This window comes from Pongo pygmaeus, chromosome 1 (genome assembly GCF_028885625.2).
Source record: "Pongo pygmaeus isolate AG05252 chromosome 1, NHGRI_mPonPyg2-v2.0_pri, whole genome shotgun sequence".
Lineage (NCBI taxonomy): Eukaryota > Metazoa > Chordata > Mammalia > Primates > Hominidae > Pongo > Pongo pygmaeus.
The window spans coordinates 116,852,576-117,429,291 of NC_072373.2; the positions used below are offsets into that span (position 1 = coordinate 116,852,576).

Sequence of the window (576,716 nt, forward strand, 5' to 3'; positions counted from 1 at the left end):
ACTGCCCACCCACAGTCTTCCTGTTCCTGGAGTAAGTTCACTGAAAGCCTCTTCCCTCCCATCACCTTTATGGCCTGCATTCAACTCAATTCCACCTGTTATGTGGAATAGTAAGCACCTATTGTGTGCCATGAATGAGGCTTCTCCCAGCCTCACCTAAGGGAGTTACCTGGTTGATTGAGAGGCTATGAAGCAGAGATGGGAGGCTGAGGGTGAGCTGGGAAGAAGGGAAAATCTTACAGACCCTAAGCCCGTGTTCATGCCTTCTGTCCTCCACCAGTGCTGGAGGAACTTGACTCCTGACTTCTTTTTTTTTGAGATGGAGTCTTGCTCTGTCACCTAGGCTGGAGTGCAGTGGTGCGATCTCGGCTCACTGCAACCTCCACCTCTCGGCTCAAGCAATCCTCCTGCCTTAGTCTCCTGAGTAGCTGGGATTACAAGCACACGCCACCATGCCCAGCTAATTTTTGTATTTTTAGTAGAGACAGGGTTTCACCATATTGGCCAGGCTGGTCTCAAACTCCTGACCTCAGGTGATCCACCCACCCACCTCAGCCTCCCAAAGTGCTGGGATTGCAGGCGTGAGCCACCGTGCCCGGCCAGCTCCTGACTTCTTAAACCCATGATAGGAAAGGGACATCACCAGGGCCTTAGACAAAGCCTCTGGGCTCCTACTGAAACAGGCAGCCAACTCAGCCTCTTTCTGCTCAGAAAGTCGAAAAGTTCTGTGTTTCTACTGCTGTAAGATCCAGGAGTAAAGGAGAGACGCACCTGGCTCATCACCCACAGGACTCACTGCCTGCCATCCAATAAATTCACTCTTTGGAACCAAGGTATCTTCCCAGAGGTCTCCTGTTAACAGGGAGAAATTGATCCATTACTGCCTGGGTGACATTAACTTTTTACCAATTCATTATCATGCTAGTGCAGGCAAATTATAGGACTGCTTTTATTTTCTTTTCTTTTTTTGAGACACAGTCTTGCTCTGTCACCAGGCTGGAGTACAGTGGCGCGATCTCGGCTCACTGCAACCTCTGCCTCCTGGGTTCAAACCATTCTACTGCCTGAGCCTCCCAAGTAGCTGGGACTACAGGCGCACACCACCAAGCCTGGCTAATTTTTTGTATTTTAGTAGAGACGGGGTTTCACCATGTTGGCCAGGATGGTCTTGATCTCCTGACCTCGTGATCCGCCCACCTAGGCCTCCCAAAGTGCTGGGATTACAGGTGTGAGCCACCGCGCCCGGCCAGGACTGCTTTTCTTTCTTTCTTTTTCTTTTTTTTTTTTTTTGATATGGAGTCTTGCTCTGTTGACCAGGCTGGAGTGCAGTGGCACAATCTCGGCTTACTGCAATCTCTGCCTCCTGGATTCAAGCGATTCTACTGCCTCAGCCTCCTGAGTAGCTGGGAGTACAGACGTGTGCCACCATGCCCTGCAAATTTTTTTTTTTTTTTTTGTATTTTTAGTAGAGATAGGGTTTCACCATGTTGGTCAGGCTGGTCTCGAACTCCTGACCTCATGATCCGCCTGCCTTGGCCTCCCAAAGTGCTGGGATTACAGGCATGAGCGACCACGACTGGCCTGCTTTTCTTTTTTTTTATTTTTTGAGACAGAGTCTCGCTCTGTCACTCAGTCTGGAGTGCAGTGTCACGATCTCAGCTCACTGCAAGCTCTGCCTCCTGGGTTCACGCCATTCTCCTGCTTCAGCCTCCCGAGTAGTTGGGACTACAGGCGCCCGCCACCACGCCCAGCTAATTTTTTGTATTTTTAAGTAGACAGGGTTTCACCGTGTTAGCCAGGATGGTCTCGATCTCCTCACCTCGTGATGCGCCCGCCTCGGCCTCCCAGAGTGCTGGAATTACAGGCTTGAGCCACGACGCCCAGCCTCTTTCTTTCTTTTTTTTTTTTTTTTTGAGGTGGAGTCTTGCTTTGTTGCCCAGGCTGGAGTGCAATGGTGCGATCTCAGCTCACTGCAACCTCCACCTCCCGGGTTCAAGCGATTCTCCTGCCTCAGCCTCTTGAGTGGCTGGGACTACATGTGCGTGCCACCATGCCCAGGTAATTTTTGTATTTTTAGTAGAGACAGGGTTTCACTGTGTTGGCCAGGCTGGAGGACTACTTTTCTTGGAGCCCAGTAAAGATGCCTGCTTTTTAGAAAGGTGAGAGGCCCGGAGCCATCCTGAGTGGGGAGGGGTCTGTGTATTAATAAAGAATATAATAACAGTGTTTACTGTTGATCAGGTGCTTTACCTTCCTAATTTCTAAATCTTCATACTTCTGCTAGGTAATTATTGTTCCCATTTTGTGGATGATGAAACTGAAGTTAAGTAATTTCTGCTCATTAAGGTCACATGGCTAGCAGCTGTGCCAAAATTTCCACCAACCCAGGCCTGAGAGCAATGCTTTCTTCTTTTTTTTTTTTTTTTTTTTGAGACAGAGTCTCGCTGTGTCGCCCAGGCTGAAGTGCAGTGGCGCGATCTTGGCTCACTGCAAGCTCTGCCTCCTGGGTTCGTGCCATTCTCCTGCCTCAGCCTCCCAAGTAGCTGGGACTACAGGCGCCCACCACCATGCCTGGCTAATTTTTTGTATTTTTTTAGTAGAGGCGGGGTTTCACCGTGTTAGCCAGGATGGTCTTCATGGTTCTGGTCTAATCAATCTCCTGACCTCGTGATCCGCCTGCCTCAGCCTCCCAAAGTGCTGGGATTACAGTCGTGAGCCACGGCGCCCGGCCAATGCTTTCTTCTTAATGGTTACATGGTCATTAAGCCTTGTTCCCTGAATCTCCGGCTCCCTGCAGGCCTCACTACTCCCTGAAACAGTCAGGTCCCAGAAGGATGTTTTTCTCTCGTTTATCTCATGGTGGTTTGGCTGGGCCCAGGAATGGAAGCTCCTGGGAAGGACAGCGAGTTCAGAGCTAAGGCAAGGCTGCTGGGGGGAAGGTCCTGCAGGGGAAGTCTGGACAGGGACCGAGAAACCAACCAAGACCTTGTGAGAGACCGTGGCTCCAGTGGATCTTTTTTTGTCTTCCCCGTCCCCAGCTAGGGGTCTCCTGCGCACTGCAGAGTCCTGCTCTTGTCCCCAGCATGTTTCATAATCTGGAGACTCCTGGGGATTGCTATTCCCCCTCCCAATTTGGCTCTGAGAAGCCTCAGGACTTCCTCTTCCTTCTGCTCTGGGACACTGTTCAGGGCGTCAGCCTACTGGCCTGAGGCTCCCACTCTAGATTTAATTTCCACCAACCCTAATGCCTCCAAATCCCCGGCTGAGACACCAGGCCAGGGTACAGCCTGCAGAGCTTATTCATGTGAAGCAGCTGTCTGATGACCGTGGTGAGAGTGGGGAGAAGCCTCTAGGCTCATGGCAACTGCCCCTCCCACCCCTAAACCTGGGCTCCTTGCCACTGCCCCCACAAAGCTCTCAGGGGGAAAAAAAGTTCTGGTCTAAACTGACACCAGTGGTATTTCTTGGGTCACAAGACTGCGGCTGTGCCCCCAGGCAAATCTTGGTGACACCAGGTCCTCCCGGCAAGACTGAACAGGCTCCAGGGCTTGGCCACTGCTGTGGGTCCTAACCTTTGCTAGGCAAAGAGGCATCACTGGAAGGCTTGGAGCTTGGCAGGCCCTTGGAGAAGCCCCCAATATGCAGTCCTGCTGGACCAGGGTAGGGGATGGTGCCCACCACCACCAGCAGCAAGGCAAAGGTCCATCTCTCCTCTTTCAGGCCTGGGACTGCCTCTGATGGGGAAACAAGACAGGTTTCAGCCCCAGACCTGCAAGAGCACTGAGCTGGATCTTGCTTCAGGTTCCCTCCTTTTAGCAGCAGCTCCAGCTCTCTGGAACCAGGAACAGGCCCTTCCCTGCCACCCCCTCCCACACTCCACTAGAATCCTGGAGAAAATCACACACTTACACCCACACGCTTATATACAGTCACTCCCAACACAGCACACACAAACTGCACACGCCCTAATCAACAACAAATATCCTCCCTCCTCTGACGCAGACAGCCCTGAGTTACAGAGACATGCGTTCCACAGGGCCTGAAAGCCAGCTGTGTTTCTAGTTGCCAGAGGAACCTCATGCTGATCTTCTTCAAGAAACCTGGAGAGGCTGGAGTGCAGTGGCTTACGTCTGTAATCCCAGCGCTTTGGGAGGCCGAGGTGGGTGGATCATCTGAGGTTGGGAGTTTGAGACCAGCCTGACCAACATGGAGAAACCCCGTCTCTACTAAAAATACAAAATTAGCCAGGCGTGGTGGCACATGCCTGTAATCCCAGCTACTCGAGAGGCTAAGGCAGGAGAATCACTTGAACCCAGGAGGTGGAGGTTTCAGTGAGCCGAGATCATGCCATTGCACTCCAGCCTGGGCAACAAGAGCGAAATACTGTCTCAAAGAAAGAAAGAAAGAAACCTGGAGAGAGGGACCAGTGTGTGGGTACACAGGATGGTCACTCCCTAGAAGGCCTCTTTGTGGTCTTCATTCCACCACCCTCAGCCCAGATATGGCAATGTGGGGTGCCCTCTTGTGGCCAGAGCGGCCCTGCAGCCTCTTGGCAGGATCCCGGCTCCCCTTGGGCACCCAGACATCCCTCCTCCAGGCTGCCCACCCCCTGCATGTCAGGGCTCCACTCTCATTACTTCCAACTGGCCTCCCGCAGTAAAGATGAGAGTAACAAGACTTGTTCACATTGTTGTAAGGATTTCCTGAGAGCCCTGACAAAGAAGCCGGCTGCACTTAGCAGATGTTCACTAAACATGGGCTTCCTTTCTTCTTGTCTCCGTCCCCACTCTGAAGCTGCTTCTTTTAGAAAGTGGAAGAAAACGGAAAAAAAGAAAACCCAAGCTCCCAAGCAAATTACAGTTCTGATCTCCATCAGATCCAATAATCAACAGAGCATTAATTCATTGTTTACCCACAGGTAAACAGTGTGGGTAGGAAATGTGAACTACCTTCACGTGTTAAATAAAATTTATAGGAGGCCATTGGTTTGGCCCAAGCTCCTGCAGTAGGCCCAACAGACCAAACCAAAATGGAATTACTCATGTTGAAGTTCCACACCACCAAGCCCACACTAAATTACCTATCTGTCCTTGCAAGAAATCAGGAGAGGTAATAGCCAGATCCCCAAACACGTCAGTTTCAGCTGGCATCATGAAGAAGTTCCCTTTGTTTTAACCTTCATAAGGAAAGTAAGTCAGGAACAACCAATCTGCTTTTCGTTCTTTGTTTCTACTTTCCTCAGCCCTTTTCATACTATGAAGCCAATCTCCTCTGCTCAGCTCCTCAGAACATTCATTCTATTTTGTAGAATGAGGTGTTCCCTGATTCATGAATTGCTAATAAAAGCCAATTCAAACTATAACTAAATTTGTTGTAATTTTGTCTGACACATGGAAATTAGAAAAAAGAAAAATTTAATTAGAGCCCCTGCATGGTGGGAATGGGAATGAGGTGGTATCTCTTGGAACTTCTTGTTATAATAAAAGTGAGAGCCTCTGACCCAGGATTCCACTCCCCTATTCACCCCCACTGCGTGCCACCCCCAGCCTAGGCTCTTGATCAGAAGAGGGCAGAGAAGAGGGGGTGGAGGAGCAGACAACTTCCACCAGGACTCTGGCTACGACCCCTCAGGGCATGGTCAGCTGAGATGACCTCAGCTAGAAGAATAGGGAGCTGCTCATGAGCAGTGATTTCAGAAACAGTAGCCTGGATCCACTGCCCCGAAACCACCCTCCTCAACTATCATCTAAGATTCCACTAGGGAGATTTGATTTACCCAGCTATTGAAATGCTGTGGGAAATGATTCAAGCTAAGAAATGAACAACTAACAGAAGGCAATTCTCTCCCAACACAGCACTTCCAGCTTAGCACCTGACCCAGCTAATGTGGTCTCAGCCTGAGCACTGACAGTGACAGGGACTCATCCTCTCAAGCAGCCCTTTTGGTGCCCAGGCAGTTCCAACTGCTAGAAGGCTCTTCTGACACTGGGTCAGCTTCTGCCAGGCAGAGCCACAGAGCAAGGGCTTATGGGTGCCAGGCCTGTGCCAGGCTGTGAGGAAGACAGGATAGTGCAGAGCCTGTCCCTGCCTTCTGAACAGACCAGGTCTAGATTGAGGAGGTAAGCAATCTCAACAGTCCTAGGGGCATGCGTTTGTCCCACATTCGAAGTTCTGCAGCTCTCTGTGAATGATGGAGACATTGGGACATAGTAGGACAGTCACCCAGTGGCCTGGACACTCCTCTTCTGATTGCAGCCTGGCCATACCAGACATTTCTAGATACTTTCTGAGGCATCTCCAGCCTAATCTTGACCCTGTGGCCTCCCTTCCAGTAGCCCAAGCCCCCAAGCTGGGTTGTGCTAAGTTGGAGCTGTGATGCCCCCTGGCTGGAAGGAGAGGCTGCTGATTTGCTTGGGAATTATTCCAGGGGTTCTGAAGCTTCAAGGTATGAAAATCAGGAATTGTTGAAGCACAGATATAGCCCTTCCTGGAGGTTATAGTTTCCTGCCCTGTCTGGAAGTAACAGATTAACAGGGGAGACAGAATTAATAGTAAATTCACACATCTGGGGAATGCCCCAAAGGACCAGGAGAGGATGCAAGGGTGAGGGAGAGGGGATATTGGATAGGCCATCCTGCCCTGCTCTGAGAGGCTGGGTGGGCAGGAGTTAGGGGGTGGCTCTGCACTGAAGGAAGGAAAGTCTGAGTTCACCAGGCAGAGAAGGTGCCCAGGGAAGGGCTCCTGAGAAGGCTGAGAAGCAGGAAGGAGCCCTCCCTTAGCTCTCAGGATAAAGGTCCCACTTCCCTCTATGCCTGGCATAAAGTCTAGGGAGGTGAGTAAGAGGCAGCCCAGTTGTAGGATTGAACCCTGGGTGAGGAATCAAGTCCTGGGGGCCAGTCAGAGGTGTATTATAACCTGTGTGACTTGGCTTTCTAATGGCCAAATGGGGTTTCAGACTCACAAACTCCAAATTCTGTGGCCCTGAGAGATGGTGCCACCCTCTCAACTTGCAGGTGAGCACATGGAGGCCAGCAGGGAGCCACTGCATGACAGCAGAGCTCAGGACCCCTCTCCTGGTCTGTCGGCTGTGTTGGGCTCCTGCATCCCCAGAGGTTTCAGGGACTTCACGGGGTGGCAGGAGAACTGAGAGATAAGTAAAGGACGCAGCAGTCGTGGGAGGCAGAGCACATCTCACAGCAGTGCGAGCTTTGTCTCCCTCTGGCATGGTGGTGGCTGGGAGGTGGTGAGAGGGTCTGGGTCTCAGATCACCAGCTGTGACACAAGCCCTGTGAGCTTGGGCAAGTAAAAGGCTGCATTTGTAGAAAAGAAACTCTTTTGATTCCATTGTGAAAATGGTTTCCCTTTCCTTGGTTAGAACCCAGCCAGATTTAATTTCCAGGAGCCAGAGCCAAAGAGAAAATCATTCAGGGCAGAGATAACTCTTCTCTAAGACGTCTAGCCTTGGGCAGAGACAGGAGAGAAATACAGACTTCCAAGCCAAGGCCCAGGCCTATTTAAAATATTAATATTTTAAAAGGTCTGGATTTAGGATAGAAGCAAAGAAGGGCTAAATAATTCAGAAAGCAAACTGAGGAGCAGCTGTTGCTGATGCTGACTGAGGTTCTTGCCTGGCTGTCTCAGAGCAGCATCCTCAGCCTCCTGGGAGAAAGAGCACAAGTTGTCATGATGGGGGAAGACAAAGGCTGGAGGGAACACAAAGCCAGCCTTAAGTGCAGCCTGACTGGCTTTGTTTCTCAAGACACTCGTATTAATAGCAGCTTAAAACAACAAACATTTATTATTTCACACAGTGGCTGATGGTCAGATATCTGGGTTCTAAGTTGCTGGGTTTTCTGGCTCAGAATCTCTCATGAGGTTTCAATCAAGATGTATTTCGGGGCCACAGTCATTGAAGGTTTGATTGAGCCTAAAGAATCAAAGACAGACGTGCTGTTACATAATAAGCCAAAGTTATATTATCTCTATATTGGCCCTATATTTTTTATTGCTTCACAGCAGACTGGGATCATTGCCTCAAAAGTTTACCAGTGCCATGCTCAAATTTTTTATACACCCAGTTGCTTTAAATATAGTCCAAATAAACAGATCGTTAAGTCATTGACAGCCTTCCGATTTGCATACCCCACAAAGCAGAATCCCACATTTACTAGCTACAGATACAATAAACTCTGGTGCTATAAAAGGCCCCAGTTGCCGGGCACGGTGGCTCATGCCTGTAATCACAGCACTTTGGGAGGCCGAGGCGGGTGGATCACGAGGTTAGGAGATCGAGACCATCCTGCCTAACATGGTGAAACCCCATCTCTACTAAAAATACAAAAAATTAGCCGGATGTGGTGGCAGGCATCTGTAGTCCCAGCTACTCAGGAGGCTGAGTCAGGAGAATGGCGTGAACCTGGGAGACGGAGCTTGCAGTGAGCAAAGATCATGCCACTGCACTCCAGCCTGGGCCATAGAGGGAAACTCTGTCTCAAAAAAAAAAAAAAAAAAAAGCACCAGCCATAGCTGCCCTTTGGATCTCTCTGACTCTGAGACTCCACACCCTTCTACTGAGGGCATCATCTAGACACCTAAGGATCCGCTCCAATCTCCGTGTCCCCCAGAAGTTCCCCCGCCCTCCTTCTCTTCTAGCTGGTGGCCTCAGCCATTACCTGCGGAAGGTGTCATGCTGTGAAAAGCTTCCTCAGTAGGCAACCCTGTCAAAGCACGGCCCAAATAAAGCTTATTGTGTGTTATTACCACTTCATGGCCATATCTTTTTCTTTTTTTTTAACTTTTATTTTAGGTTTGGGGGTACATGTGAAGGTTTGTTACATAGATAAACGAGTGTCACAGGGGTTTGTTGTACATACTATTATTATATATCACCCAGGTATTAACCCCCAGTACTCAATAGTTATCTTTTCTGCTGTTCTTCTCCTTCCTAACCTCCCTCCTCAATAGACACCAGTGACTGTTGTTTCCTTGTGTTCGTAAGTTCTCGTCATTTAGCTCCCACTTACAGGTGAGAACATGCAGTATTTGGTTTTCTGTTCCTGCATAATTTCGCCAAGAATGATAGCCTCCAGCTCCATTCATATTCCCGCAAAAAAATCTTGTTCTTTTTTATGGCTGCATGGTATTCCGTGGTGCATATGTACCACATTTTCTTTATCCAGTCTGTCATTGGTGAGCATTTAGGTTGATTCCATGTCTTTGCTATTGTGAGTAGTGCTGCAATGAACATTCACATGCATGTGTCTTTATGGTAGAAGGCTTTATCTTCCTCTTGGTATATACGCAGTAATGAGATTGCTGAGTCGAATGATAGTTTTGCTTTTAGCTCTTTGAGGAATTGCCACACTGCTTTCCACAATGGTTGAACTAATTTACACTCCTACCAACATCATAACATCATATAAGGCTTCCCTATTCTCCGCACAACCTTGCCAGCATGTGTTATTTTTTGACTTTTTTCTTTTTTTTTTTTTTGAGACAGAGTCTCCCTCTGTCGCCCAGGCTGAGTGCAATGGCATGATCTCAGCTCACCACAACCTCCGCCTCCTGGGTTTAAGCAATTATCCTACCTCAGCCTCCTGAGTAGCTGAGATTACAGGCGTGTGCCACCACACCCGGCTAATTTTTGTATTTTTAGTAGAGTCGGTGTTTCACAATGTTGGTCAGGCTGGTCTCAAACTCTTCCTCATGATCCACCCACTCAGCCTCCCAAAGTGCTGGGATTACAGGTGTGAGCCACCGTGCCTGGCCATTTTTTGACTTTTTAGTAATAGCCATTCTGACTGGTGTGAGGTGGTATTTCATTGTGGTTTTGATTGCATTTCTCTAGTGATCAGTGATATCAAGCTTTTCTTTTCTTTCTTTTTTTCCTTTTTCTTTCTTTCTTTCTTTCTTTTTTTTTTTTTGAAACAGATTCTTGTTCTGTAGCCCAGGCTGGAGTGCAGTGGCGCTATCTTGGCTCACTGCAACCTCTACTTCCCGGGTTCAAGCTATTCTCCTGCCTCAGCCTCCCAAGTAGCTGGGACTACAGGTGCCTGCCACCATGCCGGGCTAATTTTTTTGTGTTTTTAGTAGAGACGGGGTTTCACCATGTTGGTAAGGCTGGTCTCGAACTCCTGACCTCGTGATCTGCCCACCTTGGCCTCCCAAAGTGCTGGGATTACAGGCGTGAGCCCCCGTGCCCCTGGAATTCACTACAAATGGCTACTTGCTGGAGGCCTCAATTCCTCACACAAAGGGCCTTTCCACAGGGCTGCCTGAGTATTCTCAGAGCAGTTGGCTTCTCCCAGAGTAAGAAATCCAAGAGTATCACCAAGATGGAAGCCACAGTGCTGTTTTATGACCGTCTCTCTCTCTCTGTCTCTCTCTCTCTCTCACACACACACACACACACACACACACACACACAGCATCACTTCCATTTTATTCTATTTGTAAGAAGTGAGTCACTAAATCCAATCCACCCTTGAGGGGAACTAGGCTCTAGGCTCTACATTTTTGTTTCTGTTTTTGTTTTTGTTTTTTTTTGGAGACAGGGTCTTGCTCTGTTGCCCAGGCTAGAGTGCAGTGGCATGATCTCGGCTCACTGCAACCTCTGCCTCCTGGATTCAAGCTATTCTCCTGGCTCAGCCTCCTGCATAGCTGAGACTATGGGTGCCCGCCACCATGCCCAGCTAATTTTTATATTTTTAGTGGAGAGGGGGTTTCACCATGTTGCCCAGGCTGGTCTCAAACTCCTGACCTCAGGTGACCCACCTACCTCGGCCTCCCATAAGTGCTGGGATTACAGGTGTGAGCCACCGCACCCAGCCTAGGCTCTACCTTTTTAAGCCTCCACCTCTTTTTTTCTTTGTTTTTTTGAGATGGAGTTTCACTCTTATTGCCCAGGCTGGAGTGCAATGGTGAAATCTCGACTTACTGCAACCTCCACCTCCCGGGTTTAAGTGATTCTCCTGCCTCAGCCTCCTGAGTAGCTGGGATTACAGACATGTGCCAACACGCCCGTATAATTTTGTATTTTTAGTAGAGACGGAGTTTCTCCATGTTGGTCAGGCTGGTCTTTAACTCCCGACCTCAGGTGATCTGCCCGCCTTGGCCTCCCAAAGTGCTGGGATTACAGGCATGAGCCACCGTGCCCGGCCAAGGCTCCACCTCTTGAAGGGAGGAATATCAAAGAATTTGTGGGCATATTTTAAAAACCACCACAGCACTTTCACAGGCCTCCTCTCTCACCTCACCCCTCACCCCAGGGCCCTGTGAGGGAAGCAGGGCAGCTAAGGAAACTCAACAGGCTGACACCCCTAGCCGTGCTCACATCACTGCCTTATGAGGCCTGGAGCCCAGGACCTCATGAGTCACCACAGCCCAGAGAGGAAGCCCTCCTCTCTGCTTGGCGTCATTCACTTTCGCACCACTTTCTCTTCTCTCTTCCACCTTCTGGTTCTGAAGACAGTCCTGTGAGGTACCTTAGTGATTACTGAACTTAAAGAAGCCAAAGGAGGCCTGGCTTCTTCTGGTCATGCTTTGGGACAGATGAGCTGTGTGATCTCAGGTAAATCCCACCTCCTCTTGGGGCCTACTTTTCTTCTTCTGTAGAATGTTAAATGAGTAATTTTTTTTTTTTTTTGAGAGGTGCCTTGCTCTGTCACCCAGACTGGAGTGCAGTGGCATGATTTTGGCTCACTGCAACCTCCACGTCCTGGGCTCAGGTGATCCTCTCACCTCAGCCTCCTGAGCAGCTGGGACTAGAGGCTTGTGACACCACGTCCGGCTAATTTTTTTTTTTTTGTACTTTTTGGTAGAGACAGGGTTTCACCATGTTGCCCAGGCTGGTCTCGAACTCCTGAGCTTGAGCGATCTGCCTGCCTTGGCCCCCCAAAGTGTTGGGATTATAGGCATGAACCACCACACCTGGCCACAAGATTAATATTTTAAAAGGATATACTGTTACACAGATATAAAATGCAAAACATTTAATTCATTAATTAATAAGGAAACCCTCATTAATATAATTTGAATATTATAGTCAATTTTAAAGAAAACTATCAAGTTTAGAGTCAGATAAAGAATGTTGAGATGCATTTACAAGTGGATGCGAAACTCGAAGAACTGAAAAAACTGGTCGATATTTATGTGTTATAAACTATTATGTTTTCCCTAATCTTTGCAAGGGTCATGGCAGTGACCCCTATAACAAAAGACAGATCAGCAAGATAAAAACATACATCTTTATTTAACCAAAGTTTTATGTGACACAGGAGCCTTCAGAAACAAAGACCCAAAAGAACTGAAAAATCTGTGTATTTTTATGGGCAGTCATGCAGAAGTATGATCAAAAGACAAAAGTGTATTGCAGGAAAGTTTACACTTTCCCTCTGAAAGTTTGATAATGGCATCTGCTGAAATAAATGGACAATAGGCAGATTAACAGGAGAAAAGGCTTATGAATTCATTAATATGCAAGTGCAAGAGAGTCACACAAATGAGAGTCACACAAAGTAAACTCAAAGGGCCAGATAGCTGAAGCTTAAGTGCCCTCTTCATAGGAGTAAGGGAGGTGGGGGCTCTAGGCAATGTTAGAGAAAGAGTAAATGATTCTTAGGCGGAATGAATGGGACCAAAGAACAGGAAATATCGTGTCACAAAGTTCGTCTGGGCTCTGGGTTTGGTGTCAACTCCAGTCTTCTTTCCTGTGAGTTAATCTTCTCTGTTTAATGAGATTGTAGGGAGAGGGCCCAAGACAACTGCATTCCTTCTGAAGAAACTTCCCTTGGTCAGATAAGGGAACTTCAGAGAAAGCCTCTCCCTGTGTTCTGGGAAAGGCAGAGGAGCCAGAGACAGGAGCGGAAGAGAACTGGGGGGAATTTAGCAAGGCCTGTTTGTTCAGATTCTTCTTGGCATCTCTGTGTCTTTATTCCTTTTCTCCAGATATAGAGAGAACCCCTCTGAAATGAGGGCCTTATGACCTACTTCAGGAGAAGTTCAATTCAGTTTTATGGACTGCTTCAGGGGAGAACAGTGGGAGAAGGCCAGAGAAACCTCCCCGCTTCTCTTGTTTTTTTCTCGAATGCGGAGGTGCCACATTTTGGAGTAGTATGTCATGAACCCTATCATACCAAAGGAATAGAATCAACTGCATTTCACCGTACAATGGATGCAATTTGCATTTCTTTAGAAGGAAACTGTCTTACTTTCAGATTTTTACAAGTCAACTGTTATCTCTACAGAGTGGTAAAATATCCTAATCAAAGAAAAACTAGGGGCTGGGCGTGGTGGCCCACGCCTGTAATCCCAGCACTTTGGGAGGCCGAGGTGGGCAGATCACTCAAGGTCGGGAGTTCAATACCAGCCTAGCTAACATGGTGAAACCCCGTCTCTACTAAAAATACAAAAATTTGCTGGGCATGGTGGCAGGAGCCTGTAATCCCAGCCACTTGGGAGGCTGAGGCAGGAGAATCGCTTGAACTTGGGAGGCAGAGGTTGTGGTGAGCCAAGATCACGCCACTGCACTCCAGCCTGGGCGACAAGAGTGAGACTCCATCTCAAAAAAAAAAAAAAAGACAAACTAGGAAGAGATAAAGAAAGAGATAATCTGGAAGGATGAACTATTTAGGCCAGGACTTCTACTTAATTTCAAAGTCCCACAATTTTTTCTTACAAGGACAAAAGTGGGCATTCATCTCTAATCCTTTCTCATGCCAATACTCTGGTTCTAAGCCCCACATCACAGATAGGAAAGTGGAGGCTCAGCTTGTGGTGGTGGTGTCCTGTGAGCTGTCTCCTTCCAGCAGCCTCCCCATCAGGGTTTGCCTCCTGCTTCTCCCCTTCCCTCAGCTCATCCCAGCACCATAAAAATGAAGCATCCTCTGTCCTTTCTGGACACCAGAGACACCTTTTGAGGAGAAGTGGGGGTTTTCTGGCTTTTTCTCTGTCCCCGGCCCAGAAGCAGGACACTCATCCATATTGACTTGAGTATCTAATAAGTAGCACGTAAGTCAGAACCAACCTAATTAACAAGGGCACTTGTGTTAGTAAGCACCTTTCAATCCATGCAGGGAGCTAATGCACTCAGAATACAAAGGGAAGAAAAGACATTATCTTGAAATGCCTGGGCTCCCACCTAGGCTGAGCCTCATGAAGTGATTATGGGTAATTATGGGCTATTACATGCTATCACCTTGGCAAGACAACTAGCCTTAATTGCCTAGAGTCACAGGTCCCTCAAGTCAGGGAAGGTAAGGGCAACTTTCTATTTTCAGTTCTTTTCCATCCTACTTCTTGTGAGCACCCCACCAGCCCCATGCCATCATTCAGGTTTCACCCTAACTGTTTTGTTATCCTGTTTCCTTTTGCTACTGGGAACTCCAGAAGTCTCAAAGAGCTTTCCCAATTCTCCACTCAACTCACTTTGAGCCGGTTTCTCCTTTCCAGGGAGAGTTGAGGAGGCCTATGGGGCTTGAAATGGGGAGAAGAATGGGTCCCTGAGTTGGGTAGGGCTGGAAAGGAAAAGCTACAGCTTGGCTGTAGCTGAATTACAGAGGATGGGGCAGCAGGGAAAGGGGGGTGGGGCTGAGAGAGGGAGAGAGAGAGAGAGATGGGAAAAGGAAAAACGAGAGAAACTGAGAGCTCAGGGCAAACATTTAAAGCTTTTGCAGACCGTGTGATGGCCTCTTCAAAACTCCAGTTCAGTAAGACAAAGGACAAAAGTGTGGGCATCCATCTCTGATCCCGGCCAAATTCTTTGTGGTAGATTAAACATGGCCACAAATTATTTGCTGCTTCTCAAAGATGGGGGTCTATTTCCTCAACCTTTGGATCTGGCTTGTTTTTGTAACTTGCTTTGACTAGTGGCATGTAGCAGAAGGGATGCTTTGACCAGTAGAATGTAGCAGAAGGGATGTGGCATGTGTTCCAGATGGAGTGCGGGATGCACTACCCTAAAATATGGTGCCTTGACATATTAAATAATTCAGCTGGGCATGGTGGCTCACACCTATAATCCCAGCACTTTGGGAGGCCGAGGCGGGCGGATCACCTGAGGTCGGGAGTTCAAGACCATCCTGACCAACATGGAGAAACACCGTCTCTATTAAAAATATAAAATTAGCTGGGCGTGGTGGCACATGCCGGTAATCCCAGCTACGCAGGAGGCTGAAGCAGGAGAACGCTTGAACTCGGTAGGCAGAGGTTGCGGTGAGCCAAGATCGCGCCATTGCACTCCAGCCTGGGCAACAAGAGTGAAACTCCGTCTCAAAAAAAAGAATTCAAGCTGAAGAACTGAATGGAGAAACAGCATGTGCAGGGGTGATTGTGCTGGGTGTGTTGCCTGATGTGCAGAAAGTCAATGCACCAAGACTCCAGGTTGCAGCAGAGAAAGAGGTTTAATTGTAAGGCCACCAAATGAGATGAGAAGAAACCTCAAAACCACTTCTTCAAAGAGTTTGGGTCTAGGGACCTTAAGGGGTTTGGACGAGTAGTGGGCCAAGGTGTCGATTGCTCAAAGAGTGAAGGGTGACGTCATAGGATGGAGGTGAATAAACTGCATTTTTTTTTTTTTGAGACAGAGTCTTGTTTGTCACCCAGGCTGGAGTGCAGTGACACGATCTTAGCTCACTGCAACCTCTGCCTCCTGGGTTCAAGCCATTCTCCTGCCTCAGCCTCCCCAGTAGCTGGGATTACAAGTGCACACCACCACGCCCAGCTAATTTTTGTATTTTTAGTGGAGACGGGGTTTCACCATGTTGGCCAGGCTGGTATCAAACTCCTGACCTCATGATCTGCCCGCCTTGGCCTCCCAAAGTGTTGGGATTACAGGCATGAGCTACTGCGCCCAGCTGAAGAAACTGCATTCTCAGACCGACTTGGTTCCTTGGTGTGGTCTTTGGACTCATTGGCGTTAGTTCTGAAAAACATCTCAAATGAAAAGTTGTAAGGCTCCTAACGTCAAAGATCCTATCTACAAGAACAATAAGGAAATTCATGGTTTATGTCCTGGCCTACATGGTCCATAAGAGGCTATAGGGAAATGAGTCATAGGACAACCTGACTAATGCTTAATCTATACTTTTATCTAAAGCCTGGCATGTAATTATTGTTAACACTATGGGGAAGGTTTAACAGGGAAGGTCTCTCTGACCTTCCCCTGACTTTCTCCCATGAAGCAGGCCCTAAAAGAATTCTCTGACCTTCTTACAAAATAAGGTCATAAGACCCTATTTCCAGGGCCTCCTTCCTATACCCAGAAGAAAAGAATGAAGACGCAGAGATGCCAAGAAGCTGTGAATAAACAGGCCTTGTTAAGTTCTCTCCAGTTTGTTACCATTACTGTAGCAGGACAAGTCACAGACAAAACTCCTCAGACGCTGGATTAAAGAAGGAAGAGGTTTTTATTTGGCCAGGAGCGTCGGCAGACTTGCGTCTTAAGAGCTGAGCTCCCCGAAAAAGAAATTCCTAGTCCTTTTAAGAGCTTACAACTCTAAGGGGTCCACGTGAAAGGGTCATAATAGATCAAATAAGCGTGAGGAACGTGACTAGGGGCTACATACATCAGTTAACAGAACAAAAAGTTTTACAGTGCTTTCTCATACAATGTCTGGAATTTACAGATAACACTAGTAGTTTTGGTCAGGGGTTAATATTATTATTATTATTGTTATTTTAACCACCAGGGCCAGGTGGTGGCACCAAGGTCATCTAGCTATTTATCTTATTTCTGTTTCTTTCCAACTTTTTGCTTTCTCCCTTTTCTCCTGTCTTAAAAACTAGGGAAAAGGGGAGGTTGGGGAGAAGCTGGGAAGGACAACAGGAGAAGTGGTGGTCTCATTCCATTAGATCATATCCGCTTTTGTCCAATCATACTGTATGATAGTCCACTCTACACGAACCTAAGCATAAAAATACAGATTTTTTCTGTTTCTTTGGGTCTTCATTTCCTTATTGTCTCTCATATGATGTAAAACTTATTAAATAAATTTGTATGCTTTTCTCTTCTATTTATTATTTTGTTATAGGGATCTCTGCCAGGAACCTAGGGCGATACTAGAAAAAGATGCTAATTTTCTCCCCTACAGTGACTTTAGAGATTAGGACCTAAAGGCTTGGTGGCTTCCTTCCCACTGTCTCCTGGATCTCTTATTCTGGGGGGAGTTAGGTGCCATGTCATGAGGACATTCAAGGAGCCCTCTGGGGAGTTCCCATCGTGAGGAGCTGAGGCTTCCTGACAACAACCAACACCAACTCTCCAGGAGAGGAGATGAGCAGAAGACAAGGGAAGCAGGTAAAAAGAAAGGGGGTGATGAGTGGAGAACATTGAGTAAGGCTTTGTGCAAAATTGTAGCTGTCAGATTTGGAATCCCCCAGGTTCTCCTTCAGAAGCCTCTTTAACTCAAGGTACCCAAGGCCTCAAGCTCTTTTTTTAAAAAAATAATTATTATTTTTTTATTTCAGGGCCGGACGTGGTGGCTCACGCCTGTAATCCCAGCACTTTGGGAGGCTGAGGTGGGCGGATCACAAGGTCAGGAGTTCAAGACCAGCATGGCCAACATAGTGAAACCCTGTGTCTACTAAAAATACAAAAAAAATTAGCTGGGCATGGTGGCGCATGCCTATAGTCCCAGCTACTTGGGAGGGTGAGGCAGGAGAATTGCTTGAACCTGGGAGGTGGAAGTTGTAGTGAGCCGAGATGGTGCCACTGCACTCCATCTTGGACAACAGAGTGAGACTTTGTCTCAAAAAAAAAACAACAAAACACACACACACACACACACACACACACACACACACACACAAACAAAGATTAGGGAAGAAGACCCCAGCTGAGAGAGTGGCCATATTGAAGAAAGTGGATTCATCTATTAGCTCTGAGATCAAAATGGAGCTGCCTAGTGATGACAATAAAGGAAACTTGTAGTGAAAGCACTTGAGTGGTCTAAGCTGATGGAAGGATGGGAAGAGTGGTAAGAGGCAGGGGATGCCAGCAATCTCTAAGGATAAGAATGAGAAGCCACGGCCGGGTGCGGTGGCTCACACCTATAATCCTAGCACTTTGGGAGGCCGAGGTGGGTGGATCACGAGGTCAGGAGATCGAGACCATCCTAGCCAACATGGTGAAACCCCATCTCTACTAAAAATACAAAAAATTAACTGGGCGAGGTGGCACATGCCTGTAATCCCAGCTACTCAGGAGGCTGAGGCAGGAGAATTGCTTGAACCTGGGAGGCAGAGGTTGCAGTGAGCCAAGATCATGCCACCGCACTCCATCCTGGGCAACAGGGTGAGACTCCATCTCAAAAAAAAAAAAAAAAAAGAATGAGAAGCCACTTAGGTATTCAACTGGGCTTGGACTCAGGGAATGAAGATAACAGAGCTATGTCTATCTTGGAAATCACTCTCCCCATATCCACCTCCAGTCTAGGCCACAGACGATACAGGTAGGCCTTAATGGAACTAAGTGACACTGCCCTTCCTTTGAAATCTAATCTAAGTCTCATGGTACTGTATTTAGGATGGGCAGTGAGGGAAATTTCAAGGTGTGGGAAATGTAAGAGAGTGTGCAGCCGGGCATGGTGGCTCACGCCTGTAATCCTAGCACTTTGGGAGGCTAAGGTGGGAGGATCACTTGAGGTCAGGAGTTCGAGGCCAACCTGGCCATCATGGTGAAACCCCATCTCTACTAAAACTACAAAAATTAGTCGGGCCTGGTGGCATGCACCTGAAGTCCCACCTACTCGAGAGACTGAGGCAGGAGAATCGCTTGAACCCAGGAGGCAGAGGATCCAGTGAGCCCAGGCTGTACTCCAGCCTGGGCAACAGAAGGAGACTCTGTTTAAAAAAAAAAAGAGAGAGTGTGGGTATATGGGTGATGAGAAGCCTAAGCTATTCATTTGTCTGTCTAGAGAGCTCCCCATCAGGGCATAGGAGAGAAAAAAGTATTGTCTTCCTCACCCATTGCTAGGTTCACAGATGACACCCCATAACAAAACGCAGATTAATAAGAGGAAAGCATAACAAATTTAACAAAGTTTTATAAGACATAAGAGCCTTCAGAAATGAAGACCCAAAGACCCAGGGAAAAGTGTGTTTTTTTAAATGCTAAATCTGCTGAAAGAAGTAGATGACTGTGGAGAACATGACTGGACAAAGGATATGATCTAATGGTAATAAACTGGGGTAGGTGAAGTGGGGGAAATATGACAAGGTCTGTTTGTTCAGATTGTTCTTGGCCACTCTGAGTAGCATTCCTTTCTGCTGAGTAGCATTCCTTTTCTCTGAGTATGGGGCTGGGCCAGCCTGGAATGAGGGTCTTATGTCCTGCTTTCAGGTGAGGTAGGTTAAATAATTCCTTTATGAAAACACTGTGCATGAGAAAGCGGGGGAAAGGTCAACGTGATCTTGCTTCTTTAGTTTTTTTAATTGCCAAGGTGCCATATTTTGGGGTATCATGTTCTGAGTCCCATAAGGGGCAGGATTACCTTCGGGTGAGGAAACGTAAAATTTTAGGAGGCACACACTCTCAAGATCATATAAGCGCAAGATGGGTCCTTTGGAACGAAAGCCTCACTTGCCTCACCCTTGTCCAAACCTTGATCTCTACACCAACTCTTCTTTGGCTCTAATCGTGTCTTAAAAAGTAACAACAAAAAAATGGCCGGGCGCAGTGGCTCACACTTTGGGAGGCCGAGGCAGGCGGATCACGAGGTCAGGAGATCGAGACCATCCTGGCTAACACAGTGAAACCTCGTATCTACTAAAAATACAAAAAATTAGCTGGGCGCGGTGGCGGGCGCCTGTAGTTCCAGCTACTCGGCAGGCTGAGGCAGGAGAATGGCGTGAACCCAGAAGGCAGAGTTTGCAGTGAGCCGAGATTGCGCCACTGCACTCCAGCCTGGGCGACAGCAAGACTCCGTCTCAAAAAAAAAAAAAAAATATATATATATATATATATATATATGATCCTATGAATATACTGTTAAAGCCCCTCCCAAAAGCTTCATGAGATTCATGGAAAATGTTTCTTTGGATTTGTTTTTTTTTTTTTAAGTCCGATGAATTTATGTCACATAAAATCAACCATCTTAAAGTGTACATTTCTTTTCTTTCTTTTTTTTTTTTTTCTGAGACGGAGTTTCGCGCTTGTTGCCCGGGCTGGAGTGCAATGGCGCCATCTTGGCTCACCGCAACCTCCGCCTCCCAGGTTCAAGCGATTCTCCTGCCTCAGCCTCCCGAGTTGCTGGGATTACAGGCATGTGCCATTACACCTGGCTAATTTTTGTATTTTTAATAGAGATGGGGTTTCTCCATGTTGGTCAGGCTGGTCTCGAACTCCTGACCTCAGGTGATCTGCCCACCTCCGCCTTCCAAAGTGCTGGGATTACAGGCGTGAGCCACTGTGCCCAGCTAAAGTGTACATTTCAATGGTATTTAGTATATTCACCATTCTGTGACTCTTGGTAACCAAAATGTGTGTGGGAATTTCTCCCCAACAGTAACCAATCCATTCTTCAGTGGACACCAGTTGGGTGTCCTCTGATTCAACTCAACTGTCACACTGGCGACCTGTGTCACACTGTGACTGTGTCACACAGTCAGTGTGTCACACTGTCACACCTGGCGATAGTGTCAGATCCCACAGGTGAGGGCTCAGTCCCACAAGCTTGCCCCTATTTCCAATGCCAATCATAAGCCCCAGGTTGTTTTACTTGTGCTTCTAATTGACTGGCTATAAATCAAGATTCCCACTATCCTCTCTTTGGGTTCAACTAATTTGCTAAAGTGGCTCACAGAACTCAGGAAAACACTTTACTTACATTTACTGGTTTATTATAAAGGATATTACAAATGAGACTGATGAACACCAGATGAAAGAAATGCTTATGTGGGAAAGAGCATGAAGCTTCCATGCCCTGGCAGGGCATGACACCCTCCAGGTGTCTCCACGTGTTCCACTAACTCTAAGCTCTCTGGACCCAGTCCTTTTGCGTTTTTATGAAAGCTTCCTTAAGTAGTCATGAGTAATTAAATCATTGCTCATTGGTAATCAACATAACTTTCAGCCCTCCTCCTCTTCGTGGAGGTTGAGGGGTGTGCCTGCAAGTCCCAACTGTCTAATCAAGGTTTGGTCTTTCCTGTGACCAGCCCTCAATCCTGAAGCTGTCCAGGAGCCCCCAACCATCAGTCAACTCATTAACATATAATAAGACACATCTCTTTGGAGGTTCCAAGGATTTTAGAAGTTGTATGCCACCAGGAAATGGGGAAGAAGACCAAATATATATTTCACAATAGCACATGCAACTGTGACGTTTGAACCAGAAACAACCATAAAAATGGGCAACCAGCACCTTTGGGGCTGCTCTGTCAATGGAGTAGCTATTCTCTTATTCCTCTACTTTCCTAAAAACTGGCTTTCAGTTTACTCTGGAGGGGTCTGGAATCGGACACCTCTCTGGTAACACAATCACCACTTATATCAAGTTCCAAATCATTTTCATCACCCCAAAAGAAAACTCCATACCCATTAAGCAGTCACTCTGAGAGGTGACAGCGTGCTGGCAGTCCTCACAGCCCTCGCTCGCTCTCGGCGCCTCCTCTGCCTGGGCTCCCACTTTGGCGGCACTTGAGGAGCCCTTCAGCCCACTGCTGCACTGTGGGAGCCCCTTTTCTGGGCTGGCCAAGGCCAGAGCCGGCTCCCTCAGCTTGCAGGGAGGTGTGGAGGGAGAGGCGCGAGCGGGAACCGGGGCTGCGCGCGGCGCTTGCGGGCCAGCTGGAGCTCCGGGTGGGAGCGGGCTTGGCAGGCCCGGCACTCGGAGCAGCCGGCCGGCCCTGCAGGCCCCAGGCAATGAGGGGCTTAGCACCCGGGCCAGTGGCTGCGGAGGGTGTACTGGGTCCCCCAGCAGTGCCAGCCCACCGGCGCTGCGCTGGATTTCTCACCGGGCCTTAGCTGCCTTCCCGGCGGGGCAGGGCTTGGGACCTGCAGCCCACCATGCCTGAGCCTCCCACCCACTCCATGGGCTCCTGTGCCGGAGCCTCCCCGATGAGAACAGCCCTCTGCTCCACGGCGCCCAGTCCCATCGACCACCTAAGGGCTGAGGAGTGCGGGCGCAGGGCGCGGGACTGGCAGGCAGCTCCACCTGCAGCCCGGATGCGGGATCCACTGGGTGAAGCCAGTTGGGCTCCTGAGTCTGGTGGGGATGTGGAGAATCTTTATGTCTAGCTCAGGGATTGTAAATACACCAATCGGCACTCTGTATCTAGCTCAAGGTTTGTAAACACACCAATCAGCACCCTGTGTCTAGCTCAGGGTTTGTGAATGCACCAATCGACACTCTGTATCTAGCTGCTCTGGTGGGGCCTTGGAGAACCTTTATGTCTACCTCAGGGATTGTAAATACACCAATCGCACTCTGTATCTAGCTCAAGGTTTGTAAACACACCAATCAGCACCCTGTGTCTAGCTCAGGGTTTCTGAATGCACCAGTTGACACTCTGTATCTAGCTGCTCTGGTGGGGCCTTGGAGAACCTTTGTGGCCATACTCCGTATCTAACTAATCTGATGGGGACGTGGAGAACCTTTGTATCTAGCTCAGGGATTGTAAATGCACCAATCAGCGCCCTGTCAAAACAGACCACTCAGCTCTACCAATCAGCAGGACATGGGTGGGGCCAGATAAGAGAATAAAAGCAGGCTACCCGAACCAGCAGTGGCAACCCGCTCAGGTCCCCTTCCACCCTGGAAGCTTTGTTCTTTCACTCTTTGCAATAAACCTTGCTGCTGCTCACTTTTTGGGTCCACACGGCTTTTATGAGCTGTAACACCGTGAAAGTCTGCAGCTTCACTCCTGAAGCCAGCAAGTCCACGAGCCCACCGGGAGGAACGAACAACTCCAGACGCGCCGCCTTAAGAGCTGTAACACTCACTGCGAAGGTCTGCAGCTTCACTGCTGAGCCAGCAAAACCACGAACCCACCAAAAGGAAGAAACTCCGAACATATCCGAACATCAGAAGGAACAAACTCCAGACGTGCCACCTTAGAAAGAGCTGTAACACTCACCGCGAGGGTCCGCGGCTTCATTCTTGAAGTCAGCGAGACCAAGAACCCACCAATTCCGGACACAACTCCCTTTCTCCCTATCCCCAGCCCCTGGCAACCACTAATCTGCTTTCTGTCTCTATGGATTTACCTATCTTGGGTATTTCATGAAATGAAATTGTTAATGGAAAGGGGTCCCGATCCAGAGCCCAAGAGAGGGTTCTTGGATCTCCTGCAAAAAAGAATTCAGGGCAAGTCCGTAGAGTAAAGTGAAAGCAAGTTTATTTAAAAAGTAAAGGAATAAAAGAATGGCTACTCAATAGACAGAGCCCTGAGGGCTGCTGGTTGCCCATTTTTATGGTTATTTCTTGATTATATGCTAAATAAGAGGTGGATTATTCATGCCTCCCTTTTTTGGACCATATAGGGTAACTTCCTGAGGTTGCCATGGCATTTGTAAACTGTCATTGCACTGGTGGGAGTGTAGTAGTGATGACCAGAGGTCACTCTCCTGGCCATCTTGGTTTTAGTGGGTTTTGGCTGGCTTCTTTACTCCAAACTATTTTATCAGGAAGGTCTTCATGAGCTGTATCTTATGCTGACCTCCTATCTCATCCTGTGTGACTTAGAATGCCTAACTGTCTCAGGAATGCAGCCTAGTAGGTTTTAGCCTTATTTTACCCAGTCCTTATTGAAGATGGAGTTGCTCTGGTTCAAATGCCTCGAAATTATCGCACATACAATTTTGAACCTTTAGTGTCTGGCTTCTTTCACTTATATTTTCTTAAGGTTTATCCACGTTGTGGGATTTATTAGTACTTCATTCCCTTTTATAGCTGCATAATATATTTGTTTATCCATGCATCCATTGATGGACATGTGAATTGTTTCCAACTTTTGGTTACTGTGAATAGTGCTGCTGTACAAGTATTTGTTTGAATACCGGTTTTATTTTGGTAATATACCTAGTAGTGATATAGGCATTAAGAATAAATTATTTAGGCAGATAAGCTACAGGAGTCCTTGGTAAGGTTTTCCTTTTAATGAAAAGCAGCCCCCAAATAATTCTCTTTTGTAACAAAGAACAGCCTGTAAAATCAAGCTGCAAACATAGACAAGCAAGCTGGAAGCTTGCAGGGGTGAATGCCAGCAGTTGTGCCAATAGGAATAGGCTACCTGGGACTAGGCATGTTCAAAATGGCGGCTCCATCTTCCCTTCTCTTTGCTAGCCGCATGTGCAGTAAGGAGCAGGCAATATGGTGCCAGCCAGGCAAAGATTCCATTTGCATAATAAGATTAGGGTGGGGAAGCCAGCTTACCTGGCGCATTATGTAAACGTCACACTTGGTCCAAACAATCTTTGGACCCTATGTAAATCAGACACTGCCTTCTTAAGCCTGTCTATAAAATTGGGTGCACTCTGCCATGGGCTGGAATTCCCATTCGAGTGCCCCACTCTCTCATGAGAGACCTTTTCTCCTTTTTTTGCCTATGAAACCTCCTCTCCTAAACTTGCTCCTTGTGTGTATCCATGTCCTTAATCTTCTTGGCACTAGACGAGGAACCTCAGGTATTTACCCCAGAAAACGACGCTGCTTCAGTAGCAGAATTGCTGTGTCATATGGTAATTCTTTTTGAGGAACCACAAAACTGTTTTCCACAGTAGCTGCCCTATTTTACATCCCCATCAGCAAAGTATGAAGTTTGAATTTCTCCACATTCTCACCAATACTTTTTTCCTTAAAAAAATTTTTTTTGTAGCCATACTAGTGTAACCGAAATGTGGGTAAGTTGCTCCCACATGCTAAAAAAAAAAATTAGCCAGGCATGGTGGCGGGCGCCTGTAGTCCCAGCTACTCGGGAGGCTGAGACAGGAGAATGGCATGAACCCGGGGGCTGAACTTGCAGTGAGCCGAGATTGCGCCACTGCACTCCAGCCTGGGCGATGGAGTAAGACTCCCTCAAAAAAAAAAAAAAAAAAAAAAAAAAAAAAAGATTATCTGTATATTCTTTTCTAAGAGTTTTACAGTTTAGCTCTTTGTTATTGATGTATTTTCAGTCAATTTCATGCAACTTCATTCTTCTGCATATGGATACCCAATTGTCCCACCACCATTTGTTTTATTATTTTATTTTTATCTATTTAATTATTTTATTTATTTATTTTGAGATAGAGTCGCCCAGGCTGGAGAGCAATGGCATGATCTTGGCTCACTGCAACGTCTGCCTCCCAAGTTCAAGCAATTCTTCCTGCCTCAGCCTCCTGAGTAGCTGAGGTTACAGGTGTCTGCCACCACGCCAGGCTAATTTTTGTATTTTTAGTAGAGACAGGATTTCACCATGTTGGCCAGGCTAGTCTCGAACTCCTGATTACCTCGGACTCCTAAAGTACTGGGATTACAGGCATGAGCCACTGCGCTCGGCCTATTTTTTTATTTTTTGAGACAGAGTCTCGCTCTGTCACCCAGGCTGGAGTGCAGTGGCATGATCTCAGCTCACTGCAACCTCCGCCTCCCAGGTTCAAGTGATTCTCCCGCCTCAGGCTCTTGAGTAGCTGGTACTAAAGGTGAGTGCCACCACACCCCGCTAATTTTTGTATTTTTAGTAGAGAGGGGGTTTCGCTATGTTGGCCAGGCTGGTCTTGAATTCCTGACCTCAGGTGATCCACCTGCCTTGGCCTCCCAAAGTGCTGGGATTACAGACATGAGACACCGCGCTCAGCCTCATCCTCCAGTCTCTACCCTTCTTCAATCTCTTGTGAGAATTGAGGGGGAGGGTAAGTGAGAGGGTGAGTCCTGGAAGGGAGGAAGACACGGGGAGCAGGGCAGGGTCCTGGCAAGCACTAAGTGCTCAACAGATGTTGGTTAATTTGTGCCTGACTCAGTCTCCCCCATAAACTTGCAAGCTCTTTGAAGGCAGGGGCCTTGCCTCATACTTTTTCAGTATTTCTCAAAAGTCCTGGACATCAGAGACCACCCCATGGTTATTTGATCACTTCAACACACACGTTGGTTTTGCGGTCGCAGCAGCTATTATGATAAAAACAGGCTCTGGAGTGTGACTTCAAATGCTGGCCACTAACGAGCTGGGCCGTTTGGAAAGTTACTTCACCTCTCTGAGCCTCAGGTCCCTTATTTACAAAATGTTCATGGCAGTGCCCACTTCACAGGGCTGTGAGGATTACAGAGGATAATCCTGGTGAGGCGCATCAGCCCCAGCGCCGCCTGCCACAATTCTATCCGGCCCCACATATGCATCGTCCATAAGCGTCTGGCCCCTGCATTCTCGCTTTTCCACGTGGCCGAGGTGCACACCCCAACCCACTGGGCCAGTCTCCCCACCCTCTTACCTGTTCTTCTTTCCCGACTCGTCTTTAATACCCATCAGGCGCCAACCGCCGCGGGCCTGGCTCTGTGGTGGCAAGTTGCATGGGTTCTCCTATCAGGACCTCCGAATGAGTCTACGAGGTCGGTTCTATTGCTGTCGCCACTTCAGAGGGAGGAAACAGGCCCGGAGGGTTGGGGAACTTCCCGAGGTCACAGAACTGGTGTCAGGCCCAGATTGGAATCCAAACACATCCCAGCCCATGTCCAGCTCCCCAGCGACGGCCCCTGGGCGTCTTCCCGGGTGCCAGGGGCACCCGCATCCATTCAATTGCTGCCCAGTCCCCGTTCCTCAGTCGCTTCCCGCTACTCCGGGCCCGCATCTCCCCCCACCCGTCAGGGTCAGGCCTCTGGATTTTCCTTTTTCTCTTCCAGAAACTAAGGGGTGAGACCGACGTTTGTGTGCCGGACGCGTGCAGGTGGCCGCGACGTTCCCGGGAGACACGCGGGGGGAAAACGAGTCTGTGCGCGCGGCTGTGAGAAGCCCCGACCAAGCTTTCCACACGCTTGTTTCGGGGAGCAGAGGACGCGAGGGCCGACTGCGTCCCCAGCGCGCAGGCTCGGCCGGGGGCGCGTAATCAGGCAGCCGAGCGGTCCCTTCAAACCGAGTCAGGCAAGCTCTACGTCGTGGGGGCCGCATGGTGCCGAGAGCGCAGCCCCGCCCCGCCCCTCCGCGCTTAATGGTTAGTTGGGTAACAGCCAGTGGTGCCCTAGTTGCCCGGGTGGGGTCGGAGGGACCCTCGCGGGAGGGGAGACCACGTCTCCAGGGGGTGGGAGGCGGCCTCACTGAGGGCTTCGTGGTCGCAGGCAGCTGCGTGACCTCGGAGCGCCGCGCTGGTGGAGGGGCGGCCAGGTGTTGTGGCCACCGGCTCCCGGAGAGGAATGTGGCCAGGTGACCTGGGGTAATCACTTCATCCTCACAGGAAATGCTTTTTTTGTCTGGAAGAACAGTGACTGGGCTGTAAAAACAAATGCCCCTGCCTTCAGGCTCTCTGAGCAAGATATACCCCCTTGGGAGGTGACTGGGGCTGAGACGAGGTGGGGTTTGTTTTGGGGATTGTGGCATGCCACCTGTAACCTTCTAATCTTTAAACTCTCTTTGTTCCTCTTCCTTTAATTAAACCTGACAAATAATTCTCCCCAGTTCGTGATTCCCGTGACCCATGACTTTGCTCTGCCCATAGAAATTCTCTTCTAATTCCTTCCCGTCCGTGTTCTCTGCTTTGTAGTATGTGAACCTTGTATTATTATTATTATTATTATTTATTATTTTTTTTTTTTGAGACGAGTCTCGCTCTGTCGCCCAGGCTGGAGTGCAGTGGCGCGATCTCGGCTCACTGCAACCTCCATCTCCCGGGTTCAAGCAATTCTCTCCCTCAGCCTCCCGAGTGGCTGGGATTACAGGTGCCCACCACCACGCCCGGCTAATTTTTTTGTATTTTTAGTAGAGACGGAGTTTCACCATCTTGGCCAGGCTGGTCTTGAACTCCTGACCTTGTGATCCACCCGCCTCGGCCTCCCAAAGTGCTGGGATTACAGGCGTGAGCCACTGCGCCCAGCCGAACCTTGTATTATTTTTGTTTGCTGTCTCCTCTAACAGATTGTAAGTTTCTGTTTTTCTTTCATTCTTTCTTTTTTTTTTAGGCAGAGTTTCGCTCTTATCGCCCAGGCTGCAGTGCAGTGGCGCGATCTTGGCTCACCGCAACCTCCGCCTCCCTGGTTCAAGTGATTCTCCTGCCTCAGGCTTCCGAGTAGCTGGGATTACAAGTGCCTGCCACCACACGCAGCTAATTTTTTGTAGTTTTAGTAGAGATGGGGTTTCACCATGTTGGCCAGGCTGGTCTCGAGCTCCTGACCTCAGGTGATTCAGCCTCCTCGGCCTCCCAAAGTGCTAGGATTATAGTTGTGAGCTGCGGCACCCGGCCGAAGATTGTAAGTTTCTTTAAGGTAGTGACCGTCGTTGTAGTTCCCATAACTACATGATTAACACGTGGTTAAACAGAAGTAACAGTGGGCATCTTCAGTTAATTTTGGGATAATTATTGTGACCTGTGGGTACCCTTCCGTTGTGGTCGCAGTCAGGCGCATCAGTCACATTATTTAAATTAGCGCCAAACTTTGTCTTCAGTAACTCACTTTAAGATGCAGGCCTGGCCGGGCGCGGTGGCTCACGTCTGTAATCCCAGCACTTTGGGAGGCCGAGGCGGGCGGATCACGAGGTCAGGAGATCGAGACTATCCTGGCTAACATGGTGAAATCCCGTCTCTACTAAAAATACAAAACATTAGCTGGGCGCGGTGGCAGGCGCCTGTAGTCCCAGCTACTCAGGAGGCTGAGGCAGGAGAATGGCGTGAACCCGGGAGGCGGAGCTTGCAGTGAGCCCAGATTACGCCACTGCACTCCAGCCTGGGCGACAGAGCAAGACTCCATCTCAAAAAAAAAAAAAAAGAAAAAGATGCAGTCCTTTGGCCAGGCGCGGTGGCTCACGCCTGTAATCCCAGCACTTAGGGAGGCCGAGGTGGGCAGATCACGAGGTCAAGAGATAGAGATCATCCTGGCTAACACGGTGAAACCCCGTCTCTACTAAAAATACAAAAATTTAGCTGGGTGTGGTGGCGGGCGCCTGTAGTTCCAGCTACTTGGGAGGCTGAGGCAGGAGAATTGCTTGAACCCGGGAGGCGGAGGTTGCGGTGAGCCGAGATCACGCCACTGCATTCCAGCCTGGGCGACAGAGCCAGACTCCCTCTCAAAAAAAAAAAAAAAAAAAAAAAAAAGATGCAGGCTTTTGTCGCATCAATTTCAGCAACCCCTGTAGAGGTCGATGAATTTCAGATTTGGAACACCCGCTCTGCAAATTAGAAATTTAAAAGCTTACCTTTCTCTTTTGTGATTGCACTGTGTTGCTATTTGTGGTTTGTCCTGTAGAAAACTCAACAGGCCCGGCGTGGTGGCTCATGCCTGTAATCCCAGCACTTTGAGGCAGGTGGATTACTTCAGGTCAGGAGTTTGAGACCAGCTTTGCCAACATGGCGAAACTCCGTCTCTACTAAAAATACAAAAATTAGCCCGGCATGGTGGTGCACGCCTTTAATCCCAGCTATCCCAGCTACTCGGGAGGCTGAGGCAGGAGAATTACTTGAACCCCGGGGCGGGGAGGGTGGTGGAGGTTGCAGTGAACCAAGATGGCGCCACGCACTCCAGCCTGGGCGACTCCGTCTCAAAAAATAAATAAAATAAGAAAGAAAACAGAGAACAGGGCCAGGCATGGTGGCTCATGCCTGTAATCCCAGCACTTTGGGAGGCTGAGGCGGGTGGATCACTTGAGGTCAGGAGTTCGAGACCAGCCTGGCAAAGATGGTGAAACCGCGTCTCTACTAAAAATACAAAAATTAGCGGGTCATGGTGTCATGCGCCTGTAGTCCCAGCTATCCAGGAGGCTGAGGCAGAAGAATCACTGGAACCCGTGAGGCAGAGGCTGCAGTGAGCTGAGATCACGCCATTGCACTCCAGCCTGGGTGACAGAGCAGGACTCTGTCTCAAAAAACAAAACAAAACAAAACAAAAAAAACGGAGAACAGAGAGTAGAGTAGATTAACAACTTACTGACAATCTTTAGAAAGAGAAATTGATTGTTGCAGTTATTGTAAGTGTACTGTAAAGGAAGTGATTTTTATTTTAATGACTATATTCTAGGGTTTATATTATCAGCATTTAAGCATTCATGTAAATATTCTAAGATGAATAAACCTTAATTTTTTTTTTACTCTTAATTTGGAGAAAAATGTAACATGTATGCCCTGGGGATTTCTATTTAATTCTAGAACTCAGATTGTTTCCTTTAAACTGATATTATGCTTCTATAATTCAAATGGAACATTTAGAAATGCTAGCATAAGTAACCTTTAGTTTCAAACATTGCTATCGTTTTCAAAAGTTATTTTGCAAATCCTCAGTTTCATATGTACCCTGAATTTAAAATGATCTCTCTTGAAATAAGAATGGGTGCCTCTGGCCGGGCGCGGTGGCTCACGCCTGTAATCCCAGCACTTTGGGAGGCCGAGGCGGGCAGATCACGAAGTCAAGAGATGGAGACCATCCTGGCCAATATGGTGAAACCTGGTCTCTTCTAAAAATACAGAATTAGCTGAGAGTGGTGGCACATGCCTGTAGTCTCAGCTACTCAGGAGGCTGAGGCAGGAGAATTGCTTGAACCCGGGAGGCGGAGGTTGCAGTGAGCGGAGACTGCAGCACTGCACTCCAACCTGGCAACAGAGTGAGACTTCGTCTCAAAAAACAACAACAACAACAACAACAACAACAATAATGGGTGCTTCAGGACTTCTTTCCCAACTCTATTACACAAATCTTATCTCTCGGTAGAAAAGAAAGGCTAACTCACTCATTCCAGTTCAAAACCTTTGGGGAGAAAATGGATAGCTCTAGAGAGAAAAATATTGAAGGAGACAAACTAATTTTACCTAAGCATCAAACTTCTGCCTTTTATGTATGTGACGCCTTCTATCATGCTTAGAATTTGAAACAGTGATGGTTATAACAGAAATGTTTATCAACTCACTGCTTTGAATGCAAATGAGTTCAGACCTTTTGAAGACTGGCCAGTAAGTGACCCTTTTCCATAAACCAAGTGAGCAAAGCACCAAGGTCTTGACAAAGATGTATTTAAAGCACTTGTAACACAACATACAATATGCCAGAAATTATATCTTTGCAACTATTAAACAGCACATTTTAGTAAGCAATGTGTAAGGGGGTATATATATATATATATATATATATATGTATATACCAAAGTTCTTTTGGGACAAAACAGTTTAAGACCACAGACTTGGGAGTCACTTTAACACACATTTAGTTCTCTTGAATGTAAATCTGAGATGTTATGTTAAAAGACAATAGAATACTATGGCCAGGTGTGGTGACTCATACCTGTAATCTCAGCACTTTGGGAGGCCGAGGTGGGTGGATAGCCTGAGGTAAGGAGTTTGAGACCAGCCTGGCCAACATCGTGAAACTCCATCTTTACTAAAAATACAAGAAACTAATTGAGTATAGTGGCGGGTGCCTGCAATCCTAGCTACTCGGGAACCTGAGGCAGGAGAATCACTTGAACCCGAGATGCAGAGGTTGCAGTGAGCCGAGATCACACCACTGCACTCCAGCTGGGCAACAGAGTCAGACTCCATCTCAAAAAAAAAAAAAAAAAAGGTAGTATAAATGAGGACTTTATGTAATCCACTTTTTGATTCCTGAAAAATAAGTTGATTTTTAATCTTTAGGTATAAATATCTCTCTAGATATTCAGGATACATTATAAATTTGGTTTTAAAGTAGATTTAAATCTGCCGGGCACGGTGGCTCACGCCTGTAATCCCAGCATTTTGGGAGGCTGAGGCGGGCGGATCACGAGGTCAGGAGATCACCTGGCTAACATGGTGAGATCTCGTGATCACCTGGCTAACATGGAGATCACCTGGCTAACATGGTGAAACCCCGTCTCTACTAAAAATAAAAAAAATCAGCCGGGTGTGATGGCACGCGCCTGTAGTCCCAGCTACTCGGGAGGGCGAGACAGGAGAATCGCTTGAACCCGGGAGGCGGAGGTTGCAGTGAGCGGAGATCACGCCACTGCACTGCAGCTTGGGCGACAGAGCGAGACTTTATCTCAAAAAATAATAATAATAATAATAAAATAAAATAGATTTAAATCTATAATGGTTTTTTTTTTTTTTTTTTTTTTTTTTTTTGAGACGGAGTCTTTCTTGCTTTGTCGCCCAGGCTGGAGTGCGGTGGCCTGATCTCGGCTCACTGCAAGCTCCGCCTCCCGGGTTCACGCCGTTCTCCTGCCTCAGCCCTCAGCCTCCCGAGTAGTTGGTACTATAGGCGCCCACCACCAACACCCGGCTAATTTTTTGTATTTTTAGTAGAGATGGGGTTTCACCGTGTTAGCCAGGATGGTCTGGATCTCCTCACCTCATGATCCACCCACCTCAGCCTCCCAAAGTGCTGGGATTACAGGCGTGAGCTACTGCGCCCAGCAACGGGTTTTAAAATTATTTCAATAAGTCAGGCACTCTAGAACACAGTGAGGAAGTGCAACAATTACGTAATAATTTTTTTGTGGGGGGGGATGGAGTTTCACTCTTTTTTTTTGGAGACAAAGTCTCGCTCTGTTGCCCAGGCTGGAGTGCAGTGGCGCGATCTTGGCTCACTGCAAGCTCCGCCTCCCGGGTTCACGCCATTCTCCTGCCTCAGCCTCCTGAGTAGCTGGGACTACAGGGGACCGCCACCACGCCTGGCTAATTTTTTGTATTTTTAGTAAAGACGAGGTTTCACTGTGTTAGCCAGGATAGTCTCAATCTCCCAACCTTGTGATCTGACCGCCTCAGCCTCCCAAAGTGCTGGGATTACAGGTGCCCGCCACCATACCCGGCTAATTTTTGTATTTTTAGTAGAGACAGGGTTTCACCATGTTGGCCAGGCTGGTCTCCAATTCCTGACCTCAGGTAATCTGCCCGTCTCGGTCTCTCAAAGTGCTGAAATTACAGGTGTGAGCCACTGTACCCGGCTACTGTCAGTTTCATATACTTTTTAAAAAAATTTTTTTGTTTTTTTTTTTTGAGACAGTGTCTCACTGTGTTGCTCAGGTTGAAGTATAACAGCATGATCTCGGCTCACTAAAACCTCCGCCTCCTGGGTTCAAGCGATTCTCCTGCTTCAGCCTTCCAAGTAGCCAGGATTACAGGCGCATGCCACCACACCCAGCTACTTTTTTGTATTTTTAGTAGAGACAGGGTTTTGCTATGTTGGCCAGACTGGTCTCAACTCCTGGCCTCAAGTGATCCGCCCGCCTCGGTCTCCCAAAGTGCTGGGATTACAGGTGTCAGCCACCATTTTATAAATAACTTCTACAGGAAGAAATTTCTGGATGTTTCCCCAGATATATCCAACTACCTTTTCTTTCATGCTTATAACATCTGCAAAGTATGGTACATCCAGGTCCAGATTCTTATGATCAAGGGGCTTCATAATTGCCTCCTCCATATACTTTATGAGGTTGATCATATTCATAACCATTCCTGTAACTGGATCAATCCCTCCATATACTATAAATACAACTTTATAATCATGTTCATGGACATTTGCATTGTTGCAGTTCTAAAACTGTTTGATGGTTTCTTTGATACTCAGAGATTTGCTGTGCCAGCCGGTGGCTTAGTGCTGAAGGAGTGGAGGCTGTACACTAGCACTTGGTGGCTTCTAGCACCATCCTCTAGCACCTCTCTCCACCCATAGCAGGGCTGGGCTGGGGTCATCTAGTATTTTACTTGACTTTTTTTCCTGTCCCCAACCCCCAGCTCCTTCATGCCCAAAGTGAGTCTTAAAAAAGCTTGTAGTTGTGAAAGAAAATAAGATTTGGTAGCCCTACCTAAAAAGATCCTAGACAAAGGATATTATAGTATATAACACAACTTTCCAGTAAATAAAAGAAACCAACCTAGGGCCCAGGTTCCTTCATCAGAACCAACAGGTGTCAGCAGAGTCCTTTACCAAAGATGACTTATACTTTGGGAGATTGGGGCCCAATCTCCCAAACAGACAGAACAACACTTTGTCTCAAAAAACAAAACAAAACAAAACAAAAAAAACGGAGAACAGAGAAGTAGAGTAGATTAAAAACTTACTGACAATCTTTGGAAAGAGAAATTGATTGTTGCAGTTATTGTAAGTGTACTGTAAAGGAAGTGATTTTTATTTTAATGACTATATTCTAGGGTTTATATTGTCAGCATTTAAGCATTCATGTAAATATTCTAAGATGAATTAACCTTAATTTTTTTTTACTCTTAATTTGGAGAAAAATGTAACATGTATGCCCTGGGGATTTCTATTTAATTCTAGAACTCAGATTGTTTCCTTTAAACTGATATTATGCTTCTATAATTCAAATGGAACATTTAGAAATGCTAGACTTATACTTTGGGAGATTGGAGAAAATTTTTTTTTTTTGGAGACAGAATCTCACTCTGTTGCCAGGCTGCAGCGCAGTGGCACAATCTCAGCTCACTGCAACCTCCGCCTCCCGGGTTCAACCAATTCTCCTGTCTCAGCCTCCAGAGTAGCTGGGGCTATAGGTGCGCACCACCACGCCCAGCTAATTTTTGTATTTTTAGTATAGATGGGGTTTCGCCATGTTGGCCAGGATGGTCTCGATCTCTTGACCTCATAATCCGCCTGCCTCAGCCTCCCAAAGTGCTAGGATTACAGGTGTGAGCTACCGCGCCCGGCCCCAGATTGGGGAAACTTTGAAATGGCTTCTACACGGATCATAACTCTTGCAGGGGAAATGGAAGATGCTTATTCTCTCAAGGACTTTTGATTATCTCTCTTTGTCTGCTCCATCAATGAGTGAGTGGCAATGGGTGGAAAATTGTATTTCTAAGAACTTCATGGCATAATCTTACTCATTCTGATGAATAATCAAAATAATCAGGGGAAGACAGAAAGGTGGAAGACAGGGAAATGAACTAGGAAGCTGTTACATTAAACTGTAGGAAATGGCGACCTGATCTCGGGTGTAGTGGTTGTGAGAGTGGAGAGGAGGATAGGTTCAAGAGCTATTCATGTTGGTCAGATATGGAGCATGAAGGCAAATGAGAGAAGGATGGCTCCCAGCTTCTTGTTTGGCCAGTGATTTGAGCTGGTGATCGAGTCATCACATAAATGTAATGATGCCACTGAAACAGATGCGATTTGGGTGTAGAGTATTGATTTAGAAGGGCATATATGAGATGCATGTTTTTGTTTTGAGACAGAATCTCACTCTGTCACCAGGCTGGGGTGCAATGGCACGATCTCAGCTCACTGCAATCTCCACCTCCTGGGTTCAAGTGATTCTTCTGCCTCAGCCTCCTGAGTAGCTGGGACTACAGACACGTGCTACCACGCCCGGCTAATTTTTGTATTTTTAGTAGAGATGGGGTTTTCCCATGTTGGCTAGGCTGGTCTCAAACTCCTGACCTCAGGTGATTTACCCACCTCAGCCTTCCTAAGTGCTGGGATTACAGGCTTTACCAGTTCTTTAGGTATTCCTTAATCCAGTCAAGTGAACTGTAATTAACCTTCATGCTTGCTAAAGGGCTAGAGATACAGTATTGTAAAAAGTTCCTGGCCGGGCGTGGTGGGTTACACCTGTAATCCCAGCACTTTGGGAGGCTGAGGTGGGCGGATCACCTGAGGTCAGGAGTTTGAGACCAGCCTGACCAACATGGTGAAACCCCATCTATACTAAAAATACAAAAATTAGCCGGGCATGGTGGTGCATGCCTGTAATCCCAGCTAGTTGGGAGGCTGAAGCAGAAGAATTGCTTGAACCCAGGAGGCGGAGGTTGCAGTGAGCCAAGATTGCACCATTGCACTCCAGCCTAGGCAACAAGAGCAAAACTCTGTCTCAAAAAAAAAAAAAAAAAAAAGGCCGGACGCAGTGACTTATGCCTGTAATCCCAGCACTTTGGAAAGCTGAGGTGGGTGGATCAAGAGGTCAGGAGATCGAGACCATCCTGGCTAACACGGTGAAACCCCGTCTCTACTAAAAATATAAAAAATAAGCCAGGCATGGTGGCAGGCGCCTGTAGTCTCAGCTACTCAGGAGGCTGAGGCAGGAGAATGGTGTGAACCCGGGGGGCAGAGCTTGCAGTGAGCCGAGATCGTGCTACTGCACTCCAGCCTGGGCAACAGAGAGAGACTCTGTCTCAAACAAACAAAAATAAAGGTTTCTGCTTTAGGCCAGACACAGTGGTTCACGCCTGTAATCCCAGCACTTTGGGAGGCTGAGGCAGGAGGATCACCTGAGGTCAGGAGTTCAAGACCAGCCTGGCTAACATGGTGAAAACCCGTTTCTAATAAAAATACAAAAAATTAGCCTGGCATGGTGGCATGCACCTGTAATCCCAGCTACTCGGGGGGCTGAGGCAGAGGCTGCAGTGAGCTGAGTTCGCACCATTGTACTCCAGCTTGGGCAACAAGAGCGAAACTCCATCTCAAAAAAAAAAAAGTTCCTCCTTTAATGTACCATATTTTTTTTTGTGGAAGGAGACTGAGAACAATAAGAGGAAACATAGCCTAGTGCTAAAGAGCACAGACTTGGGAGACATTCTGATTAGGTTTGAATTTCTGCTCCACCACATCCTGAGCAAGCTGCTTAGCCTTTCTGTTCCTCAATTTCCCCTACTCTTTTTTTTTTTTTTTTTTTTTTTGAGACGAAGTCTTGTCCTCTCCCCCAGGCTGGAGTGCAGTGGCGTGATCTCAGCTCACTGCAACCTCCGCCTCCTGGTTTCAAGCAATTCTTCTGCCTCAGCCTCCCGAATAGCTGGGATTACAGGCGCCTGCCACCATGCCCAGCTAATTTTTGTAGTTTTAGTAGAGACAGGGTTTTACCATGTTGGCCAGGCTGGTCTCAAACTCCTGACCTTGTGATCTGCCCGCCTCAGCCTCCCAAAGTGCTGGGATTACAGGCGTGAGCCACCGCGCCCAGCCTCCCCTACTCTTAAAAAAAGTAATAGTACTTTTTTTATATGGTTGTTGAAAGTATTAAATTCGTTAATCAACTAAAGTGCTTAATCTAATTCCTGCCTCATAGAAAGCACTATATGAGCGTTTACTCTTATTTAGATAATCTTTTAGATAGGCGCTATGGAGAAAGATAAAGCAAGGTAAGGAGTGCTAAGTCAGAGGTTGATATTTGATCCAGGATGGCCCTGAAAAGCCTCCCTGATAATGTAAACATTTGACTTGAAGTGATACCTGGGTAAACAAACACTCCAGGCAGACCTAACTCCTTTAGGGTTGAGAAACCCTAGAGAACACACATGACATCCTCTAACAATAGTAAGAAGGCCATTGTAGTTGGAATAGTATGATCCAGGAGGGATAAATGTAGGAGATGAAGTCAGGGCAAATTATGTAGACCCTTTGTAGCACTTTAAAACGTTGGCTTTACATTCTATCCACTAGACCCTAGGCTTCAGGATAAGCATGCAAATTAGATCCCGCCAATCAAAGCTTACACAGTGATTAGCCTTGAGTGAACCAAGTACTTACTCAAAGCAAATTATATTCTCAGCATGTTCATTCTTGGAATTCTGTTGCCTGGAAAGAAGCTAGAATTGTTATAGGAGAGTGTGTAAAGTTGGAGTTACTAGCAATTCTTGCACCAGTGAATTGAGGGCATGTCTGAAAGCGGAACCAACACAGAAGAAAGTAGAACCAATATTATTTGGTCCTTGCATTCAACTGTGCCTAAAACCAGAACCCCACTTTAGATTTCTCAGTTACGTGAGCCAAAAGCATTTTTTTTTTCCTTTTGAGACAAGGTCTCACTCTGTGGCCCAGGCTGGAGTGCTGTGGCATGATCACAGCTTACTGCAGCCACAACTCCCTGAGCTCAAGCCACCCTCCCACCTCAACTTCCTGAGCTCAAGCCACCCTCTCACCTCAGCCTCTGAGCAGCTGGGACTACAGGCATGCCACCATACCTGGCTAATTTTTTGATTTTTTTTTTGGTAGAAGCAGTATCTGACAGTGTTGCCCAGGCTGGTCTTGAACTCCTGGCCTCAAATGATTCTCCTGCCTTGGCCTCCTAAAGTGCTGGGATTACAGGTATGAGCCACTGTACCTGGCCTGCATTTTCTTTTTATTCAAGTCAGGTCAAGTTATGTTTTTGGTCACTTGCCAACCTTTGTTAAGACAAAGTAGGCAGAAGAAATGGAGTCACTGAATCAAAATAGAAAGGAGTAATTGGCCTGCATGAGAGGAAGAAAATCTAGAAAAAAGTCAAGGAAAGAAAGCATTCAAGAATGCATTTTCAATAATTTGAACACTGAATGAATGATGAAGGAATGTTAAAGTAAGGACACAAGAAGCTTATGTAAGTATTCAGCACAAAACAGATCAAAAATTGTATCTAGTGATATGTATACAGAGTGGAATACTATTTGGCCTTAAAAAATGGAAATCCTGCACTTTGGGAGGCCAAGGTGGCTGGATCACCAGGTCAGGAGATCTAGACCATCTGGCTAACATGGTGAAAGCCCATCTCAACTAAAAATACAAAAATTAGACAGGTATGGTGGCGGGCACCTGTAATCCCAGCTACTTGGGAAGCTGAGGTAGGAGAATGGCATGAACCTGGGAGGCGGAGGTTGCAGTGAGCTGAGATCATGCTACTGCACTCCAGCCTGGGCGATAGACTGAGACTGTGTCTCAAAACAAACAAAAAAAAAGGAAATCCTGTCATTCGTGACAACGTGGATGAACCTGGAGGACACTGTGTGAAGTAAAATAAGCCAGGCAAAGAAACACAAATACTACGTGATCTCACTTATATGTCGAATCTACAAAAGTACAACTCATAGAAACAGAGAATAGTGATGATCAAGGGCTGAGGGTGAAGAAGGGGAGAATGGGGAGATGTTGGTCAAAGGATACATTTCTTTTTTTTTTTTTTGAGATGGATTCTCACTCTGTTGCTCTGGAGTGCAGTGGCGTGATCTCAGCTCACTGCAACCTCTGCCACCTGGGTTCAAGCGATTCTCCTGCCTCAGCCTCCTGAGTAGCTGGGATTACAGGCACCTGCCACCGCACCTGGCTAATTTTTGTAGTTTTAGTAGAGATGGGGTTTCACCATCTTGGCCAGGCTGGTCTTGAACTCCTGACCTTGTGATCCACCCGCCTCGGCCTCACAAAGTGCTGGGATTACAGGCATGAGCCACCGCGCCCAGCCAGGATATAACATTTCAGTTAGGAGGAATAAGTTTAAGAGATCTGTTGTATAACATGGCAACTATAGTTAATAAAAACATATACTTGAGAATTGCCAAGAAAATAGATTATAAATGTTCTCATCCCAAAGTAATAAAAGTATGTGAGGTAATGTGTATGTTTATTAGCTTGATTTAGCCATTCCACCATGTATACATATATCAAAACATACCCCATAAATATGTACAATTTTTTTTTTTTTTTTGAGATGTAGTCTCACTCTGTCGCCCAGGCTGGAGTGCAGTGGTAAGATTTTGGCTCACCACAACCTCCATCTCCCAGGTTCAAGCGATTCTCCTACCTCAGCCTCCCAAGTAGCTGGGACTACAGGCACACGCCACCATGCCTGGCTAATTTTTGTATTTTTAGTAGAGACAGGGGTTCACTGTGTTGGCCAGGCTGGTCTCAAACTCCTGACCTCGTGATCCGCCTGCCTCGGCCTCCCAATGTGCTGGGATTATAAGCGTGAGCCACTGCGCCTGGCCAATATATACAATTTTTATTTGTCAATTGAAAAACCAAAAAATTGACTGGGCGCAGGGGCTCACACCTGTAATCCCAGCACTTTGGGAGGCTGAAATGTGTGGATCACCTGAGGTCAAGGAGTTTGAGACCAGCCTGGCCAACACAGTGAAACCTCATCTCTACTAAAAATACAAGAGTTAGCCAGGCACGGTGGCGGTTGCCTGTAATCCCAGCTACTCGGGAGGCTGAGGCAGGAGAATCGCTTGAACCCAGGAAGCGAAGGGTGCAGTGAGCCGAGATTGCACCACTGCACTCCAGCCTGGGAGACAAGAGCGAAACTCCATCTCAAAAAAAAAAAAAAAAAAAAAAAAAAGCCAGGCGTGGTGGCTCATGCCTGTAATCCCAGCACTTTGGGAGGCCGAGGCGGGTGGATCACCTCAGGTCAGGAATTTGAGACATCCGCCAACATGGCGAAACCCCGTCTCTACTAAAAATAGAAAAATTAGCCGGGCGTGGTGTCAGGCGCCTGTAATCCCAGCTACTTGGGAGGGTGAGGAAGGAGAATCTCTTGAACCCAGGAGGCAGAGGGGGCGGTTTCCAGAAAGACCCAGGAGTGGAATGGGAATGTTCAGCTTCACCTCCTGAACCCTGGGGAGGGGAAAGGGGCTGGATGTTGAGGTCAATCACCAAGGCCAATGTTTTAATCAATTTTGCCCATGTACTAAAACCTCCATTAAAACCCCTAAACAGGGGCCAGGCGCAGTGCCTGTAATCCCAGCACTTTGGGAGGGCAAGGTGGGTGGATCACTTGAGCCCAGGAGTTTGAGACCAGCCTGGCTAACATGGCAAAACCCCGTCGCTACTAAAAATAACAAAATAGCCCGGCATTGTAGTGCGTGCCTGTAATCCCAGCTACTTGGGAGACTGAGGCAGGAGAACCACTTGAACCCGGGAGGCGGAGGTTGCAGTGACCTGAAATCATGCCACTGAACTCCAGCCTGGGCAACAGAGTGAAACTCTGCCTCAAAAAGCAAACAAACAAAAACCCCTGAAAAGGCTGGGTGCAGTAGCTCACACCTGTAATCCCAGCACTTGGGAGGCCGAGGCAGGCAGGTCACTTGAGGCCAGGAGTTTGAGACCAGTCTGGCCAACATGGTGAAACCCCATCTGTACTAAAAATATAAAAATTAGCCAGGCATGTTGGCCCATGCCTGTAATCCCAGCTACTCAGGGGACTGAGGCAGGAGAATCGCTTGAACCCAGGAGGCGGAAGTTGCAGTGAGCCAAGATGGCGCCACTGCATTCTAGTCTGGGCAACAGAGCAAGACTCCATCTCAAAAACGAACAAACAAACCAACCCCTGAACAATAAGAATTTGAGAGCTTCTGGGTTGGTGAACACATCGAGGTACCAGGAGGGTAGTATGCCCAGAGAGAGCATGGATGCTCCTTCCCCATACCTTGCCCTATGCATCTCTTCATCTGGCTGTTCCTGAGTTGTATGCTGTATAATAAAAGAGTACGTGTCCCTTCTCTACAAAAAAATTTTTGTAATAAATTAGCCAGGCTACTGAGGAGGCTGAGGCAAGATCACTTGAGCCCAGGAATTCAAGGTTACAGTGAGCTGTGATCACGCCACTGCACTCTGGCTTGGGAGACAGGGCGAGACTCTGTCTCAAACAACAAAAACAACAACAACAACAAAACCCACCAATAAATGTAAAGTGTTTCTCTGAGTTTTGTGAGCTGTTTTAGCAAATTATTGAACTTGACAAATAGCACAATCACTGTATCAGGGTCACAGGAACCCCCAATTTATAGCCAGTTGACCTTAGAAGCACAAGTGGCAGCCTGGTACTTGAAAATAGCATCTACAGTGAGTAGTCTTGAGGGACTGAGGCTTTAAGGCTGTGCAGTCTGACACGAACTCTGGATAGTTAGTGGCAGAACTGAACTGAATTATAGTGACACCCACTTGGTGTTTGGAGAGCTGGAGAACCGGTTGTCAGAAGTGTTGTGAGTAAAAACAGTTCAGAGTAGCCCTCTGTGTCTGGCTGCTTTCACATAGCATCATGTTTTAGGATTCATCTGTGTGGTTGCATTTATCAGCAGTTCATTGCTTTTTATTACTGAATTGTATTCCTTTGTATGGATGAATTATAATTTGTATATCCAGTCACCAGTTGATGAACATTTGAGTTTTCTCATCTTTTGTTTATTATGAATAAAGCTGCCATAAACACTCACATAGAGATCTTTTTATAGACATATGGTTTCATTTCTCTTGTGTAAATGGCTGGGATTGGGATTGCTGGTCATATGGCAAATGCATGTTTAACTTTATAAGAAACTACCAAACTATTCTTTAAGTGGCTATAATTTTGTAATTCCACTAGCAATGTGTGAGAATTCTAGGTATTCTGCGTCCTTGTCAGCAGCTTTTATTGTCAGTCATTTTTTTTTTAGATGGAGTTTCGCTGTTTGTTGCCCAGGCTGGAGTGCAATGGCATGATCTTGGCTCACTGCAACCTCCACCTCCCGGGTTCAAGTGATTCTCCTGCCTCAGCCTCCCAAGTAGCTGGGATTACAGGCGCACACCTCCACGCCCAGCTAATTTTTGTATTTTTAGTAGAGACGGGGTTTCACCATGTTGGTCAGACGGGTCATGAACTCCGGACCTTGGGTGATCCACCCACTCGGCCTCCCAAAGTACTGGGATTACAGGCATGAGCCACTGTGCCCGGCCTGATATTGTCAGTCTTTTTAACTTTATCATTTTAGTCGGTGGGCAGTGTGGTTTTAATTTACATTTCTCTGATGACTAATGATGTTGATCATTTTTTCATGTACTTGTCATCTGTATAATTTTGTGAACTTTTGTTTTTCAAACCTGATATTTAACAGGGTCTTAAAGATATTAAGTACCTTGAGTTTTTGTCTTTCAAACTCTTTGAGTGATTTTTCGGGCTTATCTGACAGTGAAATGAATAATATAGTTGAAAATCGTAGGTCAGGCGCAGTGGCTCACACATGTAATCCCAGCAGTTTCGGAGGCCAAGGGAGCCCAGGAGTTTGAGACCAGCCTGGGCAACATGGCAAAACCCCATCTCTACAAAAAATACAAAAATTAGTCAGGTGAGGTGGCACAGACCTATAGGCACAGCTACATGGGAGGCTAAGGCAGGAGGATAGCTTGAGCCCAGGAGATCGAGTCTTCAGTGAGCCAAGATTGTGCCACTGCACTCCAGCCTGGGTGACAGAGCGAGACCCTGTCTCAAAAAAATAAAAAATAGGCCAGCTGCGGTGGCTCACACCTGTAATCCCAGGACTTTGGGAGGCCAAGGCAGGCGGATTACCTGAGGTCAGGAGTTCAAGACCAGCCTGACCAACATGAAGAAACCCTGCCTCTACTAAAAATACAAAATTAGCCAGGCGTGTTGGTGCATGCCAGCTACTCGGGAGGCTAAGGCAGGAGAATCACTTGAACTCCAGAGGTGAAGGTTGCGGTGAGCTGAGATTGTGCCATTGCACTCCAGTCTGGGCAGCAAGAGCAAAACTCTGTTTCAAAGAAAAAGAAAAGAAAAAATCAAATCCTTAAATGCGTGGCAGTGCATTTAAATAAGTGTTATGAAGTCTAATTCCATGGGAAGATACTTTTCTTTTTCTTTCTTTCTTTTTTATTTTTGAGACAGAGTCTCACCCTGTCATCCAGGCTGGGGTGCAGTGAGTGGCGCAATCTCGGCTCACTGCAACCTCCGCCTCCTGGGTTCAAGTGATTCTCCTGCCTCAGCCTCTCAAGTAGCTGAGATTACAGGTGTGCACCACCATGCCCTGCTAATTTTTGTATTTTTAGGAGAGACGGAGTTTTGCCATGTTGGCCAGGCTGGTCTCAAATGCCTGACCTCAGGTGATCCGCTGGCCTTGGCCTCCCAAAGTGTTGGGATTACAGGTGTGAGCCACCATGCCCAGCTGGAAAGATACTTGTAAGCATAATACAATGTTAAATGAAAAAAGCAGAACATTTGCCAGGCACGGTGGCACACACCTGTAATCCCAGCACTTTGGGAGGCCGAGGTGGGTGGATCATGATGTTAGGAGATCGAGACCATCCTGGCTAACACGGTGACACCCCGTCTCTACTAAAAATACAAAAAATTAGCTGGGCATGGTGGCACGCGCCTGTAGTCCCAGCTACTCGAGAGGCTGAGGCAGGAGAATTGCTTGAACCTGGGAAGCGGAGGTTGCAGTGAGGCGAGATCACGCCACTGCACTCCAGCCTGGGCGGCAGAGCGCGACTCCATCTGAAAAAAAAAAAAGAAAAAAAAATGCAGAACACAAACTAGGTGAATTCTGTATATATAATATACTTTCAGAAATAAAGGGCAATGGAAATACACACAAAATTCTAAACATACTTGAGATGATTTTTTTCTATATTCTAGTTTTCCTTGATGTGACTATGATTGTTACCTTGTCACTAATAATAAAAGAGGAAAAGTGAATAGATGTGAAATAAAAGGGTTCTAGCAAGAGACACTTGACTCCTATAAAGACATGAATGGTTATTACAAGCACATTACTTTTTCTGCTTCTCCAAGAGTTGCATTCTGGTGAAAAAGAGGTGAGTGTAACATGGAACTCAAGAGCACAATGGTCTTGCGTCGCTATTTTGCTGGTGCTGGACCAAAGCTGTGAAGTGTAGCATCCACAGGCCACCTGTGCCGGCCACCAGTGCCTCCTTCTTGCAGGCAGTGCTCTTGGAGACAGCACTCCTGTGGTTCCCTTCTGATCACCATTCAGCTGCAAGTATTTACCTCAGGAAGCCAGAGTGTTCAGCTCTCAGCCACTCACAGTATTGTGGTTATTCTCAACCATTATCTTACTGAGATAAACATCTGAAATACATTGATGTCACAAAAAAGATGGTGATGTTAGCCAAAAGAGAAAGCCTACCTTTCCACATAGTCATTCAGTGGATATCATGACAGCATGTGCCAGTGCTAAGCACTGTTCTAGGCATTGAGGATTCAGCACGGAGCAAAACCCAGCTGTCTGTATTTCATAGATTCTACCCTCTAGTAAGGGAAGACAGAACAGTAAATTATAAGGAAATAAGTTTTCTGAATGAAGCAATAGATATATGATTAACCTTTTATTCATTCATTCATCCAAACTATTTTTTGGAGCAACTTCTATATGCCTGACTTCTGGATAGGAGAGAAGTAACAGTGAACAAACAAGTTCCTAACACCTGCAGCTTCTCAGGAGTTCGAGACCAGCCTGGCCAACATGGCGAAACCCCGTCTCTACTAAAAATACAAAAATTAGCTGGGCGTGGTGGTGGGCTCCTGTAATCCCAGCTACTCAGGAGGCTGAGGCAGGAAAATTGCATGAACCCGGAGGTGGAGGTTGCAGTGAGCCTAGATCGTGCCATTGCACTCCAGTCTGGGCGACAAGAACAAGACTCCATCTCAAAAAAGAAAAAGAAAAGAAATGCCATATTAGGCCAGGCACAGTGGCTCATGCCTGTAATCCCAACAGTTTGGGAGGCTGAGGCGGGTGCATCACCTGAGGTCAGGAGTTTGAGACCAGCCTGGCCAACATGATGAAACCCTGTCTCCACTAAAAGTACAAAAATTAGCCTGGCGTGGTGGCAGATGCCTGTAATCCCAGCTACTTGGGAGGCTGAGGCAGGAGAATCACTTGAACCCGGGATCTGGAGATTGCAGTAGGCCAAGATCATGCCACTGCACTCTGTCCAGTCTGGGCAACAGAGGGAGACTCCGTCTCAAAAATTAATAAATAAAGATAATAATATAGGTTCTTGTGGAAGACAGTAGTTATACAAAGTAGTTACACAATCTTTTGTCAAAAGCCTGCGTAGTAGAGCACATCTCCCCCATGATTATTTGCTTTGTTATTTCATATATAAACAAGCATTGGACCTAAGGTGGGCACCTTCCTCCTCTTGCTTCTGGGAACTCCCTGCTTAGTCCATGGAGTAGCCATTCTTTCATTCCTTTGCTTTCTTAATAAACTTGCTTTCACTATACTCTGTGGACTACCCCCAGATTCTTTTGTAGCAGGATGAGCCACAGACAAAACTCCTCAGACACTGGGTTAAAGAAGGAAGGAGGTTTATTCAGCTGGGAACTTTGGCAGACTTGTGTCTCAAAAGCCAAGCTCCCTGAGTGAGCAATTCCTGTCCTTTTTAAGGGCTTACAACTTTAAGGGGGAAGGTCCATGTGAGAGGGTTGTGATCGATTGAGCAAGCAGGGGGTATGTGACTGAGGGTTGCATGCACCGGTAATCAGAATGGAAGAGAACAGGACAGGGATTTTCACAATTCTTTTCCATACAATATCTGGAATCTATAGATAACATGGCATCGGGCTGTCTGCCTGTGGATTTCATTTCTGCCTTTTAGTTTTTACTTCTCCTTTCTTTGGAGGCAGAAATTGGGCATAAGACAACATAAGGTGTGGTCTCCTCCCTTATTCCCCCACTTTGAGAGCCTCACTCATTAATGGGAGTTTTCACTTTCATCCTCACTACCCATGTCTTCTTGCAAGATAGATTGATAGTGATTCATATAGTACACTTGTGCTGAAGTATTTTGATGGACTAAGGTAGTGACAAAACTTTTCATTACTTGAAGGAGCAAAGGCAGCACACGGGGAAGCAACAAGCAGATTCCTGTTACTATTATAATTCCTATATAGGAGTTTTAAATTCTCCTAGTGCTGGAAACCATTTTCCAAACATGGACCTGGGATTAAACCCATGCCACACCTGCACAGGCACATGTGCCAGCTTTGTTATATCTTTAACTATATCTTCAACTACTTGCCCTTGGTCATCTATGTGCAGACAGCAATTGGTCAGGTTAAACTTTCCACAGACCCCTCCTTCAGCTGCTAGCAAGTAGTCTAGGGCTAGTCTATTTTTATGGATAGCATTTCTCATCTGGGTTTCTTGCTGGGCTAAAACAGTTAAAGCTCTGCCAGTTTTATTAGTGATTATTTCTAAGGCAGTTTGTAACTGTATGATTTGGTTAAGCATATAAATGGGGGTTTGGTGTCCCCACAAGCCATCCTGGGCCCAAGTGGCAGGCCCATGATACTGTATATGATTCTTTCAGGGGGCCACTTGTCATCTTTCCAGTTGCCTATAGCTGTGCTTTTTTTTTTTCCTCAGGAAGCATAGACAGGGAAGCCCAGGAGCTCACCTGTTTTTATGGGCAGTAGGAAAAAGGATGGTTTAATGGTGTCAATAACACAACTACCTGCCCATTGGTCAGGTAACTTGGCATAGGCTCTATGCCCACATATCCGGTATAATCCAGTGGGGGCTGTCCAGTCCCGGTGGGATGCCAGGTGGGTCCACATGGTTTGCAACTTTGGAAATTTACTAAACAGATTTTTTTCAGTGTGGTTTGAACTCCACTAGGTGGCTGTTTTTGTAGTACTATTATACAGTTTTTGCCCAAGGCAGCTGAGTCTTCCCATAGGAAGGGTGAAGGGTGAAGTCCCTCCTCACCCTTGCTATACAGTATTGTCTAATAATTGAAGTTTTTCAGAACCCAGAAGTTGCCAGTCTTTAACTTATGTTAAAAATGGTAGTCATCGGGGGCTCAGATTGATTATAACACACATTAGGCTGGTCACTTCCTGGACTACATACCTTGTATAGCATTATACAAATCAGTTCCTTTTAGAGTCCCTGTACACTTATAATAACCATAAAATAATGGGACTGTAGCAACCTTTTGTCCTACCTCAGTGACTTGATGTATATACTGGGAACAGTGCTCAGTCTGAGGAAGGCCAGTCGAAGTCCTTACTGTACAAGTCCAAATTTTAAGGAAAATGAGTCCTGCGATGAGTTTCCTCAAGCTTCGGCCATGCATGGACCAGTCAGCTTCCGGGTGTGACTGGAGCAGGGCTTGTGGTCTTCTTCAGAGTCACTTTGCAAGGGTTGGTGAAGCTGCTCCCGTCCACATACAGCTCCCAGTCTACTGATGTTCAAGGATGGTCTCGGAGGTTGGGCCTGCAGAAATAAACTGAGTCCAACACCTTTACACAGTTATGTTCAACTGGGCTCTCTGATACTGGGAGCAAGGTGGCAGGGTTCAGGGTGTTGCAAACTTCAATGGTTATGCAGGAATTTTCACAGAGCAAGCTTTGGTATCTAGTTAGTCTAGCATTCATTAGCCAATGTCTTTTGGTATTTATTAAAGCATGGGGGAGCCTTTATGTTTAGGTTTTGCCTAGGGGTTAGCTTATCCACTTCTTGTGCTAGCAGGGGTGTTGCTGCCAAGGCCCTCAAACATGGGGGCCAACTCTTAGAAACCTCTTCTAGTTGTTTAGAGATGTAGGCCACTGGTCTCAGCCAGGGCCCCACAGTCTGGGTCAAAACTCTAACCGCCATTTTTTTCTCTCTCTGACACATATAGTTTAAAAGGTTTTGTCAGGTCAGGTAGCCCCAGGGCTGGGACCAACATGAGTTTTTCTTTTAACTCATGAAAAGCTCGTTGCTGTTGGTTATAATAGATGTAGTTTATCTAATCTACATTTTTATTAACTGTCTCTCACCAAAATATTGACTCAAATCCTGCAGCTATTTGATTTCAGGCTTTAAATTGATCTGGTGTTCCCTGTGGGACTCCAATTGCATCTTAATAGATGTGAGAATAGAAAGACACATAAGGGGCTTCTCTCGCTTTACGATGTCTTATTTTTCCTCCCTCTGGTTGATGAAATGCCAGGGTGAAAGGGATAGCCAACTGGACTAAAGCATAAGTGCCACTCCAGTTATTCGGCAGAGTGCCCAGTAAAGGTCCACCACAATACCACCACACATCTGCTTGGGGATGAACAAGAGCTGATTGATAAATAAGCTCTTGGAAATTCTTAAGCTCACTGCATCCCTTCAGGTCTCCAAGGAACGCTGTTTACTCCCTGTCGTGAGAGACATGAAGTGAACTTAAGTGTTGGGAGAGGGAAGCTGGATGGCCCTTGGTGGCTGACCCACAGGGTGCCGGACTTCGGGATATAGCAGAGAGAGCTTGGCATGACTTATTACTCCAGGCTGCAGAATTCTGGAAAAGAGCTACCATGCAGCCCACGCCTGGTCTACTGGAGGACCACCTTAGTGGAAAGTGGACAATCAGGGCCTCTGGCCTGCCACATGCACAAGCATAACAATCGCTTTTGTTTAATGTGTGGACAGAATATTTGATCCATTCCAACCAGGCATTTACATCTTGATATCCTGTCTTAATTGCCAAAGTTCATTTTAAGTCTTTAACTTCTATGATCCTCTAGTAAAATGAATGTATGGTTTTAGGAAATTACAAAAACTGGTTGGGGCAGTCCATCCTTGCTGTTTAGTGGTCCACAGAACGTTGAACCAACTACAGCATAAAAGCTCTAAATTGGGGGGCAAGACTCTTGGTTGTCACTGGGGTCTTTATCAAAATCTCCCTGGATTAAATGGTCCCAATTTACTAATGCCCAGTCTGAGGAGAGTCAGGAGGGACAGAGGTACTTTTCTGAAGTAGAGAGCTGTCTTTGACTTGGCAAGTCCCCACAGGCTATAACAAGGCAAGCATTAAATGCAATAGTTTGAGATGAAATTGACTTGGTTGTGTTAATAACTAGATGGTCAGCAATAGAGAGAGAAAAGAAGAAAGAGTAATAGAATAGAAGAAGGAGTTAAATTTTTCTTAGATTTAGTTTGGTAGGGTTTTCCCCTGGGACTATAGCCCATGACTGTGGAGGGGGTGGCACTTTCTTGACTCAGGTGTGATAAGTCCATCCCCTTTCCGCTGTATGAACAGTAGTCTTGGTGGTTAACAGCACAAGGTAGGGTCCTTCCCAGGCTGACTTGAGTTTTCCTTCTTTCCACCCTTTGATGAGAACATGATCTTCAGGCTGGTGCTGGTTTACCGGAAATTCTAGGGGTGGAACATGTGCTAAACCAAGTATATAATTTTTAAGAAATTGATCTTTTGTTTTAAATGTGGGGATATCAGCAGTGGACTTTATAGTCCTTGGTGCCTTTTTACTGAGAAATTTCCTTTAGCACCTATTTTTATTTGTTTTTAGACCAAAGAAAGCCAAACACCATTTTATATTTGACAACACTTCCTGTATGTTTATACGAGATAAGCTAAATGTCACCTTTATTTGAGTGTGTTATTAATGTTAAACTTTGTTTTCTTTGTAGACATGTTTATTCAATTTTTAATGTCAGACCATAAGGTAAGATTTTTATAGACTCTTTTTAACTTTTTATACTTTTTGTTAAAGAGCAGGTTAGCACTTTAAGAAAAACCCATTGTGTTTTTTTTAATATTCAGTTCACAGAAAAAAAATGATACCCCTTTAACTTTAGCCAATATGTTTACACACAGAATTTCCTTTACAATTAACATTTTAAAACTTGCTTAAACCTTCAAGGCAAATTTTTTTAAACCTTTTAATGTAGGTAAAAATCGTCATCCTTATGCTTCCTTTTAATCCTTTTACCAGAGGTATAGTTTGCTTTTCTTATACACCTTGCATATAAACTTTTTCAATAGTTCTACATTCAGGAGGCCTAATTACTTTTAAATTGTACAACATTTCTTGCATAAATTCTTTTTTTATAACTTTTTTTTCACGACTTTCACAGACAATTCTTTGACTTGCGTCAACTTTCTGACTTATTGCAAACATTTCTTCTTTAAACAACCAGTTAATTTATTTTAGGACAAGAATTTACCATATAACATTTTTTTTTTTAGATAAATTCTGCCCTCTCTTTTTCCCCGCTTTTTTTTTTAAGATGATAACCATTCTTTTCCAAAGCAAGCTTCCTTTATGTCTGTGGACTAGACTGTCTAAGGACACAAGATTAGAAGTTAGTTAGTATAATACATGTTACACTGTTAACTTTTAGCAAACTTTACTTTTGTTGAAAACCTTTTAAGTTTGGGATTTCAATTATCCTTTGCTATTAATAAGACCTTGTTTAGTCCAAATTAACTTATAATTGGTATAGATGGATTTTTCTTTTTTTTCCCTTCAATTACCTGGGAGGAACCATCTATTGTCCTATCCTAAAGGGAGTTCCTTCTAGGTCTGGTCAGACCTTGGTATGGTAATTAAGATTTAGATCCCGTTAGGAAACCTGCTGGGTTAAGGGAATTTTCCGTGGTTAATGTCTCTGTCTCTTTCCTCTCTCTCTTTCTGCTGGTCTTTCCTTGCCTCTGCCAGCCGCTTATGCTGCTGTTCTCTCAACTACTGTGGGGGGCATCTAAAACCAGCTGTAACCAAGTGTCTGTGTGTGGGAACTGGTCTGGGTGCCCTGGCTTACAGGTTACCTTGTGCCATACCTTTGAAACAAAGGACCTGTCCAGGCTTCCTTCTGATGGCCAACCCACCTCTAATGCTGGCCAGTCTATTTCACACAAAGTTCTAAGTTTTCCTGGTGTCATAGTAACACTGTAATCTCCCTTAAATCCTTTCTTGAAATTTTTCAGCATAGTTCCTAGTGAGGTGGGCTTACTTTGTGCCTGACCCATGCTTCCTTGAGAGAAAACATCACACTCACACCACACGCACACCACAAAACAAAGAACGAGTAAAAAGGGCACACACACACTTTTACAGTTTACACCAAACCAGAATCAAAACCAAAATCAGAGTATCAGGAAATCCAAGCCAGGTCAAAACCAAAACCAAAGTATCAAGCAATCAAAGTCAAGTAAAAAACAAAAACCAAAGTGCCGGTAGAGGCATGCCATGGGTGATCAGGCCATGCTTCCACTCAAATGAGTGAGCAAGTTCCAAAGACCAGTCTTAGCAAGTTTCAGATGTCCAGACTCCAAGTGCCAGTTCCTTCCTGGTGTTCAGCCACTGCGTTGATCCTCTGCAGGGGCCTGCCACACGTTGCTCTGGCGAGGCATCCCACCGGGGCAATTGCCTACCTGGGAGCACTGTTTGGATTCGCATCACTCAGGCTGGTTGGAGTACCCCGTAGGGATGCTCCACAGGACAGGTCTAAGTCACCTAAGGGGCTGCCTTGACCATCTGCCAATCACCTCGCTTCCCCGTCAGGGAACCAAGAAATGTAGCAGGACAAGCCACAGACAAAACTCCTCAGACACCAGGTTAAAGAAGGAAAGAGCTTTATTCAGCCAGGAACTTCAGCAGGCTTGCTTCTCAAAAGTCGAACTTCCCGACAAAAGAATCACAAAAGAAGTGAAAATGGCCTGTTCCTGTCATCCTGTTCCTGATGAGATTACCTTTTGAAATTCCTTCTCCTGGCTCATCCTGGCTCAAAAGCTCCCCCACTGAGCACCTTGTGACCCCTGCTCTGCCTACCAGAGAACAACCCCCTTTGACTGCAATTTCCCAATACCTACCCACATCCTATAAAACGGCCCCACCCCGATCTCCCTTCACTGACTCTCTTTTCAGACTCAGCCCACCTGCACCCAGGTGAAATAAACAGCCTTGTTGCTCACACAAAGCCTGTTTGGTGGTCTCTTCACAGCGACGTGAATGAAATTCGGTGCTGTCACTCGGATCAGGGGACCTCCCTTGGGAGATCAGTCCCCTGTCCTCCTGCTCTTTGCTCCATGAGAAAGATCCACCTACAATCTCTGGTCCTCAGACCAACCAGCCCAAGGAACATCTCACCAATTTTAAATCGGGTAAGTGGCCTCTCTTTACTCTCTTCTCCAACCTCTCTCACTATCTCTCAACCTCTTTCTCCTTTCAATCTTGGTGCCATCTTTCAATCTCTCCCTTCTCTTAATTTCAGTTCCTTTCCTTTTCTGGTAGAGACAAAGGAGATGTGTTTTATCCGTGGACCCAAAACTCCGGTGCCAGTCACGAACTCAGGAAGACAGTCTTCCCTTGATGTTTAATCACGTGGGGACACCTGCCTGATTATTCACCCACATTTCATTGATGTCTGATCACCGCGGGGATGCCTGCCTTGGTCATTCACCCACATTCCCTTGGTGGCAAGTCAATTGCAGGGATGCCTGCTTTGGCTGCTCCCCCACATTGCAGCCCAGGGCTGCTCACCCAACCCTTTCCCTCCATGTCTCTACCCTCTCTTCTCTCCACTTTCCTGGGGGGCAAGCACCTCCCACCCCTTCTCCACTTTCCTGGGGGGCAAGCACCCCCCACCCCTTCTCTCTGTGTCTCTCCCCACCTCTTCTCCACTTTCCTGGGGGTAAGCAGCCCCCACCCCTTCTCTCCGTGTCTCTACCCTCTCTTTTCTCTCCACTTTCCTGGGGGGCAAGCACCTCCCACCCCTTCTCCACTTTCCTGGGGGGTAAGCACCCCCCACCCCTTCTCTCCGTGTCTCTCCCCACCCCTTCTCCACTTTCCTGGGGGCAAGCATCCCCCACCCCTTCTCTCCATGTCTCTACCCTGTCTTTTCTCTGGACTTGCCTCCTTCACTATAGGCAACCTTCCATCCTCCATTCCTCCTTCTTCTCCCTTAGCCTGCGTTCTCAATAACTTAAAACCTCTTCAACTCACACCTGACCTAAGACCTAAATGCATTATTTTCTTCTGCAATGCTGCTTGACCCCAGTACAAACTCCACAGTGGTTCCAAATAACCAGCAAATGGCACTTTTGATTTTTCCATCCTACAAGATCTAAATAATTCTTGTTGTAAAATGGGCAAATGGTCTGAGGTGCCTGATGTCCAGGCATTCTTTTACATATCGGTCCCTCTCTAGTCTCTGTTCCCAGTGCAACTTGTCCCAAATCTTGCTTCTTTCCCTCCCACCTGTCCCCTCAGTCCCAACCCCAAGCATTGCTGAGTCTTTCCAATCTTCCTTTTCTACAGACTCATCTGTCCTCTCCCCTCCTCCCCAGGCTGCTCCTCGCCAGGCCAAGCTAGGTCCCAATTTTTCCTCAGCCTGCACTCCCCCACCCTATAATCCTTTTATCACCTCCCCTCCTTACACCCGGTCCAGCTTACAGTTTCCAGTTTCGTTCAGTGACTAGCCCTCCCCAACCTGCCCAGCAATTTCCTCTTAAAAAGGTGGCTGTAGCTAAAGACATAGTCAAGGTTAATGCTCCTTTTTCTTTATCTGACCTCTCCCAAATCAGTTAATGTTTAGGCTCTTTTTCATCAAATATAAAAACCCAGCCCAGTTCATGGCCCGTTTGGCAGCAACCCTGAGATGCTTTACAGCCCTAGACCCTGAAAAGTCAGAAGGCCATCTTATTCTCAATATGTATTTTATTTTATTACCCAATCTGCTCCTGACATTAAATAAAGCTCCAAAAATTAAATTCCGGCCCTCAAATCCCACAACAGGACTTAGTTAACCTCACCTTCAAGGTGTACAATAATAGAGTAGAGGCAGCCAAGTAGCGATGTATTTCTGAGTTGCAATTCCTTGCCTCCACTGTGAGACAAACCCCAGCCACATCTCCAGCACACAAGAACTCCAAATGCCCGAACCGCAGCTGCCAGGGGTTCCTCCAGACCCTCCTCCCCCAGGAGCTTGCTACAAGTGCTGGAAATCTGGCCACTGGGCCAAGGAATGCCCACAGCCCAGAATTCCTCCTAAGCTGTGTCCCATCTGTGCGGGACCCCACTGGAAATCGGACTGTCCAACTTGCCTGGCAGCCACTCCCAGAGCCCCTGGAACTCTGGCCCAATGCTCTCTGACTCCTTCCCAGATCTTCTCAGCTTAGCAGCTGAAGACCGACGCTGCCAGATCACCTCGGAAGCCCCCTGGACCATCACAGTTGCCGAGCTTTGGATAACTCTTACAGTGGAGGGTAAGTCCGTTCCCTTCTTAATCAATACAGAGGCTACCCACTCCACATTACCTTCTTTTCAAGGACCTGTTTCCCTTGCCTCCAAAACTGTTGGGGGTATTGAATGCCAGGTTTCTAAACCTCTTAAAACTCCCCAATTCTGGTGCCAACTTGGACAATATTCTTTTATGCGCTCCTTTTTAGTTATCCTCACCTGCCCAGCTCCCTTATTAGGTCGAGACATTTTAACTAAATTATCTGCTTCCCTGACTATTCCTAGGCTACAACCACACCTCATTGCCATCATTTTCCCCAGTTCAAAGCCTCCTTCACATCCTCCCCTTGTATCTCCCCACCTCAATCCACAGGTATGGGACACCTCTACTCTCTCCTTGGCAACTGATCGTGCACCCCTTACCATCCCATTAAAACCTAATCACCCTCACCCCATTCAACGCCAATATCCCATCCCACAGCACACCTTAAAAGGATTAAAGCCTGTTATCACTCACCTGTTACAACACAGCCTTTTAAAGCCTATAAACTGTCCTTACAATTTCCCCATTTTACCTGTCCTAAAACTGGACAAGCCTTACAGGTTAGTTCAGGATCTGCATCTTATCAACCAAAACCAAATTGTCTTGCCTATCCACCCCATGGTGCCAAACCCATATACTCTCCTATTCTCAATACCTCCCTCCACAACCCATTATTCTGTTCTAGATAAACCTAGCTGACCCCATAGATCCTAAATCCTTTCCCCATTCCCCTTTCCATTCCTTAAAAAACAGCTCCCACACTAGCTCTCCCTAACTCATCGCTCCCTTTTCATTACACACAGCCGAAGTGCAGGGCTGTGTGGTTGAAATTCTTACACAAGAGCCGGACCGTGTCCTGTAGGCTTTCTGTCCAGACAACTTGACCTTACTCTTTTAGGCTGGCCATCATGTCTGCATGCAGTGGCTGCCACTGCTTTAATACTTTTAGAGGCCCTAAAAATCGCAAACTATGCTCAACTCACTCTCTACAGTTCTCATAACTTCCAAAATCTATTTTCTTCCTCACACCTGAGGCATATACTTTCTGCCCCGGCCCCACTACCTCTCAGCAAGCCAAACTCATTACCTTAACTTGAGCTCTCACTCTTGCAAAAGGACTACGTGTCAATATTTATACTGACTGTAAATATGCCTCCCATATCCTGCACCACCATGCTGTTATACGGGTTGAAAGAAATTTCCTCACTACACAAGGGTCCTCCATCATTAATGCCTCTTTAATAAAAACTCTTCTCAAAGCTGCTTTACTTCCAAAGGAAGCTGGAGTCATTCACTGCAAGGGCCATCAAAAGGCATCAGATCCCATCACTGAGGACAACGCTTATGCTGATAAGGTAGCTAAAAAAGCAGCTAGTGTTCCAGCTTCTATCCCTCAAGGCAGTTTTTCTCCTCATCTGGCCACTCCCACCTACTCCCCCCACTAAAACTTCCACCTATCAATCTCTTCCCACACAAGGCAAATGGTTCTTAGACCAAGGAAAAAATCTCCTTCCAGCCTCACAGGCCCATTCTATTCTGTCATCATTTCATAACCTCTACCATGTAGGTTACAAGCCACTAGCCCACCCTTCAGAACCTCTCATTTCCTTTCCATCGTGGAAATCTATCCTCAAGGAAATCACTTCTCAGTGTTCCAGCTGCTATTCTACTACTCCTCAGGGATTGTTCTGGCCCCCTCCCTTCCCTACACATCAAGCTCAGGGATTTGCCCCTGCCCAGGACTGGCAAATTGACTTTACTCACATGCCCCAAGTCAGGAAACTAAAATACCTCTTGGTCTGTGTAGACACTTTCACTGGATGGGTAGAGGCCTTTCCCATAGGGTCTGAGAAGGCTACCACTGTCCTTTCTTCCCTTCTGTCAGACCTAATTCCTCGTTTGGCTTTTCCACCTCTACACAGTCTGATAACGGACCGGCCTTTATTAGTCAAATCACCCAAGCAGTTTCTCAGGTTCTTGGTATTCAGTGAACTAATGGTCTTTTTAAAACACACCTCACCAAGCTCAGCTACCAACTTAAAAAGGACTGGATACTTTTACCACTTTCCCATCTCGGAATTCAGGCTTGTCCTCAAAATGTTACAGGGTACAGCCCATTTGATCTCCTGTCTAGATGCTCCTTTTATTAGGCCCCAGTCTCATTCCAGACATCAGACCAACTTGGATTGCACCCCAAAAACTTGTCATCCCTACTATCTTCTGTCTAGTCATGCTCCTATTCACCATTCTCAACTACTCATAAATGCCCTGCTCTTCTTTACACTGCCTGTTTACACTGTTTCTCCAAGCCATCACAGCTGATATCTCCTGGTGCTATCCCCAAACCGCCACTCTTAACTCTTAAAGTAAATAAATAATCTTTGCTGGCAGGGCTATGCTGAACACCCTTGAGCACTCTCTAATTGGATGTCCTAGGTCCTCCCAATTCTTAGTCATTTAATACCTGTTTTTCTCCTTCTCTTATTTGGACATTGTGTCTTCCGTTTAGTTTCTCAATTCATACAAAACCGTATCCAGGCCATCACTAATCATTCTATACAACAAATGTTTCTTCTCACAACCCCACAATATCACCCCTTACCACAAAATCTTCCTTCAGCTTAATCTCTCCCACTCTAGGTTCCCATGCCACCCCTAATCCCGCTCGAAGCAGCCCTGAGAAACGTCATCCATTATCTCTCCATACCACCCCCAAAAAATTTTCACCACCCCAACACTTTACCATTATTTGTTTTATTTTTCTTATTAATATAAGAAGACAGGAATATCAGGTCTCTGAGCCCAAGCTAAGCCATCATATCCCCTGTGACCTGCATGTATGCATCCAGATGGCCTGAAGAAACTGAAGAATCACAAAAGTGAAAATGGCCTGTTCCTGCCTTAACTGATGACATTACCTCGTGAAATTCCTTCTCCTGGCTCATCCTGGCTCAAAAGCTCCCCCACTGAGCACCTTGTGACCCCCACTTCTGCCTACCAGAGAACAATCCCCTTTGACTGTAATTTCCCACTACCTTCCCAAATCCTATAAAATGGCCCCACCCCATCTCCCTTCACTGACTCTTTTCAGACTCAGCCCGCCTGCACCCAGGTGAAATAAACAGCCTTGTTGCTCACACAAAACCTGTTTGGTGGTCTCTTCACATGGCGAGTGAAATTTAGTATTGTACTAATGGTAAGTTGACAAATGTACCACGGTTATATAAGATTAACAGCAGAGGAGGCCAGGCGCGGTGGCTCACACCTGTAATCCCAGCACTTTGGGAGGCGGAGATGGGCGGATCACGAGGTCAGGAGATCGAGACCATCTGGCTAACACAGTGAAACCCCGTCTCTACTAAAAATACAAAAAAAAAAAAATTAGTCGGGCATGGTGACGGGCGCCTGTAGTCCCAGCTACTCAGGAGGCTGAGGCAGGAGAATGGCATGAACCCGGGAGGCAGAGCTTGCAGTGGGCCGAGATCGCACCACTGCACTCCAGCCTGGGCGACTGAGTGAGACTCCGTCTCAAAAAAAAAAAAAAAAAAAACCAAGATTAACAGTAGAGGAAGCTGGGTGAAAAGTATACAGGAACTCTCTATACTGTCAAACTTTTTTTTAAATCTGAAATTCCAAGATAAAAAGTAAGAAAATACCCATAACCCTGACTCCTTAGCTGAGCCATCATCCTGCCAGGGCATCTTCCCCACTGTCAGAAAAGACAGTGCCAGACAGTGTCTTGTAAAGCAATTGCATTACAGCTCAGTGGCTACAGCTGAAGGCTGTACTTGATGGAAGTTCAGGGAACAGAAGAGGCTGAGTCCTGGGTGATCCTGAGGGTCAATAATGGCCAAACCTATCACTGGCTCCTGCAGTTCTGCAGTTTTGTCCCTCAGCTTTGAAATTCACAATGTGACTTTTCTCACTTGTGGATTTCCTTCCCTAGTATGCTTTGCTGTCTCAAGAATTAAAAGAGCTTGCGTTTTACTCACTTGCTCACTCCAGCTGGGTCCCAGGAGGAAGTGGCCACAAGTCATGAAGAAGTTAGGATTACATCACTAATGATAAGCACAAGATAAGCACAACAGGGGAAGACTTGGATGTGCAGGGGGTGGTTTTCCAAGCCAGAAGCTTTATCCAGCTCCTACACTCCTTCCATCCACACAAAAGAGTCATTGTTTTTATTTATATCCACCTCGCCAAGGTTTGTGTGGATTAGATGATAAATTGTATGTAAAAGGGCTTCATACACTGTAAATATGACCAGCATTCATTCATGTTCTGGTGCGCTGACTATATGTATATACATAATTTTTTGGTTTTTTTTTTGAGATGAAGTCTTGCTTTGTCACCCAGGCTGGAGTGTAGTGGCACAATCTTGGCTCACTGCAACCTCTGCCTCCCAGGTTCAAGCAATTCTGCCTCAGCCTCCCGAGTAGCTGGGATTACAGGCATGTGCCACCATGCCTGGTTAATTTTTTTGTATTTTTAGTAGAGACGGGGTTTCACCATGTTGGCCATGCTGGTCTTGTACTCCTGACCTTGTGATCCACCCGCCTCGACCTCCCAAAGTGCTGGGATTACAGGCGTGAGCCACCGCGCCCAGCCCGACTGTATGTATATACATAATAAGAGAAAGTTCAGCCGGTCACGGTGACTCATGATTATAATCCTAGCACTTTGGGAGGCTGAGGCGGGTGGATTGCCTGAGCTCAGGAGTTTGAGACCAGCCTGGGCAACATGGTGAAACCCCATCTTTACTAAAATACAAAAAAAAAAAAAAAAAAAAAAATTAGCTGGGCATGGCGGCATGCGCCTGTAATCTCAGCCACTCGAGAGGCTGACACAGGGGAATCGCTTGAACCTGGGAGGCAGAGGTTGTAGTGAGCCAAGACTGCACCACTGCACACCAGCCTGAGCGATAGAGCCGAGACTCCATCTCAAAAAAAAAAAATAAAAAAGATTAAGTTCGCCCTAGGGCGTTTTTCTCTTGCTGTTTTTTATTCTCTGTGCCCTCCTATCCCTCACGTTTTTGTTTGTTTTAAATGAGAAGGGCCTGAGTGCCTTTCTATCTGATTGTAATTCTGAATGCGATTCACACTGGAAGCTATGGAGACTTTTGGTAACAACTGTGGACCCAGCCCTAGAAATGGGTGAATTCTAAGCATTGTCCAGCTTCTCAAATGCTAACGAGGAGCACAACAGGGAAGACCTGGGCTTGCAGGGGGTAGCTTTCTGAGCCGGGAGCTTCAGCGGGTTCCTGCACTCCCTCCACCCACACACCAGCCCCACCCCATTCCTCCTGCATAGTTCTCATCAAGTACCAATCCCTTGTATGTCGCCCTGCTTCAGTGTCTCCCCATCAACCCCCCACCCTTGCCTTTTTCCCTGCTACAGCTGTGGGTCAGGCCCTCACAGGTCCTCATCAGAATTCCTGAAATCTCCTTCAAAAAGCCTCCCAGCCTCACTTCTCATTTCCAAACCATCAATGCTACTATCACAGTATAATCATCAAAAGTTAAAAATGAGCCTCACTTGGCCGGGTGTGGTGGCTCATGCCTGTAATCCCAGCACTTTGGGAGGCCAAGTGGGCGGATCACCTGAGATAAGGAGTTTGAGACCAGCCTGGCCAACATGGTTAAACCTTGTCTCTACTAAAAATACAAAAAATTAGGCCGGGCATGGTGGCTCACACCTGTAATCTCAGCACTTTGGGAGGCTGAGGCAGGCGGATCACCTGAGGTCGGGAGTTCGAGACCAGCCTAGCCAACATGGAGAAACCCCGTCTCTACTAAAAATAGAAAATTAGCTGGGCGTGGTGACACATGCCTGTAATCCCAGCTTCTTGCGAGGCTGAGGCAGGAGAATAGCTGCTGTGAGCCAAAATTGCGCCATTGTACTTCAGCCTGGGCAACAAGAGTGAAACTCTGTCTAAAAAAAGAAAAAGAAAAAGAAAAAAAAATTAGCCAGGCGTGGTGGCACGTGCTTGTAGTCTCAGCTACTAGGGAGGCTGAGGCAGGAGAATTGCTTGAACCAGGGAGGTGGAGGTTGCAGTGAGCCAAGATCACACCATTGATTGCACTCCAACCTGGGCAACAAAGAGTGAGACTGCATCTCAAACAACAGCTTATATTACCGTAATTTTTTTTTGAGATGGAGTCTCGCTCTGTTGCCCAGGCTGAAGTACAGTGGCTCAATCTTGGCTCACTGCAAACTCCGCCTGCCAGGTTCACGCCATTCTCCTGACTCAGCCTCCCAAGCAGCTGGGACTACAAGCACCCACCACCACAACCGGCTAATTTTTTTGTATTTTTAGTAGAGACGGGGTTTCACCGTGTTAGCCAGGATGGTCTCGATCTCCTGACCTCATGATCTGCCTGCCTCGGCCTCCCAAAGTGTTAGGATTACAGGCGTGAGCCACCGTGCCTGGCCTATAATACCATATTTTTGACTGTACTTTTCCTATGTTTAGGTATGTTTGGATACACACAAAGTTGTCATTGTGTTAGAGTTACCTACAGTATTCAATACAATAACATACTGTACATGTTTGTAGCCTAGGAGCAATAAGCCATACTATATAGCCTAGGTGTATAGTAGGCTATGCTGTCTAGATTTGTGTTAAATACACTCTGTGATGTTTGCACGATGACAAAATCGCCTAATGAAGCATTTCTCAGAAGTCTACGCATGCCACAGCGCCATACTTTGGTGTATTATGTTCTGAGCCCCAACACCTCCCATCGACCTTAAGGCCTGACTGCAATTTAATTCCTCAATAATGATTAAGCTCTGCAGCTGCAAAAGTGAGGGTGAGGAGGGGAGAAGGGAAAGGCTACTGACAATTTCTCTGCACCCTGGACTTTTCTCCTCTCCTGAGAAGGAAGCCATGGGGAAGCCCATCATGTGAGACAGAGAGAGACTCCCCAAGCACCTGGTTACTTTCACGCACATCCGTGTGAAGAGACCACCAAACAGGCTTTGTGTGAGCAACAAGGCTGTTTATTTCACCTGGGTGCAGGCAGGCTGAGTCTGAAAGAAGAGTCAGCGAAGGGAGATGGGGTGGGGCCGTTTTATAGGATTTGGGTAGGTAAAGGAAAATTACAGCCAAAGGGGGTTGTTCCCTGGTGGGCAGGAGTGGGGGGGTCACAAGGTAATGTCATCAGTTAAGGCAGGGACCGGCCATTTTCACTTCTTCTGTGATGGAATGTGATCAGTTAAGGCAGGAACCGGCCATCTGGATGTGTACATGCAGGTCATAGGGAATATGATGGCTTAGCCTGGGCTCAGAGGCCTGACATTCCTGTCTTCTTATATTAATAAGAAAAATAACATAAAATAGTGTTCAAGTGTTGGGGCAGCAAAAATTTTGGTGGGCGTGGTATAGAGAGATAGTCGGTGATGTTTCTCAGGGCTGCTTCGAGCGGGATTAGGGGTGGCCTGGGAACCTAGAGTGGGAGAGATTAAGCTGAAGGTAGATTTTGTGGTAAGGGGTGATATTGTGGCATTGTGAGAAGAAACATTTGTCGTATAGAATGATTGGTGTTGGCCTGGATGTGGTTTTGTATGAATTGAAAAACTAAATGGAAGACACAAGGTCCGAATAAGAGGAGAAAAACAGGTATTAAAGGACTAAGAATTGGGAGAACCCAGGACATCCAATTAGAGTGCCCAAGGAGGTTCAGCATAGCCCTGCCAGCAAAGATTATTTATTTACTTTAAGAGGGAGTGGCCTGTAATCCCAGCACTTTGGGAGGCCGAGGCAGGTGGATCACGAGGTCAGGAGATCGAGACCATCCTGGCTAATACGATGAAACCCCATCTCTACTAAAAATACAAAAAATTAGCCAGGCGTGGTGGCGTGTGCCTGTAGTCCCAGCTACTTGGGAGGCTGAGGCAGGAGAATAGCATGAACCCGGGAGGTGGAGCTTGCAGTGAGCCGAGATTGCGCCACTGCACTCCAGCCTGGGCGACAGAGTGAGACTCCATCTCAAAAAAAAAAAAAAAAAAAAAGAGTGGCGGTTTGGGGATAGCACCAGGAGATATCAGCTGCAATGGCTTGGAGAAACAGTGTAAACAGGCAGTGTAAACAAGAGCAGGGCATTTATGAGTAGTTGATAACGGTGAATAGGAATATGACTAGACAGAAGACAGTAGGGATGACAAGTTTTTTGGGGCACAGTTCAAGTTGGTCTGCTGTCTGGAGTGAGACTGGGGCCTAATAAAAGGAGCGTCTATACAGGAACTCAAATGGGCTGTAACCTGTAGCATTCTGAGGACAGGCCCGAATTCTGAGAAGGGAAAGTTGTAAAAGTATTGTCAAGTTCTTTTTAAGTTGGTAGCTGAGCTTGGTGAGGTGTGTTTTAAAAAGACCATTAGTTCACTGAATACCAAGAGCCTGAGAAACTGCTTGGGTGAGTTGACTAATAAAGGCCTGTCTGTTATTGGACTGTATAGAGATGGGAAGACCAAACCGAGGAATTACATCTGACAGAAGGGAAGAAATGATCGTGGTGGCCTGCTCAAACCCTGTGGGAAAGGCCTCTACCCATCCAGTGAAAGTGTCTACCCAGACCAAGAGGTATTTTAGTTTCCTGACTCGGGGCATGTGAGTGAAGTCAATTTGCCAGTCCTGGGTGGGGGCAAATCCCCAAGCTTGATGTGTAGGGAAGGGAGGGGGGGCCTGAATAATCCCTGAGGAGTAGTAGAATAGCAGCTGGAACACTGAGAAGTGATTTCCTTGAGGATAGATTTCCACGATGGAAAGGAAATGAGAGGTTCTAAGAGGCAAGCTAGTGGCTTGTACTTAGCATAGCCTGCCTTTGCTAGTGAGTGGCGATTAGGCCCAGTGGAACTGCTGTCAATAAACCAAGTGTGATCAGGGTGAGGAACAGGAAAGAAGGAAATATGGGGAAATGGGGTGAATGTCAGGTGGATCAGAGAGATACAGTCATGGGGGTCATGCGTGGTATCAGGAATAATGTGGGAGGCCGGAGTGAAGTCCGGGCCAGGAACAGTGGTAATTGTGGGAGACTTAACAAAGAGTGAGTACAGCTGAAGAAGCCGGGGAGCAGAAAGTATACGCATCAGGTGTGAGGAAGAAAATAGATTTTGGAAGTTATGAGAACTGTAGAGAGTGAGTTGAGCATAGTTTGTGATTTTTAGGGCCTCTAAAATTATTAAAGCAGTGGCAGCCGCTGCACACAGACATGAGGGCTAGGCTAAAACTGTAAGGTCAAGTTGTTTGGACAGAAAGGCTACAGGGCGCGGTCCCAGCTCTTGTGTAAGAATTCTGACTGCACTAACCATGCCTAGGAAGGAAAGGAGTTGTTTTGTAGAAGGTATTGAGATTTGGGAGATTAGTCAGACACTATCAGCAGGGAGAGCACGTGTGTTTTTGTGAGAATTATGCTGAGATAGGTAACAGATGAGGAAGAAATTTGGGCTTGACTGAAGTAATGGGGGCTCTCTGTGAAGCCTTGAGGCAGTACAGCCGAGGTAATTTGCTGAGTCTGATGGGTGTCAGGGTCAGTCCAAGTGAAAGCGAAGAGCGGCTGGGATGAAGGGTGCAAAGGAATAGTAAAGAAAGCGTGTTTGAGATCTGGAACAAAATAATGGGTTGTGGAGGGAGGTATTGAGGATAGGAGAGTATATGGGTTTGGCACCACGGGTGGATAGGCAAAACAATTTGGTTGATAAGGCACAGATCCTGAGCTAACCTGTAAGACTTGTCCAGTTTTTGGACCAGTAAAATGAGGGAATTGTAAGGAGAGTTTAAAAGGCCATGCTGTAACAGGCAAGTGATAACAGGCTTTAATCTTTTTAAAGCATGCTGTGGGATGGGATATTGGCACTGAGTGGGGTAAGGGTGATTAGGTTTTAATGGGATGGTAAGGGGTGCATAATCGATCACCAAGGAGGGAGTAAAGCTGTCTTATCCCTTTGGATTAAGGTGGGGAGATACAAGGGGAGGATGTGAAGGAGGCTTTGAACTGGGGGAAAAGGCAGCAATGAGGTGTGGCTGTAGCCCAGGAATAGTCTGGGAGGCAGATAATTTAGTTAAAATGTCTTGACCTAATAAGGGAACTGGGCAGGTGAGGATAACTAAAAAGAAGTGCTTAAAATAATATTATCTAAGTTGGCACCAGAGTTGGGGAGTTTTAAGAGGTTTAGAAGCCTGGCATTCAATACCCACAACAGTTATGGAGTCGAGGGAAACAGGCCCTTGAAAAGAAGGTAATGTGGAGTGCGTAGCCTCCACATTGATTAAGAAGGGGACGGACTTCTTAAGTCCGTCCTTCACTGTGAGAGTTACCTAAAGCGTCTGTGATTGTCCTGTAGGCTTCTGAGGTGATCTGGCAGCGTCAGTCTTCAGCCGCTAAGCCAAGAAGATCTGGGAAGGAGTCAGAGAGCCTTGGGCCAGAGTTCCAGGGGCTCTGGGAGTGGCTGCCAGGCAAGTTGGACAGTCCGATTTCCAGTGGGGTCCCGCACAGATGGGACACAGCTTAGGAGGAATTCTGGGCTGTGGGCATTCCTTGGCCCAGTGGCCAGATTTCCAGCACTTGTAGCAAGCTCCTGGGGGAGGAGGGTTAGAGGAACCCCTGGCAGCTGCGGTTCGGGCGTTTGGAGTTCTTGTGTGCTGGAGATGTGGCTGGGGTTTGTCTCACAGTGGAGGCAAGGAATTGCAACTCAGAAATACATTGCTACTTGGCTGCCTTTACTCTATTATTACACACCTTGAAGGCAAGGTTTATTAAGTCCTGTTGTGGGGTTTGAGGGCTGGAATTTAATTTTCGGAGTTTTATTTAATGTCGGGAGCGGATTGGGTAATAAAATGTATATTGAGAACAAGATGGCCTTTTGGCCTTTTAGGGTCTAGGGCTGTAAAGCCTCTCACGGTTGCTGCCAAACGAGCCATGAACTGGGCTGGGTTTTCATATTTGATGAAAAAGAGCCTAAATGCTAACTGATTTGGGAGAGGTCGGATAAAGAAAAAGGAGCATTAACCTTGACTATGCCTTTAGCTCCGGCCACCTTTTTATGATGAAATTGCTGGGCAGGTGGGGGAGGTCTAGTCAAGGAATGAAAACTGTAAGCCGGACCGGGTGTGAGGAGGGGAGGTGATAAAAGGATTATAGGGTGGGGGAGCAGAGGCTAAAGAAGAATTGGGACCTAGCTCGGCCTGGTGAGGAGCAGCCTGGGGAGGAGGGGAGAGGTCAGATGGGTCTGTAGAAAAGAAAGAAAGACACAGCAAAGCTTGGGGTTGGGACTGAGAGCACAGGCGAGGGGAAAAGAAGGAGGATTTGGGACGAGTCACATTGGGAACAGAGACTAGGGAGAGAACAATGTGTAAAAGAATGCCTGGACGTCAGGCACTTCAGACCATTTGCCCATTTTTCAACAAAAATTATCTAGGTCTCGTAGGATGCAGAAATCAAAAATGCCACTTTCTGGACATTTAGAACCATTGTCGAGTTTGTATTGGGGCCAAGCAGTGTTGCAGAAGAAAATAAGGCATTTAAGTTTTAGGTCAGGGGAGAGTTGAAGAGGTTTTAAGTTCTTGAGAACACAGGCTAAGGTAGAAGAAGGGGGAATGGAGGGAGGAAGATTGCCCATAGTGAAGGAGGTAAGTTTAAAGAGAAGGGTAAAGACACAGAGAAGAGAGGTGGGGAGCAGCCCTGGGCTGCAACGTGGGGGAGCAGCCAAAGCAGGCGTCCCCGCAACTGACTTGCCACCAAGGGAATGTGGGTGAATGACCAAGGCAGGCGTCCCCACGGAGATCAGACACCAGTGAAATGTGGGTGAATAATCAGAGAGGCTTCCCTGCAATGATTAAACACCAAGGGAAGGCTGCCTTCCCGAGTCCGTGACCGGCACCGGAGTTTTGGGACCATGGATAAAATGTGTCTCCTTTGTCTCTACCAGAATATGAAAAGAATTGAAATTAAGAGAAGGGAGAGATTGAAGGGTGGTGCCAAGATTGAAAGGAGAAAGAGGTTGAGGGATAGTGAGAGAGGCTGGAGAAGAGAGTAAAGAGAGGCCGCTTACCCAATTTAAAATTGGTGAGATGTTCCTTGGGCTGGTCGGTCTGAGAACCAGAGATTGTAGGTGGATCTTTCTCACGGAGCAAAGAGCAGGAGGACAGGGGATTGATCTCCCAAGGGAGGTCCCCCGATCCGAGTCACATCACCAAAATTTCACTCGTGTCCATGTGAAGAGACCACCAAACAGGCTTTGTGTGAGCAACAAGGCTGTTTATTTCACCTGGGTGCAGGCAGGCTGAGTCTGAAAGGAGAGTCAGCGAAGGGAGATGGGGTGGGGCTATTTTATAGGATTTGGGTGGGTAAAGGAAAATTACAGTCAAAGGGGGTTGTTCTCTGGTGGGCAGGGGTGGGGGTCACAAGGTGCTCAGCAGGGGAGCTTTTGAGCCAGGATGAGCCAGGAGAAGGAATTTCAAAAGGTAATCTCATCAGTGAAGGCAGGAACAGGCCATTTTCACTTCTTTTGTGGTGGAATGTGATCAGTTAAGGCAGGAACTGGCCATCTGGATGTGTATGTGCAGGTCACAGGGGATATGATGGCTTAGCTTGGGCTCAGAGGCCTGACAGTTACCCACTCACACCCTCACTGCCACCACTCACAATCAACCATAACACATGCTACCCTGCAGAGGAGACAGCCCTGACTTGCAGAGGCATGCATTCCTCAGGGCCTGAAAACTGGCTCTGTTTCCAGTTGCCAGAGGGACCTCATGCTGACCTTCTTCAAGAAACCTGGAGAGAGGGGCCAGTGTGTGAGCACAGAGGACATTCCCTCCCCAGAAGGCCTCTTCGTGGTCTTCATTTCCCATCCCTAGCCCAGATATGGCAGTGTGGGGCACCCTCGTGTGGCCAGAGAGGCCCTGCGGTCTCTTGGCAGGATCCCGGCTCCCTTCGGGCACCCAGGCATCCCTCCTCCAGGCTGCCCACTCCCTACATGTCAGGGCACCACTCATATTACTTCCAGCTGGCCTCCCTCAAACCTAGATTCTCTTTTTCCTTTTACCTCTCACTATTTTCCTTATTGATTGATTGATTGAGACATAGTCTGTCTGTGACCCAGGCTGGAATACAGTGATACAATCATAGCTCTCTGTAGCCTGGAACTCCTGGGCTCAAGCAATCCTCCACTTCAGTCTCCTGAGTAGCTGGGACTACAGGTGTGCACCAGCATGCCAGGCTAATATCTTAAAATTTTTAAATTTTTTTTGTAGAGTTAGTCTCGCTATGTTGTCCAGGCTGGTCTCAAGCTCCTAGCCTCAAGCAATCTTCTCACCTCGGCCTCCCAAAGTGCTGGGATTACAGGTGTTAAGCCACCATACCCTAGACCCCCACTCATATTTTAAAGTTCAATATTCTATGCATATCAAATAATTATGTATTAATTATTTAATCTTATGTAATAAATTATCCCCAAAATGTCTTGGCTTAAAATAGCAAACATCTATTACCTCACACAGTTTCCAAGGGTCAGGAATCCAGGAGCAGCTTAGTTGGGAGGTTGTGGCTCAGTGTCTCGTGAGTTTCAGTCAAGATGTTGGTCAGGGCCTGGCGCGGTGGCCCACACCTGTAATCCCAGCACTTTGGAGGCTGAGGCGGGCGGATCACCTGAGGTTGGGAGTTTAAGACCAGCCTGACCAACATGGAGAAACCCCGTCTCTACTAAAAATACAAAATTAGTCAGGTGTGGTGGTGCATGCCTGTAATCCCAGCTACTCGGGAGGCTGAGGCAGGAGAATCACTTGAACCCAGGAGGCGGAGTTTGCAGTGAGCCGAGATCGCGCCATTGCACTCCAGCCTGGGCAACAACAGCCATACTCCATCTCAAAACAAACAAACAAATAAACAAACAAACAAACAAAAAGATGTTGGTCAGGACTGCAGTCATCTGAAGGCTGGGAAGGATTCACTTCCAAGATCACTCACACAGCTGTCCTTGGCAGGAGACTTAGTTCCTTGCCACTGGGCCCTCCCGGTAGGCTGCTAGGAACATAGCAGCTGGCTTGCCCCAGAGCGAATGTGCCAAGAGACAGCAGGCAAGAGAAACCAAAATAGAAGCCATGGTGTCTTTTAGAACCTAATTTTGGAAGTGACATACTATCACCTCTGCCGTATTCTATTGCTGACACAGGCCAACCCTGGTACGATGTGAGAGGGAATATGAATTCTAGAAGGCAGGAAACATTGGGGTCCTTTTCAGAAATGAGATACCACAAAACATATTTTTAAATGTTAGTTATAAAACAAAATGCGATCAACACCCATGAGCCCATCACTCACGAGAACTAGAAATCACTTAATAACTTGCATCGTCCTATATGTGCCTTTTCCTCCACCCCTCTGCCTCCCTGTGGAAGACGTAATTGCCATTTAAATTTGTGTTTATCGTTCCCTTGCTTTTTAAAAATTTTGCGACATCGGTACATATGTCAAAACAACATTTGTTGTTAGTTTTGCATTTGGATCTTTATGGAATTGATTGGCTCCATGAGTCAGGGGTCTGAGCCCCACTTGCTCAGGGCACCCTCATCACTCTCCAAGCTTCTATAAAATGCTTCCCTCTTATTCCCCAACTCTGGTAGCTGCTTCTTGCCTTTCTTCTTTCTGGGTGACCTCAGCATTCTTTATCCATTCTCTTGTCTCTCAATCCTTTGCTCCCTGAGGCTAGCCATAGAATCCCTCTTCCCCACCAAGTCATTGAAACCAGCACCTTTTCCCCAAAGCCAGCCATAAAACCAAAAATCATTACTCTAACTTTCCCTCTGCCTTTCTGCGTAAAAACTGGTCATAAAGCAATTACCTGACCTGCCTTGTTTGACTATGGGTTATAAGACCCCCATTCCAGAAAGGGTCCTGCCCCACACTCAGAAGGAAGGAATGCAGAAATGCGTGCTCTGAGAGGCCAAGAAGAATCTAGACAGACCGGCTCTGCTGGGATTCCCCACTCAGTCTGTTAGCGTTAGGTCGTACTCTTTTTGTCCAATCATACTTTTTTTTTTTTTTTTTTTTTTCTGAGACAGAGTTTCACTCATTGCCCAGGCTGGAGTGCAATGACACAGTCTCGGCTCACTGCAACCTCCGCCTCCTGGGTTCAAGCAATTCTCCTGTCTCAGCCTCCTGAGTAGTTGGGATTACAGGCATGCACCACCACACCCGGCAATGTTGTATTTTTAGTAAAGATGGGGTTTCTCCATGTTGGTCAGGCTGGTCTCGAACTCCTGACCTCAGGTGATCTGCCTGCCTTGGCCTCCCAGAGTGCTGGGATTACAGGAATGAGCCACCGAGCCTGGCTTTTTTTTTTTTGAGATGGAGTTTAGCTCTCGTTTCCCAGGCTGGAGTGCAATGGCGCGATCTCGGCTCACTGCCACCTCCGCCTCCCGGGTTCAAGGGATTCTCCTGCCTCAGCCTCTGGAGTAGCTGGGATTGCAGGCATGCGCCACCATGCCCGGCTAATTTTGTATTTTTAGTAGACACGGGGTTTCTCCATGTTGGTCAGGACCAGTCTTGAACTCCCGACCTCAGGTGATCCACCAACCTGGCCTCCTAAAGTGCTGGGATTACAGGTGTGAGCCACCGTGCCCAGCCTGTCCAGTCACATTTCTACATAGCTGTCCATACTTTGTTGAACCTCAGCATAAAAATGGACAATTTCCCCTGTAGCTTTTGGGTCTTTATTCTGAAGGCTGCCATGTACACATTAAATCTGTCTGTCTACATTTTCTCCCACTAATCTGCCTCTTGTCAGTGATTTTCAGCAAAACTTCAAAGGACGAAGGGGAAATGTTCCCTTGTCCCTGCAATTTGTACAAACACTGTTAATCCGTATCCTCTCCCTGAGGCTTGTGTGGCCAGGAGGTGAACCCAGGGGCCTGGGAGAGGAAGGCACAGAGGCTGGCAGTGGGAGGGCCCTCACACCCATGATGCCAGTGCAGTTCAGCCACAGGTGCTTTTGTTCCCCGGGGAAGTATTCAGCTGGCCCCTCCTGAGGAAGGCTCACTTAGACGGGAACACTTTTGCACCCGGCTGCTTCTGTTGATCCAGGGAAGACCCTGTATGCCCTCCTCATGGTAAGGATTTCATGTTGTAAGGACTTTGTCAGCATCCTGCTGCACACAACAGATGTTGGCAGAGCTTCTTTCCTTTCTCTGCCCCAACTTGCACCAAGCCAGTTCTTTTGGAAAGTGGAAATAAATGAAAGAAACAAACTCCCAGGCAAGTCACAGTGCTCTGATCGCCGTCCTCATGAACAGAGCATTAATTAATTGCTCACTCGCAGAAAGGAAAAGTTAATTACCTACCATGGAAACTTTAAAAAGAAAAAAAGGAAACATGAGTTTAAATTTTAATTAGGGCCCTTGCATGGTGGGAATAGAAAGGAGCTGGTTCTAATTGTGGGCATTTAAGGCAAGAGCCTCTTGTCCCTTTGTGCACTTCCTGTGCTCACCACCTCCCCACCAGACCTCCAGCCTGAACCTCCTCTCAGAATAGGCAGAGAAAATGAATGTGGAGGGGCCAGAGCACCCCCACTAGGACTCTGGTCATTGCCCCTTAGGGAGCTGTTCAATGGCAGGGATTCAGAAACACAGGACAGGGTCCACTGCCCCAAACGACCTTCCTTACTGCTCACTGCTGCTTAAAATGTCAGCAACGGAAGAGTGGCAGATGCTGCTGTGTGCAGACCCCCTCCAGAAATGCAGGACACATTCCCCACCCTCAGGGAGCGCAGCCAGCCCCTTCCAGGACTGCCCTAGATCACACCACCTGCCCAGGCCAGCCTGCACCCAATGACAGATCAATATATACTATGAACACCCAGCCTGCTCTCCCCAGTTTGAGACAACTCTGAAGGTCATTCCAGCTCCCAAGCTCCCTGCAGGGTCAGCTGGGGCTGTTGTTCAGACTGCAGTGCAGCTCAACTTCTCCCTCTGTCCAATCTCACTGCTGTTGCCCCTCTCTTCCACAAGGGATCATCCCAAGAGAACTCCCTAACAAATGTCCTGAACACTTATCTCCGTCTCAGAGTTTGCTTCTTGAGGATCCTAGCTTGTGACACAGATTTACAGTGAACAGTGTTAAAGTGCTATGGGAGGGATATGCATTGAGCAGTTTACATTTTATACAATCGTCAAGTTAAGAGACTATCAGAAGGCATCTAATCCAGTCCAATAGAGCACTCCCAGCTTAGCATTTGACCCAGCTAAGGCCGCCTTGATCTGAGCACTGACAGTGACAGGGACTCATCCTCTCACAGAACAGCCCTTTTGGTGCCCACACAGCTCCAACTGCTAGAAGGCTCTTCTCACATCAGTTGGCTTCTGCCAGGCAAAGCCACAGAGCAAGGATCTATGTGCTTGCCAGGCCCATGCCAGGCTGTGAGGAAGACAGGATGCTGTAGAACCTGTCTCTGCCCCCTGGACAGATCAGGTCTAGAGTGAGGATGTGAGCAGGGGCCTGGCTCCCAGCACCCTCAACAGTCCTGGGGACACGCATTTGTTCCGCATTCAGAGTTCTGTACTGCCCCCTGTATGATGGGGCCATCAAGCGTACAGCAGGACAATACCCAGTGACCTGGACACCGCCTCTGTAAGTAGCCTGGTCACATGTAGCGTCATTTCCAGGTGCTTTTGATAAGTTCAGTATCCACTTGGGGCTCCTTCAAGGTCATCTCCAGCCTCACCCTGGGCTCCCCTTATAGCAGCCTAGGCCTCAAGTTGGAAACCAATTAAGCTGAGGTTGTGTCAACCCCTTAGCTGCTTGCTTGCTAAGGAATTAGCAGTGCCCAGGGACTCCCTGTATGACATCGCTTTGACCATGTCAACTCGCGGGCCCTGTTGTTGCTCTGGCCCAGCCGCAGCTAGATGGCACTGTCCCATCACGCCAGGCACCTGCCCTGCCTGGCCAGCAGGCTCACCAAGCACCCAACCTTGTGACTACAGGAATGCAGAGGGGGCCACACCAGGTTTCTGGACCCCAGCCCCAGATTTTTACTAAGGTAACTGTCACAGTGCATTGGAGACACTGCCCACCCTTCCTCCAGGGCTCAGAGAATTATTTGTTCATTCAACAAATATTTACTGAGCTCCTGCTACTTGTTACGACTACTGGACTCCAGACCAGGTACAGGAGATAAGGCCATAAGCACTGAAGACACTTTCCTGCCCTGCCTGGAGATAACAGACCAACTAGGGAGTCAGAAACACATGTAAATTCACATACCTGGGAAGTGTTTCAAAGGACCAGGATAGGATGCAGGGTGGGAGAGAGGGGGTGTTGGACACGCCATCCTGTCCTGCTCTGAGAGGCTGGGGGATGTGGGGGGTTCTGAGAGAGTGGCCTCTGCACTAAAGTTTGAAGGAGGGTCCAAGTTCACCAGACAGAGGAGGTGTCCTGGGAAGGGCTTCTGCACCCAGAAGGGTGCAGATTTAAACTTTGTCAGCCAGACATGGTGGCTCATGCCTGTAATCCTAGCACTTTGGGAGGCTGAGGTGGGCAGATCACTTGATGTCAGGAGTTTGAGACCATCCTGGCCGACATGGTGAAACCCCACCTCTACTAAAAATACAAAAATTAGCTGGGCGTGGTGGCACTTGCCTGTAGTCCCAGCTACTCAGGAGGCTGAGGCAGGAGAATTGCTTGAACCCAGGAGCAGAGGTTGCAGTGAGCCGAGATTGCGCCACTGCACTCCAGCCTGGGGGACAAGAGCGAAACTCTGTCTCAAAAACCAAAAAAATTGTCAGAAGAGATTTGAGTCAGATTCATGGAAGAACATATAGGCTGAGGGTGGGGAGAGTGAAAGGGGGTGGGGGTGTCTGCCAACTCCATAGGGTCACTTCCAGCTCTGAGGTTGGGAAAGGAAGGGCAAGCCCAGGTGGGCACCGGCCACATTAGACATGCTCTGTGACACCAGCTGAGGTTGGCCATTGCCATTTAGAGAGAGAGAGAGCACTAGCAAACTGCAGGCAGGAAACCCAGACTGTGAGGGGCCAGAAGGGCTGGGAGACGCCCAGAAGATCCAGATGAGTGGGCACCAGGAGGGGGAAGGACTGCTCCCTTCTGGGGGCTCCGTGGAGCCAGGTTATAGCTTTCTCCAAGCAGGGCCCACAGGCCAGGCAGGGAGTGGAGAGGAGGGCAGGACTGTGGGCTGGTTCAGGCTATAGGACCCACAGACAGACAAATGAATACAAATGAGACACAAAGAAGCAGGCAGGGGCCGGGCACAGTGGCTCATACCTGTAATCCCAGCACTTTGGGAGGCTGAGGCAGAGGATCACCTGAGGTCAGGAGTTAGAGATGAGCCTGGCCAACATGGTGAAACACCATCTCTACTAAAAAATACAAAAAATTAGCCAGGCTCAGTGGCGAGCGCCTGTAATCCCAGCTACTTGGGAGGCTGAGGCATGAGAATCGCTTGAACCTGGGAGGCAGAGTTTGCAGTGAGCTGAGATGGTGCCACTGCACTCCAGCCTGGGTTACAGAGCAAGACTCCATTTCAAAAAAAAAAAAAAAGAAGCCAGCAGGACTTCCTTAGTCTCAGGTGGACTCTCCTGAGCCCCACACAGCAGAACGCTTCATCCTCTGGTCGTGGCACCCAAAGACTTTTCCTCTCCTGACACCTCCATCTCTACCCCATAAGAGGTCCCCGCCTTTCTCCCTGGGCTGTTCCTCTGGGGCATCTACAACAACCAGAGCCTTCCAGGTAGTCCACACAAAAGTCTCTCCAGGTCTTATGTGGGCCGGAGCTAGGGGCAAGGGCAGGAAAGACTCAGCCCCAGGGAAGAGGCCGCCATCTGTCAACCCTGGATGAGATGTGCACCAGCCTGAAAGCAGAGGAAGGGACAAAATGACCCCGGGAGCCTTCCGGCCCCAGAGCTGCCATTGGCTTGCTGGATGAAGGACATTAAATATTTGGCAAGTGCTCAGCAAGAATAGATGGGAGAACCCATAGCCAGGACCTCAGACCAGGGACTAGCAGAGGGCAGGGCCTCTGCCTCACCCTGGCTGGGCCTGTTCCCTCATTAGGACCCAGGCACTGTCAATTACCACCAGGCATGGTGAAGGGGAAAACCAATCTATAGGGAGATGTGCCCTCTCCAAAACGTTATGGCAGGGACAGTAAGGAAATGTTGTTTCCCAAGCCAAAGTTCAGGCCTATTTGAAGGTTTAATGTGGTAAAAGGTCTAGGGGTGGGCTGGGAAGAGGAGGGCTAAATAATTCAGAAAGCAAATGGAGAAGTGGCTGTTGATGATGCTGACCAAGGCTTATGTAACTGGCTGGGCTCAGCAGCATCCTCAGGCTCCTGGGAGAAAGGGCACAAGTGGGGATTTGGGGAGACAGAGGCAGGAGTGAGCACACAGCTGGCCGGTAGAATAGCTTGACAGGTTTTGCCTCTCAAGGCACTTTCACAAGCCCCCTCCTCCCAGGGCCCTATGAGGGAAGCAGGACAGGTAAGGAGACTCTGGAGGCTGACCCCCCAGGCCTGGATCCCAGGACCTCATGAGCAGCACAGCCCAGACAGGAAGTCCTCCCTCTGCGTGGGGTCCTTCACTTTCACACCACTTTCCTCTCTTCCACCTCCTGATCCTGGGCAGTCCTGTGAGATACGTCAAGGATTGCTAAGCCTGGAGTAGCCAAAAGACCTGGGTTTTGAGCATGGTTTTGGCACAGCTAAGGTGTGTGATTTCGAGCAAGTTCTATCCCCTCTCTGGACCTGCATAGACTTCTCACCTCTTTTTTTGTTTTTTTAGACAGAGTTTCACTCTCGTTGCCCAGGCTGGAGTGCAATGGCTCAACCTCAGCTCACCACAACCTCCGCCTCTTGGGTTCAAGTGATTCTCCTGCCTCAGCCTCCTAAGTAGCTGGGATTATAGGCACCCGCCACCGCGCCTGGTTAATTTTGTATTTTTAGTAGATATGGGGTTTCTCCATGTTGGTCAGGCTGGTCTTGAACTCCTGACCTCAGGTGATCCGTTTGCCTCAGCCTCCCAAAGTGCTGGGATTACAGGTGTGAGCCACGATGTCCGGCCCTTACCTCTTTTTTAGGATAAAAATGTGAAGATTGATATCTGAGGTCTCTTCTAGCTTTCATAGTCTCTGGTTCTAAGCCCAATGAGCAGATAAGAACATCAAGGTTCAGCTCGTAGGTGGGATAAATAGGGAAAAGGCCTCTTTCAGTTGCTTTTACTCCTGCTTCTTGCCTCCCTTTTCACTCAGCTCAACCCAGGAACATGAGAAGAAAGTGCCACCTTGCCCTATCTGCACCCCGGAGACCTATGTGGAGGTGAATGCTGTCTTCTGGCTCCTTCTCTTGTCTGGACCCAAAAGCAGGAAGCCCATCAGTGTTTAGTGAAGCCAGGACCAACCTAATTATCAGGGGCACTTGTGTTAATAAGCACCTTTCAATCCATGCAGGGAGCTAATACAGACAGAATAAAAAGGGAAGAAAAGTCATTAGCTTCAAATGTCTGGGCCCCTACCTGGGCTGAGCCCCGTGAAGTCATTATGGGTAGTTACGGGCTCTCACCACCACACACAGTCCCAGGCAGGTACAGATAATGATAGAGGAGCATGTGGCCCCTCTGGGGTAGAGAAGTCATCAAAAAGGACAACTTTCTGTTTTTCGTTCTCTTCCATCCTGCTTCTTTGAGGGCCCCCACCAGCCCCTCCCCTGCACAGTCTGGTTTCATCCCTCACCAGATTTGTTACCCCAACTTTCCTTTTATTTAGAAACAGGAGTCATTGTACTCTGAGATTCTGTAACTGAGTATTCTGGAAGCATTACGTAAAGAGCTTTCCTGATTCTCCCCTCGACTCACTCTGAGCCAGGGGTTGCTTGACTGGGGTGAAGCAGTGAAGATGGTGGAAAGTCAGTTAGACTTTGCTGATGGACTGGATGGGGGCAGGGAAATTGGTGGCACATGTCTGTAATCCCAGCTACTTGGGAGACTGAGGCAGGAGAATCACTTAAACTCGGGAGGTGGAGGCTGCAGTGAGCCAAGATCATGCCATTGCACTCCAGCCTGGGCAACATGAGCAAAGCTGTGTCTCAAAAAAAAAAAAAAAGATGTTGAGGCCAGCCATGGTGGTTCACACCCATAACCCCAGTACTTTTGGAGGCTGAGGCAGGAGGATCACTTGAGTCCCAGAGTTCAAGACCAGCCTGGGCAATATAGTGAGACACCATCTCTTCAAAAAATAAAAATATTAGCTGCATATGGTGGCACAAACCTGTGGTCCCAGCTACTCAAGAGGCTGAGGTGGGAGAATCGCTTGAGTCAGGGTGGTTGAGGCTGCAGTGGCCATGACTGCACCACTGCACTCCAGCCTGGGAGATGCAGTGAGACACTGTCTCAAAAAAAAAAAATAGAAGTTGAACAGTGAGAGGCAATTACAAATTGAAGCCAACTACTGCTACTGGAATGGACTGTGTAGAATACACCCTGCCCTGTGTAGAAGCAAGGCTGGACAACGTTGATAGGAACAGGAAGCAAAGAGGAAAAAGGCATCCTGTCTTCCTCCCCTAGCCTTCCAGTCTCCCTGGTTACCCTATATTGACAGAAGCCGACAGGGTGCCAGTTAGCAAAGCAGAAATGTGGTTTCCAAAGTTCTTGTCCCAGCTTCACAAGGCCCAGTAGAGAAGAGTGGGTTTGAAGCTTAGAGATACTAGCTGAATAACTGGTACATATATAAGGTCTCTGTGTATGGCCTAAAGCCAGTCTGAATGGTGGGCTTTTTCCCAAACTTACTTCCTGGCTTCTGAGAGCTAAGAAGTGGCCAAGTAGAGCAAACATCAGGGGAAACAGGCATCAGTTGGACAGAGCTGCCATATTGGGGAAAGTGGATCAGTCTATGAGCTGTGAGATTGGAACAGAGCTGCTGGGAAGCAGCAGTGAAGGAAACCCATGGTGAAAGCACTTTAGTGACCCAGGCTGATGGAAGGATGGGAGAAGGGGCAAGAGTGAGGGGAGGCGCATTCCCTAAGAATATGAAGAGAAAATATTTGAGCTTTCAGCTGGGATTTTGAGAGTGGAGCTCAGAAAGCTAATTCCATCTCTGAAGCCTCCTGTCCCTATATTGGTCTCTGGTTGGGCAAAGGAAGGAGACAGGGAGGCCTGAGTGGAACAAAAGCACCCCGCCCTTCCTTCCTTCCTTTCAAATCCCCTTGGGTTTCCTTCTTAATGAACTCCATCTAAGGCAGGACAGGGTGGGACACTTCGGAGATCTGGGGAGGGTGTGGGGACTCAAGTGATGGGAGAGCCCAGGCAATTCTGGCTGGAGAGAGCTCCCCACACCAACATTCTTTTTTTTTTTTTTTTTTTTTGAGACAGAGTTTTGCTCTTGTTGCCCAGGCTGGAGTGGTACAATGGCGCGATCTCAGCTCACCACAACCTCCACCTCCCGGGTTCAAGTGATTCTCCTGCCTCAGCCTCCTGAGTAGCTGGGATTACAGGCATGCACCACCATGCCTAGCTAATTTTGTATTTTTAGTAGAGACAGGGTTTCTCTATGTTGGTCAGGCACCAACATTATTTTCTTCTGAGTTAGTGTTCTCAAAATTAACAAAAGAAGAGAAATGGAGGTGGGAAGCACTCCTGCCCCACTGGGCCCAGATTCATTCACTCCTGTCAGCTCACCTTTCAGATACTTCCCACGCTCACCACCTGCCAATCCGGATCGCAAGTCCTCAAACATGATTTATAGCCATGTCAACCATCCCTCTGTTGACAGAAGGCCTGAGCTCAGCCTTCTTACATCTCCAGCTGCTCAAAGTCTCCCGTGGAGGCCCTGCTGCTTGGTAATTTGAGTCCAACTCCCAATCTATATGATCACACTCCCATGGTTTCTTATACAGCCTCAAAAGACTGGAAGCATTTGAAATACTTACAATCAAAAACTGGGAAAGATATCCTATAATGCCCTGATGATCTGTCTTCCCAAGACCAGATGAGCCTTGAATCTCTTGGCACTGGCTATACTTCAGTTTGGGACAGGACCCAGGAATCCTGGACTCTAAGCTAGGGGTCTGGCCACTCCTCATCACATATTCCTGCACCACATAGTCCCCACCTTCTCCACAGGGTCAGTGGCCTAATGCTTCTTCCTGGAACTTTCAGCCTGCACTCCACATCTGATATATACAAAAAAAGATAATACAACCTAACCTCACCACTGATTTGGACAAAAGCCCTGGTGATTATTTAAACTGAAATGCATTAATAGCTCTGAATATTTCATGCCAGGTACATTAGAACAACCAGCATTATTTATTGAAGGCTGATCACCCATCATGGGTATTAATACACTTTGCTGCACAGTGTCAGCCAAAGGGAAATTAGCTTCAAGGGATAAGGTGAAAGGCTTTTGGTCTCCTAGGTACTTTTGTCCTAGGAAATATATTAAGTCTTGCGTGGATGGAAGTTGTGGCTCAGTAGTGTTATCCAACATCACTCTGTCTTCTGACAAAACTTTTGGAAGGCTCATCAGGATGGCCTTTCCATCACCATCCAATTTGTGAGTAGGAATCCCACCATCATGTTCCAGGCACCAATTAGTCTAGGCTGAGACGCATATTTCTCTAGCAGATATTAATTCTTCAACATCTTGCTCTTCTGGTTTTCTGCAGAGGAGAGTAAAAGAGTAAATGGGTTTAACTGATGAGGGAAGGATTTGGTTGATATAAGAGAGAAACTCACAGCAATGAGCAGCTCTAGTCTCTCTTGCTGGATGATGTATTTATCGTGTTGAGTCTCTGACACTGTTCCCTTTGGCCTGTGCTCTCAAACTCATTTGTCAGTCAGGGTCAGTGCAGGAAACCAAGCACTCTAGCTATTTTAAGCTGCAAGAAATGTAATACAGATAATTAGGTTCTTATAAAATTGTCAAAAGGTTGGAGGAATGAGCTTTAGGCTAACATTCTGTGGCTAACATTCGGAATTTCAGAGAATGGACCCACAAGAACTATCAGTCTAATCTTATCTTTTCTTTCTTTCTCTCTCTCTCTTTTTTTTTTTGAGACAGAGTCTCACTCTGTTGCCCAGGCTGGAGTGCAGCGGAGCGATCTTGGCTCACTGCAACCTCTGCCTCCCAGGTTCAAGTGATTCTTCTGCCTCGGCCTCCCAAGTAGCTGGGATTACAGGTGCCTGCCACCACGCCTGGCTAATTTTTGTATTTTTAGTAGAGATGCGGTTTCACCATGTTGGCCAGGCTGGCCTGGAACTCCTGACCTCAGGTGATCCACCTGCCTCAGCCTCCCAAAGTGCTAGGATTACAGGCGTGAGCCACCACACCCAGCCTACTTTCTTTACATATATTTTCCCAATTCAGGGATCTATACTGTCAACTATGTAAATATTATACAATTGTAATAATATTAGCAACTACTATTTTTCACTTCATAATCTGAGCCAGGCTCTTTACATTCATTATAGTAACTAATTTAATCTTCACATAACTCATTTTACAGAAGAGGAAACCATGTCTGAAAAGTTAAGCATATAGAGATAATGCAGACGCTCTACTTTGCATACAGGTGTTTCTGATTCTAAATTTCATGTTTGATTCACTCATTCTAGGCTCTCTCTAATTAAGTGCCCCTTTCTTTAATATTTGAGCCGTGGATATTAAGGCTCCCCACTGCTTTGCACCTTCTCACCCTGTCCTTTTGTTCTTGCCATGCTTACTGCAGCCCACAGCCTGGAAAGGACAGGCTTTCTTCCTCCCCCAGGGCTGAGTGGACCTACTTAGCAATCTCCCTTCACCTGCAATTCATTTGAAGAGGAGAAGTTGTAAATAATTTTTTGTCCAGTAGAAGTGCAAATGATAGCACCTCTGCCCCATAGAAAAGATAGATACATTACCATTTTATTGCCTCATAGAGCATTAACAAAGTTTTACAGTTAACTTAGCAAATTTTCTTTCTCTGTCCATATATACTGTATCGTATATCCTTCTTTGAAATGGCTTTACCATTCTGCCCATTCCCTCATTAATGAGTTAAATGCTCACTATATATTTACAAGAGAATCATCTTTTAACTTTTCGAAAATTATACTTGAACTTCCCCTCACCTGCAGTTTCTATTTTCTTTAAGACCCCCTCATAGATAACCACATCATCTAAATACACCCACGAAAGAGACCAGAGGATTTTTGATCAATAACAACGGTGGTGGGGTAGAGAGGATCTCCCAAGGAGGTGTCGTCTCGTTTTCCTGGAGGATAGGACATCTTCCCACATTCATCTCACAGCAACCATTCAATCTGGAGTGTTGCAATTCCGCAGGCCTGGGCCTGGGTGCGCAGAGATGAAGAAGGTGCCCCAGGAGCCTAAGCTTGAGCTCTTCAGCCTTCCTTGGGTGCTCCCTGCTTCACCAGCCAGATGGGATTATAATTAGGCTACCTTCTCTACTTTCTTTTTTGCCTTCCTTCCTCTAGGGGCAAGAGGGTGGAGTGGGAGGTGAGAGAGAAAAACATTTCAACAAATCAATTATTAATGTTCACCCACCCAATTTCCATTCATAAGGGGCAGTTTCCTTTAGGCCAGATCCCCTCCATGAATTTCTCTGTACCCAATACACACACACACTCTCTCTCTCTCTCTCTGTCTCTCTCTCTCTCTCTCTCACACACACACACACACACATATACACACACACAGGGGTAGCTCTACAGGTCCCTGCTCCACCTTTTTTTTTGTTTTTTTTTTTGAGATGGAGTTTCACTCTTGTTGCCCAGGCTACATGATTTCGGCTCACTGCAACCTCTGCCTCCCAGGTTCAAGTGATTCTCCTGCCTCAGCCTACCGAGTAGCTGGGATTACAGGCATGCACCACCACGCCTAGCTAATTTTGTATTTTTAGTAGAGTTGGGGTTTCTCCATATTGCTCAGGCTGGTCTCAAACTCCCAACCTCCGGTGATCCACCCGCCTCAGCCTCCCAAAGTGCTGGGAATACAGGAGTGAGCCACTGCACCTGGGCCCTGCTCCACTTTTGTCTCTTCCTTACCTCCCTTCTTTTTTTCCTAAATGCATTAGGGGACTTGGAGTTAGAATGAAATAAATGGCAAGGACCCAAAGCCAATTTGTTTTAATATGCTAATGGAGTGTGTGCTGAAATGTGTTATTTTTGCATACACTACTTTGAAATGCAAATTACAAGAACTGTCAGTAACCATTTGTCTAATCTCCTGGGGTTAAAGGACAAAGGGGAGAAAATTACTTGAAATGAAAACTTATTTGCCAATTCTTTTGTAGCGAGAAACTTCTTCCATTCCCCAGGGCTGTCTTCTGCTCCCCCTAAACAGTGTGAAGTCCTAGAGTTCTCTTCACACTAAAGGGAACTTGTTACTTTCATAGCCAGTGGCCTTGCAGATAGCTGGGGGTAGTGGGGTGGAGGTGAAAGGGTGGCGGGTGGACAGGTCTTATCAGAATGAAAACACAGTTGCCTTGCTTCAGTTTTTCTTTTCTGTCTATAACACCAACTGGGATCTCGAAAGAGAAGAGACCAGAGAGACTCACTGAAAACAAAGTCTTGAACTATTTCAGTGTCCTCACCTGCAAAGTTGATTAAACTCCTAAGTTCAAAGTACGGACTAACTCATTCAAGTTTCCGTGCTTCTGTTCCTAACCTTATATTCGCTGGCCTGGTCTTGCCTTGTAGAAAATATTGCTGATCTGACATTCCCTTATTGTCTACCTTCTGAGGAGTCTGGCTCCTGATTAAAAACCCACATGTGATTTTTCAGCCTTGACACAAGGCCTGAACCGCCCAGTTCTCCTTTCTTGCTTGTAGTTCTCAAGAATAACTACAGAATGTGCTGGGAATGCAAAATCCTGAGATAAGGGGAAAGTTGGCTGGAACAGCCTGGGCTCTGTTCCAGTCCCCCCTTGCACAGCACGGCCTTCAACACGAGTCCTGTGTGTCATGTGACCCCAGGGTGTATAACCCAGGTGGACTGCCTTACAGGGGCACACGCAGTGGAGACTCCATCCGCCCCGGCAGCTTTCTGAGCCATGGAGAACTGGGTCACAGTGAGTCCTTGGCATCTGTTGTCCTTTGCTGCCTATCTGTAAGTGATAAACCTGCTTCATATAACTCAAGTAGCATTGTGTTTGGTCTCACTGGATTCAGAAAAGTGAGCCTGATTCACAGCAGTTACGAAGGCTTCACCTGCCAGGTCTCCTAGGCAGGCTGCCCTCCTGCAGCAGTCTCAGCTTACCACTAGTGCATCTCAGCCTTGGAGGCAGCCGCAGTCAAGGTCTCAGGGCCTGCTGTGGGCCATGTTCTTATACATATCTACATTCCTAGTCCATTCAGTTCCCCACATGCCTACATCTCTTTCTCTGAGGCCTCAGGCAGAGGTTCTCTTCAGGTGACCTCTTCAGAGGACTTCTGTCCAGGTCTCCTTAATCGGGAGAAGGAAGAAAACCTTGAAGATACTGTTCTCCACTCTAACTCAGTACTCAGAACTTCACTTCTAGACCTTTCCCCTTGCCCTCCCTCAACTCCAAGGTCCATAAAGCTGCCACAGCCTTTTGTTGGGGGCTTTCTCAACAGTGAAACCCTAGGTCTGTGCTGATGCACCTGACCTTCAACTGGTGCGCTGCTGTCCCACGAAAGCTGGAACAGGGGATGCCAGCGCTTCCCCCCATTTTAGCCCCTCGCTTATACTATCACAGTAACTAAAGGCTTAACATTTTTATTTACAGCTTGCTTTAATCATCAACTTCAATACCTGAAAGCTCAGCTCTCTCTCTCTCTGTCTTGCCTCCTCTCCTGAGCTCCTGACACCTTCTCTTGCAATCCTCATACCCATTAGACTGGGAAATCTCTAAGGTCAAAAGGACTTTTTTCCTGATAATAATAGGTAACATTTTTCAGCATTTGCCATATGCCAAACACAATGCTATGTACGTTGTTTAAAATACTTAATTGGAGGGTGTAAACCAAAAATAAAATTCTAAGTCCCCCGACCATCTGAATGGGAACCCTCCTCGCCACCGAGGACATTTCAAAGTTGACCTGAAAAACCAGTTCAGGCCATGATGGGAGGGGGTGTTTAGACACGCCTCATTATACCCTCCTCCCTTTTGGGGATAATGCTGACCAGCATTATCATCAACATAGACCTTAAGACTGATGGAACAGACTCTTTAAGTCTGATGAGAAACATTTACAATCTATTCTCTCTGAAGCCTGCTACCTGGAGGCTTCCTCTGCATGATATCTTTTTTTTTGAGACGGAGTCTCACTCTTGTCACCCATGATGGAGTGCAGTGGCACGATCTCGGCTCACTGCAACCTCTGCCTCCCGGGTTCAAACGATTCTCCTGCCTCAGTCTCCTGAGTAGCTGGAATTACAGGCACCCACCACCATGCCCAGCTGATTTTTTGTATTTTTTTAGTAGAGACAGGGTTTCACTGTGTTAGCTAGGATGGTCTCGATCTCCTGACCTCCTGATCTGCCTGCCTCAGCCTCCCAAAGTGCTGGGATTATGGGCGTGAGCCACTGTGTCCAGCCTGTTTGTTTGTGTTTTTGAGATGGAGTCTCACTCTGTCGCCCAGGCTGGAGTGCAATGGCACGATCTCAGCTCACTGCAACCTCTGCCTCCTGGGTTCAAGCGATTCTCCTGCCTCAGCCTCCTGAGTAGCTGGGATTACAGGCACACACCCCCATGCCCAGCTAGTTTTTGCATTTTTAGTAGAGACGGGGTTTCACCATGTTGGTCAGGCTGGTCTTGAACTCCTGACCTCATGATCTGCCCGCCTCAGCCTCCCAAAGTGCTGGGATTACAGGTGTGAGTCACTGCGCCCGGCCTTCTCTGCATGATAAAACCTTCATCTCCACAACCCCTTATCTTAGCCCAGACATTCCTTTCTAGTGATTCTAAGTCTTGAGATGATAACTTAACTCTTTCAGCCAATTGCCAATCAGAGAATCTTTGAATCTACCTGAGAGCACTTTGATTGTCCCATCTTTCCAGACTGAACCAATGTACATCTGACATGTATTGATTGGTGTTTTCTGTCTCCCTAAAATGTATAAAGCCAAGTTGTAGCCCATCCACCTTGCGTGCATGTTCTCAGGATCTCCTGAGGGCTGGGTCATGAGCCGTTGGTCACTCATATTTGGCTCAGAATAAATCTTGTCAAATATTTTACAGTTTGACTCTTTTTGTCCACAGAGGCCATTAGGCTGAGATGGCTTCAGCACCTTCAGTTCCTACATAAACAAACTAAAATCAAAGTCAACGTAAACCATAAAGTGAAAGTTAAGCTAAACCAATCAGAAACTGCCAACTATGCTCTTATTAGAGATTTCACCAATATGAAACTGCCAGCTAATGACCAAGTAGAGACTTTACACTTCAACCAAGCAAATATTTTCTTTGTGTTTCCCAAACACCTTATAAAAGGTTTTTCCTTGCACCCATTGGTGGAACCCAAACTGCTTGTGATTTTGCCCTGCCTGATTCATGAGTTGCTGTCTACTCAAATAAACTCTTTAAAATTTCAGTGTGCCCAAGTTTACCTTTTAACAAGTTTATATTCATTATCTTGACTAATAATCACAAGAATTGCCTTTATTGTTGATGATTATATGCCAGACACACTCCTGATTGGATCAGCAATTATTGGACAATTAGATTTGGAAGGGTGCAGGGTCATTCGTAAGATATCCCTATCTGCCAACCCAGGCCAGTCTCAGTCACATCCATCAGCTTTGGAGCCAGGTCACCAGGACGGGGTGGAGTGAAGGCCTAAGAGCGGGGCTAAGATAAGGGGTGGCTCTGTGCATCTCTTTGGGTTCTGAAGCCACTCCTTCCCACCAGCCTGCAGTGTCTCCTTTCCCATTCTAAGACCAGGGCACGGGCATTTTAAAGACTATATCCGTCAAGATATATGAAGCCTTTGGAGACTATTGTGAAAGTTTACACAAATCTGATTATCCCCACAGTGAACTGAATTATAGTAAATTAGTCTAACAAGATTAGTGTCAAGTAGATTTGCTGAATTTACTGCCTTGACTGATAATGGGAAAGAGAAGAATAAACAGAGACTTCTGTCTCTATCTTAGTCCTTTCCTTCATTCTTCGTTTCCCTCTCCACTCAGAAACTTTTGGATCTTCAAGGGAGAGAGCTTATAAATCACACATGCCATCCATCCAATGAGCTGCACCCAATGGGGCAGATTCATCTGTTCCTGACCACATTCTGGCTTGCCCTTGCTTCCTGCTGAGCAGTAAACAGTCCTTCATTACCATAGCAGCTTTGTCCTTCTTCCCTGGCAGTTCCTGTCCACTGGGGAACAATAATTGAACCAAAGTTTGGAGCTGAGAAGAAAGCGATTTTTCCTCCTTGAGGTTTGGTGTGAGTTGGGTGTGAATTGACCAGTAGTTGTATGCAGGCTGGGGAGCTCCTGCTTCTATCATCAGCCAACTCAGAAATTTCATCAAGATCTAAATCTAAAGCCATTTCCCCTTGGAGTCAACCTGACTGGCATTCTCTTTGGTGTTTGATTTCTAAATCTCTCTTTAATGTGCCAGGAGATGGGGAGTTGGCATTAGTTCTAATTGTCAATCATCCCCCTCCACCTTACCAAGTGGTGTCACATACCTTTATCTCCACTAACTTCACACCACCTAGCTGGAGAGATGGATCGTTCCCTTCCTTTTACAGAAGATGAGGATGAAGCTCGGTTGACACCAAGCCAGGCTAGAATGCTGATCAGACCTCAGTGAGCTCTGCCTAGGTCCCATCCACATGTCCTTGGCATTCACCTCTGCACATCCAAGGCTGCCCACTTAGAACATCTACATCCCTGGCAAACTAGAAGTGCCAGAGAGTGGAAGGCCCCAGAGGCAAAATGGCAAGTGGCAACAGGGTGGGGCATAAGCACCTGGCTTCCTTGTCCTGAGTTGCCTCATGACAGCATGTCCCATATCATCTCCTGACGTTCCCCAGTAGGATAGGGCTCCAGTTGCCTACAGTGGTAACTGGCTTGGTAACATCCCTTCATTAACTTCTTTTCCTTCCCTATCTCACTTTCCCACTCCTGATGTGTGTTTCCTGAGATTACCTCCCAAACAATGCTTTGCACTTACATCCTTGTCTCAGGATCTGTTTCAGAGGAATTCAATCCAATATAAGACACTTCCGTTTTTGGTGCCTTAACTTCTGGCTCTGCAGTAGCAGCACTAACAGCAGTAGTTGCTGGGCTTCCCTAGAGCTCCTAATGGGGCACATCTAGGGGTTCAGGATGGAATGAACTGCCCTCACCAAGCTGTGCAAATCCCAGTACTGGGGACTGTGCAAGACCTCAGGTCATTAGCACCCTTCCCTGTTAAAGGGGTTTGAAAAGTTTAGGAATCATATGTCTGAATGGCCATACTTGCCTTGCAAGGTGTGGGAATCAGAAATGCAAGAGGAAGAGGCCGGGCGCGGTGGCTCACACCTGTAATCCCAGCACTTTGGGAGGCCGAGACCGGCAGATCATGAGGTCAGCAGATCGAGACCATCCTGGCTAACACGGTGAAACCCCGTCTCTACTAAAAATACGAAAAATTAGCCAGGCGTGTTGGCGGGAACCTGTAGTCCCAGCTACTCGGGAGGCTGAGGCAGGAGAATGGCGTGAACCTGGGAGGCAGAGCTTATAGTGAGCCCAGATCGTGCCACTGCACTCCAGCCTGGGTGACAGAGCGAGACTCCGCCTCAAAAAAAGCAAGAAATGCAAGAGGAAGTGACCCTGGGCCAGCAAAGGAGCTGAGGGACACCATTTACCTTCCTGGGACAGGTTTTCAAGCTCTGGTGCTTCCTCAACAGGCTATAATAACAGGTCCAGAGTCTTACTCGCTTGCACCTCCATTCTGCGATGGGCACTCATGAGAGGGCAATAGGGAGCATGTGGCACTTGAAGCCAGAACACCTGGTCTGAGATACTGGAAAATACCTAGGAAAAAACTTGAGTTCATAGTGTATTTACTCAACATTTTTCCCCCTAGAGACAGGGCCTTGCTCTCTTGTCCAGGCTGAAATGCAGTGGCACAATTATAGCTCACTGCAGCCTTGAACTCTTGGCATCAAGTGATCCTCCCGCCTCAGCCTCCCGAGTTGCTGGGATTACAGGCACAAGCCACTGTGCCCAGCTTCAACCTTCTTTAAACATTTGTTTTTCAGTTTATAATTCTAGCTGAGTGACCTTAGGCAAACCACACTACTACTCTATCTATGCATTGTTCATCCATCCATTCATTTATCAGACATTTTAAAAGCAATGTGTCAGGTACTGTGCTGGGTACACAGATATAGAAATCAATGACAGTCCATACCCTCTGGAAGTTCCCAGTCTCATGTGGCAGACACAGACTAGATCCATGCTATGAGAGAGGTAAACTCAAGATACAGTGGGAAGGAGTGCTTGGAGAGGCCTCTAACCCAGGCTTAAAAAAGCGAAGAAAGAATTCCTGGAGAGCTGCCACCTGAGTCTTGAGGTAGCAATTAATAAAAGGAACAGCATCTGCAGCAGAGAAGACAGTACATAAACAGATGAGGAGGGCAGAGAAGCCAGAGAAAGATGGGGGCCCTGAAGCTGTTTCCACATGGTATGTCCCTGAGCAGATCACTTCACCATGCTGGACCTTCGCTTCCCCACTTGACCGGCTTTCTTCAACAATTGGAATAAGATTAAACACGATAATGGATGTGAGAGCATTAAGAAAGCCTAAGGTCATGCAGAAATATGAAAGATTGAAGAGGGGCATGATAGAACATACCCCACCCCTGTCATTGGGAAAGAAGTTGGTAGTGGGAGAGGGGACACACAAGGTGATATTTCTTTGCTCTGTGTCTTGTCTGAAGTAGTCAGTGTGGCTGACGGGGCCATAAATTAGACTGAGCAGCAATAAACATAATCCCGTGTAAAGTATTAGACAGCTGATGAGCACATTTTGTGTGTGTGTGTTTTGTTTTGTTTTTGAGAGAGAGTCTCACTCTGTTGCCTAGGCTGCAGTATAGTGATGCTGATGAGCACTTCTACAACAATTTATTCCTCATGTGATACGGTTTGGATCTGCATCTCTGCCCGAATCTCATGTTGAATTATAATCATCAGTATTGGGGGTGGGGCCTGGTGGGAGGTGATTGGATCATGGGGGTGGTCTCTCATGGTTTAACACCATCCCCCGTTGGTCCTTTATAGTGATAGAGTTCTCAGGAGATTTGGTTGTTTAAAAGTGTGTTGGCTGGGCGCAGTGGCTCACACTTGTAATCCCAGCAATTTCGGAGGCTGAGGCGGGCAGATCAATGAGGTCAAGAGTTTGAGACCAGCCTGGCCAACATGGTGAAACCCCATCTCTACTAAAAATACAAAAAATGAGCTGGGCGTGGTGGTGAGCACCTGTAATCCCAGCTACTCAGGAGGCTGATGCAAGGAATCGCTTGAACTGGGAGGTGGAGACTGCAGTGAGCTGAGATCGCACCACTGCCCTCCAGCTTGGGTGACAGAGTGAGACTCAGTCTCAAAAAATAAAATAAAAATAAAAGTGTGTGGCATCTCCTCTCTCTCTCTCTCTCGGTCCTACTCCAGCCATGTAAGATATGTCTGCTTCCCCTTTGCCTTCGGCCATGAGTGTAAGTTTCCTGAGGCTTCCCCAGAAGCCGAGCAGATACCAGCATCATGCTTCCTATACAGCTGGTGGAACTGTAGATTAATTAAACCCCTTTTTTTTACTATTATTATTTTTTTGAGATGGAGTTTCACTCTTGTTGCCCAGGTTGGAGTGCAATGGCCTGAGCTCTTAGCTCACTACAACCTCCACCTCCCCGGTTCAAGTGATTCTCCTGCCTCAGCCTCCCGAGTAACTGGGATTACAGGCATGAGCCACCACGCCCAGCTAATTTTTTTTTTTTTGAGACAGAGTCTCGCTGTCTCTCAGGCTGGAGTGCAGTGGCATGATCTCTGCTCACTACGCTCACTACGAGCTCCTCCTCCCAGGTTCAGGTCATTCTCCTGCCTCAGTCTCCCAAGTAGCTGGGACTACAGGCGCCCACCACCACACCCAGCTAATTTTTTGTATTTTTAGTAAAGACAGGGTTTCACCGTGTTAACCAGAATGGTCTTGATCTCCTGACCTTGTGATCCGCCCGCCTCGGCCTCCCAAAGTGCTGGGATTACAGGCGTGAGCCACCGTGCCTGGCTCTAATTTTGTATTTTTAGTAGAGACGGGGTTTGTCCATGTTGGTCAGGCTGGTCTTGAACTCCTGACCTCAGGTTATCCGCTCGCCTCAGCCTCCCAAAGTGCTGGGATTACAGGCGTGAGCCACCACACCTGGCCTAAACCTCTTCTTTTCTTTTTTTTTTTTTGAAAATGAGTCTCACTCTTTTTGCCCAGGCTGGAGTTCAATGGCGCAATCTCGGCAGACTGCAACCTCCCCTTCCCGGGTTCAAGCAATTCTCCTGCCTTCCTCAGCCTCCCGAGAAGCTGAGATTACAGGTGTGCATCACCACGCCCAGCTAATTTTTTTGTATTATTAGTAGAGGCGGGGTTTCACCATGTTGGCCAGGCTAGTCTAAAACTCCTGACCTCAGGTGATCCACCCGCCTCAGCCTCCCAGAGTGCTAGAATTATAGGCGTGAACCACTGTGCCCAGCCAATTTCTTTTCTTTAATAAATTACCCAGTCTTGGCCGGGCACAGTGGCTAATGCCTGTAATCCCAGCACTTTGGGAGGCCGAGGCAGGGGGAACACCTGAGGTCAGGAGTTTGAGACCAGCCTGACCAATATGGTGAAACCCCATCTCTACTAAAAATACAAAAATTAGCCAGGTGTGGTGTTGGGCGCCTGCAGTCCCAGCTACTCAGGAGGCTGAGACCAGAGAATTGCTTTAACCCAGAAGGCAAAGGTTGCAGTGAGCCGAGATCACGCCACTGCACTCCAGCCTGGGCGACAGAGCGAGACTCCGTCTCAAAAATAAATAAATAAATAAATAAATAAATAAAATAAAATAAATTACTCAGTCTTAGGTGTTTCTTTTTTTTTTCTTTTCTTTTTTCTTTCTTTCTTTCTTCTTATTTTATTTATTTATTTTTTTGAGACAGAGTTTCACTCTTGTTGCCCAGGCTGGAGTGCAATGGTGCAATCTCGGCTCACTGCAACCTCTGCCTCCTGAGTTCAAGCAATTCTCCTGCCTCAGCCTCCTGAGTAGCTGGGATTACAGGCATGCACCACCATGCTGGGCTAATTTTGTATTTTTAGTAGAGACAGGGTTTCTCCATGTTGGTCAGGCGGCCTCGAACTCCCGACCTCAGGTGATCCGCCTGCCTTGGCCTCCCAAAGTGCTGGATTACAGGCGTGAGCCATCATACCTGGCCTTTTTTTTTTTGAGACAGAGTCTTGCTCTGTTGCCCAGGCTGGAGTGCAGTGGCATGATCTCTGCTCACTGCAACTTCTGCCTCCGGGGTTCAAGCAATTCTCCTGCCTCAGCCTCCTGAGTAGCTGGGAATACAGGCACGTGCCACCACGCCCGGCTAATTTTTGTATTTTTAGTAGAGACAAGGTTTCACCATATTGGCCAGGCTGGTCTCAAACTCCTGACCTTGTGATCCGCCCGCCTCTGCCTCCCAAAGTGCTGGGATTACAGGCTTAAAATAATTCCTTGCCAGGAGTGGTGGCTCACGCCTGTAATCCCAACACTTTGGGAGGCCGAGGCAGGCGGATCACGAGGTCAAGAGATCAAGACCTTCCTGGCCAATATGGTGAAACCCCGTCTCTACTAAAAATAAAAAAATTAGCTGGGCATGGTGGTGTGCACCTGTAGTCCCAGCTACGCGGGAAGCTGAGGCAGGAGAATCACTTGAACCCGGGAGGCAGAGGTTGCAGTGAGCCAAGATCGCGCCACTGCATTCCAGCCTGGTGACAGAGTGAGACTCCACCTCAAAAAAAAGAAAGAAAAAAGTATTTCTTTATAGCAATGTAAGAACAAACTAGGGCCAGGCACAGTTGCTCACACTTGTAATCCCAGCACTTTGGGAGGCCGAGGTTGGTGGATCACCTGAGGTCAGGAGTTGGAGACCAAACTGGCCAATATGGTGAAGCCTCGTCTCTACTAAAAATACAAAAAAATTTAGCTGGGCATGGTGGTGAGCACTTGTAACCCCAGGTACTCAGGAGGCTGAGGCAGGAGAATCACTTGAACCTGGGAGGTGGAGGTTGCAGTGACCCAAGATTGCGCCATTGCACTCCAGCCTGGGCAAAAAGAGTGAAACTCTATCTCAAAAAAAAAAACCAAAAAAAACAAAAACAAAAACAAAACCCACAAACTAACACAGAAAACTGGTACCAAGGAGTGGGGCATTGCTATAAAGATACCTGAAAATGTGGAAGCACCTTTGGTGATGGGTAATGGAAAGAGGCTGGAACAGTGTGGAAGGTCAAAAGATGACAGGAAGATGAGGGAAACTTTGGAACTTCCTGGAGATGTGTTAAATCAAGCTTCTCCGACCAGCAGCCCATGGGCCACACGCAACCCAGAATGGCTTTGAATGCAGCCCAACACAAATTCATAATCTTTCTTAAAACATTATGAAATGTTGGCTGGGTGCAGTGGCTCACACCTGTAATCCCAGCACTTTGGGAGGCCAAAGTGGGTGGATCATGAGGTCAAGAGATCAAGGCCATCCTGGCCAACATGGTGAAACCCCATCTCTACTAAAAATACAAAAATTAGCAGGGTGTGGTGGTGTGTGCCTGTAGTCCCAGCTATTTGGGAGGCTGAGGAAAGAGAATCACTTCAACCTGGGAGGCAGAGGTTGCAGTGAGCCGAGATCATACCACTGTGCTCCAGCCTGGCAACAGAGTGAGACTCCATCTCAAAAAAAAAGAAAAAAAAGGAATGTTTTTGTGATTTTTTTAGCTCATCAGCTATTGTTAGTATTAGTGTATTTTATGTGTGGCCCAAGACAATTCTTCTTCTTCCAATGCAGCCCAGGGAAGTGAAAAGATTGAACACTGCTGTGTTAAAATTCTTGTAGCCAAAATGCTGATAGTGATATGGACAGTGAAATACAGGCTGAGGAGGTCTCAGATAGAGATGAGGAACTTATTGGGAACTGAAATAAAGGTCAGTTTTGCTATGCTTCAGCAAAGAGCTTGGTTGGATTTTGCCCCTGCCCTAGGGATACATGGAACTTTAAACTTGAGAGAGATGATTCAGGGTATCAAGCAGAAGAAATGTCTAAGCAGCAAAGTGTTCAAGATGTAGCCTGGTTGCTTCTAACAACCTATGTTCATACACATGAGCACAGAAATAATCTGAAATTGGAACTTACATTTAAAAGGGAAGCAGAGCATAAAAATTTGGAAAATTTGCAGTGTGGTCATGTGGTAGAAAAGAAAAGCCCATTTTCAAGGGAGAAATTCAAGCAGGCTGTAGAAATATACATAAGTAAAGAGGAGCCAAGTGCTAATAGCCAAGATAATGGGGAAAAGGCCTTGAAGGTATTTCAGAGGCCTTCTGGGAAGCCCCTCCCATCACAGGTGTGGAGGTCTAGGAGGGAAGAATGGTTTCCTGGCCAGGCCCAGTGCCCCACACCCTGTGGAAGCCTTGGGACACTGCTCCCTGTGTGCCAGCCACTCCAGCTCCAATCTTGGCTCAAAAGGGCCCATGTACAGCTCAGGGCACTGCTTTAGAGGGTGCAAACCATCAGCCTTGGTGGCTTCCACATGGTGTTAAGCCTACAGGTGCTCAGAGTGCAAGAGTTGAGGCTTAGGATCCTCTGCCTAGATTTCAGAGGATATATGAAAAAACCTACATGTCCAGGCAGAAACTTGCTGCAGGGGCAGAGCCCTCATGGATAACCTCTACTAGGGTGGTGCAGAGGAGAGCCTGGATGTCTACGTAGAAGCCTGCTGCAGGATTGGAGCCCCCACACAGAGTCCCCTCTGGGGAACTGCCTAGTGCAGCTGTAAGAAAGTGGCTGCCATCCTCCAGACCCCAGAATGGCAGATCCACCAGCAGCTTGTACCCTGCACCTGGAAAAACCACGGGCACTCAATGCCAGTTCATGAGAGTAGTCATGGGGGCTGAACCCTGTGAAGCTTCAGGAGTGTAGCTGCCCAAGGCATTGGGAACCCACCCATCATACCAGTGTGTTCTGGATGTGAGACATGAAGTAAAGGGAGATTATTTTGGAGCTTTAAGATTTAATGACTGCCCTTTAGGGTTTCAGATTTGTGTGGGGCTTATAGCCCCTTTCTTTGGCTGATTTTTCCCCTTTGGAATGGGAATGTTTACCCAATGTCTATACCCCCATTGTATCTTGGAAGTAACTAACTTTTTATTTTACAGGCTCATAGGTAGAGGGGACTAGCCTTGTCTCAGATGAGACTTTGGGCCTTGGGCTTTTAAGTTAATGCTAGAATGAGTTAAGACTTCGGGGAACTGTTGGGAAGATGCGATTGAATTTTGCAATGTGAGAAGGACATGAGATTTGGGAGGGACCAGTGGTAGAATGATAGGGTTTGGATCTGTGTCCCCACCCAAATCTCATGTCAAATTGTAATCCCCAGTGTTGGAGGTGGGACCTGGTGGGAAGTGATTGGATTATGGGGTCAGTTTCTCATGGTTTAACACCATCCCCCCTTAGTACTGTATAGTGATAGCGTTCTCACAAGATCTAATTTAAAGGTGTGTAGCACATCCCCTCTCTCATTCTTGCTCTTGCTCTGGCCATGTAAGTCATGCCTGTTTCCCCTTTGCCTTCTGCCATGATTGTAAGTTTCCTAAGGCCTGTCCAGAAGCTAAGCAGATGTCAGCATCATGCTTCCTGTACAGCCTGCAGAACTGTGAGCCAATTCAACCTCTTTTCTTTAATAAATTACCCAGTCTGTCCAGGCGCGGTGGCTCACTCCTATAATCTCAGCACTTTGGAAGGCTGAGGCAGGTGGATCACCTGAGGTCAGGAGTTGGAGACCAGCTTGGCCAACCTGGTGAAACCCCATCTCTACTAAAATACAAAAATTAGCCAGATGTTGTGGTGGGCACCTGTAATTCCAGCTACTCAGGAGGCTGAGACAGGAGAATCACTTGAACCTGGGAGGCAGAGGTTGCAGTGAGCCGAGATCGTGCCATTGCATTCCAGCCTGAGCAACAGAGCGAGACCTCCATCTCAAAAATAAATATATAAATAAATAAATATTCTAGTCTTAGTTATTTCTTTATAGCAATGCAAGAATGGACGAATATAACATGTTTCTTTGAGCTCCTACTACATGTCAGGGACTTTCTCAGGTTCTAGGAACAAAACAACTCTGAGATGGTCTGGTGAATAAGCAGGCAATGTACCATGATAACACTTTACTCTCACAACAGCCATGTGAAGTAAACGAGCCTGAGATTCTACTTCCTGATTTATCAATTAGGAAACTGAGGGCCAGAGAAGAGCAATAACTTGTCCAAAGGCATATCTAGATCCTGCTGGTGCCAAGGTCCACAATAATGTCCCACCATCAACTTTCTGGCCATCAACTTTCCATAGAGACAAAAATTATGCCAATCCCAGAGCTGACAAGAGTTAGCAAAGGAAGCTGACTGGGAGCGGTGGCTCACACCTATTATCCGAGCACTTTGGGAGGCCGAGGCAGAAGGATTGCTTGAGCCTAAGAGCTCAAGACCAGCCTGGGAAAAATAGTGAGACCTTCTTTCTACAAAAAATAAAAAATTAGCCAGGCATGGTGGCATGTGCCTGTAGTCCCAGCTACCCAAGAGACTGAGGCAGGAAAATTGCTTGATCCCAGGAAGTCGAGGTTGTGGTGAGCTATGATTGCAACACTGCACTCCAGCCTGGGCAACACAGCAAGACCCAGCCACAAAAAGAAAAAAAAAAAGAATAAAGGAAGCCAACTGGCCTCAAAATGTGTTAAGTAGAAGGAAGAGATGGTCCTTTGAGCCCTCCAGCAATAGTCTCCAAGCAGCAGAGGTAGGGAGAATAGGCAACTGAGTTTGGATGTCTCTAGGCCTAAATCCAATAAGGCTTTCATTTTTCTTTTTCTTTTCTTTTCTTTTTTTTTTTGAGATGGAGTCTAGCTCTGTCACTCTGTCACTCAGGCTGGAGTGCAATGGCACGATCTTGGCTCACTGCAACCTCCGCCTGCCAGGTTCAAGCGATTCTCCTGTCTCAGACTCCTGAGTAGCTGGGATTACAGGCAAGCATCACCATGCCTGGCTAATTTTTGTATTTTTAGTAGAGACGGGGTTTCATCATGTTAGTCAGGCTGGTCTCAAACTCCTGACGTCGTGATCTACCCACCTCGGCCTCCCAAAGTGCTGGGATTACAAGCATGAGCCACCGTGCCCGGCCAGGCCTTCATTTTTCATGTTACATCCCTTCTGCTGTCTCCAGCCCCCCCAGTAAAGCTTGACTCAGATTTCCTTAGACACAAATTAATTTGTTCTGAGAGGAAATAATGGATCGTTGGGTTCCCTTTGTCATCCTGGCTCCCTCCACGGCTCCCACTTGCTTCCTCCACACATAGAAATAAAGGGACAGAGGGGGATAGAAATCAGCCTGCAGATAGGCTGCTACTGACCTGAACGTTCCTTATTGAAATCTCCCCTCCAAACGTGGCTTTGGGGCTGAAAGATTTGGGGATAGAAAGCTTGCCGAAGCCTCTGATGAAATTCAAACAGCTGTGGGAGGTGGCTTTAACTGGACATGCTGAATAGGAGCCATTAATAATCCAGCATTTCATTAGGCAGAGCCAGATGTTGGGGGTAGTGGGAGGGGCGTGCTGTGAAGCAGGAATGACAAGAGATTAGCCACTTCTTTTTCAGGAGTGGGAAGCACAAGCTTCCAGGTACAGCAAGAAGAGTCCAGGCAGAGTCAGGAGCATGAATATGGGTACCCCTGTCCAGATAGTCAAAATCCTTAGCTAAAGAAGCTGAATAACCTACCAATTCATACATCCACTGGCCAAATCTTTGCTGTGCACAGACCAGCAACCAGGCACAGTACTCAGTGCCAGGAAGCGAGGTCAATGAAACACAGTCTTTGTAATCAAGGGACTTATAGTCTAGGAGAGGAGACAGACAGGTTAGCTAATGAGTAAATAGAATATCATAAATCTATCCTGAAAGGCTGTGTAGTGCACAGTGAGGACACAGAAGCAATGGCCAGTTCTACTCGGGATGTCTGAGATGTTACAGTTTAAGAGGGTGAGTCTTGAAAGATGACTAGGGTTTGCTGGCAGAGAGGGAGGAGAAATGTCCCAACATTAATAACAGTGATATCTGCAACGTTTACTGCATGCATATGCCAGATGTGACTCTAAGAGCTTTAATTATATATGTGTGTGTGTGTGTATAAATATATATTTGTTTTGTTTCGTTTTGTTTTTTTAAGATGGAGTTTCACTGTTTCGCCCAGGCTGGAGTGCAGTGGCATGATCTCGGCTCACTGCAACCTCCGCTTCCCGGGTTCAAGCCATTCTCTTGCCCCAGCCTCCCGAGTAGCTGGGACTATAGGTGCCTGCTACCATGTCTGGCTAATTTTTGTATTTTTAGTAGAGATGGAGTTTCACCATGTTGGCCAGGCTGGTCTCAAACTCCTGACCTTGTGATCCACCTGCCTCAGCCTCCCAAAGTGCTGGGATTACAGGAGTGAGCCACTACACCCGGCAATATATTTTCATCATTTAGTGTTCACAGTGACCTACACAGTAGATTTTATTATCTCTGTTTTGCAATTGAAGAAACTAGGGCCTAGAGTGATTAAGAAACTTGCCCAACGCCAGTTTGGGGAACTGAGGTGATATAGTAGCACTTGAGAAGCCAGAAAAGTGGGCAGAATCGGGGCATGAAAGGCCTCAGCAGTTTTGCTGAGCAGTGTAGATTTTACCCTGCTGGGCAGGGAATGGCAAGACCTGATTTCTGCTTTCAAAGATCACTTTGGCAGCTATTTAGAGGTGGAATTGGAGGCAGCAAGGCAAGAAGGCCAATTAGATGGAAATGTTAATGGTCCGTGGGAGAGACCATGAGCTTAACACTAAGTCACCGACATTAGCAATGGAGAAGACTTCAACACTAGAAGATAAAATGGGCAGGAATTTCTGGCCACCCAAAGGACAGAAGAAAATGCTTTGCAGAGTCACAGAGAGCTGAATTTGAGTCCTAATCATGCCGCTTACTAGCTGTGGGCAACTAGTGCTTTTATAATCTCTCCATATGTAAAATAGAGAAAATGATATAAGAGGTGATCCCACTGGATTGCATAACTCTCCATCATAATTTTCCACTTGAGTGTGAGCTCCCTGAGGGCAGACACTGTGCCTAAATAGTCTTTGTACTGCTAGCACCCAGCACTGTGCCTGGAGCCCACTACATGCCCAGTGCTGCTTCTGTGAATTACCGTGAAATGGTTAGGGCTGAGCAAAGGGAGGACTCAGGATGACATCAGGTTTCTGCCTTGGGTGACTGGTGGGTGGTGCCATTTACTGAGACAGAAGGTGTGGAAGGAGTAAGGCATATTAGAGGGGGAGGATCATGAGCTTTATTTTAAACAGAAATAGGTAGTGGTGGTCACTGTGACAAGAGTCGAGGGAACAGTCATGGGAGTGAGCAGGTAGCTGAGAAGCAGTAGGAAGCTTTGAAGTGTTGGAGAAGTTGTCCATATGGATGTTGAACTTTCTTTTTTCTTTTTTTTTTTTTTTTTGAGACAGAGTCTTGCTCTTCACTCTGTCACCCAGGCTGGAGTGCAATGGCTTGATCTCGGCTCACTGCAACCTCCGCCTCCCGGGTTTAAGCGATTCTCCTGCCTCAGCCTCCCAAGTAGCTAGGACTACGGGCGCCTGCCACCATGCCTGGCTAATTTTTGTATTTTTAGTAGAGACGGGGTTTCACTGTGTTAGCCAGAATGGTCTCGATCTCCTGACCTCGTGATCCACCCACCTTGGCCTTCCCAAATGCTGGGATTGCAGGTGTGAGCCACCGCGCCTGGCAGATATTGAACTTTCTTAAGACAGTCACTCATTATCTCTCACCTCAACATATGAAAATGTCTTCCTAATGGCCTTCCTTGACTTGCTGCCTCCAATTCAGCCTCTATACTTCTGCCAAATTGATCTTAAGAAACAGAAACCAGGTCATGCCAGAACCGTGTGGACTCTGGAAAGAACTGAAGACTATGAATAATATGCTGCTATTTTGTATAAAAAGGTAGAGGAGGTATTGTGGATTGAATCTTGTCACCCGAAAAGATATGTTCAAGTCCGAGTCCCCAGTACTTGTGAATATGACTTTATTTGGAAATAGAATCTTTGCACATATTATCAAGTGAAGATAAGGTCATCCTTGATTAGGGTGGGCCCTAATCCAATGACTCATGTCCTTATGAGAAGAGGGACAATTAGACACAGAGACACAGAGGAAGGCCAGGTGATGAAAGAGGCTGCAAACCAAGGAACACTAAGGGTTGCCGGCAACCATCAGAAATTAGGAAAAGGCAAGGAAGGATTCTTCCCTAGAGCCTTCGCAGGGAGCACAGCCCTGCCAACACCTAGATTTCTGACTTCCAGCCTCCAGACTTATGAAAGAATAAATTACTATTGTTTTAAGCCACTCAGTTTGTGGTGCTTTGTTATGGCATCCCTAGGAAAATAATAGAGAGGAAGATAGGAATACACATATATAATTGCTTATATGTTCCACACTCAATAATAGAAGAACCAACTAGCTGTTGGCTGATCTAGGTTAGCCATGCTGGACTGACTGGGTGGACTCAGATCTGCTCTACTTGTCTCCAGCAGGTCTATCCAGGTGTGTTCTCTGGACGTTGGTGGAGGTACAAGTTAATAACTAGAAATAGCAAAGGATCCTTAACGCTTGGGTTTGGAACTGGCACACCATCACTTCTGCTTCATTCTATTGGCCGAAGCTTGGCACAAGGCCAGCCCATACTCAAGGGTTGGTAAAACAGACTCAACTTCTTTAGTGAAAGACTGAAAAAGGGTACAGATGCAGAAAGAGGTGAAGAATTATTGCCACTGATGCAGTCTATCACATTCATGTACATATATACACACATACAAACATATATACACGTGAATATATGTATATATAGTGAGGTAAAGCAAAAAACAAGTCATTATATTCACGTTTTTAAGATCTAAAATTTTCAGAATAAGAGACAAGTGATACATATCAAATGAGATGCAAATATATGCAAATATATATGACAGAATTTGCAAAAACCAAAAAGTTAAGTGCAAATTCTCTCATATATATTTTAAGTTGGAAATAACAGTATGAACCCAGAATATATTTTTTTCTTTCTAAGAAATATGTATTTGTCTCCAGGCGTGGTGGCTCATGCCTGTAATCCCAGCACTTTGGGAGGCCGAGGCGGGAGGATCACCTGAGGTCAGGAGTTCGAAGCCAGCCTGACCAACATGGAGAAACCCTGTCTCTACTAAAAATACAAAATTAGCTGGGCATGGTGGCAGATGCCTGCAATCCCAGCTACTTGGGAGGCTGAAGCAGGAGAATCGCTTGAACCCAGGAGGTGGAGGTTGCGGTGAGCTGAGATCTCACCATTGCACTCCAGCCTGGGCAACAAGAGTGAAACTCCGTCTCAAAAAAACAAATAAACAAACAAACAAAAAACAAAGAAATACTTATTTATCAATCTGGTTCACCAAAAAGACCTAGAAGCAGTGATAAGCTGGTAGCAATGAGCACCGCTACTGTTTGTGTTGTGTTCTCACTCTTTTTTTTTTTTTGAGACAGTGTCACACTCTGTCGCCCAGGCTGGAGTGCAGTGGCACAGTCTCAGCTCATTGCAGCCTTGACTGCCCAGGCTCAAGCGATCCTCCTACCTCAGCCTCCCTAGTAACTGGGACTACAGGTGCAAGCCACTACACCTACGAATTTTGTTTATTTATTTATTTATTTTTGAGACAGGGTCTCACCCTGTCGCCCAGGCTGGAGTGCAGTGCCTAGATCTCGGTTCACTGCAAACTCCGCCTCCCTGGTTCAAGTGATTCTCCCACCTCAGCCTCCTGAGTAGCTGGGACTACAGGCACATGCCACCACACCAGTCTAATTTTTGTCTTTTTTGGTAGACATGGGGTTTCAGCACATTGGGCAGGCTAGTCTCAAACTCCTGACCTCAAGTGATCTGCCCACTTTGGCCTCCCAAAGTGCTGGGATTACAGGCGTGAGCCACTGCATCTGACCATGTTGTGTTCTCAAATACCATTTTCCACTAAAAGAACCAGGGCTGTTGGGAGAAAGGCTTAATTCCCGGCTGGAGCTGGAAATGCACAAGATAAGCCTTGTCTAAAATCAAGGAAGCTCTTGAAGACTTTGGGGTAATGTCAGATAGACACAACAGTCAACTTGATTGGGCTCTCAGTAGTCAAAGGTGGGAAAATATGAGCACCCAAAAGAATGATGACAGCAATAGATTATAACATGTCAAAAATAAAAAATCTAGGAGTTCATAATTATGCTTTTTTAAAAACACCCTATCAATGGAAAAATAAAACAAAAATATCAATGAAGGATTTATCCTGTCTTTCTTATAAAAATTGTATTCAGGTTAATTAAAGGGATTATAAGTTTTTCGTTTTTTTTTGAGATGGAGTCTTGCTCTGTCGCCCAGGCTGGAGTGCAGTGGCGCGATCTCGGCTCACTGCAAGCTCCGCCTCCCGGGTTCACGCCATTCTCCTGCCTCAGCCTCCCGAGTAGCTGGGACTACAGGTGCCTGCCACCGCGCCGGGCTAATTTTTTTGTGTATTTTTAGTAGAGACGGGGTTTCACCGTGTTAGCCAGGATGGTCTCGATCTCCTGACCTTGTGATCCGCCCACCTCGGCCTTCCAAAGTGCTGGGATTACAGGTGTGAGCCACCACGCCCGGCCCTATAAGTTATTTTTAATAGAAGAACCACAGCTAATAATTTCAGAAGGAATTATTGAAATAGAATACCACCATCATTATAATTCGTGCTGAAAATAAGAAATAAGTTGTTGGGAAATTTATGATAAATGGATCAGGCTGACATTACTTGAACCCACTAATTAATCTTTTTTTTTTTTTACTATAATTAGTTCTCCACTTATTTATTTATTTATTTATTTATGAAGTATTTATTGATGATTCTTGGGTGTTTCTCGGAGAGGGGGATATGGGAGGGTCATAGGATAATAGTGGAGAGAAGGTCAGGAGATAAACACATGAACAAAGGTCTCTGGTTTTCCTAGGCAGAGGTCCCTGCGGCCTTCTGCAGTGTTTGTGTCCCTGGGTACTTGAGATTAGGGAGTGGTGATGACTCTTAAAGAGCATGCTGCCTTCAAGCATCTGTTTAACAAAGCACATCTTGCACCGCCCTTAATCCGTTTAACCCTGAGTTGACACAGCACATGTTTCAGAGAGCAGGGGGCTGGGGGAAAGGCCATAGATCAACAGCATCCCAAGGCAGAAGAATTTCTCCTAGTCAGAACAAAATGGAGTCTCCTATGCCCGCCTCTTTCTACACAGGCACAGCAACAATCTGATCTCGCCTTCCTTTCCCCACACTTCCCCTCTTCTTTTCAACAAAACCGCCATCGTCCTCATGGCCCGCTCCCGATGGTCGCTGTCTCCTCGGAGCTGTTAGGTACACCTCCCAGACGGGGTGGCCGGGCAGAGGCGCTCCTCATTTCCCAGACGGGGCGGCCGGGCAGAGGCGCTCCTCACTTCCCAGACGATGGGCGGCCGGGCAGAGGCGCTCCTCACTTCCCAGACGGGGCGGCCGGGCAGAGGTGCTCCTCACTTCCTCCCAGATGGGCTGGCGGCCGGGCAGAGGCGCTCCTCACCTCCCAGACGGAGCGACCGGACAGAGGCGCTCCTCACTTCCCAGACGATGGGCGGCCGGGCAGAGACGCTCCTCACTTCCTAGACGGGGTGGCGGTGGGGCAGAGGCTGTAATCTTAGCACTTTAGGAGGCCAAGGCAGGCGGGTGGGAGGTGGAGGTTGTAGCGAGCCGAGATCATGCCACTGCACTCCAGCCTGAGCAACATTGAGCATTGAGTGAGCGAAACTCCGTCTGCAATCCCAGCACCTCGGGAGGCCGAGGCGGGCAGATCACTGGAGGCCAGGAGCTGGAGACCAGCCTGGTCAACATGGCGAAACCCCGTCTCCACCAAAAATACAAAAACCAGTCAGGCATGGCGGCGCATGCCTGCAATCCCAGGCACTTGGCAGGCCGAGGCAGGAGAATCACAGGAGCCCGAGTCAGGGAGGTTGCAGCGAGCCGAGATCACGGCAGTACAGTCCAGCTTTGGCAACAGAGGGAGACCGTAAAAAGAAGGAGAGGGAGACCGAAGAAAGGGGAGAGGGGGAGGGGGAGGGGGAGGGGGAGGGGGGGGAGGGGGAGAGGGGGAGAGGGGGAGGGGGAGGGGGAGAGGGAGAGGGAGAGCAATTCCTAATTAATCTTTACTTCAACAAAAGTAGGACAACTGAGCATCACGTTTCCCCTAATACAAGGCAATAGAAACTATACAACACAACCTTTGAAGTATTCATTCAAAGGATGTGAAGCAGAATCTAGTTGTCAGTTTGTGTAAGCTTAGAAGCAGATCCTGAGACTAGGATTCACTTTAAGTAGTTTATTTGGGAGGTGACCCCAGAAAACTTCCATAATGGAGTAGGAAAGTAAGACAGGTCCACTGTGGGCAGCTGGAGCTCAGCCTCACTGGGGAACTTTGACAATGTAGAGCAAATTTCAGAGCCGCTCCAACTGCGAGATAAGGAAGCCGGGGTATTATCCACCAAATCCCTGGCTATTGGTTGAGGTTTGCTTCTGGGGAGATTAATTCTTCTGCATTCCTGACTTGCCTAGAGCATAAGTAAGTGTGCTTCATGGTGAGGAAAAAGTCCTTGGGCAGTAAGATGCTAACCTTTGGCATGTAGAAATGAATGCCCAGCGAGATGGAGAAGCATCTAGTGTGTGCTCCGTTAATCAGTACTCTGGATCTAACTACCACTTTACAGTAGAATAGATGCTGAACAATATCACATGAATACAAGCAGCCAAATCCAGAGTGTAAGAAATACTACAGGACAAATGGTTGAGTTTCTTCCACAAATTAATTATTTTAGAAAATAGAGCAGGAGGCCGGGCGCGGTGGCTCACGCCTGTAATCCCAGCCAAGGCGGGCGGATCATGAGGTCAGCAGATTGAGACCATCCTGGCTAACACGGTGAAACCCCGTCTCTACTAAAAATACAAAAAAATTAGCTGGGCATGGTGGCGGGCGCCTGCAGTCCCAGCTACTCGGGAGGCTGAGGCAGGAGATTGGTGTGAACCTGGGAGGCGGAGGTTGCAGTGAGCCAAGATTGCACCACTGCACTCCAGCCTGGGCGACAGAGTGAGACTCCGTCTTAAAAAAAAAAAAAAAAAAAAAAAAAATTTGGGTGGGAGTGTTATAGATTAAAACGTAATCTATAATGTAAGATTTGAGAGATGTTTCAACCAAATGCAATGTATCAATTTTCGATCCTAATTTAAATTTAAAAAGTGTATTTTTTGATATTATCAGAAAAAAATTGAACATGGACTATTAGATAATATGAAGAAATTGCTATTGATTTACAGTGTGATCATGGTATCGTGGCAAGTTATTTTTAAAAATCTTTATCTAATAGAGACTTTAAAAAATAGATGAAGCAAATATGGCAAAATGTTGACAGTTGTTACATTGAGGTGACAGGTGTATGGGAATTCATTATAGAATTCTGCCTACCTTTCTGTCTGTTGAAAACTTTATAAAAGAGGAGAAGGGGAAAAGTAGTGAGGGAAGAGGGAGCCCTAGACTCCCTAGGTTTGAATCCTAACTCTGCTGCTTTCTAGTTGAGTAAATTTGAGCAAGTTACTTAAACCCTCTGTGCCTCAGTTTCTTCATCTGCAAATTAGGCTAATAGCAATGACTAACTCATAAGATTGGAGTAAAGAGTAAGTGAATTAGTATCAGTAAAGGGCTTAGAACAGTGCTCAGTAAATATTAGCTGTTATAACTCCATCAACAGTGAATTTCAGTTTATAACACCCAGGGAATGCTGACTTCTGGTCCAGTCAAACCTGGCAAGGGGGTGTGGTTAGGTAAGAAAGGGCAGCTCTGCCTGAAAACATGCGGTTGGGAGTGGAGCAGCATTCAAGGGAACAGTGGTCTCAGGAGGAGGAGACTATAATACTGAAAAGACAACATTTGGAGAGGAGGTGGAACTTCCTAGGTGTGTTTCACTACCAGGAAAGAGGTGGCTTTAAACTGCAAAGAGCAATTCATACACACAATGCAATGAACGACACAAAGCACAAAGCTTCACCGAGTGCCAGCCTAGGAGACCACCTGGAAGAGGAGCGGGGAGTGGTGGCTGATATTTCCTTCACTCCACCTTGCCACGGGGGACCCAGGGCTCTGAAACAGGAAGCATCGGGGCAGTGCATACCTATTAATTAACATCCATTAGTGCACCCCGACAGTGAGTGGACAGTGCAAATATCCATAAGTGAGGCTGGTCACACACCAAATAACGCTCACTCTAGAAGATGACTAGGGTGCAATTCAAAGAGTTCATAGGGCCAAAGTTATATTTTCCTGCCTCAACTCAAGCCTCCAAAACCAAAAGAAGTATTAATGTTCCACCCTGGAAAAGAGCCAGTCACCTCAATACACTTAGCCAAAGTGAGAATAAGCAGGGTTTGCAGAATGGCTTTAGAGAATGGTTCGGGTTCCTCTCCCTACCTCAGAGGTTCTGGCAGGGTGGAAATCCCTATGAGATCCCCCCTCCTGACTCCTGGGTGGAGTATTGAGGTTTTTAGATTTGAGGGAGAAAACTTGCTAACACTCTTCAAACAGCCTGCTGGGCCCTTGGGGAGAATTCTCAGGGCCCAGGAAGCTATTGCTGCTGCTGTTTTTGCTTCCTCCCACTCTCCACCCAAAATGGGCCGTTTTCTGTCTGTCCTGGATTTGAGTGCCCTTTGGGTGGGACCAGCCTTGGTACACATATTCCCGGCAGCTTGGGAATGAATGGACAGAGTAGTATGGTACAATGGAATGAGGTTTGAATTTGCAGTTGGAAGAACTGGTTTCAAGTCCCAGCTCTGCCACTTACCTGCTTATTTGTTTGTTTGCTTATTTACCTTGGGCAAGTCAGTTAACCTCTCTGAGCCTCTGTTTTATCACTTGTAAAATGGGAATAATACTAATATCTTCATTACGCAGGGTTGTTGTGAGATCAAGCGAGATAATGGGAGAGCAAAGGAAAATTCAAACTTCAATTTCACGCAGAACCCCAATATATAAAACAGAAAAAGATGGTGTAATATATGACTAAATATGTCTCCCCTGCTTATCTGCAGTTTCACTTTCCGAAAGTGAAAACTACTATCATGGTTTCAGTTACAACCACAGTCAAAAAATATTAAATGAAAATGTCCAGTCTGGGCACGGTGGCTCATGCCTGTAATCCCAGCACTTTGGGAGGCCGAGGCAGGTGGATCACGAGGTCAGGAGTCCGAGACCAGCCTGGCCAGTACGGTGAAACCCCGTCTCTACTAAAAATACAAAAAAATTAGCCGGGCATGGTGGCACACACCTGTAGTCCCAGCTACTCAGAAGGCTGAGGCAGGAGAATTGCTTGAACCCAGGAGGCAGAGGTTGTAGTGAGCGAAGATCGCGCCACTATACTCCAGCCTGGGCAACAGGGCGAGACTCCGTCTCAAAAAAAAAGAAAACGTCCAGAAATAATTCATAAGTTTGAAACTGTGCACCATTCTGAGTAGCCCGATGAAGTATCTCACCATCCCACTCCATCCTGCCCAGGATGTGAATCATCCTTTGTCCAGTGTATCCACTACTGGCTCCCGGGTCACTTAGGAGCCCTCTAGGTTATCAGATGAACTGTCGAGGTATCACAATGCTTGTGTCAAGTAACCCTTATTTTACTTAATAATTGCCCTAAAGTGCAGTAGCAGTGATAATGGCAATTTGAATATGCTGTATATTAATGTTGAATAAGCCGGAAAGTTCTTCCTTTAAGTGAAAAGTTAAAAGTTTTTGACTTAAGGATAGAAAAAAAAATCTGTATGCTGAGGTTGCTAAGATCTACAATAAGAATGAATCTTCCCTCCATGAAATTGTGATGAAGGAAAAATAAATTCATGCTAGTTTTGTTGTTGTACCTCAAACTGCAAAAGTTACGGCCACAGTGCATGATAAGTGCTTGGTTGAGACAGATACATAGGGTGTGGTACTATCCAAGGTTTCAAGAATCCACTGAGGGTCTTGGAACATATCCCCCACAGGTAAGAGGAAACGACTGTATTAACATATTAAAGTAAATAACTCTAATTCAAGAGGTTGCTAGATAAATTTGAAATTGAGATGTTAGATGATAGTTATAATCTCATGTGTCCTGTTTATTTCTGAATTTTATTTTGGTTACTCAGAAAAACAAAATCCTGATTCCACAAATAAGTAGTTGTAAATTGTAGCAGTGTTTTAAATCTTGCAATCTTAGGATCCTCTTTAATTATCTTAATTCCAGAAGCTTCACAGAAGTATAATGGGAATTTTCCCCTCAAATAAAAATCAATAGAAAAACTGTGCTGCAACCAGATGTGCTCTAAACCTTATAGGGTTGTGGTGAGGATTTTACAAAACCATCTATGTGGAGCACCTAATGCTGAACCTCTAAAATTATTACTTACATTTGAACATAGTGTAACTCAACTGAATACACATACTTCAACATATACTAGCAGACTGGTCAGGTGCCATGGCTTAAGCCTGTAATCCCAGCACTTTGGGAGGCAGAGGCAGGAGGGTCACCTGTGGTCAGGAGTTTGAGCCCAGCCTGGCCAACATAGTAAAACCCTGTCTCTACTAAAAATACAAAAATTAGACAAGCGTGGTGGCGGGTGCCTGTAATCCCAGCTACTTGGGAAGCTGAGGCAGGACAAACACTTGAATCCGAGAGGTGGAGGTTGCAGTGAGCCAAGACCAAGCCATTGCACTCCAGCCTGGGCAGCAAGAGCAAAACTCCATCTCAAAAAAAATAAATAAATAAATACACACACACACACACACACACACACACACACACACACATACACACACACACACTAGCAGATATCAGGAATAGCAGAAGGAGGAAAGTGTGAGGAAGTATTTAAGTGGACTAATGTCACCATCTAATAAATAGTAGGTAGCCAGTTAATAGTAGCTATTATTATTTGAACTCATGAAGGTGATCCGGTAAGCCATCTAAGCAGGCTCACAACAGAAGAATTGCTCAACTGAGCCATAGAATTGTGAGGAATTATAAATGTTTGTTTTAAGCCACTAAGTTTGGGGTTGATTGGTTACAGGGTAAAATGTCATACAAAATGTAATGGACATCTTTTACTCTCGCCTTCCCAACATCCATTTCCCTTTTATGCTTACAGCACCCAATTTTTCTCCACCATTTTCAGTTCATGTGATTGTGGAAAATCAGGGTCCATCAAGGTTCCAGAGGTGGGCACGTGAAGCAGGCCTGCCAATCAGAGCATTGCATCTGTAGCAGATACCTCTGACTGGCTAACCTAACTCCCATCCCCAACCTCCTTCTCCCTAACTCACCTCAGTGAGAGACTCTGGAGGAGCAAATGATTCTCCCAGCCTCCCTTCAAGGTAGAAGTGGTTTTGTGACCCAGAATAGCCAGTAGGTTGTAAACAAGTCTGCCAAGTACCTCTGGGAAATCTTTTCATTACTCATAAAGGAAGAGTTGATGGTAATACCTTCCCTTCTCTTCTTACTGCCTTGAACATGGTTGTGATTTTTGGAGCTGCAGCAGCTATTCTGTAACCATGAGGCAAAGGCCAAGAGCATTTTCAAGTTGTGATTCATTCCTGAACCACTAAACCAGCAGTGGCAACTGCCTACCTCTAGGCTTCTTGTTACACAAGCAAAATAAATCTCTATTTTTAAAACACCCCTTATCTTTGTGCTGATAGTCAAGTTGTCTGTTCCGTTTTTTTTTTTTTTTTTTTTGAGACAGAGTAGTTGAAGTGCAATGGCACCATCTTGGCTCACTGTAACCTCTGCCTCCAGAGCTCAAGCAATCCTCCAACCTCAGCCTCCCCAGTAGCTGGGACTACAGGTGTGTGCCACCAGGCCGGGCTAATTTTTGTTTTTTTGTGTGTGTGGAGACAAGGGTTTTGCCATGTTGCCCAGGCTGGTCTTGAACTCCTAGGCTCAAGCGATCCACTCACCTTGGCCTCCCAAAGTGCTGGGATCACAGTGTCTGTTTCTTATGATTGAAAACATTCCTGCCTGGTGTGGTAGAGCATGCTTGTAGTCCCAGCTATTTGGAGGCTGAGGTGGGAGGATCACTGGATCCCAGGAGATGGAGACTGCAGTGAGCTGTGATCCAGCCTCTGCACTCCAGCCTGGCAACAGAGTGAGACCTTGTCTCAAACAAATAAACAAGGCATTCCTAATACAGCATCTCACTAACTATAATAATTAGTCATAAACAAAATAGAAGAAAATAGAAACCACTACCGATTGCAAATAATTTATTTTATTTTATTTTATTTTTATTATTATTATTTTGAAACAAAGTTTTGCTCTGTTGCCCAGGCTGGAGTGCAGTGGGGCGATCTCGGCTCACTGCAACCTCTGCCTCCCAGGTTCAAGCAATTCTCCTGCCTCAGCCTCCCAAGTAGCTGGGATTACAGGTGCCCACCACCATGCCCAGCTAATTTTTGTATAGTTTTTAGTAGAGATGACATTTCGCCATGTTGGCCAGACTGATCTCAAACTCCTGACCTCATAATCTGCCCGCCTCGGCCTCCCAAAGTGCTGGGATTACAGGGGTAAGCCACCATGCCCGGCCACGCAAATGATTTTTATATTCTTCTTTGTAACTTTCACTATTTATAAATGCCTTTAGTAAGCATGCATTTATCAGGGAACCTGCCCCGATAGTCACGTAGGTTCTTTTCTATTTTCCTTAAGTGTCAGCCGGTTTGAGAGATAAAGGGACAGAGTACAAAAGAGAGAAATTTTAAAGCTGGGCGTCTGGGGGAGACATCACATGTCGGTAGGTTCTGTGATGCCCCACAAGCCACAAAACCAGCAAGTTTTTATTAGGGACTTTCAAAAGGGGAGGGAATGTGCGAATAGGTGTGGGTCACAGAGGTCACGTACTTCACAAGGTAATAGAATATCACAAGGCAAATGGAGGCAGGGCAAGATCACAGGACCACAGGACCAGGGCTAAATTAGAATTGCTAATGAAGTTTCGGGCACCATTGTCATTGATAACATCTTATCAGGAGACAGGGTTTGAGAGTAACCGGTCTGACCAAAATTTATTAGGCAGGAATTTCCTCTTCCTAATAAGCCTGGGAGCGCTATGGGAGCCTGGGGTCTATTTCACCCCTACAGCCTCGACCATAGAAGACAGCCACGCCCATGGGGGCCAGTTCAGAGACCCACCCCCAGGCGTGTATTCTCTTTCCCAGGGATGTTCCTTGCTGAGAAAAAGAATTCAGCGATATTTCTCCCATTTGCTTTTGAAAGAAGAGAAATATGGCTCTGTTCCGCCCGGCTCACTGGCGGTCAGAGTTTAAGGTTACCTCTCTTATTCCCTGAACAATTGCTGTTATCCTGTTCTTTTTTCAGGGTGCCCAGATTTCATATTGTTTAAACACACATGCTCTACAATTTGTGTAGTTAACACAATTATCAGGGTCCTGAGGTGACATACATCCTCCTTGGTTTACGAGATGACAGGATTAAGAGATTAAAGTAAAGACAGGCATAGGAAATCACAAGGGTGTTGACTGGGGAAGTGATAAGTGTCCACGAAATCTTCACAATTTAGGTTTAAAGATTGCAGTAAAGACAGGCATAAGAAATTATAAAAGTATTAATTTGGGGAACAAATAAATGTCCATGAAATCTTCACAATCCACGTTCTTCTGCCATGGCTTCAGCCAGTCCCTCTGTTTGGGGTCCCTGACTTCCCACAACATGCATTTACTTGGTAACCAGGGGAAAAAATGAAGATTGAAATAATTTGATAGCAACAACTCAGACTTTCAAGACCCAAAGGATGGAAGCAGGCTGATCCATTGTCAGGAGACAGACCCAGGTGTGACCTTTTGATATTCAAGTTTCCTTATCTATAAAGTGGAGATAATATTTCCTAAGTATCTACTTCCCATGAACAATGTTAGAATTAAATAACATAGTTTTCTTGGGAAGCTGGGGTGGGCGGATCACTTGAGGTCAGGAGTTTGAGACTAGCCTGACCAACATGGTAAAACCCCATTTCTACTAAAAATACAAAAATTAGCCAGGCATGGTGGCATGCACCTGTAATCCCAGCTACTCGGGAGGCTGAGGCAGGAGAATCACTTGAATCCAGGAGATGGAGGTTGCAGTGAGCCAAGATCGTGCTGCTGCACTCCAGCCTGGGTGACAGAACAAAACTCTGTCTCAAAATAAATAAATAAATAAATAAATAAATAAATAAATAAATAACATAGTTTTCCTTTTTCTTTCTTCTTTTTCTTTTTTTTTTTTTTTTTGAGACAGAGTCTTACTCTGTTGCCCAGGCTAGAGTACAGTGGCGCAATCTCACTCACTGCAACCTCTGTCTCCTGTGTTCAAGTGATTCTCCTGCCTCAGCCTCCCAAGTAGCTGGGATTACAGGTGCCCACCACCACAGCTGGCTAATTTTTGTATTTTTGGTGGAGAGGTGGTTTCACCATGTTGGTCAGGCTGGTCTCAAACTCTTGACCTCAAGTGATCTGCCTGCCTCACCCTCTCAAAGTGCTGGGATTACAGGCATAAGCCACTGCACCTGGCCATAAGATAGTATTTATAAATGTACACGGTGTTAAATAAAGATTCATTTTTTATGCTTCCTAATAAAACAAGAGTTCAGATATAAGTGACGGGGGTTAGTGGGTGCAGGAAAGAAAGATTGGGGTGAACCAATGAGTGGATAAAGAAAATGTGGTATAGGGCTTGGTATGGTGGCTCATGCCTGTAATCCCAGCACTTTGAGAGGCTGAGGCAGGATGATCACTTGAGTCCAGAAGTTCAAGACTAGCCTGGGCAGCATGGCAAAACCCTGTCTCTACAAAAAATATAAAAATTAGCTGGGCATGGTGGTGCACACCTGTGGTCCCAGCTACTCGGGAGGCTGAGGTGGGAGAATCACTTGGGCCCAGAAGGCGGAGGCTGCAGTGAGCCCAGATCATGCCGCTGCACTCCAGCCTGGGCAGCAAAGCGAGACCCTGTCTCAAACAACAACAACAACAACAAAAAAGAAAATATGGTGTATATACACCATGGAATACTAGTCAGCCATAAAGAAGAACAAATAATGTCTTTTGCAGCAACTTGGATGAAGCTGGAGGCATTATTCTAAGTGAAGTAACTCAGGAATGGAAAAGCAAATAGCATATGTTCTCACTTACAAGTGGGAACAAAGCTATGGATACACAAAGGCATAAAGAATGGTATAATGGACTTTGGATACTCAGAATGGGGAGAATGGGAAGTGGGTGAGGGGTAAAAAACCCACATACTGGGAACACTGTACACTACTCGGGTGATAGATGCACTAAAACCAGAAGTCTGCTTCACCAAAATACAATTCATCCAAGTAACTAAAAACCACTGTACCTCAAAAGCTATTGAAATTGTAAAAATGAAAGACTGGAGTGAGAGCCTGGACGGCTATTTTCAGGTCCCACCCCATATTCCCAGTGCCTACTGCATTCCATCTTGTGAGGCCTCTGTCCTCCTTGTGCAGGGGCAGCCCCGCACAGACCACTTCATTTGCCTCTTCAAAAAGGGAAACCCCAAGCCAGCACCACCTCTCTTCCTACTGACTCTCCTCTGAGATCAGGCCCTTTTGTTGTTGATCCTGAGTCGTTTTTACCTTCACAAGTCATGTGTGTCCTTGAGGTTATTCTTTACAAAATTCAGGGAGTAACTCCCTTTCCCCCTGCGTACCTGCAGCACTTTTTTTTTTTTTTTTTTTTTGAGACGGAGTCTTGCTCTGTCGCTCAGGCTGGAGTGCAATGGTGCCTCCCAGGTTCAAGCAATTCTCCTGTCTCCGCCTCCTGAGTAGCTGGAATTACAGGCATGCGCCACCACACCTGGCTAATTATTGTATTTTTAGTAGAGACGGGGTTCCACAATGTTGGCCAGGCTGGTCTCCAACTCCTGACCTCAGGTGATCCACCCGCTTCAGCCTCCTAAAGTGTTGGGATTACAGGCATGAGCCACTGCGCCGGCCACTGCAGCATTTTTCTGGCCCTCGACAGCTCTGTGTCTGTGACTCTTCTATTCTCTCCTTTCTCCCTCTCTAGAGGCTAATTAACATGCACAGATATGTTCTTCAGGGTTGTGTCCTCAATGTTAAAAAATGTGAATGGCAAGTAAGATTTCTAGTCTGAAGTTTATCCTTTGAAGTCTTTTAACAAGTCACCAGGGATTGAGATGGGCGCAGAGATGGGGCCTGAGAGCTGTTGCTGCTTCCAGGAAAGGGATGGAACGCCCCCACAGTTCCCAGACAACCCCTGAGAAACTCCCTCAGAGATTTCCTCTGATGCTTTTCTGGAGACCTCTCCAAGAATGCTGGAGAATTCAGGCTTCTTAATCCACAGAGAGACCACGGTAAGTAGAGACTCTCAGAGCTCTACTTACATGCAGCCACGCCACACATGCTCAGCTCCCACACAGGGCATTTACCTCCAAGCACTCACACAGAGGTCTGCGCTCACACCCAGCTCCCAAGCCAGAAGCATGACAACAAGAGCTATCTACAGCCTGCCTACAACATATGATGCTGTTACATACCTTGCTATCAAATCATGACACTAATTCGGTATAGTGGGAATTATTAATTACCTTTTCATGGATGAAATTGGCTGAGGGATGTGAAGTCGCTTGCCTAAAGTCACAGAGCCGGCAAGTGGCAGAACCAGATTCCAGTCCCAAGTGAATCCGTTCCTTCTGCTGTGCCAAGCTGACTTCCGGTGCAGCCAGCAGCTGGACCCTAACAGGATCAGTTAGTGTGGAGAAGAGCACCCAGCCTCATGGATTTCCAGGGAAGGAGCTCTTTTCCTCTGTCAGATAATTGGATTTTCTGCAGAAGGGAAGCTTGGTGCTTAAATAAGTTTGATCAATGATTTACACCCTCTCTCTCCTCCCTCTTCCACTTGCAGGAATTGAATTTTGATTGAAAAATAAGCTTTAACCATTCACTTCATTCGTCACTGAAAATTGCTTCAGTCAAATGGCAGAGAAAACAGCCAAAGATAAACGTGGAGCTGAACCACTTCCTTCAGCCCCTCACCCAGCCCGGGGAGAGCGCCTATAGCATCCATGGAACGGCAACCTTAAAAACCACAAAGTACCACTTCTACCAGCTGGCAGCAGTTACACTAAATTTGTCTAAGTAAAGGTAGTTTCATCCAACTCTAGACTTGGGGAAGGTCATGTTTCAGAGGTGAAAAAAACAGACCTGATTGTTTAATTCACGTAGAGAAAGAAGAAGCACTTTACACATGTTATCCACACCTGGCCTTCCCAAGCTGCCTCTCCATAAATCCTAGGGCGGAAGAAACAAAATGCATCTATCAAAGTGGCTGGTATTAGAGAAAGGGTTCTTGTGGCTCTGACACATACATCACCCACAGACGGGTGTGCACGTGCATGCACTCACCACACACACACAAATACATAGCCTTCAAAAAGACACACACAGCCCCGGGCATACTTTTTAAAACATGATAGTGATTCAACACGCATTAATAGGAGAAGACTTTGTCTATAAAGGAAACAGAAAGTAGAGTGAAAGTAAGAATACATTTTATTTGTTGAATAAACAAATAAATAATCAAATAAATATGCGTTCCTGTAACAAATATGTATTGAGTAACTACTACATGCTAGCCTCAGTTCAGGGGTAGGGATATAACAGTGAGTAATAAGTGGCAAATAAAGCACAGCCCCTGGCCTAAATGTGTTTACAGACTTTTGGAGAAGAAAAACAATAAACAGACAATTTCAAAACCCTATGATAAATGCCATAGTATCAACTTTGTTTAGGTTTTGACTCTTACATTCCATCCAGTTTTCCCCAAATTAATCTGCAGATCAAACACAGTACCAATCAAAACTCCAGCAGGATTTTTGTAGAATTGACAAGCAGAATTACAAAAGTCATATGGAAATGCAAAGGAAGTGGAATAGCTAAAAACAACTTTCAAAAAAAGAATTTAGTTGGAGGACTAAGTCTATCTGAATTCAATACTTACTATGAAGCTAAGGCAATCATGACAGCTGGCAGTAGTTACACTAAATTTGTCTAAGTAAAGGTAGTTTCAGCCGGGCGCTGTGGCTCACCCCTGTAATCCCAGCACTTTGGGAGGCCGAGGCGGGCAGATCACCTGAAGTCAGGAGTTCGAGACCAGCCTGGCCAATATGGTGAAACCCCATCTCTACTGAAAATACAAAAAGCAGCTGAGTGTGGTGGCTCACACATGTAATCCCAGCTTCTTGGGAGGCTGAGGCAGGACAATCACTTGAAGCCGGGAGGCGGAGGCTACAGTGAGCTGAGATCGCGCCATTGCACTCCAGCCTGGGCAACAAGAGTAAAACTCTGTCTCAAAAAAAAAAAAAAAGTTACTCCAAGTAAAGAGTGTAGAACAGTGCCTGGCACATGGTAGGCACTCTGCAAGTGTTGCCATTATTATTATTATTATTTTGTTGTTTGAGATGGAGTTTTGCTCTTGTTGCCCAGGCTGGAGTGCAATGGTGCCATCTTGGTTCACCACAACCTCCACTTCCTGGGTTCAAGCGATTCTCCTGCCTCAGCCTCCCGAGCAGCTGGGATTACAGGCATGCGCCACCAAGCCTGGCTAATTTTGTATTTTTAGTAGAGACGGGGTTTCTCCATGTTGGTCAGGTTGGTCTCGAATTCCCAACCTCAGGCGATCCACCCACCTCGGCTTCCCAAAGTGCTGGGATTATAGGCATGAGCCACCGCACCCGGCCTAATTATTATTATTATTATTATTACCACTTTGTTTGTTTTTGTCCCTGGACTGGGCATGGCAGACCAACGTGACCATCGGGAGGGATCAAAATAAGAGCCAGGAGAGAGGTCTCGGGGCCGCTGTCATTAACCTTGCTCCCACCCCATCCACCCCAAATCCTTCTTTCCTCCCCTCTGCCCGCCAGTGTCCTAGCTCCCACCACCCGGCTTGTCTTTCTCCCTCCCCCTGAGTTACGGAATTAAGCCTGGGAGGTGGGGAAGGGGAGGGAGAGGAGATAGTGAAAGATGGAGAAAGAAAAGAGGAAGAATGAAGATTTCTCCTTCCTTCCTTCTGCTCTCTCTCTTCTTTCTTTATTTTTTTCTTTGAGACGGAGTTTCGCTCTTATTGCCCAAGGTAGAGTGCAAATAGAGCAATCTCAGCTCACTGCAACCTCCACCTCCCAGGTTCAAGTGATTCTCCTGCCTCAGCCTCCCGAGTAGCTGGGATTACAGGCACACGCCACCATGCCCAGCTAATTCTTTGTATTTTTAGTAGAAACAGGGTTTCACCATGTTAGCCAGGCTGGTCTCGAACTCCTGACCTCAAGTGATCTGCCCGCCTTGGCCTCCCAAAGTGCTGGGATTACAGGTGTGAGCCACCTCGCCCGGCCCCCTCCCCTCCCCTCCCCTCCCCTTCTCTTCTCTCTCTCTTTCCCTTCCTTCCTTCCTTCCTTCCTCTCTTTCTCTCTCTTTTTTTTTTTTTGAGACGGAGTCTCGCTCTGTCACCCAGGCTAGAGTGCAGCAGCACAATCTTGGCTCACTGCAACCTCTGCCTCCCGGGTTCAAGCAATGCTCTGCCTCAGCCTCCTGTGTAGCTGAGATTGTAGGCGCCCGCCACCACGCCCGGGTAATTTTTTTGTATTTTTAGTAGAGACGGGGTTTCACCATCTTGGCCAGGCTGGTCTTGAACTCCTGACCTGGTGATCCACTCGCCTTGGCCTCCCAAAGTGCTGGGATTACAGGCATGAGCCACCATGCCTGGCCTTGTTCCTTTCGTTCTTTCTCTCCTTCCCCCCTCCCTCCCTTCCTTCCTTCCTGTCTCTCGCTTCATCTCTTCCTTTTTCTCTTTTCTTTCTTTCTCTCTCTCTCTTTCTTTCTTTCTTTCTTCTTTTCTTTCTCTCTTTTTCTCTTTCCTTCTTTCTTTCCTGTCAGACTTTCAGAAGTGGGCCAAGATCCATTCTAGCCCTGCACTTTGGTAGGAGGAAGTGTTATCATGTTGTAATCGTTCTGTATTGGGCAGGGCTCTCATCCCCAGGGCCACACAGCCAGATGCTAGCCCAGGTCCGTCTCACTCTGAAGTCCAGACTCTTTCTGTCTCCTGCAACTGGGAATAGACTGGGAGTATCTACCCCACCCAGCTCCCTCAGGAAGATGTGTCCTGCCCCCATCCCTATCCCTCCCAGCAGGCTCCTGGGTCCTCCTCAATTTCCCCCTACACTCTGCCGCCAAACCCCAGCAGCCTGACAAACCCCTCCCTTCAGCGAACGCAGACTGACTTGCTCCACTCTTCCCCACCCGCCAGCCCCAATTTCTGCCAACTTCTCTGTACCCGGTTTTCTGACCTTAAGATGGGGATTAAATTTTTAATCAGCTAATTACAATGTTCACTAAGTTCATGTCTTTGGTAAATGTCACGGTGGAGTCCACACCCCTTCCAGTCCCTACCCCACATGAATGAGCCTATGTCCATGGGAAGAGGGAGAAGGTGGGGTGGGGCTTTCCGTGAGCTGGAGGCGTTGTGTCCTTTGAGTGCCTTCCTCTGAGCAGCATAGGGCTGGGCATGGCCAGGGCTCAGCAGGGCACATGGAGCTCTGTGGGTCCCCCCATTTCTGTTTCCTGTCATTTCAGGCGGCAGCATTCCAGAGGCTGAGCCTGCTTGCCTGCTGGCTTTGGTTTTAATGGTTCCTACCTCCTCCTACTGGGACTTGCTTTCTCCTCTCTTCTCTTCTGCCTGGGTCAGAATGCTGTGATGGCTTTTTCTCTCTCTTTCTCTCTCTCTCTCTCTCTCTCACACACACACACACGCACACACACACACCCCACCACCCTCACCACCACCACCGCCACCACCAGGCAGGACTAGCATATAGAAGCTCAGAGCAGGGAGTGGAGTAGGAAAGCTGAGAAATAATGGAGATGGTCCTATGCTTTCAGGAGCACCCCCTCCTGTACCGTGTGAGTGACCTTAGGAAAGGAAGAAAGTAGGCCATTCTTCCTTCCAGGGTCCTCATGGTTTGAGCAAGAGACAAATCCCCACTTCCCAACACATACCTGATGACCCAGAGGCTGCACAGGAACATGTGCAATAGCTGTCAGGCCATGAATGTTGGAGCACAGCGTCACCCAGGACAGCAGCCTGACAGAGGGCAGGGTGGGGTAGGAGACAGAGGTGGGACTTCTTTGGAGGAGCCACTTGGGAATCCAGTGGGTGAGGGGAGACAAGAGGAGGCTTAGACAGGATCAGCCCTGCTGCATCTGCATCTCCCCTAATGAAATATTTACCAGAGACTAATTTTTCCTCAAAGGAAACTCACTTCTCAGACCCTCCATCCATGTATTAATTTCAGAGTGATTTAGTTTTCCCTGCTCTGGGGACAGGAGGAAATACTGCAGAACAGCATCCCAAACGTGGTGTTTATTCTTTGGTAGTACAGCACTCTCCCTCCAGCTCACACCCCCAGCCCTACCCTCCCCATCACAGGAAATAAGATCAAATGCTTATTTCGTGCTGAGTGCTCTAAACAGACTCATGTATTTCTGGTAAATCACTGTAAACATACTATAATTTACCAATAAGGCAACTGAGACACAGTGAGGTTAAATAACTTGCCTAAAGACACTCAGCAAATAAGTGGTGGAACCTGGTTCTCTTGGATGAAACTCGTGTCTACTTTCTCTACATAGAGAAGACATATAAAGCTCTCTCTGGGGGGCCGGGCGCGGTGGCTCACGCCTGTAATCCCAGCACTTTGGGAGGCCGAGGCGGGCGGATCATGAGGTCAGGAGATCGAGACCATCCTGGCTAACATGGTGAAACCCCGTCTCTACTAAAAATACAAAAAATTAACTGGGTGAGGTGGCGGGCGCCTGTAGTCCCAGCTACTTGGGAGGCTGAGGCAGGAGAATGGCGTGAACCCCGGGGGGCGGAACCTGCAGTGAGCTGAGATCGCGCCACTGCACCCCAGCCTGGGCGACAGCGAGACTCCGTCTCAAAAAAAAAAAAATAAAATAAAATAAAAGCTCTCTCTGGGAATCCAGGGCATTGACACTTCCAGGAGCCCTTGACAATGGCTAGGGAAGGCCAGGACTCAGATGTGAGGCACAGTGTGACAGATGCAGGAGTAGACGGGGACCTGGAACAAGTGGACACAGAACCATTAACAGCAGTGAGGCACCAACCATGGGGGCATCAGCCTAGGAGAGCCACAGAAACTATTCCTTCTGTCCATTCACTTCTCAGACAAGGACTCCAAGTCCAGAGCAGAAGTGAACTGGCCAAAAGTGCCCATCATAGGGACAGGCAACATGGCTCTCAAGAGAGGCTTCTGTGGTCTTCTCTGAGCCTTGATCTCTTTACCACTGTTCTTTGCTCCCTTCATGGCATTTCCTCTACCTAGGGAGTAGCTCTGCCAACATGAGACAGCTGTCCTTTCCACCCTCAGTCTCCACCCTGGGCCACTCTGACTGCCCAGGGGGAGGAGGCCAGCTGGAATATAGATACCAGGCAGTCATGGATGTTTAGAGGGAGACAAGGTATTGCCAAGATGGACCTACTGAGAGACTTGGTAGGAGCTCAGCCCAGAAGACCCTGGAAACTGGAGATCAGACAGAGTCACATGCAAAGTGGGATACCTTGGGTTCCTTGGACCATAGAGACTCAAAGTCCAGGTCTGTGGTTTTCACAGGGCTCAGGTCTGCAGCTATGCTCAAGGCCCTGATGGCGGCACACCAAGGTCTAGGTCCAGCCATTTAATAGCTATGTGGTTTGTGAACAAGTTCTGTATCTTCATCTGAAGAATAAGATTTTTTTGTTGTTGTTTGTTTTTGTTTTGAGATGGAGTCTTGCTCTGTATGCTCAGGCTGGAGTACAATGGCACAATCTCGGCTCACTGCAATCTCCGCCTCCCAAGTTCAAGCGATTCTCCTGTCTCAGCCTCCCAAGTAGCTGAGATTACAGGCATGCACCACCACGCCCAGCTATTTTGTATTTTTAGTAGAGACGGGGTTTCTCCATGTTGATCAGGCTGGTCTCGAACTCCTGATCTCAGGTGATCCACCCACCTCGGCCTCCCAAAGTGCTGGGATTACAGGCGTGAGCCACCATGCCCGGCCCCAGAATAGGATTTTAACAACTCTTTCCTCAAAGAAATTATGTGCAGACACTCACACTTTGGCAAGTCACAAGTTTCGCCAATCTTTTCCAATCCTCCTCCTATGTCAGGCCCCTCTCCCTTTTCCCATTTATCCTGTCCTTTCAACTAGGAGTTAGTCAGGTTGTGATCTTTTTTTTTTTTGAGACAAAGTCTTGCTCTGTCATCCATGTTGGAGTGCAGTGGTACAACCAAGGCTCACTGCAGCCTCAACTTCCTGGGATCAAGTAATCCTCCCACCTCAGCCTCCCAAGTAGCTGGCAGTACATGCACAAGCCACCACACCTAGTTAGTTTTTAATTTTTTGTAGAGATGGAGTCTCACTATGTTGCCCAGGCTGGTCTCAAACTCCTGGCCTCAAGCAGTCCTCCCATCTTGGCCTCCCAAAATGCTGGGATGACAGGAATGAGCCACCGTGCCCGGCCCAGGTTGCGATCTTTAATTTACTCAAGTACAAAGTACTTCTACCACCTTCTGCTCATCTTCCCTCCCATTTGTTGTGGAAAATGAAGGACACAAAGTACTATATAGAAATGCTTTGGCACTGGCCAAATGTTTCTCAAATGTAAACACATATCCAGACCTGTGCAAAGCCTTTCTACAAGGAGTGTCAGGAAATCAATGAGTTTTCAAGTCTTTGCCTTCCCCACCAGAGGTGGATTGAAGACCAGAGAGGGCCTACCTGACCTGGGCTGCTAGTCTGCCCAGCACTTTCTCCAGGCTCTATAAGTCAACCATCCAAAATAAGGTATCCCCCGGTTTACCTGGCTTAGATGAACACATCACTGCAAACCTAGTTTAAACAATATATTTTCTTGTAAAGACGGGATCTTACTATACTGCCCAGGGTGATCTTGAACTACAGGGCTCAAGCAACCCTACCTCCTTGGCCTCCCAAAGTGCTGAGATTACAGGTATGAGCCACTGTGGCTGGCCTAAACCTAGTTTTTAAATGGAGCACAGAGATTTTTTCTTCCTCCATGAAACATTAACTGTTACAGCAATTGCTCTCTTGCCAAAAATAACTAGCAAAACAGACAAAATATATGAAATAGCTATTTTCAGACACTGGGTAACAGTCAGTACAGGACAGTTGGAAAAAGAATTTGACTCTATTTTTTGATGGTTGATTACTGATAACTTTCAAGTCCTATCTCTTCCCTTTCTCCTTTTTTGACCCGCCTTTACAAGAAGGCCACATGCTTTCTCCCTTAGTGCCAGCAAGAAAAGTTCAAAAGCTGGCCTATGGGCAGGAACTCTCACCCTGGCCCCAATCACATTAGAAACTCAAGTCACTCACCCCTCCCTTTACTCAAGTTATTCCAGATGGCTTAAGGGCCTGCTCTGCTCTCCCTAGAAAGTCCCATTATGTGGGCAATAAATGTTTTTATACCCTCTTGGTGCATGTGTGGCATCATTAGTCTTGATATCCAAACCAATTTTGGGTGGGGAATTAATCCGCCCCAATGGGGCCACCACAAAACACCAGCTATGCCTGTAAGAAGGGAAACAAATGAGGTAAGACCTATGAGTCCACCAACGTATAGCCTGGAGAAAGTTCCCAGGCCACAATTCCGAAGGAGAAACCCAAACAGCTCAGCAATCTCACAAAACTGAGGACTCAGAGATCAGAGTTTGGTGATGCTGAGGCATCTAAAAACCGTGGGAAAAACACCAGAGAAAAGGACACTGCATACAGACTGAGCTCCAGAAATCTACAGAAGATTCCAAGTCCTTGGCCAAATATCAATCTGTATATGCTTAGGGTAAAACCCCTTGAGGCTGAGACTGGGCAAGAACAACTTGCAGGGAAGGAGCAACTACCTGGGAGCTGGAAGACCAACACTATCCAGAGCTGACACAGGGCTGTGTATCATCTGACTTCTCTCTACACCTCTGGAGAGACCATAGAAAGGCCACACATTGTAAGAAGTACAACACAATGCAGCAAGTCAGAAAACTCTAACAAAAGGCAGACACTCAATAACATAAAATTCACAATGTCCAGCATCCAATCAAAATTTACTAGGCATACCAAGAAGCAGGGACATGTGATTCATAGCTGGAAGATAAAATCAGTCCATACAAACAGACCAAAAAAATGACAGAAATGATGAGCTTAGCAGACATGAATGTTAAAATAGTTATTACAAACATGTTCTTTATGCCCAATTAAGCCAAAAATATGAAAATGAAAGAAATGGGCCAAGCACAGTGATTCACACCTGTAATTCCAGCACTTTGGGAGGCTGAGATAGGAGGATCACTTGAGCCCAGGAGTTTGAGACCAGCTTGGGCAACATAGTAAGACCTCATCTCTACCAAAAAAATAAAAATAAAAAACCAGCCAGACATGGTGGTATGCACCTGTAGTCCTAGCTACTCAGGAGGCTGAGGTAGAAAGATCACTTGAATCCAGTAGTTTGAAGCTACAGTGAGCTATGATTGTGCCATTACACCCCAGCCTGGGTGACAGAGGAATACCCTGTCTCTAAACAAACAAACAAACAACAGCAACAACAAAACAAACAAATGAAAACAAAAAAACAAAAAAGAAGGAAAATAAGAGAAATCAAAAATATAAAAAATATTAAAATAGTACTGCTAGAGATGAAAAATACAAGCTGAGTTGAAAAATACATTGGATGGGAATAAGAGCAGATAGGACCCTACAAATTTAAAAAATCAGAATAGAAAACATATAGGCCAGGTGCAGTGGCTCACACCTGTCATCCCACACTTTGGGAGGCCAAGGTGGAAGGATCACATGAACCCAGGAGTTCGAGACCAGCCTGGGCAACATAGGGAGACCAATGTGGTGGTGCACACCTGTGATCCCAGCTACTCAGGAGGCTGAGGTGGGACGATTGCTTAAGCCCAGGAAGTTGAAGTTACAGTGAGCCATGATCATGCCACTGTACTTCAGTCTGGACAACAGAGCAAGACCCTGTCTCAAAAAAAAAAAAAAAAAACACCATACTAAAATGAAGCAAAGAGAGAAAAAAGAATGAAAAAAAATGATCTTGTTCCTCAGTGACTTAGTGGACAATGTCAAGGGGTCTTCTTTTACATGTAATTAGACATGCGCAACATGTACACAATGTACATATAATTGAAGTCCCAGAAGTAAAGAAAGGAGGAAGAAGGAAAAAATAATGGTTAATAATGGTCCAAATTTGACTAAAAATATAATCTTAATTATCCAAGTAGCTCGACAAACCCCAAGCAGGATAAAAAGCAAATAAAAAGGCCGGGCATGGTGGCTCACGCCTGTAATCCCAGCACTTTGGGAGGCCAAGGTGGGCAGATCATTTGAGGTCGGGAGTTTGAGACCAGCCTGACCAAAACGAGAAACCCCATCTCTACTAAAAATACAAAATTAGCCAGGCATGGTGGCATGTGACTGTAATCCCAGCTACTCGGGAGACTGAGGTAGGAGAATCGCTTGAACCCAGGAGGTGGAGGTTGCAGTGAGCCGAGATCGCGCCATTGCACTTCAGCCCGGGCAACAAGAGTGAAACTCTGTCTCAAAAAGAAAAAAACCCACACAAACAAAAAATCCCCTACACCAAGACAAATAATAATCAAATATTGAAAAGTAGTAATAAAAAAAAAATTCTGAAAGGCAGCCAGAGATTAAAAAAAGACACTACCTATAGAGAAACTAAGATAATAAAGAATGGGCCGGGCGCGGTGGCTCACGCCTGTAATCCCAGCACTTTGGGAGCCCGAGGCGGGCGGATCATGAGGTCAGGAGATAGGGACCATCCTAGCTAACACGATGAAACCCCGCCTCTACTAAAAATACAAAAAAAAAAAATTAGCCGGGCGTGGTGGCGGGCGCCTGTAGTCCCAGCTACTAGGGAGGCTGAGGCAGGAGAATGGCGTGAACCCGGGAGGCGGAACTTGCAGCGAGCCAAGATCGCACCGCTACACTCCAGTCTGGGCGACAGTGCGAGACTCTGTCTCAAAAAGAAAAAAAAAAAAAGAATGACCGTAGGTTTCTCACCAAAAACTATGCAAGCCAGAAGGCAAGACTGCAATATCTTTTTTTTTTTTTTTTTTTTTTTTTTTTTAAACGGAGTCTCGCTCTGTCGCCCAGGCTGGAGTGCAGTGGCGCGATCTCAGCTCACTGCAAGCTCCGCCTCCCGGGTTCACGCCATTCTCCTGCCTCAGCCTCCCTAGTAGCTGGGACTACAGGCGCCTGCCACCACGCCCGGCTAATTTGTTTTTGTATTTTTAGTAGAAACGGGGTTTCACCGTGTTAGCCAGGATGGTCTCGATCTCCTGACCTTGTGATCCGCCTGCCTCGGCCTCCCAAAGTGCTGGGATTACAGGAGTGAGCCACCACACCTGGCCAATAAAAGAACTTTGAAATACAAGAGACAAAACCTGATAGAATGAAAAGGAGAAACAGACAAACCTACAAGTGTGGTTGGAGATGTCAACACTGCTTTCTCAGTATTTTTTTTTTCTTGAGGTGGAGTCTCACTCTGTCACCCAGGCTGGAGTGCAGTGGCGCGATCTCAGCTCGCTGCAACCTCCGCCTCTCGGGTTCAAGCAATTCTCCTGCCTCAGCCTCCCAAGTAGCTGGAATTACAGGCGCCCGCCACCATGCCCAGCTAATTTTTGTATTTTTCTTTTTTTTTTTTTTGAGACGGAGTCTCACACTGTCGCCCAGGCTGGAGTGCAGTGGCGCGATCTCAGCTCGCTGCAAGTTCCGCCTCCTGGGTTCACGCCATTCTCCTGCCTCAGCCTCCCTAGTAGCTGGGACTACAGGCGCCCGCCACCACCCAGGCTAATTGTTTGTATTTTTAGTAGAGACGGAGTTTCACCATGTTGGCCAAGCTGGTTTTGAACTCCTGACCTCAGGTGATCCACCTGCCTGGGTTTCCCAAAGTGCTGGGATTGCAGGCGTGAGCCACCGCGCCCAGCCCTACTTTCTCAGTAATTATAGAAGTAGACATAAAAGTAAACAGTCAAGACATAAAATACTTGAGCAATCCTACCAACCAACTTGATCTGATTGAATTTATAGAACCCACCCAACAACAGTAGAATACATATGTTTTTCAAGTGAATACAAAATATTTATCAAGATAGACCATACCCTGGGCCAAAAAATAAGTCACAATATATTTGAAAGGATTAAAACCATACAGAGTATGGCCAGGCATGGTGGCTCATGCCTGTAATCCCAGCACTTTGGGAGGCCAAAGTGGGCGGATCACTTGAGGTCAGGAGTCCAGCCTGGCCAATATGGTGAAACCCCATCTCTACCAAAAAATACAAAAATTAGCTGTGTGTGGTGGCCTGTGCCTGTAGTCCCAGCTACTTGGGAGGCTGAGGTGGGAGAATCGTTTGAACCCAGGAGGTGGTGGTTGCAGTGAGCCGAGATCGAGCCACTGCACTCCAGCCTGGGTGACAGAGTAAGACCCTGTCTCAAAAAATAAAATAAAATAAAACCATACAGAGTATATCCTCGACTATAATGTTAGTAAACCCAATAACAGAAAGATATGTGGAAAATCTCCAAATACTTGGAAATGAAATACACTTCTTAATGACCTATGGGTAAAAGAAGAAATTACAAGGGCAATTAGAAAATATTTTGAATTGGATAAAAATAAAACACAATATAGCAAAATCTGTGAGAAGCAGTTAAGCATCCAAGGAAATTAAGAGTATCAAATGCTTATAGTAGAAAAGAATAAAGATCTCAAATCAGTGATCTATGTTTCCATCTCATGAGACTAGAAAAAGAAAAGCAAAGTAAACCCAAAGTAAGCAATGGGAAGCGAAAATAAAGATGAGCAAAATAATTAGAGAAGACCCCCTCACCAGCCTGGGCAACATAGCAAGACTCCAACTCTACAAAAAAATTTTAAAAATTAGCCAGGCATGGTGGCATGTGCCTGTGGTCCCAGCTACTCAGTAGGCTGAGGCAGGAGGATCAGTTGAGCCAGAAAGGTTGAGGCTGCAGTGAGCCATGATCCTGCCATTGCACTCCAACCTAGGTGACAGAGTGAGACCCTATCTCAAAAAAAAAAAAAAAAAGAGAAGAAATAAGCCCTCGACAGTAGGGAAATCAATTACTCTAAAGCCAATTATTTGAGAAGATAATATTGAAAAACGTCTAGTCAGACTGAATAGAAAAAAAAGAAAGAAGACAGACTTACCAATATCAGGAATGAAAGAGGAAGCATCACTACAGATGGTACAAGTTTATGTCAATAAATTCAATAACTTGGATGGAAGGGAAAAATTATTTTGAAAGGAAGACTGATGTTCACTCAAGAAGAAATAACCTGAATATTCATTATAATTATTAAGGAATTAGAATTTCTGATTACAAACCTTTCCACAAAGAAAACTCCCAGCCAGATGGCTTCACCAGTGAATTCTATCAATCACTGAAGAAAATAATAGTACAAACTCACATAAACTCTTCCTGAAAATAGAAGTAAATACTTTGCAACTCCTACTATGAAGTCGGCATTATCCTGTTTCCAAAACAAAGACAAAGATATTATAAGAAAAAAAAACTGTAACCAATATCCCTCATAAACAGAGATGAAAAAAATCCTTAACAAAATATAAGCAAATCAAATTTAGCAATATAATAAGAAAATAATAAGGAAAATGCATCATGCTCAAATGGGGTTTATCCCAAGAATTATGCAAAATTTGTTTAACATTCAACAATTGACATTGTTTATTTATTATATTATTCAACCAGAAAAAGAAAACAATATGATCATGTCAATAAATATAGAAAAGCATTTGACAAAATTCAACACACATTTATAATAAAATGTCTCAGCAAACTAGGAATAGAAGGGAATTTCTTCAATCTAATAAAGAATGCTTATGAAAAACCTTCACTTAATAACACAGTTAATGGTGAAGACTGAATGTTTTCCCCTAAAATTAGAAACAAGAGCAACATTGTCTTTTCTTGCCACTTCTATTCAATGTTGGAATAACGGCCAGGTGCAATGGCTCATGCCTGTAATCCCAGCATTTTGGGAGGCTGAAGTGGGAGGATCACTTGAGTCCAGGAGTTCAAGACCAGTCTGGGCAACATGGCGAGGCCCTGTCTCTACAAAAACAAACAAACAAACAAAGAAACCCAATATTGTACTAGAGGTCCCAATCATTGAAATAAGGGAAGAAAAGTAACTAAAAGGCTTCCTAATTGGAAAGGAAGAAGTAAAATTATCGTTTTCAGAGACAACATGATTATCTATGTAGAAAATCCAAAAGAAACTTTTAAGAAGCTACTGGTACCAAGAAGGATGTTTAGAAACATCACAGGATAAAAGGTCAATATACACATATCAATTGTATGTTTATACACTGTCCTAGCAACAAGCAACTATAAATAGAAATTTAAAACACAGTACCATTCATTGTATCATCAAAAACATGAAATACTTAGGGATAAGTTTTACAAAATATTTGCAAGACCTAAACTTGAGCACCTAAAACTATAAAATATTGTTTAGAAATTTTTAAGAAAACATACATAAATGCAGATTATTTTCCATGTTCATAGATCAGAAGACTGAATTTTTAAAGAAAATTTTTTGTTTTGGTTTTTTTGTTTTGTTTGGTTTGGTTTTATTGTATCATAAGGCATTGAAACATCTGAACAAATCAATGTCGGGGCGGTGAGGCAGCTGCTTTCTCCTTCACTTCTTTGGGTTACTAAAGCAACCTGTCAGTAGATTTAAAAAAAAACCAAAAAAACAAAAACAAAGGACAACCTTTTGCATTACTTAAGTCTTTCCAAGGCACGCACTGGTACAACACAAACTTCTCCTGTCAGATGTAACTAGTCTAGCGTCCAAACATCATGCAAAACACCTCGGTGGCAGCAGCACACTGCGCCCACTCCCGCCGCTGCCCTGCTTATTTGTGCATGATATTTGGAGCATCTGGAGGAGTAGGAATAGTATTGGGAAGAGAAGGGAGGAGGAAACAGTGTTAGTGCCTGGCTGAGAGGAGGTCAGCCGAAGCTGCGCAGGGCAAACCTGAACATGTCATTGGTGCAAAAGCCATCGTTGATATTCTTTAGTAGGAACATCTGGTGGAACCCTATGATGGGGTCTTCATCCGCCTTAAGCTGGCCCACAACCATGCTGATAATGCAGCTATCTGGCGTGGGCTGATGGTCCTGCGCCGTGAGGCTGTTCTGGATTTTCTGGAAGGGAAGGCTAGACAACTTCTCCACAATGACAGCTTTCCCCTGGAACTGTTGTACTTCCCACGTAAGGCATGAGGCATCAATGTAAATTGTGCCTAGTTGCGTTCTATCGTTATCAAATAACTGGTAGTAATGTTGATTGAAGCTGGATCCAATCGGCTCCCAAACTGGCTTGTCCCCCATTCTTGAGCGTCACTTGGCCTCACGGAGACCTGAGCGGCTGGCACGACGGTGGCAGCCATGGCGGCAACCCAGAGTGGTTCTGAATATTAAGATACCAGTTTTCAGGCCGGGTGTGGTGGCTCACACCTGTAATCCCAGCACTTTGGGAGGGCGAGGGGGGTGGATCACCTGCGGTCAGGAGTTCAACACCAGCCTGACCAACATGATGAAACCCCGTCTCTACTAAAAATACAAAAAACTAGCCAGGCTTGGTGGCGGGTGCCTGTAATCCCAGCTACTTGGGAGGCTAAGGCAGGAGAATATCTTGAACCCAGGAGATGGAGGTTGCAGTAAGCCAAGATCACACCATTGCACTCCAGACTGGGCGACAAGAGCAAAAACTCCGTGTCAAAAAAAAAAAAAAAAGAGAAGAGATCAGTTTTCCCAGAATTAAAACTATAGCTTCAATGTAAACCCAATCAAAACCCAGCAAGATTTTTGTAGAAATTTACAAGCTAATTCTAAAACTGATATAAAAATATAAAGAACCTAGAAGAGTCAAAGCAATTTTTAAAGAAAACAATATTAGAAAGCTTTAAGACTTACTACAGTAATCAAGACAGTGTAGTGTTGCTGTAAGGACAGACACATAGATCTATGGAACAGAATTGAGAGTCTAGAAATATAGTTTCTTAGGTTAGGAATTCAGAGGCAGCTTAGACTCGTGGTTCTAGTTCAGGCCTTCTCCTGAGTTTGCACATCAAGATGTTGGCTGAGGCTAGTCACCTGAATGCTTGACTGGGACTGGAGGACCTACTCTTAAAATGGCTCACTTACTTGTCTGGCAGGTAGATGCTGATGTTGGCATGAGGCTTCAGTTCTTCACCACATAAGACTCTTCATAGAGTGGCTTGAGTTTCCAGCTGGCTTCCCTGGGTGAGTGATCCAGGAGTGATCAAGGTAGAGAGCAAGGTAGAAGCCAATGTTTTTATGACCTAGTGTTGTTAACTTTTACTCCCTAATTTCTGCAAAATTGTATTGATTACACAGGTCAACCAAAGAAACCAATGCAGCGGAAGAGGACTACACAGAGGCCTGCAAACAGGTGGTATTCATTAGGTGCCATCTTCAATTCTAGCTACCACAGGTTCTAAGGTAACTTAATGGGAAAAGGGTAGTCTATTCAGTGAATCATGCTGGAACAATGGGATATCCACACAGAAAAAAATGGACCTCAATCTTTACCTCATACCATATGTAAAATTTAACTTGAAATAGATCATAGGCCTAAACATATGAGCTAAAACTATAAAACTTGTAAGAAGAAAACAAAGGAAAAAAAATCTATGCAAACCTGACATAAGGCAAAAGATTTCTTAAGACCTCAAAATCACAAACCATAAAAGAAAATGATTATTAGATTTCATCAAAACTAAAACTAACTCTTTGAAAAGGTTATGAAAATGACGAGGCAGCCCGCGCGCGGTGGCTTATGACTGTAATTCCAGCACTCTGGGAGGTCGAGGCAGGCAGAACATGAGGTCAGAAGTTCGAAACCAGCCTGGCCAACATGGCAAAACCCCATTTCTACTAAAAAACACAAAAATTAGCCAGGCATGGTGGCGAACGCCTGTAATCCCAGCTACTGGGGAGGCTGAGGCAGGAGAATCGCTTGAACCCAGGAGGCGGAGGTTGCAGTGACCTGAGATCATGCCACTGCCCTCCAGCCTGGGTGACAAAGCAAGACTCTATCTTGAAAAAACAAAAACAAAAACAAAACAAAACAAAAAAGCCTGGGTGTGGTGCTTCATGCCTGTAATCCCAGCACTTTGGGAGGCCAAGGCGGACGGATCACCTGAGGTCGAGTGTTCAAGACCAGCCTGACCAACATGGAGAAACCCCATCTCTACTAAAAATAAAAAATTAGGCAGGCATGGTGGTGTGTGACCATAATCCCAGCTACTTGGGAGGCTGAGGCAGGAGAATTGCTTGAACCTGGGAGGTGGAGGTTGTGGTGAGCTGAGATCACACCATTGCACTCCAGCCTGGGCAACAAGAGTGAAACTCCGTCTCAAAAAAAAAAAAAAAAAAGAGAGAGAAAGAAAAAGAAAATGATGAGGCAAGCCACAGACTGTGAGAAAATATATGCAAAACATAAATAAGGGAGTTATATCCTAAATATATAGAAAACTTTTACAGCTCAGTAATATAAAACAAATAACCTGATAAAAATGAGCAAAATATTTGAACAGACATTGCACTAAATAAGATATACACATTTTTAAAACGAACACATCATTAGATGCTCAAAGTAGTTATTTGAGAAATGAAATTTTAAAATACAGTAAGGTACCACTGGGCACCCACTAGCATAACTAAAATTAAAAAGACTGGCAATACTAAAAATTGGTGGCTATGTGGAGACGACTGGAGCTTTCATATACTATTGGTGGGAGTGTAAAATGCTTCAGCCACTTTAGAAAATAGTTTTGCAGTTTCTTACAACATTAAAAATATATTTTCTGGTATGACCCACCAATTCCATTTCTAGATATGCACCCAAGAGAAATGAAATCATACAGTCACACAGAATTGAACAAATATTCCTAACAGCTTAATTCAAAATAGCCCAAACTGGGAAAAAGTCCAAATGTCTATGGACAAGAGAAAGGATAAACAAATTGTGGTACAACCAGACAATGCAATATCAGCAATAAAAAAGCCGGGCGCGGTGGCTCACACCTGTAATACCAGCACTTAGGGAGGCCGAGGTGGGTGGATCACCTGAGGTCAGAAGTTCGAGACCAGCCTGGCCAACATGGTGAAACCCCGTCTCTATTAAAGAAATACAAAAATTAGTCGGGTGTGATGGCGGGTGCCTGTAATCTCAGCTACTCAGGAGGCTGAGGCACGAGAATCGCTTGAACCCAGGAGGCGGAGGTTGCAGTGAGCTGAGATCGCGCCACTGCACTCCAGCCCGGGCGACAGAGCGAGACTCCATTTCACACACAAAAGAGTAAACTACTGATCTTTCCAACAATAGGGAGGAGTCTCAACAACATTAAGCTAAGTGAAAGTCAGACACAGAGATCATAGTGTATGATTCCATTGATATGAAACTCCAGAACATACAAAAACATAATCTATAGTAGAAGAAAGCAGTCCGGCGGTTGCCTAGAACTCAGGTGTGTGGGATGGGGTGAGTAGAGGGACACAGGGTAGTCTGGGATGACAGCACAAGGTAATTTTTGAGGACATGGAAATGTTCTGTATCTTGATCATGGTAGTGGAGTGTGACGTGTCAAAATATGTATCTAAATATCCACTTAAAGTGGGTGCATTTTATTGCATGTAAACTATACTTCAACAAAGTTGAATTTTTTAAAAAATAAGAAGGCAGAGCTTTCCACTGAGCTTCAATTTGAACAAACAATATCTACAGCTTTTGTGCCTTCCCATGTGTACACCCACAGGACCCTGGGCCTTCCTGCGTGGAGACTTTCCCGGGTGCCACAGGGCCCGGCATTGAGAGGAATCCAAGGTTGACACCATTAGCCCGGGTGGATTGCGGGCCGCGAAGCCGGCGGAGGAGGCGCAAGTTTAGTCACAGCTGCAGGCCTCCTCGGCAATCCTGCCGCGAGGGGTTGCTGCGCACCCAGAGGCCAGAGGTCCAGACGATAGACTCCATACACGTCCTTCCCACCTGCTCCCGGAGGACCCCGAACGCCGCGCCCACTCGGCGGAAGCCGCCTCATCTCGAACCTGCGTTAATCGGGGTCGCTGGGACCGACACGATGGACGCGGGCCACCGGCAGGCGAGAGCAGCCTAAGGCGTGCGCCCGTCACAGGGGTTGGGAAGGAGAAGCCTCCGCCGGGCGAGAGGACTTGCGAGGAGAAGACCCCTCCCAGCCCAACCAGGGTTAGGGACGGGTGACCGGCAAGGGCCTGTCGAGTTTGGCTGATCCGCGCTGGGGCTCAGCCCTCTGCCTTCCGCCGTGCAGTCGCCCGGGGAGTCAGGAGCAGTGGCGCTGCCTCTCCCCTTCCTCCCAGCCCCAGGGCTGGCCCCTCACTCGGGACCGACCCGCTGCTCGGAATCGCCCACGAGCCTCCTAGGCCCCACCGCACCCCTCTGTCGCCCATAGAGGCACATTTTGTGGACACTGCCCATGACAGGGAGCTCGCTCTCTTGGAGACGCAGCCCGCCCCCGCAAATCTCTTGCGGACTCCAAGCCTCCGAGAGGGACTCGGCCAGACCCTCCCTATCCCGCCGCCCGGGCCAGATGGTCCTTGATCGATGCCGCTCAGCTAATCAGAGGGAAGGAGAGGAGGGGACGCTCGCAGCGTCTTTGTTCGTTTGTTTGTTTTTGAGACCGAGTCTCGCTCTGTCGCCCAGGCTGGAGTGCAGTGTCGCGATTTTGACTCACTGCAACTTCCGCCTCCCAGGTTCAAGCAGTTCTCCTGCCTCAGCCTCCCGAGTAGCTGGGGTTACAGACGCCCGCCACCACGCCCGGCTTGCAGCTGCCTCCTTCTGAGTAAAGGAAGAGTCCTTGGGAGTAACTGTCCAGCCTGGGGCGGGGCTAGTGTGCGGGGCTTGGGGGTTGGGGGTTGTGGGGAGTGTTGGGCGGAAGCTGGCCTGGGAGAGCTGCAGGCCGCACTCCTCACCCCAGAGACAAAGCTCCCTCCCGAAATCTTGCACACACACTCTCAGTCTCCCCGACCCAACACGTGCGCGCGCACACACCCCCTGCACCCTACCCGGGACCCACTGTACCTCCCTCTCTCACATCTTCGAATTGACTGGTATCTACAATTGCAACCAATTTTTTTCTATTATTAACTTAGTTAAAAGATTTTTCCGGAGGGATTATTGATGTTGGCTTACCAGCAGCTTAATCTTTTAACAATCAGTAACTAAAAGCAAACAGCGGGCCGGGTGCGGTGGCTCACGCCTGTAATCTCAGCACTTTGGGAGGCCGAGGAGGGCGGATCACGAGGTCAGAAGATCGAGACCATCCTGGCTAACACAGTGAAACCCCGTCTCCACTAAAAATAAAAATAGAAAAAAAATAGCCGGGCGTGGTGGCGGGCGCCTGTAGTCCCAGCTACTCGGGAGGCTGAGGCAGGAGAATGGTGTGTACCCTGGAGGCGGAGCTTGCAGTGAGTCGAGATAGCGCCACTGTACTCCAGCCTGGGAGACAGAGCAAGACTCCGTCTCAAAAATAAATAAATAAAAGCAAAAAACGTTTGCAGTCTCATTGACTGATCGCCTGTTGCCCAGCTAGTGCGTGTGCACGGCGGCGGAGAGCCAGGAGAGATGTCTCCAGGTGGGAGCGACGGAGAGAACCTCGACCCTTCAGCCTTGAAGGCTGTCCCAGGTATCACTCCCAGGAGAAAAAGTCAACGCCCCAGTCCGCTTGGCTATCATGTTTCCTGCCCAGTACTTGGCGAGAGCTTACGAGTGGAGTGGAACTCGGCAGCCACTCACGCTGCTCCTGGTTTTTGGACCATCATCTTTGGGAACTCTGGGAGTCCCAGAGCTGCCCCGACTGGTCCCGTGAGTCTAAGCGAGTCACCTTTTCAGGATCTGCCTTTCGACCCTCGCTGAAGAACCCATCAGAGGACATGCTCCTCACTCGCGCTCTCCACTATGGCCTAGGCTCCGGCTGGAGCACCAGGTTGGGTCTGGGAATCCACGTGCAGAAAAAGAAGTTAAAGAGAAATTTGATCCTGGGCCAGAGTGAAAGAGAAGACCAAAGACCCCCAAATCCCTGGCAGCCAAAGGGCAGGAATAACTTATGAGAGCAGATTCCAGCTCACCCCGCCTCAGCAGGCCCTCCCTCCTAGGTGGTATGGCCTCCTCTCCTTCTCTCGAATTCCAGGACATGGGTCTTCCAGAATTGCCACAGTCCATCTCCAAACTCCTCTTCCAGCCTTTCCTCACAGTTGGCCAAGATTCTAATGGTGGCCCCTAAAAAAAAAAAAAAAAAATTATTAACCCAAAGGTCCAGTAAGTGTTCAGTGTTTGCTTTTGTGTGAATACAGTGGTAATAGGGACTTGAGTAGAGGGGTTACAGGCCCTGGAGAAGGCAGCATGTTGGGATTCTGGGCCTTCAGAGTCCTTCAAACAGCACATGGGCAGGTGCATGGGGCCAGTGCTGCCACCATTGTAGCTAGATCGTGGGAGAGAAAAAAGCAATCATCCATTAAGGAATGGAGAGCCCAGGGTTGGAAACTACCCTCATCCTCCTCCTTCCCCTCTCTGCACCCTCAGGCAAATACCGCTTTTGGCCCAAGGGCTTATTATTTCTTACCTGGATAATTGTCAAAACTTCTATTTTATTGACCAGGCTTCAGTTTCACCCACCCATCGGGTCTTACAGCTTCATCTCTAAGGTGGCAATCTGCTTCTGCCCTTGCCCTTGAGCCCTTGCGGGGTTCTCCATTGTCTTCAAGATAAAACTCAAACTATACAGCAACCAGCTTCTTTCTGAGCTCAGCCTTGGCCAACTTTCAGCCTCATCTCTGCCATCTCTCCTTACCCCTTGTACTCCAGCCATTCCTAACTGCTTACCTGAATTTGCCTCAAGTGTTCTTTACAAATGCTTTTCCCTCAGCCTTTGCACTCCTTTCCCTCCAACACACACACACACACACACACACACACACACACACACACACACACACACAGTTTTTTGCCTGACTGATTCCCACTCAAATTTAAAGACCTTCTCATGGCCGGGCGCAGTAACTCACACCTGTAATCCCAGAACTTTGGGAGGTCGACGCAGGCAGATCACTTGAGGTCCGGAGTTCGAGACCAGCCTGGCCAACATGGTGAAACCCAGTCTCTACTAAAAATACAAAAATTAGCAGGGCGTGGTGGCGCATGCCTGTAATCCCAGCTACTCGGGAGGCTGAGGCAGGAGAATTGCTTGAACCCGGGAGGTGGAGGTTGCAGTTAGCCGAGATAGCGCCATTTTACTCCAGCCTAGGTAACAAGAGCGAGACTCCATCTCAAAAAAAAAAAACAAAAACGACTCCCTTAGGATGCCTTCCTCATGCTGGATTTGGTTTCCTCTACCCCCGTTCCTTCCCCAGAGCATGGAGGAGACACCTATGTCACAGCACTTACTACCCAGTCTATGCCCTGATCTCTCACCCCTTATCTAAGCACTAATTTTGAAGTGTTTGGACTCTGGACAGCCAGTCCCCAAGGAGATGACCAGAACACATCTCATGGGTGATGGAGGGATGTGAGTGTTACAGCTGAGCAGACCTGGGCTCAAAGTCTTGTATTCTTTGTCTGTAAATTGAGAATAGTAATGCCTATCTTATGGAATTAGTGTGAGAATTAAATGAGACAATTCACATTTTAAAAGTCTGCTCCTCAAATGTCATTTACTACATACTTTTTCCTGGTCCTGGACTCCCAGCCCATGAGACAGCTATTGAATGCCCTCAGACTTTCTTTCCCCTCTGAGCATCTGCATCTGTAAACTGGTATTAATAACACTTAACCTCACAAGTTCCTGTGGGAATTAAATGATTCAAGATATGTGTAATCAGTTTGTCGAATTACAATGACTTGGGGCTCAAGCCGGAAAAACTGGTTTTTTTTGTTTTTTTTTTAATCACACCTTCACCTTTTTTTAAACTTTTAAGTTTAGAGGTATAAGTGCAGGTTTGTAACATAGGTAAACTTGTGTCATGGGAGTTTGTTGTACAGATCAGTTCATCACCCAGATATTAATCCTAGTATCCATTAGTTATTTTTCCTGATCCTCTCCCTCCTCCCACCCCCGACCCTCCCCAAAGCCCCAGTGTGTGTTGTTTCCCTCTGTGTGTCCACGTGATCTCATCATTTAGCTCCCATTTACAAGTGAGAACATGTGGCATTTGGTTTTCTGTTCCTGTGTTAGTTTGCTAAGGATAATGGCTTCCAGTTCCATTCATATCCCTGCAAAGGACATGATCTTGTTCTTTTTTATGGCTGCGTAGTATTCATGGTGTATATGTACCATATTTTTTTAATCCAGTCTATCATTGATGGGCATTTATGTTGATTCCATGTCTTTGCTATTGTGAATAGTCGTGCAATGAACATTGTGCATGTGTCTTTATGGTAGAATGATTTATATTCCTTTGGGTGTATACCCAGCAATGGGATTGGTGGGTCGAATGGTATTTCTGTTTTTAGGTCTTTGAGGAATCGCCACACTCCTTTCCACAATGGTTGAACTAATTTACACTCCCACCAACAGTGTATAAGCGTTCCCTTTTCTCCAAAACCTTGCCCCTACCTGTTTTTTGATTTTGTAATAGTAGCCATTCTGACTGGTGTGAAAAGGTATATCACTGTGGTTTGATTTGCATTTCTCTAACGATCAGTGAAGTTGAGCTTTTTTTCATATGTTTGTTGGCTGCATGTGTGTCTTCTTTTGAAAAGTGTCTGTTCATGTCATTTGCCCACTTTTAATGTTTTTTTTTCTTGTAAATTTGTTTAAGTTCCTTACAGATGGTGGATATTAGATCTTTGTTGGATGCATAGTTTGCAAAAATGTTCTCTCATTCTGTAGGTTGTCTGTTTACTCTGTTGATAGTTTCTTTTGCTGTGCAGAAGCTGTTTAGTTTAATTACATCTCATTTGTCAATTTTTGCTTTTGTTGCAATTGCTTTTGGTGTCTTCATCATGAAATCTTTCCCATGCCTATGTTCTGAATGGTATTGCCTAGGTTGTCTTCCAGGGTTCTTATAGTTTTGGGTTTTACATTTAAGTCTTTAATCCATCTTGAGTTGATTTTAGTATAGGTGTAAGGAAGGGGTCCAGTTTCAACATTCTGTATATGGCTAGCTAGTTACCCTAGCACCATTTATTGAATAGGGAATCCTATCCCATTGCTTGTTTTTGTCAGGTTTGTGGAAGATCAGATGGTCGTAGGTGTGTGGTCTTATTTCTAGATTCTCTATTCTGTTCCATTGATCTATGTGTTTGTTTTTGTACCAGTGCCATGTTATTTCAGTTACTGTAGCCCTGTAGTATAGTTTGAAGTCAGGTAGCATGATGCCTCCAGCTTTGCTCTTTTTGCTTAGGATTGCCTTGGCTATTCCACACCTTCACCTTTAATCCCAACACGTGGACTCATTTCTGTGGTTCTGGATGAAATCTTGGGCAGCTTCTGTGTATTCTTCTGGTTACTTTCAGCTAATAGTCCTGGTCACTTCCATGAATAAGAAGAGGAAAAAATAATTTGTTAATATTTACCTTACAGTAGTCCTCCTTATCCTCAGGGGATGCATTCCAAGAGCTCCAATGAATACCTGAAACCAGGGACAGCACTGAACCCTGTATATATAGTGCTATGCTTTTTCCTATACATACTGATGATAAATTTCCATTTATAAATTAGACATAGTAAGAGATTAACAACAATAATAAAATAGAACAATATTTTGAGAGAAATATCGATATTTTCAGACCATGGTTGACTACAGGTAACTAAAACCATAGAAGGTGAAACCACAGATAGAAGGGGACTATTGTAATATATTCATATTAGTGTGAGAAAAAATTCTTTTAACTACTACAGTTCTTATTTCTATAACTGGTCATATGGTCATAGCTGGTATTTTTAACTTCATTCTGTACTATTCAGTCCATATTCCCTTTGCTTTCAGCAAACACTTCACCTAATACAGTCGCTGAATGATAGCTCTGTCACATAATTTACTTATGTATAATTAACCTAGGCAGATAAATTGCCTTTTAAACCCACAGAGCCCAAAGCTATGGGGCTAGAAAGCAAAAATTTCTCTAGTGGATCACTAGGAGTAACAATGAGAGGAGAAATTTCCACTTCAAATCCTTGATTTTTCAGACTCATGAATCCTGACTATGAGAAAAACAGCACTATATACTGGTCACTGATTCAGGGCATCGTGGAAGACATTGCATCAGCCCTGCCCAGTGTTAGCACTCAGGTGGCATGGTGCCTGAGCTTCAGAAAGATCATTCTTTTTAGGCCATTTACTCCAACGTAATCAGCACATTGTAAGACCTGTGAATTCTATGATCATAAGCCCATTGCCATGTTTTATTTGTTGTAAGATGAGTTCCTTGGTAAGAAGCTATGCTTAGTGGAATACTATAACAATGAAAAAGATATTCTGTAAGTTGGTATTTTTGTCAGCAGCATGTGGACTGGGAAGAGAAGTCCATATCCAAAGTGAGTGTCTACTAGGAGAAGTGTTGCCTCTCTTGTGATGAAAGTGTTCCAATGTAATCAACCCGCCACCAAGTGGTGGCTGTTCAGTGTGGGGAATACTACCTTCTTCAGGGTTCAGTGTTGGTCTCTGTCCTTGGCAGATTGGACACTCAGCAGTGGCTATAGACAGATCCAATTTGATGAGTGGAAGCCCATGTTGCTGCGCCATGCATATCTTCTACCCTTGCCACCATGTATACTTTGATCATGAGCCACTGGCCAAAGACAGGGATGACTGGAGGAAATGACTGGGGAAAGAATGTGGCATCTCAGTGGTCTGATTATTAAAATCCTCCTCTACTGAAGTTGCACTTTGGCGAGCATTCATGTAATACATGAATATTTTCACACTTTGTGTCAGCTCATGACAGTTCATTTGCATAGTTCTTCTCCAGACTTCTTTATCATCAGTTTTCCAAATGTGTTCCCTCCAATACCCTAAGTATCAATACCCTGAAACTCAAACTTTTAGCCAGCCGCGGCACACACACACAGTTTGTGGCTGCATCTGGGTTTGGCCTGGGCATTTTGGTTTCTGTTGGTCAGAAGGGCCAGGAGTTGCTATAGATGTGAAGTGGGGGAGAATTTGTGTGTGAAGTGGAGGAGTGTGTGTGTGTGTGTGTATCTGTACCTCTGACTGTCCTTTGCACTGCTCAAAATTCTGCAGAATGGTGGGATTTTCCTTTACCACTATCATTTAGGGTCTTCTCTGAGTGGGGCAGCAGTGCTGCAATTATCTTCGATATGGTTGATAAACCACTGAGGAAGGAGATTGAAGGTGTAGTGCTGGCCCTACCAGTTGAAAGTGAACTGCTTCAGTGATCTTTCCTAACAGACATAAAGAATAGGCCGGGCGCTGTGGCTCACGTCTATAATCCCAGCACTTTGGGAGGCCAAGCGGGGTGGATCACTTGAGGTCAGGAGTTCGAGACCAGCCTGGCCAACATGGTGAAACCCCTGTCTCTACTAAAAATACAAAAATTAGCCAGACGTGGTGGCGGGCCCCTGTAATCCCAGCTACCCAGGAGGCTGAGGCAGGAGAATCACTGGAACCCAGGAGGCAGAGTCTGTAGTGAGCTGAGATTGCGTCACTGCATTCCAGCCTGGGCGACAGGCTGGACTCTGTCTCAAAAAAATAAAAATAAAAATAAAAATAAATAAACATTTCTTTACTCAATAACAGGCCATTTGCATACCAGGTACCAAAACCATCTTTGCTCCAGTAAAGAAACCACATCCGGGCTGGGTGCAGTGGCTCACATCTGTAATCCCAGTACTTTGGGAGGCTGAGGCCGGCAGATTACTTGAGCCCAAGAGTTCAAGACCAGCCTGGACAACATGACAAAACCCCATCTCTACAAGAAATACAAAAATTAGCCAGGCATGCTGTTGCACACGTGTAGTCTCAGCTACTCGGGAGGCTGAGGTGGGAGGATAACCTGAGCCTGGGGAGGTTGAGGCTGCAGTGAGCCATGATGCCACTACTGCACTCTAGTCTGAGTGACAGAGTGAGACCCTGCCTCAAAAAAAAAAAAAAAAAAAAAGAGGAAAAAGTAATCACATCTGGAACAGAGGCTGAAATTGGAGCCATCCTGATTAAGTTTGTGATAATCCACTGTCATTCTCCAAGATCCATCTGTATTCTGCAAGTTGAAAGAAGATATAGTAGAAATCACTACTACTACATCTTTCAAGTTCTTATGGTGACACTAATCTCTGGAACAAAATTGCTTTGGGCTTACTATTTTGGTAGGTACAGGCCGTTCTAGAGGCTTCCGCCTGGCATTTTCCACCATAGTAGCTCTCATTGCATGAGTCAGTGGAATTTCAATATGAGATGGAAAATAGGAGTGACTCTTCTCACTGTCATCCCTAATGATTCACCATTAAAATGTTACTTCCTGTTCCCAAGACTCTGGGCCCCACTGATTTAGTGGTATTGGGTTCTAAGAGAAGAATGTCTCTACCATGAGGCACAACAGTGACTTCTATTACACTGAAGTCAAGACTGGCCATTTTGGTTTTCAGAAATTTCACCCCTGGAGCTACAGGAAATAAGGGTTTCTTTCTTTTTTTTTAATGATGATTTTTTTTTTCTTCATTCTGGGACGGAGTTTTGCTCTTGTTGCCCAAGCTGGAGTGCAATGGCGGGATCTCGGCACACTGCAACCTCTGCCTCCCAGGTTCAAGTGATTCTCCTGCCTCAGCCTCCCTAGTAGCTGGGAATACAGGCATGTGCCACCACGCCCAGCTAATTTTGTATTTTTATTAGAGATGGGGTTTCTCCATGTAGGTCAGGCTGGTCTTGAACTTCTGACCTCAGGTGATCCGCCCGCCTTGGCCTCCGAAAGTGCTGGGATTACAGGCATGAGCCACCGCGCCCAGCCTTATGATGATTTTTAAACTTTTATTTATTTATGTATTTATTTACAGACAGTCTCACTCTGTCGCCCAGGCTGGAGTGCAGTGGTGCAATATCAGTTCACCTCAGCTTCCTGGGTTCAAGCGATTCTCCTGCCTCACTCAGCCTCCCAAGTAGCTGGGAACAAGCATGTGCCACCACGCCCAGTTAATTTTTGTGTTTTTGGTAGAGACAGGGGTTTCACCATGTTGGCCAGGCTGGTCTCGAGCTACTGACCTCAGGGGATTCTCCCGTCTTGGCCCCCCAAAGTACTGGGATTACAGGCTTGAGCCACCGTGCCCAGCAGAATGAGGGTTTCTTTTAAGGCAATAATAGAAGCATCCTGCTCCTGTAATCAAACCTTGAGCCTGGCATTTAAAGTCCTGAGCTCATCATTTTCTTCCTCCACATGTTTGAGTACACTTAGAAGCAATCAACGAACACTCCTTTACTCTCTATTTCCATTAAAATGTTCAGTGGGGGCAACTACTTGGCCAGCCAAAGACTTGCCTTTAAAGACGTTTGTATTACAGGTGACCACAGGTGATAATTCATGTACCTCTCTTGCCACTGCATGCCATGATTTACCAGTGTCACCTATACCAATGGTAATAGGATCATTAATGCCTTTCAGTCTAACCAGATCAGTTCAAAATTTTTATCCCTAATGTTCTATTCCTCTGGAGTCATTTCCAGTACCTACTTGAAGTTTATTATTGATACTAATGATATTGGTCAGGGTTCCATCAGGGAAGGAGAAACACTAAGAGTGTTGTGTAATAAGAGATTTATTATGGGAGGGTGGCTTTACAGAACTGCTGGAGAAACTGGGAGAGTGAAGGTTTGAATGAAGAAGTTGGAGGACCAGAGAAAAGCCACTAATCACACTTTCTGGACTCAGGAATGCCAGCTGCTGGAGCAGCATCCTAGAGAGGAGAAGTTTATGCAAGTCTATTGCCTCTGTATCTGGGGTTGGCCTGGGCTTTTCAGTTTTTGTTGGTCGGAAGGGCCAGGAGTTGCCAAGTAAGGCTAAATGTGAAGTGGGTGAGTATAAGTATAACCTGGAACTTGCTGACACTTCTAACCTATGACAGCCTTCAGAAAGTAATTGTGGCAGCTGCTTCGCTTCTCTGCCTTACAAATCATTCACAAATTAATCTTTTGGCCAACTCTAAACCAGAACCACGCAGGGGATGGGATTCTGGGAAATGTAGCTCTAGCTTACCCAAACTGACACAATACAAAACTACCACATGCCATTTATTTAGCTGCTTGATATTGAATGAATTATTTAATGTCTATGAGTCTCTGTAAGTCTCTTTCTGTCTCAGAGTCTGGGCATTATCTTGTGTGAAAGGATACTTTCCTGGATTTCTGGAAGATGCCCTATTGCTGGGGATTCCCTGTTTACAAATTCCTTGATGTGAGTGATGTCTCCTTCCACTGGCCGCTTATGACTCCCTCTCAGACTCCTGGCTTCGGTAATCCCTCCCTAGCTGGGTTCACCTCTCTCTTCCAGGCAGCCCTCTTGGGCAGTCCACTTTTGGCCTGTGGAAAACATGCAAACGTCGTGCTCTGCTGAGCTCTTGGGGGCAGCTCACTCTCAAGGTGGTCCTCTGGACTCTCTCCAGAGCAACCAGCCAGCCATAGCCACTCGCCATCAGATTATTTTCAGGTCTGAGTTCCTGGGTCCCACACACTCCAATGGATTCAAGTCAAGCTCTTGGAGTTCTTCTCTGGAACCCCCTCTGAAGTGGCTTACAGTAAGAAAGAATCACACCATTGGCCAGGGTGGAAGAAAGTGACAGCTCTCTCCAGTCAGATCTTCACTATCGCCTGCCTTTCAACCTTAGTTCTTAGCCCTCTCTCATGCAGTCTGGAGGTGGGTAACAGCTATTCATCACCCCTTTTGCAAGTCTAGCATTTTGATTTAGAATGTGGGAGGAGTTTAGTATAGTTGATAGTCAATTTTATTTTACCTGATCTTTAGGGCCTCTGTCCAAATTTTGAGATGGGAAGAGTCCCATTTAATATATGTGTTTGACACATGGTAGAGTTTCACTAATAGAAGCTACGGTATATCGCCAATCACCTAGCCTTGTGGTCAATCTAACCTTTTAGAAATGGCTGGAATCCCCTTCCTCTAGACCAGACTGAAGGGGAGTTTGTACCCTCATGTATGGTTTGAAAGGTAGTTGCTTGGTCCTCCTTATGCCCAGTCTAGATATCTATTTTAAATAGAGTGTTTACAGTCATATGAGCCAGTAGCTGCTGTGCCCATGCACATGCCCAGACTCACACTTGATGACAAATCACAAGTCCCAGGAAATCAGAAACCATCTTAGCTGCTCACATTGTGGGGAAGAGGGAAGTGAGCCCTCCTCTGTTCCGGAGTCCATCTCAGCCATAGCAGGAGGAGTGGGAATGTGCAGTTGTGTGCTGCCAGTGTGCCCTGGGCTGGCACCTGTCTTGATGAGTCAGTCTCTGTGCTAAACTAGTTTTTATGTATTTTGAATATTGTCCTTGCTTGTAGGCGTGGAGATACTCAAATCCACAGACACACAGAAACACCAGCAGCAAGTCCGGGCTCGGTGGCTCACGCCTGTAATCCCAGCACTTTGGGAGGCCGAGGCGGGCGGATCACGAGGTCAGGAGATCGAGACCATCTTGGCTAACACGGTGAAACCCTGTCTCTACTAAAAATACAAAACATTAGCCGGGCATGGTGGCGGGCACCTGTAGTCCCAGCTACTCGGGAGGCTGAGGCAGAATGGCGTGAACCCGGGAGGCGGAGCTTGCAGTGAGCCGAGATAGCACCACTGCACTCCAGCCTGGGCGACAGAGCGAGACTCCATCTCAAAAAAAAAAAAAAAAAGGAACACCAGCAGCATATATGCATACACAATTACATCTTCACACATGGGTGCACATGCAGTTATTTTCCTTAAGCTTAAAAGCAGAAGTTACATGAATCTGGAAAATATGAACCGAACTGGTCTAGGGTGTGACAACATATTAGGGAAGCATCTGCCCTGTAGTCTTTCTCTTGGCCTCTTAGTCTTTACATCTTCATTTCTTTGCTTGTTAGATATCACAGGTGGCACTGGAAGGGATTAAAGCAGGCAGAGGCACAGCCTCAAATACATATATGTATATATATCCCTAAACTCAGGAAAACAATGCAGAGTCATCATTTCCAGATTGCAAAAGTATATTGAGAAAGATTCAACTAAAACACTAAGGCATGGTTGGCAAAATTTTTGTACAAAGGATCAGATAATGGGCTGGGCGCGGTGGCTCATGCCTGTAATCCCAGCACTTTGGGAGGCCAAGGCAGGCGGATCGCCTGACGTCAGGAGTTTGAGACCAGCCTGACCAATATGATGAAACCCCATCTCTACTAAAAATACAAAAATTAGCCAGGCGTGGTAGCTTGCACCTGTAGTCCCTGCTACTTGGGAGGCTGAGACAGGAGAATCGCTTGAACCTGGGAGGCGGAGGTTGCAGTGAGCCAAGATTGCACCACTGCACTCCAGCCTGGGCAACAAGAGCAAAACTCTGTCTCAAAAACAAAAAACAAAAAACAAAAAACAAAGGATTAGATAAATATTTTAGACTTTGTGATCCATATGGGCTCTTCAAAATGACTCAACTCTGCTGTTTAGCATAAAAATAGTCATAGACAGGAAGACACAAATAAGCATAGTTAAGTTCCAATAAAACTTTATTTACAAAAAAGGCAGCAGGCCAGATTTAGCCCATGGGCTTTAGTATGCAGCCTGAAGAACCCAGAAGCCATCCAAGTGGCTTCACTGATCTCTCTAAGGTTAACAGGGGCTCCATTCTGTCTCCTTGAGAAAGGATAAAAATCAATTGTTTTGGATGTGGCATCAGTTCTGTTCTTATTATTTTGTACTGTGCCTTGTGTTCTTCTGAATGAGTGATCTCAATCCCTCTTTTTTGTTCCTCCTTCCCTCCTTCTGTGTATATATCTCTCCATGTTTCCCATTCTTCATTCTGTTCCCTTGCACTCGCAAGGTTGATTGACTTTAGAATGGGACACTTTCACATTCATCCTTGCTAAAATCCAGGCTTCTTTTCAGGTTCCTCATCTAAACTTGATGTGTAGTAGTAGAAAGAACACTGTCTGGATCACTGGACTGGACACACCAACAGCTTGCTATGTGACAAATCACCTAGCCTCTCTGAGCCTCCCTTTTCTGTCAAATGAGGGAGTTGGCTAACTGGTCTCTAAAATCCCTTGCAAGCTGGGTGTGATGCCTCACACCTGTAATCTCAGTACTTTGGGAGGCTGAGGCAGGAGGATTGCTCGAGGCTGGACGTTCAAGACAAGACCAGTCTGGGCAACATAGGAAGACCCTGTCTCTATTCTACAAAAAAAAAAAAAAAAAAAGGTGTGGCAGCATATGCCGTTAGTGCCAGCTACTCAGGAAGCTGAGGTGAGAGGATTGCTTGAGCTCAAGAGGTCAAGGCTGCAGTAAGCCATGATTATGCCACTGTACTCCAGCCTGGGCAACAGAGGGAGACCCTGTCTCAAAAAAAAAAAAGAAAGAAAGAAAACTTTAAAATCCTTCTAGCTGTAAGCTTGTGATTTTAGGAAGTTGCAGCCTCAATCCAGTCAACTGTCTGGGGCCATTAATTAGGATGTCACTCATAGACCTTAATGAAACTGCTAGGATGCCAACAGAAATTAGCCACGTGATCTCCTGTGGTTGGTAACCTTCCTAAGGCCTTCAGAGCTGAGGACATTGTGGGTACCGGCTAACTTCAGGGACTGAGATTCCAATCCAGTAAGGGGAGAAGAGGAAGATAAATGACTTCAGAAACCCTATGTTCCAGGAAAATTAATTTGCATTTTTAAACTGTAGCTACAAAATGCACACAAATATTCAGTTGGAAACAGGACCCTAGGATGCTATTGTGGGGGAGGTGGGACACTTTCTCTTCTCCATCAGACCCTCCTATGTAGGCGTCTTCTGGCTATATAAAAGATACCCCTCAAAGCCGACCAAAAAAATATATGAAAACGTAAGGAGGAAATGAAGGCTTGAGGAGTTAAAAAAAAAAATGAATTAGGAGTTAGTAAATTCCAGCATGTGTGAAAGGAAAGAGGTCTTCTCTGTAGCAGGGATGAGGGAGGTCGGGGAAGGTTGCAGAACCCAGACTTTGGCTGAGGCAGAGGCCGCAGTGGTTGGCAACTCAGGAGAGAGTTTGTATAGCATGATCCCTGCTCTCAGGCTCAATCCCCAGCTCAGAGCTCACCAGCTTGTGGATGCAGCAGATAGGCAGGGGGCTCGAGCCCTCTCCCTCCTTCCTGGACACAGTCTTGAGGGTGCAGAATGACTGGAGAAAAGCCCCTATTCTGGCCTCCAGGAGAACAGGCTGTTATTGTCTGACTCTGCTAAAGCTGTCTCATTTGTAGCCTAAATAATTCACTCACCAATCTCTCAAGAAGCATTAGGAGAAAAACAAAACCTGACCCAGCCCTCATGCTCAGGTTCCCATTGCACAGAAGTCAGGCCAGGAGGCTGGGAGGCAGTCCCACACTGCAGAGATGGCCTGCCTTCAAAGGTTCATCGGATTGGCATCCTTCTGAAAAAGACCCAGATTCTGTTTCTATACAGCTAAGACTTGAGCTATTAATAAGACTAGCTTTTGTATATTAAAGATATTTTAAAACAAAATGAAACAAACAAACAAACAAACAAAAAATCAACAATAAAAACAAAGAGTATGCAACAAGAGACTGCATGTGAGCTGCCAAGCTTGAAATATTTACTATCTGGCCTTTTCCAGAAAAAGTTTGCCAATCCCTTAATCCATCCCCATCCTCCATCCTCCAACCTTAAAGGAGGCAATGACAATCTTTGACCAACTCCCTGACTACCCCACCCCATGAGCCCACCATCTGCAGAGATTCTGAGTTGTGAGTTCTGGTATTTACAGTCTAGTAAGAAGCTGGCACCATTGTTCACCCCATTGTCAAAAACAAGAAAATAAACTAGAGTAGGGTGAGAAAGGGGGAATATCAGTCTTGGTTCTACTGCACAGGGAGGGAGGGAGAAGCTAAGACTCAGCCACAAACTATCATCTGATTTGTCCCTCTGAGGGTCAGAATTCCGCATCGTCCAGGTGGGTCTCTACTGACACCCCCCTCCCTAAGGCCTTGGTGATCTCAACGCCCACAGTCTCAGAGGCTGCAATTCTCTTACTGATGAGATATCTAAGTAGCCCATGCCTCTGAGTCCCTGAAGCCTATGTGTCATCCCTGAGCCATCTAGTGTCAGCCTGACTGCACTGACCTTTAATTCTAAACAGAGGCTCTAGCCTTTCACCCCTGCTGCCCATCAGGGGCCTTTGAAAAGAGAAGACTCTAACCAGTTCTACATCCCACCCAGAATTTCTCCTGGAGCGAGACCTTCTGAGAATCATAGCCCAAAGACCCCAGAAGAGATGGGTCAGAGTGGGTAATGGAGATGCCAGCTGAGCCCCAGCTGTAACTGGGTTGAGTGACCTCTGGGTGTCATAAGGCCTGCTTGAAATTTGGAGGATGAGAGTAGAGTGGAGACCAGATGGTCCCACATCCTGGTGTGTGGATATTCTGGATTATTTCAGACAGGAGAACAGTGACCTTAGTAAAAGTCCCTGCTCTAGCATCTCCCAAGAAAAATGTTGCTGCTCTCCAGCCTGTACTTTGCTGGTTCCAGTAACTTGACATAAAATTAACATGGGAGGCCTACGTTGGAATCCTATTATTCAGGCTAGTGGAAAGTCATCAGTCTTAGAGGTTTGGGAGCCCAGGCTATGAGATCTTGGGCAAACTGCCTCACCTCTCTGGGGCTGCTTCCTCATCTGTTAAAATAAGCAAACAAACAAAAACCTGAGGTGCTTGATGGAGATGATTTTAAAGTCCTGTCCATCCCATACCCAATGAATGGCTCATACCTCTGCCGAAGATTTGCTGGGAAGTTATTTGGCTTTATTTTTACTTTCCTTCCGCAACTCAATCCAATCCCATCCAAATGAGATACCGCTGGTCTGGCCATAAGGGGAGAGTGTTTTTCTGCAACATGTTAACAGCTTGCTGGGGATTCAGAACTGATGAGAAAGAGGGAGGTGGTGAGTGCTGAATGTGACCTCTTGTCTCTATGCCCTGTGGCCACGGGGTATCTGAAGAACTGTGGGAATCTCATTCCCAAAACCCCATCATGCCATAGCATGTGGCCCAGAAGCCACAGTCTGGTATCAAGTACTTTAACCTAAATTATCTAAATTGTCTGTCTTCAACTCTCCAATTCAACTGGACATTCCTTAAGGGCAGGAATTGTGTGTTGACCTTCATGTCTCCAGAAAAGCCCAGCTCCACACTAGGTATGTGGTTGCAGATCCATCCATATCTGCTGAGCAGCTTAACTGAAATGCCCCGGAAAGACTGATGCTGCATTTGACATGAGGCATGTAAGTGAATCCCCATCTTTCCTGGCTGATGACTGGATACCATTCTTCAGTTCATGACTCAATCAAGCCTTTCTTGTCCAGGCCGTGACCCCCAAGAGCTATCGTGTGACCTGGTGAAGAAGTGATAGGGTAAGGTTAGAGAAGGGAGTGCCTATTCCATTCCAGCATGCCAGAGACTACCCAGAATATGCAGGTTACTTAGAGGCCATTGCTGCCGATCCTCTCACCCTAAAGCAGGCCGGAATGGGAAAGCACGGCCTGGTGACCCATGCAAACATACGTCAGACAAGCCTCCCCACTGTTTGCTTCAGAGTAGCTACCCAAATTGCAAGTACTTCCTTACAGGCTACAAACCCAAACCTATAACATGGTGACAAATGTCACAAGCTCTGTAGTGGGTCTCATTCTCTTCTGATCTTAAATATACTCAGAATGGCTGTCCCTCATCCCTGCCTCCAGATAGAGAGAGGATGCTCTACTTTAGAGCCAAACTTTTTCTTGTTGTAGCTCCTTTTGTTGTGTGCTCTGTGAAAATGGTTGCTCTCTTCAGAAGCCAAAGGCTGCCTTTCCTTCTCTATTTTTTTTCTTTTTTTGAGATGGAGTCTCACTCTGTCGCCCAGGCTGGAGTGCAGTGGCATGATCTCTGCTTACCACAACTTCTGCCTCCTAGGTTCAAGCGATTCTCCTGCCTCAGCCTCCCAAGTAGCTGGGATTACAGGCGCATGCCACTACGCCCAGCTAATTTTTGTATTTTTAGTAGAGACGGGTTTTCACCATGTTGGCCAGGTTGGTCTTGAACTCCTGACCTCTTGATTCACCCACCTCTGCCTCCCAAAGTGCTGGGATTACAGGTGTGAGCCACCGCACCCAGCCCTCCTTCTCTATTTTCTTGTGTGTTTGCTTGTTTGCTGTGTGTGGTGGGAGGGAAGGAAAGCCAAAGGCAGAACCCTGGCTCGCCCCGCAGTGTCACTATTCTGTACCAATGGCGATGGCAGAGCAATGCCGCTGATTAACCATGACACACATGGAGCTGCTAAAGAGTTTGATAAAAATTTAATTACCCCTTGTTCTGTGGGGCAGGCAGCAAACCATGAAAATAATAATCCTCTTGGGTGCTGTGACAGTAGACAGAGAAATCTGACTACAGGAGGGTAGGTATGAACTGTAGGGAGTCAACAACAGTGGGAATGGGGTGGGGATGGGGGGTGGTCACGGCAGAGGTGAGTGGCAGAGTGACTACTGTACCTGGAGTTCAGGTAGAAGTAGCAATTCCTCCCTCAATTATCTGATAATTTTTCCCATTCTCGACTATGTTTTTATAGGCCTGATATTTTCCGGAGGCAAACTAATTCCAGGCAGAGAGGAGGAAATCAGGGTATATGGACATCAAGAATCTTCCCAGGACACACTGGATTTCAAGTCCTGACCCCCCTAACTCCAGTCCCCAGTGAGAACAGACCTGAGAGGACTGTCTGTGAATTTCGTGGTTCACGATCTCACCTTGGGACACTGACATCCTAGACCTCCAAGGCTCCTGTGTCCCCTTTTCTGCCCTTGGTAGAAAGGGAAGGGGAGGGTGAGATGAGGTGCCCACCCAGGGTACCTTGGTGGTTTTGACTTTGTGTCCACTGCTGCAGCTCCATCCCGACAGGTCCGGGAGCACCTTACACTCCTCCCCCGGCAGGCAGGGCTCCATCTGACACCACCATCTCTGCAGGACGATGGAGGCTGTGGGAGCAGGAGGCGGAGCGCAGCTCTAGGGTCTCTACGAGCACAGTGGGCAGCCAAGAGCAGGTCTGCGAATGAGGTGCACGTTTCCACACACCCCTGGCCTTGAGCCATGCATTTCCCTTGTCTTTCCCCTACTCCAGGCTGCCCAGAGAGGCAATACTCAGGCTGAGGCCTGGGGACGTAACCCTCTCAACTTTAATCCCACCGATCCCTGCATCTCCCCAGACAGTGAGGAGTGAAGGCAGGCAAAAATGCCTCTAAGGTGACCATGTCACTAGCATCGATGCACAACCAGTATACTCCCTCTGTGGTGTGTGAGCAAGGGTGTGAGTCGTCTGGAGGGGTCTACAGACCAGGAGTGCATAGCTGGCATAGCTGGTATGCGCGTCACACAGTGGGCATGTGTATGGGGTGCCAAATGAGTGTTAGGGTATGAGCGTGGGTGTGAGGGATCTCACGTGTCCACATAGGAAAGTGTGAGAGAAGGGCTGAGAAGGAGAGGAGGGTATGCGGAGGCAGCCAGGGGAAGGAGCAGCAGGGGAAGGAGCTGGAGGAAGTGTGTGGGGAGAGGAGTGGGGCCGTGTGAGGGAACGCGCCTGTGTGTGCAACAGGCAGAGGGCACGTGAGTGTGGGAGGCTGTGCGCATAACAAGAGCTTTTCTCATCTATGGCACAGGGATGGCCACGTCTGCCCTCTTCTCCCAGAGGGGGCCCCACCATTTGAGACTGCTCATGAAAGCCCTGAGACGGGTATGAAATTGTATCCCCAGCAGATGGCGAGGCCTGAACAGGCCTCCTTATGGCTCTGCTCAGGGCGCTGCCCGGGTCCTGGCCTCTCACTCACCGTCTACGCAGGAGGGCTTTGCCCGCGTGGTGCCGGCCACCTGGCCAGAAAAACAGGAGCATTTCACCGTCTGGGAGCGCTCCTCGATGCGGTTCCGGTTGCAGCAGCGGTGAGCGGCAATCACCTCGCAGGTGCCCTGCCGCACAAGCACTGAGGGGAGCCGCCCAGGATCAGACGCCCAAGACGCCCGACCCCACTCCCTCCCGCCCACCCGGGCTGGCCTCCAGCCCCTCCTCCCTGCTTCAGGGAGGGCTATGGAAGAGACTGCCAGTGGCAGGGGAGGAGGAAGTGGATGAAATCTTCCCGCCGCTTCACAGAGCTCCTATTCTTCCTCCCTCCCCTGTGAGGCCTGTGCTCTTCACCCTTTGGCAGAGCACGGCCCCTGGGCAGAAGACAGAGTCCCGCACCAGCCCCGCCTCATCAGCTTCCTCAGGGTGAGGGCAAGGGCCCCAGGGCTTACAACGCGTGGGGAGGATCATCCGCTTACACAGGCTTTAGCTATCCCAGAAGGAAAACCACAGGATTAGGCCAGGAGGCTAGAGTTAAGCCCTCACCCGAGGGCCTCTCTCACTACAGAACACCTTCCAGCCTGGAAGGAGAGGTGAGCAAAGGGTCTGCCCAGACCTTCTCTGGGGCGGGACAGCAGGTGTGGGCAGAGATACCTGGGTAAAGAGCAGAGGAGGAGCCGGAACCCCTAGAATCTCTGGATTTTACTCTGCCTGGGAGACCTGCCTGCTATGGAACACGGTGGAGTGGTGTCCAGCTCCCCAGGTGTCCTGGGAAACTCCCTCCCCGGGCCCTGCCACCTCCTCCAAACCTGTGGCAGTGGGAGGCTGCAAGGCAGCCAAGGTCAGGTGGGTCCACAACCAGGCCAGGCACAGTGCCAGCAGCCAGCCGCCCGTGCTCCAGTTCCGCACGACCCTCTCACTCATCCTGCGGAGAGAAGCACACATTCTGCTCAGCTCCAGGCAGAAGCTCCCCTGTGCCCAGCCTGGGCACCTTCTCTGTGCCACACACTCTGGGAGGCACAAAGATGGGGAGGAGGCACACCTTGTCCCCAGGCATCTTTCAACCTGGCACAGAGTCATGCAGGCAGTAATGAGTGCTACAGGAAGAAAAGGAGAGCCTTTGGAGGAGACAACATTTAAGAGGCATCTTGGAGGATGAACTAGATACGGGCCCATGGAGGGTCGTGACATGGGAGGGACAATAATATTGACTCCTACTCTTTGAGTGCTTGGTTCCAGCACTTCACATGCACACTCTTGAATTCTTCACAACTGTCCTACAAAGTAAGATTATTATCACCTGTTTTACAGATGAGCAAACCAAAGCTCAAAAAGCTAGGACATAACCTAAACAACCATCAGTAAAAGACTGGCTGAATACATCGTAGAGTCTGTACAAATGCAGTCCCATCCAGATAGCTGTAAAAAAACCAATGGGAAAATGCTTTATGTCCTGACACATGCAATCATCTCCAGTGATAATCCACTGTTAAGGGGGAAAAAAAGCAAAGTGTAGAATGGTGTGTATACAATGTGTATAAGGCAGGCCAGGAGTGGTGGTTCACGCCTCTAATTCCAGCACTTTGGGAGGCCAAGGCAGGAGGATCACTTGAGGCCAGAAGTTCGAGACCAGCCTAGGCAACATCTCTACAAAAAATTTAAAAATTAGTCAGGCATGGTGGTGCACACCTATAGTCCCAGCTACTCCAGAGGCTGAGGTGAGAGGATCACTTGAGCTTAGGAGTTTGAGGCTGCAGTGATCTATGACTGTGCTACTGCACTCTAGCCTGGGCAACAGAGTGAGACCCCAGCCCAAAAATAAATAAAATAAAATGTGTATAAAGGAAGGATTATCTATGTTGCTCAGATATGCATAAACTAGCTTTGAAAAATGTATTTTAAAACTAGTAATATTGTTTGCCATCAAAAAGGGAAACTGGTTGGCTGGGAGATGGAGGTAGAAGAGAGACATTTTTCTCCTGATTCATTTCTTGCTTTTTGAGCTTCCAACCACGGGAATGCAGTAGCACTTCAATTTAAACAGAATTTAATTAAAAAGGAAGAGATGAAACCGAGGCTAATAGAAGTCAAATGACTTGCCCAAGGCCAGGCAGCATGTGGGTGGAAAAGTCCAGAGCCTAGAAGCCTGCCCTCTGCCCATTGCACCACCTTGCCTCTGCTCTCTTCCCCTTTCCTTTTCCTCTTTCATCGTTGATGGTTTGGGCCTCCCAAAGCTACCCTGAAGGTTAGGCTGGAAATGGAGGGAATCCTAAGGAAGCAAGAGGCACAGAGTAGCTAGGAGCTGCCCAGCCATAGAAGGGGGTGGGAGAAGTCCCAGGAGGCAGCGAGGCCACAAGCTCAGGGGTGGGCCTGGACCACTGCTGGGCCCTCACAAGTGCCATTGCAGCTTTGGGAATACCAGAGGCCAAACCAACTGCTAGGACCCAGTTGCTCCTCAGATAGGGTACTTGATCTCTGTCCACCCCTACTACTCCCCATATTCAACGTCTCCTCACTTACCTTTTTGGGGATCTTTCAGTTTCTGTCTGTTCATCTGCTGACCTCAGACTCACTCCACCTGGACAAGCAGGAAAGATTCTTAGGGGGTTGCAAAGGATGGAGGGAGCCCATGGCTCTGCAGGGGGTGAAGGAGAACCTGGGAGAGGGCAAGGGTGTGGGCTGGGCACGGAAGTTCAGCCCAATTCTGAAGCTGTTCTCAGGTGCCAGGGCAGGGACAGTCTCTTCTGGCCTGGGAATCTGGAGGGGTCCTTGCAGACTCCGGGATCGCACAGGGTGGTGAGCCTGAGAAGAGTGGCCTGAGGGAGTTTCTCTATCCCAAGAGTGAAGCAGGGTGATGGTAGGGAGGGGTCTAAGAATCACGGCTGTCATCTCTCTGGCCTTGGGAGGGAGCTGAGGGTCAAGGAAGGAGCAGAACCTGACAGATTCCTGCTGGAAAAGGCTCGTGGGAAAGATTCCTGATGCCCTGATCCTCTTTGCTTCCACCTCCTACCCACTATGGCACCTGCTTCCTGGACTCACATGGAGCTGGCTTGGCTTAGCGGCCCTCGCCCCCATTCCCACACCAGAGGGCTAGAATGGGGACACTCCAGGTCCCTGAGCCTTTGAAGGCCACAGCCTCCAACAGCTTTCCATTTCTCCCTAAGAACCTCTCTTCCCTCACCTCTCTAAAGGGAGGCAGAACTGAAACATAGAGGATGGTGGGGCCCCGGAAGGACAGAGACCCCTGAGTCCTAGCTCCTAGGAGCGAGAGCATAAGGGGAATCTGGAGGAAGACAGAGGAAGAGGTGCCAGTTCCCAGGGGATGGGTGTGCTCCCTGGGTGGAGCTTCCCACCGTTCTAGATGTGCCTCTTTTCTGAGTAGGCATCTCTTCTCCCTGCCCTCCAGGAGCCCTCCTTTTGACCATCACAAATGCAGCTTTGTCTTCTCTCAGGTGATCCTATTTCCCTCTGAGCTGCAACATCCTCCAATCCAACTCAGGCGTCTCTCCTAGGAACCCCAAGGCCCAAAAGACCTCGGTGGGGTGGGGAGTAGAGGGGTGGGTGTGTTCATTTGGGCTCTCGTCCCTGACATTCTATTCCCTCCCCCCCAGAAACAGCTGGACATAGAAGCTTCTGGGATGTGTTTTTCGACTTCCATGCTCCTGCCTCAATTTCCTAGGCTATTTTTCCTAAATCCCAATCCAGGGATTTAGTGAGGCTGAGTTAGCAGCCTGCATTACAAGGGTTTGAGGATGTGAACCATAAGAACCTTCAACCTTTCTTCACCTTCTCTCCCCACAAACCCCCCTAACGCCTACTCATTCCTCCACATTCTGAGCCCCCACACCTGGGACCTACCTGGTCCTCGGTGGTGCCCACTGGTTCGATCTGCTGGCCTGAAGTCTTCCTTGCCACTGAACTAGGAACCAACACTCCGAAAGACAGACTTTGGGAGGGAGCGGCCAGCTTGGGTGCTGTCTAGTCCGGAGCCCTGTCCCCTTCACCAAGTTGCTGCGCCCCCGGGACAGAGGGGTTCTGGTCAGGTTGGCATCATCCGAAGGGCGGGCCCGGCTCTGGGCACAGGGGAGCTCCGGGCCAGGCCCCGCCAGCTCTGCAGAACTCAGCCGGGTTTTTTCCAAGGTTCCTGCCGGCAGGTCGGGGAGCGCGCAGCCGCCGCCGCAACCGCCGCCTCGCCCCGGGCTACCCCCGCTCCTCCAGCCCCGCGTGGGCGCCGCTGCCTCCTTCGGGACAGCGCCAGGCGCTCGGCTGAACGGATGGGCACAGCCGAGACGCAGCGGCCCCTGGCGGCCGAGGGCAAGAGGAAGGGAGAGAGGACATCCGGCCCCCGCAGGTTCAGTGAGGATGGACACCTCCGTGGTGGCAACTCAGAGGAGGTCCCTCAAAACCCTCAAGGTCTCGTGGCCCCCAGTGCCCTGGCTCAGGGGAGGTGGAGGTGCTGGGGGGAAAGGAGCTGGGAGTGACGAGTGATTGACTAGACCCTCAGGGTTTTAGAGCTTTGAAGATTGCAGAACTGCATTGTCCAATACCGTAGCCACTAGTGGCATGTTGATATTTAAATTTAAATCCAAATTAATTAAATACAACTTAAAATTCAGTTCCTCATTAGTATGCACCATATTTCAAATGCTCAATAGCCACACGAAGATGGGGACTGCTGTATTGGACAGAGCAGATGTAGAACATTCCCATCAGTGCACAAAGTTCTGCTCAACAGCACTCTTCTAGAATGATATTTAGGAGGGAATAGTAAATATCTCTTCCTCTCCCAGGAGGAAGGTGTGGCATTAGGGTGTGGGCATTAGGCAGGAGGACCGTAGCAGGCTATGAATGGTCCTTACGGATGATAAGTGTGAATACCAACATGGGAACCAAATTCTGAGACCTAGTTTCTTGTTTCTCTTTCTTTCTTCCTTCCTTCCTTTCTTCTCTTTCTTTCATTCTTTTTCTTTTCTTTTTTATTTATTTATTTTTTGGGGACAGGGTCTCATCACTCTGTCACCCAGATCTTGGTTCATTGTAACCTCCACCTCCTGGGCTCAAATGATCCTCCCCTGTCAGCCTCTTGAGTAGCTGGGACTATAGGGGTAGTCTGTAGTGCACCACCAAGCCAGGGTTAATTTTTTGTATTTTTTGTAAAGACAGGGTTTTACTATGTTGCCCAGGCTGGTCTTGAACTCCTGGACTCAACTGATCCATCCACCATGGCCTCTCAAAGTGCTGGGATTACAGGTGTAAGCCACCACTCCTGGCCTGAGACCCAGTTTCTTTATCAGAAAAATTGCAATGTAATTAATTGCAACTGAATAATTCTTTACAGGGGTCTATTTTGGATGTGAAAGTATTAGACAAATGAGAGGGAGTGGTGTTCTGTGAATTTGAAGGGACTTTCCTCTTAGTTTAAGAGGCCTTTGGGTTTGGGGTGATGTGAAGGGGAGAGACAAGGCAAGAAGATGACCAGTTCTGGGCCCTGAGCCACCATTGTGACCTGAGATAAAGGGGCCTGTCTTGAGGCTGTCCAGTCCCCCTCCTTGGCTCAAGCTTCACACTCCCCCCGGCAGGGCCAGCCACTGAGCAGAGTCTCGCTCTTCACAGAGAAAAACATCCCACAAGTCTGCTTCTTCCTACCCCACCCCCTTTTCCCTCTCACTTTCCGCTGCCTCAGGGATGAGTAGAGGTGATGACCTCACCAGGTTCTGGGGCAGTCTGAGGATGGAGGAGGCATAATGGTGTCAGGAATAGGAGGTGAGAGGTTCAGGGAGAGGGGAGCCTTAGGATTAGGCCGTGGCTGGGGGCTGTTCTGGAGCCCCAGGGAGCTGTTATCTTCCCTGCTGATCATCTGGTGCTGGAGCTGGGGGGGTCTCTTGGCTTAGCTTTGCAGACAGCTTGCAGCCACACCATGGTGGGTGCTAGAAAGGGCAGGGAATAGGGAGCTGGGTGACACCAAGAAGTGGTAAGTAAACTGTCTCAGAAACACTTAATAATAAAAACAACCAGGAGTTATATTTGTTTCCTCAGTTGCTGGCTTGCTGCTGCTATTATTTATCTGAGAGTTGGTTCCAGTTTTTCTCAAATAGCAGGGGAAAACCTATAGAAGCAGCCTGTTCTTTGTCCCCGACTGCTTTTGTTGCTCTATTTGCCTTGGGGTCTATTTTTTTTTCTCCCCTGTGACTTCTTTTCCTCTGGCTCTCTCTGCCTAAAGCTCAGGCATAACATAGCAGGCATAGTAAGTCTACCAACCTGAATGACTATTGTGGGATCTTTATTTAGAAGCTGCCAAGAAAGTCATCCCTTCTGGGGACACAGTTTAGCCTGGGGAACAGAGTGGGATGTGGTCAGGAAGCACCTGGCCGACAGAGCCCAGAAAAGTTCCATCTGTGAACTGGGTGCCGTAGTCGCTGATGGCTACCTCCAACTTGCATGAGGGCCACAACGGCCTTGTCCCCATTTGAGATGTGTGGATGGGTGGTGTCTGTGGATACCTAGTGATCAACTTTCTGATAGGAGGTTTAGAGACAGAGCTCTTGTGGCATCAGGTCAGTACCACCCTCTCCCAGAGGGGAGAAGTTAGGAAGAACGGGCAGCCAACCAGGCATTGGGCTCTGTCCTGGTCTTCCAGTGGGTGAGCTTTTACTCTTCTTAGGCAAGGGCTTAGCCTGGCCTCTGTCACCCCCTGGCGGTAGACGTAGAACTTGCTCAGCATTCCCGGACTGCTCTCAGCCCTGGCCCTAAGACAAGGATGGGAGGAGAGGAACCCCCACTCCTCTCTCTGCCATTGATCTCCTTTCTAGCCCTTCCTCCCTGATCCGGAGAAATCAGTTTGGTTCTTAAGACAGAGCAGGTTTGAATGTCAGGAGGCCGACATAGGTGTGAATCTTTCACTGACTGTGTGACCTCTTGGGGCAAGTCACGGTAAAATGACAAGAAGCGTCCTGTCCTGCCTCATCCGTGAAACTGATAGAAAAAAACCCATCTTGAAGGATTGGTGTGCAGTATAAATAACCAAATAATGTATGGAACGTGCTTTGTAAAGGGCCTAGTATGCAGTACGTCTTCAATAAATTAGTATTTGTTATGTCGTTATTATCCTAACTATGAATAGCTTGTCCTGCTGTGGTCAGGGAAGGTCTACATTGTGGGAAAGACCTGGGTTCTGAGAGAGAAAGGAGGGTGGGAGTAGCAACCGCTTTCCCAGATCTAGAGGTGGTCTTCATGGGGAACAGCGCATCAGGAGCCCAGGAATCTACCCCGGCTCCTGATTCCGGGGTGGTCGGCTGCAGCCTGCGTCATTACCCCCGCACCCCCACCCGGTACCAGCTTGCCCGCTCTCGCTCCTGCAGCCCCATCCAGAGGTGGTGTCACACCTGGCGCCTCATACCCGGCGGCTCCCAAGCGCCTGTTTTGCTCTGAGGTCATTAGCTCCATGGCTGTCTGGGCTGGCTGGCCACACCGAACCGAGAGCGAGGAGACCGCACCCCCTTGTCCCTCAGCCCCCGTCACAATGGAGACGTTCTAGCTGATGTCTAATCTAGCGCACGGCTGAAATAAGGTTTCCTTCTCTCCGCCCCCTTCCCACAGCAACAGAACCTACCCCTAAGAAACGGAGGCGGGGCCAAGCCGGAATGGGGCGGGGCAGAGGCCGGGGGCCCATGGGCCGGTTCCTGGGGTGGCCCAGAGCAAGGGCAAGTTTCGCCCGGGACCCGCCCAGCTGGCCAGGAGCCAGTAGCAGGGAAGGGCCGGCTGGCGCGAGCACCGCCCACCCCGAGCCCTGGGGGCGGGGCCTGGGCGGGGGCGGGGCCGCGGCCGAGGGCGGGGCAGAGAGGCAGCATGCTAAACCGGGTGCGCTCGGCAGTGGCGCACCTGGTGAGCTCCGGGGGCGCTCCGCCTCCGCGCCCCAAGTCCCCGGACCTGCCCAACCCTGCCTCGGCGCCGCCCGCTGCCGCTCCAGAAGCGCCCAGGAGCCCTCCCGCGAAGGCTGGGAGCGGGAGGGCGACGCCCGCGAAGGCTGTTGAGGCTCGAGCGAGCTTCTCCAGACCGACCTTTCTGCAGCTGAGCCCCGGGGGGCTGCGACGCGCCGATGACCACGCGGGCCGGGCTGTGCAAAGCCCCCCGGACACGGGCCGCCGCCTGCCCTGGAGCACAGGCTACGCCGAGTGAGCGCCCCCTGGGGCACCCAAACCAGGATGGGGCTCCCACCCCTCTCCCCAGCTTCGCATCCCCGGCGCTAGGACGCGTTCCCCACGCCGCGTCCGGGCCAGGAGCTCTCTTTTCCCAGGACCTTTGCTATCCTCCGGTCTTCGGGCCGCACCCCCTCCCAACCCACTTTCCAGTCGGGCGCAGCCTGTGTCACCTTCTTCAGGTCCTTCCCGCTCATTGACTGCCCTCGCCCACGCCGCCTCAGGACCCTGTTCTGCCCCAGAGCCCGGAGGGCTGAGGGCCCCGCGAAGGATGAGTTGGCCAGTTCCCAGTCGCGGCCCGGCAGCTTAAAGGCTAAGGGAAAAGGGGTTTCACGAAGGAGCGGGGTTCTTTTTAATAGGGGACATAGCGGTTGGGAAGACTCGCTCACCCGCTTCCCGTCTCCAGCGCCCCAGTTCCCTGTCCCTCTTACCGTAGTTCCCCTCCCCCTCCACACCCAGAAATAGCCCGCGACACCAGGAGGCCGCCAGCTTCTCCAGGGGCGGGGAGGGTGACGCCCGGGGTAGAGGAGGGTCCCATTTAGATGCCCTTCAGCCTGCCAACTCGTGCTGGCCTGGCAAAGAAGCGGACCCCCTGGCCGGAGCGGCCGGCTGGCCCCCGGGCTGTGTGTATTTTTAATGCATCTGCCGGGAACGCAGAGCACCGAGGGAGATGGGGGCGCTCAGTTCGCTGAGGAAGGTGGCTGGTGGCCCATGGACCCACCACCACCTCCCTTAGCCTCCTGTGTGGGAGGAGTTTGTGGGTATGTGACTCCTGCCCAGTCCAGGTGGGCTTCCACTTCTACTCTATTTCAATTCCTCTTTCCCGATCTGGGCTGGAGAACTTCCTCATTGTCAAGGCAGCAGAAACTTTCACTGGATGGTTTTAGGATAAGGGTGGGTGTGCCCATGAGGATGAGGTGCTGGGGACAAGGCACTGGGAGAGTTGATAGTGGTTGAGGGTGGGATGTAGGGTCTAGCTGGCAGGGAAGTAAAACTGCTGCTGCCATCTAGCCCCTCCCCTAGAAGCACCACTAGGAATGCCTTTTTTTTTCCGCCAGGGATGGGGGAAGTGAGGCAGGCAGGGGACATAGCGGTTGGCTAGAAGCTCCTGCTGGCGTTTCTGTGAAGTGGTAGAGCTGGCCACCCAAACAGTACTCCTTACACCTTGCCAGCCCTCCCTTCTCCTCCTCCCTCTGGCCTGGATCCCAGGTGGCTGTGACCTTTCTCAGCTTGGCCAGCGGGCGCAGGAGACGGTGTATGTCTAAGGTGGGGGTTATTCCAGGACCTGGTCTGGTGTCCAACCTGATGTGGTCATTCTGGCCTGGCAGGGTCATCAATGCTGGCAAGAGTCAGCACAATGAGGACCAGGCTTGCTGTGAAGTGGTATATGTGGAAGGTCGGAGGAGTGTTACAGGAGTACCTAGGGAGCCTAGCCGAGGCCAGGTAAGACCCATCCCCTTTCCCAGACTCCAGAGACACAGTGACACCTCTCCCTAGGGACTCAGGCCTCTGGTTTTAAATCTGAGCCATGCGGAAGACCTGACGAAATCACTGGCTATCTACTTTCTGGCACAGAACCTTTACCTGGTATTCATCAGTTAGATTCTACCATGTAAGCATGAATGTTACTTTCCTACCTAAAATGTAGAGGCTCACATATTTATGGATGATTTAATTGCCAGTGCTAAGTTTTGGATCTGTTATCCTCTGAGTTTGGCTTTTTGAGCCTTTCCTTTCTCTTGACACATACGAAGCCTTATGTGAAAAAACCTAATTTGCCTTCAGTAGCAAACACTGACCTCTCAGATGTTTGTATGGATGCCTAGAGTCTTGTTATTCTCCTTGCATAACACACACACACACACAAAACAAACAAACAAAACTCACCTCCAACTTTTCCTCCATCAGGGACTCTGCTTCTACTACTGGGGCCTATTTGATGGGCATGCAGGGGGCGGGGCTGCTGAAATGGCCTCACGGCTCCTGCATCGCCATATCCGAGAGCAGCTAAAGGACCTGGTAGAGATACTTCAGGACCCTTCGCCACCACCCCTCTGCCTCCCGACAACCCCGGGGACCCCAGGTTCCTCCGATCCCTCTCACTTGCTTGGCCCTCAGTCCTGCTGGTCTTCACAGAAGGAAGTGACCCATGAGAGCCTGGTAGTGGGGGCCATTGAGACTGCCTTCCAGCTCATGGTAAGTGGGTGACCTGGGCCAAGGGCCTGCTAGGCAACCACTCTGGCCAACTCTGTGTGGAAGCCAGGTGGCCTAAGGGGGTTACCCTGAGAACCCACAACACCTTTGAGAGCCTGAGCAGAGCTTGGTTCAGAGGGGAGGGAGAAGGGGCAGTTACACCCCAGTCTTCCCTCCTGTCTTCCAGTGTAGCCTGGCTGGGCCAGTTGATTTCTAGAGGTAGAGGGGGTAGGGGGAGGGTGACTGTGTGCTGGAACCTCTCCTTCTACCTACCTCTGACCCTTCCTTATGTGGCAGGATGAGCAGATGGCCCGGGAACGGCGTGGCCACCAAGTGGAGGGGGGCTGCTGTGCACTGGTTGTGATCTACCTGCTAGGCAAGGTGTATGTGGCCAATGCAGGCGATAGCAGGTATGGGGGAGGGGGCTCTGAGGTGGCGATAGAGGGCCACACTCTCTGAGATGGGGGAATACAGGAGAGTAAGGTGGCAGGGGTTAAAAATCAAGATTGGAGGGAGTCAAGAGGGGTGACAGACATAAGGAGTGGCATGAAATATCCATTGGGTGGGGCCAGGGGCAGATATGGGGGTCTGGGTAAGAGATCTGAAAGGTCATTATGGAGAGGGTCTGGTCTTTCTGGAATTTCTCGTGAGTGGGTCTGAAGAGAACCAGGTCCCAATTCCTTTTCTTTCTTTGGGCAGAGCCATCATCGTCCGGAATGGTGAAATCATTCCAATGTCCCGGGAGTTTACCCCGGAGACTGAGCGCCAGCGTCTTCAGCTGCTTGTAAGTAGGAACCAAATTCCCTACCCCCATTCTTTGTCGGGTCTTGTGCCTCCCTGCACCCCATGGCCCTGAGAACTCTCACACCCCCACCACAGGCACAGAAAGCACCTTACTGGGAAGGCCGCTGTGTGGACTATGGAGTGCGGGGCTGAGCCAGTGGGAGGCTGCAGCAGGGAGGCTGCGGCACTGGGCTGGTCCAGTGCTCCCACTGTGGCCCCAGCTGAGGCAGGAAGTAGAGACTGAGGTGGGGGAAGGGAACAGCAAAGGCCCCTGAAAGGCAGTACGGCTTAGTGCCTAAACGCATGTGGCTGTGGAGCTGGAAGCCCGGGATGCATCCTGGTCTGAGGGCTTTGCTAATTGTGTGACCTCAGCAATTCCCTCCCTTAACCTCTCTGTGCATCAGTAGTTCCTGCCTTAAGGGCTGTTGTGAGGAGTAAATGAGTTAATATTTGCTAATATTAGAATAACGTGTGGCACATGGTAAACTCTATTTAAGGGTCTGCTGTAGTTAACGTCATCTATATACCACCGTGTGCTGTGAGCATAATGCCCCCTGGCTCTCTGTTTTGATCATCCCCAACTCCAGGGCTTCCTGAAACCAGAGCTGCTAGGCAGTGAATTCACCCACCTTGAGTTCCCCCGCAGAGTTCTGCCCAAGGAGCTGGGGCAGAGGATGTTGTACCGGGACCAGAACATGACCGGCTGGTAACACTTCCCTTAGAGCCGGGGCCCGTTCCCATGGCAACACAACCAGTCCCTCGCCCGCAGCAAGGTGGAAGCTGGAGGCTGGGAGTTGGGAGGATGTGGCCCTTCTAAGGAGTTTGTGTGAGGGTATGCAGCTCCTAGGGGAGAGAGGCTTTGATGCCTGGGTGATGCCTCCTCTACTCCCCCCTCCCCAGGGCCTACAAAAAGATCGAGCTGGAGGATCTCAGGTTTCCTCTGGTCTGTGGGGAGGGCAAAAAGGTAAACTCCATGGTAGAGGTGGGAGAGGGCAGGAGGACCTATCACAACTTGTCTAGGGAGGTGGAGGTTCTACCTGAGGGTAGGGGTGGAAAGAATCTTTGGTTTCAGAGAATCTGGCAGAGGACTATAGTGGTACTCCCTCCTCATTTCTTTCAGGCTCGGGTGATGGCCACCATTGGGGTGACCCGAGGCTTGGGAGACCACAACCTTAAGGTCTGCAGTTCCACCCTGCCCATCAAGCCCTTTCTCTCCTGCTTCCCTGAGGTGAGCCATACGGTGGCCCCCTTAAACCACACCTTGCCTTCTCTGGGAGTTTTAGGCCAGCTTTCATCTACAGTCCCTTTATCTCCAAGCTCCCTGTCCAGCAAACCCCACACCTCAATCCTCTCTGCCCTTTTCTCCCACCAGGTACGAGTGTATGACCTGACACAATATGAGCACTGCCCAGATGATGTGCTAGTCCTGGGAACAGATGGCCTGTGGGATGTCACTACTGACTGTGAGGTAGCCGCCACTGTGGACAGGGTGCTGTCAGCCTATGAGCCCAATGACCACAGCAGGTAGGGGCTGCATGGCACGGTGGTAAGGGGATGGCATTGGTGAAGGAAGGGTCAAAGGGAAGCAATGCTTGGGACCCCACATGTGGGCCTGTGTATCTGTCTTCCCACATACATGTTGGTACATGAATGTGCATGTGTGCTCCTGGCAGGTATACAGCTCTGGCCCAAGCTCTGGTCCTGGGGGCCCGGGGTACCCCCCGGGACCGTGGCTGGCGTCTCCCCAACAACAAGCTGGGTTCCGGGGATGACATCTCTGTCTTCGTCATCCCCCTGGGAGGGCCAGGCAGTTACTCCTGAGGGGCTGAACACCATCCCTCCCACCAGCTTCTCCATACTTACTCCTCTCACAGCCCAAATTCTGAAGTTGTCTGCCTGACCCTTCTTTAGTGGCAGCTTAACTGAAGAAGGGATGCCCGCTATATCCAAAATTATAGCTATTGGCAAATAAACCAGATGGATAAAGGTGTGTGTCTTTATTTGCTTTGACTAGAAACTGAAAGATAAGAAGAAAGCTCTGTGGGGTGGTGGAAAGAGGACCAGAACAGTTCTAGAAATGTGGTATCCCCCAGGTTCTTTATTCTACCCCCACTCTTTCCACTCCACGCATTTGCTGTGAGTGTCATCGTCCACTTCTGTGGCTTCACCCATCTGCCCAGATCCTTCCTGAGCTTTAGACCTACACGTACCAGTCATCTCCCGAACATCTCCCGGATAGCCTGCTGGCACTTCAATTCAAATACCTGAAACTAAATTCACCACTGCCCTCCATTGCATGTTCCTTCTCCTGTATATCCCCTCAATGGGCACCAGCTCTGCTGCTCCAGTTAGAAATCCTGGAGTTGGTCACCCTTGGCTTTCGTTTCTTTCCCATCAAGGTAATTGATCACTAAGTATCGTTGACTATAGACCTTTAAAAATATTTCTCTACTTATCTCCATCTCTCCCCACCTTCAGTCACCACCACCTTTCACAATATTGGCCTCCTAAATTTAGTGGCTCCTTATTGCACCTAGAACAAAATCAACACTCAACTCCTGTGCATGGCATATAAGGACCTTCACGATCCAGCCACTGCTTCCTTCTCCAGCCTCATTTTTTTTACCACCACCACAACTTCCTGGGGTTTGTATAACTGTGGGCTTTTAGTAGCTCCAACTTATTCAAAATCTACTGCTGGACACGGTGGTTCACGCCTGTAATCCCAACACTTTGGGAGGCAGAGGTGAGAGGACTGCTAAGCCCAGGAGTTTAAGACCACCCTGGGCAATAGTGAGACTCCATCTCTACAAAAAAATAAAAAATTAGCTGAATGTAGTGGTGAGTGCCTGTGGGAAGCAGTTAAGCATCCAAGGAAATTAAGAGTATTGCTTATAGTAGAAAAGAATAAAGATCTCAAATCAGTGATCTGTTTCCACCTTAAGAGGCTAGAAAAAGAACAGCAAATTAAACCCAAGGTAAGTTAAGGGAAGCAAAAATAAAGATAAGCAAAATAATTAGAAAAGGCCCCTCGCCAGCCTGGGCAATATAGCAAGACCTCAGCTGTACAAAAAATACAAAAATTAGATGTGATGGTACACGCCTGTAGTCTCAGCTACTGGGGAAGCTGAAGTGGGAAAATCACCGGAGCCCGGAAGGTTGAGGCTGCAGTGAGCTGAGATCTTGCCACTGCACACTTGGGCAACAGAGACCTTGTCTCAAAATAAAATTAAAATTAAAAAAATCTACACATCACCTTATCTTGAGAACTTCACCTGTTGTTCAGGACTGGGTATCCCACAGCCCACACATGCCCACACTACAGCAATGACCTCCTGTATCGTAACTGTCTACATTAGGAGTCAGTAGGGAGTAGCAATTATGAACAGGGGCTCTAGAGTTCAGCTGTTTGAGTTCTAGTGTCAGACCCAGCACTAGCTCTGTAACCTCTCCGAACCTCGATTTTCTTCTCAGTAAAATGGAGATAGCTACCTCATGGGATTCTTGTAGTTAACGTATGAGGACCCAGGTCCATGTAATATGGATTCAATAAATGTTGGCTATCTTGAAATTGCATTCCTCATTTAGACTCTAAGTTGTTTGAAGGCAGAAATGGATCTTCCGAACATAGCTCTCAGTTCACCCTCAAGAAATGTTTATTGAGTCAGTTAAGAGGCCTGGGGCCAAACTGCTGCGGACCTGTTTTCACATTTGTCAGATGTCTGGATTGCACTTCAGATATTTAAAGTCTGTATGACTCCTAACATTCATTCATTCATCAGATATTGGTTGACAACCTATTATGTGCCACTCACTGTGCTAGACAACAGGGGAAGGGACAGGCTGGAGGAGCCTGGGAAGTAGCAGGGCCAGACCACCAGTTTGGAGCCAGACAGGCCCGGCTGTGTGAATTCTTGCTGTCACAAGTCAAAAACATTTGTGTAAGCCACTTGATTTCTCTGAGCCTCAGCTTCTCTATGGGCAAAAGGGGATGGTTATATTTTCCCCAAAGATCTGTGATGAATATTGAAAGGGTTAAGCTGTGTAGTGTCCCAAGCACAAGCCAATGAAATGTTGGTGGACGTCCTCATTCTACCCCCACCTCCTCAGCTCCCTTACAGGGAAGGGAGATACACGTGTAGGTAAATATCCTATGCGCCAAAGTCAGACCCAGGAGTGGGAACAGAATTCCCAGCTGGGATCCGGAAGCATTTCTAGGCGCACCCTTTGAGGAGTAGGTAGGAATTGGACTCCTGGAAATTCCAGGCCCAGGGAAGAAAGCGAATTGTGAGGAGGAACGGTGGTCTGGGTCTGAACGGCTCTGAGAGGTCTTCAAGTTTGGGGGATGACGTTGGGCTGTGCGATCCTAAGAACAAGAGGGTGGGCATCTCCCCACAACCAACACACCCGCGCCGGGCCCTGGGACCTCCCGGGGGATACCCTTTCCCAGTCCCGCCTCCCGCGAGGTCCCAGGTGCAGCAGGAGCGGGTGGCCGCTTGGCCACAGGAGGGCAGCAGTGGCCCTTCCTGACCCCACCCCGAGCACCTCTTAACTTTCCCGACGCCGGTCCTCCCCTAGGGGATTGAAGGCTGGGCAGAGTCTGAGTCCACCCGGGTCGTCCTCGCCCCGCTCGCCCGGCTCCTCCGCAGTCCAGGAATCTCCCCGTGGCTCTCCCCCACCTGGAGGGGTGGACGCCCCTGGCCCCCGGTCCCCGGCCTGCGGAGGGTACCGGCGGCTGCGGCCCTGCGCGGGGCCGGGGCGGGCCGAGCCAAGGGCCGCCCCCGGCCGACCCTCCCCCTGCCGGGCCCGCCCTCCCCGCCGCGGCGCTGGAGGAGGGCGGGGCGGGGCCCTGGGGTCAGTCTGAGCCTCCGGCACCGGCCGCGCAGCTGGAGGCGGCGGAGCGGAAGGTACCCTGGGCCGGGGCTGTGGGCGGTGGGGCGTCTTGGGAACTCCCCCGGGAGAGCACTTTCCCTTCCTCGCTGGCCCGGAGATCGGGGCCCGTGCGAGGAAGGGGCTTCGGCCTGGGCGTGGACCCCGTTCCCTCCAAGTGGAGTCGGCATCCGGGCTGGGCGGTGGTCGGACCGCGTCGGCCCCTCCCCGGGCTGCAGCGAGGGGGCCCGGACCTGCGGGCAGGGGCTCTGGCCTCCTGAGGTCCAAGTCGGAGCCCCTTCCCCTCTCCTGCCAGCTTCCCGGAACCTGCCCCGCCGGGCGAGGGGCGAGGCAGCCTCAACTCAGACGCCCCAGCCCCCAGGGCGGGCGGCCGCAGGGTACCTAGAGTGGGATGGGGTGGGAATTCCTCCAGGCCAGGAGGGAGGTATGGCGGGAATAGGGGCGGGATGTGACCATTGGGACCTGCCACTCTTCGGCAGGGTCTGGACGCCGCCCTAGACGGTTCCTGGAGCCCGCTTGTGTTGAGGATAAGGGAGATGGGGAAGGATCCAACTCTGTGTGTGTGGTTTGTGTGTGTGTGTGTGTGTGTAGAGAGAGAGAGAGAGAGAAAATGAGAATGAGAATCCTCTTTCTTCATACTCGAACCAAGAAAGAGTATCCTGGGGTTTGGGACTGGGATTCCGAGGCCGAGTCCCGCCCTCACTCTGGTTTTAAAGTTGAGAATGCAGTATCTCCTGGTATCTCCAGAACGGATTCCTTCCCTACGTGTAGGGTGGGTCGGCAAAGTCAACCGGCCGCTCTGGATCATCTGGGAATTCAAGAGAGCGACTGGAGAGAGGTCTGATGTATCCACACTGTCTTGTCTTGGGGAAGGCCCCAGAAGTTCCAGGCTCCATTCCAGGCCCTGTGTGGGGCTCAGTTGCCCCTCTTAAGGGGTCAGTGGGACAGTCCCTCTGGGGCTGCCTCTCATAGGGAGTTGTCCATGCCATCTTGGCCTTGGGCCTAGTGTCCTGGCCTGGCCTGGCCTGGGCTGCCTGCTGTTCCTGCCCAATCATAGCCTGGAGGGAAAGTCTTCTAATTGAGCTGGAGGCTCCAGGTCCCTTAAGGCATGCCTCAACCCCGGGTTTCTGTCCTCTGCCTCCTACCACTCTGGTGCCGTCTGAATTACCCTGCTGGGGGGACAGCAGTGGCATACTCATGCCTAAGTGACTGGCTTTCACCCCAGTAGTGATTGCCCTCCATCAACACTGCCCACCCCAGCTTGGGGCTCTACCCCAGCCCATCTTTACAAAACAGGGCAAGGTGAACTAATGGAGTGGGTGGAGGAGTTGGAAGAAATCCTAGCATCAGTCACCAGGATAGAATTCCCAAGGAACTCTCTTTTTGGAGGATGGTTTCCATTTCTGGAGGTGATGTCCCGACAGGGTGAATGCCTTCTTGCTTGTCTTCTGGGGAATCAGAGAGTCCGTTTTGTGGTGGGAAGAGTGTGGCTGTGTACTTTGAACTCCTGTAAATTCTCTGACTCATGTCCACAAAACAGTTTTGTGAATGTGTGTGGAGGCAAGGGAAGGGCCACCCAGGATCTGTGTTGAAGGGAAGAGGCCTGGGGCTGGAGTATTCGCTTCCTAAAGGGCAGTGTGAGGTGGTGGTGGGGTGTGGGGAGTAGAGGCGTTCAGTCAGCCCAGTTTGACAGGATGTGGGACTGAGAGAAAAAGCTAGGTTTGAGGCCGAGATCAGGTTACCGTCGCTTTCTTAACTGCTCCCTGCCTGGTTGGTGCTGGGACTGGCCCTCATTTGTCTCTTCTTTTGGGGCTCCTCCCAGCCCAGACTCTAGCCCCCTCCCCCTTCCCAACAGCCTTGACTTCATCTCAGCTCCAGAGCCCGCCCTCTCTTCCTGCAGCCTGGGAACTTCAGCCGGCTGGAGGTCAGTTCCCCTCCCCAGGGAAGGAGGAAGTGAGGGAAGCTGCGAAGGTGTGATGAACTGTGCAGATGCTGGCCGTGTGCGCTGGGGGCGGGGGACACATGGAAGCCCGGGAAGCTGACTCCTTGCCCTGAGTCACAGGGAGGGGTGGGCAGGGCATGCGGGTGAGCTGGACTGAGGGAGGAAGGGGCTGTTCCAGAGTGGGTGGAGGTGATTCCCTGGTGGATTCTTCTCAGTCACTGTGCTGTGGTAGATGTGTGGCTCCCTACAGTGTGGTCATTGTCCCCTGCCAGGGGCTGAGTGACCCAGTGTTGCTGGCAGGCCCAGGAGGAAGGGGGGAGGAAGGCAGCCTGCCCAAACTCGAGCTGTGGGCACTGCTGGGACTGAGCCTCCTTTGTATTACTTGGGGCTTTGGGGACCGGGTGGGATGGACCAGGGAAGCTGGCTGGCTGCTACCCCTGTCCTCTGTCTGGGTTTCCCTGCTTCTGCTCTCCTTCCTGCTACCCCTGTCCTCTGTCTGGGTTTCCCTGCTTCTGCTCTCCTTCCTGCCGCTGAGGTGACATGTCGAAGAGGCATGGCTTTGAGTCACACAGTCCTGCTTTGGGTGCTATCCCTGCCGCTTATGAGCCACAGCTCTGAATCTGTGTCTTAACCTCACTGAGCCTTAGTTTCCTAGTTTGTCAAAATGGAAAGTGCACATCTACCTTCCAGGCATCTGGGGACCGAAGGAGATAATTCCTGCCAAAATGCCCGACAGAGTGCCTGGCACCTAGGGGCTCTATAACTATTCTTCCTTTACCCACCTACCACCTGGTAGCTGGTTCTGCTACTCTGGTCCTAGAGAGGGACTCCTCATTTGTGACTGGACAGGTATGACTTGTGCTGAGGGACAATCTGTTCTAGATTGGACCTTAGAGATTATTAAACTGTAAATGCATCAAAATCCTGGTAACCAATGAAGTCTGACTCGAAATCCTGATGTGTGAAGTAGATAGAAGCTTGCTCCCTGGACGTCCCGCATCCCTGAGCAGCTCTCTAGCTACCTGGAGTCCCCAGGTTGGCAAGTGGATTAGATTGAAACTCATGTTTTCCAGCTCCCAAGTGGGGTCATCATCCACCTCCCACCACTGTATTCTAACCCATCGAGGGAGACCTGTCCCTGACCCAGAGATTGGGAATTTCAAGCTCTGTTGTCGCACAATTGGTGTTTGGCCAGAACATGCCTGAGCAAACCCCCTGTCCCTTTGCTAGATGCCTCGGTTTCCAGGGAGGTTTGGGGGCCCTAGAGAAGTGTTTTTGGACTTAATGGCTTTTCCTCAAATCCCCAATACGTCTTTCCTGGCAGCCCCACCATGGCTGCAATCCGAAAGAAGCTGGTGATCGTTGGGGATGGTGCCTGTGGGAAGACCTGTCTCCTCATCGTCTTCAGCAAGGATCAGTTTCCGGAGGTCTACGTCCCTACTGTCTTTGAGAACTATATTGCGGACATTGAGGTGGACGGCAAGCAGGTGAAGGCAGAGATGCCCTTCCCACCCCACCCTGAGACCCGCCCCCAGTCACTGAATGACCTAGTATGTCCTTCCCCACTCCTACCCCTGTCCTTGCTTCATTCTCCCTGCTGGAACCAGTAAAAGTTAGGAAGTAAATCTGCAGTCTTAAAAAATCTGGATATACTTTCTGGTTCTCCCACAGACTGGCTCTGTAACCTGGGCCGAGTCCCTTTGCCTCTGGGTTTAAGCTCCCCCACCTGCAAAATGGGGATGATGGTAAGACCTCCCTCAAAGGGTTGTTGTGAGAATTAACCAAAATAATGGTGCTCACAGTGGCAACTCAAGGGTCAAACACGTCTTAGATTTCTTTAACAAACTGACCTAATTTATGTTGTGGGACAGTGATTAATATAATGCCTGGTGCATAGCAGGTGCTCAAATAAAGAAGTTCAGTGAGCCCGAAGGACAGTGGTTTCAGGGGACCTTTGGGTGGCAGGGTTGGGGCCCTCAGGCCAGCTACTCAATGGCCCTGTGTGTCAGGTGGAGCTGGCTCTGTGGGACACAGCAGGGCAGGAAGACTATGATCGACTGCGGCCTCTCTCCTACCCGGACACTGATGTCATCCTCATGTGCTTCTCCATCGACAGCCCCGACAGCCTGGGTGAGGGGATTGGAGGGAGGGGACTGAGAACCCCTTGGAATCAGCCAGAGGTCTCGTGCCTTGGCCTGTCTTCAGTCATCTTCAGAGGTGGGGGTGGGGATGCAGGGGAGCACTCAGGCCCTGTTGGTCTCCTTTACTGTGGTAACTGGCCCTCTGAGGGCATACTACTGTTGAGGTTTTGAGCTGTGAAAGGGACCATCTTGCTGAATGGCTTCTAAGACTGCTCTGGGAAGATGAGGGCCCCCCAGGGGAGCTTTCTAGCTTAAGTGGAGGCACCGACACCTGTTGGCGCATGTGTACACAGAAAACATTCCTGAGAAGTGGACCCCAGAGGTGAAGCACTTCTGCCCCAATGTGCCCATCATCCTGGTGGGGAATAAGAAGGACCTGAGGCAAGACGAGCACACCAGGAGAGAGCTGGCCAAGATGAAGCAGGTGGGTACGGCTGCCAGGCTGGAACCCCTGGGGAAGAAGGCACCCTCTGAGGGGTTGCAGACAGGCAAAGGGAACTTCTCTCCAGCTACTGCTGTGTGTTAGGGGAGACGGTAATATCTCCTGGTGAGGGAGGACCCGTAGGGTTGTGTCTGATGAGGTATCAGAGAATGAAGTGACTTGTCCAAAGTCACTTGGCATTTTTATTTATTTCAGTTAATTGTCCATTCTGTTCAGAATTGGGACTATTAAGATGATTAAGAAAATCTGCCCTCGGGGAGACAGCTTATGTTTCACTTGGGGTACCCAGGCTGTGCCATCAGAGTGCCCCTGGGGGAGGTGTAGGGATGTGGATACGGGAATGAGGGCAGGCATTGTGTAAGTGGCTGGAAGAAGGGATGAGAGAGCTGGCTTATTCAGGAACCTGTAAGTGGCTCTCTAGCCAGAGAACTAGAGTTTATTAGAGAAAGCTGTCAGGATAAGAAATGCAAAGATAATTATGGCAAAGTTTCAAACTGGGGAGATGTTAGGTCTGTGTGTCAGAAAAATAATTCTGACTGGAAGAGAGTGAGGATGGAGGCAGAGCAGTCAGGAGTTGGGAGGCGCTCATTCAGGCAAGAGAACCGGGGGCTGTGTGTGGGAGGAGGTGGGGTTGAATGGGGATGTGGGGCTGCACGGGAATGGAGGGAGTAGACTGGAGGGATTTTTGGATCCCTGGCCACAAAGCTGCCCAGTGTAGCTGGGGCCTGGGCGCTTTCTGGGTCAGGGCTGGAGGAGGAGGCATTTGTTCCAGCTGCTACACTTATGGGTGAGGCAGGAGAGGTTCATGTAGTCACCAGCTTCCTTTGACCCCTCATCTTCTGTCTTCTCAGGAGCCCGTTCGGTCTGAGGAAGGCCGGGATATGGCGAACCGGATCAGTGCCTTTGGCTACCTTGAGTGCTCAGCCAAGACCAAGGAGGGAGTGCGGGAGGTGTTTGAGATGGCCACTCGGGCTGGCCTCCAGGTCCGCAAGAACAAGCGTCGGAGGGGCTGTCCCATTCTCTGAGATCCCCAAGGCCTTTCCTACATGCCCCCTCCCTTCACAGGGGTACAGAAATTATCCCCCTACAACCCCAGCCTCCTGAGGGCTCCATGCTGAAGGCTCCCATTTTCAGTTCCCTGCTGCCCAGGACTGCATTGTTTCCTAGCCCCGAGGTGGTGGCACGGGCCTTCCCTCCCAGTGCTCTGGGAGCCAGGCCTACGCCCTGCCCTTCCTCAGGGCCCCTGGGGCTCTTGCCCCCTTTGACCTTCCCCAAAGGATGGTCACACACCAGCACTTTATACACTTCTGGCTCACAGGAAAGTGTCTGCAGTAGGGGACCCAGAGTCCCAGGCCCCTGGAGTTGTTTTCGGCAGGGGCCTTGTCTCTCACTGCATTTGGTCAGGGGGGCATGAATAAAGGCTACAGGCTCCAACGTGTGGCAGCTTTCGATCTTTCCCTCTGGGTGCTTGGTGTCCCATCTCTTTTCATGTCCAAGTTGCTTGCCAGCCTGGCCCCCTGTCTACAAAGCAGGCCAGTGGCCAGCAGGGTGGAGTCTTAGAGCAAAGGATGAGGTCATGGCTGGCTCTGGGCCAAGGAGGCGGGTGAAGGGAGTGGTCTGTAGCAGGGGGCTAAACTTAGAAACCTGTGGGTGGCTTCCCTGCCACCTCCCACTGGGTTTCCTCCCTCAGTGTGGGGGCTGGGTTCCTCTCCAGCTGGGAGGGGGTGTGACCCTGAGCAGGGCTAAGTCCCACCCTTCCCTACTGGGTCAGCTTAGGGGCTCAGGAAGCTGGGGCCAGGCAGAGGAGACATTATCAAGGCTTTTGCATAGAACAAGATTTTGTTTTCAGAGTTTTCTTCCTCCCCTTTCCCCCAATTGTTAGCAGCTTGATGTGTCATTCTCCCCAGCAGGGGAGGGGGTGGAATGGCTTGGGTTGTAAACTCCCTCCCCCAGCCTTCCTGTCCCTTGGAGGGGCAGCTCAGCTGGGTTCTGGTTCAGGGTCACGCAGGCAGTTAAGGCTTGGCTGGTGCGAGAAGGCTGGGTGCTGTGTCTTCAGAGCTCATTCCTCCACTCTGGCTCCACTTGCAGAGACAGGCCCCCTTCACCCTCCCGCTCCTGGGGGAGGTAGTCATGACTATGGGGCCCTGGAAAGAAAGAAAGTACACTTTGTCTTCCTTACCACCTCCTCTGGCACTGTCCCCAACCTGGCCCACCCTGGCCCAGCCATACCTGAGGTAGAGGGGCTGAGCTTGCTCAGACCTTGCAGTAAATTCTGTCCCTGTTGCAGGTCCAGTTTGGCAGGGAAGGGACACCCGGTATACCCTCCGTTTTCTTTACAGAACTCCAGGAATCTGTGGGGTACAGAGGAGTGCCAGCAGAGACTGGAGGCTAAGCCACGGTCCTGTCCCATCTGAGCTGTACTTGCTCAACCTCTGGATGTCATTTAACTTATAAATACAATAGGGAGGCTGTGAAAATGGACACATCTGAGGATTAACTGAGCGATAAGCAAGCGCTTAAAAAAGATCCACCTGCCCCAGGCAGGGGCTGTGGCCACTAAGAGGGAGAACGGGGTGGGAATGCTCACACTTTCCAGTCAGGGTCATGGCCCAGGAGAAGGGGGTTCCCCACGATGATGAGCAGGGCCTTGGCCCGGGTCACAGCTACATTGAACCTCTGGAAGGAAGAAGTGGTGTGGTCATGGGAGGGAAGAGCCCCGAGGATGGAAGAATTCCTGCCACCCCGACTAGCCCTCAAACCTTGGGGTTCTTAAGGAAACCCAGATTAAAGTCCAGATCCAGCTGCACAAAGCTCTGACTGCTTCGCACGGTGGAGATGAGGATGACGCTTCGTTCTTGGCCTTGGAATTCTTCCACTGAACCCACCTAGTGGGGAAAGAGGCAGGGCCTGAGACCAGCCAGGGGTGTCAAAGGGGTGCCCTACCCCAGGGAGCTTGCCTTCCAAGGAGGGTACAGAGAGGTCACTGGGCAATTGTAGATCAGTGGAGTGAACCAGTGCTGTGACACAGCCCAGGGAAAGGGGACGGGAGGTAGGCTGTGGAAGCTGAAACCTGAAGGGTGAATCCTGCTAAGGGCTGGGGCCTGCAAAGTGTTCTAAGGAAAGAAAACAGCATTGCAAAAAACACGGGAACTCAGAGCAGTGACTTTCAAACTTTCCTGAAAATAATCACTAAGTATCTGTTAAGAATATACAACCCTGGGCCCTAACCCAGACCCCCGATCAGAATTTCCAAGAGAGAGGCCTCTAAGTCTTAGAGCAGTGTTTTCAACCCTGGCTGCACATTACAATCACCTGAGAAGCTGTAAAAACTACCAGTGCCCTGGCTCTGCCCCATAGCTGTATGAGCTGGTGGGCGGGGCCCTGGCACAGGGGTATTAAAAGCTCTCCAGGTGATTGTTATCTGCAGCCAGTGTTGAGACCAGAACCTTAAGAGAGAGAGGCTACTGGGGGTGGGGGTGGCAGCATCACATGACAGGCCACGGAATTTGGACTTTATCCTTAGGGCAGAGGCCTCAAACCTGCCTGAGTCTAGGAATGACAGGAGGTGTTTGTTAAACATGCAGGCTTCCTGATCCCATCCCAGACCCTTAAGTTGGAATCTCCAGGAGTGAGAGGCTTGGGGAGAGGTCGAGCTCTATTCAAGGCAGCAGGGGTGGAACGGGGACGTGGGCTGGACTGGAGTCGAAGTTTGAGGAAGTCTCTGGAAGTGAGCAAGTGGGGGCACACGGAAGTGGGCAAGTGGAACAGCGTGTCACCTTCAAGTCCTTGATGTCATCCAGTCCTCGAAGCTCCCTGTCAAGTTTGGTGATGCAGTAACGGATTTTCTCCACCTGGAAGGAGGGGACAGGTGCCTTTCTCTCGTGCCATTAACCTAATGCAAGAGGGAGCCTGGCAGGAGGCCAGGGAGCTGGGGAACAAAGGGAGGCGGCAGCTGACCTCGGTGCTCTTCTGAGATATGGAGCCAGCAGAGGCCTAAGCTCCCGGAGCCTCTGCCTAGTGGTCTGGATATTAAGGAGGTACCATCCGGGGAGGGGCCCCACCCTTGCTGGTAACTGAGGACCTGACCTGTTTCCGGTACGGGGAGATGACTCCCACGCTTCGAGGGCTCAGGCGGGCTTTGCCCTTCTTGGAGGAGGGGGCCAGGAGCAGCTTCAGGTAAGAAGTCACTGTGGCAGCCTCTTCAGGGTTGAAGAAGGATGGGCTGTTGCCTTCACGCTCATCTTTGCCCATTACGCCGTGAAAGATGATGGGAAAGCCCTGGACATGGGGTCGGGGAAACCGTCAGCCAAACCACCCTCCCTCTATTCCCTTCCTTTCCAAACCCTTCCAGAGAGTAAGAGATCCTAGGCCAAGGTGACAAAGGGAGGGGCTGCACCTTCAGTGGGAGGGAAGTCAGGGTACAGGGGTGGGGCCTGCCCTGCTCAGCCTCACCTGTCGAGGTAGGCCTGCCCAGCGGCAGAAGCGTTCTCGATCCACGACATCAGCACAGGCCTGCAGCTCCCCTTCGTAATAGAGCTGGTTAGGAATGTCCAGGATGGTGGGATGAGACCTGGGAGGCCGGAGGAGGAAAAGCAAGACCAAGGGTCAGACTCCCTCTGCCCTACAGGGACTCCGCTCTACCCACTCTGGGCCCACACACATTAGCCTGCTACCCCCTGGCTCCCTGGATAGCAGGACACTCATCCGTAATATCTGCTGCCAGGCACTGCAAACCACAGAAAGCAGAACCAAATATGGTTCCAGAGAGCATCTAGTCCAGGGACTCCACAGACCCATGACATTTAAAACTAAAAATTAGGGGCCCATTTTCAGGTTTCAAATTTACCAAGGACAGTACGAAACCAAATTCTCCTTGACTATCGTGTTATTTGATGAGACCATGTGTTAAATCAAAAAATATAAGTAGTGATGACACAATAACATTTATTGAGCTCGTAGTGACAGCATAAAACTCATCTAAGCATTTTAGATGGCTGAACTCTTTCACTAAAAGTATACAGCTCTTTAATTTGAATAATAGGTTTATGAAAAAACTGTATCTTCCCTATTTTTCTTTCTTTTTTTTTTTCTTTTTTTGAGATGGAGTCTCGCTCTGTCACCCGGGCTAGACTGCAGTAGCGCGATCTCAGTTCACTGCAACCTCTGCCTCCCGGGTACAAGAGATTATCGTGCCTCAGCCTCCCAAGTAACTGGAATTACAGGTGCCTGTCACTATGCCTGGCTAATTTTTGTATTTTTAGTAGAGATGGGGTTTCACCATGTTGGACAGGCTGGTCTCAAACTCCTGACCTCAAGTGATCAGGGGTGGGAGCCTGACCTACCTTGGCCTCCCAAAGTGCTGGGATTACAGCCATGAGCCACTGTGCCTGGCTTCCTCCCTATTTTTCTTATCTCTCCTTGGATTGCCTGAAAACTTCATCTGGGACTGGTACCAGACACACCCTAGCCTCTAGGAACCACTGACCACCCCCTAAGATGCAGATAAGCTGACTGGTGTAGTGTGAAACCACTGGCTAAGTCACGCAGACAACAAGCAGCAGTGCTGGGGCTAGAAAAACCTCCTACCTTCCGGTTTAGTCTTTCTGCATCACACAACCTCTGAGCAACAGGACTGCAAGCCAGACTCCAGCAGGGGCTGCATGCAGGACGTGAAGGTATAGGAGATGGCAGGGGAGGCAAGGGCATGGGAATACCTGTAGTTGCGGAGCAGCTTGGTTATGAACTGGGGGTCATAGCCATCAGGGCCCTTCTTGTACAGGGAGTTGTAGGTGAGCAGCCGCTCCAGCAGTGAGTATCCCAGTCCATGCTTCTGGGTCAGTGGGGAACGCAGTACAGGCCCCAGCTGCCGAGGGTCTCCTGCCAGCACCAGCTGCCCCCCTGGATCGCCTGTTTCCTTTACTTCCATCAGCCCTGGGAAGCAGAAGAGGTGTGGGAAGAAAGGTAAGTGGTGCAACCTCTCTGACCCACACAGGGTGTATACCTGCAGCCCCACCTGAGTCCCTCACCTGCTATAGCTACCAGACTCTCAGGCTCCATGCAGTGGCCAGCCTCATCGATGAAGATGTGTGTGAAGTGATCAATGGGAAACTGGGCCGAGACCAACCTGGGAGGTGTCAGGCCAGGCAGGGGTCATATCCAGGCACCCAACTACCAAACCTGAATGCTTTCCCAGGCTGGCTCCTCACCACCCGCCACCCCACCCCGGAAACCATTCTTCCCCCTTTCCCCAGTCCGTTGCCCCTTTAATTACACTTACGATTCAGAGACACACCCACACACACTCCCCACCTGCCAGCAGTGATGAGGGTGGTAATTAAGACTCGGTATTCCTGCAGCTTCTTCTTGGCGGGAAATACGTACTCCCCCTTCTTTGCGTCCCAGTTGCAGCAGGGCTGTGGATTGTGAAGGGACCAGAGGAATCAGCTTGGCTCCACTCATTCCCACCGTGATTCTGGCTGTGGGCCCCCCAAACAATTATTTTTATTTTTTTTTATTGAGACGGAGTCTCGCTCTGTCGCCCAGGCTGGAGTGCCGTGGTGTGATCTTGGCCCACTGCAACCTCTGCCGCCTGGGTTCAAGCAATTCTCATGCCTCAGCCTCCCGAGTAGCTGGGGCTACAGGCACGAGCCACCATACTCAGCTGATTTTTTTGTATTTTTAGTAGAGACGGGATTTTGCCATGTTGGCCAGGCTGGTCTCAAACTCCTGACCTCAGGTAATCCATCTGCCTCGCCCCCCAAAGTGCTGGGATTACAAGTGTGAGCCACTGTACCCAGCCCCCCAAACGTTTTATCCACCCCCCTCACTTACAGACAAATTGAGGCCCAGGGAGGGGTCCTGACCAACCCAAGGTCACATAGAAGTATCAGAATCCAGGTCTCCTAGCTTCCTCGCCTCAGTGTCTGCCCTGAGAGCCTCCCCGGCATTTGCCATTCTTTAGCCCTCTGCACTTCCCTAGTACCTTGATGTCCTCAGGTACCATGCGGATGTCCCTGCTGGGGGCCAGGAGGCGGTAGATGGAGCTAGGAAGGTGGACCCGGAGCCTTTGACAGAGGAGGTCAGCCCCTGAGTTGGATGGAGCGCAGGCCAGGATGTGGGCTTTGGGCAAGTGCTTCACCACCTGAGATGCAGATAAGCGCAGTGTGGGAGGCAGGTTCCTGAGACTCAGCCGTACCCAGGCTGGGGCAGGGCAAGTCTATGACGACTAAAATGTGAATGGTGACTCCAAGAGTCATGCAGTGCCCTACCCGTACAACAGTGCTCCACCCGTACAACAGTGCTCCACGGCCACATTTACCCTTACTTCCTACTTCCCCAATCCCCACCCCTTTTTTTGAGACAGAGTCTCACTCTGTCACCCAGGATGGAGTGCAGTGGCACGATCGCACTGCAGCCTCAAGTGCCCAGCTATTTTTCATATTTTTTGTAGACATAGGGTCTTGCAATATTGCCCAGGCTGGTCTTGAACTCCTTGGACTAGTCTTCCCCAAGTGCTGAGATTACAGGCATGAGCCACTGCACCCGGCCCCTGCCTCTCTTTCTGATGGCTGCTCAGAAGCAGGAGCATTTCAGGAATGGGAGGGAACTAGAATCTGGGGACAACTGCTTGGTGCTGGGGGAGTCAGAGTGCAGGCCCCAGGTTTGTGCTCAGACCCCACCTGCTTAATAGCCTCCACTAATGTGACGGTCTTGCCGGTGCCTGGAGGACCAAAGATGATGTAGGGGGCTGGACGGGTGGTGCCCATAACAATGTGCCTCATGGCCTGCAGCTGCTCTGGGTTTGACTCCAGACTCCGGTCGTACAGCCTGGCAGAGGGACCAGGAATGTGAACTTCAAGTCATCCAGTGACCCAGAGGCCTCCCTGACTCCATCCCCTGTGCCCACACTCCAAGTGGCTCCAGAGGCTCCCTGCCCACAGTCTCACTTGAGTTTCACATCTGAGGGCAGCAGCGGGACGTCCCGAGGTGCCACAGGAAAGAGCATGGGCCACAGCAGCCAGCGCCCCGTCAGCTCCAGGGCACGGTGCTGGACTCGCAGCGGCTGGCGGTTGAAGGTAAAGTTCACCTTGAAGGTCAGCCCATCCACAAAGCGGCTCAGGAGGCTTTGGGCAGAGAGAGGGGGTAAGAGTTTGTTGGGGCAGGGGAGGTGGGCAATAAAGGGCCAGAACTTTCTCCACCAACCAATGTCCCAACCCCTCTTTCCAAGACCTCAATGCAAGTTCTCTAGAAGGGGAAGCTGCCGTAGCATCTCAGGGTACCCCTGAGGAAAAGTCTCCTGCTCTGCCCCTGGGGTCTCATTTATCTCAGGGAGAAACACTTCTCCTCCCCTGGGGTCAGAAGTCTGTAGACCCTTCCAGAAGCTCAGGGTTCCCCCAACACCCACCTCATAGAAAAGCTCAGCTTGACACGGTCCAATTCCACCTTGTGCACAAAGCCCTTATATGTGATGGGGTCCTCCTGGTGTGTCTCCGAGGACAAAAGGGCAAACAGGTGGTCGCCCCGTAGCACTGAGGGGCGGCTCTCAGTCACTCCAGGAACCTATGGGGTATGAACACAAGCAAGCTTCTGTCCCAGGGATGGACGCTGAAGGGCCCAGCCCCCAGGTTCCCCAGACCTTTAAGGGACAAGGACTGAGACTGGCCTTCTAACCTAAGACTCAGGGAGTTATGCTGTCCCTGCACCCCTCTTTCCTTTCATACCAGCACGAGTCAGGGGAAGAGGAAGAAGACAAATCCTCCGAAGCTGCCCAGAGATGCCGAGCCCAGGAACCCGGAGCCTCCAGTGCAGCTGCCCTCTTGGCCAGCTCAGTTCCTGCTCTGCCTGTAAAAATCCTGTTCATCAGTTAATCGGGTTGCTAAAAAAATAATTATAAAAAAACAAAAAACGGACCAGGCATGGTGGCTCACGCCTATAATCCCAGCAATTTGGGAGGCTGAGGCAGGCAGATCACTTGAGTCCAGGTGTTGTGAGACCAGCCTGGCCAATGTGGCAAAACCCCATCTCTACAAAAAATACAAAAATTAGCCGGGCGTAGTGGGGCATGTCTGTGGTCCCAGCTACTTGGGAGGATCACTTGAGCCCGGGAGGCGGGGATTAAAGTGAGCCAAGATCATGCCATTGCACTCCAGCCTGAGCACCAGGGTGAGACCCTGTCTCAAAACAAAAACAACAACAAAAAACTTGTTCAAAACTCACTTCCTGCAGTAATCTTTCCTTGACCAAACTCACCCTCCAATTCCCACCTGCAATTGTGTGTAGAAATCCATTCTTGTGTGTAATTTTGGGCTTATATGCACATTCAAAATCCAAGAGCTAGAAAGAGCTCTAAGAATTATCCAGTCCAGCTCTGTGCATTTCAGATAAGGGAACTAAGGCTTAGAGAAAGCCAGGAACTTACCTAAGGTGGTAGCAAAGCCTGGACTAGAAGCCAGATCTTCCCCATTCCCCTGCTCCAACACGTCATTGGGCACAGGATGCCCACCCTGCTTCTTGCAGAGCCCTGGGAACCACTTCAACCTTCCTCTTGTTCTGCCCTGCTGTCAGGAATAGTTCTGCCCACAGCCTCTAGCTTGGCTGGCTTGAGCCCACCCTCCTCACACTCAATCTGAGCCCTGACCTCCAGGGTGAGCAGCCTGGGGTTCTGGTCCACAGGGTCCCAGGTCATGGGCACCGACTCCAGGTCATAGTGCCGGATATCATGCTCCATCTGCAGCTCCTCCAGGTGCAGCAGCAGCCGCAGCTTCACCTCATAGTTCCTCCACTTCAGGGCTGTCTCCAGCTGGGCCCTGGAAATGATGGTTGGGAGGGGTGAGTGGGGGCAGGAACGGGATGGGCCAGACAACCCCCATGCCCAGGAGTATCCACCACCTCCCACCTGAAGCTCTGGAACTAAGCGTCGAAAAGCAGAGAAGACTAGAGGGATACAGAAGTGGATGAGAGTCAGAGGCCCTGAAGAAGGAAGCCTTGGCTCCTGCTTCCTTGGATGCGCCTGCCCCCACCTCACCCGACTTGCAATTGCATGGTGGCTCTTATGGCCAGAACATTCTCCCCCGATCCTCTCGTGACTCCCACCTCACCTCATTCAAACGTCGCTACCTCAAACAGGCCAGGACTGACCAGCCCATTCCCTAACCCTGCTTTAGTTTCACTATAGTTCTCTTCTTCTTTTTTACAGACAAGATCTTGCTCTGTCACCCATGCTGGAGTGCAGTGGCATGATCTGGGCTCACTCACTGTCCTCGACCTCCTGGGCTCAAGGAATTCTCCCATCTCAGCCTCACAAGTAGCTGGGACTACAGACATGTGCCACCACACTTGGCTAATTAAAAGGTTTTTTTGTAGAGACAGGATCTCACTATGTTGCCCCAAGCTGGTCTTGAACTCTTGGGCTTAAATGATCCACCTGCCTCGGCCTCCCAAAGTGCTGAGATTACAGGCATGAGCCACTTACACCTGACCTGTTTAGTTCTTCATAGCACTCATCACTCCATGAAATTGTAACAAAAATGCTCATTGTCCCCCATTAAAATGAGCCAGGCCTTCATTTGACTGGTTCACCTTGAATGGTGCTTGGTGTATGGTGCGTGCTCAGTAAGGGAATGAATGAATACAGCCTGGGAGGCTGAGGATGGAGGTGCCAGGGCAATGCAAAGAAGCCAGTAGGGAAAAGACAGGGGAGAGTGTGGGGTGCAGAGGGGTGGTACTTACTTGATCTCTGCGATCTCCTTAGGGGCAGTGAAGATACTTGTTCCTTGAAGAAGCATAGGGAGCAGCTGCCTGAGGCGCGGAGGTGGGTAGTATGTCCCCAGCGCCATACTTAACTCCAGGTCATAGCCCTTAGCGCTGGAGAATCGAGGGAAGAAAACACAGAAAACCCCTCACCCTCCAAGACTCTGAGAACGCCCCTCTGGGGTGGATGCACAAAGCCCTCCTGCAATCCTACTGCTGAAAGGAAGTCAGCAGCCTCGCTCCAAGGTTGGACTATTCTCATTTTCGGAACATGCGATACTTGGAAACCTTTAAAACTATTATATAAGTAATAAATGTTCATTAGAGAAAAAAATCAAGTAATAGGTAATAAGTAAATATCATTCTTACCATCCAGGAATAACCAATGTTAACTACCAGACCTTTTTCCCTGTAAATTTCTGTTATACATATATAGTCAACAAAAAGAGCACAGTGGTCTGTGAAGGTCCTATTACATAGTTTGCTTTTTTTCTTTTTTGAGTCCCACTCTGTTGCCCAGGCTGGAGTGCAATGGCGTGATCTCAGCTCACTGCAACCACCACCTCCCAGGTTCAAGCGATTCTCCTGCCTCAGCTCCTGAGTAGAGTAGCTGGGACTACAGGCATGCGCCACCACACCCGGCTAATTTTTTTGTATTTTAGTAGAAATGGGATTTCACCATGTTGGCCAGGCTGATCTCAAACTCTTGACCTCAAGTGATCTGCCCGTCTCAGCCTCCCAAAATGCTGGGATTACAGGTGTGAGCCACCACACCCGGCTAGTTTGCTTTTATAACTCAGTATTTTGTGAACATCTAGCAAAAACAAAAAGAGATGTCTACACATATCCTACGCTTCCATCCATATGAAGTATCCAGTACAGAGAAATCTACGGAGACAGGAAGTAGATGAGCAGTTTCTTAGGGCTGAACAAAGTGGTGGAGGATAAAAGGGTGATAGCTTTTTGGGATAATGAAATGTTCTAAAACCGATGGTGGTGATGGTGTCACATATTTGTGAATATACTAAAAAAATTACTGAATTGTGTAATTTAAATGGGTGAATCATATGGTATGTTAATTATCTCAATAAAGCTGTTTAAAAAAACAGAGATGTTGGCTGGGCACGGTGGCTCACCCCTATAATCCCAGCATTTTGGGAGGCCAAGGCTGGCAGATCACTTGAGGTCAGGAGTTCGAGACCGGCCTGGCCAACATGGTGAAACCCCATCTCTACTTTACAAAAATTAGCCGGGTGTCGTAGTGGGTGCCTGTAATCCCAGCTACTCAGGAGGCTGAGGCAGGAGAACTGCTTGAGCCCAGGAGGCGGAGGTTGCAGTGAGCTGAGATCACACCACTGCACTCTAGCCTGGGCGACAGCAAGACTCCATCTCAAAACAAAAACAAAAAACAAAACAAAACAGAGATGTCTACAATGATCTGCCTGATAATCCATCACACAGGGACAATGCCTAAAACTGTTTTCACTCTGTCCTCAGATCTGCAGTTCATCTGCAACTTTCTTCCTTGACAGAAAAATTCTCTGAGACCCAGATAAGTGAAGAGCCTGCAGGAAAAGGGCTCTGGCTCCCAGCTCTGTGCTCCTCCCAAAGCCCTAGCCCATGTGGTTGAGATAGGAGCCCAGCCAGGGCTGAGTTGGAGGGAGGAGTTACCGGTCAGGTCTCTCTCCTTCCTCTATCCGATTGGTCACCACAGGGTTTCCAGTGATCCGGCTCCGCTTGAAGGGAGTCATGGGCTTCAGCTGTGCAGCCAGGGGGCTGTGGGCGACGGCAGCCAAGAAGCGGGCAATGTAGAATGTGCCGGCTCCTTCTGAACCTGACTCCCCAGGTCCCAGCAGCTCCCAGAGCACTGTGGCTGGGAAGTAGCCCACAAAGCTGGTCTTACAATGGACATGGAGTTCATAGCATTCACCTGGAGGAGGATGGATGAGTGAATGGGGGTAGGGTAGGGTAGGGACCCTCCCACCCATATCCTTATCCCTGACACTCCCCCAGGAAGCCCCATCCCAAGGCAAGAGTCCCATGGACAGTGACAGTGTGCTTCCCAAAGCATGAGTACTGCCTGGGATAAGCCCCTGTCCACCAGCTCTTTCCTTTGGAAACTCACTCACCGGGGCCCAGTGGACAGGGCAACTCCTGGTATTCATTGTAGAAAGCAAACTGGGGTGTCCGGCAGAGTGGGAAGAGGTGAGTGAGGGTAACAGACTGGGTTCCACCATTCCGAAGCCTCAGGGTCAGCACCTCTTTGCGGTTCAAATCCAGGCGGATAAGGAGCTGCCCATCTCGGGCTTCATGGGGCCCCTGGACTTCCACATCCACACCATGTTTCCCATGAAGATACTCAGCCCTGGGGAGAAGGGGAGTCAAGCGGGGGCTGGGGTGGGAGCGGTCTGACTGGGGAGTTACCCTGGGGAAAGCTTTAGGCTTGGGAGGCAGGCAAAGTGCCAGCTGTGCTTAGGAAACTCACCCCCTCCCAGCAGACCAGTTCCCTGCCCTTCCCCCATTCCCTGAAGGAGGGTGACTTATTCCCACTTGTGTAACCCACTTTTTCCTCACACAGACAGCCCCCTTCCCTCACACCCTGCAGGCCTCCCCGTACACACAACACACAACACACACACACACCTGTCATAAAAGATCTTGGCTAGCAGTGACTTGTGGTGTTTGCTGATATCTGACCCCAGCTTCATTCTCCTCTTTTCTGGGAACCGCACGTCGGCCCAGCGGTCGAGTCTGAAGAACCTGACCCGAGTCTTGGTGACGTAGGCCAGATTTGCAATCTTCATTCCATACAGCATGGAGGAGAAGCCAGGGGCGGGGGTCCCAAAGCTGCCAGAAGCAGAGGAGACTGGGAAGTGAGGGAAGGCAGGGCTCGTGGGAGGCAGGGCGGCGGGTGGGGAAGGGCATTGGAGGGTCACTCTGTGCTGGACACACCAGCCCTGCTGTGCAACAGGATGGGGCCCAGAGACAGAGAGACTCAGGCTGGGGATCGGAGGAATGTTTAATGTTTTCAGGGAAGGCAATGGGACTTCCCAAGGCAAAATACAGTTGTTTTAACAGTGGGTTCTGGATTGTTCGTTTCTGAGGGGAAAAGCCCAATCACAGGCTGCTGACTGGAAGGACTGAGGGAAGACAGAAAAAGACATAAAGTTCTTTTTGTGGGGGAAACTGTTTGGGACAGAAAAGAAAATACAAACAACCCAGAAGAAAGAGCTGAGGCTAAGGGGAAGCGGAATGATTTGATTCAGAGGGGTGGATCAGTGGGGTCCAGCCTGTTGGTGAGGAGAGAAGGGATCAGAGACAGTACAGATGTCCAAGTGTGTGGGCAAGGTGGCTGATCAGACAGCAGTTTCCACCCGAAGTCATAGGGTGCAGGTGGAACCCAAGCAGGAAGGGAAAGGATCCTTCTCCAGAGATCAAATAGCCTGGCTTTGTGCCTAGAGAAGGTGAAGACAGGGAAAACTGGTCAGAAGGACAATAACCTCAAGGCTCAGTGCCTGGAGTTCAGTTCAGTCAATTCAACAAACACTTACGGAGGCCTGTTATGTGCCAGACACTGTGCTGGATGCTGGGGGTTCAAAGATGCTAGAAACTCAGCGCTTGCCTCGAGGAGCACACAGACTGAACACATAGATTCCAGCGTGGTGCTTAGAGGGCAGCTCATCAGCCACAGAGGGGCTCAGTGCCACAGAGGGACACTGAGCCCAGTCTGGGGGCAGAGGAGGTGTCCATGAAGGCCTTCCCAGGAGGCAGCATAAGAACTGAGTCCTGAGGATGGGTGGGCATTACCTGGGCACAAGAGGGAGCGCGAAGCGTGAGCAGATGTGAGAGGTATGCAAGAGCATGTGCTGGGAGGGGCGGAGGGGGGCTGCCCACTTGACAACTCTAGCCAGGTCAGCTCAGGTGACCTCACCTCTCAGAGCCTCACTTTCCTCCTCTGTAAAATTGGAAGAAAGCGAGACTTACCTCGTAGGGTTGCTGTGAGGTTTACATGAGATTTTGACACGGCAGAGAACCACTTAGCCCAGTGCTTGGCACATAGGAGACCTCAGTGAGGGTGAGCCATGATTAGTATCACATACAGTTTCACTGTGCTAGAGTGAAATGCACAAGGAAGGGAGTGGCAGGAGGAGCAGAGGTGGGCAGGGACCAGATCATGGACAGTTTTGCACAACAGGCCAAGCCTGGACTTGACTCTGAATGTCTGCAGTCCTTTTCCCCGCTCTACTGATACCCAGGAGCCTGAGGACATTCCCACGTGCCACATACTTCAGGGACATATTCAAGATCTAGATGACTGACACCCTCCCTTAAAAAGCAAATCTTTGTTTATGAGGACTATGGTAATCCCTATTTAACTCTTAAGGCTAAATCATCATGGTCACTCACTAGGGTATGTGGTAAGATCATTTATGGTTATGAATATTTTTCAGGTGCCGCCTGCCTGTAACTCTGCCCCTCTCCTTCACCCCAAGCAAATGAGACCAGTAAAATTTGGAAAACATTGAATTGGCTATGATTTGTTTTAAAAAGGTAATAAATCATTCAAAAGCATAATAGAAAATGCTCAGTAAATGTTAGCTACTATTATTAGTATTTATATTAGTAGAAATAGTAGTACTAATAGTAGCAGTAGTAGTAGGAGTAGTAACAACTTACTTTCAGCCCACGTCAGAGGCTACACTGTGGTTACAGAACCACTGCGGTTGGTGGGTTTTAAGCAGGGGAGTGGCAAGATCATATTTGCATTTCAGATCACTCTGGCATCAGGATTGGAGGATGGATTTGCTGGAGGCAAGACTGTAGGCAGGGAGACCAGTTAGAAGAAGGCCCTTGCAATTGTCCAGTTAAAAGATAACAAAGGCCTCAGCAAGGCAGTGGGTAGAGACAGAAGGAGAGCGGCAAGATTTGCTAATACTTAGAATGTAAAATTAGCAGAAATTTGGTGACTGACAGAAGGGGGAATGAAAGCTGGGAAGAGGGAGGAGTCTAGGGTCCCCAAATCAATGGCCTGGCTTCTAGGACTATCTCTGAGATAGGATGTAAGACAAGAGGAGGAGGGGTTGGAGGGACTGACCATGACATTTGGATTTGGATATGATGCGTTTGAGATTCCTGTGGTCCAGAGGCAATCAGCTCCACGAGTCAGAAGCTGAGAACTCAGGCCAAAGTCAAGGTTCCGGCCTAGTATTAGGGAGTCCTCAGGTAGTGGTTATAATCAAGGAAGTGTAGGAATCTCCCCAGGGAGTGTGAGTAGTTGAGAGCAGCTACTAGGACAACCCGGCGAGGAAGGGAAAACAAGAAACCCTCAAGGGAGAAAGGAGAATCAGCAAAGTCTCAAAATCACGTATCAGGATCAAAAGCTGCTGAGGGGTCCAGTAATACAGGGACTGAAATCAGGAGATCATCGGTAACTTTCACAAGGGCTTCTTAGAGTCCATCACAGTCCCATGGATCGAGGCACAAGCTAATGCCTACAGCAGCTATGCTTCACAGGTATCTTGATCCTTGCAGCCCTTTCAGACACCTGTTCAGTCCATTTTTGAGAGTCACTAGTGTAAGAATACTGCATGTATATCCCTCACAGTGCTAAGAAAACAACAGTGCAAACTCCAAGAAAAGTGGCTCCAGGATCCCAGATCAATGCTGGGCAGAAAGAGGGCTTTGTGGGGACTGAACAAACTGGGAAGTGCATGCCCTGTCTGAAGCGGGTAACTGCTCATCTCCGAACGGGGCCAGTAGGGAATGCAGGCCCCAGATGGCCAGATCTGACTTTCAAGAAAAGACAAAGTCAAAATTTTAACATGAAACCTCCTATTTTTGGAAACCTGCATGGCACAAGGGCAGACAGAACTCATCTCTGTAAATTTTCCAAATTCTACTGCAGATGCTATCCGTAAATATTTCTCAAATTATTCTCTATGTCTCTTACCACTACCCAAATTCACCTAACACTGGTTTAGTTGACAGTCATAGAAAAATTATTTTTAAAAAATCACAAACTTGTATTCTTGTCAGAAAAAAGCCCCAATCCTTGTATTATACATGTAATCCTCTATATTTATTTTATTTTATTTTATTTTTTGAGGCAGGATCTTGCTCTATCGCCAGGCTGGAGTACAGCGGCGCGATCTCGGCTCACTGCAACCTCTGCCTCCCGGGTTCAAGCGAGTCTCCTGCCTCAGCCTCCTGAGTAGCTGGGACTACAGGTGCACGCCACCACACCCAGCTAATTTTTGTATTTTTAGTAGAGACAGGGTTTCACCATGTTAGCCAGGATGGTCTCAATGTCTTGACCTCATGATCTGCCCGCCTCGGCCTCCCAAAGTGCTGGGATTACAGGTGTAAGCCACCGTGACCGGCCGTAATCCCCTATATTTCTAAGAAAAACTTTCTAACCAAGGCTGGGAACCAGCAGCTATAAAATAAAACTAGGTCAAGTGTGGTGGCTCATGCCTGTAATCCCAACACTTTGGGAAGCTGAGGTGGGAGGACTGCTTGAACCCAGGAGTTTGAGACCAGCCTGGGCAACAGTGAAAAAAAAAAAAAAAAAAGCCAGGCGTGGTGGTGCACACCTGTAGTCCCAGCTACTTAGGAGGCTGAGGCAGAAGGATCACTTGAGCCCAGGAGGTCAAGGCTGCAGTGAGCTGTGATCACGCCACTGCGCTCCAGCTTGGTTAACAGAGCTTGGGTAACCCTGTCTCTAAAAAAGAAAACAAACATTTCTGACTACTAAAAAATATTTTCTCTAGCAAAAGGTAATATAAACACATTCAACAGATAAATACTCATAATGCAGATGACAGGCAAAGGGCTAATTTTTATAATACATAAATTTTCTTACAAATTGACAAGATGAACAATTCAACAGAAAAATTGAATATTCAATTAAAAAAACAGATCCAGATGGCCAAAAGAGTATGAAAAACTGCTCCAAATGTAGAGAAATGCAAATTAAAGTATAAATGAGATATTATTTTATTCACATTAGACTGACAAAAATGAACATAGTTCTAGCATATATTGCTATAATGGGTATGTTGAAAAGTGAACTCATAAATTGCTGGTAGAAGAGTCAGGTATTGCCATCTTTTGAGAAAACAATCTGGCAACATCTACAAATATTTAAAATACAGGTATCCTTTAAAACCCAGGGACTGTCCAGGCGTGGTGGCTCACACCTGTAATCCCAGCATTTTGGGAGGCTGAGGCAGGCGGATCACCTGAGGTCGGGAGTTTGAGACCAGCCTGACCTACATGGAGAAACCCATCTCTACTAAAAATAGAAAAAATTAGCTGGGCATGGTGGCGGGTGCCTGTAATCCCAGCTACTCAGGAGGCTGAGGCAGGAGAATCGCTTGAACCCGGGAGGCGGAGGTTGCAGTGAGCCAAGATGGTGCCATTGCACTCCAGCCTGGGCAACAAGAACCAAACTCTGTCTCAAAAAAAAAAAAAAAAAAAAATCCCAGGGACTGGACATGGCTCACGCCTCTAATCCTAGCACTTTGGGAGGCTGAGGTGGGGGGATCACTTGAGCCCAGCAGTTTGATATCAGCCTGAGAAACATAGCAGGTCCCTGTCTCTACAAAAAATTTTTTTAAAAAATTAGCCAGGTGTGGTGGCACGCCCCTGTAGTCCCAGCTACTCAGGAGGCTGAGGTGGGAGGACTGCTTGAGCCCAGGACTTTGAGGTTACAGAGAGCTATGATTGCAGAACTGCACTCCAGCCTGGGCAACAAAGCAAGACCCTGACTCAAAAAATAAAATAAAACAAAATTTAAATTTAAAAGATAAAACAAAACCCCACAAAACCCAGTAACCCTGTTCCTGGAATGTGTCCCATGGGAAGAAAAGTACCAATGTATAAAGACATATGTGCAAGAATACTTACTGCAGAGTCACTCACAGTGGTCAAGAATTGAAAATTAAACAAATGCCCATCAACAGAGTGAAAGGTGAACACATTGTAAGCACTCATACCATGGGATATTATGCAGCCATTGAAAAGATATACCACACCCACTCAAATGGCTAACATTTAAAAGGCTCACAATACGAAATACTGGTAAGGATACGGAACAACCAGGCCAGACACAGGGGGTCATGCCTGTAATCCTAGCACTTTGGAAGGCTGAGGTAGGAGGATCACTTGAACTGAGAAGTTCAAGACCATCCTGGGAAACATAGTAAGAGCCTGTTTCTACAAAAAAATTAAGAAATTAGCTGGGCCCTTGAGGCTGCAGTCTGCCACAATTGTGCCACTGCACTCCATCCTGATAGAATGAGATTCTGCCTCAAAAAAATAAAAAATAGAACAACCAAAACTCTCATGCATTGTTTGTTGGTCTGTAAAATGGTTTAAGCACTTCGGGAAAAGGTCTAATAGTTCCTTGTAAAACTAAACATATGCCTATCCTGACTCAAAAACTCCACTCCTAGTTACATCCCCAAGAGAAATTAAAATGTAAGTCCACAAAATGACTTGTATAAAATGTTCCTGGCTGGGCACGGTGGCTCATGCCTGTAATCCCAGCACTTTGGGAGGCCAAGGCGGATGGATCATCTGAGGTCAGGAGTTCAAGACCAGCCTGGCCAACATGGTGAAACCCTGTCTCTACTAAATACAAAAAATTAGCTGGGCATGGTGGCACATGCCTGTAGTCCCAGCTACTTGGGAGGCTGAGGCAGGAGAATTGCTTGAATCCCAGAGGCGGAGGTTGCAGTGAGCCAAGACTGCGCCATTGCACTCCAGCCTGGGTAACAAGAGCAAAACTATCTAAAAAAAAAAAACAAACAAATCCATAAACAATTTTTTTTCATTTCTAGGCAAACATAACATAAATTTTGAACTCTAGCTGATAATAATCACGCTAAATAATTAATAATAATTTGTTGGAGTGAAGTGCACTGATGTCTGTAACTTATTTTGAAATGCATCAGGAAAATTAAGATGACTTGCTAAAGGAATAGAGGGATGGATCTATGGGCAGATATGTGTAAAATGTTAAAAGAAATCTAGGTAAGGGTATGTGGATGTTCACTGTAGAATCATTTCAACTTTTCTTTATGTTTAAAATTTATTATAGTATAATATTGGGGAAAAAATCCCAACAATGCATTAGAGGTCTATGCCAGATGCCTACGAGTGATTCCCATCATGCAGTTGAGAGAGTAGGAACATGATTCTTTTGACAGAGTCTTGGTCTGTCGCCCAGGCTGGTGTGCAATGGCACCATCTTGGCTCACTGCAATTTCCACTTCCCGGGTTCAAGCGATTCTCCTGTCTCAGCCTCCCGAGTAGCTGGGATTACAGGCGCCCACAACCACGCCCAGCTAATTTTTTGTATTTTTTAGTAGAGACAGGGTTTCGCCATGTTGGCCAGGCTGGTCTCAAACTCCTGACCTCAGGTGATCCACTCGCTTTGGCCTCCCAAAGTGCTGGGATTACAGGTTTGAGCCACTGAGCCCGGCCAAACATGATTCTTTTTCAATAAAACAATGACTAAAAAAAAACCCTGATTGATATCAAGAGTTACCTGAGTATAGGGCGGAATGTGGAAATGGAGGTGGGATGCCCATAAGGGGAGGGGTCCACAATAAAAATGATATGTGATAATGATCCCACGTGTGTAAACTTATGTAGGTGTGATATAAGCATGCCTGCAAAAAGAGATAAATGAACCTAGCGCAGTAGCTCACACCTGTAATCCCAGCACTTTGGGAGGCCAAGGCGGTGGATCACCTGAGGTTAGGAATTCAAGACCAGCCTGACCAATATGGTGAAACCCCGACTCTACTAAAAATACAAAAATTAGCCAGGCATGGTGGTTCACGCCTGTAATCCCAGCTACTTGGGAGGCTGAGGCAGGAGAATTGCTTGAACCCGAGAGGTGGAGGTTGCAGTGTGCTGAGATTGTGCCACTGCACTCCAGCCTAAGTGACAGAGAGAGATTAAAAAAAAAAAAAAAGAGATAAATGAAAAGGTGGTCACCAAAAGTATTTTTAAAACATTTAAACAAGTATCTAACATAAGACATTAAAGCCCTTAATTCCCTTGCTCCCAACTACTTGCTTGATTAGGAGCAATTAATTAAACCCACTATTCGATGTATGTTTTTCCTGTCTTTTTTCTATGCATATAAAACACAATAATGAGATGATACATGCTACACATACTATTCTGCAGCAGGCGTTTTCACCACCATGGATCTTCTCCCGTAACAATGCTTTATAGAGCCACCATGACCTTTTGAATGGCTACAAAAGACAGCATGTATGAATGCATCATGGTGTGTTTTTTTCTCTAGTGATAGACAAGCTGCCTGAAATTTCTGGCTACTCCAAATGTTACAATAACTATCCTTGCACACAAACCCTTGTACTTGTAGGCAAGTCTAATGGGATAAATTCCTTAAAGCAGAACCTCCTGGGTCAAAGAGAATGAACCTTTACAACTTTGATAAGTTCTGCCAAATTGTCCTTTAAACAAGTTGTACAAATTTATGTTCTCACTAACAAGAGTTAGAAAATGCCCTTTTCCCAAGGCTCTAACATCAGAAATTTTCAATGTTTTAAATTTTTGACCATTTGATTACAAAAAATGGTATCTTTTTTAACTGTGCATTTCTCTGATCACCAATATAGTCAAGGATCTTTCCTTCTTTTATTAGTCATTTATATTTTTTCTGTGAGCTGCCTGATCATACCCCTTGCTCAATTTTCTAGGTCCCAATTAACTGTTCTCCCTACCTCTGGCTTCATACCCCTACCCTAGGCCACCGCCTATATCTGCAGAATTGTCGTCAAACACAAATCTGATCTTGTTCCCTCAATTTACAACTTCATAGTCCACAAAATTAAGTCTTTAATATGGCACCTTCCAAGATCCTCCATAGTAACAACGATAATGCAAATACAATAACATCAACAGAAAACGTTTCCTGAATGCATTATCTCATTCAATCCTCAAAACAACCCTTTGAGGTAGTAATTATTACCATCCCATTTTAGAGAAAAAGAAATTGAGGTACACATCCTCACCCACACTTGGCCTCTTGTCAATCCATCCTTATTTCAGCCATTCCCAACTACTTGTATCACTGTGCCCGTCTGCAGACTTCTGCACTGTGGACATCCTTAGCCTGCACTTCCCTGCCTTATGCTGCCCCTGTTGTTTGTTGGGTGAACAATGGCTAATCTTTTTAGACCCAGTTCAGGAAAAGCCAAAAGCTAGAGGAAAGGTATTTTAGAACATATGATCAGATTTGGAAGTGATCTTAAAGAGACATCTAGTTTCATCATCTATAGACTGTGGATTCCAACTCTGATTAGCGGGTCAAAGCCAGGGTTTTTATAAAATTGAAATAAAACAGAATAAAAAATATCAGAGAGCAGGGAGTGAAACTATGTATTGTTTCAAGGGCAGGCATTGTTTTGTGAAGGTTGTGTATACCAGGTCCCAAAGTAAAATGTGTTTTTTACTGTGGGTAGAGGTCCAACCACCAAGCCACTCTCCACGCCAGAAGCCAGAATGATCTTTCTAAATCTGATTATGTCCGTCTCTTACTTTGAAATTTTCTGTGTTTTCCTATTTCCGTTAAGATTAAAGACAACAAAACACCTCACAATGCCTACCCAGGGCCCTGCTGGCCTCCTGTTCTTCTGAGGTCATCCCAAGCCTTTGAAGGTGCTGTTCCTTCTGCCTGTACACTCTCCCCTTGCCCTTTACGTCTTCTAAGTCCCATTAATCCTTCAAGATTCTGCTCAAATATCACTTTCCCCAAGAAACCTCTGCCTAGGTTTCTTGATCTAGTCTAGGTTGCTAGACTAGGTCAGATCTCCAAATTATATACTCTCAATGCATACTGGACTTTTCCGTACAAGCACTCATCACAACCGTAATTAAGTAATTATCTAACTGCTGCCTCCTTCCTTAGTCAGTTGGGTTCCTTTTGTATTATTTCTAGCAACTCACTTTTGCTTTGCCATTCATAGGAGGCACTCAGCCAGTACTTGTAGAAGAATGAGTCTCCTATCCAAAGCAAGAATCATCTTCTCTCAGAAACCTTTCGTGACATCAGTCCTTACCCCATACAACGGACTCCTAATCATCATCGCACTAATGAGGGGTACCACTTACAAAGCCAGTGTAATATGCTAGCCACACAAATGCTTTGCCTAGGACAACTCATTTTGGTCTCTCACAACTCCGAGAGAAAGGTATTATTTTACATACTCTTACAGTTGGGGAAATGGAAGATTTAGAGAGTTGTTCAAAGTTAAATGCAACCACTAAATGGCAGGGCTATCTAAACACCGTTACTAGCACCTATACTACTGTACTGCATTTGTTTGTCTACACATATCTGCTGCTCTTTACTAGATTATATTCTTTGGAGGCAAGGACCAAGGCACAGGCACATAGTAGAGCCTCATTAAATATATTTGCTAAATGAATAAAGGTAGGTGGGAAAAGGCAAGAGTTCAGAGCAGAGTACTTTATAACATCATAAAATAACCTAGCTGGAGAGACCTATCCCCTCCCACTGTAGGAATCTCCTAGAATTCCTAGAGTGTGACTTGCTGTACCCCCTGCTATATGGCCCATTCTCTTGTTAGTTAACTCTAGTTGCTAGTTCAATTAGATTCTGCAAGCATTTATTGAGTATCTACTACATACAAAGCTCTATGCTGGGGACTGCAGACCCATATAAACCTGACTAAAGGTAGAGGATCTAGCATTTGCGTGGCTAGCATATTATACTGGCTTTGGCATATTACACTGATTTGGTACCAGGAGGAGATGACCACGTGCCATAAAGCAGAGTGTAACGTGACCATAATACCAGGCTGTACCCAAGGTATAAAGAATAAGCCATGAGAGCCCAGAGAAAAAGCAAGTAATTCCTACTGGGAAATGAAGGTTGACTTCACAGCATTCCAGCCTGGCTTTAAAGGATGTGTAGGCAAGTTCTTTAATCTGAACATACATTTCCCCAACATGATGAGGGTACAGAGTGGGGATAGTTGATGAAACCCACTTCTGTCTTCCGGAGTGACACAGGAGTGCAATCTTATCCATTATAACACTCCAAAATAGTCAAGGATAATTACCTTGTACTGTCTGATTTTTCTATTTTTGAGGCAAATATTTCTCAGTTTCTTTCACTGGGTCTCAGGATAGAATATGAACCCACATAGAAGGCCTTTCCTCCTCCTCCATGTACTAAAATTTTATCTCTTTCAAGACTAAAGTCAATGCCATCTTCTCCATCACACCCCCTAATGATTACAGAGGAGTGGCATCTTATCTGCATAAACACAAGTGCATACAGTAAAAACTACTTTTGAAAATGCCTACATTCACCCACAATATACAGTATATCTGGCTTTCTGTATGCAATCCAACACAACCAGTTTTTCCCCAGTACTAAAACATACTATGTACCTTCGGTTTACAGCTGACAAAGACTCTCCTTGATCAAACTTTTGTTAGGCTCCCCTGAGCCCTCTTTTTGACTAGCCCTTGACCTTGCCTCCCCAAACCCTTCAGTCTTAGGCCCACCTAGTTCAGTTTTAGCAAGAATACTGAAGTCATTTTAGTGAGACTCCTCACCCTTGATGCATGACCACGCTTGATATCTGATCAAGTTCCTCATTCTCGCCTTTGATGTCCAAGTCCTTGGTCTGCCTTTAACAAGAATCTTGTTAGGTCAGGTGAGCAAAAATCCTCCCACTGTTTATGGCTCCTCTTAGTAATTTTCTATATATTGATCCCCTTACTCTGTTCATTGGTCATAAATCCCCCGCTGTTTTTGCTGTATTCAGAATTGAGCTCCAACTCTCTTTTCTATTGCAATACCCTCTTACCCTAGCCTTGAGTCAAGTCTTCCTTACTGTTTTAACCAATTACTTTTTCCTTAACAGAGCCAAAAGAAGTAGGTGACTTGCTTCACAGCCATGTTGTACTCTGTGGATATGGGTGAATTCACATACCTAAAGTGTTGATACCATGTGATGCAAATGCTCGCTCTTTCCTCCAGCATTTTTCTTTCACCATCCCTAGTATAATCCTCCATTTTACCATGTACTATCCTATATTGTGTACATGTATATTGCATGCATATCATAGCCTCTGATGCTCCTCTGGGATTGTGTGTTTTTCATCTTAAGAGTCCCCATAGTGTCCAGCATGGTGACATAAAACAGGGCCTCATCATCTTTGCCCCTTCTCAGATGTTGTTGAAGCCTGTTAATATCCCTCTACAAATGTGATATCCATTAGTGAAAACGATATTCCAGACACGATTTCACCAAAATGGAGAGTCTCTACCCTTTCCCCCCACCTCAAATCACACTTCTATTAGCTCAATCTTAGACTTCAGCTGTTTTAGCAGCCATATCTCACCCATACTGGCCCTCTGGTCTGTTAAAACCCAAGGTCTTTTTCGGGAGGTCTGTTATTAAGCCCAGATTCCCACTACATTATGTTTATTTGTACAAGTCTTTACGTTTACCCTTGTTAAACTGCTTCTTGCTTTTCCACGCAAGGCAGCAGCCTGTTGATAAACGTGTTTTTGAAGCACAATTCTGTGGTGTGACAGAAGACTCTTTGATTTTCACTTGGGTGGTAACAGGAAAAGGAGACCAAACAGCCTTCAGCCACAGGGTGAAAGGGAGCCTCCAGAAGGCTGGCCCTGCCCCTGGGTCTCCATGGAGAAGCCACAGGTGCTAATGGAGGTTTGGTACGTACGTAGTTTGTGCCCTTTTCTTCTTTCCAGAGCTTCCTGAGCTTCTCCCTTCTACCCTGGGCCTCTTCAGTTCTCCCAGATAGCGGACCCCCGAGGCAGCAGCGCCTCAACAAGGTGGCAGAGGTCCCCGTAAAGCCCGCGCCCGGGCTCGCAGCCCCTAACAGGCAGCCTCTAACCCGCGCTCCCGCGATGCCTGGGCCCCCTCTGGAGGCTCCCCTCCCCCACCGCGAGCGCTGTCCCTCAGCCCCCGCGAGCGGCGCGTGGACGCGGGACCCAGATCCCGGCCCCGGGTTCCGGCCTCCGGGGGCGCGGGCAGCGCGGGAGGCTCTCCGCGGGGACTTGGCGCAGGGGCCCAGCTCGGGCAGAACGGGCGGGCTCCGGGCGGCGCTGGTGGGGCGTGGGCGAGGCGCGGGAGGGGAGATCTGCGCCGCCCCGGGACTGGCCTGAGCCGCTGGGGGAGCTGCGTCTCTTGCGCCCCGGGGCGGGAAAGGTGGCCCCCGCGCGGGGGTCGTGGCAGCAAGCTGGGCCCGCGATTCGGGGCCGGGAGTGGGCCGGCCCGTACCTGATCTTGAAGTCGCGGTTATAAATGGTCCGCAGCCGCTCGCGATCTGTCTCCATGTCCAGTCCCCGAACGACCAGGAAACTCTCGAAACACTGGCCCGCCTCCCGGAGCTGCCGGCAGCTGAACTTACTGGGCATCGCGGCGGCGGCTGCGGCCCAGGCAGGAGGGTCCGTGGAAATGAAACTGAAAGTCGCCGCTGCAGCTGGAAGTTGGCGGCCCTGAGATGAGGGTGCACCAGGAGGGAAGCCCCCTAACTCTGACCCCTGATCCTGCGGGCTCCCTTCTCCCCACCAGGCTTCCCTCCTCCGTTCTTTTCTTACCTGAGCTTTCCCTTCGGTTTCTTCGTCCTATCCCCTCCCCCTCTTCGCATTAACTCTTTCCTAAAGCGTCTGACCCCTCCCTCAGGGCCCTCCCCTTACCCCAAGCTCCCTCCCCTGGCTTCTAGCCAGTATCAGAACGTGGCTACCGCTTGGGGCCCTCTGAACAGCCCGGGAGGACCTCCGAGCCTCAGCCAGGGCTACCCTCACGCCCACCCTCCAGAGCCTCAGGAATCAGTGAAAAGCAGAAGAGCAAAGGGCAGGACTGGGACCTAGGTCGGCTGCGGCCGGACTGGGGAAGCTCATCCAGCGCCTCCCCCAGCCTTCCAGGGACGTAAACCCGTGGAAGCAGGCGACACGCCCCCTCCCCCATTTTCCCTTCTTGGGCTTTCAGACGCACGTAGTTGGCATAAGGGTCAAAGAAGTTTGGGGAAAAGAACCCAGTGTCTCTGAGATAAAGGTGTGTACGTGTGGGAGGGAGGGACAAGGGGCTCTGCCAGGATACACAGTCATTGCTTTTCTCTGCCACATCGGCTTATGTGGAAAGGCTGGTGACCCTTACCCCTGAGCCACATATTTGGGCGCTTCGTTGCATTCCAGTCTGTATTGCTCTTTAATTTTTACTGGTATATACGGTGGCACCTTATATTCATCAAAATACTAGCATCTTGAGCGTAAGGGACTGTTGTGTTAGGCAATAATAAGTGGTTAATAGTGACAGCATCAATACCAAGAAGAGAACTAAAAGGGCAGTGTGCTTCAGAAGACTGTATAGACAAATTTAAGGGGGTGGGGCTACAATAACAAACCTTTGCATCTATTTTTTTCCCGCAGAATGAAATAACACACACACTAGAATGGGACAAGCTAAGTTACACTACAAAGTTTTAAATCAAATACATCACTTTCAAATAAATCAAAGCTAGTGTTGTTCTCCATAGTAGCTACCAGCAGGAGGCCACACACTCAGTCTACGGAATTGAAGAAAGTCCAGAACCCAGGTCATACTCCAGCTGGGCTACCCTGTACCTTCTCTAAGGCCAACAACCAAATGAAGCCAGGAATAACAGGCTTTTAGCAACAGGAAATGCAATGTCAGTGTGAACCAAAGCTACGGGGATGGGTAAAATAGAGCAGAGGAAAACATCTTACAAACTTATTATGCAAAGTAGAGGAAAAAACTAGAAAAGCAGCCAAAGATTTTACCTTTTTTTCTCCCTCAGTGTCCTGATGAGGTTCCAGAAGAGTAGAGAGGGTGAACTCCTCAAAATTGCCTTGTTACTTACCATCTCAAAAACCTATCATCAACCATACTCAAACTGAATGTCTGGCTCCATTCTGACCAGCAAATCTAAATCCATATTATTCTTGGATACAATCTCCCTTCTTCTCTGGTCAGGTTTATGTCTTGGATGTTCTCAAAACGTACACAAAAGGCTGCAGTATAGTAAAAACTTGGGTAAAAAGTGTGATGCTATGTGGCTTTGTTTACAATGGAACTTCTCTAAACAAGTTTCATCCAGAAAAATCTACTTCACATGGGGTTCTAATTGTTATTGTCAGAGCTGTTTGAACCAGAGCAACTCCATCTTCAACAGGGGCTGGGTAAAATGAGACTGAGACCTATTGGACTGCATTCCCAGGAGGTTAGGCATTCTAAGTCACAGGATAAGACAGGAGGTCAGCACAAGATACATGTCATAAAGACCTTGCTGATAAAACAGGCTGCAGTAAAGAAGCTAGCTAAAACCCACCAAAACCAAGATGGTGAGGAGAGTGACCTCTAGTCGTCAGATGTGAGATTTGTTTCTGTGCTCAGAGAGCTTATATATACTCTGTGCATTTATATATACCCTATCTGTTCAAAGAAGAAATTTAAGTTAGCTCAACTTAAACTACAGGACAATCCAGCTTTGTTCTGTATTTACCAATCTTCCTTTGATTTTTCACATAGTAGGTAGTTGAAAAACGAGACAATGGTCACCAGCATTTGGTTTACTTGGTAGTTTTATAGAAAATTGTAAATTCACAAGTTGGCATTCAAATATTTATCATTCTTTGAGTTTGAAGAGAATATGCCAAGTTTGCCAAGCATCCCATGAACCTAGATGAGTCCAGCACCAAAGTCTTAGATTATAAAAGAGAACAGGAACTGGAACTAGGCAAGCAATAGAGGGATAACCACTGAGGCTCAGATGAAAAAAGTCTTCAGCAGTGTCATTTCAAACCAAAATATAGGAGGGAGGCCTCACAAAAAAACGCTTTTCCAGATGGCTGGGAAATCTTTGCCCTAGGGTACAACAGGCTGATTTCAGCAGCTTGTGGTGATAAAATAGATACAATTCAAGCAAATATTCTGCTAAGGGAGGTTAAGAAGGGGGTGGAAGCGGGAGAGGGAGTGTCTCTGCCAGACTTGGTAAGGAGGGTTGACTTCCTCCCGACTATACAAGTAACCAAGGCCTTTAGATAGTTAAGGGGTTAAGAATTTTTTTTTTAAAAGTCTAAGCTAAGGAATCAATGGGATAGCAGGGGCAGGATGAGAGTGTTAATAAATTAAAAGCAAGAATGTTTCAATCTATTTGCATTACAAATAGAATGGAATGCAGCTAAATATTCCTCAAAAAGGTGGGAATTTGAACTGGCCTTGGATGGAGTACTTGAAGCATAAAAACTCCCTCTGGTTTTCTTCTGGGAACCAGGATAAAAGCCTCTCCCACAAGTCTGTAGCTAGGCCAGCTAAGGAGAGGAAAAACAGCATTTCAAGATAATGAAATGTGAAATATTACCAAGTTTAAGGCAGGGATTCTTTCATTTCTACTTCTGCCTAGTGACTACAACTGTACTTCGGCCTTGCTTTCTGAATGATAGGTACAGAAGACAACTACATTTTTCCCTTTGAAACATGGGTAGTCTTTGAGTGAAGAGCAGTATGATCCACAGATATTGCTCACGCTTTAAAAAGCTGTTCTTTGCAAATCTGTGGATATTCACAGTCTATAATAGTTGAAGGTAGAAACCAATTTTAGAAACCCTAAACATTCTCAACATAAGATCAAATACAGCTGAATATCTTACCTTGAGAACCAAGGCTGAAGCGATGAATCAAAAAGGAGAGACTCAGACAATTTTAGAACAAAACAGGTATATTTCTATTAGACTATCTGATACAGAAGATAGTGTGGTATGGATGGATAGTATGAAGGACAAATAATACAAATATATTTTATTTGAAATAAACAAAAATGCATACACAGCTCAATGGGTCACTTGGAAACAAACTGTTGCTTGACTATATTACTGAGCAGAAACAAAACGGAAGCACAAACACCTTTCTTTTTTTGACATGTATCTGGAGATGGGTAGGAAGACACTACTTGGTTTTTTAAAAAACTGACCTTCCCTTAAGGCCTGGTCATATAAGTGTAAACAATGTAAATGAATCCACCATTACCAGTTGTCATATCATATCTATGTCACCTGTATTCTGAGATTACACACATACCTGCCAATATACCTGGGAAAGGTTATTTTATCACAGTTACACTTGAGTTCTTGGCAGGCAGGACTGAGGAAGAGTAATTTGAAATAAGTTTTACATCCTATTTAGAAGAAATCACTAATATTTCCTTAAATAACAGGTTACAATAGAAAGATACTGCCTGGAAGTTATCCTTTCACTTTGGTTCATTTTTAGTTTTTGTTTATGATTTACATAGCTGTTTAATTCATTTGCTTATAGTACAATTCTGCCATAAAGTATTAAAGCACAAGATACCTATTATTCCTTCAACATCTGCATTTTTCAAGTTTTATACTCTACATCCACAGTACGTCAGCAGTTCTTGAATGTTTAAAAAAATAAATGGGTAAAATGCTTCTAAAAATGCAGATGTTTATAACTACAATGGTACTAAGATGGGAAGGAGACAATGAGAGAAGGGATAAAAGCAAACATGTTCATGTACAGGGAATGTGGTTCAAGTCTTTGGATTTAAAAACAAGTTCCCCAGAGAAGCTGGCACTTCCTTTGCCCTCCAAAAAGGACCTGAAAAGTCCCAATCCAAACTTTAGAAAATTACAGTTATGAGATGCAATAAATGATGATCAAAGCAGTCAGAGGGAGAAGGATGAATGTGTCTTCCATTTAGCTAGAGATTGTAGCATAGCCTCTTTAGGTGTTGGTGGGTCAGTAAAAACGACTGAAGTACCAGAAGTGCTTGGAAGGATAGGGGTAGAAAGTAATGACCATAATACCTTGTCTAAATCAGTAGCAGGGCTTCATGGCTAGGAAACTTTTTTAAACAGTAAAATGTCATTAGGATAGATCACTCTCTCACCAACATTAAATGTGGCAGAATTAACCAAAAAAAAAAAAAAAAGAAAAAGAAAAAAAAGATTTACACGTAGATATAGCAGTAACAGAAAATTACAAGGCAGAGAACACAAAAGAATCAAGACAATGCTATAGGTTCAACAGTATTCCATGAGGCTAGAAAACCGGTTAACTTTGAAAACCCTAGCAAAATATCACTCTTGTTTATAAATCACTTATCATATGACCACACGTTGAATCCTTGTCTTTCCACATACTGAAGAATCCTACATTCAGCCTTTAAGCATTCTGCATTTCTTTGCCAATCTTGTAGCTGAGTATCTTGTTCCAGTCGATTTTGGTGCGGGTAACTGGAAGCTGCCGGCGCAAGGCCTTGAATGTGGTATCTGACATTGTTTGATAGTTTTCACTAATTGCTGTCTGCAATAGATAATTGAAGATGAGTTGCTTGAACAGAAATGGGGCTGGTTGTGAACAGAAAAGTAATGCTATAGTCAAAGGATATGCTTGAGTCCCCTATGAAGGATAGGCAGGATATATTATTTTCAATGAGCTCCTCTCCAATCTCTGAAGTAGGTCAAGAAGTTCACCTATATTATTTCTAAACGAGGGCTACAGTCCCAAACAATCCTCAAACCCTGACTGTAAGCAGAATGCCAACTTGGAAGGTCTGCAAAGTCTCCACATTTAGTAAACTGAAGAGCATGTATATTTACATTAAAGGACACAGGCCTAACAAAATATGCTAACAGCAAAATAATAAGATAGTAGATCTAGGAAAATTAACTCCAAATGTTCTTACCTGATACTCGTTTTCTGCATTCTCTATGATTTTAATAAACTCCTTGGCAGTTTGGGCTTCATTCTAAGGGAGGAAGGAAGAGGGGGGAAAATCAGATTTTTTTTTTAATGTGTAAGCAGTAAGATCCTGAAAAGTAAGTCCATCTTAACTAACATTTGTATAACAATTTCTAGTTTACCAAGTGTTCCCATGCCCACTACCCTCCTTTGATTTTCACAACAACTCTATAGAAGAGACTATATTATAATCATAACCCCCATTTTGCAGATGAGAAAACAGAATCCTCTTAAGCAACTTGACCAGAATTATACAGCTTTTGAATGATAAAGATGGGATCTGAAATTAGGTCTTCACCAAAAAAACCCATGCTCTTTCCACTCTACCACAGTACACCCAAAAGACATCAAGTCTTGAAACCTTGACTCCTTGAAAATATTTCTGGTTTAAAATGGTATGAACAATGCCCTTTGACACATCAGTCATATACATAGGCTCACATATGCCTTTATTTGCCACTTATGATGTTAAACTAGTCAATCACATTTTGTACTACGTGGTTCAAGTCTAAAATGAAATGAATCTCCGTCTTCCTGTTACCATTAAGTACAACAGAATTAAAGGGAAGAGGGTAGGATTTAATATCTAGAGCAGCAGTCCTAAGACAGACTATGAGGTCAAAACTACTTTCTACTTTCATAATAATACTAACACACAGTTATTTGCCTGTTTCATTTTCACTCTGTAATGTGTGTATGATGTAATTTCCTAGAAACTACATGATGTGTGATGACTTTATCACTTTCAAGGATAATGAAAGGTATGAAGCAGAGGCTGGGTGCAGTGGCTCATGTCTGTAATCCCAGCACTTTGGGAGGCCGAGGCAGGTGAGGTCAGGAGTTCAAGACAAGCCTGGTCAACATGGTGAAACCCTGTCTCTACTAAAAATACAAAAATTAGCTGGGCATGGTGGCAGACACCTATAATCCCAGCTACTCGGGAGCCTGAGGCAGGAGAATCACTTGAACCTGGGAGGTGGTGGTTGCAGTGAGCCAAGACAGTGCTCCAGCCTGGGCAACAAGAGCAAAACTTCATCTCAAAAAATAAACAAACAAGCAAAAAACAACTAATATCACAATAAAGTCAGCCATCTTTTAATAAACCAGACATTACACAATTTGTGAAGACACAGACTAATGCCATTCTTCCCACTATTTTTTCTTTTGATTTGGAAAATATATTCACAAAGATGTTACTTATTAACAAGTAATGGGTTTGTTATCATTATTTTTAATTAACGAATATTTTTAACACTTCTTAGTTTTATTTCTTGCTTTCTTTTTGAGACAGGGTTTCATTCTGTCACCCAGGCTGAAGTGCAGTGGCACGATCTTGGCTCACTGCAGCGTCAACCTTCCTGGGCTCAGGTGATCCTCCCACCACAGCCTCCCAAGTAGCTGGGACTACAGGAACTCAGCTGATTTTTATACTTTTTTTTTTGTAGAGACAGGGTTTCACCATGTTGCTCAGGCTGGTCTTGAACTCCTGAGCTCAAGCTTTCACCTGCCTCGACCTCCCAAAGTGCTGGGATTACAGGTGTGAGCCACCACTCCTGGCCAACACTTCTCAGCTTTAATTTTTGGTGAGGTAAACATTGATAGATCTAACACATAAACAAAAACTCTTTGGGGGTACTCAATAACTTCTAAGAACTTAAAGAAGTAATGAGACTATCAAAGAAATGCAAGAACAAATCATGTCTCTTCTTTCAAGGTATAGAACACAATAGTGGCCAGGCATGGTGGCTCACACCTGTAATCCCAGTACTTTGGGAGGCTGAGGCAGGGGGATCACTTCAGTCTAGGAGTTTGAGACCAGCCTGAGCAACATAGAGACCTCATCTCTACCAAAAATAAAAAAATTAGCTGGGCATGGTGGCATGCACCTGTGGTCCCAGCTACTTGGGAGGCTGAGGTGGGAGGATCGCTTGAGCCTGGGAGCTCGAGGCTGCAGTGAGCTGTGATCATGTCCTTCCTTGCACTCCAGCCTGGGCAACAAAGTGAGTTCCTGTCTCAAACAGAACACCACCACCAAACCACAAAACATTCTAATTGAATACTCCTAAAAATGTTGTTTCTCTAATGATATAAATGCAGCCCTATAGGATGCAGTTTGGTAAACTTTCCTTGCTCTTGGTATTTATTGATTGAAGGTATTGCTGTCCTTGAGTAACTATTACAATTGAAAGAGAGCAACTAAGAAGGACATTTGTCTAAAGTCATAATCAATATTGTGAATCAAAAACTGTGAACTAATATATGCTGGTTGGTGGTAAGAGGCACTAACAGAAGTGGCCAAAATCAAAACATTAAAAGCAAACTGAATTTCTACTAGCACAATCAGCACTCAGGATCGAAACTAATTTTTTAAAGAAAAATGAGACATGAGTAAGACAGACACTAAATATTCCATACTCACCGAAACAGTTAGTGAATCCTGTACATCTTTATGACTAACCAACTGAACATTGCCATCTTCATAATAATGAACCTGTGTGAGACAATGTTTGAGCCTTTTTAGGGGAAGTTCATAGAGAAACCCGTTATTTAGGACACAAATCCATGCTTTAAGCTATCTTTAAGTTGATGAGCCATTTTACCAACTCTGAACAAATAATTAATATAAGCAGTGGTAATTCACAATGGTTGTTAATTAATCCACAGAACACTTAAGTTTAAGAATGCTTTTTCCTTAGCAGGGAAAACTGATTATTAAGTTCAACATTTATTACATGCTTTTCACATTCTAAGCACTGTGCTAGGCATTGTGAATACAAAGGTAAATAAGATCCCACTCTTAACAATATTAAAATAATTAAAGTCATTAAACATTAGTTTTTCTCTGTGAAAACCAAGGAATTCTAATGGATCCTCATACCTAATATTTGGCACATTTCTCCATATACATTATCATCAATATTGGTAAGCAGAACTGACCAGGTACAGGAAAAGTCACATTGAGGGTTAAAGACAGGATAGAAAAACAAATATTTTATTGGTAAATCAGATATTTTTAAAAAGTAAGATAAAAGTAGTTCTGAATATGTAAGGTAAAGTGAAGTGCTACAATTATGAAAACAATTAGCAAAAAGGAGAAGAGACTAACAAGTCAATGACATTTTAGGTTAAGTTTTGGCAACTTAAGATAGGTTTAGTCACCTTGACAAGGCTACTAACTGGTCATACACAATATGATGAGGGTATCCTTTTGTGCATTTGAATAGGATCTTGAAAACAGTAGTTGTCACCTAAGTAGACAGGTAGAGAATGATATCTACACCAAGGAGATAAAAAAGTATAACAGAATGGAGTATAACTGGTTTAATTTGGAGAAGAACAAAGAACTCACTGCATATGAATATGTGTAAAAAAGGAGTGTGGCAGGAGACATTGTTATGAATTTGGAAACACAGACTGTGAAGAACAAAGCACCCTATAAACCATGTTAAGAATTCAGACTACTCAGGAGGCTAAGATGGGAGGATCACTTGAGGCCAGAAGTTTAAGACCAGTCTGGGCAATATAGCAAGATCCCCATCTTAGGGGAAAAAAAAGAATGCAGATGTTATCCTATTATAGGTGACACACAGGAAAAGGAATGTTTTAGAAAGATTATACTTGTGCTATGAAGAAAATAAAACGAAGGAGCTGCTATTGGAGACTTAATGCCAGAACAATAGTCCAGGTAATGCCATTTATCTAGTGCTATGATCTTAATGTTGGTACCTTCCCAAAATTCTTATGTTGGACCAATATGCAATGGGATAGTATTAAGAGGAGGGGCCTTTGGGAGGCGATTAGGTCATGAGGGTGAAGCCTTCAAGGGATTACTGCCATTCTAAAAGAGGCTCAATCAAGCTTGCTTGCCACTCTTCTACCTCATGAGGACAATGTTCACCCCTTCTGTCATGTGAGAATGCAGGTGTCACCTATGAGAAACAGAACTCACCAGACACCGAATCTAATAGCACCTTGATCTTGGACTTCTTAGTCTCCAGAAGTGTGAGGAATAAATTTCTGCTGTTTATAAATTACCCAGTCTAAGGTATTGTGTTATAATAGCTGAAACAAGGCCGGGTGCGGTGGTTTATGCCTGTAATCCTAGCACTTTGGGAGGCCAAGGCGGGCGGATTATGAGGTCAGGAGTTCGAAACCAGCCTGGCCAACATGGCCAAACTCCATCTCTACTAAAAATACAAAAAAAAATTAGCCAGGTGTGGTGGCAGGCACCTGTAATCCCAGCTATTTGGGAGGCTGAGGCAGGAGAATTGCTTGAACCCAGGAGGCCGAGGTTGCAGTGAGCCAAGATCATGCCACTGCATTCCAGCCTGGGTGACAGAGTGAGACTGTGTCTCCAAAAAAAAAAAAAACCCCGAACAAACTAAGACATCTAGTCTATGCTACCAGGAGATATTTGAACAAAATAATGTTTTGAGAGATAAAGCAGAAAAGGGAAAGAGAACACTAATCTTCACTTACTTCATTTCACTTACTCAGTAATCTTAGCTGTAGGAGCTATTATTTATTAAGCCTCTACTATGTGTTAGACACTGTGCAAACACTTCACTATTACTTATATTCCCTCATTTAATCCTTTTTTTTTGAGACAGAGTCTTGTTCTTGTTGCCCAGGCTGGAATGCAATGGCACGATCTCAGCTCACTGCAACCTCTGTTTCCCCAGTTTAAGTGATTCTCCTGCCTCAGACTCCCGAGTAGCTGAGATTACAGGCACCCGCAACCACGCCCGGCTAACTTTTGTATTTTTAGTAGAGATGAGGTTTCACCATGTTGGCCAGGCTGGTCTCGAACTCCTGACCTTGTGATCCACCCACCTCGGCCTCCCAAAAGTACTGGGATTACAGTCATGAGCCACTGCGCTCGGCCACCACATTTAATCTTTACAAAAACTCTTATGAGATGAGAACTACAACTAACCCTATTTTACAGCTGAGGAAACTGAAGTTTGCCTTGAGGCAGTTATTAAACAATAACTTATCCATGTTCACACACCTAGTAAGAGGAGGAGCTAGGATTTGAATTAGGTCAAATTCCAGAGCTATCCAACATATGCAATACCTCCCAATGCTATGTTTTGTCAAAAAGTTAGAAATTCCTTGATCTGGGGAGAAATAGTGTCTCAGCAGGGGCTTACTCTTTGTGGATATCATTAGAAGGGCATAACAGCCAAGCTTCATCTAGGCAGAAAGCTATTTGCAACAAAAAGACTTCCCTGGACAACAAGAACCTCCTACCTATCCTTGTTTAAAGGACAAAAATAAGTATCTTTTTTTTTTTTTTGAGACAGCGTCGCGCTCTGTTGCCCAAGCTGGAGCACAGTGGCTGATCTCGGCTCACTGCAACCTCTGCCTCCTGGGTTCAAGCAATTCTCCTGCCTCAGCCTCCTGCGTAGCTGGGACTACAGGCACGTGACACCATGGCCAGCTAATTTTTGTATTTTTAATAGAGATGGGGTTTCACCGTGTTGGCCAGGCTGGGCTCGATCTCTTGACCTCATGATCTCCCTGCTTTGGCTTCCCAAAGTGCTGAGATTACAGGCGTGAGCCACCGTGCCTGGCAAGCATCTTCTTTAATGAGGACAAACAGCTGGCTCTATCCAGATGGGCAAGAGAAGCTAGACTTTCCATATCCTCTCTAAACCCTGAAATTTTACCTTTTGGCTTTCTAAGAGGTTAAAGAAGAAAAGACAATATAAGAATCCACTGAGAACAGGCATGGTGGCTCACACATTTAATCCCAGCAGTTTGGGAGGCTGAGGCGGGCAGATCACTTGAGGTCAGGAGTTCGAGACCAGCCTGACCAACATGGCAAAACCCTGTCTCTACTAAAAATACAAAAAAAATTCGGCAGGCTTGGTGGCGGGTGCCTGTAATCCCAGCTACTTGGGAGGCTGAAGTAGGAGAATCACTTGAACCCAGGAGGTGGAAGCTTCAGTGAGCTGAGATTGCACCACTGCACTCCAGCCTGGGCAACAGAGTGAGACTGGAATCCACTGGAGACAAGATGAGAATCCACTGGAAAAGAAGGGTGATAATAAGAACCACTAATACTTACATGTAAAATCAGAACAGCAAAGATGTGGGCAAAAAAGACTGGGCTAAATGATGATGACATATAAAGGTTAAAATCCCAATAGATAAGAATATTTAAAATACAAATAGGTCACAATCAAATATCAATTTTGTTTGTTTTTTCATTAAAAAAACTAGAGGTTCAGGGACTGAAAAGAACATTCAAAAGGGGAATGAGCCGGGTGCAGTGGCTCACGCCTGTAATCCCAGCACTTTGGGAGGCCAAGGTGGGCGCATCACGAGGTCAGGAGATCAAGATCATCCTGGCTAACACAGTGAAACCTGGTCTCTGCTAAAAATACAAAAAATTAGCTGGGCGTGGTGGCATGTGCCTGTACGCCCAGCTACTTGGGAGACTCAGGCAGGAGAAGCGCTTGAACCCAGGAGGCGGAGGTTACAATGAGCCAAGAAGATCGTGCCACTGCACTCCAGCCTGGCGACAGAGCAAGACTCCATCTCACAAAACAAAACAAAACAAAAAGCGGGCAGGGGGAATGATTACAAACAGGATGGGAGATATTTAAAAAAAAAAAAGCCAGAGATCTGGCCACAGAAGAAACAAGAATTTCTGTATTTCTCAGAACTTGTCTAAAGAGAGGAGGTATGCAGAGCACATTCTTTTTGTTCAAGAATAAAGACTATACAATTAGTTTGAACTTCTGTTATGTTTCTTAATTAGGACATGGAAAGGAATATAGGGTAAGGTCAATAAGCCTGTTTTTGATCTCAATGAAAAATTCTAGGGCCAGGCACGGTGGCTCACGCCTGTAATCCCAGCATTTTGGGAAGCCGAGGCAGGCGGATCACAAGGTCAGGAGTTTGAGACCAGCCTGGCTAACACGGTGAAACCCTGTCTCTACTAAAAATACAAAAAATTAGCCAGGTGTGGTGGTGGGCGCCTGTGGTACCAGCTACTCAGGAGGCTGAGGCAGGAGAATGGCATGAACCCGGGAGATGGAGCTTGCGGTGAGCCGAGATCCTGCCACTACACTCCATCCTGGGCAACAGAGTGAGACTCTGTCTCAAAAAAAAAAAAAAAAAAAGAAAAGAAAAGAAAAATTCTAAAAAATATTAATTTCATTACCTAATACACTAATGATATTCTAATTTTTAGAAATTAACCCAGACTGGGCAATATAGTGAGACCCCGACTCTACAAAAAAATTAAAAAAGTTGGCCAGGTACAGTGGTGTGTGCTTGTAGCACCAGGTGCTTGGGAGGATGAGGTGGGAGGATCATTCAGTTGAGGAGTTTGAGGTTGCAGTGAGCTATGAAAGCACCACTGCACTCCAGCCTAGGTGATAGAGTTGAGATACACCGTTTCAAGAAAGAAATTAAGCTCAAAACTTATGTGTTCTAAGACCTTTTCTAGGTCTCATCTGCTAATATGAAAATGGTTCAATTAACTAACACAAATTTCAACATGATTGTCATCAACATAAATCCTCAGAAATTGTTGCCTTCTTAGAACGATGTTTTTGCCTATAGACTAGCCCGAAAGGCTAAATATCTTAATGACTTTTCCAAATAATTCTCACTCCAAAATTTAAAAGATATGTAAATGAAATAAGCTTTCCCCGAAAGTGTGCTCAATCTGTGCTTAAAAAGGTTTAAATGTGGGTCTGTACACTGGGCTGTATTTTGAATCTTACCATAAATTATCACCCTTTGTGATGTGTGCTCTCATTTTATAGGTTTGCACTGGCAGAGCTAAAATACAAATGGCTGTTTCCATCTAGAAACAAAGTAAAATTTATTTACAATAAGCTTCTACAATGCTGATACCATGGTTCTAGGAAGTTAATGCTAATGCCACAGTTACAAGAGATCTAGAGCGTTAGGCTACTAAGATATTTTGTTAACAGAAACAGAACAGTATGCTGTCTTAGGTTGCACCTTCCCAGAAGCAGACCCCAAGACAAAGATTAGAGGAAAAGTAGTTTATTCAGGAGCGAATCTCACAAAGCTATAGTAGGGGACAGAAGAAGTAAGACACAGAAGGGAAGGAAGCCTTACAGGTACGTTTATGAGCAGGTTACGGCTGTGGGTATTGGGCTCCGGAAGACTAAATAGAACGTGCTTCAAAGTTGTCCTACTTGAGGAAGCTGCCATATTTATCTATCAACTCTTACATATCACTGAGGGCTGCTCCTAGAGCTGTGAACTCAACACCAGCCTGTCTCACCTGAGTTGGGCATGCTCCTATGGCCAGGAGCTACTTGTTGCAGGAAGCTATAGGTATATATAAAAAGAGAAGATTTACTTTTACAGAATTTATTACCTACGCACTTGATTAAATTAGAGCATTAAAAAAGACAACTCTTGGCTGGGCGCAGTGGCTCACCTGAGGTCAGGAGTTCAAGACCAGCCTGGCCAACATAGTGAAATCCCGCCTCTACTAAAAACACAAAAATTAGCTGGGCGTGGTGATGCGTGCCTGTAATCCCAGCTACTTGGGAGGCTGAGGCAAGAGAATTGCTTGAACTCAGGAGGCAGAGGTTGCAGTGAGCCAAGATTGCACCACTGCACTCCAGGCTGGGCGACAAAGCGAGACTCCTCCTTCTCCTCCTCCTCCTCAAAAAAAAAAAAAAAAAAAAAAAAAAAAAAGACAACTCTTGGTAATTGTTGTTAAAGCACAGCTTCACATAATATAATACAGGTACGATTAGGTACTGATCTTCTCGGTTACCTGTACCTATTCTGACCTTACAGTTAGTGAGGCTTAAATATTAAATCACCCTGAATTTAGAAAATCGAACCTCTGCTAGGATATTAAGCTTCAATCCAGATAGGCATCAAATGAGTTAACAGCTATCTTATTCAGCTGCCTGTCTACCCTGACATCAGCATTAAAAATCTACTTCTGGGCCAGGTGCAATGGCTCACGCCTGTAATCCCAGCATTTTGGGAGGCCGAGGCGGGTGGATCACCTGAGGTCAGGAGATCAAGACCAGCCTAACCAACATAGAGAAACCCCGCCTGTACTAAAAATAGAAAATTAGCTAGGCATGATGGCGCATGCCTGTAATCCCAGCTGCTCGGGAGGCCGAGGCAGAAGAATCACTTGAACCCAGGAGCCAGAGATTGCGAAGAGCCAAGATCGCGCCATTGCACCTCCAGCCTGGGCAATAAGAGCAAAACTCTGTCTCAAAAATCAATCAATCAGTCAATCAATCAATCAATCTACTTCTGCTTGGCTATTTATATTCCAAAACACCTGCCATTCTCTCTAGTTATAATTTTTAGAAATTAACCCAGCCTGGGCTGGGAGGTGAAGGCTGCAGTTAGCTGAGATCACGTCACTGCACTCCAGTCTGGGTGATGGAGTGAAACTCTGTCCCAAAAAATAATAATAATAATTATTATTATTATTAATTTTAAATCTTTCCTAAAACTGCTGTTTGATAATTCCTAGTTATATCTTATGTTACCTTTAAAGGAAAAATAACAATAACCATGTTGCCATACACTCTACATACTATCCTTTATCAACCCAGAATAGCTCTCTCTATTTACCATCCCAAGAAGGAGGCTTCTATTTCTATTCACTGCTATCAGTTTCCCTTTGCATCTACATATACTTGGTCCTTATTTAATACCAAAGCAACTTGCACATGTTTTAAAGATGTGAAGTTTTAAGTCTATAAACATGTTGGAATCTCACCTGAATCTTAAGCACTCCAACCACCTGGGCTGTAGGTGGTGTGATGGTGAACTTCCACTCTGATCTCCAACGACCATTCCTATTAAAACACACAGACAACATTGCAGAATTAGCGATAAGCACAAGAAAGAGGTGATTTGCCACTGAGGTACAGAAGTTGGGAAAGAGGGGTGCAAAAAAGGAAAAAAAAAAAAGAGAGCGAAACTGTCATTTCCAGTTTGGCAAACCCAAAGCTCTGTCTACTCAAATATAAGTCTGGATCTAAGTGGCCTGACCATAAGCCTTTTCTAAGTTATTTTGTCTTTCATTTTTCCTTTTTTCCCTTGAAATGGAAAACCATGCCTATTCTGCTCATGGGAGGCTCTTCCAAAATCAGATGAATAGGCTGCTGAGTTATACAATTAACTCAAGTAGCAGTAACCCTAAGCCAAGTAAAACTCAGATTTTCAATAGGGTGCTTTACTAATCACTTGTTCTCACTCAAAATAAAAGTAACTTTTAAAGGAAAATATAATTACAAAACTTAGAACTGTAAGGAATCTAAATCCCTCATTTATAGATGGAAAACTGAAGTCTGTAAGTTAAATAATTATTCCAAGCTAGTTGGATTAAAAACCAAGTCTCAACTGCTGGTCTCTTTCAGATATAAATAGAAGAGAATATCTATTTCTTACCAGAAGTTTTTAGGCTGAAACTGGTGGCTTTCAATACATGCAATAATAGTCTGTTGACCATCGATAGTTTTAGCATAAACCTATTGTTGGGGAAAAAAAAATAGTTAAAGACTCCAAACACATTTAATTTAAACAACACGCATTGTACAAAAGCACAGTGTTAAATCCTTGGGGGAGACAAAGAATCAGATAAAATGAGCTTACAACACAATAGTGCACATGGGATATGAAAACAAAGCAGAACATGTTAGGTTCTACCAGAGACAGTGATACAATGAAAACAGGGAAATACTGCTCTTGGTCAGGGGTACAAGGCGGGTGCCATTTAGGCTGGGTCATACAAGACAGATGAGATTCTGATAAGCAGAGACTGAAAATAAAGGCGAGACAGGAAACTAAGGACTTGTTCAGTGAAAGGCTGATAGTTGTCAGGTTTAGAGGGTGTGTGTGAAGTGGACTAATGAAAGACAAAACAGGATGGTAGATTTAGGTCATGTAATAGTAGATGTAAAGTAAGAAGTTTAAGGTTTTATTCTATAGGCAATGGAGAGACAGCAAAACATGACTAGAACTAATATTGTGGGAGAATAATCAATACTGGTATTCAAGATAAAATGAAGAAAAGCTGAAGCTTGGTTAGGAGGCCACAGGATTAATCTAGGCAACAAGTCAGAGTTATATTAATGGGAATGGAAAGGAAAAGCTGCATACAGAATATAGAAGTACAATCAAAGTCTAGCAGTATATTGCAAATGATGGCAAAGGAAAGAAGGAACTCAAGGGTGACTAAAAAGATGGTGGTGTCATTAACAAACTGGAAATTACAGATGGAGATGTCTAGTTAGTAGTTAGAAACCCTAACTCTTCTTTAGTGTGGGAGAGGTGAATGGAAATGCAATCACCAAGGGAAAGTAAGAAAAAAAGATAGTGCTTTATAGTCCACAAAATATGTTCTTACATGTACTTTCTTTTTCCTCCAATAAATCTGATGAAATATAGTGTTATCTATAGATAAGAAGTTGAAGTTCACAAAGCTTCTTGCCTAAGGTCACTCAGGAAGTGGTAAAGGTAGAATCCAAACCCACTGTTTTTGTGACACCGAAGCCTATGTTACTTTACCTGCATTAAATGAACTATGAACTTTGGGGAATACCTACATTTACAAAGGTAGGGGAAAAAAAGAACTTAGTACAGAGTAAGAATAATTAGGGGGCTGGGCGCAATGGCTCACGCCTGTAATCCCAGCACTTTGAGAGGCCGTGGCAGGGGGATTACCTGAGGTCAGGAGTTCAAGACCAGCCTGGCCAACATGGTGAAACCCTGTCTCTACCAAAAATACAAAAATTAGCCAGGTGTGGTGGTGGCCACCTGTAATCCCAGCTACTAGAGAGGCTGAGGCAGGAAAATCGCTTGAACCTGAGAGGCGGAGGTTGCAGTGAGCTGAGATCATGCCACTGTACTCCAGCCTGGGCAAAAAGAGCAAAACTCCATCTCAAAAAAAAAAAAAAAAAAAAAGAATTAGGGATTGCTGACAGCAGCCTAAGTAAAAGATAATTTCTAGAAGTGGTTGATTGGCTTCAGTGTGAAATGCCATTCGGAAGTCATGGACAAGGAAAAGGACACTGGACCAGGTAACTCAGGAACCATTAGTAAACTCAGAGCAGTTTCTGTAGAATGGAGACTAGAGTAAAAAATCAAAGGGTTCAGAAGTAGATAGAGGAAATGGCATTAGCAGGCGAAGAATGTGTACTGATGTGGTGGTGATGCAGAGAGAGATGAGAGAAGGGAAAAAGTGGAGAAGAGGGAGAAAGGGCAAGGTGGAAAGGGCAGACAAAGAAGGAGAAATAGGCCGGGCATGGTGGCTCATGCCTTGTAGTCCCTACACACACACAACACACACACACAGAGAAAAATTAGCTAGGTATGGTGGTGTGCACCTGTGGTCCTAGCTACTTGGGAAGCTGAGGTGAACGGATTACAAGGTCAGGAGTTCAAGACCAGCCTGGCCAACATAGTGAAACCCCATCTCTACTAAAAATACAAAAATTAGCCAGGTGTGGTGGCAGGCGCCTGAAATTCCAGCTACTCGGGAGGCTGAGGCAGGAGAATCACTTGAACCCAGGAAGGGGAGGTTGCAGTGAGCCGAGACCACACCATTGCACTCCAGCTTGGAAGACAGAGCGAGACTGTCTCAAAAAAAAAAAATTTCTGTCAGTTTCAATCCTTACAAAACATGGGGGATTAGATGCCTGTCAGAGGACGATGAAAAATGTTTGGAACATACTATGTAGAAAATTTGATAGGAAATAAGGAGATGAAATTACGGACTACTAAGCAGGTCAGCTGAAGACATAGACATAGGATACTTATATACAGCAGACACCATCAGAACAATTCCATGACTTTCTGTAGGTCATTTGATAGCTAAGGACACAGTAGGGTTATTTGGTGCTGGAGCTCTCCAAATTAAGAATGGGTAGTGACAAACTTTGAACAGGTAACAAACAATAAATTCAAAGTATATTTAGGATTAAACAGTCAGTTTCTAAATGGGAGTCTAACATGTCTCCCCTTTGCAATACTGGCTTCCCAACAGGAATTCTATACTTGTCCAGTCCACCATAATGGGTATTCTCATTTAAAAAAAAAAAAAAAAATCAAACATAATGACATCTAGCCTAACATTTATCTAACATTTATGTAGAGCTTACTTTGTGCCAGGCACTGTTCCAGGCATATATTACACATATTACTAATTCATTAAATCTTCACAACAACTCTATGAGGTAAAAACAATTATTTCCATTTTACAGTAAAAGAATTGAGGCACAGAGATGTTAAGTAATTTACCTAAGGTCACACAACTAATTAATTGGCAGGGCCAGGATTCAAACCAGTTAGTAAGGCTTCAAAGTAGGTGCTCTTAACTGTATTCTAGACTGCCATGTAATTCATCATCATTGTATACTTAAATTATTCTAGTGAAAATTGCTAAGAGAGATTTTCCCACAACAAAAAAAATGATAAATATGTGTAGTAATCCATGTTATTAGCTCAATATAACCATTCCACAATGTATACATATTTCAAAACATCATGTTGTACATATCATATTTTTGTCAATTTAAAAATAAAAAATATTCTAATCAATATTTTTCTTAATATGCCATAATTTTATAAAGGAAAAATAATAAAGCCAAATTTATCTATTTTTACAGTCAAGAGGTAGTAAAAGAAAATTAGGCCAGGTGCAGCAGCTCACGCCTGTAACCCCAGCACTTTGGGAGTCCGAGGCAGCTGGATCACCTGATGTCAGGAGTTCGAGACCAGCCTGGCCAACATGGTGAAGCCCTGTCTCTACTCAAAATATAAAAATTAGCCAGGTGTGGTGGTGGGCACCTGTAATCCCAGCTACACAGGAAGCTGAGGCAGGAGAATTGCTTGAACCCAGGAGATGGAGGTTACAGTGAGCCAACACGGTGCCCCTGCATTCTAGCCTAGGCGACACAGACTTCGTCTCAAAAAACAAAAGAACAACAACAACAACCAAAAAAAAGAAAAAAAAAGAAAATCACTCCTGATTTTTAAAAAATCGTTTTTTTTTTTTGTTTTTGAGACAGAGTCTCACTCTGTTGCCCAGGCTGGAGTGCAGTGGTGTGGTCTCAGCTTACTGCAACCTCCACCTCCCTGGTTCAAGTGATTCTTGTGCCTCAGCCTCCTGAGTAGCTGAGACTACAGGTGTGCACCACCACATCCAGCTACTTTTTGTATTTTTTAAGTAAAGGTTTCACCATGTTGGCCAGGCTGGTCTCGAACTCCTGGCCTCAAGTGATCTGCCCACCTTGGCCTCCCAAAGTGCTGAGATTACAGGCATGAGTTACCATGCCCAGCCAATTGTTTAGTTCTAATAGTTTTGATTACCTAATATAAACATCTAAACTATGGAGAAGTAGTTTGTGTAAAAATGCCCATATCAAAAAGCCATAAATATGAGCAATAGCTCTCTCAACAATCTTAGTATACCATTTTTTCTCCACGTCCAAACCAAAGACCTTTTAGATCTGGGTAAAAATACAAATAAGAAAAAAATTAGTTTAAAAGGTTAATTTAAAAAAAGAAAAACCAAAGACCTTTTTCTGATGGATGTAAGGCATTTCTCATAAGTCAAATATGAAAACAGAATACACTGATACCTAAATTTTTTGTGCATTGGGATTTTAAAAAGAAATTTTCCATATAAAAATTTCCATTTATTTATACCCCTTTCCAAAATGATTTAGGGAATAAAATGCAGAGGAGAAGAGAGCATGGCTAAGAAGAAAGTAGGGATGTTTGGTAGGCCAAAGCCTCCAAAGGATAAGGTAAATATAAGAAAACACTCTCTGATAACGAAGCAGTCAGATACTTAACAGTACAGAAGCCGTTGGAATAATGGTCTTTCACATAGGCTCTTAAAGCACTGTCACAGGATTCTCTCCAAGACTTCAGACCTCCATCTACTTCTTCTGGCTGGGGGTCACTTGCTTCTTTCCGTAAGTGGTCAAATTTAAAGGAAATTTTGTTTCTTGGATCTAAAAATCTGCTATTACCCAGGTCACCGTGCTCTGTAATTAAGACCTTCCAAAGAATCATTAAACATATGAGTAACTCTGTAAAAAAGACAATCTTACTGCCGTTTATGAAACACATCAATAAAAATTCTGAGGCAGTTAACTTTTCATTTAGTCAGATTTCTCTTTCATATTAATTTTTTAACCAAGTCCCATATTATTAAGAATATTGTATTTATGAATAAGTCAACTTTAAACTACAAAATATCCCCCATACTAATAATATTCATTTCTTGGTTTCTAATATATACTTATACATAGCTATATATGTACTTTATACATAGCTGTAATAACTTTTATGTACTTTTGTATTTTTTTCACATATTTTTCCAGAGTCATTATGAAACTTTAGGGCCATTACACTTAGCATTTAAAATAGGTAATACATTCACATGGTTCAAAAATGAAAAAATACACAAAGTGAACTGTTTTCTCACCCCATTTCCCAACCACCAAAATCCTAAAGTAATAAATAAATAGTCTAAATTTCAGGAGGAATGCCTCTGTTTTTCCATTAAATATAATGTCTGTTGTTACTCCTATCAAGGAGAGTTAGAGACAGCTGGAAAACCTGTAAGACTTAAATACTTCCATTTTCACTGTTCTTGTTAAGAGGCTGCTCTCCTTTCTTGTCAAAGAAACTGCTAGTGTTATGAGAAAGAGGAAGAATATCCTAACATGTAGAGTACATACAAAAACTATAAAAACTAAGACAAATTTATTCAGCACCTGGTTCAGACATCTGCTTTGGTTTCTATTAATAGGATCTCTACTATCTGCCAGGCATAGCCTGTCTAAAAGGCAATTATTACCTGATCTTCATATCCTTCTATCTTCACAGGCGTGAACTGATCCATGTTATACTGGGCAAATGCACTGTTTTTTTAAAAAGTTTTTTTTTTTTTTTTTTAAAAAAAAAAAGGAGGGAGAGAGAAAAGAATTATGTGTAAATAAACACAGAAGGTGGTTCACAGAATAGTGAAAGGAAATGTGAAAATAGTACCCGGTACTTTTCCCCTTTCTCCCCAGACATCCAGTGTTAACATAATGCCTTCCAGCTTTCTGAAGGGACTCCTCTCCACGGAGATCTTGGAAGCTCCTTAAACTCTGAAATTACCTTTTCCTCTCTGCTCCTGAGCTCCAAAAGACCTTCTACTTAGATAATTCCAAAGTTGGTTTGTTTTGAGATAGAGTCTCACTATGTTGCCAGGCTGGCCTCAAACTCCTGGGCTCAAGAGATCTTCCCATCTGTTTCCTGAGTAGCTGGGACTACAGGTGCGCACCACCACACTCGATTAATTCCAAAGTTTGAAGCAATCTGATTATTGTGAACTGCCAACAATTTTAATCATTTGGGCAGAAGCTTTCAGTAATTCAAAAGAATCTTCCATTGATACACTATTTTGGAAATGATTTTTTTTCTTGGCTCTCAAAGTCACGAGAAAATATAATTAAATGTCAGAAGGCATCTGACATGCGAAGAAGGTGAAGTGAGAGTTGAGCATGAGTCAAGTATAAAAGTAGAGCCTCAGGCACAGAGTAGTTATTTTTAAAAGAGGAATGCATAAATAATCAAAGTACATGCCTAATATTACTATTTGTCCAGAGCTTGATTTTTGAAATTCTGCATTTTTAATGGCTCTCTAATACATTTTACAAAGCTAAAGCAAAAGACAAGATAAAAGAAAGACGGAAATAAGAGCTACACTAATATTCTTGAAAAGTATCAGTCTTCTCACAGAATTCCCAATTTTAACCTATTAAAATAGACTGCCTAGTTTTTTTTTCCCCCATGTCAGACAGGTAATGTGCCAACATAACAAGGTTTGAGGGAGGCACATCTCACACATGCATGTGAAAATTCAACCATCACGCTTATGAACTACAAAAGGATGGAGACCACTAGTTTTAAGCAGAGTGTTAAACTTTCCCTAGGCTTTTCAAGATAAAGCAAAGTAAAAAACATTTAAACTTCTTCAAATATTTAAAGCTTTTTTTTTTTTTTTTTGAGATGGAGTTTAGCTCTGTTGCCCAGGCTGGAGTGCAATGGCGTGATCTTGGCTCACCGCAACCTCCACTTCCTGGGTTCAAGCAATTCTCCTGCCTCAGCCTCCAGAGTGGGATTACAGGCATGTGCCACCATGCCCAGCTAATTTCTGTATGTTTAGTAGAGACCGGGTTTCTCTATGTTGGTCAGGCTGGTCTCGAACTTCCAACCTCAGGTGATCCGCCTGCCTCAGCCTCCCAAAGTGCTGGGATTACAGGCGTGAGCCACCGTGTCCAGCCTCTAAAGCTAATTTTCAATCTTATTTTGTTAAAAGTTATTACTGTTTATTTTGTTTATTTTTTGGGGGGGTGGGGGTGATGCAGTCTCACTCTGTTGCCCAGGCTAGAGTGCTGTGGTATGATCTTGGCTCACTGCAACCTCTGCCTTCCGGATTCAAGTGATTCTCCTGCCTCAGCCTCCCAAGTAACTGGGATTACAGATGCGCACCACCACACCCAGCTAATTTTTGTATTTTCTTTAGAGATGGGGGTCTCACCATGTTGGCCAGGCTGGTCTCGAACTCCTGACCTCAGGTGATCCACCCACTTTGGCCTCCCAAAGTGCTGGGATTACAGGTGTGAGCCACCAACACCCAGCCAAAAGTTATTACTGTGTTTTACTCCTTAAAACACCACATCCCCATGTAGCAAAATTAATCCCAAACACATTGGTTCTTCAGAAAAGATACAAATTATTCATAAAAAGTAGAATAAATGTTAGTTTAAAAAAAAACGAGTAGGAAGTAAATATTTTACTCTAGTATATGTCCTAAGACTATAGATTACCAACACCAACACCAAAATGTCCTTACCTTTAATTCCATCTCAAGTAAACAGCATCTCCATTTTACCAGCTGCCTAAGCCAAAAACTTGGGGTGATCTTTGATTCTTCTCTTTCTCTCACACTTCACATCCAGTCCATCAGTAAATCTTGTAGGCTCTACTTAAGTACATATTCAGAATCTGACTCCTTCCCACCACCCCTACTGCTACCACTCTAGTCCAACCACTAGCATCTATCCCTGAACTATTCTCATAGTCTTGGAATTACTCATCTTACCTCAGCTTTTGCCCCTCTACACAGGAGCTAGTGATTATTCTAAAATATAAGTCTCATTATGTTATTCTCTACTCAAAACAATCTTACTTCCTATCTCTGTCAGAATGAAATTCACTCTTTAACATAACTTACAACACCCTATTTATTCCAGAAGCGCTGGAATTATCTGGGGATGGTTCTGGTGGCCAGAAACAGGTGGAAATACAGGAAAGATGGTAAATCTTAGCTACTTCAAGACCTTCATTTTATACAGACTGACAGCAATAATTATGATAATGATTATGAAAACATTAATTGAGCAGTTACTATGAGGACTATGGCCAAGGGACTGAAATGCTTTAATACGGAAATAAAACTGAATGTTTCTTCTCTATGGAAAATCAAATATTTGGGTCCAGGAAAATTCTCTTAACAAGAGGGTTCCCCAAGAACCTATAGTCTATAAGAACCAGAATAGTTATAAATACAAAGCTTTAGTGTCAGTGCAATTAAAGAAAATGAAGTATCTGAACTACATACCAACTTCTCTTAATCTTAGCCAAAAGGCCGAGAAGCTACATACCAACTTCTCTTTGATTCTAATTGGAAATACGATAACAGGCTTTAGGTTGCAATCACACTTGGGTGATATTCAACATCCACCCCTTTCAGCTTATCAAGTGATGTACAGAGCATATTTATTGTGGGTAGTTCTCAAGGATAAAACTGGGACAAATATGGCAGGCAAATTGAAGAACTTGCCTTGTGAGATTGTGAATTCCTTATTATTAGAAGCATTCAGATGAGATAACTGTCTATTGACAGATGTTGATGAGATTCTTTCAGTGAAAGAAAGTAGAGAGGAGTTAAACTAGCAAATCATGAATGCCCTTTTCTATGGCAGATTCTATGAATCTAAGAGAAACCATCATTAGAGTATATCTCCGATGTGAGCCTAGCTTCCTTAAATCAATGTATAATTAGGGTATCATTCACGATGACAATTACAGTAAAGCTGTGCAAATTCTACATTTGCAGAATCTAGTCCCAAAATGAGTTCCAAAAAAGCAGCATGGACAGGGCAGATTATTGTTTCCCAGGCAGCAGCTCTTACAACTGTTTTCTATGGCTAAAATCTAAACCAATTATGTATCATACCCAACGACTTTATGATAATTATTTGTTGCTCTGCATCAACATGTCCTTGTCCTGTCTCCCCATCCCTACCCACTCTAGCCATTATCCAACTCTTTACAAAGGAACGCTGAGCCAGTTAGGTAGACAGCAACTGAAACAGAACTTTGTGTTGAAAAGTAGAGTAGTGGTAAAGCCAGACAACAGGGAGCTTTGAAAGCTAAAGCAAGTTTAGATTTTATTATAGACGATATCAAAAAAAAAAAAAAAAGAGAGACACCACCGTAATATTTTTGAAGGCAAGGACACAATGAAAATATTTTAGAAAGATTAATTAGCTTCAGAGTGGTAAGGAGTCAATGACTAGGTAACCTAATCATGCTTTTATCCTATGGTTAATTTTAACTATTAAGGCACTTTATCATTCCTCACTGGCAGATCATTCCCATGTATAGCTAGCTGTTTAAAAAAATTCAACACAACTAGAACAACTATAAATGAAAACCTAACAGCTAACATTAAACTCTGCTTTAATGGGGCAAATGTGGGCAGAAATAAAAACTAGTTCATATATTATAGTAAGCTTTGAGGAAGTAAACAACAATTGAGGGAACATGTTTTCCCCAATTAAAAAAAAAAACAATGAAAATTGCTAAAACCAACTGCTTTACTTTGAAGTATTTTAAACTTCGTTTTCAGGGTCTAGTTTACTGTCAACATAGTTTATCCAACGTTAGAGTAACATTCTAAGTGGATTTGGAAAGATACTTACTGTGCTGCCCCTTCCCTGAGGAGATTGTCATTATTAAGTAGTAGCCGAACGTCTGAGGAGGGAAAATGTTACAATGTTCAGTGGAGGATAAATTTGAGAAATTTTAGCAGATTTCTAGATTGAATTTTTAAAATTCAGGCTTTGTAAGATTAGTCTTCAGATGTACTATATAAGTAGAAATTCTAAACATGCAAATAAAAAGATGCTAATGTTCACAGATTTGTGTACAATTATGTGTGCTATACAGTCTCGAGGAACTTCATAGCAAATGAAAAACATGGTTTACAGAAAGGTACAGTTAAAGAGTGTTAATTCTGTATTTAAATGAATCCTTTACTATGAGCATAGATTAAGAATTGCAGGCATTTCTACAACATCATATCAAGAAAGCTGGGCACAATTCAGTCAGTGACAGTGAAATTCTTAACCTTGGAGAATCTAATATGGGGTCTACAACCTTTTTAAAAAGCTGTGTGTCAGAAGTCTAGTCACTTTTTTTTTTTGAGACGAAGTCTCACTCCTGTCACCTGGGCTGGAGTGCAATGGCGCAATCTTGGCTCATTCCAACCTCCGCTTCCCCAGTTCAAGAGATTCTCCTGCCTCAGCCTCCCGAGTAGCTGGGATTACAGGCACCTGCCACCATGCTTGGCTAATTTTTGTATTTTTAGTAGAGACGGGGTTTCACCATGTTGGTCAGGCTGGTCTCGAACTCCTGACCTAAGGCAATCTGCTCACCTTGGCCTCCCAAAGCGTTGGGATTCCAGGTGTGAGCCACCACGCCCAGCCTGTTAGTTAAGAATTTATCTGAGCTAAAGTTCAAGAAGAATTTTCTACTGAAAATGGAAAATTTCGGCCAGGTATGGTGGCTCACGCCTGTAATCCCAGCACTTTGGGAAGCTGAGGCGGACGGATCACGAGGTCAAGAGATCGAGACCATCCTGGCCAACATGGTGAAACCCCATCTCTTCTAAAAATACAAAAAATTAGTGAAGTGTGGTGACGAGCACCTGTAGTCCCAGCTACTTGGCAGGCGGGGGTTCCAGTGAGCCAAGATCGTGCCACTGCACTCCAGACTGGCGACAAAGCAAGACGCCGTCAAAAACAAAACAAAACAAAAATCAACAGGAAAATTTATTAAAAATGTTACTAAGAATTTACATTTATTTAGTCAATGTAAAAGACTAGAAAAAGGCTGCATTTGTTTCCTTTGCTGTTGGTGCTCAAAATCAACAATTTTATAAAAAATATCTTGATTTACTTCTATTATATCTTATACTCCCTGAAGCAAATGTTTATGTTTCTCCTAGTTACTTTTCCCAATTTTAGCAATAAAGATTATTATTGACTGTTCTACCATCTGGCCCAGGTACAGAGGAATATCATACAGTTCCTCTAGAGTAGCTAACTTTCTAATATAAAATTAGGATCCCAAAATAAATGTTTGCTAAACTGAACCAAGATGCCCAACAATTATTATTTTACTTAAGGCATCTTTAAGACAAACTTAATAACTTAAAATGGGATTATGATTATTTATTTCACCAGGAAGTTTAAGATGCTCCATCACATTTTCCATCTTGTAAAATGTATTAAGACAGCAGATAGTATGGAAAGTTGTAAATGTATTTAATTGTGGTTCCCCAACCTGCTGCGATTCAGAATCACCTGGTAAAGAACTTGATGAAATACAGATTAACCAGTTCCACCTCAGATCTAATGAATGTGAATCTTGAGGGGAAGATAAAGTTGAATCTGCATATTTAATAAGCTCCCCAGATATAGTCAGTTCAGCCCCACTGGTCCAAAAAAGTGTTCCATATCATGTGACTTCCTAAGTGAAAGCAATGAAGAAAATTAAGCTATGATCTATACTGATAAAAATAAAACTATGAAAATAATTTAGTATTGTTTCTACATTTATTGATACTAATCTGCCTTAAATCTTTTCTCACATAAGATAGGCATCCTAATTTATGGGTTAGGAGCTTTATTTTCACTCAGACCTGGGTTTGAATTCTTGCTTTGACATTTACTAACTGGGGGACCTTGGACAAGTTATTTTAATTTCTTTGAATCTTGATTTACTTAGCTATAGCTACAACAAGTCATAAGAATTAAAACAGATAGCAAGTACTCAATAAATAATGGTAATTAAGGAGGGATTAAAATACTAATCTTTACTCACCATTGAATACTTCATTAAATTCCCCTGGGGGTGCATGAGTGATGAATTTAGCAGCTATGCGTACCTAAAGAGAAACAAAATTTACACTTAGGAGAATTATGAAGAGTAACATATAAAAGGAGAAATAATTAACAGATTACAAAATTTTCATCACATCCCTTGAAAACAATGTCCCGTTTAAACATTTACTGTTTAGGAGTCTTCAAATTTTCTTTTCATAAAGCACCCCAAAGCTGTTACTATCAATATAGGTACATTCTGATTTGGGAATATATGTGTTTTGATAAATCTGAATTTGTCTTTCAAAAACAGGATAATAGTTTTTGACCAAATATACTACATTCACAAAAAGAGAAAGCTATGATCTTGATTATGAACATTTAAGCAAAACTAAATAAAATATTAGCAAATTAAATGGTATACCAATACCAATTCTCCCAATACAAGGGTGGTTCAATATAATAAGTTACTGTAACTTACAAATTAAAAGACCAAAACCATGTGATCATCTCAACTCACGCTGAAAAAAAAAAATTAACACCTACTCCAATATCATAAAAAACCAAAACTATTAGTTTTTGGTAGATATAAAATAAACGCCTTTAACTTAATAAAGGGCTACCTACCAAAATTCTACAACAACCTTAATAATGAAACATAAGCAATGCCACTAACTTTATTAATTAATTTATTTATTTTGAGATAGGGTCTTGGCTGTTGTCCAGGCTGGAGTGCAGTGGCATGATCAAGGCTTACTGCAGCCTCAACCTCCTGGGCTCAAGCAATCTTCCTGCCTCAGCCTCCTGAGTAGCTGGGGCCACAGGCATGTGCCACCACACCTAATTTTATAATTTTTATTTTTGTAGAGACAGGTCTCACCATGCCCAGGCTGGTCTCAAACTCCTAGGTTCAAGTGATCCTCTGGCCTCAGCCTCCCAAAGTGTTGGGATTATAGGTGTGAGCCACCGTGCCTGCCCTAAGTCATCAACTTTAAATACAAGGCAAAGATGACTCCTATCACCTCTACTATTCACCACTGTATTAGAGGGCATAAGGAATGCTATGGAAAATATTTCTCCTGTTATTCAACCTAGCCTGTCCTCTGCCCCCTGTTGCCATTCTCCCTTTCTGGATATACTATTATAAATGGATGTTAAAATGTTAGGTTCTAATCCGCTTATCTCATTGTTTTCCTCTATATTTTATCTTTTCTGTCATTTTATGCTTTGTCTGGGGAAAATGCTCCACTCCAATCCATTAATATGCTCTTCATCTGTGCCCATTTTCCTGCTCCATTTTTTTTTTTTAAGAGACAGGGTCTCGCTATGTTGCCCAGGCTGGAGTACTGTGGTGTGATCATAGCTCACTGCAGCCTCCAACTCCTGACCTCAGGAATCTTCCCACATCAGCCTCCTGAGTAGCTGGGACTACAGGCACTCATCACCAGGCCCAGCATAACAATTATTTTGACTGTTCAATTTTTAATTTCCAAGATTTTTGGTAATTCCTTTTGTCTTTTTTTTTTTTTTGCACTGGCAAGTATGTAGAGCAAAGCAATTTATTTTAGTGTGTATACAATCATCTCTATGAGGACATTAACTACTTATTTAATTTTTGTAGTTATTTTTTCTCAGAGACAGGGTCTCACTTGGTTGCTCAGGCTAGAGTGCAGCAGTGTGATCATAGTTCACTGTAACCTCAAACTCCTGGGCTCAAGTGATCTTCCTGCCTCAAGCTCTCAAGTAGCTAAGACTACAGACAGGTGTGCCTCACCATGCCTGGCTAATTTTTTTAAAATTTTAATTTTCTGCAGCGAGAGGGTCTCACTATGTTGCCCAGGCTGGTCTCAAACTCTTGGCCTCAAGTGATCCTCCCACTTCAGCCTCCCAAAGCATTGAGATTACAGGTGTGAGCCACTGTGCCCAGTATAACTACCCATTTTAAAGTCTTGTTCTATTGATTGTTTCCTAAAAATTTAGATCCTCTCCTCATTGAATTTGATTCTTCCCTTTCATGGTATTGGTTTTCCATAAATGGTGTTCTGACTTTAATTTAGTTTGCCTATTGTTTGCTGGTAGCTTGTCTCTAGTGACTATAGGGGAGGCAAAGAGTAGATTTGCTTCTGCTCATCAGGGTATGTGAGCAGTTTATCTTCTGAGTGAGCCTAAGGTCCACAGGCTATGTGGGACACCACTCTGCATCTATGGTCCCAGTGCTTATACTCAGTGCTATATTCTGAGGACAAATGCTGTTTTTGTCTTCAGCTTAGCCCAAAGAGGAGAGAAGGGAGGAGCTAAGTGGTCCAACTAGCCAGAGAGCAATTCTCCAGTTAATCTACTCTAAGACTGTTCTGGATCCTTTCCTTCTTGATTCTTAAACTGATGTAAGATCCTCCAGAATGGCTCCTATCTATTTGGCATTTGGCAATACCAATATATAGATATTTGGCAGTATCTATACATAGTAATAATGCTAGTAATGATAATAAATAGGACTCACCACAAATGGATCTCTCAGTATAGTTCTAACATACTATGAGAGAAAGGATGAAAATTCCCTAATATTTGATGTATTCATGAGTATGAAGATGATTCAACTCCCTAAGGTAGGGCAAAGAAAAACATGGTATATCTAACTATAAACTGAGCCTTATTTCTAGATAGGTATCGTCTGTTGACTTCTTTATTTCCTTCAAACAATTTTAAGTTTATTGATGACCCCATCAAATTCAAACTATTCTTCAGCAGAAAAAAAAATTTCTTTCAAGAGTCTCTTGAAAATAAAGCTGGGGCCAGGTGCGGTGGCTCACGACTGTAATCCCAGCACTTTGGGAGGCTGAGGTGGGTGGATCACTTGAGGTCAGGACTTCAAGAGCAGTCTGGCCAACATGGCAAAACCCCATCTCTACCAAAAATACAAGAATTAGCTGGGTGTGGCGGTGGGTGCTTGTAATCCCAGCTACTTGGGAAGCTGAGGCAGGAGAATCACCTTAACCCGGAAGGTGGAGGTTGCAGTGAACCAAGATTGCACCATTGCACTCCAGCCTGGGCAACTGTGGGAGACTCTGTCTCCACAAAAAAAAAAAAAAAAGCTGGGAGTGAGAAGAGAATTAGAAAAAAAACCGAAATTTGGGTTGGGTGTGGTAGATCATGCCTGTAATCCCAGCACTTTGGGAGGCTGAGGCAGGTGGATCGTTTGAGGTCAGGAGTTCGAGACCAACCTGGCAAACATGGTGAAACCCTGTCTCTACTAAAAATACAAAACTTAGCCGGGCATGGTGGCACACACCTGTAATCCCAGCTACTTGAGAGGTTGAGGCAGGAGAATCTCTTGAACCCAGGAGGCGGAGTTTGCAGTGAGCCGAGATCCCGCCATTGCACTCCAGCTTGGGCGACAGAGTGAGACTGTCTCAAAAAAGAAAATAAAACAGAAATACTTTACAACTTTAGTATTCCTAGGCTTATACAAATAATCTTACTGTAAGTTCACTCTTATTCTGAAAAGGACAAAGAAAAGCTGCTCTATGATGAAACCATCAGTCAAGAAAGGCCTAGTGATTGATGGAGCAAGGTAGAATGGAAAATTTGGGTTCCAATAACTGTCTCTGTTGGTCCATTAGCTAACTAGATTTGTGATTCTAGAAACATTACTGTTTTCAGTCGTGAGTTTTCTCATTATAATCCATCTCCTCATAGAGTCATATTAGAAGATCTGCAAAATTTCTTTTAGCTACAAATCCTACAAATTTTTTAAGACTTGGAAGACAAAAGTTGGTATGTGGACTACCTGGAAACAGGCATCAGGAATTCACACCACATATATGTAGCTATATTCTTAGGTACATAAAGAATATGTACCTATATTCTTAGGTACATAAAGTTTTAGAACCCTGCCTTGACAGGGTAATTACAGATAGTGTATTATTTTTTCTGGGATGAAAACTGGTGGAGAGGAAATGTTCCATAAGGCTCCTTATATTAACTGAGCAAAAACAATAAAAAGAGAAATTCTAATCAGGAAGAAATCCTGCTCAACTCATGAAAATTATGCTACATAGGACTAACTATTACAATAAATATTTCTGTCTATATTTTCCTTGGCATGTACATTTAATCACATTTCTGTACTTTTTAACTATTGGTATCAATCTCTTATTTAAAAAATCAGTAATCCTACTTTTAATAATAAAACTTTTTTTTTGGTCTTTTTGTGACAAATCTATGGAGTGAGCTATGGTCTAACCCCTTTCTGTCAAGGTGCATTTCCCATAATCTTTACATAATTACGAAACTCCTCGGTCAAGTGTGTGTAATCCAAAAAATAAGTATATACATATTCATACACTATCAAAAAAGTAACTTCCCTGCAAGGAAAATGGAATAAAGCCACAGCCATATTTTACATACTACTTATATAACATAATATTTGAATGTATAATAAAATTACCAAACTGAAAATTCAAGATACTAATATTCCCGAAGTCCCACCCAAATTTTCAAAAGTTACAAAATCTGATGGAATTGGTACAACTGAAAGAATAGCAGTTTGTTTTGATAGAAGATGAACTGATACTGCATATAAAAAAGTAATAATTCACCCATTCGGCAAACTAGGAAGAGAAGTATCAATAAATAAAGACCAAAGACTGGATAAGACATTGTCACTACCCTCAAGGACCTGACGCCTAGATAGTAATGTAGCAAGCAGGTAATAAATGCAAAGTGAGGTACAAAGGAAGATGCAATCAACTCTGTATACCTACATTAAAAAGAGGGTGGTCGGCCAGGCGCGGTGGCTCACGCCTATAATCCCAGCACTTTGGGAGGCCGAAGTGGGCAGATCACGAGGTCAGGAGTTCAAGACCAGCCTGGCCAAGATGGTGAAACCCCATCTCTACTAAAAAAAATACAAAAATTAGCCAGGCACGGTGGCAGGCAACTGTAATCACAGCTTCGCGGGAGGCTGAGGCAGAAGAATTGCTTGAACCCAGGTAGCGGAGGTTGCAGTGAGTCAAGATTGCGCCACTGCACTCCAGCTTGGGCAATAAGAGTGAGATTCTGTCTCCAAAAAAAAAAAAAAAAAGGTGGGGGGTAGTCTTCAAAGGCAGTGATGTTTGAGACGGATTGGAGGATGAGTAGTTAAGACCAAGGAAGGCATTCCAAGTACAGGAAACAATATACACAAACTAAGACAACATGTCGTAACAAACTGAATGCAGGCGTTTACAAGACTTGCAAAATGTAAAACAATGTTACTCGTCACACTAATTCCTTTTCTGTTTTGGAAAATAAAGTTTTTTTTTAAACAACAAATAACTATGTTAAATGTAATAGGTTTATTATTTTCAAATGAGTTATTTTAAAAATCAGTTTTAGTTTTTTTTTTTTTTTTTTTGAGACAGAGTCTCAGTCTGACAGACTTCCCAGGCTGGAGTGCAGTAGCACAATCTCAGGTCACTGCAACCTCCACCTCCCAGGTTCAAGTGATTCTCTGGCCTCAGCCTCTTGAGTAGCTGGGATTACAGGAACGTGCCATAACGCCCTGCTAATTTTTGTATTTTTAGTAGAGATGGGGTTTCACCATGTTGGCTAGGCTCGTCTTGAACTCCTGACCTCAAATGATCCACCTGCCTCACCTTCCGAAGTGCTGGGACTACAGGTGTGAGCCATTGCGCCCAGCCTCAGTTTTAATATTTAATGTAACAGATATAAGCCACATAAAAAAAAATTCAGTTTTTAAGTATGTAAAGGGGTCCTGACAGTAAAAAAGTTTGAGAAGTGCTCCATTTGTTGACATGGGTTTATAATATGCTGTTTATATATGTTTATAATGTGCTGTTGAATGAAAAAGGCTTTTACTTCTTTCCTGGTCTTTTAGAAATTATATATATTTACACCTATGTATAGCTACTAAATTTTAACTGGGACTATCTCTAGTACAAAAAAAATTTGTTTTCTTTTTTTGGCTTACCTCTGTGTTCAAAAAGTTATAAGAAATATGTTACTAGTATGATAAAGCAAATTAAAATATTTTTAATAAAAAAAGGAGCATGTCAACATCCCTCACCCTTTAATTTTTTTTAAGATGAAAGGAGAAATAAAGAAAGATAAAGGCTACTGAGTGACACGAAAACTGAAAGAACCAGGTCAAGGAGGTCAAAGGACTGAGGTGAGGATGTCCAAATCCTAAAGGCAATAAAGAAGGCTTCTTAAAGTTACTTCTTGACCTTTGACTTCACTTCATGTCCCCATAGTATCTCATGCTTAAAAAATTGATGAATTGGTTAAACAAGGGGATTATATGAAAGAAAAAGGTAAACTAAAAGCTCACTTCCATTTTCTAAGTTAAAAAGCAGGGCGAGGGAAGAAAATCTAGTAGTATTATTTGAATTCAGGTTCAAGTGCTGAAAAAACAATATTATCTGTTCATCTGAGAATATCAAGAACAGGAGAAATATCCAATTAGAGGAACCAAAACATCTCCCAGTTTTTAAATGAAAGCGAGGAGATTTGAAAGTATATGCAATGGCAAGGGTGAAATACTTAATGAGTGGTTAAAAAGAATGTAGTTAATCATTAGATGCCAACATGGGATCCTAAAACACATTGTCATGGCAAGGAATCCTATGTTATTTCCTGACAGTTACCAAAATGGTGGATGGTTATTAGATATTTGATAGTTTCTGAAGTGTTGATTTGTCACTATTGGAACACAATACCACAAAAATACCTTGAAGTAGTAGACATAATACATATATTAAAATTATATAATATATAATTATATATTATATAAAATTTCTCTCTCTCTCTCTCTCTCTCTCTCTCTATATATATATATATATGTATGGAGTCTCGCTCTGTTGCCCAGGCTGGAGTGCAGTGGTATGATCTCGGCTCACTGCAACCTCTGCCTCCTGGATAGCTGGGATTACAGGCATGTGCTACCACACCTGGCTAATGTTTCTATTTTTAGTAGGGATGGGGTTTCACCATGCTGGCCAGGCTGGTCTCGAACTCCTGACCTCAGGTGATCCACCTGCTTCAGCCTCCCAAAGTGCTGGGATTACAGATGCAAGCCACTGTGTTGGGCCTGATATATTTACATACTCACTATAAAATCTAAAGTCTGGGCTGGGTGTAGTGGCTCACGCCTGTAATCCCAGCACTTTGGAAGGCCAAGGTGGCTGGATCAACTGAGATCAGGAGTTTGAGACCAGCCTGGCCAAGATGGTGAAACCCCGTCTCTACTAAAAATATAAACACTAGCCAGGCATAGTGGTGGGTACCTATAATCCCAGCTACTCGGGAGGCTGAGGCAGGAGAACTGCATGAACCCAGGAGACGGAGGTTGCAGTGAGCCAACATGGTGCCACTGCACTCCAGCCTTGGCGACAGAGTGAGACCCTGTCTCAAAAAATAAATAAATCTAAAGTCTGTTCCATGGCTCCTCCTTCCCTAATTCCTCCACTCATACCACTTAGCTCCTAGACTTGTAGCTACACTCATGCCTCAGGGCATACTTCTTGTTCCTTTGGCCAGAAATGCTCTCTTGGATGATTCACTCCAATCTTTATTTAGTCTCTGTTCAAGTGTTACCTGCCAAATAAACTACCCTTCCCTAACTCCCATATATAAATTAGCTGTTGTACCCTTCCAACCTTCACAATTCTAGCCCCTTTACTGCTTTATTTTTCTTCAAGGAATTTGCCACCATGGAACATATACTTACATGTTTACTGTCCAACATCCCCCAAAGAAGTACAAGATCATAGAGCAAGAGTCAATAAACTGCTAATGTAAAGGGCAGATGGGCTTTGGGAGTCACACAGTTTCTGTCCCAACTGTGAAGCATGGTTGTGTTCCAATAAAACTTTATTTTGTACTCTGAAATTTGTATTTCATGTAATTTTCACATCATGAAATATGATTATTCTTTTTTTGTTTTCAGCCATTCCAAAAGCATTAGTTTATACATCCTATAAAAACAGGCAGTGGGCCCAGCACAGCAGCTCACACCTGTAATCCCAACACTTTAGGAGGCCAAAGCTGGAGGATCATTGAGCTCAGGAATTCGAGACCCAGCCTAGGCAACATAGTAAGATCTTATCTCTATTAAAAATAACAAAAAAATTTAGCCGGGCATAGTGGCACATGCCTGTAGTCCAAGCTACTCAGGAGGTTGAGGCAGGAGGATCACTTGAGCCTGGGAGGGTCAAGACTGCAGTGAGCTATGACTGTGCCACTGCACTCCAGCCTGGGCAATAGAGCAAGAGCCTGCCTCAACAAACAACAAAACAAAACAAAACAAAAACAGATGGTGGGCTGGATTTGGCCCACTGGCCATAGTTTGTCAACCCCTGACACAGAACAAAAGAACTTGTTATGTTTGTTCACTGCAGTATACCCAGGACTGAGACCTAGAACATGCTAGGAATGTGAATGAATGAATACTATTTTATTATTTATAAAACTCTTACATAAGCTGTTTCTTTTATAGATCTTTAAAACAGCTTGTTAAAGAAGGCAAGGGAGAGACTATTATCCCCATTTATAAATCAAGAAATAGGTTCAGGGAGTGTAAGTGCCTTGTCTAAGATTGCATGCTTATAATAAATGGGTGGAGCTGGAATTGTAACTTAGACATTCAACTATATCACGCAGTATTAAAAGGAAGTAAAAGTCTGGAGAATTACCTTTAGTGTGTCACATGAATTTGGCTTTGTCCTTTTAGACTGTTTTAACCAAGAATTGAGTCAAAGCTATGCTTGTGAAAGATGCAGTTGTCACAAAGTTGACAGGAATAGATAAAATGATAAATAAGTTTAAAAGTTAACATTTTATCCAACTTCAAAACTGGGTCAAAGCTAAGATGAAATTAATAGAGCAAAAGGGGAGAGGCAAATGACTAAGCAGTTAGTGATTGAAAAAATATCTTTGCTACAATACAGATGAGGGATGACATTTTCATTAACAGTGATTTAGTCAATCATTCTCAAAGGTGGGAGAGGGAAAGAAAGAAGGCAGTTATCTCCCATAAACGGGAGGTATGTCAGCTCCCCTAACTTGAGAATCACTAATATGAAGGTTTTAGTTGAACAAAAACTGAACTGCTGCTTAAAAAAAAAAAGCCTTTAAAAAACTGTCCCTATTTCATAAAGTAACAGTTTCACTACACACTGTATTCATCAGATAGTATCTACACTAAAGGGTGTAACTCCTTGAATATTTTAAAGGGAGAATATCCGAGGCTTTTACATAATTCCCTCTTTCATATATTTAAATATTACAATAAAATTACTAGCATAAAATTAATTATATTTTGTTTCTAACCTAAAAAGGGGGGATTTAAAATATACAATCAACAAAAGATAAGATTTCCTAAATTTCAATTTCTTCCCATTCATCTTATTCTCTTACCTCTAAAAGGGGGAAATAATAATAAACCAATACTTGCAAGATTCAAAATTTCATTTTCACATTACTAGTATCTGTACTAAAAGTTTAAAAATCAGTCGCACTGAAAAGTCCTAAGTTTCATTTTCCCTAGAAATGGCTTAATTTTCTTACATTTTCATATACCATATTTTAGCAAGAATCTTAAGAAAATGTCCTAAGGAATTTATAAAACTGTAGCTCATTAGACAATCTTTTAATAACAGACCCCACACATTTCATCAACATTGCACCTATTCATAACTAGCTTTTATTTTTTATTTTTTTCTAGAAAGAGTCTTGCTCTGTCACCAAGGCTGGAGTGCAGTGGCACGATCTCAGCTCACTGCAACCTCCGCCTCCCGGGTTCAAGCAATTCTCCTGCCCCAGCCTCCTGAGTAGCTGGGATTACAGGCGCTTGCCACCACACCTGGCTAATTTTTGTATTTTTAGTAGAGATGGGGTTTCACCGTGTTGACCAGGCTGGTCTCGAACTCCTCATGTGCCTGCCTCGGCCTCCCAAAGTGCTGGGATTACAGGCGTGAGCCACTAAGCCCAGCCATCACTAGCTTTTAAAATTATTTCCTTGGGCCGGGCACGGTGGCTCACACCTATAATCCCAGCACTTTTGGAGGCCGAGGCAGGTCAGGAGTTCAAGACCAGCTGGCCAACATGGGGAAACCCTGTCTCTGCTAAAAATGCAAAAATTAGCTGGGCGTTGTAATCCCAGCTACTCCGTCTCAAAAAAAAAAAAAAAAAGTCCTTGACAAACACATACAAAAGAACTTTAAGTTAAATATTTAACAACTGCAACTCTTTGTGGGCACTGGTGGATAATTCTAGACAGAAAAGGGAGAATTCTTTCGCTAGATAATATCCACATTCCACTTATCAGCAAAGGCCTGGTCAGTTTATACCACCCCAGTTTTGTATACTTTAGGAGCCAAATCTCTGAGAGTATGTCTTCCCGGTCAATAAAAATCTTTACCTCCTTCATTAGTCTACTGAATGTATTAAAGACTTCACCTCTTGGCCTTGACTCATACTCTCCTTGAAAGTTGTGCCTTTCTCCCTATCTTGGTCTGTCTAAATCCTTCCCATCTTTTTACGGTTGGGTTCTTCCAACCCAACCATAAAAAGTGTTCAAAGTGTATTTGAATGCTTATCATAGCACCTAAAATATAACTGCTATTGATAATTAGTTCTATAGATACTAGTCTGCCTCCAAAGATTCAAGTTTTTTTGGGAGGGAAACTGCCTTGCTTTCCTCTTCTATATATTACAGGGTCTAGCAAATTAAATTAGCAAGCAATGAGTAAATGTTTACAAAATCCCTTTTGAATAAAAAGATGTAAAGGAAATGTCCTCAGTTTTAAAGATTATTATGAGGTACTATGGCAAAATGGAAAAATATAGGCTCTGGATTGGACAGACCCAGTTTTGAATTTCAGTCACTTAAAAATCTCTTTGAACCACATCCTCTCCCTAAAGTGGGATAGTATGTACTCCTTAAAAATTGTTGTGAATTGTTACAGCTCTTTTAGAATTTGTGTAGCAGGTTTTCACCAGAAACCAATCCACCCAATATTAAATTTAAAAAAATTGTTGTGAAGATTAAATGAGATAATATATGGTCAAATCTTTAGCAGAATACTTAAGGCTCAGTAAATGTCAGCTACTGTTATCTTAACTGGTCACAGCAGGATAACTGTTACTTTATAAACTGAGCAAACCCTTCAAATTACTATCAAATTACTACTTCAAAGAAAATAATCCTCTTTTTCTAGAAATCCTTTGGGTCCTAGCCACTTTATATTCTCTATCATTACCTTCAATAATAATCCCCACCAATAACTACAAAGAGTAGCAACTTTTTACTGACCAAAAAAGCTTTATGAAAATGTCTGTTCCAATTCCCCTTTAAAGTAATAACACATATTTCAAAGTTTTTAAAGTTTTCCAAATAGGGTATACTTAAAGAAAGTATAACAGTAGTAAACTGTGCCTCTGTAAATATTTATTTTACTTATTTTTACTCTAACCCATTCCAAAAGTATTCAAGAATAAATAGTTGCATTTATTTTTCCTGAAAGAGATATATACAGGACATTATTCTTATCCTGGTAAGTTCTGCTTGCACAGAATTCAATGCTATTTCCTAAGGGAGTTTTTCCCATTTGAAGATATTTCGGATGTTGCATCAAACTAAAAAGCTTCTGTATGGCAAAGGAGAAAATTAACAGTATGAGGAGACAACTAAGTGACTGGGAGGAAATATCTGCAAACTATACATCAGATAAAGGGCTAATACTGAAAATATATAAGGAACTCAAAACAACTCAATAGCAAGAAAACTTGCCCAATTTTAAAATGGGCAAATGGTCTGAACAGACATTTCTCAAAGAGATACAAATGGGCAAGAGATATATGAAAAAGTGCTCAACATCTCTAATCAGGGAAATGCAAATTAAAACCACAATAAGATATCACTTCATGCCTGTCAGAATGGCTATTATCAAAAAGACAAATGATAACAAGTCTTGGGCCACGATAAGGAGAAAAAGGAACCCTTCTGTTGGTGGGAATGTAAATTAGTACAGCCATTTTTGGAAAATACTAATAGCATGGAAATTCTGCAATATACTAAAATTACCATATGATTCGGAAATTCACTTCTGGATAGATAGCCAAAGGAACTGAAATTGGTATGTCAGAGAGATATCTGCATCCCCATGTTCATTTCAGCAGTGTTCACAATAATCAAGATACAAAAGTAACCTAAGTATCAATCAACTCAACAGATGAATGGATAAAGAAAATGTGTTATATACACACAATGGAATACTATACAGCTTTTAAAAAGAAGGAAATTCTGTCTTTTGCAACAAGGATGGACCTGAAAGATATATGCTAAGTGAAATAAGCCAGACACAGAAAGATGAATACTGTACGATCTCACTATAAGATATGCGGAATCTAAAAAAGCCTATTTCAGAGAAACAGAGAATAGAATGGTGGTTACCAGAGGCTGAGGGGTCAGGGAAGGGATGGGGAAAGGAAAGATATCAAAGATAGCAATTAGAGGGTATAGTTACAGTGAGACAGGAAGAATAAGTTCTAGTGCCCTACTGCACTGCATGGTGACCACAGTTAGTAATAATGTATACAGTACTGGTTTCACTAAATAAAAGTTACTGTTATCTGTGTTTCTTAAAATTCCAAATAAGCTAAATATTATTTTCCCAGTTGAGACCTGGAGATACACAGAATGTACTTAGAAATAAAATTATAGATGTATATAGTTTATCATTATCAGCAAGAGATGAGACTTGAAAGCATAAAGACATGTCTTAAATCAGGACCAACATTATAAAAAATAGATGCTGGCATTTCCAAATAATTTGCTTCACATTCACTCTTTCAAAAGTCATTTTAATAGTCTTTAGAAATTGTTTTCTCTATTAGTAGCCAATTATGAGTTTTATTAGACACAAGTAGGTAGGTAAGTCAGGCAAGTTAGTTTTAAGTAGAGCAATTTCACTTTAAAACATTCTACAAACTCTATAGGGAATAACTGCTTTTCTGGTATGTCTTAAACACTTGACTATTTACTAAAGCAATTATGTACATCTCACACACACATGGAATGGCAAACCTTAGGCTTCTCTCTAAGGCCTCTTTTGAACTAGGATTTGACACCCCACCCCGCCTCCCTGCCCCACTCCCCCTGTCTTTGGCCTGCCTAGCCCAGTTTTAGCAAGAATCTGCCCACCCTTGATATCTGATCAAGTTCTTCATTTCCTACTTTTGATGTGTAAGTCTTTGAACTGCCTTCAGCATGAATCCCCCTACCCTCATGGTCTCCTCTTAATAATTTTCTCCCCAACTCTGCTTATTGGCTATACGTAAATACCCAGCTGTCTTTACTGTATTAGGAGTTGAGCCTGATTTTTCTCCCCTATTGTAATAGTCTTTTCTTTGGTTTGTTTTGAGATGTCACCCAGGATGGAGTGCAGTGGCGTGATGTCAGCGCACTGCAACCTCCACCTCCTGGGTTCAAGCAATTCTCCTGCCTCAGCCTCCCAAATAGCTGGGATCATTACAGGCGCCCACCACCACGCCCTGCTAATTTTTGTATTTTCAATAGAGATGGGGTTTCACCATGTTGGCCAGGCTGGTCTTGAACTCCTGATCGCAGGTGATCCACCCGCCTTGACTTCCCAAAGTGCTGTGATCACGGGCATGAGCCACCACACCTGGCCATAATAATTTTGAATAGTCTTCTTTACTGTTTTAACATGCATTAGAATAATTTTTACTTTAACTAGGAGTCATTGTATTTCATACCACTTAATAGTGTTTAAAAATGACATATTTAAGCATAACATTTACAGAAAAAACATTAAAATGAGTGAAAACATCCCATAAGCAACTTGTTTAGGAGGTTAAATGTGCTTAAAAAAATGCCCACAAGGTTAAAAAATTAGGAAAAAGCCTCTTTGAACCTATTCTGGTCCGGATGTTGCCCAAGAATAAATAAAATAAATTAGGGAAAAATGACCACACCAAGTACCTTGAGATTCACGTGTTAGCGAGCAACGATGTAGATGTCAAGTTCGAAAGGGTAAAGTTCGGCAGTGAGAACCCAGGCTAGATGGAAAAAGCAGCAGTGGGAAACAAGAACGGTTTTGCCTTTAAGATCTGGTATGTATCTGGCATGTTACAGCATTCTAACTTAAAGTATATCTTTTTACCAATTTTTTTTTCCTCAAAATCACTGGGAGTTAGATACAATTTCACATGCCAGCTTTACTGCTAAATTGCTTGGGTCTTAGTTTCTTCATTTGTGATTATAAAACCTACTCATCTCTAGGACTGTTTTAAGAACCCATGAGGTAACATGAGACAGACTCGCATACAGCAGATACTTAATTTTCTTCCCTAAGCAAATACCTAGACATCACTGAATTCTGAGTTATGTTGTCTTTTAAAAAGTTCAGCTCTTTGTGTTTAACAATTTGTTCATTCACTCAAAACAAACCACAAAACAATTCATTTGGTCTTAGGCACTGAGGTGAATACTAAAGATAAAGACAGAGTAGGATTGTCAAAGAAGTAAGCCAACAAATTATCTTTTGCCTTAAATCAGTGGTTCTGGACCTTGGCTACACATTATAATCACCTGGGAAGATTTAACTATATTGACATATGGGTTCCACCTGCAGAAATTCTGATGTAATAGTCTGGGGTAGGGCTTGGGCATCAGTTTAAAAGCTTCCTCAGGTGATTCTAACGTGCTGTCAGGGTTGACAGCCACTACCTTAAGCTAATATAAAGTGCAATTCATCCTGGTAGACACAACATAAGACGAATATAACATACAGTAAGCACCTTAGCTTTCCAATCTCTGTATACTTCACCACTGTTAACAAAACAATTTATACAAATAATAGCCCTCAGTAAAGATGTGCCAGCATTTAAAAATAACTTTAATTCAAGCTGGGCACAGTGAGCTCATGCCTGTAATCCCAGCACTTTGGGAGGCCAAGGCAGGAGGATCACTTGAGCCCAGGAGTTTCAGACCAGCATGGGCACACAATGATGTCTCATCTCAAAAAATAAAAAATCCGGCTGGGCACGGTGGCTCATGTCTATAATCCCAGCACTTTGGGAGGCCAAGGCGGGTGGATCACGAGGTCAGGAGTTCAAGATCAGCCTGGCCAAGATGGTGAAACCCCGTCTCTACTAAAAATACAAAAGATTAGGCATGTGTGGTGGCAGGCGCCTGTAATCCCAGCTACTCGGGAGGCTGAGACAGGAGAATCGCTTGAACCTGGGGGACAGAGGCTGCAGTGAGCCAAGATGGCGCCACTGCACTCCAGCGTGGGCGAAAGAGTGAGACTCTGTCTCTAAAAAAAATAAAAATAAATACAAATAAAAAATTAAAAAATAAAAAATAAAATAATTGCCATGGCCGAGTGCCAAGTGCAGTGGCTCATGCCTGTAATCCCAGGAGTTTGAGACCAGTCTGGGAAATATAGTGAGACTGTTTCTACAAAAAAAATTTAAAAATTCGTTGCGTGCCTGCAATCCCAGCTACTCAGTAGGAAGGCTGAGGTGGGAGGATCACTTGAGCCCAGGAGGCAGAGGTTGCAGTAAGCCAAGGTCCCACCACTGAACTCCAGTCTTGGTGACAGAGTGAGACCCTGTCCCAAAAATAAAATAAAAAAATTAAAAACAACTATAATTCAAAGCAGCAAAACTGCCAAAGCAGTAGTACAGATAACATAAGGCACAGAACTTAAGAGTAAGGAGTTGGATATTGAGCTGGGTTGGTGAAGGACAACTACAGAGAAAAGGAGACGCTGGGCTCTGCAAAGTACTCTAGATAGGGTGGAAGGGAGGAAAGGGAGGGCACTATGAGCGAGGGAAGAAGAACAAAAAAGGTAGCGGGAAAACACTCTCTTGTTTGGTAGAACAGAGGATTTGGAGATAATAAAAGAGAAGGATGAACTAAGATAAGTCAGATAGCAGTAATGATGGTAATATCAAATCTGGTTTCATTCTGTATGTCATTGGCAATGGTCACTTGCGAAAGCTTTCTGAGGACAAAGCTCCATTAATAAAAATCTATCAGTAATACAGAAGTACTGGAGTCCTCAATATGGCCTCATAAAACTTGGAAATCAGACTGCCCTATGAGAGTTAACAATGAAATCAAGACAGATGCTATCCAAGCAAGACTCATTCATTCAACAAATATCAGAAGATCCACTATGTTTTAGGCAATGGTGACTCACTAGCATACTGTCCTCATGGAGTTTACATTCTAGTGGGTAAAGACAACAGAGAAGATTAAGTAAAATATGACCTGGCAAGTGATAAATGCTAAGGAGAAAAAACAAGGCAAAGAAAAGGGACAAGAAATGTTAGGATTTGGAACTGGATAGAATAACCAGAGAAAGCTTCACTAAGGAGGTGACTTCTGGTTAAGTATCTAAAGTGAGGGATACAGAAGGAAGAGAACTCCAGAGAAAAGAACAAATGCAAAGATTATTCAGTGAGAATATGTGATTGGAACAAAGACCAGAAGAACATGTAGGAGATAAAGTCAGAGATAAATGGCAAAGAGGTAACATCCCAGAACATAGGGACTTAGAAGAAGATGGGAAGCCACTGGAGGGCTTTGAGCAGAAAAGTGACATGTTCTGACCTATATTTTAACCAGATCACTCTGGATGCTTCATCGAGGACAGACTGCTGGGGAGGAGCAACAGCAGAAGCAGGGAAACCATAAAAAATAGTATTTTAATAATCTAGAGGTCACAATGGCTTCTTCCAGAGTGGTTAGAGTAAGGGTGTGGTAAGAAATAGTCAAATTCTGGGTTTATTTTAAAGACAGAGCCTACAGGATTTACCAGTGGACAACATGTGGATTTTGAGAGAAATAGTAGTCAAAGATAACACTAATGTTTTTGACCTGAACAACTAAAGAATGGAAGTGTCATTAACCAAGGTGGGGCAGACTGTAGGAGAAGCCGCAGTGTGCAAATTTTTGACACATAACCAGTCCTGCAAAACTCCCCTGCTAGTAATGTCACAACAAATGAACCTATCCAGAGGAAAAATGTCCAATGCTGTTATACAAAGACCTGACTTGGTTTTGGTGTTGGGTACATATGCCTATTATGAAACAAAATGCCATCAATACTTTGGACTATCTAGTTAACTTCCTTTGTTCTAATTCTATGCTCCATTAAAACATTCTAACTTATCTCCCATGTTCCTGACCTATCTGAAAAAAAGAACTTAGTTCCTTCTATATGTATTAAATTGTTATTCCAGTTTTATACATTAGTTTCATAAGCCTAGCTAAAATGAGTTTATCCCTGAGAGACTTGGCTTTAGTATCCTCATCAATCAAGCTTCTGAGCTAAATAAGCAGAGGACTAAGATTTGAACCACAGCAAGTTTGCTAAGGTAATGGTTCTCAAGTATTCCAATAATTATTGGGAGGCTTATTACAAATAATTCCTCACAACTGGTTCCAAAAAATTCTGATTCAATATAGCTAGAGTGGAACTCAGAAATCTGTTTTTGAAGGAAACACAGATTCTACCATAGGCAAGGATGTTCTAAGATACTGTCATACTGTAAAGTTTCTCCTTGGCCTTGTTACGGGGACTTTAATGATCTTTAAACTTCTAGAGCCATGTTTTTCAACACGTGTTTAATAACAGCATAAATACTAGAATTCTTCACGGCATACTTAAGCTCAAAGAGCACTAAGCAACTTTTTTTTTTTTTTGAGACGGAGTTTCACTCTTGTTGCCCAGGCTGGAGTGCAATGGCGCAATCTTGGCTCACTGCAACCTCCGTCTCCTGGGTTCAAGCTATTCTCCTGCCTCAGCCTACTGAGTAGCTGGGATTACAGGCATCCGCCATCACGCCCAGCTAATTTTGTATTTTTAGTAGAGACAGGGTTTCTCCATGTTGGTCAGGCTGGTCTCGAACTCCCAGCCTCAGGTGATCTGCCCGCCTCAGCCTCCCAAAGTGCTGGGATTACAGGTGTGAACCACTATGCCTGGCCCTTCCTTTTTTTTTTTTTTTTTTTTGAGACAGAGTCTCGCACTGTCAGCCAGGCCAGGCTGGAGTGCAATGGCATGATCTCGGCTCACTGCAACCTCCTACTCTCAGGTTCAAGTGATTCTCCCAAGTAGCTGGGACTACAGGCGTGTGCCACTATGCTGGGCTAATTTTTGTATTTTCTGTAGAGATGGGGTTTCACTGTGTTGCTCAGGCTGGTCTTGAACTCCTGGGTTCAAGCAATCCGCCTGCCTCGGCCTCCCAAAGTGCTGGGATTACAAGTGTGAACCACCGCACCCAGCCATTCAGCAACAATTATAATGCAGTCAGGACCACAGAACACCAATGTTTCAGTGTCTATAAAGGCATCCAGGTTACTACATGATTAACTTGGTTGCTGTTTAGGACTATGTCATTATTTCATCAAAACTGCCTACTAACTTACTATCTACTTAAAGGAATCAAAATGGGTAAGAGCATAGGCTCTGACAGCAGACAACAGCATTGTATCCACTCTGCCATTTATTAGTTCTGGACACGTGGGTCATATATTTTAACCTCAAATGTGCCTGTGCCTCAGTTTACTCTACTGTAAAATGGGCATAAATATCTGTCCTATAAGGATGTTGTGAGATAAATACATGGTTAATACAGTTAGCACAAAATAAGCACTTAAATGTTATCCAGATGTAAAACAAAGAATCCACAAAGCAAAGTTCTCTTATCACCTTCCTTTGCTAGTCTGCCATTATGCTGTTTTCTTGTTTAAACAGTATGTTATATCATGACCTACACTCAACAGAGTTCGATCAATGTTCCATTTCACCGACACTGACTTAACAATCTGTATGCACAGTTGTACCAAAGATAAATTTTACATCCTGCTCAAAATTTCCTAATACATCATAGCTGTGAAGAATTTATGATAAATCAGGAAGGATGTATAAAGAAAGGAGAGGCCTGAGGCAGAGAGATAATTAAAAATGTTGTTAAAAATAATTCAAGCATAAAAAAAGGTCCTGAGTGAAAATAATGGTAGATGGAAAGTGGACAGGTTAGAGATATTATTAAGTGAAAAGTGTGTTTGTATATGCATAGAATTAGAAAAGATACAAGAGGAATTGGTAATATTGGCTACTTGTCAGGGAAACTGGGTGGGTGGAAGACAGGGGCAGGAGGCAACTTTTTACTCGTGCCCTTTCCCACCATTTTAATTTTTTTTTTTTTGGTAGAGACCGGGATCTCACTATGTTGCCCAGGCTAGTCTCAAACTTCTGAGCTCAAGTGATCATCCCGGCTTAGCCTCCCAAAGTATTGGGATTACAGGTGTGACCCAACACACACAGCAAATTTTAATTTTAAGCCTGTTATTATAGTTCCTATATACCTACAATTTTTAAATTAATGGAAATGGCTTTCAGGGCGAGGGTCACCATGGCAGCCACCTTGGTTAGGCTTGGGCTCTTGTCTGTCAAGCAGGTTCAGGTTCAATTCTACCCCTTTGAGAAGTAGAGATGATGAGGACCTTCCTCTAGATGATGAGTAATGAGAAGGTCCACTCCACCAATCTCAACTGCTCAGCTATTGTGGACATGAGGTGGACATGCAGCATAATGACTTCGAGCCCTGTGTGGACATGCTGTTCAGAGATGCTGTGTGGTCATCGCCTCATTATGTGCTGCACCCATCTCACCACTCTGGAAATGCTCTTTGCCTTTGCCTCCCACATTGAGGCCAGAGATGCGGCAAGGAGCCAAGGATGTGCTGGTACTGGACAATGACAGTGCCAAAAAGACCAACAAGCTGATTTTAGACTGGACTAGAACACTTATCTAAAAAGAGCTTTACTTAATCATTCAAATCACTATCTGGAGGGCCACAGAGTAAGGCCCTCTAAATGCTTGGCAAGACCAAGATATCATAATTAGGAAACTTACTTATGGGGGTGGGAAGCTGAAAGCCCTGTGACCACAATGTTTCTGGGTCAAGGCAAGATTAGGGGGGTGTCTGTATGAACCTGAATTTATTTTACTTTCTTATGTCGATCACTGCTTATCCCTTCCAGTATGACTTCTCCCACTGCTCACTCGAGGTACCTCTTCACTCTTATTTACCAAATCCAGTTGGAAAGAATACTGTCAGAGTGAGTGCTGTTTTCTCTGTCCTAATCTTTCTATCTCAGTAGCATCTGCCACTCTTAATTCATTCATGCCTTGGAAACTTTTTCCCTCTTGGGTCCTTTTTCTTTAAAACACACACCTGGGTGTGTGTTTTAATCTGATCGCTAAAGGAGAGTACTTCCAGCTGGTGAAGGAAATACTTTCATTAGGGGCTTTGCAAGGCTTCAAGTATATATATACACCATAATTTTGGTAACCATAAGGCTTTGCAGTTTATGGGATCTATTAGGAAGATGCTCCCAGACGGGTCAAATGTTCCCAGCAGTGGCATGGCAGAGCACCAATGATGGCAGATGCTCAGATACAAGGAATGCACAGAGGCACCCAAACTGTGGACATACTCTTGAACACAAGAAACACCTAGAGACTAACAGAAATAATTGTAGGTGAAGGGGTGTTTTATAGGAGATGAAGGGGTGTGAACTGGAGAGATATGAGAATTAATGAAGTTTTGTTCTCTTTCATACCAATAGGCTGTGCATACACTGTGTGCTTGGCACTATGCTAGGTACTAGATAAAGAGACATGGTTTCAGTTATCAAGGAACTCAGTCTTGTTATCAGGGCAAATGTAGGAAAGCAGACAATGAATAGAACCTCCCAGAATATTTTAGTGTTTCAATTTTTAAAATAGAGATTTTTCATTAGAGTTTGAAATAGTTAATTAAATTTTCTTGGGCTGGTTTGATCCAATTCCTCCCTACTTCTTTATTTTAGATGGAAATTGAGGCCCACCCATAGAGGTTAAGTGATGTTTCCAAAACCAGTGACAAGGTGGCTAGAAGCACGACAGGTAAAGGCCAAATCTAACACTCACAATCACTCTTTTCCATTACATCATAATAACTCTTTTTTTTTTTTTTTTTTTTTGATGGAGTTTTGCTCTGTCGCCCAGGCTGGAGTGCAATGGCGCGATCTCGGCTCACTGCAACCTCCGCCTCCCGGGTTCAAGCTATTCTCCTGCCTCAGCCTCCTGAATAGCTGGGATTACAGACATGCACCACCACGCCCAGCTAATTTTGTATTTTTAATAGAGACGGGGTTGCACCATGTTGGTCAGGCTGGTCTCTAACTCCTGACCTCAGATGATCTGACCGCCTTGGTCTCCCAAAGTACTGGGATTACAAGCGTGAACCATCATGCCCGGCCCATAATACCTCATTTATAATCCACTAAATGGATGTCTCTACTCTGGTTTTTCATTCATAGCTATATGGAAAAGAACAGTATAGTGAAAAAAGCATGGCTACATAATCAGAAAAACCTGGGATCTGAATTTTCTGACAAATTTACACTACTTTGTTTAGCATTAAGCCTGGTCGTAATAAAACAGCTAAGTGTTCTGGAAGAAATTATGATAAATCAGTACTACTAACAAAAGACTGGATATTTGAGTTTGCACCTGCTTATTAGGCTTTATGCTCCTGTCCTAGGATTTCTTTTTCTTTTCTTTTCTTTTTTTTTTTTGAGATGGAGTCTTGCTTTGTCGCCCAGGCTAGAGTGCAGTGGCACAATCTCGGCTTACTGCAAGCTCTGCGTCCTGGGTTCACACCATTCTCCTGCCTCAGCCTCCCGATTAGCTGGGACTACAGGCGTCCGCCACCACGCCAGGCTAATTTTTTTGTATTTTTAGTAGAGACGGGGTTTCACCGCGTTAGCCAGGATGGTCTCGATCTCCTAACCTCATGATCCGCCCACCTTGGCCTCCCAAAGTGCTGGGATTACAGGCGCGAGCCACGGCGCCCGGCCTTTCTTTTCTTTTTTTTTTTTTGAGACGGAGTTTCGCTCCTGTTGCCCAGGCTGGAGTGCAATGGCGTGATCTCGGCTCACCGCAACCTCCGCCTCCCAGGTTCCGGCGATTCTCCTGCCTCAGCCTACTGAGTAGCTGGGATTACAGGCATGTGCCACTGCGCCCAGCTAATTTTTGTATTTTTAGTAGAGATGGGGTTTCTCCATGTTGGTCAGGCTGGTCTCGAACTCCCGACCTCAGATGACGCACCTGCCTCGGCCTCCCAGAGTGTTGGGATCACAGGCATGAGCCACTGAGCCCGGCCTGTCCTAGGATGTCTTAACAGATTATATGAATACCTCTCAGCAAAACTAACTGAAAAGTGAAGATGGAAGAATGACAGTTTTAATACTAATTGATGACTTGTTAGAAAACAGCCACACCAAACAATCTTTAGGGCTTGCTTTATCCTACAATGGTAACTAGTAAATTAAGGAGGTAATACATAATCAAGGATCCAGTTTAAAAGCATAAATATTTGGCAGGTGCGGTGGCTCACGCCTGTAATCTCAGCACTTTGGGAGGCAAAGGCAGGCGGATCACAAGGTCAGGAGTTTGAGACTAGCCTGACCAACATATTGAAACCCTGTCTCTACTAAAAATACAAAAAATTAGCCGGGTGTGGTGGCAGGTGCCTGTAATCCCAGCTACTTGGGATGCTGAGGGAGGAGAATCACTTGAACCCAGGAGGTGGAGGTTGCAGTGAGCCGAGATCGTACCATTGCACTCCAGCCCGCTGGGAGACAGTGCAAGACTCCGTTTCAAAAAAAAAAAGTATAAATATTTTTCATGTGCTCTAACAAAGCCCTCATATTTCATCTATTTACAACATTTTCTACAGCTCTACTAAATAATGTTGATAAACTTGTTTCTCAAAAATGCCTTAACACCACTACCATTGTCTAAACTGAAAGCATGTAGTTTTTCTTAATACTGAAAACTTCATCTTATTACTGAAAGCATTGTCTAAACTGAAAGCATAACTTCTCAATTACCATACTTTTGAAATTGTACACAAATATTCCACTAGTTAGGCTGAAGGGAAAAAATATGCTAATCACACTTTTTTCCAGCCCCCCAAAATTCTCTTTGCTTTTATGTTTTACAAATGTTTAATGAAATAAAGGAAACAACAATGAAAAGAACCCAAAAAAGTAATTCATCTCATTTTTCAGGGTTCCTAATTATAGTATCTTGGTCTTGCTAAGCATGTAACTAAAGAGCTCAAGTTCATTCTCAGAAACTGTGAACTCAAAGCTACAACTAAAACATTTATTTCTAAAAGTTATTACACTTTCAACTTCCTGTTTTATTTAGACAGCTCATCATGACCATTTCAGGTAACAAAACCCAACTTCCTCTTTATAGTGATTAAAAAAACTTCAGCAGTTATGAGAATAGATGATTTTACTAGTTTTTACATAAATATTTATAAGGAAATTAAGAGTCCATTCATTATCACCAAATTTTCTAAAGGTTCACTGCCTTTAGAAAATGTAACAAAGATAAAAAGCAATATTAAAATATATTTGGCAACAAAAAACGTATGCTAGAAGAGGAAACTGGTCACAGATCTGCTATTTAAAAAAACCAAGACTGGCTGGGCTCGGCGGCTCACGCCTGTTATCCCGGCATTTTGGGAGGCCAAGGCGGGCAGATCACGAGGTCAGGAGTTCGAGACCAGCCTGGCCAACATAGTGAAACCCCGTCTCTACTAAAAATACAAAAAATTAGCCAGGCGTGGTGGCGGGCGCCTGTAATCCTAGCTACTCGAGAGGCTGAGGCGGGAGAATCGCTTGAACCAGAGAGGCAGAGGTTGCAGCGAGCGGAGATCGCACCACTGCACACCACCCCGAGTGACAGAGCGAGACTCCGTCTCAAAAAAAAAAAAAAAAAAAAAAACCACAACCCAAGACATTAATGTTATTAATTAAAACACTGCCAGTATCTAAAGGCATCTTAATTGGCATTTTAAAATATATATTTTACCAAGTTTAATTAAAGGCATTCTAACCTGGTATCAAAGACAAAAATCCAACAACACTGGTCAATGTGTATCAGGTAGGCACAATAAACTTAAAAGTTTATTATTTAAATTATTTGTGAAATTTTGGCCGGGCGCGGTGGCTTACGCCTGTAATCCCAGCACTTTAAGTGGCGGAGACGAATGGATCGTTTGAGCCCAAGAGTTTGAGACCGGCCTGGGCAACAAGACGAAACTCAGTCTCTACAAGAAATACAAAAATTAGCTGGACTTGGTGGCGGGTGCCTGTAATCCCAGCTACTCGGGAAGCTGAGGCAGGAGAATCATTTGAACCGGGGAGGCGGAATTTGCAGTGAGCCGAGCGAGACTCCGTCTCAAAAAAAAAAATTGTTTAGTTGTATTGTAACAGGATTTTTGCTTAATTTTATTTGAATAGTAACTATTTGCCTTAGAACAATTTATTATAGATCGATTTCCAGCATAGGCTTATATATAAATGTCTTTGTTTTTGTCCTAAATCTTAAACATGTATGAAAATCAGTTTCCAAATAAGAGAAAATCTAACGCTGTTGTCAATGGCTTGTTAAACATTTCAAAATGGCATGCCATATCTACATATATCATGTTATTCCGTACAGAGGACTTATGGATCATAACAGTCCCCTCCCCATCCCAACTTATTAAAAAAAACACCCAGGTAGATTTACAGAGCACTCAAGGGGACACATTTTCTAATAGCCACAGTAGGAGACAAATGTCATAATTCTTGTCCAATAAGTTGCCTTGTGAGGTCATTCTAAGTTCTACGTGCTCTAAAACCATGTACTTACTGAAAACCTGACAAACTGTTATGAAACTGTGCAACTGTCAGAAGAAAAGTTATTCCACCTTAGAATGTGCTCTTGTATTTAAGACACTTTTCAAGAAATAAGTATACAAACTGCACACTGACAAATTCAACTAATCAAAGACTCCACAGTGGAGCATCAAAGAAGGCAGGATGCTTTGTTCAGTCTTGAACGTGTTAACATGAGGTTTATTATGTTACAGAAAACCTTTCTGGAGGTTAAGAAAATCCATCAGCTATTCTAGATTTGTTAAGAAGAAACAAAATTTTCAAAAATTATCGTTAAAAGGATGTGTCTATAGGGAAAGACTGGTGTTCAAATTCTGAAGCAAATGCCCTGAGGCTCACAGATTTATTATAGCGAATCAGACAGGCGACAGTACATGAGAAAAGTAGTGCATGTGTAGTGAGGTGGACAACATTTGGGACCTCTCCTTGTCGAAGAGCCGTGACAGCAAAATCACTTCCTGAGGAAGGAGGAGCAAAAGGGAAGTTAAGAGGCCATCCTGACCAGGAAGTGACTCGCCCTAAACTAATCCCAATTATATCTACAAATGGGGGGATGGGGTGAGCCCCAACTGCTAAAGGCGGTAAAATAACTGCTTTTTGATATGTCGCAACATAACCACCACCCTCTCGCAAAATTACAGAAAAAAGTCCACAGTCACGATCCAATAAAGGAAACGTCTGTTCCCTTGCAGGGAGGCCCCTGGGCTGTGCCCCAGGCCTGAGAGGAAAGGAGAGTCGAGGAACGAGGAACTGGGGCCACCGTGAGGCAGAGTAAAGCCCCGTAAGAAGGCAGCGTCCCGACTGCGGAGAGCGTATGTCAGCATGGACCAAGAAGCTTCTTTTTCCTGTGGACACTGCCAGGCTCCCAACGCAGCCGCGCCGGGCCCCAGTCCCCTGTCGGGGGAGGAGGTGAGAGAGAGGCGGACCCCTTACCTTCTCCTCATCCGACACACGATCATCGAAGTCGGCCATCTTGGGCTGTTCTGGCCCAGCCCGGCTGCGGGCGCGAGGCAGGCCGGGAAGAAAGCCGAGTGATGGAATCACCGCGGCGGCCGTCGGAAGGACCCGCCCGGAAATGCCGACCAAGAGGGCGCCATGTCAGTTATGCGCGCGAGTGACGTCTCCTAACGCCAGCGCCCGCGCCCCAGGAAGTAGGGTTTGCCTTCGGTGATTTGAAGTCTAATATCTTTCCCAATGAGTTACACTCATTTCCCATCCATCTAATGGGCGCTGGCAGCGTGTTTCGATTATTCTTGGCTCCCGGCCTCCATCCGACCAAGTAGCTGTTGCTACTCCTACAAGTTTTTCTGGTGCCCGTTATCTCCACGACAGCCGAATCCAAAGCTCTAAGAGCTGCTCGGCCGCTGGAATGATCGGTGGCTTTTCCAACCCCGGGGGGCGGGGGTGTGAAAGGTGACCCTCATTTCGTTTGGAAGCGGTAACACTTCACTTCGGGGTCACATCTCGGTCCAGTTGCTCCAGAACAGGCGCTGCTGTCCGCCCCATCCCTGCCCCACGAAAGAATAGGTAGCCCCAATCTTGAGACACACTCCTCCACCTTCGAAATCTTCTCGGTCCCGGTTCCCCAGGACTCAGCCTTCACAGAGGCCAACTTCAGGTCCGCCACTATCCCAGGATTCCCGACTCCCGGTTTCCTGTCCTCCCCTCCCAGCTCCTGGCGCCTGCGATAGCGGCAAGATGGCGGACCGTGGCGGCTTGAGTGAAGCCGCGGCTACTGGAGCGTCTCCTGCATCTGTCCCTGGCCTAAACCCGACGCTAGGCTGGAGGGAGCGACTGCGGGCCGGGCTGGCGGGGACTGGGGCCTCGTTGTGGTTCGTGGCGGGGCTGGGGCTGCTTTACGCTCTGAGGATCCCTTTGAGGCTGTGTGAGAATTTGGCAGCGGGTGAGAGGACCAGACCTCCTGGGGCAGGGCGGGGGCCAGGAGAGATGTCGGGGGCAAGAGCCAAAGGGCAAGAGATTCTCGGTAGTCCTAGAGGGCCTCTGAGGAGTCGATGATGAGCGATCAAGTGGGTTCTTTTTCTTTGGGGCTGCAACCTTGCAGTTGATTGTCAAGCCTGCTGCCGTTACCGGCTCCTCCCTAGAACTCTTAAGGTCCGTCCTCTCTCTTATGTCCTCGTTTTTCCGTGGAAAAGCCACTTGACAAGCTATAAGCTTCAGGTATTAGGACAGAAGAGTGTCTCAGAGTAGGATACGTAATTTATATTGGCTCCCCCACCTCTGGTAGGATCCCTTAAAAGTCACTACTTTGAGTCTCCCGCTGCCCAGCTGAGAGAACTCATATCCAGGCAACAAAGATGAGCACATCTGTAATTTAAAGATTTCAGAGAAAGAAAATGGCATGATTTTAATTGACGATTCTCTTGTTTTAAAATAGTTCTGTTAAGAATTCGTTTTCGTGATAGTTTTGTCTGTTCTTTTAGGCTTATCTTGAGTAATAAAATAGTACAGGAAGTGAGAGAGCGCCACAAACAACAGTGGGTTTGCTAGTTCTTTCGACGTCTGTAGAACACTTGCTATGTAGTCTGTGCTGAAAATACGAACACATGTAAGAAGTGATGATCCTGATGGATTCTCATATACTGTACTATTCTTTAGTTGTAGACAGGATGAAGTGATGAGGGCCCAGGTCCCCTTACCATGTGATTATATTTCACTCAAGATCTGAGCAGCAACCTCAGAACAAGATATAAGTATTTCCGTTACATGAGTCAGTACAGTGGTTGATTTTTCTGTAGCAAAAGGCATCAAATGTCCCCTTTCCTGTTCAGAGATGACATGAAAGACTGAGGTAATGTTCGGAAATATTTTGGCTTTTTTGGAGGATAGGTATCAAGTTCAAATATAACTAGCACACTAAAATAACCTAAACTGAAGAGCTAATTTGGCATCTCTGTAACAGGTGAATGAAGTGCTTAACGGTGGTTTCTATGCACAGTGTTACTGATTGACTTGTCATTTATTTTTCTACATGTTAACCATATACAACATTTAGATGAGAATAGTTGATTACTATAGATTTTTCTTTTCTACTTTTCTTTTTCTTTGTGTGTGTGTGTGTGTGTGTGTGAGAGAGAGAGAGAGAGAGAGAGAGAGAGACAGAGACAGAGTCTCCCTCTCATCCAGGCTGAAGTACAGTGGCAAGATCACTGCAGCCTTGAACTCTTTTGCTCAAGCGATCCTCTGGCCTCAGCCTCCCAAGTAGCTGGGACTACAGGCGTGCACCACCACGACCGGCTGAGTTTTAAATTTTGCATAGAGACTGGGTCTATTTTATTTGCCCAGGCTGGTCTTGAACTTCTGGCTACCAGCGATCCTCCTGCCTTGGCCTCCCAAAACTCTGAGATTATGGGAGTCAGACATCCTACCTGGCCAGATTTTTATTTCTTTCTAAAACCCACAGTACTTATGAGATAATTATTTGAAGTGAAAAATCTGCTCCAGGATTTCAGTAAGTCAGGGAGATTTCTGTTTGTTGCTTTTCTCTTTGAGCCATTTTGCCTCTCTAGCTGATATACCAAATACATATGCTGTTTCCTTCCCTCTAATTTGAGACAGTGGTTTTGTATCCTACCAAAATAATTATGGAGTAGTTTTGAACCTCCATTATAAGAGCATATTTGTTTATCTTCTTATTCTTACAGACTTGCAAAAGTTCTTATCTAAATTATGACTTACAAGTGCTTTAGTTTTATTCTCAAAAACAAGCTGAATTACCTCATTTTGATTTGTTGCAAATAGTTATAAGCCATTATGTATAATATATATACAAATTAAAACTTTTTCAAGTGAATTTCACACTAGATATTAATACTACTTAAGTCCCACCACTCATAAAGATACTTGCATATTTGTAACCTAAGTACTTTAAATTTGCATTTTTTTAAACTTTGATTCTTGTTCTTTTGACAGCGACTGTATTTTTAAATTCATTGACACCCAAATTCTATGTGGCACTTACAGGGACATCTTCACTGATATCAGGACTAATATTTGTAAGTAGTTTCCATTTCCTTCCTTCATGTTTTGGTATTTATCTAAAGATTTTTTTTTTCTTTTTTGAGACGGAGTCTTGTTCTGTCACCTAGGCTGGAGTGCAGTGGCATAATCTTGGCTCACTGCATCCTCCGCCTCCCAGGTTCAAGCAATTCTTCTGTCTCAGCTTCCCGAGTAGCTGGGATTACAGGTGCCGGCCACCATGCCTGGATAATTTTTGTATTTTTAGAGATGGCGTTTCACCATATTGGTCAGGCTGGTCTCCAACTCCTGACCTCAGGTGATCCGCCTGCCTTGGCCTCCCAAAGCGCTGGGATTACAGGTGTGAGGCACCGCCCTGGCCTGAAGATCCTTTATATGGTTATAATAATTATAAATTATTATTACCTATGGATCAGCATTTCCAAAATGTATTCAGCATTTGAAAAGAGTTACCTATTCAAACAAGTTTGGGGAACACTGCATCTCCCAATCTACTTTTAGAGATTGACAGTATTTATTTACATATTAAAGGCTTATTGTAAACTGTAGTCAGGGAGGGCTTGGGGTGTGTTGGAAATTAAATGCCTGCAGAGCCCAAGTTGGTAACAAAAATGAGTGAAATGGATAGAGTTTAATAATTAAATTCTTATTTCTTTGAGGACTGGGTAGCCTGGACAGTGCATGCCCCTTCTAAAAGAGGCTAAAACTAATTGTTGCAATATAGACTTGGAACTAGTATTACCAGGTTTTTCAATTTTTCAAATGATTTAAAGAGAACCCAGATAGGCCGGACGTGGTGGCTCACACCTATAATCCCAGCACTTTGGGAGCCTGAAGCAGGCGGATCACTTGAGGCCAGGAGTTCAAGAACAACCTGGCCAACATGGTGAAACTCCCTCTACTAAAATACAAAAAATAACTGGGTATGGTGGTATGTGCCTGTAGTCCCAGCTACTCAGAAGGCTGAGGCATAAGAATCTCTTGAACTCGGGATATGGAGGTTGCAGTGAACCAAGATCTTGCCACTGCACTCCAGCCTGGGCAACAGAGAGAAACCCTGTCTCAAAAATGAATGAATAAATAAATAGAACCTGGATATACAATTTTTATATAAAATTTGCCCATTAAAAAAAACGAGATGGAGTCTCACTGCATTGCCCAGGCCAGAGTGCAGTCGCTATTCACAGGCACCACTATAGCACACTGTGGCCTTAACTCCTGGGCTCAAGCCATCCTCCCGTCTCAGCCTCCCTAGTAGCTGGGATTACAGGCATGTGCCACCATGTCTGACTACAGTATTTTAATATTGGCAACATTGGGAAGACTAAAATTTATGTGTCATGAATTCAACTTATAGTTTTTTCAAGCCCCAGTTTCCTCATCTGTTAACTGAGGTTAATAGCATGAACTTTATAGGATTATGAAGACTAAATCAGATAATGTTGTAAGTTTATAACATGGTAGCTGGTTCAGAATGTACACTTAATGAATTTTGGCTATTATTCTGAGAATTCTGACAATTAAGAAACCTGTTTGGCCTGATACAGTGGTTCATACCTGTAATCCTAGCACTTTGGGAGACCGAGGTGGGCTGATAGAGTTCGAGACCAGCCTGGGAAACATGGAAAAACCCTGTCTCTTCAAAAAAATACAAAAATTAGGCTTGTGTGGCATGCACCTATAGTCCCAGCTTCTGGAGAGGCCAAGGTGGGAGGATCACTTGAACCCTGGAGGGAGAGGTTACAGTGAGCCAAGATGGTGCCACTGCACTTTAACCTGGGTGACAGAGCAAGACTCTGTTTCAAAAAACAAAAACAAAAACAACAAAACTGTTTAACTTTAATTCAACTTTTCCTTGAAGAAGATATTTTTAATTTAAAAAAATTAAAATATTTTTTATAATTCACGTTAACATCCCTAGGATGTCATGTTTACTAGTGTACACTTTGGAACAATACTGCTGCAGATAAAAATCTTAAGAAGTTTTATGCCATGCATAGACAATACATTTTTCTCTTCCCTTTAAATTTTTATTTATTTTTTGTAGGGACAGATTCTCACTGTGTTGTTCAGGGTGGTCTCAGACACATGGGCATAAACGATCCACTCTCCTTGGCCTCCCAAAGTGCTAAGGTTCCAGGCGTGAACCACCATGCCCAGCCTGTTCTTTTTTTTATCTCTAGGTGGTGCTCTCCAGCTGTAGTAGAAATAGCATTTGTATTGAATCTATTTTTTTAAATAGGGACTAAATACAGACCATTTTGTTAAAGTGAAATGCCAAACAAGAATGAGATTTTTCTCTTGGCTCAAAAAATAGAAGCTATTGAGGAATTCAGGATTAAAACTGCATGTTAATATAAGCCTCATAATTTAACATAAGCGTATTTTAGCATATTTAGTCCATAGCATACAAAAGTCTAAGTAAAGACAGTAAACTATCTTTAAGCCAGGCACGGTGGCTTACACCTGTAATCCCAACAACACTTTGGGAGGATGGAGTGGGAGAATCACTTAATGCCAGAGGTTTGAGACCAGCCTGGGCAACAACAAGACCCTGTCTCTATTTAATATGGTTTTTGTTTGTTTGTTTGTTTTAAAGAAACTATCAATATTAAACAGCTGATGTAGTGGAAAAAGCTCTGGTTTGGGAGCCAGAAGATAAAATTTTGAATCTTAACTCTGCCACTTACTAGCTGATAATTTTGGGCAAGTTACATAAACTGTCTAAGGTATAATTTCCTCATTTATAAGAGGGAGATAACTTATATATATGATGTCTAAAACCTTGTAAAAAACTTTTTGTGGCCAGGTGTGGTGTCTCGTGTCTGTACTACCAACACTGTGGGAGGCTGAGGCAGGAGGATTGCTTGTGGCCAGGAGTTCAAGAGCAGCCTGGACAAATGAACAAGATCTGGTCTCTGTATAAAATTTAAAAATTAGCGCATTGCGGTGGTGCATTCTGTAGTCCCAGCTACTTCAGAGACTGAGGTGGGAGGATTGCTTGAGCCCAGGAATTCGTGGCTGTAGTGAGCTGTGATCATGCTACTGCACTCCAGCCTGGGCACCAGAGTGGACCTTGTCTCAACAACAAAACAACAACAACAAAAACCCAACAAAACCTTTTGTTATTCTTTATAAAGCCATGTTTTAAATATATACAAATTAGGAAATTCAAGTAACATTTTAAAGGTTAAACTGTATTATTACCCTTGCAATGTTGATGGGTTTTCATTAGCAAAGGTTGTTGTGTTTATAATTTCTTTTACCACCTGGATTTAACAAACCTATATATACATATAATCACATATACATGTATAAAGAGATATATTTATGAATCAGTCTAGTGTAGTGGTTGGAAGCTCCGAAGTCAGGCAAACCTGAATAAGAATCCCAGCTCTGCCAGTTACTAGTGAACTGTTATTTAAATTTGGAATGTGTGTCCTCATCTCTAAAATCAGTTGTTATAAAAATTAAATGACATAATGCATGTCAAGGACTTGGCATAATGCGTGGCTCATAGAAAGCTTTCGATAAGTATTTGCAGTTATTATTATCATTGTTCATTTGTGTTAAAAAGTTGACTTAAAAGTTGAAAAAAGCCACTGACTTCATATTCATTCATTAGAAAACCCACCTGCACTTTGTATGGTGAAGGGAAGTGTGTTGTTGTTGCCCTTCATGGTATTTATCTTTTCTTTTTTTTTTTTTTGGAAACAGGGTTTTACTCTGTCACCCAGGCTGGAGTGCAGTGGTACAATCACAGCTCACTGCAGCCTTGACCTGCTGAGCTCAGGCGATCCTCCCACCTCAGCCTCCCAAGTAGCTGGGACTACAGGCACACACCCTCACACCTGGCTCATTTTTTTAATGTTTTGTAGAAATGGGGTCTCACTATGTTGTCCAGGTTAGTCTCAAATTCCCAGCCTCAAGTGATCCTCCCACCTCAGCCTCCCAAAGTGTTGGGATTATAGGCGTGAGCCACCGTGCCTGGCCCTATACAATTTTCTTAGCCAAGATTTATTCAATATAAACCTTTTCTGTCACATGAACAATTTCTGCTTGTGTAAAGAAGTTTTATCTCACTTTTTAGTAAAATATATGGTAGAAGTCAAACCATGGCCTCATTTGGTGGTAATTCTTGCTAACTTAGTAAGAGTGAGCAGTAAGAGATACCATTTTGGATTGAGCATAAAACATTAGTGACATGATAGAAAAAATGGTGCACCATGATTTTCTCACACTTTCCTATAAACGTTGTGGCATGTAGTCAGTGGCCACAACATGACTATACTTTTGGCACCTATGTAGCATATTTGTTCTGTTATTTACTGAAGCAAAAAAATAACATTCCTACAGATTTGAAAACGCTGATTTTTTTGTGATGTGTTCTATTCGTGGTCATAGTAAAATAGTTTTCAAAAATATTACAATCTGGCCGGTCGTGGTAGCTTACGCCCACAATCCTAGCACTTTGTGAGGCCAAGAAGGGCAGAGTGCTTAAGCCCAGGAGTTTGAGACCAACCTGGGCAACATGGCAAAACCTTGTCCCTACAAAAAATATAAAAATTAGCTGGGCATGGTGGCACATGCCTGTAGTCCTAGCTACACGGGAGGCTGAGGTGGGATGATCACCTGAGCCCAGGGAGGTCAAGGTTTCAGTGAGCTGTGATCATGCCACTGTACTCCAGCCTGGTGACAGAGTGGGATCCTATCTCAAAAAATTTTAAAAAAAGGAAATAAAAAGATTAAAATCTCTTAGTTGTGGATATGCTTTGTTTATTCTTTAAAGTAATACATGTATCCACTACATTTGGCAGAAGACTAGTCTGTCAGGTGACTTTTTTTTTTTTTTTTTTTGAGACAGGGTCTCACTCTATTGCCCAGGCTGGAGTGCAGTGGTGGAATCTCAGCTCACTGCAGCCTTGACCTCCTTGGGCTCAAGAGATCCTCCCACTTCAACTTCCTGAGTAGCTGGAACTGCAGGCGTGCACCACCTCACCCAGCTAATATTTTATTTTTATATTTTTCTGTAGAGATGAGGTCTCATTATTTTGTCCAGGCTGGTCTAGAATTCTTGGGCTCAAGCGATTCTTCTTGAGGATCCCTCTTTTGGGACTTCTGGGCCTCCCAAAGTGCTGGAATTACAGACGTGAACCACTGTGTCTGGCCTGGTTTCTCTTTTTATAACAGTGATAAACCATGGAAACAGAAAGAAATTAATATCTTGATTTTTAAATGGTTCAATATGGGAATCAACCTGACTCTTAACCTTTATTAATAATTTTGCCAAATACCAGAGTAGTACTTTTTGCTTCAGAAAGCACTTTCTTATAATTCTTGTTAACCACATTTAGCTGAGGCTCTGAGATGTTAAGAGATTAAGTGACTTGCCCACAGCACACAGCTAATAAATGACTGATTTGGGAGTTAAACATGGGCATGCTGATCCTAGTCTAGTCTGTTCATCCACTATGCTTATTATTTGAAAACTTTATGCTGCAGATAGAATAAAATGACAATGTAACTTAACAGAGTTAAATTACTTATAGATGAAAATGCTTCTTACTGTTTTTTAATGCTTTATTACATATGCCTAGTTTTGCTTAAGCTTGTCTAAATTTTATGACAAAACTATAAAAAAGGTATTTCACTTTTAGGTGACGTGTTGGTGAATCTTGTGTTTGTATGTTTTTTTTCTTTTTGAGAGTACATTTAAAATGCTGAATTGAACAGGACATCTTGAGAGAATGTTTTAATTTGAGCTCATGTATCTGCTGATCAATTCTAAGTGGAGGATATTTTCTGTTTGTCATAGATATTTGAATGGTGGTACTTCCATAAGCATGGCACATCTTTTATTGAGCAAGTATCTGTAAGCCATTTGCAACCACTGATGGGAGGAACAGAGAGCAGCATTTCAGAACCAGGTTCTCCTTCGAGGAACAGAGAAAGTGAAACCAGCAGACAGAATTTGTCAGGTGACTGCTTTTCTAATGTGTTTTCAGAGCTGTGTATTTAAGATTGAGTTTGGCTCTGGGAGATAGAAAACTCAAAACAGCAGAGTGCTGTAGTGTGCATGTTTGTGTTTCCCCCAAAATTCTAATCACCAATGTGATGTTATGAGGTAGGTTCTTTGGGAGGTGATCAGGTCATGAGGGCACTGCCCTCAGGGATGTGATTAATGCCCTTATGAGAGACCCCAGAGAGCTGCTTGCCACTTCTACCATGGGAGGACACCAGAAGAAGGCGCCATCTATGAACCAGAAAGCAGACCCTCACCAGACACCAAATCTGTTGGTACCTTGGTCATAGACTTCCCAGCCTCTAGAACTGTTAAAAATAAATTTATACTGTTTATAATCTACCCAGTTTGTGATATTTTGTTATAGCAGTCCAAATGGACCAAGACACAGAAATTTGTCTTTCCTGTTAATATAGTTAGTCCATGGCTAGTATGGAAAACAATAATCATCAGATACCCAGACCCCTTCTATTTTGTTAGCCTGCCATCTCCAAATGTAGTTTTTACTTTGTAGTATAAGACTGTTGCTCTTGCTTCAGCCATCATATCCACATTCCAATCAGTAGGAAGGAAAGAAATCCAGGGTAAGGTCACTCCTTCCCTCTACTCCACCCCACAGAAGCCAAGGACTATTCTCAGAAATGTTACATACTATTTCACCTTACTTCCTACTGGTCAGGTCTGTTTCCTATGGCCATTACTAGCTATAAGGAAGGCTAGAAATTTTCATCATTTTCTCAGTGTATATATATATATGCCCAGGAAATCAGGGAATCTTATGACTAATAAAGGAGAGAACAGAAACAGCCATCTCTGCCAAGAGAGAAAAGTAGGAAAAAAAATTTTTTTTCAGTATACTTAAAAAGGCATCAAAGTCTCAGCTCTTCAAGGATGGATATTCCATTGTCATACTTTTATTGTAGACTGTTCCTCTATTTGTATCGAGTAATAGCGAATTTATTTATTTATTTATTTAGAGACAGAATCTTGTCTGTTGCCAGGCTGGAGTGCAGTGGTGCGATCTCAGCTCACCACAACCTCTGCTTCCCAGGTTCAAGTGATTCTCCTGCCTCAGCCTCCCGAGTAGCTGGGACCACAGGCATGCATCACCACGCCTGGCTAATATTTTGTATTTTTAGTAGAGATGGGGTTTCGCCATATTGGCCAGGATGGTCTCAATCTCTTGACCTCATGATCTGCCCACCTTGGCCTCCTAAAGTGCTGGGATTACAGGCATGAGTCACCATACCCAGCATTTTTTTTTTTTTTTTTTTTTTTTTTTGAGACGAAGTCTCTGTAGCCCAGGCTAGAATGCAGTGGCGTGATCTCAGCTCACTGCAACCTCCGCCACCTGGGTTCAAGTGATTCTCCTTCCTCAGCCTCCCAAGTAGCTGAAATTACAGGCATGTACCACTGCACCCAGCTAATTTTTGTATTTTTAGTAGAGATGGGGTTTCACCATGTTGGCCAGGCTGGTCTTGAACTCCCAACCTCAGGTGATCTGTCTGCCTTGGCTTCCCAAAGTGCTAGGATTACAGGCATGAGCCACCGAGCCTGGCCAGCTAGAAAGTGAATATTTTTAATGATATATAATTAGGAAAGGAAAATTTACAAAACCAAATACAATTATTATTATTATTATTTTAATAGAGATGAGGTCTCACTATGTTACCCAGGCTGGTCTCGAACTCCTGGGCTCAAGTGATCCTCCCACCTCAGCCTCCCAGATGTTGGGATTACAGGTGTGAGCCACCGCGCCTGGCCAAAATGAATATTTTGGATTATTGTTCCTTTCACTGGGATAGGTAATAACTATATAGTAATAATACAAATAAGTTAATTCCATAATATTCCAAATGTCTCATTTGTTCAATAGCTTAACCACTAGAGTTATGATAGGTTAGTAGAAAAATACTGCCTGAGTGCAACTGGTGGCACTTTTTAGATTTGGTCAAAGTCCCTGAGGAAGCACCATTTAAGTGGAGTCCTGAAGCCTGACTAGGAATAGTGGGGTGGGGTTAGCAGCCATTCAAGAGTACAAGAAGGAATAATGGTCATTTCCTTTCCTCTTCTTTCTTTTTCATAAAATAATTACAGAACCCCTAAGAGTAAGGCATATTAAGATGAATGCGATACAGATCTGTCCTCATGAAGCTCAGCATTCAATATATAAATAATTATAACAATAGCACATGATGTGATTTTATTTTCCATTGTAAGACTGAGTATGCCATTAATAATGAGAGTGAAGATAACCTTAAGAACATTTCATCTTGGTAGAGGATACAGATATAAATAAATTGACAGTAAAAGAGTATGGTTAACTGCTTTTATAGAGTATCTTATATATGATACTCTATAAAGATACATGGTGTCTTATATAAGATACTATGGTGACAGAAAAGAAAGAGTGGTCAGTTATTCTTGGAGGGAGGGCTGCAAAATATTTCACAGAGGAAATACTTGATTGGATCTCAAAGTGAGTTAAGAGCTGGGCACAGTGGCCCAAACCTATAATTCCAGTGCTTTAGGAGGCTGAGGTAAGGGGATCACTTGAGACAAGGAGTTTGAGACCAGCCTGGGCAACATAGCAAGACCCCCATCTCTACAAAAAATAAAAAAATCAGTTGGACACAGTAATACGCACCTGTAGTTCCAGCTACTTGGGAGGCTGAGGCAGGAGGATCACTTGAGCCCAGGAGTTTGAGGCTGCAGTGAGCTATGACTGTGCCACTGTACTCCAGCCTGGGTGACAGAGCAAGACCCTCTCTCCAAGGGGGAAAAAAAATTTTTTTAAGTGAATTAAAACATCCTTTTGTTCAATTTTTTCCTCCCTGGATAACTTCATCTTATTCAATAATATTAGCTACCACAGACATATATGCTGGGGGGAACCAATTTTAAATTTTTACCCCCAGGTTCTCTTTTAAACTCTAGACCTACATTTCTAACTCTTTGCTAGAATTTTCCACCTTTAATGGCCCTAACCACCCTGAACTCCATCCAAAATTAAACTAATTGTCTTCTTCCATAGTTCTTCCTCTATAATTCTAAAATCTTTTAATGGCATCCAATTCCCATTTTAGAAATCTTCGGGTTTTTTTAGTTTATATCATTTATATTTCCCGTTTTCTCCAATCAACCCCAAATTGTATTCCCCCTTAAAAATTATCTTGATTCCATTCTGCCTTCTTTTTTATTTTTCTTAGATGGAGTTTCACTCTTGTTGCCCAGGCTGGAGTGCAATGGCACGATCTTGGCTCACTGCAACCTCCACCTCGCAGGTTCGAGCGATTCTCCTGCTCCAGCCTCCCGAGTAGCTGGGATTACAGGCACCTGCCACCATGTCAGAGTAATTTTTGTATTTTTAGTAGAGATGGGTTTTCGCCATGTTGGCCAGACTGGTCTCAAACCCCTGACCTCAGATGATTCATCCACCTCGGCCTCCCAAAGTGCTAGGATTACAGGCATGAGCCACCAGGCCCGGCCCGTTCTGTCTTCTTTTCTTTCAACATCCATAGCACCATATCTAGGCCCTTAAACATCTCTTCCCTGGGCTATTGCTATAGTATCCTAAGTGGTTTCCCTTCCTCTTACACTTCCTCTTCTAGTACATACTCTCTCCTTACTAGATAAAAAGAAAAAGTGGTTCTCAAACTTTTTAGACTAAGAAATCCTTTACATTCTTAAAAAATTATCCAGGACCTCAAAGAGCCTTTGTTTAAATGTGGATTATATCCATCAATATTTATCATATTAGAAATTGAAGCAGGAAATTTAAAAATATTTTTGATGGCAGTAAATCCATTACATGTTAACATGTTGTAGACTGAAATGTGTCCCGCAAAATTCACATGTTGAAACTCTAACCTCTAATGTAACTGTATTAGGAGCTAGGATTTTTAGGAGATAATCAAGGTTAAATGAGGGGATCCTAATCTGATAGTATTGATGGCTTTGTAAGAAGAGGAAGAGAGGGATTGCTGTCTCTCTGCCATGCAAAGACACAGTGAGAAGACTGCTCTCTGAAGGCCAGTAGGAGAGCCCTCACCAGAGCCCAACCATTCTAGTACCTTGATCTTGGACTTCCAACCTTCAGATTGTGAGAAAATAAATTTCTGTTGTTAAGCCACTCAGCATATGATACTTTGTTATGGCAACCTGAGCTGACTAACTCAGATTTTGTTACGAAGAAGTGGGGTGCCACTGTAACAAACACCTAAATATGTGGAAGCAGCTTTGGAGCTGAGTAATGAGTTGAGGCTGGAAGAGTTTTGAGGTACAAACTTGAAATATGGATAAGGACAGTTTGGTGAGGTCTCAAGTGGAAATGAGAAACGTGGTTGGGAACTGGAGGAAAGGTGGTCCTTGTATAAAGTGGAAAAGAACTGGCTGAACTGTATTCTAGCATTTTGGGGAGAGTAGAACTTGAAAGCAATGACTTTGGATATTTAGCTGAGGAGATTTCTAAGCAAAGTGGCACAACTTGGTTTCTTCTGACTGCTTATAGTGAAATGTGAAAGGAAAGAGATGAATAGAAGAAGCACTTGTTAAGCAAAAAGGAACCACAACTTGAAGATTTGGAAATTCTCAGCCTATCCATTTTATAAAATACATGAGAAAACTTGTTCTGAAGACAAGAGTAGGGATGTGGTTGAACAACTATATCACGTGTGCACTTCATGGACTTAGTCATCTTAGTTGAAGCCAGGAACAGAGTTGAGTTTATACGAGCAAACACACTACCAGTTTGAACTAAAAGGGACAGGGAAGGTGGGACAGAATGAAGGAAGGCTGTTAGACTTTTTGGATTCTACAGAACCAAACCATAGAGCTGTTCAATTGTGTACATGTACTGACTTCAAAGAAAAGGAAGAATGACCAAACCCAGGACTGCCACTCCCAATACAGGCCCAGAGGGCAAGGCTGTTTCCTCCTTGGTTTCAAAGGGTGAGGCTGCCTTTCCAGTTTCTGGGGCCAGGCCACCCTCACAGAGAACTGCATGGGTGGGGCTGTACCACAGAGCTATGGGGGTGACACTGCCACCCCAGTAGGCCTGGAGGGCAGAGTATCAAGCCAAAAAGAATTCTCAAGCTTTTTCTCTTTTTTTGTTTTTTGAGACGGAGTCTTGCTCTGTTGCCCAGGCTGGAGTGCAGTGGCACGATCTTGACTCACTGAAACCTCTGCCTCCTGGGTTCAAGTGATTCTCCTGCCTCAGCCTCCCGAGTAGCTGGGATTACAGGCGTGCACCACCACCCCTGGCTAACTTTGTATTTTTAGTAGAGACGGGTTTTCTCCATGTTGGTCAGGCTGGTCTGGAACTCCTAACCTCAGGTGATCTGCCTGTCTTGGCCTCCCAAAGTGCTGGGATTACAGGCATGAGCCACCACACCTGGCCTCTTTTTTGTTGTTGTTGTTGAGACGGAGTCTCACTCTGTCGCCCGGGCTGGAGTGCAGGAGCGCAATCTCGGCTCACTGCAACCTCTGCTGCCTGGGTTCAGGTGATTCTCCTGCCTCAGCCTCCCAAGTAGCTGGGATTATGGGCACCTGCCACTGCACGCAGCTAATTTTTTTGTAGTTTTGAGTAGAGATGGGGTTTTACCATCTTGGCCAGGCTGGTCTTGAACTTATCATGTCTTGATCCACCCGCCTTGGTCTCCCAAAGTGCTGGGATTATAGATGTGAGCTACCGCGCCCGGCCTTTTTTTTTTTTTGGAGCCGGAGTTTCACTCTTGCTGCCCAGGCTGGAATGCAATGGCATGATCTCTGCTCACTGCAACCTCCGCCTCCTGGGTTCAAGTGATTCTCCTGCCTCAGCCTCCCGAGTAGCTGGGATTACAGTCATGCACCACCACACCCAGCTATTTTTTTTGTATTTTAGTAGAGATAGGGTTTCACCATGTTGGCCAGGCTGATCTTGAACACCTGACCTCAGGTGATCCACCCACCTTGGCCTCCCAAAGTGCTAGGATTACAGGCATGAGCCACCACGCCCAGCCCTTTTTTTTTTTTTTTTTTTTAAGAGAGACAAGGCCTCACTATGTTGCCCAGGCTGGGGTCTTGAACTACTGGGCTCAAGTGATCCTCCTGCCTCAGCCTCCTGAGTAGCTGGGATTACAGGCATGTGCCACTGTGCCTGGCATTCAAGCTTTAAGATGTAATGGAATTTGCCTTGCTAGGTTTTGGACTTGGTAACCATTACCCCTTCTTTCCTTTTGATTTTTTTCATTTGAGAATGGGGATGTCTATCCTATGTCTGCCGACCATCATACAGTATATTGGGAGCACATAACTTGTCTGGTTCCATAGGTTCACTTCTGGAGAGGAATTGAGTCTAAGAATGAATTTACCTTGAGCCTTCCCTATGTCTGATTCAGATAATATTTAGATGAAACTTTGGCCTTTAGATTTTAGAATTGATGCTGGAATGAGTTAAGACTTTTGGGGGAGAATTGATGTATTTTTATTTATTTATTTTGTCTTGAAGTCTCACTCTGTTGCCTAGGCTAAAGTACAGTGGCACCATTTCGGCTCACTGTAACCTCCGCCTTCCAAGTTCAAGCAATTCTTGTGCCTCAGCCTCCCTGGTAGCTGGGATTACAAGCATGCGCCACCATACCTAGCTAATTTTTTGTATTTTTAGTAGAGACAGCATTTGACTGTGTTGACTAGGCTGGTCTCAAACTCATGACCTCAAGTGATCGGCACTTTGGCCTCCCATAGTGCTGGGATTACAGGCGTGAGCCACTGTGCCCAGCCGAATTAATGTATTGTATGTGAAAGAAAGACATGAATTTTGGGGGGCCAGGGCCAGAATGCTGGAGACTGGATTGTGTTCCCCAAAATTCATATTTGAACCCCTAATTCCCCATATGACTATTGAAAATAGGGCTTCAGGTGGTAATTAAGATAAAATATGAGTGGAAACCTGATCTGATAAGACAGGAAGGCCTTATAATAATGAGATACCAGAGCTCTCTCTTCCTTGTGAGAACACAGCAAGAACTCAGTTTCACCAGAACTCAGCCGTGCTGGTACCCTGCAGGTACCTCGATCTCAGACTTCTAGCCTCCAGAATTGTGAGAAAATAAATTTCTGTTAAGCCACACAGTCAATGGTATTTTGTTATGGCAGCCTGAGCTAATACACACATTGTGAAAAACGTATTTCCCACAACAAGAAAAAATTCAGTTAATAGAAGATAGCTTATTCTCCATTGTCTATTGTGAAATGGTGTTTGATTGAAGTGTATGAAGAAAACCTGGCTTCACACAGATGTGTAATTGGAAAGGGGAGGAGTATTTTAATAATCTTCTCAGAAAATTGTGGATACCTTTTTTTGATACTACACTAAAACTTTCTATGAGTACTTTTCTGAAAGTTTAGTTGCAGTATAAAATCTGAACTTTGCATGCTCTGTTATGTGAAAATCTATTGGTATATCTTAACATTTTGAATGGATCTTTTACCTATGCATAATTTTATATCATACATTGGTTGTTTGGAAAATACTTGTTCACTGAGTTATGCATATCATATCCATATCATGATCCATTTTATTGCATAATATGAAAAAACTCATTTGTTAATATCACCACCATTCTCACAGAAAAGTCTTTATTGTGAAATATGCCAGGCTCACAGTAGCAGACATACATTTTTAAAAATTTCAGTATGTACTTGAAAGCTCAAATTTCATCACTGGCAGCAAATACTTTCATTTTCTTCCTTGCTCTTGACAGACTCAGTTCATTTTTAAGAAAATATCTGCCAGGGGCCGGGCGCAGTGGCTCACGCCTGTAATCCCAGCAGTTTGGGAGGCCGAGACGGGCGGATCACGAGGTCAGCAGATTGAGACCATCCTGGCTAAGACGGCGAAACCCCGTCTCTACTAAAACTACAAAAAAATTAGCCGGGCGTGGTGGTGGGCGGGCCTGTAGTCCCAGCTACTCGGGAGGCTGAGGCAGGAGAATGGCGTGAACCTGGGAGGCGGAGCTTGCAGTGAGCCGAGGTCGTGCCACTGCACTCCAGCCTGGGCAAAAATATCTGCCAGGTACCCATCTAAATAACCGTAAGTTTGTGTGTGGCTCTTTCAAGTAAAAGTGGTGTTTCATTACAAAAGGGGCCAGTTCTCACAAACAATTGCTTTACTAGAGACATCCATCATACCTGCTATAATGTTTAAAAGAAATTTGCCTTATTTTTACTGTAAGGATGTGGAAGTGAAGAATCCAATGACTTCTAGTACAGTTTGGTGTCATTGTCTTGACTCATGCTAATGTACTAGCAGTTTTACCTATCATTGACTTTTCATCACCCGTTCAATTTGGCAGGACAAGTAAGACAAGTGAGGCAGGTGCCTGACGTACAAAATTTAAGGACACCCTTACTCTCAGGGTCATGCAACTGAGTTCAAGTAAACATTTAAAAAGGCAAATAATGTCTTAGAATTTATTTTGAAGAATTGTTACTTTGCAGTTCCATGAATCATACTTTGAGAACTGCTGATCTAATCAAAGATCTGATATTTGCTATTTTTCTGCTTATAAACCTTTGATGACCAAGGATAATATCTAAACTCTTTACTGTAGTACATACGGTCCTTCATCAATTTCTTCCAGTCTATTTTCTTTTCTTTTTGAGATGGAGTTTCGCTCTTGTCGCCCAGGCTGGAATGCAATGGTGCGATCTCCGTCCACTGCAACCTCTGCCTCCCAGGTTTAAGCAATTCTTCTGTCTCAATCTCAGCCTCCTGAGTACCTGGGATTATAGGCACACACCACCATGCCCAGCTAATTTTGTATTTTTAGTAGAGATGGAGTTTTATTATGTTGGCTAGGCTGGTCTTGAACTACTGACCTCAGGTGATCTGCCCACCTTGGCCTCCCAAAGTGCTGGGATTACAGACGTGAGCCACCTTGCCCGGCCTCTTCCAGTCTATTTTCTAACCCCATTTACAGTTCTCCCTCACACTCCTTACCATGTACTCTAGCCTAACCATGCTGTATGGTTTTATGACACTTCCTCTGCTTCAGATGTTCTTCATTTTGCAAACTTACTCTCATTTTTTACAGTGATTCAACGTCAGTTCAAATGTCACCCCCTTTCTAAAGCCTTCCCTGATTTCCCCAGAACAAATTTAATCACTTCTTTTTTTTCCTCTTAGAACAAAACGTGTCTGGCCGGGCGCAGTGGCTCACACCTGTAATCCCAGCACTTTGGGAGGCCAAGGCGGGTGGATCATGAGGTCAGGAGATTGAGACCATCTTGACTAACATGGTGAAACCCTGTCTCTACTAAAAATACAAAAAATTAGCCAGGTGTGGTAGCAGGTGCCTGTCGTCTCAGCTACTCGGGAGGCTGAGGCAGGAGAATGGCGTGAACCCGGGAGGTGGAGCTTGCAGTGAGCCGAGATTGCACCACTGTACTCCAGCCTGGATGACAGAGTGAGACTCTGTCTCAAAAAAAAAAAAAGAAAAAAACATGTCTGTTATTACAGAGTTCAGGCCATTTACCTGACTATTCTCATACTATATTTAATTCAGTTAAGCAAGTCAGTTCCAGATGCTGTGCTTGGTTCTAGGAATAGAAAAATGAGTGAAGTTTTAAAACTTCATATTTTAAAGGGGAAACAAAACCAAGCAGATAATCACATTGTAATATGGTAAGTGCTATAACTGAATTATGAACCAAATGCTATGGAGACAGAAATAAGGAAATGACTAGATTTAATTCTGTTTTTTGAAAGCATGCTTTATTCATCTTTGTACCGTCTGTGGCTAGCACTATGCTTAGCCTACGGTGGGTAGACAATAGATATTGGTTAAATGAAGATTTTAAAGTGTTTCTTTTTCCCCCTTTTTCTCCCTTGTTTTTCAGAATGTAAGGTATGGAGAAACCCTCTAAATCTTTTCAGAGGAGCAGAATATAGGAGGTATTACATTTTTCTTTCAGTATAAGTAGGGCATTGGTTTTAGAGTAAAGGTATTTACAAAATCATTTGTCTTTATAAATATATAAGTAGGGCATTGGTTTTAGAGTAAAGGTATTTACAAAATCATTTGTCTTTATAAATATATCACAGCTCTTCTAGTAGGAGATACTGGTCTATAATAAAGTAAAATGATTAGTCCACAGTTTATTTGGCAGCATCTTCACTGTGTTTACTTTTTTTTTTAATTAAAATTTTTTAGAGATAGAGCCTTGCTCTGTCACTCAGGCTGGAGTGCAGTAGCACGATCATAGCTGCAGCTTCGAGCTCCTGGGCTCAAGCACTTCTCCTGCCTCAGCCTCCCAAGTAGCTGGGACTACAGGCACATGCCACCACATCCAGCTAATTTTTTTTTTTTAAGTGAAAGCCAGTTTATTAAGAAAGTAAAGGAATAAAAGAATCGCTACGCCATAGGCAGAGACCACATCCAGCTAATTTTTTAAAATTTTTGGTAGAGGCTGGGTGCGGTGGCTCACACCTGTAATCCCAGCACTTTGGGAGGCCAAGGTGGGCGGATCACTTGAGGTCAGGAGTTCAAGACCAGCCTGGCCAACATGGTGAAACCCCGTCTCTAGTAAAACAAAAATTAGCTGGGCGTGGAGGAAGACACCTGTAATCCCAGCTACTTGGGAGGCTGAGGCAGGAGAATCACTTGAACCCAGGAGGCAACGGTTGCAGTGAGCTGAGATGACGCCATTGCACTCCAGCCCAGGCGACAAGAGCAAAACTCTATCTCAAAAAAAAAAATTTTTGGTAGAGAGGGGTCTTGCTATGTTGGCAAGGTTGGTCCCAAACTTCTGGGCCCAAGTAATACTCCTGCCTTGGCCTTCCAAATCACTGGAATTACAGGCATGAGCCACCACACATAGTCTGTGTTTAATTTGATAATCATAAGAAACATTGCATCAAACCATATGTTTGTGATACATATAAGTATATATTAGGCCCCTGGTTTATAACACATATAAGTATTTGTGATACGTATAAGTATACATTGTATACATTTAAGTATGTATTAGGCCCCTGGTTTATAAAAAGCCTTTTTCAAAGAATTTGTGACATTAAGAAAAAATTACCAGTGTCAGCATATTCCTGTGCATGAGTGCGAAATTTCAAAATTTGAGGATGCATTAGAAAATATCACTCTGAATGTAAATTGTGCAACAGTAGAGGGACTATATTTTTATATTGACTTCATATTGCTGCTTCCTATTTTCACTACTGTGTCCATTTCTCTTCTGGTTTTTAACTCTAAATGAGAAAACATCTTTTGAAACTTATGAGCAAAGATACTTTAGTTTTATTTTGAGGAGTGCTGTGTTTTACCTAGAAGTAGAACGGGGCATGTTATTTAACTTATTGAATAAGAAACATTATGTTTGTACCATGTACAGGCACTGTGCAAAATGATGGAGATACAAAAATGACTAAGCAATAACTCCTGTGCTTAAAGACGTGATAGTGTAAGATAGTGACATCCTGTGAAGTGAAAGCTAGGCTTTTATGAAAGGTGCCATTAGCCTGTGTTAAGGGTTACCTGTAAGAAACAGGTCCTTGAATCTCTTACTGTGTTTAATCAAAGTTTGAGACTATTTGTTGTATTATACAGTATCCATTTCCTGAAGATCTTAAAAAGAAGTGTGTGTGTGTGTGTGTGTGTGTGTGTATACACATACATCCACATATATATATATATTTTTGTTTGTTTGTTTGTTTGTTTTTGAGGCTGAGTCTCTGTCACCCAGGCTGGAGTGCAGTGGTATGATCTTGGTTCACTACAATCTCCTCCTCCTGGGTTCAAGTGATCCTCTTGCCTCAGCCTCCCAAAGTGCCAAGGATTAAGGCATGCGTGAGCCACTGTGCCTGGCCTAGGATAAATTTATTAGTATCAGGAATCCTTATGCTTCTTTTGAATGATTATTTTCTCTTAATGTAAAAGTATAACTTTTGGGTATACATTTCATGTGTTAGCTCCATTCCAGGCTTCATTTTGTGTCTCAATTCCCAATCCTTAATTTTTGTTTTACTGAGTCTTTTTTTTTTTTTTTTTCAGTTAAAAAATAGAGATAAGATCTCACTATATTGCTCAAGCTGGTCTTGAGCTCTTGGGCTCAAGTGATCCTTCAGCTTCAGCCTCCCCAGTAGCTGGGATTACAGGTGCAAGCCACTGCACCTGGCTGAATTTTTTTTTTTTTTCTGGTAAAGACAGGGCTCACTGGCTCACTATGTTGCCCAGGCTGGTCTCAAACTCCAGGTCTCAAGTGATTCACCAGCCTCAGCCTCCCAAAGCGCTGAGATTACAGGCATGAGCCATGGCACCCGGCCCAATTCAATTTTCAAAAGCAGTTGTTTATTGAATATTATTTTTCTATTTGGTCTTTGATGTTTTATTATCATACTCTGAGTAGTTTGTGAGGTTATCTTTTGTTTTACTGATTGTAAGATTTTAAAACATCCAAATGTGTAGCAGTATATTTTTGAATTTAAGTAGTGTCTGTTATAGCAGATAGATGCTCTCTCATGTTCAATTTAAATTGTTTTTGTGTTTTGGTAAAGATACACTTGGGTGACTGGTAAAGAGCCACTTACATACTATGACATGAACCTGTCAGCTCAGGACCATCAGACCTTTTTCACCTGTGACACAGATTTTTTACGTCCTTCAGACACAGGTATGTATCATATCTGTTCATAGTATAAACAGTGATCATGAAGACTATCTTAAAAGTTCTTTAGAGTTATTTATTATAATATACAGAGTTATTTAGTTATTTGGCTTGGAGTTGTTTATATTATTGATAAGAAACTCAGATTAAATTATGACTATAAGTCAGATTAAATTATGACTATAAATTATGACTATTAAATTATGATACACTGCTGTTCCTTATAAAGAATTTAAAATATTTCATATTTCTTTTACTACTTCAAAAACCTTTCAGATCAAATACGGCAACTACTTTTCCAGAAAACAGTGTACCCCATTTCTGTCTGGGAAATGAACACCTGCAATTATACATAAAATAAAAGAACAGGTCAATGTATAAACATTGGAGAATGGCATGTACAGAAAACTGGAGTATATTTTGTTTTAGTCGTGAGTTAGAGATACATATAAAGTGGCAGAAGATCATAGAAATTTCTGTGTTTAGTTTTCTCTAAGTGCTTATCTATAGAAGAGAGTATTGAGACTCTTAATTGTATGGCTTAAAGACAGGGCTGATTGATTGATTGATTTCACTCTGTTGTCCAGGCTGGAGTGCAGTGGTGCAATCATAGCTCCAAGTAACCTCAAAGTCATTACAAAACATTAGGATTGTAGGCATGAGCCACTGTGCCCTGGTCTGGGATCTTTATCACAATTTTTCTTCTGCTTTGAATGCACTCACCCACCTTATCTATCTGATGAGTTACTTTTTATCCTTCATTATCCAAATTAAAAGTCACATTTTCCAGAAAGCCCTCTCTGGGACTCCTTATCACAGAATTAAACATTTTGTTTTCTGCAATTCTATACTACTTAGTCTAAACCTCTATGAAGTAACTTTAGTTAATTTATTCAGCCACAAACATTTATTTGTTAATGTTATTATATTGCTTTCATGTTTGTCTTTGCTACTAGGGTATGAACTTTTGGACAGCAGGGACTATATTCTCTTCATCTTTGAATCTCTATTATCCAGCACATTGCCTGGCATAATGTAAATATTAATATTTATTCTTTGAGGAAAGTATGAATGGGCTGAGTGCGGTGGCTCACGCCTGTAATCCCAGCACTTTGGGAGGCCGAGGTGGATGGATCACCTGAGGTCAGGAGTTCAAGACCAGCCTGGTCAACATGGTAAAACCCCATCTCTACAAAAATATAAAAATTAGCTGGGCATGGTGGCAGGTGCCTGTAATCCCAGCTACTCAGGAGGCTGAGGTGGGAGAATCACTTGAATTCCAGAGGTGGAGTTTGCCATGAGCTGAGATTGGGCCATTGCACTCTAGCGTAGGTGACAGAGTGAGACTCCATCTCAAAAAAAAAAAAAAAGTATGACTGAATGAATGGCCTAGATGTCACAGATGTCTTAAGCAATTTCACTAATAATAGCTAATACTTGTCTAAGCTTACTATGTGCCAGGCACTGTTCTGAGCAATTTATAGAAATTTAATCTTCCCAGTCACTTGATGAGATAGGTAGTATTATCAGCCCCATTTTAACAATAAAGAAACCGAAGCAAAGGGGGATCAAGTAATATGCCTTGAGTCACACAGTTAATAATGATAAAACCATGTTTCAAACTCAAGACTGACTGTTAACCACTACACTATTACTGCTTCTACCCACCACAAAATCATTGAAGGGTCTGAAAAATAGCCAGTTTCCTGCATTAAAATGAGTTCATAGTGATTTATCTTTGCTAGATTAAACACGTTAAGAGTGGATGATAGGAAACCCATGAATCTTTGGTATGATTACATAAAATGGTTTAATTGCAATAAAGGAATAAAGAGAATTGATCTATGTTTATATGCTTAACGTTTATATTAACGGCAAAAGGATAGGTGTTGGGGAAATAACAGCAGTACAGTATCAGTACTGTATGTTAACTTTAAGAGTTGAGTGACTCTGGAAGTTAGGTCTCACCATCCTTTCTCTCACAGCCCCTCTCACAGAGTGACACTGAATTGCAAACATCAGCAGGCTTTTAAAATAGCAATCATGGCTATCTACTGAAGTTGTGGTATTAAAACATTTTTATTTGAATATCTCCCAAAAGAATTTTGAAAAAGAATGTGTCCCTTCACGCATTTTTAAGTTGACATCATAAGGTTAAATAATCATAGAGAATGTAATTTTTGACATATTGCAAAATACAGACATTTAAAAATAATAGTATACCCTATATTTCAACCTGTGTTATGAAATCAAATGATTTAATACCCACTACAACCCATTGAAAAATACATAAATAGGCCAAGGACAGTGGCTTATGCCTGTAATCCCAGCACTTTGAGAGGCCAAGATAGGAGCATCCCATGAGTCTAGGAGTTTGTCAGCCTGGGCAACACAGTAAGACCCCATCCCTACAAAAAAAGTTTAAAATTCATCAGGTGTGGTGGTACACGCCTGTAGTCCCAGCTACTCGAGAGGCTGAGGTGGGTGGATCTCTTGAGCCTAGAAGGTCAGGGCTGCAGTGAGCTACGATGGCACTGCTGCACTACAGCCTGAGGGACAGAGACCCTATATCTAAAAAAACAACCAAGCAAATAAAACAATATGTAAATAAATGCTCTTTTTTTTTTTTTGAGACCAAGTTTTGCTTTTGTTGCCCAGGCTGGAGTGCAGTGGCGCAATCTCGGCTCACCACAACTTCCACCTCCTGAGTTCAAGCGATTCTCCTGCCTCAGCCTCCTGAGTAGCTGGGATTACAGGCATGCACCACCATGCCCGGCTAATTTTGTATTTTTAGTAGAGACAGGGTTTCTCCATGTTGGTCAGGATGGTCTCGAGCTCCCAACCTCAGGTGATCCTTCCGCCCCTCCTTGGTCTTCCAAAGTGCTGGGATTACAGGCGTGAGCCACCACGCCCAGCTTACCAAATGCTCTTTAACAGTAGTAAATGTTGTCTTTTTTCTTCTTTAACACATATCTGTTTTGCATCCCTATATAATTTTATTATCATTATTTCATGCTGTAGAGTCTGGTATCACACTTCCATCCTTTTCCACAATAAAACATTCTAATGTAATTTTTAAAAATTTGAATTGCATTTGACTATAAGGTTCTAAGTGTTACGACGTGCTTTAATTATATTTTTGTCAAATCCTTAGAGCTACATATTTAGCTCTTTAAACTTTGTGGAAAGTTCTGTATATAATCTAATTGACTGGGTGAGTTCTCATTGTCAGTTCTATCAACCAAATCATATTTACTTTCTGACAGAGCAGTCTGACTTCATTTTTCAATTTAAATAAACATATTAACATGCCTCCCCATGACAACCATCTGTCTTCTGAATTCAGATTCTAAGATAGAAAGATAGTTGTGTCTTGGAACTTTGCCTAGAACTTACCACTTGGCCAAAATAAGGCTTCGCTACCTTTATTACTCCTTGCTAATGCCTGCTTTGCCTTGATGTGAGGGGACCTTCCCCTAGGAGCAATCCATTCTTTGATAGTAAGTAGGGAGGGGTGCTAATAGAACTGTTAAAAATTGTTATCATTCCCTTCTTCATTCTGTAATATACTTGAATACAGGGCCAGAATACTTTCTTTCCAATGCCAAGCTTCACTGTTTAATAAATAAAAGGCAGGAATACTATTATAGGATGCCTTGATTAAACATGGTTGCCCGCAACCCAAACTTTGAATTGTCCCTTTGGCACCTGGAGATTTTTCCACTATAGGGCAGTACACCTTGTAAGATTCAGGATGAGTAAGAAGTAAGCCTTTTTTTTTTTTTTTTTTTTTTTTGTAAAATAAGAGAAAGGAACATATCTTTGCGGTGAGCGGGTATAGGAATTGTGGTTAGGTAGGATAGGGAAACCAGAGAAACATTCTTTGGTAGATCAGTTATAGGAAAGAGTGATAAAGTTGAAGCTTTAGAAGTTGATTTTCTTAAAACCATGTATCCCATTTTGGTCCTTGCAAAGTTTTATGTACTTCTCTAGAGGTGTGTCTAACCCCAGCTAAAGGTTGAACTCAAGGAGGACTGAATGATCTTCAGAAATGGGCTGTTGATTCCATATTGATCTTTTCAGACCCTCACATAAAGGTCATGATTTATGATTTATATCAGTAGTTTTATTTTCAAAAATACAAACGTGTATTTTTGTGATGTGGCAAATTTCTCTTGACTTACTGTCATCAGTAATGACTAAATTAGATTTTGTTCTTATTCTATTAATTTATCTAGAGCAGAGAACAAACATATCCAGAAGGGCCCAGCATTGTTTTTTGGATTTTTTTCTTCAGCATTTAAAAATCAGGAGATTTTACATTAAAATCTGAATTTATCCCTTTTGAAGGTTGAAAAATAGGGCAAAATTGAACTTGAATTTACACTTGGCAGTAATAAGATGGAACTGAGTTGTGGTTCTCCCTTTGAGACAGTGAATGTGCTTTCAGTTCACTCATTTATGTTTAATGCCTGGCATTTGTAGGCATTTACATATTTATGACCCCTGACCTTATGATAACTGTAGATCTGTTTTGTGCTTGTTAGCATATTAGAATGTTATTTAACTTGAAAAATAGATAAATTTGAGTGAATTGCTAATTGCTTGTGTAAATTATATTCAGCATATTAAGAGCCCTTAAAGAGGACAATTGAATACCAAATCAGCATTTTGTTTTAAATTACTCCTAAGCCTTATTTTAGAAAAAAATATATACATTTTTCCCCCGTCAACTTTATTTCTCCTTTCCACTTAGGCTTAGGACTGCTTTGGTTGTGAAGAATACTCTTGAAAGGCTAGGTAGAGCATTTGAAAACAAAAGAATAAGATAAAATATTTAAAGGTGAATTAGACGACCTCACTAGAAATTTAAAAAAACACAAATGAAAATAAGTTTCAGATGCTAAATTAGCAAAGATTGATAATACTGTGTTAAGGTGTTAAATTAGCAAAGATTGATTATACTGTGTTACACTGCCTGAAAAAGTGTAAATACAGTCTTATTGTGGAATTTGGGGGGTGTATATCTGTAATCTTTTTTTTTCTCCTAACTCCCCAAACTTGTTACATATCCAGAATCTTGTAAAATATACATATTTTAGTCAGCTGTTCTACTTCTAGAAAGGAAATAATTAGATATGAAAACACATACTGAAAGATTGTTATCACAATGTTTTGTATTAGCAAAAAATTTAGTATGACTTAATTGTCCATCAAAAGGGAATTGGTTAGATAAATTAGGGTATGTATTTAATATACTTGAGTACCAAATAACAATTTAATATGTTAATAAAGATTCAGTGTTAAAATTTGACTTGTAAATATCATATAACTCATAGAAGACAGCCTATCATCAAAAATTACAAGTCTAGTATTATGCGTTATTTTAATGTAATATTCAGTGTTGCAGCAGAATGATGTTCTTTACCTGGCCAGTATCAGATGGGTGCTGGCTTGCATCAGTTTGTCAAGTTCAGGAAGCGTTAGGTGGCAGCTAGCTGGTGACATGTTTGATATGAGAAATGTATTTTTGTTACACAAGTGGAATATATTGACTCCTTTTCTAAGCCAAGACTAATATTTTGTTTCCAAAGGAAAATTCAAACATTTTTCACATTATTCTTCCTGGACAGTTGCGGGTTTTGTTCCAAAAGCAACACTCATAGGTTCTCTATTTTTCTTATCAAATTTGAAATGGGCCAGTTTGTCTTCTGAGTCTACTTTATTTGTTTATTTAAAGATAACTTACTGTGAAGTCTTCATTTTGGTACAGTAAATTGGTAGCAAAATTAATATTCCAAAGAAATCCTAACTTGGGCCTTTGTTGAATCCTGTTAGAGGCTGACATTTTCTAGAGGTACTATATTCTAAATTAATTCCTTTTTTTTTTTTTGCCCTTTTACACAAAACGCAAGCCCATACATCTTCGTAGAGTGAATCATTCATTAGACAAAGACTTTGTTTTTAAGTTTTTGTATATTTTTATTTTTAGCAGTTCCATAAAACCTTTTCAGAATGATAAAAGTAGAACTGTAATATTTCATATTGATTATAATGTGATGTCACTTAAACTCAATGTTAACATGCATTTAGATATATAAATGTTCATATATAATAATGATATAATTAACTTGTTTAAGTACCCTGTATATTGTTCAAATAAATCAGAGAAAGAATATATTTTTATTTTATGTGAAGCTTCCAAATTTAATGTAAATTTCTCATATGGATAATGTGAACTAATAACCTAGTTTCTTGTTTTGTATGTTTAAGAATATATTATTTAAAGCTTTGTTTACTCCACTAGCTTATTCTTCATACATTTTGCAGATTATTTGTTTACCATCTCATCTATTTTATGAAATTTTTTTCTACAGTTATGCAGAAGGCATGGAGGGAAAGAAATCCTCCAGCTCGAATCAAAGCAGCCTATCAAGCTTTAGAATTAAACAATGAGTAAGTTTGAAATATATGGAAAATAAATTTATTTTGAAGGAAACCAAGGCAAATGATTTTTATGTCTCCTTTGTCTGTTCCTAAGACACTTGGAGTCATTAGTCATTTCCCTTTTGCATGTTATAGATACTTAATAAAATTTTCAGTGTTTGCCAACATCTGTATTTTGCTTCTGAAATTGTAAATCTGTATATGCTTTTGAATAGAAATTATGCTAGAAATACTTTTCAAAGTGGAGAATGCTCATGGAGAATGGTGATAATACTTTATAGTTAAAAGGGTACTAACATACTAGGCCGGGTGCGGTGGCTCACGCCTGTAATCCCAGCACTTTGGGAGGCCGAGGCGGGCGGATCACGAGGTCAGGAGATCGAGACCACCCTGGCTAACACGGTGAAACTCCTTCTGTACTAAACAATACAAAAAATTAGCCGGGCTTGGGGGTGAGCACCTGTAGTCCCAGCTACTCAGGAGGCTGAGGCAGGAGAATGGTGTGAACCCGGGAGGTGGAGTTTGCAGTGAGCCAAGATCATGCCACTGCACTCCAGCCTGGGCAACAGAGTGAGACTGTGTCTCAAAAAAAAAAAAAAAAAAAAAGGTACTAAAATACAAATGTACTTATGCACCTGTTTTAATTTTTTCATTTAAATCATTCACTTAAAGCATTCAATCTTGAGTACTTTAGTTGCTAATGGACTTGAAGGCATGAGAAGGGGATTAAAAATAAGTAAAACATAGCTCCATCAAGCTTATTTTTTTCCATGTTAGCAGCTTTTTTTATAGTTCTTCGTTTGAACTTTATATTTTGAAAAGGCAAAATGTAAAATCACAAGGCGACTTACTATTTACAAGGAACAGATCAATAAATACTAATCTAATGCAGACTAAATAAATACTAAGAGTGAAAATATGGTTCCAGTTGGGGTTTATCAAGGAATGCTTCCTGAATAATGTAAATTTAGAGTTGTTCTCTGAACCTTCTCCCCCAAGTATATACGTTATCCTTATTAAGAAGACCTTCCCACGGTGGAGCAAAAATGGCAGAGTAAAGAATGCCAAAATAATAAACTGGCAGAAACTGTCAGGATCAACTTTATTAAAACTCTGGAAACTAATCAAAAGTTTACAGTAACCTAATGAATGCTTAATCAAGGGGAAAAACACCTAAATCTCTCTAAGAAAGCTTTGTAGTGTTTTATTTATCCTGGCCCCATCCCTTACTCCCTAGCTCAGTGGCAGTCTTGAAGACAACAGAGTACATTCCAGGTATAGGTTTCTAGTACCAGAGGAAGTGGAATGGACCTTATTTTCAAAGAACTGTGGTCGTTTGTTTTGACCTGTCTGTTGGCTCTCTGAAGGACTAGCTCAAAGGGCTTGCCTTATTTCAGCTTACTGAAAGAAGAGAGTTTTCAATTTCAAAACTCTCCCAGAACTGACATAACTACACTCTGGGTCATTTGTTAAAAACATTTAAAGGCAAATGCATTAGCTGCTGCTGCTTGGGGCAAGGGATAACAGGAAAGACAAACAATAGACAAATCAGAAAGCTTGTGAGCAAAGTCTGGGGAATTAGATACTTTGAGGAATAAAGGGTCTAAAAAGCTCCCACATATTTCTGGGAATCAAGGCCCCACACACAGCCAGAGCTGGGCATATGCTCAGAAAAGACTTGAGAAAGTCCTAAGCTCTCAAGTCTGCCTAACCTTCATGTTCTGTACAAGTAGGAGGTGAAGGCTAAGGCAGAGTTGTAAACTGTTTGGCTGAATGTTGAAGGTGTGCCCTAGCACCCACACAGAGCCCATCTGCAAATACTTTTGCTTTTTGTGTTTTGTTTGGTTTTGTTCCCAGGTGTTTAAGGAAACCTATCAAATCACCAACTGACCACGAGGCTAAAATAGCACACACGTCACTGGTCACACATGACAGATAGTATAGATTTTATAAAATTGGTTCAGAAAAGTCACTAAACAAACAACTGCAAAAGCAGCAACAACAAATCCTAGGGAGTAGAGAAAATTATATCTCTAGAGTTGCCAGAATATAATATTTAAAATTTCCAGTTTTCAACAAAAAATTACAAGGCATGCAAAGAAACAAGAAAACATGTCCCATACATAGGAAAGAAAAGAAATTAGGCTGGGTGTGGTAGCTTATACGTGTAGTCCCAGCACTTTGAGAGGCCAAGGCAGAAGGATCACTTGAGCTCAGGAGTTTGAGACCAGCCTGGGTAACATAAAGAGACCATGTCTCAAAAAATAAATAAAAAGAAAAGAAATTAATAGAAACTGCCCTTGTGAAGCCTAGACTTTGGACTTAATAGACACAAAGTTTAAATCAACTATTTTAAATATGATGAAGGAGGTAAAGGAACCCATGATAATGATATCTCACCATTACAGAATATCAGTAAAGAGGAAGAAATAATTAAAAGGAACTAAATAGAAATTCTAGAATTGAAAAGCATAACTAAAATGAAAAATTTACCATAGGGCTTCAGCAGCAAGCAGATTTGAGCAGACAGAAGCAAGAACCAGTGAGTTTCGTTTAAGTCAATTGAGATTACCCAATTCAAGGAGCAGGAAAAAATTAAGGAGTAAAGAAATATGACCAGAGTCTGAGAGAACTGTAGGATGCTATCAAGCATATCAATGTATGCATTATAGGAGTCCCAAAGAAGAGAGAGAAAAGGGCAGAAAGAATACTTGAAGAAATAATAGCTGAAAACAAAATAGCACCCCAAATACAGCAGCATATTAAAATGTTATACACCCTGACCAAGTGGCATTTATTCACGGATGCAAGAATGGTTCAACATATGAAAATCAGTCAGTGTAGTACACTACATTAACAGAATGAAGAAAGAAACCACATGATTATCTCAACTGATGTAGAAAAAACATTTGACAGAATTCCCCATCATGATAAATATATGGAAATCAATTAATGTAATACTCCACATTAATAGACCAAAAGACAAGAACTACATGACCATCTCAGTTGATGAAGAAAAAGATCTGACAAAATCCAACACCATTTTATGATGAAGACATTAAAAAACTAGGAATGGAAGGAAACTTCCTCAAGAACGTCGGAAAAATCTACAGCTAAATACGTACTTACTGATGAAAGATGGAAAGGTTTCCCTCCACCATCAGAAAAAAGGCAGGATGTCTGCACTTGTACTTCTGTGTTACATGGTGTACTGGAGGTTGTAGTCAGTGCAGTTTAGTCAAAAATTTTACATGGCATCTAAATTGGAAAGGAAGAAGTAAAACTATCTCCATTCACAGATGGCATGATCTTATTGTAGAAAGTCTTAATCCACAAAGAAACTATTAGAGCTAATGAAAGTGTTTACAAAATTGTGAGAAACAAAATCAACATACGAAAATCAGTTTTATGTCTATATCCTAGCAATGAACAATCTGAAAAGGAAATTAAGAAAACAATTCCATTTACAAAAGCATCAGAAAGATTTAAATACTTAGGAATAAATTTAATCAAGGAGGTGCAAGACTTGGATGCTGAAAACTATAAAGCATAAGTTAAATAAATAAATCAAAAGACCGCCTATGTTCATGGATTGGGAGACATTATTGTTGGAATGTCAGTACTCCCTAAATTGATCTACGGATTCAGTGCAATCCCTATAAAAATTTCAATTATCATTTCTGCAGAAATGGACAAGGTGATCCTATAATTCATACAGAACTGCAAGAGACCCTGAATACCAAAACAATCTTGAAATAGAAGCACAAAATTAGAAGACTCACACTACCCAATTTAAAAACTTACTGCAAAGCTACAGTAGTTAAATCATGAGGATAGACACCTAGATCAATGGATTCAAATTGAGATTCCAGAAATAAACCCATATTCTCTATGGTCAGTTGATGGTTTTGTTTTGTTTTGTTCTGAGACGGAGTTTCACTCTTTTTGCCCAGGCCGGACTGCAATGGCGCGATCTCGGCTCACTGCAACCTCCACCTTCTGGGTTCAAGTGATTCTCTTGCCTCAGCCTCCCAAGTAGCTGGGAATACAGGCACGTGCCACCACACCTGGCTAATTTTGTATTTTTAGAGTAGAGACAAGGTTTCCCCATGTTGGCCAGGCTGGTCTTGAACTCCTGACGTCAGGTGATCCACCCACCTCAGCCTCCCAAAGTGCTGAGATTACAGGTGTGAACCACCACGCCTGGCCATGATTTTTGACAAGGGTGTTAAAACCATTCAGTGGCAGAAAGAATAGTCTTTTCAACAATGATGGTGGAAGAACTGGATAGCCACATATATAAAAGCATAAAGGTGGTCCCTTACCTTATACCATATATCCCAATTAATTTAAAAATCAATCAAGGACCTAAATGGAAGAGTTAAAACTGCAGAACTCTTCGAAGAAAGCATAGGGACAAATCATCATCACCTTGAATTTAGCAGTGGTCTCATAAATTATAACACCAAAAGTACAAGCAGCAAAAGAAAAATCAGGTAAATGGACTTCATCAAAATTAAAATATTTTATGCATCAGAGGACATTGTCAAGAGGCAGAAATAGATTTGGGATTGCCAGGGATTGAGGAGGCAAGGGAGATGGGGAGTGACTACTTAATAGGTATGGGGTTTCTTGTGGGGATGATGAAAATGTCCTGGAATTACATTGTGGCGATGGTTGCACAACTCTGTGAATATATTAAAAATCATTGAATTGTATACTTCAAAATGCTTTAAACTGTGAACCTTGTTATTTGAATTTTACCTCAATGTAAAAAACCAACATTCTTCAGAGTAAGATTAATTAGGTATTCACATAATGAATTGCCTGAATTAGTATCCATATAAAATACTTTTGAACAAATCCAAGAAAGCTTTAAGGGGAAAAAATCTTTTCACCGTGTATCCATACAGTCATTAAAAATACATACATTCAAAATACAAGCATATAATTATGTTTATATTTTGATTTATACCCATCTAGGTCTTTTAAAAAGTGTTTTTATTATGGTTATTTTAAAACATTTCAGTTGGTTTTTGGAATGGCAGTCAGGAAGCCTAGTGTTTTTGATTTTTGTTTTTGTTTAGAGACAGGGTCTTGCTCTGTTGCCCAGGCTGGAGTGCAGTGGTAAGATGATAGCATCATTGTAACCTACAACTCCTGGCCTTAAGCAATCCTCTTGCCTCAGCCTCCAAAGTAGCTAGGACTACAGGTGCACACAACCACACCCAGCTAATTTTTAAACCTTTATTATTGTTTTTTTTAATAGAGAAAGGGTCTCGTTGTGTTGCCCAGGCTAGTCTCAAACTACTGGCCTCAAGTGATTCTCCTGCCTTGGCCTCCCAAAGTGCTGAGATTATAGCCATGAGCCACTGTGCCTGGGCAGGAAGGCCAGTGTTTAAAGCAGCAGTATATCTATTGCTTCACAGGGATCTAGTGTAATGTAATGGAGAAATCTTTGTTGATTAGTGAAATTGTTATGTACTATAAGGTCTTCTTATTTGAAGGATGATGAAATGGTATGAATTGCATTTTCTATATCTGAAGAACGTTTTTGTCCCCACTTAACGATAGCTACCTGCCATCACTTCTGTTTAATGCTTGGTCTTGTACGTTTATCAATAATTTCTCTCTCTTGCTTAGATAAGCACTAATTATTAGAAATATAATGCAAGCCACATATGTAACTTTAAATTTTCTAGTAGCCACATTTAAAAAGTAAAAAGAAATAGGTGACATTAATCTGAATAATGTTTTATTTAGCTATATTCAAAATATATATATATTTTTTTGAGACGGAGTCTCGCTCTGTCACCCAGGCTGGAGTGCAGTGGCGCAATCTCGGCTCACTGCAAGCTCTGTCTCCCAGGTTCACTCCATTCTCCTGCCTCAGCGTCCCGAGTAGCTAGGACTACAGGCACCCGCCACTGTGCCCAGCTAATTTTTTGTATTTTTTTTTTTTTTAGTAGAGATAGGGTTTCACCGTGGTCTCAATCTCCTGACCTCGTGATCCGCCCGCCTCGGCCTCCCAAAGTGCTGGGATTACAGGCATGAACCACCGCACCCAGCCCAAAATATTAAAATATTTTAACATATAGTCAGTACTTTTCTAAAATCTGTTAATGAGGAACTTTACATTCTTCTAAGTCTTCAAAATTCGTTGTGCATTTTTACACTTGCATCACATTTCAATTCAGACGCATCACATTTCAAGTGCTCAATAACCACATGTGGCTAATGCCTAGAATACTGGACAGTGCAGGCTTAGATAATCACAACTAGGACATTGTCTGTATAAGAGATGGATTTGTTATTATCTGGGAATGGAATAACCACATTTTGTTTCTCTTTGTGGCCCCAAAACAAGAATTAGTTTATTAGCCAGGTGTTGACTTAAAAGATACAAAGAAAAGCCTCTGTGTTTTAGTGGGGTGAAGAAAAGAAAACTTGGCATAAGCATAGTTGTGAGGAATGAGAATAGGAGTGTAGGAGGAAGGACCTGAATTCAGAACAAGGGAAGTTATACTGCATAATATTGTGGATAAGTCCATGTGTGGATGGGACAGCATGCAGAGGGGAGTACTCAGATTTGGGGAAAATGTCTAGTCATGGAATATGTTTCTGAGTCAGATGTTAAAGGTGCCTAGTTGGCCAAGGGACTATCTTCCCAATCTTCACCCTCCCCATACCTGCCCCATGAAATGGATGTCATAAAGTATATAGCGACTAAAAGCAGCTATGACCAACCAGGCATGGTGGCTCACACCTGTAATCCCAGCACTTTGGAAAGCTGAGGCAGGTGGATCACCTGAGATCAGGAGTTCTAGACCAGCCTGGCCAACATGTTGAAATCCCATCTCTACTAAAAATACAAAAATTAGCCGGGCGTGGTGCTGCACGCCTGTAATCCCAGCTACTCGGGAGGCCGAGGCAGGAGAATTGCTTGAACCCAGGAGGCAGAAGTTTCAGTGAGCCGAGATTGGGCCATTGCACTCCAGCCTGGGCGACAAAAGCAAAATTCCATCTCAAAAAAAAAGCAGATATGACCAGTAGAGGGTATACAATTCAGATAATTCTTTATAAATCTTCTTTTCTCCCCACCTTTCACAAAGGGAAAACACAGGACAATGGGTCAGAGAATGAGATAGAAGTTTAAAAATTTTGTGTTTTTTTTTTTTTAAAAAAAACAAAATAAAGAGAAGGGAAAGATAAGAAAGTGGAAGAATTGTGGAATCAGACATAAAGAATATACCAATGTGCCCCTATTAAGGTAAAATATTGAATGAAGGCTTTTTTTTTTCTAAAGATGGAAAAAGTGTAGGTAAGGAAATATGACATAGGGCAAAGGGACATAACCAAGAGAAAACACTTGCTTTATCATTTTATTTAAAATTGCCTTCTTGCTTTCTTCATAGCTGTGCCACTGCATATGTTCTACTGGCTGAGGAAGAAGCAACAACTATTGTAGATGCTGAAAGGTTATTTAAACAGGCACTCAAGGCAGGAGAAACAATTTATAGGCAGTCACAGCAATGCCAGCACCAAAGTCCTCAGCATGAAGCTCAACTGAGTAAGCAGGTTTGAACTGATTATTACTGTCTTCTAACATCTGTAATTTGCTTGTGTCTTAACACAAAACAACAATAATAAAAAACTTAATACTTACAGGTTAGTTAATTTTCACTGGAAATAACTAATCTATTCACAATACCTACAAGCCAGCAAGAGAGAAATGTGTATTAGCCAGAGAATGCTTGTGGAAAGGAATAGATCTGCTCAGGTTATTGAGAGAAGATGTGCTGCTCTGAGACTTAACAGTAATTTATTTCATGTGAGAATTGGGCTGGTCATTGTAAAAACATAACTCAAAAACTTTCAGCATTCAGGAGAGCCTTCTAGTGATAATAAGCAGCTGTTATCTTTATCCTCACCCTTACTCTAAGCAACAGTAGAGGTACATTATTTGGTTTGCTCTTCAGACTGTGTATCTGCATATAGTGCTAGGGAGTGGCCCCTTTCACACCATCTGATTCTTAGCCCAAAATCCAACCTCATACTTGGCATTGATTCTTTCTTTGGTTGATTTTTCTCCATGATGTGCTTGAGATCAGATGAGCCATAGCAACAGAAGTCCTTTCTGTTCTTAGATATGCTCTACCAGTTATGATTGAGATTTTTTTTTTTTTTTTTACCAAAGATGTTAGAATCAGCAATGATGCTGCTTCCTGCTATTTTTATGGCCAGAGGGTTTTAGTTTCATGATTTTGGCAAATAGTGGGTAATAAATTGAAATATGTTTATATAATGCATTATCTACTGGCAGCTAAGTTCTAAATCTTTTTTTATGTGTAAATTAAAATTTGTATAATGTTTTTCTCCCTAAGCTAAATACAGATATATATGGTATGTTTCATTAATGCACATTTTTTATAACACACATCTGTGGGAATATATAATTTTGTAGCCTGGAACTAATGAAACTACATCTTTAAAAATGTCATGCCATTTGTCTTTGAATAATCTCAAATACGGTTATGAGATAGTTACAGAAATATTTGTTAGCTCTTTCTAGAAGTAGTTTTATAGTTTGTCAACTACTCACTGTTAAGAAAAGTTTACATTAGCCATGGAAATTTTGTTTTGGACATTTTTTGTTTTTCAATTAAAACAATAGAGAGTATCAGAATAATAGATCATTTATGCACAAACTTAAATACTAGGTTAATGTTATATCTTCCTATAATGTATGTATTTCTTTTTTGCTGTTAAAATAAACTTGTCAATCATACACAAATTATATATACTGTACTTAGGTTACTATTAGAGGCAAAAATAATTAAATGTGTATTTTAAGTTTTAATACAGAAAACTTAAAACATGACAAAAATAGGGAACACTCCTGTTAAATATTTATCATCCAAATGTAGCCATCATTAATATTCTTCCATTCTGACACAATTTAATTTTAATTGACTCTTCCAAGGGAAGCAAATAAAATTAATGGATATGTTAATGAAATAGCAGCCCACAATACAAAAGTGATAGTTCTGTCATTTTTTTGTTTTTCAATAGCAGCCCACAATACAAAAGTGATAGTTCTATCATTTTTTTGTTTTTCTAAATAGGGAGAGATACCAATGTACTGGTATATATTAAAAGAAGATTGGCAATGTGTGCAAGAAAATTAGGAAGAATAAGAGAAGCAGTAAAAATAATGAGAGATGTAAGTAAATTGATGATGGGACTATTACATTTATTCCTCCAGAAACTAAAAATTTAGTTAAGTTGCCAGTTATTTTAATGCAGAATCATTGTATTTTAATTGGTAGTTTTTAGAACAAGGTATTTATTTAATATACGTACCTTTCTTAAGGGTTAGGTCTTCTTCACAGCTATGTTAAGAAACAAGAATTTCTACTTTAATGAATCTGGCTCAGCTCTATTGAGTTCCTTTGTTATGATTTTAATCTTTCTTTTCCTTTTAATATACAGTTGATGAAAGAATTTCCTCCTCTTACCATGGTGAACATCCATGAAAATCTCTTAGAATCACTTTTAGAATTACAGGCCTATGCAGATGTTCAGGCAGTCCTAGCAAAATATGATGGTGAGTCATATTCCCTTAGTTGATAGCATGGTTATTCTTTTCCAATTATGTAATTATAAATATGGTTATATTCTAGTATTTAATTTTCTCTTTCTGTTCTTACCAGTCAGTATTTAGCATGCAGAGGTTGCTATTAAGTATCTTCTTTATCAGGACTTTCATCAGCAAAGGTCTGCAAGGAAGGACTTTTCTTCTGTCAAGATTTACTTGTTTATTGAGTGCTTGTTTCTAATATGAGTGAGTCATTCAGAATATGACAGTGAACAAGACAACATGGGAGGCTGGGCATGGTGGCTCACACCTGTAATCCTAGCATTTTGTTTTGGAGACTGAGGTGGGAGGATCACTTGAGCCCAGGAGTTGGAGACTAATTTTTTTAAAAAATTAGCTGGGTATGGTGGTGTGTACGTGTAGTCCCAGCTACTTGGGAGGCTAAGGTGGGAGGATCACTTGAACCTGGGAGGTTCAGGCTGTAGTGAGCTGTGATTGCACCACTGTAGTCCAGCCTAGGCGACAGAGGGAGACCCTGTCTCAAAAAAAAAAAAAGATGGGGAGCCCTCATAGGATTTACAGTTTATTTACAGTTTAGTGGAGCATGCAGACAAATGAGCAGCAGTTACATTGAAGACAGCGTGTTTGGTGAGATAATTGGAGAAGTATGGGTGCTGTGCACATAGTAGGGGTACCTTATTTGTTTTGGAGTGTCAAGCAAGCCTAACAGAGAAGTTGCTTAGCAGTATATACTATAAGAGCAATTCAGAATAACATTTTTACAATGCTTTTTAGTTACAAAGTTCAATGATAATATGATCGTTATAATACTCTTATGATGTGGTGGGACAAGTATTTTTACTGTCTCCAATTACTGAATAAGGGAACTGGAGTTTAAGAAGGTTAAAGTATTGGGGTAAGGTCTCCCAGCCAGTAAAAGGCAAATCCAGGTGTTTGATTTCTTTGTTCATTAGTCTTCCCGTGGTAACAATTCAATATATATTGGTTATTTTTATTGTATTTTTTTTTTTTTTGAGACAGAGTCTCACTCTGTCGCCTGGGCAGGAGTGCAGTGATGCAATCTCGGCTCACTGCAAGCTCCGCTTCCCAGGTTCACGCCATTCTCCTGCCTCAGCCTCCCAAGTAGCTGGGTCTACAGGTGCCTGCCACCATGTCTGGCTAATTTTTTTGTATTTTTTTTTAGTAGAAATGGGGTTTCACCATGTTGGCCAGGATGGTCTGGATCTCCTGACCTCGTGATCCGCCTGTCTCGGCCTCCCAAAGTGCTGGGATTACAGGCGTGAGCCACCGCGCCTGGTGGTTATTTTTATTATTATGTTATAACAATACCAGTTTACCACACATGAAGTTTGGAGAATTTTAAAGACATAAAGCCTCCCTTCTCATCCTGAGAGAGGCATCAGCTTTTAACCTCAAGCTGAAAATTTGGGGTTACTATGCTTCTGGTCGTATCTTTCACTATAAGAGAACACATGTAAGTCACATTGAAGGCCAGACACAGTGGCTCATGCCTGTAATTCCAACACTTTGGGAAGCTGAAGTGGGTGGATTGCTTGAGCTCAGAAGTTGAAGACCAGCTTGAGCAACATGGTGAAAACCCATTTCTACAAAAAGTATTTTAAAAACTTAGCTGGGTGTGGTGGCATGCGCCTGTAGTCCCAGCTGCTCGGGAGGCTGAGGTGTGAGGATTGCTTGAGTCTGGGAGGTAGAGGTTGCAGTGAGCCAAGATTGCACCACTGTATTCCAGCCTGGGTGACAGAGTGAGATCTCATCTCAAAAAAAAAACGTCGTTTATTCACATTTGTCCTGTTATAGGTTCCTACCCATTCGCTTGGGAATCCCCATGACTTGGGAAGTTTGAAATGTGTTATACTTGGAAAGAGAAGTTTATTTCTTTTAAACATCTGGAATTCTTAAGCAATGCTTCAGAATAGTGTAGGCTCATGGAGAAATTTGTGAGAAATTCTTTCCATATGTAACTTACTGGATACATGGCCTGCTTATAATACTTACGATGAGCAAGCTTAGGGACTGAATATAAGAAATTGGAATAGGACCTGATTCATTAAAAATAAAATAAAACTACAACTAATAAAGCATATCTAAGTTGATATGCTTCTGTATTTTCAGTTATTTTCGTGAGTCCCAGTTTGTACCATTCCAGAATCCGGAGAAGTTGAAAGCAAATTTACTTCCTTAGTTCTCCATTTGCTAGTATGATTCTGGGATCAAAAACATCTTCTGATAGCATTATTTTGGACATTCTTTTGAGAATGATTGATATAATTAATTTACAGTTCCAGATGAAATTTTTATTTTCTAAAAAATAATAATTTAAGAAAAAAAAAATCTAGGAAGAAGAAAAATGTCACCCTTGGTTGAATCAACCTGGATTTAACTACTGTTAAATATTTTAATTTTTTTCTAATATTAGTTTTTCTCTATGAATAAGTGAAGGTTTTACATAGTTCTAATTATACCATGCCTTTTCCCCTGAACTTACTATAAGCAGGGTTTTTTTTTAATTGTTATATATATATATTTTTTTTTTACAGAGTCTTGTACTGTCACCCAGGCTGGAGTGCACTGGCATAATCTCGGCTCACTGCAACCTCCGCCTTCCGGGTTCAAGTGATTCTCCTGCCTCAGCCTCCTGAGTAGCTGGGATTACAGGCACCTGCCACCACGCCCGGCTAATTTTTTGTATTTTTAGTAGAGATACGGTTTCACTATGTTGGCCAGGTTGGTCTCGAACTCCTGACCTCGTGATCCACCCACCTCAGCCTCCCAAAGTGCTGGGATTACAGGCATGAGGCACCGCGCCCGTCCATAAGCAAGTTATTATAGACATTTGTAGAACGCATTTCACCGTTGTACAGAGGGCTTTCATAGACACAGTTTCATCTCGGTCAGAAAATATCATTATTTTGAGAGGTGAAAACTGAGGTCAAACAAGTTGCTACTAGCTCAAAGATGCTTAGCTGGTAAAAAGATAAAGATTCAGATTCAGCTTTTTCAACTTCATATACGGGTTTTTCCTACTATATTATAGATTTTTCAACATTATGTCCAGGTTTTTCCTATATAACTGTTGAATTTGCATTGCACTATGAATTATTCTTTTTTTTGTTTTGTTTTGTTTTGTTTTTTTTGGAGACGGAGTTTCATTCTTGTTGCCCAGGCTGGAGTGCAATGGCACGATCTTGGCTCACTGCAACCTCCGCCTCCTAGGTTCAAGCGATTCTCCTGCCTCAGCCTCCTGAGTAGCTGGGATTATAGGCATGCGCCACCATGCCTGGCTAATTTTTGTATTTTTAATAGAGACAGGGTTTCTCCATTTTGGTCAGGCTGGTCTTGAACTCCTGACCTCATGATCCACCCGCCTCGGCCTCCCTAAGTGCTGGGATTATAGGCGTGAGCCACCGCGCCCGGCTGTGAATTATTCTTATTAAAAAATTATCTCAATACCTTTTTTGTAATTCCTACCTAAATTGAAAATTATCGTTACAGATATAAGCCTTCCAAAGTCAGCAGCAATCTGTTACACAGCAGCACTGTTGAAGACAAGGACTGTTTCAGAAAAGTACGTGTTATAAAAACTACAATGATTTGGAAGGACTGCTAAACTCAATATTATGCTTGTCCTCTACTGACTTTAAACAATGCTGTTTTCCACTCTACTTCCTTCTGAATAGCCCTGGGTCTTCTTGGGCTTTTAGGCTTCTTGCTGTTTGTAGTGGAAAGAGCAAAGTTTTTAGAGCTAACCTGAGCTCAAATTCAAACTCTACCACATTCTAGCTATAGGACTGTAGGCAAGTTAATCATTTTGAGTCTCTCCTTCATCTGTAAAATGAGACTAATATTGCAGGAGGGTTGTAGGAGGATTATGTGTGGTAAGTGCCTAAAGCAATATCTAGAAAGAAAGTACACACACAAAATAGTAACTGTGATGATGATGATAAAGTGTGTAGTAGGGAAATAGGCTTATGTTATCTCTTCTTAGAGTATAATTCTGAGTTCTGCTTTTCTTGTATTTTTGGCTACTGTTAGTGAATTCTCTTTATTGTGCAGATAAGATACTCAGAAACCAACCAAATGGTGGCCATTTTCTTTCACCTTAGATTTTTATTCTTTGATATGAATTAGAATGGAATTTTCCATTTGTGTCCTCTCAAATAAGAATTTGAGAAGCATGTACTGCTATTTCATGAGATTCTCTGGATATCACTATGTTGCATTTATTACTTTATTACCTTTCCTAAAGTGTACCTTCAGTGGACTTCTCCTGAAGGCCTTCTTTACGTAAGTTTGAAGACTTTCATTCCTTATGCTGCTTTGTTTTTTATATGTTGAACCCACAAGACTATACTTTTTTTTTTTTTTTTTTTGAGACGGAGTTTCACTCTTGTTGCCCAGGCTGGAGTGCGATGGCACAATCTTGGCTCACTGCAACCTCTGCCTCCCGGGTACAAGTGATTCTCCTGCCTCAGCCTCCCGTGTAGCTGGGACTACAGGCACACACCACCACACCCAGCTAATTTTGTATTTTTGGTAGAGATGGGGTTTCTCTGTGTTGGTCAGGCTGGTCTCAAACTCCTGACCTCAGGTAATCTGCCTATCTCAGCCTCCCAATGTGCTGGGATTACAAGCATGAGCCACTGCACCCAGCCAGCTTTAATTTTTTTTTTTTTTTTTTTTTTTTTGTAGTCCTCTGGCTTTGTTTTTTGGCCATCTCCAGAAACTTCTTTGATTCAAGGGGCTGTATTATTATCTAAATTCATACTTTTTTTCTTTTTTTTAGCATATTTATTTTTTCATTTTGTGGTTTTCTTGTAGATTCTCTCCAGAAACAGCCTCCAGAAGAGGATTAAGCACAGCAGAAATTAATGCCGTGGAAGCAATTCATAGAGCTGTGGAATTTAATCCTCATGTTCCAAAAGTGAGAAATTTTATGATAAAAATACTACCTTTATTTAAGTTTATCAAATTGATGACAGTTTGTAGACCGAAGTCTGGGTCACCGTAATTTGGTGCAGAATTGTTTTAATCTGCTATATTTTGATGCTTATTATTCACCTTAAAGGGGATGTTGAAACATTTAGGCATTTAGAAAGGTAGATAGGAGCAGTAGTTAGCTATATGCTTTGTAATTACTATCAAAATATAATTTGAACTGTGCTCATTTAGCTGTTCTTTTAGTATAGTTGTAGAAAATAAATAATGGGTTGGTCTTAATAAAAGATTATTCATATTTCATATCACTAAATCAAATTTCCTGTTACTGTGAAAGCTTTTTCTAGACAGATGCCTGAGTTTTGAACTAGGGTTGGGTAGACAAAAACTGAAGACAAACAGATTAAAATAATCAATGATAGGAAGCAGATGTGGTAATTCCCAGAAAAACTGGCTGATGCTTATTTAGTCCCCGATGAGTCTATATACTTGCCTTGTCTTTATATTGTACACCTTGCAGTTATACAAATTGTTGCTTAATCTTTGTGTCTTACAACACAAAATTAAATTTTGAGGTTTGGGCTGGGCACAGTGGCTCGCCTATAATCTCAACACTTTGGGAGGCCGAGGTGGGAGGATTACTTGAGCCCAGGAGTTTGGGACTAGCGACTGGGCAATGTAGTGAGACCTCATCTCTGCAAAAAATACAAAAATTATCTGAGTGTGGTGATGCTTCCTGTTGTCTCAGCTACTTGGGAGACCAAGGGGAGAAGATTGCTTGAGTCCAGGAGATCGAGACTGCAGTGAGCTGCAATCACGCCACTGCACTGAAGCCTTGGGTGACAGAGTGAAACCCCATCTCAAAAAAAAATTGGGGTTCTACAAACAATGCCCCATGTTAGGAAGTATAGACAATTCAAGAATAGATGCCCTTACTACAGAAAGTAATTATAGCTATTGAAAGGGTGTTAATAGAGCTTGGAAGCTAAAGAGCTACAGTAAAGAGATGAGTTGCTAAAAGATAATTTCCAAGAAAAGGATGTTGTAAGCCTGTTAGAGTAAGTAAAGATATGATTAAGAAAAGTACTTAAGTCCAAGAAAGAGAGTCAACAAATATTTATACCATTCTCTCATTAAGTGACACTGGTTCCATAAATTTAAAGACAGCGGTTCACCCATATCTACGGTTTTGCATTCCATGGTTTCAGTTACCCACAGTCACCCTCTGTCTGAAAATATTACATGGAAAATTCCAGAAATAAACAATTCATAAGTTTTAAGTTTCATGCTGTTCTGAGTAGCTTGATGAAATCTTACACCATCCCCCTCCATCCAGGCTAGTACATGACTCATCCCCTTGTCCAGCATATCCAACACTGTCTATGCTACCCGCCCATTAGTCACTTGTAGCCAACTCGGTTATCAGATCGACTGTCATGGTATCATAGTGCTTGTGTTCAGGTAACTTTTATTTTACTTATTAGTGACCCCAAATGCAAGATTGACATATTGTTATAACTGTTCTATTTTATTATTAGTTATTGTTATTAGTCTCTTACTGTGCCTAAATTATAAATTAAATTCTATCATGGGCATATATTTAGAGGAAAAAACATGGTGTACGTAGGGTTTGGTACTATTTGTGGTTTCAGATATCCACTGGGAGTCTTAAAACATATGTCCTGAGGATAAGCAGTGAGTACTGTAAACTTTTTTTTTTTTTTAGACAGTTTTGCAGTCACCCAAGCTGGAGTGCAGTGGCAGAATCTCGGCTCACTGCAACCTCTGCCTCCAGGGTTCAAGCGATTCTTCTGCCTCAGCCTCCCAAGTAGCTGGGACTACAGGCGCGTGCCGCCACTCCCAGCTAATTATTTTGTATTTTTAGTAGAGACGAGGTTTCACCATGTTAGCTAGCATGGTCTCGATCTCCTGACCTTGTGATCCGCCCGCCTCAGTCTCCCAAAGTGCTGGGATTACAGGCATAAGCCACCGCGCCCAGCCTTGTAAACTTTTTATTATGAGTTCTACTACACATGCAGCAAAGTGTATGAGACAAAAATGTGCATCTTAATGATTTACTACAAAGTAAATGCTTGAAAACTACCGAGATCAAGAAACAGAACATTATCAACCCACAGATGCCTACCTGACTGCCCTTTCCCATTACAACCTCCCTTCCTACCTAAAGGTAACCACTATTCTTATTCATTCGTATTCTTATTTATTAATTATGTTCATTTCCTCCCTTTCTTTATGTTTTTGATCTGTACTTTTTCTTTATTTATGGATTTTTTCTTTTTTTTTTTTTTTGATACGGAGTCTTGCTCTGTCGCCCAGGCTGGAGTGCAGTGGCGCGATCTAGGCTCACTGCAAGCTCTGCCTCCCGGGTTTATGCCATTCTCCTGCCTCAGCCTCCTGAGCAGCTGAGACTGCAGGCGCCCACCACCACACCCGGCTAATTTTTTGTATTTTCAGTAGAGACGAGCTTTCACAGTGTTAGCCAGGATGGTCTGGATCTCCTGACCTCGTGATCCGCCCGCCTCGGCCTCCCAAAGTGCTGGGATTACAGGCGTGAGCCAGCGTGCCCGGCTCTTTTTCTCTTTTTAAGACAGACTCTTCAGCTATTCGAGAGGCCGAGGCAGGAGAATTGCTTGAACTCAGGAGGCAGAGGTTGCAATGAGCCGAGATAGTGCCATTACACTCCAGCCTGGGTGACAGAGTGAGACTCTGTCTCATTAAAAAAAAAAAAGTCCGGGCGCAGTGGCTCACGCCTGTAATCCCAGCACTTTGGGAGGCCGAGGTGGGTGGATCACCTGAGCTCAGGAGTTCGAGACCACCCAGGGCAGCATGGTGAAACCCCGTCTCTACTAAAAATACAAAAAAATTAACCGGATGTGGTGGGGCACGCCTGTAGTCCCAGCTACTTGGGAGGCTGAGGCAGGAGAATCACTTGAGTCCTAGAGATGAAGGTTGCAGTGAGCCGAGATCGCACCACTGCACTCCAGCTTGGGCTACAGAGTGAGACTCTGTCTCAAAAAAAAAAAAAAAAAGACAAGGTCTTGCTCTCATGCCCAGGCTGGAGTGCAGTGGCGCGATCTTGGCCCACTGCAACCTCCACCTCCTGGGCTCAAGCGATCTGCCCGCCTCAGCCTCCCAAAGTGCTGGGATTACAGGTGTGAGCAAACGTATGCCTGGCCCTGGATTTATAAATGAGTTAAAGAGTGGTCCCTGTTTATTTATTCTGTGGAATAATTTGTATAAAATTAGAATTATTTCTGCCCTAAATGATTAGTAAATTTGTTATTAAAGCCATCTGATTCTTCAGTTTTCTTTGTGAGAAGACTTTGAGTTATAGATTTCATTTCTTTAATAGTTTAATTACAAATTCAATTTCTAAGCATGTCATAACTATTGAAATTTTTTGTTTCTTATGTTAGTTTTTAGTAAGTTGTATTTTTCTAAAAATTTATTTCATCAAAATTTTCAAATGTATTGACATAAAGTATTCATAAAATCCTTTTATTGCCATATTAGTATTTGCAAGATTAGTTGTAATACCCAATTTTTAATTCCTTTTTTTTTTTTTTTTTTTTTTTTTTTTGAGAGGGAGTTTTGCTGTTGTTGCCCAGGCTGGAGTGCAATGGTGTGATCTCGGCTCACTGCAACCTCCACTCCACCTCCTGGGTTCAAGTGATTCTCCTGCCTCAGCCTCCTGAGTAGCTGGGATTACAGGCATGCACCACCACACCCAGCTAATTTTGTATTTTCAGTTGAGACGGGGTTTCTCCATATTGGTCAAGTTGGTCTCAAACTCCCAACCTCAGATGATCAGCCCGCCTCGGCCTCCCAAAGTGCTGAGATTACAGGCATGAGCTACTGCACCTGGCCCCACTTTTTAATTCCTAACATTGGCTAATTTTATTTTTCTTGATCAAATTCTTTAGGGATTTGCCAATCTTACTTGTTTTTGCCAAGAACTTGGCTCTGGCTTTGTTGGGTTTTTTCTACTATTTATTTTCTGGTTCATGCATTTCTGCTCTTTATTGCCTTCCTTCAACTTAATTTGAGTTTATTTTATTTTAATTTCCTGTGTCTTCTCACATAGGTACTTAACTCCGTAATTTTCCGTCTTTTTTCTGACATACCCAGTTAAATCTAGAAACTTCTCTCAACACAATTTTAACTGGATACTATAGCAACATTTTTTACATAATTTAGTTCAAAATATTTTCTTGAAAAAAAAATAGAGACAGGATCTCCACATGTTGCCCAGGCTGGTCTTGAACTCCTGGCCTCAAACTCCTGGCCTCAAGCATCCTCCCTCCTCAGCCTCCCAAAGTGCTGGGATTACAGGTGTGAGCCACCTCCCTTGGCCCCAGATATTTTCTAATTTGTTTATAATTTCATCTTTGATTTAGAGTTATATTTATTCCATGAAGGTAGATATAATAAAAGATTTTCTTTAAATTTTTTTCCTCTTTTTCTTTTTTCTGCTTTGCTCATGTTGAGAAACAACAGATTTCCAAAGTAGATGAAACAGCCTTCTATTGGAAGAAGATGCCAACTAAGACTTTCATAGCTAGAGAGGAGAAGTTGTTCCTGGCTTCAGAGCTTCAAAGGACAAGCTGACTCTCTTCTTAGGGGCTAATGCAGCTGGTGACTTTTAAGTTGAAGCCAGTGCTTACTTACCATTCCAAAAATCCTAGGGCCTTTAAGAATTATGCTAAATCTTCTCTGCCTGTGCTCTATAAATGGAACAACAAAGCCTGGATGACAGCACATCTGTTTATAGCATGGTTTAAGCACTATTTTAGGCCCACTGTTGAGACCTACTGCTCAGACATGATTCTTTTAAAAATATTACTGCTCATTGACAATCTACCTAGTCACCCAAGAGCTCTGATGGAGATGTACAAGGAGATTAATGTTTCCATACCTGCTAACACAACAGCCATTCTGCAGCCCACAGATCAAGGAGTCATTTTGACTTGGAAGTCCTATTATTTCAGAAATACATTTAGTAAGGCCGTAGGTCCCATATATAGTGATTCCTCTGGTGGATCTGGGCAAAGTAAATTTTATATGTCATGGGAAACCGAAAAATTTGTGTGACTTGCTTTATTTTGATATTTGCTTTATTGCAGTGGTCTGGAAGTGAACTTGAAATATGTCCAAGATATGTCTATAGTTACAAACATGAATTTTGGGATATATAAAGTATGCTTCAATGAAACTATATAGGCTGAGCGTGGTGGCTCACACCTGTAATCCCAGCCCTTTGGGAGGCCGAAGCGGACGGATCACCTGAGGTCAGGAGTTCGAGACCAGCCTGACCAACATGGAGAAACCCCGTCTCTACTAAAAATACAAAATTAGCCAGGCCTGGTGGCACATGCCTGTAACCTCAGCTACTCAGGAGGCTGAGGCAGGAGAATCGCTTGAACCTGGGAGGTGGAGGTTGCAGTGAGCCAAGATCATGCCATTGCACTCCGCCTGGGCAACAAGAGTGAAACTCTGTCTCAAATAAATAAATAAAACTATATATACACATACACACATATACACTTTAACATTTTAATGTCATTTTATTTATAGGTAGAAATTTACCCATTTTCCCCTCACCTAAATATCAAAGCAGTTGACAATTCAGTTATTTCAAAATATCCAGCTAAGTGATGCTATAAACTTATATTATTGTTTGTAGATAGAACCTTTAAGCCGAGTGTTATGAAACACAATAATTAGTAAGGTTTTTTGAAGAATTTGGTTTTTTCGAGACAGTCTCACTCTGTCACCGAGGCTGGAGTGCAGTGGGCCGATCTCGGCTCACTGCAACCTTCACCTCCCGGGTTCAAGTGATCCTCCTGCCTCAGCCTCCTAAGTGGCTGGGACTGCAGGCGTGCGCCACCACGCCCAGCTAATTTTTGTATTTTTAGTAGAGATGGGGTTTCACCATGTTGGCCAGGCTGGTCTCGAACTCCTGACCTCAAGTGGCCCACCTGCCTCGGCCCTGCTAAGTGCTGGGATTATAGGCGTGAGCCACCACTTTTGGAGAAGTTTTGTGAGCCAAAACATTTGGAGAAGTTTTAAGCTTTACCAACCTGAATATCTCACTTAAATAACATTGATGTTATATGAACTGGAAGAGCTCTGGAATTTGTGGCTGGCTGTTTTTGCTAGGGTTTTACAATTGATGAAGTATGTACAGACCCTTTTTTTCTCCTGTTATGGTCTCTATTCCTGACTGTCAGCTGGAAGCAAGCAAACATAAAGGGATTTAGGGGTTTTCTTCTTCACACTTCAGTTGTGAGTCACAATAACTTATTTAACCCAAGGAACAGTGACATTTCAAATATATGTATATATATATATATACATCTTTTATTCTCACAAATTTATCATACAAATGGTTGTATGCATCTTAGCAGTAAAATGACAAAGGATAAAGTTGTTTTAGCAGGAAATATTTTTGGCAACTTTCCACATAACTACAACAGAAATGGCTGTAGGTCTAGAGCTATGCAATTTGTTAAAGCTGGAAACTATTAGAAGTGCAATAGAGAAAGATCATATAAATTTCTTCAAGCAATGAATTTGCTTGGTATTTCATTAATATTGATAGCTTCTATAGCTTTTTTATTCTACTAAATGAATTTCAGTGTATAGTAACTGATAGTACCACAGTAAAAAAATTAGAACAGCATGTGTTCATGGTTTTTGACTTATTCTTCATTATTTAGCTATGGCTTTGGTTCAGTGAGCTTTTTTTTTAGTTGCCAAACATGAAAAAGTTTGTGTATCTTTCAGCTACTATATGAATTGTCGGTTTTATTTTCAGTAGAAAATGTTTCATATATTATAAATATTCCACTGCATTCTGTTTCATTCATTCTGGTATCTCATACTTTTCTTATCCAACCATCAAATGGTTTTATAGTTTTTTTTTTGTTTTTTTTTTTTTTTTGAGACAGAGTCTTCCTCTGTCGTCCAGGCTGGAATGCAGTGGTACAATCTCGGCTCACTGCAACTTCTGCCTCCTGGGTTGAAGCGATTTTCTTGCCTCAGCCTCCTGAGTAGCTGGGACTACAGGTGCGTGCCACGACGCCCAGCTAATTTTTTTAATTTTTAGTAGAGACAGGATTTCACCATGTTAGCCAGGATGGTCTTGATCTCCTGACCTCGTGATCCGCCTGCCTCGGCCTCCCGTAGTCCTGGGATTACATGCGTGAGCCACTGCGCCCAGCCGATACTGTCTTTTTTATTGAGATAATTTACATACTATAAAATTCACTTTTAAAGGATATAATTCAGTGGTTTTTGGTATATTCACAAGGTTGTAAAATCATTACCACTATTTAATTCTGGAATCTTTTCCAGAAAGAAGTACCTGTTAGTAGTCACCCCCCAGTCCCTCGCAACCACTAATCTACTTTCTGTCTTTATGCATTTGCCTATTCTGGACTTTTCATATGAATTGAATCGTATAATGGTGGCCTTTTGTGTCTGACTTCTTTCACTTAGCATAATGTAGCATATGTCAGTACTTCCTTCATTTTATGGCTGAATACTATTCCATTGTACCACATTTTGTTTATACATTCAACTGATGGACATTTGGGTTGGTTTCACTTTTTGACTAGCATGAATAATGCTGTTATGAACATTCATGTACAAGTTTTTGTGTGAACATAAATTTTTCACTTCTCTCAAGTATACACCTAGAAGTGGAACTGGTAGATCGCAAGTAATTCTGTTTAATTTTTTGAGAGACTGCCAAACTGTTTTGCAGAGTAACTGCATTATTTTACATTCCCTCAGCAATGTGTGAGTTCCAGTTCCTCTACATTTGTCTCAACATTTATTATTATCTGTCTTTTTTATTATAGTTGTCCCCATGGGTATGAAGTGATATTTCATTGTAGTTTTGTTTTGTATTTCCTTAATGACTAATGACATTAAGCATCACTTTAATATATTTATTGGCTGTTTGTATTTTTTCTTTGGACAGATATATGTTCAAGTTGCATATTTTTAAATTTTTGTTATATATATATATATTTATAAAAAACAGGGTCTCCCTGTGTTGCCCGGGCTGGTCTCAAACTCCCAGGCTCCAGGGATCCTCCTGCCTCAGCCTCCCGAAGTGCTGGGATTACAGGCTTGAGTCACTGTGCCTGGCCTAAATTTGTTTTTTTTGTTTTTTTGTTTTTTAAATTAAAGGTATTCTATTTATCTTTTTATTATAAGGTATTCTTTAACATTATTATTGGCCAGGCACTGTGGCTCATGCCTGTAATCCCAGCACTTTGGGAGGCTGAGGCAGGCGGATCACAAGGTCAGGAGATTGAGACCATCCTGGCTAACACGGTGAAACTCCGTCTCTACTAAAATTACAAAAATTAGCCAGGCGTGATGGTGGGCGCCTGTAGTCCCAGCTACTTGGGAGGCTGAGGCAGGAGAATGGCGTGAACCCGGGAGGCGGAGTTTGCAGTGAGCCGAGATCACGCCACTGCACTCCAGCCTGGGCGACAAAGCGAGGCTCCGTCTCACACACACACAAAAAAAATTATTATTACAGTAGACCATTGACACTCTTGATTAATGTGATCCAGAACCATTGTGAATATCCACATTTGAAAATGCCACTATTACATGTATTTTCACCTATGAAATGTAAGCATGAGAATGGGTCACAAACCTTGCTGAGATATGGATGCTGAAGAGCCTGCTAGATGTATTTATTAGGTACATCATTCACATGTGTGCACAAGCCTCAAAGCATGTTATTCAAATTTGTGCCTTAGCAAAATGATGCCTGCTATAAATCATGGGTATTTGGAGCTCCCACAAAGAGTAGAAATTGTAAACGTTAGATCCCTGAGTGTCAGTGGTCTACTGTAGATGTAACTATTGTTGGTATGACACTTCACGCATCAGTTAGAATAATATCGCCTAACTTTAAGATGTAACAATAGCTTGCTGTAATATTTTATTGATGATTTTTAAAGTAAGCATACTATAGCTGAATTCTTCTAAATTTTGTTTTATATTCAAATATAAAATAATTACTATAAAAAACAAAATCACAGAATGGATCCACATATATACTGTCATATATGTGACAAAACATCCACATATATACTGTCAATTGATTTCTGACAAAAGCACCAATGCAATTCAATGGGGAAATGGAACTTCAACAAATGGGACTAGAACATCTGGATATCTAAATGTGGTGGGGGGAAATCATGAATTTTTTCACATAACATACACAAAAATTAATTTGAAATGTGTCATTGATCTAAATATAAAAACTAAAACTATACAACATCTAGACCAAAACATCTAAGACTATCTTTGAAAGCTGGGGGTAAAGAAAGATTTCCTAGGACATAGAAGGCAATTATAAGAGAAGACAATTATAAATTAAACTTTATCAAAATTTTAAAAGTCTGCTTATCTTAGTGTTAAGACAAAAAGGCAAGCCATGGACAGGAAAAAATATTTGTATATGTTTATCTGACAAAGGACTCATATCCAAAATATATACATATAAAAAAACACAATATTAAAAAATGGGCAAAAGCCTTGAACAGATACTACAAAAGAAAATATTGGAATGTCCAATAACACATAAAGAGATGTTCATATGAAGGTAAAATGAAGCAAGCAAAAAAAGAAAAGATGTTCAACATCATTAGTTATCAGAGAAATGCAATATAAAATCATGAAGTAATACTTTCACATCTATCAGAATGACTAAAATTTAAAAGACTGATAAAATGTCAGTAAGAATGTGGAAGTCAGAACTTTCATACACTGTTGCTAAGATTACAGAATGGTACAGCCACTTTGGAAAACTGGAAATTTCTGATACAATTAAATATATCCTTTAACCTGTGATCCAGCAATCCTACTCCAAGGTATATACCCCAGAGAAATGAAATCATATGTCCACAAGAAGAGTTGAACATGAATATCATAGCAGTTCTATTTATAATAGCCCCAAACTAGAAACAATCCCAATGTCCTTCAATAGGTAAATAGATAAGTAAGTTACAATACAGTGGTATTCAGCAATAAAAAGACCTACTGATACAAGCAAAACATGAATGAAATGAAAAATATGACATATAAACAAGTACTTACTGAACGATTCCATTTATGTGACGTTCAAGAAAAGGCAAAAAGTGATCTGTGGTGGTAGAAATGAAAACACTGTTTGCCTCAGGTGGTCAGGTGAGACATTCATTAACTAGAAAGGAGAACTTCCTGGAGTGAAAGAAGATATGTCTTGATGGCCAGGCGCAGTGGCTCATGCCTGTAATCCCAACACTTTGGGAGGCTGAGGCGGGCGGATCATGAGGTCAGGAGTTCGAGACCAGCCTGGCCAGCATGGCGAAACCCCATCTCCACTAAAAATACAAAAAATTAGCTGGACATGGTGGCACACACCTGTAGTCCCAGCTACTTGGGAGGCTGAGGCAGGAGAATCACTTGAATCCAGGAGGTGGGGTTGCAGTGAGCCTATATCACACCACTGCACTCTAGCCTAGATGACGGAGCAAGACTCTGTCTCAAAAAAAAAAAAAAAAAAAGAAAAAGAAATAAAATATGTCTTGATTTGGGCATTGCTTGTCTACATTTGTCAAAAGTCATCAAGCCACATATTTAGGATCTATGTATTTAAAATTATACCTCAATAAACAAAAAAATTTGATTTAGCATGGAAAGCATTGTAAAAGTATCATGCCTTCTGATGAAATTAGATAACGTATGTGAAGTGCTTAACACAGTGTCTGAGTGTCAGGCTATTATTGATTATCATGGTGGTTGTCACTTTATTTCTGTACCTTTTTTTTTTTTTTCTTGAGACAGGGTTTTGTTCTGTCATCCAGGCTGGAGTGCAGTGGCATGATCATGACTCACTGCAGCCTGAGCCTGGTGGGCTCAAGTGATCCTCCCACCTAAGCCTTCCTAGTAGCTGGGACTACAGGTGCATGCCACTCAGCTAATTTTTGTATTTTTTGTAGAGATGGGGTTTTGCCATTTGTCCAGGCTGGTCTCGAACTCCTGGGCTCAAGCAGTCCGCCCACCTTGGCCTCCCAAAGTGCTGGGATTACAGGCATGAGCCACTGTGCCTGGCCCATCTTCTTTGAGTTGTTCAGTGTTTGTTTCTTTGTGGATGTTATTTTAGTGTTTGTAACCTTAGAATGTATAAGGTTTGGGGGATTCCTTTGTTGAGATGAGGTAATGGTGAAGATATTGAAAACAGTTAGGAATTAACTAATTTGAATTAGCTAATAACGTAATAATAGTTAGGTAATAACTAATTTGAATTAGTTACAATACCCTGAAAACAGTTTGTGTCTTACAGAAGAAGCCCTTAGGGCAAGAGTAAAGTAGAGCAGTAAGAAACAAAACAATAACAAAAGTGTGTTTAGTAAATCCCTATAACTGGAGTACGTATTTAGGAATATGCTATCTGTAGCATTTAAAAGTTACTATTTTGGCTGGGGGCGGTGGCTTATGCCTGCAATCCCAGCACTTTGGGAGGCCGAGATGGGTGGATCATCTGAGGTTAGGCGTTTGAGACCAGCCTGTCCGACATGGTGAAACCCTGTCTCTACTGAAAAAAAAAAAAAAAAAAAAAAATTAGCCGGACATGGTGGTGTGCGCCTGTAATCCCAGCTACTTGGGAGGCTGAGGCAGGAGAATCGCTTGAACCTGGGCGGCAGAGGTTGCAGTGAGCCGAGATTGCGCCATTGCACTCCAGCCTGGGCAACAAGAGCAAAGCTCCATCTCAAATAATAATAATAATAATAATAAATAAAAATTACTATTTCTTATTTTACAATAAAACTGTTTTAGTGTTGTGCTGCCAAGAAAGTAGACTATACCTGGAAATCTTAAAGTGCAGAGGAAGTTTTAAAAATAAATTGATCCATAGAAAGTAAAATCTGTTCTGGTTGATCAGAAATGGAAGCCCGTAGAATGTTACAAGTCTCATCCACCCTAGAAGATAGTAGCTCTTTATTTTTTATTTTTTATTTTTTATTTTTTGAGATGGAGTTTTGCTCTTGTTGCCCAGGCTGGAGTGCAATGGCACAGTCTTGGCTCACTGCAACCTCCGCCTCCTGGGTTCAAGCGATTCTCCTGCCTCAGCCTCCCAAGTAGCTGGGATTATAGGCGCCCGCCACCACACCTGGCCAATTTTTGTATTTTTAGTAGAGACAGGGTTTCACCATGTTGGCCAGGCTGGTCTTGAACTCCTGACCTCAGGTGATCCACCCGCCTTGGCCTCCCAAAGTGCTGAGCCACTGCGCCCAGCTGATAGTAGCTCTTTAGCAGCAGACTTGCATTTCATTGGCTAAACTACTTATATCATAGCACCGGCATATATAAAAGATAAAAGGGAAACAGGTGCTCAGTTGACATTCCGAGTCGCATAGCAGGAGTAAAGAGAGCAAAGGAGAAGTGTTGAAGTCTGTGATCCAAACTTAGAGCACAATGAAACCTTTGCCTTTCCCTTATGTTGTACTGTGGCCTAAGTAGAAGAGTTGAGATATGAAATGCTTATATCTTGAGGTGTGACTCTGTAGGATGATGTGGAAAGGAGTTTTCTTGTAGCAAATGCCCTCTCCAGCCTCCTTTCCTTTTCCCTTCAGTATAAGTCACTTTACTTTGCTCCTGAAACTGTTAGGTAGTATTATGTTTTCTTTCAGTTTATTCACATAGCAGTTCTGTTTTCTATCTGGGAACTGTCTTTAGTCTCCCCCAATACATACCAATGTGGACTCTGCATTCGCCCTGCCTGTCCAATCTCATAGAATGTGCACTGAGAAAACTAATTGCAGAGATAAATTGGTTCTTTGTGTGCATGACTGATCAAGAGCAAAGTACCTTAATTTCAGATGCCTTCAGAGAGATTTTTCTTTAACCTCTGCTTTTAAGAGGAAGATTATAAAGCATTATCATTACTTCAGGTCAGAATTATATTGCTTTTGGTCAAAAGCTGTTGTAAGATTTACAAAGTAATAGAAAAAAGTAATCTAAAGATAAATTATAAAGATCAAAGCAGTTCAAAATTAAAGTAAATTTGAGTGTAAGCATACATAGGGCTTTAGAGTCATAAAAGAAACCACTAGACCATACATCATTATGTCTTTTTAACCATAGCTTCCAAAGGAGCCTTAATAATTATATTTTTAGTGAAAAGCAACAGGCTAAACTCTCTTGTTTTACTCATTTGAATGTATTGTTCATAGTTGAATGCTACTTAAAATTGTCCCAAGCAGTTTCTCATTACAGACACAATAGGCTGAGTCAGAGGTAATATGGAAGGTCCGATAGCACATATTGGGTCCTAGCTTTGGTTTGTGTCATCAGCTATGTTTTATTTGCTGATAATTTCCAAATCTGTGTCTTTTATCTCTGGCTTCTTTCTTCGTCTGTAGACTTAGCATTTCCATCTAGTTGTGGAAATCACATGATAAGTACCTCATACACTTTAATGTGTCTCAAACAGAATTTTTAAAATTTGTTAAGTCCTTTCTTCAAACTGCCAAACTGCCTTTCGTTTATTTCTATATTTTGATTTATGGCTTCATTATCCTCTTCATTAACCCTTACCTCTGCCATTTCCAAATTACCAACTCATATTATAACCTTTGAAATGTTTTTCAGATCTAGCCATCTATCTCATCCCCACTGTCACTGACCCTTGTTTGCCTTCATTACCTGTACTTTAAAAAATATTATTATTATAACAAAAGTAATAGGTACTTTTTAAAAATTCAGACTCTTCAGACATTTACAAAGTGGAAATCTCCTGTTCTCTCCCTCCCAATTCTACTTCTCTGAAGTAACCACCTGTTACTGTTTGGTGTATATATTGGCCCACATTTTCTACGCATTTCTAAACATACAGAGATAGATATAGAAAGAATCTCAAATACTTTACCATATCTTGTGTGGACTATTAAAACAGATTTCTCACTCATCTTTCTGCCATCAGCCCTTCTCCATTCCAGCTATTGCCAGAGTTATCTACCTGAATAGCAAGTCTTAAAAGACCTCTGCTTGTTCCCGATTGCCTACAGGATAAGGACCAACCTCTTAGTATTACACCTATAAAAGCCCTTCATATTCTGGGCCAGTATCTGTCTCCAGCCTTACTCTTTGCCAGTTCTGCTTTGCTCATTATGTCCATTGTCACTGTTCCCTGGATTGGTCATGCCTCATCATACCTCACTGCCATTGTCTTCTCTACCTGGCACATTTCTACTCATTCTTTAAGACCCTGCTCATCTGTTGTCTCCTTTATAAGGAGTTTTTTCTAGTTTTCCCAAGAAGAGATAACGGCTTTCTCTTCTCTGTTCCTTCAGTATCTCAATCATATCTTTTTTTTTTAAATTGGTCTGTTTATATGTTTCTCCCATAGTTCCCTCTGAACAAAAGCAGGGCACTTGTCTTACTTATCATTTAATGTCCAACACTCTTCCTAGCCTATATAGACAATCAGTAAACACTGGGAAACAGACCTGTATGTCTGTAGTTTGGAACTGCATTGCTTTAAAAGTCTATCTGAGTTAAAGAAAGTAGACTGGGCACAGTGGCTCACACCTGTAATCCCAGCACTTCAAGAGGCCAAGGTGAGAGGATCACTTGAGCCCAGGAGTTAGAAACCAGCCTGGGCAACACAGTGAAACCCTATCTCTACAAAAAAAATTAAAAAGTTAGCCAAATATGGTGGTGTGCGCCTATAGTCCCAGCTACTAAGGAGGCTGAGGCAGGAGGATTGCTTGAGCCCAGAAGGTCAAGGCTGCAGTGAGCTATGATCATACCACTGCACTCCAGCCTGAGTGACAGAATGAGTCCCTGTCTCGAAAAAAAAAGTGAAGTTTTAGAACCATCATTTCTTGAAATTTTTAAGCCAGTTTGCATAACTATTTTTATAAGTTTTGCTTAATACCATTTTTTACCTTTTAAAGATGACAGTGTGATTTTACCATGACCGTATTTACTATATTATGAAATAACTCAGCTTTAAATATGATATCATACAACAATTAAAAATGTTAGATTGGCCGGGCAGCTCACGCCTGTAATCCCAGCACTTTGGGAGGCCGAGGCAGACGGATCACCTGAGGTCAGGAGTTTGAGATCAGCCTGACCAACATGGTGAAACCCCATCTCTACTAAAAATACAAAATTAGCCAGGTGTGGTGGTGCATGCCTGTAATCCCAGCTACTCGGGAGGCTGAGGCAGGAGAATCGCTTGAACCCGGGAGGGAGAGGTTGCAGTGAGCCGAGATCACGCCATTGCACTCCAGTCTGGACAACAAAAGCCAAATTCCATCTCCAAAAAAAAAAAGTTAGATCTGTATAGAGACAGGAAGGGAGGCACAAAATGTATTATGCATAGAAAAAGAAATCCAGACAAACATAAATCAGATTATTGTCTTTTTTTTTTTTTTTTTTTTTTTGAGGCAGGGAGCTCAAACTTCTGAGGTCCAGCTGTCCTCCTTCCTTAGCCTCCTGAATAGCTGGGACTACAGGCATGTACCACCATGCCCTGTCTTTAGTTTCTTTATTTTTTTATTCTCCAAACATATTATTTTCTACTACTTAGCTCTGTTATGTTTCCATTTCTGTACACTGAGCATATACTTTACTAAACAGAAAAAAAAAGACTGAAAAAAAATCATCGGTCAGTTTTTAATCTTTTATATTCTTCTTAGAAAATTAAAGTCTGGGTAGCAGAGTTTTTTGTTTTTGTATTTGGTTTTAGTTTTCCCAGAGAGTTAAAATATATCTTTGGTAAAAACTAGAATATAAATATGAATTTGAAGACATTTCAGCTGTATTTATCAGATTAACTCAGTTAATAAGTTTTTTTTTTTTTTTTTTTGAGATGTAGTTTTGCTCTTGTCACCCAGGCTGGAGTGCAATGGCATGATCTCGGCTTACTGCAACCCCCGCCTTCCAGGTTCAAGCAATTCTCCTGCCTCAGCCTCCCAAGTAGCCAGGCACCCACCACCATGCCTGGCTAATTTTTTGTGTCTTTAGTAGAGATGGGGTTTTACCACGTTGGCCAGGCTGGTCTCGAACTCCTGACCTCAGGTGATCTGCCCGTCTCAGCCTCCCAAAGTGCTGGGATTACAGGTGTGAGCCACCGCGCCTGGCCAATAAGTATTTTAATACTTGCTTTTAGTGTCATATGCTAGGCATGGTAGTAGAATTTTATGGATATGGTTTTTATAGTGTAATAAGTTACAGCCTATGCTGGGTAGTGGAAATTCCTGAGTAGCAGTTTGTGAAGGAGATAAAATAAATAATCTTATAATTTATATACATTTTCCTTAAATTGAAATTTTTCTCTTATATTTTGGGGATCAACTTTATTTTACTGTCTAATCAGGAATTGAAAATTGCTTTTTTGTTTTTGTTTTTTTGGTTTTTGGGTTTTTTTGAGACAGAGTCTCGCTCTGTCGTCCAGGCTGGAGTGCAGTGGTGCAATCTCGGCTCACTGCAAACTCTGCCTCCCGGGCTCACGCCATTCTCCTGCCTCAGCCTCCCGAATAGCTGGGACTACAGGCGCCCGCCACCACGCCCAGCTAATTTTTTGTATTTTTAGTAAAGACAGGGTTTCACCATGTTAGCCAAGACGGTCTGGATCTCCTAACCTCGTGATCCGCACGCCTCGGCCTCCCAAAGTGATGGGATTACAGGCGTGAGCCACTGCGCCTGGCCCTAAAAATTGCTTTGTTTTAAAGTCAAATTGGAAAGGATATTTGTTGGTGGGTAGGACCACCAATAATAATAAATAACAAATAATTATTTTTAATAAAAAATAAGCTAGCATAAGGAAGTTTTTTTTTTTTTCTTTTTGAAACAGAGTCTTGCTCTGTTGCCCAGGCTGGAGTGCAGTGGCATGATCTCGGCTCACTGCAACTGCCACCTTCCGGCTTCAAGCAGTTATCTGCCTCAGCCTCCGGAGTAGCTGGGATTACAGGCGCCCGTCACCACGCTGGCTAATTTTTGTATAGTTAGTAGAGGCGGGGTTTCACCATCTTGGCCAGGCTGGTCTTGAACTCCTGACCTCGTGATCCACCTGCCTTGGCATCTCAAAGTACTGGGATTACAGGTGTAAGCCACTTCGCCCAACCAAGGAAGATTTTTAAAATGATTAAATAGAAAATATTTTTAATATAAAATCTTGAAGTATAATTTCTTAATAAGTATGCCATGTGTGTTTACCACCTGAATTATCACTCAGATTATTAAACAGTAAAAATTTAGGTATATAGTTGCTGTTTAAAAAAGTATTTTTTTTTTGCCGGGCGTGGTGGCTCATGCCTGTAATCCCAGCACTTTGGGAGGCCTAGGCTGGTGGATCACGAGGTCAGGAGTTCAAGACCAGCCTGGCCAACATAGTGAAACCCCGTTTCTACTAAAAATACAAAAATTAGCCTGGCATCATGGTGCATGCCTGTAGTCCCAGCTACTCGGGAGACTGAGGCAGGAGAATCACTGGAACCTGGGAGGCGGAGGTTGTGGTGAGCCAAGATTGAGCCACTGCACTCCAGCCTGGACAACAGAGCAAGACACCGTCTCAAAAATAAATAAAAGTATTTTTTGACACATCAAATTGATATTTTTTGTAATATAAGTTTTACTTAATAATTGTTAACAATATCTTTGCTTACATTTGCTAAATGGTTACGAATATACTAAATACTTAACATGTTGGGGTTTAAGGCTTCGGAGTTCTAAAATTCACTGAAAATGATTTGGGATATTTTGTCTCTTGTCTGTGAAATAAAACAGAATTTTAATAGAAAGAACCTGGTTTAAGTATTATGCAGTTTTCTTCTGAAAACTCAGTATTCTTTATTATGACAATTCCACTGTGATTGCCACATTTTCTTTGCTTCCTACTGAAGAAGCTCTTAGTGCGCTTGCAAAGAACATAAGGAGTCATGTCAGAGGTCAGCTATTTGAGTCCATTTTCCCACAGCCGCCTGGTGCGAGTGATCTTGTACTGTGTTTTAAAAAAATGGGCAAGGATTACAGGGGATTAGAAAGAATATTACCCTCCTGAATATAGGCCCAAAGCACTAAGGGGAGAGAACCCAACCAGGCATCAAACGGGCTTTGCTTGACCAGGACACAACCTCTGCTGCATTCCTTTAAGAAACTGAATGGGAAATGTTAAGTCCCCAAACTGGATTAGTAAATAATCTCATAGTTTGTGACATCTGCTAAAATAAATTGATGAGCAGACTACATTCTTACACTTTGAGAACAGAGCCAAAGACATCAAGAGTAAGAGTAATTAAAGATGGGCATTAAACTTAGTAATTGTTGGAAAGGTACATTTCATAAATCGAAAAATTATTTTAGATATAATATGAGGAGTACATGTATATTGATTAAATAAATTAAGGCTTACGTTTTGAAACCACTACAGCTTTTTGTTTTTAAGAGTCTTCCTAGAGTCTTATTGCTTGTAGCAGTTTTACAAAGTGTTTCACAAATTCAGCTCTTTAATTTATGTTGTCCAGTTAGTTTGTATAACAACCTGAGGAACTAGAATTTGAAATCTGAGAATGAATCTTTTGGAATGTTTCTCTTTTTATATTTTATAAGAGAAGTTAACATAATTTGTATCTTATGACACATAATTTGATATCAAATTGTTTGGAACCAAAGAGGTAATTTCAAACCTATTCTAGAAGGGCAAGTGCATTCTGGTCTCAGTCTTTGGAGATAGTATTTAGCTAACTAAATAAGTTTTTAAAGGTTTTAAGTTGACTAATAGTAAAGATGCTGTACAAATAGTTAACTTTGTATCTTTCTACATATAACAAGTACATTTGATTGGAATAGTAACTGTGATTACACTGCTTTTGTTATAAATGATAATATTAGTACAAGTATTTTCATTAGGAGTTTAAGATAAAATTTAGGTTCATATCTGAAGAAGAACTGAGAGGAAACTATAACTTCTTTAACAGGCACATTAAATGCATCCTGCAGTATGCTCTCTTGGTTCAGTGCCTTTATTCAAGATGGCCCTGTGCTTTGTTTATGTCCTCCTGCTGTTCTCACTCCCCAGTCCACTCATCCACATTCTACCTATCTGTAAATATCAGGTCAAATCCCATCAAGTGGTTTATTTCTAGCCTCTAAATCATAATACTTCCTAAACATAGAGTTATCATATGACTCAGCAATTCCACTCCATGGTCCTTACTCAAGAGAAACAAAAACATATGTTCACTCTGAAACTTATACACAAGTGTTTATAACAACATTATTCATAATAGCCAAAAGCTAAAAACAACCAAATATCTGTCAGTTGATGAATGGATAAACAGAACATATATACCATACATACAATGCAGTATTATTCAGCCATAAGAAGAAATGAGGCACAAGTACCACGCATGCTACATACTGGTTGAACCTTGAAAACATTATGCTAAGTGAAAGAAACCAGTCACAAAATGATTCCATTTGTATGAAATATCCAGAATAGGCAAATCTGTAGAGATATAAGATAGGTTAGTAGTTGCTTAAGGGGGTTGGGGGAGTAGGGGAGAAGTGAGTTGTAACTAAAGGGTACGGGATTTTCTTTTGAAGTGATGAAAATGTTCTAAAATTGACTTTGGCAATAGTTGCACATCTCTCTGAATATATTAAAAATCCTCGAATTGTATACTTTAATGGATGAATTCTAAGGTATGTGAATTATATCTCAATAAAGGCTGTTATTTAAAAACTAAATTAAATACCTCTATCTGTATTCCTATATATTGCACTTTTTTTTTCTTTGTGTGTTTCTTTTTTTTTTTTTTTTGAGACAGAGTCTCGCTCTGTCACCAGGCTGGAGTGCATTGGCGCAATCTCGGCTCACTGCAACCTCCACCTCCTGGGTTCAAGTGATTCTCCTGCCTCAGCCTCCTGAGTAGCTGGCACTACAGGCATGCACCACCAGGCCCAGCTAATTTTTGTATTTTTAGTAGAGATGGGGTTTCACCATGTTGGTCAGGATGATCTCGATCTCCTGACCTCACGATTTCGGCCTCCCAGAGTGTCGGGATTACAGGTGTGAGCCACCGCACTCGGCCTTGTACATTGTTTATACCTCTAATAAAGTACTCACCATAGTCTTGTTATAATTATTCACTTAAGAAATCTGTCTTTTCCATTGCATTATGTAGCTCCAGAGAACAGGCAAAGCATTCTTTGGTATTCCCTAGCAACCACAGTGCTTTGAACTTAGTAAATATGAATTTAATTGAACTTTTCCACAATTAAGTTATTTCACCTATAAAATGTAAATAAGAGAAAAAAGAATTGCACAAATATTGTTCCAAAATTGGATTTCATAATTTTTATATTTAATTCTTCCTTTCAGTAGGAAATGGCTTAATTAAAAATTTAAAATAAATAAATTTAAAAAATAAAAAAATGTGTAATTTTTACATTTAACTCCTTTGTGGAAAAATAAATATTTACTCCCACATCTTCTCAGCTCGAGTTTCCATTTTGTATTTAGCCAGGCCACACATATGCCATTTATCACCTTATTTTTACCTATAGAAATATTCTGGTTTTCATAATTTGCGTATATAAGCATTTTATACACGTTATCAGTATCTTCATGTCATTTCAGTTAGTTTTTTAAAAATCAGTTTGACTTTCTAACACTTTGAATCTACATTTTTGTGGGTGTTTGAATTTAACACAATTTAATTTTTCTTTTTTCTGTTGTGTGTATACGTGTGTGTGTGTTACTCTTTCAGTATTTATTAGAGATGAAAAGTTTAATTTTACCTCCAGAACACATTCTGAAACGGGGTGATAGTGAAGCAATTGCCTATGCTTTCTTTCATCTTCAGCACTGGAAACGAATAGAAGGTGCTCTTAATCTGTTACAGTGTACATGGGAAGGCAGTAAGTATTCTTTTCCAAAAATAACACTAATCTCTCTAACTATTCATTGAATTCACAGGCAGTCTTTTTAAATGAGATTGTCGGGTTTCCATAAGGATTTGTTGTTCAGATTGGTTTCAGACAGAAATTAGTGATGAGATATTTGGTTTATTGGTAGAAATGCATAATGTTATATTGATCCCACAAAAGCAGAGTGAGAAACTCTTATGGTATTCTGCCATATGTTAATTTAAGTTACATATTTGTAAGGAAAGAAAATGAAAACTTGGCCCTTTGACTTACAACTTTTTTTGTTTTTTTTTTGAGATGGAGTCTCACTCTATCCCCCAGGCTGGAGTGCAGTGGCGCAATCTCTGCTCACCACAAGCTCCACCTCCCAGGTTCACACCATTCTCCTGCCTCAGCCTCCCAAGTAGCTGGGACTACAGGCGCCAGCCACCATGCCCGGCTAATTTTTTGTATATTTAGTAGAGACGGGGTTTCATCGTGTTAGCCAGGATGGTCTCGATCTCCTGACCTCGTGATCCTCCCGCCTCGGCCTCCCAAAGTGCTGGGATTACAGGCGTGAGCCACTGCACCTGGCCTGACTTACAACTTTTTTAATGTGGTTGAGCCATTCTAATATTTTAAAAATTGGTCTCTTTTTGTTTTGTTTTGTTTTCAGATGTACACAATATGAAACTATTTTCTTCATAACTAATATCAACCTATTCTTCATTGTAAAATATATACAACATAAAATTTAGTTTTAACTATTTTAAGTATATAGTTCAGTGGCATTATGTACATTCATAGTGTTGTACAAACATCACCATCATCCATCTACAGAACTTTTTCATTATCCCAAACTAAAATTCTATACCCATTAAATAATAACTACCCAGTCTTGCCTCCCTCTAGCCCTTGGCAGCCACCATTCTACTTTGTCTCTATGAGTTTGACTACTCTAGGTACCTCATGTAAGTGGAATTATGTAATTTTTGTTCTGTTTTGTCTGGCCTTTTTCACTTAGTATAATATCTTCGAATTTCATTTATATTGGTAATATGCATCAGAATTTCATTTTTAAGCCTTCATTGTATGTATATACCACATTTTTTTTATCCATTCATCTGTTAATGAACAGATACCCATTTAACTTGGGTTGTTTTTACCTTTTGGCTGTTGTGAATAATGCTGCTACAAATATTGGTGTACAAATATCTATTTGAGTTCCTGCTTTCAGTTCTTTTGGGTATATGCCCAGAAATGGAATTGCTGGATCATAAAATTCTCTGTTTAATTTTTTAAGGAAGCTCAGTAATGTTTTTTTCCATAGCAGCTGCACCATTTTACATTCCCACCAGCAAGGCACAAAAGTTCCAATTTCTTCACATCCTTGCCAACACTTGTTATTTTTCTGGGATTTTTCTTTGTTTAAATAATAGCCATCCTAATGGATGTGAAGTGGAATCTCATTGTGGTGGTGTTTTGCACTTCCCTGATGATTAGTGATGTTGAACATCTTTTCATGTGTTTATTGGCCATTTATATATCTTCTTTGGAGAATAAATTGGACTGTTTTAAACTAACTACCCAATCTCTTAATTGTTGCTTCTTATAACCACCAAGAAAGTAAAGAAGCTTAATTAAAACATTTTACCAATAGGATTCACATAATTCTTTTGAAAAGTACACCACAGCTATCAGTAAAAATTCAGAAATAAATTCAATGCTTATTCACTAAAATTGGTTAACCCCCCTCAGTTCCCAAACTACTCTGAGGCACCTTGGATATTGCAGCAATTCACAAGAGTGCTGTAGAACATTTTTAATTTTCAACGGAAACACAATACAATATTCAAGGCTAGGTACGGTGGCTCATGCCTGTAATTTCAGCACTTTGGGAGGCTGAGGCCTCCCAAAAGGTCAAGGCTTTAGTGAGCCGAGATGGCACTACTATATTCCAGCTTGGGTGATAGAGTGAGACCTTGTCTCAAAAATAGTAATAATAATATTCAACGTCTGTCAGATATCACTTAAACTATTAGCTCCAGACAGTTCACAGTTTCAACATTAGATCATTCTCCATTCCTTTCAATATCATTATATCTTTGCAAAGCTGGAGTTTTGTTAGTTGCTGTGATTAAAAGAAGTACCACACAAAAATCAATGTGATATAGGAAATGAGAATGGTAGTGTCCAATGTGATTCCAAGTTTTGAGAAGTTGTACAATGTCTAATGGGCTCATACCTATATCTCATTAGTAAGAAATTATGGTCATTTAAAAATGAAATAAGAAAATTGATTTATTGATTCTTTTCTTTAAATTTATGTGCATTTTTTCCCAAATTGCTGCTAAATTATCAGAACATAAATTTTTAAAGTTGTTTGGACTCACTATTAACAAGTGAAATTATCTTGAACCAATTTTGGAAACTCTGCATTAACCATTTACTAAAGGCCAGACACTGTGGCTTGACAATGACAATATAAATAAAATTGATGAGCCAAGTGTTGTGACTCATACATGTAGTTCCAGCCACTAGGGAGGCTGAGGCGGGAGGATCGCTTGAGGCCAGAAATTTGAGACCAACCTGGGCAACACAGCAAGACTCTCTCTAATATATATATGTGTGTGTGTGTGTGTGTGTGTGTGTGAGTGGGTGTGTGTGTGTTTAAAGAAAAGATTAATAAAACTGGGATTATGTGCTTGAGAAACTGAATGTTTTTGAGTAATTCAACTTATTTCTGCTTTTTCTCTAGTAGTCCATAAGCTCCTCAAAAGCAGATATTCTATCTCATTCATTTTGTGCATGTCTTCACTGCCTGACATTCTACTTGGCAAATAGGTTTACAATAAGTGTATGATTTTATTTTCTTTTATTACTTTTTATGTAGTGATGAGGTCTTGCTATGTTGCCCAGGCTGGTCTTGAACTCCTGGCCTCAGGCAATCCTTCCACCTTGGCATCCCAAAAAAGCTGAGATTACAGGCATGAGCCATCATGCCCAACCACCTATGATTTATACTGTATTTCATGAATCATGATCAATGACTTATTAGTGTTATCACTAATTTACTCTATGACTTTGGACAAATAACTACTTCTTATTGTGGTAAAATAAAGTCTAGGCTGGGCATGGTGGTTCACGCCTGTAATCCCAGAACTTTTGGAGGCTGAGGCGGGCGGATCACCTGAGGTCGGGAGTTTGAAACCAGCCTGACCAACATGGAGAAACCCCATCTCTCCTAAAAATACAAAATTAGCCTGGCGTGGTGGCGCATGCCTGTAATCCCAGCTACTTGGGAGGCTGAGGCAAGAGAATCACTTGAACCTGGGAGGTGGAGGTTGTGGTGAGCCGAGATTGCACCATTGTACTCCAGCCTGGGCAACAAGAGCAAAACTCTGTCTCAATAAATAAATAAATAAATAAATAAATAAATTCTAAATTGTGACAAAAGTTTATAGAGCCAAACACGAAAGGAAAAACAAAAACCTTATCGCAATTTTGATGACTACAGCAGGCCCTTAAATAATGTTGTTTCATTCAACATTATTTCATTATAATGTTGATGAGGGGGAAAAAAAAAACAGATTTCCAGCCAGGGCCATTGTCTTTGTGAAGTTTGCAGGATATTCCCATGCCTTTGTGGGTTTCCCCTTACATCCCAAAGATGTGTACATTAGGTTAATTGGTGTATCTAAATTGTCTCAGTATGAGTGAGTGTGGGGATGTGTGTGAGTGGTATACTGGAATGGTGTCCTGTCCAGGGTGGGTTCCTGCCTTGCACCCTGGGCTGCCATGATAGGCTCTGGCCATGTTTGACCCTGAACTGAAATAATTGGGTAAATAATGATCTTGTTTTTATGAATCTTTCTTAAACGTATGTATAGCTCACATTTATTTCAATGTTTAATATAAGAAGTGTTTTGGGTCTTTATTTAGAAGTTTGGTGATGTTTTGTGACCAAGGAACTTAACTCTTGTTTATATCAGTTAGCCTATGGTAAAATTGGTTTTATTGATATGACATTTCATTTAAAGTCACAGTTTCCAAGAACCTATTGACAACGTTAAAGATTTATGTACTTAGCTAATGGAATAGATCAATAAAGATTTCTTCTTTAATAAATCTACAGGAGTTGGTGATAATCTAGATCGGGGTGGACAAACTTTTCCTGCAAGGGGCTAAATAGTAAATATTTTAGATTTTGTGGGCCATACAGTCTTTTTCACAGCTACTTGATTCTTGAAACATGAAAACAGCCTTAGCCAATATGTAAATGAATGGCATAACTATGTTCCAATAAAGTTTTATTTATAAAATCATAGTGGGCCAGACCTGGCCAAAGGGCCATACTTTGGTGACCCCTGATCTAGATTAAGATCTGCTCATAGGCCGGGCACGGTGGCTCACACCTGTAATCCCAGCATTTTGGGAGGCCGAGGTGGGTGGATCACAAGGTCAGGAGATCGAGACCATCCTGGCTAACACGGTGAAACCCCACCTCTACTAAAAATACAAAAAACTAGCCAGGTGTGGTGGCAGGCACCTGTAGTCCCAGCTACTCGGGAGGCTGAGGCAGGAGAATGGCGTGAACCCAGGAGGCAGAGCTTGTAGTGAGCCGAGATCATGCCACTGCGCTCCAGCCTGGGCAACAGAGCAAGACTCCGTGTCAAAAAAAAAAAAAGATCTGCTCATAGAAAGCTTTGGTGAAACTCACATGTGAAGTTAGGAGCCATTGAAAACTATTTTAGGTTGCCAATAGTAATGGCCACAACAGTTATATACATCCCAGTTATATGAAGATTTCTCTAAGGAGCAGAATTATCAATTCTGCTTTGGAATTATCAGTTGTGTTTGTAATGAGAAGACTGAAGCAAAGAAGGACCCAGCCAGTCTCATCTATCACTCCTTATAGTTTTACTCCAGCCAGACTAGACCATTCACTATTATCTAAATAAATCTTATCCTTCCCTTTATTTATTCTTTTGCTTACTTTGTTTCTTGTATCTAAATGTCTCACTAAAAAAGAAAATAAAATAGTATGTGAAATTTCTATATAAATTTGTCTCCAAATATAGGATGGTAAATGAGACAGAATTGAGTATCAACACATGCTTTTTTTTCCCTCAGCTTTTAGAATGATTCCATACCCATTAGAGAAAGGACATCTATTTTACCCTTATCCCAGCTGCACAGAGATGGCTGATAGAGAGCTATTACCTAGTAAGTAAATATTTTAGTTTTCTTAAACTTAAAAGTAGTAAGTTTAGATTGTTTGTCATAGTATTCTCCATTTTAAAAGTGCCTTTGGTTTAAATTCAGGACACTGTTTAAATACTATTTTAGCCACTTCTGGGATGTAGTTGTATAATTCAATTTATTTCCTAATAATTATTGACAAAACCCTGTGCTAGATGCAACAAAGGACACCAAAATTAAAGATATTAACAAGAACTGTCATCTTATAAACATTTAGAAAAGAAATAATGCCAATCCTTCACAAACTCAGAAAATAAATGAGGAAGGAATACTCCTCAAATCATTTGATGAGAGCAGTATTTTCCTGATACCAAACCAAAGATATGATATAAAAATACTATAAAACAACAGCCCTTATGAATATAGACACAAACATCTTCAACAAAATATTAGGAAACTGAATCCAGCAACATATAGAAAGGCTTATATACCATGACCAAGTGGGATTTACCTCACAAATGCAAGTTTGGTTTAACATCTGAAAATGTAATGTACCATAGTTAATAGAATAAAGCACAATAGATGCAGAAAAAGCATTTGACAAAATCTGGCTCTCATTCAAGATAAAAAGAAAAAATCTTAATAAACTACAAATTGAAGGGGACTTCCTCAACCTGATTTTAAAAAAATCCCTGAAAAACCCACAATTAACATTATACTTAATGGTGAAAGACTGAATGCTTTCCCCCTAAGATCGGGAATAAGACAAGGATATCTGTTGTCACCACTTCTATTTAATATTGTACTAGAGGTTCTAGCTGGTGTTACCAGGCAAGAAAAAGCAATAAGAGGCACTCATTATTGGCAAGGAGGAAGTAAAACTCTCTTTATTCAAAGATGACATGATCTTCTATGTAGGAAATCCTAAGAAATCCATAAAAATACTCTTAGAACTAATAAATGAGTTCAACAGGGTTGTAGAATATAAAATCAATATACTAAAATTAATTATATATCTATATACTAGTAATGAACAATCTGAAAATTGAATTTAGAAAACAATAGCAATCATAGTAGCAACAAAAACTACTTAGGAATAAATTTAACGGAAGAAATTCAAGACGTGTACACTAAAATATTGCCGAGAGAAATTAAAGAAAAACTAAATAAATGGAGAGACATTCCATGTTGATGGATTGGAAGACCCAATTTTATTTACATATTTATTTATTTGAGACCAATTCTCACTCTCGCCCAGGCTGGAGTGCAGTAGCGCGATCTCAGCTCACTACAACCTCCACCTCCTGGGTTCAGGCGATTCTTGTGCCTCAGCCTCCCGAGTAGCTGAGATTACAGGTGCGTGCCACCATGCCCGGCTAATTTTTGTATTTTTGGTAGAAACAGGGTTTCGCCATGTTGCCCAGGCTGGTTGCAAACTCCTGGGGTCAAGCAGTGCACCTGCCTCAGCCTCCTAAAGTGCTGGGCCTACAGGCGTGAACCACCATGGCTGGCCCCAATATTATTTAGATGACGATTCTCTCCAAATTGATCTATAGATTCAATACAATTGCTATCAAAATCCCAGGAGGGATTTTGCACACACACACACACACACACACACAAAGTTAACAAGCTTATTCTAAAATGTATATGGAAAGGCAAAGGAGCCAAACAATCTTTATGAAGAAGAACGAATTGAAAAAGAGCAGTCAAAGAACTAGAAGGAGAACCAGAAATATGTAGGATTATGATTGCTGATAGTGTTTCAGTCTAGTTCCTGCCTTTAGGAAGCCAGACTTCTCAAAAGAACAGTCTACACTTTGTGTCTCAGCTGCCTTATCATCTCTTCTTTTCTCCATAAACTAGTAAATTTCTGTTTAACTTCTCTTTTTATGATTTATCTGAGAAGCAACCATGCCGAAGGCTATAAACACTAGGACCATGTTTTCTTATGTGATATAAACCTGTGCTACAGTTTTTACAATACTGAGCCATTAAAACTGAAGTCTAGGAAGGAAAGTTGCAGGTTTACAACTATCAAACTTAATTAGTTGATAAGTTTAAACTGATAAATGAAAATTTAGGAGAGATTATGGCAAATTGAGTATGCTGGTGTTTTTCTCCTAGTGTTTTTTATTTTCCTTTATCTGCTAAGTGATCTCTTCCTACTCTGAATTCTCAAAGTGCTTTGTGTACTTCTTAATCTCCCCTTTTAGATTGTAAACTCCTTGAAGGCCAGGATTCTCTTCTTTTTTTGTTTTTTGAGATGGAGTTTCCTTCCTTGTTGCCCTGGCTGGAGTGCGATGGTCTGATCTCGGCTCACTGCAACCTCTGCTTCTCAGGTTCAAGTGATTCTCCTGCCTCAACCTCCAGAGTAGCTGGGATTACAGGTGCCCACCATCACGCCCAGCTAATTTTTTTTGTATTTTTAGTACAGACAGGGTTTCACCATGGTGGCCAGGCTGGTCTCGAACCCCTGGCCTCAAGTGAGTCACCTGCCTTGGCCTCCCAAAGTGCTAGGATTACAAGTGTGAGCCACTACACCTGGCCATTGTTCCTGTATCTCTTATAATGGTTACCATAAAAATTGGTATTCAATAAATATTGGTTGAATTAATCAAATTCATTAATTTATTCTTATAAACATGGCTGGCACATTGTAAGTACTTAACTAAAATGCTAAATATTAGTGCCTTCTCCCTTTCACCCTATTCTGAACTCCTAGGCTGCTAACTAGGTTGATAAAAAGATGATGGACAGGCCAGGAACAATGGCTCGCGTTTGTAATCCGAGCACTTTGGGAGGCTGAAGCAAGCAGATCACCTGAGGTCAGGAGTCCAAGACCAGCCTGGCCAACATGGAGAAACCCCATTTCTACTAAAACTACAAAAAAATTAGCCCAGCATGGTGGCGCGTGCCAGTAATCTCAGCTACTCGGAAGGCTGAGGCAGGAGAATCGCTTGAACCTGGGTGGCGGAGGTCGCAGTGAGCCGAGATTGCACCACTGCACTCCAGCCTGGGCAACAGAGTGAGACTCTGTCTCAAAAAAAGAAAAGAAAAAAGATGATGGACAATGTGTTAAGTGCTACATGTATGGAATATATTATAAGAAAGCTTGAGAAGGGCCGGGCATGGGGCTCACGCCTGTAATCCCAGAACTTTGGGAGGCTGAGCTGGGCGGATCACTTGAGGTCAGGAGTTCAAGACCAGCCTGGGCAACATGGCAAAACCCCATCTCTACTAAAAATACAAAGGTTAGCCAGGTGTGGTGGCTTGCACCTGTAATCCCAGCTACTCAGGAGGCTGAGGCAGAATTGCTTGAACCCAGGAGGTGGAGGTTGCAGTGAGCCGAGATCGTGCCACTGCACTCCAGCCTGGGTGACAAAGCAAGACTCTGTCTCAAAAAAAAAAAAAGAAAGAAAGAAAGCTCTAGAAGGGAGGGCCTAGCTCTCTAGGAGGTCAAGAATGATTCTTAATTTTCTGACTTCGGTGACTTGGAGAATGGTAAATCTATCCTATATCAGGAGGAGCCGGTTTGGGAATAGGGGTTGGGGAAATAAATAAGTTCAAGCTTTGACTGTGTTGCCTGTGTAACATCTCATCCGTATTTACATACATACCTGTATATGTGTATATATATATGTACATATATAGAGATTTATATGCTTAAATATTTTCTTGTAGAATCTACTTAACACATATACATACAAGTCTGTATTTTCTCTCTCTAAATAATATATAGGTATAGATATATTTTTAAGTTATGTATATAATGTGTATTATTAAGTATACATATAATATTTATAATTAGTGAATGTTGTAGGCATAAGTAATAGAGAGCAACTTCAAACTAGCTTAAACATAAATAGTAATTTGTTGGAAGAACACTGGGTTATCAGAGAACTCAAAAGCAACAATTATATTTGGACTTCATAAGGGACTAGAACTGGGGACTAGAAAGCCATTAGGATTTCCAGGAATCAGTTATTTGTATATCTCTCTGTCCCTGGCTGCTTTTTTCAGTCTTTCCTATTCTTACTTTCCTTTCCTTCCTCCCCAGTCTCATTTTCTCCTTCTGTGTTCTGTCATTTCTGTTTCTCTCAGTGTATCCACTTCATTCTTACATCTTTCTCTTTACAGTTTGGCTTTCCCTTCGTAGACAACCATGTGGCCAAACTTGAGGCCCCTACAGCCCTCTGCTTACATGTCATGAGTTCAGGCAAACAATACAGAATGAATAATATCTCAATCCCACTTTTTCTTTTCTCTTTTTTTTTTTTTTTGAGATAGGATTTCACTGTCACTCAGGCTAGAATGCAGTGGCGCAGTCACGGCTCACTGCAGCCTCGACTTCTCAGGCTTAAAAGATCATCCCCACTCTGCCTCCTGAGTAGTTGGGACCACAGGCACGTGCCACCATGCCTGGCTAATTTTTGTATTTTTGGTAGAGATGAGGTTTCACCATGTTGCCCAGCTTGGTCTTGAACTCCTGAGCTCAAGTGATCTGCCTGCCTCAACAAGTGTTGGGAATACAGGTGTGAGCCACTGCACCCAACCTCAATCCCACTTCTAAAACTTCTGGGAGAGAGAATCAGATTTATCCAGGTGTTTATTCCTTGTCCAGTCAGCTGTAGCCTAAAGACAGGATTAGGTTGCGTAAATAAAATTGCCAGCGGTCCTCATATATCTTCCTCTGTGCATCTCAAAAAACAGAATTGGGAGTCATTATTTTCTAGGTAGCAAAAGAAGTCCTAGGCATAAATGAAATCACTAAGGAAAACTGTACAGTGAGAATTAAACTGAGGGTGGAACCATGGATGCACAGAAATGTCTAAGGAATGAGTGGCAGAAAGACAGTTGAAGATTCAGTGAAGAGGTTGTCAGAGAGACAGGACAATAACTAAAACTAGATTCCTAGAACTAAAAGGAAGAAGAAATTTCCAAGTGAGGAGTAATATCCAAGATAATAGGTAAGGTAAATACTAAGAAGAATCCATTGACTTTAGCAATTGAGATGTCATTAATGAGAGAAATTTTATTTTCCTTTCTCAAGTGGTGGTGGTGGTAGTTGTTCTTGTTGTCTTTCCATTTTAACAGGAACAAATATATTTAAGGCAAAAGAATGGACCCTAAATTATGGAATGTCAATGTGCAAGAGTGTATTATATTAAGCTAATACATTTAGCCTAAAATAATGCCCTCCTTTGTAAATTATTACAAAGGTTGTCTAATATAAGGCCAATTTTACATAGTAATATGAATAAAATCAGGGTTATTATGTTGTCAAAGCTGTAAGCTATAAGACCAGACAGTTTATTTTTGGCAAGCCTTTATTAATTCTAACTGCATACAGGGTACAAACTCCAGAAGGTAGGAGAGGGGGACTATGCCGGGGGGTTTTGTTTGATTATATTTTATGTTCTTGGAGTATTTTTTTTCTGTCTATGACTGTGGTAGAATGAACAAATTGTTAACAATAAGGAGTTTTAATACCCAGGAGTACTTAATGTTTTTTGTTTTTAATTTTCCTTCAACCTTGATATGACTTACCGCATTCTGGAATTTGCTTATGGACCTCATAAGTTCAGAGTTGAACTATTCCCCTAGTTCACATAGCTATTTAGTCGTCTTTTATGCCTTCTGATAAATTTTTCTCTACAAGCCAGTGATGAAATTTGAACTTTCGTTCCAAGGGAGTGTTTCTGTAATAGTCATCCATTATTTTGATGTATTAGCCAAACATTGACTGACAAATGAATTTACAGAAAGCAATCCAGGAAGAAATAATTAAGTCTCTCCTACAGTATAAAAATCTCATATTTTAGGAAATTTCCTCACTAAAGCTATGCAGTTTGCTACCTTATAAAGTGAGAATAATACTATCTCTTAGGGTTACTGAAAAGAATTAAATGAGCTAATATAAATTAAAGTTCTTTATAAACCATGAAATGCTATATAGGTTAGCTAATATTATTAACTTTGCTGTCTTGTATGTGTTTCCCACCTTCTTGAATACCAGGGTTTGTTTCTCTTGATTTGAAGTTGGGAAGAAGAAGAAGTTGGCCTCTCATGGCTGAGGGACAGGGCAAAGGGGATTGCTGACTGGTTCTTTGGGTGTCGAAAGGACAATGTTCTCTACAGTTTCTAATGTTTCTAACTTTTAAAACTTCCATTTTGATGTGCTTTTACTTTAATCATGGCTCAAGGTTCTGGAAATTTTCTGGATTTTTAATGGGTTTGTGTTTTGGTATATACTTTCTGAATATAGTAAAATAAAAATTAAAATATAGCTGTTGAAGGAAGCTTAGGTGTAATCTCTGTGAATCATTATGTTTTAAAAGTGAAATTTATAGCTGACCTTGGTTCAGCACAAAATTAGTCATCCCTTACTAATGCAGGATATTACATCAGAAATTCCTGGGTTAGTATCCAGCCCTAAGCGGTCAACTTCCTGGCCTAATGAAGTCCCAGAATAGCTCTCAGTTTAGCAGACATTTATTGAGCACCTACTGCATGTTAAGTACTCTAATAGGCTCATCTCAGTATTGTTATTCAAGTATTTTCAAATTTCAAATAAAATATAAATACTTGAGTATAATTGATAATGAAATATCCAATCACTCGAAAAATAATAGCTGAGTAAATGTGTAAATATGGTAGAATAAGACAAGGGACTTTATGGTCAGAATCCTAGGCCTTCGGTTTGCTAGTTTAGGTTTTTTGTTTTTTTTTTTTTTGAGATAGAATCTGACTCTGTTGCCCAGGCTAGAGTGCAGTGGCACGATCTTGTCTCACTGCAACCTCTGCCTCTCAGGTTCTAGCGATCCTCCTGCCTCAGCCTCCCAAGTAGCTGTGACTACAGGTGCACGTCACCATGCCTGGCTAATCTTTCTATTTTTAGTAGAGATGGGGTTTCACTATGTTGGCCAAACTGGTCTCAAACCCCTGACCTCAAGTGATTCACCCACCTCGGCCTCCCAAAGTGCTGGAATTACAGACATGAGCAACCACACCTGGCCTACCTACTTTATTTATTTATTTATTTACATATTTATTTTTGAGACAGAGTCTTGCTCTGTTGCCAGGCTGGAGTGCAGTGGCACAAACCCGGCTCCCGGGTTCAAGCGGTTCTCCTGCTTAGCCTTCCCGAGTAGCTGGGACTATAGGCGCGTGTCACCACGCCCACCTAATTTTTATATTTTTAGTAGAGATGGGGTTTCACCATGTTGGCCAGGATGGTCTCGATCTCCTGACCTCATGATCCACCCACCTTAGCCTCCCAAAGTGCTGGGATTACAGGCGTGAGCCACTGCTCCCGTCTTACCTACTTTAGTTTTACAGTGCCTAATGAAATGCCACATATATAAACACATTAATAACAACTCAAGGCCAGGTGTGGTGGCTTATACCTGTAATCCCAGCACTTTGGGAGGCCAAGGTGGACAGATCACTTTAGGCCAGGAGTTTGAGACCAGCCTGGCCAACATGGCAAAACCCCTCTCTACCAAAAATACAAAAAAGGTATCTGGGCGTAGTGGCCTGTGCCTGTAATCCCAGCTACTTGGGAGGCTAAGGCACAAGAGTCACTTGAACCTGGGTGGCAGAGGTTGTAGTGAGCTGAGATCGTGTCACTGCACTCCAGCCTAAGCAACAGAGCGAGACTTTGCTTCAAAAAAAAAAAAAAAAAAAAGTAGCAACTCAAATTTATTTATTTATTTAGAGACAGGTCTGTCACTCAGGCTGGAGTGCAGTGGAATGATCATAGCTCACTGCAGCCTCAAACTCCTGGGTTCCAGTGATTTTCCCACCTCATCCTCTGGAGTAGCTGGGACTACAGGCACACACCACCATGCTGGGCTAATTTTAAAAATTTTTAAGCAGTATTTTGCTTAGGTTAGTGTCGAATGCCTGGCTTTAAGCAATCCTCCTCTTTGGCCCCCCAAAGCGCTGGGATTACAGATGTGAACCACCACCCGTGGCTGCAACTCACATTAAGCACTTAAAATGTTCATCATTACAACTCTCCATAGCAACTTCTAGAGGGTTTAGCAACTTATTCAAGATCACATAGCTAATAAGTGACAAAGCTTTTTTTCAAAATCACCTCAGCATGATTTTGTAATCAGTGTTCTTTCCCATGATGCCATCCTGTTCCCACACCCAGCACAGTTGTCTGGCTATTAGATATGCTGTTGATGCTGGGATAAATAATGGATAACTGTCTTCTACCTTGCTTAGCCAGAGACTTTCCTTTTTAAATTTTTTTTCTTTTTAGTTTTTAAAAACAGATTTCGTTTGAGAAGATTAAGACTTGTTTACATGTTATTCTGAAATAAAATTGATTCTTACCTATTCTCCATTGCAGCCTTTCATCATGTTTCTGTTTACCCAAAAAAGGAGCTTCCTTTGTTCATCCATTTCACAGCAGGATTTTCCTCTTCTACAGCAATGATAGCCATTCTCACTCACCAGTTTCCTGAAATCATGGGTATTTTTGCTAAAGCTGTAAGTATGATCTCAAGGACTTGTGTAGATTATTTGTAAAACACACAAGAAACCATCTCTGATATGCCTGTGCTAACCCAGCTGAACAGTGGAAGATATTTGTTGTAAATTAAAGGAATCGATTTGTATATAGTTGCTGCCATAAATATGTCAAACATAAATTTTTGGTGATTTGAGCTACTTCTGTTGCTTAAAAGAATACAATATAAGATTGTAACAATATAACATTATAAAGTTTGCTCTTATAGATCACTTTTGGTGATAAACAGCATTTGTTACTATCTTTGTTAGGGTATTTTTTAAAAAATACCCTATTTTGTAAACAAACCCTTTGATTTTTTTTTCATTTAAATGAAATCATTAGTTCTCAGGATTTGTTGAACTTTAAACTCAAGAGCACAACCAGGATGGATAATAAGTACATAAGGCGGGGGAACAGATGAGACATTTGTCCCTAGGTACAGAATGTGCCTATGTCTCAAAGGTTCTCCAAGTTATTGTGTCTGCTTGTTCTTACTTCCCCAGACTTGGATATAGAACCATGTGTAGTTCTTTATTTTCATTTTTGCCCTTTAGTTTTGAACTGCTTCCCCATTTCCTGAACCAGTTAATACTTGAGGACTGATATTAGAGTGGGTATCCCATCACTATTTACTCTTTTTTTTTTTTTTGAGACAAGGTCTCGCTCTGTCACCCAGGCTGGAGTGCAGTGGTACGATCTCAGCTCACTGCAGCCTCCACCTCCTGGGTTCAACAGTCCTCCCGCCTCAGCCTCCCAAGTAGCTGGGACTATAGGCACATGCCACCATGCCCAGCTAATGTTTGTATTTTTTGTAGAGGCAAGGTTTTGCCATGTTGCCCAGGATGGTCTTGAACTCCTGGGCTCAAGTGATCTGCCCGCCTCAGCCTCCCAAAGTGCTGGGATTACAGGCATGAGCCGCCATGCCCAGCAACTATTTACTTTTCTATATAAACTTACTAATGTCACTGGCTCAAAGTAAAATTAGCAAAGATAATTGCCTTTAAGTCTCCAAGCCTTTTTAAAAATGCATCTTTCTTGTACATCTTTGCATTGCTACCAGGTAGTAAGAGTTAAAACCCAAAAAGAAAATGCTGATTAATTATATTCCCAAAAATAAAAACACTGAGAACCATGGAAAAAGTAGTCCTTACTTGGTAATGTATTTTCTGTATTTTTCTCTATATGCCTCCATTCTAACTTGTTTCCTCACGGTTTCTTTTTCTGCCTTAAGAATAGTTTATTTTGTGCCTTAAAGATTAGTTGGCTTTCTTCTGGCACCAGTGGTAAGAGCAGTGGTTTCCCTTTTTCCCTGAAGGTCAACCATATAATGTGTTAAGTTGCCACTGGCTGTAGGCCTAGGCGTCTGAGTCTGCACTTGATTCTGGGTCAAACTTCAAGAAGAATGACTTTCCACTGTTGTTCAGGGAGTATAGCTGTTTGGTTTGGAAACTGACTATTCTATTTCTTTTTAGTGTAAAATGAACACTTAGTGATCATACTCATAACTGTTATTTGCAATAGTGCTAATAGTTGAGTGAGTGCATCTCAAACTGAAATGACCTTACTATGTAATCTGGCATGGAATAAAAATGACCTAGAAAGAGAATTCCATCCATTTAATAGCTGGAAAGAAAATGTGCAACTGTGTATGTGAGATCACAGGCAAGCAATGGGAGAGATGATTCTTGGATTTGTCTCAGGCAAGTGGAGTGGGAAGGAAGTGAAATAGAGCAAGGAGGGAGATCTAGAATCTGGAATAGATCTATACCAACTGTTAGTAGTGTATTTCCATGGGGTACAAGCTACAATTAATGTTTATAGTGTCTGCCTTTACCTAGGCAGTCACTAATGGCACCAGAAGAACCTTTACGATTACATAGCCTAAGTTCCTTAGCACTCCTCTAGTAGAGACTGAGAATGAATAATTACATATTTTAAATGGAAGCTTCTTTTTCAGACCAAAAGTTATTGATATACTGCTTTTCTAGTTGATGGATAATAAACAAGCATTTATTTTGGTATCTGTATAGGTGATGGTATATAGTGTTAAGAATGTGCCTAATGGTAAACTTTTACAGCCACATTTTTATCCCTGTGGCCTTTACATGTACATTTTAAAACCCTAAAAGCTAAGTATTTACTGAAAGTTCCTGCAAACCAATATTTGTGCAGGATTTCCAAAGGCAGGTTCCATTTAAGAGTTAATGGGAAATGACTGTGGTATGGGCAGTTTCTAGCTTTTTTTTCTTTTTCTTTTTCTTTTTTTTTTTTTTTTGAGACAGTCTCGCTCTGTCACCCAGACTGGAGTGCAATGGCGTGATCTCGGCTCACTGCAACCTCCGCCTTCTAGGTTTAAGCAGTTTTCCTGCCTCAGCTTCCCGCGTAGCTGGGACTACAGGCACGTGCCACAACGCCCAGCTAACTTTTGTATTTTTAGTAGAGATGGGGTTTTGCCATGTTGGCCAGGCTGGTCTCGAACTTCTGACCTCAGGTGATCAACCCACCTTGGCCTCCCAAAGTGCTGGGACTACAGGCGTGAGCCAACGCACCCAGCCAGTTTCCAGCTTATAAACACAATGTGTAGATGCCTTTATAGACAGACAAACAGCAAGGGAACTAGAGGCTTAAATTACACTTCTTCACCACTTCACAGTGTTTGCTCTATGCAGTAGGAGCATCACCATCACCCAGGAGCTCATGAAAAATGCATAACCTCAGGCACCATTCCAGACCTTCTGAATCAGAATCTGCATTTTAACAAGATCCCCAGGTGATCCTATATATACATTTAAAGCTTGGAGAAACTTGCTGTACTCTACCCCCAATAAGAGGAATTTAGAACAGCTCGATAGTGCTGCCTTGTCAAGGTGGAAAAGAGGCAGCATTGCAGAGTGGTTATGAAATAGATTCTGGAGGCAGGCTGCTTTGCTTTGAATTCTAGCCCTGAAACAATGCTGTACAACCTCAGGTTAGTTACTTAACCTTTTCTACCCTTAGTTGTAAAATGATAATAATACTACCTCTCATGGGTTTTGGTGAGCGTTAAATGACTTTAAAATATGCAAGTGTTAGGACTATGTCTACCCACAGTAAAAACTAGGTGAGTGTTAGCTGTTGTTGCTACCTTTTTTGTCATCATCATCACCAAAGTGCAATAGTGGGAAACCCTACCCCCTTCTTGTTTAAAGGAGATATGTCCTAACAGTCAGCTCAAAATGCATTTTTCCATAGAAACTGTAGTATAAGTGGTGGTTGGGTATAATTTTAAAAACACTATTAGTAGGCCAGGTGCAATGGCTCTCGTGCTTGTAATCCCAGCACTTTGGGAGGCCAAGGCAGGTGGATCACTTGAGCTCAGGAGTTCATGACCAGCCTGGGTAACATGGTGAAACCCCATCTCTTCCAAATATACAAAAAAATTAGCCAGGCATGGTGGTGTGCACCTGTGGTCCCAGCTATTCAGGAGGCTGAAATGGGAGGATCGCTTGAGCCTGGGAGGTGGAGGCTGCAGTGAGCCATGATTTCACTATTGCACTCCAGCCTGGGCAACAGAGCAAGACCCTATCTCAAAAAAAAATACTGTAATACTATGCTTCTGGCACATTATGTGTATATGAATGTAGAAAGTGAAGAAATGTTTCAGGTTCTAGGCACTGGCAAACTACCTTGTAGAACAGAACCTGTTGGTAAGTTGCAAACTGTCTGTGTTAGCATTTCCAGTTAATTCAGATATTTGATGGCCAAATAAAGTAGAAATTGGTGAAGAATCTTTGAGACATACTTGTTCTATTTCAGAAGACAGACTTTTTAAAAAATTTCCTAAATTTCTTTGTTGTTACCATTGTCTCTTTCTCATCTAATATCTTTTCGTAATAGCTCACATGCCAGAGCAAATTGAGTTTGAATTTCTTAAAATGCATTTGTTAAAAAAATTGTGTTACTGTGAGGCCAGGCACTGGACACTGATTTTAAATAATTCTCACTGTACATCAGATTTAGAGAAATGAAAGGGAATGAACTAGAATGGCTAATGGTTTTAGTGCCTCTTCTTTTGCATGGTATAAGGCTATGTGGAATAGACTTCATTTTTAGGAAGTTAGGACTTTTTTCCCCTGATTTTTCTCCTGGCTGAGATGAAAACCTAGTCTGACATTAGACACAGAGCAATGAAAAAGTGTTGCATAAATCCCTGGAGATGTGGAATGTGCTTATATCAGAGCTGATATTCTCTAAGGCCAGAATTCCTGAAAAAGGAAAAATTGCTTTTAAGTGGTAGGTCATTTTCTCACCTGCTTTGAAGCCTGCTGGATTAAATATGGGAGTTCAAAGTAAGGGTAGCCAGCAAACCAACTGAACTGGAATCTGATTCTGCTTATCTGAAAGGAGCTTCTTTATTTAAGAACAGCACTGCCCTCTCCTTAGAGAACCAATCTTCTACTCTGGCCCCTTTCATTTCTCTTGCAAGAAAAGTGTTCTTCTTAGCAAGGCTTGGGAGGGTGTTATCACAACAGTGAAAAGACTTAAAGATGGTCTTGGGGGTTTCACTAACTTACTGATAAACTCAGACTTGTGGTATGTGACTTTAGTGTTTTGAATTCAGAAGTGTGTTTAAATATTAAAGTCCCTAGTTGGGGCCAGCCATGGTGGCTCACGCCTGTAATCTCAGCACTTTGGAAGGCTGAGGCCTGCGGATCACTTGAGGTCAGGAGTTAGAGACCAACCTGGCCAACATGGTGAAACCCCGTCTCTACTAAAAATACAAAAATAATTAGCTGGGCATGGTGGTACTTGCCTGTAATCCCAGCTACTTGAGAGGCTGAGGCAGGAGAATTGCTTGAACCTGGGAGGCGGAGGTTGCAGTGAGCCGAGATCGCGTCGCTGCACTCCAGCCTGGGTAACAGAGCGAGACTCCATCTCAAAAAAAAAAAAATGTCCCTAGTTGAGTTTTAACTAAACAGGGTAGTCTTTGCAATTTTGGCAGAAAAGGGTGTTACAGGTAAAGGTAGGAATCAGAGATTCCCAAATAAATTGTCTGTTTTAGTACAGCAAAACTTTGTTGAAATTTGTTTTACTGAATGCGTATTGTAGCTGTGCTGCGGTGGGAATGGGCTTTGTTTCCACATATTTCTACTAATCTTTATGTGGGAAAATGTGGTTGGACATGCCAATGATGAATTTCTGAGCAACTCATAATTGGCTGGCTCCACTGTAACTAGGGCCTTACAATCTGCTTGATTAATTCTTTAAGGACTACATTAGCCAAGTTGCATGATTTCCAAAGATATAGAAGGTCAGATGTTACACTAACAAAGAACCTCTCTACAGAATGCCTCACTGGGGTTTCTTTAGTCCCTTCTCAAAAATAATTAAAATTTTTCTTCCCAAATTACATTTTTAAAAGAATAAGCAGATATAAATGCCAAGTGTCTTTTACTGAAAAGTGAACAAAACTTTTGGGAAGATTTGTCCACTATTCTTACCATTTTTTTCAGGGAAAAGATTGATCTTCACAACCGGGGAAGTTAATAAACAATTATAACTATATATTAATGTATACCAATTGAAAAATATATGATTTTTTTAAAGGTTCTGAGTTTTCCATTATTATAACCTGTGACATGATAGTTGTATACTTCTTTATTAAATTCCTAGGGCCACATTCAGAAATTAAATTAATGATTAAAATAAATTTCTTCACTTTGAAAATGGATTACTTTCAAAGCTATGAGACTTTTTTAGTTCGTAAGAACTGATACAGTTTTAAAAACATTTTGAAATGTAACTAAACTTACATTTCTGTAAAATATTCTATAACCATGCTATTTCCACAGTTATAAATCTGAGTTGTTTCCCAGAGATAATACAGATAATGAAATAAACCTATTGTGTGACAGGTCAAAATTTTTAAATGTTTACATATTTGTTCCATTGTTGGTGCATCTAAAGTCTTTATTTGGGCAGTCTGGCATATTCAATTTTAACTTTCTTTACTAACTGGGATTTTGGATCAAGAGAAAAGACGTTCTCTACCTCCTAGAAGGGTATTTCTCATGTTTCATCCTTGTTTTTCTCCTTCAAAAAGAACCAAACTAAGAAATTTGTGAAATTGCTGGTATTATTATTCATCCAGATTTTCTAAGCACTGAGCTCTTCTAAGGGGGAAAGAAAATAATAAAAGTTAGGAAAATGTACTTTTTTTTTTTTTTTTTTTTTTGAGACAGGGTCTCACTCTCTCACCCAGGCAGGAGTGCAGTGGTGCCATCTCGGCTCACTGCAACCTGGGCTCAAGTGATCCTCCCACCTCAGCCTCCCGAGTAGCTGGGACTACAAGTATGTGCCTCCATGCTAGGCTAATTTTTAAAAATTTTTTATAGAGATGGGGTCTCACTTTGTTGCCCAGGCTGGTCTCCAACTCCTGAGCTCAAGCAATCTGTCCACATCGGCCTACCAAAATGCTGGGATTACAGGCTTGAGCCACCGTGCCCAGCCATGTCAATGTACTTTTTATTATTATTATTATTATTTTTTTTTTTTTTTTTTTTTTTTTTTGAGACAGGGTCTGCCTCTGTTGCCCAGGATGGAGTGCAGTGGCACCATCTAGGCTCACTGCGATCTCCAACTTCCTGGCTCAAACCATATGCCCACCTCAGCCTCCCAAGTAGTTGGGACTACAATATGTACCACCATGCCTGGCTAATTTTTGTATTTTTGGTAGAGACAGGGTTTCACCATGTTGGCCAGGCTAGTCTTGAACTCCTGAACTCAAGTGATCCACCCACCTGGGCCTCCCAAAATGCTGGGATTACAGGTGTGAGCCACTACGCCCGGCCAACAATATACTTTTTAACGCATGTGTATATCCCTTCCCCAGGGTTTAATTCAGTTTTAAAGTTGGTAGAAAGCATCCTTTTTTCCCATTAACATGTGCCTGTCAAGTATGAGGTTCACAGAAGCTCTCCCAGAATTTGTTTCACATATGTTTAATCGTCTTTTTCCCCGTCAAAGTGAAAATCTCATTGCTAAAATTTAGGACATCATGTCACTAACTGCTACTGATATATTTATTGCTTAATCATTAGCACTTGGGACACATGGAGTGCTTAGCAGTTTTTAGAAGAGCTGTGCTTAGATATTGATATAAATCATTCATTCGAAACCCATTCTCCTAGTGATATTATAATTCACAATAGGAAACACTGATCTTTGTTTTAGAAAACATCTCTATCTTGCAGACCCAGCATAGTCCTCTAAATTGGGAGAATCATGGGGTACAGAAGAAAATTATAATATTAAGGAATAGTTTTTAGCTTTTTTCTTGGTGGAGTTTGGCTCCCTTCCCCTACCAATCAAATGAACTAAATTAGTGAGACTACATAATATATTACAATTCTAAACCAAGAGTAACTCAGACTTCAGTTAGTGCTTCATTTTTTAAAAGAGATTATACTTATATCCTCATTTATTCTTACTGGAGCCATTGGAACATAGACTTACCGAAACCATGGGAACATTATAGATGTAAAGTTTGAGTCATCAAAGTTAAGTGATGTGCCTAAAATTACACAATTGATAAGATAGCTTATTACTTTTAGTCATGATACATACTTTTGATTTCAATAATATATCACTTCATAACTTACACTGAAATGAGTACAAAAGAATAAATTTCATACCAGAGATAGTAATGCTGAGGGAATAGAGAATGACAGAGTGGTGATATCCAGTGGCTTGCTAGAGAAATCTTCCTAAAAGAGTTAAATTTGGAGAAGAGTTTTAAATGAAGATGCTGATGTGGATTGTCAGAAAAATAAAAAGGGTGCTTAGGTTGGAGAAATGTTTACTGCAAAGACAAGTATCAGTGGGCAAATAAGCTGCCTGGGAGTACTCTTCACAGTTTAAGTCTGTTTGATGAACTCCAATGCTTTAAAATAAAGAATGAAAGCTGTGCATGGTGTCTGACACCTGTAATCCCAGCACTTTGGGAGGCTGAGGTGGGAGGATTGCTTGAGCCCAGGAGTTCGAGACCAGCCTGGGCAATCACAGTAGTAATTATAGTAGTAAGAGCTCATAAAAATGAAAAGTAAAAATAAAAACAAATTAGCCAGGCATGGTGGCGCACCCCTGTGGTTTCAGCTACTTAGAAGGCTGAGATAGGAGAATCATCTGAGCCCAGGAGTTGGAGGTTACGGTAAGCCATGATAGCAACACCACATTCCAGCCTGGGACACAGAGCAAGACCTTGTCTTAAATAAATAGGTACATACATACATATATACATAAATTAATTACTTAAAGAACACAGCTGGGCGTGGTGGTTCACGCCTGTAATCCCAGCACTTTGGGAGGCCAAGGCAGGCAGATCATGAGTCAAGAGATCAAGACCATCCTGGCCAACATGGTGAAACCACGTCTCTACTAAAAATACAAAAATTGGCTGGGTGGGGTGGCGCGCCTGTAGTCCCAGCTACTTGGGAGGCTGAGGCAGGAGAATCGCTTGAACCCAGGAGGCCGAGGTTGCCGTGAGCCAGGATCGCGCCACTGCCCTCCAACCTGGCAACAGAGCAAGACTCCATCTCAAAAAAAATAAAAATAAAATAACGCACATATGCTTTTCTTTCAAACTGATTCATTCCAATGTCATTCCTCTTGCTAGTTAGCTACTTAAGAAAGAATGCCACTTGGTCATTTACATTGCATACTCATGTTACTGCGTAAAGGACTTCAGCCTCTCTAAGTGCTTAAAATGTACAATAATACTAAAGAAACAGTAAGCCCTGGTTTGTAATGATTCAGAGGGAATTTGACTCTCAAGTTACTTTTTTAAAGTTTTAATATGAAGTATAAATGTATACCTTATGTTTCAATATCAGTCTTCTTTCAAAATCAAAGGGCAAGTTTGTGAAGGATTGTAGGGGAAAGATAAACTGAACATAATAAACTTTTGGTCTAAAATATCATAACCTATAAGTTTTTTCCCTAAAGTAGGAATTTTAGGTAGCAGAGGTACTTCTAGTAATTCTATCAATACGTAGGAAACTTGGGTGTGTTCCTTAATGCTCATGAGGCCTCAATAAAATAATGGGTTTTAATTGGGTGTTCTATCTGAATTTGAGGAAATCATAAAATTATCTTTGTTCTGTAATAACATTAAGATTGTCTTAGGTCCATCTTGACAGTAGCCAGCTTCAAGGAGAGAAATTATTTGGGATTCAATAATACTTAACAAAATTAAGAGTAGGCTATTCAGAGAATGCAGATCACATAATCACCATCTGACCTCACTCTGTAATTTCAAGCATTCTAGAAATAAAACATGTATGTACTGTTCAAAGTGTAGAAAAGGGATATGTTTCCTTTAAACATCCTTGCAGATGACCAATGTGACAGAGAGAGAAAGATGCAGCTTAGGGGACAGTTGGAGAAGGGAGCACATTCCCACACTCTTTGTTAGGAACATGCCAGCTCTTGTCTTCATTTATTCAATATGCTGCAGTCCCAGTTTCTTTCTGAAGCCAGAGTTCATGCTTTTACTCCCAGGTAGCAGCAGCTTTACAATTAAATTTTAATCCGACAGTGTTGTTAGACTCCTATCAAGAGTACAGCCACAGCTGTTCTTGGCAGGCAAATACATTGCTGGTTTTCCTTCAGTCACAGTGAGATAGAAAAATGTTCTCTGTCTAGGGTATGGACGAAGGCACTTTACTAATCTTATGCATAATTCATCCTTGGTTGCTGGGGCACTCAAAGTTGAAACTTTGCCCTCTGATAAAATTCAGCTGGATGTTTTTTATTTATTAGACTCTGATCCCTTTAGGGGTTTAGCCCTTACTGCGAGCCCAGGGATTCTAATTTGGCTAAGCCCTAGCTGTGAAGACTTTTCTTACTAATTTGCCCTTGGTGAATTTTAGCTCTTGTAATACCAACTTTAAAAAACAAGAAACAAAAACTGCAGTAGAACATGCAGTTCAGAGAGTCCTGGATAACCTGAAAAGAGTCTTCTTTGAATATTGGCTTATTGAATGGAAGGACTCCAATAGGGCCTGTCTTGATTTGTTTTCAAAGTTTAGATTTTTAAAGAGCCTCAGCAAATTAAAACATGGTTTTAATTGTTCTATAACATGCTAAAATATGGTAATGATTGTTCTATAACATATAACAGGTCTTTGCGTTTCAAATTCATTGGGTACCTATGAAGTATAAAATATAATCCCTGTTCATAAGTAACTCATAGTCTAGTGGTAGGGGGTTTGAGATGGGCATGAAGATGTATTAGTATAAGGTAGAAGCTATTGCTACAGTAGATTAGTTCATCCTTGAATATTCATTTATTTGACTGGAAGGGAATGGTGAGTTATTTTCACATGGCTCCCATAAGATATAGTGACCCAAAAGGTCAATCTAGACTAATAGATTATGCTTCCTTTCAGAAGAATTTATTTGGTTAGGTCAAGCAAGAACATATAGAAAGAGATATCTTTATTCTTTTCCAAAGATGTGATGCGGAGTACTTTCATCTTTATACCCAGCAGCTGGAATTCATCTTTTTGTAAGCAGTGGTATTTATTATAATGTTTATATGAATATAATTTATCAAAAAATGGAGAGCTCCACAATTCAAAATTTAAGAAATGTCTCACCTCAGATTCACAGAGTAATTGCCTTAAGACAAAAGCTCTACACTCATACATTTTATATTCCTCTTTTATATCCTCTCATTCCTAATAATGACAGATTAATAAGAACTAATAGCCATCCTGGTTTTCAATATGAAACAATGTGATTTCACATGAAGCAGAATAGAATAGTAAGAGTTAGGACCAAAATTACTTAGTTCTTTGGGCATGTGAGAGAATAGGAAAGAGCTACCCAGAATTTTCCAGAGCTCACTTGGTAATGTCAAGAGCTGCAGCTGGCAGTCACTGATTCTGAAAATAGGCACACATCATGTTAATTAAAAAACTAAATAAAAGGATATTGGGATAAGGCACTAAAATAAAGTTCCTTTTGCCCTTTCTTTATAGCTGGGTTTTGCTGATCAATTCTGCATTTTTGACAATTCTACCTCTTTACAGGGAGAACCACCAGTATTATTTTCTCTTTAAGTAACTGAAAAAATATTTCCTATCTTTATTGAGCTGTCTCATTAAAGTAACAGACTAGCTGGATCATTGGGGATATGACTTTGGGATATATGTTTTAAAATAGGCACAGAGGCTGGGTGCGGTGGCTCACGCCTGTAATCCCAACACTTTGGGAGGCCGAGGTGGGTGGATCATCTGAGGTCAGGAGTTTGAGACCAGCCTGGCCAACATGGTGAAACCTTGTCTCTACTAAAAATACAAAAATTAGCCTGGTGTGGTGGCAGGCGCCTGTAATCCCAGCTACTCAGGAGGCTGAGGCAGGAGAATTGCTTGAACCTGGGAGGCGAAGGTTGCAGTGAGCCAAGATCACGCCACTGCACTCCAGCCCTAGTGACAGAGCGAGAATGCATCTCAAAAAACAAACAAAAAGGCACAGAACCTCTCCTTGAGTTTATACAAATTAGGCACGTAGTCAGTAAATATGGTAAAATGATGAAAGTATATACAGTAGAAGAGCAGGCCCAAGGCTAAATTCTAAACTACTCATGCAAACATTATAATAATACTAGAGAGTTGTAGAATGTACTGATTTAACCTAGTGTTGCAGTAGAAGAAAGGAAGAGAAACTATTTGAACAACAACTTGGAGGCAGAAAACTGGGGATTCGGCTTTGGAATTTACTTTATTGGTAACTATTACTTCTCTAGCTTGTCACTCACTTCTCTGAGCTTGTCACACCTACTGGAATAAGCAGAAATTATTATTCTTTGCCTAGGTTAACAAAATACACATCTCCAGATAGTAAGTTAGTTGCATGATGGCATCTTCTAATTCAGAGGTCTGATTTGTAGCATATTGGTAAGGAGGCACATTGATATTTCTGGGTGGTAGGGAGCCCACTTTCATCCATTCATCTGCATTCCTGTTCAAACTAGCAACTGTGTCTGCTAACATTAGGTTCCCAGAAAAAAGATGTAAGTAAACCCCAGTTCCACTGAGCTCCTGTGAAGGTACCACCTCCATAGAACTTGGTTGAAGACAATGAGCATAGTTACCTTTTTTTTTTTTTTTTTAACTTTTATCTTTTGGATGGCATTTAGAGTAACCTTCTATTTTTTTGGCCTCAAGTTCCATATTGAATTTTTTAAAATTGCATTTTGAGCAATAACATTTCCCTGGTTGCTTAACTTATACAAGTTAAGACTTCTGTCTCTATGCCTATTTTATAATAGCTTCTCTGGGAGAACAGATGAAAAATAAGCCAGTTAGATATTGAAATCCTTTCCATTCAGAAATGTAAATAAAACAACCAGCATGAGCAATCAGCTTATGTCAGATTCCATGGGTTTGTATTACATAGGAAAATTACAGTGCAACCTGAAACATGCTTCTTAATGAATTCATAGTGCTGTCACAGTTGAATGTAAACCGTTGAGCTTTTCTTTTGTGAAGGGTTTCAGAAATCACCCTTTATAAACTACCTAGGGGAGGGAAGAGAACTAAGATGATACTAACAAATGCTATCACTGGTTTTGTGGCTGCCTCCCTTCCAGCACCAAATTTTGCCAGTTAAGTAAAGCAGAAACCTAGAATATGGCACACGTTTTGACTTATTCAGTACACACACACACACACACACACACACACACACACACTCAGTGCCACACTGGGTCAGACCCACAGTTCAATACTCTGTTTCTGAAAGTGGCACCAGGGAACTGCTTTGGAAGAACAAGATTGCACTTACGGTTTTTATCCTCAGAAGTTAGGGAAGTTTGGTTAAGAAGTATGACAAAAGCCCCATAAGTAGCGATTTTTACCTTTAGCAAATGCAGGAAAATAGACACCTAACTAGAGATCCTGAAGTCAGAATTTGTCTCCTTCTTTGGCTGCTACTTCAGCACCTGGTAGTAAATTAGAATAAAGTTCCTCATTTATTAGTGAGCTGGTTTTGCAGTCTCTAAAGCTCTTTTGCAGCTCTTCTATTCACTATGGCCTCAGATACGATAAATCTGCTAGCTGCAAAAATTCAATATACCAAGTAGAATAAATATATAGGACCAGTCAAGTTTTAAGTTTGGGAGTGAGGAAAAGAAGCATGTATTTTCTATTTTAAATTATTTTCTTTTCACATTCTAATTTCTTAAGGGTTTGGCTTGATTTATGCCAGGTTCTGAGCCTGTAAGCCTACATTAATGTATCACAGTACTGGATAGGATATTTGATATCTCTTACTTAGCCCAGAATCTCAAATGATAAGGAGCTGTAGTTAATGATATGTAGCATTTTGTTGAACTTGACAGTGTAGATCTCTGTTAGTCCCTGGGTCTGTAACAAATGGACTCATCCTTGTGCTTTTCCATAGGTGCCCTGATGTTTACTGACATAAATCAAGATACTATGTGGCTCTATAGGGGATGCTGAACCATTTGACAGTCTAGGTGCACACAGTCACCTCACATTATTTAAGCCCTGATCTCAGCATTCTAATTTCTCTGTATTCCCTGGTGTATATAATGTGTACTTGCTTGAAATTCCTTATATATTGCTTGTACATTCCTGCTTCTAAGTTTCAGCACATACCAGTTCCCTCTATTTAGAATGCCTTCTTCTGACTGCTCTCAATCAGTTCATAAAACACATAAAGCTATCTTTTAAAAATTCAACTCAAAAGTCACCTCCTGTGGAATGCCATCTCTGATTAATCTCATTAACCTAATTCCTTTATTCTCAGACTTCTGCTTCCTAGTCCATTAAACTGTTTCATTTTATTGTAATTGTTGCTTCTGTATATTGTCACCCAGTAAGCATAATTATTCTAGGAATGATCATCTTCCTCCAGCCTCTTGTGTCTACTTATTACACACAAATATTTTGAAGGCCTATTGATGACCTTTTCAGTTTCCCCAGAGTTCCAGTTCACCTTCCTTACTGTTTCCTTTTACTTCATAGTTACATTCCTAAAGAAGCAGCGCATGTGTTCAGGGTTGGCCTCCACCTCAGCATGTGTGTGGCAGCCTGCTGAATAGATCCCTACAATTGGGAAGGAGTTAACCCTCTGGCTTGACAATCTATGCATTCTACTTAGACACCTTCAAGAAATAGATGTGAGACCAGGAGTAGACCTGAAAATAGGAGTAGGTAAATTTCCATGGAAAGCCAAGTTAGCTTTTTCCTTCCTTTATACACAAGACCTATGAAGCTGCTGTCATCAGCAGCTCATTCAACACTCTCCTGCTCTGCCTCTTTTCCAGGAGTCAGGGTTAGTTTAAGAAAAAGCCTCTTGCAAGAAGCCATGACCTCGTACTTTTATCCCCTGCATCTGGTGTGTGGCCTCATGGGGCTGTGCTGCTATGCAGGAGGTGAGCAATGGAATTCTTTAGATGATGACTTCTGAGCTCACGTGCAGAGGCAGTTGGGGGTGGGAAGCAGGGAGAACAGTGAGAGCCGAGATCGATGGACCAAAAAGTAAAGTCTGCTTTGGGGAAGTCCTGACTATAGGTAGACTGTTTTCATGAGGTGTTCTTCTCCTAGCTCAAGTAGGGGCCCAGGTCCGGGAGCTGCAGCATCCCAGATCTATGATTGATGAACATTGTACTTTTCCCTTCTGTCTTAACAGTTGGGGTGCAGGAGTGGGATAGGTAGCGTATGCTGTCTCTAACAGAAAACATTCCAGGATTGAACAGAAGAGTTCCCCTTGCATACGTCATCTTTTGGAGCTGCTCTTACTCACTGTCTTGCGCCTAAACAGAGGTCCAGATTTTGGATGGGAAAACAAAGAGGGGTTGAGAGCAGCAAGTGTTTGATCAAGTGAAAATCTGCTGTCTGCCTCATCTCACAGGGGTTTCTCTGCAGGATTGAGACCCCTTGCCTTGGTGTACACAAATTGCTTGCATCAGCTTGAGATCCCAGTACTTTTACCAGGCCACGGGTAGGCATCTATCTGGCTTGGGATGGGAGTTTCTTAGGACACTTATTCCCTGATCTTGCTTTCCTAACCCAGGAGTTGACATCATTTTTAAAAGGAGTGAAATCTCAAAGAAAATTCTAATACATACCTTTTTTTTTTTTTTTTTTTTTTTTTTGTGACAGAGTCTCACTCTGTCTCCCAGGCTGGAGTGCAGTGGTGCATCTTGGCTCACTGCAAGCTCTGCCTTCCGGGTTCACGTCATTCTCCTGCCTCAGCCTCCCGAGTAGCTGGGACTACAGGCACCCGCCACCAGGACCAGCTAATTTTTTTGTATTTTTAGTAGGGACAGGGTTTCACCGTGTTAGCCAGGATGGTCTCGATCTCCTGACCTTGTGATCTGCCCACCTCAGCCTCCCAAAGTACTGGGATTACAGGCATGAGCCACCGCGCCCGGCCTCTAATACATACTTTCAAAGCCCAAAGCCTTAATAATTTTCTGTCATGACTGCTTCTACTGTGTCTGTACATTTAGCATAATTTCAAAAGGACTAGATAAAATTTTTAATGTTAATCTGAAGGGGAAAAAAGGAATAGAATTAGGAGCCAGAGTTGTTTAAATGTGGAATACATTGTATAGTGGTCACATGGTACTGGTGGTAATAGTGGCAGAAATGGCAAAAGAGCCATTGGTTGATAAGGTTCAGGAGGGCCTACGCTGTTCCTTTGTAAACTGTGCTCAGATATACTCTGCTGGCTGTCCTGGGACTCCTACAGGGTTTGACCATTTTGTATCAATTTCTGTTTTGAAGGTGCTGGGACTCTGGTGCCCCCAACCCTGGGCATCCTCAGGCTTTGAGGAGAATACACAGGATTTGAAGTCAGAAGACCTAGGTTTGAGTTCTGGCTGAGCCACACACTGTTCATGTGACCTTGGACAAATCACCAAATTTTTCTGAACAGCATCTGTAAAGTGACAGTAACCCCTACCTCACAGGGTTGTTGTGAGGATTACATATATGCTAAAGCATTTTGCATATGAAAAAGCTTCTTATGAATATTGTTATTCCTGGGGAAACCCCACCTTGGAAGCTGTCAAAAAGGACAACTGTAGATGAAATTGTCTTCCTTTTTTCTTCATTCAGCTTAGCCTTTCTGTTTGGCCAGGGCTGCTTACAGGGGCTGTTGGGGTTGAAGTAAAGTCACCGCATTTTGGCTTCTTTGGTCAAAGAGAAAGAACTCTAATGTCCAGCTGCTCCATCGATATACTCATAGAATGGAAGTGAGCAAAGGAAAATTTTAAGCCAGGATAGTTTACAGTTAGGGGGCCAACAGGAGAATGCTTGCCTTGCATTTGCAAATCCAGAATGACTAAAACATCTTAAGTAAATGAGGAATAGCCACAAAGATGCTCAGAGATAATGTAAGCCATGAGTGGGAAGTGGGAAAATGAGTTTGTCAACGCCCTCTCTTTTCTATCCCTTTACCTTTGAGGTCAGGGACAGGGCATATTACTGACACCCCACTGGCTATTGCCCTATACCTGCCAATCACCCAAAGAAAATAATAGCTTCTAAGAAAGCTCAATTCACTGTAGCAACTGTGATATATTTACCCTAATAAAGCTACCACTTGGTCTTTTCCAGTGCTTCTCTCTTATGGAGATCATCCCTGGAATCCAAAGCTCTCCAGTTTTCTAACCCAGTTAAGAGTTAAAAACAACCACAGGTCATGAGCAGTAGGCTTGGCAGTTATACCTCATGCAGTCATAGGAGACTGCCCCATCATTCTCAGCACATAGGGTGCACATCTCACTATCTCTGGCATGAGCCAGCCTTGCAAACTTGTACAGTCTCAGCCACTCTGCTTCGGTGGTAATTCTTCACCACTGATCTCTCTTCACCATGCCCTTTCTGCATCCTTCCCCCAACCACCCACCAGAGGAGTTCTGGTCCTCAAACCAAAGAGTTGCCTGCAGGTTGGTAATGTAACTTTGTAGATATTCCTTGATTAAAGCTAGCCTGTTGGTATCCTTTTTGAAGTACTGGATCAAAATCTAATTGCTTTTTTTTTTTTAATTGTTGGGGAGAGGAGGATGAGCAGAACTCCTATGTAGCCTGAGAGAAGTTCTGTATGTGTCCATATATGTACACCTCTGTGTGTGTGTGTGTGTGTGTGTGTGTAACCTCATGGTTGTGCTCAGGCTGACAGGGAGGGCAAAAAGTGAAAAGGAAGCATCTCTTTCTTGTTTTCCAACATTGCTTCAAAGATGCCCAACCCCCGTAGTAGCAGGCAGTTCCCAAGTGGAGGGTCGGGGCAGAGGCCTCCACTAAGGCCATCAATAACCAGGTGTGAGCTACAGGTCTCTGTGTAATGTGAAGCTCTCCCGTATTTCATTTCTGCACCCAGGGGGCGGCTCTGCAGGATTGCTTACGGAGAGCTCTGTGTCTGGCACCTCTCTCCACAAGGCCCAGGCGCCCAGGGTCCCACCGACCTGCCCAGGAATGCATCACATTGTTCTCTGGTGCTGTAATTTGGCTGCAGGAGCTAGGCTGAATGCCTCCCAGGGATGAGAAACATACTCTCCCTGGCGTCCTCCCTTTGCCCCAGCTAGCTTGAGCTTCTGCCCTATGACCACTGAGTGCATTTAAATAAAAACCTCAGAAAGACTGAGGAAAAAAAAAATCCTAATTATCTCTCTTCTATTAAGCCATGTAGAGACTCGTGTCCTGAGTGGGTCTGAGAATTTGGCAAAGACTTAGTGGTTGGTGTTCTTGATAAGGGAAGTGAGAGAAAGGAGAAGGAATTACTCCCTGCAACAGGAGGAATAGAAATGAAGCAGTGAGTGTTCAGAAATTAGATCTACAAGAAGTTTTGCAAACAGGCCCTCAGGGCCAGGCAATGTTTGTTTTTGTTTTTTTTTTTTTCATCTGAAGCCCCTGATTTTATTTTTCCAGCATCACTCTAAGGAAGAGTGTGGATTAGTGCCATTATTCAGGGCTGGTAATAATAAAAGTTAGCTTTTATCTGCAGGGCTAGGTTAAGGCTGGCATTCTTACTTTTACATTAAAAAAACTGGCTACAGGCTGTGCAGCTGAGGTACTTCAGTCATGTGCCTTCTCTAAAAGGATTCTTAGATCCTTAAAATATATAGTATGTTTTAAGTTTGTATCTAAATAGCACTTACTGTAATGTATTATACCTAAATGTTTATTAAAAGTTAGAAGAAATGAGTACTAACAGGAAGGAATGGAAGAGAGGAGAGGGGCTAAGACATTGCTGATCTGAGGGACAGACCTCTATCAAATAGAAGAGGGCTGGGAGAAGGGGTGATTAGAAGCAGAGTGAGGGAACTAAATGGAGCCCTGACTGCACCAAATAAAGTTCTCATTTTGCTGCTTGTTCCAAATAAATTAATGTCTGTTTGTGTAATGCAGACTAAATGCCAGTTGTCTAAAGCCAATCAGAATGCAGAAGCAAGCTAAGAACTAGGAGGAAAAATTAATTGCTTGGCCATCATTCCTTTTGAGACCACATAACCTCTGTAGTGGGGCTCAAATGGACATCATTTCTCTCACTTATCCACCTCTCTTTTCAAACTTCTCACTCTGGACAGCTTGCTCTTTTCTTAACCATTTATAGGAAATTGCAAAACTTGCATCTTTATGAGCTAGAATTTGGAGCCCAAGGAAAAGCACAGAGTAGCATGAGATGCCAGAAGAGGCCCATTTCCTTCCACAGGGATGAGAACCAAAAACCAAAGAATAGATAATAGGGTATAGGTAGATTTAAGTCAGGTTGACCTCCCATGGAAGGCATATGCCATTATTTATGTGGTAACCTGCATGTTCTTGTGAGAACAGGGGCTGGCTAGGACCTGAGGCTTTCCCCAGCAGCCTGGCATATGATATAAGGCAGCCTCCTTTGGTAAATTCATTCAGCCCTATTGTTGAGTTCAGACTGACCATGACCCCCTTGCCTCTCCACTACCCCAAAGCTTTCCTCAAGATGTCGGCTGTTCTCTTCCCCTCCCATTTCCCCCTCCTTAATCCCGCCATTGGCTCATCAGTTATCCAGTTGACTCCATTCTGAAGGAAGACATTCTCTTGGCCTGACTCACTCAGGCCCATTTCTCCACAGGCATCCCCTTACCGCAGACCACAAGGGCCCTGACTAGCTCATGTTTTGTGTTAATGGATGTGAAACCGGAGCAAATCCCCTCACCAAAAGAAAAACCACCCTAAACTCTCCCACACAGGTCTCAGCAGGTTACACAAATATTAGTCCTATCATCCAAATAAATCTGCCCCTGTGGCCCAGAGCTATGGCTCCCCCAACCTCCTGCTGCCTGTGCAGAGTGAAGCTGCTTCAAAAACATATGAGGACCCCAAGGGATATTGGAGAGGAACTTGGGAAAGACAGGGGCCTGTATCCAGAATTCTTTATGCAGGCTCCTTAATCTACAGACTTTTGTTAATACTTTATAGTCCTAAAGAAGGACTGTTCCTAGAGAAGTCATGATGGGCTAGACCAGCCAGGGGCTTTGGTGAAGAGGATCTGCGGGCTGGAGTTTGGTGCATAATTAAAACTCAGCGTCTGACAGCTGGGCACAGTGGCTTGCGCTTGTACGCCCAGCACTTTGGAAGGCTGCAGTGGGAGGATTGCTTGAGACCAAGAATTCAAGACCAGCCTGGGCAACACAGTGAGCTCCATCTCTGAAAACTGTGTTTAAAAATTAGCTGGGCATGATGGCATGGCCCTGTAGTCCCAGCTAATGGGGAGGCTGAGGTGGGAGGATTGCTTGAGCCTGGGAATTTGAGGCTGCAGTGAGCCATGATCATGCCAGCGCACTCCAGCCTGGGCAACAAAGTGAGACCCTATCTCTAAAAGAAAAAAAAAGAAGTAAAAAGAAAAAAAAGAACAGGTACGTATCCTCATTTTACAGATGAGAAAATAGAAGCTCAGGAAATTTAGCTACCTTGCTCAAAATATCAAAAGCAAATGGCACAGCTGTGATTTTTAACCCAGGTCTGTCATAACTGCAAATTTCTATACCACTCTGCTGCTTTAAGATACCAACAGGCAAAAGATAACCACTGCTCAAATCACATAAAAATAGGACATCAAGGTTTGGGGGACTTCATGTCCTACCTCCAGCTTACTAAGCCTGCTATCTCTGGAGATTCCACTACTGCAAACCTAGTTAGGCAATGGGTAATAACATAAAAGAAACCCTCCTCTATTTAAGCCAAATGTGGAGTGAACAATAATAATCACTAGGACTTGGAGAGTCACTAAATAAAGATTTGTTGAGTAAATGGAGGAAGGCTGCCTTCTAAGCTGTGTATCACTTTGGCCCCAACCCGCAGCACTCCTTCCCACTGTAGCCACTGACTCCTGCTCCCAGCTTCAAACGCTAGGATCCTCTCATAAAGAATTACCAAAGCCAGAGATCCCTACCTGCCTAATATATACTGATGCCTCATGTGGGCCCTTGAGATCAGACCTGCTTACCTGCTCTCCCACCATCCATGAGTTGCCTATTTTTCTTTTACTTCGTGTTTCCCCAAACCTGGCTAACCTCCCGAATAATGCATGGGAAGAGAAAAAAAAAAAAAAACAACACAAGGCCTGGCCAGACTTACTATATTACTCTATCCTAGGAGTGTTCTAGGGTGTTCTAATGATCTGTTAAGCATGGGAACCACTGCATTCCACCTCAGTTTGAATAGGCAGCAAGTAAGCAAAAGAGGCAGTGCCGTCCAATACAGGTTGAGAATGGTAGAGAAAAAGAGAGAATGAATGTGTGTTTGTATAGTTATGATTCTTTTTCTTCTACAAAACACAGCAGTTTATAAACATACGAGCATGTGAATGGAACCTTGTCCACTATGGCTAACATCTCGGGCTCTCAATAATAGAATGTGGTAGCCTAAGATTTTCTTTTGGGGTACCAGGTAGTTCTGCTCAAACTGACTTCAGAGAAGGGACATGCCATTCATCTTTGTCCCACCTAACTTTGGCCAGGTAGAAACAAAAAGAAGCTCTCTACAGGTACCCTTCCTCTTGCACACCAAGGAAGTATCAGGAAGCTGGTGCAAAGGAAAGAAAAAAGGAGCCTCAACTACGTACTTTAGTGCAACTCATTTCACTCTAAAGACCCCCTATCTCTTCTACTCTCCCTTCAAATCTCCAGAGCGGGAAATCAGGGAGCTTGCTCAGTTTCTTATATCCCCTGACAACTCCTTCCCAGGGCTAAGGAACCAGCCAGGACACCATGGTCCCTATGGATTACTCTCTACATCCTTAAATAGAAGCGGTAGCAGCCCAGGGTGGAGGGTGGAGGAGGTGTGCATGCAAGGATCTTGTGCTTTTGAGTTGAGAGGCTTGAATTGGAGGGATGAGTGAGGTATCTGTGTGTTCAGGTCTGGTCCAGCCACTCTGCCTTCTTGGGAGCCTTGCAAGTATGGACATCCACAGTATTTCTGCATTCCTTGCACCGTACAGCACAGCACCAGTGGAATTTGCACTCACACTGGGTAACACGGGTGACTCGAGTTGTGTCGTACCCTCGGCCACAGCACATGATTTCACAACCGTCTGTTCCTTTTGATGTCTTGCTGCAGACACGGCCTGCAGTGCCTAGGGAACCTGGGTTGGGGAAGAGAGGGAGTGAGAACAAAGTTAACTCTTCAGCTGCCCTGGATACCCTTAACTACATTCTCAGAAGGAGGATAAAAAGAATCGCTTTTTTGGGCTGGGCACAGTGGCTCACTCATGCCTATAATCCCAGCATTTTGGAAGGCCAAGGCAGGAGGAATGCTTGAGTCCAGGAATTCAAGACCAGGCTGGGAAACATAGCAAGCCCTGTCTCTACAAAAACTTAAAAAATTAGCCAGGTGCCATGGGCATGAGCCTGTAGTCCTAGCTACTCAGGAGGCTGAGGTGAAAGTAACACTTGAGGCTGGGAGGTCAAAGCTGCAGTGAGCCAAGATTGCACCACTGCACTCTAGCCTGGGTGACAGTGAAACTCTGTCTCCAAAAAAAAAAAAGAAGCATGGGCTCTGACATCATATTATCTGGATTCAAATCCCAGTTCTACCACTCTTAGTTGTGTGATTTAGTCAAAATGAAACATTAACTTAGTTTCTCATATGAAAATAAGCACAATAATAGATTGTTAGATATAATCTCTGTTCATCTGAAGAGGTGAACTGATTACCATGACTGGCTGGAGGCATATTCCTAAGGAATTCCTAAGTAATATCCCTTGCATTATTATTATTGCTATTATCCCTAAGCATTATCCCTTCCCCTTACAGTGGAAACTCTAGGATAGGGATCATGTTTTCCCCATGCATAGGGAATGCTTAGAACCTCATTCTGACTGATTTTAGCAAAAAAGATCCTGCCAACAGATCATAAAATCAATAGACTTTTGGATGAGTTGGGCCCAGGACAGCATCTACTCCAACCTTTTCCATGGTTAGTAAGGATCCAGAGATGGGAAACTAACTAGCCTAGGTTCAAAACAGAGAATAAAGATTAACTGATTTCTACAGAATTAGTCTCCACATGTCACTGGGATAGAGGAGGAAAATGCTAGAACTTCTATGTTTTTTTATCTCATCAATTTAAAATATGTTTTATAATATACATATTCATATAGTGGAACACAGGTGTAAATAAATGTACATATAATGGAGATATGTGCTCAAATTGTTTTAACGATAGGAGTAAAGGATCCAGAATGTTAGGAGACCACTGGTCTGGAATGTGGACTGACTAGGTCTACCGTATATGTTAGTCTCCTAACTCCAAGGGCTGGGTCTTAAGTTCTCTTGGGCACCAAAAACCCCTTCTACACTGTGGAGCTGTACTGTCCAGGGTAGCAGCCACTAGTCACATATAGTCTTTTACATCTAAATTAATGAAAATTAAACTAAAAAATTTAGCTCCTCAGTCACACTAGTTATATTCCAAGTACTCGGTAATCACATGTGGCTAGTTGCTACTGTATTGGACAACACAGATAGGAAAACATTTCTATCATCACAGAAAGTTCAATTGGACTCTACTGCTTTGGAGGGAATTCCTGGCTCCATATTCTTTCTGGGATGACTTATATTCTTTGAATTCCAGGCCCCACTTTGGGTTTTAGGAGGCCTAATTTTATGCCTCTGAGAAAAACCAACACACATTTGACTTATCCTCCCTCCTAACTCCAAAGTTCCTTCCCTAAAGGTGTATTTTCAGTATGGTAGTATAGATTTACACCTCAGATGTTATGGAATTATTTCTAGGTATCCAGACAGTGACCCTCTGAATGAGACTCTCATTCTTTCCTCAGTGGGAGGAAAGTATACTTAGTGGCAGGAAATCACTAGGAAAATCAGAAGGGCTCCAACTTTTTTTCTTCTAGCACCCTACAAAGTATACAGACTACTTTCTTCATTAATTGGGTAGAGCCCCACCCTTTTTCTGTGCCCAGTTTTACTCCAAGACACTTGACTCTTCCAGGAATGACAGAGATGGGTGAAAACAAACAGTACCGAAGATAGCTGAGGTTTTTTGGCTCCACTTCACCCAAGTCCTGACGCTGAGCCTGTAGAAAAGAGCCTGGGAGCCCCACGGCAGTAACCAGAGGAGAAGAGTTCTGCTGCATGTTCCTAGTTTAACCTATCTGAACCAGAAATGTGAGCCAGGATGGTAACTTTCATTCCCTTGATATGATTTCATATCAACTTCCAGCACCTCCAAGAATCCCACCACAAATACCTCGAACAGACTGAAAAACAACCATTTGCTGCTTTACCTGCCTTTGGTATGGATCTCTTCTTCGTTTCTTTTTCAGCTGTTTCAGAATCTTCAATGGCAGCACACTGGATAAAGCCTTTCAAGGACATCTTTCTAGCTTTAATCTCCCTTAGAGAGAACCTTTACCCAGCAGATTGGTCTGTTCTCTGTCCCTGGGACAGGTCATGTGTTTCCCACCTACTACTCTCTGATAAGAAATTGCCCACTCTCTCTCAAGCTATCCAGATAACTCCCTACGCTTCAAGGAGCAGCTTAAATTCTGCAGTTTCTTTTTTTTTCCTACATTTTCAAATAAACTTTTATTGATTTCTCCATCTCTCTTTGCATTTGTCTACCCATTATGTCTCATTTCTTTAAGTAGATTACAAAGAGCCAAAGGCTTAGGGCTGCATCTTATGTTTCTGTGCAGCCCACACATTGCTTAAAACTGAAAACAGGTAACTAAGTTAAACATACCCTGAATAATGCCTACTGTATCCCAGATGCTGGGATACAAAGGAGTGATGCATGACCTCAGGCCTCAAGGAGCTGAGTGACCTCCTCTCTACTTGGGCAGCACTGGGCCTGGTGGACTGCAACAATCTCATGACCAGGTGTTCATGTGGAGAGGAAACTGCCTCCTCCCACAGCACCCCCTTCCCTAACTCCTGAGACTGAACAGACCATGATTAACCAGGGGTGCCTGCACTAAGAACTGGGACTCCATGTCCCTGCCTGCCTTCCTTACTCACCTGCAGCCTTGTCCAAGACACAGTAATCTGGAGAGTTGTCAAAGTAGACAAGATCAGTCCGGGTGGCACGGCGATAGCCTTGGCGGGCTGCGGTGAAGTTGGCACCATCCTGGGTGGCCATCACCTGCACAGCCCCATCATAGCGCCGCCGCAGGTAATCACCTGTGCGGCGGAAATCTGAGAGTGCACGCCAGCAGGTGCGCAGAGTACAGGAACCACTCACGCCATGGCACTTACACTCCAGCTTCAGAAACCGCCGCACAGCCTGGGGGAGGGGGAAGGCAGTTAAGGGAGAGGTAGCTGGTCAGGACACATTTTAGTCATCCCTAGGGCCAAAAGGATGAGTGCTCTGAGATAGGCTGGACCTGGCCCTGGCTGGCCGATTGAGCTCTTGGTTGTTCTCTCCCACATCAGATCCCACGCATTCTTCCTGATCAAGTTCAAGAAACTCTTTTTCCAGGAAATCTTCCTGGACCAACAGTGCTTTCCTTTTCATGACAGCCCACTGAACTTTAGAGCCACAGGATTCTGTTCACGTGACAGTGTGCTTGCACATCCTCTACTTTTCACGTTTTAGAGTGCCAGGTACCATGCCTTCTACTTTAGTAGTGTGCCATTTTCCAGCATAGTACTAGGCACGTAGAAGATGTTCAAATATCAGGGAACTGACTAGAACAACCTCTTATCCTTTCAGTCTTTATGAAGGCAGTTCTCTTCCTTCTTAAAAAGTTACTTCTTTTCTCCACCTTTTCCTACTTTCCACCTATGTGAAGACTCTTCACGCACCTGGTTGACCCCAGGCATTCCTAAGCTCCCTTGCATTTAGTGCTGCTGTCCCAGGATGTTGGGGCTTTTGGAAGTGACCCAGAAGCCTTCAGCTCTTCCACCTTCACATTTATTTAGTCCATGGTCACACATACTGGTCACCCCCAGCAAATACGAGTGTACTTACACAGACATGAGTACTGACCGTGCGACCACAGCGGTTATTATGTAAGTTCATGAGGGCCCGGGCATCCTTAAGCCTCTTCTCCTTGGCATCCACGAAGGCCTTGGCAAAACGGACACCATAGTGGATGTTGTCACTGCAGCCACCCCAGTCAAAGTCCCCACGCTGGTCATGGTGTCGGCCACGGGTGTAGGGGTCACAGCTGCACACACTCAGTTCACCCTGGCTACAGGCACGAGTAATAGCGTGGACTACCCCTGCTGATGAGATGGCATATACAAAAGCTGCCTCTCGGCTACCTAGAGAGAATTGTAGAGGTGTGCTTCAGGAAAGAGGCCCATGTCTGTCCCCTTCTTCAGCCCATACAACCTCTGACTCTGAAACCTCTTCCCTAATTTTCTTTCCCAGATTCACCCCTACACCCCCTTTATTCAAGGTGCCTTTCATTTCCAAGAGCATTCCCCAGAGTATCTGACCTCTTCCCCTCAGCCCTCACTACTCTCTATCCACTTCTTTGTATATCTGACCTTTTGAGCTGACCTATACTCTTGTTTCCTGCCAAATTCCCTGTGTCCATCCATTGAAAAGTCTCCTGGTGAATCATCCCCTCCCACTGAGTGCCAGCACTGGCTCAGCTAAGCCTGCCTTAGTCCACATTCCAGGCCTTTTCAGGCCCACTCTGCTGGACAGTTCCCCCACAATGGAGACCCCAGCCCAGGGGTCAGCCTGTTTAGAGATCCATGCTACCTTCACTTGCCTGCTTGCTCTCCCTCCCTGCTCTTGGAGACCAATGAATTATCGCCCCTGCATGCCTGACACCTCCAGATTCCCATCTTGTTCCCTTTCTCCTAGTTTACCGTCTAGCTCTATTTAGCTTTTTTGCTGAGCCGAGGCCAAGCCACTGACTCTCCAAATATTTACATATCACCTTTCTGTTTATCTTTTGTTCCCATTACTGTAGTGTTGGGAGTGTTGGGGTGAAGATAGTGATGGTGGTGTTAAGAACAGAGGGCCTATCATAGACCTCAGCCTTACAGTACATGGTAGCCTCCCAAGCTGGGGATTGGGGAGGACAAGGAAAATGAGGGAGAAAGATGGAGGTTCTAGGGAATGCTTTACCTTGGTCTTGTCCCAGAGCACTAGGATTTAGAGGAGCCCCTGTCTACAAATCTAAGGTGCTAAGAGTCTGTTCCCAATTATATCCTGGGCTCTGCCCACAGTTCTTCCTCTGATTATGAAACGGTGTGTGGGAGAGGAGAGGGGAGATCTTGCCTACTCTTCCCACTCACCACCCCCAGCACAGAAAGGGAAGGAGCTGACACAGGATGGAAGAGGCTCTTACTTCTGAGCATGACACGGCCAAAGACGGTGTGGTCCCGGTCCAGGGTGGTACAGTTCCAGCGGTGGTGGCGGAATTGGTGCTGACACTCTCGGATCCATTCTCGGGCACCCTCGCCCACTGAACGCATGATATCTGGGTAACGCTGGCACAGCTGCCGCTGCCGGCTCACCAAACCAGGGATATTGTCACAGATCACTCGTGCCCCCAGTGCCCCAATGTACCTGCAAGGCAGAGATGGCCCTGTCAGAACATCCCAGCCCTTTTTCTGCATTGGGAGGGAATAAGGAAGGGGTACTTTTAGCATCCAGATCTTGAAGAGATTCTGTCCCCTCTCCCTAACCCACATTCCATAAAGCTGATGAGTAGAACCATTTCCCACAGTTCTGAAGAAGTATTAATAGTTATACAGTTGCAGAGAGAGTAATTGAGTGGCCTCCCGCCATCACCAGTTCCCCAGCCGAAGGCCAAAGTGACATACACTCCCAGAACACAGGCTAGGCATGTGTCACATACACAGAAGCTGTGGGCATGTCACACAAACTCATTGTCTGTTTATTTAATAAACATTAAGAGCTTCATGGAAACATAAACTAACAAAATAAGGGTCTGAGACAACACTCTTATGCTCCCATTAAGAGGGATGTCCTGCATGGCTGGTCCACGAAGATATGGTTTGACAGCAGGGGGATGGTGACAGGGAGGGGCTCGTGGGAAGAGACATAGTGAGCAATCTGAGTAACGTTTACAGCTCTAGTCAGACCCGTGTAGCTAAAAAAAATCCTCATTCCCAATCATGAGGTCTGGGGAGGAAGATCCCACCCTCTACTCTCCTCCTCAAACCCTTTATTTCCAGACCCCAGGGCCTTTCTTAACTAATGAACCTTTTAAAACCATCTTCCCCAACCTGGATGGACCTGCACGGGCTGTCTGCAGTGGGAAGCCAAAGGCCAAGATAAGTAAGAGGATGACTCCCCCCACACTGCAGTCTCCAGTCTGTCCAATATGAACAATTAAAAGAAGGTCAATTGAGATGGGCTACTAAAGAATAGGTGAGTTGCCAGAGTCATTATTGTTTCTCAAGGCAATATTTTCTCTTCACTCAGATTTAACCCTGGATCCCACCACAAGCCTCAGGAAGAATATTTCAGAGAGAAAACAGGAGTATATCACCCTTTTTCCCCAAGAGGCCACCAAACGAGATCTGACCCATTCACCCACTTCCTCCAGCTCGACAGCCCAGCCCCACTTGTCATTCTCTTTCTCTCTCTTTAACCCCATAGCACCTTCCTTGATTTGCTGGGAACTTTCTATTCTCCTGTCCAGAATGCATCAAAGGGCTGCCCTCCCTCCCCTGTTTTGAACAGGTGGGGCCATGGAGAGCAATTGCTACTGCAGACAGAAAAGACTTGGTTTGAGCTATGAATGAGCCTGTGGTTTGGGAATGGCCCCAAAATGGGCCTAGAAGTGGGTGAGGAGAAGGGAGGGCAGCTGGTGTGGGGAGGGGAAAAGCTAGACTGCCCTGGGCTCTGTGTCACCCCCTACCAACCCCCTGCATTCCCACAGCCGGCCCTCACCCACAGACTGGATCACCACTGGTGACACCAACTCAAACAAACACAAGGAGGGCTGATGCTTCCCTCTTCGGGAACTCAGCAGGGCTGATGGGGCCCATCTGTCCCGGGGAAGGGGTGAGAGGGCTGGCCCTCCCCTAACAAATCCCATGGAATCAGCGTCCCCAGCACTGTCCATCAGGGCAACAGCTTCCAGGAACAAACAAAATAAACACCCCAGACAGGGCCAGGCCGGAAAGGCTGCCTGACGCACAGCCCAGAGTTACACCCACTGCTGTGGTGCTTTGTTTGGAGAATCAAGACCGTTGGATTTGGAGCTTGTCCCTGTCTCACCACCGTTCAGCTTCCCTAGTTCAGCCCAAGTACTGCTCTAGGCAATGGGTGTTTGTTTTTTGTTTTTTGTTTTTTGTTTTTTTTTTTTTTACTGGGGCTTGGGTGAGGAGGGTTGGATGGGAATGACAGACCAATAACCCAGCCCTCGTGAGACAGTCTGGAGTGGGGCAGGCCAAACTCAGGCAAAAAGTCCTTCTTGTGGTCTGACTTCAATCCATTCTGCTGCAGCCCACATAGGTCCTTTTTATTACATCCTCACTGAGTGTGGGAACATCTGTTCAGTATCTAAGATGGGAAGATAATTAAATGTCTCTATTACCACCCTTACTCCACTAAGTAATGGCTTCAAGACTCCACAGAGCATGGCGCTTGCTTGCTCTCCAGTAGTCAGCCCCTTGTAGTTAGTGTAGGGAGCCTCCAATAAAGCTGAGCCTGAGGCTAACCACATCTTCCTCTCAGTTCAACACATGCCTGCAAAATGTCTACCACGTGCCAAGCACTGAGCTCAGATGTTAGGGACACAAAGATATTTAAGGCATCTCCCACCTCATGGTCTGGTAGTGTTAGATGCCCCGACTCTAGCTTTGTTTTTTCCTTCTGGAAGTTCTTCACTTCCTTCGCAGCTTCCTGCCCCAGAATGCTTCTCTTCACCTGCTTTTGGCCAATTCACATCCCTTCATTTGACATAGTGAGGCATACACTACTCTAGCCCCTTGCTACTCAAAGTGTGGTCCCCAGAACAGCAGTGTCTGTATCATCTGGGGATTCGTTAGAAATGCAGACACTCAGGCCCCACCCAAGGCCTACCTTAACAGAATCTGCATTTCATCAAGATCCTCACATGGTTTGGATGCACTGCTCCACAAAGGCAGGGATTTTTGTCGGTTTTGTTCACTTCAATATCCCCAGTACTGAGAACAGTGCCTGGCACATAGTAGGTATGCGATCACTATTTGTTGAATAAACACCTAACTGTTCTGATTTAGCCCCAACTCCCTTCTCCCTCTAGCCAGCCATTAACTCCCATTTCCATTACAGCTTTACTTGTCAACAGTTGCCAGCCTATCTGCAGATGTTTTATGTTTGTATGTTAAAGACACAAACGGGCCAGGGATCCGCTTTTTTTTTCTTTCCTCCTTTCGTGTACAGCCCCTAGTGTACATGGTTCAGCCCAGCACATATAGAACTTTGAACACAGAGATAACACTATTCACCTCCATGAATCTGCTCTTAATGCCACAGCATCCCTCACTTTCATTTGTGAAATAAGGATGATAATAGAACCCATCTCACTGGATTATTTCAGATTGACAAAGATCATGCTCATAAGGTGTTTGGCCATAGTGCCTGAAGCTCAGTAAGGGCTTATTAAAAGCAACTGCTGTTGGTAACAGTAATGCTAACAATATGATACCACTTTGTGTTTCTCTCCCTTTGTGAGCCTACGAATACAATCCTGTTCTTGTGATTCCCTACATCCAACCCCCTACAGAATGCAAAATGAAACAGGAAAGCACATGCCGGAAGCCCCCTATTTCTTGGTCTGTTTAGGATAGATAGAGGGAGGGCAGTGGTTAGAGAGTAAGGGGAAGAATCTCAAGCTATGAGAAAAATCCAACTATTAACTGGTGAAAATGATGGCCTTCTGCTCCAGAGTGGAACATGGACACACCAGAGTCAACAGGCATTTCTCTTCCACGGGTTGTACAGAACACCAATCTTGCTGGTTTTTTCCTAAGAGAAAGGCTTGGGGGCTTAGCCTGCCTTTAGAAGGTAGCTTTTCACCTTATCCCACAAGTGGTGATCACTGAGGCACTGTAGCTATGACAGGTGTGGAGCAAGGAGGCTGAAACAACCTCTGTACCCACTTCCCAACCTGGCCCTGTTGCAGCCTTCCTTCTTTTCACAGGGGCTGCTAAGTCACTCTGTGTGTCACCTCCCTCCCTCCCTAGCTCCTTCACCCAGGAATTTTTCCAGAATCTTTAATATGAACCACATCAGGGGAGGGTAGTAGAGGAAGAAAGGAAAAGGGAGAGGGAGTAGTCAAGGGTACAAAATGGGGACTAGGAAGACCCCCATTTGGGTCTTTAGGAACCACTGCCAGTATGCTGAAATTACCAGAGTGACACTTCTTCACCCAAACACCAATTGGTCCCCAAGACTATATCCCAAACTGGTAAGAAGCAATCAAGAGTCCCAAAAAGCAAACTGCTATCTGAGCCAGATAAAGATGGGCAGCGGTTACTTCATGTTGTCTCAACAAAGACCCTGAAGATGCCAAGTCCCCAGCCAGACCAAGCTCATGAAGGCACAAGGTAGCTTTGATCTCACTCAGAACTTTGAAAGGTTTTTCTCGTCATCCCCCTTCTCTCCTTTCCCTTTCTAAAAGAATGTTTCAAGCCAGATGTAAGATATAGGCCTCTCTGTTCCCCCATTCAGAACCCCCCCTCCTCGCCTTCCCCAACACTGCAGAGATTTAAAAAAAAAAATCCAAAAGAGATTTTTCTGAAACAGGAAAACAGGGGGTGGGGGTTGGGATAAGGAGAGACGCATCTTGAAATGATAGGAATCTGCAGCCCAAGCTGGCGGGCCCCTCGGCCAGCTACCCCTCACCCTTCAGCCAAGATTCCAAGTCAAGAGGAGAAAAGCCACAGGGTGCAAGGGGAGAAGAGACCACATTTGGGGGAGGGGGGCTTGCACGGGAAGAAGAACGGAGTAAGGAAAGGACGGGGGCACTGCCTGGTGGAGAGGGGCAATAGCCTAGTCCAAGAGGCCAGTCTGATTGCGGGGTGAAGAGGAAAGACTGAGTCTTTTCTAGGTTCAACTCTCCCTGCCTTGCCCTCTCCCCAGGGTGGGGAAGAAGGGAAAGCAGCTCCTTCTCCTACGGGAACGTGATGAGTGCCATCCAAGGAGTAGGGGGCAGGGAGGATTCTAAAAAGAACAGACACTAGACATCCAGTGGATCTGTATTGCCTTTTTGCCTCATCTGCCCTCTTGTGAAGTGTCTGGAGTTGGGCCTGCAAGAAATCTGGGGAGGGGGTCTCTTAGTACCTTGGGACTCCGCAGCCCTCTGGCTCTTGGAGGGGAGAAATGGGAGATGGGAAAGAATAGGAAGAAGGTAGGGAGACAAAGTTTCCAAGTGACATCTTCAAAACGGTGGCTGAAGACAAACGCCTAGATAATGCAAACCCATGCTTTTTGTTTGTTTTAATTGTGGGAGTTAATGGGGTAAATTTTGCCTCGATTCCATTTCTAAGCCTCGGCTGGGTGCTGCTGCCTCACCAAAGCCTTCCTGTGGTACGGGTGGGCTAGGCTAGCGAGCTGCCCCTTTCTCCACCTCTCAGAGGGCGACCTTAGGCGATTGGGGCCCTGGCGAAGCTATTGCGGGCCCTGGAAGGTTATTGGTTCCTTGAACTCACTCTGAGGGAAACTCGGAAGGTAGCTTCTGCCCTAAGGAGCTTGCGCTGAAATAGAGGGGGTACAGCACATGGAGGCCTAAGGAGCCGCGACCACCGGGCGTCCTTGCTCCGAATGCCCAGCGCCTTTCTCACCAGTCGTGTAAGACGCGGCGCCTCACCCTCCCGCCACCCCGCGACTTCAGATTTCAGTTACAGTCCTGCCCGAATCGCCTCCAACTCCGTCGAAGCAACAGCCTGGTCCCGTGAGCAGCCAGTTCCTCCAGGCGCCTCCGGCCTCTCCTACCAAGCGCCTCACCCGCCCAGCCTGAGAGCCACACTTACCACCAGGACGTGTCTACGCGGGCCGGCAGCGTCAGCAGCAGCAGGAGCAGAAGGCAGGCAAGACCTAGGCGGGCCGAAGCCCGGGAGCCGTCGGGGGCCGCGGGCGACGGCACTGGGACCGGGGCGCTGGCGCGCCGAAGCGGGAGCTGCGCAGCTTCCTCCGCACCACCCGGTCTCAGCATAGCTCCCCGAAGACTCCCGCCGCGCAGCCCGGAGGGGCGTGGACGGGGCACCTTCTGGGGGTACTCAGGCTGCTCCTACCTCACCCCCCTGGGGGGCCATGGTGTTCGCCGGCGGCTGGGGACCTAGGGTCACCTGGGGTCCAGAGCCCGGGAGCAGGATCCCGGAGAGGGGCGCAAGTTGCGATGTCCGGAAGCCGACGACGGCGCGCCGAACCCGGGGTCTGGGGCGCGCTGCCTGAGCACCCGGTGCGGTGTCAGGGGATCTGCGGCGCTGAAGGGAGCTGCGGGCCTAGTGTGCGGACAGCCCCTTCGGCCGCGGGCTCTCATTGGACGGGACGGGGCGGGGCCGAGGCCGGGGACACGCGCGGCCCTTAGGGCGGCTCCGCCCGCGCCAAGCCCTGGGCGCTCCGCGACGCCCTAGGTGTAGCGGCCGCCTCCGCCCCTCGGGGCTCCCGCGCGCCACCGCACCGCACCCCCACCTGCTCCCGCACGCTGTGACGGGATGCCGCGGCTCCCTTCAGCGCCCCGAGCGCCCAGTCCCTGCCGACACCGCGCCACCGGGTCCTAGCGCCCTTCACTCTGCAGCCCCACTTCTGTGGGTGACGGCCAGGCTGGCGGAGCGGGAAGGGGATGCGGGCACTTCCCTCCTGTCCCCAACCTACAGTGACACCGGCGCTGAGCACCGAGGATGCACTCATTTCCTCCATCCTTGCGCTTCTGTGAAATGGGTAGAGTCCCTGCCACCGGGAGTTGGAGGTCTTAACTACCTTTTCAACACTGCCTACAGGAGCGCCGTGGGCAGTCGGCTTCGGGCAGGGGATGCTTTCAGCTAGAGCTCATCTCCCCTGCTTCTTCTGACCCACTGCACCCCCCATCCCCAATGCGTCACGTTTAGACTTGGCTCCTGCCTGCCCGGCCTGCCCGGCCCGGGTGCTTTTCTTTACGGACCGGGAATCGACTGCCGACGCTAAGGGGGCACCTGCGGACTCCCCGCCCCTTACTCCTGGGCTCAGCGGAGCGCAGTCTCTCCCCGCTCCCCCTCTGTGCCTCGGTCCTCCACCCTCTCGGGCGGGGCTGAGAGTATGAAAGAATCAGAAACAGCTGGGAGGTTTTCCCGCACCAGAGGCCAGGGTGGGGGTCCTGCCGAGAGAGTGGAAGCCCTGGAGCTTTTTCCCTCCTTCGCCTTCTCACCCTGCCTCCTCCCCGCTGCTCCCTCACCCTCCCTCCGCCCGCACAGAGCCTGGGGGCGTGGTAAATCGGGAAGGGGTGGGGAGGTGCAGTCTGCCGAAAGTGACTCTTCTCTCCCCACCACCCCAACCCTCAAACCTCCCAGGATAGCAGGTACAGGCCCTGCGGGCACAGTGGCCCTCGGTCAGAAGTAAAATTATTTTTAAAATCCTGGGCTTTCCAACTTCGAGAGTTCAGAGTTCACCTGGGGTCTGGCTCCAGTCCTTTCTTCAGCCTCAGTTTCTCCCACCTCGCAGGTGTCTTTCCTGCCTCCTCATATGATTTTAAAGTCCTGGTGTAAACAACTCACTAGTAACTGCTGATGCCCCCAACTCCAAATTCACTGTCTGTCCTTGGTTGGGGGTTAGGGGGCGGTGGTGGCGTTAGAGGTGGCTCCCGAGTGTAAGCAGATGGGGTGCAGCTGGCTGCAGACATCTCAGAGACAGAGATAGTGGAGAAGGTTTCAGAGGAAACTTTAACCTCTCTCCCCACCGCCCCACTCCGCAGCCCCAACTTCTGTGGGTGACGGCCAGGCGGGCAGAGTGGGAAGGGGCTGCAAGCACTTCCCTCCTGTCCCCAACCTACAGTGACACTCCTTTACCCCCACTTTCTGTGGTAAGGTGCTGAGTGCATTCATTAATTCAACAAATACTTATTTCCTACCACATGCCAGGACTGTGCTAGGCACTAGGGACACATTGATGAACAATCTATGCCCTCATGGAGTTTGCATTCTATTGCAGGAGGATAGACCATAAACAATAAACATCAGAAGTAAAACAGAGTATGTTAGAAAGTAGTAAGTGCAGTGGTAAAGAGAGCACAGTCAAGGGGATGGTTACAGTTGCAACTAGGATGATCAGGGTAGGCCTCATTAAGGTGACATGCAAGCAGAGATTTGAAGGAGGCAAGGAAACGAGCCAGGCAGCTTCCTGGTGAAGAGCATCCCAAGCCGAGGGCAGAGCCCATACAGGGACCCAAAGGCAGGAGTGGGCTGGTGTACGAGGATTATCAAGAAGGCCATCCAGCTGGAGCGGAGTGCCTGGAGGAAGAGAATTCAGATGAGTCCCTGAGGTGCTCCAAGTCATGAATGGGAGGCAGTGCTCCCCGCTTGGGTGGGAAGTGGGGGCTGGGCTGGAGTTGGATGGGAGTTGGAGAGGACTGAATACAGAGACTTCTCAGGGCCGACTTCCTGGCACAGAAACTGGGACCATATCCTTTGTGGCCAATCAGCTAACTTATTTTCTTCCCCTTCTCTCCCTTTCTTTTTGTCAGGTGGGCTCCAGTTGGCCCGGCTATTTCCTTAGAAAGGCACAGACTCTGTGCTTAGTTTTCCTGAGAGGGGCAGGTGGGAGAGGAATGAGCCCAGGCTCCTTCTTGGCTGGGCCCCTTTCCTTGGACCACTCTTTTACCTCCTCCCAACCCGGCCCCATCCCTACACAGGGCAGTCTTGGAGCTCCAGCAGCCTCTCCCAGACTCCCCTGTGTGTTTAGACCTGGGTGTGACTCTGGCCCTATGTTTATTTCTACATATGGGCCTGGGGTTGGTGGAAAGCGCAGGGAGGGGGAAAGTTGGCTGAAGATGATCACATTGGCCCTAACCTAGAGTGGACTCGCCCACATGGGCCCCCAAATCACTTCTGAGGCCCCTTCTTTGGCCTGAGCTGTCTTTATAGACAAGTAGGACTGTGTCTTGGCACAATATAGATGCTCAAGTATTAAAGCATGTTTTTGAGGCCCAGGCTTGGTGGCTTACGTCTGTAATCCCAGCACATTGGGAGGCCGAGTTGGGAGGATGGCTTGAGCACAGGAGTTAGAGACTAGCCTGGTCAATACGGTGAGACCCAAAAAAATTTTTAAATTAGCCAGCTGTGGTCATGCACACCTGTGGTCCCAGCTACTTGAGAGGCTGAGGCAACAGGATTGTTTACGCCTAGGAATTCAAGGCTGCAGTGAGGCATGAATGCACCACTGCACTCCAGCCTGGGCAACAGAGTGAGACCCTGTCTCAAAATAAATAAATAGAAATAAAAAAAATTTAAAAGCATGTTTCTGAGCTGAAGGGCGGGGTGAGGGGGGGTGTGGCCAGAAACATCAGCAGCTCTGAGAGGGAAGGAAGTGGGTGAGGGGACTAGACTTCTCTTTTAAGGTTCACAAGTCACCTCTGCCCCCAGAGTGGACAACCTAGGATGAGGCTTGGCTCCTTCTGCTTCTTCGTCCCCTCTCCTCTGAGTCCCCAGCTCCCCAGGAGGAATCCCAGGCTGCAGGAGCCAGCTGACTGCAAGAGCTGCACTCAACCACTTAACTAGAGAACAAATATGGAGCCAGAGAAGAGGTTTTCTGGGATCTGCCTCTTTGGAGCTTCAAATCTCAAAATAAACTTCCAGTCTCAAGGTCCTAGACACTACTGGAGAGCTCAGCTCCTCACGCGAAGGCCTGTTGTGGGGCTGCCAGGCAGAGGGTCAAGGCCAGAGGCTCAAGCTAGCTCCTGACCTGCATCTTCATTTTATTCCACACTCTCACTCTCAGTTCTGGGAGCCAGAGGGAGGAGTCACTGATCTGAGAGTTAAGTTCTGGTCTGTAGAACCCTGCATGGAGTCAAGTCAGCACTTACTGAGCACCTGCTGTGTGCCCAACACTGGCCAGGGTATCCTAAATAACAAGGAGCAAAAGGCATTACTCCCAAGGCATTTTCATGGAAATATAATAAAACTGTCTGTGGGTGGCACACTAGGCTCTTTTGAGGTTCAAGGGTGCATGCTGCAGACACAGTGAACAGTATCAGTAGAGACCTGAGGAAGAATCCCAGGTCCCCTGAAAGCTGCCAGATTACCTGGGGCCTCCAGCAGGACAGCTTCCACCCAGCCAGCAGAGTCAGGTCCACCCTCTTCCTCATAGTGGCACTAGAGCCTCCTCCTGTCCTCTCAAAAGTGGGTGCCCAAAGAAGAAGGGTCCACTCTCACCCTTGATATCACCTTATGCTCTGCTCTCTGGTGGGGCAGAGTTAAGATTTCTCTTCACTCTGTTCTCAGCTATGCTTGGCTGAATGATTTTGAATTTTTGCTGGCCCTTGGATGGGAGGGGAGATGAGCTAAGGGGAGCTGGGGTGTGGGTAAACAGCTCTTACCCCGCCCTGCTCTATCCTCCAGAAGGCTCCCCTTCCCTGGGCCCCTTTGGCGATGACCTTCTCTTTTTCCCGGTGGGTGGGAGGTGGTGTGGATGGTAATGAGCAGAGAGAAAGGCCAAGAAGGGGCTGGGGGGAGGTTTGGATAGGAGTCAAGGAATTCCTGAGCCTGCTGCTTGCACAAGGGGCCCTGAGACGCCTTTCCTGAGATTTCTTTGCAAACCGAGGCAGGTCTTATTTGAAATAGGGCCAGGTTCACACAGGTAACTAATGCCTCACCTCTTGCCCTGCCACCCCATGCAGGTGTCTGGGGAAGTAAAGGAAGCTTGGGAAGAACCCAGGAGCTGTTAAGGGGGGAAAAGAGTGGGGATCCACGCTTTGTACACAGCCTGGCCGGCCTCTCCTTGGTATTTATGAGCTCTTAGGCGAGGCGTGGAACGTGTCTCAAAGAGGCCAGACCAAGAGGGCTTCGGAGGGAAGGAGCATCCAGCCCCAAACCAGGAAAGGGGGCTTGACGGATAAGGACCCCTTTCCTCCCAGCTAGTGGCTAAACAGGGGCACAAACTGCTCCCCTGAGGACTAGGAAGAAAGGAAGAGAGGGATCTAAAGGAGAAGGGGAAGGAGGAGAGGAGGCGTGGGGAGGTGAGACGATGGGGGCAGGGAATGGGGGTGTCTGGAGCCTTTTGGCACTTTGGCTGTAATCAGACTGGAGCCAGGCGGTGGGCGGGCTGACGGCCATTCTGGGCGGGTGGCCCAGGTTCTGTGTGAGGCCAGTGGGTGTGCTGCTGGGATCCTGGGTGGTCACTGACCAGCCTCTCCCCAAGGGAGGGTTCCCAGTCTGCCTGTATCACACAGGCTAAGCACTAAGCTCTCTTTCTCTCCCTACCACCTGTTCTGGGCCCTAGAATGATCTGGAAGTGAGAGTTGTTTCCAATGGACAAATATCTGCAGAGGGCATGGCCTGCCTCCCTCCCACTCTGCCTTCCTCAGTTCCCGCTGCCTCTTGTTCTCATACTCTCCCCATGTCTCTTCTCTGAGTCTCCATCTCCCTGGGTCTCTCTGGCTCTTGTTTCTGTCATTCTCTGTCTATTTGCATCTGTCTCTTGTGTTTATCTCCCTGTCTTCGTTTGTCTCTCTGTGTGTCTAAGTTGGCCTGCCTCCTCCTCCCTGTCTGAATGTCTCTGTCCTTCTCTTTCTGAATCCCTGTCTCTTGCCTGTCTCCCTGTCAGATTGTGTCACTCCCTGTCTCTCCGTGTGTATCTCTCTGTATGAATCTGTATGACCGTTTGTCTTGCTCTTTCTTCCCTCTCTCCACCTGTCTCTCCATGTTGTTTCTGACTTTCTGTGGCTTTCTCCGTCTCTCTGTGCATGTGTGTGTGTGCGCACCTCTATTTTCCTTGGTGAGTATCTTTGCTTCTGTCTTCGTCTCTCTTTCTCTTGCCCTCTGTCTCATACCTCTCCCTGGCAGCTCCTGCAACACAGTGCAGGGAGCACTGGACCAGAAAAAAGTCACAAAACCTGACGGTCTTTTCCCCCAACTCAGCCATGCACTATTGGCATGACTCTGTAAATCGCTTTCCCACTTCAGGCCTCAGTTTCCCCACTGGTGAAACAAGTAGGGTAGAGATCTAGTTCCTTCTGTGGGACCGACCGTCTTTCTGCTTCCTAAATCTGACCCTGAAGTCAGGACTGCAGTATCCCAGGGACTCCAGTGGAGTGGGGTCTCTGGTACTGTCAGCCAGCAGGCCCCCAAAGAAAGACTCCTCACTCCTTCACATCCTTACATATCAGGGTGGATAAGGTCCCTTTCTGGGGCCATGTCTGGGATACAAACCAGATTAGCTCATCTCTCTAATCCTCTTTGTGCTGGGGCCTCTGCCAGGCAGGGACACCCACAGCGCAGAGCAATGGTGTGTGTGTGAGTGTGTGTGCAGATTCTTGGAGAAGGCAGGACACTCAAAGTTCTCCTCCTTTTGTCACTCCCTCCTGCCTGAAAAGCTCAAATCAGCAGCCCTCACTGTGTAAGAAACATCATCAGACTTGAGCCAAGTCAGGTTTTCCATAATCCCTGTCTGCAATCCCCTCTCCCCCAATTTCCTTCTCTATAGCCTCTAAAACTGGACCAATCATTTCAGTCGTCCTCCTGTTCCTGAAAAACCCAGAACCCACCCCCTCCTCGTCTCCTAACCCCTGTATTATGTGTGTGTACTCTCCTCCAGTCATCACAGGAGAAGGGGCTTTCCATGAAAAGCCGGAGGGTGAGGCTGGGGACCGTGGGCACGCAGGGTCGGGGGAGGGCGGGGAAAGCAGGCTGTCCTTGGGCTTCACACCCCCAAGTCCGAGGCCTCCAGCCCTTCTCTGAGGTTTCCTTTGGAGAGGTCTCTCTTGCCTGATGAGATCAAAGCATTCCCTCTGCCAAATCATTACCTTATTTTCAAGGCAATTAGAGAACTTATTGTATCAATTAGCCGGGTCTCCAGCTTTAGCTGTTTATCGCTGCTTGTCTCTGTCTTGCAGAAGAAAGGATCTGCCCGGCGCAGCCCTCCGGGCCAGAGAGGGGAGAGCGGGGTGCAGGGCAGGGCTCTGGCGGGCCCCAGGGCCGCGGCCCGGGGAGCTGTCCGGATGCTTTCAGCAGGGACGGGCAGCTGGAGGGCACGGGGACGCGCTCCCGAGAGGAGAGCCGGGCGGCTCCTCCCGGCGTCCGCCACGGCCGCAGGATCGCTCTCTCCCGCGGGCGCAGCACCTGCGCGCCGGAGTAGCCCGGGAGAGCGAGCCGCAGAGTGAGGGGAGACCGCTCAGGCCAGGCCCGGCCAGGGCCCCAGCCCCGGAGGAGAGCGCTGAGCTTTAGCCAAGATGCCGGGCCCTTTCCGACTCGCGGGTGGGAGACTCGCCCTGTGAGCCGGGCGCCGCGCCGTGGCGTTCGCGGGAAAGGCATGGCAGCCTGAGCTTCGTCTTCTTGGGGACCCCCGCGTTTCTGACCCGGAGAAAACCTTAGGAGCGGGCGTGGCACGGAGAAGTGGGTGTTCCCAAGGGCAGGCGAGTGTGGCCTACTTTGCTTCTGCCTAGACCGCAACTCCTACCTGCAGACGAAGCGCGCACACACACCGGGGATTTGGGTCAGCCAGACGATCCCTAGAGCGGTGGTTCTCAAACATTTTGGTCTCAGGACCTCTTTACACTCACAAATTATCAAGGACCCCAAAGAGCTTTTGTTTATGTGGGTAATAGCTATCCATATTAAAAATTAACATAAACTCAGGAGCCAACTGAAAAGTTCCCAGTGGCCAAAGCTGGACAATTTGGGCAACAAAATAAAATAGTTTTCGATTGTAACCCAAAGCATAAAATTAAATATCCATGAGTCCATGCTGATACAAATAAATGATTGAATGAATAAATAAATGGAGGAGAAGAGACTAATTTCCTATACAGAATTCCAAATAATGTATGTGGGTATTCTGCCCTGAAGGAGGTGACATACAATTCCCTACTACTTAAGTGTGGGCTATGCATTGTGACCTCTTTCCAAGAGTATAGTACAGACAGGGAGTGTGGAGGGGAAAAGCAACTTCACAATGGAGAAAGCTGACAAATACAACCTCACTGGGTGATCAAGGTCAACATACCAGTGTCAGGTTGATAGTATGTACCTTTGATATGATGCGATAAAACAACACTTTCCCTCTGTGGTCCTCCTCCCCATAACCCCGGTCTAATCATGAAAAAAACACCTGGTAAATTCCACCAGGGGGACATTCTACAAAATACCTGACTAGTACTCCTTAAAACTGTCAAGGTCATCAAAAACAAGGAAAGTCTGAGAAACTGTCACAGCCAAGAGGCGCCTAAGGAGACATGACGAGTAAATGTAATATTATATCTTGGATAGGATCCTGGAAAAGGAAAAGGACATTGGGGGAAAACTGAGGAGTTCTGAACAAAGTATGGACTTTAATTAATAATAATGTATTAGTATTGGTCCACTATTGTGACAACTGTACCATACATTTGTAGTGTAAGAAAGATGTTTGTAATAGGGAAAACTGGGATATATGGGCACTTTGTACTATCTTTGCAATTTTTCTGTAAATCTAAAAACTGCTCTAAAATATAAGATTTTAATTTATTTTTATTTTTTGAGACAGGGCCTTGCTCTCTTGCCCAAGCTGGAGTGTAGTGGCACGATCATGGCTTGCCCCGAACTCCTGGGCTCAAGCCATCTTCTCTCCTCAGTCTCCTGATTAGCTGGGACTACAGGTATGCACCACCATGCCTAACTAATTTAAAAAAATTTTTTTTTAGAGACGGGGTCTCACTATGTTGCCCAGGCTGGTCTTGAACTCCTGGGCTAAAGCAATCCTCCTGCCTCAACCTCCCAAAGTTCTGGGATTATAGGCATGAGCTACTGCACCTGGCCTAAAATGTATTTTATAAGATCAAAATGGAAACATTTAAAAATATTTATTTTAATTTTTTTATTATTAGCAATAATAACCCCAATACTTGTTAATATTAATACCATATTTTTATGGGAAAATACCTATAATTTCCAAAACAAAAAGAGTGAAAAGAGTGGCATTATTTAACATTTTTGCAAATACTCTATCTTTAATGTCTGGCTTAATAGCAGAATTCTCTTATGTGCTTCTACATTCAGTCTGGTGTGATAATGTAGCCTCTGGAAAACTCCATTGTACATTCGTGAGAGAATGAGGGAAACATGAACAAATAACAGCTTAGTATTACTATGAACCTCTTTGAGAGCTACTACCTTAGCAATCTTATCCATTACTGTGATTTAAGATCCTCAATTCAAAGTTCCTAACTTTGACATCTCTTTTGAGTTCTCTGATTATGCCTGTCGTCATCCTCACTTTTTTCCCAACCGTCTACCCTTTTAAGACTTCCTGGTTCATGTCAACATGACCATCGTGCCTCTGCTCATAGCAGCTTTGTGGAATTAATGGTCAAGACACTGTACTCCCCACTGTGCACAATTGTTTAGCAATGAGACAGTTACTCCTCTCATTTCTCCTGAACATACTGAGAAGTGTTACAACTCCTAGAACAGTGAACAATAAATGATTGTTGGATGATTAGAAATGATTCTGGAGTCTGAGTTATTTTTCTTTCTGATGAAATATCTTCACCCCTGCATAGAAACCTGAGTTTCCACCATGCAATGATAGCACTCTGATTTAGTAAGTAAGTTTGACATTAAATATGTTAGCTATAGGGTTTTTGTACATGTTTTTTATCAAGTTGAGGAAGTTTACCTCTATTCCTAGTTGATGAGAGTTTAATGAATGGGTGTTGGGTTTTGTTGTATGCTTTTTCTGCATTTATTGATATGATCATGTGATTTTTCCTTTTTAGACTGTTAATGTGACAGGTTATATTAATTGATTTTCAAATGTTGAATCAGCCTTGCATATCTGGGATAAATCCCAGTTGGTGCCTAATTCTTTTTTATGCATTATTGGACTTGATTTGCTAATATTTTGTGGATTTTTGCATCTGTGTTCATGAGAGATATTAGTCTGAGTTTTCTTATAATGTCTGTCTGGTTTTGGTATTAGAGTAACGCTGGACTTATAGAAAAAGTTAGGAAGTATGTCCTCTGCTTCTGTCTTCTGGAAGAGATTGTGGAGAATTGCATTGTTTTTGGTCTTAGTGGAAGTGGCTTTTTTTTTTTTTTTTTTTTTTTTTTGAGACAGTCTTGCTCTGTCGCCCAGGCTGGAGTGCAGTGGTGTGATCTTGGCTCACTGCAACCTCCACCTCCCAGGTTCAAGCCATTCTCCTGCCTCAGCCTCCTTAGTAACTGGGATTACAGGCACACGCCACCATGACCGGCTAATTTTTGTATTTTTGGTAGAGACGGGGTTTCACCGTGTTGGTCAGGCTGGTCTCAAACTCTTCACCTCGTGATCCACCTGCCTCAGCCTCCCAAAGTGCTGGGATTACAAGCGTGAGCCACCGTGCCCAGCTGGAAGCGGCTTTGAAACTGGGTAATGGATGGAGGCTGGAATGGTTTTGAAGTGAATGATGGGAAAACTTACATTGGTGTGAATGGAGTATTAAGGGTGATTCTACTACACTAAAGGCTCAGAAAAGAAGAGCTATATAGGGAAAGCTTCTCTCTTAATGATTACCTAAGTGATCATGACCAGAATGCTGGTTAAAATATGGACAGTGAAGACTATTCTGATGAGGCCTCAGATGGAAATGGGAAACAATTTCCAAACTGGAGGAAAGGCCATCTTTGTTACAAAGTGGCAAAGAACTTGGCCATGTTATGTCCATGTCCTAGAATTTAGTGGAAGGCAAAACTTAAGAGTGGTGAACTAGTGCAGCCATTAAAAAAAAAAAATGAGATTGGTCGGGTGTGGTGGCTCAAGTCTGTAATCCCAGCACTTTGGGAGGCCGAGGTGGGTGGATCACCTGAAGTCAGGTGTTTGAGACCAGCCTGGCCAACATGGTGAAACCCTGTCTCTACTAAAAATACAAAAATTAGCCTGTAATCCCAGCTACTCGGGAGGCTGAGGCAGGAGAATCACTTGAACCCAGGAGGTGGAGGTTGCAGCGAGCCGAGATGGCACCACTGCACTCCAGCCTGGGCAACAGAGTGAGACTCCGCCTCAAAACAAACAAACAAAAAAGGAATGAGATCATGTCCTTTACAGGGACATGGATGGAGCTAGAAGCCACCATTCTCAGCAAACTAACACAGGAACAAAAGAACAAACACTGCGTGTTCTCACTCATAAGTGGGAGTTGGACACAAGGAGGGGAACAGCACACACCAGGGCCTATCGGGGGTTGGGGGAGAAAGGGGAGGGAGATCGTTAGCACAAATATCTAATGCATGCGAGGCTTAAAATCTAGATGACGGGTTGACAGGTGCAGCAAACCACCATGGTACATGTATACCTGTATAACAAACCTGCACATTCTGCACGTGTATCCCGGAACTTAAAAAAAAAAAAAGAGTGATGAACTAGGAGATTTGGTGGAAGGAATAGCTAAGCAGCAAAGTGCTCAGGGTACTACATGGCTTCTCTTAACTGCTTATAGTAAAATGCAAGCAGAGAAATGATTTTAAGATGGAATTTCTTAATAAAAAAGAGAACCAAAGTGTAGAGATTTGGAAAATTCTCAGCCTCACCATGTAAAGAATAAAAAAGCATGTTTAGAGAGAAACCCAAAGGTGTGGCCAAGTGACCGTTTGATAAGGAGATTAATAAGGATAGAAGGAAGTCAGGCGGTATTCATCAAGACAATGGGAGAATGACCCAAAGACATTTTGGAGGTCTTTGTGGCTGCTGTGCCCATCACAGGCTTTGAGTGGTAGGGCCTTGGAAGCAGAATGGTATTGGGGGAGTGCCTAGGGCACCTGTGAGACCTCAGGATTTCCTGCCCAGAGCCATTTAAAATCTTTGCTATGTGGGTCTAGGTGCAGCTGCGGCTGCTGCCCCAGAAGGCACAAGCCATAAACCTTGGCAGCGTCCATGTAGTGCTAACTCTGCAGGGATGCACAGTGCAAGAGCTGTGGAGGCATGGCTACCTCCATCTAGATTTGAAAGGATGCCTCAGACAACCTCAGGGCCCGGGCAAAGACTTGCTGCAGGAGCAGGGCTGCCACAGAGATCCCGCACGAAGGCAATACCTAGTGGAGTTGTGGGGGCAGGACCACCCCTGAGACCTCAGACCCGTTGAGTCATGGACTTGCAATGCCAGCCTTGGGAAAGCCACAGGTACCCTATTCCAACGCATAAGAGCTGCTGTGTAGGCTGGGTCCAGCAAAACTGTGGGAGTGGGGCTGCTCAGGGGCTTGGGGGCCCAACTCCTGTGGGAAGTGTGTCTGGAAGGCAGGACATGGAGTCAAAGAAGATTATTCTTCAGTCATAGGATTTAATGTTGTTTGCCTTGGGTTTTAGACTTACTTGGGACCTGTTACTCCTTCTTTCTGATTGCTCCAGTTTGGACTAGAAATGTCAGTCCTGGGCTGGGCACAGTGGCTCACGCCTGTAATCCAGCACTTTGGGAGGCTGAGGTGGGCAGATCACCTGAGGTTGTGAGTTCGAGACCAGCCTGACCAACATGGAGAAACCCTGTCTCTACTAAAAATACAAAAGTAGCCGGGCGTAGTGGTACATGCCTGTAATCCCAGCTACTCAGGAGGCTGAGGCAGGAGAATCACTTGAACCTGGGAGGAGAAGGTTGCAGTGAGCCGAGATCGTACCATTGCACTCCAGCCTGGGCAACAAGAGTGAAACTCTGTCTCGAAAAAACAAAAACAAAAAAGAAAAAGAAATGTCTGTCCTACACCTGTCCCACTATTATATTTTGGAAGCATGTAAGTTATTTGGTTTCGTGGGCTCACAGCTGGAGGGAAATTTTCCTCAGGATGAATCATGTATTGAGTCTCACTCATATGTGATTTAGATGAGACTGTGGACCTTAGACTTTTGAGTTGATGCTGGAATGAGTAAAGACTTTGGGGGCTGTTGGGATGGAATGAATGTTTTGCACATGGGAAGGACATGACTTTGTGGGGGCCAGAAGCAGAATGCATCCCTTCTAAAATTTGAATGTGTACCTTCTAAAATTCATGTTGAAACTTAGCCAGGAGTGCTGGCAAATGCCTGTAGTCCTAGCTACTGGGGAGGCTAAAGCAGGATGATTCCTTGAGCCCAGGAGGTCGAGGCTTGCAGTGAGCTATGATTACACCCCTGTACTCTAACCTGGACGACAGAGGGGGACCCTGTCTCTAAGAAACAAAAACAAACATCCCTCCATCCCCCATGGAATTCATGTTGAAACTTAATGGCATTATTAATGTGACACTATTGAAAGGTGGGGTCTTCGGGAAGTAATTAAGTTATGAGGGTGGAGCCCTCCTGAATGGGATTAGATGCCCTTATATAAGGGCTTCACAGAGGGAGTTTATCCTTTTTGCCCTTCTGCCATGTGAAGATCCAGCAGTCCTCCACTCTGGAGGATTCAGCATTCAAGACACCTGGCCCTCACCAGACAAGGAACCTGCCAGTACCTCGATCTTGGACTTCCCAGCCTGCAGATATAAATTTCTGTCCTTTATAAACTGCCCAATCTGTGCTATTTTATTACAGCAGCAAAACAGATGAAAATAGTGTTTTTGTTTATATTTGATTTCTTATAGATAACAGATATTGTTGGGTCTTGTTATTTGATCACTCTGACAATCTCTGTCATCAAATTGGTGTATTCAGACCATTGTGGTTTAAAGTGATTATTGATATAGCTGGATTTTTTTTTGTTGTTGTTGAGACAGAGTCTCGCTCTGTCGCCCAGGCTGGAGCGCAGTGGTGCGTTCTTGGCTCACTGCAAGCTCCGCCTTCTGGGTTCATGCCATTCTCCTGTCTCAGCCTCCCTAGTAGCTGGGACTACAGGCACCTGCCACCATGCCTGGCTAATTTTTTTTTTTTTTTTTTTTTTTGGTAGAGATGGGGTTTCACCATGTTAGCCAGGATGGTCTCGATCTCCTGACCTCGTGATCCGCCCGCCTCAGCCTCCCAAAGTGCTGGGATTACAGACGTGAGCCACCACGCCTGGCCTATAGCTGGATTTATATCTACCATATTTGTTACTGTTTTCTGTTGTTGCTTTTATTCTTTGTACCTATTTTTGTCTTCTGCTCTTTTATCTGCCTTTTGTGGTTTTAAATAAACATTTCATATGATTCAATTTTCCATCCTTTCTTAGCATATTAGTTATACTTATTTTTTTACATTGCTTAGTGGTCAGAATAGACATTTATAACTAACCCAAATCCACTTTCAAATAATACTATACTGCTTCATCAGTAGGGTGAGTACCTTGTAATAACAAAATAATACTAGTTCCTCCCTTTAATCCCTTGTATTATTTCTGTCATTTATTTCACTTGTACATAAGCATGTGAGTATATATAAGCATACATAATCAAATATACTATTGCTATTTTTATTTTGAACAAACTGTTATCTGTTAGAACAATTAAGAATATGAAAAGTTTTTGTTTTACCTTCACTTGTTCGTTCTCTGATGTTCTTTCTTCCTTTAAGTAGATCCACGTTTCTGACCTATTATTTTGCTTCTCTCTAAAGAATTTCTTTTAACATTTCTGGCAAGGCCAGTCCAATGGCAACAAATTCTCTTACTTTTTGTTTGTCTGAGACAGTGTTTACTTCACCTTCATTTTTAAAGGATAATTTCACATGGTTCAGATTTCTAAGGTAGTGGTTTTTATATCTCAACACTTTAAATATTTTACCCCAGCCTGGGCCCTTCTCTACAAAAGAGATACTTTATCTCTAAAAAATAAGATAAAATAATTAGCCAGGTGTGGTGGTGTGTGCCTGTGGCTCTAGCTACTCAGAAGGCTGAGGCAGGATGATTGCTGGAGCCCAGGAGGTCATGGCTGCAGTGAGCCATGATTGTGCCACTGTACTCTAGCCTGGGTGATAGAGTAAGATCCTGTCTTAAAATATATATATTTTCCTCCACTCTCTTCTTGCTTGAATAGTTTCTGAGGAGAAGGTAGATATAATTTTTTTTTTTTTTGAAACGGAGAGTCTCTCTATTGCCCAGGCTAGAGTGTGGTGGCACGATCTCTGTTCACTACAACCTTTGCTTCTTGGGTTCAAACGATTCTCCCGCCTCAGCCTCCAGAGTAGCTGGGACTACAGGCGCACGCCACCATGCACGGCTAATTTTTGTATTTTTGGTAGAGACGGGGTTTCACCATATTGGTCAGGCTGGTCTCAAACTCCTGACCTCAGGCAATCCACCTGCCTCAGCCTCCCGAAGTGCTGGGATTACAGGCATGAGCCACCGCGCCTGGCCGGTAGATATAATTTTTATCTTTGCTTCTCTATAAGTAAGGGTTTTTTTCTCATCGCTGACTTCTTTCAATATCATTTTTTTGGTCTTAGATTTTTTGCAGTTTTAAATATGATATGCCTGGGTGTAGTGTTTTTGTTGTTGTTGGTTTTGTTTTTGTCATTTAATCTGCTTGGTGTTCACTGAACTTCTTGGACCTGTGGTTTGGTGGCCAACATTAATTTGGGGGAAATTCACAGTCATTGCTTCAAATATTTCTGTTCCTTTCTCTATTTTTTCTCTTTATGGTATTCTCATTACACATGTTATACCTTTTATAGTTGTCCCATCATTCTTGGTTATTCTTTTTCTTCCTTCTAGTCTTTTTTCTCTTTGCTTTTCAGTTTTGGTTTTGTTTTATTTTTGAGATAGGGTCTTGCTCCATTGCCCAGACTGGAGTGTAGGGGTGTGATCACAGCTCATTGCAGCCTCAGTCTCCCAGGCTCAAGTGATCCTCTCATCTCAGCCTCTTGAGTAGCTGGGACCACAAGCGTGCACCACCATGCCTGGCTGATTCAAAATACATTTTTTTGTAAAGGCAGGGTCTCACTATGTTGCCCAGGCTGGTCTCGAACTCCTGGGCTCAAGCAATCCTCCCAGCCTCCCGAAGTGCTGGGATTACAGGTGTGAGCCATCATGTCTGGCTGCTTTTCAGTTTTGGAAGTTTCTATTGAGGTAGCCTTATGTGCAGAGCCTCTTTCCTCAGCTGGACCCAGTCCACTAACAAACTCATCAAAGGCATTCTTTTGTCATAGTGCTATTGATGGAGCAGGATCTCTAGCATTTCTTGTTTCTCCTTTCTCTTTGTTAACATTGCCTGTTTTTGCATGCTGTCTACTTTACCCATTAGAGAGAGCTCTTAACATATTGATCACAGTTTTTTTAAAATTCCCAATCTGATAATTCCAATATCCCTGCCATATCTGAGTCTGGTTCTGGTGCCTGTTTTGACTTTTCAAACTGTCTTCTTTGAGTTTTAGTGTGCCTTGTAGTTTTTTCTTGATAGCCAGGCATGATGTATTAGACAAAAAGAAATGCTGTAAATAGGCATTTAGTAATGTGTTAAGGTGTTAAGAAGTGAGGAAGCATTCTATAGTTCTATGCTTAGGTCTCTGTCATTTAGTGAGCCTGTGCCTCTGGACTGTGCACCTCACAAAAGCTTCTCAATCCTTCCACTCCTTAGGTAGGATAGGATGGTTAGAGTGGGATGGAATTTAATATTCCCTTCCCCAATGTAAAGGCTGCAGGGGGCTGAAACTGGATATTTTCCTTCCCCTAGTTTGGATAGACTCTGCAAAAAAAGTAATAATAAAAGCTTAGGTTCTGGCAAAATAGTTTCCCTTGAGAGAACAGGACTTGTTAAGAAGAACAGAATGCTTAGGTGTATTTAGAAATGGTTACTTTTCCTTCCCCCAGCCAGAAGCACAGGGGATATTTTTCTGATATTTACTGTGAGAACCTAGTGAGCTCTAGGAGGTAAAACTCACAATATGTGAGGTCCTCCCATGACTGGCTTCCCCCTGGAGTTTTTAATTCTCAGAGTTGTCCATACTGAGTCTCCAGCAATTCATCAATTACAGCTCAGGTTTTGGTACCCTGGTACTGGTTCCTGCTCATGGGTTTCTGCTCTGGTAAGCTGTGATTCCCTGCATTTGCCTGCCTGTCTCTGCAATTTAGGAAGCAGTGGTTTGCCCTGTGGCCTCACGACTCTGGTGGATGTAAGAAGAGTGTTGATTTTTCAGTTTGTTCAGGTTTTTACTTATTGTTAGGCTGGAGTGATGACTTGCAAGCTTTTTACATGCCAGATGGGAAACTGCTAAATCTTGAGTGTCTTTTTTATATTGATTTATAATAGTTTCTTTACATATTGTGGAAAATAAGTCCTTTGTATATATTTTGAAAATGTCTTTTCCTATTCTTTTGCTTTGTCTCTTAATTTTATTTACGTGACTTGTCATACATATATGTTTATGGCTTCCAGGTTACTATCTTACTTAGGAAGTTGTTCTCACTCCCATGATGATGAAACTCACATCCTAAATTTTCCCTAATACATTTATGAACATACATAAAATTATTTTATTGGAAAAAATTTTTTGAGACAGGATCTTGCTCTGTCACCCAGGCAGGAGTACAGTGGCATAATCATGGCTCACTGCAGCCTCAAATTCGCAGGCTCAAGTGATCCTCCCACCTTAGCTTCCTGAGTAGTTAGGACCACAGGTGTGGGCCTCCATACCTAGCTAATTTTTTTATTTTAAAAATTTTCTGTAGAGATGTGGTCTATGTTGAATAGGTTGGTCTTGAACCCCTGAGCTCAAGTGATCTGCCCGCCTTGGCCTCCCTCCCAAAGTGCTGGGATTACAGGTATGAGCCACCGTGCCTGGCCCTCCCTCCAATCCTTCTAACTCTTTGTGTTCAGTTACCATTTTTCCTTGGCCTGAAATGCTCTTCCTGTCTTCTAATTAGCTGATTCCTGCCCTTCTTTCAAGGCCCTATGCCATGTAGTCTTTCCTGAACAGTTCAACATGTTCTTAGCCTCTTCTGAAATGCTATCTGATCTGTTGACTTATTTATTTATTTATGGAGACGGAGTCTTGCTCTGTTGCCCAGGCTGGAGTGCAGTGGTGCAATCTCAGCTCACTGCAACCTCTGCCTCCTGGTTTCAAGCGATTCTCCTGCCTCAGCCTCCCAGTAGCTGGGATTACAGGCGCCCACCGCCACGCCCAGCTAATTTTTGTATTTTTGGTAGAGACGGAGTTTCACCATGTTGGCCAGGCTGGTCTCGAACTCTTGCCTTTGTGATCCACCCGCCTCAGCCTCCGAAAGTGCTGGGATTACAGGCACGAGCCACCGTGCGGGCCAATTTACTTTTTATAATTGGTTATCTGACATTTTAATTATCATGTATCTTTGCAAACACTTGTTGAACACTGACTATGTGTAGGTATGCCAGGTACTGCCATCCTCAAGGATCCTTCAGTCTGGTCGGAAAAGAAAACACAGGCGCAACTTAACATAATAAATGCCATGGATTTTCAGCAGGAAGAGGAGTGATTTGTAGATTTATTTAGGGTAGAGCTATTGGGAATTCAGGGGGGATCTTTCTGGAAGAGGTAGATTTTGGCCTAGACCTTGAGAGATGAGTAGGATTTGAAATACAAAAATGGGCATTTTAGTCTTTTCATTAAGAATATGAGTTCTTTGGCCGGGCGCGGGGGCTCACGCCTGTAATCCCAGCACTTTGGGAGGCTGAGGAGGGCGGATCATGAGGTCAGGAGATCGAGACCATCCTGGCTAACACAGTGAAACCCTGTCTCTACTAAAAATACAAAAAATTAGCCGGGTGTGGTGGCAGGTGCCTGTAGTCCCAGCTACTAGGGAGGCTGAGGCAGGAGAATGGCTTGAACCCGGGAGGTGGAGCTTGCAGTGAGCTGAGATCGCGCCTCTGCACTCCAGCCTGGGAGACAGAGCGAGACTCCGTCTCAAAAAAAAAAAAGAATATGAGTTCTTTGAGAAAAGTAATTTATTGTTCTCTTACCTCTTTCTCTTTGAGCCCCTTTCTCACTCACACTTGGAAGAACACTTTTGGTACAGGTTACATTGAAAACAGAATCCCTAAGAAGCCTTTCTCTCAGCTTCTCTCTCAGAACGAGGAGGTGATCCCAAGGCCGATTTTCTCCACCTGGATCGTGAATTCCCTCCTCTTCCAAGTCCCCCAAGACCTTTCTCCAACAGTTACTTGTCACTCCAGAGGTTTTTGTTGTCTTTGTACAGCACATGCAGAGAGTTGAGTTAATGCTACTGCTTAGTTCTTAACACATGATCATCATCAGCCTGTGCGAGGTGTCTCTCTTGTTTGTTTCTTTATTTCCTGTATCCCATTTCCCACTCTTATTCCTTCCCCTGGTAATAGGCATCCACTCTAATATAACTGAAATATGCACTTGGATATACATGTATTCTTTTATGTTGTTTGCATGTGTATTTCTAATTTTTAATTTTTATAAATGATATTCTGATATGAAGCTTGTATTAGATTTGCAGCAGTAAGAAAAAAATCCTAAAATTTAAAATCCTAAAAACCAGTAATTGTGGGTGGAGACTGAAGTTCTCTTCCTCCATCTTCTCACTTTAGGATCTGGGCTGAAGGAACACACTGGTGAGGGACATGCTATATTTTCTTGCAAAAGGAATAGTAAAAAAAAATAGGCAGTATTTGTGATGCTTCTTAAAACTTCAGCTTGAATTGGCATGTGTCACATCTGCTCCCACAAATGATAACTAAACTCAACAATGGGATGAGGAAATATATCCATTGGGAGTATTGGCATTGCAAGTTTTATGGCAACAGGTAGAAGGGAGTGAATTGCTGGGAATAATGCAATGGACTTCAGACCTCTTTGGGTTTTTTGTTTGTTTGTTTGTTTGTGAGACAGAGTCTCCCTCTGTCACCCAGGCTGGAGTACAATGGCGTGATCTTGGCTCACTGCAGCCTCCACCTCCTGGGTTCAAGTGATTCTCCTGCCTCAGCCTCCCGAGTAGCTGGGATTACAGGTGGCTGCCACCGTGCCCGGCTAATTTTTTTTTGTATTTTCAGTAGAGATGGGCTTTCACCATGTTGGCCATGCTGGTCTTGAACTCCTGACCTCTTGTAATCTGCCCGCCTCGGCCTCCCAAAGTGCTGGGATTACAGGTGTGAGCCACCGTGCCTGGCCTTTTTTTTTCTTTTTCTTTTTTTTACACTCTCATGTTAAAAAAAAATCTGTCCTTGTTACTATATAGATATGCACAGTTCATTCCTTCAAAGTGTTGCACTGTATTCTGTAGTGATAGCCACCACAGTTTGCTTACCTGTTCTCCCAGTGAACATCTAAGTACCTTGAACCCATGCTATCAAAAAATGCCTCCGCAAACATCATACCTGACCTTTAAGAGTGCAAATTTATCTGGGATTGCTTGGTTTTAGGATGCACACATGCTTAATTTCACTGCAATTTACACTCTCACAACAGTGAATGAGAATTCCCATTTGGGAGGCCGAGGTGGGAGGATTGCTTGAGCCCAGAAGTTGGAGACCAGCCTGGGTGACATAGGAAAATCCTGTCTCTAAAAAAAAACGGTAAATAAAGGGCCAGGTGCAGTGGCTCATGCTTGTAATCCCAGCACCTTGGGAGGCCGAGGCAGGCAGATCACGGGGTCAGGAGATCAAGACCATCCTGGTCAACACGGTGAAACGCTGTCTTTATTAAAAATACAAAAAAAAATTAACCGGGTGTGGTGGCGAGCGCCTGTAGTCCTAGTTACTTGGGAGGCTGAGGTAGGAGAATGGTGTGAACCCAGGAGGTGGAGCTTGCAGTGAGCCAAGATTGCGCCACTGCACTCCAGCCTGGGTGACAGAGCGAGACTCTGTCTAAAAAAAAAAAAAAAAAAAATACGGTAAGTAAATAAAGAAGGAAGGAGTCTTCCCTTCCATAGTGCAATGTCACTAAACACTCTTTAGTTATTTACAACATTTACAAAAGAAGGCAGGTAAGGCAGGTAAGGCAGGTAAGGAAGAAGGCCAATCTAATCAGAGAAACAAAGGTTTTGGCTGCCTGTCGTGTGACTCAGGTGCCATAATCGTGTTCCCTTAAGGCTCAAAATATTTTAGAGTTTTTTGGTGTGTGTGTTTTTTGTCGTTGTTGTTTGTTTGTTTGAGACAGAGTCTTGCTCTGTCACCCAGGCTGGAATGCAGTGGAGCGATCTCGGCTAACTGCAACCTCTACCTCCCTAGTTCAAATAATTCTCCAGCCTCAGCCTCCCGAGTAGCCGGGATTACAGGCGTGCACCACCCTGCCCAGCTAATTTTTTTATTTTTGGTAGAGACGGAGTTCCACCATGTTGGCCAGGCTGGTCTCAAACTTCTGAGCTCAAGTGATTTGCCCGCCTCGGCCTCTCAAAGTGCTGGGATTATGGGCGTGAACTACCGCGCCTGGGCAGATTTTGTTTTTAAAAAATTTTTTATATGAGTCGTCTACCAACAGCTTAGATTTTTTTTTTTTTTTTTTTTTTGAGACAGAGTCTGTCTGTGTCACCCAGGCTGGAGTGCAGTGGCGCAATCTTGGCTCATTGCAACCTCTGTCTCCTGGCTTCAAGCAATTCTTGTGCCTCAGCCTCCTGACATAGCTGGGATTACAGGCATGTGCCACCATGCCCAGCTAATTTTTGTAATTTTAGTAGAGACAGGGTTTCGCCATGTTGGCCAGGCTGGTCTTGAACTCCTGGCCTCAAACAATCCACCCGCCTCAGCCTCCCAAAGTGCTGGGATTACAGGCGTGAGCCACCACACCCAGCCCAGCTTAGATTTTTAATTACTTATTTCCACAAACTACTTCAATACTTATACTGTTTTTCACTTTAGTATTCAATAAATTACATGAGATATTCAACACTTTATTATAAAATAGGGATTGTGTTAGATGATTTTGTCCAACTGTAGGCTAATGTGTTCTGAACACATTTAAGGTAGGCTACACTAAGCAATGAGATGTTCAGCAGATTAGGTGTCTTAAATACATTTTTGACGTGGTATTTTAAATTTATGATAGGTTTATTAGGAGGTAACCCTGCTATCATAAATTGAGAAGCATCTGTATATATTTCTTATTATATCACACCTTTGTAATCACATTTCTATTCTCTTTGCTCCCTCCCCCAATCCCCAGGCAACCATGAATATTTTATTTACTGTATCTTATCTTGCATTTATAGAATTTTAAATAAACAGAATCATATAGTGTGTATTGATTTTAAATGTCTTCTTTCACTAGCATAATTGAGATTCATTCATGTAGATGCATTCTTTTTATTGTTGAATAGTATTCCATTGTATGGATATATCATAGTTTACCTATCTATTCACTTGTTGATGGCTATTTGGGTAATTACAAGTTTTTGGCTATGACATGTAAAACTGTTATGAACATTATTTTACAGCCTTTGCATAGAATATACCCTCATTTCTTTTGAGTAAATACCTAGGCATGGGATAACTGAATCATGTGGCAGGTTAATGTATGCTTTCTAAAGAAACTATCAAAATATGTTCCAAAGTTGTTGTATCATTTATACTCCCATTTGCAGTTCTAGTTGCTCTACATTCTCGTCAACACATAATATAAAAAGTTCTTTTAATTTGAGGCTTTCTAGTAGGTATGTATTGCTATCTCATTGTGGTTTTAATTTGCATTTCCCTAATGACTAATGATCTTTTCATTTGCCTACTGTATGTCTTTTTTGAAGTTTCTAGTAAAATATTTCCCCTATTTTTATTGGGTTGTTTTTTTCTTATTAACTTTAGAAAGTTCTTTATATGTTCTGGATATAAGTCTTTTATTAAATGTGTGATTTGAAAGTATTTCTCCTAGTTAATGGCTTGTCTTTTCATTCTTTTAATAATGTTTTTTGAACAGCAGAAGTTTTAAATTTTGATAAAGTCCAATTTATCAATTGGTTCTTTATGGGTAGTGTTTTTGGTGTGTTCTTTTGTTTTGTTTTGTTTTTGAGACAGGGTCTGGCTCTGTTGCCCAGGATGGAGTGCAGTGGTGTGACCTTGGCTCATTGCAACCACTGCCTCCGAAGCTCAACCCAACCTCCCACATCAGACTCCTGAATAACTGAGGACTACAGGCACTTACCACCATGTCCAACTAATTAAAATTTTTTTTGTAGAGATGGGGTCTCACTATGTTGCCCAGGCTGGTCTCGAACTCCTGAGCTCAAGGGATCCACCTGCCTTGGCCTCCCACAGTGCTAGGATTACAGGCATGAGCCACAGCGCCCAGCCTGATGTGTATATGTGTGTGTGTGTGTGTGTTAAAAACTCATTATGTTGCCCAGGCTGGTCTTGAACTCCTGGGCTCAAGCAATCCTCCCAGCCTTCCAGTAGGCTGGGGTTTTATCAAATCAAACCCAACAATATATAAAAAGATAATACATAAATGACCAACTGAGTTTATGGCAGGAATGCATAATTGGTTTAATATTTGAAAATCAATCAATATATTTCACCATATTAACAAGTCAAAAAATCCCATATGATCATGTCAATGAATTCAGAAAAAGTAGCTGCGATTAGAGGCACATGCCACTGGGCCTGACTGCTTTTGGTATATTAAGAGAAATCTTTACCTAACCCAAGGTTACAAAGATTTTCTGTTATGTTTTCTTCTAGAAGTTTTACAGTTTTTTTTAGGTTTTACATTTAGGTAGAAAATATATCTTTAGTTAATTTTTGTATATGGTGTGATGTATGGATCAAAGCTTAGTTTTTGCATATAGATATCCAGTTGTTTCAGCACCATTTATTGAAAAGATTATGCTTTCTGCATTGAATTGCTTTTGCACCTTTGTCAAAAAATAAACTAAGCACATATTTGAGAGACTGTTTTTGGACTCTTCATTCTGTTTGATTTATATGGTGATATATAGTTCTTTATTTCTATTCCAATAAAACGCAGTCTTGATGACTATAACTTTTTTTTTTTTGAGACAGAGTCTCACTTTGTCGCCCAGGCTGGAGTGCAATGGCACAATCTTGGCTCACTGCAACCTCTGCGTCCTGGGTTCAAGCAATCCTCGTGCCTCAGCCTCCTGAGTACCTGGGATTACAGGCACCTGCCACCATGCCTGGCTAATTTTTGTATTTTTAGTAGACACGGGGTTTTGACATGTTGGGCAGGCTGGTCTCAAACTCCTGACCTCAGGTGATCTGCCAGCATTGGCCTCCCAAAGTGCTGGGATTACAGGCATGAGCCATCATGCCCCCGGCCTGATGACTATAACTTTATAAAAAGCTTTGAAGTTAGATAGTGACATTTTCTAATTTGTTTTTATTATTCAAAGTTGTTTTGGTTATGTTAGGTCCTTTGCATTTCCATACAAATTTTAGAGTTAACTTGTTAATTTCTACAAAAAAGCCTGTTGGAATTTTCACTGGGATTGCATTAAATCTATATATGAATTATTTGGAGAGAACTGAATTCACAGCCATATTGTCTTCTGATTTATAAACACAGTATATCTCTCCATTTATTTAGAACTTCAATTTGTCTTAGCAATGACTTGTAGTTTTTGTGTATAAGTCTTGCACATCTCCTGTCAGATATCTTTACATTTAGTATTTTTGATGCTATTATAAATAGTATTATTTATTAATTTCTACTTCCATTGCTAATATAAAGAAATAAATTTTTTTTTTTTTCCCCGAGAGGGAGTCTTGCTCTGTCACCCAGGCTGGAGTGCAGTGGTGTGATCTTGGCTCACTGTAACCAATTTTTATATATTGATATTCTGTTCTATAACCTTGCTAAACTCACTTTTTAGTTTAGTAGCTTTTTAAAAAATAGAATCCACCAGATTTTCTACTTAAATATGTTGTCTGCAAATGAAGACAGTTTTACTTCTCCCTTTCCAATATGGATACCTCTTATTTCTTTTCCTTGTTTTACTGCATTGGCTAGTACTTCCACAATAATAAAAGTAGTGAAAGTGAATATTCTTTTTTTTTTTTTTTTTTGAGAGGGAGTCTTACCCTGTCACCCAGGTTGGAGTGCAGTGACACGATTTAGGCTCACTGCAACCGCCGCCTCCCAGGTTCAAGCAATTCTCCTGCCTCAGCCTCCCAAGTAGCTGGGATTACAGGCACCTGCCACCACACCTGGCCAGTTTTTGTATTTTTAGTAGAGACAGAGTTTCACCATGTTGGCCAGGCTGGTCTTGAACTCCTGACCTCAGGTGATCCACCTGCCTTGGCCTCTCAAAGTGCTGGGATTACAGGAGTGAGCCACTGCGCCCGGCCTGAAAGTGAATATTCTTATTTTATTTCTAATCTTGGGGAAAGCACTTAGTCTTTCATTGTTAGATTTGATGAAAGCTGTTCCTTGATGTCCATTATCAGATTGTGGAAGTTCCTTTCTATTTCTGGCTTGCTGAGTTTTTATCTGAAATGAATGTTGGATTTTGCCAAATGCTTTTGATGAATTTATTGACATGATCATATAGTTTTTCTTTTCTGAATTGTTAATATGGTGAAATATATCAATTGATTTTCAAATTTTAACCCAACCTTGCATTCCTGACATAAGCCCCAGTTAGTCACTTATGTATTATCTTTTTATATTGTTGGGTTTAATTTGATAAAATTTTGTTAAGATTTTTTGCATGATGGATTTTGGCTCGTAGTCTTCTTGCCATATTATTGTTGCTTGGACTCATTTAATGAGTTTGGAAGTGTTTCAACTTCTTCAACATTCTGGAAGAATTTTTGTAGAAATTTTTTTTAAAATGTAGGGGCCAGCTGGGCACAGTGGCTCACTACTAAAAATACAAAAATTAGCCAGGTGGGGTGGCGGGCACCTGTAATCCCAGCTATTCAGGAGGCTGAGGCAGGAGAGTTGCTTGAACCCGGAAGGTGGAGGTTGCAGTGAGCTGAGATTGTGCCACTGCACTCCTGCTTGGGCAACAGAGAAAGACTCCATCAAAACAAACAAAAAAATGTTTGCAGGATTCACCAATGAAACCATCTGGGTGAGAAGTTCCTTTGTAGAAAGTTTTAAACTAAGAAGTCAATTTCTTTAATAGGTACAGGACTAGTCAGATTACCTATTTCTTCTTGGCTTAGTTTTGGTGTTTTGTGTCTTTCACAGGATTTTTTCATTTGATGTAAGTTGTTGAATTTATTGGCATAAAATTTTTCATTATATTTCCTTATTTTTCTTTGATATTGGTACAATCTGTAGTGATGACACATCTCTTTCCTAACATTGATAATTTTATCTTTTATTCCTGATCAGTCTAGCTAGTATTGATCTCAGAGAACTAGCTTTTGGTTTCACTGATTTTTCCCTATTGTTTTTCTGTATTCCATTTCATATATTTCTGATCTGATCTTTATTGTGTTATTTCTTCTGTTTATTTTGGGTTTAATTTGCTATTCTTTTTCTATTTTCTCCACCACTCCACAGCCTTATTGAGGTGTAGTTGATAATTTAAAATTGTGTATATTTAAGGTGGATAACTTGATGATTTGATATCCATATACATTGTGAAATATTTACAAGCTAATTAACACATTCATCACCTCATATCGTTACTATTTTCTGTGTGTGTGTGTGTGTGTGGCAAAAACACTTAAGATCTACCCTCTTAGCAAAGTTTGAGTATTACAGTATTGTTAACTGTATTCATAGTGTTGTACATTAGGTCTCCAGAACTTATTCATCCTGCATAACTGAAACTTTGTACCCCTTGACCAACATCTCCCCATTTCCTCCTCCCCTTGGCCCCTGGTAACCACCATTCTACTTTCTGTTTCTAAAAGTTTGATGATTTTCAATTCCACATATAAGGGAGCTCATACAGTATTTGTCTTTCTGCATCTGGCTTATTTCACTTAGCAAAATGTCCTCCAGGTTCATCCTTATTGTGCAAATGGTATGATTTCCTTCTTTTTTAAAGCTGAGTAATATTCCATTGTATATGTGTGTGTATCACATTTTCTTTATTCATTCATCCATTAATGGATATTCAGGTTATTTCCATATCTTGACTATTTGAATAATGCTTGAAATGAACATGGGAATGCAGGTATCTCTTTAAGGTCTTGATTTCTTTCCTTTGGATGTCTACCCGGAAATGGAATTGCTGGATCATAAAGTATTCTATTTTTATTTTTTTGAGGAACCTCCATACTGTTTTCTATAATGGTTGTACCAATTTATGTTCCCACCAACAGCGTATAAGAGTTCTTTCTTGCCCTCTCCCTCTGCCTCTCCGGTCTCCCTCTCCCTCTCCGTCTCCCTCTCCCCTTTCTTCGGTCTCCCTCTCCTTCTTTTTTCGGTCTCCCTCTGTTGCCGAAGCTGGACTGTACTGCCGTGATCTCGGCTCACTGCAACCTCCCTGCCTCGGGCTCCTGTGACTCTCCTGCCTCGGCCTGCCGAGTGCCTGGGATTGCAGGCACGCGCCGCCACGCCTGAATGGTTTTTGTATTTTTGGTGGAGACGGGGTTTCACCGTGTTGACCGGGCTGGTCTCCAGCTCCTGACCTCCAGTGATCTGCCTGCCTCGGCCTCCCGAGGTGCTGGGATTGCAGACGGAGTCTCGCTCACTCAATGCTCAATGGTGCTCAGGCTGGAGTGCAGTGGAGTGATCTCGGCTCGCTACACCCTCCACCTACCAGCCTCCTGCCTTGGCCTCTTAGAGTGCTAGGATTACAGCCTCTGCCCCGCCGCCACCCCGTCTGGGAAGTGAGGAGCGTCTCTGCCTGGCCGCCCATCGTCTGGGATGTGAGGAGCCCCTCTGCCCGGCCGCCCCATCTGGGAAGTGAGGAGCGCCTCTGCCCGGCCGCCATCCTGTATAGGAAGTGAGGAACGTCTCTGCCCAGCCGCCAATCGTCTGGGATGTGAGGAGCGCCTCTGCCCGGCCGCCCCGTCTGGGAGGTGAGGAGCGCCTCTGCCCGGCCGCCCCGTCTGGGAGGTGAGGAGCGCCTCTGCCCGGCCGCCCTGTCTGGGAGGTGTACCCAACAGCTCCAAAGAGACAGCGACCATCGGGAGCGGGCCATGAGGACGATGGCGGTTTTGTTGAAAAGAAGGGGGGGAAGTGTGGGGAAAGGAAGGAGAGATCAGATTGTTGCTGTGTCTGTGTAGAAAGGGGTGGGCATAGGAGATTCCATTTTGTTCTGACTAGGAGAAATTCTTCTGCCTTGGGATGCTGTTGATCTATGGCCTTTCCCCCAGCCCCCTGCTCTCTGAAACATGTGCTGTGTCAACTCAGGGTTAAATGGATTAAGGGCGGTGCAAGATGTGCTTTGTTAAACAGATGCTTGAAGGCAGCATGCTCTTTAAGAGTCATCACCACTCCCTAATCTCAAGTACCCAGGGGCACAAACACTGCAGAAGGTAGCAGGGACCTCTGCCTAGGAAAACCAGAGACCTTTGTTCATGTGTTTATCTGCTGACCTTCTCTCCATTATTATCCTATGACCCTGCCATATCCCCCTCTCCGAGAAACACCCAAGAATGATCAATAAATACTTCATAAACAAACAAACAAACAAACAGAAAAAGAAGCATTCTCCAGAGGTCCAACTACTCCAAACGAGACACACTCCCTCTTCCTCACACCACTCTCAGTGGAATGAAGAGAGGGTCTCAGAACTCAGCAGGGTCCTGGGAAGCTCCCAGAATGAGCTGTCTCCATTTCTGGAGGATTCTGGCTTCTAGCACACTACCATGCTTTTTGGCATGACTTCAGCCACGATTCTCACTAATTTCCATATCTAATGATCCTCAAATCCCGTCTGTTACTTTTCCATCCAATGATATTTTCTTCCACCCGCTTGAATCACCCATTTCTCTGGTCAAAATCTTCATTTTGTTTTCATTATCAATAGCTACAACTTCATGCACCTCACTCTTCGATGACCAACCCCACTCCTTTTCTACAGTTCCCCAACTCTAATGACTCTTCAGCCCTACCGGGCCCCACATTCCATTCTGCCAACACCTCTTTCTTGTCCCCATTGCCCTCATGCCCCTGGTCCATCCCTGGATGATCTTTCCCTTGAACACCCACTCAACTCTTTTCTCTTCTCACAATCTATCATATATTCCACCGGAAAAAGAAAAAAAATCCATCCCCAGACAAATTCAGTGCTTAGTCCTCAGGCTGAACTCAGCCCTCCCGCTCTCCCACCCCTCAAGAGCATCATCCAGCAACTGTCCTCTCTTTTCCCCTCTATTGGTTCATTCCTATCAGCATGTTATTATCTGCCACCTTAAAAAACACAACCTGTTCCTGCCATAAGTACAAAACCCCAAATGCAATCAAGAACAGACATCAAACAACCCCAAAATTGAGAGATATTCTACAAAATAAGTGATCTATTCAAAAATCATGATGAAATAAAAACAAGGAAAGACCATTCCAGAACAAAGGAAACTAAAGACAGGACAACTGAATGCAATACATGATCCAAGATTTTCTTTTGCTGTTAAGGATATTATTAGAACAATTGGCAAATCTGGAAAAAATCTATAGGTTAAATAATTCTACTGTATTAGTGTTAATTTTCTCATTCTAATAATTGTACTGTGGTTATGTTCAAGAATGACCTTGTTTTTCAGAAGTACACAATGAAGTACAGTCAGCCTTTCGTATCTGTGTGTTAGGCATCCTTGGATTCAATAAACCATCAATTGAAAAAAAAAAAAAGAGTTCTTTCTTCTCCTATGTCCTCACCAACATTTGTTATCATGTCTTTTTTTTTTAAGACTGGGAATGGGATCTCACCCTATCGCCCAGGCTGGAGTGCAGTGGCACGATCAAAGCTCACTGCTGCAGCCTGAACTGGTCTCAAGCAATCCTCCCACCTCAGCCTTCTGAGTAGCTGGGACTACAGGCACATGCCAGGCATGGAGTTTGGTGATTTAAAAAATTTAAATTTAAATTTAAAAAATTTTGGGGGCCAGGCACAGTGGCTCACACCTGTAATCCCAGCACTTTGGGAGGCCCAGGTAGGTGAATCACTTGAGTCCAGGAGTTTGAGACCAGTCTAGACAATGTAGTGAAACCCTGTCTCTACAAAAACAAAAACAAAAAAAATTAGCCACTCAGGAGGCTGAGGCAGGAGGATCATTTGAGCCTGGGAAGTGGAGGTTGCAGTGAGCCAAGACTGCACCACCAAACTCCAACCTGGGTGACAGGTGAGACCCTCTTCTCTCTCTATATATAATATGTATATATATATGTATATATATATAAAATTTTTGGAGACAAAATTATTATATATAAAAATGATATATGATATAAATTATTATATAAATTGTTAAAATTATTATACAAAATTATATGTATATATAATTTTTGGAGACAAAGTCTCACTATGTTGCCCAGGTTGGTCTTGAACTCCAGGGCTCAAGTGATCCTCCCACCTCAGTCTCCTGAATAGCTGAAATTATAAGTGCAAGCCACCATACCTGGCTTTTGTCTTTTTGATAATACTAATTCTAACAGGTGCGAGGTGACATTTCATTTGATTTGCATTTCTCTGATGATTTCATATGCTTATTGGCCATCTGTATTCCTTCTTTTGAGAAATGTCTATTCAGGTCCTTTGCTCATTTAAAAATAGGGTTATTTATTTATTTTTTAAATTTATTCTTTCTTTCTTTTCTTTCTTTCTTTCTTTTTTTTTGATATTCAGTTGTACGAGTTCCTTATATATTTTAAATGTTAACCTCTTATCAGATACGTGGTTTGAAAATATTTTCTCCCATTCCTTAGACTGCCTTTTTTCTCTGTTGTTTCCTTTGCTGTGCAGAAGCTTTTTAGTTTGATGCAGTCCCATTTGTCTATTTTTGCTTCTGTTGCTTGTGCTTTTTGTGTCATATCAAAAAAAAATCATTTCCCAGACCAATATCAAGAAAATGTTCCCCTATGTTTTCTTCTAGGAGTTTTATGGTTTTAGCTCTTAAGCTTAGATCTTTAACCCTTTTTGAGTTGATTTTTCTATATAGTGTGAGACATGGATCCAATTTCATCCTTCTGCATTTGTACATCCAGTTTTTCCAACACTATTTATTGAGGAGATGATCCTTTTCCAATTGTGTGTTATTGGCATCCTTGTTGAAAATCAGTTGACTATAGATGCATGGATTTGTTTCTGGGATCTCTATTCTGTTCCTTTGCTCTATATATTGTTTTTATGCAAGTACCATACTGTTTTTATTACTATAATGTGTGTGTGTGTGTGTGTGTGTGTGTGTGTGTGTGTGTGTGTGTGTGTGTGTGTGTGTATATCTATGTTGCCCAGGCTGGAGTGCAGTGGCTATTCACAGGTGCAATCATAGCACACTGCAGCCTCAAACTCCTAGGCTGAAGCATCCTCCTGCCTCAGACTCCACTCCCAGGTAGCTGGGACTACCCTGTATCTGGCTATAATACATTTCAAAATTGGGAAGTGTGATTCATCCAGCTTTGTTCTTGCTCAAGATTGCTTTGGACATTCTAGGTCTTTTGTCATCCCATGTGAATTTTAGGATTCTATTGTCTATTTCTGTAAAGAATACCATTGGGATTTTGATACGGATGGCGTTAAATCTGTAGATCACTTTGGGTAGTATGAACATTTTACCAATATTTTTTCAATCTATGGATATGTGATGTCTTTTTCATTTATCTATAATGTTATTTAATTTCCTTCAATGTTTTATAATTTTAGTGTACAAGTCTTTTTGGTTAAGTTTATTCCTCAATATTTTATTCTTTTTGTTGCTAATGGGAATGGGATTGTTTCCTTAATTTTCTTTCTGAATAGTTTGCTGTTTGTGTCTAGAAATGTGACTAGGGCTGGGCATGGTGGCTCATGCCTGTAATTCCAGTGCTTTGGGAGGCTGAGGCAGGAGGATTGCTTGAGGCCAAGAGTTTGAGACTAGCCTGGGCAACATAGCAAGACCCTGTCTCTACAAAAAAATAAAAAATTAGCGGGGCTGGTGGCACGTGCCTGTAGTCCCAGATTATCAGTAGGCTGAGGCAGGACGATTGCTTGAGTCCAGAAGTTTAAGACTACAGTGAGCTATCATAACACCACTGCACTCCAGCCTGGGTGACAGAGCAAGGCTCTGTCTCAAAATTTTTTTTTGTGATTATTATTATTATTTTTTGACACAGGGTCTTGTTCTGTCATCCAGGTTGGAGTGTAGTAGCACAATCATGACTCACTGCAGCCTTGACCTTTTGGGTTCAAACTATTCTCCCACATCAGCCTCCCAAATAGTTGGAACCACAGGCATGCACCACCATTTAAATTAGCCTGGCTAATTTAAATTTTTTTTTTTTTTTTTTGAGATGGAGTTTTCACTCTTGTTGCCCAGGCTGGAGTTGAATGGCACAATCTCAACTCACTGCAACCTCTGCCTCCCAGGTTCAAGCGATTCTCCTGCCTCAGACTCCCAAGTAGCTGGGATTACAGGCATGCACTACCGTACCAGGTTAATCTTTTGTATTTAGTAGAGATGGGGTTTCACCATGTTGGTCAGGCTGGTCTTGAACTCCTGACCTCAAGTGATCTGCCTGCCTCTGCCTCCCAAGGTGCTGGGATTACAGATGTGAGCCACCATGCCCAACTAATTTAAAACAATTTTTGTAGATATGGGGGTCTCCTTATGTTGCCCAGGCTGGTCTTGAACTCCTGGACTCAAGCAATTCTCTTGACCTGGCCTCCCAAAGTGCTAGGCTTATGGGCATGAGCCACCACGCCTGGCCTGATTAATTTTTTTTTGTTGATTTTTATACCCTGCAAATTTACTGAATTCATTTATTAGTTCTAACAGTTTTTTCATTGAGTCTTTTGTGTTTTCTATGTACATGATCACACTATCTGCAAACAAGGATAAGTTTACTTCTTTTTTGTTTGGATGGCTTTTTCTTGTCTCATTGCTCTGGCTAGGACTTCTAGTACTATGTTGAAAAGAAGTGGTGAAAATGGGCATCCTTGCCTTGTACCAGATCTTAGAAGGAAAGCTTGTAGTTTTTCCCCATTGGTTACGATATTAGCTGGGGACTTTTCATAATGGCCTTTATTATTTTAGGGTAAGTTTCTTCTGTACTTTTGTTGAGAGGTTTAGTCATGAATAGATATTGAACTTTGTGAAATGTTTTTTCTGCATCTATTGAGATAATCACATTTTTTCTTTAGCTAATATGTTGTATCACATTGATGGATTTTCATATGTTGAACTATACTTGCATTCCAGGGATAATAAAACAAATGAACAAATAAATAAGCAAATTGCACTTGCTCAGGGTGTATAATTTTTTTTTTTTTTTTTGAGACGAAGTTTTGCTCTCGTTGCCCAGGCTGGAGTGCAGTGGTGCGATCTCGGCTCACTGCAACTTTTGCCTCCCAGGTTCAAGCAATTCTCCTGCCTCAGCCTCCCGAGTAGCTCGGATTACAGGCACCTGCCAACATGCTCAGCTAATTTTTGTATTTTTAGTAGAGACGGGTTTCTCCACGTTGGTCAGGCTGATCTCAATCTCCCAACCTCAGGTGATCCACCCACCTCAGCCTCCCAAAGTGCTGGGATTACAGGTGTGAGCCACCATGCCTGGCCCATGGTGTATAGTTTTTATAATGTGCTGTTGAATTAGTTTTGCTAGTATTTCATTGAGGGTTTTTACATCTAAGTTAATCAGGAATATTGGCCTGAGGTTTTCTTTTCTTGGAGTATCTTTGTCTGGTTTTGGTATCAGGGTAATTTTGGCCTCGCAGAATAACTTCTGAAGTGTTCCCTTTTCTTCTATTTTTCAGAAGAGTTTAAGAAAGATTAGGTGTTCATTCTTTTTAAAATACTTGGTAGAATTCACCTATGAAGCCATCTGGTTCTGGGCTTTCTTCTTTGGGAGATTTTTTGAGTACTGATTCAGTTGCCTTATTTATTATTGGTCTGTTCAGGCTTTCTATTTTTTGCTTCAGTTTTGGTAGGTTGTATGTTTCTAGAAATTTATTCATTTCTTCTAGGTGATCCTGTTTGTTCCTGTTTGTTGGCATGTAATTGTTCATAATAGTCCCTTATACATCTTTTTGTTTCTGTGGTATCAGTTGTACTGTCTTCTCTTTTTTTTTTGAGACGGAGTCTTACTCTGTCACCCAGGCTGAGTGCAGTGGTGTGATATCAGCTGGCTGCAACTTCTACCTCCCAAGTTCCCGTGATTCTCCTGCCTCGGCCTCCCAAGTAACTGGGATTATAAGTGCCTGCCACCACGTCTGGCTAATTTTTGCATTTTTAGTAGAGATAGGATTTCACCATGTTGGCAAGGCTGGTCTTCAACTCCTGACCTCAGACCTGAAGTGATCTGCCCATCTTGGCCTCCCAAAGTGCTGGGATTACAGGCATGAGCCACTGTGCCCAGCCATAGGTCTTTCTTTATGGTTAGCTTGGAGTTATAACTTATTTTTAGTTGATAACAACTTAACTTCAGCTGGGTGCGGTGGCTCACGCCTGTAATCCCAGCACTTTGGGAGGCTGAGGCGGGCGGATCACGAGGTCAGGAGATTGAGACCATCCTGGCTGACACCTTGAAACCCTGTCTCTACTAAAAAAAATACAGAAAATTAGTCGGGCGTGGTGGCGGGCACCTGTAGTCCCAGCTACTTGGGAGGCTGAGGCAGGAGAATGGCGTGAACTCAGGAGGCGGAGCTTGCAGTGAGCAGAGATGCGACACTGCACTCCAGCCTGGGAGACAGAGCGAGACTCCGTTTCAAAAACAACAACAACAACAACAAAACTTAACTTCAATTGCTTACAAAAACACTAGATTTTTACTGTGCATCCCTGTACCCCTGCACACTTTGTGATCTTGTTGGCTGTTGGTTTGTTTTAATATTGTATATCCATTAGAAAAATTTTTTTTTTTTTCGAATGGAGTCTCACTCTGTCTCCCAGGCTGGAGTGCAGTGGTGTGATCTTGGCTCACTGCAACTTCTGCCTCCTGGGTTTCAGCGATTCTCCTGCCTCAGCCTCCCAAGTAGCTGGGATTACAGGTGCCTGCCACCATGACCAGATAATTTTTGTATTTTTGGTAGAGGTGGGGTTTCACCATGTTGGCCAGGCTGGTCTCAAACTCCAGACCTCAGGTGATCAGCCCGTCTCGGCCTCTCAAAATGCTGAGATTACAGGCATGAGCCCCCATGCCCGGCCCCTGCAAATTTTTGTCTTATGTTTTATTTAATCTTATTTGTAGTTTTATTTTTATTTTTATTTATTTATTTATTTTAAGACAGAGTTTCACTCTTGTCACCCAGGCTGAATTGCAATGGTGCAATTTCAGCTCACTGCAACCTCTACCTCCTTGGTTCAAGTGATTCTCCTGCCTCGGCCTCCTGAGTAGTTGGGATTACAGGCATGTACCACTACGCCCAGCTAATTTTTGTATTTTTAGTAGAGACAGTTTCACCATGTTGGTCTGGCTGGTCTCAAACTCCTGACCTGAGGGGATACGCCCACCTTGGCCTCCCAACGTACTGGGATTACAGGCATCAGCCAATGCGCCGAGCCCTTTAGTTTTATTTTTATAGACAGAGTCTTGCTCTGTTGCCCAAGCTAGAGTGCTGTGGTATGATCATGCCTCACTGCAACTTCAAACACCTCTGCTCAAGCAAGCCTCCTGCCTCAGCCTCCCTGGTATCTGGGACTACAGGAGTGTGTCACCACACCTGGCTAATTTTTTAATTTTTTTTGTGGAGATGAGGTTTTACCATGTTGCCCAGGCTGGTCTCAAACTCCTAGGTTTAAGTGATCCTTCCACCTCAGCCTTCCAAAGTGCTGGGGTTACAGGTGTGAGCCACCATGCCCAGCCTCTCCTTCATTTTTAAAGGAAAATTTTTCTAGGAATAGTATTCTTAAATGGCATTTTTTTTTCTTTCAGTACTTGGGTTATATCATCCTATTTTCTCCTGGTCAGCAAGTTTTCTTCTGAGAAATCTTCCAATAGTCCCATGGAGTCTCCCTTATATGTGATCAGTTACTTTTCTCTTACCTGCTTTCAAAATTCTCTTTGTCCTTAACTTTTGGTAATTTGATTATAATATGCCTTGATGTAGTCTTCTTTGGGTTGATTCTATTTGGGGACTCTCTGGTATCATGAATCTGGATGTCTATATCTCTCTCAAGATTTGGGAAATTTTCAGCCTTTTTTTTTTTTTTTAAATAAGCTTTCTGCCCTCTCTCTTACTTTTTCTTTTTTATTTTCTCTCTCTCTCTTTGAGACAGCATCTTGCTTTGTTGCCTAGGCTGGAGTGCAGTGGTGCAATCACAGCTCATTGCAGCCTTGACCTTCTGGGTGCAAGTGATCCTCCTAACTCAGCTTTCTGAATTGTGGAGACCACAGGCATGCACCATCACATCCAGCTAATTTTTACATTTTTTGTACAGACCAGGTCTCACTATGTTGCCCAGGCTGATCTTGAACTCCTGGGCTCAAGTGATCCTCCTGACTTGCCCTCCCAATGTGCTAGGGTTACAGGCATGAGCTACAGTGCTCAGCCACTCTTCTGGTTTTGGAACTCCCAAATACATATATTGATTTCAGTGATGGTATTCCATAAATCCCATAGGCTTTCTTTACTGTTTTCCATTCTTTTTTCTCTTTTATCTGCTGACTGGATATTTTCAAATGATGTGTCTTCAGGTTCACAGATTTTTTGTTTTAATTATTTTGCTTGATCAAGTCTGCAGTTGAAATTCTCTATTGTATTTTCGATTTCATTCACTGTATTCTTCAACTCTGTAATTTGTTTGGTTATTTTAAAATGATTTCTATCTCTTTCTTGAACTTTTAATCTGTATACAGATTAAAAAATACAGAAAGATACTTTCTGTATTTTTAAATATGGCTATCTTGGTTTGTGTGCTCCTCTGGGTTGCTGTAACTTTTTCATTGTACTCTGCAGCTCTCCCAGAGCTATTTTGGTTGGTACGTAGTTGTTTATTTGCTGTTTTTCTCAGTGGGGGATGAGCATTACCTTCTCATCCACCATCTTGGTGATGTCATTTGGACTTCTATTTGCTTAACTGATTTTGTATCTTTCTTCTTTTTTAATATAGGCATGTAGTGTTATAAATTTCTCTTTAAGTACTCAATCTGTGTCCCATAAATAATGATATGTTACATTTTCCTTTTCATTCAGTTCAAATTATTTTCTAATTTCTCCTTTAATTTCCTTTGACCCATGGATTATTTGGAAGTGTGTTATTTTCCAAATATTTAGGGATATCCCAGAGACCTGCATTTTATTTACTCTAATTGAATTCCATTGTGGCCAGAGAACATAATTTGCACGATTTAGATCTTTTAAAATGTATTGAGACTTTTCAGTAGCCAAAAATATTGTCTATCATTGTAAATGTTTTGTGTGTGCATTAAAAAATAATAGGTATTCTGTTGCATTTGGGTGGGGTAGTCAATAATAATTTACCCTATACATGTCTTTACATTTAGAGTGGATTTCTTGTGGGCAGCATATTTTTGGGTGTTTGTCTTTAAAATACAATCGGACAATCTCTGCCTTTAATTGAGTTGTTTAGGCTATTTAAATTGTAAGCGATTATTCATATAGTTAGCTTAAATCAATAATCTTATCTTTCTACCATCTGTTCTTTGTTCTTCTTTCCTTCTTATAGATTATTTTTATGATTCTATTTTTATCTTCTTTGTTGCCTTATTAGTTTTGTTTTGCTTTTTTTTTTTTTTTTTTTAAGTTTTTAGTTTATTACTGTCCTTGTGAAAAATCCAGTGGCCACAGATAACATCATTGCAGCACTTTTACTCCTTCGGCTTTTTGCCAGCACCAACATTGGCCTTTGCAGTCCCCCTGACTTTCTTCATTCTGTTCTTGCGTCCCTTTCATTGCTTTCTTGAGGTCTTTTTCTTCTAGTACAGGCCATGTCTTGCAAGTCTATGTTTGGGTTCATTTTTCTTTGAGTAATCCAGGGAATCATAAATCATGCCAAAGCCAGTTGTCTTGCCACCACCAAAATGAGTTCTGAATCCAAATACAAAGATGACATCCGGTGTGGTCTTGTACATTTTGGCTAGTTTTTCCCGAATTTCTGTCTTAGGCACTGTTGCCTTCCCGGGGTGAAGGACATCAATGACCATTTGTTTCCTCTGAAGTAGTCGGTTGGTCATGAACTTTCTAGTGCGGATAGTTACGGTGTCGTTCATGATGACGATCTATCTTCAGACAGCCAAGGAGGAAAAGAGCTGTTTTGCTTTTTTTAATGGTTGCTTTATGGCTCATTGTGTACATCTTTAACTTATTGTGGTCTAGCTTCATGTGATATTATGCTGATGCATTTACAGAATAAGAATCTTACTACAGTATATTTCCATTTCTCTTCCCTCAGCGTTTGTGCTATCATTGTCATACATTTTATTTCTACATATGTGAAAAACCCCACAATACACTGTGATAACTCTTTAGAGAGATTTAAATATTTAATGAAAAGTTATTGTTCTTTAAATCTCTTTAAAATGGGTAAGTCTTTCATATTTACCCATATGCCTACCGTTTTTTGATGCTCATCATTCCTTTGTATAGATGCAGATTTGTTATTAGTTTTATTTTGCCTGAACTACTTCCTTTAGTATTTTTTGTACTGCAGTTCTGCTGATGAGGAATTCTTTCATCATGTGCATGTTTGAGATATATCTTTATTTTGCTTTTTGTGTGTGTGGGCAAATCTCACTTTAATTGCAAATTATTTTATTTACAGCACACCCAATAATGAACCGACAGGAGAGATGATGACTCTCACACATCAAGGAAAGCAATCTGTATTAGTCCATTCTTGTATTGCTGTACAGAAGTACCTGAGGCTGGGTAATTTATAATGAAAAGAGGTTTAACTGTCTCATGGTTCTGTTGGCTGTACAGGAAGCATGATGCTAGCATCTGCTCCATTTCTGGGGAGGCCTCAGGAAACTTAACAATTGTGGTGGAAAGTGAAGGGGTAGCAGGCACATCACATGGCCAAAGCAGGAGCAAGAGAGAGAGCTGGGGGTGTGTGTGGGGGGGGGGGGATTGCTACACACTTTTAAACAACCAGATCTCTCAAGAACTTACTCATTATCATGAGAACAGCACCAAGGGTGCTAAACTATTCTTGAAGGATCCGTGCTCATGATCCAATCACCTCCCACCAGACTCCATCTCCAACATTGGAGATCACAATTAGACATGAGATTTGGGTGGGGATACAGATTGAAACCATATCACGATCCTCATTTTTCTGAACGGTGTTTCACATTTTAAAAAGTGACTATTGCCATTGTTTTTGAAAGGTATTTTCACTGGGTTTAGAATTCTATGTTGACAGTTTTTTTCCTCAGTAGTCTACCACTAACTGCTCCACTGTCTTCAGGATTGTGTCATTACTAATGAGAAATCTCATGTTCTTTTATGTTTGTTCATCTGTATGTAATAGCTTTTTTTCCTCTGGTTGTTTTAAAAGTGTTCTCTTGGCCTGGCATGGTGGCTCACGCCTGTAATCCCAGCCCTTTGGGAGGCGGAGGCAGGCAGATCACGAGGTCAGGAGATTGAGACCATCCTGGCTAACGCGGTGAAACCCTGTCTCCACTAAAAATACAAAAAAAAATTAGTCGGATGTGGTGGCTCACGCCTGTAGTCCCAGCTACTTGGGAGGCTGAGGCAGGAGAATTGCTTGAACCCGGGAGGCGGAGGTTGCAGTGAGCCGAGATTGTGCCACCGCACTCCAGCCTGGGCGACAGAGTGAAACTCCATCTCAAAAAAAAAAAGCATTCTCTTTATCATAGGTTTTAGGCTATGTGATTATGATGTTTCTTTTTCTTTTTCTTTTTTTTTGTTTTTTTGAGACAGAGTCTCTCTGTCACCCAGGCCGGAGTGTGGTGGCCTGATCTTGGCTCACTGTAAGCTCTGCCTCCTGGGTTCACGCCATTCTCCCGTCTCAGCCTCCCGAGTAGCTGGGACTACAGCCGCCCGCCACCACGCCCAGCTAATTTTTTTTTGTTTGTTTTTTGTATTTTTAGTAGAGACAGGGTTTCACTGTGTTAGCCAGGATAATCTTGATCTCCTGACCTCATGATCTGCCTGCCTCGGCCTCCCAAAGTGCTGGGATTACAGGCGTGAGCCACCGTGCCCAGCCGATTATGATGTTTCTTGTTGCAGTTTCCTTCATGTTTCTTATGCTTATATTTATTGGCTTTTTTTGTATCTGTGAATTTATTGTTTTCATCAAATTTGGAAAATCTTGGGTATCGTTTGTTCAAATATTTTTCTTTGGGGATGCCGATTAAACTTACATTAGGTCACTTGAATGTGACCCAAAGCTCACTGATGCTTTGTTCATTAAAAAAAATTTTCTTATGTTCTGTGTTTTATTATGGATTGCTTTTATTAATATTTCTTCATATTTAATAATCATTTCTTCCACAATGTGTAATCTGTTGCTAATCTCATCCATTTTTTTTAAATCTCAGATACTGGGATTTTCATCTCTAGAAGTTTGGTTTTAGTTTTTCTGCATCTTTCATGTCTCTAGTTACCAAACTCAATCTTTTCCCTATCTCCTTGAATATACAGTACAGTTATAATAGCTGTTTTAATGCAATTGTCTGCTATTTCTGTCATTGTGCTATTTTGACCAGCCTGCCTTCCCTCTCTCCCTCCCTCCCTCTTTTCCTTCCTTCCTTCCTTTCCTCTTCTCCCTCCTTCCCTCCCTCTCTCCTGTCCCTCCCGCCCTCCCTTCCTCCCTCTCTCTTTCTTTTCCTTCCTTCCTTTCTTTTTCTTTCTTTCTCTCTTTTTTCTTTCTTTTTTCCCTTCCTTCCTTCCTTTTTCTTTCGTTCTTTTTCTTCCTTTCCTTTCTTTCTTTCCTCTCTCTCTCCCTTTCTCCCTCCTTCCCTCTCTCTCTCCCCTTCCCTCCCCTTCCTCCCTCCCTCCCTCCCTCTCTCTTTCTCTTTCTCTCCTTCTTTTCTTTTTTAGTATTGCTTTGTTGCCCAGGCTAGAATGCAGTGGCATGATCACAACTCATGGCATCATCAATCTCCCAAGCTCAAGTGATCCTCTCACCTCAGCCTCCTGAGTAGCTGGGACTCCTGGCACACACCACCACACCCAGCTAAATTTTGTATTTTTTGTAGAGACAAGGTTTCTCCGTGTTGCCCACCCTGGAGTAATTTTCAAGGATTGAGTTTTCTTCTAATTATTTGCCATATTTTTCTACTTCTTTGTAATTTTTTATTGGATGCCAGACATTGTGATTTTTACCTTTTGACTGCTGGATATTTTTGTTTTCCTATACATATTCTTGAGCTTCATTCTGAGACATAGTTATTTAGAAACAGTTTTATCCTTTTGAGTCTTTTTTTTTTCCATTGGTTGGGGGTTGGTGGGAACAGAGCATCATTTATTCTAGGGCTTATTTTGGCCCACTATAGAGACAAAACTCTGAAGACTATGAATGTGCTGCAAATTATGAGATTTTTCATTTTTCGCTAATGAGAACAGAAACTACTCCCAGTCCCATGAGATCTCTGAGTAGTTTTTTCTAATCCTTTTGGGTGGTTCTCTCATTGGCCTTGGTAGTTTCCTCATACATTTGCTGATTAGCACTTAGTCGAAGACTCCAGGGGAGGCCTCTCACATCCTCTGGTGATCTCTCTCATTGAAGCTGTCTTACCTCCAATACTCTTCCCTCCCAAGACTCCCAGCTTTACCTCCTCAACTTAAGGAGATCATGAGGCCATGCCTGGATTTCTCCTTCCTGTTGGGGGGCAATTATAAGACTCACTTTGTTTCCCATCTGTGTCGTTTGTTGTCTGATAGTCAATGTCTTTAATATATTAGGCTTAATGTTTAGTTTTTTTTTAGGTGTGAGAATAAATCCAGTTCCTGTTACTCTATTTTTGAAGTCAGAAGTAGAATTCTTGAAAACAAAAAAATCATATATATATCTTTTGACTTCATACTCCTTGATTACATCTTCATATGTATGCTGCGTTTATAATTATGTACACTGCATCACTGAGCAGTTTCCTTGGCAAGAGATAAATTTTGTTTTGGCTAGGAATTAATAAGAAATTAATTGCCCACTTATAATTTTACACAGCTGAGAACTTGATGAATTTTCTATAGCTGTGTTCTGGCTCCACATATTCCAAACTCGTTTCTCCTTCGCTTCCCACTTTACTTTTAGTGCCAGATACTATAGGGTATATTCCTAGAATACAACCTTTGGCACTGCTGCTTCATGTCATTATGTCAGGTCAGGCAGCACATGGATTGATGGGAGTATTCCTAGAAGCTATTCCTATTGGCACGGCTAGCATAAACTCATGGAAGTGACGGCAAACCACATAAATCTCTCAAAAAACTGAGATAGGGGTTCAAAATGGCTGACTAGAGACATTGGACACTCACTTTTTACAGAAGGAATCAATAATTGTGAATAGATAATCACACCTCCAATAGAACATCTAGGAGAGAACACTGGAGTTCAACAGAGAAGTTATGGGAAATATCTGAGGCACAGATGGAGCAGGAAGTGAGTGGTCAACTCAGCCAAGGTTGGCCGTGAGAATCCCTCTGCTATACACATCCCTGCTGCAGACTGCTGCAGTCCTAACCATGAGAGAGCTCCTCTACCCATACAAACTCTGAGACTAGTGTGGGTGGTGGTCTGGAGGCCCTGTCAGGGCATCGCACCAGACAGGGGACTCATGCAGGGTCACATGCTTCCCCAAGACATACGTGGCTCCAGCACAGCACCATTGTGAAAGCACAGCCACCACTGAACTGCATCCTCCCCTAGGAACCACACCCTCCTATGTCCACATTTCAGAATCCCCCACTGATATCCCTTAGTGTCCACTCAGAGGGTTACAGTGGTACAGCACTAGCTGGACCCAAATGTGCACAGGGTCCCCAGTACCCTGGCCCACATGAGCTACTACTCCTCAGGGAAAGGATGGTGCCACACACCAAGGAGGAAGCCCCTGGGACACAGTCACAGTAAGCCAGAGCACACACTTTCTAGACCCTGTGAGAAGCGACTTTGCCCCCAGCAGTGGCACAGACTCTATTCTGGGGCTCATAATCGGAAAGTGGAATTCCTTCCACCCATCCCACCGCCTCCCCTTCCTCCCCTACACCTACACAAATGCAGCAGTTGCTGCCACCAGGAGCCCACGTGGGTGAGCCTGAGAGCTGACTGTCTGGGGCCTGGGCAGTGACCTTACCCCCACTGGTGGAGCAGCCTCAGTGCTTAGGCTCGTGCATAGAGAGCAGACGCCTTTCCCCTATTTGTACACCGTAGCAGCATGATTTATTATTTATTTATTTAGAGACAGAGTCTCACTCTCACCCAGGCTGGGATGCAGTGGCGTGATCTTGACTCACTGCAACGTCTGCCTCTTGGGCTCAAGTGATCCTCACACCTCAGCCTGCCAAGTAGCTGGGACTACAGGCGTGCACCACCACACCTGGCTAATTTTTATATTTTCAGCAAAAATGGGCTTTCACCATATTGACCAGGCTGGTCTCAAACTCCCATCCTGAGGTGATCCACCCGCCTCAGCCTCCCAAAGTGCTGGAATTAACAAGGGTGAGACACCGCACCCCGCTGAGAGTGGCATGGTATATTTAAAGTGCTGAAGGAAAAAACTTTTACCCTAGAAAATTATATCTGGTGAAAATATCCTTCAAACATGAAGGAGAAATAAAGACTTTCCCAGAAAAACAAAAGCTGAGGAATTTCATCAACACCAGACCTGTCCTACAAGAAATGCTAAAAAGAGTTCTTCAGTCTGAAAGAAAAGGTCATTGAGTAATCAAAAATTATCCGAAGGTACAAAACTCACTGGTAATAGGAAGTACACAGAAAAACACAGAATATCATAACACTGTAATTGTGGTGTGTAAACTACTCATATCTTGAGTAGAATGACTAAAAGATGAGCTACTCAGAAATAATAATCACAACAATTTTTGAAGACATAGTACAAGAAGATATAAATAGGCTGGGTACGGTGACTCACACCTGTAATCCCAGCACTTTGGGAGGCCAAGATAGGTAGATCACCTGAGGTTGGGAGTTTGAGACCAGCCTGGCTAACACGGAGAAACCCCATCTCTACTAAAAATACAAAAATTAGCCAGGCATCGTGGCATGTACCTGTAATCCCAGCTACTCGGGAAGCTGAGGCAGGAGAATAGCTTGAACCTGGGAGACGGAGGTTTTAGTGAGCCGAGATCGCATACTGCACTCTAGCCTGGGTGACAGAGCTCCGTCTCAAAAAAAAAGGAAAGAAACCTGATTTACAATAGCTACAAAAACAAACAAACAAACAAAAAACCTAGGAATAAACTTAACTAAGTAGGTGAAAGATCTCTACAAGGTATACTACAAAAAACTGATGAACAAAATTCAAGACGACACAAACAAATGGAAAGGCATTCCATGCTCATGGACCAGTATAATCAGTGTTATTAAAATGACCATACTGCTTGCAGCCATCTATAGATTCAATGCAATCCCCATCAAAATACCAATGTCATTTTCTGCAGAATAGAAAAAAAATACTAAAATTTGTATGGAACCAAAAAAGAGCCAGAATAGCCAATGTAATCCTGAGCAAAAACAATAAAGCAGAAATATCACACTATCTTCAGATGTGTCTTCACAGTCACTTCTGGACTTACTTCAAAATGGATTACATGGCTTTAGTAACCAAATCAGGATGGTATTGTTATAAAAGCAGACACATAGACCAATGGAACAGAATTGAAAACTCAGAAATAAATCCACATATTTACAGCCAACTCATCTTCAACAAATCACCAAGGACATACAATGGGGAAAGAACACCCTCTTCAATAAATGGTGCTGGGAAAACTGAATAACCATATGCACAAGAATGCAACTGGATTCCTATCTTTCACTATATACAGAAGACAACTCAAGATGGATTAAAAATTTTAATGTAAGATGGAAAACTATAAAACTACTAGAAGAAAACATAAGGAAAACTCTTCAGGGCATTGGTCTAGGCAAAGATTTTATGGCCAAGACCTCAAAAGCACAGGCAACAAAACAAAAAATAGACAAATAGGACTGTATTAAACGGAAAAACTTCTATGTAGCAGAAGAAACAATCAACAGAGTAAAGAGACAACCTCTTGAATGGGAGAAAATATTTGCTAACTACTCATGCAACAGGTGACTAATTCCAGAATATACAAGGAACTCAAACAACTAAACAGTAAATAATAATAATCCCATTAAAATGGGAAACCGGCATGAATAGACATTTCTCAGAAGAAGACTGACAAATGGCCAACGGATACATGAAAAAATGCTCAATGTCATGATCATTAGGGAAGTGCAAAACAAAGCCAAAATGAGATATCATCTTACCCCAGTTAGAATGGCTATTATAAAGAAGAAAAAAATAACAGAGGCTGATGAGGGCGCAGAGAACAGGGAACTCTTATACACTGATGGTGGGAATGTAAATTAGTACAACCACTATGGAAAACAATATGGAGATTTATTAAAAACTAAAAATAGAACTACCATAATCCAGGAATCCTACTACTGGGTATCTAGCTAAAGGAAAATAAATAGTATATCAAAGGGATGCCTGCGTTCAGATGTGTATTACAGCACAACTCACGATAGCAAAGATATAAACCTAATTGTCCATCAATGGATGAATGAATAGAGAAAACTTGGTATAGATACAAAACGGAATATTATTGGTCATAAAAAAGAATGAAATCAACTCATTTGCAGCCATAAGGATGGTGCTGGAAGTCAATATGTTAAATGAAATTAGCCAGGCACAGAAAGACAAATGCTGCATGTTCTTACTCATATGTGGGAGCTAAAAAACTTGACCTCATGGCCATAGAGAATAGAGTGATAGATACCAGAGTCTGGGAAGGGTGGTTGGTGGGAGGGGAATGAAGAGAAGTTGATTAATGGGTACAAACATACAGTTAGATAGAAGAAATAAGTTCTAATGTTTGATAGCAGAATAGGGTGACTACACTTGGCAACAATACTTTGTATGTTTCAAAGTAACTCGAAGAGAGGACTTGAAATGATACCAACACATAGAAATGATAAATACTCAAGGTAATGGATACCCCAAATATCCTGACTTGACCATTATACATACTACATGTATAACAAGCATGACCATTATACATACTACGTATATGATCATATATACCCCATAAATATGTAAAGTATTGTGTATCAAGAAGAAAAGGGGAAAATTAAGTACAAGTATTAAATAAAGTAGTGCTTCATTCAACTTACTTTTAGTTGAATTCCAAAAATGCTTATGGCTACCACTCCAAGGCCATCCAACATGGGGGAAAGTGTGATATAGGAGAAAGAGTGAAAAGAGACAGCAGTGTTAACTGATTGCAGTTAAGATTTAATCTTATTTTGCAAATTTTACAACCACATTGCTTCGGCTCTTCAGGGTTTGGAAGGGGCCGTGCTAGTGATGGGCCTCGAAGCTTAAACCTCATTAGCTTCTTGGTAAATGTGCCTGTGCTCATGATGCTCCTCAATTCAGGCTTCCATTGGCCCAACAAATAAGGGTCCAAATTCTTTGCCTGGGCAGACCATGCCCTTTCCTGTCAAGTTCCTGCTTACTTCTCCCGATCTAGACTTCCATCTCAGGCTTCTCACCAGAAACATGGTGCCTGCCGGCAACTTGGTGCACTGTATATGCTATCCTCATTCCTTGGAATGCCCTTCATTCTCTTCTTCACCTGGGAGCATCTACCTCTCCAAGACCAAGACAAGTGTCCCTTCCTCTGTGAGACCTTTCCTGACTCCACTGGGGGTTACCTGTGCAGCCACGGCTTGTTCCTCTATTTATTATAATCCACATAACACTGCGTTTCATGTTTGCCTCTCCCACCAGCACCTAAAATCCCTAAAGACCTGTAACTTATTTATTTCTCTATCCTAGTGCCTATCCCAGTGCCTGGCACCTAGTAGGAACTGTGGCATAGATATTTCAATGAAGAAAATCTCTTTGTTTTCCTCCCAGAGTGCTGGCTCTTGCTTACTTACTTGGCTTATTATGGGTTTTGTATTTTAAAGCATCGACAGTATAAAAAGAGCAAGACATTTCTGAAGCATAATTAAATGGATGAATGCATAAATAGATGAGTCCTCCTGGCCCCTTTTTAACAGTTATGAGCATCTACTATATGTCAGCCACTGTTCTAGGAGCTACATAATACTAATAGCTATCACTTTTTGAAGGCTTTCTTATGTCAATGACCAGTTTTAAGTCTTAAATTTGCTCATTTAAGGCTCACAATGCTGTGAGGTGGTTTCTGTTCTCCTCTGTTTTTTTTACGCAGTCTAGGCTTCGTTCCGCTTTTCAGGCAGGGTAAGCTGCTGTGCTCCGAACTTAGACACCAGGGAGGCGGCTGAGTACGGGGACGAGAGGAGGCGCATCCTTGTTTGCGCCGGCGTCTGAAGTGGGCCCCTTCCTGGCCGCTGACCCTGTCTTTTCCTCAGAGAGGTGGCGCGCGGCCAGACCCCAGTCGACATAGATTCACAGCATGTGAAACACCAGGGGGCGCGAGTAAGTCAGCTTTCCGAAGAAGGGCGGGGCTGCCAGCCCGGAGTAGCCCGTAGGGCACGTTGCAGCCGGGCCTTGGCGTCAGAACTACATGGCTTCCAATCTAGACAAGCAACTTCTATCGCCGCCCCTTCACCCACAGTGCCGCTCCACAAAAGGAGTAGCAAACCCGTGGAGTTCTTACTATGTGCTAGGCACGTGCCTGCTTTATCTCACGGAATTCTCACAAAACCCTGAGAGGGAGGTTCCCATCTTTATTTTACTGATGCTGAGATGGAGGCTGGCGGAGGTTCACTCACTTGTCAAAGGTTGCGCACGCACCGACAAAGCTCCTGTTCTGAACTGCTTTTCTTGCTCAGACTCCTTGCTGTAGTGTACCCAGAACCCTATCAATGCAAACCGATCTCCTTCTCCCTTTTATTTAAAGCAGGTGCTTCTTAAGTCTCTAGACCCACGGGTTTCCAGCTCTCCTGAATCTTAGGGGCCCCATCCCTCATTTAGAACACTTGTAATATCCTGCCCTGCACAACCCTGAGAGTCACCTCTTTGAGACATGTTTCTCCACCACAGTGTAAATGCCAGCCCTTAGCATGATGCTTGCTTGACACAGTCAGTACTTAATATGCTGAATAGATGAAGGGCAAGTACAGCGAGTGTGTGGTGTGTGTCCCCTTCTCAATCTGAGTGAGGTCTGCACGGAGCCAGAAGCAATAAAACCAGTTGAATATGTGAATAAGGATTTGTTAGTGTAACATTTCTATTTTGTTCTACCTCCTATATGTTTGTATCCAGCTGGGCCTGCAAACTCTCAAAAGGCAAGGATGAGGAGTGTGTGTGTGTATGTGTGTGTGCGTGTGTGTGTTGTTGGGTGGGTTGTTGGGGGAAAGTGAGGCGGCACAGGGCAGGGAGCAGAGCTTTCCCATGGTGAGAATAAGGCCCACATAGAGAATGAAGGAGTGAGAGATGCCAAGATCTGAGTAGAGGGGAAGCAAAACGAGCCCTGAATAGGAGCCTTGTGTGTGGCCCTGTGGCTGTGACTCACCAAGACTCAGGAGAAGGAAAACACGCTAGGGATGAAGAAGGGGCCTGTGTGCTTTGGTTGCCACCCCTAAACTACCCCACCACCCCGAATCCCTTTGGATCAGGGTCTTCCTGAGGACACCCTGTCTGCTCAGAGTCACAAACCATCCTAGAAGGCTTTGATTTGGGTTGGGTGGGTTGAGGGAGCGGGGGAGTGGGAGGGTGGGCACTACAGAGAAGGGAAATAGATAAGTCCTTTGAAAACACAAAAGCCCCTTCCCAGCAGAGCTGTATGTTTGAGTTCAGGTGCGGAAGGCGTCGGAGGAGGAGGAGGAGGTGTCTCCCCTCAAGCATTCAGTTGTTCCCTCCTCCACAGGCAGGTGTGGCAAGTCAGACTCCAGAGCAGGGAGGGGCTAGATGCTCAGGACTTTGGTGGCATCTTGTCCATGCCTGACCTGAGGAGCAAGACATGCCTGATGAGTGCTTCCCAGAGCTGGTTCTAGACAGATGGAGGCACGGCCTGGGAAGAGAAACCCCACCATCCTCCCCTCTCCTACCCTTGCTCCAGCCGTCAAACCTGTTCAGAGACATGAGGATAGGATTTTTGTGGCAACAAGTGTGGCAGGCAGACAGCCTTAGGCAGAGGGCAGGGCCTGGAATATGGGGCAGCCCAGGTGAACAAGATCAAAGCCAGACATGGTAGAGCAGGTGAGAGGGAAGGAGTGCCCCAGGGAGCAGCCAGGGCTGGGCTAGGAGCTGCTGGTTTCAGGTCAGCTCAGGGAGGAGCAGTTGGCTGAGGCAGGATGAGGGAGCCAGACTTTCTCTACAGACCGGGCCTTGCTGTGAACTAGACATGTACAATTGGGCCTGTCCCCTGGCCTTTCTAGGGCTCATTTTCCTCATCTCGATTATGAGGGAGCTACAATCAAGGGTCTCTAAGATGACCTCTAGCTCTAACATCTGATGACTCCATGTGTGTAGGTAAATCATCCTTTTCCTTTCTCTGCACCAAAACCCAATTCCTTCAGTATCTTGTTTCTAGCTGAAGGTCTCAAAGAAAGCTAGCTGATCAGTGGGCTCATACTTGGGTATTTGACTGACAAAAAGCTAATATTCCAAACTCCCCAAATGTATTATTACTGTTTTGATACAATGGTGGGGCCAGCAGAGAGTTGACTTGAAAGCCAAATAGGGTTTCAACGATTGGAATCCCAGCTGACACTGAATGTCAGCTCTGCTGTAGGACCTTGGGCAATTTACTGTGTCTCAGCAGAAGTTAATGATCACATCTGTCAAGTAGAGATTATCTGCCTCTTTTAATAGTTGTTGATTGAATGAAGTAACGTGTAAAATACCTGATTTGAGAGCTTGGCACTATATAAATACTCAGAAAATGTGTCCTCCCTTCTTTAGAGGACTTCATCATGACCAAAGGAACAGAGGAGACTGAGATGGAGATTATGATGGAAGACAGCTTACTTGGGAATGCCCTTGGGATCCGCACCTAGGGAATGGAAGCAGGATGGGAGCAGGATTGGGCAGAGGGAGAAGTTGATCTGCAATATAGCCTCAATAAAGGTCTCAGGCAACTCTACAGGGGGTTTTGAAGCTGAGATGAACCTTTGTAGTTCTCCTAATTTGGGACAAGAGAGTTAGTATAAACTCTACATCAATCAGTCTTTGTATTTTTTTTTTGTTTTTAATTTTTTTGATACAGTTTTGCTCTGTCGCCCAGACTGGAGTGCAGTGGCGCAATCTTGGCTCACTGCAACCTCCACCTCCTGGGTTCATGCGATTCCCCGGCTTCAGCCTCCCAAGTAGCTGGGATTATAGGTGTGTGCCACGACGCCCAGCTATTTTTTTTTGTATTTTTAGTAGAGATGGGGTTTCACCATGTTGACCAGGCTGGTCTCGAACTCCTGACCTCAAGTGATCCACCTGCCTCAGTCTCCCAAAGTGCTGGGATTACAGGTGTGAACCACCATGCCCAGTCTTTGTATTAATATATGAGCTGTCCATGGAAGGAGCTGTGACTTTGGTCAAGCTGATTTTCTTTCAGTGAAGGTAATTCCTATAAGGGGTTGTATCTGAGGGCCACTTACTGTCAGCATCCCCTGCACCTAGGGAATTAAATTTCACTCCTGAAAGGGAACCCATGTGGCACATCGTAGTGTCTAACACATTGAGTTAATGAGCAGGATTCTTGTCAGGTTAAACAGGTGACTCCCCAGAGATAAGGCCAATCTTGTTTTAACACTTCCCCCAGTGATTTCTCAGAACCAACAATTTCACAGTGGTGTGGACAGAGCCACATGTTGCATGCTCCTTGTGCTCCTCCAGTCTAACAGTGAAACAAACACTGCACTATTGGGAGAAGCTGCTGTCACATCCTTCGGAAGAAATAAGTCCCCTGCAAGTGTCCCAGAGGGACTCATTTGATTCTGTTCAAAGCTTAGTTTGCATTTCCCTCATTTGCTTATAGAGATTTAGAGGGTGTGAAAAAGGGAAATGGGTAGGAGAGGACATTGATGGGTAATAAGGTATTTTGGCAACCAGGTCCTTTTTCAAACTGCCTTTTGCATGTTCCTAGATCTTCCCTACAAATTATTGGACAATGTATTGCAGAATGCTGTGGCCTGGGAGCTCCTTCTTAGGTCAGCCTCAACCCTTGCAGAAAGCACTCACTGGTGTCTGTCAGTCTCCCTGAAACAGAACTCACCTCTTGGGGACGTTTTGTGCCTCCGTCTCTGACCTTATCCTAGAATCAAGACAAGCCAATTAAAACAAAAAGCAAACACAGGGACATGTTACAGAACTCCAAGTAAATAATGCCCTGGAGAGAGGAGAAAAGACATTAATTCCCTTTGTAGTTGATGTTTTCCTGCCCACAAAAAGCTCTGTTACCTCTGAGCTACCAGAGTGCTTTTACCAGAACCACCTTCTATAACTGTGTATGGTTTTTTTTTTTTTTTTAGACAGAGTCTCGCTCTGTTGCAGTGGCGCTATCTCGGCTCACTGCAAGCCCCGCCTCCCGAGTTCATGCCATTCTCCTGCCTCAGCCTCCCGAGTAGCTGGGACTACAGGTGCCCGCCACCATGCCTGGCTAATTTTTTGTATTTTTTAGTAGAGACGAGGTTTCACCGTGTTAGCCAGGATGGTCTCAATCTCCTGACCTCCTGATCTACCTGCCTCGGCCTCCCAAGGTGCTGGGATTACAGGCATGAGCCACCGCGCCTGGTCCTCCCTATGGTTCTTAAAAGCTCGCCTGCATTATTCTATCAAACTGTTGCCTCTGGACTCACTATATACCATTTTGTTAATGTTTTGCTTCCCCAACTAGATTGTGAGTACCCTAAGGGCAGGGAACAGGATTAAACTTGTGTCTTCCTTAATAAGCACCTTGCTTTCTGGTTCATCTTAGATACTTAAAAAACATGTTGTTTGAGGGGAATTAATGATATTTTATTTTTGTTCTATTTATCTGACCTGATGAAGGTCTCCTGGCATTGGTTAGGTCTGATGATCCATTTCTGGGGTGGCTGTGGAGCAGCATGGTGTCCTGCATGGATTTTCTAAACTTGTTCTATCTGAAGAATCACCAAGGCATTTATCTAGAGCTCCACCTTAGCCTACTGAAATCAGAATTGCCAGGGGAGGAGCCCGGGAATCTGTATGTTTCACAGAGCCCCAGGAGACTCTCATTTGGGAAACCCTGGTAGTGAAAGAACAAAGCACTAGGGTTTAAATCCTGGCTGTCATATGCTAAGGGCCCTTGCACAGATCTCTGGCCCTCAACTACCTCATCACTACACTGGGGATAATAATACCTCACAGCACCAGTGTGAGGATTAATAAGGTAATATGTACGTGAAATCATTAGCATGGTGCTTGGTACTTAAGTAGGCACTCTTGACTCTGAATATCACTGACATTCTGCCAAACTAGTTTCAGGAGCTTAAGACATTTCCTTAGGTCAGAGGCAAATAGCAAGTTGTTGTGAAAGAACAGGTAAGGGCTATGAAGGACTGTTTCTCAAAACAGACTAGCTGCATCAGCTAGTCTGAGAATCCAATCTCCAGAAATCTTTATTTTAGCAGGCTTCCCAGGTTACATTTACACACAGGAAAGTTTGAGAACCACTACTCCAGACTCCTTTCTCCTCCTTTATTTTTACTAATCAATTGGCCACTGATACACAAATGGTGGGTGAACAGGCTCTCATTTCTCAACTAGTTTTACGGAAATTAAACTAAAAATTATTCTTGTGGAACAATGCTCATTGCCCACTTCTGATTCATTAGGAAAACACATCCTATTTTGAAGCCAGCGTTTTGAAAGACATTTGAAGTTCCATTTCAAGGACTAAGCATCAGAAGCACTCCTTATGAATTCACACACACACACACACACACACACACACACACAAATTGACAAGGCAGCACTGCTGACAGGCTATTAAGGGAAACCGGATATGCTAGTATTTGTTGAAATGATCATTAATTTGCTTAAATGCTGGAAACTTCAGATATGTAAACATCCACACTGAACATTTTTTGTACATCAAAGGATTTTCAAGTGCTTCTGTCTGGCTTGCATTTGCTAACATTGCAGCAGCAACAGCACTGGAGCAGTTGAAAAGGGATGCATTAATCATTTGTAAACTGAGAGAGCAGAACAAGATTATGCTTTCTCAAGCAGGAATACATGAGCCATGGATGGCTTTAGGGTCTTTGGATCCTATGAAGCCATCAAACACATTTTGCATATAGGCATATTCATTTTTCTAGGGATAAACTCTATGGCTTTTCTAAGATTCTCAAAAAGGTCCAGAACCACCAAATGGTTTAAAAAATCACAGACTGGATTATTGTAAAGGCTTTTTCCAGCTCTAAGACTCTAAAGAAAATCAATGTCTTAGTTCCTTATGGAGTCTAAACCTGGATGGGTCATTGACTTCATTTGTTTTGCCAAAGCCACAGTCAAGTGCTCCCTCTACACCACCCCCTCTTCCCAACAGAATAGGCCCAAATTGTGCTATTTTTCACTTTGTACAAACAAGACTATTTTCCCCCCAACCAGCACGATTTAACTTGTTTTAATGTAGTCTGCTATAAAAATGAAGACTTCTGCATGGTATATTTGGCTTTACAAATGTTAATGCCTAGTTAATGCTTGTGTTATATGGTACACATCATTACAATCTGTTGGCCAGTAACAGCTTTTGCAACATGGGTTAATACTAAAATTGTGAATCATGGAACTTTTACTTAGCACACACACACACAATCTACAGCAAACTTAAATACTAATCTATAATACCTAACTGGGTTATTGGATCCATTGCAAGATTGTGCTTATTTATCTCAGAAGATGGGCAACTAGCAAAAATACACATTTCTTTTGCATATCCCCACCCCCATATTACACTGTAAAAGAAATACATTATTCAGTGCACTTCCTAAGAAATAAACTTCCTTATAGTATCTCTCTCTATATATATCTATCCCAAAACAAAGGAAGAGCACAATGCAACTTTTAAGATTACCATTTAAAGCAAAAGAGACAATAACTCTCTGGCACTGTAGCCTCTTCTCCAGTTTAGAAAGTTGAGCTATTTTATCAACACTATTCATTTTGGCTCTGCATAGGAATAAAGTTCAATGCATGATTGCCTTGGACAGTTTAAGATACCCCCTACGTCATTTTGATAGACACCTTGGGGCATTAGTAGCATTTTTATTTTTCATGTATTTGCCTTTATCAAACTATAAGCTGTGGAGTTGCCAATATACTCCATTGTGATTTATACACTGATTTCCATCACCTGCCTTTTTACTATCAACTCTTATTAGATTAAAAGGAAATAGACTTAAATTATAGCAGGAGGTCAGGGCTGCTGGATAGATGTTGGCTCAGAGAATGTATGTGAAGACACCAAGGCCTCTCCTGTATGGACACAAAATCATATAACCACTGTGTCTGAGCTGGGTTGTGGATAGTCTTATTTGGCAGAGGGGGATAGTCATTATATTCTATGAACCTTGCCAGCTGTACTGGCCTACACAGTTGGAAAGTTTGGAGGCTTTTGTCCACATAGACTTGCTATGATGAAAATGACAGAAGTTTCCAGAATGAAAGAGGTTGCAACTTGGCAGCTTGCAAGCTAAATCCAGCTGCAGAAGTGTTTGTTTAACCAGCACCATTTAAACATTTTAAAATCAGTTCTTGATATTTAAAAATGAGAATGTTTCTCATGAAAATTTGGATTTCAAAAAATGTGAAGAACTGGTAATCCTGGTTTAGCATTCTTGCACCGCAGCAAGCAGATGGAGCTAACAGATGCCCTTTTTAAATGGGGCTTGGGCACTTTAGTTTGCCACAGCTCCCACTACTCCCAGCTGTTTTACATCGCTTGTGTGAGAGGCCTGTTTCACTCGTTTATATGACCAGTTGAGTTTTGTGACACTGGGGTTAGTTTAGCTCTGCCTATTTATTTTTTTAACAGAGATGGGGTCTCGCTATGTTGATGAGGCTGGTCTTGAACACCTGGTCTCAAGCCATCCTCCCATCTCAGCCTCCCAAAGTGACAGGATTACAGGCATGAGCCACTGTGGCTGGCCAGCTCTGCCTTTTTATGATACTGAAGATCTGGGCTTCATTTGGAATTTCCTCACCTTCCTGTGGACAAAATTCCTCCTTTGATGGCGTCCCAGCCACATCTAGTTGCTTCGGTAGGTAATCTTAATGTGCAGTTCTACTTGTCCTTTATGCTATATTGCAAACTCCAAAGATATAATCACACTAATATTTATGTGTTTAAGTGTGTGTATGTTAAACATGTAAAGGGGTAATGTATCTATACAGATATATGTATACTTCCCATTTAAGCAAAAGTTAATTTGGTTTTACAGATACAGATACCAGGTTCTGGCAGCTTGGAGAATAAGTGTAACAATTTGGTAAAACTTGTATAATTCTGACTTATAATATTACAAAGAGTGAATTTCAAGTTATTGCTTTTTGATTACAAAATAAAAAATTCATTCTCTTGCAAAACTTTTATACAGAATGAGTAACCATTTCCTATTCAAGTAACAGCAATCAGAATCAGAAGTTCCTTACACAACAGTAGATGCTTGAGACATTTTTTGAATGGAGATGTGATTTCATTCTGTTCAAGAACTTATGCAGGAAACTGGGAGTGACTTAATTTTTCAAAAGTACAAGAAAATCAGCACCCCAACTGCTTAGTGCTCAGGAGGGTTTCTCAAGGGCTCTATAAAGCTCAGCTTGTGGTGAGTTCACACCCACCTTTAGAAGGATTCCCATTCTACTTATGCAGCCTTGTTTCAGAACACAAAGCTTGTATCAAAACATTAAAAGAGGATTAAAAGCAGTGTTGGTTTTTAACATTCAGAATTCGCAGAGGATCTCATTTTCTGCAATTAAATGATCTATTTTGTGTTTTTTGCTGCAGAATCACATTCATATGGCAGTCATATTTCAGGCACTTTTAAAACATGTTCATCTGGAATAAAAATCTGCATGAACCACTTCTGCATAATTCAAAATGAGTGTTGAGTGATTCTAGTTCCCAAATAGATAGCAAATCACCACCTGGTGATTCGCTTTCTTCATCACAACATGACGGTGACTGCTGAGCTTGAGACATATTTGAGGTGCCTTTCTGGCTTCAGTAAAAAGATGTGAGCCATAAAAATCCAAACTACTCAGTTTCTACTTAAAAAAATACAAAATGGTGAAATATACTAAATGTATTACACAGATGGTTTCAGCTACTATCAAAATAAATAACATAATCTGACTCAAAAGTCTGACTGAGCTTTTGGACGAAATCTGATGGAATGTCAAACGTGGAGACTCCCTCCTAGGGACTAGCTGCTGGTAGGCAAAAGTAACTCAACATCCTTACCATTTGCTACAACAGTATTGGAAGAGCAGCTGCTGGCAAGGTCTTCTGCGGTGGTCAAAGAGGCTGCCTGGGAATGAGTTTTGGTCAATGGAGTGGTAGCAGATGGAGAAGGGGTGAGACCAGGTTTTTTGGGTGGGATGGGTGGAGGGTTTCCTCTCTCAGCTCTGGGGATGGTTGGGGACTTGATTCCTGGAGACAGGGGGCTCAGGGGACTGGACACTTTCCCTGGAGTAGGTGAATGGCTTGTGTCACCTCTTGGATTGGCAGTGTTGGCCAGATTTCGATAGTCTGTGCCAAAGGGAGAGCTGTTGGGAGAGACTGGCTTGATTGGCCCTTGTTGGCTAGTGAATCTGGAGAGCACCTGAGTGACTGTGTTTCGGGCCAGCTGCTTGGCGGCAGAGTTGTCTATGAGGGTGGGGGATAAATCCCTGGATGGAGGGCTCTGTAGGCCACTGGCTTGTTGGTCCTGATCTGCTTGGGACTGAAATTTGTGTCGAGCTGCATGGAACCGTTGGTTGATCCCTACTTGGTAGGATGACTGGTAGCCAGGGCTGCTAGCTGATGACCCCAATAAACGCTTACTGAGTACCGGCGAAGAGCAAGGAGAGGATGTTAGAGAGGAGGAGGCAGTGCTGCTGGGAGACAGTGAGCTCCCACTGGAAGGGAGGGGACTGGGCATTGGGACTGGAGTCTCAATCCCCACAGGACACCCACCATTCTCCACTGGTTTCTCTTGGGCCAATGCCACAGATTTTTCCCGTGGAGGCACTTGGTTTTCTACATTGTTGCCTGCAGTCAGCTCCCTGGTAGTTTGTATCTCTGGGTCACAATGGCCATTGGTTTTTGCATATGAGTAAGCAGGAGTGGCAGGACCAGGCAGCCCAGTGTTTGTCATCTTGGCTATGTTGCTCCCATGGGTTCTTTCTGCTGGAAAACTCTCTGTTTGGCAAAACACAGACATTAGCATGAGAGGCTCAGTTGCTGTGCCTTTGGACACGGTTACTGGTTTCTTCAATTGCTCATTAGGGCTACTGTGCTGGTGGGAAGCCTCTAGGTCCTTCACTATCTTCTTTAAACTTTCCATTTCTTCTTTCAGGGTTTTGGTCCGGTTCTCTTCTCGGTTCAGTTTTGCTCTCAGTTGTTCCCTTTCAATGTCAAACTCTGACAACTGCTTCTCTACCTGGGCCTCAGTCTGCAAGCCTCTCTTTCTCTCAGCTGCCAACTCTTCTTCCAGTTTACTCACCCGGCTCTTCTCCTTCTCCAATTTCAGGCTCAGCTCTCCTGCCTTCTGTCCTTCCTCGGCTGCCTTGTTGGTGGCTTTCTTGCACTCAAGCACTAGCATGGATGAGAGCTGCTTGTGGCGGGAGCGCTCCTCTTCCAGCTGACTAGAGAGCTTCTTCTGTTCTTTTTCAAACTTTTTCACTTGGGATTTTTCAAATTCCAACTAGAAAAAAAAAGAAAAGAGAGACATACTGACAAACTATGATCAAGCAGAGTGTCTTCGTTAGCTGTTCTCTGGTATACAGGATTAACATGCACATCACAGTGCTTAGATCAAGTATTTCTGAAATTTTAGAACACCTAACAAAAAATGCACACACTATGATTTAATCTTTCTTTGATGATTTGGGAGGCACTTCTAGTTCCTGTACTGTCTTGGAGTGATTAGTGGGAATATGATGCATCTTTGGGTTTCACGTATGTGGAGAGCATCAAAACCAATCAAAACAAGATAACAGAAAGCTGTATCAACCACATTTTGTGATGAATGTTGCTGAAAACAAACATTTTAAAGTTTCAGCAATAACTTTCTGGGGTCTTAGAAACAAACAAACACAAATAGTTGCATTTGAATCATACTTTTTTTTGGTGACTGAGTTTCGCTCTTGTCTCCCAGGCTGGAGTGCAATGGTGCAATATTGGCTCACTGCAACCTCCACCTCCTGGGTTCAAGCGATTCTCCTGCCTCAGCCTCCCGAGTAGCTGGGATCAGTCATGCGCCACCACACCCACCTCATTTTGTATTTTTAGTAGAGACAGGGTTTTTCCATGTTGGTCAGGCTGGTCTCAAACTCCTGACCTTAAGTGATCCGCCCACCTTGGCCTCCAAAAGTGCTGGGATTACAGGCGTGAGCCACCGTGCCTAGCCTGAATCATATTTTTTACACAAATATAGTCTGTTTTAATTGTCTTCCCAACCCTTTTTGAGGCAGAGACTCTGCGTGAGATGGAAAGGGTTGAAGAAACTCAGTGTTTTTCAAACTCTTAGATCCATTAATGGATGGGGAAACAAATTGAGCCATGACTAGAATTTTAAAAAAATATATAAATAGAAAACATCAATGTGTACTGTAGCAGTAGGGGTTATATATGATTTCACGAGATTTTTGTTTCAGGCATAACTGTGTATGTCTACATATACTGGGCTGTGACATAAAATGTCACTTCTTACTGGAGGTTCTAAGTCAAAAGTTTGAGAGCTACAAGCGCTAAGTTACCATTCCCCAAAGAGTGTTCTATGGAACAATAATCCCACGGTGAGGGATCTATGCCAATAAAAGATTTTATAAAACCATGGATTTACTAAACACAGAATACCCTATCTTGTTCTTGAAGACTCACAATGTGCTTCTGCATACTAAAGATCCTAACAAAGTTAGAAACCTGTTTAACTTTGCTTAATCCAGTAGTTCCTAAACTTATTTGACCACAAAGCCCCTTTTTTGAACAACGCCAGTTGGCATCCTGCAGAATAATCTTTGGGAAATGCTGTTCCAGGCAAATGCTACCATGAATCCCTCTACCTTAATTACCTGTTGAGTCAGCCTCTCTCTTTCCTTCTCTAGCATGTAGGTGACATCATCTCCTTCAGCCGTATCCTGTGCATGCCGTTGCCTTTCTTCCTCAAGGTCTAGGATCACCTTTAAAGAATTTTTTAAATTTCATTTCCAAATATCAAGGAGTCACATTTATTAATACAACCAATAATAAGTGCCAAATCAGGCACCTTAGATAGTTCCAGAGATCAAACAAACAAATGAATAAATGAAACCCAGCAAGGGCTATCAAGGAGCACATTGCCTTACAGTGAAAGACATGAAAGCTCTGTGTTAAACAGTAAGATACTTACTTTACTTGAAGTATGTAAAGAATGATATGCAAACAGAGAGAAGAGAGCAACTAATTAGCTAGAGGGGTTGAGGAGGTGTCGAGAATTAACAGAAATTCCAAGAAACTGCAGGCAGTTTGGTGTTACTAGGGGCCAGGTGTAGGTGATGGAGCAAGACAGGACCACAGAAACCTGAAAGCTGAGATTTTCCTCTCAATGCTCAAATCACCAGAGGCACCAAAGAAGGAGCCTGAAATTCAACATTTCAAATAGGTGACATTCTAAGTGTGCCTTGTTTAACTAATAATATACATTTTTATATAGTTAGATAAGAGGTGAATAGACTCTCTTGACTTCCTGCTGCATGTAAAAAGGCTCAAATATACAGACCTTAATTGGAGATTTTTCATAAGGCCTTTTATTTAACCTGCCTACCCCTATTTCACTTATCCTGGTGCCAAAGGATTAAGCCCAATTTTAAGAAGACAAATATATTTATTTTTTGAGACAGGGTCTTGCTCTGTCACCCAGGCTGGACTGTAGTTGTGCAATCATGGCTCACTGCTGCCTCGGCCTCCCGAGCTCAAGCGATTCTCCCATCTCTCAGCCTCCTGAGTAGCTGGGACTACAGGTGTGCGCCACCATGCCCAGCTAATTTTAGTATTTTTTGTAGAGATGGGGTTTTGCCATCTTGCCCAGGCTGGTCTCCAACTCCTGGGCTCAAGTGATCCATCCGCCTCAGCCTCCCAAAATGCTGGGATTACAGGTGTGAGCCATCACACATGGCCGAGAATACAAATTTAAAGAGACATTTTTCACATAATCCCATCTACAACTGCAAATATTCTGATTGCTTAGTAGCTTCTGCTCATGCTTCAGAAGTGCCTTGGCCCAGACCTCCAGGGTAGAGCACTCTTGTCCCAAAGGCCATTTCTAAGTCTCCTCACTAAAAATTTTTATGAGTCAAGAGAGAGAATTTTCTGGGACATGAAACCTATCTATAAAAATAAAAATGAGCTCATGCCTGTAATCCCCGCACTTTTGGGAGGCAGAGGCAGGAGGATTGCTTGAGCCCAGGAGTTTGAGACCAGCCATTTCTTTCTCCCTCTTCCTCTCCCTCCCCCTCCCCCTCCCTCTTCCTTCCTTCCTTCCTTTTGGGGAGACAGGGTCTTACTCTCACACAAGCTGGAATGCAGTGGCATCGTCTTGGCTCACTGCAATCTTTGCCTCCTAGGCTCAAGTGATCCTCCCACCTCAGCCTCTTGAGCAGCTGAGACTACAGGCATACACCACTATGGCCTGCTGATTTTTTGTAGAAATGGGGTGTCGCCATGTTGCCCAGGCTGGTCTCGAACACCTGGACTCAAGTGGTCCTTCTGCCTCAGCTTCCCAAAGTGATGGGATTACAGGTGTGACCCACTGTGCCCAACCCAAAACCCCATTTCTACAAAAAAATACAAAAATTAGCCAGGCATGGTGAGGTGTGCATGTAGTGCCAGCTATTCAGGAGGCTGAGGTGGAAGGATCACCTCAGCCCAGGGAGATCGAGGTTGCAGTGAGCCATGATTATGCCGTTGCGCTCCAACCCAGGCAACAGAGTGAGACTTTGTCTCAAAACAAAAAAAAAAAGAGGCCGGGAGCGGTGGCTTACGCCTGTAATCCCAGCACTTTGGGAGGCCAAAGTGGGTGGATCACCTGAGGTTGGGAGACCAGCCTGACCAACATGGAGAAACCCTGTCTCTACTAAAAATACAAAATTAGCCAGGCATGGTGGCACATGCCTGTAATCCCAGCTACTCGGGAGGCTGAGGCAAGAGAATCGCTTGAACCCAGTAGGTGGAGGTTGAGGTGAGCCAAGATTGTGCCATTGCACTCCAGCCTGGGCAACAAGAGTGAAACTCCATCTCAAAAAAAAAAGAGACTGGTGCTGTGGTATATGCTTGTAGTCCCAGATACTAGGGAGGCTGAGGTGGATCACTGGAGCCCAAGAGTTCCAGGCTATAGGGTGCTATCATCGCACCTGTTAATAGCCACTGCACTCCCACCCAGGCAACACAGCAAGACCCTGTCTCTCAAAATAAAAGAAAGAAAAACAATTTGGCGCATTTTCTTTTTTTAATCTAATTTTTCAATTTAATAGAAAGACATGCTTTTGGCCAAAAGTGGTAAGTCATATCTTCTCCCTTTTGGGAGTCCTCCAAAATTACAGAAATGGAATAAAAAGACTAAAACCCCAGAAAGGAGAGAGCCTCTAGCAGAGAAGAAATTTTCATAATATTTTGAAGAAGAAAAGAGGCTGGAGGAGTGGTAACTACTTTAGTTTGAAGGAGGGAAGCTGTTTTGCCTTGCAGAGCCCCAAAGAGATGGAACCTGGAGGTGGCAGGTACTGCAGAGGAGAGGTGAAATGTAGAATAGAAAACAGGAGAACTGGCTCAAAGCCTGTTTTTTTTTTTTGTTTATTAGTTTTGTGTTTGTTTTTTTTGAGACAGAGTCTTGCTCTGTCACCCAAGCTGGATTACAGTGGTGTGATCTCAGCTCACTGCAACCTCCACCTCCTGGGCTCAAGCTATTCTCCTGCCTCAGCCTCCTGAGTAGCTGGGATTACAGGAACGCCACCATGCCTGGCTAATTTTTGTATTTTTAGCAGATACGGGGTTTCACCATGTTGGCTGACCTGGCCTCGAACTCCTGACCTCAAGTGATCTGCCTGTCTTGGCCTCCCAAAGTGCTGGGATTACAGGCATGAGTCACCGTGTCTGGCCTTCAAAGCCTGTACTTTCAGAATTATTTGTCCCTTCACCCTGATTCCTGCACACAGACCATCAGCATCTGGCCTCTGTCACATCTGCTATTCCCAAATCCTGAGCCTGTCACACTCAAGAAATAGTGTGACAGGCTCAGGATTTGGGAATAGTAGATGTGACAGAGAATGGTGGTGGGAAAAGAGGATTAAATTTGTTCTGGGTAAGGGTTAAGGAGAGGAAAGGGAGGCAGGGTTTAAGATAACTAAATCTGTACCTATATAAAAGAAAGTAATATAAATGTCTAAAATTGATAAAGCAAGAGAGAACAGTGTAGTATTTAGAAATATGGAGGTTAGCTACCAAAGTGATGGCTAAAAGAAAAAACTGGTTGCCCGTGAATACTGGGGAGGATGGGGAATGAGAAGAGGTGGAATAGAAAACTCTGTTTTTCATTGTAAGCTCAATGACCATGTAATTTATTATTCAAACCAGAACATTTCTGACAGTCAAAGGGAATATGGTTAATAACTAAGCCAAGGTGACAGGCATAAGCCGAGACTATGAGCACCCTAATTATAAGCCTCTAGGTACTGTTTGATTTCTAACAAAGTCAGTGTTCTACTTTGATAAACCACTTAAACTTGAACCTGGGAGGCGGTGGTTGCAGTGAGCCGAGATTCTACTACTGCACTCCAGCCTGGGTGACAGTGAGACTTCACCTCAAAAAAAAAAAAAAAAAAGAATAGATAGGTACTTTGTTTCAAAAATTTAATATTCACTTAAAACATTTAGCACTGCAATATAGCATTAAGAAATTTTGAATTATTTTTAACTTCTTCCTCTCTCCAATCACCTAGACCCACAAACTGTCCCTAGTACACCTTCCATGAGCATGAAAGCTAGCTCAACTAGCTTCAACACAACTCAGTCACCTCATGGATGAAGTGGAAATAAAGCCTGCCTATTAAACAAAAATGTTGTGAAGATTTTTAGAGGATTATGTAAAAGCCCCCCCTCCCCCCAATTTAGGCAACTAACTCCCACCCACTGATACCTTTTAAATTGGAGTGTAAATGTTTTCAGATTACTTCATTCTAACCAGAGGTTAAACATTTTTGGGTCTTGGGTAACTTGGAGAATCTGAATAAAGCTATGGAAAGCATACATTTCCTACAAAAATGCATAAACTCTGAACATTCTGTCTATTTTCTGGGGGACTGTGGAACATCTGAGGCCTATCCATGGTTAAGAAGTTCCACTCTGGCCTTTCATTTGGCTTCTGTGAAGGGAAAGAAAAGATCATGGGCAAGATCCAGAGCCTAGAAAATGTATCAGATGCAATTTAAGCAGATGGCTCTAATGCTTGTAACCATAAAAGTAAGGTCCACCAAATTTTGCAGCTGCTAACCCAGTTTTTCAGATGAAAATGTTTCCTACCAAATGCACTGATAACTGCCTTGTTGGCATAAATCTAAACTGACAGTGTTTTAAAAATGAGGACTGTAGCCAAGCATCTTTTACAGGCCAAATTTGAGCAGTAAATGACAAGATGACAAGTTGGTGAATAAATTCACAAGCACTAGAATTCCAGTAAGATGAAGCAGAGGAAAGCACAGGTTTGCCTTCTTAGGGCTTGTTAGAAATGGAAACACACACACACACACACACACACACACACACACACACACGCACACTCTTTACTAATAGGGCAGAACAGCTTTAAGGTAAATAATGTAAATAACCGTACACACACACACACACACACACACTCTTTACTAATAGGGCAGAACAGCTTTAAGGTAAATAATGTAAATAACCGTAAGGTTTACCTTCCTAATTTAGGGCTTGTTAAATATGGAAACACACACACACACACTCTTCACTAATAGAGTAGAACACCTTTAAGGTAAATAAACCTAGGGACTGTTTATGGTTTCATGAGCAACAAAATGCAATGAAACTCAAAACTAGGAATAATAGGAATAAATGAAAATAATCTATTGGCTTCTGTGTTTATCCTCAGGTAAATTCTTTCTCTCCCTTGGATATAGCATGCCTCAAATACCTGTTAATCTTTTTATTTATCTCTTAAGTAAGCAAATAGAGAACACTCCCGTCAGCTACAAGCTTGGCCAAACCCCAAAGTTTGAATGATCAAGAACTGAAAAAACATACAAAGTGTTTTGGAGTGACATATCAAGAAGGAATGCTGTCTTAAATAATGTGTCTGGCACATTGTCTAAACTTAACATTTGCAATAAGCTGTGTTTTCTTTTCTATCTCCTGGCTCTTACATAAACTAAGGGGCTTTTTGATACCCGTGAGATGTCCCAATTGAATTATTGTGAAAAACTGGCAGCTGACAAGAAAGTATCAGGCATAATTTATAAAGACTTCACAAAGATTTACACATCAACTGAGGTGAACCTACCTTTCGGTGCCTGCTCTCAGCAGCAGCCAGCTGGGACAGCATGCGCTCCTGCATGTTCTTGCACTGCTTCATCACAACCTTAAGAATAGAGAGTGGGTTTGTGCAGACTGGCTGCTTTTCGCCATCATTTTTCTCCTTCAGTGTTTCAAAATCTCTCTGTAGAGCCATTAAAGGATCACTGATGTTATATTTTCCATAGCGTTCTTCAATGAAAGTATCTCTGTGTTGGGCCTGGGAAAGAGGAAAAAAAATAAGCATCTTGCTTTTTAAAACTACTGAGGAAGGGGGATTTGCTATCTAGTGGTTATACATTAAAGGTTGTAGTATTAGTATAAATGTAACCTACTAATTACAAGTCAGATTGAGCCATCTAAAGAAACAGCATTAGAAAGGTGGCATGGTATATTAACAAGAACAAATACTTATAAAGCACTATTAGACATTGTTTTAAATATTTATAGTCAGATTAACTTGTTTAAAATTTACAACCCTGTAAGGTAGTGCTATCATCTCACTTTTGCTGATGAGAAAACTATTCCTGGTTACTCATCTAGCAAGCTGTCTGAATTGGGATTTAAACCCAGGCAGCCTGGCCCCAAAGTCTGTGTCCTTAACCTCTGTGCTTACTGACTCTGCTTATATCTGCTTATGAATGCTTACATTACCAGCAGGTACATCTTATTTTTTTCCGTGTTATGGCATTAGCATTTCTAAAACATGTTAAGCATGATAATTTTTATGAGTTTATATATTTAGAGACCTAACAAAATGCCAGCAATATATAAAGCGTGCAAAATATAAGCAGGATCACATTACAATCTAGGACTACTTGTGATCTGTACCTATGAACCATTACTCAGTTGTTGATGGGTCAAGGAGGATGGAGGCACCTCATAACCAGACATGCAGACAAAACCTCTTCCACCTGCTGCCAAATTCCACTCCCTCTTCTTGTCTCTGGTTGTTACTTTCCATTCTCTTTTCTGTCTCTTTCAAGGCTTGATGAGCCTTGAGGATGAGCATGTAAGAAAGAGATGCAAGCTGGTGCTTGGAGTCTGGTCAAGGACGTTAGCCCTGGGTACCCAGTTGGGAGTATAAGGATCAGGATGTGGGTGGAAAGATATTCCTAGGCTTCCCTCTTTCCTTATCTCTGTAGGAAGAGCTTGAAGAACTCCATATGAGCATCATACATTACATGTACATTACTTTTTACTTATTACACAGATATTTAAAAGTTTCTGGAGATATTTTACAATGAAAAATGAAGTGTTAACACAGGGTTGAAGAAACTAAAAAGTCACAGCAAAGTACTATATAATTTAAGCTTTCAAATTAAATCTAGTTATGAAAACTACTATTATTTATCCATTTTTAAAAACTATTTAATTAGTAGTCATGTTTTCTTAGCACTGCCATCCACAAATAGGAGCCTGTTTAAAAAGAAAGGGAAATTTGCAATTCATTGACTATGCTTTAATTTAAAGGAAGCTTTAAGAAAATAAAGCAAACATGGGGTTTCTTTAACACAGAAGTATTTCAGTGCTGAAAATCTGAAGACTTCTTCATTGACTGTCCAATTTAGGCCCCAGGAATCACTTAGCCTTATGGTAAAATTTTATGTTGTTATCAGCCGGCAAATGTTCCAAGCAGTCAGAAGTTCTGGGTTTTACTTCTGGCTTGACTGCAGCCATCTTACTTTATGACATTACTGGAGTATTTGGATGTTATTTGTATACTGGAAATATGAAGAGAGAAATCCATTTCTTTAAGTTACTAATAACTATCTTTCTAGCCTTATTGTGTGTGTGTGTGTGTGTGTGTGTGTGTGTGTGTGTGTGTGAATTAAAAGTGGGGGAGGTATAAAACAGAGTCTAAGATGAAACCCTACTTTTTTTTTTTTTTTGAGATGGAGTCTCGCTCTGTCGCCCAGGCTGGAGAGCAGTGGCACAATCTTGTCTCACTGCAAGCTCCACCTCTCGGGTTCACGCCATTCTCCTGCCTCAGCCTCCCAAGTAGCTGGGACTACAGGCGCCCACCACCATGCCCGGCTAATTTTTGTATTTTTTAATAGAGATGGGGTTTCTCCATGTTAGCCAGGATGGTCTCGATCTCCTGACCTTGTGATCCGCCCACCTTGGCCTCCCAAAGTGCTGGGATTACAGGCGTGAGCCACTGCACCCGGCTGAAACCCTACTTTTTTCAGCTCCAAGTTAAAAAGGAAATTCACAGTAAAATTTCAAAATAACCTCCAGTCCATTTAGGATGGAGAAAGAAAAGATCAGCTCCAGAACCAGCCATTCTTCTTCTTATTTTAAAACATGGTGAATGGCCGGCCGCAGCAGCTCATGTCTGTAATCTCAGCACTTTGGGAGGCAGAGGCAGGAGAATCACTTGAGCCCAGGAGTTTAAGACCAAACTGGGCAAAATAGGGAGACCTTGTCTCTACAAAAAACAAAAAATTAGCTGGGCATGACGGCATGTGCCTGTAGCCCCAGCTACTTGGGAGGCTGAAGCAGGAGGATTGGTTGAGCCTAGGATCTAGGCTGCTATGAGCTCTGATTATACCACTACCTTCCAGCCTGGTTAACAGAAGAAGAACCTGTTTCTAAAAATACATAAATAAATAAAACATACTGAAAGTAAAACCAAAAAGCTAGTTGTATTTTAAAAGCAACAATGCCAAACAACATGGGACTCATCAATGTTTCCCTTTTACCATGTTTCTTTAAATTCAGCTATAAAAACCTGAAATTGATTACCTGAACTCACTAAAAGTATCAAATTTTTTTTTTTCTTTTTTCTTTTTTTTCTGAGACAGGGTCTGGCTCTGTCAACCCGCCTGCAGTATAGTGGTGCGATCACAGCTCGCTGCAGCCTTGACCTCCTGGGCTCAAGTGATCCTTCCACCTCAGCCTCTTGAGTAGCTGGGACTAAAGGCACACACTACCTCACCTAGCTATGTTTTTTTTTTTTTTTTTTTCCCACTTTTTTAGGCCATGTTTAGAAAAATAGAAAAGTTTAGAAAAAGAAGCAAAAGAAAAAATGATCTCTTTATGCAGCTGAAATACTACTTTTCTAACTGTCACATTTCTTATTCATGATAGCCATTTCAGTATGGTTAGTGAAGGTAAAGGAGTAATTATTGGCACTGTTGGTTTAGTAGGGCAAAAAAGAAATAGAAAAAGTAAACCCAAATATTTTTAATAACCTTTTCCTTTTCAGAGCACCATGGAGAAAGTGGGATGGAAGAGTAGGAGCTGGGACTACAATTCATGACCTTGACATCAGATCTGCTGAGAAGCTGTCTCTCTGGTTTGAGTAGTATATAGTTAACTAATCCCCAAAATATGACTTTTAAAACCCACACTGTGATTACCCTGTATAATTAATAAGCACCACAGAGTTATGAGTAATAGACAAAGAGCTTCTTTGGTGAGGTCTCAGCCTGAGAACAGTTGTTTGGCTGTCTGCTTTCTCTTGTAGTACTTCATAGTAATTCCATAATCACTTGCATAGTAATTACAAGTTGTATAAAAAGACGGCTTTGCCTGTAAAGGAAAAGGATCTGTGGAATAACCTAAAGAAGACTCCTTGTCAGACAGCGATTCTCTTAAGTACATTCTAATATGGGGTCAAATATAGGAAAGGTGAATTCAAAGTCTATATTTATTATATCAAACACTGGACTGGAACATGGGAGACAGAACATGGTATTTTTCAATCAACTTAATGATTCAGTCAGGTGAACTATATGGATTACAGATTTAACAGTATAAATAATAAAAAAAAATCCAAAACAGATATTAAGATTTGAAGAATGAAGAGATTTAATAGGGGTGTGTAATGATGATCTATTCCTGCATACCAATCACCCCCAAAGTAGGCAGCCTAAATAATAAACATTAAAAAAAAAATCTCACAGTTTTGGAGGGTCAGGAATCTGGGAGGGGCTTAGCTGGGTGGTTCTGGCTCAGGGTCTCATGAGGCTGCAATCAAACTGTTGGTCAGGGCTGTAGTCATCTGAAGCCATGACTGGGACTGGTGGACCCACTTCCATGCTTCCTTACTCACATGACTGTTGGCATAGGCCTTGGCTCCTTACAAGTGCCAGCTTCCCACAGAGCAAGTGACCCCCTGCCCCATAAAAGAGACAGAGACCAAGATGGGAGTCCCAATGTCTTTTATAACCTAATCTTGGAAGTGACACACCATCATTTCTGATGTATTCTATCAGTCACACAGACCAACTCTGGTAAATTTGGGGGCAGACTACCCAAGGGTGTGAATATCAGGGGGTAGAGATCACTGGGAGCCATCTTGGAGGCTGGCTACAAGGTCAATGACTAGATGTGCTACCACTATCATTTATATCTTGGGTCAAAATTTAAAGACCAAACACCTATATTCAAAACTATCAAAGCTGAGTTGTAATATATTAATGATATTTCAGTTATTTTATAAGAAATTTTAAATGATCTTAGATTTGAGTTTGGGGGGGTTTGGTAATAAAAATAAAGTAAATTCAATTTTATTATTTTTAATTCAATAACAACATACACTTTAACCAAACAGAAATTCCTACATTGTCAGAAAACATGATGGTCTTTAATTTCAGACAACAGAAAAATAACTGGCTGGTTAGACAGATTCAATAATAGAGGGTATTATCACAGTAGCCAGAGCACACTAGTCATCTATTACTCATTTATTTTTACTATCACAGGCTGAATGAAACACACCACTACTGAAAGCTTAAAATCAAATCACATAATCTTCTTAGAGTCAGCCATACTTGCTCTCCAAAAGTTTCAGCTGTGTTATTCCTAACTTCAAAAGGAAATATGAAGTAGTCATCTCCTCCCCACTTCCCAGTATAGTGTGTGTGTATATTCCAATCTTAAAGTAGGAAATCAATTTCTTTTTATTCTTTGGCACCAACATGAAAAATGGTTCAAAATCCAATGGTGAAGAATTAAGGCTCATTTAATTGGAAGCTTATATTCAACTGTAAGATTTTATTTTCAAGACTCAGGCTGGTACCATAACTGGCTTAGGATGTATTTTTGCCACTAAAGAGACAATTCTGAAGTGATATTTTAAAAAGTAATCAGCAATATGAACATCATAGGTCTTCAAAGAAATCTGAATACTTCATGACAGGGACCAGAACAAGAATATGATTCCAAGTATTTGGTTAATGCTACCAAAAGCATGTTAAAAGGAATCATTTTCACATGCACACTGAATCTATTTATTGCAAGTAATTCACACTATAGATAAACTATAAGTAGTTTATAGCAACCTGAGCAACTGGAAATAAAGCAAACATTCTGGATAAAGATGACAACAATATTATAAGAAAACCCTTGTTCTGGAAATTCCTTTATAATTGCTGAACGAGAACTCGATTTTAATGTTTGATACTAATAAAAGAGCTGATTTAGCCTCATTTAAATTAAACTTTGTTTTTTGGAAAACAGTATAAAAATTTAACATGACAATAAAGAGAGAAAATTGTCATGATTTAAAAATATTTCAGGCCAGGTGCAGTGGCTCACATCTATAATACCAGCACTTTGGGAGGCCAAGGCAGGCAGATCACTTGAGGTCAGGAGTTCAAGAACAGCCTGGCCAATGTGGCACAACCCTGTCTCTACTGAAAATACAAAAATTAGCCAGGTGTGGTGACTCACACCTGTAATCCCAGCACTTTGGGAGGCCAAGGTGGGCAGATCACTTCAGGTGAGGAGTTCAAGACCAGCCTGGCCAACATGGTGAAACCCCATTTCTACTAAAAATACAAAAATTAGCTGGGCATGGTGGCGCACGCCTGTAATCCCAGCTACTCAGGAGGCTGAGGCACGAGAATCACTTGAACCTGGGAGGGAAAGGTTGCAGTGAGCCAAGATCGCACCACTGCACTCCAGCCTCGGTGATAGAGTGAGACTCTGTCTCAAAAATATTATAACTAACTGTGAAATAGAATGAACTTCAAATATTCCCTCTGGAGTCAACCTGCAACCATAAATACTTATAAAAGCAATTATTTATGTAAGGACAGACGACCATTTATTATTATTTGACTAAAGTGTACTAAATTCTATTCAAGACTAAAAATAGTTTAGTATAAATAGGTACAAGTGTGGCACTTCTAGCCCACAGGCTGCTTGTTGATAGCATAAGAATATGAGTAAACAGGCTGGGCGCAGTGGCTCATGCCTGTAATACTAGCACTTTGAGAGGCCTAGGCAGGTGATCACCTGAGGTCAGAAGTTCGAGAGCAGCCTGGCCAACATGGCGAAACCCCGTCTCTACTAAAAATACAAAAATTAGCTGGGCGTGGTGGTGGGCGCCTGTAATCCCAGCTACTTGGGAGGCTGAGGCAGGAGAATTGCTTGAACCTGGTAGGCGGAGGTTATAGTGAGCTGAGATTGCTCCACTGCACTCCAGCCTGGGCGACAGAGCGAGACTCTCTTAAAATAAAAAAAAAAAAAAGAATATGAGTAAACAGAATAATGTAGCTTCTTCAACATTCAAATTCCAGAGTCCTGTGAAACGTCTAATGAAACTGAAATCAAATGTGTTGAGATTTTTTTTTCTTTTTGTTCTTACTTGTTCAGTGTAGGTAGGTGGTTGAAACAAATTATATGTACATTCTGGACTGAGTCCACAAGAATAACTTTTTGAGGTGGGGAAGAAAATGTGTTTAGGAATTCAACAAGTACTGAACAGATTAATGAACTGATAAAGGGAGAATGCTCTGAATATAAATTAAGAATTTTAAAGTATAATTTTAAAATAATTTATTTTTGGCCGAGGCGGGAAGATTACCTGAAGTCAGGAGTTTGAGACCAGTCTGGCCAACATGGTGAAACTCTGTTTCTACTAAAAATATAAAAATTAACCAGGCATGGCAGCACATGCCTGTAGTCCCCACTTGGGAGGCTGAGGCAGGAGAATTGCTTGAACCTGGGAGGCAGAGGCTGGCTGCAGTGAGCCGAGATCGCGCTACTGCACTCCAGCCTGGGCGACAGAGTGAGACACTGTCTCAAAACAAAACAAAACAAAAACCAAAAAACGTTATTTTTTAGAGCACTTTTGGGTTCACTGCAAAATGCAGCAGAAGGTACAGAGATCTCTCATATATCCCCTGCCCCACACAGGCACAGCCGCCCCCATTATCAGTATCATCACCAAAGTGGTACATTCGTTCCAGTTGAAAAAAGTATTATTTTAAATGATACATTAGATCCTAATCTCTTTTTTCAGGAGACCGTACATTTCTGAAAATACAATGAGAAGATGCATACATTATACCATATACAAAAATAAAAATGCATCACAGACCTAAAGAGAAAACTGCAATAGGCAAAAGCATATGAAGAAGTGCCTAAGTCATTACGGATCAGGGAGGTGTAAGTTAAAAAAATAAGAAGATACCACTACACAGCCACTAGAATGGCTAATATGACAGACTGACAACATCAAATGTTGGAAGGAATGTAGAGTAAGTAGAACACTCACACACTGCTAGTGAGAGTATAAAATAGTACAGTTACTTTGGAAACTGATCTGGAAATTTCTCATAAAGTTAGACAAATCCTACCTGTAATTCTACTTGTAAGTATTAAATATTAATCCAAAAGATATGAAAACACATTTCTACAAAAGAGTTTTATACAATTACCTATAGCAGCTTTATTCATAATAGCCCCAAACTAGAAATAATCAGATATCAATCAACAGGAGAATAAACAGAATGTGGTGCATTCATAAAATGGAATACTAGGCAGCAATAAAAAGGAACAAAGTGCTGATACATACAGTGACACTGATGAACCTGAACATCATACTGAACAAAAAAAAGAGGCCAGGCATAAAAGAGTATGTTCTGTGTGACTTTGTTTAGATGAAGTTGTGGAATAAACAAAACCGAACTACGGTGAACAAAAAATCAGAACAGTGGTTTCCTCTGGGGACAGGGGGATGATTGACTGAGAAGGGGCACAAGATCCTGGTGTGATAAGAATGGTCTGTGTCTTGTTAGGAGTGTGGGTTATGTGGATGTGTGCATCTGTAAAAACACATTGAATTGAAATGTTTAAGATCTGTGCATTTCACTATATCCAAATTATACCTCCAGTTAAACAATGTAAAATGTAAATATATATAATATAAGGAAACAAGTTATATGTAGTATATGTTTTACATGCAGTATTTCCAAAACAGATAGGAAGGTCAAATCAAAGTATTTTTAACAATAATGACAGCAAAAACAACAGAGACGTTAACACTCGAGCGTTTATTGCCTGCTAAACAGTGTGCTGAGTATTTTACATATCTAATCTGTTCCTAACAGCATTCCTCATGACGTAAACATTACTATTATCTTCATTTTATAGAAAAACTGAATATCAAACACGTGACTTTCCCAAGGTCACAAAGCTAATTAAGTAGTGAAGAACAATAAGTGTTATATATAGGTAAGTGCTGACTATGTTAGCTGATTGAGTAATACAGAAATACATCCCCAGGACTTTGTAGGAATGAATTTCAATTTAGTAGGTCTTGATCAGTAACTTAAAAATGAAACAAAACAGAATAAAAAACACTGCAGAGCACTGAATGTTAGAAGATGCATTTTGAAGAACTTTTCTTCTAGCATAAGAATATAGGTGTGTACCCTGGGTCACAATGCAAAGTCTACTTTTTAATGTGTTACTGTCCAAAAAGTTTGAGAAACACTAGAATGGAATGAAGAATGCAAGAAATCTGAATCCTGAATCTATCATTTTAAACAATTTAAGCTATGATAAACATGGAAATTCTAACAGAAATGATAAGTAATCGGTATTATTGTTTTATTTTAAACTAACAAATGTTATAAAGTCGATAAACCAGGAGAGGTTTGGCCTAACATCAAATATACACAATGTAACAAAAAAACAAACAGCACAACACATCTCTGTGTTATCAGGGTTAAACAACCAAAATATTATTGGAGAAATCTGGGAAAGTTTTCTGGACTTGTGCATGATTTGCAGGGCCCAGGCTTTGAATGGTTTGAATACTTAATGTTTGCTGGGTACTGTGTATTATAAGCAATGTGAGTAATGACATGGGAACAGAGATGTGACTATGTAAGATGTAGTCCACTGCCCTCAAGGAGCTTAAAATTTGCTAGACAAGTATAAGGCCTAACATCAGCAATGAACAAATAGCCTCTCTGTTTAAATGTTTTCTAAACAATATCATTAATGTTTAGAGGAACACCAAGTACAATTTATTTGAGATTGGAATTTTCTAAGACTTAGACTTTACATTCACAAGGAATAGGAAGGAAACGGCCAACCCTGGAAGTGGGTGGGTTCTGGCAGATAAATGGAGCAATCGGCAATTTAATGAATTACAGGAAACACCATGAGGTTGGCAGGGTTCGGGTAGGGGGCCCACACAACCCAAAACTGTCTCTGAAGTATTACACAGTGAAACCCAGCCTACAGACTATAGCTGTATGTGATACTTTAAGTTAACCCTATGAACTTGAAAAACCTTTATTGGAGATGTGCTGGGCTCTTTCACTCACTATTAACAGACAGTGCAGAAAACTTCAAGGTTAATATATTTTAAAAGAGCTCAGTAAACAAGATGTGAAAGGATATCTTCATTTCCTCTAGTTAAGGTACTCTATGGGAGAGAGATCTGAAGCTGCATAACTGTGAGATGGGTCTTAACTCTAAAAATTTATTTGAAGCAAGTTTCTTAAATTATAAACAGACTGATATTACACAGAAACACGCCAAGAAACAAGCTGCTCAAAAGTAAGTTCCTGGGAAGAGGGCCTTATCTTGGTTAAGAAGTAGAAACTATTCATATTTAGAAGTTATCAAGTAACAGGAATAAGAAATTTGTGGGGGAAGTGGAGGTGGGGTGTGAAAAGAGACAGGGCAGAATGAAAAAGGGGACAGTAATACTTTAAGACCCCCATCATGGTGAGAGCAGGATGCCAGGGCAGGCAAACAGAAGCAAGGACAGTGTAATCATACATCCTAATGACAGAAGGTGGAATAGGATATCTAAGTAACATATTAAGATAAAGAACAAGCCCTATGTCACAAGTCGGCAGATGGAAAGGCAGCAATTTCGGCTGTCACTGTAGCCTTACGTAGAGAGAAGTAGCTAGCTAGTTATTCGGTTTCAACCAGCAGTCAAATAGATAGATTGGGACTCAAATTAAGGAAGGATCATTCTTCTCTAAAGAACAAAATGGGGAGAGAGTAAAAAGGTCAAGACTAAAAAGTAAAAGGTGGACTATCATTGCATTGCAGGGTGTTTAGTGATAATTTTGAATACAACCTGGCAATGGTCATCACTGCAATAAGGCACAAATATATGGTGAAATCGTGCATGCTAAAGGTGACCACTGCAACTGTCAGGTCCAAGTAATCCCAACCTAAGACTGCCTTTATCTTCTGTTCATAACAGAAGTATACAACAAACCCACAGCCAACATCATACTGAATATGCAAAAGCTGGAAGCATTCCCCTTGAAAGCTGGCAAAAGACAAGGATGCCCTCTCTCACTACTCCTATTGGAAGTCCTGGCCAGGGCAATCAGGCAAGAGAAATAAATAAAGGGCATCCAAATAAGAAAAGAGGAAGTCAAACTATTCCTGTTTGCAGATGACATGATTCTATATCTAGAATAGATAATAGAAATATAGAATACAGAAAAACCCCATGGTCTCAGCCCAAAAACTCCTTCAGCTGATAACTTTAGCAAAGTCTAGGATACAAAATCAACATACAAAAATCACTAGCATTCCTACACACCAACAACAGCCAGGCTGAGAGCCAAATCAGGAATGTAATCCCATTCACAGTCGCCACACATAGAATAAAATAGCTAGGAATACAACTAACCAGGGAGGTGAAAGATCTCTACAATGAGAATTACAAAACACTGCTCAAAAAAATCAGAGATGACACAAACAAATGGAAAAACACTCCATGCTCATGAACTGGTAGAATCAATATCATTAAAATGGCCATACTGACGAAAGCAATTTACAGGTTCAATGCTATTCCCATCAAACTACCAATGACATTCTTCACAGAACTAGAATAAACTATTTAAAAATTCATACAGCCAAGGCAATCCTAAGCAAAAGAACAAAGCTGGAGGTATCACACTACCTAACTTTGAACTGTACTACAGGGCTACAGTAATCAAAACAGCATGGTACTGGTACAAAAACAAACACATAGACCAATGGAACAGAATAGAGAGCCCAGAAGTAAGGCAACACACCTACAACCAACTGATCTTCAACAAAGCTGACAAAAACAATGGGGGAAAGGACTCCTTATTCAATAAACGTTGCTGGGATAACTGGCTAACCATATGCAGAAAATTAAAACTGGACCCTTTCCTTACACCATACACAAAATTAACTCAAGATGGATTACAGACTTAAATGTAAAACCCAAAACTATAAAAACCCTGGAAGACAACCTAGACAATACCATTCTGGACACGGGAACTGGCAAAGATTTCATGACAGACACCAAATGCAACTGCAACAGAAGCAAAAATTGATAAATGGGATCTAATTACTTAAGGGCTTCTGCACAGCAAAAGAAACTATCAACAGAGTAAACAGACAACGTACAGAATGAGAGAAAATATTTGCAAACTATGCATCTGACAAACGTCTAATATCCAGCATCTATAATGAAGGAACTCAGCTGGGTGTGGTGGCTCATGCCTGTAATCCCAGCACTTTGGGAGGCCGAGGCAGGCGGATCACAAGCTCAGGAGATCGAGACCATCCTGGCTAACATGGTGAAACCCTGTCTCTACTAAAAATACAAAAAATTAGCTGGGTGTGCTGGCGGGCACCTGTAGTCCCAGCTACTTGGGAGACTGAGGCAGGAGAATCGCTTGAACCCAGGAGGCGGAGGTTGCAGTGAGCCAAGATCGCACCACTGCACTCCAGCCTGGGCGATGGAGTGAGACTCTGTCTCAAAACAAAAACAAACAAACAAAAAAACGAAGGAACTCAAACAACTTTACAAGAAAAAAACCCAAGCAATTCTATTAAAAAGTGGGCAAAGGACATGAACAGACATTTTTCAACAGAAAACATACATGTGGCCAACAAGCATATTTTAAAATGCTCAATATCACTGATCATTAGAGAAATGCAAATCAAAACCACAATGAGATACCATCTCATACCAGTCAGAATGGCTATTATTAAAAAGTCAAAAAATAACAAATGTTGGTGAGGTTGCTGAGAAAAGGGAACACTTATACACTATTAGTGGGAGTGTAAACTGGTTCAATCATTGTGGAAAGTAGTCTGGCAATTCCTCAAAGACCTAAAAACAGAACTACCAGTAATCCCATTACTCAATATATACCCAAAGGAATATAAGTCATTCTACCATAAAGACATGCACGTGAATGTTCACTGCAGCACTATTCTCAATAGCAAAGACACAGAATCAACCTAAGTGCCTATAGTGGTAGACTGAATAAAGAAAATGTGGTACATATACACCATGGAATACTACACAGCCATAAAAAAGAATGAGATCATGTCCTTTGCAGAAACATGGATGGAGCTAGAAGCCATCATCCTTACCAAATGCAGGAACCAAATACCACACGTTCTCACTTATAAGCTGGAGCTAAATGATGAGAACACATGGACATAAAGAGAGGAACAACAGACACTGGGGACTATTTGACAGTGGAGGGTGGGATGAGGGAGAAGACCAGAAAAAATAACTACAGGGTACTAGGGGTGATGAAATAATCTGTACAAGAACCCCCCATGACATTAGTTTGCCTATATAATAAACCTGCCTATGTACCCCTGAACTTAAAAGTTAAAAAAAAAGTGTACTAAAGGGAGCCAGGCACAGTGGCTCGTGCCTATAATTCCAGCTACTTGGCAGGCTGAAGGAGGAAGATCACTTGAGGCCAGACATGTGAGACCAGCCTGGGCAACATAGTGAGACCTGTCTCTAAGAAAAAAAAGAAGTGTGCTAAAGAGGATTGGGATATGGATAGATAAGAAGAACAGGAGTGATCTTTGGTGACATGAGCTCTTCTTTTCATTCTGAAGGATGGCAACACCATATGGAAACTTTAAATGTCACCAGATAAGAATAGAAAAACCAAGACCCTCTTTCCCATTTTAATCCCATAAGGAATAGGAAAACTGGCTCTACTCTAGGCCTCTAAGACTCTGTTTTGGCACCTTCTTCCTTTAATGATTTCTAGGTCTGGTGTGAAGATGTCAGTCGTTTGTTCTATGACAGATATTCACAGAAAAGGATGGACAAGAGCCTGAAAAAGACATTTTAAAGGTTAAAGAACTCAAAGTTACCACTTTGGAAAGTAAACAGACAAAGGGGGATGATAAAGATTTTGTGAAAGCCAAACAAACAAACAAACAACAATAAAACAGGACAAAAAAAATAAAAAAGCAAATCTCAAAAAAAAAAAAATCACAGGAGAAATGGAGGATCAGTCAATACATTCTGAAAGACAGAGAATCTGTGTAATTTAGACAGATGACCATAAAGGTGCTTAGCTAAAAAGTCTGGGAAATAATATTTTTGTATGTATCCAGATGAAGAAAGACAAGCTATTTTTTTTCATACTGAACTATTTTATCAGATACTCAAAGTTCCCCTTACTGACCAGTCAGGGAATGCAGATAATCACACTCCAATTTGATAGGAAAGGATACCAAGATTAAATGTCAGTTGAAAATTAAGAATAGGAAATAATTTCCAAACGATTTTTTCTTTAGATGAATACAAAATAGTGAGCAAAAGTACATATTCCAATTATGTGGTATCCTTTACTACCAATAAAGAACAAACACAATGCAATGATTTCCTGCCTGAAGAACAAATTGTTCCTTCTTAGTACAGGGTAAGATGTAAATAATGTCACTGAATGGAAATTATCAACAACAGTAAAAGTTATGAAACTATATTACTAAAGCTAAGCTTCTTTTTGAGAAATATGAATAATTAGCAATCTATTTTGAGCCTTGAATACATTCAAGGTAGACTTACAGGGCCTGAACTCATTCTCCTGTATGACAAATACTTATGAAGTACTTACTTGGGTCCAGATACCTGGGATATAGTGGCAAATAAGATTAAGGACCTGCCCCCTGAGGAGCTTACATTTACTGAAAAAAATAACAATAATAAACATAAAGAAAGTAAACAAATCCCTATAATCTGTGATGCTTATCAGCCCAAATATATAAATTCTCCTATTATCACTAATCTAGTGTAGACAATAGAAAAAGAGAAACCATGTTACGTATGATTCAATTCTATGAACATTTATTGGGTACACTTCCTTTTTTTTCTTTTTGAGACAAGAGTCTTGCTCTGTTGCCCAGGCTGGAGTGCAATGGCGCGATCTCGGCTCGCTGCAACCTCTGCCTCCTAGGTTCAAGTGATTCTCCTGCCTCAGCCTCCCGAGTAGCTGGGATTACAGGTGCGTGTCACCATGTGTGGCTAATTTTTATATTTTTAGTAGAGATGGGGTTTCGCCATGTTGGCCAGGCTAGTCTCGAACTCCTGACCTCAGATGATCCACCCGCCTCGGCCTCCCAAAGTGCTGGGATTACCAGCATGAGCCACCACACCCAGCCTGGACACACTTTTTATGTGAAGGGTTCTATGTGTGAAGAAGAAGGAAAGGAAAACAGTATTCCAAACAAGGGAACAGTTCAAGCAAGGTTATGGAAGAATGAAAATGCATAATTTGGCTACAGAGTGCAGATTTATAGCTAGTAGACTGGCAGGAAATGAGACTGGGTTCCAGCCAGTCTGTAAATGTCTTGAATGTAATGTCTTTAAGCTTAATTTTCTAGGCAGCAAGGCGTCACAACAAGTTTTTAAAGAGAAAAACGACAAGATCACCTTGATACTAATGATGGTTAGGTTATAAATCTAGGATATAAGATGAGGAGCAGAGTGTCAGGTAGGAGGCTAGATCCAGAGACCATTTGGATCTAAAGTCAAAATATAAGAGGGAGAGAAAAACCACATTTAAGGGGTATTCTGGAGAAGAGCCAACAGGTTTTGGCACCTGATTAGACACAAAGAGGGAAGACACACAGATACTTTGAAGTATTTAGGTTGGGTGAGTGGATGGTTGGTGATGCCATTAACCAAAACAGAGAACAAAGGCAGAACACACAGGCTGTTAGGGAAGGATGCTGAGACTGTGATACGGGATATTTAGGTACATAAGTCAAAAAGGCACTTGGATATATGGGTCTAGGTATAAGAGAATAACAAATCTAGGTGTTAACAACCCATAGAAACCAATAAAACTGATGAAATTATCCACTGAGGAAGAGAGTAAATAGGTTACGATGTGACAGGGCTAAGAACAAAGTAACAGGAAATATCTTTTTATGTATTATTCATTCAGCTAACATATTCTATGTACCACTGTGCAATGCCAGGTATAGACACGAAGTCACACAGGAGGCCAGGCATGGTGGCCTTTAGGAGGCCAGCACTTTGGGAGGCCAAGGCGGAAGGATTGCCTGAGCCCAGGAGTTCGGGACTAGCCTGGGCAACATGGCAAGATGCTGTCTCTTTAAAAAAAAAAAAAAGCCACATAGGAGACTCAGTAAAATAAGTGTATATTATGGAGTATGACACAGCAGATAGAAGCAACAGATCATGTGCAGACATGGCAACATGATGGACTGCAAAGGCATAGTAATTATAAAAGTAAGAAACAGAACGAGCTAGACAGCACAATACCATTTATGCAAATTGATACACACAAGGCAATACATTTTACAAGAATATATACAAATAAAAAATGTATTAAGAATAGTTGCTTATGGAGACCAAGAAGGGAATGGGAGGAGAAACTGAGGATACAAGGAATTTTATTATTATTATGTTGGTTTGTTTTTTGAGATGGAGTCTTGCTCTGTCGCCCGGGCTGCAGTGTAGTGGCACAATCTTGGCTCACTGCAACCTGTGCCTCCTGGGTTTAAGCCATTCTCCTACCTCAGCCTCCTGAGTAGTGGGATTACAGACGTGCACCATTGTGCCTGGCTAATTGTTGAATTTTAGTAGAGACAGGATTTTGCCATTTTGGCCAGGCTGGTCTCAAACTCCTGACCTCAAGTAATCCACCCACCTTGGCCTCCCAAAGTGCTGGGATTACAGGTGTGAGCCACCGCGCCCAGCCACGGGGAATTTTAAAACAAAACGCACGCATGCGCGCGTGCACACACACACACACACACACACACACGAATGAATAACATTTTGGCTTCTACCCTTTAGGATCTTAAAAGTCTATAGGGCAAGAGACAATGCTATTTCAATACAGTTATGAAAAGTGCTATAGTAGATTTTGAACAGTATGCGATGGGCGCTACAGGAAGGGACATTTTATCTAGTCACAGAAGATATCAGATTTAAGAGGAATATGGAAGAAAAAAACACAAAGCAGTCTGAGAAGGACCAAGACAAGAATATCACAGAAGCCAAGGAAATAAGTTTAACAAGGAGGATGGTCAACACTGTTGAATGCTGAGTTAGGTCATCTAATTAAAGAGGCCATTAGAGGTTACTTTTAACTTCAAAACATAAAATTTCATTAGAGTAGTACAAATAAAAGGCAAATGAGTAATTAGGAATGAGAAACTAGAAGCAGGAGTACAAATGACATTTAAATATTTCAGTGTAAAGAGAGAAAGAGGAGTAGGGTGGTAACTTAGAAGGACGGCAAGATTGAGAAGGTTTTTTTTTTTTTTTTTTAAATATAGAATGGAAAGTTTCAAACAGGCTTTAGCCAAAGGTAAGTAGTAGTATTAAAAGAAGAAACTGGGGCACTAAGCGAGAAGGCAAGGTGTAACTGATGGAGTATGGTCATGAAGAAACAGGGTAAAGATAAGATCAAGAGTACAAGTGGCATTACTCTTAGAATAGGGTGGTATAAGAAAAGAAGAATGTCTTATTAAATGGATGAAAAAAATCTCTAGACATTTCCAATCAGTAAGAACAGAGACTTAATAATAATACATTCATATACTCATTTCTACCAATGAATCCAGTTTCCTTGACATCCCACTGTGCATATTATATTTCTTACAAAATTTTTATTTCAATTCCATCATCAGTAAATATTTTCTCATAAAAATTCAAACTATAGGCCCAGAGCAGTGGCTCATGCCTATAATCCCAGCACTTTGGGAGGCCAAGGCAGGCGGATCACGAAGTCAGGAGATCGAGACCATGGTGAAACCCTGTCTCTACTAAAAATACAAAAAATTAGCTGGGTGTGGTGGTGGGCGCCTGTAGTCCCAGCTACTCGGGAGGCTGAGGCAGGAGAATGGCATGAACCCAGGAGGCGGAACTTGCAGTGAGCTGAGATCATGCCACTGCACTCCAGCCTGGGTGAAAGAGCGAGACTCTGTCTCAAAAAAAAAAAAAAAAAAAAAAAAAAAAATAAATTCAAAATACACAGATAAAGCTGAAACTCTTCCCGACCGTAACCCCCTTTCACTTTCCTCCGTAAAGTTCTTAGTATGTTAGGTATCCTTCCAGACCATTTCTTTTTCTAATTTAAGTTTTTTATTTTTTGTAGAGACAGGGTCTTGCTTTGTTTCCCAGGCTGGTCTCAAACTTCCGGCCTCAAGTGATCCTGTGTGCCCAGCCTCCATTTCCAAGAATACATATACATTTGCATGTGTGTGGTGTCTGTGTGTATAAAACCTAATTACATAGATATTATTATTGTGTAAAACTGTTTTGCAATTTGTTTTCACTGTCTGAGAGATCTTTCTAAGTCAGTACATAGCTTTCTCATTAAAAAAATTATATAATATTCCATACTAAGGATGCACTAGTTTATGCAGCCATTGATGGAACTTAGTGATGAACATTTATGTTGTTTACAGTTTCCAATACTGTATTAAACAATGCTGCAATAAGCTAACTTGTGCATATGTGAGAGAACTGTTTTGTAGAATAGTTATATTACTATGCTTTTCTAACAAAACAATTTCGCAAAATAAAACTCCCAGTCCATTCGATAAATGCCTCCTTTCCATAAAGATTTTCAGCAAACATACAAGACGGTTTTCTCCTATCTTCCAAATTATTCTTACAACTGGCTAAACTGGAATACTAAATGATATGTTTTAGTTTTAGAAGCAACCTCTTTGTCTTCCTTTGCTTCTCTTCTCTTTATGGGGACAACTAGAAATAACCCCTGATTAATCTCAAATCACAAGGCTAACACATGCAAGGAAGACACAATAAGAGGAAGTCAAAATAGGAATAAGCTATTTCCCTTTCTTATTTGTTTTAGTTACAGGCTGAATAAATGCAATGAAATTCCTCACTGCTGTAATCTTTTCTGAAGCCCCTCTGTAACTGCTGGAAAACTATATGTTCTCTAAATAGGTACTGTTTTATAAACTGAATTTCCTCTTTCTTGAAAAATATTAAAACTACAACAACAACAACAACAACAAAACAAAACACAGAACCCACAGGAAGACAACAGTCAAACGAGAAATTTGCTTATTCTTCTGGCATCTTCATTCTTGAACCCCTAAATGCCACAATTTGTAATATGAATGATGACATGATAAAAAGTTATACAGCAAACAGCTGATGCCAGACAATAATTTTTAAGAGCTAGCTGGCCAGGCACAGTGGCTCATGCCTGTAATCCCAGCACTTTGGGAGGCAGAGGCAGGCAGATCACGAGGTCAAGAGATGGAGACAATCCTGGCCAACATGGTGAAACATGTATTTTAGTCTCTACTAACATGTATTTTAGTCTCTACTAAAAATACAAAAAAATTAGCTGGACAAGGTGGCACGCACCTGTAGTCCCAGCTATTCAGGAGGCTGAGGCAGGAGAATCACTTGAACCCAGGAGGAAAGGGTTGCAGTGAGCCGAGATCACGCCACCGCACTCCAGCCTGGGCAAGAGAGTCAGACTCTGTCTCAAAAAAAAAAAAAAAAAAAAAAAAAAAAGAGCTAGCTATGGCCTGGTGCGGTGGCTCACGCCTCTAATCCCAGCACTCTGGAAGGTCGAGACGGGTGGATCACTTGAGGTCAGGAGTTCGAGACCAGCCTGGGCAAAATGGCGAAACCCCATCTCTACAAAAAAGTACAACAACAACAAATTAGCCAGGTGGGCGTGGTGGTGCAAGCCTATAGTCCCAGCTGCTTAAGAGGCTGAGGTGGGAAGATCACTTGAGCCCAGGAGGCGGAGGTTGAAGTGAGCTGAGATCATGCCACTGCACTCCAGCATGGGCGACAGAGTGAGACCCTGTCTCCAAAAAGAAAGAAAAAACAAAAGAAAAGAAAAGAAAGAAAACAGCTAGCTGTTATATATGGGGTTTGATGTTTTTCTGAATGGAGCAAAGACATTTAGTCGCTTAAGAATGCAGTCCTTTTTTAAATAAATAGCCAATTTATGAACAACCAACACATACGAATAGCCTGTCCTGTACCTTTTGGCTCTTTTCTGCTACAGTACTCTACCACTGAATCTGGCACTTCCCTCTTACTAATTTCATGCTCTTCCTAGAACAGATCATTAGAGGAGTTCCTACTATTCTCAAGAGAACCAAGCTAAAAGGAAGGAAGGAAGAGGCTTTGTGAGATGTATTTCTGGCTTCACCAGTGGCAACTTAATACTGCCTTTTTTTAAGAATTTAGTACAGCGCTCTGTGACTTTCTTTCTTTATCATATATAAAGATCTTTCATTTTAATAGTTTCACAGTATTTTATTCTACAATCATACCATAATTTACTTGACTAGAACCCTAATAAGAGACACTAAATTGCTTCTAGCATTTTGTTTCTATGAATTATGCTGCAATGGGTATCTTTACACATATACTTCATTGTGTAAAGATTAGCTCTAAGAACATCTGTATTGTAAAGGCCTAAGAACATCTGTAGCAGAAATTCCTAGAAGTGAAATTTCTTCTAGATACACGCATTTTTTTAAGAAAGAGGTAAGGTCTTGCTATATTGCCCAGGCTGGAGTACAATAGCTATTCACAGGCAAAATCACTTTGCATTATAGCCTGGAACTTCTGACCTCAAGTGATCCTCCTGCCTCAGCCTCCCAAGTAGCTGGGACTATAGGCAAGTGCCACCATGCCTGGCTCTGCATTTTTAAATTTGATAGATATTGCCAAACTCTCCTTAACCAGTTGAGGACAACAATATAGGAGAGTGCCAGTTTCTACTCACCTTTACAGGTACAGTTTGTAATGAAACATATTTTATCTCTTATGGTCAGATCCTATAGCTCATTTAGCTGAGCACTGTTAATCTGAAAGTAATATGTTAAATTACAAGAGATGAGCTCCAGGATCTGCATGTAAAATATCAACTTCACAAGGGTACACAGAATTCAACAACATATCACACATAGAAACACTGTGAAAACTATAGAGGGCTATATACAATGCTAGTTCTTGTTAAAGGAATAAACTTTGGGAATAGCTTATGATTCCATAGCTTAGCAAAATTCTTTTAGAATTTTATAAGAAACATACCTAAATAAATCTTATTTCCAGTCTCAGGATCTGGCAAGATGAAACAAAGTGAAATCTTGCCACTATAAAACAAATTAAGAAATTAAAGGAAGTGCTTTAGACTAATGTTTTTCAAACTTTGGATCACAGCTCATTAGTGGATCATAAAACTAGTCTAGTGGGGTCATAATCAGCATTTAAAGAAAAATGAAGTATAACAGAAAATATTACAGTGCAGTATGGTACAGTATAAATATTATAGTATAGTAAAACACAAAGTAAATTCTAGTGAAATTTTGGTTTTAGTTAATATACGTATATGGGTGTGTATATGTGTCCTGGATTGTGGTGAAATGTGAAATTTATTTCAAAAATGTTTAAAAGACAACTCTTTAGACTGTGATATGATAAAAAGGTCTTTATTCAAGTCTTCTTTTTTCTTCCCCCAAACTCAGCAATCTTTTTACTGGATAGTTTGGAAATTTAGGTTAGTTTTTTAGGCAGAGACAGTTGAGTTATTTCAGGTGGGCTGGAAAGAAATAATATTAACTTAGTATCAGGAACAACCGAAAAAGAAGAATTTAACTGTAGGTCTGATTAGCTCTAATGTATTTTCCTACAAAGTGAATAACAGAAGGCTAAAGTATCTTCTTTGGGCAAGAATGTTAATAAACTGAGAGTTGAGAAAAAAATGTGTTGTACAAGATTATTGTGACTTAAAAAATCAACATTTCTGAAATAAAAGTAATTAAGATATAAAGCAGAAGTTCTGAAGAAAAAATTAAAATATGCATGATTCTACTACCTAGGGCCAACCACCATTAACACTCAAACTACAAATTTCAATGTATTTGCTTAAGTCTTTTATGTGTGTGTATATATGTGTGTGTGTGTGTGTGTGTGTGTGTGTGTGTGTGTGTATATATATAAAAATGCTTATAATTGAGATCAAAGGATATATTTAATTTTGTCCTAGGAACACTACTATGTCATTAAAAGTTCTTCATATGCATCTTATTTTAAAATGGCTTCATAATGTTCCATCATGTGGATATACCACCCAATTCATGTAGCTATTAATAAAGGATTTACTTTTTTTTTTTTTTTGAGAGAGTCTTGCTCTGTCCCCCAGGCTGGGGTGCAGTGGCGCGATCTCGGCTCACTGCAAACCTCTGCCTCCTGGGTTCAAGGGATTCTCCTGCCTCAGCCTCCCAAGTAGCTGGGACTACAGGCTATGCCACCATGTCTGGCTAATTTTTTTTGTATTTTTAGTAGAGACGGGGTTTCACCGTGTCAGCCAGGATGGTCTCGATCTCCTGACCTCGTGATCTGCCTGCCTCGGCCTCCCAAAGTGCTGGGATTATAGGCATGAGCCACCACACCCAGCAGGATTTACTTTTTCTGAAGACTTAATTGCTAGATCAATATAACTGTGTTATCATGGGTCGTCTGAGGGGTAATTGGAAGTAACTTATACAAAATGTTGTACAAAATGTACAAAATGTATGTTGATTTTTATGTAAAATCATGTCGACTACAGCAACTCTCCTCAGTAGGTGTCCTGAGATTAGTAAATTCAGTAAAAGAAACCAACCCTGAATTTTTTTACCCAGAAGTAAAACAGAGAAGCAATACTATGTTTACTTATTCTTCAACAACTGACTCTGGAGCAGCATTCAGATATAGGGGATGTCACCTATAAACACAATCCCCTTTAAAATCAATCTTCTTGTGCTCCCAGATTAACGATGAGAAAAAATGCCTTCGGAAAAATACTACAGGAATGGTACATTTTGATGTCTATTTCCTAAGTGATCCACTAAAAATCAATTTAAATGGTTTACCATAAAAGGAGCCTTTAAGATTGTTTCAAATAGATTATTTCTGTTATTCCTGGGAAAGGGGTAATAATATTCTATCAGGTATAAAAATTCACACTTTGTATTTTTGTCTTTGGAAAAATGATCATAAGAAGCCAATAAAATATTAAAACTAATAAAAGACAAAGGAAAGTTGCTTTAAAGGAAAGGAGTTCATAAAAGCAGTAGAGGTATTGTTGCTTCTTTTGAAATGTTTATGATTTTTAAATTACTATTAAGTTTTGCCATGGGGAGGCTGGGTGCGGTGGCTCAATCCTATAATCCCAGAACTTTGGGAGGCTGAGGTAGGCAGATCACTTGAGGTCAGGAGTTTGAGACCAGTCTGGCCAATATGGTGAAATGTCATCTCTAGTAAAAATAGAAAATTAGCTGGGTGTTGTGGTGGGCAACTGTAATCCCAGTTACTCAGGAGGCTGAAGCAGGAGAATCATTTGAATCCAGGAGGCGGAGGTAGCAGTGAGCCGAGATCATGCCATTGCACTCCAACCTCAGTGAAGGGCAAGACTCCGTCTCAAAAAAAAAAAAAAAGTTTTGCCGTAGGGAAAATGATTCAATTACTGGACTCTACTCAGCAAAATTTTACTTTCTTTTCTTTTTTCTTTTTTTTAGAGATGGGGTCTTGCTATATTGCCCAAGCTGGTCTTCAACTCCTGGCTTCAAGTGATCCTCCTGCCTTGACCTCCTAAAGTTCTGGGATTACAGGTGTGAGCCACTGTGCCCAGCACAGCAAAATTTAAAAAATTAAATTACAGAATTTAGTTTCTAAAAAGCAGCAGAATAAATCTGAAAAAGCTACTCCACATCACTCTACTTGATCTCAGAGAAGGTCAATAAAAAAGGGGATGAAGCTCTCTTTCACACAATACTTCAGACACACAACAAGGACATAAAAATTTTTATGTTTTTAATGGGTACAGAAAAAGCATGACAAAATCCAGCATCCATTCCTGATAAAAATTCCCTGCAAATTAAAAATACAAATTTCCTTAATCTGATAAACAGCATTTGCAAAACACCTACGGCTAACAACTTGACAGACTGAAGGCTTTCTGGGAAGAAGACACAGATATCCCCATCATTTCTACTTGACATTGTACTGGAAGTTCTAATCAATGTAGTAAGACAGACACACACACACACACACGCGCGCACACACACACACACACACGGCATCCAGATTAGAAAGAAATAAGTAAAACTGTCTTTATTTGCAGACATAATTGTCTGTAGAAAATCCAATGGAAACGACTTACTGATTGATTGATTGAGCCAGGGTCTCATTCTGTCTCTCAAGCTGGAGTGCAATGGTGCAATTATAGCTCATTGCAGCCTCAATCTCACTGATTCAATCAAGTCTCCTACCTCAGCCTCCCTCGTAGCTGGGGTTACAGATGCATGCTACCACTGGGGTTACAGATGCATGCTACCACACCCAGCTAATTTTTTTTTTTAGACAAGGGGTTTCACCATGTTCCCTATGCTGGTCTTGAACTCCTGGACTTGAATGATCCACCCACCAAGGCCTCTCAAAATACTGGGATTACAGGCATGAGCCACCATCGTGGGCCCCCATGGAATTTATTTTAAAAGCTACTGGAATTAATAAGTGAGTTTATTAGTATGGTTGCAGCATATAAAATCAATGTATACAAAAATCAATTTTATTTCTTTTTCTGGTGGGAATAGAGTCTTGCTCTGCCACCCAGGTTGGAGTGCGGTGGTGCGATCTCAGCTCACTGCAACCTTTGCCTCCCAGGTTCAAGTGATTTTCCTATCTCAGCCTCCTGAGTGGCTGGGACTACAGGCGTGTGCCACCTCGCCCGGCTAATTTTTGTACTTTTAGTAGAGACGGGGTTTCACCATGTTAACCAGGCTGGTCTTGAACTCCTGACCTCAGGTGATCTGCCTGCCTCAGCCTCCCAAAGTGCTGGGATTACAGGTGTAAGCCACCGCAACTGGCCAATTTTATTTCTGTAAAACAGCAATAAACAATCAGAAATTAACATTTAACAAACAATACTGGCTGGGTGCAGTGGCTCACGTTTGTAATCCCAGCACTTTGGGAGGCTGAGGTGGGAGGATCACTTGGGTCCAGGAGTTCAAGACCAACCTGGGCAACACACTGAGATCCTATCTCTCTACAAAAAAAAAAAAAAATTTACCTGGGCGTGGTGGTGTGTGCCTGTAGTCCTAGCTACTTGGGAGGCTAAGGCAGGAGGATCACTTGAGCCTGGGGCTTGAGGCTGCAGTGAGCCATGATCATGCCACTACACTCAGCCTGGGTGACAGAGTCAGACCCTGTCTCAAAAAAACAAACCAAACCAAAACAACAACAACAAAACCCAATACCATTTATAGTATCATCAAAAGTGTGAAACACTTAGGGTAAATCTGACAAAAAAAAATGTGAAAAAGCTATACACTAAAAGCTACAAAGCACTGCTGAGAGAAATTAAAGACAACCTAAATAAATGATGAGATATAGCATATTCATGGATCGAAAAACACAATGTTGTTAAGATATGAATTCTCCCCAAATTGATCTCTAGATTCGATACAATCCCAATCAAAATCCCAACAGGATTTTTAGGGAAATTGGCAAGCTGATTCTATTCATATGGAAATGCAAAGGACCATAAATAAGTAAAGCAAGTTTCAAAAAGAATACAAGTTGGAGGACTAACACTAATTGATTTTAAGTTACCACAAGGCACAATAACCAAAACAGTGTGGTACTGGCATCAAGGTAGACAAACAGATCAAAATAACAGAACAGAGGGTCTAAAAATAAACACATGAATATATGAATAACTGACTGACAAAGGTGCAAAGACCATCTAAAGAGGAAGGATAATCTCAACAATTGGTGCTAGAACAACTGGACATCTATATGCAAAAAAAAAAAAAAAAAAAAAAAGGATCCATGCGTTATACTACATAACAACATTAACTGAAGATATATCATAGACCTAAGTGTAAAACTTAAAACTATGAGACTTATAAGAAAAACAAAAAACAAAAACAAAAACAAAAAACAAAAAAACAGGAGAAAACCTTTCTGACCTTGGTTTAGGCAAAGATTTCCTAGATGTAACATTAAAAACAAAATCCATAAAAGAAAAATTGATAGGCTGGGCACAGTGGCTCACGCCTGTAATCCCAGCACTTTGGGCGGCTGAGGTGAGTGAATCACCTGAGGTCAGGCGTCCAAGACCAGCCCGACCAACATGGTGAAACCCTGTCTCTACTAGACACAAAAAATTAGCTGGGTATGATGGCATGTGCCTGTAATCCCAGCTACTTGGGAGGCGGAGGCAGGAGAATCACTTGAACCCGGGAGCCAAAGGCTGCAGTGAGCCGACATCGCGTCATTGTACTCCAGCCTTGGCGACACAGCGAGACTCCGTCTCAAAAAACAAAACAAAACAAAACTGATAAATTGGACTTCAAGGAAATGAAAAACTTTTGCTCTTCAAAAGATACAGTTAAGAGAATGAAATGAGACAAGGTTAAGTATCTTTTCTTAAGATACAGTTAAGAGAGTGAAATGAGATACACTTGAGTATCTTTTCTTTTTTCCTGTCTACAAAAGATGCATTTTTTTTCCTGGTCTAGATTATGGCTGGGTTTTTATTTATTTAAAATTTATTTTTTAATTGATAAAAAATTGGAAATATTTATAGTGTGCCACATGATGTTTTGAAATATGTATACACTGTGGAACAGCAAAATCGAGCTAATTAACATATGTATTATCTTACATACTTATAATTTTTGTGTAGTGAGAACATTTAAAATCTACTCTCAGTGATTTCTGAAGTATACATTATTATTAACTATAACAGTTAAGTATCTTAACTGTAAAAAAAAATAGAGTTAAGAGAATGAAATAAGTCACAGACTGGGAGAAAATATTTGCAAGGCATATATTTGATAAAGGACTTGCAACCAGATATATAAGAAACTCTCAAAACTAAATAACGAGAAAACAAATAACTTAAAAAAAATGGGCAAAAGATTTTAACCGATACTGCATGCACCAAAGAAAACAACACAGGCCAGGTTGGTGACTATGCCTACAATCCCAACACTTTGGGAAGCCAAGGTGGGAAGATCATTTAGGGTGAGGAGTTTGAGACCAGCCTGAGCAACACGGTGAGACCTCATTTCTACCAAAATTTTAAAAATTAGCCAGGCATGGTGGTGTGTGCCTGTAGTTCCAGCTACTGGGGAGGCTGAGGCTGGAGGATTGCTGGAGCCCAAGAGGTTGAGGCTGCAGTGAGCCATGATTGCACCACTGTACTCCGGCTTGGGCAACAAAGTGAGATCCCATCTCTAAAATAAAAAAATACAAAAACAAAAAAACACAATACAGAGAGCAAATTAGCGAATAAGCACATGAAATGATACTTAACATCAGCCAACAATAATATGCAAATTGTAACTATAATGAGATATTACACACCTATAAGGATGGCTAAAATGAAAAAGATTGGCTATACCAAGTTTGGTGAGGATGTGCAGCAACTGGATACATCTGTGGAATGTAAAATGGTACAATCGCTTTGCAAAACACTTGGGCAGATTCTTAAAAATTAAATATACATCTATCATATGATATAGCCATTCAATTTCTAGCTATTTATTCAAAAGAAATGAAAGCATATATCCACACAAAGCCTTATACATGAATGTTCACAGCAACTTTAATTATAAAGTCCCAAATTAGAAACAATACAAACGTTTATCAACAGATACGTGGATAAAACAAAACCGTGGTATATACATATAATGCCAACACTATTAAGTAACGAAGAAGAAATAAGCTATCAATATACACAACAACATGAATAAATCTCAAAGTAATTATGCTGAGTGAAAGAAGCCAGGCAAAAATAGGGTATATTCTGTATGATTCCACTTATATAAAATTTCAGAAAATGTAAACTAATTTCTGATGACAGAAAGCAGATCAGTGGTTTGGGGTAAGGGGCAGAGAGTAGTGGGGAAAGCTGAGCAGGAGAGGTCACTAAGGGGCATAAAAATTTTGGGGAGCAATGGATATGTTTGTTATCTTGATTGTGATAATGGTTTCATGGGGAAATACATATCAAAACATCAGTATGCACATATCAAATAATACAGTTTATCATATGTCAATTATACTTCAATAAAGCTGTTTTAAAAAAACAAAATAAGCTGAATCAAACAATGGAATAATAAACAAATCAATGAAAAAAAATCTGCTACAAAGGCTTCTGCATTATCCCTGTATTTCCTGTTTTCATTATAAAGAGAAGGAATTAAAACATCTGTTCCATGCCCCAGAGTACGCCCTTAACCTTTGCTGTCTCAAAATACATGCTTTTGGGTGTGTGGATGGGAATGGGTCACCTCAAAACTGTCAATTCCCATAAGAAAAACAAGATAATGTCCAAGTGCCACTAATAACAACAAATATTTAATTGAGAAGAACTGTCATTTTCCTTACGAAGGACAGCATATTATCAGTATTTCTTTCTTCTTCTCCTTTTTTTTTTTTTTTTTTAGAAATGGGGGTCTTGCCGGGCACAGTGGCTCATGCCTGTAATCCCAGCACTTTGGGAGGCCGAGGCAGGTGGATTACGAGGTCAGGAGTTCAAGACCAGCCTGGCCAACATGGTGAAACCCCATCTCTACTAAAAATGCATAAAAACTAGCCAGGTGTGGTGGCACACACCTGCAGTCCCAGCTACTCGGGAGGCTGAGGCAGAAGAATCGCTTGAAACCGGGAGGCGGAGGTTGCAGTGAGCCGAGATTGTGCCACTGCACTCCAGCCTGGGCAACTCTGTCTCAAAAAAAAAAAAAAAAAAAAAAAGAAATAGGGGTCTCATTATGTTGCCAAGGCTAGACTCAAACTCTTAGCACTTCAGGCTAGGAGTCTGAGTCTAGCCTTGGCAACATAATGCCTCCTGCCTCGGCCTCCCAAAGTGCTGGGATTACAGGCATAAGCCACAGTGCCTGGCCTTATTAGTATTTCTTGCTTTATGGAATGTATCTTTGTTCCTAAATGGATGGACGGACTTTGAACCTCTGTTCTAATAATAATAACCAATAGTAAATGAGCATTGAGCATTTCAATTAGCATTTGCTATCTCATTTGGTCCTCGTAATAACATTTTACCGATAAAACTTACAAGGTAAAATAATTTGTCTAAGATCACACTACCATTGAGTGGCAGAGCTCAAACCCTAAAGTCTATCTCACTTGAAAGCTCACATTCCTAACAGCTACACTTAATTGAATGTTCTGGTTGATGGTTTTGAGGAGTGCCTAGTAATTATCTTTATGTTTCTTTTTTGAAAAATCAGGAATCCATATATAAACTTTACTCAGAGAGAGCAGGAATAGGCTGGCACAGTGGCTCATGCCTGTAATCCCAGCACTTTGGGAGGCTGGGACAGCAGAATTGCTTGAGCAGGAGTTCGAAACCAGCCTGGGTAACATGGCAAAACCCTGTCTCTACAAAAAATACAAAACTTAGCCAGGTATAGTGGCATGCCCCTGTAGTCCCAGTTACTCAGGAGGCTGAGGTGGATTACTGAAGTCCAGCAGGTTGAGGCTGCAGTGAGCTGCTCACTCCAGCCACTGCACTCTAGCCTAGGCAACAGAGTAAGACTCTGTCTCCAGAAAAAGAGAGAGCGCATAGGAATAAAAATAGCCACTCCAGGCTGGGTGTGGTGGCTCACGCATGTAATCCCAGCACTTTGGGAGGCTGAGGCGGGTGGATCAGGAATCAGGAGTTCAATACCAGCCTGGCCAATATGGTGAAACCCCATCTCTATAAAAATATTAAAAAATTAGCTGGATGTGGTGGTGCACACCTGTAATCCCAGCTACTCAGAGGCTGAGACAGGAGAATCACTTGAACTCAGGAGGCGGAGGCTGCAGTCAGCTGAAATCATGCCATTGCACTCCAGCCTGGGCAACAGAGCGAGACTTCATCTCAAAAAAAAAAAAAAAAGCCACTCCAACTCTAAAAAACATATTAAAATGTGGCCACAAATGGTCACTGATTAATTCATTAACATGTTTTATAATAAAAGTTATGAATACTGTAAATATAAAAACCTTATAACTCGGTAACCTAAATAAAGTTCAGTTTTCACCCTAATATCCCAGTTGGGAACTAGACAGAAATTGGACTTCTGTCAGTTATAGCCTATGTTCATGTGTTCATGTGATCTTTATCAATGATCGAAACCACCCATCCCAATCTTAAAAGCTCTTCCTAAAAACCATCTATTAAAATGGGATCATTTTTGGCCAAAGAATTGTTAGGTCCAGGCTTATGGGTGCCAAAGGATGTTTCAACTTGAGTCCGTTTAAGACTTTCAAAGATCTGTTATCAAGCAAGCTAATATCTGATTTTTTTAAAAAATGCAAACTCTCTTCACAGGCTTATTAGTATAGGACAATGTATGATGATTGCTAAGTTCAATTTTACGTTTTTCATTTCAGACCAGTCTTTATAATAATCTGCTTCCATAATAAGTACAAGGCCATGACCAAAAGCAGATGTTAGGCTATGGACTTATAGTGAACTTGCGATGTTATTTTTTTTTTAATTTTTGGTGCCACAACTTGGATACAAACTGAGGTTGCTGCAGGCACAACACAGAGTACTAACCACTATATGATCATAGCTGTGATGTTCTTAAGCCACAGCACCTTCCATGGTAACTTTTATTCTGTTTTCTATATTTTGGCACTGTCATTAGATCCTTATGATTATTTTTTCAATAATATTTTCAGTGAAAGTAAATTATTTGTTTCAACAAAGACATAACATTTAGATTTTTTCATTTTAACCCTTTGTGGCTGAAAAACCTCACAACAGTTAAACCTATAGAATGATGTATTATTACATAATTTCATACTCTAAATATACTTCTAACTTTGTCATGTCTACAACATTTTTGCCTGTAAATCTTCTTGCTTGGGGAATTTTGCAACAGCATTTGGCCAAACACAACAAAGTTCTATCCGCGGTTTTAAAAGAGTTATACCTGTTTTATGATTGAGGCATCAGTGGAAAGGAATTCAAGATGCCTTAAGTTAATTGCACATGAAAGCTGTAATATTTCACCATTTATCATTGTATAGATGATTTAAAGAATGCTTTAAAATAAAGCAATACCAATAAATGCAAGGTGGATTCTATTTAGTCACAGAAGACATTTAGTGTGGCTTTGCATCGGATCTAAGATGTGCAGATGTAATATACCCGATGTGGAATATTCAGAAATAAACTATTTAATCTAAATTTTATTAGCAGTCAAATCTATTTTTCAGATTTTTTAAAATGGCCATTGATTAACCTTCCTTTATTCTCCTCTGGAGCAATCACAGACCATGGTAGGAAGCCATTTACTAGATTTGCTTGGAATTAATGAACTGAGGCTTTCCTGCTGAACTATGTGGTTCCATCCTCTGCTTCTCCCAGACAGTTCATGAGCAATGTAATTTGCTTTCATTGTAGAGGGTATTCCTTTAGTGTTCTTATTCATGAAATTAAAGTAATAAAAGGGAAAGACGTTCATAAAGAAGGTTTTTTTTTTTTTCTGACATGATTCCTTCTAAAACAGAAAACCACTTTAAATAAAATTTAATTAGGAACAAATATAGTATAGGTCCCCTCTGTAACAATTAGATTTGAAATATACAAGACACTGAATAATGTGTTACATTATTTTCTATTGGCTTTCCCTGGTTCTATGCCAAACATGTCTTGGCTGCAATAGAAAGTGAGTGAGGAGGATTCTGGGAAGAAAAAGAACATAATTATGGGGGGGCTCTAGAAGAGTATAGCTGCAATCTGGCACTTTGCAGAAATTTTGGAATAGGAATGTAGCTCTTTTACAATTCTAACTCTATAGGTAAAGTCAACTTACAGCCTATGGGAACTTTACAACATATCCTGAAAGAAACTCAAGCCTTGCCAGAGAAGTGACAGTAAGCCATATGGTTTTGTTTAGAGATATAAGATTAAAGAATAGATTTTATGTCCAGACAAAAATCTATTTTGAAGCTAGGGAGAAAATAAAAAGATAAGCTTTTTTTTACTGGAAAGAAAACAGAAAAGAAAAACAAATCATAGCTATTTAGAACAAAGACCAAAACCTTTTCAACCCACTAAGCATCAATTAAGAACCAATATTAAAAGGAAGAAACTTGGTAAGTTGCCATAGTAGTTCATAAAGTCCAACAGGTGTTTATTGTTAAGCAAAAGCTATACAAATAATGCAGTAAAATCCTGATACATTGGAGAACCAAAACAAATAACAACAAAACCCCCCCAAAACTTCATAAATAAAATGATACTTCAGTTTAAAGAATGCTATGGCAGTTACTTTTCTCAAAGGATTGAAACAATTTTAATCCCAGCTGCCCCCTATGTTATCTAACAATAGATTGTTTAAAGATATGTCACTTCTGGTGAAGCTATTCATTTCACCTAAACTGCACAGAGTTAAGCCTCAGAATAATTTTATAACCTACAGACCATATGCAGACTAAATACAACACTTGTGCCTGATTCTGAATGGTATCTTATATCAAAATGCTCCCTTAATTTTAGCTCTTGCTTCTCAAGCTTCTCTTTCAACTTATCAGAACTGCCTATAGTAACCAAAATTGGATTCATGAAGAAAAAAATATATTTTAGGAAAACATGTGCAAAAAGCATCTAAGCATCTGTTAACATTAAAACCAGAAGGCAGTGTATGCTGCAGAGCACATAAGAAGAGCCTTTAAAATTTAGTAATTCACAACATCCACTTAGAAGTATTATGGTAATCTTTTAAAGTAACACACCACAATGGTACAATCATTTCATTTGTTCAACAAACGTTTACTGAGCATCTATGTGCCTGGCACTATGCTGGGTGCTGAGGACACAGTGATTAGTAAATAGACACATAAAGCACTACAGGTTTGTACAGTTTCTAAGGCTGAAAAGCAGACCGGTTATCTTGGTAAAACTATAAAAGAGAAAATGAGGTCATCCTCTGATTTTTCCATTAGAGGCAGCTGTCACCTCCACTCCTACCCTAATTATGAAGGGATTGAGACAGATGATAAATGGGGGAAAGAAGTGAGAATAACAATAGGCAATTAGCAGTGAGAATTAGAAATGGGCTAAAACTACCAAAAGTAAGAATTCTTAATCTGGGGTCCAGGGAATCCGTGGATGTTTTCACGGGATCCTTGATCTCCCAGATATTATATTTCAAATTTTGATATATGGATGTATATACATTTATTAGGAAGTTGCTCTTATCAAGTCTCAAAGGGGTGAGCGTTCAAAAATAGCTAAGGGCCACTAAACTAAAAGAATGAAATTCTGCCAGGCGCGGTGGCTCACGACTGTAATCTCAGCACTTTGGGAGGCTGAGCGGGGGCGGATCACCAGGTCAAGAGATCAAGACCATCCTGGCCAACATGGTGAAACCCTGTCTACTAAAAATACAAAAATTAGCTGGGCATGGTGGTGTGTGCCTGTAGTCCCAGCTACTCGGGAGGCTGGGGCAGGCACTTGAATGCAGGAGGCAGAAGTTGCAGTGAGCCGAGATAGCGCCACTGCACTCCAGCCTGGCCACAGAGTGACACTCCGTCTCAAAAAAAAAAAAGAACGAAGTTCAAGGTCTAGACATCAGATCGAGAAACTAAGGGAACTATTTTGAAAACAGAAAGGTTTCACCAGTGTCCCTAATAACACACCATGTAGGTGGCTACCTATAGCAAGTATCAGTATGTCCTCCATTTAATTTCAATGGAAACTACAGAAATACCTTAGTTAAATAAATTACAACTAATGAATGACTTTCAAAATGTATGATGACCTCTCTTTTTTTTTTTCTTTTAACATACCTTTAAGGCTTCTATAACAAGGTCCCTTGCTTCAAGCTCTCCTTCAAGAATACTAAATAGTGTCAGGAGTTCAGGCTTGCTGAGTTTTTCCAGATTCATCTTGAAAGCCTGAAACAAAGGTAACAATCAGACAATCTCCAAAGACATAGTTAATTTGATACAATTAAAGAAAAAATAAAGTGAGAGATAAGAGCAATTATAGTATCAAATGCCTTAATAAAGGAAATAGTTGAAATTAAATAGAAATATGTTTTCTGATGTTAATCACAAACTGAGCAGCAACAGAAAGTAAAATTCACTTTAATTATTGATTTCACTACCACTCACAAAGATCAATTTTTCATCATATTTCCTCCAGACATGTTTACAAACAAACATCCTAGAAAATCTCAGAAAGAATTAGCTGGTAGGGCTGGGCGCAGTGGCTCACGGCTGTAATCCCAGCACTTTAGGAGGCTGAGGTGGGCGGACCACGAAGTCAGGAGATCGAGACCATCCTGGCCAACATGGTGAAACCCTGTCTCTACTGAAATACAAAACATTAGCTGGGCATGATGGGGCACACGCCTGTAGTCCCAGCTACTCGGGAGGCTGACGCAGGGGAATCACTTGAACCCGGGAGGCAAAGATTGCAGTGAGCCGAGACCACGCCACTGTACTCCAGCGTGGGCGACAGAGTGAGACACTGTCTCAAAAAAAACAAAAACAAAAACAAACACAAACAAGAATTAGCCACTAATTTTTCAGGTAAAATTGTGCTATAATGAATACTATTTCTCTGAAAAATTGATAGACCATCAAAAGATTTCCCAGTTTTAGATAACCAGTTTCCAAAACTGTATATAAAACATTCTGATATCCTTCAACTGGTTAAAATAAAATTTGGGAAAAGAGATAATGTTTGGTGGGAGTATGGGAGAAATTTTTCTTTTAAATTGTCTGCTTTCACAGACAATAGCTAACACAATATTTATATCTTGTATAGTAAAATAGACTTAATTCAACTATATGCAAACTTACTTTTAAATGAATTCTGAAAGTATAGTGTTTAAACATCTTTTTTTTTTTTTTTTTAAAGACACGGTCTTGCTCTGTTACCCAGGCTGGAGTATAGTGGTGCAAACATGGCTCACTGCAGCCTCAGCCTCCTGGGCTCAAGCGATTCTCCTGCCTCAGCCTCCCAAGTAGCTAGGATCACTGATACATGCCACCACGCCTGGTTAATTTATTTTTTATTGTTTGTAGAAATGGGGTCTCCTTGTGTTGCCCAGACTGGACTCAAACTCCTGGGCTCAAGCGATCCTCCCACCTTAGCCTTCAAAGTGCTGGGATTACAGGCATGAGCCACTGTGCCAGGCCTGTTTAAACATCTTAATTGGCTAGGCTACCACAAACTGAATTTATCTGACTTGGTAAGTTCACAGTTCTCTGAGAATCTGCATGTTCCAAAGTATGTTAAATGGCAAATTGCATGACACAAACTCAATCCTTTCTACAACACTAATTCTCAGAAACCACATAAAGATACAAGTTAGACTGCTGTACAATCTTGGAAGAGCCTTCTGACCAGTGTATATGGTAAGAGATATTTTATAATTTCCAAAGTAGAACAAATATTTCTCTCTCCACTTTTTATTTTCAAATTGCCACTCTTATGGAAAGTGAATCACAACATGACCAGTTCACACATCCTCCAGTAATTTATCACTCTTTTTAATTTTTGGGGGTACACAAAAAAAGAATTGATTCCTTCCAGAGCTACTGCTTTTAAGTGAACGTGTATACAATGCATACTTCACTTTGTTGTTAGATTGTGTTCCAGGACATGCTGTCCAAGTCTTTTAAAGCATAGTATAACATCTTCGATGTAACCTCAGCTCTAATTGCTAATTTTCTTTTTTTGAGACGGAGTCTCACTCAGTCGCCCAGGCTAGAATGCAGTGGGGTGATTTCGGCTCACTGCAACCACCATCTCCTAGGTTCAAGTAGTTCTCCAGTCTCAGCCTCTGAGTAGCTGGGATTACAGGCAACCACCATCATACCTGGCTAATTTTTGTATTTTAGTAGAGACGGGGTTTCACCATGTTGGCAAGGCCGGTCTTGAACTCCTGACCTCAGGTGATCTGCCCACCTCAGTCTCCCAAAGTGCTAGGATTACAGGTGTGAGCCACCACACCTGGCCTTTTTTTCTTTTTCTTTTTATTTATTTATTTTTTTGAGACAGAGTTTTGCTCTTGTTGCCCAGGCTGGAGAGCAATGATGCAGTCTTGGCTCACTGCAACCTCCGCCTCCCAGGTTCAAGTGATTCTCCTGCCTCAGCCTCCCAAGTAGCTGGGATTACAGGCACATGCCACCATGCCCAGCTAATTTTTGTATTTTTAGTAGAGACGGGGTTTCACCATGTTGGCCAAGCTGGTCTCCAACTCCTGACCTCTGGTGATCCGCCTGCCTCAGCCTCCCAAAGTGCTGAGATTAAAGGTATGAGCCACCACGCCCAGCCTCTATTTTCTAACAAGTGAATTTTAGCAACTAGTAAATGACATTCACTCTAGTATCAGGGATATATCTCATAACATTTATTTTAAAAATAAAAATAAAAACTAAAACAAAACTAAATAAAAAAATTCTAACAAACCTAATAAAGCTACACTTTATTAGAGGTTATATTGGAAAGAACATGTAGCTTGGGAGTCAGATGCCACATCTGCATCTTCCTAGTTGTGTGACTGGGCAAGTTATCTGACTCTGTTTTCTAATCTGTGAAAGGGGGATGATGATATTTAACTCATAAGGCTGCTATGAAGATTAAGTTAATAAATGTAGAACATCTTACCACATTGCTGATACCTGGTTTCATTATTAGTAACTATTATCCTGTCTCATTTTTCAAAAGAATTTAAGAAAGGCACTATCAAAACTTGCAGACAGCCAAGATCGATGACCTTGGAAATAACTTCAGCTGCCCTTTTGCAATTGGGAAGTCCTTCTTGGTTCTATTTTAAGCTTCTAAGTAAAAATCAAGTATTATTTGTTAGATTCTAATAAAATAAAAATAAGAGGTACATATACAAAGAACTAAATTATATTGTACTTAAAGTGTTCGATATGTAAAATGAAAAAAAAAGTGTTCTGTTATGATAAATATACATCCTTATAAAAGAGTAAAATTAAAACAATCTTCAGAGTCACTTTAATTACAAAACAGTCCAGCCTAGGCAGGAAAAAGTTCTATTCCTTGTCAATGACAAAGAAGAATTCTTTTATTATCTCTGTGTTTATAAATCATTTCTGCACACAAATGTTAATAACTGGAACATTTCACTAATATGTCCCAACTTGGCTGGGCATGGTTACTCACACTTGTAATCCCATCCCAGCACTTTGGGAGGTGGAGGTGGGCAGATCACTTGAGGTCAGGAGTTTAAGACCAGCCTGGCCAACATGGTGAAACCCTGTCTCTACTTAAAATACAAAAAAATTAGCCGGACGTGGTGGTGCACACCTGTAGTCCCAGCTACTCGGGAGGCTGAGGCAGGAGAATCGCTTGAACCTGGGAGGTGGAGATGGCAGTGAGCCGAAATCATGCTACTGTACTCTAGCCTGGTTAACAGAGTGAGACTCTGTGTCAAAAAAAAAAGAAGGTACCAACTCAGCTTAGTGTTTACATGAATACAATATAAATATTACATAGGAGGAAAGAAAGGCCACTGCTGTGTAATGTAAGAACCAATAGATCTGTTTTTGCATATTCCAATAACCACCATTTATAAGTATTAACATTTAACAATTCCTTCTGTTCTATGCATTTGAATGTAATCTCAATATATAGACACTGCAATAAATTTTTGCCTGAAATATAAAAGAATGACAGTAAAACTGCATTAGATTTTAGGATAGCAGTGATATTCTTCGAGGTAGGGGTGATACTGACCTGATAATCGGCAGAGTCACACTTCAGTCCTCAAGTATAAACTTACAGTTTTCTTCAGTAAAAAATTGGGAAAATTGCCAAATATATTTAAAATGCCATTAGCGTGGTGGAAATGTGTCCAATGCTACAAAATAAGGAGAAATTTATTGTTCATGTGATTATACTATAAACAACTTGGTAAATCCCATTAATGTCAACTGTCATCGCTGATGAGGTCTGACAGCTGTAGGTTGATAATGACAAGAAAGAAGAAAATAGCCAGTTCTTCAAGTTGAAGTTGAATAATATATGAAAAATACCAAGAATCTGACTTCCCTTTTGCAACTAAAATAAGGGAAGGTAGAGGCTTTTGAGATCTTTTCTACTTTAAGATGTCCACTGCCATTTTAACTTCTGACTTTTCTCTTCCTGAAATGACAAAAACCTATTTGCTTGAATCACCATGACTTAAGCACAATGCACTTAGATTCAGCCGGGCGTGGTAGCGGGCGCCTGTGGTCCCAGCTACTCACGAGGCTAAGGCAGGAGAATGGTGTGAACCCAGGAGGTGGAGCTTGTAGTAAGCCGAGATCGTGCCACTGCACTCCAGCCTGGGCGACAGAGCAAGACTCCATCTCAAAAAAAAAAAAAAATCGTAATTACAATGGAAATTTTTAAACTGCCAAATTCATATAAGGAAAATTCTCATCTCCTCACCTCCCAACAATCCATAAACAAACAAATCAGCCTCTTAGCACCTCGACTTTGTCTGCAAAGGCTGATTACACATCCCCACAGTCTATAAATCTGAAATAAAAACCACTTGTAGACAAATTGTGTGGATATATTATCATACACTGTGGTATAGCCAGCTACAGCTATATATATTTTTCACATTTATGATCAGATGTTAAATGTTAAATTATATGTAATTTCTTGTTTATGATTTCCTAACAGTGTATTAGACGCAGCAAATTTTATTAAAAATGATAGGCTTTAAATTTTATTTGATAAAATGTAATCTTTGCCTTTTATTTTAAGGCACTAAGTCTGAAAGCCCATTTGAGTTGCTGAAACCTAACAGTCAAATGGGGACAGTGTCAAAGGAAGAAATAATGCTGCAGTAAGTCCTTGGTTGCTTCATTAAAACAAGAATCAGTAATTAAACTAATTACAGATCTCTCAAGTTAGGACAGGAAGTATAAGTTTGTTAAACAGTCAAGAATATAGACCCAACAACATATACACAAACCACTGCATAAGCTATTCCAGCAATTTCTGCCCAATATATGGGCAGAATTACGTGGCCAAGGATATTCAGAAAAAGGGTATTTCTAGCCCCATATTCATTATCAGAAAAACTGACAGATTTTTGGTATGCCACATTGTGTCTATAGACTCATTCCCTACTTATTTTCTAAGTAAGCTGTCACTTGTCATTTTCATCATCAGTGACTCTGAAGGACAAGATCAGTTCAACTAGATGCTCAGCTCATTCCTTCCAAGACCCAAATTACCTTAGAGTTTAGACACAGATATTTCTATAAGTCTATGGACTCATTCCCTACTTATCTTCTAAGTAAGCTGTCACTTGTCATTTTCATCATCAGTAACTCTGAAGGACAAGATCATTTCAACTAAATGCGCAGCTAACTCCTTCCAAGACCCAACTTTCCTTAGAGTTTAGACATAGATATTTCTAAGGAATGCTACAGTCTATAAATCTGAAATAAAAACCACTTGTAGACAAATTGTCTGGATACATTATCATACACTGTGGCATAGCCAGCTATAGCTATATTAAGCTTTATAGTTTTCTCAATAAAAAATACACATATAAAAATATACAGTAAAAAAGATAAAGATATTTATTTTTAAAAAAGATATTTTAATAGCCTGGAAAAATAAACCCATTTAAGGGCTAAGTATAACACTTTTTTTTTTTTTTTTTTTTTTGAGACGGAGTTTCACTCTCGTTGCCCAGGCTGGAGTGCAATGGCACGATCTTGATCACCGCAACCTTCACCTCCCGGGTTCAAGCTATTCTCCTACCTCAGCCTTCTGAGTAGCTGAGATTATAGGCATGCGCCACCACGCCCAGCTAATTTTATATTTTTAGTAGAGATGGGGTTTCTCCATGTTGGTCAGGCTGGTCTCAAACTCCTGACCTCAGGTGATCCCCCCGCCTTGGCCTCCCAAAGTCCTGGGATTACAGGTGTGAGCCTCTGTGCCCGGCCTACACTTATTTTTATGTTATCAATAAGTGATTTCAAATGAGCCTGCCCAGCATACCGTTTGGTCTATTCACAGGTTTCATCCCACCATGAAATCTTACGCCAATAGCCAGGACAGCATGAGTCTTTTCTAGATGAACTTTCTTGTGCCACCAGTCAGAAGTTATGGGTATCAAAAACTGCATCCCCCCGACTACCCCACTGTGCCTCCTTAACTGTAGTACTGATTTTGCCTAGAAGTATGTTGGTGTGGCTCTGCTCATTTTATTCTGATATTTTCCCCTCTCTGGATACTATCCGAGCTCCACTCATTCTGGTTTCGGTTATGCTTCTTCTTTTTGAAGAAGTCCCAGTTTCTGCTCTGGAATTCCGACTTAATTCTATAAGATAACAAGCATTGCTGCTGCCATTTTACCATATAGAGACTGAATGGCGGAAAAAGAAACACCCCAAACAGCTTCTATAGCCATGTAAGCAGTAGGACAGGGCAGGACAGGGCAGGGCAGGGTGGAGTACAAGCAAGATGTTTGTCTGTCTATTATCCGAGTGTGAGCATATCTACATAGAACTGAGGCTTTATTTCTTTCCAGGTGGTAGGTTTTTCCACATAAGGTAGGAAAACAACATTTTTAGATGAGGCTTAGATAGCTCCTGACATAGAAATGCCTCAAAAAAATCTATATAGATCTATTTAAATAAATCAACTGGACTAATTTTTTTTAATCAGTAATTTTACCTAGGAGAGCATTCTTGCAACACTGGATAAAAATCACTTTTTAATTATATACTCAGATATCGAACTTAAGAAATTTATGCTCAGCTATCAAATTTAAGAAATTTATATTTGGACTACAAATGACTCAGATTAAGGTCATTCAGTGAGTTGGTGAGCAAAGTGATTAGTGATTAGCGAGCAAAGTTATAAAGGAAATTGACTCCAATTATGTAAGGACTCCATTTTTTTTTTTTTTTTTTGAGACGGAGTCTCGCTTGGTTGCCCAGGCTGGAGTGCAGTGGTACAACCTTGGCTCACTGCAACCTCTGCCTCCGCAGTTTAAGCGATTCTCCTGCCTCAGCCTTCTAAGTAGCTGGGACTACAGGTGCGTGCTACCACGCCTGGCTAGTTTTTGTATTTTTAGTAGAGACGGGGGTCTCACCATGTTGGCCAGGCTGGTCTTGAACTCCTGACCTCAAGTGATTCGCCCACCTCAGCCTCCCAAAGTGCTGGGATTATAGGTGTGAGCCACCACGCTCGGCCCGTAAATACTCTTTCAATACATATAAGCCAAGCCAAAATATAGGAGGCCAGTAAATTCTTAAAACTCAAAGAGCCAAGATGGACATGTGAAATGGGTGTTTTTGATAGTTTCCCACTAGATCATGTACTTTCTTAAAAACCCAGTATACATGAAATAATAATAAAAAAGAAACTTGCCACATTACAAATACTAAATCTGAATATGAACAGAAATGCACTGCTATTTTAAAAAATGCATTCAAAGCTTCAGTTAATAGGGTTGCTCCTTAAAAAAAAAATTAAAATGTATACAAAACAACCTCATATCGGGGGTAGAAGGTGTTGACACACTACCTTGACTATCTCAAAAGATTTAAGATTCTAATTTTTCAGAAGGATTATTTATTCATTTGGGATAAAAGAGTGACAATATTCTAAATGGTCCCTTTCATTCCTCTTGGCATTTAAAGGTTAGGCTAGGAAGTAAAACATGTCAATGTGCTACTAGAAAATAATTTTCTGGCTGGGTGTAGTGGCTTATGCCTGTAATCTCAGCACTTTGGGAGGCCAAAGCAGGAGGATCAATTGAGGCCAGGCGCTCAAGGCCAGCCTGGGCAACAGCAAAAAAAAAAAAAAGAAAGAAAATAATTTTCTGATTAAGAAAGCAGATCTTTTGTACATTTGTTAAAGAAAGCTGTTTTTGAAGGGCGTGGCTCACACCTGTAATCCCAGCACTTTGGGAGGCTGAGGCCGGCAATCACCTGAGCTCAGAAGTTTGAGACCAGCCTGGACAACATGGCAAAATCCTGTCCCTACAAAAAATGCAAAAATTAACCAGGCATGGTGGCGTGTGTGCCTGTAGTCCCAGCTACTTGGTAGGCTGAGGCAGGAGAATTACGTGAGCCCGGGTGGTGGAGGTTGCAGTGAGGCAAGATTACGCCACCGCACTCCAGCCCGGGCAATACAGTGAGACACTGTCTCAAAAAAAAAAAAAAGAAAGAAAGAAAAAAGAAAGCCGTTTTTGTTACTATTTACAAAAGTTCTAAAATCAAGGTATAATAACTAATCTCATTTTATTCAATTCCAATATTAAACAGTATATATCTCAAATCAAGCTTCTCTCAGATGAAGGTGAAAGATATTACTGGAATATTTGGATTACTATAATACATGTGTTAAATACACATAACACAGGCTGACTTGTACCTCCCAAAATTCATATGTTGAAGTCCTAAGCCCCAGTACCTCAAAATGTGACTGATTTTGGAAACAGGATCTCTAAAGAGATAATTAAGTTAAAATGAGGTCATTAGGGTGGGCTCTAATCCAATATGACTGATGTCTTATAAGAAGAGGAAATAGAGATATAGATGGGTCAGAGTTAAGACAATGTGAAGACAGCCATCTTTATAAGCCAAGGAGAGACACCTCAGAAGAAACCAATCTTGCCCACACATTGATCTCAGACTTCTAGGCTCCAGAATTGGGAAAAAATAAATTTCTATTTTTTAAGCCACCCCATCTGTGGTACTTTGTTATAGCAGCCCTAGCAAACTCACACAACATGTTAACCACTTACTACTTTGATAGATGATTAGAACAACTAGATCTAATTGAATTGTAGGTAAGAGGGATTTAAGCCTTCCTCTTACCATGACAGCACTACAACATAGTATTTCTCAGAATGCCTTATTTTGCCTTATCAGTCTGTTTTTTCCCAGCCACACTATAGACAGCATTATATAAAACAGAATGGTTTGGGAACATTTTTAGAGAAAATCAATTTCAGGATCCCACGAGGAAAGATGTTTTGAGTTATCCTGAAATATAATATGAATAGTGCACTTACAAAGAAATTACAATGGTGCCAAGGGATCAAGATGCTTGTTTATTCAATACTGCCAACATAGACTTTGAAGCAGGCCTCTAGAGATCAGCTCTATAATTAAGCTAGTATTTTTCAGGGTCAACATTTATAACACTGTAGTACTCTATTCAAATACATAGTGCTCTATTTACATTAAAGCAGATTCCAGGTTACCAGATTATCTGGATCTACGCTTAATAGAGAAATTAATTATGATATACTATCAGCAATAATCACCACCACTTCAGAGTTCTATAGCAGTTTTCTAAGAAGAATTTAAACAATAATAGTAATAATGAAAAAAGATAAACATTTATTGAGCTAAACATTAATGTATGCCAGACAGTGTTCTAAGTACTTGACATGTACAGGTATTAACTAATTCAGTCTTCACAACAACCTTAGGTGATATGCTATAACCATCCCCAACAAATTCATCATTATCATCATCCTCATTTAACAGATGAGAAACCTGAGGCATAGAGGCTAAAAAACTTGCTCAAAGCCTCACAGCTAGTATGTGGTAGAAATGGGATGTGAACCCAGGCAAATTGACTCCAGAGACTCCCTTGGTAACCACTGCTTACATCTGATCCTCTCATTTTATCAGCCTTAGGAATTGTATGGTGGGAAAACCTCAGCTAAACAACGATTCACAAAGCTGGAAGGAGCCTCAGCAATAATCTAATTCAGCACTCTCATTCTACAGATGAGTACTGAGGCCAGAGTTGTTAATGTGAACACAATTAAATAGAACTAGGTCTAGCACACATTTTTTTTTTTTTTTTTTTTTTTTTTTGAGACGGAGTCTCACTCTGTCACCCAGGCTGGAGTGCAATGGCGCGATCTCGGCTCACTGCAACCTCCGCCTCCCAGGTTCAAGCAATTCTCCTACCTCAGCCTCCTGAGTAGCTGGGATTACAGGTGCCCACCACCACGCCCAGCTAATTTTTCTATCTTTAGTAGAGACAGGGTTTCACCATGTTGGTCAGGCTGGTCTCGAACCCCTGACCTCGTGATCCACCCGCCTCGGACTCCTAAAGTGCTGGGATTACAGGCGTGAGCCACTGCGCCTGGCCACATACATGTCTTTTTAAGATCCAGTTTAATTCGCTTTCTGGGACAACATAATAGGTATCAGGTTTTCATTTTGTTTAGTTCTAAGACTCATGCAACTCTGCTGTATCTCTCTGTGAGTGTGAGTGTGTGAATGTGTAAGTGTGTGTGTGTACACATCTGTCTCTTTCTCTGTCTCTCATATATGATATCAGCAACATTTATATGTATATTGAAGAAAAGAAGGAAGTAGCCTTATGCCCATAAACAAACATTCAAATATCTTTTCCCTCAAATGAGAACATTAGTGCAAAACTATTAAAAACAGGTCTGGGCCGGGTGCAGCGGCTCACGCATGTAATCCCAGCACTTTGGAATGCCGAGGCAGGCAGATCACCTGAGATCAAGAGTTCAAGACCAACCTTGCCAACATGGTGAAACCCTATCTCTACTAAAAATACAAAAATTAGCCAGGCGTGGTGGCGCACACCTGTGATCCCAGTTTATCAGGTGGCTGAGGAAAGAGAATTGCTTGAACCCGGGAGGTGGAGGTTGCAGTGAGCTGAGATTGCACCACTGCACTCCAGCCTGAGAGACAGAGCAAGACTCTGTCTCAAAACAAGAACAAAAGGTCTGTCTACCTGGATATCTGTTTACACCATCTCAAGTATTCTCATCTGAGACAAGGCTAAACTAGAACTACATTAGTTAAGCTACTGGAATGGATGTTAATGAAAATGAAAAACAACTTTTATATTAATAAATTTTTTATCATTGAACATTTTAAAAAAGATATGTCTTTTAACATCAGAATATTATTACCAGGAAACTGAATCGTTACATTCTTGTTTTTTTGTTTTTTTTGAGATGGAGTTTCGCTCTTGTTGCCCAGCCTGGAGTGCAATGGCGCAATCTCAGCTCACCGCAACCTCCGCCTCCTGGTTCAAGAGATTCTTCTGCCTCAGCCTCCCAAGTAGCTGGGATTACAGGCATGTGCCACCATGCCTGGCTAATTTTGTATTTTTAGTAGAGATGGGGTTCCTCCATTTTGGTCAGGCTGGTCTGGAACTCCTGACCTCAGGTGATCTGCCCACCTCGGCCTCCCAAAGTGCTGGAATTACAGGCGTGAGCCACCGCACCCGGCTGAATCATTTCTATATAATTTGTTAGATGGCTTTATTTCACTTAAATGAAATTGTAACATGATTTCAATCAAATATGTATCTGACCGTCTCTATTGTCTATCTGTCCATCAGTCCCCTAAATTTTTGCTTTTCTGAAATAATGCCACCATAACTTGTAAAATACCACAACAAGGGAACAATAACATGTAGATTGATTATTTTCAGTAAGATGATTCATGGGCCACAATTCTAGAGGCAGCCTGGAATGCAAACCCTTCAAATGCTAATGTAGGATGATGACATCATTGATTCCACTAAGATTCCACACTGGGGAGAAACTCCACAGAGTATGGTATGAAGGATTAACCGTCAAACAGTTAAGGAATCTGTGTTTTAGCTATGCCCATAACCTGACTTTATATGAACTGCAAAAAAAAACTTCAAATAATCTTCTAACAGAAATAAAACTCGTGATGTTGTTTTGTCTTCTAAGACAGATAACTGACTTAAAAAAAGTTTAACAATTGAGTATCAGTTGAATATTACCAACAACAAGCCTGGCAATTTTTGTTCTATGGTTCTTCAGGGACAGTAATTCTGCTGGGAGACAGTGTGTTATAGTGGAAAGCACATGGATTTTGGAATCTGACAGAGCTGAGTTTGCATCCTGGCTCTGCCACTTGCTCTTTGATCCATTTAACCTTTGAACTTCAGTTCTTTATCTATAAAATGGACATAACCATACATACTGTAACAGGAGGCTGCATGGTTTAAATGAGTTAGTGACTGGTCAGTTTCTCATTTCTCATCCTTAAAGAGCATACTTTTTGGTTTCATCTGCAAGGATAATGAAGTTTTCCTTTTCCAATGGGTCATCGTTGTCTATCATTCACGTATCTAATTTACAAACCAAAACAAGTTTACTTCTGACTTCTGCCAGGTTGATCTGCTCCAAAAAGAAAGAGATGGTCTGGCCAGTTCCTGGGAAAGTCAGTTGAGAGACATGTTCAAGCCAATTGTATCTGCACAATACTTGGGAAAAGAAAAGGCCATTCTTCTGCTTAGATTAGTTTTTTGTGCCTTTAGCATACAGGTAAATGCATACCTTTGCTTCCACTGAATTTTAACAGGTTTTAATCAAGTCACAACTTTAACTTGTGATGACTGAGAAATGGGTTTCCTGAAAATATCACAGCTATTTTTTTAGATTAAATGCATAATGGATATGTATCTACATTCGTAATTCAAGAGCAGTTATCACATTCTATTACATCAATTCATCTGTTTACATATCTGTCTTCTGTCTCACAAGACTCTGAACTCATCTGAACAACTACTCTGTCTATTCAACTTGATCACACTTAGCACTAGCAGTCTCTGGTTCAAACAGATACTAAAAAAATGCTGGTTGGAAAGAAATGTACAGCACTTTCAATCTCAGCCAACACAACTGGACTTTACCTTTTAGAAAATGGGAAGCCACTCAACATTTTTAACCTGGTGAAAATCATAACAAAAGCATAGTTTTAGGAAAGTTAATGCTTACAGTACAGAGCTGACTTGACTGAAGAGAAAATGGAAACAGAAAGACTAGTCGGGAAAAAAATTTAACAGCATAGGTATGAGGCAAAAATGTATGAACTAGGATGGTAGCAATAAGAATGGAAGAGACTGACAAAAGAGACATTAAAAAGAATTTACTTAGTTATTTAAGAATTTACTTACAGTAAATGACAGATTTTCATTTAAGGAGGTAAGAGGGGAAATAATCCCAGATCAGCTGAGGTTTTGAGAGTGGGTGACTAGAATGATGATACCATTAGCAAAAACAGGGATGTCAGAAATGGAACTGGGTTTACTGGGGAAATGATGACTGTGATACGAGACAGGCTGAATGAGAAGTTATTTGACCCCCAAGAGGAACGTGTTAAGAGTCTGTTAGCGTGGTGATGGCTAAGAGTTTAGAAGTGAAGAAGTCTTTGGGGATAGAGCTTTTTAAGGAAATTTATTCTGTACCCTCAATTTAAGGACAAGAGGCAACAAGATGAAACTGATATATAGGGCTAGACCAGATCATTGTTATACCCTCAAACATTAAGTCAGTTAAGAACTAGATTGGTTCTGTTGTTACTTCTGTAGCACCTGCTGTAACAGAAAGGACTATTTAGCAGAAACCAAGTAATGAGGGCCTCCCCGGAGCCCCCACTCTCCAACAAAAAACCCAGTTTGTGCTTCTTTCTTTTTCCTGTAACTTACCTGTCAGTTATCCTTCATCCTTCTCTCCATTATAACTTACAATTCTTATCTCGTGTTAAAACAATTTATCCCTGCTTCTCCTTTCTGTTCTCCTTCCCTGGCTCTCACTTTTCTTTTTTTTGAGGTGGAGTTTCACTCTTGTTGCCCAGCTTGGAGTGTGATGGCGCTATCTTGGCTCATCACAACCTCTGCCTTCTGGGTTCAAACGATTCTCCTGTCTTGGCCTCCCGAGTAGCTGAGATTACAGGCATGTGCTAACATGCCTGGCTAATTTTGTATTTTTAGTAGAGGCAGGGTTTCTCCATGCTGGTCAGGCTGGTCTTGAACTCCTAGCCTCAGGTGATCCACCTGCCTCGGCTCCCAAAGTGCTGGGATTACAGGCGTGAGCCACCATGCCTGGCCTGGCTCTCACCTTTCTATGGTGGGTAGACCCAGAGCACACTTCAGCTTCAGCCTAGCCTTTCCCAGCAGTTTTGCACAAAGAATCTATGCAGATGCTCCCGAAGTTCACGGTCAGGAGTCTTTATCTGTAGACCCCATCATCCTGTGCTTTCCTATTTTCCTTTCTTGTTTCTATTAAACTCAGTAACAATTAAGGGTTGCATTCTTTAAATTCAGTAACAATTGAGAACTATATTCTTTGTGGCTCCAGAAGTCAGAAAGGATTCATTAAACAGCAAATGACACATTTAGATTGGAAGTTCTGGCTCTGTACCTGAAATGTAGAGTTTGGAAATAACTGGCAAAGATGAGCCATATTACAGCGTATTACATTATCTAGTTCAATGCCTCCTTGTAGTCTTGTTTTCTTCAACCCACAAACTCCCGCCCTTCATGTTCCCCCACCTCTACTCAACTCCCCTATCCATGTTTTCTTCTCACTCCAGTTTTGGTTGTTCCTATCATTGCTCCTTACTTTGGGGACAGTGGGGGAGGTTGTCTTCAAAAGTAAGGTAAAAACCACTTTTAATCAAAATTACCATTAAAAGTCCCTTAAATTTCACAGAAGGTATAACTGCACAGTAATCACAGTATCTACAAAACCATTTATATGACATTCAGGATGGTGCTACTTAAAGAGAGTAGAGCTTGGAGTGGAGCAACTGACAATTCAGAAAGAAGACATCAGCTAGTTGAATCACTTGCCTTTCTTTTTTCCTTGGACCAAAAAACTCAAGAAAGATAATCTGCATGACAAAATTATTAAATACACACACTCCAAGACAGATACACACTCTCCTAAAAATCTTTGGCTCAGATGCTTGAGATCATGACATATGCAAACAAGCTTTGTTTCCCACTATTTAGGACTTAGTCATATGTTGAAAAATTTAAAACAAAACCAATCAATAAAATCCAACACTAAGTCTTCACCTTTGCTAAAATGCTGAAGGAGTAAAATAATGTTTAATATTAAATTCTTTAACTCACATGCCAAGTACTAATAATAATACCTGTCAATTACTAAGTGCTTCTTATATCCTGGGTACCTTGCTTTGTGATATGTGTACGTGTATGTGTGTATATTCATGTAATCCTTTTTTGTGTGTGTGTGTGTGTGACAGAGTCTCGTTGTGTCACCCAGGCTGGAGTGCAGTGACACAATTTCAGCTCACTACAACCTCCACCTCCTGGGTTCAAGCAAATTCTCATGCTTCAGCTTCCTGAGCAGCTGGGACTACAGGCACGTGCCACCATGCCTGGTTAATTTTTGTATTTTTTTTTTCTTTGAGACAGAGTTTCGCTCTTGTTGCCCAGGCTGGAGTGCAATGGTGCAATCTTGGCTCACTGCAACCTCCGTCTCCCGTGTTCAAGCCATTCTCCTGCCTCAGCCTCTGGAGTAGCTGGGATTACAGGCATGTGCCACCATACCCGGTTAATTTTGTATTTTTAGTAGAGATGGGGTTTCTCCATGTTGGTCAGGCTGGTCTCAAACTCCTGACCTTAGGTGATCCGCCCGCCTTGGCCTCCCAAAGTGCTGGGATTACAGGCGTGAGCCACTGCACCTGGCAATTTTTGTATTTTTAGTAGAGACAGAGTTTTGCCATGTTGGCCAGGCTGGTCTCAAGCTCCTGGCCTCAAGCAATCCACCCGCTTCGGCCTCCAAAAGTGCTGTGATTACAGGTGTGAGCCTCCGCACCTGGCCTATTTGTGTAATCCTTAAAGAAACCTCTCCAAGTTATTTCTATCTCACAGCTGAGGAAACAGACTGAGCTATGGTGAAGACAGAAAATTTTTCCCTTGCCCTGGATCACACAGTGAACAGTAGCAGAGTTGGGATTTGAACCTAGGTTTGCCTTTAAAGTCTGTGTTGTAAATAATTACATTCTCCAGACTCATGATAAATAAGCCATTTTCTCACTAAAAGGCTTTAAAATGAACTTTGGAAGATTTAATTTTTAGTTATTAGCAGCAAATATTCAGAAATTTTAATTTTGTTAATTTTTTATTTTTTGAGATGAAGTTTCTCTCTTGTTGCCCAGGCTGGAGTGCAATGGCGTGATCTCGGCTCACTGCAACCTCCGCCTCCCGGGTTTAAGCCATTCTCCTGCCTCAGCCTCCCGAGTAGCTGGGATTACAGGTGCCCACCACCATGCCTGGCTAGTTTTTGTATTTTTAGTAGAGAAGGGGTTTCACCATGTTGGCCAGGCTGGTCTCAAACTCCTGACCTCAGGTGATCTGCCTTCCTCAATGTCCCAGTGTGCTGGGATTACAGGCATGAGCCACCATGCTCGGCCAAATATTCAGAAATTTTAAAATGGCCTTTAGAAAACAGGCTAATAAGCCACTCCTGGGGCCAACCACCATAGACTGAACAGATTTCCTCTAGAAGCATATCTTTGCTTCCTGCTTCATGATGCCAAACTCCAATCAGATGGAAACGCCCGAGAAACACCATTCTGCTCCACTCAGAAAAACCAAGAATTCAAATCCTATGCTGCAAATCAACTGGTAGCACTGCAAATGTGATTCTGCCAAGATACAAATCCAGAGAAGACTGATTGTATTATGCCCACCATAATCAATAATCAGCCTGTATAATTACACTTAGGGACCCAAGGCTGTTCTGTGCCCCGTTCCTATTTTTAGTGTTACTTTAAAAACACGAAATCAACTAAAAATCCATTTTAAAAGTCCCAAAGTAGATCAGTAACTTGTCAAAACCAAACACTCAGAAACTATTCTTTTTTTTTTTTTTTTTTTTTTTGAGACAGTCTTGCCTTGTTTCCCAGCCCGGAGCGCAGTGGTGCAATCTCAGCTCACTGCAAACTCTGCCTCCCGGGTTCAAGCAATTCTGCTGCCTCAGCCTCCCGAGTAGCTAGGATTACAGGTCCATGCCACCACACCCAGCTAATTTTTTACATTTTTGATAGAGATGGGGTTTTATCATGTTGGCCAGGCTGGTCTCGAACTCCTGACCTCGTGATCCACCCGCCTCAGCTTCCCAAAGTGCTGGGATTACAGATGTGAGCCACCAAGCCTGGCCTCAGAAACTATTCTTGAACAAAAATCAGCAATCAGTCCCTAGTGAGCTCTCCTAAATTCACTTCATTCCTATCAGGTCAGATATTTAGAACAATAAAATCCTAAAATGATTAGCACTCATTACGTTCTTAAGTCTGCTTCAAATTTCATGACAGTAAAATAGCATTTTCTAACTAGCAGATTATATATATATTTTTTTTAACTTTTTTTTTTTTTTTTTTTTTTTTAAGAGACAGGGTCTCTTTCTGCTGCCCAGGCTGGAGAGTGCAGTGGCATGATCATAGCTCACTGTAACCTCAAACACCTAGGCTCAAGCAATCCTCCTGCCTCAGCCTCCCAAGTAGCAAGGATTACAGGGATAAGCCACCACACCCTGCCTCACAGATATTTCTTTATAAGAAATTCAAAATTTTAGTCACTTAAGACACTGGAATTTCATAAGACAGCAGATGGGGAAAATCAAGTTAAATGAAGACAAGTAGGCCGTTTATACTAACCAGTTGTGCCAAATCTAATCAGTGCATTGCCTTTCAGTCTACCCTAAGGTGACAGCTTCAAACTAAGTTAAACAAACACTCATTAAGTCATACTATATACTAGGAACTGTGAAAGATACAAAGATGAAAAACAAAAAATACTACTATCTGCCCTCAAAGAATTTATAATTCAAGGAGAGAGATCAGACATATATCCTCTGCATACTATGCTTTTCTTCATCTAGCATGACCAAACAGGTGTTGAAAAGGTTAAAGGAAAGATTTTTCAAGACCCAAAAGTGTAACAAACAGATCTTGCTTACTGTGCTAAATAATAAAAGAATATTATTTGCTTTTTCCTATTAAACCTCGGCAATCACAACTTTGGTTTGCTTAGTCTCTTACCTTAGTTTATTTTCTATTCTCTGCTGATGTAATACAACTTATCTTTTCGGGATTTTCTGTTCTGCTTTTAGTTTTTTCTGCTGTTATTGCTGGGAGCTCACGTCTTACCCTTCTATTGCAGCACACATTGTGTTTGCTAGAGACACCCTCCAGTTTCTTCTTTGTACTTTCTTACCGGAGATTTGGAAACAACCCCTGAGAAGACCTGTGAGCACCGAGTGGCTCTGAAACCTTCAAACCTAACTATTCAAAAATAATTACCTTTAGGAAGTCTACCTTCAGAAAGTCTAATCAAGAAGGAAAAAGGCAACAGTCATTACAACCACCCTCTGTGATTCCAATTCCTTGCATTTTATTGCCATCAGCTTTGGCTATAGCTGACAGCGGGGAGGTGGACTTGAGATTGGAAGCAAAAGAAACTATGCTAAAAATATGGTAAATTTTAATATATAAAAGTGCTAGCAATAGATGATTACTGGGGATTCAACGACATTAACATGAGGTCAAAATCAACACTTTGCACCTGCTGAAATGAAGGCCACTTGACAAAATCTTTAGGAGCACACTAGAGAGGCACTTTTTGGTAAACATGAATAGCTAGAATACCTTGCCTTTATTTACTCTTATCTCTGAGATTTAAAAATTGTTCTTACTTTTCATCCTCTAAATTTTGATAGATGATCGTAAAACCAATCAAAATATATATGAATGTTTCCTGGGGGCGGGGAGGACACTATAAAAAAGGGGTTAGAGAGTTACCAAAGGACACAGGACTAGATTAATCATAAACCTAGATGACTGACCCTGAATTTTCTTCAAACACTTCCTGCCTTTTGTTTCAACCTGCAGTATACCTTCAAGGTTAACTGCAGTCTCCCTGAGCAATGGACCAGCCCACTCTAGACTGGGATATACTCATTCCTAATCCACTGCTATTTATTTACTTATGTATACTGTTTCATTTGAAAACATGGTGTTATTCATTGACTGTCAAGCAAAATACACTGCATTCCTGCCCACACAAAGCCAACTCTGCAGATATCCAACACACCCACCTCACTGTGAAATATAAGATGGCTTTTCATCAAGTTCTCAGGGAGGAAACAGGGTGGAAAAGGAAAAATGAAACGCAATTCAAACCTAAGAAACCCTTAGAGGCTGGGTTCTCCCAGAAGGAACAGAAAGTAGAAGGAAGGTACAAAGGGTGAAGGAGAGGAGGTCCTAGTTCTCCCTCTTTCACAGTCCAAAGAAGTTCCAAAACAGGAGAGCTCTCGACTCCTCACAAGAGGCCAGAGGATGCGAGGGGCTGCGGGAGGAAGACTGAGCATCAGAGAATGGGGGATGGGAAGAACTTAAGTGGGAGAAGCCGCTTCCTCGGTAAAGCTGGCTGTCTAGGTCGGTCTTTGATTTTTGCTTCGCCCCATCCCTCCTTTTTGGGAAACACTAATTTTATCTTGCGGAGGAAAGCAGCTCCAGTCCCACCCTGGCGAGCAGGGACAGGTGTACGGAGGGATGTCTGGCCTTCCGGGGGTACAAAATGGGGTTGGGGGCGGCAGCCTAGAGAATCGGTACCTGTGAGTCCTCTCCGCCAAGGCTGAGGTTCGGTGTGGGAGGAGCCTTTGAATGAGGGGTGTCAGAGGGAAGCCCCTTCTGAGGAGCTGGGAATCGACGAGGGACAAAAAGTAGCTGTGAGGACCCTCGAAGGATGAGGAGCCGCCTCCTCGGGGAATACCGGGAGGTGGAGGAGACGGCCCCGCCCCCTCAGGGGATGGGCCCAGAGGCCGTTGGGACGGCGGCGGGAGGCTACCGGTACCCCTATCCTTGCTTTGCTCTTGAGAACCCGGCCTCCCAGCCATCACCAAGCCCCAGGGATAGTGGCTCCTACCTTTCCACGACGCTCCGGGCTCCGCTCCCCTCCGCCTCCACTCCCCATCCACAGCGGCTGAGGCTCCGCCCCCTCAGCCGTCCGGCGGGCGCATTGGCATTCACCAGCACCAATCGCCTCCTTGCTTCTCCAGCCTCGGCCCCAATCCGCGCCGGTTGGAGGCGGGGCTTATCCAAAGTCATTCAGACTCCTCCCGGGGCCCCAAGATCCCTTTTGTTTGGGAAGAGCAAGGCTGGGATCGAGCTCGCGTCACTTCCGGGAGGAAGCGCCCTCCTGGGTCCTGGGCTTCAGGGTGGGCTCGCGCCCCTCCCGGCTCTGGGTCTGCAACTTTCCACCTCTGCGTGGTTTCTGGGCAGGACCGTGACTAGTGCTTCGTGCTTTTCCCTGACTGTACGGGGAGTTTAGGAATGGAGGGCTCTGGTGGCCTAATCGATTGGGATTTTATCCAGAATGTTAATAAATGAAGTGGGCTTTGGTGTCTGCATTAGAATGAATTAGTTGTTGAAAAACCTGGCTTCCTTGCTCCCTTTTTTTTTTCTTTTTTCTGGAAGCGCCTGTGGGCGTGGTGCTGGAAGCAAGGGTGCAAAGATGAAACACCTGGAGATCACCCTTCTCTTAACCACACTTTGTACAGAAGAGGATACTAACTTTGGGGGACATAAACCCAGCCGACCTGCCTTCCAGGCAGAAGTCGAATAATTGCAAATTTGTGTGGCAGGTTTTTCCACCCTATGCTTGCCAGCTGAGGCGACTTTTTTCTGTCCTTGGCCTCATTATATTGTGGGGAATGGTGTTTGCAGTGAAGTTGAAACAATGGAGAGTACAGAGGATGCAAGGAATGTCTGCCTTGTGAACACAGGAATGCAGATCTTGGTAGCAGCAAGTCTTAGGCAGGACCAAATAACTCAGAGAGGGGAGTGGATTTATAACTAGTTGTATCCCTACCTAAGGTCAAAGTTTCTGAATTCCTTTTCCACAGAATGGCTGTCAGCTCACAGATTGATTCAGCTGGTTACATTTACAATAACCACATTATTTTAAATACAATATAATAAATATTTGAGACGAATATTCATAATGCATAAATAATGTAGTACACTTAATACATTATCCCTAAACTTCGCAATTATAATTCGCAAGACAGCATTAGGGACCTAGTGCTTGCCTAGGCAGACAGTCCCCAAGGCAGATGCAGCCTGCCTCATGCAGTTTAGTCTGACTGAGGGATGTGATCAGTCTGTGCGATTATAGTCTGAAAGAAGTAAACGAGTATTTATCATGTTATCACTGTGCCATGTACTTTCATTTAATGGTATTTGATGTCATCTTCAGTGCTGTATGAGAAATCTGTCTTACAGTGTAGGATAGACATCATTGTGTCCAATTTACAGATGAGAAGATAGAGATTTGGAGAAGTCAAATAAAGTCATAGAGCTAGTAAATGGTAAAGAATTTCCAGTAAGGATGTATGACTCCATACTTATGCCATATTCTGCTCACTTCACACTGGCTCTCACATGCTGGACTAAGAATGGGCGTGGATGATTGTAAAGCAAACATTAGAGCCAGAAGGACAGCTCCATGCCTCCACCTGTTGATTTTAGGCTTGGGAGGGTCATCTCTATATATGAAGGATAGCAAGACTATGTGTGAAGGTGCTCGATAGCAGTGTAAGTGAATCTGGAGTAATGATGTAGGATATACTGAACTTCAGAAAGGCATCATGCCTTGTGTTCTGAAAACTGACAATCTGAAAGGTAAGATGAAGGGCCAGGCACAGAGTAGGTACTCAATAAATACTGACTTGAAACAAAATGTCTGAAATGATTACAAATACAGAGTGTTAGGTGCTGGAGCAGGCAAAGGAACTTGAAAAATCCCATTTCCTCCTCCTCCCTTTCAGTCTGCCTATGGGTATGCAATGAGGAAGTGCCTCATCGCCTGACAATGAAGCAGATGTGGGAGAACAGGCTATTTTCTGCTGGCTTCTGAGTCACTCTAAGAGTTGTTCTAGTGAATCAGCTCCTCCCTTGTTTTTCTTTTTTATTTATTTATTTATTTATTTTTTATCGAGACGGAGTCTCGCTCTGTCTCCCAGACTGGAGTGCAATGGCGCAATCTCTCACTACAACCTCCGCCTTCTAGGTTCAAGCGATTCTCTTGCCTCAGCTTCCTGAGTAGCTGGGATTACAGGCGCCTGTCACTGTGCCCAGCTAATTTTTATATTTTTAGTAGAGATGGGGTTTTGCCATGTTGGCCAGGCTGGTCTCAAACTCCTGACCTCAGGTGATCCACCCGCTTTGGGCTCCCAAAGTGGCTGGGATTACAGGCGTAAACCACCATGCCCGGCAGGTCCTCCTTTCTTTCCCTCATTCCCTTTGTAGCTGTTAACCCACCACCACCCATTCTTTTCCCTGGCTGACTGGGTGGGAGCAGTGCTCTGTGACCTACTTCCTTTAGAGCAATGGGCAACTCCCCTGATTTCCTGGCTTCCCTTCTGCGTACTCCTAAATGAGTGTAGAAGGACTCAGCAAAAATGAGAACATCCCTGCCTTGTAGGATTCAGAGTCTTGAGGGTGTTCAGATTGCTTTCCTTTTAATTTTTCACCCCTAGAAGTAGGGAACAGGCAGGGCTTGTGAACCTCGTGTATCTTTCAGATTGTAGCAGTGAGACAGTTATGGAGGTTTGTGATTCTTCAATACATAAACCTTGTAAATAAATTTAGAGTCTGGTGCATAGGTGTACGCAGAGGTAAAAAATGGTTCATAACAATATCTCAGATTTGTATAACAAAATATAACATTTTAATGTCTATCATTTTATCAACTGGACAGTAAAATATTTATTAAATGCCTATTGTGTCAGGCAACAACTTAAAGTGCTTAAAATTATAGATAGTGTCAATTTTTTTCCAAATAAGTAAATTTCCATAAATGTTTATTGCTGGTTTGGGGAGGCAGCAATGGAGTAAAAGAGGTCTAGGCTAGAGGTTAAAAAATCTGGAGTCTAGTTCTCATTCTGTCATCAACTATAGTAGTTTCTAACTGGGTGGCTTAAAACAACAGAAATGTGTTCTCTCTCAGTTCTTAGGCTAGAAGTTCAAAATCAGGGCGTTGGCCGTGTGCAGTGGCTCACCCCTGTAATCCTAGCACTTTGGGAGGCTGAGGTGGGTGGATCACCTGAGGTCAGGAGTTCTAGACCAGCCTGGCCAGCATGGTGAAACCCCGTCTCTACTAACAATACAAAAATTAGCTGGGCATGGTGGCGGGTGCCTGTAATCCCAGCTACTCGGAAGACTGAGGCAGGAGAGTCGCTTGAACCCAGGAGGTGGAGGTTGCAGTGAGCCGAGATCGTGCCACTGCACCCCACCCTGGGCAACAAAGAGCGAAAGTCTGTCGCAAAAAAAAAAAAAAAAAAATCAGGGTGTTGAGAAGGTTGGCTCCTTCTGGGGGCTCTGAGAGATGCTCCATCCCATGCCTCTCTCCCCTGGCTTCTGGTGGTTCCCAGTGATCATTGGCATGTAACTACATCATCCCAATCCCTGCCTCCGTCTTCACATGGCCTTCTTCTCTCTATGTCTCGGCGTTTCTGTTTGTCCTCTCCTCTTCTTATGAAGGCCCCACTCATGTTGTACTTAGAGCCCACTCTATTCCACCATGACCTCATCTGAACTCATGACATCTGCAAAGACCCTATTTCTAAATAAATTCACAGTCTGAGATGGGTGCACATGAATTTTGGGGGGACATCATTCGACCCGATACACAAACCTACTTGGCAAAGTAACCTTCTCACTTAACTCCATTTAAGTTCATTGATAAAAGGCATGAAAGTAGTGGAATAATTCCCAAAGATCATTTCAGCCTATGATTTAATATAATGATATATGCTAGATGCATTAATCAAGCTATCAAATTATGTGCTAAGCATTATGCAATTTTTCATATGACATCTCATTTCACCCTTAAAAGAATTCCACGAAATAGATATTAACAGTCCCCTTTTGCAGGTGAGGAAATTGAGGCACAAAGAGGTCCAAAGTCATGGAATTCATAAGTGATGAACACAGAATATTTACTTAGATCTGATTCCAAAGTGCACCCTCAAAATTACTATGCTCTATCATCTCTCCATCATGCTAAGTGGGTTAGGAAGATGGGGAATGCAACAAATATTTTCAATTTTGATTTATAGAATATTTGGAGCTGAGTAGCAATTTCCTGGAATTATGTGTAAAGTTTGGACTTATTTTATTTATTTATTTATTTATTTATTGAGACAGGGTCTCACTCTGTTGCCCAGACTGGAATGCAGTGGCCCAGTCTCTGCTCACCGCAACCTCTGCCTCCCAGGCTCAAGCTATTCTCTGGCCTCAGCCTCCCAAGTAGCTGGGATTACAGGCGCGCGCCACTACTGCCGGCTAATTTTTGTATTTTCGGTAGAGGCAGGGTTTCACTATGTTGGCCAGGCTGGTCTCGAACTCCTGACCTCAAATGACCCACTTGCCTGGGCCTCCCAAAGTGTTGGGATTGCAGGTATGAGCCACCGTGCCCGGCCTGGACTGATTTTAAAACAAGGGAAAGCAAGGGAAGCGGGAATAGTGGGTGGCAATGAAGGCTTAGTAGCTAGGAGGAGAGCTATGGGCACTTACCTGAACTTGTTTCCTCATTTGTTAAATGAGATAATAGCTCCTGTCTACAAGACCAGGTGGTTGTCAGTATCCAAGCGATCTGATGTACATAAAAGTATAAGCTACCTGGGAGATCTTGCTCAATCCTCTTCTCTGAGTCCTAGGCTCCAACTAAACATCTGGGACTCCGTAAGGCTCCTTCTAGCTGTGGCCCACTGGACTGGGACTTATTAAGATGCTGAGTGCTGAGTGAGCTAGACGTAGAAGTTGAAATGAATGGGAAAAGTGATGAAAAGAAATGCTTTCTTTCTTCTGACTTGTCTTCACTATCCCCTTTTCCTCACGCTTCCCGGCCCCACCCCTTCTTCCCGGGGTTGATGAGGAGGTCAAAGTCTGAAAGCCAGAGACGGCTCTCCAAGCTCCGGACCAGGCTGAAGCCGAAGGCAAGGTGTGCCCTCCACTGCCCCCTGCATTTCTGCATTTTCTCCCATCATTTGTTCCCACAAAGGATTTTCTGGGCAGTCCTTAAACGTTCTCTTCTTGCTTGGATCTGCCCTATCTGGGGAGACTCGGGCACCGGGAAACGAGATTTCTGGGTGTGGCCCTAAAGTGTTCCCGAGCTTATTGTGCCCCCTAGTGTCGAGTAGTGAATCCTGCAGCCGTCGGCTTCCTTTCTGACCGTCCCTCTGATGCCTCCCGCCCAACACAGTTTTTCCTTTTATGGGTGTGGGCTGACAGCACAGCAGGTGGGGACTCCAAGGACTGGCAGCTCAAAAATCCACCTCAGGGACAGACAGATTCTTTGGTGTTGGGCAAAATGTAGGAGCCAGCTTGGCCATGATGGAAGCTTTAAACTCTTTTTTTTTTTTTTTTTTGAGACGGTATCTCGCTCTGTTGCCCAGGCTGGAGTGCAATGGCGCCGGTCTCGGCTCACTGCAACCTCTGCTTCCCGGGTTCAAGCGATTCTCCTGCCTCAGCCTCCCGAGTAGCTGGGATTACAGGCGCCTGCCACTACGCCCGGCTAATTTGTTTTTGTATTTTTAGTAGAGACAAGGTGTCACCATGTTGGCCAGGCTGGTCTCGAACTCCTGACCTGAAGTGATCTGCCCACCTCGTCCTCCCAAAGCTTTGGGATTACAGGCGTGAGCCACCGCGCCCAGCCGGAAGCTTTAAACTCTTATCCTAGTTTGCATTAGGGGAAGTCCAGAAGTGAGAGGGATAGAAATCTAAGGTTGGGTGCCTACCAGGTACATATGTGACATAAATAATCTTTGTAACCTTTGCATATATAATTATTGCTACAATCCTGAGAGGTAATTTTTATTACTTCTAGTTTTTCAGAAGAGAAAGCAAGTTCAGAGAGGTTAAGTGTCTTCCCCAAGGTCACATAATAACAATAACAATATGATAGCAACATTAGCCAATTATTTAGTGCCTCCTCCACACCAGGCATATGATTTCTTTTACTCCCCACAGCAACACTTTAAAGTGGTGATCATAATCTTCATTTTAGTGATGAGGTAACTGAGATTTTAGTGTAAGGAATAACTGAGAAGCTGCCTGAGGTCACACAGCGAGGTCCTCCTGTTTCCAGTCCCACACTGTTTCCATTCCGCCATGGCCTCATGCAGCTGGTGGGTGGTAGAGGTGGGACTCGGGCCCAGGCCTGTGTGACTCAATGTTCTTTCCATTACTGCTGCTGCTCGGCAGTTCTTCCTGAGGACCAGGAAACCAGGGTCATGCGGTCTTTTGGAGTTCTCAACCTGAGATGATGGCAATGAAAACACCAAGGCAGAAGTCCAAAGGATCCTGGGGACAATTTGCTCAGGGAAGCACATGACCAGAGCAGCACTATGGGAACTGCACAACAATATTGCTGTCAGGGGCCCCGGGGAGGGCCTTCAGAGGAGCTGAGTCCTGTCTCCCTCCAGTAATTCTGTGTGGAACTCACATGTTCCCCTGAAGCTAGTGGGCCAGGACGGGAAATGCAAAGCTCAAAGGGACCTAAAAGGAAAGGTAGATGGAAAATTCCTGGAAGTAGATGAGAGAGAAAATTCCAGATAGAAAATTACCAGAAATAAGCAGGGCACGGTGGAGTGTGCTTGTAGTCCCAGCTACCTGAGAGGCTGGGACAGGAGGATTGTTTGAGTCCAGGAGTCCAAGACCAGTCTGGGCAACATAGTGAGACTCCTTCTCAAAAAAAAAAAAAAAAATTACTGGAAATATATAAGCTATACCACAGAGTTCCCAAATCATTCAACAAAGTTCTCCTCACACCCAAAATATAGATTAGTCATAGGTCCCTGGAATAATGCTTTATGTCCCTTTGGGTGAGTCACAAATTTTCTTTTTCACTTTTCTCTATTAAATTATTAAATAATGATTACATTTTATTAAACTATTAAAAATTATTCAATAATTATTAAATGTGTTACCGTCACATATGCCAGGTGGTAAGTTGGCAAACTGGTTGACGTTATGTTTGTTATTTCGAGGTGTAAATTTCATATAAATAGTCTGGTGGGAAAATATATCAGTTGGGAACTCTTTTTTAAAAACTAATTTGTAAGTTACCTTATTTCATTAAAGAGTAACTCCTTCCCTCTCTTTCCACCCCTCCCCTTACTGCCTGTCTTCCTCTGTCCCAGGTCCCTTCCTCTCCAAAAGTCTGGAGCCAGATTCCTTTTCTGTCCTTGTTGGCTGTTAAGACAAAGCTCTGAGTAGCCTTACCAGAAGGGCTGAAGCTGACCCAAAGGCTGGTCCTCTTTCTTTTTCCCCTCTATTCCCCCTTCTTTCCCACATATAACCTCACATTAAGCAGAAAATAATTTCTGTGCTAGGGCCAGAGACAGAGCTTCAGCTTGGCTAGGCTGCCTTATAGTTTCAATTTGATGAAAGCCAATTACCCATTTCCTCTGGTCTGTTATTTCAGCTGAAGCACCACACAGTTGGCTGAATGGGTCCTTGTTGCACACAAAAGGGAGAAATATTTGTAGGGAAACTAATGACCCGGTTATGGCTACACCGTCATTTCTAGGCAATTTCCTGGTAAATGGCCCTTTGGAACAGTCTGGTGCTGGAAGCTTCTGTGCCCTCATTTCCTGCTTCATAGCTCCTGCTGGGCTCCTGCAGGACCAGTCTGCCCTGAACAAAGTGACCAGGTGACCCGCTGTCTTGGAAGGAGTTTATACATTTCCCATCCCCTTTTCTTTCTGCCACTTGCCTTTTTCTTGTCCTCCTTTTATTCCTAAAAATAATCATTGAATGCCTGTTAACATTGCAGTGATAGCTAACACAGGCTTTGGACCTCAGGGCACTCAGTGGACCCAAGTACTCCTGCTTTCTGCAGCCATGCTTTCCAAATAAAATAACTCAAATCCCTATCTTACATCATCGTCGGGACTCCAGATGTAAGGGACAGAAATTGTTATCCAAAATGGCAAAAGGATTTTTATTGGTGCATACAATAGGAAAGTCCAGGAGTAGTCTGACCTCAGATGAGGCTTGATCAGTTTTCTCAAAAATGTTACCAGGACTACGAGGTTTCGTTTCTTTTTTTTCCTTCCTTCCTTCCTTCCTTCCTTCTTTCCTTCCTTCCTTCCTCCCTTCCTTTCTTTCTCTCTCTCTCTTCCTTCCTTCCTCTCTCTCTTTTTCTTCTTTCCTTCTTCTTTCTTTCCTTCTTCTCCTTCCTTCCCTTCCTTCCTTTCTTCCTTCCTTCCTTCCTTCCTTCCTCTCCCTCTCTTTCTTTCTTTCTGGTCTTGCCCTGTCACTCAGTCTGGAGTGACAGAGCAAGTGGTGTGATCACAGCTCACTACGGCCTCCAACTCCTGGGCTCAAGCAATCCTCCTGCCTCAGCCTCCCAGGTAGTGAGCCACCAGGCCTGGCTGATTTTTGAAGTTTTTGTAGAGATGGAGTTTTACTATGTTGCCCAGTTGGTCTCGAACTCCTGGCCTGAAGTGCTTCTTCCACCTCCACTTCCCAAAGTGCTGGGATTACAGGGGCAAGCCACTGTGCCCAGCCAGGACCAGGTTTCTATCCCTGTGTCTCTCAACTTTGCTTCCTCTGTGTTGGTTCTGTTTTAGACAGGCATTCTTCCTCAACTGGCAATAAGCACAGTAGCTCAGGCTTCATATCTTGTCATATTCAATAGGAAAGAGCACCTGCTCTTTTCCAGAAGTGGGAGAAAGATCCCACTGTCTCCTTGGCTCTGCTTGGACCATGTGTTCATCCCTGAACCAGTCATCGTGGCCAGGGATAGGCTGCTTTTATTGGCTAGATCTAGGTCATGTGCCTGCAGACATGGATGAAGAGTAGGGAAAAGTTATAGCCTCAAATGTTATCTGTATATCTATCTATCTATCTATCTATCTATCCATCCATCTATCTACTATCTATCTATCCATCCATCCATCCATCCATCTATCTATCTATCTATCTATCTATCTATCTATCTATCTATCTATCTATCTCTATTACCGGAAAAAATGGGGATGGATGTTTGGGAAGAAAATAGTATGTACTATATACTTGAGAGTTTGTTTCATATTTGCTCTTATTCACAGGTCAGCTCAAGCTGGCATCTGTCCAGCTCTGGCTAAGCCTGGGACTTTTATGGGCCTCAGAGGGGAGGAAGTGCATGTCAATTGGTCCCTGGGCAGCCCGGAAAAGGCACCACAAGTCCCCACTCGGGTCAGAGGGACTGGTAGCCTGGCCTCCAGCCTTTAGGCCCTCCCTGGCCTGAAGGTGAGGCCTCACCAGGGACCTGCCCCCTTCCACCCAGAAGCCTATCCGCCTCCTATTGCCATCCATGGTGACCAGGCTGCTCCCATCAAGGGGCACCTGCAGGCCAGCTCCAACCTGCCCTCTGCCCCACCTCAGCTCCCCCCACCCCATTGCCCCCCGCAATCTGCCCCAACCCTGCTCTGAGATCAGAGTGGGAACCAGGAGTGGGGAAAGGCCAGGCAGTGGGAGCAGACACCCTCGAGCCTGTGGAGGCAGCAGGAGCTTCCCTGGGCCCCTGAGGGTGCAGAGTACAGAGACACCCAGGTCCTGTGCCTGGGAGGGCGGGGCTCTCACCCAATCCCTGGAGCATGCATGCAGCTCTGGTGGCATCTCCTTGCAGTCGGGGGTGGGGGGCTCCAGGTCCTCACTGGATCCCTCTCTGCCCACCCCTGCATGCCCAACCATCCTCCTGCCCTGCCAGTGGGTGGCTCGGCTGGCCTCACTGTGGCGGCCCCCAAACAGTGGGCTCTGGGGGTGCTCCCACTTGTCCCTGGCTCCTGCCGGCTCTCTTGGAGCACAGCACTGCCCCAGGCCCAGCTATCCCTCCTCCCCCTACACTTCCTGCAGGGGCGCCATGCAAAAGCCGTGATGCCGTGCCAGGGTCCAGAGTTGCAGAAGCTCTGGGCCTGGGAGTGGGTCCCACCTGGCCATGCAAGGGTGGGGGCAGTGCAGTCAGCTGTCTGCAGACATGGGGCACAGGGGACCCACCACCACCATTGTTGCTCTCACAGCTACTTCTGCCACCACCACTTTCACCTCCCTGCTGCAGCTGGCGCAGTGGCAGTGGCTGCTCTGGATGGCCCACCTCTGCCATCAATATCACCCACAAGAGAGAGTTTGCCTTTAATGTATATCAGACAACTGTATAAACATTTGACCAGAAATTTACATGATTTACGTAATGTGAAGTTCTATTCCAGTCCAGTTTTATAACAATTTTTCTTTTAAAACAGAAAATTTAAAATTTAGTGTCAGTTAATACTGTTTGTAGAAAGCCATGGACCATCCCATTTCAAGGAATTCCATTTGACTTCATCAGTCCTGTTTCTTTCTTTCTTTTTTTTTCCTTTTCCTTTTCCTTTTTTTTTTAGTTGGAGTCTCTGTCACCCAGGCTGGAGTGCAGTGGCAGTGGCGCGATCTCAGCTCACTGCAACCTCCGCCTCCTGGGTTCAAGCGATTCTCCTGCCTCAGCCTCCCGAGTAGCTGGGACTACAGATGCAGGCCACCACACCCAGCCAATTTTTGTATTTTTAGTAGAGACGGGGTTTCACCATGTTGGCCAGGCTGGTCTCCATCTCTTGACCTCATGATCTGCCCTCCTCGGCCTCCCAAAGTGCTGGGATTACAGGCGTGAGCCACCATGCCCGGCCACTCCTGTTCCTTCATTAATTTCTAGCACCGCTTCTCTCCAGACCCTGCCTCCCATCTTCTCTTCCAGAGATAACCCCCTTCTTAAAGCAAATTCATTCAACAAAATATTTTGATTACCTGTGTTCTAGGTACTAGGGTTACAGTGAGAGCATGATGGTTGTAGTTGTCCATTTTGCATTGCCATAAAGGAATACCTGTGACTGGGTAATTTACACAGAAAAGAGGTTTATTTGACTTACGGTTCTGCAAGCTGTACAAGCGTGGCACCAGCATCTGCTCAGCTTCTGGTGAGGCCTCAGGAAGCTTTTACTAATGGTAGAAGGCAAAGGGGGAGCAGGCATGTCACATGGCAAAAGAGGGAGCAAGAGAGAAGAGCAGAGCAGGAGGTCCAGGCTCTTTTTAACGATCAGATCTCATGGTAACTAATAGAATGAAACTTCAATCATGACTGTGGGAAGGGCACCAAGCAATTCACGAGGCATCCATCCTCATGACTCAAATACCTCCCATTAGGCCTCACCTCCAACATTGGAGATCACATTTCAACCTGAGATTTGGAGGTGACAAACATCCAAACTATATTAATGGCTATGGTTCCTTCTTCAAAATTCCTGTAACTTTGTCATACAGAGCAAGTTAATTTCTTATTGCCCTAACCTTTCTTATCTCAGCTCTCTTCAGGGGCCCTCACTTTTTATAGCCAGATAAGCCCAAGAAGTCACCTTCTTCAGCAAAGGAATTGATTTGTACTGTCCTTGGAGGTCAGCTGGCTTAACTTGCGGCTGGCTTCTGTGATAATATTCTTATTTATTTTCCTGTTGTATAGACAAACAGATAATGAGAATATTGTAGGTGAAGTACCATGCTATTAGTAGAAGTATTGACTAGGTATAGCCTTCAGTGGTGTAAGAGGAAAGAGACCATTTTTCAAGGAAGAACTGCTTGACTAATGTATAACATAGTGGAGGGGGCGTCACTTTAGAGCCAGACCTAACAGCTGTGTGATCTGGGCATGTTGCTCAAGTACTTTGAGTTTCAAATCCCTTATCCATAACATGGAGGAAATAATAATGTGTTTCACAGGGTTGTAGTAAAGATTAAATGAGACACCAAGCCATTTATTGATACCTCTTTCTCCCTGCCACCATTCTATCACCGAGTCCTGTCAGTTTCACCTTTTACATTTCTCAAATCCGTCTATGTCTGTTTCTACCACCACCATCACCTTGTTCTGCCCATTTTCCTGTCTCTATCCATGACGATAGTACTGGCAATCTAACTAGTCTTCCAGCATTTCTTCTCGCCCCCTCCAGCCCGTTCTCCATACAGCAATCTGAGTAGATTTTGAGAAAACACAATCTGATCATGTCATATCACTTCCTTCCCAATTAGAACTTCTCAGTGTTCTTAGGATAACTGGATTTACAAAGCCTTGACTGCTGCTTATCTCTCCAGAATAAGCCAGAGCAGATCTGCCCCCTCACTCTCTGTGCCCCAGCCAACTGGTGACAAGGACTCTCTCCTTGACCAAACTTCAGACAAGCTGCTAAGTGAAATAACCCAGTTATGGAAAGATAAATACTGCATGATTCCACCTGTATGAGGCACCTAAAATAGTCAAACTCTCCCAGGCTGTTGGAATGAAATAAAATAAAACAGTCAAACTCATAGAAGCAAAGAGTGGAATGCCAGGGGCTTAGGGGATGGGGAGGTGGGGAGTTACTAATCAATGTGCATGCATACAGTTTTAGTCCAGCAAGATGAATAAGCTCTAGAGATCTGCTGTATGATATCATACCTATGGTCAACAGTAATGTTTTGTACAGTTAAACATTTATTTAGAGGGTAGATCTCATTTTAAGTGTTCTTACCACACATACACAAAAGCAGGGTGCTGGATGCCTCTTTTCTGGGACATGACTTCTACTTCGACCTCCTCCACAGTTCTTCCTGAGACACTCCCTGCTCCCTGTTCCCACCTTGCAGCTTCTCCTCTTCCCTTTGCAGAGTCTCACTCCTGCCTGCAAGTGAAGCTGCACCCTTAAGATTTGCAAACACCATCTTGTTGATAAACTGTGTGGATATGCCTGGCCCCGAACTTGTGTCCCCTGAAGCCTTAGACACTGTTTTTCTTTTCCTTTTCTCTTGGCGGCCATGATGACATCAAGCTTTCTTGCTCGGTCTCCCCCATCTCTGCTCCTTCCAACTCTTTGTGGCCCGTTTTATTTCTTTCTTCTTTTCTTTTTTTTTTTTGAGACAGAGTCTTGCTGTTGCCCAGGCTGGAGTGTAATGGAACGATCTCGGCTCACCGCAACCTCTGCCTCCTGGGTTCAAGCAATTCTCCTGCCTCAGCCTCCCGAGTAGCTGGGATTACAGGCATGTACCACAATGCCTGGCTAATTTTATATATATATATATATATATATATATATATATTTTTTTTTTTTTTTTCTTTTTTTAGTAGAGATGGGGTTTCTCCATGTTGGTCAGGCTGGTCTCGAACTCCCAACCTCAGGTGATCTACCCACCTTGGCCTCCCAAAGTGCTGGGATTACAGGCGTGAGCCACCCCACCTGGCCCATGGCCAGTATTTTTCTTTGTATTTCCTTGTTAGGAGAGATGCTAACACTGGAGGATGTGGCCAGTTCTTTTTTTCTTTTCTTTACTTTTTTCTATTTTTTTTTTTTTTTGCTTTGAGGCAGGGTCTTGCTCTGTCACTTAGGCTGGAGTGTAATGGTGGAATCATAGCTCACTGCAGTCTCGACCTTCTGGGCTCAAGTGATCTTTCCACTTCAGCCTCCTGAGTAGCTGGGACCACAGACGCATGCGACCATGCCCAGATAATTTTTTTTTTTTTTTTTTTGAGATGGAATTTTGCTCTTGTTGCCCAGGCTAGAGTGCAATGGTGTGATCTCGGCTCACTGCAACCTCTGCCTCCTGGGTTCAAGCGATTCTCCTGCCTCAGCCTCCCGAGTCCGAGTAGCTGGGATTACAGGCATGCACCACCACACACAGCTAATTTTGTATTTTTAATAGAGATGGGGTTTCTCTATGTTGGTCAGGCTGGTCTTGAACTCCTGACCTCAGGTGATCTGTTTGCCTCGGTTTCCCAAAGTTCTGGGATTACAGGCGTGAGCCACTGCATCCAGCCCATGCCCAGCTATTTAAAAAATTTTTTTTTTCTACAGATGGGATCTCCCTACATTGCCCCAGCTGGCCTTGAACTCACATCTTCCCAACTTGGCCTCCCAAAGTGCTGGGATTACAGGCATGAGCCACTGTGCCTGGTCTTGCAAATTCTTCCACTTCCCACTCTACAGACTCCCCTGGGTAAGCCACCTAACCAGCTGGCTTAGTTACCATCTCTACGTGGGTGATTCCCAAATTTATGTCTCTTGCCCAGGTCTCTCTCCTAAGCTCCAGACTCGGATAGGACATCTCTCTGGCATCCATGACCCTTCTTTCCCCTCACCCACTGCATCTTCCCCATCACCAAGTCCTGCCAGTTCTACCTCCTTGACACACCAAGTCTTTCTGCATCTCTAGTCACCACCTTAGTTCAAGCCTGCTTCCTCCCTCTGTTGGATCCTGGCAACAGCATTCTGTCTGAGTTTCCTGTGTTTGCTCTGGCTCTTGCCTCTTCAAACCATTTCTGCATGACAGCACTAATGATTTTTGTAAGTGAAAATTTGATCAGGTCACTTATCTGCTTAAGTTCCTAGTAAGCCATGTGCTTCCCATTAACTTCAGGACAAAGTGCAAATGTGAGCATGTCAGTCGCATCTCTTCTTGATCTGGCCTTTGTATATATTTCTAGCTCCAACTTTTGCTCCTTCCCTGACCCCAGGCAACACTAACCCTACTGAACTATGTGAATTCATTGTGATTTCTTTGGCCTTAGGACCATCTGATTTGCTGTTCTGCCTGAACCAGATTTTCCTGGTCCTTCCAGTCTAGATAAAATACTCTTTCTTCAGCACTCTCCTCAGATGTCACTTCCTCCAGGAAGCTTTCCATGATCTCTTAATGCCTGATTAGATGCCACCCCCACCTCTATACCAATTGTTCTCAATGCACCCTGTACCTGTACTCCTTGTCCTTTTAGTTGTATCTTTGTTTCCCTCAGACTGAAAGTTTCCTTGGAGCACATCCTCTGCCTGTTTCATTCTATATTCCTAGTTTGTAGCATGGTGCCTGGCACATAGTAGGCATTAATAATACTTATTAAATGAAAGAACACTTGATTGCCTAAAGCTTTATCATAGGTTACCACAATGGTTAAGGACAAAGACATTGAAGCCAGTTGCCTCTGTTGGCAAATCCTGGCTCGGATGCTGACTATATGTGTACCCTTGGGCAAGCTACTCAACCTCTCCTGCTTTGGTCTGAATACTTTGAAAACATTTCTTATCTCATGAGATTGCTTTGAGGATCAAATAGGTTAATGTTTATATGCCTGGCATAAAATAAGTGCCATATAAATAGGATAACTTATTCTACTTTATGACCAAACATGATACTTTTGAGAGTGAAACAGTTGCAATTAGTAATTATGCCAGGAAAATAGATGTTAATTGGGACCGTCTTGGGCTAACAGGGACATTTGGTTACCCTGTATATAAGAGCTCTTAGGTAAATAAACATTTTCGTCTTTGTTGCTTTTGTTTTTCCGTGTCTATTTTCCTCTAGTGATTAGCAGTTAATTCTTCCAACAAGAAAAGCTTGTGTGTTTGTCTTTAGAGACAACAGAGAAAAGGACTTGGGGGACAGGGTCCCAAGGTTCAGAGTTGGTAGGGTACCATTAAAGAAACAGAAATGAAGTTGAATTCTTAGGCTCTGAGTATAGAAAAAAAGGGGAGCCTTTACACCTCACTGAAGCTGAGTAGCCTGTATGGGTTTGACAATAGAAGGTCACATGGTTTCCTGATGTGTAGTATGATTTCAAGGGGTCCAGCCTTTCCTGGAGCCTTGTCTGGGGAAGATTTGTGAGGGAGGCAAACTGTGCCAATCTGCTTGACATGTTTTTGCTGTCTGGTCATTGAGTTTGCTGTTTTCTTTCAAACTGTTTCAGAAACATGTAGTTCCATTTGCTTCCCCAACAGGGAGTTCTTTTCATTACCTTAAAATAGTTGTTTTTATGAACTGGGATAAACACCTAGTGTGCAGAAGTTTTGTTGCATGGTCATTCCAATTTGAATTCTATTATTTCTCCTGCTTACCTGGGGAGGAGAAAAATATACCTTCTAAACACAGTTTTCCTTTTCCTTTTTCTGGTTTTCCAGACAGATGCACTGTCAGATAACGCACCTTGCAGCTGGCTACATCTGCCCAGAATACCAATTGCAGGCAGTTCTGGTGGTGACCACGATGTTGGAAGGGGGAAAGAAGGGGAAGAGGAGAGCAGCTTTTCTTATCTTGAAATACTGAAGCCTGTCAATCTGAGGAGGTGCCATTCAGAGATGTGTGCCAACTCCATTCTCACCCTCTCTCCATCTGGGGTGGGAGTGGAGGTAGTAGTGGGGAAGAGAAAAGAACAAGAGAATGAACTAACATTTGTGAAAATAATTTCCACAAAGCATGTTGGTCTTGTGCTTAATAATACAGGTGAGTGAGAGAGAATTGAAGACATATTTGGCTGTTAGTTATTTCACATTTCATTCATTCAACAAATAATATATAAAGTGTTTACTATGTGTCAGCCACAGCGCATCAATGCATATAAAGAATATTGTATAGGGCAAGGCGCAATGGCTCACGCCTGTAATCCCAGCACTTTGGGAGGATGAGGCAGGTGGATCACTTGAGGCCAGGAGTTTGAGACCAGCCTGGCCAATATGGCAAAACCCTGTCTCTACTAAAAATGCAAAAATTAGCCAGGGATGGTGGTGCATGCCTGTAATCCCAGCTATTTGGGAGGCTGAGGCACGAGAGTCACTTGAACCTGGGAGGTGGAGGTTGCAGTGAGCCAAGATTGCACCACTGCACTCTAGCCTGGGCAATAGAGTGTGACTCTATCTCAAAAGAAAAAAAGAAAAAGTAAAAAAGAAAAAAAAAAGAAAAATAAAGAATATTGTATAAAAGGTAGGCTTAAAGTTACGTATGGTAATTTTTTTTTTTTTTGGTTTTTTTTAGAGACAGAATCTTGCTCTGTAACCCAGGCTGGAGTAGAGTGGCACAGTCATAGCTCACTGCAGCCTCGAACTCCTGGGCTCAAGTGATCCTCCCACCTCAGCCTCTTGAGTAACTAAGACTACAGGCACATGCCACCATGCCTGGCTATTTAAAACAAATTTTTATTTTTTATTTTTTATTTTTTGTAGAGATGTGGGCGTGCTATGTTTCCCAGGCTGGTCTTGAACTCCTGGGCTCCTGGCCTATAAGGAGTGAGCCACCGCTTCTGGCCTATGTGTGGTAATTGTCTTAGTTTTGGACATGTTAAGCTTGAGATATAGATTTTCCATTAAGCATTTGGATATAGCTATCTGGAGCTCAGGGGAAAAGTCTGTGCAAGAAATGTAGATTTGGGAACGATCTTCAAATAGGTGGTAGTTACAACACGAATACTGAGTGAAATAATTATGGTTATATGAGGGAGAAGAAGAGCATCAAGAATGGAACATCAAGTAACCCCTGAGTTTCAAAGGGAAATATGAAGAATTTATAAAGAAGATTAAGGAGGACTCTCCAGAGATGTTGGTGGAGAATCAGGAGAGAGGGATTAATTTAATTATATTTTTTCTACTTCCTTTTTAAAAATCAACTCTATTGAGATATAATTTACATACAACCAATGCACCTATTTTGAATGTACAGTTCCCAGAGAGATGCCACCATCAGATGCTACCACCTGAGCAGCTGACAGGCAGTTCTGGTGCAGTTTGACAAGTATATACACTCATGTAGCCCCCACTCAAGATATAGAACATTTCCTTTGTATTAAAAGCTCCCTCCAAAGTAACACCAATTATTTCCAAACTATTCCAAAGGATGAATAGGAGAGAATTATTTCTAACTCATTCCATAAGATAAGCATTACTCTAATACCAAAACCATATAAGGATACAACAACAAAAATAAAACTACAGGCTAATATTCCTGATGAACATGGATGCAAAAATTCTCAACAAAATACTAGCAAACATAATCCAACAATGCATTAAAAAGATAACACGGCTGGGCATGGTGGCTCATGCCTATAATCCCAGAACTTTGGGAGGCTGAGACGGGCGGATCACGAGGTCAGGAGATTGAGACCATCCTGGCTAACACGGTGAAACCCCGTCTCTACTAAAAATACAAAAAAATTAGCTGAGCATGGTGGTGGGCGCCTGTAGTCCCAGCTACTTGGGAGGCTGAGGAAGGAGAACGGCGTGAACCAGGGAGGCGGAGCTTGCAGTGAGCCGAGATCACGCCACTGTACTCCAGCCTGGGTGACAGAGCAAGACTCCGTCTCAAAAAAAAAAAAAAAAAAGATAACACACCAGAATCCAGTGGGATTTATTCCAGGGATGCAAGGATGGTTCAACATACACAAATCAATAAATGTGATACACCAAATTGTACAACAGAATAAAGAACAAAACCATATGATCATCTCAATAGATGCATAAGACAGCATTTGATAAAATTCAACATCTCTTTATAATAAAAGCTTACAACAAACTAGGTATAGAAGAAACATACTTCAAAACAATAAAGGCCATATATGACAAACCCATAGTTAACATCATGCTGAATTGAAAGCCTTTCCTCTAAGATCTGAAACAAGACAAAGATGCCCACTTTCACCACTTTTATTCAACATAGCACTGGAAGTCTTAGCCAGAACAATTAGGCAGGAGAAAGAAATAAGGGGAACTCAAACTGGAAAGGAAGAAGTAAAATTGTCCCAGTTTACAGATGACATGATCTTATATTTAGAAAGTCCTAAAGACTCCACAAAAAAAAACTGTTAGAATACATGAATTCAATAAAGTTGCAGGACACAAAATCAACAGACAAAAATCAGCAGCATTTCTATATGCCAACAGCAAACAATCTGAAAAAGGGTACATCAAGAAAGCAATCTCATTTACAATAGCTAAAAAATTAATAATAAAATACCTAGGAATAAATTTAACCAAAGAAGTGAAAGATCTCTACAATTAAAACTATAAAACACTGAGGAAAGACATTGAAGAGGAAACACACACACAATGGAAAGATATCCCATGTTCATGGATTGGAAGAATTAGTATTGTTAAAATGTCCATACTACCCAAAGCAACCTATAGATTATATGCAGTTCCTATCAAAATGCTGATGACATTCTTTACAGAAACAGAAAAACAATCCTAAAATTTGGATGGAATCACAAAAGACCTTGAATAGCCAAAGTAATCCTGAATAAAAATAACAAAGCTGGAGGCACCACATAACCTGACTTCAAATTATACCATAAAGCAATAGTAACCAAAACAGCATGGTACTGGCATGAAAACAGACACATACACCAGTGGAACAGAGTAGAGAAACCAGAAATAAATCCATACACTTACAGCCAACTCATTTTTGACAAAGACACCAGGAACATACACTGGGGAAAGGACAATCTCTTCAATAAATAATGCTGGGGGCCAGGTGTAGTGGCTAAAACCTGTAATCCCACCACTTTGGGAGGCCAAGACAGGAGGAATGCCTGGGTCCAGGAGTTTGAGACCAGCCTTGGCAAGAAAGACTCTACAAAATAAAAAACTTATCCACATGTGGTGGGGCATGCCCATGGTCCTAGCTACCCGGAAGGCTAAGATGGGAAGATCACTTGAGCCTGAGAGGTTGAGGCTGCTGTGAGCTGTGGTTGTACCACTGCATTCCAGCCTGGGTGACAGAGAGAGACCTCTCTGTCAGAAAACTAAAAAAAAAAAAAAAAAAAAAGGTGCTGTGAAAACTGAAGATTCATATGCAGAAGAATGAAATTAGATCCGAGTAAAAAGTGAGCAAATGTTCTGAATAGACACTTCTCAAACGAAGAAATACAAAGGGCCAATAGGTATATGAAAAAATGCTTGACATCGCTGATCATCAGGTAAATACAAGTCAAAACCACAATAAGATACTATCTCACCCCAATTAAAATGGTATTATCAAAAAGATAAAAAATAACATGCTGGTGAAGATGTGGAGAAAGGGGAACTCTTGCACACAGTTGGTGAGAATGTAAATTAATGTAGCCATTATGAAAAACAGTATGGAAATTCTTCAAAAAACTAAAACTAAAAATACAACTACTAAATGATTCAGCGATCCCACTGCTGGGTATAAGAAAGGAAATTAGTATATCAAAGAGATATCTGGACTGCCATGTTTATTACAGCACTATTTACAATAACCAAGATATGGATTCAACTATTTTATACTGTCCTCAGTAATATATGAGATTTCTAGATGCTCTATTTTCTCACCAAACTTGGTATCATTACAATTTTTAATTTGTAGTCATTCTGGTAGGTGTGTGGTAGTACTTCATTGTGATTTTTAATTTCTGTTTACCTGATGACTAATGATTAAACATCTTATCATGTGCTTATTGGCCATGCATGAGGTCTATTTCTGGTCTATTTGCTTGTATTTGTATATCTGTCTTTCCTTATCCTAATACTACATTGTATTATTTAGGGTGCTCTATAATAAGCATTGAAGTGAGGTTATACAAGTTCTCCAACTTTGTTACTCTTTATTTCAAAACTGTGTTGGATATTCTAGGTCCTTTGAACTTCCATATAAATTTTAAAATCAGTTTGTCAATTTCTGTGAAATAAAGCATGCTGGGGTTTTTACCGGAATTATATTGAATCTATCAATCATTTTGGTAAGAGTGGACAACAATATTGTGTCTTCCAATCCATGGACAAAATATGTGTGCCAATTTATTTAGGTATTCTTTAATTTCTCTCAGCAATGTTTTCTAGTTTTTCATGTATGGATTTTGCACATATTTTGTTAAATTTATTCCTAAGCATATTATGTTTTTGATGCAATTTTATGATGTGCCTTGGTTTTTCATGTTTCTTGTGCCTGGGGTTTATTAAGTTTCTTAGGTTTCTGGACATCTAATTTTCATAAAAGTTGGAAAATTCCAGTTATTATTTCTTCATATCTTTTTTTCTGACCTCCCTTCTCACTCTCTCTGTCTCTTTTTCCCCCCCTTTGGAGTCTGATTGCCTCGTAGTTCACTAATCCTCTGGCCATTTTTTTTTCAGTCTTTTTTGTTTCCATGTTTCATCTTGGATAGTTTCTATTGCTCTGTCTTAAACTTCACTAATTTTTTTCAATGTCTAATGTGTTGTTATTAATCTCAAATATTTTAATTTTTCTCTTTACAAGTTCAATTTGGGCCTCTTATTTTTATTTATTTATATTTGAGACAGGGTCTAATTTTGTCACCCAGGCTAGAGTGCAGTGGCCCAATCTTGGCTCACTGCAGCCTTGATTTCCCAGGCTCAAGTGATCTTCCCACCTCATCCCCAAGTAGCTGGGACTACAGGTGCATACCACCATGCCCAGCTAATTTCTAAAAAGTTTTTGTACAGATGGGATCTTCCTATGTTGCCCAGGCTGGTCTTGAACTCCTAGACTCAAGTGATCTACCCACCTCGGCCTCCCAAAGAGCTGGGATTAGAAGCATGAGCCACCGCAGCCAGCCAATTTGGTAATTTAAAAATATCTTTGGTGTTTTTACTTAACATGCTCAATCTTTCCTTTACCTTCTTGAACATATGAATGTAGCTTTAATAACCACTTAAATGTCTTTGTCTACTAATTCTATCATCCATATCATTTCTAGATTAGTTCTCATTGATTTTTCTCTTCATTACGAATTGTATATTCTTGCTTATTTGTGTGTCTTATAATTTTTTATTGAATTCCAAATACCATGTATTTTACCTTGTTGGATGCTGAATACTTTCGTATTCTTATTAATATTCATGAGTGTTGTTCTGTGATGTAGTTAAGTTACTTGAAAACCGTTTGGTCTTTCTGAGGCTTGCTTTGTTAGACATGACCAGATTTCTTTGGTGTATGGCTAATATTGCCCACTACTACAGCAACGCCTTTCTGAATATTCTACCTGATGACCTGTTAATTATGAGGTTTTCTACTGTGGCTAGTAGGTGAACGCTGAAGATTTTTCCCTGTGCTTTTTTCAGGTGTAATTTTTCTTAGCCTTTGGTAGTTTCCTCACACGAATGAGCAGATCAGCCTTCAGCTGCAGACCTTCCACAGATCCCTAGAGCTCTCTCTCAGTGCTGCTCTCTCAGCTCTGGTGCTCTGCCAGGTGAACTCTAGCTAGCTTGGCCTCCTCAGATTCCCAGCATTTTCTCCTGAACTGAGGGGGACTTTTGGGCTCTGTCTGCATTCCCCCTTCCTGTGCTGAAGCCTGGAAACCCTTTCCTATCACAGACTGCGAAAATCATAGAACATGCCTTGCTTGTTTCCTGAATTCACTGTCTGTGCTGCCTGATGCCTAATGTCTGAAAGCTGTTGTTTCATATGTTGTGCCTGGAGTTTTAATTGGTCCCTGTTACTCCATGTTGATCAGAATTAGAAGTCCTGATGCTATTTTATTTAATTTTTTATTTTTATATATTTAGGGGGTACAAGTGAAGCTTTCTTACATGCACATATTACGTAGTAAAAATAGTCTGGGCTTTTAGTGTACCTATCACATTGTACCCAATAAGGAATTTTTCAGACTTCACCCTCTGATCTGGTTTGGCTCTGTGTCCCCACCCCAATCTCGTCTTGAATTGTAATCCCCACGTATTCAGGGAGGAACCTGGTGGGAGGTGATTGGATCACGGGGGCAGTTTCCCCCATGCTGTTCTCATAATAGTGAGTCCTCATGAGATCTGATCGTTTTATAAGTGTTTGACAGGTTCCTCCTTCACTCACATGCTCTCCCTCTCACTTGCCACCATGTAAGTCATCCCTACTTCCCCTTCTGTCATGCTTGTAAGTTTCCTGAGGCCTCCTCAGCCATGTGGAACTGTGAGTCAATTAAACCTCTTTCCTTTATAAATTACTCAGTCTCAGGAAGTACTTCATAGCAGTGTGAAAATGCACTAATACACCCGCCCTCCCACCCTTCCACCTTTTGTAGTCTCCAATCTGCTGTTCTACTCTGTATGTCCATGTGTACTAATTGTTTAGCTCCCACTTATAAGTGAGAACATGTGGTATTTGACTTCTTGTTTCTGAGTCATTTCGCTTAGGATAATGACCTCCAATTCCATCCATGTTGCTGCAAAACACGTGATTTCCTTCTTTTTTATGGTTGAGTAGTATTCCATGGTGTGTGTGTGTGTGTGTGTGTGTGTGTGTATAACATTTTCCTTACTTGATGCTCTTTTAAATGGTATTAAAGTTTTTAAAAAATTCCAATTATTTATTCATAGTCTATGGAGAAATACTTTATTTTTGATATTTGACCTTGTATATGGTAACCTTGTTAAATTCACATATTAGTTTTCACTGAAATTTTTTTTTTTTTTTCTTTTTGACAGGGTCTCACTCTGTTGCCTGGGCTGGAGTAAAGTGGCACAATCTTGGCTCACTGCAGCCTTGACCTCCGGGCTCAGATGATAGATGATCCTCCCACCTCAGGCTCCCAAGTAGTTGGGACAACACGTGAGTGCCCCCATGCCCAGCTGATTCTTTTTTTTTTTTTTTTGTAAAGACAGGGTTTCACCATGTTGTCCAGGCTGGTCTTGAACTCATGGGCTCAAGCAATCTGCCTGCCTTGACCTCCCAAAGTGCTGGAGTTACAGGCATGAGTTACTGTGCCCGGTCAAAAGGAATTTTTTTTAAATTTAAATTTAAATTTTTTTTTTTTGAGATGGGGTCTTGCTCTGTCACTCAGGCTGGAGTGCAGTGGCGTGATCACGGCTCACTGCAGCCTTAACCTCCTGGGCTCAAACAATCATCCTACTTCAGCCTCTCAAGTAGCTAGGACTACAGATGTGCACCACCATGACCAGCTAATTTTTTATTTTTTTGTAGAGACAGGGTCTCACTATGTTGCTCAGGCTGGTCTTAAACTTTTGGGCTCAAGTGATCCTCCCACCTCAGCCTCCTAAAGTGCTGGGAATACAGGCATGAGCCACCATGCCTGGTATTTTCATATTTTTGTTGTTGTTGTGGATTCCTTAGGAGTGTCTATAGGCACAATCATGTTATCTGTGAATATAGAACGTTTTACTTCTTCCTTTACAACTCGTATTATCTCTGTCGCTCTCCCTTCTGTACTGTAACATTGTTGAATAGAAGCAGAAAGAGCAGCTATCTTCTTGCCTTCTTTTTGATCTTGGGAGGGAAAGCATTCATTCTTTCACCATGAAGTATGATGTAAGCATTAGGTTGCTTTTTTTTCCCTTTTTCTGAGACAGAGCCTTGCTCTGTTACTCAGGCTGGAGCACAGTGGCGTGAATGTGGCTCACTGCAGCCTCAAATTCCTGGGCTCAAGAGATCCTCTCATCTCAGCTTGCTGGGTAGCTGGGCCTATAGGAGTGCATCACCAGGCGCAGCTAATTTTTTATTTTTTGTGGGGTGTCATTATGTTACCCAGACAAAGCACTGTAGATGTTATTTATTTATTTATCTATTTTTATAGAGACGGAGTCTAACTATGTTTCCCTTGCTGGTCTCGAACTCCTCGGCTCAAGTGGCCTCCCAAAGTGCAGGGATTACAGGCATGAGCCACTGTGCCCAGCCTGTAGATGTCTTTACTGGGTTCAAGAAGACTATGTGGTGGGTAATGCAAGTATACTTACGAAAGAAGGGGATAAGTTGAGAGTTCTTGGACTTAATTTCCTCAGTGAAGCAGGAGGACAGGATATCTGATGAGGGGTGGGGAGAACGAGGTGGATTTGTAATAGTCCTTCATGAACCTCTCAAAAGACAAATCTGTGGCAGAGTGTACAGTTTTCTGTACCAGGACTCGGAGCTCCAGGTTTAGGACCAGGGTGGGCAGCTGTAGAACTGGGTTCTGTAGTCAGCGTTTTCCAGGACTTATGAGTGGAGGGTAAAGGGAGCACGGATATTGAGGGAGCTGGTGGGAAATAATTCAAGTTGTTGGCTAGAGGTCTAGCTTGGGTTTTAAAAGACTGAAGCCTGGGAATTGAGGGGAAAGTAAAGATAAACTGTGAGGCCACGAAGGGGTTAAAGGGCTGGAACTCAGTGAGGCCAAGGAGTGGTGAAGTGGGAGGAAGAGAATAGAGTTGGGAGGATTGTGGTTCAAGTGGGATATAGAAGTTTCATTTTTTTTCCACATTAGATGGGTAATATGCCAATGTTGTAACAAGGTTTGAGGGAGGCACATCTTACACATGAAAGTGAAAACCCAGTCTTCACGCTTATGAACCACAAAAGGATCCAAAGTTTTTTTGAGGCAGTGGAGCTATGGTAGTAATGGTCTAATTGTGGCCTTGAAAAGTGTAAGTAGAGCAGGTTATTTGAAATGATTAGGGGAAGGTTAGGGTGTGGGATGGATTGGGTTTGGCAATTTGTCTCAGAATGATGTGGGAGTTAATGTGTAAGGTAAATGGGGGAGTCCTCAGCCGCTGTGGGCCAGGGTCAATGACAGCCAGAAGAAGTAGAGGGCAATGAACCGTTTGGTATGAGGGGGACTTTGACAAAGGTAGAAAAGTAATCATGTAGAACTGGCAGGGGAAGCTGGGAGACTGCTGACCCCAAGTGCCCCCTTCTTGGCTGGAAAATAGAACTCGTGGGAGGAAGAGCTGCTTTCCCTTAAGAGGGCTGCAAGGGAATCAGTGTCCTTGGGGCAAGGCCAGGCTTCAGTTACGGTAAAGAGGAGGAAGGTATAGTGAAAGTTCTTGCAGGTTGTTGTGGATATAGAAGAATTTGTTTTTAGTGGAATGAAGTTACCAAGAACACAGAAGGAAAACTGACAGGAAGATGATTAGGAGACAGGTGGTGTCCCAGTGACAGTGAAAGTCCCAGTGAAAAGACTTAAAGTGCAGAGACTGTTTCACCCATGTATCACAGTATCAGCCACATAGTAGGTGCTCATTTAATACAGCCAAGTGAATGGCTGAATACAATCCGTTTCTTGTGGCTTCTTACTTTGATTCTCTGAGACTTCATTTTTCCATCTGTTTCCTGGGGAGTGCTGCTGCTTTTATCCCCCTAGTTCTGAAACTGATAGCAGTTTTCTCTCCAAATTCCCAATTCTTTCCATCTGGCAGAGTCGGTGCCTTATTATTCTATGGTGTAACACCCTAGGAGGGCCTGGAAAGCCAGAGCTGAAATTTCTCTCTGGTTACAACTTGGGAGAAGCTGAAGTTCAGAAAAAGCAAAGAGTTCGTTCAACAGAATAGATTAAGATTTACCATAGACTGTGAAAGAAATAAAGATGCTTCTCTCAGTCAAAGTTTGAGGCTACCAGCCGGTACTGGTAGCTACCAGCGGGGTGGCGTGTGGGACTCAGGGAGAGCAGTAGTCCAGGGCAGGCTGTGGACTGCCAGGCTGTGTGCAAGGCAGCCTCCAGCAGGTGGGGCTGTGGAGTCGCAGAAGGCTGGCCGCCTTGAGCGAAACGCGGCGCTGCTGCCACCCTCTGATTTGGATGGAATCATCCCTGCGGTATGTAGAGTCAAGCTCGGGAGATTGCTACCTTCTCACGGAGAGTCAAGCTTGGGAGATTGACTTTGCTACCTCCTCATTCTCCACCATTAGTCCAGAGCCCTATTGCCTCGGGGTAGGGGAAGGTCTTGATGATGGGGAATGTCATCTAATGGAACGTTCGCAGGGTTTATGAGTTTTAAGTCCCAGAGCACCCACATTCTAGCTGTGGGCGCACGCAGGCCACTTGCTGGACCTCTGAGAGTGAGCGATAATGGAAATATATGTGAAAGCCTTGGTAGAGTGAAGACTCTAAAAATATAAGGATTTATTATTAATGCTGCTTAATGGGTAGTTAAGAGCCAAAATATGTTCCTTGATCTATTCTAGAGAAGAGGAACTCTAGGGAAGGTATGGGCTGAAGATTTTCCTATTCGCAGAAGAATTGGTCCTTTTGACTATATGGTTTCACTTCTGTCAGGTCACATAGTGGGGTGAGGGGTAAGAATGCCAATTTGCCACAGAACATTCTAGGGAGGTTGTAAGCACTCAGAAAACAGAATTCATACAAATAATAGTAATAAACTACCATCTATATAACTACTGTATACCAGGCACATTACATATGTTATTCAATTTGGTCATCATAACAGTATAATAGGATAGATGTATTTATCTATTGTAACTATAAATTGAACATCAGCATCTGAGAGGTATGAATAGCAGAAGGTTACACACATAATAAGCAGTGATGGCAGGATTTGAACCCAGGCCTTTTTGGCTTTAATGGCTTATGTCTTTCCCACCATAATGTGTGAACTCATCCTTTACTAAATCTCTAAGCCCATTTCCAAGGACCTGTCTTAAGCTGGTTGCTTAAGAATCGCTCAAGGAACTTGTTAAAATGCATATTCTTGAACCCCACCCTGGGGGAGCCTCATGAATGATTTAGATTTTTCCTTTTCTTTCTCTCTTTTCATGCCACATTCCCTTCCATTACTTTAGTTGTTGAACAGTCACAGTAATCAGGACTTCTGTTTTTTGAACGCCTTATACCTTACACCTTTCCTTGAAAACAATGGCTAATGCAAACTCATTTTGTCAAGCCAAGGATCCCTGAGTTTCCCCACCAGAGGATTATACAATCAGCAGCTCCTTTTTGTTTCAATAACACATTTTTATCTCCCTTATTTTGCTGGGGGTGCAGGAGTTATGTTTGGACACAGATAGTTCACTACTAGGGAGAAGCTTCTACGTGCGGAGGACTTAGCCCTGGAAGGGAGATAGGAGCAGAAACCAAGTGGATTCCTGGGGTTTTATTCACCTAGATCAATCAACAAGTATTGATTGAGTACCTGGCACTAGGCCAGGTATTGGTGCTGGAGCAATGCATACAATAAAGTCCCCAAAATTATGGAGTTTTAGGTAGGTGGACAGAGAAGGGAGCGGGTATTCACGCAGAGATTCAAATGAAATGGCGAAGTGAACCATGAACTTCTGGGGAGAAGCATACCCAGCAGAGGGAATAGCAAAGTGCAAAGAATCCAAGCATGAGTCTCCTGGGAGTGTCTGAGGAACAGCAAGAAGGCCAGCATCCAGCAGAAAGGCAAGAGTGGAGTGTGCAAGGAGGAGCAAGGTAGGAGGTGGGAGGGGAGAGGCACCACTGGTTGGATCATGACCTTCTAGGCCATTGGGAGGATTTTGGGTTTTGTTCCAAGTGAGACAAGGAGCCACTGGAGGGTTTTCTGTAGGAAAGTGACATGATCCAATTTACATTTTAAAAGGATGACACCGGGTGCTGGGTTGAACATAGACTTCAGGGGGCAAGGTTGCTACCTGAATACCAAGGCAGCTCTGTCTGTCTGCATCTCTTGAACAGTTTTGTCAGATTCTATTCCTCATCTCTCCACCGTGGTCAACAGGCATTAGTCCATTTTGCATTGCTATAAAGGAATACCTGAGACTAGGTAATTTATAAAGAAAACAGGTTTATGTGGCTCATGATTCTGTAGGCTGTACAAACATGGTGGTGGCATCTGCTCGGCTTCTGGTGAGGCCCCAGGAAGATTTTACTTATGGCAGAAGGTATGTCACATGGTGAGAGAGGGAGCAAGAGAGAGATGCCAGGCTCTTTTAAACAACCAGCTCTCATGTGAACTAATAAAGTGAGAACTCACTTATTACCGTGAGGACAGCATTAAGCCATTGGCGAGGGATCCACCCCCATGACCCAGACATCTCCACCATGAACCACCTCTAACATTGGGGACCACATTTCAACATAGATTTGGAGGGGACACACATCAAAACCATGTCAGAGGTCAAGCTTTGCCCCTCCAACACTCCTCCCTGCTCCTCTTATTCACTCTCAATCATAGCATCATATTTCTCAAAAGTTGCAAATTAGTTGCAGTAGTGGATTTGATAGTTGTGAGAATGTTGGCCAGAATTAGTTATGTCTGAATACCAGACCAGACAAGCCAAAATGTCACTATTATACTAGAATAAAGCAATTTCTACTTTACGGACAAAGTGGCAGAGCCATAACTCATTTACTCGCTGACTCATTCACTCATTCTTTCAGCTCTCATTGAGCACGTATCATGTGCATAAGCCACTGCATTAAGCCACTGGAGAACTACACATTTTAAAAAAGCTCCCTAAGACATAAACTCTGCCCTTGAGCAAACTCTTAAACTAGTTACTAGCCTTTATCAATCACTTTCGATGGGTAAGACACTGGTTTAAGTGCTTTTTATGTATTGCCATATTTAATACTCAAAATTAATGTGATTAGTAAGGTACTATTTTACTATTTTAAAGATGAGGAAATCAAGGCACCTAGAAGTTAAGTAACCTGTTCAAGTTGGTTATTAGGTGAACTGTGATCTGAGCCCAGATGATGTAGTTCTAGGGTGTAGATGACTGCTTCTTAGGCTAGATGGATAGCTAAACACATAATTATAATGCAATGTGATGAGTACTCACTAGAGCTACTGGGAACTTTTAACATTATTGAGGGGCAAGGCCCAAAGCCTTTTCAAGTTTCCAATCCTGTTAGTTTCACTGTAGTATAAAACTTCTCCCCATAAAATGCTGTGAAGTACAACTAAGATTTTTAAGTGATCCTTCCAGATTCTTAATAAAAGATTAAGTATAAATTATAAAGTAATTTGTAAAGCTATTTTCTTGCTAAGGACCATTCCATTTTCGGACTGTTTCACTCACTCATCATTTCCATCACCAGATGATAGTTTTTGTTTTTGTTGGGGGTGTGGTGGGCAGTCCATTCTTCATAAAAGAAAAATTAAAATTTGTTATGTTAAGTAGATGCCAACCAAGTTGGTTTGGGTTATGAAGTCTTGGGGGTAGGTGGGGGCTTGTCTTACTCATTATCTCATCTACTCCTACTCTGTAGGGACTTCATAGCTGGCTGGAATCAAATTTGTGCCTCAGTAAAATGACAAATCAGTACAAGTCGAGGGACCTTTATGGTCTTTTGGGAACAGCTGAAACCACAAATCTTACATCCTAGAATATCAAGGGGGATATATTACTGGATTCCCAGTTGCTGGGAGAGCACAGACTGAACCACAAACTAACTGCCTGGAGAAGACAAGGAAAGCTTCAGGGAATAGTTTAGATTTGAGCTGGGCTTGAAAAATACGTTGATAGTCAACAGCAATAAGGTGAGAGAAAGGTGTTCTAGTAAAGGAAAAGTTTGTATAAAAGATCTGGGGAAGTGTCAGCCAACTGGGCTTTCTGGGATCATTCCATCCTGAAACACTGTCTTTTGGGTGGGGCAGAATCTGAGCAGCAGTCTCTGTTACATTTTTTCCATTTTTTAAGATATTATAATGAAACTTTTTTTTTTTTTTGAGACGGAGTCTTGCTCTGTCGCCCAGGCTGGAGTGCAGTGGCGTGATCTCGGCTCACTGCAAGCTCCGCCTCCTGGGTTCACGCCATTCTCCGGCCCCAGCCTTCCAAGTAGCTGGAACTACAGGTGCCCACCACCACGCCCGGCTAATGTTTTGTATTTTTAGTAGAGACGGGGTTTCACCATGTTAGCCAGGATGGTCTTGATCTCCTGACCTTGTGATCCACCCTCCTCGGCCTCCCAAAGTGCTGGGATTACAGGCGTGAGCCACCATACCCGGCCTTTTTTTTTTTTTTGAGATGGAGTTTTGCTCTTTAGCCTCCCTGGGTTCAAGCGATTCTCCTGCCTCAGCCTCCCAAGTAACTGGAATTATAGGCACTTGCCATCATGCCCTGCTAATTTTTTTGTATTTTAGTAGAGATGTGGTTTCCCCATGTTGGCCAGGATGGTCTTGAACTCCTGACCTCAGATGATCTGCCTACCTTGGCCTCCCAAAGTGCTGGGATTACAGGTGTGAGCCACTGTGCCCGGCCTAATGATACATTGTATATTTGCCTAATGATACATTGTATATTTACTCATGAATTCTCTCTCTGTCTCTTTCTTTTTTTTTCTGTCTCTCTAGCTTTATTGATGTATAACTGACATATAATAAACTACACATAAAGTTTACAATTTCATGAGTTTAAAACACATCCCCAGAATCGTTTCCAAAATCAAGACAGTGAACATACCCATCATCCTCAGGAGTTTCTTTGTATCTCTTTGCTGTCTGTCTTTCCTACCCACTTTTGCCCCTTTCCCCCAGCCTCCAGCAACCACTGATACGCTTTCGGTCACTATACATTTGTTTGTATTTCTAAAAATTTTATATAAATGGAATCATATAATATGTACTCCTTTTTTCAAGAGTCTTTCGCTTAGCATAATTAGAGACTCATTCACATTGTTCTGCATATCAATAGTTCATTTTTTAAATTGCTGAATAATACTCCATTGTATAGATACACCACAGTTTGTTTCTCCATTTTACAATGAACGGGCAAATGGGTTGTTTCTATTTTTTGGCTATTACAAATAAAGTTGCTATGATGAATCTTATACAAGTCTTTTCTGAACTTACGCTATCTTTTCTTTTGGGTAAATACCTTGGAATATGTTTGGTATGTGTTTAACTTTTAAAGAAACTACCAAACTGTCTTCCAAAGTGGTTGTACCATGAAAGTTCCACCGTTCCACATTTTTGCCAACAGTTATATGGCCATTTAAAAAATTTTAGCCATTCCAATAGGTATGTATGGTGCCTCATTATGGTTTGAATTTGCATTTCCTTAATGACTAATTATATTGAGCATCTTTTCATGTTCTTACTTTCCAACTATCTTCTTTGTTGAAGTGTCAGTTCAAACCTTTAGCTCATTTGAAAAATTGGTTGCTTTCTTTTGTTGGATTTTTAGAGTTTGTTATATTTTCTGGACATGACCTTTATCAGAAACGTCTTCTGCAAAGAGTCTTTTCAAGTGTGTGGCTTGTCTTTTCATTCTTTTAGCAGTGTCTTTCAAAGAGTAAAATTTTTAGTTTTGATGAAGTCCAATTTATCATTTTTTTCTTTTATGGATTGTATTTTGGTGCCTTAGCTGAGAAATTTTTACCTGAGACTCAAATTCACACAAATTTTTCTTCTATTTTTTAAGAAGTTTTGTAGTTTTAGGTTTTACATTTAGATCTATGATCTATTTTGAATTAATTTTTGTATGTAGTAAAATGTGTGGATTGAAGTTTATTTTTATTTATTTTTAATTTAATTTAATCTTTTTATGTTTGGCCAGCCTCTCAAGCCAGAGCATGCTCAGAGAGACTTCTTATTTTTATTTTTGATATGATATCCAATAATTTCAGCACCATTTGTTGAAAAGTTATCCTTTCTCCACTGAGTTGCCTTTGCAATTTTGTCAAAAATCAGTTGTATATATATGTGGGGGTCATTAGTTCTTTTTTTTTTTTAAAGAAGACATGACCATTTCATAAACTTAATGAGCCATATCAGTTGTTCATTATGAAGATGTGATGCTTCATAGTCTTGGATCCTTTCTTGAGGTTTGTGGTTTAATCTAGTTTCACAACTTGGACTAGGCACTGGCCTCTGATCAGGATAGAATTATTCCTATAAGGCCAGATAACTTTTTCTTGTTTTAAAGGGTAGAATTAATATTTGTTTGTCATTTATAATCAGATGGCAGCTGGGTATACAGTCTCCATACTTCATTTTTTTGGTAAATAAAAAAACTACAAGTTTTAAATAGCCAATGGCTCATTATGTTTTCAGAAAACATGATTAGACCAATTTATTAATGGTGGCTTCAAGTTTTTCCTTATTAGCTCCAAAAACTGGAGCCCACCCACCTTTCATTCCTTTTTAAAAAACTGGAAGATGGCATGCATTTCTTCATACCCTGAAGCAAACGTCCTACCCTGACAGTCATCCACGTCTGCCTTGAGGAACACCACGCTGGAATGCTCTTCAGCAAGGGAATGAAAGAAGGGCTTGATCATTTTGCAAGGCCCACATCATGTGGCTGAGAAGTCAACTACAAGTTTATCCCTTGTAGCATCCGAGCCTTCCTGAAAAGCAAACTTGCTCTTCTGCTTCACCATTTTGACTGTTGGGGTCTGATGACTGACTGTAAGAACCGATGGAAATGGATCCAAAGTGCTGGACCAAGCTTTGGTCAGAGGACCTTTGTCTTTTGGATTATCCTCTAAGCCCTGATGTTGAACTAATTTTCTAACAGGAAGGACAGACTAGTATTTCTGTTTTCTGGTTGACTGATCTGTTCTCCTGATTGTCCTTAATGCCACATCTGGCTTTTCACTGGGTCACAGCTAGCTCTGTTCTTTTCTCCCCTAAACGAAAGCTTCAATGACTTTAGTTAATCTAGTTTCTGTCCTGAAGTATCTGAAATATAAGCTTCTTAGATCAAAGATAGACAGTTTAATTTTATCAAAGACCATGGACCTGGGGGGAGGAAATCAGTCAAAAGTCACTTAATAAGCCATCTTAATTGAAGTGGTTTGGTCTCCTTAGGGAAATGTAAAATATTCAACTCAGCAGCTTAAAAATGTTTTTATTGAGATATAACTCACATATCATAAAATTTACCCTTTAGAGTTGCACATTTCAGTGATTTTTATTATATTCACAAAGTTGTGAAACCATCATCACTATCTAATTCCACCCTAAAATAAACCTTATACCCATTAAGCAGTCACTCTCCATTTTTCCCTCCTCCCAGCCCCAGGCAACCACTAACCTACTTTCTGTTTCTATGGATTTGCCTATTCTGGACATTTAACATAAGTGGCATCATACAATATGTGGGCTTTAATACCTGACTTCTTTATTTAGCATAATGTTTTCAAGGTTCATCCACGTTGTGGCATGTATCAGTACTTCATTCTTTGTGGCTGAATAATATTCCATTGTGTGGATATACTTCATTTGGTTTATCCATTCATCAATTGATGGACATTTGGGTTCTTTCTACATTTTGGAAATTATGAATGATGCTTCTATGAACATTTGAGTATGAGTTTTTATGTGGACACATGTTTTCAATTTTCTTGGATATTTACCTAGGAGTGAAATTGTTGGGTCATATGGTAACTCTTTATTTAACTTTTTGAGGAATTGCCAAACTGTTTCCCAAGGCAGCCTTACTGTTTTACAGTTTTACCAACAATGCATGAGAGTTCCAATTTCTCACATTCTTTTCAACACTTGTTACTGTCCATTTAAAAAATTATAGCCATGCTAGTGGATATGAAGTGATGTGTCATTCTGGTTTTGATTTGCATTACCCTAATGACTAATGATGTTGAAGAACTTTTCATGTGCACGTTGGCTATTTGTATATTTTATTTGAAAAAATATTTATTCAAATTCTTTGCCCATATTTAATTGGCTTGTCTTTTTACTTTCTTTGTTATTATTATTATTTTGGAGATGGGGTCTTGCTGTGTTGCCCAGGCTGGACTTGAGCTCCTGGGCTCAAGTGATCCTTCTGCCTCAGCCTCTTGAGTAGCTGGGATTATGGGTGCTGGCTTATTTTTTCACTTTCTTGATAGTGTACTTTGAAGCACAAATTTTTAATTTTGATGAAGTCCAATTTATATATTTTTCTCTTTTGTTGCTTATGACCATCTGCTTTTTAAATTAAACTCAGAAATCCTAAAGCTTTTCCATTAAGCACAACAAATAATAAAACTATATATCTTAATTCCATGTTGTAGCAATTTAAGGGGGTGGAATTGATGTCAGGGAGAGGGAGAAGGTGGGGGTAGACTCTTTACTTGGACTTTAGACCTCAAAGTCTGAATGTTAGCAACTGCCTTTGAGCATTGAGCACATAACCATCAAGGATAACTCTTTGGGAACTGCCCTAATCACTAAACCTTCAGTAGCTTTCTTCTGGAAGGGATGAAGCCCCTGCTACCAAGAGGGAGCTCACTCTCTGCACTGCAGCAATGTTACCTAAGGACAAGTGAAAATGAAGATAAAGTGTCAGAAAAAGGGAAAGCTTTGCAGTCAGGCTGTTAGGAGTCTCCACTGGGTTCTCTGGAACTAGATGCTGCAACAGAGGTAGAAGTGCAAAGGGGAGGATCACCTGTGAATGGAAAAGGGAGGAAGCAGTTTGGCCAGGAGGAGTTCTTGGCTTCTGATGCAGACTTGACAAAGCCTCTGCCAGTCTAACAGGGTGCTCCGAGCAAAAATTGCTTGTTAGAGGAGTTCCACATTGGTAGAAGAGGGATGGGCCTTTGTACTACCACCTTGCTCAGCCATTGGCTGGGGGCTGCCTTAAGAAGAGAGTGACTGTGGCTTAAAAACTGAGGTGGTCCTTGAAGGAACTAATTGCTGGGGGCAAATAAAACCAACATTCTTGGTAGCAGGGGAGTGAGTCCTTTATTGAAGGGGCAATGTAAGCATGGAATCTCCGTGTCTGTCTACCACACAGACAAACATGAAGTTCAAATTCCAACAACATGTGACCTTAGGCAACCACTTTGCCTCAGTTTTTTCATCTGTAAAATAGAGAAAATGCTTTCCTTACAGGGTTGTGGGAGGATTAAATAAGACAAGAATGAACATAGTGCCTGATACAGCACAGACATTCAATAAGTATTAGTTCTTCCCTTTCCCCCAGATGAAAATAAGCCAAGGGAACATTCTGTTCTGCAAACCAGTTCCCATCCTGCTCTTTCTAAACTTCATTTTCTTTCAATTTCCAGTAGGGGACCAAGCCTCCGCGGCAGTTTCCTGATCTTCTGGATATGCTGTCACGCTGTCCCAAGGATGGTGGTGTCCCCTGACTTGTTCCTCTCCTGACTTTCTCAGCCTGGAGACTGAAAGCTCTCTTTGGCTGTTGGCCCTCCCAGGCAGAGTCCACTGGCTGTTAGGGTGAAATGGGGCTGATGCTTCCTGGAATCCACCAGAAGTATGCAAATTGCACCATCTCTTTCAGCTGCCTGCGCCTGCATTCCATCGAGGATTCCGGTAAGAAGAAACCATCCTGTTCCTCTTTCTAAGTGCCTCATTAAAGCTGGAGGACAAACTCCTCCTGCTTCACTTGCCCTGGGAAGTGAGATGGCACCTGAATGGGAAGAGGAGGTTGTGCTCCACGTGACATCATCCTTCATGGGGTACTCTGACCACAGGGACACTGGTGTCCAAGGCCCCGGTACTTCCTGTGTGCCTGATTCACTGGGGAGTCTCAACTCATTGGGGTATAAACATGAAACGATTTTATTTCTTCCAGTACTGCCCTGACTGTGCTGTGCCAGATCTCTCTTTCCTGCTGAGGAGCTGCTCCCTTAACGACGTCTTGGTCTGTTCCATAACTTTTCAGCCACTTTCGGTTACTATAACAGTCTCATTCCAGTAATTAAGACTCAGCCTCTTATATTTTTAAAACTTTCATCGCAAACTCGATTCAGAGCTCTTCTCTCCCCTTCCCTTAAGTACAAGTGAGAGTTGGGTCCTGGCTGTTTGGAGCAGTGGAGGGGAATTAGGGCCTGGCTTGAAGATGCCTCACCTCCTCCCTCTTCGAGGCCTCAGCATCTGTATTTGGGCAGAGAGGAGGGATGGAGAGTAAGAGACCTCTTTACAGGAGTGTTCTTTACCCCTTCCTGTTCTTTGTGGCTCTGTTAGATGCTGAAGATCTCACCCCACCCTCCTCCATCACTGAAAACCACCCTTTCCCCCTCCTTTCCTCACACAGATGCACCTCCCTTTAGCCTCAACAGTGGTACATGCACCCAACGACCCTTTGTTGACTTGGCCATGGGTACCTGGGCAAACCCTCAGCTCCTGCCCTTCCACTGACTTCCGTGCATCTCCATGTAGAGCCACAGGGCCTGAGGGAATCCTCTCCCATAATCCTTCAAGGGCCCCACAGACCTGGGAAGGGAGAGCTGCCCCCATCTTCTTCCCAGTCATGCTGCCCCAGGGTCCTTCGAGCCCTGCTGGATGGGCTACTGTAGTGGGCCTCTTGCTTTCAGAATCTCCCGGACTCAGATGGATACCAGTCTCTACATTCAAGTGCAGTCCCAGCCCTCAAAGTAAGTTCATCAGGCATCCTGCTTTTCCTTCCCACAGTGGGGTAGGTGAACAACAAGGGCACTGGGCTGCTGTCCTAGGCTCCCAGGATGGCAAGGACTCTGACAGTGATCTGTGCCTCTGAGGCATCAGGGAGAGTCTGGATTCCCTATCCCCTCACACTGGGGCAGGAAAGCACCCCATCACCTCCACAGGAGCGTGGAGGGTGACTCTCCCTTGAAGTCTCTCAGTCTTGCTCCTGACTGGAGGTGGGCTGGGTGCCGGTCCATTTAGAGGGTGCTGGTGCCTTGAGCAGCAGTGTGTGGAGGTGGCTGGCTCCACCTGCTGGCGGCTTGCTGGTAATTCTGTGGGGTTACTTGGCTCTTCTTGGCTGTGGGTCTAGCATAATGGGGGAACACGCTAGGACATGCACAGCTGCAGGCAGTGCTATCCTGTCTCTTCTCTTTTAACCTGTGTTGAAGTTGTCCTTCCTCCTGAAAGGATTTCTTGATTAATTCCCACCATTTGACATGCTCCTTCACTGCACTCCCTCAGCGCTGAGACTCAATTGGTAGTAAGTTCATGTGCCCGCAAGTGAAATGTCTCTTGAGTAGTTTTCATGTGTTTTGAGGATAGCTAGTGTTTATTGAGCTCTTCCATGTGCCATCTACTGTCCCAAGCATGTCACATACACTTCATCTCATCTCCTCACACCACAATCCAATGAGCTAGGTACCGTCACTGTCCCCATTTTGCAGATGAGAAAACTGAGATAGAAATGTTAAATAGCATCTCTAAGGTTTATAGTCAGAAAGTGATGTAAAGAGCCACGCTGAACTCGGAGCTTCTACTCTCTACCGATGTTCTGTTCTGCCTACTTGGTTTCATACTGTGATGCCTCTGCCTCCTTGCCTTTCCTCATCCCTTACCCCGAAAGCCTTAAATAAGTATATGTGGTTCACAGTGAAGTACTCCCCATAATATTTTTTTGTTAGACTAACGGAATCTTCCCAGTTGGGGTTTGTGCAAGAGCTGAACTAGCCCTGGTGAGATTGTGGTCAACTTATGAATGGGCCAAGCTGTGTGGTCATGTTGAAGTCATCAGCACAGAGCCTTTGGACACAAGGACAAAGCCTGCTCTAACATTTTAGATTAATTTTTTCCCAGGGAGGCCTAGAATCCTGACCATATACTCCTGAGAAATACTTTTCATCTGAAAAATGAGAATCTCTATTGTTTGCATAATGCATTTACTTTCATTGTCTCCTAGATATATTTGCAACCACTCTGAGCAGAAGGTGTTAATATCACTCTTGTTTTATGGGTGAGGAAACGGAGGCATGAAGGTTAGCAACTTGTCTGAGGTTACACAGCTTGTATGTGCTGGAACTGGGATCCACAGCCAAATCTTCTGCCTCCACCCTGTCATGCCAAAGGGATATCCTTACTGCCATTTGCCAAGAGCCTCAGGCTCCTGACTCTTTGCTATGGGCTCTGTTCCTCAGTGGGCATTTCCTTTCTTCACTTTTAGCCATGTCCATGGCCCTTGATCCTGTCTCTTCTTCTAGCCTCCCCCCACTGGTTTTACCCACATCCTCTTCATCTTTCTCAAGGGCTGGTAGTGCACCTTGGAGTAGGGGGACTCGATCTTGAAGCCTTCTCACTATGGCCCCCAAGGCCCTGAAGGGGCTGTTCATTGCCTTTATTGGCTCTAGTCATGGCGGATGTTATTTATTGTCAGATAAATGTATTTCCAAATAAAACAGAAAACGAACAAATAAACACAGTGACAGAGCTGTAAAAAACCCTGCTGGCTCACTCACTTGTAGAAAAGCCTGCACAACTAATTAACCCGCGTAGGCCTCCGTGGTGTTTGGAAACAAGCTTGGAATTAATATCACCGTTCTCAGCTGCTGGAACCAGCCCCTAAATCTTTATTGGGTAGTAGCAAGAGAGACACAGAGAGTTATAGAGACAGTAAGAGGCGAAGATGGAAGGAGATAGAGTGACAGAGGAAGATAAACGCAGCTAGCCATCTGCCTCCATACCCATCCGTATCACCTTAGCTACACTCTGGATCCTAGACAGACAGACGGAGAGACAGACAGATTGTGTTTCCTAAGAGTGAGAGATAGGAGAAAATAGAGCCTTTGTCGAGTTCAGAGTACATTTTGCTTCCATATCATTGAAGTCAGAGAATCAGAGGCTCCTGGACTGGAAGGGGCTTGTGAGAGGTCATCTAATTCAGTGGTTTAAGAATTATTTTTAGCAGCAAAACCTTTTCCTGAAATGAAATCATACATAGAAGTGCCGTGTATAAAACAGATGAAAGTGGAGCTGCCCCATTTGGAGCTTGCTGCTCCTCCAAGCCCCTCCCTTCTCCCAGCACAGGGCAGGCCCTGTGTCTTCTGGGTCTTCAGGGCTCAGGAGAGCACAGCTGGAAAATTAAAGCTGCTCGGCCTCTGGGTGGCAAGGCTTTGGGAGTGTTCCTGGTTCTTCTCTGGATTCAGGCTTAGCCCAATTTGAGAGTCCCCCAGAAAGAGGGTGTGGTAGAGTGGATATGCCAGTTGGTGAAGGAGGTGGGTTACCCAAGGGAACACCTACTCTCTTGCCCTGAACCTGTTGGGTTCTTGAACTTTGATATTCACTTTCCCTGGGGATCTTTGTTGGCAGGAGCTGAGGAACTGGTTTGTTGACCTTGAGATAAGGATGGCGTCTCAGCTGGTGGGCTTCAAGAGTCAACCACCTGATCCAGACTTTGCCTGGAGGAGGCTTGTCATAGCTCCACATCAAGTTCAGGAGGGGAGGCCAAGAGTACAGGAAGAACATCTCCCTTCTCTTTAAGTGTGAAAGGTGGCCAAGGGGGACTTCCCTATAGACCATTCAGGTGTGCTCTACAGGGATGACTGGTGAGCTATGGGGAAATTGTACTTTGTACCATTTTTCTTGTAGAGGAAGGAGGGGCAGTGGCCTGAGGCTGGAAAATCCCCCAGCTGAGTGGCACTGTGGGGATTTGTCTGGCCTCTGCTTCTGGAAGCCCTGTTCTCAGCCTCAAGAACAGAGCCCCGAGGCTGGGTGGAAACGCCCCTCTCTCGGAGTCAGTGGTAGATAGGGAAGGACAGGGGAAGCAGATCAGGCATTGTGTTAGGAGCCTTCCTGTCTCCGATTAACCCTGTGTGTCCTTGGCTCAGGCCTAGACAACAAAGGGGGCACAGCAAGAGGAGAAACACAAATCAAGAAGTAATGCTTTTTTTGAAGGAGAAATTATAAATTGCAATTTAATCACATAATCACTTTGACACTCTCAAGCAAGCTAATTTCTTCCCTTGCCTCATTTCATCCACTCGGTGAGATGAATCTTAATGAATAATGTCCTATGAATATTTAATTTTTGATCAATTTGAATTTTCTCTGGCATACCTGCTGGAGACATAAATCAGCTCCTTTCTGCCCAACAGAGTGAATTTGGACAGCAGCCTGAGTAGATCTCTGCCCATGGCCACAGAAGATGCCAGCCTGAAGTTTTTGATGTTCTTGTTTGCCACCATCTCAACATTGTGACTTGGACCTCCCTCAGTGCCATCCCTAAGCTGTGTTTTCTAATACTGCTCTGCAAGCAGAAGCCTGAAGCCAGTGATTGTCTGGGCAGATAAGATGCACCTGAAACTGACTTTCCACAGGTGGCCCCTTTTCCTTCATCCTTTTTCTTCAATGACTTAAGCCTCCCTTCTGACACTAACTTTATCTTTCCTGGACCCTGGAGACAACTGTTATGGTTCAAAAGATGAAAAGAACCATTCTCAGTTGCTTGAGAAGGCTTCTTTTATGAGATAATACTTGATATTTGTGCAGTGTGTTACAGTTTGCAAAGTGACTTCACATACATCTTTTCTTTCCATGTCTTAAAACATCATTGTGTTTGATCTTTCTTGTGAGGTAAGGAAATGGGGCTGGGTAAGTTCTTTCTTACCCTGGGTTAAGAAGAGTTAGTACTGGAACTCACATGCTTGAAGAATGGCTCAGTTCAAAGCCGGGACAATGGGTCTAAACTGAGCTGTCTATAAAGAGGGTTTTAGTAGCTGGGACTAGGGTCTGGAGGAAGGGTGAGGGTATCCTTAATAAGCAAGTTGGAGGTGATCTCAATGAAGAATTGATGACAATAATGGTACTTTTGGAGAAAATATTCCAATTGCTTAAGGCAATAGACAGAGATAGCATGTTTAAAATGTATTTTGGATGTGTATCCATATCCTGTACATTTTGTTTTCCTGGGGCTCTCCACCTATGAAAGCAATAGGTTTTAGTGCTTTAGGAAGGGCAGCAACCACCTCAACACAGAGATTATTGTTCAGTTTAAATCTCAGTGCCACATTCTTGTTTTTGAGTCCATCAAGACAAAACAGTCTTGAAAGTAAGATTTTGTGTAGAAAGCAAATACATTTCTAAATTCAGCAACCTTCCAATAATATGATCATAGAATTTCCCTGTAAACAATAGGGTAGAGATAATTCAGACTATGGTATGATGGAAGTCACTTGGGAAGCTCACCCCTTCTCACCTGACGGGCATGGAGAAAGAAGGGAGAGGTGGAGGAAGGACAATGGAGTCGGAGTGCTATGTCCTCATTTTTATTCCCGTAGGCCTAATCACTGAATACAGTAGAAACTTTTAGATAGAGGCCGGGTGCGGTGACTCATGCCTGTAATCCCAGCACTGTGGGAGGCTGAGGCGGGCGGATCACCTGAGGTCAGGAGTTCGAGACCAGCCTGACCAACATGGAGAAACACTGTCTCTACTAAAAATACAAAATTAGCTGGGCGTTGTGGCACGTGCCTGTAATCCCAGCTACTCGGGAGGCTGAGGCAGGAGAATCGCTTGAACCCGTGAGGCAGAGGATGCGGTGAGCTGAGATTATGCCATTGCACTCCAGTCTGGGCAATAAGAGTGAAACTCTGTCTCAAAAAAAAAAAAAAAAAAAAAAGAAAAGAAAAAGAAATATTCAGATGGATATGAAGGAAGCTAAGAACATGGGGGTTAATGTCTCCAGCCTTACGTTCCCCTCAACATGGCACAGGAGCTAAAGTGAAAGGAGGTGGGTAATTAGATGAGACTGAGGCAGTGCTCCTGTTCTCCATGGCCTGGGAATGTTGTGCACTGGAACTTAGGAGTTCTAATGTGCCCTGGTTGAGGTGCTGGGAGAGCTTGTAGTCCAGCAGAGGCCTGGGGATGGAACAAAGTGTTCACTGAATAGGGGACTTTGCAACTGGAAAGAAAGGACCAAAACTGTTGTTTTTAGTGGTGGAAGCTCATGCATCATTCTGACAAGTCAGGATCAGTTATAAAAGAGTCTAGGAAACAGACTAGATGAATAACCTAGGCAGACGTCAGCTTGGACCAGAGGTTAGTTCTCTCCCATTACCACAAGGTGAAGTAGGATCCATGATGTGCCTGCTACCATTAAGGAAGAGTCAGGGTAGTGGTGGAGTGTCTAGGGAGGAAATTTGGAAGTCTGAACATTTACCCTGGAGAAACTGAACCATCTGAAAATATGTTTATGTCAGTGCTGGTAATTTTCAAGATTAACTTCTTGTCTTAAGTCAAGTTTTGAGAACACAGAATTTGAGATAAAGATTATATGCTAAAGCTTTACTGAATGGTGCAGGCCTAGGACAGCAAAATGAGGGAAAAAACAAAAGTGAGGCAGGGAAGGAGAGAAGTAAGCCATAGTCTCACAAAAAGCGCATTTGGTTTCAGACATATGGGACTTCCTCCAGATGGGCCATGAGAGATCGTCATACCTCAAAATAGTCTGTGTGGGGAGGGGTGATTTGAATTTTTCTGTTGAATTCTCTTTTTTCTTGTCTTTCAGTGATCACCATTTGCCCCATGGTATATTAACTCTATTACACTGTGAGGTTATATAACCTGTTCCCTATGGTAGGATTCTGAAGAAGTTAGAGTTCCAATGCTCAAGCCATATTCCTTTACGGTAGTTTTAAAATATGTTCACAAATGCTTTCACAATTCTCTCTTTAAGAGGTGGAGCCTAATTCCCCTCTACTTGAGTGTGGGCTGGTCTTAGAGACTTGCTTCTAACAAATAGAATACAGTGAATGTGACATTGTGTGATTGCAGAGATTAGGTCATAAAAAGCACTGTGTCTTCTTCCTTACTCTTCAACAACAGCTGACCCTTGAACAACATGGGGGTTAGGGGTGCCAACCCCTGCATAGTCAAAAATGCATGTATAATTTTGATTCCTCCCAAAACTTAACTACTAATAGTCTATTATTAGTCAGAAGCCTTATAGCTAATATAAACAGTTGATTAACACATATTTTGTATGTTATATGTAAGAAAATTGTAAGAAAGAGAAAATATATTTACTATTATTAAGTGGAAGTATATCATTATAAAGGTCTTCATCCTTGTAATCTTCACCTTGAGTGGGCTGAGGAGGAGGAGGAAGAGGAGGGGTTGGTCTTGCTGTCTGAGGGGTGGCAGACACAGAAGAAAGTCCACATGTAAGTTTATCCTCTTGGTTCAAACCCATGCTGTTTAAGGGTCAACTGTTCTTGCTTTGGGAGAAGCCAGCTTCCTTTGTGAGAATACTCAAGCAACCCATAGAGAGGTCTGTATGATGAGGATCTAAAGCCTCCTGCCAACAGCCACGAGAGTGAGGCATTTTGGCAGCGAATCTTTCAGCCTCTGTCAAGCCTTCAGATGATTGCAGTTCTTGTCAACATCCTGACAGCCATTTCATGAGAGACCCTCAGCCAGAACCATCCTGCTAAACCACTCCCAGATTCTTGACCCACTCAATCTGTGAGATAATGTTTATTGCTTAAGCCACAAGTTTTGAAGTAATTTGCTAAAAAGCAATAGGTAATAATACACCCTTTATCTGAGTCTGGGAGTGGTGAGAGGAACTTGAACCTTCATAAGTCCTGTTGAGTCAGACCTGAGCAATAGAGCCTTGTCTTCTGCCATGGGAGACACACGAGTACTTACTGAAGCCCTCACCATAGAGAAGGCTGAGATAGATATGGTGTCAGTAGATGAGGCTGTGGTGGTAGTTGCTGGGACTATCCACTGAGTATGTGGTTGAGGGGAGAGGCAAGTGGAGCAAATCTGGTGAGACCCATATACTTTGTCTGGTACAGTAGACTCCTATTCCATAGTCCTGTACTTTCCACTAGGATGGAGACTCCAGAAGCACAATTAAGCATGTTACAGAGAAACAAAGAAGTCATAAATGTTTTGTATATTTGCATAATAATATGAGTAGAATTGAGACAATGGGATTTGTTAAAATAACAAATTCCCATTACAAAAAAGTAAAACAATATGGAAAAATACAAAGACAAAACAAACATCACTTAACCCATAATACAGAGAGAACACTGTTATATAACTTGATTTTTTTATATTCACTCCTTATATTGACATCTTCCCTTGCCAATAAATATAATTAAATGTATCTTTCCATGAAATATAGTAGACTAGATGTTCTATGAAACTCCTCCAGGGACAGTATGCCTCCAAATGATGGTATGTGTGTATATACATACATGTATGTATAAATAGAGAGAGAGACTAATACATACACATATGCACACACATATGTATATATATTCCTGCCCCACCTTTAAAAATACATGAATGCATGTTTGAGTTGGCACAAAATTTTATGTATGTATGTATTTATTTATTTATTTAAGAGACAGGGTCTTGCTCTGTCACCCGGGTTGGAGTGCGCTCATAGTGCACCACAGCCTCAAACTCCTGGTTTCAAGCGATCCTCCCACCTCAGCCTCCTGAGTAGCTATGACTACAGGTGCATAAAAAAGAGAGGCATACTCTCATGCCTGGCTAGTGTTATTATTTTTGTAGAGTTGAGCTCTTGCAATGTTTCCCGGGCTGATCTTGAACTCCTGAGCTCAAGTGTTCCTTCTTCCTGGTGTTGAGATTACAGGTGTGAGTCACCACACCCAGCCAAGGGGAATAAGAAACAAACAAAAAAAAACATTAAATGAAAAGAATAAGTGAGCTGTGGAGCTAGACTTTGTCTTGGGGCCTAATTGGGTTTCAGTGGTAATATGGGTCATATACATGAGAGATGGGAGATATAGTCCAGGGATCAAGCAGGTTGAATCCATATACAAAATTGGGATCCCTGAGGGGTGAAATTTTCAGTAGATGAACTAGAAAAAACACACCCAGAGGGAGAAAGAGAGTTGGTGAAGATATTTGGTTGTCATCCTTGACTCTTGATGGAATAGAAGAAAAAAACAAAGAAAAGTCTTTCTTGGAGAATTTCTAATCTCAAACTTAGACACCATTAGAAAATTTGAAGTCTCCTAGATTTGTACTGTCCCTAGGGCTCCAATAACAGCAGCAGCACATTTTTCCAGACAGAACATACTTTAAACCCTGGTCTCAGAGAATTCTCACAGATAACGTTCCAGAGGACATGGACTTCCCAATCAAAATTCAACAAATGCATAAGAAAATAAATTACCCTGAGTGAGAACAGCATGTTTCTGGAAGATTGTAATGACCTCGATTTACTTATCCAATATCAAATACAAAATAAATATATTTAATTTGTTTATGCAATAAAAGAGAGTACTGGAAGTATAATGAGGAAACAAAAGACTGAGAGTAACCTAGTTAGATATAATAAAGAAATAAATAGAATTTTTAGGAAAAAAAATCATTGAAATTAGCAACTCAATAAATATGATAATAAGTTAGACACAGCTGAAAAGAGAATTGGTGATCTGGAAGTTGCTCTGAAGAATGACCTAGAATACAGTAGAAAGACAAAGATATGAAAGATTTAGGAGATATGAAAGACATAGTGGGGAGATACAACATACATATAATCGGAATTTCAAAGAATGACGGTGAGAGCGGGAGAGAAGTGTTTGAAAAGATAATGACTGAAAAATATCCAGTCCTAATGAAAGAACAATCCTCAGCTCTAACAAGCTCAGTGAAACCTAAGTGGGATAAAGGAAAAGAAACTGATATTTTATAGAAAAACTGAAAACATGGATTATAAATCATTCTACTATAAAGACACATGCACATGTACGTTTATTGCAGCACTATTCACAATAGCAAAGACTTGGAACCAACCCAAATGCCCATCAATGATAGACTGGATAAAGAAAATGTGGCACATCTACACCATGGAATACTATGCAGCCATAAAAAAGAATGAGTTCATGTCCTTTGCAGGGACATGGATGAAGCTGGAAACCATCATTCTCAGTAAGCTAACACAGGAACAGTAAACCAAACACTGCATGTTCTCACTCATAAGTGGGAGTTGAACGCTGAAAACATATGGGCACAGGGAGGGGAACATCACACACTGGGGCCTGTTGGGGGTTGGGGGGCAGGGGAGGGATAGCATTGGGAGAAATACCTTATGTAGATGATGGGTTGATGGGTGCAGCAAACCACCATGGCACGTGTATACCTTTGAAACAAACCTGCACATTCTGCACATGTATCCCAGAACTTAAAGTATAATTAAAAAAAAAAGGAAAAGACAAACTGAAAACACTAAAGATAAAGAGAGGATCCTAAAAGGAGTCAGAGAGAAAAGATAGATTATCTACAAAGCTATAAGAATTCAATCCACTGCTTATTTCTCAACAGTAGCCAGAAGACTATGGAATGTTAGCTTTGAAATGTTAAGTGAAAATACCTATTATGCTAGAATTCTACTCCCACCAAAATTATCTCTCAAACATGAGGGCAAAATAAGGACAATTTAAAAATGTTTTTACAAACAGAATTGGTACAATTGACACTAAGAGACACTTACTAAAGAAATGTATAAAGATACATACCAGGAAGAAGAAGCGTGTTCCCAGAAGGAGGTTTGAAGTGCCAGAAGAAATGGCGAAGAAAATAGTAAATGTTTATGTGTATAAATAAATATTGATTGTATAAAATAATAATAATACCTAATTTGTTATTATTAAACTGAAATTATTAGAGTAAAAATCAAGTTAGAACTAAAATCCTGGACAAAAGTACACAAATCGACTGTATTTGAATAGAGATCAAAACAGGAACAATGAAACTTCTTCTTTTTTAGATATACATAGATGTGTGATTAAACTATAAAGGAAAGAAAGGGAATGATTAGTACAAAATTGGGGTAGTGGGTCGGGCGCGGTGGCTCACGCCTGTAATCCCAGCACTTTGGGAGGCCGAGGCAGGCAGATCACGAGGTCAGGAAATCAAGACCATCCTGGCCAACATGGTGAAACCCCGCCTCTACTAAAATACAAAAAATTAGCCGGGTTTGGTGGCACGCACCCGTAGTCTCAGTTACTCAGGAGGCTGAGGGAGGGGAATTGCTTGAACCCAGGAGGTGGAGGTTGCAGTGAGCTGGGATTGTGCCACTGCACTCTAGCCTGGCAACAGAGCAAGACTCTGTCTCAAAAAAAAAAAAAAAAAAAAAAAATCTGGAGTATGCAGAGGGCTTGGATTTGAAGTATCTTAAACATTCTGTTTCTTAAGGTGGGTACTGGGTACTGGCTGCTTATTTTTTTCATTATGGGTATTCTTTTTTTGTTCTTTTTTTTTTGAGATGGTGTTTTGCTCTTGTTGCTCAGGCTGGAGTGCAACGGCATAGTCTTGGCTCACTGCAACCTCTGCCTCCTGGGTTCAAGAGAGTCTCCTGCCTTAGCCTCCCAAATAGCTGGAATTGCATGCACCCACCACCATGCCCAGCTAATTTTTGTATTTTTAGTAGAGACGGGGTTTCGCTGTGTTGGCCAGGCTGGTCTCGAACTCCTGACTTCAGGTGATCTACCCACTTCGGCCTCCCAAGTGGTGGGATTACAGGCATAAGCCACCATGCCCAGCCCATTATGGCTATTCCTTTTTTTTTTTTTTTTTTTGAGATGGAGTCTCGCTCTGTTGCCCAGGCTGGAGTACAGTGGTGCGATCTCGGCCCACTGCAACCTCCGCCTCCTGGGTTCAAGTGATTCTCCTGTCTCAGCCTCCCGAGCAGCTGGGATTACAAGAGCACCACTACGCCCAGCTAATTTTTGTATTTTTAGTAGAGATAGGGTTTCACTATGTTGGTCAGGCTGGTCTCACACTCCTGGACTCCCGACCTCGTGATCCGCCCACCTTGGCCAAAGTGTTGGGATTACAGCGTGGGCCACCGCGCCCGGCCTATGGTTACTGGCCTGTATATGGCTATTGTTTAAAATGTAAATATTGATTATAGGTACTTTTTCTATGGTATAACAAAAACAGACAAATTACAAATGATGTTGTGATGACCATTGTTGCAGCGTGTATTATTTCACATACAAAGTAAATTCCTAGAAAGATTTTGAGGAAAAGGGTGAGTGCAGTAAGTTTACTTTGAAACTTTGTCACCTATCTTCCCAAAGGGTGCACCAACTTATACTTCCACTGACAATGCCTAACAAAGCCCATTTCCCTACACCCTTTCTGTGCATGTTTTCTAAAATGTCCTCCAATCATGTATGCCAGCATGGTGAGCTAGGCTTGTTTGAAGAGACTGGAATGAGATGAACAATTTATGAAGCAGGAGTTATAATTAATCCCACTTTGCCTATAAGGAAACTGAAAATCACTGAGGTTGAGTGACTTGTCTAGGCTCACATTGTGGTCCAGGCTCATATTGTGGTCCAGGCTCTTGCCTCTATGTTCAGTGCATGGTCTTTTTGCTATATTTCACTGCTGGCCAAACTTCATTGAACCTGTGTGTTGCAACAGTGTGCTGCTGCACATAAAAATCTTTCCTAGTCTAGCCATGTCAGAAAAGAAGGCAGGAAGAATGTGCACATTGTGGGTTGCTGGAGGTGGTAGAGTGGGGTGGAGAAGAAAGGTTTTCAACATTTATATCCTCAAATCTGAGGACCATTCCCTTCCTTGGACTTTGTTGCTTAAGCCCCTGATTATAAACTTTGGAGACAGAATGTTGGATGCCTATTTAATCAGCCTGGTGTCTGGCACGTGGCAAGTTCTAAATATTTGCTGGCTCTTGAGTAAACTCTGGTTGATATTTTTGTCACCAAATATGGAGGGAAAACTGTCCCTTTGGCTCGGCCAGGCTTCTTTCACTGCATGAAGTGAGTCTGGTCCAGGGCAGAAGAAGAGATGAATTGACCTTCCAAGGTCTCTTCCTGCTGAAAAGACAAGGATTTGACAGCAGGCACTGCTGTGGAGAGCAGGGCCCCATTCCTGACTCCCTCAGAGGTACATTGGCTTTCTTTTCTCCAAGTGATTAGCAGGGAGATTGGCAGGCAGTAGTGGCAATGGAAGTTTAATGTTCTGGAAACCCAGTCTTTTTTCCCTTTTCTCTGAGGTTTTCCCTGGTGAGCCAGGGAAAGTTCTTGCAGCTTAACAGGCAGACAGGGATGGGGCCCTGGAGTTTTACCATCAGAGAGTGAAATCTATCACTGTAACACCTACCCCAGGCATGACTGCATTGGTAGGGGAGAAGTGGCAGGTTAGGGGGAGGAAACTGCTGTCCTGCCCTGGGGACGCTGTCCCTGGCAGAGCACTGAGACCCTGCTGTGATCCTGAGATTTGACTGACCCATCCCTCCCTTGGGCCCATTCTGCCCAAGGCAGGCCAGAATACTTTTCGCTCATAGCCCCTCACTGCAGCTAAATAAATAAATGGATCCTAAAGCTCTGAGCTGGTACCCAACATGGGGTGGATCCTGAGTCCTTGCCTGTCTAACAGAGGACTCGATGTAGTGGGGAGAGCTGATAGCCCTGTCTGCCTCCCTGCCTCTTTCATCTGCTGGAGGCTGCAATATACAACATCTTCCCTTTTCTACACTTGCCCTTAATATATGTGAAAAAAGCTGTCAGGTCCCTTTTTAGTTTTGTCATCTTCCAGCTAAATATCTCAACTGTTTGTTAAATCATATGACATTGTTTCCAGGCATCTCAACATCTTGGCCTCCCTTTTCCGGACGAATTGTTGGTTAATATCTCCCTGATGTGATGCATTCTGTATCTCAGGCTCAGTGCTTGAGATGTTATGAATCTCTTTTGGCGGTGTACTGCCACGATTTAAGAGCACAGGTTTTGCAGTTGGGCTGAACTGGGTTTAAATCCTGGCCCTGCCCAATTTAATAGCTGTGTGATTGTGGCCAATTGCATTTTCCAGAGATGGCTACCACAATACATCCTATCCCGCATATTCTTCTTAACAGTGTAGTAACACGCATCCCATCCAGTGGTGGGGTCTATGTCCCTTCCACTTGTACCTGGGCTGACCTTTGTGACTACATGGCCAGTAAATGATGGCAGAAGGGGTGCTGCGAGGCTAGGTCATAGAAGTGCCATGCACTTCCACCTTGTCCTCTTTAGTTGTGTACCCTTGGGACTCAGTCACTGTGCTGCAAGGAAGCCTAAACTGATCCAGGTGGAGAGAACCCATGGAGAGCCACATGTGGGTGTTTTGGCTAATAGCCAAGCTGAAGTCCTCATCTTTAGTTCGTGTCAAGCACCGGACATGTGAGGAAATCACTGAGATGGCTCCAGCCCTAGCTGCCATCTGACTGCAACATCATGAGTGACCTCAGGCGAGAGTCAACCAGCTAAGCCCAGTTAGCCCCAGAATAAAACAATCATTTTAAGTCACTAAGTTTAGGAGTGATTTATTATGCAGCAATAGATCATTAGAACAGCGATCTTAGGCTTTACTGGAGCTCCCAAGCCTCAGTCTCCTTATCTGTGAAATGAGGACTATGAAGTCTACCTTAGAGGATTACTGTGAAAATTAAAAGACAATGCATAAAAAGTACTTAGCATGTGCTTTCCAAACAATAATTAGGCAATAAATTATTAACTATGATTAATGACCTCACGAGTGAGATAGGAAGGGTGATCTGGATTGAGACCTTAGGTCTAGGTAGTGGCAGAAGGATGGGAAACTGAACTTGCAGTGGGACAGCCTCTGGGGGAATAAGGTGAGAGTCAAGCCACAAGTGCCAAATGTGCAGTGAGCTGCAACAAGATTCAGGCAGTATCTAGTGTGAGGAAGACCAGTCCCATCCGGGGAAGCTTCTACTTCTTGGTCTGCACGAAGCATGCAAACTGTCAGTGTTAAGATGAGACGAAAGGCAAAACCTGGTAAATCCCGGAGCTGGCTGCTAGGAGAGTGTGGGTAGCACACAGGAAACCTATTGGTGAAAGATTAAGCAGTGTTGGGGATTTGGCCACTGGGGTGTGCCACAGAAAACTCTGGAAGTGAGAGGGATTTGTGTGAATATCCCAGGAATTTGAGGTCACAACTGGCAGAGTTAACAAAGTAACAGGGTGGAGAGCCAGGGAGGGTGCCTGATTACATTCTTGTGCATGACGTTTTCTTGTGTTTTGGTTCCCTGCTTCAGAGGGTCTCAGGATCTGAAAGGTGTAGTTTGCTGAAGTAGGCGTCTGCACAATTCAGGCAGCCATGAACTGTTAAATCTTACAAAGCAAAACTAACCACATCCTCCCCAAAGAAATCCATCATCACAAAACCTTATATTCTACCTCCACAAACAATACGTATGCTCATTGTAGAAAGATTAAATGATATGAGAAGGAAAAAGAGAAAAATAAAAATCTCCCAGATTCCTACAGCCCAGAGATATCCTCTGTTAATATCTTGGTATACATATATAGCCTTCCAAAATGTATACAAAAACAGAACCGTACTGTTTGGTAACCTGCTTTTATTGCTTAATGATATGCCTTGGACATCTTTGCATGTTATGAAATATGCATCCATAATTCTGAGCTTTTCAAATGGGGACATGTAGTAGTGTGCCAGGGTTTCTATCAGCTGCAGGAAAATTGTGGTTCATCACACTACAGCATCAATTTTATTCAGTGCTAAGTTGCTTAAAATATTATTTTAATATTAAAACCAACCCAGTTATGGTATGGAGTAGAGTACAAAATTTACATGATTTTTTAGGAGAAAATATGAGACTTCAAAGAAATATCCTTTGACTCATTCTTTTGTATCATCATTTTTTTATGGCAAGTAGCCATTAACTTATGGGGATCATTTGAATAGATTGTGTGCAAGAGAAGGTGGGAAGAGTTAAGGGACAATTTAGAGGCAATAAGGGCACCCAGAGTCCTTCCTTGAGGCACAGAGTACCTTGCAGCGAGATGATATGGAGAACAATGTGGGCATCTTGAAGTCTTGGCTTGGCCTTTAGAACCTGGGCCTAGGTGGGTGATTTAATCACAAGCAGTGCCATCCCTAACATCCTCCTCAGCCTGTTGGCTTAGAACAGTTGAAGGCAGGGGTCACACCACGGTAGGGAAAGTATGGCTGTACCTGGCATGGTACTGAGAACTAACCCAGTAGCTCCAGGTGAACTATGCACAGAGTGAAGCTATTCAGTCCTAGCTCTGCTATTCACAAACTCTGTGAATATAGGCAATTTACTTTGCTTCAGTTTGGCACCCCTGTAAACTGGTGATAAAAGTAGCATCTCATAGGATTGTTGCGGGTATTAAATGAGTCGAGTACAGTACTTAGAGTATCACTTGGGACATAGTATGTGTTCAATATATGTTAATTATTATTATGATGTAATATATAGTTACATAGCTTCTTACGGTAAAAGTGTCCCATTCATGTTTCAAACTGAGCTTGTGGCTAATTGAAACTCTTGGGTCTTTTTCGTTGGAATTGTTATCAAGCTTGCATTCTCCATGCTATTGTTAGTTTTTAACTGCATGGCTTATTAATGTTCATTGCCTTGATTCTGATCTAGTATTCTAGCCTGTGGTAGTTATCCAACAACTAAGTCTTCCTTTTGAGAGTCAGTTGGGTTTCAGGTTCTAACGACATTTGTAATTCTATTGCCCCTGTTTTGCAGATGACAAAACTGAGGGAAGGAAACTATGACCTCTTGAGTGAGTCCTTTGTGCCAGATTTTGACAAGGGCCTCTTGGTTAATCCTCAGAGCAAGCTATAGAAGAAAGATTTATTATTTCCATTTTACACATGCAGAAACTGCAGCTCAGAGTGGTTCAGCAAATCACCCAAGCTTGCTTAGATGGCTCAGCACTTTCCCCCTACATCACACTACGTCTTAGTTTTGGGTTTTCTGTAAACCTAACTGTCATGGTTGAATTTAAGCTGCTGAAGTAGATATTTTACAGGACAAAGCCAAGGACAGAGACAAATCACTGGAGAACCCCTTCTAGGTAGATCTATGGCTCTTATGTCAGTACCTAAATCAATACTTTTTACAGGGGATCATTCAACCACTGGAATTGGAATCAGATGCTGCTATTGGAAACTGATGTCTAGAGTGTGTTAAGAAGTCACAAAGAAATCTCCTTCCTTCATTTCTTTAAAGGAAGCACCTCCTTGCCCCAGCTCTTTCCTTGTCCCCTCTCAGCAGGAATCTGGATGCTTATAGAGTCACATGTCCTAAATCAATCCCAGAAAATGTTCGTTTTCAAGCTGTGTGTGAGAAGCTTTACAGAGCATCCTGGGAAGGCAGCATCTGCCTGTATTTACTCTTGTTGTTGATTAAAGCCGACAGCTGGAGTACCAGGAGCCGAGGCAGTAGTCACAGGACTGCTGACAAGAGGGGAAAGAGTCAATGGCAGTGGCTAGACCAAAGGAAACCCAGTCCCTTCTTTCCCATGATCACAAACCTAGACTTGACAGAAAAGGAGTCAGGTCAAGGGAAGAGGAGGAGGGTCATCTAAGGCAACTTTCTCCCAGGATGGAAACTTTCTCTGCCCCATTTTGAATGGAAATAAGCAGTGGCATAGATTTCCATGGAGGCTGGTGCCAGTGGGCTCCATGGCTGTGGCCAGAGGCCAGTGGGCAGCGGCATTAATGGCACTTTCCCTAGAGGATGATGAAATAGTGGTGCCTGGAGCCTTGGACACTCTGATTAACTCTCTGACCCCCGCTGATTCAAAGATACCTCGAGCAGAATGAGAGAAGGGTGAGTCAAGAGAGGGTGCCCCTGATCACTGCTCATGGAATGAGGTACCTATTCGAGTTGGAACTCCTCAGTTCCCATCTCTATGCTACATGGTGGCAGGTGTAGCGCAGTGGGATGCTTGGACGTGGAATAAGCCTGCACTTCCAACTCCTCCATATGGCCCTTCTGGAGGCGGATGATTAAGGTAGCAACCCTGTGTCTTCTGTTGCTGTCCTTCACAGAGCTGCTCAAACTCTTCCACGCTCCCCATCCCACTGAGAATGAAATCCAAAGTGCTCACCATAGCCCGTGTGACCCTGTGTGCTCAAGCCTCTGCCTCCCTCTCCAGCCTCCCCTCCTACCACATACCCCACAGTAGCCTCCATGCTGCGCTTTGAATGTGCCACGCATGTTCTTGCCTCAGAGTCTTCACACTTTGTGTTCCTCTCTCCAATGGTGGCCAGATTTAGCAAATAAAAATACAGAATGCCCAGTCAAAATTGAATTTCAGAGAAACAATGAAGAATTCTTAGTATAAGTATGCTCCATGCAATATTTGTTCACCTGAATTTCGAATGTAACTCGGCATCCCGTGCTTTGTCTGGCGACCTTGAGGGCTCTCTGGAATGCTGCTCCCTCGGGTATGCATGTGGCTTGTTCCCTCTCTCCCTCCAAGTCTTGGCTCACCTCACCAGAGGACTTGCCTTCCATCCCATCTACAATAGCTTTTTCTCCTTTAGAGCTCTTACCAGTATCTGATGCGATATGGTTTATTTATTCATTTATTTGTTGACTTTACGTCTCCTTGGCAATTGTGAGCTCTACCAGCATGGGATTTATCTTCACTGTGGTATCTTCAGTCTCTGGACTTGTTGGTGCTCAATAAATGTTTGCAGAGTGACTGAATGATCTTACCCCAGCTCTCCCTTTGTGATGTGGATCCCTCGATCTCTCTGATCTCATCTCGGGCCACTCCCCTTCCCACATGGCATGAGCCACACTGGCCTTCCAGCTGACCCTCAGACGTGCCAAGCCCATTCCTGCTTCTAGGACTCGGGACTTGCTGCCTGGCACAAGCCTCCGCCTGTGTTTGAATGGCTGCTCCTTCTCTTCTGCTGGGTTTCAGAGAGGGCTTTTCCAGCCTCTCTGCTAACATGAGCCCTCTGACCCTGGACCTTTGTTTCACGTGACAGTTTTATTTCCCTTAAATATCTTATTGCTGACGCGGCACAGTGGCTTATGCCTGTAATCCCTGCACTTTGGGAGGCCACGGTGGGCGGATCACTTGAAGTCAGCAGTTTGAGACTAGCTTGTCCAACACAGTGAAACCCCATCTCTACCAAAAATACTGAAATTAGCTGGGTGTGGCGGCACACACCTGTAATTCCAGCTACTTGGGAGGCTGAGGCATGAGAATTGCTTGAACTTGGGAGGGTTAAAAAAAATCTTATTGCTCTTGGAAATTATTTGTTTAATGATTTTTTTTCTTTTTGAGACAGGGTCTTGCTGTCGCCCAGGCTGGAGTGCAGTGGCGCGAATGAATGAGCCGCTCTGCGTTCCCTTTCCCCTTCTGTGGCTTGCTGCAGTTGATGACAAGGCCCAAAGGGCTGGTGATAGCCACAGTGAGCTTGGAGGCTTCTGTGGAGGATTGTGGAGGATTGAAGCATTCTCCCTGGGCTGTCACATGAAAAATAAACCAACTTCTTGTGTTTTCAGTCACCAAACTTTTGGTGTTTGTTACCAAAGTTAAGCCTGCACTAATTAATACACGATTGTATCCACTGTGTCTAATATATAGAAAGTGCTCTATAAATGTTTTGTTGAGTTCCCTAGTGAGGAAGATCTGTTTATTCCTGCAAATGGAACAGAATTATAGTAAATAACTAAAGGGAACCAGCTGCTTTCCCTTATTTGCCCAGATAGCACTCATGTCCTTCTTAACTCCCTAAGGTCATCAAACTCACTGTGTGTGAGTCCCTCTTCTGGGTTTACCAGGGTCCAACTTGCAAGGCACAAGCAAAGAAGAGTCTGTGAGAGATCCCTATGGTCAGCAAAAGGCAGCCATGATGGTCTTCCACTTGATCTGTGTTGCCCCTAAAACACCCTGGAGATAGATGCTACAGCACAATTGGCTGCATCTATAAAAGATTCCTGTGATGAATTTCTAGGGACTCTTTTGATGGAAATTCATCTTAGCAGGTTGATGCCAGATCTTCCTGGCCCAACTGTTTCACGCTGTCTGTTTTTTTTTTTTGACACATCTCCACTCTCAGACTGGTTTTCTGGCTCCTCAGTGTTGAATGACCCTTAAAATTTCTATAGCCTGGGGCTTAGTTGCACACTCTTTATTCTGTTTCTATTAAGAGTTTTTGCCGGAGACTTAACAGTTTTTTTCTTGTGGAGTCTTCATCTATCCTTAAAATGAACCTTGATCTCACTTTCATTACACTTAGGCACTATACGTAGGCATGGACAAAATCTCTCTGTGATGCAAGCAAGCCTCAGCTTCCCAAAGTGCTGGGATTACAGATGTGAGCCACTGTGCTGTGCCTGGCCTGGATTTTTTAAAACAGAAATTTTACTTTGAAATCAAGGAAACAAAACAAATTTAAAAGTTGAGACCTGAAAGAGTTTAGAGAGCATTCGTTCCTGGTTGGCATAGCTTACAGTCTACCAGTTCATAGATGAATCACTTAACAAGTGTTTACTGGGCTCCTTGTGAGGCACTGCACTAGGCACAGGGGATTCAAAGATGAACACAATGAAGACTTTGGCCTCAGAGAACTCCTAGTGTATACAAAAAACAAGTAGGAAAAGTTTTACAATATAATGTGATAAATACAATCAGGGAGGCATATAATGGTGGGATTTTTTTCAACACAGTTAAGAAGGTTCTAGATTCCTTCCTCTCCTAGGCGCTGTCTGAGGAGCCCTGCTCCAAAATCTCCTTATTCAGTTTTGAACACCACATTCCTCCTGTTTCTTTCTTTGTGAACCATTGCAGGGAAGAAAAGATTACAGAAAGGATTATGTTCTTTACTACCCCTGGCAGCACTACACACTGGATTTGGGGGCAGTCCTACATCTATGTATAGCATTATTCTTTTGAGTAAATGTGATTCAATTAACAGATAACTTCATGTGATTTAATTTGTATACTTTTATAGGGATTTGCATATAAACAAATATAATAAATGAGAAAAAAATTCCCTTGAGTAGACTATATCCCCTTTTTTGATTTGGAACATCTGGCTGCTCCTATATGTGAACAAAGATAGAAAGTAGCCTTGGCTGGGCAAGGTGGCTCATGCCTGTAATCCCAGCACTTTGGGAGGCCGAGGCAGGTGGATCACCCGAGGTTGGTAGTTCGAGACCAGCCTGGCCAACATGGTGAATTCTGTCTCTATTAAAAATACAAAAATTAGCTGGATGTGGTGGTGCATGCCTGTAATCCCAGCTATTCGGGAGGCTGAGGCAGGAGAATCGCTTGAACTCGGAAGGCGGAGGTTGCAGTGAGCCAAGATTGCACCGCCGCACTCCAGCCTGGGTGACAGAGCAAGACTCCATCTCAAAAAAAAAAAAAAAAAAAAAGAGAGAGAAAGAAAGTAGCCTCTACCCTGGAACATTTGCTTACTCCTGGGAGAATCTGTGCCTCTAGCTGTATTTAGCAGTCCCCACCGTGCCCAGCCCTCAGGTTCCGTGGGAGGAGCACCAGGTTCTCGTGGCCACCAATGTTCTCCCCTAGCGGCTGTTCTCTGGCAGAGGAAGAGAGGAACCCTGATCAACTTCAGAAGGGATACTTCCTTCCTGGTCACCTTCCAGAGAGGTCAGAGAACCTCATCAAAAACAGCATCATCAGTCTTTGCTCTTTTGATTGAATTATGATTTGAAAGAAAATAAAGAATAGCGAGATTAGGAGAAAGAAATGGAGGGGCCCTCCGCACTGGGGTGGGAGAAGGTGGAGTTGACACTGCAGAGAAAGTCGTTTCTGCTCCGGTGCTCTTCTGTGGAGGTCACAAGGGGGCCTGTGAGGTTCACAGACCGTGGGGAAGATGAAGGTGTCTTCCGTGTCGGGTTCTGCTTCTGTTCTTGTTCTTCTGTCTTCTGGTGGCTTTCTGGAAGAATGATCAGGATAAAGCAGAGGAACTGTAGATGACCCGGGAATGGGAAAGCTAGGGCTCTCTGGGATCAGAGGAGATGTGTTTATTCCTTAGGTCAGGGACATAGATGAGGAAATCTCTCTAGAAGCAGATTCTCAGGATTAGCTCTTGACTCCATGTGTGAGGAGGGAAGGAAAAAGAATTGAAATAAGCTATCCATTTTAGGAAGGACCCTGACAGGGACCCTGAAAAGTCCCCTGTGGTTCCCCTCCCTATAGTACACCTTCCTGTCCTATGGACAAAAGTCCCAGTGGAAAATACCTGGGTTTTAGAGTCCAGGATCTGGGGTTGAGTTCTAAGTCCTGTGGCCTGCTAGCCAAGTAACTTAACTTCTCTAAAAGTTTTTCTTTTAGAAGAAAAAAGGAGTGAAATAAGATAATGTGCAAAAAAAGGAGTGAAATAAGATAATGTGTAAAAGTGCCTCTAAATATTAGTGTTGTGTAAGTGACAGCTAACTTTACTGCAGGTGTTGGGCCCCACGTGGAGATATTATCTTTGGTTTTGTATCATAATACCTTGGGAATCTGTCCAGACTATGACCTTCTTCAAGGTCTCCCATCTTCCCAGGCTTCCAAAAGAACCAGGAGGTAAGAAGGGGCCTTCTGGAGCCTTCTGGGATTCTCCTTGTCAAGGACTTACCTGAACATCTCCTTTCCCCTGTTTGTTTCTGTGCAAATACTCTTCCCTGGGCTCTGGTGCCTCACCTGTCTTGTCTGTTAGGCTGTTCCTGACTCATGGCCCAGGACAAACATTACCTGTTCTCTGTAACTTCCTCTGACTCTCTAAATAAATCAATTTCTTGCTCAGAGTGTTCCTGTACAACACTGTAGAGGCCTCTGTTATTGTCTAATCAAAACTAGTTACAGCTTTTCTAACATTTCCATCTATCTCATTAGACTGTGAGCTCTTCTAAGCCAAGGCCTCTGTTATTGTCTAATCAAGACTAGTTACAGCTTTTCTAACATTTCTGTCTATCTCATTATACTGGGAGCTCTTCTAAGCCAAGGATGAGTACAGGATCAAAGATGTAGATGTGCTCAAGCATCTTTATTTTCATGGCTATGTCAGTAGGAGAGGGCTGGATCCCACTCCTATAATGCAGGAGAAGGAAGGGTTGTTTGGGAGAGAGTGGAAGGGAGGTATTTAGTGATGTTTCTCTTTGGCTATTCAAATGCCTGGAGGTAAAGAGAAAAGCAGATGACATGGCAGGGCCTAGTCATTCTTAAGACTCAGTAACTTGCTCAGCAACATGTACCCACAGGAGGAAGAAATTCTGCATGAATTAAAGAATGGATCAGAGCTAGAAGATTTGTGTTCAAGACTTGGGTTCAAGTCCATTTACTAACAGTGGTGTCTTGGGTGTGTCAAGCCATAGTTTCCTGCTCTGTGGAAAAATACTTGTCTAATGGTTTTATAGCAAAGACAGTGCAGCACTACCTGTTTACCAAATGTGGTCTCCTTTGTTCCAAGCACCCAGTCTCCCTTAGGATTAAGTAAGCGTGTGACTAAGTTCTGGCAAATGAATGTGGGTGGAATTGATGTTCCCCATTTCCAGGCCTGGCTCATAGAAACATCCCCCGGGATTTTCTGCTCTCTCTTTCCTGGTCTGTGCACTGTGAGAAAAAGACGTAGAGGCTCTGACTGTAAGGAAGACTTAGGGGGATGGCAATGCCAAAGATGAAGGAGCCTGGGTCCCTGATGTCTATGAGGGACAGAGTTTCCTCTCCTTTCTACCTACCTATATTGAATTGTGATGAGAACCAGAAATACTTTCATTATGGTAAGCCACTGAAATCTGCAGGTCATTCTTTACGGCAGTTGGCCTACTCTGACAGAGTTTAAATGGATAAAATATTTCAAATTTCAAAATGCTACTGGTTATTCAGAATGATACTGGTTGTTATTACAGCTTTTTTTTTTGAGATGGGGTCTCTGCCCAGGTTGAAATACAGTGGTGTAATTACAGCTCATTGCAGCCTCGAACACCTAAGCTCAAGTGATCCTCTTGCCTCAGCTTCCTGAGTAGCTAGGACTACAGGCATGTACCACCATGCCCAGGTAATTTTTATTTTATTTTTATTTATTTTTTATTTTTGAGACAGGGTCTCACTCTGTCACCAAGGCTGGAGTACTGTGGCACCATCATGGCTCGTTGCAACCTCTTCCTCTCAGGTTCAAGAGTTCCTCCTGCCTCAGCCTCTCAAGTAGCTGAGTCTACAGGTGTGTGCCACCATGCCTGGCTAATTTCCCTATTTTTTGTAGAGATAGGGTTTTACCATGTTGCTCAGGGCTCAAGTAATCCACTGGCCTTGGCCTCCCAAAGTGCTGGGATTGCAGGCATGAAGCACTGAGCCTAGCCTAACTTTTTTTTTTTAATAGAGATGGAGTCTCAGTATGTTGCCCAGGCTGGTCTCAAACTCCTGGGCACAAATGATCCTCCCACCTTGGCCTCCCAAAGTGTTGGGATTACAGCCATAAATGGCCACTGCACCTTTTATGGCTTTCATTCTAGAAAACTTTTTGTGTGCACAGCTAGGGATTTTTTTTGGGAGGGCTCCATATAGTCCCTGCATTTTCTCAAGAATGGAGAGGAGAGGCCACTGGATAATATGCAGTGGTCTGACTGTACATACGTGTGCATGAGTGGGTGTCAGGGGTAAGACTCCTTGCAGGAAGAAGAGCCCATTCGTGGAGGAGTAGGCATATCTCAAAATAGGTACTGGGTGGCAATATCCAGCACCGGGAGGCCATCAGAAGAGCCCGGGGCTGGCTGTCTTAAAAGTGACTGCTTGAGGGCTGAGCCACACCAGGACTAAAAAATGGAGGTGAAATTGGATCAATTGTTAACAGGACCTGGGAAGCCTTGCTGATCATGTGAGCCACCCAGAGTTCTGTTCTCATGATACGCGGCTGCTCCCAGTGTTTGATCACACTTGACTTTTAACTATAGCCTTCTGGCCTGGCCTAGGAGAGGTCTGGTAGAAGACACAGAACACCCTGGAGATACTGACTTGTCTTGTGATGTGGGCGAGGAGTGAGGTGTGATATGGATGGATCCAAACACCAGTCTTCTGGGCCATTTCTCCAAGGAAGTCACGAACAATTAGGGGACCACACTTTTGAATCACAGAAAGAAGAGGGAAGGGAAACGGCTGGGCTCACTTTATTGATCACCAGTCATGGGTCATAACACTTTATCTACATTAACTCTTTTAATCCTTATAACAACTCTGAGATAGGTATTATTCTCACTCTTACAGATAAAGAAACTGAGGCCCGGGAGGTAGAGTCACTTGCCCAGGACCACATGGTTTGTAAATATTAGAGACAGGATTCAAGCCTCAGTATCTCTGTCTTAAAAGCCCGTATCCTGACACTGTATCTTGCAGCCTTCCCAACAAGGTAGAGGTACAAAGAAGAGGTCAAGGCTGAGAAAGACCCCCTGATTCAGTCCTGGGCTTCCTCATGGTGTTGGCTGTTTTCACTAGCAAGTCTGTCTACTAAGAAACACCTTTTTCTCCTGAGTTTGGGAGAAACTCCTGTCTGTGAGCATTTGAAGACTCACGTGAACAGGCAGAGGTCACCAGACTAAGGGAATAGAGAGGGGTCAGGGGGGTGTTGAGGAGAAGGAAGGTGGAAGGAGTGAAGGGGAGAGGAAGAAAAGGAGAGAGAGGCAGCAACTAAGATGGTGCAAAACACAGAAAGGAAGGGAAAAGCAAGGGGTGGGAGGAAGACACTTCCCCCCTGGAGGTTTTTATCTTGAGTTGGGTGTTTTCTCTGTGGGAAGGGAGGTGGTGGGCTGCCCCTGGGATGCCTGTGTGTCTTTTAGCGCCTGAGAATAGATAAGGATTTGATGCCTCTCTGGTACATAGCTGCTTCCCAGTTTAGCCTCGCCCAGAAACTGAGAACAGTTTCAGCTGTTTTCACCTGAGCAATTGATTATTCAAAACCTAGCTTTGCTCTGCGTCTTTTCTTGGGCCATGCAAGCCACACCTTCAGCATGTCCCTGCTTTTTCTTGGAATGTGTGCAGGATGTATCCAGAAGAAGTCGTTCATTCTAGTTTGGACATGCCTGGCCTGGGAGGCCAGTGATGGATGCCACCACATGGTTTTCTGGTACGCCTGCTGTGGCCATCTAGCCAGCTCCCGTGAGAGATGCTGGCATAATAATGTTATATTTGTGTTTTTCCAGCTGTCATTCCATTAATGTTTGTGTCTAACTTATAAAGCTTTCAGCAACAGCCATCACCACTTCTCTGATCCTGTTTGAGGGGAGAAATATATTAAAAAGCAAATTGCTTTTCCAGTCCCAGGTCTCTGGCTCAGGAAGGCTCTGGGCTAGCTCAGAGAACAGCGAGAGTCCTCCCAGGAGCTTCCCCATGCTCCAGCCTCCCTGCCAGTTTTCCCAGAGTCTTCTGTGGTGATGAGCTCCAGGAAAGGTAATGAGGATTCTGGCTAGTGGCTTGTGGAAAAGATGCGCTTTGTGTATTTTCCTCAGAATTGGAATGAAGTAGGAGGAATGAGCAGCAGCTGGGCCTCTAGAAATACACCCTGGTGACCTAAAGATCTGCCAATGTGTTAGCGCTAGAAAGGGAAAATTCTTTAGGCAGAGTCTCATTAAACCTCCTTACATGACAATTCCCCTGTCGTGGAAAATCAAGATTCTACATGGTGTTTTAAAGTTAATCTGTAAGAAACACTTGTTTATTTTACTTTCAAAATAACCCATTTTTAGAGAAGGAATGCCTTTAGCCATGCTCCTAATTTTAAGAGGCTCTGCCGAGTCATTTTCACTGGTTGAATTATAACAAGACCAGGGTGGTCGTAGTCAGTGGATTAATGATGGCAAGGCTGGTGAGAAAATTCAACCTGCTTTGATAAACACAGCTTAGCTACTTTCAGTGAACAATTTTCTACAGCAAATATTTTAACACATATTGTCTCCTATAGGAAACTTCAGTGGTCTACTAGTTAATAAGTCAACAGTTCTTAGAGCTCTTAAACCATTCAATACTGTAGAAAAGTTATTTGCATTTTTTTAAGAAATAGACCTAGATGGAAACTCAACAATGACAAGATACAGAAAAAGTGTGCATTTAACCTAAATTTTGTATCAGATATGTAAATATGTTCTCACCTTTTTCATCTGTCTAAGCAAAGTCCCATGCTAGCCTGAGGTTTCACATCTTCAAAGCACTTATGTCAACAGCTTCTTTACTTCACGTTTGTTCTGAATGTTTTTTTCATTAGCTGCCATTTAATCATGGCTGAATAGAATAATCTGGGGCTTATTGTATACTATACATATGGAATATATATGTGGAAAAATATATATGGAAATATATATTTCCATATCTATTTGTAATATTTGCTGAGAGAGCTGCTCTGCAATCTAATGGGGTAGGTTTGGAAAGAGCTGGAAGCTTGCCTTGGAAGCGAGAAAAGTAGTGGGGCAGCTTTACTCACATTTGATCCTCTCCTGCGTACCACCTGAGACCTAAATTTGGAGGCCTTCCTTGCAAAGATGCAAACCCTGGGAGAACATCAAAGCATAGCATCGAGAATTAGGAGGAACAGTATGGTGTTTTTGGTCTAATCCTTGTCCAATGTGTGATTTTGTCTGAGCCATATCCGTAGCATGACTCCCTATGAGCACAGCACTCACTCTGGGCCTGGCCCATACTGAATGCTTATTGAATGTTGAATGATTAGGTAGATCAATGAGCAACCCACTGGGTGGAGGCAGAGTTCACCATCTCCCAAGCTGCCTGCAGTGTCTGGGTCCCAGAGAACGTATTGATTCCCTCTTTTAGGTGGATCCTCTGACTGTAGCTAGCTATGACTCTTACCAGCCAGTGCCTGGTGTTTCTCCCCTGGGCTTAGGCACTGAGTGATAGTGGGAACAATTAGGAGCAGGCTGCTCCCAAGACATCCTGGCTGGCCATCCTGGAGGTGGAATGGTAGTTGGATGAATAGGCTGGGCATACTCTGGCTGTGTTTCACTGGGACTCCTCAGACCAATGAGCTCAAGGTGTTGTCTCTACCATCACCTCATGTGTCCTCCTGATGCCCCAGGGAAGGGCAAGATGGTTCTATTCCACTAGATCAGGAGCAAAGTTTTTCTACAAAAGGCCATATCGCAAATATTTTAGAGATATTTGCAATAATTCAGAACCACTGAATTCTGTAATTGTAGTATGAAAGCAGAGATAGACAATAGGTAAACAAGCAAGCGTGGCTGTGTTCCAATAAAGCTTTCTTTATAAAAACAGGCAGTGGACCCGATTTGGCCCACGGGGCATACTTTGCACTAGACTGTGAGGTCCGTGAAGCAAGGAGTGTGTCTATTTTTGTCTGAGAGGGAGTATACAATAGTGGTAAAGAGCATGGTCTGAGATCAGACAACTTGGGTCCAAACGCTGTTCCACCACTTTCTAGCTGGGTGACTATGGGCATTTTACTTAATTTCTCTGTGCCTCAGTGTCCTCATCTGTAAAGTGTCTACCTCCTAGGGTTATTGTGAGAATTAAGTGAGATAACATAAGCAAAGTCCTTAGAACACGTGGAACTTTTATGCCCATACATAAAAAGCATGTAGCTATTATTAGTTTGATCTCCAATACTTAGCACAGTTCCTGTCACAATGAAGATGCTCAATAAGTATTTATTTCATGAACCAGAGGTCCAGGAAGGCAAGACATACTGTGAGATGCCTCCAAGTGAGGAGCGACAGAGAATCATGAAGTCACATGGCTGACTTCTGGACTCCTGTCCTGTCTTCCTCAAGCCTTCCATGGCACAACAAGTCCTTGTTAGGAAGACTTTAAATTATTTATAGTCTCATCATTCATAGGACAACTTTTGTGTAGGTTCATTGCTTTCACTCTCCCATCCCTGAAAATTCTGAAAATCCTAAAAACTGCCTTCCCTAAGGGATGGGGGTTACGAAAAAGCCCTTCAAGTTCTAGGTTACTCGTGTGTGTGTGTGTGTGTGTGCCCCCCCACCTCCTCCAGTGGCCTCAGCATCAGTCTTTTCCAAGGCCTGACATAACAGCAGCGACAGGGGGAGTGGGATGAAGTTTGGGTAATGGGACGAAGGTGAGGAGAACAAAGAGGTGCATGGTAGAGGAAGGGGGAGTCTTCACCTAAGTGAAGATTTGCTGGCCTCATCTGTTCTGCCTCCTTGGCCGTCTGGGCTGGGGCACCCAGCATGTGAAGACTCCCACTTCTGGAAGACATGGAAGGATGAATTTCACATGCCATTTATCTTTCCAGGGCTCACCAGCTTCGTACCTGAGTAGCTGTTGATGATCCTTTCTCCTGCCACTCTCAGTTACTGTCTGTTCTACAACACTTCCCTCCCCTATCCTCAGCCACTGCAGCCACAGGGTTGGGGCAGAAGGCGGGTGGGTGGGCTCTGTCCCTCCTCTGGTGGGCTGGTATTTCCTAGGCCTGGGGAGACTGGAGAAGCCTCAGGCAGCTGACAGATGGGGAGAGGGGAGGAGAGGGAGGGAGCCCAGAGCTGAAGATTGTGGGGCAGTGGAATCTATTTCTAGAGGGAAAGGGGTGGTGTGAATGCCCAGGAGCCATGGGAAGGACTTGGGTGAGCTCATGGAGGCTGCATGTGAATGGTGCTGAAGAGAAAGAGGACTGTGTGTGAAGACCAGGCCCCAGGGTCCACACTCAGACCTCTTGGAGGCGGTCCCTTCATCTCACCATAGGGAAGGAGCCACCCCAGCAAGCAAGACTGCCACCACCCCAGGAGAGGGATAGAGAAAGACCCTCTCCTCAGGGCTCCCAGCCAAGCTTCTCCGGGGCTCCGTGTCAAGTGATAACAAGGTCCCTGCTCTCTTTCCCATGTGGGAGCTGGACTGTCCTCACTTTCAAAGGTCACCAGAGGTGGTCTGGGAGCTGGTGAAATGCCAGAGAGCTTTGCTTTGAGGTGGCTGTGGTTGGTACAAACCAACTCTATCTTGGTTGGGCCAAAGTTTTCTACCCTCCTGGCAGCTGACTGTTTCCATAGATGGTGAAGGCTACTGGCCAAATGTCTCCTAGATGGACTTCTCTGCAGAGCCCAGAGAGCGAGTGTCCCCTTACATTTTGCACCGTGGGTTTTTTATTTACCTTGCCCTAGCCATAACCTGCCTCCTGTGGGAACCACGAAGGTCCCAGGCAGCAAGCCCACTGATGGCCCACTAGGGGGCCTTGTGGGGCGGAGCTGAGGGGGCAGTGCTGCTGCAGTGGGAGGAGGACTGCATTTCTTTATTTCCTCCCCAAATCTCAAAAGAGCAAGGCGCTGACAAGAGAGTGGTCTCAGGGGCTTTGAAGAACAGAAATTGTGAATTTGGGTTTTTCTTTGAAAAGAAAATGCCTTTAACTTTGCTCCTTGGTGCCCTGCCTGATTGCCTGTTAGCAGCTCCGTTCTTTCTTTTATTCTTCTCCAGCAAGGTCCCTTAATTTGGTGGCACCAAATGTTGGAAGGGCTTCGGGAAGTCTGTGAACACCCTGAGATGGCGTGTGAGAGTGTGGGCTTATGTGTCTATGCACATTTTAATGGGGATGGGCCTGTGGCTTTGATTAGATTCTCAGAGAGGCCAGTGGGCCCAAAGGTGTTGAGAAATGCTAATCATTTGTATATTGGAACAAAAAACTGTTTTGAGGAAGTTTGCCTGGGGAGTTCCTTATCTAAGGATGGAGCTTTTAATCAAGGCATGGATGAATGGAAATGAAGGACAGGAGCTGGGGGACTTGTGAAAGACATCTGCGCTCTGTCCCTAGACCTCAGGAGAACTTCCACTGTGAGGCCTTTTAGAGTGCTTATAACATTCACTTTTACTAAATATTTCTTATTTTTCCCTTTGTCTCTTTGCTACTAAAACAAAACAGAAGAGAACAAAACATTAGAAATCAATGAACCTTAAGATAATGAGAAAGCAAGTCATAGACTGAGAAATATTTGCAAAATATATTTCTGATAAAGGACAGTGATCCAAAATATACAAAGAACTCTTAAAGTTCAACAATCGGAAAGCAAATATGGGCAAAAGACCCACACAGGCACCTCAGCAAGGAAGATGTACAAATGACAAGTAAGCATATGAAAAGATGCTCAACAGCATATGTCATTAGGGAATTGCAAATTAAAATGATGAGCTGCACTACTGCGTATACCTAGTAGAATGGCCAAAATCCAGAACATTGACCACACCATATACTGGTGAGGATGTGGAGCAACAGGAACTCTCATTCATTGCTAGTGGGAATGCAAAATGGTACAGCCATTTTGGAAGACAGTTTGGTGATTTCTTAGAAAACTAAACGTACTCTTAACCATATGATTCAGCAATTGTACTCATTGGTATTTACCCAAATGAGTTGAAAATTTGTGTCCACACGAAAGCATGCACACGAATGTTTATAGCAGTTTTATTCATAATTGCCAAAACTTAGAAGCAACCAAAATGGCCTTCATTAGGTGAATGAATACATGGGTACACTCAGACAATGGAGTATTATTCAGTGCTAAAAATAAATGAGCTAGCAAGCCATAAAAAGATGTAGAGGAATCTTAAATGTATATTACTAATTGAACGAAGCCATCTGAAAAAGTTACATACTGTGTGATTCCAACTGAATGACAGTCTGTAAAAGGCCAAACTATGGAGACAGTGAAAGAATGGGTGGTTGCCAGGGTTCGGGGTAAGGGAAGGATGAACAGGCAGAGCATGAGATTTTCAGGGTAGTGAAACTACTCTCCATGGTACTATAATGGTGGATGCATGCCATTCACATTTGTCAAAACCCATAGAATCTGCAACGCCAAGAGTGAACCCTAATATAAACTATGGACTCTGGGTGATAATGATGTGTCAGTGTAGGTTTATTGATTAAAACAATAGTGAGGAAGGCTGTGCTTGTGTGGAGACAAGGGAATACATGAGAACTCTGTACTTTCTGCTCAATTTTGCAGTGAACCTAAAACTGCTCTAAAAAACAATCTATTAAAAAAACAACCAGGCTGGGCATGGTGGCTCACACCTGTAATCTCAGTACTTTGGCAAGCCAAGGCAGATGGATTGCTTGAGCCCAGGATTTCAAGACCAGCCTGGGCAACATGGTGAAACCCCATCTCTACAAAAAATTAGCTGGGTGTGGTGGTGCATGCCTGTAGTTCCAGCTACCTAGGAGGCTGAGGTGGGAGGATCACCGGAGCCCGGGAGATGGAAATGGAGGCTGCAGGGAGCCATGATTGTGCCACTGTACTCCAGCCTAGGCAACAGAGTGAGACCCTATCTCAAAAAAAAAAAAAAAAAAAAAAAATCAAAACCAAAAAACATTAACTTTTTGAGGTTACATGTTTCCTTTTGGAATAGGATGGGTGGGGTGGAAAAGAGAGGTTCTGTGATGTTCCTAGGTGGGTTAGGCTGAGGAGGCTCTGGTGACCACTGGAAGCTGGCAAGCAGGCTGGCTCTTTGCAGCAAAGGGAAGGAAGACAAGAAAGGGGAAATTGGCCCAGGGCAGAACTGTGCACCCAGAGGTTGCAAAGAAAGTAAGAGACCCCCAAAATAACATCAAAGTATCTTCCACCAGTCAAGTGCTTTCTTTATGCCAGGTGTTCTGTTTTGCACCCTACAGGCATTATTTATTTAATGCCCACAACAACCCCATGGGGTAGGCAGGCCTGACATGGTATAATAATGGGCACTGACCAAACAGAATGGAGGCAGCTGGAGCAGGGTCCTGGAGGTTGCTCTTGTGCCAGGCGCTGACTTTTTAGTTGCTAGATTGTCAGGAGGTCAGGGTAATCCCAGGGAGAGGCCAAGGTGGAGAAATGGGGAGACCACTGGGGTGTGGGTGGGGGAGGCTTGACCAGGTGTTCTCAAACTTTAGTGTGCATCAGAATCACCGGAAAGCTTGTTACAACATAGATTATGGATGATGAGGAGGCTTGAATCTACTCTCCCTGACCCTGAAGACCTAGCTGTTTCCCTCAGTTTCCAGTCTGCTGGCACCCTCAGGGCGAGTAGAGGTCTGGGCCAGGGCTGGAGGTGAAGCTAGCAGCACGTTGGAAGCTCTGCCCACTCCTGCTGGGGCTCACCTTCTCTCTGCTGGCCTGGGGAATGCTACTGAGATTCCTGAGTGGCTTGGCGCTGGCTTCCTTGGCCCCCTCCCTCCCAAGTAGCAGCTGTGAAGTTGACGAATTACGCTAAACTGTGATGCCTCCTCTGGAGCCTTTTCCAGGACGTGCTGTGATGGCTTCCTAAGAAGGCGACAGGCACGTGGTCTGTAAACGAGCCTGCTTGCTCCCTCGCTCAGCACAGCAGCTGCTCAGAGGCAGCGTGGGCTCTGAACGGCCCGCCAGGGGAGCCTATTAAGAGCCACAACACTGTGAAAAGAACAGCAGAAACGCTCCATTAAATCTGGTGGGGGGCCTACTTAACAATGGGACCTGCCCCAGGAGTCATCACTCCACTCAACCCTGCCTCAGTCTCCAGCCTGGCTCTCCTCTTTCTGCCCCTGCAGTCTCTTCCCAAAAGGGCTTCGGGCTTGAGAAACTCGAGTTCCTGGCTGAAGCTGGTAAAACTGTGGCTGGAAGGGTGTAGCAAGGGCCCAAGCAGGCAGCGAATCCAATGATAATGTTCTCTACACTGCCTGGGACGGGAATGAGCATGCTATTGGGTGTAGGGCATGATGATGAGGATGCTGACAGCAAGGATCTGGGCATAGGGACCTCTGCTTTGGACCTGCCCGCTGTAATCCCCTTCCAGCCATATTCCTGCCCAAAGGGCAATAAATCCTTAAGGCCAGGAGGATACACCCACCCGAGGACGGTGACCCTCTTTCTACATCATACTTCAGGTACCTGAGAACCTGCAATTCCCTGCCAAATGGCTCCACACCTGCTCCTGAGTCTATGTAAGCTTCTTCTCGGTACTTCCTTTAAAGAATGGACTGTCCCACTGGGGTTGTGGACAGAGCTTGGACATGCGGGCTGGGTGTCCACATGTGTGTGAGGTCCCTCAAGGGCAAGACGGAGCCCAGTGTGGGAAGAGGTGGGGGGCAGCCTGGGGGTGGGAAGTAATCTTTCCCCATAGCTCTATTTGCCAGTGCAAGCTCTCAGGAGCCTGGAAATTCTAAATTTAAACTTTCCAGGCTTATGAAGGTATATTTATCAAGGTAGGAGGGTAGAGTATATTTTTCTTAACAGTTTGTTAACTTGATTTATAATTTTAACCATCATGCTCCTGGGTAAGTGTTTGGGGTGGGCCCAAGTGCAGGTGGTGGTGAGAGCAGGCTCTATTTATCATCTAAGTGTCTCAAGGAGGCCAGGCCAAGGGCCATGCTTTCAGACTGGCAAGCTAAGTGCCCAGTGAGGAGGCAGACACTGCGTGCTTCTCCAGGCCCTGCAGAAAAGCCTCATTTGTCTTCTGGAATCTTCTACTCTGGGAAGATAATGATAAAGATGAGGGTGCTGGTGAGCTGGCAGGAGCCCTGTAAAGAGGCACTTGGGTAAGCTGTGGTCTTGTGAGGAAAGAGCCCTCTTCCAGGCACATCCTCCTTGACTTCTGACCATGCCCTCGACCTCACCAGCTTGTGGGTGAGAGACAGACATGCTGCTCTTGCCTTTGTATGCTGGTGCTTTTGAGATCGCATCTCTTCTTCTTCCTACTGTTTATCTCTATGTATCCCCTACTCCCATTCCATCACAGATGCATCATGAAGTAGTGCAGCAACTCTTAGGAGGGAACAGACCACCAGGGGAGGAAGCGCCTTCCTTGAGGGCTTCTGATAAAGACCTCTGTTGGACGTGGCAGTGTTTCCCCATGAGCAGTGCTACTGGAGGGTTTGTTTGGGAAGGGACTTGGAAAGGAGAGTCACCTTTGTGATTTCCAAGTCGCCTGGCTGCTACTGGCAGGAATGGGAGGAGAGGAAGAGAGTAGAAGACACTTCTTACATTTATCAGAAACTAAAAATTTATTTGAAAGACTTTCCTGGATCTCCTTCATCTATGTATCTGTCACCTGTCTATCAGTCAGTCAACCTATCTATCTAATCTCTCACCCTCCCTCCATCTGTCTATCATCTATATTTGTTGGTTTCTTTTTTCCAAACATGAGTTTTTAACATAGCGACCACAGGCCTCTGTTTTCTAGGCTGTGAGCCATATTATTACCTCGTTTAATCCTTATGAAAACCCTGTGAAGTAGTATCCTTATTCCATAAATGGGGAAACTGAGACTTTCAGAGGTGAAACAACCAGCCTGAGGCCACATAGGTCAGAAATGGCAGAGTTGGGGCCTAAGTTCATGTCATCTGACATTGAGTTTTTTGCTGCTTGCACTGAGTGAAGATTATCTCTAGGTGAATTCTTTCTTTTTTTTTCTTTCTTTTTTTTTTTAATCTGGAAGAGAAACGCTGCCTTGAGTGTTTGCTTATCTCTCTCCAGCAGGTTCCCAGGGTCTTGGTTTCGGCTCTAGCCCTGAGGGGCCTGACGGGCATCAGCACTGACCTTTTTGTGTGGCTGCAGGCTTGGCCCATCTGCTCACCAGAGCGCCTTGCCACTAGCATGCCGTCTGGGTGTGCCTGACAGTCAGACTGGGCAGGCCAGCTTTGACAAAGTGACAGAAGCTGTAAAAACAGCTGTTTGATATTCCCTGCTGCTTTTTAAAACAAAACAACCACAAAGAGGTTGAATGAAATGCAGAAAATACCCTGTTTCATGTGTATAAGGATATTTTTACTTACAGAACATTTATTTTCTCCTTTCCTTTCTCTATTCCCTGTTGATCTACCCAATCATTTGCTTCCCTTCTTCCTTGCCTCCTTTCTACTTCATCCTCCTTCCTTCCTTCTTTCTTTCCAACTAAAAAAATCTTCCTGCTACTGTTTCTATGTCTTTTTTACATCTAAATTTTCTTCTCTTGAAATAACTATTAGCTATTTCTCCTTGTTTCCCATTTTCACATCATCCAAGCCTTTGTATATTAATTTGTCTCTAGCTTTGGGTCCATACCATCCCAAATGTGTAGTATGATGAACTCCAGTATTAGTTATATGACAGCCCATGGTGTCTTCAATTAAACCAAGGTGTGGACAGGAAACTCCAACACAAAATGAAATAATCTCTCCCTGCCAAACCATCATTTAATTTAGATAACTAAAAGTATGTATAAAAGAACAGGACATCTGGCAGTAATTGGCAGCCCCAGTGGCCACCTCCATCACCTCCAGCTACAGAAACTTGGAGAGTTGTTGTCATTTTTAGCTTTAACTTTGAAATTGTGACTGAGCTCTGCACAGTGGTTTCATCCAGGTTCAAAAGCATGCTTCTGTTCAATCAGCTGTTCATTGCAAAAACTCCTTCCTTATAGTGAGAGGAGCTCCAGGTTTCAAGGCATGCACAGATAGAAACAGGTATACTATGTGCGTTCAACTTAGTCATTCATTAGATGCAGTTTGACCAAGCTTAACGTAGATTAACTTTTACATCCTGCAGTCATTCTTGGCCCTTAAGATCACTAGATTCCAGGCCTTTACTCCTATGCACATTATCTGCATTTTCCAGAGCCCTTTTAGGTTCTCTTGAACCTAAAAATCCTTTGCTTCATGGCCTACTTAAATTCCACTAATGCTATGTCCCCTACCTACTATCTCCCTTTCAATCCCCTTTTCCTCTACTCTATCCAGACAAAGCTATTTCTTTCAACTGCCCTCAAATGCCCTTTACAGTTTGTTCCCCATGGTTCCTCATCCCTTGTTCTAGTTATTTTCCCTCCTAAACTGATAAGACATTTCCTGTCTCCTTCCCCTTCTCACTTCCTACTGTCTTATTCTCCATCAAAACCTTCATGGCTTATCTCAGACTTGGCATTGTGGAGCTTCCAGTCCATTTCCACATGCAGAAGATGACGTTGGGTCTGCAGCTGGAGACAGCTACGATTGCTGTCAGATCTGTGGCCAAATACAGGCTTTCTACTTCATCCTCCCTGAATTGGATCTACAAATATATCATTCACAGAATGGAAAAGTTTTGAACATCCCTCTAATCCCTGCATGGACCTAATCCCCACATGGAGGAGAAAAGGTGATGGCTACAGGCAGGTAGGGTCTATAAGAGAGCACAGGAAGGGCTGAGTTATGCATTTACAAACATTTCTCCAACCTCGCCAATCAGATAGGTCATTTCTTCTCCTTTGGGGAGAACCAGAGGGAGTGGAGAGAGGATGGACAGAGTTTTACGGTTCTTTCCCCGGGAATGCAGTGGCATGCCCCTTTCCCCATGGAAACATAAGATGTAGGGTATGGTCCCCTAATATTTGACTTTTGGACAGGAAATAGAAAGGGGCTGTCACAAATCCCAAGGGGTTGGGATTTTTGGTGACCTCCTTAATATTTTTACTACGGTCCAGGAAAGGGTGGAAATTGAGGCCCTCCAGCCCATCTCCTAGCCGTTTCCCTTGCTGACTTTCCTAGCCCTTTCCCATCCATCCCTTAAGACCTTTACCCACTTGTCCAAGCTATGTTTGTACAAGTGGGTATGAGGGGTGCACATATTTTTGGCACTGACCGCCTTGGAAATATGGACCTGTGGAAGTGGCCTGTGAAGGGCAGGGAATTCCAGTGTCCCAAGTACCCAGAGTGTCATCTACAAGGGAGTTCATAGGCTCCTGGAGGGCATGTCTCTTCACCTGTGAACTCATCACCCTTGAGGAGGGGATGAGAGGGAAGAGGGGTGGACTACAGGGGTCTCTAAACTGTGGAGCCAAGGGCAGAGGTCCTGGTTACCCAGGTCCAGGGTGGTACTGTATATACACCCTGCAGCTTTACCCTATACCCAATAATGGGTTTTGCTGACTTCCTGTTCCTGGAGATGTTCCTATTAGAAGATGCCAAGGGCAGAAGTGCAAGCACAGGTGGAATTGCAGACCTGGGACCTTCTCTTTAGTTTTAACACCTTTCTGATTCCAGCCAAGAATGTGTCGTGATTCCAAAACACACTCAACAACGATGTGTTAGGTCTATTCTGGTTTCTGCATTGATTCACAATGAATAAAAATTAAGTTGGTACTAAATTTTATGGACTCATTTTTAAAAAATTCCTCCTTTTTGAGCATTAACTAGATAGTGCCTGTGGAAGCTGAAGGCAATTTTAATTAGCATATTATCACAGCAAAGAGGAACCCTGATAATTGCTCGGCAACCTCAAGCTGCAGCCTTCTCTCACCCGGCAACACTCCTCCAAGTACTTGTCTCTGTACATCCTACCCATCCTTTAGCACTCCCAAGACTCATTTTTATTACAAAGTCATCTCCAGTCACAGTACCCCTATCTTTTGCTTGTCTAAACCTCTAGATATGTGCCAACAGGACATTCCCACCCTTACCCCATCCCAGATTGCTTATATTAGTAATGAACTTCCATGTCTATGCTTTGTCTTCCTACTAGTTTCTCCTGGTGAGCAACTGGAAGGTAGGGGTAACATGTCAAGGAGGTTCTTCCTAATAGCCAGGTGACTTTCCTTATATTCTAATGAGTTCCTAAGTAGAAATGAAAGAGAGAAATGAGAGAATAAAAGCACTAAGTAGCAATTACTCATGTAGCTCACGTGCTGTAGAGGAAGATAGAGCTGTTTTCTAGGGTGATGGTTTTTAAGCGTTACTGGTCCTTAGACTCAACTGAGAAATGTGTACAAAATGCAGGTACCCAGACCTCCAGCCTCAGAGACTCCCAGTAATTCTGATGCATATCAAGATTTGAAAACAACTTCCCAGGGGTATGACTTGCAAAACCAACCCTACTGACAAGAAATATCACATGAATTTTTAAAATACTGTTTTTTTTTTTAAAGAATAGGAAGTCTCCTGTGAAAGTTGACAAAGTACAAATAGAATAAGTTCTCTTTGCACACACACATATAAAAATGATACTAACAAATATACATGTCAAATGCAAAATTGGCTACTTCATTTGAGCTGGTAGGTTTAATTCACTTGTAGTTAATCCTAGGTTTATTTTCAGCTCTGATCAGTTTGCATTTGACCTTCTTACCTGTCCTCATGCTCTCTGTTGTTTCTGTAGTTTTACTCATTAACCGTTGGATTTGATAGCCCTAATCAAACGCGGACTCCCAGGTCAGTCTTGCTCACTGACATGCCCAGCACACAGTCTTGCCTTCCGCCCTCCACCTGAGTGCTTGTCTTGACATGTAGGAACATTCTTTCACTCCATTGCTTTAATCAGTGTTTAAGACACAAAAGAAACATTTTAAATTGTCATATTCTTTACACTTACTTAAAAATCCAAAGTATAAAGTAAACAAATAAATGTATAGTTTATTTCATCTCTCAAACAACTCAAAATATCCTCTAGACTTCAGACACACAGTTAGAAAACCATCCTTTGAAGTTGAAAAATGAGAACGAGGTTAGAATACATATAACTAACCCACTGTGAGTTTGTAAATGTATTTTCAGTGAGTTTAGATTAATTTGCAAATCTCCTTAAGAAACAAAGATGTCTCCCACGTCTTTCCAAATTAAAATGTGATGTGAAGAAAAGTTGTATAATTAATTGTAACATGTTTGAGGTGATGTTGTCAAACAGAAGGTTGGGTACTGTCTTGAGTCCAGATAAAAAGGAACACCAATAAACATTTGCCAGCACATGCACCTGCGATTTCCATCTATTTCGTCAGTATATTCTTAGAACAGAGAACGGGTATGTTCAAACAGAACATATGTTCCAGAACAAGACAACATTTTTAATAGGAATACTCTCAAAGTTTCAGTTCTATACTTGGCTTCTTAACCTGGCCTTATGGGTTTTCATTCACTTATATTTTGTCTCCGATTTCTTGTTTCTTACTAGTTTTTTTTTTTTTTGGCACTTTTGTGATTATTCTGATGAACTGTTGCTTTAAACTTCCATTCGAAGATTGACTATTGAAACCAGTTTCACTTTCCACTAAGACCTTCAACTCCTTTTGCCCTGGTTCCACACTTGCCACTAGGGAGCTGTTGGCCTACCCATAAAGAGGGGACTCCTGGCAGTCTTTCAGGAAGAAGGCAGGGTGGGCAGTTTTACCTTCAGTTCCAGAAATGCAAACCTCTTGAGAGCTGAATGTGTTCTTGCATCCTCAAAGCAGTACCAGGAGAAGAGCCATATTTAGAGGCAAGTGTTGGGCATACCCAGCCTGGGCAGCCACTTCCTGAGCCTCTCTCGAGTCACCAGGCAGTAACTGGTTTATAGACGTGGAGGGACTGGTATGTCTAATTAGAAGACAAGAAGCTAAGGGGACACTGCCAGCCAAACAATAAAGTGGTAGCAAGCATTTTAATAATGATAACTAATAATGACTTTTTGTTAATTATGATTAATGATTCATTATTTAAGAATATCTAGGCATTATTTTATGCATTTTTACATCTAGAATTCTATTTCTCAAAATAACCCTATGAAGTAGGCATAATATTATCATCATTATAGAGATAAGGAAACTGAAGCAGAGAGTAGTTAAGCAACCTTTCCAAGGCCACACAGCTAGTAAGTAGCAGAACTTGGATTCCAACCCTGTCTGATTCCATGGTGCAGATTTTTTGACCAGTGCGTTATACTATCTTCTGTGTATTACAGGGTAGGCAACACTGACATTCAGAGTTGTAACAAGGCCTGGGATTAATTAACCTGGACTCTGGGCTTAGAGTATTATGACCCATGCCAGGCCCCAACAAGTGCTGGGTTCGTGTTGCTGAAACGGCTTCTTGCCCTGGTTAGGATGAGTCCTGGAACCAACTAGGCCCGAGGCCACAGAAAGAGGATGGATCTGGGAAAGACATAAGCTGACAGCCTCTTCATTCCCTCACTTCATTTCAACTTTGTACAAAACAGCTGTTCTTTATAGATGTGCTGTTTAATTGACTGATTGAAACTAGAATTCAAAATCACCCAAGGACAGTGCCAACATTTCTCCAAAGGAGGGGCTTACAGATGACAATTGGTTGAAAAAAGAGGAGGCAGGCTATGGAACTGGTCTTGTAGTTACTTTGTACAGTCAACTATGGTTTTGTTTTAAAAAGTATGTTTATTTGGGGTAGCTTGGGAGCTGATGGAGATTTGGAAGGAATAAAGAACCTTCTCTGAGACATTTCCTGGTTCTGCCTCTGGCGAGTGCTGAATGTGAATGTTATTAACATGTTCGTAAGTTCAGTGGCATCCTCCGTGTACATGTGGTGTAATGGCGTGCTGGCACCCTCGGAAATAGAGAATAGCTGGGCACTTAGAACTCCAAGTGGTTTTGAAAGGCAGGGGCATGGCTAGTGTGTCTGAAACCTACCTAACTGAGAGCCCAACAGGAAGAGCTCAGGAATCTGCACTCTGGGATAGGAGTGTGCTTAGTTTAGTGATCAAGAGTGGATAAAATTCCATTAGAGGTAAATGTTGTCAGACAGCAGGCTGGAAAGATATATTTTAAGTTGAGAAATTACTTAATAAATTCAGACCAACACTCTGTGACATTTCCCACAAGACTTTAATGCTGTTTACAAATTCCAGAGAACACCCTGAGTCGTTTCTGGCATGGGCTTATGATTTATTTCAAAGGAAAATGGGACAGAGTGTGTGGGTTTGTGTTTAATGTGAAAAGGGATTTGGAGATGAAAAGTCAACTGGCATGAAAGATTGCAGGGCAAATGCAAAGCAGCGGAGCATGTGGGTGGCCTTGGAGCATATAATAGGGTGTTGAGAAGGGAAGGGGCCTCTCACCACTCCAGCACTAATCAAATAGTTGCATTTGCACAGGCCAGTAATGCACTCAAGAGGGTGAGTTGGAGGCAATGCTAGATCCAGGGATTCTGAAGCACTTGAATCCCAAAACTTTCATGTGAAGAATAGGCAGAGCTTCCACCCTAAGGAGGGAGGCCAATTGTATTTCATTCTCCACAAAAGTCAACATTTAGAGGGCATGACCTTCATCTGCAATGAGACGGACTTCAGTTAGACCAAAGGAAGTTATACAGAAAGAAAATAAGACTTTGGACTAAGAACATGAAGGAAGATCTGACAGCAAGTTTTTCATGTCTGATACCCTGTGTTTCTTGGAAACAGAAGGATGGATTAGGTGACCTTGTGACTTAATCTCCTTATGGACAAAGGCCATTCATGGGTCAGGGAAGGGGATGTAATCCCTGGTTGGCAGCTGGAGTGGTCCAGGGGACAGTGGGTTCAAATACTGGGTGACGAGGAAAGCAACAATGTGAGGACAGGCTGGCAGGGGGAGGAAAAAGTGAAAAAGAATTTTTTTCCTCCCTTTCTGTCTCTGCCCTCTCCCCTGGAAACTCTAAGTCCCATTCATCTTGTTTGCCATCGAACATGTGATTTGAATGGGAAACGAGGACAGTGGCATCCCCCATCTCTCTTGGGGGAAAAAAATGACATTCCATTTGGTTTTGGAAAATACACAATATTCCACTTATAAAATATTCAATCACTGTCATTAATCCTCCCGCCTGGGCTAGCCCTGCCCCACTTAGGCATGAGCTACGGACTTGGGCTGTGGCCACAGGCTCAGGAACCACTCAGGCTTCTTTCTGCGGACAGTGTAATTAGAGCTCAAGAGTCCTCTGTTCTTAGAGTTGAGTTCTCCAGGGTAGGAATCTGGGTCTGCTCGGTGCTTCCAAAGCAATCGCTAGGCTTAGAGTCGAAGGGCTCTAATCAACATGGGGCCTCTTGCAACTGGGGCTGAGGCTTTACAGAGAAATTTTAGGCCTTGAAAGATTAATTCCTCTTAGTGCAACCAAGGGCACTATCCCACTCTCCAAAGCTCATCTGCCTTAAAAAGTGGCCAATTCTCCCCACTCCTCTGCTATCTTACTGTTTTTTATCCCCTCAAACTTTTCTTTCTTACCTTCCTCTTTTTGTCTCTTCTGTTTTTTCTTATCGTTTTAAATTTTATTAAGGTATAATTGACAAGTAAAAATGGTATATATTTATTGAGTACAATGTGATGTTTTGATATGTGTACATATGATGAAATGGTTAAATCAAGCAAGTTAACATGTACATCACCTCACATACCTTTTTTTGTGATGAGAACATTTAAGATAGAATATTTTAGCAATTTTCAAGTGTATAATACCTGATTATTAACTTTAGTCACTATGCTGTAAAACAGACCCTCAGAATTTATTCATTCTGCCTAACTGAAACTTTGTACCATTTAACTAACATCACTGTATTCCCCGAACCCCCCCACCACTTCCAACCCCTGGCAACCACCATTCTACTCTCTGCTTCTGTGAGTTTGACTTTTTTAGAGGCAAGTATGTGAAGAAAAGGTAATTCTTGTACATTGTTGGTGGAAATGTAAATTAGTACAGTTATTATGGAAAGCAGTATAGAGGTTCCTCAAAAAAATTAAAAAGTAGAAAAAATTTAAAAATATATGATCCAGCAATCCCACTACTGGGTAGATATCCAAAGGAAATGAAATTAGTTTGTTGAAGAGATATCTGCACTCCCATGTTCACTGCAGTCTTAATCACATTAGGCAAGGTATGGAATCAACCTAAGTGTCCATCAACAGATGAATGGATAAAGAAAACGTGATCTATATATGCAATGGAATATTATTTAGCCCTAAAAAGAAGGACAAAATCTTGTCATTTGTGACAACATGGATGAATCCGGATGACATTACGCTAAGTGAAACAAGCCTGATGCCGAAAGACAAATTACTGCATAACATCTCTTTTATTTATTTATAATAATCACAGACTCTTAAAATGTCAGAGCTGGAAGGAACTTTAGGAACTCTCAAATCCGACTCCTTTATTTGACAGTGGAGGAAACTCAGGCCCAGAAACAGGAAGAGACTCCCGGATCCCCCAGTAGATGTTTTCTTCCAAACCTGAAAGCAACAGCTCCCTCTTCTCCCCACCGCGCTCCCTCCAGAGGAGTAGGCTATTTGTCAGTTTTCTGTGCACCTTGGCTGGAAAGAACTCTGTGATGTGTGGCTCAGCCTCCTGGGGATTCTCTTGACCTGCTGTACTCTCAGAGGTTGAACTGAGGGCCTAATGTGGGGCAAGCTGGCAGACGGCTATTCAGTTCTAGCTCCCAGGGCACAGTTTTCTGTGTATTGCTCTGCTTCCTGCTAAAATAATCTTCTTGTTGCAAGCGTTATATTTCTGCCCAGATGCTCCCTCACTCTGGGCATCAGACTCTTGTGCCTCCTGAGCCCCCTTGGCTTCCCATCTTGGGCCATCCTAGGATGCAGGACTCACCCCTGGGTCATGCTCTTCACCCTTGGCTGGGTGCTCTGTGCTCTTGCCCTCCCAGACCCTGGAACACTCAGCCCTCTCTCCGCATTCTCTTTGCCTACCGGAGATGCCACTGGACATCACCAGAACTCCAAATTGACTTGGATTTGGCATTTGGCGAACATTCCTCAGGACTTCTTTTTTTTTTTGAGATGGAGTCTCGCTCTGTCACCCAGGCTGGAGTGCAGTGGCACGATCTCGACTCATTTCAAGCTCCGCCTCCTGTTTTCACGCCATTCTCCTGCCTCAGCCTCCCAAGTGGCTGGGACTACAGGTGCCCGCCACCACGCCAAGCTAACTTTTTTTTTTTTTTGTATTTTTAGTAGAGACGGGGTTTCACTGTGTTAGCCAGAATGGTCTCAATCTCTCCTCAGGACTTTTTAGGAGGGAGCCTCCAGCCTAAAAAAGTAGGGAGAGTGGGGAGGGTAGTTTTTTCTTCTGAGAGGTAAACCAGCTACCAGGCAAGAATGGCACTTTGGTGCATCACACTCTCCTCCAGCCTGACCCCAGACCCTGAGGGGAGGTTGTTGATGTTCTTGCTGCTGGAACATTTCATTCCCTGCCAGAAACTCACTCCAGCTTGTGAGGCATCTGTGGGTAACTGTCCTTAGCATCCAGCTATTGGCACCAGGCTCCTGCTAAGGGTGAGGACATGGGCCTCAGGGCAGGGCAGACAGATACCTCTGCTCCGCCCCCCTCCCCATCCCTTCAGGTCCCACCAGTTGCCACCCAGTCCCAGGAGCCTTATGGCCCAGGGGAGAGGGACACCCAGAATTACAGAGTGGAGGAGCTCTTAGGAGACGTCAGTCTTTCGTCTAGGAGGTTTCGTCTGGAAGTTTCCCCAAGTCCCATAGTTTGTTAGTGACAGAGCCGGAGCATGAGCCATTGCCCTTGCTTTCTGGGATGTGAGGTGCCATCACCAACATGGCCACCATGAGCTCCCCAACAGCTCTGCGAGTTGAGCCAAATAGGGAGATCACCAATCACCCTTTTTTCCCAGAGGTAGAAAGAGTCCTGCCTGGTGCTCTGATATCAGGCTTCTTGGTCCCCTTTGGGTTTGCAGTATTCCTTAGAGGGGTACTGGCAGACACCAACCTGTGCTGGAGACCAGCACTGCCAAGACCTTTCTGGGGATAGACTGTCTGTTCTGGACTTCAGTGTCTCAGCTACTCCAAGGGTACACATAAGAAGTGGGTGGCTAGTTCATGGTGGCTGGGAATTACAAAGTCCTTCCAGGTGTGCAGAGGAATGAAAGTTGCATTTTTATTCTAAACATTTTTAGACATGCTTGGGGATGAATAGGAGAGGGGTGGTTTGGGTCTGGAGAAGGACCTACCCCAGATGCTCACGATGCTAACTCTTGTTCTGTTTTTCTCCTGTTCCTTTCAGCACTGCAATTTTGTGATTCTAAATGAAACATTCTGCGATGATAGCCTTTCTAATGAAGGGATTGAGCTAGTGGCTCCAAGGAAAAAAATACATCCTAGGAGCTGTTTGACTCTGAATCTGCACCTTCCTCACCTGAGGTTGGGGCTGGGAAAAGTGGCTGAGCTCCACAGTCCACTTGGGTTTGATTCACTGAAGCAGCCCACCTGCTGGTGGCTCAGCCAGCCCCTGGAGAGTCACAAGTGGTCTTAAAAATTCCAACAAGAACAAAGCTAAAGCTAAATAAGCTGCGGCAGCCAGAGCAGAGGTTCTCTCTTATCACAGAAAGATAACTGCTAGAGCTGGCTCCGTCCTAATGTAGTGGGCAGCCTCCTCTCACAACATCCTCCACCACCAGGATGTTCTTTAAAAATGAAAGGAACAATTCATGTAATCCTGCTAACAAGGGCTTAGGGATTGATGGGTGAGGGCAGAGCTGGACCTTCCACAGTAAACATTTTCCTTCTGGAAGCAACTCCTGTCCGAATACTGGCTCTGGGCTTCCTGTGATGCCCGTTCATAAATGATTCAGGCTCCACTTTTTGACAGCGTTAAAGCTCTCTTTCTCTGTCTTTCACCCGGCAGCACAAACAGCAGTCTGATGCTGGAATTTAATACCCAGTAAAGCTTTCAGGTTCAAGAATAAAAAGGCAGCACTGTAAACAGCATACAAATCTCACATCCAACCAGCAACAGCTGCCACTGTGGCCGGGGCTGAGGGGAGGTGGAGGAGTGGGAACGGAAGTGCCATTATGTCCCCATCTGGGGAGCTGTGCTGCATCACGCCCTTTGCAGGAGCTGCAGCATGAAGCGGCTCTGTGAGGCTCCCAGGATGCAGACTCCTTGCTTCTCTGAGAGCCTAGAAGCCAGCTGGTTTGATCTCTCCTCAGGAAGGTCAGTCACCCTCCCCAGGGCTAGTGTTCCCAAGCCGAGGCCACCAGGAAGAATGTGCCACAGGTTCCATTGCCCACAGTGTGAGGGGAAAGCAGTACAAGTTCTTCCAGTTCTAGACAAATGTTCCCCTGCCCACGAGGAGGCTAGAGTCCTGCGTCCCTTGCTCCTGTTCGTCCGAGGCACCATCTCTTCTCAGTGCCCCTATGATTCTTAGCAATGTTTCACCATCCATTCCTTCATAAAGCGATTCCAATACTCCAGCCCGGTTTTCTGAAGTCTAGTCGTAGTAAATTTCCATAACCAATAATAATGATGATGATGATATAGTGAGGATAATAATGAGAATAGCTAATATTTACTAAGTGCATACTTTGTGCCAAGCTCTCTTCTAAGTACTCTTTTGTCTTATGCAGTCTATTCTCACAATAGCCTTATGAGGTAAATAATAGCATTGTCCTCATTTTGCTGGTAAGGAAATGGAGGCACCGTTTGCTTTTGGTTGTGTGTGTGTGTGTGTGTGTTAGTTCTCCTCCCCTACGCTGGGCTCTCAGAGGGAAGGGGGTGTATTACACAATGTGGAGAGTGAGTGTTGAAGCCCACTAGGCAGGATCTGATGAATCTTTGCAGCAGCAGTGTGAGGTAGTCAGTATTCTACCCAATTTTCAAATGAAATTCAGAGATGTAGAATGTGGGTGTCTCACATCTTCCATAATCTGGTGGTTGAATGCACAATCTTATTATCACTTACTAGGTGTATGGCCTTGGGCTTCACCTCTGTGCACTTTAGTTTCATTATCTGAAAAATGGTAGGAAGAAGTACCTACCTCTAAAGTTGTGGAAGGGATGGAATGAGATAAATAAATGCATGTCAGGAGCTTTGAACAGGGTCCCTGGCACACAGTAAGCAGAAAATAAATATTGGTCAACAATATCATGGCTTAATGGAAGACAACAATCATTTAATGAGTGCCTGTGATGTGACTCAGGACCAGAGACTGTACTGGGTGCTTCCCTGTTTTTATTTCTCTTCTGCACTCTCCACAACGCCTTGAAAAGCATTAAGTGCATAGTAGCTGATCAATAAATAGTTTGTGATTGATTTCTGCAACAGTGCTTGGGGGTGGGTCCCAAAATAGCCTTTCTGATTATTATTGTGAATGTCTTTCTGTCAGTCGTTATCTTTCTTTTCCTCTCTGCCATCCCTAATTTGGAAGAACCAGTAGCTGTGTGATGGTACAAAAGCCTGGTTCTGGGAGCCAGACCTGGAGGTCTGCTTTAGATTTTACGCTAACTTTGACTTGGTTAAAGTCTTTGGGCCTCAGGAACTTGGCTTAGATGATATCTCAGGTCCCTTGTACACTTCAATTCTTAGAGAAAGTGAGTGTCAAGAAAGGGGAGACCTTGCAATGCTCCCCAACTCCTAACACTTGGATCCCAAATTTAGAACTTGGCAGCTATTTTAAATTTTTTTCAGCCAAAAAGTATAGACTAAATGATGTAAGAAACCCTCAGTTGTAAGGGCCAGTCTATATCTCTACTCCTATCCATGGCCGTGCCCCTGCTGGCCACACTCAGCATGCCTCCTTTCCTTTGCTAACTTCCGCTCAAGTCAAGGAAGGATTCTATGTGTATGTGTGTGCACACTTCTCTGTGCATATGTGCGAGGCAGCTACTTTGGGAAAAGTCCAGTTTCTTAAATGGCCATTGGCACCTTTGGCTGCAACTGTTGGGAGAGAAGAGGCTACCATTTGCAAATGTTCAGAGCTTCTTGTTTAAACTTTGCTGAAGTTGGTTAAGTTTGATCAACCTGTTGGGCTGCCTTCTAGGGACCTTGGTATGTTAGTGTGTGGGGTGTGGTGGAGGGAGTAGTCAAACCATAGACTTCATCTGAGAAAATGGAGAAATGAAGTCTGGCTTGGTTCTGGAAGTTGAGTGGAAAAATTAGGGCAGAGAGGGACATTGCTGGTGTCCTCTCCATCCTAGGTAAGTGGGGTTTGCCCATCAAGTACATACCCACAGAGGGAGGAAGCAGAACCAAGGCAAAACTCTTCAGGAATTGTTGTGAGACCCCACAGGTGCAATGCTTACCTGGGAAGCAGGAGTTGAAATCACCGGACTGGAAGAGGGAAGAGCATGAAGTCATTCTGGAAATTCAAAATAAATTATCTGACCTCCTAATTTCTTTTTCAGCTCACTTGGGAGTTACTAATTTTCAGTTCCCCCTGGAATACTTTCTACAGAGAAAAGATTTGCTCTTACTCTTCAAATTAGCTGCTACCAAATCCTTGGTAAAGGAAATGGATGCACCTGGCCAAAAATGAAAGAAGAATGTGTGGGAAGAAGGCTGGGGAGGAGCCCACCTCCTACTTCTCTCTGAGGGCAGGAGCATCCCAGGGGCAGCTGGGCCCTCTTGTCTACCCAGGTTGGATTTGTACTTTATTTTAAGACTCTATATATTAAGGAGTGCATTGAAAAAGAATGCCTCTAAAAGTTGCCTGTTACCTGCCAAAAACATGGTACTGAGTTGGCAGGCCAAAATTCTGTTGTGGAAATCCGTGTCAAGGAAGGCTCTAATTAAGATTGCCATGTTCTCTTGTAAAGTGCCTTGAGTACACCTTGCGCCAGCAGGTAGGGCCTGGGGTGTGAGCCAATCACAGGGTTGCAAAAGGAAATAGGTGGGAAGACAGCCAAAGTACAGTTAAGAAGCAGCTGCCCGAAGTAGCTGCCCCACACAAGTGCACACCTATGTGTGCCCACACACATTCACAGACTCCTTCCCTGAATTTGTGAACTGGGTGACGAGCGTGGGCTAGAACATCCAGGGGCAGCAGACCAGGGGTAACTTCTGAATCAACTCCGTCTGACAAAGTCAGCCACACAAAGATGCCCCAGCACACTCCTTCTCTGGAAACCTTCTAGAAAGCCTCAGTCTTGGCCCACCCTTTCACTCACTCTACATCCCCTCATCTCAGCCCTTATTATATTGGAAGAAAATTACTTGTTGACATTTTGTACCTCTAGATAGACTGAGAGACCCTTGAGGGACTGTGTCTTCCCGGTTCTGCACTTCTGTGCCTGGCCAATAACAGGGGGACAATACACGTTGGTTAGTCAATCAATAATCAACAATAGTAGGCACAACATAAATGCCTAACTTCCCTCCCTTCTGAGTATTGTCACATTGACTTTTGCCTTTGAGAATGAAGATTGCTTACTTTGCAGAAGTAAAACTTTCCGGCCCCTGTTGGTTTCTAGCTGTCCATCTTTCTTTCCTCCCACTTCCCTCAGTCACATGGCCTAGCCTCAGGGAATACAGGCTTTTATGTTAGGCCACGTATGAAGGTTAGGCTTAACTGAGCTCAGCATACCTATGCTCCATGTAACAAATCCCTGAGAGAGGGAGAGAGGCAATTTGGGGATCATCCACTGTGGACGCTGACCCCACAGCTGTTCCCTCATTAGTATGCACTGCTGAGAGCTGGCTGTGGAGTCCCACTCCTGGGCCCTGCTTCCCCTCCCCTTATGAACCCCAGCTCAGATGGAGCAAGGCAGAACCACTCAGCTAAGAAATTATCTCTGCTTCCTGCCAAGGAAGGAAAGCAGGAACAGGAGCCGCTTACTTGGGGGCGAATTATTTAATCACTTGTCTTTCCCCTTGAATCAATGCAACTAATGAGCAACTTTTGCCTCTTCCTCCTTTCCCCTCTGCCTTCCCCCTCTGCCATCAGCCTCTTATTATTCAAATTTCCTCTTCCTGCTTGTGCTGTGCGTCATCAAGGGCTTTACCTAGGGAAGGCTCTTCTTTGCAACCTAGCTTTTCTCTTCCTCTTCTCTTCATCTGTCTCCCGTCCCAGCCTCTCTTCCCCTCTGGGTCACAATCAGTCCGTTCTGGAATGAGACCATCTCTAGGGGATTGTAAATGGCAGAACCTGCCAGTGCCACATAAAGGAAAGGCCCTTGAGCTACCTCTGAGAGGGAGACTTCAGAACAAGGCAGTGCGGGTGAGAGGAGAGAGACAGGAGCAGCAGTCATTTGTCATAGCTAAATGGAAATTTATTGCTAGAATCCTAGGGCTATAGAAAGGCTTCAGCTAGGCTAGCAAAGGGAACAGAAACTCCAGCAATTGCTAGAAAAAACAAGTTATGTCCCTAAATCAATCTGGTAGCTGGTGGTTCTTATCTCAATCTGATGGCTGGTGGTTCTTATCTCCAAGTTGTGGTGGCATCAGGGCTCCTGGCAGCTCTGGGGCATGGGTAGCCTGAGGTCAGATGGCATGAACTGGAATGCCCATTTCTTTACAGCCTGGAAGATGTTAGCTCTGGACAGTTGCTGGCTAAGTTGAAGTGTGAGTTCATCTGTCTGCCTTTTCCCTTTCCATGTTGTATTGGGACAGATACTCTCAGGACAGTCTGCTTACACTTCAGGAGAGCTCAATTAACAAACCCAGATAATACTTACTAGGTGCCTATCATTCCCCTAGGCACCACGGAGGATGTAAAAGAGTATGGTGTTTCTCTGTCCCTTAAACTCTTTGTAATCTAGTTGAGGAGGGAAAATCAACACCCTGATTCAAGTGGAGAAAACGTAAGTGCTTGATGTTAAGTATGCATGGACAGGAGTGTGGAGAAGAGAGAGCTCCAGTGAGCCAGGTGTGAATTAATCTCTCATTCCTTAAATTTGTGCCACAGTTGACAAATTGCTTTCATACAGAAATGTACCTTATTTTGGAGTTTTGAGTCTTATGCCAATATTTCTGTTGTGGGCAGTTATTATTTCACCATTTTAAAGATGGGAAAATTGAGGTTGAGATAATTTAAGCTATACATGGACTTGAACATGAGTGTTCTGACTTTGGGTTCTTTATTCCTTTTATTATAAAATGTCAAGGATTTAAAGAAGAGGAGATAAGACTCATGGTAAGCAGGATTTCTATTAGTGAAAAGTAAAGAGAATGTAATTTCAGGTAGAAGAAATAGCATGAACAGGATGCCTGCTTGGCACATGGTAGAGGTTAAGAGTGTTGGGTGAATGAATACATATGCAAATGGAGTCAAGAATGCCCCATGTCCGGGGACAGTGGGAGATGGATCAACTTGTATGCAGGCCCCATACTGCAGAATGGTGGAGAAGAAGGGTGAATGAGTAAGGTATGGCTAGATTATGGGGACCTGGGGATCCAGCAGAGGAGTTGGGTTGATGTGATAGGTGTGGAGAGAGCCACTGAAGTTCTGGAACAAGGGATTCTGTCCTGTATATGTCAAGATGGTCTACCCCAAGGGCACAGATACAAGGAGGACAGAGCACTGTGCTAACATTCAGAAGAGGACAGTTCTGAGCCTGGATCTGAAGCTTCTGGACCCTGGACAAGTCTGAGAACCTCTCCAATTGTCAGCTTCTCCATTGCTTCAGAGCTCAGCTGAAACTTTATTGCCCTGTTATTCTGATTAAATCAGGTTTTCTGTCATACTTCTTTATGGCACCCACTACTTTCTTGTGGTGCTTGTCACAGTTGTAATTAGTTGTATAGTATATATCTTTGCTGTGGGTCTCTAAGCTCATCATGTTCAGTGTTGAATCCCTGGCACAGAGCATGGGACTGAGAAGTGTTCTCAAGACCTATTTTTTTAAAATGAATGAATGGATTTTCAAATGGGTATAATGTTAGCTCACAGAGCAGTTTATAGGATCAGGGTCACTTTGTAAGTTCGTTGTAAAACAGTAGGTAAATGGGAGAGATTATTGTTATTGGTAATGGGATAAAGACCATTTAGAGAGTGCAGAGGCAGGGCCAAGCTTAGCCTCAGTCATCCAAAGTGATGTGAGAGTGGAGAATGTCAGAGATGTTTGGAAGAATGACAAAGCACAGTGCCTAGCTATCTATATACAGAATGGAAGAGAGAAAAAAACTCTTAAAAGATTTCCAGCCAGAAATATGAAGAGAATGGAAATGTCTCCAAGGGCGATGATAAGGTCTGCCAGGAGAGCACTCCGTTTCTCAAGGGTTCTGCTGGTCTCTCATTCTCCCTCTCCAAAGCTTAGACTAATGTTCCTCTGTCTTTTCCTTCTGTACACTCTCTGTCCCATGTATCTCTCAGCCCTGCCTTCTTTGCTTCTATCTCTGACCCTCTATAATTCAGTTTTTGTTTTTCTTTGTCCCTCTTTTCATTTTTTAGTCCTTGGCCTTCCCTGCCTCTGATCCCACCCTGCACCCTCTGTTCTTGTCTCATTTTTCTTCTTCAGCCTCTTTCCTTTATCTTTAGATCACTTTGACCCTCTCTTTTCAAAATAGAGATAAGTCTCTACTTTTCTCCTTTGCAGGTTTATCTCTTCCAGCCTTTCTTTCCTACTAGCTGTCTTCTGACTCCATTGCTTGCATCTCAGATGCTTATTGAGATCTGCCAGGGGGATCAATACCAACATTGAAAGTTTCTTTTGGTCCTTCTTCTCTCAGCCTTTCCAGCCCTGCTGCCTGCTTCTGTCTCCCCTCAATTCTTCCTGGATTCAGAGACCAAATAGGTGCTCCTGATGGGTAAAGATGGCCCCTGTAACTGACTCAGTCCTGCAGCCTCTTTTATGTTCCTTCCTATATATTTCCTTGTCCAAATTGAGCAAGCCTGAAGCTTTCTCTTACCTGGGATTCAGCCCTTCACCCCCAACTTAGAATACCTTCAGCTGTTTCCTTATCAGCTGTTTCCTTATCCTTACCTAGCTCTTGATAACGAGGCAAATATCTCACTGTCTCTTCGTGTCTTAATTTAATGCCCTGTACATTTGTCTTAACATCAGCATACCCATCTAGAAAGCTGTCAGGGGACGTGGACCTCACTGGTGTCTCTGTTTTTGTGTCTAGCTGAGTGTTACACAAAAGCAGGCTCTTTGTAAACACTTTTTGATGCTAATGTTTATGATGTTGCTGATGAAGATGATAAGTGAGATAAATCACTGGCAATGTTTCTGGAACTGTACCTGGCACAAAATAGGTATTCAGTAACCGGTAGTAGACTTCTAATCAGAATGATAATTTAATTGCTTTTCAAGACTCCTTTTTTGATTGCAGATAATAGAAACAGACTCAGAGAAGCTTAAGGAAGAAGGAACCTCTATGGGGCAGAGATGAGCCTAGACCTAAGGGCAGGACATAAGGCTCAGCTTCATTAGAGTCAAGAGCCAGGAATTTGAAAGTTATCAGCAACTGGGACAGCTACTGTCCAAGCTACGTGGTCTCATCTCTTTTCCCCTGTGCACCTGTTTCATTTTCCTCTTTCTTAGCAGACGAGTTTTCTCTGCTCTTTCATATATATGGCAGAATATGGTCAGCCTTTCCCTAGCATTAATCCTCTCTCTAAACTCCAGTGGCACCAACCCATATTCCAGTTCTTCATGTCCACATTTATAGAAGACAAGCGTGATTGGCAGCTGAGGTTAAGTGCTCACTCTGGTCCATCAGCTGTTGATAGGGGACAGGGTCACATTCCACAAACACAGGCACATGAGTGCTCCTCTCTGAGTGACAGGGCTGATCCTTAAATGGGTGGCCTGTGGTGGTGGAGGAGTGGTAGGGGCAAGGCAAGTTCAACAGGAAGTGCCTCCTACACTAAATACAGAATGAAGAACAAAGTCTGGCACATCTGATATCCCCATGTCATTTCACCTGAGCTCTTCATCCCATTACTTTGGACTTGTACATCCCAGTTGGGGATCACAACCTCATGGGATCCATGAAGTCTGGCGCTCAAATTGGAGCTGAACTCAGCTTGTCCAGTGTGAGGAAGGCAGCACCAGAACCCCCCCAGATTCTCTACCATGACAGGATCCTGTGGGCCCCGGCCCTTGCTGGGCCCCCCTAGCCAAGCCTGAGTGTCAGCTCTTTCACAGAAGCTGATTACAAAGGCAAAAGCTCTTCAGCTCTGGTAAAGATAAAGAAAAGCATCTTCCCACATTGGCTGCAGCGATGGATGGGTTTGCTCTTCTGCAAGTGATTACTTTGGCTCAGATAAGGCGTCCAAGTGGCTGGTGAACCAGCAGATTTTCTATAATCTCCTAAGATTTGAACTCAAGCAACCTCAATCATCCTCCCCATCAGCCCCAACCCCTTGTAGTATCTACTTTGTTAACTCTTCTGAGAAAAATCAAATGTTTGGGCCTCTTGGAAGGGCTTGGAGGCTCTGGATGCTGGGAAAAAAGCAAAGTTCTCTTACTAACGAAAGATAGGGGTTAAGAAGTCAGGCCTGGAATAGACAGAACTGAATTTGTATTCTGGTACATGACTCAATAGTTAATGAAGTATTTAAAAACATTTTATTTAAAACAATCATGGGGAAAAAAGAACTTTGCGGATTTCTTTACATTTACTTTATGATCTAGTTTGGTTTCTCTTTTGCACGATATTTGGGGGAAATTTCAGTGCCTTGGAGTTTCCCAATTCTAAATTCTTCATTTATTAATCATGTGATCTAGGTCAAATTCTTAACCTCTTTGAGTTTTAGGGTTTTTCTAAGTAAAATAGTGCTAGTTATATACCAAATCCCATTGGCTTATTCTGAGGATAAAATGGGATAATTCGTGTGAGCCCTCGGCTTGGCTCCTGGCACTTAGTAAGCACCCTCTGAATTGCAGCTATTTTCACTGCTTTCTATAGTGACCATCAGCTCTAGGAAGAGAAGGACTTTTACAAATATGGGCCCAGAGCTGGAAAACAGACACATCTTGATGAGAATTGTCCCACAGGTATAACCAGTGTGGACTTTGCTTCAGGGTAGGTCCTGTAGAATTGTCACTTGATGAGAAACTCGTGACATTTTGGATGGGGTTGGGTTGTGGGAGCAGGAGAATGATGGGGGTGGGCCACCTGATTTTTCTAATACTTTAGCATCTTGTTAAGTATGTTAGAAAATCAAGTGCTAACATCTTATATTCCACTTAGATTGACGCTTTGCTGTTAAATTTCTCTCATTGTTTTAGGATTCCAATGGCAGATGCCATTCTATTCATCTCCCTGCTTCTAAGAAAGGTGTTCCTCTGGCCCTGGCCTGACATTTAGGAGCCACTTTCTTAGAGCTGGCATATCCTCCCTCACTCTTCATTCATCTATTTCTTATTTTACAGTCAAGAAGTTCTTTTTTCAAGTCTCTCCTAAGTACTGGGGTTCTCTCAGAATCTCCTAAGATATGGTGTATTGGGAAACATTCCAGATTCTTTGTTACCTTTTGGCAAGATAATTATTTTGTTGATTTATTCATTATTCCAGCTATCCTTCCTGAACATTGACAAAGGGCAGGGCTGTGTGTTGGGCAATGGGCATCCAGACCTTTATGAGACACTTCATCTGCCATGACCCATGAGTTGCTCTGGAAGGAGGTCTCACACTAAAGTCTTTCCTCTCCAGATTGCAAGGGGGTACTCCACACCTCACATTCATTCCCACTACTAATCCCACTGGCTGATTCTATAATTGAATAGTTTGCACACAGAGTAAGTTTTCTCAATATCCTCAGTATCTGCCTGGCTTTTTGGGCAGGGGATAACATCTCTTTGTATGCTAAATGGCTTTCCAGGATCATCCACATTCTCCAGCTTCTCAAATGTAACTCAACCTGGAACCTCTTCAGCAAATAGAATCCTGGCATTTGCATAAATGATTATATCTGGTCTTTTCAATTTGGCCAGGGGGCTTCTCAGCTTGCTCAGTCCCTCCATCCTCAGGGAAGTGTCATTGCAGGCATGATGAAGAGCAAGGGCCTTTGCCCCCAAGTCCGTAGGGGGAAATAGGCACAGGGTTAGTTAGAGGTTAGTTAGGTTAAGAGTTCTGGCTTTAAAGCTCAGTCCCAGCTCTGTCATTATTATCTGTGAAGCCTTGGGTAAGTTCCTAAATTCTTTGTGCCTCAGTTTTCTCATCTGCAAAATAAGGCTAATAGTTCTATGCTATTGTAAGAATTAAGTAAGCCAATATGGGTAAAGCACTGAACATGGTGTCTGAGCCAGAATAAGCACTTGATAAATAATAACTGCAGCTGCCCAGCGTGGTGGCTCACGCCTGTAATCCCAGCACTTTGAGAGGCCGAGGTGGGTGGATCACTTCCGGTCAGGAGTTCGAGATCAGCCTGGCCAACATGGTGAAACCCTATCTCTACTAAAAATACAAAAAATTAGCTGGGCATGGGGCATGCGCCTGTAATCCCAGCTACTCTGGAGGCTGAGGTGGGAGAATCACTGGAACCTGGGAGGCGGAGGTTGCAGTGAGCCGAGATTGTGCCATTGTACTCCAGCCTGGGAGACAAAGCGAGACTCTGTCTCAAAACAAACAAGCAAACAAACAAAAAAACAAAAAAACCCAAAAAACTGCATCAATATTTATTATTATTAATTCTGGGTTATGGGGGCGTGGCACAACAAGAGCCTGGAAACTCTGTCTAGCTTTCTGGGATTTGTTGGCAGGCTCCAGGAAGGTGACTATCTCATGTGCTATAGTGGTAAGAAGAAAAAAGGGGGAAAGCTGCATTTATTAAGACAGACATGGTGCTAGTGCAGTATATAAATATCCTCATGGGGTGGGCATTATGATCCTCCTTTTCCAGAGAAGTAAACTGCCAAAGACTGTAGTAACTTGCCCCAGGATCACATAGCCAGAAGTGGCAAGGAGTATTTGAAACCATGCCTGTTTGACCCCAAGATGCATACTCCTATCTAGAGTCATAATGACCTCATTCTCTATTTACCCCATGGAAGGAAGATTCTTAAATGCCAGCAGAAGAAAAGAGTAGACATGCTGATTGGCTACTTGGGCTGGGCCCTGTACACATATCATCTGCCTTAATTGCCCAAGTTGTTATTATTATCCAGTTTTGCAGATCAAAACAGTAACACTCAGAGCTTTACTGCTCAGAGAAGCAAATGGCCTCGGGGAAGAGCAGGGATGGGTCCTGGGTCCATCTGCCTGCTAGTCTGGCATTACCTCCCAGGTGGCTGGAATCATCTTGCTCTGTCATGAGCTGTCATTGTGACCTTGGGCAGGTGACTTAACTCATCTACCCTTGTGCTTCCTTACCTATAAAACAGAAGAAAAGAACACTCACTCTGCCTGCCTCTTAGAGCTTCACAGAGGCTCAAATGAGGTAATGGATATGAGAGGGCTTTATAAACTGGAAAGCTCTGTATAAATGGAGGGGTTATTACCATCACTCCATAAAACCTCCCACACGCACCACATCTTACATTTTCCCCCGACACTGTTGCCCAGCTTTAGTGCTTTTAGAGTCTGCCAGATCGTCTTTCTGTCTGCTGGCACCAGAGAGAAAGGTCCTCAGATCTCTGCAGCCCCCAGGCCTTACTGCACTTCTCAGAGTGGAATGAATTGTGGTGCTTTGACCTCGACCCTGGGCTCTTCATGACTGACCATGGGGGTCAGTGGGGCAGCAAACACCATCCCAGGGCAGGGCTCTGCTGGGACCTCATAAAGTGCCACATGTGCTCCAAGAAGACCCTGGCTTTTCCCACCCAAAGCACTCAGACTTTCTGTTTCAAGTTGCTCTCAGTGGAAGGCTCAGAAGAAATAACCTCATAAACTCTAAAGACTCATTTTAAGATAGTTTCCTTCAACCCTGTCTTTCTCCTCTTCTTCCATGCCCTCCTTAAACTGCAGCCACAGCTGAGGCAAATCCAACAGCTTGGGAGCTGATCTAAGCCTTCTCCTTGGGCTGCTTCCCTTTGAGAGTTCATCTGAAGTCAGAGCCATAAGAGATCTTAAACATAGTCTGATCTGACTTTGTCATTTTACAGATAAGGAAACTGAGACCAGAGAAAAGCAGTCTTTATTCAAGTACACTCAGCCTGTTAGCTTCCTTTATCCTTACAGGAGGATTTTGATGGGGTGTGTTGGAAAAGGGTACAGGAATGGTGGGGCAGAAGGGTTTTTAGAGTCTTCTCATTTGAGAGGGTCAGATTCAATTGTCCTAGCTGCCTAGCACCACTCCCTACCCACTCCAAATATCAAGAAGAAATGGGCTGAAAGCCAGCAGTAGTTCGGGTGGAGTGGGGACTGATGCTAAAGAGAGAATTCAAACTGAGTGCAAGCTGTGTTCCAAAATGACCAGCAGGAGAAATGTAAGACTTGGCCATACCCCTTATTTTCTGCAACATTTATGCATACTCTTATCTAAAGGCATAAGTCCTGAATAAAATGAACTTGATAAGTTTGCCTTTCACTGAAACAATTTCATGCCTGTCTGCTGAATTCAGTTTCTAAGCTGGGGAGAGGTTGCTCAATGCCTAGCAGCTTTTTGGCACTCAGGAAAAGTTAAATAACCATTACCATCAGTTGCAGCAGAAAGGAATAACCTGCATGAAATTCCATTTTCCTACCTGCTCCCATGATCAAAGAGACAGAGCAAATGAGATTATCTTCTCCCTGTCCAGAGACATCTCATTGCCTCCGCTCCATCAGCCACATAACCATGAGCAGCGGTTATTGCCACCGCTTGTAACAGATGTGAAACAAACCTTAGGAGATGGGTGCAGAGTTGCTGTTCGAACTCAGTTGCAAATTCTGAGGTGAAATGAATTACAGAATCAAAGCCTTCTTTATCTCTGCCTCCAGGCTGAAGGCTTTTTCTCCAACCCAGTGTGGGGAAGACAAAGGAAAAGTTTCCTTCAGCTTTTCAAAAAGACGCTCAGGTCTCTACTATTCCAGGCCCTAAACTAGGTAAGTGGGACAAAAAACAGAAGGAGGGCCCCACCTGCACTAGGACTCTATGGACACAGCCTGCTATAAGCAGGGCTAGATTTAGCTAGGGGACCCAGGCAGAATCATGATTTGGTTCCCTTCCAGTTGGCTCAATTACTTATAGGCAAGGCTGAGAGCTTTGAGGGGAAGGGTGGAGTAGGAACTTCTGGTGTCTGGTCCTGCCTCTCTTCTCTTATCCCCAGCAATTCAGTGCTGGCCCCAAACTTGCATATGTTACCTAGTGAAATAAAAGCCCCACAGGAAAGAGGGGATGGTCTAGCAAGCCTCTATCATCAGGACATTCTCTGCTTTTGCCTCCTTTATCTTTGAGTTCTCTTCTTATTCTCCAACCACCCCCAGCCCCCACCCCAGTCTCAGTGAGGCATAGCAAATTACCCTACCAACTCCTACAGTCGTCTTCTTGAGAGGAATCCTGGCAAACACTTTCCAGCTTCATACATCTCCAGGGGTATTTTGATTCTCTTTATAGATGGCATTTGGGGTGGTGGCCTGGCTGCTCCATCCTTGATTCCGTTCAAAGTACACGTCTTGCACCTTGCTGGGTCTGCTCAGGAATTCTAACTCCCATTTTATCTCCTGAGACTGATGACAACCTGCTTTTAGCTCTAATTTGCTCAATTCCTTCTTTTCCTATCTCCGTTTGGCTCTTCTACCCACCCTCTTGGCACTGGCCTCCCAAGGGCCCAGGGTGGTTCAAATCTTTGTCCTCCTATTCGGATTGCTCTTCCTCCTGCCACTAAATACCCCTTTTAACCACAGCTCATTTCTGGCCAAATGGAGTAACTAGGCTGCTGGCTTCTCAAGGGTTGGTGCTCTGCTGCCCCCTGGGGGTGCACATTCTGTAGGCTAATTTGGGAGATTCCATATCTAGTATGAACCAAAGGAAAGCTTTGAATTAAACATTTTTCCATTACACACCTCCCCTTCTTTCCTCCACACCCCCTTTCTCCTCTCACAGCTGCTCCTAAGCCCACAGATGTTTTTTCCATCTGCAAAGCCTCTTGTGGTGGCCAGGTGAGAATGCCATGGTTTTCCTTCCAGGATGGGGGAATCTCCATCCCCCTTTCCCTGGGGTTGGGGGTCTGTGGAGAGAAGGCTGGTTCTTAACTGACTGTCATTCTTTTTTTTTTTTCTTTCTATGGAGAAAGGAATCATTGTGGATTTGCTCCAGCGCGGGATCTGCTAAAACAAACACACATGTGCACGTAACACCCACATGCCAAAAATTCAACTTCAGCAAATAACCAGACCCTTCTAATTAAAGTGTCTAATCCATTTAGATGAATGCAACAATTAATTTAGCCAGACAGTAATTGTGCAATTTGAATACTTTTCCTTTTCATTCTCATCTAGTTGGATGGAAGACTCATTTCCTGGGTGGGGGCCACACCTTGTGATCTTTGAAATCGATTTCCTTGCTCAGCTTCCCTCCAATGGAAGATGTCCAACCTCACTTGTCACCAACGAGACTGGCCCCTGCTTTCAGGACAACTTGGTGTATTGGACTGTTTCTGGTTCAAGCCATGCTGATGGAGAAACACATGGCATCAGTCAGATTTATCCCCTCCCTGAAATGCTGCCTAATGCAGAGAACTGAATTCTCTGCCTGGGGTGGGAAGATTTGGGGCTATGATTTTCTCCCATGTTCTGGTCCTGCTTCAAAGACTGCCATATTAGCCCTATTAGCATCAGGGCCAGAAAGAGGAGAGAAAGATAGTGCTACGATTTAAGTTTGTTCCCACCTAAACTCATGTTGAAGTTTGATCCCCAATGTTTTGGGAGGTGGGGCTTAGTGGGAAGTGTTTGAGTCACAGATGGGAATCCCCTATGAATGGCTTGGTATTCTCTAGATAGTGAATGAATTCTTGCTCTCACTAGACTGGCTTAATTCTCACAGCAATATTCCCTT

General features: G+C 43.7%; 9 protein-coding genes, 2 non-coding genes and 4 pseudogenes across 42 annotated transcripts; 5 read left to right on the forward strand and 10 right to left on the reverse strand.

Annotated features, from left to right (window-relative positions):
• Positions 1–26,430: 26,430 nt before the first annotated feature.
• On the forward strand, positions 26,431–27,007 carry LOC129021998 (putative uncharacterized protein encoded by LINC01356; annotated as a pseudogene).
• A 101,103-nt stretch (positions 27,008–128,110) lies between these two features.
• On the reverse strand, positions 128,111–128,491 carry LOC129016183 (nuclear transport factor 2). Its single transcript, XM_054455271.1, has one exon. The coding sequence runs from the start codon at positions 128,489–128,491 to the stop codon at positions 128,111–128,113; it is 381 nt and encodes a 126-aa protein (XP_054311246.1).
• Positions 128,492–144,839: 16,348 nt separating this feature from the next.
• TAFA3 (TAFA chemokine like family member 3) lies at positions 144,840–155,470 on the reverse strand. 3 transcript variants are annotated; one of them, XM_054465815.2, is made up of 6 exons: positions 155,053–155,470; positions 153,715–153,772; positions 152,004–152,119; positions 151,187–151,336; positions 150,216–150,340; positions 144,840–148,722 (listed from the first exon to the last, which is right to left on the reverse strand). In XM_054465815.2, the coding sequence occupies exons 3-6, from the start codon at positions 152,116–152,118 to the stop codon at positions 148,711–148,713; spliced, it is 402 nt and encodes a 133-aa protein (XP_054321790.1). In that variant the 5' UTR covers position 152,119; positions 153,715–153,772; positions 155,053–155,470; the 3' UTR covers positions 144,840–148,710. The 3 variants fall into 3 exon arrangements, with proteins under 3 accessions (XP_054321790.1, XP_054321780.1, XP_063508007.1); XM_054465805.2 differs by having other exon boundaries at positions 150,216–150,408; positions 155,053–155,446; XM_063651937.1 differs by lacking the exon at positions 150,216–150,340 and having other exon boundaries at positions 148,112–148,722; positions 155,053–155,426.
• Positions 155,471–156,193: 723 nt separating this feature from the next.
• On the forward strand, positions 156,194–164,351 carry PPM1J (protein phosphatase, Mg2+/Mn2+ dependent 1J). The gene is made up of 10 exons (XM_054465830.1): positions 156,194–159,365; positions 160,718–160,832; positions 161,298–161,585; positions 161,880–161,992; positions 162,282–162,366; positions 162,953–163,071; positions 163,266–163,329; positions 163,486–163,593; positions 163,738–163,889; positions 164,039–164,351. The coding sequence occupies exons 1-10, from the start codon at positions 159,040–159,042 to the stop codon at positions 164,184–164,186; spliced, it is 1,518 nt and encodes a 505-aa protein (XP_054321805.1). The 5' UTR covers positions 156,194–159,039; the 3' UTR covers positions 164,187–164,351.
• Positions 164,352–166,940: 2,589 nt separating this feature from the next.
• RHOC (ras homolog family member C) lies at positions 166,941–173,214 on the forward strand. Of its 6 annotated transcripts, none has more exons than XM_063651980.1 (6): positions 167,054–167,272; positions 169,111–170,046; positions 170,522–170,684; positions 171,207–171,327; positions 171,632–171,762; positions 172,632–173,214. In XM_063651980.1, the coding sequence occupies exons 3-6, from the start codon at positions 170,529–170,531 to the stop codon at positions 172,803–172,805; spliced, it is 582 nt and encodes a 193-aa protein (XP_063508050.1). In that variant the 5' UTR covers positions 167,054–167,272; positions 169,111–170,046; positions 170,522–170,528; the 3' UTR covers positions 172,806–173,214. The 6 variants fall into 6 exon arrangements, with proteins under 6 accessions (XP_054322101.1, XP_063508050.1, XP_054322105.1 ...); XM_054466130.2 differs by having other exon boundaries at positions 169,111–169,226; XM_054466113.2 differs by having other exon boundaries at positions 167,074–167,272; positions 169,111–169,179.
• Positions 173,215–173,600: 386 nt separating this feature from the next.
• On the reverse strand, positions 173,601–198,485 carry MOV10 (Mov10 RNA helicase). Of its 7 annotated transcripts, none has more exons than XM_054465841.1 (21): positions 198,179–198,485; positions 197,859–198,060; positions 185,173–185,376; positions 184,659–184,894; positions 184,201–184,459; positions 182,509–182,643; positions 181,418–181,586; positions 180,185–180,339; positions 179,727–179,903; positions 179,460–179,607; positions 178,763–178,921; positions 178,090–178,193; positions 177,807–177,904; positions 177,495–177,711; positions 176,233–176,350; positions 175,867–176,058; positions 175,557–175,631; positions 174,540–174,665; positions 174,368–174,456; positions 174,010–174,131; positions 173,601–173,924 (listed from the first exon to the last, which is right to left on the reverse strand). In XM_054465841.1, the coding sequence occupies exons 2-21, from the start codon at positions 197,993–197,995 to the stop codon at positions 173,833–173,835; spliced, it is 3,012 nt and encodes a 1,003-aa protein (XP_054321816.1). In that variant the 5' UTR covers positions 197,996–198,060; positions 198,179–198,485; the 3' UTR covers positions 173,601–173,832. The 7 variants fall into 7 exon arrangements, with proteins under 7 accessions (XP_054321816.1, XP_054321832.1, XP_063508023.1 ...); XM_054465857.1 differs by having other exon boundaries at positions 197,859–198,076; positions 198,179–198,468; XM_063651953.1 differs by having other exon boundaries at positions 197,859–198,054; positions 198,179–198,437.
• A 2,815-nt stretch (positions 198,486–201,300) lies between these two features.
• On the reverse strand, positions 201,301–251,473 carry CAPZA1 (capping actin protein of muscle Z-line subunit alpha 1). Its single transcript, XM_054466101.2, has 10 exons — positions 251,340–251,473; positions 225,582–225,645; positions 223,397–223,448; positions 219,217–219,280; positions 218,205–218,411; positions 213,795–213,874; positions 213,121–213,199; positions 205,786–205,857; positions 203,311–203,373; positions 201,301–202,928 (listed from the first exon to the last, which is right to left on the reverse strand). Exons 1-10 carry the CDS (start codon positions 251,376–251,378, stop codon positions 202,788–202,790), a joined length of 861 nt encoding a protein of 286 aa, XP_054322076.1. The 5' UTR covers positions 251,379–251,473; the 3' UTR covers positions 201,301–202,787.
• LOC129024019 (small nucleolar RNA U13) lies at positions 220,198–220,298 on the reverse strand. Its single transcript, XR_008497015.1, has one exon. It is a non-coding gene; the product is annotated as a small nucleolar RNA U13 (small nucleolar RNA).
• LOC129023536 (U7 small nuclear RNA) lies at positions 236,537–236,589 on the forward strand (annotated as a pseudogene).
• On the forward strand, positions 250,344–345,813 carry ST7L (suppression of tumorigenicity 7 like). 17 transcript variants are annotated; one of them, XM_054465956.2, is made up of 15 exons: positions 250,344–251,557; positions 254,337–254,419; positions 260,218–260,380; positions 270,304–270,358; positions 272,972–273,087; positions 279,459–279,537; positions 286,944–287,098; positions 288,654–288,751; positions 289,021–289,135; positions 292,658–292,730; positions 293,984–294,086; positions 314,917–315,067; positions 320,189–320,281; positions 328,623–328,762; positions 344,585–345,813. In XM_054465956.2, the coding sequence occupies exons 1-15, from the start codon at positions 251,482–251,484 to the stop codon at positions 344,681–344,683; spliced, it is 1,599 nt and encodes a 532-aa protein (XP_054321931.1). In that variant the 5' UTR covers positions 250,344–251,481; the 3' UTR covers positions 344,684–345,813. The 17 variants fall into 17 exon arrangements, 16 of the variants coding, with proteins under 16 accessions (XP_054321931.1, XP_054321939.1, XP_054321912.1 ...); XM_054465964.2 differs by having other exon boundaries at positions 251,435–251,557; positions 254,388–254,419; XM_054465937.2 differs by lacking the exon at positions 250,344–251,557 and adding an exon at positions 251,563–252,309 and having other exon boundaries at positions 254,388–254,419.
• A 3,600-nt stretch (positions 345,814–349,413) lies between these two features.
• WNT2B (Wnt family member 2B) lies at positions 349,414–361,910 on the reverse strand. Its single transcript, XM_054466090.2, has 5 exons — positions 361,256–361,910; positions 355,612–355,832; positions 354,291–354,568; positions 353,321–353,585; positions 349,414–350,423 (listed from the first exon to the last, which is right to left on the reverse strand). The coding sequence occupies exons 1-5, from the start codon at positions 361,435–361,437 to the stop codon at positions 350,194–350,196; spliced, it is 1,176 nt and encodes a 391-aa protein (XP_054322065.1). The 5' UTR covers positions 361,438–361,910; the 3' UTR covers positions 349,414–350,193.
• A 37,102-nt stretch (positions 361,911–399,012) lies between these two features.
• Positions 399,013–399,488, reverse strand: LOC129021063 (small ribosomal subunit protein eS24-like; annotated as a pseudogene).
• A 14,562-nt stretch (positions 399,489–414,050) lies between these two features.
• On the reverse strand, positions 414,051–479,521 carry CTTNBP2NL (CTTNBP2 N-terminal like). 3 transcript variants are annotated; one of them, XM_054436016.2, is made up of 6 exons: positions 479,436–479,521; positions 463,431–463,554; positions 459,500–459,607; positions 426,119–426,349; positions 420,648–420,755; positions 414,051–419,278 (listed from the first exon to the last, which is right to left on the reverse strand). In XM_054436016.2, exons 3-6 carry the CDS (start codon positions 459,596–459,598, stop codon positions 417,797–417,799), a joined length of 1,920 nt encoding a protein of 639 aa, XP_054291991.1. In that variant the 5' UTR covers positions 459,599–459,607; positions 463,431–463,554; positions 479,436–479,521; the 3' UTR covers positions 414,051–417,796. The 3 variants fall into 3 exon arrangements, with proteins under 3 accessions (XP_054291991.1, XP_054291997.1, XP_054291981.1); XM_054436022.2 differs by lacking the exon at positions 479,436–479,521 and adding an exon at positions 479,123–479,294; XM_054436006.2 differs by lacking the exon at positions 463,431–463,554 and having other exon boundaries at positions 479,436–479,509.
• A 25,003-nt stretch (positions 479,522–504,524) lies between these two features.
• LOC129024026 (small nucleolar RNA U13) lies at positions 504,525–504,628 on the reverse strand. The gene has a single exon (XR_008497016.1). It is a non-coding gene; the product is annotated as a small nucleolar RNA U13 (small nucleolar RNA).
• A 7,418-nt stretch (positions 504,629–512,046) lies between these two features.
• On the reverse strand, positions 512,047–512,366 carry LOC129015024 (thioredoxin-like; annotated as a pseudogene).
• Between the last annotated feature and the right edge of the window lie 64,350 nt (positions 512,367–576,716).

Bases quoted from the DNA above. Each gene is read 5' to 3' on its own strand.
- LOC129016183 (XM_054455271.1), bottom strand. From the start codon at position 128,491: ATGGGGGACAAGCCAGTTTGGGAGCCGATTGGATCCAGCTTCAATCAA.
- TAFA3 (XM_054465805.2), bottom strand. From the start codon at position 152,118: ATGAGTGAGAGGGTCGTGCGGAACTGGAGCACGGGCGGCTGGCTGCTG. The intron at 150,409-151,186 runs GTGAGTGAGAGG...CCTCATTCGCAG, and splicing joins AAAGCCCTCCTGCGTAGACG to ACCTGCTCTTGGCTGCCCAC. The intron at 148,723-150,215 runs GTACCCTGGGTG...CTTCTTCACCAG, and splicing joins ACAAAGTCAAAACCACCAAG to GTCACACGATAGCTCTTGGG.
- PPM1J (XM_054465830.1), top strand. From the start codon at position 159,040: ATGCTAAACCGGGTGCGCTCGGCAGTGGCGCACCTGGTGAGCTCCGGG. The intron at 163,072-163,265 runs GTAACACTTCCC...CCCCCTCCCCAG, and splicing joins GACCAGAACATGACCGGCTG to GGCCTACAAAAAGATCGAGC. The intron at 163,890-164,038 runs GTAGGGGCTGCA...TGCTCCTGGCAG, and splicing joins GAGCCCAATGACCACAGCAG to GTATACAGCTCTGGCCCAAG.
- RHOC (XM_054466126.1), top strand. From the start codon at position 170,529: ATGGCTGCAATCCGAAAGAAGCTGGTGATCGTTGGGGATGGTGCCTGT. The intron at 171,328-171,631 runs GTGAGGGGATTG...ATGTGTACACAG, and splicing joins CGACAGCCCCGACAGCCTGG to AAAACATTCCTGAGAAGTGG. The intron at 171,763-172,631 runs GTGGGTACGGCT...CTGTCTTCTCAG, and splicing joins AGCTGGCCAAGATGAAGCAG to GAGCCCGTTCGGTCTGAGGA.
- MOV10 (XM_054465841.1), bottom strand. From the start codon at position 197,995: ATGCCCAGTAAGTTCAGCTGCCGGCAGCTCCGGGAGGCGGGCCAGTGT. The intron at 174,666-175,556 runs GTGACACGCTGT...TTTCCCCACTAG, and splicing joins ATGACATCAAGGACTTGAAG to GTGGGTTCAGTGGAAGAATT. The intron at 174,457-174,539 runs GTTTGAGGGCTA...TCTTCCTTCCAG, and splicing joins GTTTCCTTAAGAACCCCAAG to AGGTTCAATGTAGCTGTGAC.
- CAPZA1 (XM_054466101.2), bottom strand. From the start codon at position 251,378: ATGGCCGACTTCGATGATCGTGTGTCGGATGAGGAGAAG. The intron at 223,449-225,581 runs GTGAGTAAAGAT...TTCCCTCCTCAG, and splicing joins ATTTAATGAAGTATTCAATG to ACGTTCGGCTACTACTTAAT. The intron at 203,374-205,785 runs GTGAGTATGGAA...TTCCTCCCTTAG, and splicing joins AGGATTCACTAACTGTTTCG to AATGAAGCCCAAACTGCCAA.
- ST7L (XM_054465918.2), top strand. From the start codon at position 252,105: ATGGCGGACCGTGGCGGCTTGAGTGAAGCCGCGGCTACTGGAGCGTCT. The intron at 273,088-279,458 runs GTATGTATCATA...TTTTTTCTACAG, and splicing joins TTTACGTCCTTCAGACACAG to TTATGCAGAAGGCATGGAGG. The intron at 289,136-292,657 runs GTGAGTCATATT...TTATCGTTACAG, and splicing joins AGTCCTAGCAAAATATGATG to ATATAAGCCTTCCAAAGTCA.
- WNT2B (XM_054466090.2), bottom strand. From the start codon at position 361,437: ATGCTGAGACCGGGTGGTGCGGAGGAAGCTGCGCAGCTCCCGCTTCGG. The intron at 353,586-354,290 runs GTCAGTACTCAT...CCCCTCCCCCAG, and splicing joins ATAACCGCTGTGGTCGCACG to GCTGTGCGGCGGTTTCTGAA. The intron at 350,424-353,320 runs GTGAGTAAGGAA...TCCCCAACCCAG, and splicing joins TGTCTTGGACAAGGCTGCAG to GTTCCCTAGGCACTGCAGGC.
- CTTNBP2NL (XM_054436006.2), bottom strand. From the start codon at position 479,483: ATGGGGAGTGGAGGCGGAGGGGAGCGGAGCCCGGAGCGTCGTGGAAAG. The intron at 420,756-426,118 runs GTAGGTTCACCT...AATTCTTTAAAG, and splicing joins CTGAGAGCAGGCACCGAAAG to GTGATCCTAGACCTTGAGGA. The intron at 419,279-420,647 runs GTAATTAAGGTA...TTTTTTTTCTAG, and splicing joins GAGAGAGGCTGACTCAACAG to TTGGAATTTGAAAAATCCCA.